This window comes from Lissotriton vulgaris, chromosome 6 (genome assembly GCF_964263255.1).
Source record: "Lissotriton vulgaris chromosome 6, aLisVul1.2, whole genome shotgun sequence".
In the NCBI taxonomy this organism is placed as follows: domain Eukaryota; kingdom Metazoa; phylum Chordata; class Amphibia; order Caudata; family Salamandridae; genus Lissotriton; species Lissotriton vulgaris.
Genome location: NC_141694.1, coordinates 645,109,439 through 645,686,154, shown reverse-complemented (window position 1 = coordinate 645,686,154; position 576,716 = coordinate 645,109,439). Strand labels below are relative to the sequence as shown.

Below are 576,716 nucleotides of genomic sequence, written 5' to 3'. Positions count from 1 at the left end.
ATCTGAAGGAGCGTCCTCCCATACGTGCTTTATAGATGCGGGGTACTAGAAACTGCATACTTCCAAGCGATCTGAAGTTACGCTTAGGGCGATGAAGTGCACGAAGCATTTGGAGATAGGCAGGACCTTTTTCTTGTGCTATGCGGTGGGCAATGCACAGCACCTTAAACAGGATACGCTCACGTATGGGGAGCCAATGAAGAGTTGCCAAGGCTCGCCTCCCTGATGTCCTTATCGGTATGTTCAGGACAAGTCGTGCCGCTGCATTTTGGACACACTGATGTTGTTGCACCCTTTTCACGTTCAGTCCAATGAGCAGGGAATTCCCATAGTCCAAGTGAGGAGTGACTAGGGTGTGCACCAGCGTTTTCCTTGTTTTGATAGGGAGAACTTTACGTATGGTCTTCAGAATGCCATAACACTTGCCTGCCAATCTACCAATGTGCTGCTCAAAAAAAAGCTTGGTGTCCAATAGGACACCTAAGTTCTTCACATGGGTTGAGGGAGTAGGTGTAGGTCCGAGCTCAGAAGGCCACCAAACTGGCAACCAGATAGATGGAGCTCTTCCGATCACTAGTAGCTCAGTTTTATTCCCATTAAGATGCAGGCAGTTGTCATTCATCCATCCAGCTAATGTCGAAAGACAGGAGGAGAAATTGGCAGCCGCCTCTGTCTGATCTTGGGAGAGGGTGATCACCAATTGTGTGTCATCGGCGTATGACACGATCTCCACCCCATAAGAATCCACAATCCGTGCCAGGGGCTCCATGTACAGATTAAATAGCGTGGGGCTCAGGCTTGATCCCTGCGGCACCCCTGCCTTAACCACCGAGGTGTAGATTTGTACGGGGGGCAGTGCACTTGGAAACTTCTGTCCATTAAGAACGAGCAGAGCCATTTCAGAGCCATTCCTCCCACTCCAATTTCCGTAAGACGAGTCAGCAGTGTGGTGTGCAACACGGTGTCAAAGGCCACACTCAGGTCTAATAATATCAAAGCCGCTGTCTGACCCTCGTCCACTTTTTGCCGGAAAATTTCCGTGGAGAAAAGGAGGGCGGTTTCTGTTGAGTGCCTGGCCCTAAAGCCGGATTGTGATGGATGGAGACGACAGCTATCTTCCAGAAATTTAATGAGCTGGATATTGGCTATTTTTTCCACTACCACTGTGAAAGAATTGTTCCTTCAATGGCCATAATCTTCAAACATTGGTATACATCCTATTGATTTAAACTTGGCGACAGAGTTATTCTAGACAAGTTTTATTTCATCATTTATTTTATTTTCATTTTATATAGTTTCTTATTTTTAAATTTGTAAAAAACATTTCATCATGAATACATTTTTTATGGATATTTTTCAAAATACATAATTCTTAACAAATACAAACAATTATCACAAAATAGTTATAAATATGTACAAAGTAACATGACACAAGATACTGAAGAAAACACCACCTGATATCATACACACAAACTCAAAATACTGACACTCTCACACCCATACTTCATTCAAACCACACCATCAAAGGAAAAAGGGGGAACTGAGTCTAAATTGGCAAGATCTAAGTGCCAATTCTTGGGTCTCAAGATCCAATTTGAGACCCCTGAGACCTGGTGCAGGGGTCTCAAATTGGATCTTGAGACCCATGAATTGGCACTTAGATCTTGCCAATTTAGACTCAGCTGACCTGGTGCAGGGGTCTCAAATTGGATCTTGAGACCCAAGAATTGGCACTTAGATCTTGCCAATTTAGACTCAGTTCCCCTCTATGGGGCAAAATCATAAACAGCTCATAAAAAATGGAGTGGTTCCTGATTGCCTTAAAATGGGGCAAGTCACCCTCCTGCTGAAAAAACCTGGTCTAGATTCGACAGATCTGAACAATTTCAGACCTATATCTAACCTCCCCCTGCTTTCAAAAACACTTGAACGTTACGTACTTCATCAACTGACACAGCACCTGGACAACATCAACCTCTTAGACCCCCACCAGTCTGGCTTCAGAAAAGGCTGCGGCACAGAAACCGCGATTCTTAACATCATAGATGATATCCATGGATCACTAGTCTCTGACAAATGCTGCCTCCTCATTCTCCTTCACCTCTCTACAGCATTTGATACGGTGGACCACAAACTCCTCATCAGGGCTCTCCAAGAAAGAGCTGGTCTCGGTGAGGTAGTGTTAAAGTGGTTTTCCTCCTTTATTCATAATCGCACGCAACAAATAAAAATCAAGAACTTCACCTCCGAAACCCAGCAAGTCAACAAGGGCGTCCCCCAAGGATCGGTGCTCTCTCCACAGCTTTTTAACATCTATATGGAACCGCTCTCCAAGCTACTCAGAAAAGCCAACATCCGCTTCCACCTCTACAAGGATGATACACAGATCTATCTGGAAAATTCCTCTCTCAATGACATCCAAAGACTAAATGTTTTCCTGAAAGATGTTCAAGAATGGCTGACAAACAATCACCTGAAACTAAATCCAGACAAGACCGAGACACTCCTCATCTCGAACAAGGAGGACAACCCTCAAATCACCGAATGGCTAAAGGCAATCGATGCACTCAAAGGGAATCTTACTCTAGTAGACTCTGTTAAATCTCTTGCCATCACCTTAGACTCTAAACTAAACGTGATGAAACACATTAAGTGCATTCTTTAACCTTAGACTTCTGAACAAAATCAAACCCTACATTCCAAACAAGGATCTCAAACTGACCACTCAATCTCTGGTACTGTCAAGACTCGACTATGGGAACGCAATCATAACAGGTATTCCTAAATCACACTTGGCACTGATCAAAACAACATTACATACAGAATGATCACCGGCATTAAAAAATCTGATCACATCTCCCCAGCACTCAAAGAACTCAAATGGCTCCCAGTAGAAATGCGAAGTAATTTCAGAACAGCCTGCCTAACCCACAAAGCCCTCCATACAGGCAAATCCGAATACCTGGCAAAAAAACTCAAAAAAGCAGGCCAATCCAGGAATCTGAGAAGCTCTAACTCCCTCCTGCTCATCCTACCTAAAACTAGAAAGAAAAGAACAGTGGACTGCTCTTTCACGGGTAACGCCCCCCAAAATTTGGAACTCCATCCCCCCGCACATCAGAACCATACCGTCTTTTGAGGAATTCAAAAGTCAACTCAAATCCCTGTTCCTCAACTGTTCCCTTGGTTATGGATTACACGGAACAGACAGCAACCACAGAACTATGCGACCACATTGAACCTTGAAACCAAAGAATATCTGCATTACAATTGCGCAGCTCTTACTCCGACACTCGTTGATTGTTAAAATCTTTCATATGTCATGCTTTTGTTAATTATATGCCTTCTCCTACTGTAAAGTGCTCACCTTTGGGTCTTGACAGCCCTATAGAAAACTTCTTAAAAAAAAAAAAAAAATACATTTCACGGCCAAGACCTGGAATGAGCTACTGGTCAACATCAGAAATGCCCCCACTCGGAACATCTTCAGGACTCTTCGACTGAGCGGAGCTGCTTCAACCCAACCCCTCTTCCCCCAGTGCCTTTAGACCCTCACAGGTGAGCAGCACGCTTTACAACCCACTGATTGATTGATTGATTGATTGATCGATCTCCTTCAACCACAGGGCTGTATGTTCCATACCTTTTGCTATCTAAATGGCATATTCTAGTGTATGTCTTTCATTAAAAGTTTGTCTTTTATTTGTTTATTTGTGGTGCAATTTACTATCTGGTCCCTTATCAATGAATCATTCCACAGTTCAAACCTGCAAGATTCAGCTAAACCCCTCAATGTTACAGCATAAGAGGCAAGGCAATATCTTTATCATCTTTTTTGTGCTCTTGAAAAAACAGTTATGACTTTCAAGTACCACATTAGTTTTTGGAGTAAAATGCAATTCCAACATTTGAATTGTCATTTCATAGATATTGTTTGGTTGGCCACCTCCCATTTGTAGCATCCAGCTACCAATAACCACAGACACCATGTTTTATCTTCAAGAGCTTTATTCAATACATCTTGCTTACTCAATGTCCCTGCTCTAACTGACCGGTTCCTTTCCCCGGCTCCTCCTGTTCCTGCTCCTCCTACGACTCCGCCCCCCAACCACTAGACTACCTCACACAGCTCTACATCTCCCCCTTTCTTAACAAAGTGAGCTTAATGTCCTCAGTGTTCGCAGTTCTTCAATCCACCACACGGGTTGGCGGACGGTCTGCTCTTCAAGCCTCAGTAGCGTCGAGTCAGTGGTGGGTTTGGCTTTGGTCACTCTTTCCGGTGTCTTGATCAGGGCGTTCTTGACCACAATGCGGGTGAGCTGTTCACTCTCACGGTCTGCAGTCCTCATGCTTCCTTCTAGTGGTGTAATAGTTGGCTCGGGTGCTCGGTCCCTTTCATGAGTGGACAATGTTCTGGTCCTTTTATGGGCACCGGCGCCTACCCTTGCCTCCTCTTGTCTTGTCCGGTCGAGGGCGACACTGTCGTTCACCTCTGGGTCATGCACATCAGACAGTACGGTAATATCTGACGAGACTGTCTTGGTTCGGTTCGGTAACTCATGCACAACCTCGGATTGTCTGACGAACTCGTTGTCTATCTGTGCATGGGCATGTTTTTCATTCATCCGATGATCTCTCTCTACTGACATGTCCGGCTTTCTCTGCGGACTGGCTGGCAGGTCCCTTCCCGTCCGGTGACTAAGGTCCACTGTCTCTGTTTTCCTTTTATAGGTCCTTTGAGTCAGCCTTTCGGACCCCTTCAGGGGTGACGGTGTCTGGTCCATGTCCGGATATGTTTGTGATTGACATGACAGATTGTCTTGTGGCGTGGCTGAGTAATCAGAGACCTTAGTGTGTATTACGTTGCTCTTGACAGGAAGGGTGCCCTTTGGTTCTATGGCGCGTTCGGGTGGTTGACGCCATGGCTGTTGTCGGGACCATGACTTGGTCGACTCACGAGATCGGACAGCTGTGCTCTCTGGGTCAGAGAAGTCTCTTGTTGACCTCCAGGATCGGACGGACGCGCTCTCTGAGTCAGAGGAGTTCCTGGACATGGACGTGCTTTCTGGGTCAGAGAAGTCTTTTGTCGACCTCCAGGATCGGATAGATGTGCACTCAGTGTCAGAGAGATTCTTCTCCCCTTTCCTTCTCCAACGTTTCTCTGAAACTGTCTTTGGTAATGGATTTTTGAAGTCCGTAATCCATGGCGAATTGTTCTTCCCTTTTGAGTTGTCGTTGGGATGTTTCTCCGGGTGCCTTTGTTGGAACGTCTTCAATGCCGTCCCATTTGGGAGGTTGTTTGATGATCCTGTGCTTGTTCCTTGTGCTTGATCCCAAGCTTTTGCCTCATTGTCTTCTTGTTTGGTTCGTTGCAATGGAGGATCAGTCCGTCTTGTGCGACCTGTTTCTCCTTCTCTCTTGTTGGATGCTCCAACACTTCTGATTTGAGTTGTATGTGTTCTTCGGCCAGATGTTTCCTTGGACTCGTCTTCACTGCTTGTCGACTGATGTTCCTGCGCCGACTTCCGGTGTTGACCAGTGCGACCCCTTCTTCTCTGGTTATTCTCTCTCTCCCACTTGCTGTGCCGGATGCCCTCTTGTCCAGGGGTGCGATCTGCACTTGATGCTCTTTCCCCATCAGAGCATTGTGTGTCATACCTTGAGTGACTCCTTGAGGAACTCCTGAGAGGTGAATGACTTCTTGGAGCGGTCTTTTGGATGGTCGCCTCTGGGTCATCTGACTCCGGGTAATCCTTCGTTGACTTCGAGTGGTCGGATGTTGAGGAGTCTGACCCTGAATAATCTGTGTCACTTTCTTTGTCACTGTATCTTTCCCGTTGTCTTTTTGCTGGTCTGCCTTCCCTCTCTCTCCTTTCAGTTCTGTTTGTTTTCTGAGTTCTATCTTCCTCGGTATCTTGATGATTTGCGCTTAGGTGCACATCCTTCAATCCTTCTCTTGCTTTGATTTGCATTCCAATTTCGGCCTTCTTGATGATCTCCTTTAACGACCAATGACCTTGCAGGATCTTACGCTTTGTGTCAGGGTTTGTGCACCCTTCAACGATCCGAAGTCGAACCGCATCCTCATTTGTGAAAGTGTTGAAGTGGCAACCTCGTACCATACTTTGCAAACGAGTAATGAAGTTTGGCAGCGGTTCGCCTGGTTCCTGCCGTGCTGTATTGAAAGCCATGCGATTATGGTCCACATCTGTCTGTGCGTTGAGATGAGCACAGAGCTCCCTTTGGAGTCTTTTATAGATTTCGGTGTCCTCCTTGGAAAATGTCCTGATTGGGCATCGGCCCTCCGGACCCACTAAATGGAGGAGTAGTAGTAGACACTTCCTCTCTCTTTGTTCACCATTGGCTTTTAAGAAATCTTCTAGTGCTTCGAGCCACCTGTGTCGTTTGAGATCCGAGATCCAATCATCAGTCTGCATCGCCGGGGGCGGTACTTCACTGTATGGAGTGACCCGCCGTGCTGTGTCTCCACCCGCCATGAGAGAGGGAGATTCTGGTCAGGGTCTTTGGTTTGGTCGTTTGCTTGGAGATTGATGGTCTTTGTAGCCAACGAAGTATGCGTCGGCGAATGAATTTGGATGGTACTGCTCTCTCCGGGGTCCTCTGTAGGGCTGCCCTCCTCTGGGTCTGCTGCAGTATAGTCCAGCCGCTCTTGTCTCTTCGGCGCTCTTCAGTTTGCTCTCAGTGTCGTCATTATCTGTCTCTTGCATTTGCTAATGCTTATTCCATTGGGCCGTTGTCGTTGCTTGGTTCTTGTGTTCGCTTGTGCCTCTTATTGTACAGACACGTGTTGCTTCAGTGCCTTCACCACTGCGCATTCGTTTGCGTTGCTCAACGTCCACGTTGCCACCCGTGCTGACATTCGTTTTTTGTCAACGCATGTGTGGTAAGTAACTCTTGTGGTTGCCCGTGCTTGTTAGTTGGTTTATTCTCGTGTGTGCACATGCTTGTTCTGTTTCAGTTGCCAATCCGTGTTCATTGTTGTTCACGCGCCGTTATCCACGTTTGTGTGTTTGCCTTGCCACTGCCTCTTTCTTGGCATTTACCAGTGTATGTTTATTGTCATGTACCAAGGCTTGTCGACTGCATGTGTTTGTTTGCTTTCGTCACTGCTTGTTGTTTCTATTCGCCACGACTCGTCTGTGGGCTCTTGACAGTATTTGTTTGTTCCTTGCCAATGCTTGTTTGCATGCATCTGCCAGTGCTTGTCTGTATGTCTCTTGCCTTTGCCAATCCTTGTTTGCCTTTACACTTGACAAGGGTTGTTTGCTGTCTTTAGTGCATTTCCCAGTGCTTCATTGATGTTTCAGGCTCTTTGCCTGACTTCAAAATGGCCGCCGATGATCCCTCGCAGGGGATTGGCCAATGCTGCCTGACTTCAAGATGGCCGCCGGGAATCTCGTTTTCAACGAGATTTTGGTCGTCTCTGCTCGTTCCTTCGACCGGAGCCACACATTCACTCGGGGCTGCAGTTTTCCACTCACCACTCATCGTTTTCAGCCGCGATCCACCGCCAGAGTCACTGCTGCAGGTGAGATTTCTTTCCTTCGTCTCTTGCCGCCGGAGTGGGCTCCCGGTTGGCTTTTGGTTGTCTCTTGTCCACTCCTCACACGTGGGGTGATCTTCACTGCTACTGCCGCCGGGTGGGCTCCGGTGGGCACGCTCGAGCCTCCAGGCAAGGGGCGAGCTCCGCTCTGTTCGCCGCCGAGGTGGGCACTCGGTAGGCACTTTTAGCTCCACGCTCCAGCCCCCACACGCAGGGCGAGCTTCAGCCTAGTTGCCGCCGGGGTAAGCTCCCGGTGGGCACTTCTGTTCTTGTGCTCCAGCCCCACACACGGGCGAGCTCCGACCCTCCTACGCGCGACGGCGCTCCCACGCTCATTCACGGCATTTACCGCTCCACGCGGTCATGGAGGTTCAGGGCCGGCTTATCACTCACGCTGACGGGGAACAGGGTCACAGGGTCGGGCAGCGTCACAGGATCAGCACATGTCACACAGGGTGCTCGATCCCACCCTCGTCGCCAGTTGTAGCATCCAGCTACCAATAACCACAGACACCATGGTTTATCTTCAAGAGCTTTATTCAATACATCTTGCTTACTCAATGTCCCTGCTCTAACTGACCGGTTCCTTTCCCCGGCTCCTCCTGTTCCTGCTCCTCCTACTACTCCGCCCCCAACCACTAGACTACCTCACACAGCTCTACACCATTCAGGCAAGTTTTCATTATTTTCCCTTCCTTCCACTCATAGATGATGAAGCAATATTGTTTGATGCCTCAACGGACCATACTTGTCCATAGACCCATGATAGCACATAGGTTAAAATAGCTTTTTCTACTGCTTCCAAAGAATAATGGGATCACCAGGCTTCAGTAGAAATGGTGATGGAGGAAACATACTCTGGTCTGCCATTGCACCTGGAAAGAAACTGAAAAATAAAAATCTAAAATATAAATATAAAGTAATAAATTAAAACAATTACTATAACAAACTAAAACAAATAGCAGGATAATTTGCTATTATCACGTTCTAGTCTTTCACTTTTCTTTTTCTTCCTCAACTTGTTAGGAATTAAGCATGGGCGAATTTTGCGAATCTCGCGTTCGCGAATTTTGCGGATATGCGAACTCGCAATCCGCAAAATCCGCGAATTCTCGCGAATTTGCGGATTTTTTTTTTTTGTGTTTGCGCGGGTTTCTGCCAGTTCGCGAGGGTTTTGTACAATGTCGCAAATTGCGAACTTACCTGTCGGGTCGCAAGTTTCGCGAACTTGTTGTTTCTACGTGTCCAGCCTGTTTGGGACACTCTTCTTCATCACTGCCACTCTCTGTCACCACTGCCACTCTCTGACTACTCATGCCACCCTCTGGCCTACCCATGCCACCCTCTGTTTCATCACAGCACCCTCTGGTTGTCCAGTCAGTGTACATTATTGTGGCAACGCAAGCACACCTTCCCTGCCTCAAGTGACCTGAATTAATTTGGGGCTGATTAATGTGTCACAGAATATTTTTTTAGCTGGCACCTGCTTCCTTAGTGCTTCCTGATTAGTGATCTTTTGCACTTGCTAAGTGCTTTCATTGTTGCAAAATTAGTTACAACACCTGCCCTGCCCCAACTGACAATAATGAATTAGGGGCTGATTAATGGATTTGAACCTCCAGCCTGGCTCCTGCTTGTCTCCCTTAGCTGTAATTCAGGACCTTTGTGGCATATGTGTAACTATTCTGAGGTTCAGAGCAGGGTCACATAATAGTTGCAACTGGCAACTGAACTCTGGAGGGGCCCCTCAGGAAGCACTACAGGAAATGGCTACTAATGATGAGCCTGAACTTTTGAACCTGGTAAGTAGTTTCAGTTTTGCTAAGATCGTATTTCTGCAATTTTGCACTTATTCGCGGGGCGCGAAGTTGTACTGGGAAGCCGCGAACTCACGCGAACAGTGCGAGCAGTGCAAGCAAAATCCGCTGCTCGCGGATTTGCGGATTTTGCGGGAGATTCGCGAATCTCGCGGATTGCGAATTTACCGAAAATCCGCAAAATCCGCGAGCGAAACGGATTTTCCGCCCATGCTTATTAGGAATAGTCTTTTTTCTAATGCTGTAGTTACCCTGTAAGCACTTCCGGTTTCTATAACTTTTAAAATGTTCCACAGTAAGTAAATGAGGGGTTGCTAGTTGCAGGTAATAGCTTTATTTAAGTCTTTTGGGGCTTTGAAATATTCTGATAGTTATTTAAACTAAAGGTTATAAATGCGCTATATTGGTGTGTAGGGTACACAGACAAAATATCGATTTTTAAATATCGATATGCAAAAATATCGAAGTTTAAATATCGAAATACAAAAATATCGAAGGTAAGTAATATCGACAGTCTAAATATCGATATTGGTATGATATCAGTAATATCGAAGTTGTAAATATCGATGTTAATAATATCGAAATTAATAACTTTGATGTTACTAATATCAATTGTTAAATACATTTAGTGTATATTATATTGTATTTATTATGTTTTATTATTTATTTTTAATGTTATTTTATTAAATATTGTCTTTTACTACTGTAGCGGGTTGTGGGTTTATAGGGGAATAGGGTGGGAAGTAATTTAATTATGTTAAATTAATTATTAATTAGTAGGAATTATTAATGAATTAATTGAGAATTAATTTTTAATTATTTTTAATTAATTTTTTAATTGATAAATATGTTCTGTAGCGGGTTATGGGTTTATAGGGGAATAGGGTGGGAAGTAATTTAATAATAATTAATTAATTGATATATGTTTGTACATATTTTAATTAATAATTAATTATGAATTATTATAATTCTTTTACATATTTATAATTATTAATTAGTTGGTAATTAATTATTATTAATTATTTAATTACATTAATTATAGTAATTTTTTATATATAATTTATTGTTATTCTTAATTAATTAATTGTGCAAAATAATATTAATTATTAAATTAAATTAATTACAGCAAATGTGCTAATATATTTACTTTATTGTTATTGTTAATTAATAATTAATTGGTAATTAAATAATATTAATTAATTTTGGGTACAGGGGTATTTTTAGGGTTCAGGGTCAGTTTTCAGTTCATGGGTACAGGGGTATTTTTAGGGTTCACGGTCAGTTTTCAGTTCATGGGTAAAGGGGCATTTTTAGGGTTCAGGGTCAGTTTTCAGTTTTTGGGTAAAGGGGTATTTTTAGGGTTCTGGGTCAGTTTTCAGTTTTTGGGTAAAGGGGTATTTTTAGGGTTCTGGGTCAGTTTTCAGTTCATGGGTAAAGGGGTATTTTTAGGGTTCAGGGTCAGTTTTCAGTTTTTGGGTAAAGGGGTATTTTTAGGGTTCAGGGTCAGTTTTCAGTTTTTGGGTAAAGGGGTATTTTTAGGGTTCAGGGTCAGTTTTGGGTTTTTGGGGTACAGTCGTACAGGGTAAAAATAAAATAAATTTAAATAAAATAAATTAAATGAAATTAAAAAATATAAAATTACATTAAATTATTAATTTTCTAATTTATTTTAAATGTATATGTATTAGTTTTAATTTTCTTTTTTTTTTTATTTTTATTGACATTTTACAACAGTTTCCCCCCCCACCCCGCGCCATAACAAATTTTTCATTTCTCATTACTCATTTACAGATGATACATATTGCAGTAATAACATTTCTTACAAAATACGATATAAAATAACAGAATCAGCAAAGAAATCCTAATTTAAGACTACCAACTAAAACTTTAAGTATTTAAAGTAGGAGGGAAAGAAGAAAAAACTTGACATTCACTTCTTCAGGGCCTACTACCTTGTGTTACCCCCTTATACATTTAACATCCTGTCTTTCCAATCGGATATCGGCTTCCACAGCTGTAGCCCCAGTGCTCTCCCTTTTTTCCCCTTTCTAGCATAAATAGCCCTCTCAAGGTTGTGCATATACAATAGCTTAGCCAGCCACTGCTGGAAGGAGGGAGCCAATTTATCTTTCCATACAGACGCTATGCAAAGACGTAGTACGGCCATTGCCACAAATATGAAACCACCTGCACTATGTTGTTCTATATTGGGTGCCTCGAGGCCTAACATTATTACATCAGGTATCAATTTCACTTTGAAAGCCAATGATTTATCACAGAACATTTCAATACTGTTTATGAGTGGTGAGAGGATTGGGCACCCTGCGAACATGTGAATTATGTCTGCCTCTGAACTATCGCATCGCGGGCACCTCACCCCCTGTATTCCTCCCCACTGAGCGATCCTAGCTGGGGTATAGTAAAGTCTAAACAAAGTTTTGTAATGTTGTGCTTTTAGTGATGCCAGACATAGTACCTCATGCCCCAAGGTTAGTGATTTTGTAAACATCCCTTCAGAAATTCCTAGTGCCTCCATCCATTTGGTCTCATACTTCCCTAAGTCGTCCCCTCTATGATCTATTAATGCTGCATACAGCCGTTTAATTGTACATGGCCGCTCTGCTTCAATCATCTGTAGTATTGGGTTCTCCTTAAATCCCGCCTGACCGCCACGTTTATTACCTAAAAAACTTCTTATCTGTAAGTACTTGAAAAAAGACCTATTACTAACCCCGAATTCCTGTTGGAGCTCTGCAAATTGCCGTACCCCTAATTCCCCCATCAAGTCTCCCATGTTTCTAATTCCTTGTCTAACCCATTCTTTAAAGATTAAATCCGAGAAAATATCCGAGGGTAATGTTGTGTCCCCTACTAATCTCGTATATCCATGCAGTCTACCCAGACCAAAACTCTTCTTAAATGCCTTCCAGATCTTATTGGCGGCTTCCAATGTCTTAAACCTAGTTCGCTTGAAGTAGCTTGGCTCCGTATATCTCAGAAAAGCATTATTAGCTTCGTCTCCCAAAATTAAGCCATACACTTCTAAAGACCCTGTATGTAATTCCTCCTCTCCTTCGATCCCTCCCAATAAACAGGTCATTTGTTGCAGAGCCGCTGCCCAGTAATACATCCTGAGGTCTGGTAGAGACCATCCTCCCTTATCATAAGGTAGTGACATGTATTTCAGTGCCCTCCTTGTCTTCCCTTGTGCCCATACGAAGCGATTTACCATATTCTCTAAGTTCTTAAACCATATCAAATTAAAAAACAGCGGAATTGTTCTAAACAAGTATAGCACTTTGGGGAGCAGGTTCATTTTCACATAGTTAACCCTTCCAACAATTGTCATATGCAGATTGTGTATCCTATCCAGGTCTTTTTTCGTTTTTGTGAGAATAGGAGTGATATTGATTTCCACCAACTTTCCTAAATCTGCTGTGATAATAATACCCAAGTATTTACCTTCATTAACCACCCGTGTATCTGTGCAATCTGTGTGTGCGTTTTTAATAATTTGTGTCTTATTTTTGCTCAATGCATAACCCGCTATTCGCCCAAACAGCTCTGCCTCTGATTCTATTTCCCTTATCGCATCCATTGGGTTGGGTGTTATAACCGCTATGTCGTCTGCATACGCAAGAACCTTTATATCTCCCCTCTTAGAAAGTAGTGGTTCAATTCTTGCATTTTGTTCTAATTTATATATCAGAGGGTCTATATACATTGCAAACAATAAAGGTGAACAGGGGCACCCCTGTCTTGTGCCCCTGGTAATATTAAAGGGTTTCGTGCGACCTGTATTTATCCTGACACTTGCTGTTGGATTTGAGTAGAGTGATTGTATTACTTTGATAAATGTTTCGCCCACTCCCCCTCTTCTCAAAACAACCCATAAATACTCCCATACTACCCTATCGAATGCTTTCTCAGCGTCGAGTAACAAAGTGGCCATTGGTTTCCCTTCCCCTTCCTGAATATCAAACAGTGTTATCATTTTCCTAACATGTGTTGTGGTATCTCTGTGAGGTATGAACCCGTGTTGATTGTCACTCACCAGTTGAGTAATTACCCTGGCGAATCTAGCTGCCTGTATCTTTGAGAATATTTTGGTATCTGCATTGATTAATGTGATGGGTCGATATGATCCAGGTTCTGTCGGATCCTTCCCTTTTTTTAGTAAGATTACAATGTCTGCTCCCGCCCAGCTGCCCGGGATTGCCTGCCCTTGCTGAATTCCTTTGAAAGTTCTCGCTAATTCTTTGAATATTGAGGGTAAGAATATTTTATAAAATTCTCCTGGAATCAGATCAGGTCCAGCTGCTTTCCCATTTGGTAAGCCCAGTATTGCATCGTTTATCTCCTCATCGCTTATGTCATTATCCAGATATTCTCTATCCTCTTCACTAAGTACTTTACCCGGGATGTTCTCTAGATACTGCTCTATTTCGCTCCTATCCCGGACTAACTCCTCCTTATATAACCTGCTATAATATGCCCTAAATACCTCAGCGATTCCCTTATCATCAGTGATTATCTGTCCTGTTTCGTCTTTAATTTCCTTGATTTCACTTTTAGCTACTCTTTGTCTTGTTCGTGCAGCTAGCGTGCGTCCTATTCTTTCACTGAATTCGTAGCTCCTCTCTCTCTGCGTGTCATACAATCTAGCGGCCTTAATCGCCACTTCTTCCAGAGCTGCTGCCCTAGCTGCTGTTACTTCTAGAAGTCGTTCAGTGAGTCCCCGCTGTTCTATGGTAGCTAACTCAAGGCGTGCTTCTGCCAAAATCAAAGCGTTGTTCAACCGATCCCTTTCTATTTTTTCCCTCCTCTGTTTAGCAATGGAATAGCTAAGCGTCTCCCCTCTAATACAGGCCTTAAATGTATCCCAAGCATTCCCAACGTTGGTGCTCCCTCTATTAATATCCCAGAATTGTTTAATCCATGCGTGCATGTATGTGACATAATCATCGTCTTTCAACAAACCCCTTTCGAACGTCCATGATCCCACCACCTTCTTAAAACCTACGCCTTCAATTGTTAATTTTAGAGGGTTGTGATCTGACAATATGCGTGGTAATCTCTCAATTGTTGCATTGTTTAATAGTTCCCGGGTTATAAAAAAATAGTCTAACCTAACGCATTTGTGGTGAGGTGCTGAATAAAATGTATATCCAGCATCTGACTGTTTCTTGACACCCCATACATCATACACTCCATTATTTCTTACTAGACTCTGTATTGCCCTGCAGACTCTTTTCTTTCTTCCCTTATATTGCCCTGTTGTATCTATATCTAGCCCCTTGGCCCCGTCAATATTAAAGTCTCCTGCCAGGATCACCCGTGACGCCCAAGAAGGCAACTCAGTATCCAAAAAGAGGAACAGCTCTGGGTCATCCTCGGTTGATTCATAAACAGAGCCTATGGTAACCCACTCCTCCCCTATAAAACACTCAATCAGGGCACATCTCCCCCACTCATCCTCGAACCTCTTCCTTGTTTTAATGTCTGTATGTTTGGTTAGTACAGCCACTCATCTAATTCTCGCCCCTTGTTTTGAATGTGCTAGTACCCTGAATCCCAGTTGTTCCAGTAAGAATACCCTATTCCCTTCTACGTGTGTCTCTTGTAAGCATATAAAATCAGCCCCAGTGTTCTTTAACAACAGTGCCAGACGCTGTCTTTTTAATCTGTCATTCAGCCCGCACACGTTCATAGTAATAATTTTAATACTCCCGCTCATGGAGGGTTATGTAAACTTTCCTTACGACCTCGTAATCCCATTGTATTTTCTTTACAAATGTTATAGTCGATATGCTCTTTTGTTTGTTTCAGCTCTTCCCACTTTTTTTGTTTTGTTATGTGTTTACTTCTTCTACTCCTTCTACCTGTGCTACACCAACTTGCAGTGCTACTTGAGCTTGCTGTGCTAATTGTATCATCTGAGTTACATACTTTTTCTTTTTCTTGTTTCATCGCTGTCTCCCCCTTATTGGCGCTCCCCTTCCCCCTCCCCTCCCCCCTCCCCTGCCCACAGGCAACTAGGTCAATCCTGACCTATGTATGACTGGTTCCCGATCCCCTTGAGTGGAGCCGCCCCTCCCCTCTCTTCCTATAGTAATAAATGTAATTGCAAAAAAAAGGAGAAAGAAAAGAAAAGAAAAGAAAAGAAAAGAAAAAAAGGAAAGAGAGAAGGAGGAACAGAGCGAACCCCCTCTGCGCTCCACCTATTCACCTGTAAGAATTCATTGCTTAGTCCAAAACAATGTCCCACATACAACCGATTCTTGCTGAGTCTTGCTGAGTCCATACAAGAAAAAAATACAGAATAATCTAACCCTTCACCTCTTGGATTCTAAACCTATTCAGTACAATACAATTCAACTCAGGCCTAGTACAAGCCATATAAATCCATATCATCTAGGGTCGTCAGCCTTGTCCCCCCCCTTCTCTCCTCCCCCTTCCCCTCCCTTCCCCCCCCCTTCCTCCTTTTCACTTTTGGATATTGTTTATCTTCTTCTTTTCTCCTTTAACTCAGACAGGAAACTCTGTGCTTTAATCTCTGAGAAGAACATTCTCGTGTGGCCCTCTGTTATTACTTTCAGCCTTGCAGGGTACAGGAGGTATGCCTCGCACCCAGCTTTCTGAAATGTATCTATCAATTGTCGCAACCTCCACCTCCTCTCCACTGTGGCATGACAAAAATCCGGGCGAGCGAAGAATGTGTTCCCTTTGAAGGCCCGGCGATCTTGTGGTCTTGCACTATCCATAATGGCTTGTCTTGCCAGGAAGTTCCCTATGTATACCAACATAGCTCTTGGTCTCTCACTCTGATTGGCACCATAGGACTTCTTAATTGTCAGTGGAAATCTGTGCGCCCGTTGTACCTCAATGTCCCAATTCCAAGTGATGAGCTCTGGAAATGCTTCTTTTAACAGTGTGACTACGTAGGCCCTGGGATTCTGCTCCTCTACCCCCTCCGGAATCCCTAGAAATCTTATATTGTTCCTCCTCTGTCTATTTTCCGCATCCTCAGCCTTCCATTGTAAATCCTCATTAAATTTCTCCTGTGCCGTCTTAAACTCTTTCCACTGTGAGACTTCATCCTCCAATTGGCCAGTTCTCTCTTCCACTTCTGTCATTCTGCCTGCCATCTCCGCATATAACTTATTTACTTTACACAATGACCCCTCGATCTTCTTACTTGTCCGTTTTGCTCTTTTAGCTTCAGCCCTCACCTCTTCCTGCATTTGCCTAAGAGTGGCGTAAAGCATCTCCATAGTGGGGCCCTGTCCTTGACCATGGGATTGAGAACCCGAACCCGAGGGTCTATTATGCCTAGACCTAGCTCCCCCTTCCTCCTGGTACATCCTTGAGGTAGCTGAGTAGTCCCATATCAGATTATTCGGTCTCTCAGTAAGTCTGGTACTGCATCTTCTTTGCGTTTTCCTAATATTCTGTTGTTTCCTTCTTACAACTGTCTGCTTCTCGACACTATCATCAGTGGAAGACTGAGTATACCCTGTATGACCTGTATGACCTGTCTCTGACTCAGTGTCCGTCTCAGTTCCCTGATCTGAGGAAGATACCTCCGACTCTTCTATGCTTCCATCTAAATCAGTTATTTCAGAGTTGAGTACGTCCCCCTTCTTTTTATGTACTTCCGTTGTCTTGCCTATTTCAACAGTTTCCTCATTCAGAGAGGAGAAGATGTCGTCTCCTGGGGTCCCTGGTAGAAAACTCGGTAATGTGTCTGCTGCCCCCTCTGTCAATGCTGGAGCCTTACCCCTCCCTTCAAGCCTCCTCTGCTCATGTACCTTATCTACTTTGTCTTCTTGAGGAGTGACGCTGTTGGGGGTGATGGGGGTGTCTTCTGAATCAGCTGCAGCTGTAGTTTCTGTAATTTGATTGAGCCCTGAGGTAGTGGCGGAATTGACTGACAGTGGTGCACCATTAATATTAATGTTAATAGAAACGTTTTCTCCTGGAGTGCCAGATCCTGCTCCACTGTTATTCTGGTTATTATGCTCAGTCATGTTACCCTCAGACTCCTTAGCCCCATTTAAATAACCTGTATTCTTGCCTTGATTTGGAACTGTGTTCACGAATGATTTTACTGGGATTCCCCCCTCCAGACCTGCATTTTCCCCTTCCACTCTTATCTTCACAGAATCAGGCAGTTCCTTACCGAATTCGGTTTCCATCTGGATCCTAGGGCCACTTAACAGTACCTCCGTGTCTGGCTCTGTAACGCCCTCTGCCCTGTGATCGTCTACGCTGGACCCGGCTTCCCTCGGCACTTGCGCTGACCCGACTTGTTCTGACTCTGCCACCTCCTTCTCTGTCTCTCCAGGAGCCGTGTCTCGTGGTGATGGCAATGGCGTCTTGTTAACCACTGCATCAGCTGGGGTTGGGGTCCTGTTTCTGTCTGTGGATGTCTCCCTGCCAAAGGATTCGACCAAGGTAGGCTGCCTCAGAGCACCTCTTCCTGCTCTGGGTGTTGATTCCTTTGACGCCGTCACTTTCTCAGCTGCCTCCGCTCTGTGTGCTTTTTTCTCCGCGCGACCTGCATTGGCGGCTGCTGCAATTGCCCGGCGCTCCGCTCTCTGCTCGGCTTTCAACTCAGCCTCGCGCTCCTTTTCTTTCTTCCTCAGCTCTCTTTTCTTGGCGGCTGAGTCCATCTCGGCATCTGTATCCAGGTTCTTGCTTCTGGTGGTTTGCTTTCTCGTCGTAACCTGCGAGGGCATACTCTACTTGCTCTTGCGTTCTGGAAGTACTGGAAGTAGCGCTTCCCTGATGTCTTCAGTCACTACCTCGGTCCTGAGGTAACTGGCAATAAACCTTAGTAGCCGCTCTGCCAAGACGACTCGATTATATATCGATTTTCCCAGCTGTAAGAAGGTTACAGCAGTGTCTCCTTTATTCCCAGTTTTACTCAACATCTGTGCGCTTGAAAAACTCTCGCCTGCATCTGCATTTCTCCGCTGTTCACTCCAAGAGAGGGGAGAGGAAAAGCAGCCTCTCACTCAGTGGATCGGTCCGCGGCCATCTTGCCTCAACACCTCAACGTACCCATTTAGCATATCCTGGTGTTTTCGCTACGCTACGAGCAAGAGTACTCCTGTTACGAACACATCTCCGATCTACCCATGGCATCCATCTTAGATCATGGCAGCCATTTTGTGTTTCTTGCCCTCACATACGCAATAACCTTTGATTACTTCATTTCGATTAAGGACACGTAGCCTTAGCCGGCGATTCACCTTTCTAGTGACACGTGCACCTTGGAACAGAACACGCTGTAGCTGCATGACTCGACAAAGGCTGCCTCCTCTGCCCGAGGCCAGTCCTGCTATACTGGTTCTTGTGGTCGCTGGCCTGATCATGATTAGGCGGCCGAAGCCGGTAGTCTTGCCCATTTACAACCCACAAACATCCCTTATCCTGCTTTTCTATCTTCTGCACCTGGCTCTGCTCCTTTCCTTCTGGGCCTTTATTAGGGGGAGGTAACGAAATTTACGATGAGGCGGTCCGGCTCCTGAATGAAAAGTTGACATGAGATTATGATGGAAAAGTGGGAACCCCTCGTTCGTAATGTTTTGACATCAGATATTGTCGACGATTCCTGTGCAACGCCAAATATTTATTGTTTAGGACACAAAGGTTTGGGAATGTACTAACATGTGAAGAATTTGCCTGAAGGCCAATATTTAGTATATAAGGAGCAACCCTCTTTGTACAAATCGAACAGGCTCCTAGAATCTGCCCGTGTGTAGTTTCTGTGACTTCTGTGTCCCTGCAGTAATAAACCTTTGGTCTTTGACTCCACCATCGAGAAGCCCGTGTTTCTGTTTATTTGTGCACCGAGACAGGTGGAACTCCGGGGTCTTCGGGTGTTGTTCCCTGACACCTCTGGACGGAACCAAAAAGTCCAGAACTCCAATTGGCGCCCAACGTGGAGCGACGTCATTCGGTACCGGTCCAAAAGCCTGAAGAGTTCGAGAAGCTTCGTGTGAAGATTCCTGAGGGAGGCGCCCCACTTCATCGATCCCGGCATATCGCAAAAGTGGCCCGACGTTCTCTTCCACGAGGGTTCCCGTTCAGGACGGCTGCAGTGGTCCGTTGCCTTGACCGTCGCCCTGTCTTGGACCCGAGGTGCAGTCCTTAGTACGGCGAAACGTGACGGGTTTCTCCTTGGTGACGTCTTCAGTGCCTCAGTTAAGTATTTAGTGGTTGCTAGCTGGTTACTTCGTGAGGGTTGTTAAAATCCTTTTTGGTTCTTGGTTTGGTTTGGTTTCGTAAGATTATCACTGGTTGTTCTGGTTACGATAATCTATTTGGTTTAGTTTGGGTATCGATACATTTGTTCGCTTTTGGTAGGCCTAAGTTCTTGGTTCGAGTGCACATCCCTGTTTGTGTTGTTTGTTCTGTGTTCCGGATTACAAAATGGTAAGTCGGAGAAATTGTATGTTGTCGTGTTTTGGTTGCAACAGTGATTCACGATTGGAGGACTCATGTCTGGTTCCTCCGATTGGGACTCCTCTATATGATCTTTACTGTAAGCATGGTGTGGGTCCTATATCGTATAATGAGGTATGGGTCCGATACACTGAAAAGGATGGTGTCCTTAGTTGGCCACTGCATGGTAGTTTTGAACCCGAAATCCTTGACAATTTAGAAGTGAAATTGTTTAAGAAGAAAGCCCGGCCGGCAATGTTTGATTCTTTCCGTTACTGGCGAAAAGAATCTAAACAGAGAGAAATTAAAAGGTTGAAAAAAGAACAGAAAGAGCAAGAGTTAACTTTAGAACAAGCGGCTAAGCAGCTGCAAGATAACGAGTCTGAGAAAGCAATGGAGATAGCTACTAGAGAGCGTAACTTAGCGATAGATAAGTGCTATCCAGCCTTGCCATCGAGTACGACTAAGATAGTAGAGGACCCCGAAAACGATCCTCTGTTGTCTTACTTGTTACGGTCACCACCACCGTATGCACAGGGTGCTACGGCTCCACCTGTACCAAATGTTCAATTGCCGGTTGCTGGACAACCTGGTATTCCTGCTCCTGCCCCTCAGAATCAAGCTCTCGTACCTCCTGTGGTTAATGTAAATGTTCCTACGGCACCTCCTCTTCCTGGGTTGCCGACTTCTCTACCTATACCTGTATCGCTTACACCTACTGTTTCACAAGCTATCTTACTCGATACTCCTACTGTCCCGCTATCTGTTCCAACTGCTACTGTGTTCTCCGCATCTGCCAGTATTATGACTCCGCTTTCTGTTCGTCGAAGAATCACTGATTCTGTCTCTAACATTCTGTCTCCTTTCTATAAATCTTTAATTAAGACTCCTACTTCTGACTCTGTACAAAGACGTAGTCAGCTCCCAAGTACTGAGGAACAGGGAATATTAGATTCCACGGCTCTCAGATGGATTTCGAAAAGTAGAAGATATAGTACGAGAGATGTACTAGATACATTTATGCAGTGGAATGAACCAACGCAACGATATGTCTTTGACGAGATGTGCTCTCTTTTACGTGAGGAACTAGAAGAAGATGACTCTGAATTGAATTTAGAAGACTTAATTAAGGTTCAGAAAGAGTTTGCTGCAGGAATGATAGTAGGTCAAAATATAAAAGAAGCAATGGAACTGATTTTAAGTTATAGGAATGATCCATCACTTCGTTCACCGAGAGACTTAGAGAAAAGTAGTGTGAAGCTGAATCGCCAATACCCAATGAGAGAGGTTCCACCAATTTGGCGCGAAGCTGTGCAAGCTGATGTAAACCTTGGTATTGCTGCCGCTCCGGCCCAATTCCAAAGAGTGTGGATACACATTCCGTGGAAGCGAGCCGAAGTGTTAGCAGTGAAGCAGGCCTTGCCAGATCCGCGTAAGAATCCTGCTGGGTACTATAAGGAATTAGCACAAACAGTTGAGGCCTGTGTAATGAATCTGGCGGACATTGACATGTTATTTGGGAATGTAGTTCCGCAACCAATTTGGGCTAAGATACGTAAAGAGAATCATCCCGTTGCTCTAGGTGGTGATTGGGCAGCTATCATTGCAGCGGATGGTCAGCAAATAGGTGGTTCCAAACCCGAACCTCTAATTGCTAATCTTCCAGGTAGGATAATCGACTTAATGAAGACTCTGATGCCAGCATTGCGTGTTAATTGGGACAAGTTGTCCGCATGCAGGCAAAAGAAAGACGAAAGTGTCTCCGACTTTTTCACGAGGTTCGAAGAGACTTTTGTAGATCACAGTGGTCAGGATATGAGCACAGAAGGAGGACAGAGATTGTTTGTCGATAAATTTGTACACAATTTGCTACCTGAGCTATGCAATAAATTAAAAGATTCCGAGAGTGCGTGGGCTGTCTCTACTACTGCGCAAATACTTGCAACTGCACAGTATTATGAAAACAGGGATAAAGAGGAGAAAGAGAAATCAGATAAGAAAACGAAAGACTTAAAGACTAAAGTTCTTTTGCAACAGGCATATCCGCCTCGCATGAATCAGACCAATACGCAACAAGGATCGTATCAAAGGACAGATTATGGTTCTCAGAGACCACAATATCAGTGGAATCAGTGTGCGTATTGTAAGAAAGAGGGTCATTATAAAAATGAGTGTCCAGTCTTAGCGCAAAATAACGCAGCCACAGCTCAGAGAGGTCGTGGTGGTTTTGTGCAGAATTCTAGAGGTCGAGGACGAGGTGCTATGCCTCCACAGACGAATGATCGCCCTTCCAATCACTTTGATCAACGAAATGGACAGTCTGTCCAACAAAATAGATCTCAACAGTATCATGTTGAAGACTATTGTGAAAATGATGAGGGATTTCAACAAAGTGAGTACTAGGACAGCCATGGACAGAGAGAGGGAGTAGTATCAGTTCCAGTGGATCAGAGTGGGCCTTATGTCGCAGTAGCAACATCAGGTGTAGTCGAACCATTTCTGTTGGATACTGGTGCCGCAAAAAGTTCTATCATTCATGCGAAACTCCCTGGCGCACCTTTGTCCGGCTTGACAAATGTTTCTGTAGGTTTTTCAGGCGCCCCTGTTTACAACCCCGTATCTGGTCCTTTGTCTATTTCTGTTGGACCGTGTCAATTGAAAGCACCCCTGATTTTGACGACAGGTTGTAATGAAAATCTGCTTGGTTTAGACTTGTTAAAACGCCTATATGCGACATTGTACTGTTCTCCGGAAGGAGTACAGCTTACGTTGGGTAAAAGAATCACCTCTCCGATGTACTTGTCAATGGATGCACTCCCGCCGGAGCTGCGTTCACTCCCTGATACTCTTTGGGCGACTGGTCCTAATGATGTAGGCCTTTTAGAAGTACCACCATATGTAGTCACTTTAAAAGCAAATGTAAAATTTCCACGAATTCCTCAATACAAGATCTCTAATGAAGGTGAACGTGCACTTTTACTGATTGTGCAAGATTTGATTAAGAAGGGTGTGGTTGAAGAAACTAGAGGAAATGTCTGTAACAGTCCTGTATTACCGATTTTGAAACGTACTGATCCTACAAAGCCTCCAGTATGTAGGTTTGTTATCGATCTCAGAGAGGTTAATAAGATTGTGGTTCCGCAATTTCCTGTAGTTCCAGACATTACTGCATTATTAACATTGATTCCTGCAACAGCTACATGGTTTTCAGTCATCGACTTGAAAAATGCCTTTTTCAGCATTCCGATAGCTGAGGAAAGCAGAGATATTTTCGGCTTCTGTCTAGGAGGTCGAAGCTTCAGATTTAAACGCGCTCCACAAGGCTATTGTGAGAGCCCATCCATTTACAGTCAGGCATTAAAAAGTCAATTAGATTCCTTTGTACTTCCTCCAGGTTCTGCTCTAGTGCAGTATGTAGATGACCTTCTAGTGGCTGCCGATGACAAGGAAACTTGCAAAGCAGCTACAATTTCGTTATTGCATCATTTGTCTAATTTGAATCACAAGGTGTCACCTTCGAAAATGCAATATTGCTGCCAAGAAGTGACCTACCTAGGTCATCTCTTGTCAAAGGAGGGAAGGAAGTTGACCCCAGAAAGAATAAAAGCAATTACGCAGATGAATGTTCCTCGCACACAGAGAGAAGTACGTGCCTTTCTAGGTATTACCTCATACTGTAGGCAGTGGATCCCAAATTTTTCTCTTTTAGCAAAACCGTTGGTAGCTTTGACTGGGAAAAATGATCTGAGTCCGGTGCAATGGTCTGCTGAATGTCAGGAGAGTTTTTCTGAGTTACGAAATGCACTTTGTTCAGCTCCTGTATTGGGTACACCCGATTACAGCAAGCCATTCACGCTCTATGTTCACGAAAGAGAAGGTTGCGCGTTGAGTGTTCTGACACAGAAATTTGGTGATAAGCAACGCCCTTGTGCGTACTTTTCATCAACATTAGATCCGGTAGCTAGAGCGTTACCTAGTTGTTTGAGAGCTACAGCGGCAGCTGCGGCTTCCATTCGACAATCTGCTGGTTTGGTGATGAATAACATGCTAGTGGTCATGGTTCCTCATGCTGTGGATACACTCATGAACAGAACCAAGACACAACACCTTACCAGTGCGAGATTATCTGGCTACGAGCTGACACTGCTAGCGAGTCATATTCAGATCAAAAGATGCAATGTATTGAATCCAGCAACACTGTTGCCGGCTAATCAAGAGTCGAGTGATTCTGAACCCCATGATTGTTGTTTCAGAACCGAGGAGGAGACAAAAGGACGAATTGATTTAAAAGACACCCCATTGTCAGATCCAGATGGCACGTTGTATGTTGATGGGTCATGTTTTAAATTGGAGAATGGTGATGTGACTGCTGCCTATGCAGTAACGACTTTGAGGACGATTGTGGAGACTGCAAGAGTGAGTCAGAATTCTGCCCAAGCTGCAGAGTTAATCGCCCTAACAAGAGCGTGTGTTTTAGCTAAGGGAAAGAGAGTGAATGTGTTCACAGATAGTCAGTACGCGTTTGGCGTGGCCCATAGTTTTGGCCGTTTGTGGAAAGAAAGAGGTTTCATTACGTCCCATGGGACTAAGATTCAACATGGTCAGTTAGTTAGCGACTTGTTGGAATCTCTAACCTTGCCGACTGAAGTTGCGATTGTGAAATGCAGTGCGCATAAAGCAATCACGGATGATGTTGGTCGTGGGAATGCTTTTGCTGATGAGACTGCTAAACAGACAGCTAGAAATATGATGAGTAGAATGTATGTTGCAACGTCTGCAAGATGGATTTCCGAGTCTGGAATGTGTGAGGATACAGTGGAAAGTGTGAAAGAGATTCAGAAAGAGGCAACTGAGGAGGAAAAACGTGCATGGAAAGAAAGTACGGGCAAGTTGGATTCGAGTGGGTGTTGGATTGACTTGTCGGAACAACAGCGTTGGATGTTGCCTGATGCGTATGTGCTTGCAGTGGTGACAATGGCACATGGAGTAGCGCACATAAGTTCTAAAGGAATCTGTAAAATGTTGGCCCCAGTCTGGAAGAATGATGGGATTAGTAAATGTGCAGAGAGAGTGGTGAAAAATTGTATGGTATGCCTGATGCATAATCCTGGCAAGGGAACTCCTACTCCTGCTGGTCACTTTGCTCCACCTTCTTGCCCCTTTGAAGTGATTCAGTTAGACTTCATTCACATGGAGCGGTGCAATAACTTAAAATACGTCCTGGTGGTAGTTTGTGCTTTCTCCAGATGGATCGAAGCATATCCACTAAAGGACAACACTGCCCTATCAACTGCCAAAATTCTTCTCAAATAATATTTCCCTAGATACGGAATGCCACGGATTGTATGGTCAGATAACGGAAGTGAGTTTATAGGGAAAGTTATGCAGAGTGTGTGTGCCGGTTTAGGTATTAAGCAAAAATTTCACAGTGCAAACCATCCCCAGTCTGCTGGTTTAGTTGAGGGTTACAATGGCACTCTCAAACTAAAACTTGCTAAAATACAGGCATCCACGGGTTTATCCTGGCCAGATGCACTACCCTTGGCTTTGTTATCCACGAGAGCGACTGTGCATTCTAGAGTAGGGCTTAGTCCATACGAAATTGTCTTTGGCCGTCCTGCTAATATTTGGGGAGTGCCAAGGCCAAAGGAATTTTGTTCTCTGGAATATCCAATGTTGATTGATTACCTTTACGACTTGACTGCTAAATTGAGTCTTATTCACCAACAGGTTTTCGATGCATTACCAAAGCCTCCGGAGAGTCCAGGTCATCAGCTGAAACCAGGTGACCACGTTGTGGTACGAAACTTTGCGAGGACGAAGAACCTTCAGCCCAGATTTGTTGGCCCCTTCCAGGTGTTATTGGCGACGAGAACTGCTGTTCGTGTGGCTGGTCGCAAGCATTGGATTCATGCAACACATGTCAAACGTGTGCCCTTGCCACTTCCTTATGACAACTGGGTGAAGAAGGGAATTGGTGCCTCTGAATTCGAGCAAACACCCAAGTTTATCCCTTTCAGCGATGCCGAATTGATAACTGACACTTCAAACTCTGACTCTCCTCCTGAAAGTACTTCTTTGACTCCTGAACACTTGCCCTCTGCATCAGAAGAAACTTTGCCATCTGCGAACTTGAACATTGCAAACTCTACTGACACTACACTGTTTCCTGATCAAACGGTTCCTGCAAAATTAAGATACAACTTACGATCTCGTAATATGGACAAATAAAGCAGGAAACTGCCTATTGTGATATTTGAAATTTTGAACTTTTGCCTTCAGCCAGGAAGTTTGCTATTGTTTTATTGTTTTTAAAATTGCCTTGCCGTCTGGGTAGCCGTAGGGTCGTGGCTGTGTGCCTAGTTGAATCTGCGGGGATCAGACACAAGGTCGATCTTTCTGTTGGTTCTGGGAACTCCCAGGGCTGATAGAGGCATTTTCATCTACGTACACATCATCAGTGGTCGCGAGCGGATTGTAGAAGATGGAGCTTCCTGCGCTGCAACGAGAAAATGTGATTTATATTCGCAGAAACAGACTTTACAGAATCCTTCATAGTAAATGTTTTCTGATGCAATGTGCTATTACATTTTTAATTGTTTTAATAACGTTGGTGGGTGGAATCGTTTTTGGTATAAATTAAATCTTTGTGCCAGTAACTACAGTACCTCCCCTTAATCCTGCTACTTCTACTGTTTCTTCTGTGCATTCTTTCCATTCGTTTCCTGAACATGAGCAAGCTCGACGCTCAGAATTTATCAATAACACTTTTGTACAGCTCTTGCACCAACACCAACTGGTAGTTAACACTACAGACTGCTGGGTGTGTGGCTTGATACCCCACACTATGGATAAAGGCATTCCCTATCTGGTTTTGCCTTTTAGCTATAATGGATCATTTCAGGCCTTTCAAACCATCTTTGCTTATGCCCTTGAAACCTATCCTCCGCGTCCACCACGTTCCACTAAATATAACTCTGCCAACAAAGCTTTAGTCCAGGGAATTATTGACATGATCAAGGACGTCAATAATACTCCATCTTACCCTAGAGACGAATTGCGAGTATATTTGAGTTGGAATTCTTCAGAGTATCGCCTTAGTTTGGGAGAAAGCAAGCGTAAAAGCTCAACTCCAATCTGGGTCGTACCTCACCGAGGTCAGGTCTGTTTGCAAGGAAATGGGAGAAATCCGAGAGCTCAGCTAGGGAGGAGTGAGTGCGTAGAGACTTACGTGTTTCCGTCTAACTCTTCCCCTGCTTTTCTTACTGCTAGGGGTACCTACTTCATCTGTCAAGACAGAGCATATACATGGTTGCCTGCCGACTTTGCGGGGTCATGCTATATTGCTCGATTGTTGCCTCCAACATACACTGCTTCATCTGACTACCACAAGACCAGAGTAGCAAGAGGTGTTTTCAGCAAGGAAGACACCGCTGGTCAGGAAGCTGGAGACTTCTTCAAAGGTTTCCTTCCGTTCTGGGGGCCTATGGCCAATAGTAGAAACATACGTCAGCTAACACGGGTAGTTGAATCTACTATTACCGAAACTGCTGGTGCCCTTAGCAACTTGACAGCTGAGCTTCAGGCGGATAGACTCATGACGTTGCCGAACCGTATGGTTCTAGACGTAATACTTGCAGATCGAGGTGGGGTATGCAGAATGATCCAATCGAGCTGCTGTGTCTTTATTCCCAATAATGCTCCAACAGTCTATGAGGCGATCTCTAAGCTACACAAGATTTCCGACTCCATACACGTAGACAAGGGAAACTGGTCCTTCATGGAGTGGTTTTGGACTCTGATATCAGCGTGGGGATGGAAGGTTCTGATGGTCATTGGTGTCATCTTAGTATTCCTGTTCTCGTGTTGCCTGATTATCCAGTGTGGTCCTGCTTTGTGTAGTCTTTGTGCTGCAACCTGTTTTAGAAAACCACCTGCGTTTGGAGTAAAGGCGCGAGAAAGGATGATGATACAGCAACATGTCACTGACCTGATGAGCATAGAATTAGACTCTGACATAGACTCTGACATAGACTGAGTAATTGCCTATGTAAGGGCAAAAGGAGGGTCTGAGGTTCCGTGACGATTTGAACCCGTGTTTTCAATATTGTCGGAAATACATAATATTGGTATCAGTGAACCGCAAATGATCCATTTAGCATATCCTGGTGTTTTCGCTACGCTACGAGCAAGAGTACTCCTGTTACGAACACATCTCCGATCTACCCATGGCATCCATCTTAGATCATGGCAGCCATTTTGTGTTTCTTGCCCTCACATACGCAATAACCTTTGATTACTTCATTTCGATTAAGGACACGTAGCCTTAGCCGGCGATTCACCTTTCTAGTGACACGTGCACCTTGGAACAGAACACGCTGTAGCTGCATGACTCGACAAAGGCTGCCTCCTCTGCCCGAGGCCAGTCCTGCTATACTGGTTCTTGTGGTCGTTGGCCTGATCATGATTAGGCGGCCGAAGCCGGTAGTCTTGCCCATTTACAACCCACAAACATCCCTTATCCTGCTTTTCTATCTTCTGCACCTGGCTCTGCTCCTTTCCTTCTGGGCCTTTATTAGGGGGAGGTAACGAAATTTACGATGAGGCGGTCCGGCTCCTGAATGAAAAGTTGACATGAGATTATGATGGAAAAGTGGGAACCCCTCGTTCGTAATGTTTTGACATCAGATATTGTCGACGATTCCTGTGCAACGCCAAATATTTATTGTTTAGGACACAAAGGTTTGGGAATGTACTAACATGTGAAGAATTTGCCTGAAGGCCAATATTTAGTATATAAGGAGCAACCCTCTTTGTACAAATCGAACAGGCTCCTAGAATCTGCCCGTGTGTAGTTTCTGTGACTTCTGTGTCCCTGCAGTAATAAACCTTTGGTCTTTGACGCCACCATCGAGAAGCCCGTGTTTCTGTTTATTTGTGCACCGAGACAGGTGGAACTCCGGGGTCTTCGGGTGTTGTTCCCGGACACCTCTGGACGGAACCAAAAAGTCCAGAACTCCACCTTGACAATAACAGTACACATTAAAAAATACATCACTGTAAATCAGTTTGCGGTGGAGAATAACACCAAAGGTGTGAAAACAGCAATTTTAAACACACACTGTGGAAAGTGTAAAACATCCAGCCGGCCCCAGCACAGCTGATATAAGCGTATTTGCGATTAATCAATCAATCAGGGGGGTTTAAAGCATGCTACTCACCTGGGAAGATCTCAAGGTGCTGGGGGGTACAGCCCAGGGTCAGCCGAAAAGCCAGGTCTTGAGGCTCTTCCTGAAGGTGTGTAGGGTAGGCTCTCATGTTGACCTGGTGCTTGTTCCAGGCCTTAGCCACGATGTAGGAGAAGACTCTTCCACCCGCTCTGGTTATGCGGGTATGTGGGGTTTCTGCTAGTGCGAGGTCGGAGGAGTGGAGGTTTCTCTTGGGTACATGGAAGGACACTCTTTTGTTGAGGTATTTGGGTCTGGTGTTGTGGAGGGATTTGCAGATGTGGGTGAGTAGCTTGAAGGTTACTCTCTTCTCAACTGGGAGCCAGTGGAGTTCTCGCAGGTGTTGTGTGATGTGCTCATGTCGTGGGATGCAGAGGATGAGTCTGGCTGCGGTTTTCTGGATGGTATGGAGTTTGCGTAGCAGTGATTTGTTGATTCTGGCGTAGAGGGCATTTCAGTAGTCCATTCTGCTAGTTATGAGTGCCTTAGTGACAGTGCTTCTGGCTTTGGGGGAGATCCACTTGAAAGTCTTGCGGAGGGTGTTGAAACAGGTAAAGGTGACAGCTTTGATCTGGCGGGTCATGGGGAGGAGCAGTCGAGTATGATGGCGAAGTTCTGGGTGTGGTCCGTGCGGGTGGGGGGTTGCCAAGGGCGGTGGGCCACCAGGTGTTGTCCCAAGCTGAGCGGGTGGGTCCAAGGACGAGGACTTCTGTCATCTCCAAGTTGAGCTTCAGACAGCTGCTGCTCATTCAAGCTGCGACGTCTTTCATTCCATCTTGGAAGCTGCCCCTGGTGGTTTTGGAGTCCTTCATGAGGGAGAGGTTGTCATCAGGGTGGGATACTATTCTGAGTCCTTGCTGTCTGATGATGGCAGTGAGGGGGGCCATGTAGATGTTGAAGAGTGTGGGACTGAGAGGTGATCCTTGGGGTACTCCGCAGTTGATGTTTGTGGGTTCGAGAGGAAAGGAGGGAGTCTGATCCTTTGGGTTCTGCTAGCGAGGAAGGAGCAGAGCCAGTCGAAGGTGGTTCCCTGTATGCGGGCGCTCTGGAGTCTGGCTGCGAGAGTGCAGTGGGAGACGGTGTCAAAGGCTGCAGGGAGGTCTAGCAGGATGAGGGTCGCGGTGTGGCCTTGGTCGAGGAGCGTGCAGTGAGAAGGGCGTTCTTGGTACTGTGGTTACTGTGGAATCCGGGTTGGGAAGAGTCAAGGATGGCGTTCTCTTTGATGAAGTTTGTCAGGTGGGCGTTGATGATCTTCTCCGTGACTTTGGCTGCGGAGGGGAGGAGAGAGATGGGTCAGTAGTTTTTCAGTTTCTGTCGGGTCTGCAGAGAATTTCTTGAGGAGGGGCTTGCCTTCTGCGTGTTTCCAGTAATTCGGGAAAGTGCCAAATTCGAAGGTGGCGTTGATGGTGTGTCATAGCCCGGGTGCTATGGCAGCTCTGTGGAAAATGTGCAGCAGGCAGGGGTCCGTGAGGGCTCCTGAGTGAGTGCTCTTCATGGTTATGGTGGTATCTTCGGTGGTGACCAGGGTCCAGGTGGTGATGGTAGGCTGGCTGTTGTTGCTGGAGGGAAGGGTGGTTTCTGGAGTCTGCTCGATGAAGTTGTCATAGAGGGCCTTGATTTTTAGGTGGAAGTAGGAGCCAAGCTTGTTGCAGAGGTCCATCATTTTTTGAGCTGTCTGCAGGAGCATCTGGCTTCTTGGAGGTCGGTGGTGAACAAGGTGGCCTTTCAAGGGACGTGGTTTGTTGGGGTTGCAGGGGGTGCAAGCTTGTCTGCGCAGCTGGTGATCCAGCTTGGTAGTTTCTTGGCTGCAGAGTTGGCGTTGGTCGAGGTGGGGGGATTGTGGATGAGGGTGGAGTTGAGGTGCTCCTCTGTGACCTTGCTCCAGTTCCTTCATGGAGTGGGTTTGTGAGTGGTGGCAGTGTTGAAAGTGAAGTGTACGCAGTGGTGGTCCGTCTGGAGGGGCTGCATGGTGTGGCTGAAGCAGATGTTGTTTCCTCCTGTGAAGATGGGGTCGAGGGTGTGTCCTGATTTGTGGGCAGGGGTGGTGATGAGCTGTTTCAGTCTGAGGTTGGCAAGGTTGCCCAGGAGGGTGGAGGAGTTGGGGTCGCTGTGGTTGTTGAGGTGGAAGTTAAGGTCACCTTTGAGAATGTAGCCCATGGAGACGATGGCGTGGGATGCGATGAGGTCAGTGATGGTAGTGGTGAATGAAGTACGAGGCCCGGGGTCTGTAGGTGAGGGTGCTGCGAAGCGTAGTTTTAGGGCTGGTCTGGATCTGTAAGTGAAGGGTTCGGTGGTGGAGGGGGAGTCGCTCATGCTGGAGGTGGAGAGTCGAAGGGAGCTCTTGTAAGCAATGGCGAGTCCTTCTCCTGGGAGGTTGGGGCAGTCCTTATTTGGATCTTGTATCCATCCGGAATGGTGGTGGCAATGTAGGGGGCAGAGGAGGCGTTGGTCCAGGTTTCCGTGAAGAAGGTGACGTCTGGCAAGAGGGTGTCGAGGAGATGCCAGATCTCTACAGGATGTCTATGCAGTGAGCGCACATTGAGGAGGATGCACTTCAGGGCTTCGGTGCTGGCATCTGGTGTGGGTACATCGGTCGTGAGGGTGCGGAGGATGGTGAAGGATTGTCGGCAGTGTCAGCAGGAGAACTGGCCGTGGGATGGTGTTTGGTATAGACAGCTGGCAGTTGTTGTTCCTTCCGGGGTGGAGTGAGAGAAGGACATCTGAGTCGCAGAAGTGGGAGGTTGGAGAACCAGGGTCCCTGGCACTGGGTGTGGTTGTGTTGCGGACAGGCGCAGACAGGTTTGCCCTTGGTGTGCCAGCAGCACTCCTGCTGGGCGCGTCCGCTGCGTGGCTGCCCAGCAGCCATCATTAAATAGGGAAGGGGAGGGAGGTGGGATCGGGAACCAGCTGGGGGGAGGGGCCGTGGGGGCAGTAGCAGTGGGAAGAACAGGTACAAAGGATAACAAGGCACAATAACAAGACACCAGAGGCACAAAAACAGAACACTGACAAGGACAGAACAAGACGGGCACAAACACAGAGACAGACAGCAACGCCTTGAACACCTACCAGCAGATGTGAATCGGGGGTCAGCGGCAGTGGCACAACAGTAGAGCTGCTGGGGAAGAGAGCAGGTCTCTGACACATAAGTCCACGCAGAGACACAATCCTGATAAATGAAAGTCTTACCGATTTCCATACAGTTCAGTTACAGTATGCATGCAGTACACAGGCTGCCACTTAAGATTCATTTTTCTTCCAGAGGTGGAGATGTCTTTACCTGTCCTCTGCACAGGATCTCGTTGCCATATAAAGAAGAATGCATCTTCAGTATTCTTTAAAACATCTTAATTTCTTTAAACATCTCCAGAGTAGAGAGAAATATCCTATTCTCCCCAGCAACTGTCGTCCATAACATTCTCTTTTTTTTTTTTTAAATCTATTTATTAAATTTTGTCGAAAAGCATGTCAGCGATCACCATTTACTTAGATACATTTCCATCAGGAAGAAATAATCAGCATACACTTTTACATAAGAACATAACACAGTGTACAGATATCTTCGTCGCCCAGGGGCTGGGGTGTCGCCATCCCAAGTGTCATAATGTAGATCTTACTATGTTTGTGTGATCATTTTCCATTGCAATCAATAACATGTGCTTTCCTCGCTCGCCACATTACAAGCAAAGATGATCTATCTGGATGCTAACTCAAAAATAAACTTAACTAAAGACAATACAAAAAAGAAAAAACAAATCAATAATCTATAACTGCCAGAAGTGGATGTGGTTCAATTGTATGTAAGGAGTTAAGTGCATACACTGTATTGGGGGGGACCTTAGAGGGGGATGAATCCAGTCCGTCGCCTAGAGCATGTGGCGCAGGGCTTTCAGGGCAGCCTTTATGTGCATACTTATTCATCAGTCTCCGTCCCATCACCCTGGGGGCCCCGGTCTGATTCATGACCATTGTACCATGACCTGGCGATATCACCCCACGGCACCACATATGGCTTATGCCGTTTAGTAATCTTATCCTCAGAGATTAGTACCCGTTCCTCCACAAGGACCCAACAAGTGACATCCGCTTCCCATGCAGTAACCAGGGGTGGTGTCTTAGCTTTACAATGAAGCGCAATCCTCCTCTTGGCCACGAAGAAGGCCAGATCTACAAACCTGTGCCCCAACTCACAGGATTTGGGTCTCGAAAATAGGCCCAATAGACAGACCTCCAAGCTGCACGGCAAAGTGCGATTCAGCACTACATTAACCAAATATACAATCTTGTTCCAGTAGTTCGAGAGCATCGGACAGGACCAGATGATATGGTCAAAGTCTGCGTTCCCCAATGAACACCTAGCACAGGCTTGGTCGTCTTTATTGTAAACCACATTCAACCAATTTAGTGTAAGGTAGGTCCTGTGAAGGATGTTGAACTGAAGGGCGTTAAAGGCAGTATTCCTCAACACCTTCTTTGGGCTCGCTAAGACTCTCTGCCATTCCCTATCTGTCAAGGATCGTGACAGCAGTCCCTCCCATCTTTCCCGTAATCCTGGCAACGACCTAGGTGCCAGGTCACTTATGGCTTTATAAAGCCAGTGTACCAGGTGCCCTGCGGAGCCCAGAGTCGCCACCGCTTCTAGTGCCAGGTGGGTATCCGGCATCCCAGAGGCAGCTCCCCAAAGTTCAGACACCGCCCCTCAGAGTTTATGGTAGTTCAGGAATTTGCCCGGGGGAAGTTCATGATAAGTAAGAAAATCAGCCAACAGGAGCCACTCCTTATCTCTGTAGCATTTGCCCACCGTATGAATTCCCACCTCCTCCCAACCCAGTAGTTGTCGCTGTGTAGGGGGGACCGAGCCCTGCCTGAGAAATGCCCACAAGTGGAAGGCCCGGGGCATACAGTCTCGTCTGAGAACGGGACACACATCTTTCCCAGCACTTCACCGCTACCGATAGCAACGTTCCCATACTAGGTATCTTCTGGCGGCGGTTGAGAAGCCTGGGGAATAACCTTATATGCAATACCCCAGTGGAAAGAGAGAGTGTAGTTAAGTTTCTACCATCTAACCATCTTGCCAACCATTGGAGTTGGGCTGCCAAATAGTACGCTTCGAAGACTGGGGCCCCCAAACCTCCGTCTGTAGGTGGGAGGCATAGGGTCCGCAACAACACTCAATTACTGCCGCCATCCCATATGAGATCTCTGAGAAGCCCATCCAACGCCCTAAACCACCATTTCAGTATTAATACTGGAAGATTAACAAACTAATACAGGAGGCAGGGAATAGAACAATAATTTTCGATAACGCCAGCCGATCCATGAATGGTAATTTGAGAGTGCACCAGAAGGCCACTTACGATTGCAAAGCCCTAAGGGTGCCACAGAGATTTCCATCAAATAGGTCTGCCTGCGTACGGTATACCTGTATCCCCAGATATTTAACAGACACAGGTGCCCATGCCAGAGTAGCCGGTAGGCTCAGCGGTCTAGGCATGGCGTGGTGCATCGGGAACACAAACATTTTTCTCCCATTCACTCGTTGACCGGACATAGCGGCAAACTCGTCGAGGATGGCTAGCACTTGGCGGACTCCTGAAGTCTCATCCCGCAAATCGATCAACACATCATCCGCGTAAAGCGAAATGATGTGAGGAGACCCACCGAGCGTTATCCCCAAACCCTCGCATTCCCTCCACATTCTCGCCGCCAAAGGTTCCATGGCAAGAGCGAAAATCAGCGGCGACATGGGGCATCTCTGCCGGGTCCCCCTATGAATGGGATAAGATGCCAAGATCATAGTACCCGTTCGCACACGTGCCGTGCGGTTTCCATAGAGAAGACAAATCCACTGTAACCATCCATCTCCCAGCTGGAAAACGCCCATTACCGCAGATAAAAAGTCCCAGCGTAGGGTGTCAAAGGCTTTTTCTAAATCGATCACCACTACCACTGCATCAGGATAATCTCGCAAGTCAGGATGAAACATAACATGATATAATCTTCTCAGATTACTGGACATGGAATGGGAGTGTATAAAACCACTCTGGTCTACATGTACCAGTCGGCCCATGTAGGGTAGGAGTCTCAGGGCCAAGACTTTACTCAAAATGTTTAGGTCAGTATTCAACATAGATAGCGGCCTGAATTCTGTTAATCCAGGATGGGCCAATTTTGATTTGGGCAGAGGGATCACTTGCACCTGCCGGAGTGGGGACGGTAGGCGCACATCACGTAGTGCAGTGGCATACATGTGCTCCAAATGCGGAGCACGAATATCCATATAGGTACTATAAAATTCGCCTGGAGGCCATCCGGCCCTGGTGTTTTCCCCCTTGCCATTTCCCTAATAGCTGCCCTGATCTCACCCACTTTTATAGGTGAGGCTAACTGATCCCGGTCATCGTGGTCTAATTGTACTAGTCTTTGCTCGTCCAAATAGGCTTGTAACTCTTCCCCCTGGGATGGCCCTGGAAGGCCGTACAGGGACTTATAGTAGTCCTTAAATGCGTCATTGATTAACCTTGGGGAGGATAGAATTTGACCTCGGAGGTTTGTGACACTCCCTATGGGTGAACCCCTACCCTCAGGTCTGACCAACCAGGCCAGTAGTTTACCAGCTCTGCCCCCCTCTGAGTGCTGTGTGACCTGAAACTGTTTAAAATCAAGGGCTCTCAATCTGTCCCAGGTAGCACTGTAAAGGCTACCTGGGACAGATTGGTTCTCAAGGTTTTGGACTGTCGCCGCAGTTTCCCTATCCAGTGTCAGGATTTGGGCCTCTAAATCTGTCAGTTCCTGGGTGACCAATCGTCGAATGCCAACAGTCTTGCCCAAGCAGTACCCCCGTGTCACTACTTTAAATGCTTCCCATTCTATCAGGGGAGAACTGGCGGTTCCCTGGTTGACAGAGATATAGTCCATCAGGACCCCAGAAAGACCCTGACGGAACCCCTTGTCATCTAGCAGAGACGGGTCTAGCCGCCAGTGGGGGATCGGGGATCTCTCCAGGATTGGGGTGAACCCAACAAGTAAAGGGCTATGGTCCGAAAGGGATCTGACAAGATATTCTGCGTCAGTCATCATGGGTGACAAAGTGGCAGAACAAAAGACCATGTCCAGGCATGTGTGCAGGTCATAAAGAGAAGAATAATAAGAATATTCTCTAGGCTCCTCGTTATGTAGTCGCCATACCTCATGAAGGTCCCAACCCGTGGTCCAGGTTCTGGGAAACAGCCTGAACAACACATTTTTAACAACGAGTGGCCTTAACAACGACTCGTAAACAACGACCTGCAACTGAACCACGACCACCTCAACAACTACTACATTAAACAACAAGTAGCCTTAATAACGACTACAAACACAAACAAAAATGTAATACGTTTTCATGTATCTTGTGAGGCCAATAGATGGCGCTGTAGGATTGTTTAAGATGGTTTTTATGCTTACGTGTTTTTTTAAAATCGATTTAAATAATGGATTTGGTTTTAATTTTACATTTTTTATGCTGCAAATTAAGTTAGCATTCTAGTTGTGACCACTTTCACATCCCAGCTTCACTGTGTCATTCTGTGTGATCTCTGGCATTTTGCATTTTTTAATTCAGATTCGATTACTCAGTGCTAAAAAAAAGTATCAAGCAGCTACTGGAATATATATAATCATTTCAAGAACAGACCACCCAGCACTTCCGCTTTCTTTATCCGATTCTAGCAGGGGTTTTTTCATCACTACGATCCCCCTTAACGCGAGGTTCATTAATTTATTTTCCACCATTCTTCTCTGTTTTCTGCCATTATTTCTGTAGCTATAAGAATGGCTCCGCTACTAGCATTTTCCTGTTTGATGACAACATCCTAAAACAAAGTGGCCCAGTTCGCACAGTAAAAAGAGATTTAGCTGAATAAAACGTCAAAACCAGCAATATTTTACTTAAATACAAAACTGGAGATTAACAGATAGTAGCAATGTAGAATAGTGACATTAAAATCTGAGATAAGCGTCTAAGTGTAAATATTAGTATTTAAAAAAAAAAGAAAAACAATGTAAGAATGGCATTTTAAAAGATAGCAGGTTTTCATTTACACCAGTTAAAAAATATGGGTAGATTCGGTTTAAACGTCAAAAGAATTAAATTTGTGGTTCAGTTAAGTCGTGGTTCAATAACTTAGTGGTTAGCATTTGGTCGTTGTTTAGCCTTCGTGGTTTAGGCACCCGTGATTTCAGAGGTAGTTATTTAATCATACAACCCCAGATTCTTAACCCTTTAGCGGTGGCAGCCCCTAAAGCGCCCCGCAGAGGAGGGGTGGATCTATCCCGCTGAATATCGTAAACACAGTTAAAGTTGCCTCCCAGTAGGAAAGTCTCATGGGAAAACCCGTCCAGCACCCCGGACAGCCAATCTAGAAAGGGGAGCTGTTCTCAGTTGGGGCTGTGCACACTGGCCAATGTGATCTCCATGCGCCTAAGAGTGCCCATAACCACTACACACATCCCCTCAGGGTCCACTACTTTCCCGGTAAGCTGAAAGGTCACCCCTGGCCTAATCTATATCAGTACTCCCCGGGAGAATGGTGAGTAGGTCGTAGCAAAGAGTTTGCCCTGCCACCTACGCCTCAAGCGGGAGACCTCCCCGTCAGTGAGTTGGGTTTTCTGGAGCAAAATCACTTGTGCCCCCCGCCTCTTGATATAATTAAAGACAATATAACGTTTAGCTGGAGATCCCATGCCCCTAAAACCTTAATCCCGTCTGGGCTATCCGGGGATGCAGCCATCAATCCTGTATGTAAACCCCTCCATCCCCCCTACCTCCGACCCCTCCCCAAACTGTAACCACCCTCCTGGCATAGAACAACAAATCCCCTCTAAACAACTCTCCATCCCAAGAGCGAACTGACAGCGGTCAGCTGCCCAAACACACAAGCAAATCGCATAGTGAAGAACTCACACCAAATCGGAAAGATCCAAGGCTAACTGCGCTAGGACCTGCGCGGGGCACAGTGTGCCGGGGAACCAACAAAGCAACCAAAAAACTATGTTCACAGGGCAGCAGCCTTATTAGTCCATTCCAACCCATACCCGGGAGCGCCCTCCCAGAGATACCCCCCTCCCCAAGTCACTCCCAACATTTAGAAGAAGGCTGAGTGATCTCAAACTCAATCCCGCACAGCCAAATTTTAAAGGATATAAAACCACAATGTAAACAGGCAGGAGAGAGGAAGCAGGAAGGAAACCATCTCTCACTCTCTAAAACCACCAGCCCTACATGTCATTCGAATGCTACAAATTTACTATGGGCAGCATGCTGCCAGTGGTTCTGGAGGCATCCGAGTCGGTTTCCTCTTCGCCATACTTTGTTTCTGAGTCCGTTCCCACAGAGGAGGCCCCAAAACACACCATGAGGTAGACGGATTCCAGCGACGTGGCTCTTTCCATTGCGTCTGGGACGGACTCGGCTTCTCGAGTTCTGTCATTTTTTCGATGCTTCCGCAATCGTCTCCCCTGGCGGTCCGCACCAGACGACCTATGCTCCTGACGAGGCTGTGAAGGACGCCCCGCGTGGTAGGCCTCAACCCAGTCCCAGGCTGCCTTCGGGTCCTCGCAGAAGTGGGTCTTCCCATCGAGCATGATCTTGAGACAGGCCGGGAGCATCAGCGAGTATTGGACCACCTCTTCCCGCAAAGCCTTTTTAACTTCTAAGAAGGAGGAGCAGCGTCGCTGGACCTCCAACGTGTGGTCCGGGAACAGCGTAACTTTACTGTTCTCGAAGAGAAAATGACCAGCCTCCCGTACCCTCCTAAGTAGCAAATCTCTGTCCTGGAAATGGAGCAGCCGGGCCATCACTGCACGGTGTGGTCGGCCAGGCGCCGATGGCTGAACAGGGACACGATGAGCCCTTTCCAGGGTGTAGAAGGGAGAAAGGCCCTGAGGCGCCACAACGTCCCTCAGTCATGCTTCCAGATAAGTGACCATGTGTTGTCCTTCCACTCCTTCCGGAAGGCCCACCACGCACACAGTGTTTCCGCTATTGCACCCTTCTGCGTCCTCCGCCCGTTTCTCCAGTTGACCTACCCTGTTGGTCAGCTCGCCCACCTGAACTGACAGAGCCTGCTGGGCCAGTGCACACACCTCTAGGGATGATTCCGTTTGCTTCACCCGCTCAGAAAGCTTAGCATGTTCGGCCCGCAACAAACCAAGACCAGCCACCACAGTACTAAGGTCTTGATGTTGGGTCGCCTTGGTGTCCGCTATGGCCGCGAGAATTTTGGCCAGTTGTTCGTGAACCGGCACCTCCGCCTGCTCAGCAGCAGTGTCAGTCGTAGCAGAGTCCATCTTGCTGTCCTCTAGATCTGGGAGGAGACGGACCTGCTTTCCCCGTGGTTTCCCCATGCCTGGTATCCCCCTTTCCCCGCCTGGGCCCGGGTGCGGCGGATCTTAAAAAGAAAGGAAACTGTTGGTTGCCTAGCTGGTACCCACCACTCCAGGGTCGCACACCATCTCACGGGTCCCACTGGCGCCCTTCTGGTATTCACAGTTCAGACCAGAGCCCTGTATGACCCACTCCACTCTCAGAGCCAACGATGGCGGTACGGACAGTCCACCACAATCACATGGTCTCCTCCCAGCAACGAAGGGGGCCCACCTGCACCCACTCCCAAGCACCGGGGCCAAGGACACCTTTCCAAGCAGTGTGAGTGGTACCGCTCCCAGGGCTTTCTGTCAGCCTAGTTCATCTGCAAGCAGGCGCTGTCCAGGATCTGCCCCCCTCAGGATCGGGCTAACGTAGTAGTCCCTGCTCCCAGCCAGGGGACTAGTGCTGTGCTATGAGTGCCCCAGCAGCCCGCCGCTGACCCCCAGAGATGCAGCAGCGTCCGCTCCACTAGTCCTGTCCTTTTTCCCTTCTCCAGATCTCACCGGCAGCACCCACCTTCGTGGCGTGGCAGCGCCTGTATCTCCACACCCGCCGCTGCACAGGGAGCGTCCTGCGCCGCTCCAGAGTTCCACTCACGGAGCACACCCAGCCACCTCAGGCACCTCATGGCAGGGCTCCCCGGTCCCAGGTCAGTGTTCAGTCCGGGGCAATGACCCCCAACTCAGGGCTGGAACTGCATACTCCCGATCTGGAGGCCCATTCACGGATCCCATACCAGCTACCTCAGGTGCCTCCCAGCGGGGTTCCCTCATTCGCGGGACTGTCGGCAACCAGCAAGGACGATCTGCCTCCGCCCGGGGCAATGACTTCTAACTCAGGGCTGCAGTCGCGTACTCGTCACCGAGTTACGCATCGGCAACAGGAGCTGCCATCTCGGGCCGACCCGGCCCGTCCGCTCCTTCACAGCTGGCGTTCGGCGTCGCTCCTGAGGTGCCCCTGTGGGAGATCCAGAAGCCCCACGGTTTCACAGGGGCGGGCAGGTCGTCTTCGTGCACCCCCAGGTTTGATTGAGATTGCCTTTTACCCGTAAAAATGAGGGCTCACGCATCCGCCATCTCCGGCTTACAAGCTACGCCCCGCCCATAACATTCTCTTATCATAGAATTCCACCAGTCATCAAGGCAATCTTTCAGATGACATCCCCACAAATAAATATTAAAGTAATAAAATTCCCCAGCAGCAGGGCTCTGAACTGAACTAAACCAAAAAGTCTTGCAGGATGAGCGGGAAAAGTGCCCGTCTAGCCGGACCGGACCATCCAGACAGTAGCGCTTCATAAAGTTATAAAGAGAAACCCACATAGAGTGCACTCTCCAACCTTCTGGAGACTAGTTCTTCGCTAATGCATAGCAAATCTTAATGCAGAGTATAATCCATTGAGAGATTGTTCTCTTTGCACAGCATTAACCTCCTTTGCTCCGGCCAATGAAAGGCTGATCGTCCAGACAGTGATCCTCAGTACGATCGATATCGAAACTAAGGGTCCTCTTTGGATCCAAACAATGAAGCCGTTCATGCTCCTTAGAAGGGTGAGGTGGAGTACAGAACCCCATAGGGTGATTGCTTGACTGGCATATGAGGGGTCACTGCCTTGCATAGAAAAGAGAGTTTACAACGGGGTATACCCTAAGAACTCTCTGACCTGGGTCAGTTAAGATAGATATGTATGCAGTGGTCAGGGTCTATTGATTATAACAAAGAATTTATCATAGAAACCTTTACATTAATGAATTATTTAAGATTCCTTCTGTGCAGTACAAAATCATTTATTCAAACATTTTGGTGATCGGTGTACTTAATAACATTCAAATAAGTACAACATTTCAACGCGCTCAAAGTGACAAGAAAAAGAGACAGTTAGGTGGGATGGGTGTGGTTGGGTGACAAAATCAAGCGGACCGCACGATTAGTTAACGCATCTGGAGGAGCCACAAAACGGACATGAGAATAATACACCGATTGTTTGGAAAGCCCCGGATGTCCCAGTCACTTTCAGACGCAGAGGAACCGATGATGGTCCAACCTTAAAGGCCACTGGACGGCCCAACATTAAGCGCTCCTGCAACATTAAGTCCTGAAGAAGACCCCAGCATGAGGCTTCAATCAACCCTTAATCCAGGGGTCGAAACGTAGACCGGATTGCACTTACCCTCTTAACATAGGAAGCAACCCATGGATAAATACAGATCCTATGTTAAAGAGCCATTTGGAACTAATGAACAAAATTAGTCTGTAAAGGTTGCACTGAATACCACTGTGATTGTAGTATGGTCACAACATCCTTTACCCAGTCCTCACCTTTACCCAACCACACCCATCCCTCCTAACTGTCTCTTTTTCTTGTCACTTTGAGCGCGTTGAAATGTTACTATGTAGACAATATATGTGTACCTACAAGAACGTTTTTATATCAATTCCACTGAGACTCATGACCTTCAGTATGTGCCTGACCCAACGAAGTAATTGGTCTTTTGCATATCTTATTACTTGTGGTACTTTTTTGAATGTTATTAAGTACACCGATCACCAAAATGTTTGAATAAATGGTTTTGTACTGCACAGAAGGAATCTTAAATAATTCATTAATGTAAAGGTTTCTATGATAAATTCTTTGTTATAATCAATAGACCCTGACCACTGCATACATATCTATCTTGCATAGAAAAGAGGCATGTGTTCTCAGAACCAGTTGTCCTGAAAGAATGCAGTAAATGGAGGGTAAACTGAAAAAGCCTGAGACTCACTCAAGCTCTAGCCTGAGGCTATGGCCACCAAGAAGAGAATTTTGAGAGTCAAAAGACTGAGAGGGCAGTTATTCATGAGCTAAAAACAGAGGAGCTCATCAAAAAGGTGAGGACCAGATTTAAGTCCCATTGTGGCACAACGAAGGCAGAAGAACGAAACATGTCTTGCAAAGCTTTCAGACACCTATTCACAACGGGTGAAAAACAGTGAAAGCTGATCCAGCAGCTTCAAAAAAGCAGCGTTAGCCACCAAATAACCTTTAACAGTGGCCAGAGCCAAGTCCTGCTGGGCTATGGAAAACAGAAACAGCAAAACCTTAGACAGATGGGTATAAAACAGGTCAATGCACTTGTCTGAAAATGAAGCTGCAAATTTGTCCCAAAGGCAGGCATATAGGGATTATTTGAGAGACACTTGACTGCCACAATAACATTCACAACCTTGGGATGAAGGAGAATAGTGCTCAGCTGCTGCCGCTAAATCTCTAAACATGAAGTTGGAGTGTACATAGGTTGGGGTGGAGGAGCTGGCCCTGCTTCTGTGACAAAAGATCCTCCCAAAGGAGCAGCTTGATCAGAGTATGGATGCTCAGATCCAAGAGTTCTGGATAATAATGTCTCTGTGCCTAATCTGGAGCCATTAGGATGACTTGGGCCTATTCGGTCTTGATCTTCTCAAAGAGTCGCAGCAGGAGTGCTATCAGGCAGATAGGCGTACAGGATTCCCATGTTTCACTCTAAGTGAAATGTATTTCCCAGCAAGAGGACCTGTGGAAACTCCATCCACAAGTGCTAACAATGCACATTGTCAGCAATGGTGAATAGTTCAAGGCATGGTTCTCCTGATTCCAGGAGGAGACCTGAACCACCTCTGGTTGGAAATGCCTTTTGTGGTACGCAATACAAAAGGGGGATGATGGACGGAGCGTTTGAGCAAATCAAACACTCACCCCCAGTCAACTGATCTGGGTTTAATCCATCACCATTCTTTAGCTCACTCAGCCACCCCAGTTCACACATGGCCATATACAAATCAGTCTGACCCTGTGCCTCATGGGAACAGTCCAGCCCATACTACCAAGCCAGGTCTTCCCTGGACCGGAAACAAGCATCCTGGGACCGGTTTCGGATTCATAATCCTCATCAGCCAGGCTATCTTGAATCCAGTGGCCAAGTGAGCAAGGGACTCACGTCTGAGCATACTCTGCCAACTTAGGGCAAACATAGCGATACAAAAGGGGATGATGGACGGAGCGTTTGAGCAAATCAAACACTCACCCCCAGTCAAATGATCTGGGTTTAATCCATCACCATTCTTTAGCTCATTCAGCCACCCCAGTTCAGTCATGGCCATATGCAAATCAGTCTGACCCTGTGCCTCATGGGAACAGTCCAGCCCGAACTACCAAGCCATGTCTTCCCTGGACCGGAAACAAGCATCCTGGGACCGGTTTCGGATGCATAATCCTCATCAGCCAGGCTATCTTGAATCCAGTGGCCAAGTGAGCAAGGGACTCACGTCTAAGCATACCCTGCCAACTTAGGGCCAACAAAGCGATACAAAAGGGTATGGACGGAGCGTTTGAGCAAATCAAACACTCACCCCCAGTCAACTGATCTGGGTTCAATCCATCACCATTCTTTAGCTCACTCAGCCACCCCAGTTCAGACATGGCCATATGCAAATCAGTCTGACCCTGTGCCTCATGGGAACAGTCCAGCCCAAACTACCAAGCCATGTCTTCCCTGGACCGGAAACAAGCATCCTGGGACCGGTTTTGGATTCATAATCCTCATCAGCCAGACTATCTTGATGGAGTAATCCGTCCATCATCCCCTTTTTTTTCTCGTTTTGTGGTATGCAAGGCATCAACTGCTGAGTTTGTCTGCTAAGGCTTTCAGAGATCCTGCCAGGTGTTGTACGACCGGGAAGATGTCCTGACGTTATTTCCAGAGGGGCAGTATGTGGGCATGACTGGAAGAAAGGTTAAGCAACGCATCTGTGAGCATAGAAGCTCCATCAGGTACAAAAAAGTCGCTACAAAACTCAAAGAACATTTTTTGACAGTCAATCACACCACGAATGATTTAAGGTGGACGATAATTGAGCAAATACAATCAGGTGACAACATAACCCATCATCTATTCGAAAAAGAACAACACTGGATATATCGTTTATCAACTCATACATCTAGATTGAACGATAATATACCATGGTCCACTGCGAGGAATAGACAATGAATTTTATGTTCTCTTGATTTGACAATAAAAGACACCTTATTCCACCGAGCTGTAATTTCAAAAACATCTCATAAAAACCACAGATGTTGATCTAACATGTGGGTCCCTGAGTAAATAATTTCCATCTCTCTTTAGTCTTTCATTGACGTTTTAATTGTCCTTACCTAAAAAAAAAACAGACACCTCAGGGCGCTGAGTTGAATGCCCATCAAGCTGTAATGTAATACATTTTTCATAGATATCGACCAAACATCTTGGTCCCTGAGGAATAAAATGACTACTAAACGCTAACTCTTTTAAGTTTGCACTGACGTTTTTGTGACCGTTTTCCCAAATATGCATATATAAATGCTCACATATGGGAACCCAAATGGGTTATGCAGGTGCACACCTTCCTCAAGGGGAGGTTATTTAAATTGGTTCCTGAAAAAGTATAGTATATATTAAGGGTTTGTAAAGGAATTGCGTGCTATTCCCTGTATTGGAAAACAACCCAAGTTTCCATATTATAACTGCAAGAGTAGCTGTAGGCGAGCCCACAGGTGAGGGAATGCACTGCTCGAGGACAGAATGTCTCACAACAAGTTAAACACAAGTTAACTGAAATAGTAAAAATTAATGCTCTAGGCTCTAGTTCGTTTGAAATTATCAGTTTTTAGTTACTATTACACACAAACAATATGTCATTGACCAAAATTACAAAACATTTCTTTTGAATGAAAACATAACAGTCTCCTGATAATGCTTCTCAAGACACTCAAACATATCAGCGAAAAACATATAATTCCATGTAAATGTTATTCTCTTTTTAAAAAATCCCAATGCATTTCGGGTTTATTGAAAAAACCCTTCGTCAGGGGACAAGTTGCATGTATGAGTCGATCTTCAATAGAAGAGGTGTATCCACAGTAATCTAGAACACAACAATATGCAGAGAATATACTGCTAAAATTTGTAGGATTTGCACCCAAGAGTGTGTTTCTGAATAGAAGGAGGTGGAAAAGGGTAGAAAGGGTGTTGAGCCTTATAGTGCTAAATAGGACCCTGGATGGTAATGCTATAGCGCATAACAGAGGATATTTGAAGATAAGTCCTGGATGTCCCAAGAAGTAAAAGGGAGCTGAGTTAGTAAACTTTGCGCGTGGTGATTTCGAACAGAGGGATTAACATTAATAGAGTATAAAAACCTACCTGTAGTGTAGGAGGTAGAAGAGTTGGTGCACGCCGGTGTATTCCAAGCCGCGACCGCGGAAAACTGTGCGCTATCCCAGAATGCTCGGTATAATTAAAGGGAAAAAGGCCCTGTAGTGTGCGAAGCGGAAACAAGACGTTCATGGAAAAAAATAACCCGAGTGTAGAAACGATGAGGAAAGCGTTATGAACTGAAATGCAATGTAGTAGGCATGGGCGGAAAATCCGTTTCGCTCGCGGATTTTGCGGATTTTCGGTAAATTCGCAATCCGCGAGATTCGCGAATCTCCCGCAAAATCCGCAAATCCGCGAGCAGCGGATTTTGCTCGCACTGCTCGCACTGTTCGCGTGAGTTCGCGGCTTCCCAGTACAACTTCGCGCCCCGCGAATAAGTGCAAAATTGCAGAAATACGATCTTAGCAAAACTGAAACTACTTACCAGGTTCAAAAGTTCAGGCTCATCATTAGTAGCCATTTCCTGTAGTGCTTCCTGAGGGGCCCCTCCAGAGTTCAGTTGCCAGTTGCAACTATTATGTGACCCTGCTCTGAACCTCAGAATAGTTACACATATGCCACAAAGGTCCTGAATTACAGCTAAGGGAGACAAGCAGGAGCCAGGCTGGAAGTTCAAATCCATTAATCAGCCCCTAATTCATTATTGTCAGTTGGGGCAGGGCAGGTGTTGTAACTAATTTTGCAACAATGAAAGCACTTAGCAAGTGCAAAAGATCACTAATCAGGAAGCACTAAGGAAGCAGGTGCCAGCTAAAAAAATATTCTGTGACACATTAATCAGCCCCAAATTAATTCAGGTCACTTGAGGCAGGGAAGGTGTGCTTGCGTTGCCACAATAATGTACACTGCCTGGACAACCAGAGGGTGCTGTGATGAAACAGAGGGTGGCATGGGTGGGCCAGAGGGTGGCATGAGTAGTCAGAGAGTGGCAGTGGTGACAGAGAGTGGCAGTGATGAAGAAGAGTGTCCCAAACAGGCTGGACACGTAGAAACAACAAGTTCGCGAAACTTGCGACCCGACAGGTAAGTTCGCAATTTGCGGAATTGTACAAAACCCTCGCGAACTGGCAGAAACCCGCGCAAACACAAAAAAAAAATCCGCAAATTCGCGAGAATTCGCGGATTTTGCAGATTGCGAGTTCGCAAATCCGCAAAATTCGCGAACGCGAGATTCGCAAAATTCGCCCATGCTTACAATGTAGGGAATGGCGGGGGAGTCGTGTGATAGGAAAAAAGCCATTGGTGAACAGAATAGCAGTAATGTATATGAAAAATAAAAGGTGAAGGAGCAGAGTATTAAGATCGTGAACATGACTGACGTAGTGAAAAGAAAAAATGTGAAAAGAGGTTGCATGGAGAGAAAAGAGAAGGAAAAGAAAGAACAAGAATGTCCTAAAAGTTGTATGAACTAGAAGCTCAAAAGAGGGTGCAAATCCTGTACAGTTGGTAGAAGATGCCAGAATTACATACAGTGTTTATTACAAAAAACATAACATTTCATAATGATCGTTAAGCCCATTCGGGGCCAAAGTGCATAATGTTTTTATCCAGTAAGTCTCTCTGCGGACTAATGCAGTGTTAATACCTACACCAGGGGTCTTTTTAACACATTCAAGAATAGTGTAACGTAGTTGTGGTATAGTGGAATTATATGTTTTTCGCTGATATGTTTGAGTGTCTTGAGAAGCATTATCAGGAGACTGTTATGTTTTCATTCAAAAGAAATGTTTTGTAATTTTGGTCAATGACATATTGTTTGTGTGTAATAGTAACTAAAAACTGATAATTTCAAACGAACTTCTGATGCCTAGAGCATTCATTTTTACTATTTCAGTTAACTTGTGTTTAACTTGTTGTGAGACATTCTGTCCTCGAGCAGTGCATTCCCTCACCTGTGGGCTCGCCTACAGCTACTCTTGCACTTATGGGAACCGACATGATGTCAATAAAGTTTGCAGACTCCACCATAAAATTCGGTATTCCCTTATATTACAAATGATTGCCTCTTTTCACACAATCCCTTAGGGAGCAATCACGAGTTCAAACAACACGTGCCCTCGTAGTCCAATGAACAGGGCTATGTTTAAATACACGGAAGTCGAGGAAACAGTATCCCCGGGACACCGTGCAGGAAGGATAGGTTTCTAGCGGGCTCATGACGACCGACAAGTAAGTGATTAGGAACGGCAAACTTTTGCCCATTCTTCCCAATAACCGGGCGCTTTCACCCACGTACTCGTGGTATCTGTAACAATCAATTTGGGCGTTTTCTTTATTTCCCAACAGAACGCTCGTAGGCAGCCCCCCCCCCCCATGATGTCCATGAGGCTACTTTAGTACCTTACATAAGTAAGTTTACCATCTACTTGTTTGCATGTTGGGCACAATGGTTATATGTATATATTTTAGGCATCACTGGCAACTATGATTTACGGACGACCTGACCTCTTGCCATATTTATTATACGCAAGTCCATGATATATGAGTGACTACGTATTCATGGTGACCTAACAAAAGTCACACGAGTGTCCTTATAAATAGTTAAGGTACGCTTATGACCAATTGTTAATAATAGCGGAAACGATAAATAGCAATGGAACCCGGTCACCAGTTTCGACCTGGGCTTTAAACTCCAATGTAGACTATAACCAATGCATGCTAAATATAGCACATTTAACAAACGAACAGAGAGGAATGATTACCTGAACAGAGCATTACTATTACTGTGCTATGTCTTTTTGTTTCAGGTCTTTACACAGAACGCTGTAAAATAGAAAGATACAACCGTGAGTACGCGGCAATCGCATTGGAGGGTCTGGGAAGGGTGCACCTTAGCGTGTGCAGACCTTCCGCCCCCCCCCCCCCCCCCCCAACTTTGGTCCTGAAGAAAACCTATAATCACATAAGGTTGAAACATGTCGACCACCTTTTAATTCACATTTCGATACTACGTGGCCAATAGAACCATGAGAAGTATCCCACCAGCTTGGTTACACTGGCTCCAGAATAAATTCATTTGATGAGCACATGATGTACACCTTTTAAAATCTCACAATTTCATTTATTTTTCACCCCCTCACTACACAAAAAAACCAGCTCCGCTGCAATTGCAGGCGTCGCAGCACACCCGAGTGGCATTTGGCTACTTGGGTGGGCCCCGATGATGGAGCATGTCACCGACCAGGTCGGTGAGTGAGGGGTTTCTTATAAAAGAAAAGAATCCCTTTTTTTCTTTTTTCTTCATTCTTCTCCGTTCTGGATTGCTAGTATTTTCTGTCCTGGTGAATACTCCTTCCTTTGTTTTTTGCAAGATAATTTAGGGGTCCAAGGAGTAGGTACCTAAAAAATACCCTTACTCTCTCTTTGGTATAAGCATATTAGGCAGCGCACAGCTGTGAGAGTCCCCCTCCCCTTTTTTTTCAAAGGGACACAACGATCATAAATATGGGCGAAAATCAGGGTCTGTCCTTTAGTTCTGAGGAGGTAGAGGCGATCCTTGCCGACACCTCCGTCTTTGCCGATGCTAATATATCACAAACCATCGCACAAACAACTGATTGGGAAAAATTGTCAGAGCTTAAAAGAGATAGAATAAGAACCATATTACATGGCGCCATTCTTAAGGAATACCTAACAAATAATGCGGGTCCTAAAGGTCTCGGTAACGAATGCACCAAGAATATTCCTTAACGATCCTACATTCAGACGTGACTGGGCGCAGATAGTATGGCACTGCACCCATGACTGGATAGTATTAGTTATAAAGACAGCACTCAGACTATCAGAATCTATCCTAATTGAGATACAAAAAACAGAGACCCACATAAGAAGTAAGAACTACAATTACTGGGTACAAAAAAAGATTAGATGAGATAAACATAGAACTAACAGAGTATAAAGATAACCTAGCCCAAAAAAAGCGCAAAAATTACAGAAGGATTTAAAAAAATTCTCTTTTGTGAAGACCTATCCTTACTCTGATCCGGATTTCCAGCCACCACAAAGAGGAGAAAAAAACTCTGAAGCATCAAGTGATGATGGTTCTACCAGCAGTGGGTCAAGCACTGGAAGCGGCAAAAACAGACAGAGGGGCAGAGGAAGAGGACAACCTCGCTGGCAACAGTTTGACACGCCCCAAATGGGAAACTTCCTAGGGCCTTTTAACTCACACAATCAATTCCAAGGATATGGCTGGCCCCCATACCCACAACCAATGTTTCACCAGAACACTTTTCGCCCTCCTTTTTTAGGAATGGGACGAAGAGGCAGAGGAAGACGCAAGGGAAACAACCAGGTACATTGGGAGGAACAAGACAACGTGGGCCATTACACGAGGAGCAAAACACAGACCCGCAGGCATCAACAAGCAAAACTTAGTGACAAATTTATCCTCAAGACCTCTAACAGACACCGAGCTGAACACGTTGAATAAAGGACTTGGATTTGTCCCGACAGCCAGAATTGCCAAATTTGCTCTGCACTGCGAACTGGCGGAGCTTTTCAGAAAACTTAAGTTGAAGGCGTTTTTTGAGAAGAATCCTAATAGACCAGATACAATGTCTGACCCCGACACCTCACTACGGAAGAAGTCTACTTTTCAACCTCCCCTACACATGACTCCTGTGGAAATATCCACATTTGAACTAGCAGTCTTTAGCGACATAGAACAAATGCAGGAAGAAAAACCTTTCTGCAATACAACCAATAATGAAAGACTAGCACTAGAAGATCTAAGAAACTGCGGCGAGATTATAATAAAACCCGCCGACAAAGGGGGAGGAATCGTAGTACTAGATAAGTCAGACTACCAGGCAGAATGCCTCCGTCTGTTATCAGACAACAACAACTACCTACAACTGTCCGCTGACCCCACACAGGCACTTAAACAAGAAATTCGAAACTTTGATTGACCTGGCCGAGACATGTGACCACATAACCAAACAAGAGGCAGATTTTTTAAGAAGCGGCGAAGGAAAAACTCCATATTTTTACATCTTACCTAAGATGCATAAAAATAAATTGCTACCACCCGGAAGACCTATAGTATCCGGTATAGGATCACTCCTTGAACCTCTTTCACGGTATTGCGATTGTTTTTTCAAAAAAATGGTACAGGGAACTGAGACGTACCTCAAAGATACCAAGAGTCTACTACAACTCCTCAAAGACATCAGAGTGGATGAAACAACTATATTATTGAGTTTTGACATTGAAAGTCTCTATACTAGTATTCCCCAGAATAAAACGCTGGAAGTATTAAGAAAAACGTTAGAAGAAACAACCTGGCCTTACCATGTCCCAAAACAATTTGTTTTAGAATGTGCTACCCTTGCACTGAAAAAGAACTATTTTGAATTCGAGGGCACCCTTTTCTTACAGATTGGGGGGACCTCTATGGGAAGCACGTTCGCTCCCAGTGTGGCGGGTCTCTACGTTTTTGACTTTGAAAAACAATTCATACTGGCAGAATCAAATCCCTATGGAGAGCACATTGTATTTTGGAAAAGATACATTGACGACGCCCTTGCCATTTGGCAAGGACCGGAGCAAACACTGACTGACTATATCGCTTGGATAAACACCTGTGATAAGAATTTAAAATTCACACACTCAGTGGATAGAAGAACAATGGTCTTCCAGGATTTGGAAATAACTAAGGAAGATGGAATACTACATACCAAGACACATCATAAGCCAACTGCGAAGAACAATGCTTTGAGATATGAAAGTTTTCATCCCCGGGCCCTCAAGGAAAATCTTCCCTACGGCCAGTATCTCCGTCTTAGACGGAATTGTAGCAAATTAGAGGACTACAAATGTCAAGCGAAGGAATTAACAAGAAAACTATCTGATCGTGGCTATCCCAAACACATCCTGAGAAAAGGACAGAAGAGAGCTCGCAATCAGCCAAGGGATGCTATCCTGGAAGACAAAATTAAGGAGGTGGAACCATTACCACTAACATGCATCACTACATTCAACAGTTTATCTAACAGAGTGACAAAGTCAATCAATAAACATTGGAAAATTTTAAACACTGGCAATCTCCATTGGGAGAAACCTCTCTTTTCGTTCAAAAGAGCACGTAGCATCAGGGACACTCTGGTGCATACTTGACCAAGAAGAACTAACGTCACGGAACAACCAAATATACTGAGTGCATGGGGTCTCCCAAAACTGACCGGACACCATCCCTGCAGCAATTGCAGTGTTTGCCACTTGACGACAACAACTAAAACACTGCATTTGACTAATGGAGAAACGTGGACGCAACTTATACATACAAACTGTAACAGTATAAACGTGGTGTATCTGATCACCTGCCCATGTGGACTACAGTATGTGGGCATGACTGGAAGAAAGGTTAAGCAAAGCATCTGTGAGCATAGAAGCTCCATCAGATGCAAAAAAGTCGCTACAAAACTCACAGAACATTTTTTGACAGTCAATCACACCACAAATGATTTGAGGTGGACGATAATTGAGCAAATACAATCAGGTGACAACATAACCCATCGTATATTCGAAAAATAACAACGCTGGATATATCGTTTATCAACTCATACATCTGGATTGAACGATAATATACCATGGTCCACTGTGAGGAATAGACAATGAATTTTATGTTCTCTTGATTCGACAATAAAAGACACCTTATTCCACCGAGCTGTAATTTCAAAAACATCTCATAAAAATCACAGATATTGATCTAACATGTGGGTCCCTGAGTAAATAATTGCCATCTCTCTTTAGTCTTTCATTGACGTTTTAATTGTCCTTCTTCCCTAAAATAAAAACAGACACCCCAGGGCGCTTAGTTGAATGCCCATCAAGCTGTAACGTAATAAATATTTCATAGATATCGACCAAACATCTTGGTCCCTGAGGAATAAAATGACTACTAAACGCTATCTCTTTTAAGTTTGCACTGACGTTTGATGTCAATAATGTTTGCAGACTCCACCATAAAATTCGGTATTCCCTTACATTACAAATTATTGCCTCTTTTCACGCAATCCCTTAGGGAGCAATCACGAGTTCAAACAACATGTGCCCTCGTAGTCCAATGAACAGGGCTTTGTTTAAATACACGGAAGTAGAGGAAACAGTATCCCCGGGAAACCGTGCAGGAAGGATAGGTTTCTAGCGGGCTCATGCCGACCGACAAGTAAGTGATTAGGAACGGCGAACTTTTGCCCATTCTTCCCAATAACCGGGCGCTTTCACCCACGTACTTGCGGTATCTGTAACGATCAATTTGGGCGTTTTCTTTATTTCCCAACAGAACGCTCGTAGGCTGCCCCCCCCTGATGTCCATGAGGCTACTTTAGTACCTTACCTAAGTAAGTTTACTATCTACTCGTTTGCATGTTGGGCACAATGGTTATATGTATATATTTTTGGCATCACTGGCAACTATGATTTACGGACGACCTGACCTCTCGTCATATTTAATATACGTGAGCCCATGAAATATGAGTGACTACGTATTCATGGTGACCTAACAAAAGTCACACGAGTGTCCTTATAAATAGTTAAGGTACGCTTATGACCCATTGTTAATAATAGCGGAAACGATGAATAACAATGGAACCTGGTCACCAGTTTCGACCTGGGCTTTAAACTCCAATGTAGACTATAACCAATGCATGCTAAATATGGCACATTTAACAAACACACAGGGACGAATGATTGCCTGAACAGAGCATTACTATTACTGTGCTATGTCTTTTTGTTTCAGGTCTTTACACAGAACGCTGTAAAATAGAAAGATACAACCGTGAGTACGCGGCAATCGCATTGGATGGTCTGGGAAGGGTGCACCTTAGCGTGTGCAGACCTCCCGTCCCCCCCCAACTTTGATCCTGAAGAAAACCTATAATCACATAAGGTTGAAACATGTCGACCACCTTTTAATTCACATTTTGATACTACGTGGCCAATAGAACCATGAGAAGTATCCCACCAGCTTTTTTATTGTTTTACACTGGCTCCAGAATACATTCATTTGATGAGCACATGATGTACACCTTTTAAAACCTCACAATTTCATTTATTTTTCACCCCCTCACTACACAAAAAAAACAGCTCCGCTGCAATTGCAGGCGTCGCAGCACACCCGAGTGGCATTGGGCTACTTGGGTGGGCCCCGATGATGAAGCATGTCACTGACCAGGTCGGTGAGTGAGGGGTTTCTTATAAAAGAAAATAATCCCTTTTTTTCTTTTTTCTTCATTCTTCTCCGTTCTGGATTGCTAGTATTTTCTGTCCTGGTGACTACTCCTTCCTTTGTTTTTTGCAAGATAATTTAGGGGTCCAAGGAGTAGGTACCTAAAAAATACCCTTACTCTCTCTTTGGTATAAGCATCCTTGCACAGTGTCCACTACCTCACCCCACCCTGCTTGCTTCAGAACCTCATGGCAATGGTGTTTTTTATGAACACCTGAACCAGCCTGCCTTTGATGGATGGTAGAAAGGCTTTCAATACCAAGCGGACAGCCTGCAACTCCAACAAGTTGATTTGGAGGCGGGTTTTCACTGGAGTCTAAAGTCCTCTGAGCTCCACCTCTACCAGATTGCCACCCCATCCCAGAAGCAATGCATATGTTATCACTGCGCAGTCTGGGCGGAGAAGGGTCCTATACTGAACTGATCGCAGTTCAGTAGCCACCTCTGCAGGTCTCTTGCAGGGTCCTCCAAAATCTGGACTGAGTCGGAGAGATTTCCCTGATGTTGTACCCACTGGGACTCAGATCCCACTTCAGAGGCCATTGTTTGACATCAGGGTAAAGGAGGCCAACTGACCCAACAGCCTCATAGTGGCTCTCACAAAAAACCAGACTTGAGACTAAAACATCAGTGTCATAGCCCAAATGTCCTGGAATCTGCGCCAGAGACAAGGCGCGAAATGTTACTGTGTCTAGAATAGCTCAGATGAAAGGAAGCTTTTGGGAAGGAGTCAGATTTTACTTCAGAATGTTGATAAAGAGCCCCAATGAATAAAAAAGGTTCACTGTAGTCTGGAGGTGGGTGAAGACTGCCTGGGATGAGCCTGCCTTCAAAAGTCAATCATCTAGTTAGGGGAAGACTGGGATCCCAACCTCTGGAGGTGAGCAGCAACCATCACTGTAGTGAACACCTGAAGGGAGCTAGTGAGGCTGAATGGGAGCATAGCAAATTGAAAGTGCTTGGAGTGCACCGTGAACCGCAGCTAAGGTTTGTGGGACGGTGAAATGGAAATAAGTGTCCTGCATGTCCAACGCTAACATCCAGTCTCTAGGGCAGACAGGATCTGGGCAAGGGTGAGCATCTTAAACTTTCCTTAGAAAGGCATTGAGACGGCAAAGATCCAGAATAGGATGGAGACCGGCATCTTTTTTCAGCACTAGAAAGTAGCTGAGCTAACAACCACTGCCTACGTCTGGTGTCAGAACCCTCTCAATGTCTCCATTGGCCAAAAGGACCCACACTTCTTGGTGCAACAAGGACAGATGATCCCCCAACAAATATTGTACCAACAGTGCCATTGGCAGTGGTATCTCAAGAAATGAAAACACATTTTGAGAAACTTTTCACAGCACTCCTGTGGGCTAGTAATTCTAATAATTAGGGCAGGAGTTATAAACCCTCAATATACCACACTCTACTAGTAGTAGAGTATTCCAAAAGAAACAAATGACAAGGTTATATTCAATGGGGATTTTCAAAGGAAGTTTCAAAATATAGTCCACTTATTATGTTTTCTTCAGTCTTTATTTTTTCAATTCCATAAAACAGATATTCCCAGCAAAAATAGAGATCACCAACACGTGTTTCGTCCTACACAAGGACTTTTTCAAGGCTGGAAAAAATACAAACAATATACAATGTGATAACAAGTTAAAAAATATATACATTAGTGCATTTATACATATTTACATTGCCTAGAGTCTACATGACACAGTACCACACCTGATGTTATATTTTATCGTGTGATACATTTTCCCACATTATGGCATGTAATATATTATAGACTATTTACATTATAAAACAGAAATATCCCGGATACCAAAGGGATATCTTTCTAATGGGGGTGGATCCCCGTGGGGCTAAGAACATTGATTATAGCACATATTGTCCATATATACAGTTAAAACATATATATATATATACACCCACCATGAACACGGCGAACTGAGATATGTATTGAACATCACGTATGAACAGAATAAGCCTTGATTTGGCAATGAAGCATAATATCTGAGGAGATAGAGCACAAGAAAAAATCCAAGTTAAGAATCTCAACCCACTGATACATGTGTCCAAATGAGCAACCTATATTACTATGACCGAAAAGAAACAATACCAGATTTTCTTTTAATTTAGTATGGGACACTGCGTGTAACAAAAATAAATATTCACGCTATAAAGAGGTTCTCATATAACAATCATTACATGCCCAAGAAAATGTAAATGGCGCACATGAAAATTTCGTAATACTTATGTGTAAATATACACTTACAATACCGTGGGTGATGTTATCAGTGTGCATGTTATAAAACACACATGCCCAAGGTAATTAGAATGCCAATAAACTCACCCAAAATATAAATGGCAGGGTAAGAAGTTGAGCAAAATGCGAAATGAGGAAAGTCTTCCGGTCTGTAGCAACAGTCACGATAGTCAAGTTCAGCTCATAAGCTATTGACGGTCATGTGATAAAGAAAAGGAGAGGAAGTATATCAAACAATGCCCGATAATAATTTAAGGCTCATATATGCTAACACACCAAGTGAGTAAACGGTAAAACCGGGCCAGTGAGAAACGTAGTACTAAGTAAAACTAGCCTGACATGTTAAAAAGGCAGGTTTACAAGTCCCTCTCTTAAACATCAAAAATAACAGTTAACCATAAGATACCCACACAGTGTATGCAATGATAGGCAGCAAGACTCACATAAAATGCTAGATTAGTAATACGAGAGAAAGCATATTTGCCCTGTTTCATGCATACACAGGTATACTAATGTATCAACCTATATATAGATGGAGACATCCATATTCGTGATATTGAAAGACTCACCTAGCTATACGTTTATTCGATGAGTAAATACACGTCTGTTTGTATCAGGTTCATAGAAACGAACACTCAAGAGCAGGCCGGTGTTATTTAAAAGTAGAGTTTACAACCATGATAAGTTGGTGAGCTGAAACGACATAAGTAAAATCCCAAGTAAATGACCGGACTATCCCCATTAACCAACCGGTATCGTGCATTCTAATAACTAGTAGGCGCTTACCAAAAGTCAGGCTATCGCATTTCCTCACCCAAACGGTCCCCGTATCGCGAAACGATATTTGTCGACAAGCGGCATTATATACACTTGCCGCTAGATTGAATACGCCGCCACACACATGGGCCACTATGCGAAAAAATAGAAGAGGGACTAGCTCGTGCAGTAACAGACTTCCCATGTGAAAATGGCATCCATTTTGAAGTGTCGAGATAGCACATATACCGACCGATGGATGTTTTGCGAGAAATGCACGCATTATCCTGGACTCAGAATTTAAATTTTCGCAATGGGTCTTTTCTTTGGACACAAGTATCAGTTTCGTTATATTCTAAAAAAGTATTTTAATACGTTGACTAAGATAGTTTCCGGTTGTGGTAAACCCGTGACAGACATATTGGAATGGGCTACAGGAGAGTTAAAAACATAGTAGGGCTTATTATAAGCATGCAACACCACGAAAATCACAAAGTAAAGCATTGTTACTAAACAGTATTGACCCTGAGATTAATATAATGTACAGTTCATCAACATGTTACAGTTGTTAAAGTGCATAGCTTTTGCAGATAATTGCACATTCGTGTAGAAGTAAGTAGATGTATGTATGAGCATCTATACATGAACAAGAAACAAATGATAGATATTGAAATCCAAGATGGTAAACAGAAGTCAGGATAGGACTAATGATTTAATCTTTGAGAAAGACATGAAGCTCACGGTCAGTGTTAAGTCCCATATCTACCGCTCGTAATTTAATAAGCCATTGCGATTCACATTTTCTAAGTGCACTGGTTCTGTCACCTCCTCTCGGATTGGCTTTCACCTCAGTGATGCCATGGAATTTGATCGCTATTATTTCAGAACCGGCATGAGCTGTGTTATAGTGAACTGCCAGAGGATAGCTTCTGTTACCATTACGAATAGCTCGTATATGTTCCTGAATTCTTTCTTTGAGAGGTCTAGTGGAGCTCCCAACATAGATTAAGCCACATTGACACACTATACAGTACACAGTAAATTTCGTATTACAATTTATAAATTGATCAATACGATGGGTTTGTTGAGAATTGTACTTGAAGCTTTTCTTTTTATCATCAGCAAATTGACAGACACAGCATTGGGTGCATTTGAAGAAGCCTTTAGGTTTATTATAAAACCATATGTTCGTATTGCCTGTTGGTACAGGTTCCTTAATTATAGAGGGACTTATCTGATTCCTAAGAGTTTGTCCTCGTCTGTACACAATTCTAGGTTTGTTAGTAAGATAGGATTCCAAATCTGGATCCATTCTAAGAATGCTCCAATGTTTATTGATTGTCTTGTATACCTGATTGCTGTGAGAGTTAAACTGAGTGATAAAGGCTACTTTCTCTGTTGTTGTCTTTTTATTGTTTTTCTTGGGTTTCCGTTTAAGGGTTTCAGTTCTAGCCACTTTGTTAATGCGGTCATGTGCTTTGTCTAATATTGCCCTGTCATATCCTCTCACTGTAAAACGTTCTTTTAGGTTACTTATCTCATTTTGAAAATCAGTTTCACAGCTGCAGTTGCGACGCAGTCTGGTCATTTCACCAAAAGGAATTGCAGTAATCTGAGATGATGGATGAGCACTGCTTGCATGCAGTACTGCATTACAAGCAGTACTCTTTCGATATAGTTTGCTTTCCAATTTATCATTGCTCACAAATAAAGTGATGTCCAGAAAGTCTACACTGTTTTTACTGTGATGTGACGTGAAGCTTAGATTATATGTATTGTCGTTAATGTACATAACAAACTGGTTAAGCGATGTTTCATCGCCTCCCCATATTAGAAAGATATCGTCTATAAATCGACACGAAAAAATGATGTGATTGGACAATTCGGGGGGACCATGTTTCCAAATATGGAATTCTTCGAAGAATCCCATATAGATATTAGCAAAAGAGGGCGAAAATTTTGCCCCCATAATTTACTGTGTACTGTATAGTGTGTCAATGTGGCTTAATCTATGTTGGGAGCTCCACTAGACCTCTCAAAGAAAGAATTCAGGAACATATACGAGCTATTCGTAAAGGTAACAGAAGCTATCCTCTGGCAGTTCACTATAACACAGCTCATGCCGGTTCTGAAATAATAGCGATCAAATTCCATGGCATCACTGAGGGGAAAGCCAATCCGAGAGGAGGTGACAGAACCAGTGCACTTAGAAAATGTGAATCGCAATGGCTTATTAAATTACGAGCGGTAGATATGGGACTTAACACTGACCGTGAGCTTCATGTCTTTCTCAAAGATTAAATCATGAGTCCTATCCTGACTTCTGTTTACCATCTTGGATTTCAATATCTATCATTTGTTTCTTGTTCATGTATAGATGCTCATACATACATCTACTTACTTCTACACGAATGTGCAATTATCTGCAAAAGCTATGCACTTTAACAACTGTAACATGTTGATGCACTGTACATTATATTAATCTCAGGGTCAATACTGTTTAGTAACAATGCTTTACTTTGTGATTTTCTTGGTGTTGCATGCTTATAGTAAGCCTTACTATGTTTTTAACTCTCCTGTAGCCCATTCCAATATGTCTGTCACGGGTTTACCACAACCGGAAACTATCTTAGTCAACGTATTAAAATACTTTTTTAGAATATAACGAAACTGATACTTGTGTCCAAAGAAAAGACCCATTGCGAAAATGTAAATTCTGAGTCCAGGATAATGCGTGCATTTCTCGCAAAACATCCATCGGTCGGTATATGTGCTATCTCGACACTTCAAAATGGATGCCATTTTCACACGGGAAGTCTGTTACTGCACGAGCTAGTCCCTCTTCTATTTTTTCGCATAGTGGCCCAAGTGTGTGGCGGCGTATTCAATCTAGCGGCAAGTGTATATAATGCCGCTCGTCGACAAATATCGTTTCGCGATACGGGGACCGTTTGGGTGAGGAAATGCGATAGCCTGACTTTTGGTAAGCGCCTACTAGTTATTAGAATGCACGATACCGGTTGGTTAATGGGGATAGTCCGGTCATTTACTTGGGATTTTACTTATGTCGTTTCAGCTCACCAACTTATCATGGTTGTAAACTCTACTTTTAAATAACACCGGCCTGCTCTCGAGTGTTCGTTTCTATGAACCTGATACAAACAGACGTGTATTTACTCATCGAATAAACGTATAGCTAGGTGAGTCTTTCAATATCACGAATATGGATGTCTCCATCTATATATAGGTTGATACATTAGTATACCTGTGTATGCATGAAACAGGGCAAATATGCTTTCTCTCGTATTACTAATCTAGCATTTTATGTGAGTCTTGCTGCCTATCATTGCATACACTGTGTGGGTATCTTATGGTTAACTGTTAATTTTGATGTTTCAGAGAGGGACTTGTAAACCTGCCTTTTTAACATGTCAGGCTTGTTTTACTTAGTACTACGTTTCTCACTGGCCCGGTTTTACCGTTTACTCACTTGGTGTGTTAGCATATATGAGCCTTAAATTATTATCGGGCATTGTTTGATATACTTCCTCTCCTTTTCTTTATCACATGACCGTCAATAGCTTATGAGCTGGGCCGCACTTGACTATCGTGACTGTTGCTACAGACCGGAAGACTTTCCTCATTTCGCATTTTGCTCAACTTCTTACCCTGCCATTTATATTTTGGGTGAGTTTATTGGCATTCTAATTACCTTATGCATGTGTGTTTTATAACATGCACACTGATAACATCACCCACGGTATTGTAAGTGTATATTTACACATAAGTATTACGAAATTTTCATGTGCGCCATTTACATTTTCTTGGGCATGTAATGATTGTTATATGAGAACCTCTTTATAGCCTGAATATTTATTTTTGTTACACGCAGTGTCCCATACTAAATTAAAAGAAAATCTGGTATTGTTTCTTTTCGATCATAGTAATATAGGTTGCTCATTTTGACACATGTATCAGTGGGTTGAGATTCTTAACTTGGATTTTTTCTTGTGCTCTATCTCCTCAGATATTATGCTTCATTGCCAAATCACGGCTTATTCTGTTCATACGTGATGTTCAATACATATCTCAGTTCGCCGTGTTCATGGTGGGTGTATATATATATATATGTTTTAACTGTATATATGGACAATATGTGCTATAATCAATGTTCTTAGCCCCACGGGGATCCACCCCCATTAGAAAGATATCCCTTTGGTAACCAGGATATTTCTGTTTTATAATGTAAATAGTCTATACTATATTACATGCCATAATGTGAGAAAATGTATCACACGATAAAATATAACATCAGGTGTGGTACTGTGTCACGTAGACTCTAGGCAATGTAAATATGTATAAATGCACTAATGTATATATTTTTTAACTTGTTATCACATTGTATATTGTTTGTATTTTTTCCAGCCTTGAAAAAGTCCTTGTGTAGGACGAAACACGTGTTGGTGATCTCTATTTTTGCTGGGAATATCTGTTTTATGGAATTGAAAAAATAAAGACTGAAGAAAACATAATAAGTGGACTATATTTTGAAACTTCCTTTGAAAATCCCCATTGAATATAACCTTGTCATTTGTTTCTTTTGGAATACTCTACTACTAGTAGAGTGTGGTATATTGAGGGTTTATAACTCCTGCCCTAATTATTAGAATTACTAGCCCACAGGAGTGCTGTGAAAAGTTTCTCAAAATTTGTTTGAATTCATGTGACACACATCCAGTGTGTACTGACGGCACCTTTAGGTGGTAGGTGCCTTGAGTCTCTGTAGCACCCTATCGGTTGAAACTTTTCTTATAAGAAATAGATTATTTGATGTGTACTAATTGTAGAAATAACAAGACTGTTTTGCAGAGTGTTGTGCGGACGTTTCCCTTTGGGAACACTACTACCTATCTTTCGTGAGTATCTCAAGAAATGGTAGTGTGTAAACCGGCTGCACAATTTGCAGCACTACCTTGAGGTGACTGCTTTCCATGCCAATAGAAAGTGCTGTATCTTGTCTCCTACCGGACGACTGTGCATTGTAGAGGGTGTGCTAGGGAGGCCTGGGGGGTGGTAGTGGGAGAGGTAAAGGACTTGGCAGAACAATGCTCTTTCTGTCCATACGGCCTGTGGGAGATTCTGCCTTGGTTAGAAGAAGTCTGGGATGCCTGTTGGTCTTGAGGATATGGGTGGTACTAATGATGCTGAAATCCACAACCGTAGTCACAAGTGGGACGAAAGGAGGCATGCGGCTTGTGCAGAGCAGCAGCTAATCCTACAGATGGAGCTGTGACTCATCTGTCCTTTAATCACTCTAGCCCTTCATCCACCTAGTCACTGAACAGGTGGGAGCCATCAAAGGGTATATCCATCAAACTTGATTGGCCATCCCCCAAAAAGCCTGTGCATCATAGCCAAGCATGGCATCCAAGGGCCACTGTAGACCCCATTGATATTCCAACTGAGTCAGTGGTGTCCAATCCACACAGCATTGTGAATTTGACAGTGACCAGGCCATCAGCGTTGGCCTGGATAATGATCACTCGGGCCTCATCAGGGACAATGTGGAGCACATGCGCCACCAAGTCCCACAGCCTGTGGGAATAACATCTCAGAAGACAAGTGGTATTGGCCAAACCCAGGGACATGCTGGTGGAGGGAAAAAAACGTTTTGCTGGATGTGGCCAGCCTCTTGGACTCTCTGTGTAAAGGCAGTGGGGACAGCTCCTGGATTGAAACTCGCTGAAGATGCCTGGTCCACCAAACTTTCAGTAGTGGGATGTGGTGTCAAAAACATGGGATCCCCAAAATCGGGCAATCCAGGCGTGGCACTAAGTGGATCCCTGAACAAGGCTTGGTCTAGGATCCCATGAGAAAGTCCATAAGGGCAATTATTAAAGGAAAGTATTGGCTCTGAGCTTGCTGTCCCGGCTGGAGGATGCCATCAATAAATTAGTTTTCAGTTCCACCAATGGAAGCTGAAAGTTGTAGTGTGTGGTATGACGCAACGATGTAGAGCGTGGCGGCCATTTTAGGCTGATAGTGCGGAGCCTGCGACATAGACAGACATGCTCCAGGCGCTCTTTCTTCTTCTTCACATCTGTCCACAAGAGGTAATATGTATCATGTAGCACGAATAAACAGTATCTTCCTCATAAACGTAATATGCAAATTCGTAATTTCAGAATAACGTATAATTCAGCCAGTAACTATCAGTATAGTAGGTGAAGTACTCCCATATTCGAAGTATCAATATAAAAGTTTCGGTCCATCAATGTGTATCAATGGTAACCGGCCATCAGTCATTCCGCGTGCTAAGGGAAAAGGGAAACCACCACAAGAACCATGGTCAACAGGATCTCCGAAGCCAACCCACCGGACAGAGTCAAGGCAGAGGCAGGAGACACAAGGACACAAACCAAATGGATGCCCAAATCCTCGCCAATGAAGAGATCCACAAATGACGGAAAGAACACATGCTACAGGTGTGGCAGCCTGTCCCACGCGTGCCAAGACAAGCGTTGTCCAGCTTTCCACACCAAATGCATGTACTGCAGAATAATGGGACACTACGAGACAGTGTGCGGCCGCAAGCAGAGAAGACCCACCGTCAAATCCATTGCACAGGAGTCAGATGTGGAAGGGGAAGCAGAAGAAGATGAAGACAAAGTGTTGTGCGTTGAGGAACATTTACTGGGCACTGACTGCAACCGCTCCAAGAAACCACAGTGTGACCTGATCATTGGAGGAGTACAAATAAAGATGGTGGTGGACTCAGGATCCCTGTACACCATAATACAACGCAAGGTATGGGATGATTGCTTCAAACAACACCTGGGACCTCACCTGGAACCACCGGACATTCGACCTGTCACGTTCACGGGAGAACCCATTCCCATGATAGGGTATCGAACATTGAAATTTGAATTCAAGGATCGCAGTGTGGAGTGCAAGCTATACGTGGCAGAAAAGGCCCCTCAGTGCTAGGATGGTTGGACCAAGGTGATCTAGGCATACAACTGAATCCTGGCGTTACTACACAAGTTCTGATGACCAGGCCTGAACAATCGCCAGACGTCACTAGAATGAAGGAGGACTATCCCACAGTGTTCGGTGGCAAGGTTGGAAAATTGACGAAGTCCACGGCCAATATCGAACTTAAAACAGATGCCAAGCCCGTGTGCCACAAAGTGAGAAACATCCCATTGGCAATCAGGGAAATGGTACAATCGGAGCTACAGAGGCTAGAGGACAGTGGCATCATTGAGCCAATAGATAGTGCGGAGTGGTTGGCACCGCTGGTTGTGGCGAAGAAACCCAACAGCAAGGTCCGCCTGTGCATGGACCTGAGAGAACTGAACAAGAACATAATAGTGGAAAGGTTCCCGCTACCAAGGATAGACGAAATGTTGAACGAAGAGAGTGAAATGGTTTTCCACCATCGACCTCGTGTCAGAGTACCATCAAATAGCCTTGCATCCCTCAAGCCGGAAACTGACATCTTTCATAACTCCGTTTGGGTGCTACCAATTCCGCAGGTTGCCGTTTGGACTAGCGTCGGCGGCGGCTGTATTTCAGAAACTTATGCACAAACTGTTCAAGAACACTGAAGGCGTACAGTACTTTCAAGACGACATCTTGATAATGGAAAAGAAAAAGGCAGACCATGATGCAAAACTGTCCACGGTGTTGAAGGTCTTGGAACGTAATGGACTCATGTCAGAATGGGAGAAGTGCCGATTTGGAATGACTTCTGTCACCTACTTGGGCCACGAGATCAGCGATCAGGGCGTCACGCCCAAACATGCCAATGCAAAAGCCATATGTGATGCACCCCCGCCGAAAAGCAAAGAAGAGGTTCGATTGTTCCTAGGAATGGCCTAATTTTATAGGAAATTTGTTCCGCACTTCGCCACAAAGACACACCACTTGCGCCAACTCCTCCGAGACAAGACATCCTTCGTGTGGACGGAGGAGACACAGGAAGAATTCCAGAAGATCAAAGCAGACATTGTAACGACTGTTCCCCTACATGGATTTGATCATCAAGCAAGATCCATACTAATGACAGATGCGAGTGAAAGGGGACTGGGAGCAGTCCTAATGCAGGAAAGGCAGGGAGAAGTGTCCACCATTCGCTTTGCGTCCAGGTCACTGTCGCCGACGGAGCAGAAGTACAGTGTAATAGAAAAAGAGATGTTGGCAACTGTCTGGGCCATGGAGAAGTTTCGCCAGTTCGTTTGGGGCATGAGATTCAGGCTCAGGACAGACCACAAACCTCTGGTCAAAGTACTCACATCGGGTGGACATGCGAGTGCAACCCCGCGCATAGCAAAGATGACCTTAAAATTGTTGGACTACAGGTACGATGTAGAATACATCCCAGGAACAAGAAACAAAGTGGCAGATTACCTCAGTCGAGCCTCTGCCATGGAGGAGGCTACCTGCCGCCCTGAGTCAGCGTGGCCTTCCTGGAGGATCATGAAAGGGTAATAGGAGCGCAGGAGTGGAGAGAAGCATATGAGAATGATTCAGACATCATAAAAGTCAAACAATTCCTACTGCAAGGATCGCAGGAAAAGAGGCACTTGAAGGCCGAACACAGGAAGTTCTTTGAAGAGAGGAGATTAAGTGATTCTTGCCGTTTCCTTGGTACAGCACTTACTCGCCATACTACATGAAGGGGACGTGGGTATTGTGAAAACGAAGCAGAGGGCAAAACAAACGGGTACTGAAGTTCCTCACCGCCACATTCCTGAGGGAAGGGATCCCACGTTCCATCCTGAGTGACAATGGACCTCAGTTCACGTCAGAAAAATGGAATACCTATATAGGAAGGAATGGCATCAAGATCAAACACACGTCGCTATATCACCCCGCCAGCAACGGATTGGCCGAAAGGTTCAATAGGGTTATTATGGGCTCCATACAATGAGCAATAGGAGCAGGAAAAAACAGGGAAAAAGAATTGAGGAGCACCATATGGGCATACGGAATCACCCCAACCAGCACGGGATACAGCCTCTTCAAAATCCTAAGAGGTCGAGATCCTTTCACGAAAGACAATGTTGCTTGGAAGGAACGCACCATCCCGAGTAAATGGTCACCTGCAGTGATCCACTACAACTTGGAAAGAGCACAGAAAATATATACCGAACACTTCAACAAAAGGCGCAACGTGAAGGAAGAGGTGCTAGAGAGAGGAGAGTAAGTCAGAGTCAAATTGGCCCAGTTGAAAAGGAAAGGAGACAGTTAGTCCAGTGCGCCCTTGCAAGAAGTGCAACAAGATACTGCAGTGGACCAAAGCGGAAGACCCGCCGACAGAAGACCCCAATGAGCAACATATTGAGGATCTACCTGAGCGAGAGGAAGGAGCGAATTCAGGAATAATTGAGAGAGAAGTAGAGTCGGAGAAGAGCGACGATCTGGGCAGCCGGGAACACCAGGGAAGCTCCAGCGAAGTACTACAGAGGGAGAGTACTCCGAGTACTGAAAGAAGAGGAACGAGATTTCCCCATGAGCATACGGAGGAAACCTACAGTACCCCGGTGAGACGTACTCGTGCTGGCAGAACTGTGGTAAGAATAGTAAGGTACAGAGACTTTGAGATGGGTGAGCTCAATGAGTGAGCTGGTAATTAGACCTTGAGACATTATTTACTTGTTTTCCCGCCTTACTCTCTTTTGTTGTTCTCTCTGTAAAGAAAGGAGATATGTAGTGTAGTGCTCTAATCGTTGTGGTATGACGCAACGACATAGAGCTGGCGACCATTTTAGGCTGATAGCGCGGAGCCTGCAACATAGACACTTACCTGCAATCACACTTGCTGTGGTCCTTCGGGGTGAGCTCCCCTCCTACAAAGGTTAAGCATATCAGCTGCCCATCAAATCACCATTGCAAAAGATGCACTTTCCTCTGTGGCCGGGTCAGTAGGAGTGACTAAATCAATGTCAATAGAGGTATCATGTTCAGTGGTGTTGCCCAGTCCCTCATACCAGTTCCCTTTGGGAAATGCCGTTGGTGAGATCACAGACCCCGTACTCCACCTCCACATCAAGTTCTCCCATGTCAGGGCAGAAAGCATATCCAGTTGGCACTGGTCTCATAGTTTGACAGCCTCTATGCAGTTCCATCTTGGAGTCATAAAGGACTATGAAACTCTCACACGGCATCAGCAGCACTGTAGGATCAGGCAAGGGCGCTGGGGCCATGGTGGGCCTCGAGACCAGAGATCGTTCAGATTCGCAAGCAGATCCCAAGAGTCATACAGGCATCAGTGGAAAACCTACCTGTCACCAGTAACCCAGTTCAAATAATTCCCAACTACATGGGGCTTAAAGGCTGTTCATAGGAAGCTGGTTGTCTGAAGATGTGGGACATGGCCATGTAGAACTTCTTAAGTTGGCAGGAGATGAATGGGTGCCTGGGAAGTGCAGAGACTGAGTCGGCCTGTCTCCACAGGAGGTGTGTGGGTGCAGGAGCTAGAGGTGTGGAGGCAATCTATCGTCCTATCAGGGATTTGGATGGCTTCGGGTAAGATGGATGACATTTAAATGTTTTTTTTTTCTACTTGGACACACCTGACAAAGATTTGGATTTTGAAGAAAACTCGTCAGGGAAACAGGTCTGGGAGTGGGCTTGTCAATGGCTGCAGGACCGCGAACATTCCAGGAAATGACATGGAGACTTTCAATGTTGTGCCAAAAGGCACTTGACTGCTCTCTTCCAAATCGCCTAAAGGGGCATCGACTGGCAGTCCGATCAGGCCTTGGAGTCATGGCAGGCCCCAAGAGACAGAGTGCTGATCAGTCTCAGACATCTGTCTATGGCATTCAGCTCAAGGTTTGAAACTGGTAAGTTCCTAAGACGAAATAATTCCCTGCACACTAAAACACCGAGGATAAACTGGGCTCGACAAAAGTTGAGAAATATTGGTTGAAAAATGACAGAGGTTGCTCTCCAGATACGCGGCTGTCTGATTGAAAAGAAAGCTATCGATGTTAAAGCACCTGGGTGGTGCTCATAAAGGCACAGTGCACATCACATTGGGTGCAGATGATGTAAATGCAGAGCCATCAACACCATCTACCGGTGTGCAGAGGTACTGTTCTAGATCTTCTGGATCCAGTCTGACTCTTGGGAAATATTCTAGGTAAGGAACCTGTGGTTAGAAGTCTCATCCAGAAGATATGTCACACAACCTTGGGTTGTGGCCTTTATGGGAAAAGGATCTACAGAGTAATAAACACTTGTTTGTCTTGCTTAAGACATGATCAAAACTCACAAGAGGAAAAGTACCCTTCAATGGTGACCACCAGTGGAGGGATTGTGCCAAGTAATTTATAGTGACCACACAGGCCTTTTATCCAGAACTAAGACAGACAAGCATTTGCAATGCAATAGGTCTCACAGTTACGAGAGTTTAAGCTATTGGCTTACCCAATAGCTTAAACTCGCGTAACTGCGAATTTATGTTCATGCGAGTTTATGTTATTGTTCATGACAATGCCTTATATTTAAGTTGTTAAAATGAAAAAACAAATAAAAGGCAATGTTATTTGGAATTTCAATAGTCAAACTTGCGTAAATGCGAGACCTATTGCATTTCAAATGCTTTTTTTAAATTCTAACGGGCACTGCCTCCCTAGGCTCGTAAAGAGGGTCCTCTGTTAGGAGGTGTAGGGTGGCAGATTACAATCCTGAGAGAATACAGCCACATTCTGCAACCGTCGCCTCACTGAGGGCACGAGGCATATCAAGTATGCCCGTCTTTTACACAGGGTTCATGTGTTAACACAGGGGGTGCACCGAGGGCAGCGCCTTAATGCACTGGGTGGTTTGAGTGCTGCGTGTTTAACCATGAGGTTCACTAAGCTCAACGTCTACAAATAATACATATGGGCACACAACGAAAACGATGGCGGTATATACTACTAGACACAAGTTATCGATTGCTCCATGCACTAATGGTGACTATTACTGGGTTTGGGGGGGGTCATGGGCCGTGAGAGGTGGCCACACATGAAGGAGGATGGGGGAGGGAGGGAGGAAGGGAAAGTGAAAGCATGCAATGTGCGTGCTGTGTTCACGCGGGGACAGGAGATGTGCACGCGTACAGAGTGCACATCTCCTTTCCATAGGCGTGCACATCTCCTGTCCCCCTTCGGCAGAGAAACCGACGACTATAGGTTTTGCCAAGGGGAGAAGCGCAGGCTCTGCGTCGCTAGGTGAGGCCTAACAAGAAAGGATATCTCAGTTATAACAGACAACTTCTCCAGGTGGCCAGAGGCTATTCCTACTGTTAACTGAAAATTATATATTTTGAAGGTTTGGACTGTCACTTTGCATTTCAGCAGACAAAGGGTCCCATTTCATATCCAGAACTAATGAAATATTGTGTCAAGTGTTAGGGATAGAACAAAATGTCACATCCACCATAGATTGCAGAGTTTGCGAAAAGTAAGCAGACTGAATTAACAACTTGAGAGACATGAAAAAGGAACTTCATGAGAAGAGATGCTACCACATGTTTTGTAACAATTGCGCTGACAAATACACTCAGCAACAGGAGTGAGCTCATATGAAACCATATTTGGAAACAACATGCCAAGTTGGGTTTATTGGCAAATGCCAACCCGAAACACAACGGAAAAGGAGTAGGAGTTAGCTTCAGATGAGTATGTTAAGGAACTCATGCAAACAAAACAAGAGATGCATGTGCATATACAACAGACCTATGAAAGTCTGAGAACCATAATGAAGTGATGAAATGCAGGTTGGTGACTTGATGAACCACAGACAAGACCAATACCTTCCCCTTCCAACCAGCTGCCTGGGAGGCCATAGCCAAGTAACAGATTAAGTGTCATCCGTAGTGTTTCAGGTACACATCACAAGGTTAGGATACTGATGGGTCCATATATCACAGACAAAGTCTATCACAATAAGGAAAGGTGAAAATGCATCTCAAAAGTACAGGCAGGTCACAAAGGATAGAAAAGAAGCAAGGCAAACACAATTGGCAGCACAAAAAAAGAGGCTTAAAAAATAAAAGCCAAAGATTGGTGGAGTAGACCCCCCCTCAAAAACTTTCTTCTTCCTATTTGCACTATTCATCTGACCAGCAACACTGACTCTACGGCAACCACAATGAAGGCGTGCCACAGAGCTCTTCACTCGGAGCTACCCTATTTAATATTTTCATGTCCCCGTGGGCCGATGTGGTAGAGCTGTTTGGGTGTCAAATCATCTCATATGCTGATGATACCCAATTGCTCCTTACATTTGATGGGTCCCATGCATCTATTGCAAGCTCCTTCAAAGACTATATGCAGGCTAGTTTTTGACTGGATGCAGTACAGCCAACTTAAATGCAATTCAGAAAAGACAGAAATTATCCTGTTTGAATCTCATCTGTCTAATTGATGGGAAGATATTTGCCCCCCTGCATGAACTTTTCCCCCCTCCAGCCACTGTGCTAAAAAATGTAGGGGTGATGTTGTGATTTCCATGCGGCCACAGATCTCAACAGAGATGGGCCAATGCTTCACCATGCTCTGCACTATGAAGAAATTTCTTCTCCTCCTCTGTTTAGAAGTAAGGAGAGTGGTGGTGCATGCATTGATCACTTCACGCCTTGATTGATTGGGGAGACATTGGTGAACTACCTGCAGGTGGTTCAATATGCGGCAGCTAGAATCCTCTTGCATTTCCCTAGGCATTCATCCATTCCTTTTGCTCTGAAGGCTCTCCAAATGTTGCAGGTCACTTCTGGCGCGGATGACTCTGACACCGCTTTGTTCGCCATAAGTTAGCAGGGTATGCTCAGACGTGAGTCCCTTGCTCACTTTGCCACTGGATTCAAACAAGTCTGGCTGAAGACGGCTGTAATGCCAGAAACCGGTCCTAGGAAGCTTGTTTCCGGTCCAGGGAAGGCATGGCTTGGCAGTTCGGGCTGGACTGTTCCCATGAGGCACAGGGTCAGACTGATTTGCATATGTCCATGTCTGAACTGGGGTGGCAGAGTGGGCTAAAGAACGGTGATGGATTAAACCCAGATCTGTTGACTGGGTGTGAGTGTTGGATTTGTTCAGATGCTCCGTCCATCACCACCCCCTTTTGTACCGCTTTGTTCGCCATAAGTTGGCAGGGTATGCTCAGACGTGAGTCCCTTGCTCACTTTGCCACTGAATGTAAGCAAGCCTGGCTGAAGACGGCTGTAATGCCAGAAACGGGTCCTAGGAAGCTTGTTTCGGTCCAGGGAAGGCATGGCTTGGCAGCTCGGGCTGGACTGTTTCCATGAGGCGCAGGGTCAGACTGATTTGCATATGGCCATGTCTGAACTGGGGTGGCAGAGTGGGCTAAAGAACGGTGATGGATTAAACCCAGATCTGTTGACTGGGTGTGAGTGTTTGATTGGTTCAGATGCTCCGTCCATCACCACCCCCTTTTGTACCGCTTTGTGATTTCCATGCGGTCACAGATCTCAACAGGGGTGGGCCAGTGCTTCACCATGCTCCGCGCTATGAAGACATTTCTTCCTCTCCTCCCTTTAGAAGTAAGGAGAGTGGTGGTGCATGCATTGATCACTTCACGCCTTGATTAATCTAACGGAATTGGGGAGACATTGGTGAACTGCCTGCAGGTGGTTCAATATGCGGCAGCTAGGCTCCTCTTGCATTTCCCTAGGCATTCGTCCATTCCTTTTGCTCTGAAGGCTCTCCACTTGTTGCAGACCAGGTAATGGATAGTATTCAAAGCCTTGGTCCTGGTTCATAGGGCAGTGTTCCTGTCCAGTCCGAGCTACTTGGCAAAGACATTTTTACAGTATTGTCCCTCCAGAACATTGCAGTTCTCTTCAGCCTCTCTTTTATCACCTCCCCATTTAAAGCAAGTCCGTAGTGGGGGCAACTACTACTACTGGTAACTACAGAGACTGCTTTCCATAGGAAACTCTAGTCCTGGCTTTTCCAGTGAGTCAGTAAAGTTTGGCAGTGTTTGTGCGACGTTGGGGGTTTTGCCCCACTCAGCGCCGGGACACTCCCCAGAATAGTCGTGCGCTTTACAAATTCCCCAGTCATTCATTCCTTAACATAATCCATCAACACAAGCATTACAGTTATCAACATAGATCTCATCATAACAACAAGATGCAGACAGCAAAAACAGACAACAGCCACCGAACACATCACGTCACTTCTGGCGGGGATGACTCTGACATTGATCCACTAAACATCACCCACTGGCACACAGAGGCACTATCAAGTTTTTCTGGATCCAGTATTTTGCCTGTGGACTATTCTAACATGAGGAATCTGCAGTTAGAAGTCTCTATCAGAAGAACTAGTTACTTATTTACTGTAACAACTTTTCTGGTAGAGACTCTTTCTAACTGTAGATTCCCTACCTTGATAAATTCCCTAGGCACCAGACTGGTAATTGCAGAAAGCCCGAAAGGCCAGAAAGATATCCTTTAACTATGGCCAAAGCAAGGCCTTGCTTAACCAGAGAAAGACAAAACAAAAGAATGTTGGACAACGTCGCATTCAAAGGTTGGCTGTCAAAAAAGGAACACCAGAACACAAATGTCTCCCAGCGTCCAGCTTATACAATTTTAATGCATAAATGGCTGGCTGCCAAAATGACGCCTATGACTTTGGGAAGAAGATTGAAAGACAACAACTGTTGCCATTCAATCTCCAAGAATGGAGGCATTGATTTGCTGCCTTAGGTGCAGGACCTGGCCCTGCTGCTGCAACAGGAGATCCTTCCGAAAGGGCAGCCAGATTGAAGGACTCATGCTCATGGCCAGAAGTTCAAGATACCACACTCTCTATTGTCCGTATAGTGCCCCTACGATGACTTGTGCCTGGTCTTTCCTGAACATTTTCAGTACTCTAGGCAGGAACAGCAAGATATACAGGAGTCCTGACCCTCAGATCAGACAAAAGGAGTCTCACAGGGAAAATTGCCTTTGGTAGCTCCAAAGTGCAGTCTCCCAAGTCCAGGGCAGACAGAAAGTGAGTCGGGTCAAGCATTTTGAACTTGTTCTTCTAGAGGAAGAAGCTCAGAGGGCCAGGATCTAAGATTAGACGAAGGCCTTCATCATTTTTTGGCATCAGAAAATAATGGAAGAAACTACCAGTCACCCTCTGTATTGCTCTCTTGGCTAAGAGAGCCTGAACTTCTCCACGGTGTATGGACAAGTGCTCCTCTAGGAGGTGCTGAGAGTGAGTGGTATGTTTGGGAGTTATAAGAGGAATGGTAGGGAGTAATCAGGTTACCCGATCTGGAGCACCTATTTGTCAGATGTAAAGCTCTTCAACAAGGGGAGGTGGAAGGTGAAACGTCCATTCACCAGGCGATTGGAGCTGCAGAGGGTGAATTAAAGTGGCTCAGCAGAAACTGTCGGAAGGGGTGGGCTAGAATTTAGGCAGCATATTGCCCCTGAGGGTTTGAATGCTGTCGACCTGATCCCCTGCCTCTATTCTCAAAAGAACTGGAAGGCATGCTGTTGAGATATATTCAGACATTGCCTCTGCTGATATTCCCTGCCAAAGCCTAATAAATTGCTGTGGAATGCCAAACCAGGAGAGCAAGGCCCAGGAGGCATGCTGCATCATTGCTCTCTTTAAATGTCTCTAAGATCAAGTCTGCCTTCTCTCCAAAGAGGCAAGATCTCTCAAAGGACTTGTCCATGAAAGATTACTGGACATCATTGGAGAAGCCCTAGAGCAGATGTCTTCAAACGTTTTTGCTCTGACCCCCCCTAAGCATAATGTTTTAATGTCAAGCCCCCCCTCCTAAACTTTAAGGCAAGGATTGAGTGAGTGGGAGGGAAAGGGCTGAGTGTAGGGGGCATGGATTATGAAATCATTTCAGGAGTACCTTTTCAATAGCTCATGAACCACACTAATTATGAGACTTCAAAAACAGCAAATGAATCAAACAAAAACAGGTATTGATCCCAAAATACTGCCCGCTATAATTGAGGTGTTGTGAGCCCCTCGCACTACTGGACCTCAAAGCAACTACACTTGCTGCACAAATGATAACTTCAGCCCTGAGTAGCAGGCTATCTCCTCTGACTCTTATACCCCTTCGCCACTATGCCGGACCATCATTCTATTCTTAAAACATGTCCTTTAAAAATAAAAAGAGCTCCCACATGTGGTCTTCCTTTATCTGGAATGGTGCCCCTGGTCATAATGTTAAAAAATAAACTCCCATGCACCTTTTTTTAAAGTGAAACAGTCATGATTGTGTTTAAGTGAGCCCCTCTGACCCCTGGTTCACTAATGTTAGCTATTGCCTGGCAAAGAGGGCAGTCTCCTCTGCCGTTTGTTAAAAACATGGACTCCCATCTAGACACACACCCTTCTCTGCCATCTCTCTGAGGCCAAACAAAGGTGTGTCCACTGCATTCATTTTTTCCCTCCTATGGGCTATTGCGCTGAGGCCCAAATCAACACTGACAAGTGTATAGTGGGCCCCAATGCAAAGAAGGCTGTTACACTACATCCTCTTACCATCCGTTAATTGATTACTCACTTAATTCCAGGGCCACTGGAATTATACGTTTCTGAGGCAGATGTGTTTTCTGCATTGCTATGGATGTACCACATTTGGTACATAACCCATCATCTGCTGCATAATCTGCAGATTTTAACGAAAAATGTGATTCTAGTTCAAAGGGATCAACAATGACTTAAAACGTGGCTGGCGACATGTTCCAGAGCAGTAGAAGGCCCTTCATAAAGGCTGATTGGTCATCTTGCAGTTGCTTATTGATATATTTGGGTCTTAAATTGGTACTAAAGAGGGATAATATTTCACCTCAGTGTTAACATGCCTAAAAATTAAATAAAGCTAACCACAAAATGTGACATAATATGCTGCATAATTGACTTTTTCTTCCTGCATAATTTGGTCCTCTCTTGCCACATAATTCCAATGGCCCTGCTTAATGCGTCAAAGTGACAATTTTCTTTTTTAGAGGTATTGTAAGGGTGTTATATTTTAGAAAATGCTTACATTAGGGACAGTCTGATAATTTATGACTAAAGGCTATATTGTGTAGGAAAGTGTTTTTATTTCAAACACTGCATGATTTTGCAGCAGCCTATGATAGACTGTGTAATGCAACTTGATTTTATTTTTCAGCGAATCGTTTGCTCATTATTTCATATATAGTTAGCTGACAGCGAAAAAACTAAATACTAGTTAATTATTTTCCTTTAGGCAACTTATTGACATTCAGTAATTATTTTCTTTTAGGCAACTTATTGACACTCAGTGACCTCCTTCACAGCACTTCAGTATGCGTGTAAATGAAGACAGCCAGGAAATGAAGCAGATAAATAAGGCTGCAGTTCAAGGCCATCTCCATTTACATGTAAACCATCCACGGACCCCCAGGAGGGCGCGCCCCACAGTTTGAAGACCTCTACCCTAGAGTGAATTCAGGCGTTGCACCTCAGCACCATGCTGGTCCGATTGCCCTACCCAGACGGTCAGTATTGTCCAAGCCTGAATGAATGGAGTACTTCACTGCCTCCTGGCTGTCTTGAATCAGATGTTGCAGTGTTGGACGTACATCCTCTGGAACAGCTGGCAAAATGCCTGCCAGTCTGTACCACAACTCATTAGAGTACCTCTGCAGGAGGCAGTTGGTGTTTAGAGACCGGAGGACAAGGCAAGGCTGGAAAAGGAGAACATACCTTGGCAAATGTTTTCATGCATTGCAACTGTTTGTCGGGATTGTCCTAAACAAGTTTGGGTTGAGGAGACTAATGGGCTCTCGCACCACCAAGCGAGTTGAGTGTTTTAAGAGGAAATCGATATCCCCGTGGTTGGTCTAAGCCAGCTCGTCACTTCCCTAATGACTGGGGGACAGGATCTTGGCTTTTCCAAGGTTCCCCACAGCATATTTGTGAGGACCGTATTAAGGCTAGCAAAGGTTCTTGAGCAATTTGTGCTGGGTTTTAGACTTTCATCCACATGGTTGTTTTGACCTCTGGGGTAGGTAGGGTGAGATCCGGTACTTCTGCAGCTCCCCTGATCAAGAAGTCAAAGGAGGCGAATTCCTCTGTTGCCATTGCAGGGTTGGGGGAGGAAAGCCCAGTGACTGCAAGGATATCCAGACACTGGCATTCTATAATAAGGGGTATCATCATCACCATTATCGTCATACTGACAGTATGCTTCTGGGTCTGAATGGGTGTAAGGGATGGTCACTGTGCCCTCAGGAATGGCATAGGGTCTCAAAGTCCATCAAAATGTTAGGCTTCATCAACGTTTGGGAGGAATCTCCCAACTATAGACCAAATGGAGACCCGACACCTCTTTAGGGCCCAAAGGCACTCCAGAGGGATCCGGTGGGAAAGATCTTGTCCACGGCCAACTTGAGCTCATGGAGCTTTTGCGGTGGCACCGATGGCCTGTGGTGCATCTGGAAAAGTTGCAAAGTCTGGGAATGACTCAGTGACCTGGAGGTACCTGGGATGTTGTGTGACTCCAATCGTTGTGAGTGGCAGGACTGTGGAGATTTATACTTGGAATTCTTCAGTTTCTTAAATTGTAGGGACTTGCCTGAACTCTGCAACTTCGATGAGGATTGGTTGCACGATCAGCCAGGGATTGAGAGCATGTCCACACCCATGCCTTCACCCAGGACTGCATCTTCTTAGACTTCGTGCATAATTTGGTGGCTTTGCGGTTGCCCTTGCGATTCATCTTCGTTCCGCAGTCACACTATGCAGAGTCATGTTTGGAGCTAAGACACCAAAGAAAGACCTCATGGGTATCTGTCACCAACATCGGACTATGGCATTCCTGACATGCTTAAACTCTGTTGTCCTGAGGGGAGAGATGTCACCAAAAAATCTGGGGAAATCCTGTCAGACTGCTTGAATTCAAAGGAGCCCTGGATCCGCGTCAGTAGGCGCAGAAAGCAAAGAATTGATCTCAGCACACAGAGATGGTGCAGGTATAGTGGTCCCGACGTCACATCTGGGGCGGGACAGGTCTGACGCAGAGCCATACAACATCACCTATCGATGCACGATGCACTTGCTATCAAAAGTTTCCCGACTGGTGCTCGGGAAAATTTATAAGGTGAGAAATCTGTTGTTTGAAGTCTCTATCAGAAAGTTGTGTTACAAACTGGTATTGGTTCTTGTATATCTGACATATTCCATTGACATTTACATAGTTTCATGCCAACACAGAGTGCCGAGGAGAGAGAAAAAGGACTGTTTACCATCTTTATTTGGAGGAAAAAGCTTGGTCTTTGGCTCAGATTTATATAAGTGTAAGGGGGAAGGAAACTGTACCCACATTCTTGCTGTACGATGGGTAGATGCAACAAATTTTAAGGATCCAATAGTAGTAATAGATGGCTGTACCTCTCCCCTCAGTTACTGGTCCCATGCACAATCGCAGCAGTAAAGAATTTTTAGATGGCAGATGAGTTAGTATCCATAGCCACTACAAAGACCCATACTATAAAAATATGTTGCTAATTATGGCAAGGAATGATGTATACCAGTAACCTTTACAATTCGACAACTAGTATGGAACGAGAATTGTCTGTATCTGAAAAGAGCTATACACTTGTTGTGAGCTGCTTTGAACCAGTACCACTAGAGATTAAGAAACAAGGAACAATGTCAATGCAAAGCAATGATGCTATTACATATGCGTATGACTTGAATGTTTGGCCATCGAATACCTACAAGGTTAATGGAGCAGTCACTCAAATATTTTAATATTGGTTATCTATACGCACCTGTAGCATTCAGTTTTGCTATGTATAATATGTCTGACAAATGTACACATTTGCAAGGAACAAGGGAAGAAGAGCTACTTGTATTGTTACAGAAAATACCTGAAAAACAGAGTGAAACTGGAAGAGGGAAAAGGGATTTTTGTAATGGACGCAATACAGGTGGGGTAATTAGCAATTCAATAGGTCTCGTAAGTAAAAATAAAAGACTACATTTAGCCAAGGCATGGGGAAACAGCAGACAATCAGTTGTCTAAAAGCTACCGACAATTGGATCATTAGCAAAGAACTGCGAATGTTTACCAGGAAACATTAGACAATACAATACACTTACCACAAAGTATAGCTGGCATGGATACTGCTATCAGGGAGTGGAGAAGCGAAATGAATATAGGCAAGCATTGCCTCTTCACTCTTCATCATATGGCAACATGGGTGAGTGCAAAGATGTGGAGGATTGCTTTGGGCAGGATTGACGCCGTTGTTAATGTCTGCCCCGCCAGTTGCAACAAATGCATCACAGGAAAACACCAATAAATGCTGACCAATTATATTTAGCTACTATTAACTCACCAGTATATATGAATCAGGTGACTGACTTATTGCAGCCACTATAGCCAGTCATGATGGTCAGACATCTCAACACATGGATGCCCAACTCAATTTGAGGTGGGGGGATATTCATGTTTTTTTTTGAGGGGAGGCGCACACTTGGCCTGAAGTATTCTTTTAAGGGAGAGGGGCACGTGGTCCCCCTCACAGAATAACTTTTCGTCCCGGGGACCCTATTTAAGTAATAGGGGAGGGGACTCGGAGTACCGTTTTTGTTATCCGTCATGTTTGACGATGAACTAACATTCTCAGCTCATGCTAATGCCACCGTCTCGTCATCTTTTTTACTACACACTAAGAATGATTAAGAAACTCCTACCCTTTCTTCAACCCAGCGCAGGTAAAACCCAGATTAGCACCCTTGTCATGTCCAAAATTAACTATTGATCTGTGACGCACTGTTCTCTCGAGAAAAGTGTCTCCCCAGAGCACTCGCTGCCAAATGTTCAATAAAGATTCAAAAGCGTATAAATAGTTTCAAGAAATCTTCTTTACTTGTTCATTTCAATTTCATTTCATGATTCGTATCATAATTTATAAATGTTCAACTCATTGGCCCAATGCATTTCGGGCTAAGCCCTTCTTCGGGGGCCCTGTACAATTCTGCAAAGATAGTGGAGTACAGTTTCAAAAGCAAAATTCATAATTCATAATAATGTCAAGTTATGCAATTTCAAACATTTATCAACTCTTCTACACATGCAACAGAGGAGGGATTTCAGTGTGGATATTAGTTAATTAAAAAGAGGTCGCTTAAAGTAATGGAAAACTGTTCTCTATGAACTGCAGGTTGGTATTACATGATTGTGCAAATAAACTGGGGGATGCAATGGTGAGGGGTGTCGACAACTGTGGTGCTTGGAAAGTGCTCTCAACAACGTGGTGATCAAACCTGTAATGGCGTGTTGTTCACCGCACTGGTCTCGGAAAAAAGTCTGCAACGTGAAAAATAGAAAACGTCAGGAGACGTGTCCATACAATAGCGTGTGCCGGTTTAGTCTATCTGGGTTCGCTTCTAGTCACTAATGCTAAGAGGCTTACCGGGTAAAGTGTTTTCGGCGTGTCCTCGAAGGAGTCCGGTTGAAGAGTGAACGCTCAGGCGGTGTTCCGCATTCTAAATGCGAGTCTGAGTCACGTGACTCGTATGATGTAAGGACGGTGCTGATTCGCGGAGGCGATTTCTGCTAGGGTGAATACTATGGGCTGACACGTGGTCACGTGTCAAAACAATCGGCTTGCCGAAAGTTTTGGTGTTCAGTATTGACCGTTACGTACTGACAGTCTATCTTACCTAATCGAGGGTATTTAGCACAAAATGTGATGCGGGATGTTCCAAAGTGAATAATTTCTGTTGGCTAACGTGTGGTCGCAAGTGTTGAATTGTATGGATCATAGTGTCTTAGGCGTACGATGGGCGGTGGATGAGTTTGATAAAATGTGACCAAATCAACTATGTCTACGGAGGTCATGATGAGGATAAGATGAAAACGTACGATGGGCGGTGGATGAATATGATAAAATGTGACAAAATTAACTATGTCTACGGGGGTCATGATGAGGATAAGATGGAAACCAAAGATAATGTGAACACATTTCCTAAAAATTCAAAACATAAACATTCATAACATAAACATGAAGAAAAGGTAATAATATTCCATCCAACTTTTGATTCATTTGTAAATGTTAGTCTATAGATAACAACTAAATTCCAAGCGTTCATTAAGCCCTCTTGGAGCTGTCGATGATAGTCTATTGATCCAGTAAAGTTCTCGTCTTAGAAGGTGTTGGTCATTGTCTCTTCCTGGAAGTAGTGGTACCATTTCTAAAATACAGAACTTGAGTTGACTTGGATTGTGTTGATGGTCGTTAAAGTGTACTGCTACAGTGGATTTGGTGGATTTGAGTCGAATGTTGCTGCGATGTTCTGTTAGTCTGGTTTTTATTTTTCCAGACGTTTTGCCCACATAGGGGAGTCCACATGGACATTTCAGCATGTAGACTAAGTTAGTACTGTCGCAAGTGCCATTCACTTTAAGTTTGATTTTGCTTCCACTCGATGGATGGTTGATTTCATTCCCTTTGATGATTGAATTACAGTTTCCGCAATTGTAGCAAGCTAATGTACCTTTGTATGAAGTTGAGAGCTCTGTAGATTTGGGTTTCAACAATTCCTTTAGATTTCTCGTTCTTTCATATGCGAATCTAGGATTTGAGGAAACAATTCCCTTGAAGTCTTCTTCCAGGGCCAATAACGGCCAGTGTTTTAAAATAGTTTTTTTGATATTGTAACTCCTTGTGGAATATTTTGAGATGAACACTGATCTCTGCTCCTCCCTTGAAGTGGATGGTGTCAAGAGTTGTTGTCTGTTCATTTGTTTTATCCTGTCTACAGCTGGTTCCAGTATGGCTTCTGGGTATCCTGGATCCTTGAATTTCTTGATCATGTTTTCCTTTTGCTCTTCATATAGTTGCTGAGAGGAGGCAATGCGTTTTACGCGTAGCAATTGAGAGTAAGGAAGGTGATTTTTTAATGGAGGTTGGTGAAAACTTTGATAGTGCAAAAGATTGTTTTGTTTAGCCCGAAATGCATTGGGCCAATGAGTTGAACATTTATAAATCATGAGACGAATCATGAAATGAAATTGAAATGAACAAGTAAAGAAGATTTCTTGAAACTATTTTTACGCTTTTAAATCTTTATTGAACATTTGGCAGCGAGTGCTCTGGGGAGACACTTTTCTCGAGAGAACAGTGCGTCACAGATCTTCTCTAACCCGAGTACAGAGGGTTTAACCCCACGGGCACCACCCACCTAAGAAGAACTTCTCAAGTATACTCAGATTACTCAAGGAGTGCGTATCCCAACCACCAGATTTGGATTGGCAAAATTAACTATTGCAACAGCCTGCTCTTGAATGCCCAGAAAAAGATCACAAACTACAGATGGTGCAGAATGGCGCTGCAAGGTTAATAACAAGTACCCCCAAGTACAAATCGATCTCCCTGGTGGTGCAAAACCTTCACTGGCTACCAATCGCAAGTCGCATAAAATTGAAGGCCCTCTGCATTGCCTTCAAGGCCATTCACAACACCGGACCGGACTTTCTAAAGAAAGCCTTCTGTGCTCACCTGCCAAGCAGAACCCTACGTTCCTCAACTGCCAACCTCCTTATGATTCCCCGCACAAATAAGGTTTCCTGGTGCGACAAAAGATACTCTGTTGCTACGGCCAGACTATGGAATACCCTCCTCCAGCAAATTAAATCTTGCCCAACCCTATTTGTGACGTAAATATATAATTTACTCTCTTAATTTCTATGCAAGTAAGTACTTAATCAAAAATAACTCAAATCGGAAAGAAAGAACCAGAGTCCGTGGTGTTAGAGTTCTTAGGGGTTTTATTCCTCAAAAAGGAATGGTCAGGACCATAATATCATGTTCTTCCCACCGCAGGGGTGGAAGAAGGGATAGAGCGCTACATTTTATTGACAGTACATAGCTTATATACTTAATTCATGTCATAGGAAACAGTATAGTAGGCGTAACAGCTGAGAGAAGACAAGATAACAGTATACACGTGTTACTAGTACGTAATCAGAAGGCGTGGACTAGGCGTGAACTGGAGGTGTGTGCTAGAAACGTCACAGATGGGTGTCACAAAGGGGTGGCACTAACAGAAATGTTGCAATGTCAGCAGAAATCGGAAGCTTGGATGCGCGCGCAGCTGCATGACGTGTGATAGACGTGAAACTGGAGGGGTGCAGGGGACTTGACATTTACACTGACAGAAAGAGACAGAAGTCTGGCATGTCAGATCAACTTGTACTTCTATCATATCTGATATCTGATGTTTAGGAACCATATTATCTGGACGGAAAGGTCTCTAGGGCAGAAGCTATTCTATACTAGCTGTGGATGCGTGTATAAGCGCCTAAGTGTCTGCATGAGAAGCGTGGGGGCACGGGGCCTTCCATGGAAGCATGGTAACAGAAGCTATGAATTACTTGCACTGAGACAGGTCGGCCCTTTGGCTCTGCAGCTGGGGAGGATGTTTACTGAAGCTAGTAGGCAGGAATGCATTTTCGAAGAGCGGAACAGATAACTCGAAGGTTATAGTCAGTCTTGGCAGAAAGCAGGCTGAGCTGAGCGCGAGGGGCCGCGCTGGAAGTAAGTCAGAGTTCACGGATACAGAGGCAGCCTGGGCTGAGGCTGTCAGAGTCAGAAGCCAGAAGCCAGAAAAGAGGCTCGATGGCAGAAATTCAGGGCCTACTTTGCCAGAGCAGGAAAACATGTAAAATACACTACAAAAAGACGTTGGCATAGCATACTTAGGAACGGACTATTCAATCCATTCAGGGTGGATCTGAAAGAGGACAAGTTAACGTTGGACGCAAATGTATTTGCGTCTTCATAGCTGACACAGGAGGGAAGTTACATGCACTTTAAGCTGGTACATGGAGTCGGTGGGGTACGCGCTAGGGAACACAACTTGACCATAAAATTTATATTTCCTCATTCCCTCCTTGTTCCCTACGGACCCTTCATGATATATCGATCCTCATGAATCGATCAGTTTGTTCTTGTAACATCATTTGTTCTTCTTTCTTTCGTTTACGTTTTGAGAGAAAACTGGAATGTTCAATACAAGAGGTGGCACACAGTCCACAAATCGCTGGCCCGCACTGCAGGCACAGGCAGCAACTGAATACTAGGACTAGGCCAATGCCTAGGAAGGATAGGATCTTCCATCCCCAAGCGGTTAACGTTGTCCAGAACCAACCGGACCAAGTCCAGGTGCCTGGATTCTGATGTATCTGATTTGCAATTTTATGGAGACGTGTAATAGCTTGATATACAGATGGTGCGTTTTGTGGTATGAAAACACAGCAACTTGACCCGATGACCTTACAAGCTCCACCTCTATCTGCCAAGATGACGTCAATAACAAGACGATTCTGAAGGACAACAACCCGCATGGCGGACTGCTCTTCTGTTAAGTTACCTAGGGCGGAGGCAGTTTCATTCACTACTGCTTCAAGTGTTCTAGTTAATCTGCGTATTAATTTACTATTTTGAACTGGTCCTAAGAAGAAAAAGAATCCTTTATTAAAATCGGTGTACTGTTCCCATGCCGTTTCTGTGTAGTCGACAAGTGGGATATCTCTTCTGGGTCTATTCTTTACTAGATTTGTATTTCTGTGGTAATCAGGAGGAGCTAGGAAAACAGGTGGCAGAAGGAATGCTATATAACAGGTACCATCCCAATCTGGAGGTAGACGTATGTATGCGGTATGACCACAAACAAAATAGGAATGACTGATAGCTTTAAAAGACGATTTTCCATGATCACTGAATTCGACCACAGTAGTGCATTTACTATGACCTAAGTGTACTGAACCTTTCTTCCTGATACATAATTCACCAGTGACTGGCAATACTGACATAGTGGGTATAACAGGTGTGGCTTCGGATTCAACAGTAAGAATCATAAGGCTAATTGTATAATTACCTAATCCATACACTTCATTTTCTAGATCAGTTCCTATTCTAGTGGGGAGTCCCTCCTTATCAGGGTAACAGACGTCGAGCAGGACCAAGTTCAGGTTTCCCCAAACCCAGCCCCCGTCGAAAACAGCAATATCAGGATCTAAGGAATTAATTATTTTGAACCATGCACCACAGGAGCCATTGTGAGTGAACGGGTACGGAAAGAGGGGCAGAGCTCCCTTGTAATTCTGGTAGGGAGGGAGTCGGCCACATATCCAGCAGTCTGTAGCATTGTTAGTTTGATGGGAATGGTGTAGCATACTAATGAATGTGTTGTTGCGCAGCGCAAGTCTGTAGGAGAGTTCGTGTGGAGGTAACTCGCCAAAAGTGTGTTCAGCAGAGACATTGTAAGCAGATTGTTCACGCCTGAAAATAGGGTAGTAGATAGGGAGAAGTATACTGGCAACTATGATCAGAAGACTTAGAAAAAACATTATTAACAATGTCACTATACAGTGACTACGCAGTGATTTACAGTATGTACATTTCTTGAATTCTCTCTCTCTATCTCGATCTAGGGGATACATGTCAGAAACTATTTAACCGATTCACCTAGGGGAGGACTTAAACAATTAAACTGTCTGACTTGCTAGATCGGAGTTTCGATCGGTACTCCTCTTGGGGAGTTTTTTCTCGTTCAGATACTGTAAAGTCTTTTGGCTCAACACAGTCTTTGGTGGGGGTGGACGAGTCTCGGTCTGGTTTCAGTTCATGGAATTTTTTCACATGACTCGTATGGACCCACCCCTTTCTCCCTTCGATCTTCACGGCGGTCCTCGTGGTGAGAAGGACGGTCTTCGGCGATTTCCAGCGGGACTCCAACGGACTCTTTCTATCAAAATTTCGCACCAATACTAGGTCCCCAGGACGGACATCATGTGGCTTTACATCAGTGTTGTCAGGGAAGGCTGCGGCAACCTGTGAACGACATGATTGGAGTGCAGACATCAAGGAGGCAAGGTAATCTGTCAGCATATTGCAATCAACATCAGTAATTTTTTTTGGAATGGGCGTCCCCCACATATTCGGTGGTCTACCAAAAACCACCTCGTATGGGGATAGCCCTGATCTCGAATGGGCAACCATTCTCATATAGAATAGTGCCACTGGCAGGGCGACTATCCAGTCGACCCCTTTCTCTTTACATATTTTAGCAAGTCGTGTTTTTAATGTCTGATTATGCCTCTCTACAAGGCCTGCGGCTTCGGGATGTCGGACACAATGGAATTTCCACTGGTATCCTAGCAATAAAGAAACTTCTTTCATTAATGCGGATGAGAATGGCTGACCGTTATCTGAGTACACGACACGAGGCAAGCCGTACCGTGGGAAGAATTCACGAACCAACTGCCTGGCAGTGGTCGGAGCAGTGTAATCTGGGACTGGGTATGCTTCGGTCCAGCGGGACAGAGCACAAACAACTACGAGAACATATTTAAATCCTCGACAACGGTCCATCTGGATATAATCCATCTGGAGGACTTCAAAAGGGTGATCGGGAGGATGAAATCCACCTTGCTCTACAGGGACGCTTTTACCTGGATTGAACTGACAACAGATCATGCAAGTACGCACTTTCTGTTTCGCTGCTGCTCGTAAGTGTTTATTGTTCCAAAGATTTTGTAAACTGTCTAACATCGCTTTCTCTCCTAGATGTGCTGGACTATGTGCTGTATTAATCATGACTTGAACCATAGAGTCAGGGAGAAACCATGTAGATTTTCCCTGTTGCTATGTTATGTTTCAGAACTGGACATTCATGTACGTAGTGACCTGGCTGCTTGCAATAATTGCACGTTCCTTTAACGGGAGCTGTAGTGTGACTTGTCTGGGTCCCACCCTTTCTTTGACCGTCGGCTGGGACCGTCTGAGCTACTAACATTTTCATCTTTGTGTCTTTCATGCGCTTCTGTTCTTGATCCTGTTCTTCTCTAATTCTATTCTGATGGTATTGTAACATTTGTAACATCTGGGATGGCGTATTTGCCTGCCAAGTACTTTCAACTTTGTACACTCGGTTTTTAACTAATGGTAGGGAGTTCTCGACTAGTTTTGATACAAAAAGGTGTGGGTACGATTCGCTACTTGGTTTTAGGCCACTATTAATAATGAAACATTTCTCGAATCTTGAATAGAAGTCACTAGTATCTTCATCATGTTTCTGTTTACAGGACGAGATGGCGTCCCAATCTTCCTTTCTAGTTGTCAATAATCTTGGCAGGACCTGTACTATCAAACCGGGTAATGCTTTAGTCTTATCCCCAAGGCCTACCCCTGGGACACGTTTGCTTTCTTCGTCTTCTATTTCTGCCCATGCAATCTTTTTGTCCCCCACCTCCCATTCTTTTTCCTTTAATTTCTCGTAAATGCCCGTGGGCAGCAGTACCTTTAACATTTTCATGATATCCTCATACGTGTAATCCCCCATCAGTAACATGTCTTTAAGCTCTCTGTGAAAACCTGCAGGGTCTTTATCATGACACGGGACTAGTTTCTTCATTTCTAACAGTTCTAACTTAGTCAGTGGCGTGTGTACATATACACGTTTCAAGAGGTGATCCGCACCCATAACTGGGTGTACTTCTCGTAAGGGGTTCTGGCTTTCAATGCCACTCCCGCATTGCATGTGGTACATTTTCCTTTCTGGAGGCGGGGCGGGAACATATTCAGAGCTTACGAAAGTGTTATATTTATGTCGTTGTTCTAGAATTATTTGTATTAACTTGGTACTGAAACCTCTCCATCTATCCATGAGTAGTGCTTCTAATGTTTCGTGTAAGGGACCTGGATCAGAATGTTGGTTTCTGTATTTCGTGAGGAGGTGCTGCATCATGTATACACCTGCTAATTTCTGTTCGTCTGGGGAAAGGTTCAGAAACGTCTGTGCTACGGTGTCATCATTATATATGTCTGGATTTTCGGCCCATAATATGGCTGACCGGGCTAGTTCTTGTTCATCCATCGAATTGAGTACATGGTACCCCATTCTTTCTCGTAGTCTTTTATCAGTCTCCTGGAACTGATGTTCAGAAGAATTCGGGTTTGTTAAAGCAGAGAGAAAAACTCTCTTGCTTTCTGGACGGATGCCCTTCCTAAGGTAAGTTCCCTTACCTACATACGCTATAGTATCTGTAGTCCTTTCTGGTTCTTCAAGTTCTTCTTCCTCCTCGGAGGAAGCTTTTTCTTTCTCTTTTTGGTGTACTGCTATCACTGCTTTTCTAATTTTCTTGTACATACTGGCTATGCAAGTCCCCTTGTCATGTTTTCCTTCAGCTATATTTTGACCCCACTTGTTCAGTGCATCTAATTCACTCTGATCTGTTCCAGGCCTGTCTCGTTCTCTTATTAGACAATTTATGAAAAATCGTAGTATCTGTGCTTGAACGTCAACTTTCTGTTTCTCCATGGCATCCTTGATACTGTCAGGGTCTTTCCCTGTCTGAACAAACTCATATATTCTATCTAGACGGTCCTTCATTCCTACATAGCATAGCAAGATATCAGTAGCAGATCTTAACCGTAGTGATGCCAATATCATTAGATCGTCTTTTCCGGGTACTGGATCATATCTGCAAACTGAAAGGTTTTCTTTTAATGCGTCAAGGCGGGGTGACCTGAACGTGAGAGGACTCTGCATATCCCTGAGATTGAATCTGTGTGTTAATGGCGGGGTCCGAAGACCCGCGGTCGCACCTCCTGAAGCGGATGCTTGGGCATTATCTCCCTGTGGAGTCTGTATCTGAACTTGAATTTGTCGTTTAGTAGGATCAGGTAGACGTGGTTTCGGTAGGTCAATTTTGGGTGCGGGAAGTGGCGGGGCTGGCGGAACGGGGGAGGTCTGTCGCGGTACTGGCGGGACATGATCTGGGGGCGGGGTGCCACCCCCGTCCCTGTCAGTAGGCACGGCACGAACAGGCAGATAGGTGTAAGCCGGTGCTACATCCTCTAGATAGGAATTCAGGAATATGTCTTTAGTAGTCTTATGCATTACTTTAGTTGGAACTAGTGGTGGCGGTAGGTTTTTCGGTATTTCTGATAGGGCCTCAGGTGTACCCTCGGCCGCGAGATACATACCGTTTACGAGATTGTTTCGGGCACGGTCTATTTGTTCTGTTTTTACTCGGATCCCTTCAGTAACTAATTCGTTTTCTTGGGCTTTTTCTGATTCTTTAAGTCTGTCTTCTCTACGGAGTGCTTTCTCAGCACGCTTATGTGATTCCTTACGCCAGAATTCTATGGCGTCTTTCTGAGATTGTCTAGCTTTCTTTTTCCATAATGCTTCTTCTACCTTCATGATGCACTCGGCATCCCATGTTCCGGTAACAGGCCATCTGTGTCTTTCGTCTAGATGCTTGGTATAGTCGGCCCATAACTCTAGATACAATATGGCATCTATGCCATGTTTGTGATACATAAAGTTACCTGGAGTGTCCCTAGGGGGAATAGGAATTTCTTCCTCTAGTATCCCTTTCCTAGTTCCTATCTGCTTTAACTTGTTGAAAAACGGCATCTTGTTTACTTATTACTGAATACTCAATCCTTACTACTTAATACTGGATACAGCTAGTTTATACAAGAAACACAATAATGCACATTAAAACGGTCACATTCATACCACGACATTAATCACATGAAAAGACATTTGAGACATAGATGACTACCCCCTATACTGGATGTACTGCTAAACAGTACAGATACACTGGTGTAACAGTGCAGAAATTCAGAAATTCAGAATACTAGATATACTGCTAAACAGTACAGATACACTGCCTAAAAACAGTGCAGACCGGACTTGTGTACCCAAACCCGTCTAGATACGTCCCAGCAATGGTACTCACCGGGAAGCACGGAAACAGAAGGCCTCGGAAAACTCGACTGGACTGGACTCGACTCGGCTCGACTTCGGAAAACTTCGGAAAACTTCGGAAAACTGGTGGGCCTCTTGACACCTCGGACCTTGCTTCTTTCGGCTAGGCTCTGGTCGGGATCCTCCGCACTCCTCACCGCCTCGTCTGGGCACTGATCGCAGTCTTCGTCACCTCCGTGGGTCAGAGGGAGATGCAGGAAATCCTGCCGGTACGCGTAGTTTCCATCTAACTGATGGCAGGGGACAGAGCTTGCAACGCACCAACCGGCGCGTGAGGTGGGGGAGGGGTCCCTATTCGGGCGCCAAAATGACGTAAATATATAATTTACTCTCTTAATTTCTATGCAAGTAAGTACTTAATCAAAAATAACTCAAATCGGAAAGAAAGAACCAGAGTCCGTGGTGTTAGAGTTCTTAGGGGTTTTATTCCTCAAAAAGGAATGGTCAGGACCATAATATCATGTTCTTCCCACCGCAGGGGTGGAAGAAGGGATAGAGCGCTACATTTTATTGACAGTACATAGCTTATATACTTAATTCATGTCATAGGAAACAGTATAGTAGGCGTAACAGCTGAGAGAAGACAAGATAACAGTATACACGTGTTACTAGTACGTAATCAGAAGGCGTGGACTAGGCGTGAACTGGAGGTGTGTGCTAGAAACGTCACAGATGGGTGTCACAAAGGGGTGGCACTAACAGAAATGTTGCAATGTCAGCAGAAATCGGAAGCTTGGATGCGCGCGCAGCTGCATGACGTGTGATAGACGTGAAACTGGAGGGGTGCAGGGGACTTGACATTTACACTGACAGAAAGAGACAGAAGTCTGGCATGTCAGATCAACTTGTACTTCTATCATATCTGATATCTGATGTTTAGGAACCATATTATCTGGACGGAAAGGTCTCTAGGGCAGAAGCTATTCTATACTAACTGTGGATGCGTGTATAAGCGCCTAAGTGTCTGCATGAGAAGCGTGGGGGCACGGGGCCTTCCATGGAAGCATGGTAACAGAAGCTATGAATTACTTGCACTGAGACAGGTCGGCCCTTTGGCTCTGCAGCTGGGGAGGATGTTTACTGAAGCTAGTAGGCAGGAATGCATTTTCGAAGAGCGGAACAGATAACTCGAAGGTTATAGTCAGTCTTGGCAGAAAGCAGGCTGAGCTGAGCGCGAGGGGCCGCGCTGGAAGTAAGTCAGAGTTCACGGATACAGAGGCAGCCTGGGCTGAGGCTGTCAGAGTCAGAAGCCAGAAGCCAGAAAAGAGGCTCGATGGCAGAAATTCAGGGCCTACTTTGCCAGAGCAGGAAAACATGTAAAATACACTACAAAAAGACGTTGGCATAGCATACTTAGGAACGGACTATTCAATCCATTCAGGGTGGATCTGAAAGAGGACAAGTTAACGTTGGACGCAAATGTATTTGCGTCTTCATAGCTGACACAGGAGGGAAGTTACATGCACTTTAAGCTGGTACATGGAGTCGGTGGGGTACGCGCTAGGGAACACAACTTGACCATAAAATTTATATTTCCTCATTTGCCTTCAGGAAGCTAATAAAAACCTGGCTTTTCAACCAATGAGCAGCACACCACTGTACTACCGCCTCTTCTGTCTATAGCGCTGAGACACCCACGGGTATTTGTGCGCTCTAGAAATTGCTTAAATAAAATAAATAAATATACATATAAATATATATATAAATATATATTTATTTATATGGAAATGCACTGAAAAAGCAAATGTTAGGTGAAAATGTCTGTTAATACATACCATTTCCACCAAACAAATGTACTGAAATTCGCTAGTTATAGTTATTGCACACAACTATAACTCATGCCCTCGTTATATACTGCTTATGACCTCACATATTTCATCACTCATGACATGATCTATGACATCATTGATAATATGACCACATCATCTGAAATGAAATCATTGATGACAACACTGCATGGTGGGGCGTGAGATATAGTTACTTGAGATAACTATAACTGGTGAATTTCAGTGGATTTGTTAGTTTAAAATTGTATGTTTTGACTGACATTTCAGCGAACTAGAACTTCCCTTTAACCTTTGATTGTTTTTCAGTGAAAGTTATTTTAGTGCAAATTTAGATATTATTACCATAGCTAGCTATAAAGCCACTTGAAATTTAGTTTTTTTCAGGGAATTTCTAGTTAATTTTTTTTAATATAAATTAATTTTATTACCGTATGGAACATCAACCTTATGCAGCCTTCAGCCATGCGCGTCATGGAGTTAGGCACAAGGGCTGGTAGGCAGCCGACTCCATGTTGTGCATGGGTTTGCATCCAAACCCTCTTTGACAGACAACCCCATGGCACAAACGGCTTTTGTCCATGCACAGTGGGATTTGGCCACAGGCCTAGTCCTTTGCTCAGCCCCCCACTGGTGCCCAACCAGTCCTCTGCTCCCAAGTCATGTTCAAAAGGGGGGGCTAAGAATAGGGCCTGGTTGTCATTTTAAGTAAGGCAGACCTACTGACTTTGTCAAAGGGTCAGAATACCAAAATATAAACAGTGGGACTATTGGATTCATGACGGGATCAGGATATCATAAAATATAAAGCACATGTATTGTCTTTGCTAAAAACAATTACCAATATTTACAATGATATGTATATTTGAATAATTCATACAGTGCCATATTTAATAAAAGACATTGTCATACAAAATGTAATAAAGGTTACATTTAAAAAACACACCAAGCTGTATTTGACTCTCTTGTTTAAAGTTTTTCAAGCTGCAAAGTGCAGCCATAGAATCCACCACAAGGGCCATATGCACTCCAGCTGAAGAGCATAGAGCTCCAGCTAGTAGTACTATCAAATAGGTATGGTAAGCTATCCTGGAGTCATGGATTTAATGACCCAGGAGACTTACTATTTATTTTAATGTTGCTGGGGGCCTGCCTGCTTCACTCACTGCAGGCCCCAGAACATTAAGAAAAATGCTTGGTGGTACTCCTGCCCATTCTAGGGAGATCACCAAGCTCCTCCCCCAAAAAAATTAAAAAAACCCTCACAGGGCTCTATGAGGCGCTCCTTCAAGGAGCATTGAATAATAAATGAGCAACTACTGATGCTCATTTATTATTAATTTCTGTATTTTATTTTGGGTGTCCCAGTATCCACCCAGGACACCCAGATACTTATTTATTGTTGAGTCCGTGGGAGAGCCCAAGGGCCCTTTTGCCCCACCAGCCTGGGTACCAGCATTTATTTATTAGGGAGAGGGGCATGCAGGACCAGTCTGCGAATATTTACAGACTTTGTAGGCCCCAACCCCAGAGCTGTATTTATTTTTAACAGGAGGGGCGCATGGCCCCCCTTCCCCAAGCCTTTATAGAACCTGGGAACCCCATTCCTTGGGCCCGTATGTACTTTTAATATGAGGAGGGTGTACCACACCCCTCCCCAAGCCTTTAAAGGCCCAGGGACCCAATCTTCCAGCGCCTAAAATGGGTGCCCAGAGGTCCATATGAGACACCCACAATACACATCATTGCGGCTGTGGGGGGAGCCCCAGGCCCTCCTGCATGCACCAATCATGGGTGCATACATTGCTCCAGCCTGGCGTGAACAGGTTTTTTTCTCTGTTCTCGCCTGGCAGGAGCAATGTCTCTTTACCTGCCTGCAAAAGCACAGGCAGAGAAAATAAATGTGTGCTCCCACCCAGTGGGGGCATTTTTGCAGCTCTCGCCGGGTGAGAGCAGACAATTTTCCCTGCTCGCACTCTTGCAGGCAAGGAAATTGTGTCCCAGAGGTGTGTTCCACAGGATATAGCAGAGAAGCTGGTCCGTAGGGATGGGGTCCCCAAGGCCTTTCTAGGCTTTAAAAAATATTTCCCAATCCCCTGATCACTTGACCACCCTGTGCTTTTATACTATATATACGTTTTTTTGTTTTTTTAAAGAGCGGGAGCGAAGTTTTGAAAGAAAAAAACGTTTTGCTACAGATCTAAATATCCACTATAAATTTGAGGTGTTTTAAAAAAAAGATTTAAAAAAAAAAAAGGTTTTGGTCCCATGGGGGTATCTCTCAAGGCCTAGAGGGAGCAAGGTATCCTTATCCAGCCCATGTATACCTTTTTTTAATCCTTTTTCCTGGGACTCAAGGGTCAGTCCAGAGTCCTAAGATGGCTGCCACTACGAAGTTGTTGATGTGGTGGCAGACAATCACACCTCGACTCGTGATCGGTCATCTCTGTAGATCCCCTGCATCCCTATATATCTATATTTTTAAACCTTAGTTTCTCACAAAGTCTTGAACAGAATTACAACAAATAATAAAAAGCACACTTTCTGAACCAATATCTAACTTTCTGCCACACGCAGTGCAATTTCCTTCTGTTGTTTTTGCAATATTGCGGTTCAATTATCAAATGGAAAATTGCATGGGGAAAACACATTTTGGGGCCCCCCTCCCTTTGACAGATCACCCTGAAACTTACCAGGAAGGACCTAGGGTGGATAAGACTTTTCCTGTAGAGTTTATTGAAGATATTTCAAACAGTGCCAAAGTTATAAGGAAACCAAAAAAGGCTTTTCATATGGAAACATGGTCCCAATTATAACTACCCAGTGGTGACCATCACTGGGATGGATGGATGTATGTATATATGAATAAGTTACTTACCTTCAGTAATGCCTTACCTTGTAGAAACAAGATCTAGCTGCAGATTCTATACCCTTGAATTATCCTCAGGCGCCAGGCTGGATCCGGAACCTTATCTACAGCCGTAGCTCTGCGCATCAGTAGAGGGCATCGAACAACTCCATTATAACGTTGTCCACCGGATGCGATGCTGACAGAGTTCATATAAGCCCTTTCTTGACAAGATGATGCCAGTTTCATCCTCTTCTCCTTTCGCGCTACGTAGCCATGTTTAGAAACTGCTATGATAACAGTGTGCCCAAAAATAATTATCTTTTTGAAAAACGGTCATAATTGTTTTATTTTCATGTATATTGTTCTTTTTTTTGTATAAAGCACAAGAAAACATAGAAAGGATCTTGAAAGAAAAAAGAAGAATCAGTTTGCAGAGTGGAGAGGATGGGTAGGTAGGTAAGGAAACTGTGGCCGGATCCGCTCTCTACCAGATAAGGCGTTACCACAGGTAAGAAACGTATTCATCAGATGAAGACATCCTGCCGCAGATTCCTTACCTTCAAATGAGATACCCAATCAATAGACCCCTGGGTCTAGGAACCGATTCGAGGAGAGATCCCCAACTAGGCTATTCGGTCTCTTATAAGAAGGAAGAGGGAGACTGGCTGTCCGCAAGGGAGCTGAGAAAGAAGGCATCTCACCAGAAACATTGAGGAGAACCGCATACAGAACTAAATCCGCAACTTGTGCATAAACATGTCGCAAAAACATGGGTCAAGACACCATAGCAGAAGAATAAAGACTAGTTGTAAAGAACATTCCACAGAAACATAATACTACATTTTTCCGTTATTCACAACCGGGCCAAGAAAACGAAGCAGAAGCCCAAGGAGAACAGATAAAACTACTGAGCCAAAGCTCCTAGCCATATAAGGAAGCAATGCAGAGCACCAACTAATATTATAAGAGAAGCAATAACAACAATTAAGGCCACAGACCGCACATGATCAGAAGAAACACTGCAAGAGGGAAAGGAGCTCTCTGGGACTATCCAATGTAGAACCCTCTGGGAGGGAAGGCAGAGAGAGAGTTCAAACTAAACATGCAGAGGCCTCCCCAGGGTACGGAGAAAAGCACAACATAAGTCAAAACACACTCCTCCTTAGGAGAGGCAGAAGATTACTCTGTATGGAGATACTTAACAAAGGGAGGTATAAAATATATGGATAATATATATATGCACACATCTATATAAACTTATAAAGGAATTACAAGAACTAGAAAATGAGAACATTGGTATTCAGGATCCAGAAATAGAATTACATATTATTACACATCATGAACTAAATGTATGTAGTTAAGCCATGACGGAATTTAAACCAAGATCTAGATTTACACCAATAACACTGAAGGAGTCTGTTGATATATTTAACAATTTGATGACTCAAGAAGTGAGGAATCTGTAAATCAAGACAGAAAAAAGATAAGGACAGAAATGATATGTGAAAGAATATGAAGCATTATTGAAGAGACTAGGAAATTTAATGAATTTTGTTATCAAGAACTCTGATAAAGGAAGGAATCGGGTCTTCTGGGCTATGAATAAATATATGAATGAAGCATATAACCAATTGAACAATCCTTTGTGTTATTCAAGGGTCACATATGATACTTTGCAATTGGTGAAAAAAACACGATACAATGGTGAATTGATAAACTGGAGAGATCAAGGCTCATTGAGCCATGAGGAGTAACAGTTTCTGTATATATACAAATTCCTGTGCTTTATTTAATACTCAAAGTACATAAAGATAGAATTCATCCTCATGGGTACTCCAGAATTTTTGCGATAGGGAGTGAATTTGAAAGTACTTCCTAATAGCAAACAAACATTACAACACAACTTTTACTATCCGTTGCTATTACATCACATGCGTTACAACGCATGCAATGTTACAACGCATAGTAAAAACTGCGCATACCATTACATCACATGCGCTTTTACAACGCATGCGATCACCACCCCCTTTTGTACCACTTTGTTCGCCATAAGTTGGCAGGGTATGCTCAGACGTGAGTCCCTTGCTCACTTTGCCACTGCATTCAAGCAAGCCGGGCTGAAGACGGCTGAAATGCAAGAAACCGGCCCTCGGAAGCTTGTTTCCGGTCCAGGGAAGGCATGGCTTGACAGTTCGGGCTGGACTATTCCCATGAGGCACAGGGTCAGACTGATTTGCATATGGCCATGTCTGAACTGGGGTGGCAGAGTGGGCTAAAGAACGGTGATGGATTAAACCCAGATCTGTTGACTGGGTGCGAGTGTTTGATTGGTTCAGATGCTCTGTCCATCACCACCCCCTTTTGTACCACTTTGTTCGCCATAAGTTGGCATGGTGTGCTCAGACATGAGTCCCTTGCTCACTTTGCCACTGGATTCAAGCAAGCCGGGCTGAAGACAGCTGAAATGCTAGAAACCGGTCTTCGCAAGCTTGTTTCCGGTCCAGGGAAGGCATGGCTTGGCAGTTCGGGCTGGACTGTTCCCATGAGGCACAGGGTCAGACTGATTTCCATATGGCCATGTCTGAACTGGGGTGGCAGAGTGGGCTAAAGAACGGTGATGGGTTAAACCCAGATCTGTTGACTGGGTGTGAGTGTTTGATTGGTTCAGATGCTCCGTCCATCACCACCCCCTTTTGTACCGTAATGGCTATCTATGGCATTGTGAGGAAACTGAGGCTGTTTCCTCACAACGACGTGCACCTTGGATGACGCAGGAAGCAGGAACCGGGAGCAGAGACGGCAATGCTGGAACCACGAGGAAAGAGGTAAGGCAGATTGTGCTTCGGGTGGGGGTAGTGGTTTAAAGTTGGGTAGTGTCGTTGTGTTTTAGGGTTAGGGGTAGTGTAGGGGTGGGTGCAGTGCGGGTAGTGTTGTAGTGTCGTAGTGTTTTAGGGTTAGGGGTAGTGTAGGGGTGGGAGTAGTGTGGGTATTGTTGTAGTGTTTTAGGGTATAGGGTAGTGTAGGGGTGAGAGTAGTGTGGGTAGTGGTTTAGGGTAGGGTAGTGTCGTAGTGTTTTAGGGTTAGGGGTAGTGTAGGGGTGGGAGTAGTGTGGGTAGTCTTGTAGTGTCATAGTGGTTTAGGGTAGTGTACGGGTGGGAGTAGTGTGGGTAGTGTTGTAGTGTCGTAGTGTTTTAGGGTTAGGGGTAGTGTAGGGGTGGGAGTAGTTGGGGTAGTGTTGTAGGGTTTTAGGGTTTAGGGTAGTGTAGGGTGGGAGTAGTGTGGGTAGTGGTTTAGGGTAGGGTAGAGTCATAGTGTTTTAGGATTATGGGTAGTGTAGGGGGTGGGAGTAGTTTGGGTAGTGTTGTAGTGTCAGTGTTTTAGGGCAGTGTAGGGGTGGTAGTAGTGTGGGTAGTGTTGAAGTGTCATAGTGTTTTAGGGTTTAGGGTAGTGTAGGGGTGGGAGTAGGGTGAGTAGTGTTGTAGTGTTGTAGCGTTTTAGGGTTTAGGGTAGTTTAGTGTTGGGTGGGAGTAGTGTGGGTAGTGTCATAATGGTTTAGGGTTGTGTAGGGGTGGGAGGTGTGTAGGTAGTGTTGTAGTGTCATAGTGTTTTAGGGTAGTGTAGGGGTGGGAGTAGTGTGGGTAGTTGTTTAGGGTAGTGTAGTGTTTAAAGGTTAGGGGTAGTGTAGGGGTGGGAGTAGTGTTTGTGTAGTGTAGTGTTTTAGGGTTTAGGGTAAAGTTGTAGTGTTTGAAAAAACTACACATACCATTACATCACATTGCTTTTACAATGCATGTGATGTAATGGCTATCTACGTCAATGTGAGGAAACTGCAACTATTTCCTCACAACGACATGCACCTCTGATGATGCAGGAAGAAGGAACTGGGAGCAGAGACGGCGACGCTGGAACCACGAGGAAAGAGGTAAAGCTGATTGTGGTGGGGGTGGTGGTTTAAAGTAGGATAGTGTCGTAGTGTTTTAGGGTTAGGGGTAGTATAGGGGTGGGGGTAGTGTTGTAGTGTCGTGTTTTTGGGGTTTAGGGTAGTGTAGGGGTGGGAGTAGTGTGGGTAGTGATTTAGGGTAGGGTAGTGTAGTGTTTTAGGGTTAGGGGTAGTGTAGGGGTCGGAGTAGTGTGGGTAGTGTTGTAGTGTCAGTGTTTTATGGTTTAGGGTAGTGTAGGGGTGGGAGTAGTGTGGGTAGTGTTGTATTGTCGTAGTGTTTTAGGGTTTAGGGTAGTGTAGGGGTGGGATTAGTGTGGGTAGTGTTGTAGTGCCATAGTGTTTTAGGGATTAGGGTAGTGTAGGGGTGGGAGTAGTGTGGGTAGTGTTGTAGTGTCGTAGGCGTTTTAGGGTTTAGGGTAGTGGAGGGATGGGAGTAGTGTGGGTAGTGGTTTAGGGTACTGTAGTAGTATAGTGTTTTAGGGTTTTAGGATAGTGTTGTAGTGTAGTGTAGTGTTTTAAGGTTTATGGTAGTGTTGTAGTGTTTGTGTAGTGTAGTGGTTTAGGGCAGTGCTGTAGTGTTTGTGTAGTGTTTTATGTAAAGTTGTAGTGTTTGAGTAGTGTAGTTCATTAGGGTTTAGGGTAGTGTTGTAGTGTTTGTGTTGTGTTTTAGGGTTTAGCGTACTGTTGTAGTGTTTGTGTAGTGTAGTGTTTTAGGGTTTAAAGTAGTGTTTCTGGAGTGTAGTGTTTTAGGGTTTAGGGTAGTGTATGGGTGGGGGTAGTGTGGGTAGTGCTTTAGTGTAGTGTTTTAGGGTTTAGGGTAGTGTTTGTGGAGTGGAGTGTTTTAGGGTAGTGTAGGGTGGGTATAGTGTGGGTAGTGGTTTATGGTAGTGGAGTGTTTTAGGGTTTAGAGTGGTGTTGTAGTGTTTGTGTAGTGTAGTGTTTTAGGGTTTAGGTTAGTGCCGCTCGAGTTAGAGACTCTGTCCATTGGTGAAGTTCAGCTCGCTACAGGAGTAGCTGGGAGCCAACGCGTGTTCTGGGGGCATTTTCCAGCTGAACCCGGCCGCAGTGGAGGTGAGAGGCGCGGCGAGCGGGACTGCGAGGACCAGCATTCCTGACAACACCGCCAGCTGGTTCCTCTTCCCGCCGCGCCGCCTCCCAGTGCCACGCCCCCCGCCTGAAACGCTCATTACCTCTCGCGGCCCCCGCTCCGCGGGAGCCGCTCGAGTTAGAGACTCTGTCCATTGGTGAAGTTCAGCTCGCTACAGGAGTAGCTGGGAGCCAATGCGTGTTCTGGGGGCATTTTCCAGCTGAACCCGGCCGCAGTGGAGGTGAGAGGCGCGGCGAGCGGGACTGCGAGGACCAGCATTCCTGACAACACCGCCAGCTGGTTCCTCTTCCCGCCGCGCCGCGCCGCGCCCCCTCCCAGTGCCACGCCCCCCTGCCTGAAACGCTCATTACCTCTCGCGGCCCCTGCTCTGCGGGTGCCGCTCGAGTTAGAGACTCTGTCCATTGGTGAAGTTCAGCTCGCTACAGGAGTAGCTGGGAGCCAACGTGTGTTCTGGGGGCATTTTCCAGATGAACCCGGCCGCAGTGGAGGTGAGAGGCGCGGCGAGCGGGACTGCGAGGACCAGCATTCCTGACAACACCGTCAGCTGGTTCCTCTTCCCGCCGCGCAGCGGCCCCTCCCAGTGCCACGCCCCCCTGTTATACTTAGGAGCACTTGGGACGCGCGCGGGGCGGAGAACGGGGCGAAGACCGGGCAAAGACCGGGCCGTTCTAGGCCGTTAGAGGCCGGCAGAGACCGGACCGGGCCACCCCTCTGACGCTCCCCGCCCCTCAGCCCCTCTCCGCTCACTCCATAATGGCGACCAGGACCTCACCGAGTAAGTCTGCCCAACAGGGTTCAAGCACTCTGGAAAAATTCTTCCCAAAGGCGAGTGCTCAAGTTAACAAATGTCAATCAGTCACGGAAACGCACCTGGAGCTGGGTCTTGAAAGCGCGTTTCTGGATCATGGGGATACCTTTTCTACAGATGTTAGTACACCCATACTACTGGACGCCACCCACATGTCACTAATGGGCAGTATTGATTAGACCATGGGGTCGGTCCTACAGCAGTTAAGAACCCCATCAACCCAGAGGGATAGTGACTTTCCCCGGCCATCTGGGATCTCTGACCACTCTGCTATTCCGGTTAACACGGGAATAGACTCGCAGGAAGCGGGACAGGTTGTCCTGCTCACAGAGCCTGCAGGCAGCGGAGTGGAACAACCACCAAAAAGGAAAAGGTCCAGGAAACCAAAGAAGGCAAAAAGGGCCAAAGTTGATACAATTGAGCTAAACCAGGATGACAGTACAGACATTTCGGCCTCCCCTGTGCTCACTCTATCAGGGTCTAGGTCGGATCACATGGGCTCTCCAGTACCTGTGGCCTTACCATTGCACTCGGGCCCATTTATCTTTGGCGGGGCAACTTCTAATAGCACTGACACAATAATCAATTCACTCACAGCCACCATTAAGAACTTGTTAATCCCCATCTCAGCTAAACTGGATGCCATAGAGAGTAGACTCAAGGCTTTGGAAAACAGTCACATAAGGAACAGCCCTGGGTCAGCTACAAATGCTCCTTTAGCTCCCCGGGATCCATCTGGGAATAGACCGTTGTCTCCTGCACCGACCCAGGTTTCAAATACGGTCCTGCTGAGTGCAAACGGTGTGTCTGCGCCTCAGACGCACCCTTTGCCATCTTCAGCGTCTAGGCCCCCTGTCCCGGCCCCTAGGAGATCTAAGCCACTTCCTGCTCCCCAATCGAGGGGAGTAGAGAACTCTACCAATGGTCCTACTGGTAATATCACTCCCCCCCATGATAGGCGCAGGGTGGTTAATTTGCCCCCAGAAGCAGTCCCGTACACGGCAATAATGGTGGGAGTACCTGAGCTAACTGGTGACACAAGGGAGTCTCAGGACTCTTTACGCAACAAGGTCATAAGCTGGCTTAGCATTAATAGGCCGCTGCCCCCAAACCTGAAAGGTGAGGTTTTGATGGTTAGGAGGATCCCATGGATTGGCCTTACTCCAAAGAATAGGGCAGGGGATTGTATCATTGTAAGTTTTAAAAGCCCACACGTCGCCAACTACATCTGCAACTGGCTTGTAAGGCCTGATAAGTCCAACATTGAATTAGTACCCCTCTCACACTTCTACCCAAATGTTTGTGACACGGAGGTGGGGAGGGAGAAGGGGTGGACTAGAGTAGGCTTTGCTGTAGATGGCTCACGTTATAGACCAAGGCATTACTTACCACCTGCTCAGGCCAATTTTATACATTACAATAGATTTTCCTGTCTAGATCAGGTCGACTGACCACAAACCGGGGAGACTTTTCTTAGCCTTGGAAAGCTGGTGGATGAGGCGCAAAGTTGGGTGGGATTGAGTGCTGCCCCTGTAACTGAACGCGGTCTACAGGATACCGTTAAAGATCGAACAGTTATCCCGGATGATAGTCTGGGTCAACAGGGGCCTCCACCTAACACCGGGTCTGACCATATCTCGCAACCTGAGGTGGCGGAGTTGGTTGGGCCATCCGCCACCGCGGTCTGTAACATTGCCTTGTCAGACACTTATCCACCCATAGTCATTGCGCAACCTCCTACTGGAGGTCAAGGTACTCTACCGTCAGATCCTGGGTTGAGAATTCTCTCCTGGAATGTGGCAGGAATTGCAAATAAGGAAGGCACTCCAGAGTGGGATCACCTAGTAGGTAGCAGTGACATCCTCCTTTTTCAGGAAACATGGGCGAGGGACACCCAAACTAGGAGAGGGTTCGAAACATTTGAAATCCCTGCCAAATGGAGTGGGAGGGGGAGGCCGTCAGGTGGCTTAGCAATCTGGATTGCGAGTCACACTGGGTGCCAGGCGGAACAGGTGCATACGTTCTCGCAGGACATTCAGTGTGTACGGCTCACATGGCCTGGCAAACCACCGTGGGCTATTGTTAACGTCTACTCGCGACCGGTTGCCGCGCCAAATGAATCACCAACCCTAAACGATTTGTCCTCCTTCTTGGGTCAACTTCCGGGAGACTTCAAGGTGGTGCTGGGAGGAGACTTCAATTGCCACTTTGAACCCTTGGAAGGCCTACTGGAGGGTGCCCTTACGGACGAGGATGACTACTGGGGGGTCCCACCCTCGTCTTCACCCCACCCTAAAGCCTGGTCCCCTCTAGCAATACAACTCATGTCCCTCACCTTGAACTACGCACTGAGGGCTTGCAATGGTCGTACCCCTTCCGATACCCCCTCAGTGTGTACTTTCAACAGAAGGGTCCATGAGTCGAGGCTAGATTATATCATGATAGATATTACACTCTGGTCAAAAGTCCTCGACTTTAGGGTAATAAATAGGTCAGATAGTGACCACAATGCCCTTTGCTTAAACATCCAGTGGCCCCTGACTCCGGCGGGCATTTCCGCAGAAAATGGAGGTGAAGATACGGGGGAGTTGCTCCTTAAAACAAACAGGCGCCGGGTTAAGTGGGGAAAGCTCGTGAGCTCAGAAGATGCCATCAACAAGCTATACGAGTTGGCACTCCCAAGGTTTATGGAGGTGGACGTACTTCTAAACGAACCAAGAACCCCAGAATATAACGAGAAACTGGGTAACATACATCAGGAACTAGTGAGGGACTTGGCGGAGGTATTTCACCCGGTGGTGCCAACCCGAAAGAAAAAGATGCATGTTCCCACCTGGTATACCTCCTCCTGTAGGGCAGCCAAATCTGAGCTCATTGCTGCAATAAAAGAGGGGTCAAATAAGGCCAAGGTACGTGACCTTAGGAAGCATTATAAATCAGTGATGGGGAATGCTAGGACCGAGTGGGACTGGAACCACTGGCAGGACCTTCATGATGCCCTAAAAGTCAGGGACTCCCGGAAATTTTGGGCCCTTGTAAACAATGGGATAGGGGAACTCAAAAAAGCAATTGAACCCAACATTGCCCCCGTGGTGTGGGAGGCCCACTTTGCGGGACTCTACCAAGACACTAACTCCTGCCCTGATATAGCCCTGTTAGCGCCCTTAGGCTCCCAGGACCCTGTCATGGAACTATCCCTGGGGGAGGTGGAGGCTGCCCTGGAGCATTTATCGTTGGGGAAGGCGCCGGGTTTGGATAGGTTACCCGGGGATCTTTTCAGGCATCACCCGGATATCTGGGGTCCGTACCTCCTTATCCTTTTCAATGCCATTCTAGGAGGTATGGCAATCCCCGGGTCCTGGCTGGGGGCAGAGACTGTTCCGATCCACAAGAAGGGATCCACTCTGCTCCCCGCCAACTACAGACCTATTAGCCTAATAGATGTACCCCAAAAGCTCTTTGCGCGCCTTATCCTTAACCATCTCCTGGACTGGGTGGAGGACAATGACATCATGAGCCCCCTCCAGGCTGGCTTCAGAAAGAACACGTCGACCATGGATCAGATCTTCCGCCTCCTCCTCCTCTATTGGAAGACGGTAACGTTAGAGGGGGGAAGACTGTACATGGTCTTCGTGGATCTGAGGTCAGCCTTTGACCTAGTCCCTAGAAGGAAATTATGGGAGGTTTTGCAAAAGCTAGGAGTACCCCCTCAGCTCCTCAGCATTATCATCAGGTTGCATGAGAACAACTATGCACAAGTGAGGTGTGGGAGGGATGGTAAGCTCTCGGGCAAATTCTCGGTCCATCGAGGAGTCAGACAGGGCTGTGTCTTGGCGCCGACCCTGTTCTGTCTTTTCATTAATAGCGTCATTCAACATCTTGATAACGTTAAGGACAATAATGCCCCGCTCCTGGCAGGCAGGAGGGTCCCGGCAATAATGTTTGCTGACGATACCCTCCTGCTTTCCAAATCCCCCATGGGGATTCAGAGGATTGTGAACGGTTTCGGCCTTTTCTGTCGCCAACATGGGCTGGAGGTGAACACGGAAAAGACTAAGTTCATGATCTTCAACCCCCCCACCAAAACTAGACCCAATCCTACACTGGGGGAAGTTAGTCTTGAGAGGGTCTCGACCTTTATATACTTGGGGGTAACACTCCAGGAAAACTTATCATGGGACTGCCAGATAGCGAGATCCAGGCTGAAATTGTCCCAGCTATCGGGTGCACTCCTGAAGGTGGCTAATAAGTCCACCTTTAAGCCTGTAAGCCCGGCCCTGGAAACATACAGGTCCCAAGCCAAGGCAGCAGCGATGTACGGCAGCGAGTTATGGGGACACAAAGCAGGGAAGGCTTTGGCAGGAGTGGAAAATAGTTTTCTAAGACGCTTACTTGCTCTCCCGCAAGGTACGCCACTCCTCCCCTTAAGACTGGACTTGGGCCTTCCCTCTATCGCTGAAGATCTTCTGTCGAAACCCGTGAAGTTTTGGCATCGGATATAGACCACCGAGGAACTGCACCATTATAGACAGGACCTTATTCATGTAATGAGGCTGAATGGTAACAACAAAATTCCCTGGCTGGCTTTTATCAAGACAGAATTGTTTAGTATGAACTTGCCAGACTTATGGGATGATCCAGCTCAGGGCTGCCAAAGGATTATACGTAAAACTCTTGCCCAGCTGTGTAAGAACAAAAACCTCGCCCTCATGGATAACGCTCATAATAGTGGCACCTTGACGGCACGTTTTATGGAATCCAAAAATTCTTATGCTTTTGAACCTTTTATGGATTTTATCTTTCCTCTCTTGGCGAGGAAACTGTTCGTGCAATGGAGGTTTGGTACACTCCCCACCAAAGTATTCACCTACAAATGGTCCACAGGGGGTGACAAACTTTGCCCATGCTGTAAAGCCCAGGATGAAGATGACCTACACATAATGTTTGTATGCCACGCTTACCAGAGACCCAGGAAGCACTGGATAGCACCGCTCTGTCGGAACCTGGGCTTCAGGAAGTACTTACAGGCCTACAGGGTCATGAAAACTAACACTCTGGGCTATATTGTCTTTGCTGTTTCAAAATTTTTAATGGCAGCGTGGATAATAAGGAAGAAAATGTCCCCCTGAACTGTACTACCTTGCACTCCCTACCCCATGCTGGTTCAGTAGAATCTTTTTATACGTAAATACTGTGTTTTAAATGTATGTATTTGTATTTTATTGCATCTTTTATGGCCTATGTGGCCGAAATAAAGAATTTTTGGAATTGGAATTGGTTTAGGGTAGTGTAGAGTAGTGTTTTAGGGTTTAGGGTAGTGTTTGTGTAGTGTAGTGGTTTAGGGTAGTGTTGTGTTTGTGTAGTGTAGTGTTTTAGGGTTTAGGGTACTGTTGTAGTGTTTGTGTAGTGTAGAGTTTTAGGGTAGTGTTTGTGTAGTGTAGTATTTTAGGGTTTAGGGTAGCTTTGTAGTGTAATGTTTTAGGGTAGTATTGGGGGGGTCATGCAGGTTGGTGTAGTAATATTGTAGTGAGAGGACTGGGGGTCGGGAAAGGTTGTGTAGGATTAGGATAGTCACTTACCTTGCAAACATTAACCACAAGTATAGCTTTAACACGCATGCCTTTGCATTGTAATGCCATGTGTGGTAAAGGCATACTTGTGGTAAAAGAATGCAATGTAATGGCATGTTGTTGCCATTGACATCGTGTAGTAATACCCGCATTGTAATGGCACGCGTGGTATTAGTATGCGATGTAATGACATACATCCCTTCCTAATATGTAGACCATTTCCTGAGAAATGTTATGATTAATTTACCTTCATACTTTAAAGACACAGGAGATGTTTTGAAAGAAAGTGTTTGACATCTCATGAGAGGAGGGCTATGTGCTTATGAACATAGACGTAACAACATTATATATGAGCATTCAACATGGGGATGGTCTGAGGGCTGTGAAGGATTTTATGGGATCCAGGCCTTCAAAATTATGGGTGGTGGATCAAGACTGATTTGCATATGGCTGGGATCGAACTGGAATGGCATGGGGAGCAAAATAACTATAGACTTAGGCCCAGATCTTTGTACTGGGGTGAATGTATGACATTGTTATGCATTCTGTCCATCAATTGTTATTTTTGCATTTAAAATTATGGAAACATAAGAAATGTCTTGAAAACAACTATTTTTTATTTAACCCCGGACCTGTTTCACCAAACTAGAGTAACTGCTATGGGCACCTTCTTTGCCCCCAGTTATACTAATTTGCTTATGGACTGGTGGGAGGAACAGGCACTCCAAGCAGAATATCAGCAGGAATGGTCCGAGACTGTGATTTTATGGTGCCATTTTAAAGATTACATTTTTGAGATATGTAAGGGATCAATTGAAAATGCCAAGCAATTTGGGGAAAATATAAATGCCAATACGTTGAATTTACACTTTAACCAGCACAGTGGGTGATGTGAATGTAGATTTCCTTGATTTAACAGTATATATTAATTAAGGCAAGGTGCAGACTAAATTGTTCAGGAAACGTTTGGCGAGTAATACCCTCCTGCATGCTACTTGCTTTCACCCAGATAATCTTGTGAAAAGTATACCTTATGGTGAAAGTTTAAGCGTTAAAAAGAATTGAAGTGATGAGCAGAAGGAAGAAAAAGCATTAAGGGAAATGACGTGTAGTGTTTCAAGTAAGAGGATATGCCTTGAATAATATTGAGGAATCAAACAGAAAAACAAAGCTAAAATCTTTCCGAGAAGGAAAAAGAAGAAAGAATCCAGGTAAATTGGACATTATAGTTTCATCACAACTTTAAAAAACAAGAAGGTGCAATAGGAAAGATCTTACAGAAGTATTTGCATCTTATAAAAAAAGAGCCTATAATTAGCAAGGAAGCAACGTGGCGACCGGGTCTTATGTTTAGAAAGGCAAAGTCCATGAGATATTCCTTAACAAAGAGCATCCCAGAATGCAGCAGACAGAACAATACATGGCTGGAGAATGCAAAAGGTTTCAGAAAGTGCAGTAGATGTAAGGCCTGCAAGTTTAGGAATCATGTAAAGCAGTATGAACCCCCCCTAACAAAACAGATGAAAAAAATCAAATCTTTTCAACTGTGAAACAGATCATGCAGTTTATGTGTTAATTTGCCCATGTAAGTTAATGTATGTAGGAAGTACAGTACTTCAGTACATAAAATAATACTGTAAAACATTTGGCCATCTACCATAAAGAAAATACCTATCTAGGTCCACGTCATTTAGATAAAAAACATGAAAGAAACATCAAAGCTGTCAAGTCTAGACTCACCGGAAATCCAGGATGTTCGATTTGAGAGATGAGACACTTGTTCTCTATGCCCCAAAAAATCCACGCCTGTCAAACCGTATGTATAGGACAGCTTAACAAGAACAGATCTTCAGGGGAAGGGGGAAAAGGGGTTAAATAAAAAAGAAAATAACGCTAGGTGGGACGCACCTCATGTCCCCAAATTGCGCTCAAGAGGGTACTGAGACCCTGTCAAAAAATGTAAATCAAATGTAGTCCGGGTTAATGGAACTTTGAACGTGTACGAAGGTACCTGAGTTTTTAAACGGAAATTAATCTCACGGACTACTGAGGTAACTTTAATTAGAGGAACTAGTTATACGCCATTTCGGCCTTCTTTCTGAAGTAAAGCATGTTTGACAACATTAGCCGATTTTGTTGTTTCAGATTCTAATACCCGCGTTGAACAGGCAGAGCCAGTTAATACACGGCTGACGGCCGATTTACTTCACGTTATTCACTTAATGGCAATGACTAGGTATGCTTATGCTTACTCTTGTGCTCGTAAGTTTAGTTTTTTTAACCACACGTCCTCTTCACATTCGGGATTATGCGAACGAGGTAGCACATGTTCTGTTTATGCCTTTGCACAGTATTCGTCAATGATTTTCTTTCGAGATTCACAAGTCTGTCACGATTCACACGGCCGGTTTCTCTGTCTAGAGTTGTTCATGCCCGGGGTACGCTAGCACTCTCTTAGCATGTTCATTGCACATTATTCAACTGATTCTGGCCATGATTTTCGGTGTTGGGTAATTTTTCACTCCCATGTACTTATGGAACTGGAAGTGTTCAGCTTCTGAAAGCACTTCATTTATTCTTTTTAGAGTAATGACTCCCCTGATGAAGGGTTAATCCCGAAATGCATTGGGAATTCTAAACATAATTATCTTTCAATCAAATGCCAAATGCAATTGATCATTCAAGATGAAGAAATGTTAAACAGCACTTGTGGAGATTAAACAGAGCATTGAATAATAAAGAAATTCATTGAAGCTTGAAAGGACAACTATTGACTTTTTCTGATTAAATTTGATTTACATTTTTTGAGAGGGTCTCAGTACCCTCTTGAGTGCAATTTGGGGACGTGAGATGCGTCACACCTAGCGTTATTATCTTTATGTTTCACTGACGTCCAGTAGTCAGAGGGTGGTACCCCATAAGCACCTAAATAAATCAACACACTGAAGATTGTTTTGAATACATTGATTGACAACAGAGTACCTCACCTTGCTTATTTTTTATATTTTGCAAAATAAAAAAGAACAGAAAGAAAAAACTCTGCTGGATTCGGATCTTGGCACGGCTATGGCGCTGATCGCGATACCTTAACCACTCTGTACACACAGCAGTTCTTCTGGGCAAATATCTATGTACAAACGATAAAGATCAATAAACATTCATTAACCTACTTAGTTGAATACATTCACTAGTATCCTGATTTACATTGCACATAAAGATTATACCTTTCACTTTAATTTGCTGCTCAACATGAAGCTGAGATAATATTTCCCTTTTATAATCAGATGTATCACGTGATTAAAGTGACGTTCTTAAACACATGTGTATTATGCTGCTCTTTGTAGTGAAATAAAAGAACACCTTGTCACCTTTTCAGCATAACACAAAAAACTGAAATTCAAATGTTTCATGAAACACTTACAAAACACCTTTTTCTTGTCTTCAAGAATAACATAAAATAAAAGTAATACAACACAAAATAAATTTCAGCAGAAAATGTCCACTTATTTATGAGTAGGAAATGAGTCGGTCTCTCTTTACTTTGAAACGTCTTATTTGTCTTACTCCTGAAATGTGAAGAAACTATTATTAAATGAACCTTGGAGCATTTCCTCTGTGAGCGCAAAAGTCATAAATTATCAGCCTTTGGAATAGAACAGAAAAGTACCTGTTTATCTTTGACGCTCTTCCACTGCAAGCTTTGTTCATTAGAAATGCCTTACTTGACCGAGCGCTGCTTTTTCTTTCTATGTTGCAGGCCGGAGATATTTCCTAGACGGAACGAAGGAGGAAGTTGTGGCGTTGTCCTGGAAACCACCAAGAATTGACTGGAAACGATGAGGAAGAATGCTGCCTGCGACGCGGGAACTCGAAGGAAATCAGGTGAGTGGGGAGTCATGAAGACGAGTGCAAGCATGTCTTATTCTGCTTTCAAGCCTTTTATAGGCTTCAGGTGGGTGGGGTGTTTTAACAGAAATGCAAACTGCTAACTGTAAAGCGGGTGTGGCAGGCACATGTTAACTGTCATTAGTCCTGCTGATCCATGGTTTCCTATGCTAATTGCCAAATGTAAAGCGGGTGTGGCAGGCACATATTAATTGTCATTAGTTCTACTGAATCAAGTTGTTTCAAGCTAAATGGATTCAGATACCAAGAACCACTTAATGTTTATAACAGTATTACAGCAAACCATACCAGTTTATACAAGAAAAATAAAAGCATGAAAGTTCACACTTGTGCAATTCCATAAAGACAACCAAAATAAAGAGTGAACATGCTACATATATTGGGTCAATTTTAATACACAGTATGAGGATTAGCCATGTTTATGGCGCAAATCCTAACAAAAGCACATGAATATTTTGTAATTGACGCTATACCTAAGAGCATCCGAGGAGGAAATAGGGAGAGAAACCTTAGACAATTGGAGTCAAGATATATAATTGAACTAAATTTGAAGACACCATGGGCTTGAATTGCAAAGAAGATCTTCATACGCATTTATACAAATTTATAAATTCCCATTTGCATGTATAAGTTATGAGTTACCTGGACATAAAAATCTTACTATAATTTGTTTGCACGTTAATCTTTGGGGAACATCACCCATTTCTTGGGATAATGAAAGGATAGGCACATTTTGTTTTACAACACACTACCTGGATACACCTTAAAGAAGACAAATTGTTTGTGAGAGAACTAGGAAAGCGTTTCTTTTTTCTAGATAAATTCAAGAAAAATAAGTCCACCTGGGATTATTTAAAAGATAAGCTTTTCACACAATGGAATAATATATTTCATAGTAATTTTACAGGAGAGTATGAAATAATAAACGTATTGAAATTTTATCTCATTGATAATTAGTTCATGTATAATTAATGAAATGGATGTCACAATAACAATTCATGTTTTATAATTCGCCCTCATGGGCTAAATCTAATAAAACATTTTTTGTTAAATTAAGTTTGAATATATTTTAAATATATATTTTATATATTTTATACAAGATGTTTGTATATTAGCAGCTTATACTAAAACAACGGGTAGAGTCTGTTGTCAGTTTTCACCAACAAGAAAATTATGTGACATTAAATGTAAATAGACAACGTGGTGCCTTTGTTTGTGAGCAAAACTGCGTGGCAGCCGATACGCGTAAGCATGAACAGCACTTTGAAATAAAAAGAAAAATGAGCAGCACCTTCTCGATGTCTGTGGATTTATTGTGCTAACATGCAAAAGTCAGGAAAAAAATCTATATATTAACTACTGGTGGTCACCCGTAGGTAGCTATAGTTAGGGCCTAGTTTGCATAGAAAAAGCATTTTTTTTACTTGGCTAGAATATTGGCGTTGTTTGATCAATCTTGCCTAAAAAATATCAGGGATGGTACTGTTGATTGGGAAAGTTCTGTGCAGTGGGGACTGAGAATTTGGGGCATGAAATAAGGTTGCGTTTTGAATGGTAATTCCCATAGGAACCTTTAGCCACCTCTACAACCCGAGCCCCTGAACGGACTTACACCAAATTTGGCAGGGAGGTAGATGTTGGTTCAAGGAAGTGCCTTTTGCTAATTTGGTGTACATTCGTTCAGTAGTTCTGAGAAATTTAGGCCAAAAATTATAGTGATATCTCTGGCCGCGGATATTTCACAAATGTTTTACGTGAATCACGGATACAGGCACCAAGGGGAATGCTCAGATTGGCTGGTTGCAACATGAATAGAAAGTTGCGGTCACCATTTTATCTATTGGGAATGGTTACCTCGCCTGAAAATGTGTGTGAAAGCCCACATTAGGGGTCAGGGTGGAGATACTCTGACCTCATTGTTGAGAATGGAGGTGTAAGTGACAAGTTATGTGCTCAAAATAAATTTTTTTTAATCACGCATGCGACGAAGATGCGACCCCCCCCAGTGTACCATTGTGATGAATGACGTAGTTGCGAATATTAGAGAATCATTATTGCACATTCTTATAGAGATATTGGGATGCTGATAAATGTTTTTATAGAGTTTTTAATATAGTGAGTTATGTACTGTGATGGTTAGAATTAATAATAAAGTTATAATTTCTGAATGTGGTGGTGGCTATTGAAATCCTGCTTTTGCTTTCCACTTTCTGGATGAAACCGCAGGGATCACGATAAGTGAAGTCATCACGATCTTCGGAGTCACCGCAAAACCAGAAAATATGTTTTAAGAAGGTTGTCCTAGAAATACTCTAGAAAAACATGAGTTTGAAGTGTACAGTCATAAACCTCTAGAGTGTAAAATATTGAAATGTGTGTGCATGTATGTGTTTTCACTTTATGGAAAAAGGCACAATAGTCGCGGTTTCACGATGTCCCGAATAACCGCAAAAACGGAAAATAGGTCTGAAATATGGTTTTAATAGAAACTTAGTACAGAAATATAGTTTTAAACATGCTTTGGAAAAAGTATCTATATATTAATATGTGTAGTGCAATGTTCAGAATGGATATTTTTACAAATTAGTTTTGGATTTGTTGGTGGCCATTGAATGTCTGCTTTTGTTTTCTGTTCTCGCGACATGTTCACAGGGATCGCAACGTCGTCACGAAGATCTCCAAAAATGAAAGGAAAAATACTCTTTTGAAAAACACTTCACAATATTTCGGGTACTAGGGTGGCTCTGATAAGAGCCATTGCATTGGTTGTGTGTGCATGGCTGCTACACATAAGAGTGGATGCAGAGTTTCATGTTAGTTAGAAACAACCTGTTGTCTTCATCTGTAAAGTGAACTCCATCATTTCTATAAATTCCATGCATGTCAAAATGCAGATTGTTTTTATGGATGCAGTCCATGTGATGGTCTCTGAGGAATGCACAAACAGTTTTATTAACATATCTCCTGGCTTTGTCAATCTGTGGACAGAATGGATTTGACCACTTCCATTTCTGTCTTTGGCATATATTAGAGTACACCAAGACAGTGTGAGGGAAAAGCAACAATAGTTTTGCAAAGGTTTCTTTCATTAGGATTTCCAGCCCTACCCCAGTCAATGTGCCTAGGTCATTGTCACCACAGTGCACAATCATGAGGTGAGGAGCTTGGGAATCCACAATAGATTTAACCAAAGCCAGCAACTTATGAAACTTTAACCCTCTCTGGCTCAAGTAATCTGCACATTTGTCAAAACCAAGTCTCTGTCAATACTATTTTTTATTTTCAGACTCTTTAGCCCAATAGATATAGCCGTGACCCACAATCCATACTCTAAGCATTTTGAAGTGACAGAGCAATAGCAGTTAGGAGAAGGCTGGAGCTGAATAATGGATTTTTCAAATAAAAAGTAGTTAAAATTGAGGTTTTTGCTGTTAAGATGTATTTTATTGGATGCTGTCAAAGTGAAAGTGAATACAATTAGAAGTGTGTTGGATGCCTTAGCACCAAGCCTTATTACTGCCTGTTGTTTAAAGAAAGAAATGTAATATAGACATTTATATGCTTTTGAATCTGTGGAGTAAAGCACACCTGCTGTATCTTATTTGTTATGTACTTGTCACCTACTGGATTGCTAGGTCGCGGATGAGCGCAGATGTGCTTGCCTTTGGCGCGCCTTCAGTGCACCAGCGGCTGCCATTAAATAGGGGAGAGGGAGGGAAGCTGAGCTGGGAGGGAGGAGGGTGAGTGGCAGGGGGAAGGGCTGCGAGGGAGCAGCGGTGGGAAACAAGCAAAATGCGCAAAAAGAGTGACAAAAAACTGTGACAAAAACAGTGACAAATAAACAGGATTGACAATACTTATACACCTACAATAAGACAGCAGAGAGAAGGATGACACATGAAAAAAAAATGGCACAACAAGGCAGGGGGGCAGCAGGCGCAGGCTCGAACCCTACCAGATCCGTATCAGCTGCAGCAGCACAACGGTGGAGCTACTGGGGGAGAGAGCAGGTCCCTGACCAGAGGTCAGAGGTCTTGCTTGCTCATCCCAGCAGCAGCCGCCATTAAACAGGGGAGGAAGGAGGGAAGCTGAGCTGGGAGGCGTGAGCATCAGGGGGGAGGGGCCGTGGGGGAGCAGTGGCAGGAAACTAGCACAACACTCAAAAACAGTGAGAAAAAACTGTGACAAAAACAGTGACAATTTAACAGGATTGACAATACTTATACACCTACAAAAAGAGAAGCAGAGAGAAGGATGACAGTGGAAAAAAACTAGCACAACAAGGCAGGAGGCAGCAGGGGCAGGATTGAACCCTACCAGATCCCTATCAGCGGCAGTGGCACAGCGGGGGAGCTACTGCGGGAGAGAGCATGTCCCTGACCAGAGGTCAGAGGTCTTACTTCTTTATAAAAAATAGAAAATTAGAAAAGAAGATGTATATGGGAGTTTGATTTAAAAAAAAAAAAGAGTATCACAGTGAGATGAAAAGATATATCATAGGAGTAGTGTAGTCACAATTAAACGATGAGAAAATGTCCACCTGTATATGAATTAGAAAGAAGTAATACTTGTTACGTATGTATTGGAAAGTGTTTGTCAATGTGGTTTTGAACTTATATGACCGCTTGGCATATGCTTAGATTGTGAGATATGGTTCTTGTGGTTGCACATAGCTATGTCTACACAATGGGACTTTTGAGTTTACCTAACCCCTTCGATGCTGGTGACGGAACCATTCCGTCATCAGTCACGGTTGAGCTGTGCTGATGACGGAATGGTTCCGTCAAGACCGCACCCTGTTCTGGAATGTCCAGCACCGGGGAAGAATCTGCGCCGCACGGAAGCGGTTAAGATGCAAGCACTACCCTTGCACACATTCATTCACTGAGGCAATATCCATGCACGCATCTACCTACCCAGTCATTACTCATGCACTCATCCAAACACCCAGATAGTAGTGATATACTCATGTAAACATGCAGGAAGTAACTATGCAGATATGGAATGACCCATGGAGTTCTGATATACACAGGGAATCATCTAGGTACTACCTGCATCCTCACAGAATCACCTAGGTACTATGTATGTACCAATTCAATCATCCAAGGATTATTGATGTATTCAACCACAAATTCATGTTTTTACAAGTTTTACTGACTAATATGTACTCGTTTAGAACCATATCGTGAATCTATACTACTATTATAAAGGAAGAACTTTGAACCTTTGAGGCCGGTAAACTCGGGAACCACAGCGCCAATCCACACACCCGATACATTGTTGTAATCATCAGGGTGTGCAGATGGACATAGGCTATATAAACTTAATAAATATACGTTATTTAAAAAATTTACCGAAAAAAAAGTTGTCCCTTGGAAGAAGCGCCGGCCGCGACGTGCGTGCTGACGTGAGGAGCGCGGGGAGGAGCGGCATCCAGGAGCGCGAGGAGGACCGGCGGATATGGCGCGGGGAGGAGGACCGGCGGATATGGCGCGGGGAGGAGCGGCGTACAGGCAGTGAGGAGCGGCGGACAGGCAGTGAGGAGCGGCGGACAGGCAGTGAGGAGCGGCGGACAGGCGGGGAGGAGCGGTGAGCGGCGGATGAGGAAGGTTTTAGTTAAGAGCGGTGAGCAGCGGAAAAATGAAGCAAAAATTACAATCGTGAGCAAGAGGAAGCAAATGGAGCATTTCAAAAGTGAGCCAAACGGTGCATTACAGGAGGAAAAAGTTACGTATGCAGGTTACAAAAGCGTACATCGCGAGCAAGAGGAAGCAAACGGAGCATTACAAAAGTGAGCCAAACGGTGCATTACAGGAGGAAAAAGTTACTTGTGCAGGTTACAAAAGCGTAGAAAGTAAATATAGAGGTATAGGAGGAAAAAAAAGACCTGTGCAGGTTACAAAAGCATACAAAGTAAACATAGAGGTATAATACTGCAATATATGGAGGAAGGCTCCGGGGGACCCACGTACAACGTCGTGGTGGGGTAGGGGGCCCTGAAGCCTAATTGCTCCCGGACAACGTCGGGACGGGCTGCTAGTTATATATATAAGCTGTGCCATACTCTTGGATGTAGTTGGAAGAATTAGTGAGGTATAAGCTTTGATCGACATTAACGTGCAGATTGTTAAATGCACCGTTTCCCAAAATGTAGATCTGATAAATTTAAGTAGAAAAGTACTGAGATAGTAAATAGAGCACTAACACCGTGGTAGAGAGGCATCCAACAGCCATTATGTTGTATTTGTTTTTATAGTGTTGAGGCACTGTATGTACTTGTACACTTGGGGCTAAATTTAGACGAAAGCAATGCAGTGTGGAGCTGCAAGTCATTTGACTGCATCATGCTGCATTAGAGCACTTCAAAGTTTAATTATTTATGAGACCATTCTTATCCAAACTACACATCCATTTCAGGCTATAGTACGCATGGAGCCAAAGTCAGGCAAGTTACCCCCAACAGAGCTGCAAAATGGTCTAAATGGTAGAGTAGTGTATTTGCCATTAGATGTCAAGAGAACATTGAAACTGTAGGGGTAGATAGAGATTTAGAGGAAGGACTAGTAATTCTTGTAAATGGTGTGCCTACCAAGAACAAGAAGATATGACAGGAGTTAGTAGAAGTTACCACAGTTAAAAAAAAAAAAAACTTTAAATCTCGCACAAAACAATGTTTACTATAGAAATGTGGAAATCCTACAAGATATCACACATATGGAGAATCAGACATTTCCATCAACAGGTCAGATTGAGAAGGTGGATCAGGCCAGGACAGGTGAAATTTATGAACATTATAGCATCCATGCTGTGCATTCTAAAGAAGATATTAGTGATGTCATTGGGCTGTTTCAAATAAAGGAAGCAGTAGGAACTCCATTAAGTGTGTTAGGAAAAAATTTAGAAACTCAGTGTTTCCCGCATCCTTTTCCTACTGGAGTAGGTGGCAGGTATGACGAGCGGCCTGTGCAAATTCCTGCAGCTGAGTATAGATGTAGTAGAATTTGTTCAGAAGACTCTATATTTTGTCAGTGTATTCCTTATATATTTCACCTATTTTTTGAGAGTGACTTGTCTGGACTCTCATATGCTGTGAATCATATTCTAAAAATAGGAGTTAATTTGCATAATATATCAGCAAGACAATGTTTGGAAAAAGTTCAAGGAAAATAGGAGCAATGTATTACAATTTAATAAACCAAATGGCATATCAGCGTGGGTCTAATGAATATTGGTATTAGAGCTATGGTGAACTCAAGTGCATGTTGAGGATCCTTGGAGCACCTACTTGGTTGCTGATGCTGAGTTGTGCTGAATATGCTTTGGATGGCCTACTAGAATTCTTGCAGGAGGCAAATTCAAATATAAAAGACATTCATCGGAAGACACCAGGAGAATTGTGCTCCGTAGACCCTGCAAATGTTTGAGGATTTTTAATCACAGATTTAAAGCATTGATAGCTTTGATTTTGAGCAATACCTCCTCTTGGTGAAGTGATTGCTTTATTTTGGTATAAAGAGTACCAAGCCAGAGGTGCTCCCGATATTCACATGCTGTTGTGGGTAAAATATACCCCAAAGTTTAGAACAGACAGTGATGAGTCTGTGATGTCTTTTATTGTGCAGTATGTAACTTGTTCCATCCCAAAGGAGAGTTGTGCAGCATTTTAAGACACACAAAACTACAGAGTAGAATAGGGCCCAAGGGGAATTATTGTTATAGACCTACATGCACCTTGTCCCCCAACTATACATATTAAATACACGGAAGGTGTTATAGGTCTTTCATGCAGTCCAGACACATTAGGGGAATCTTAGAAGTATTCCACAACCAAGGCTGGAGTAACAGGATAGATAGAGGGATACAAAAGATGTGAAAAGTACCCATCAGCCCACTCGGTAGTGGAGGCTCGTCATTTGGGATTTTCAAATGTAGAGAGTTGGTGTCCAACCAGCACTACCTTCAGTGAATACTGAGGCTAGCATAGGACCCATAAGGTTGAGCTTTCAACCTGAACAAATGACAGCACAAGTGGCTGGAAAAGGGCTTAGTTGCAGTGCTCAAAGATGTGAAAAAAGGAAAATGATCCAAGTGATTGTAAAAATACCTAACTTGACGTCCACAAGAAAACTTTATTGGGTGTGCCCGTCAAGATGGTATGGTTAAAAACAGAGTGATAATAGCAAGAAAGATGATTAGCTATTTACCCGAGATGTTATCTGGTCAACATGTTTCAGCCTGTAAAGGCTTTCGTCAGGACCTACGTATCACTACTGCAACACTTACTTTGTAACGTGTGAAAAAAAGAAAGAATAATCTTTTCAAGGGTGGTGTATCCCCTCCTGTTAGAAAAAAGAAACATAAGACAATATTGCATAAAACAAAATGCAAAGCGTAACTGAAGTCCCATACAGTGTCAATCACACACGTTTGGAACATTCACACTATTCATAGTGTAGTCACTTACCCAACTTTGTGGGATCAGGAGCCTCACCTCACCTGGCGACAGCTCAGGCTAAAGGAGGCCACGCACTGAAAGAAATATATACAAGATAAAAGTAAAATTATGTTCATCATACATGCAGTCTATTTACCAGAACACCATCAGACTAAGGTAGTTGTTGGCCATGACCATTCTCTGATAGTAAGAATGTGTTAACCTAATACACATCTGAGAGTTTTCTTACACCCATTGGGATTATATACAATCTAAATGGCGGTGTGTATCCTTGATGCTTATACAAAGAACTGTTTTGTTTCTTGTAGGTGACATACATAGCCAAAGGTGTCAAATCTGTGTCGTCTGTCGCATAAACTCACCACTTAGCAAGCAGTCATGCATCTCACAACAAGCTCAAGGTTAGTCTCAATTCGTTACAAAAATAATAAGCAACTGAGCAAGCCGTCACGTATCTCACCACAAGCTCATGGTGGTCCTATCTAGGGTAGAGAGTATGTAAATACCCATGTACAAAAATCTGGTATGTTTAGGGAAAGAGTGTACTCCTGGATCTTAGACTCCTTACACACGAAGAAAGCAATCACTTACTAAACGTTTTACCAAAAGCCACTGCAGCGCTTTTGACCCCTAAAGAAAGGAAGAAAATCTCACCCACAGCAACCCTGTCTGTTCACCTACCTCTCCGTCGTTGCCTCTGGCTTGAACTGAGCCGAGGGGGAGGTGGTGTATCAGCAGAGCCTGCAAGCACATAAAGGTGCGTGGCGGACCAGAAAGAGACACACTTGCTGTCTCCTCTCCTATTGGATCATTACCACATATTAATTCGACCAATCAAATCAGGTCACCGCACCCGCCGGCTGCTACACCGTATGCGATGTAGAAACATGCTTTTTATCTGAGCGGACCATGTAGAGAACTTACAGCCAAATCCGCCCATTGGTTCCTAGTCTGCCACAGGAAACAGTGAATGACAGTATACACGTTTCCTGCGCGCAGAAACACACCTCCAAACCCTAGGCCGACCCTGATTGGTCCAGGCCGATTTAACCGGATGTGTTTAGAGATGTCGCTGTAAAAAGTTAACACAACTCCGCTAACTTGGCGGGCTGTTTCCTCACTGGATGGAGCATTCCGATTGGTTTCGTCCCACTAGTGTGGACAAATACAAACGCTGCCTAGGGCAGTGCACGCGCTGACTGGAAAATCAATGCGCTGCCTAGAAAAGAATACCAGAGGTCAAATACATCAGATCAACACATATAAGTATACAACCAGACATAAAAAATAGTTTGCATGTTTACCGACCATTCATAATGTTTATATGTAAACGAGTCTACTGAGGTGCTCATAGCGTGTGGACGTGAGTAACATCCTGTACTCTCCTCATGTCGATTTTACTTCAAAATATGGCTACCTGCCCCGATTGGTTAAAGATCCTGTCAGTAATGGCAGAATATGTTCGCTGAAAATAATCATTCCGCATTTCACAATATCTGTGTGGGCCTACAGCCAAAAGGCATGCCTAAAGTGACACACTTGTGGCGGTGACACAGTCAGGTGTAATTCATAAAACTGTGTTCACCCAGGTCTTGGTTCAAGAGGCTTTAACAGCTCATAACATGCCCCTCTACCAAAAGCTTCTATCCTGTGTAAGGGTAACACCAAGTCCATGGAAGTTTGTTAGAACACCATATACTCTATGTAGCACAGTTTGCTGCCACTACAACTGTAACCACGGAACATCGTCGTTCAATCCTTCAGAGTCGCACATCAGTTTATGGACCCATCTTTGCTCTTTCCTCAATAGAAACTGGGACCTGTCCGTGACATGCTGGGGTATGTAAGGTTGTTCTAACACTACCCATTGGAGGTCATCAGGATGGTGTCTAGCTGCAAGGAAATGTGAGGTCAGACGTGTCGCCTGCTTGTTACGTCTGATCGTGCTTTTATGCTCTTGTATCCGTAGCTTGACCTTCCTCGTAGTCATGCCTATGTATCTTAAATTACACGGGCAGGTAATTAGATAAATTACTCCCTCGCTATTGCAATTAGTATGACGTTTGAGTACCCAAGGTTTAGCTGTGCCAATATCAACATGGAGAGTTTTCTTTGTTTGTGGGCAAACTGAGCAGTTCCCGCAGGGGTAGTGCCCTTGGACCGATGGGAGATCCCACAGTGTAGCTATCGGGGTTTCTGGAGTAGTTTGTGGTCTAGTGTGTACCAATTCATCTTTGAGGTTACTCCCTCTCTTGAACGCAAACAGAGGCAAGGGTATGTTCTCTCCGGTGCTGTTCAAGATACGCCATCTGTGTCGTATAATTTTCTGAATCCTCGATGACGAAGAGTTGAAGGTGGTCACACAAGCCAATCTGTCTAAAGGAGGTTTCTCGACTGGAGGTGCTAAGAGTGCCTCACGGTGGTTGTTTTCTGCCCGTTTCTTGGATTTCTTAATCAAAGAAGCTGGATATTTCCGTGCAATCAATTTTGTCGACAGATCTTTAGCTTCAGATTGAAAGTCCACTTTTTCAGAACAATTTCTGCGGACCCTCAGGAACTGCCCAAACGGGAGGTTCTCACGAAGAGACCGAGGATGATGGCTATCAAACCTCAAAAGCGAGTTACGGGCCATTGGTTTCCGATAAAGCGTGCTGGCCAAGTGGCCATCCTTTGGGAAGATCCACAGATCCAGGAAAGACAGCGCTGTTTTGCTGTAGTCCAGGGTGAACCTTAAGTAAGGATTCTGGCCATTGAGCCAGTCTTTAAAAACCAAGAGCGATTGTTCATCACCACGCCACACCAGCAAGATGTCGTCTATGTACCTTTTCCACACCATCAATTTCTGATGGTGTGGATTGGTGATGGCAAAGACACAGTCAGTTTCAAATTGGTGAACATAAAGATTCGCCAGACTTGGCGCAAATTTACGGCGAATCTTTATGTTCACCAATTTGAAACTGACTGTGTCTTTGCCATCACCAATCCACACCATCAGAAATTGATGGTGTGGAAAAGGTACATAGACAACATCTTGCTGGTGTGGCGTGGTGATGAACAATCGCTCTTGGTTTTTAAAGACTGGCTCAATGGCCAGAATCCTTACTTAAGGTTCACCCTGGACTACAGCAAAACAGCGCTGTCTTTCCTGGATCTGTGGATCTTCCCAAAGGATGGCCACTTGGCCAGCACGCTTTATCGGAAACCAATGGCCCGTAACTCGCTTTTGAGGTTTGATAGCCATCATCCTCGGTCTCTTCGTGAGAACCTCCCGTTTGGGCAGTTCCTGAGGGTCCGCAGAAATTGTTCTGAAAAAGTGGACTTTCAATCTGAAGCTAAAGATCTGTCGACAAAATTGATTGCACGGAAATATCCAGCTTCTTTGATTAAGAAATCCAAGAAACGGGCAGAAAACAACCACCGTGAGGCACTCTTAGCACCTCCAGTCGAGAAACCTCCTTTAGACAGATTGGCTTGTGTGACCGCCTTCAACTCTTCGTCATCGAGGATTCAGAAAATTATACGACACAGATGGCGTATCTTGAACAACACCGGAGAGAACATACCCTTGCCTCTGTTTGCGTTCAAGAGAGGGAGTAACCTCAAAGATGAATTGGTACACACTAGACCACAAACTACTCCAGAAACCCCGATAGCTACACTGTGGGATCTCCCATCGGTCCAAGGGCACTACCCCTGCGGGAACTGCTCAGTTTGCCCACAAACAAAGAAAACTCTCCATGTTGATATTGGCACAGCTAAACCTTGGGTACTCAAACGTCATACTAATTGCAATAGCGAGGGAGTAATTTATCTAATTACCTGCCCGTGTAATTTAAGATACATAGGCATGACTACGAGGAAGGTCAAGCTACGGATACAAGAGCATAAAAGCACGATCAGACGTAACAAGCAGGCGACACGTCTGACCTCACATTTCCTTGCAGCTAGACACCATCCTGATGACCTCCAATGGGTAGTGTTAGAACAACCTTACATACCCCAGCATGTCACGGACAGGTCCCAGTTTCTATTGAGGAAAGAGCAAAGATGGGTCCATAAACTGATGTGCGACTCTGAAGGATTGAACGACGATGTTCCGTGGTTACAGTTGTAGTGGCAGCAAACTGTGCTACATAGAGTATATGGTGTTCTAACAAACTTCCATGGACTTGGTGTTACCCTTACACAGGATAGAAGCTTTTGGTAGAGGGGCATGTTATGAGCTGTTAAAGCCTCTTGAACCAAGACCTGGGTGAACACAGTTTTATGAATTACACCTGACTGTGTCACCGCCACAAGTGTGTCACTTTAGGCATGCCTTTTGGCTGTAGGCCCACACAGATATTGTGAAATGCGGAATGATTATTTTCAGCGAACATATTCTTCCATTACTGACAGGATCTTTAACCAATCGGGGCAGGTAGCCATATTTTGAAGTAAAATCGACATGAGGAGAGTACAGGATGTTACTCACGTCCACACGCTATGAGCACCTCAGTAGACTCGTTTACATATAAACATTATGAATGGTCGGTAAACATGCAAACTATTTTTTATGTCTGGTTGTATACTTATATGTGTTGATCTGATGTATTTGACCTCTGGTATTCTTTTCTAGGCAGCGCATTGATTTTCCAGTCAGCGCGTGCACTGCCCTAGGCAGCGTTTGTATTTGTCCACACTAGTGGGACGAAACCAATCGGAATGCTCCATCCAGTGAGGAAACAGCCCGCCAAGTTAGCGGAGTTGTGTTAACTTTTTACAGCGACATCTCTAAACACATCCGGTTAAATCGGCCTGGACCAATCAGGGTCGGCCTAGGGTTTGGAGGTGTGTTTCTGCGCGCAGGAAACGTGTATACTGTCATTCACTGTTTCCTGTGGCAGACTAGGAACCAATGGGCGGATTTGGCTGTAAGTTCTCTACATGGTCCGCTCAGATAAAAAGCATGTTTCTACATCGCGTACGGTGTAGCAGCCGGCGGGTGCGGTGACCTGATTTGATTGGTCGAATTAATATGTGGTAATGATCCAATAGGAGAGGAGACAGCAAGTGTGTCTCTTTCTGGTCCGCCACGCACCTTTATGTGCTTGCAGGCTCTGCTGATACACCACCTCCCCCTCGGCTCAGTTCAAGCCAGAGGCAACGACGGAGAGGTAGGTGAACAGACAGGGTTGCTGTGGGTGAGATTTTCTTCCTTTCTTTAGGGGTCAAAAGCGCTGCAGTGGCTTTTGGTAAAACGTTTAGTAAGTGATTGCTTTCTTCGTGTGTAAGGAGTCTAAGATCCAGGAGTACACTCTTTCCCTAAACATACCAGATTTTTGTACATGGGTATTTACATACTCTCTACCCTAGATAGGACCACCATGAGCTTGTGGTGAGATACGTGACGGCTTGCTCAGTTGCTTATTATTTTTGTAACGAATTGAGACTAACCTTGAGCTTGTTGTGAGATGCATGACTGCTTGCTAAGTGGTGAGTTTATGCGACAGACGACACAGATTTGACACCTTTGGCTATGTATGTCACCTACAAGAAACAAAACAGTTCTTTGTATAAGCATCAAGGATACACACCGCCATTTAGATTGTATATAATCCCAATGGGTGTAAGAAAACTCTCAGATGTGTATTAGGTTAACACATTCTTACTATCAGAGAATGGTCATGGCCAACAACTACCTTAGTCTGATGGTGTTCTGGTAAATAGACTGCATGTATGATGAACATAATTTTACTTTTATCTTGTATATATTTCTTTCAGTGCGTGGCCTCCTTTAGCCTGAGCTGTCGTCAGGTGAGGTGAGGCTCCTGATCCCACAAAGTTGGGTAAGTGACTACACTATGAATAGTGTGAATGTTCCAAACGTGTGTGATTGACACTGTATGGGACTTCAGTTACGCTTTGCATTTTGCTTTATGCAATATTGTCTTATGTTTCTTTTTTCTAACAGGAGGGGATACACCACCCTTGAAAAGATTATTCTTTCTTTTTTTCACACGTTACAAAGTAAGTGTTGCAGTAGTGATACGTAGGTCCTGACGAAAGCCTTTACAGGCTGAAACATGTTGACCAGATAACATCTCGGGTAAATAGCTAATCATCTTTCTTGCTATTATCACTCTGTTTTTAACCATACCATCTTGACGGGCACACCCAATAAAGTTTACTTGTTGACGTCAAGTTAGGTATTTTTACAATCACTTGGATCATTTTCCTTTTTTCACATCTTTGAGCACTGCAACTAAGCCCTTTTCCAGCCACTTGTGCTGTCATTTGTTCAGGTTGAAAGCTCAACCTTATGGGTCCTATGCTAGCCTCAGTATTCACTGAAGGTAGTGCTGGTTGGACACCAACTCTCTACATTTGAAAATCCCAAATGACGAGCCTCCACTACCGAGTGGGCTGATGGGTACTTTTCACATCTTTTGTATCCCTCTATCTATCCTGTTACTCCAGCCTTGGTTGTGGAATACTTCTAAGATTCCCCTAATGTGTCTGGACTGCATGAAAGACCTATAACAGCATTTTAAGACAACAAGTTCTATGATTCCAAAATCATAGATGCAGAAAGTACTTTCAGAGAAGATACAGAGCAAAAGGGACATTTTCTAGAAGATGTTGTTTTGGATTCCCAAGACCTGCGATCGCAAAAGGAAATGTCAACAGCTTTTTGTCTGCAGTCAGACATACACTTACAAGGATATCACCAAAAATACATACAACCTAAGAAGAACAGAGGCCTTCAAGTACATTAATGACTGCAACCCTGTGATTCTGAAGATGTGGAATGCAAACATGTATGTGCAGTTTGTTACAGACAACACAGATGTAAGATGTGGGGGAGATTTCAGCAGAAAAGAGCCTTATGAAGAACTTGTACAGTTTTAGTTTGAAAATGCTTGCTCACAGAGAGATAGGCTCCTATGGATGTGAAGACTGGTTATGCTCAGCTAGTTTGTTTTCTAAATCTAGAGGAGTTCTATGGGTGAGTTTAGGGTTTGCTTATACTCGTAACAGAGTAATGACATCTTTTCGTGAAATTCAATATCTTGCAGAATTTGAGCCACACCGTACAGATATTTTGAACAGTAACATGCTGGATATGTACTATCCAAGAAGAAGTCGCCATCTCGAAAGGATGTGTCTTAATGAAATAATTCAACATTATACTTTCAGAAGTAATGTCAGTGAAAACATAGATGAAGGCAAGTTTGCTGTGCCTGGATGTGAAGGATGTTTGGTGAGACTTCACAAAGGAAATGTAATCAACCATAGAAAGCTAAGTTGCCAAACTCCAGATAAAACAAAGCTTTTCTATTTAGCCTTGTTACAGTTGTTTGCGCCATGGCAAACTGAAAGTGAGCTACTTGAAAAATGTCACTGTTATGAAGAATCTTTCAACGCTGGGAAAGACAGCATTGAGTGCTCTGTGTTTCACTGTAGCTTCAAATGTTGAGAGATGAGATTGAACAAGAAGAAAAAAATGCTGCTGAGATAGCAAGAGAGAGTTCTCAGAGCAGTCAAAGTTAGAAACACCTGGAAGTCAAGATCCACTTGGGAAGCCAATCATTGAAAATGAATCTGCAATATATATGAATGAGGTGGAGAATGCAAAGCAGCAAATAAGATAGTAAACTGTGGATCTAGAACTACTAAGACAGCAATTGAATGCAGATCAGAAAGACATTTTTGAAGAGGTAAAAGGTAAAGTAGAACATGGGTTTCTCCATGAGAATAAAAAGTTTGCATGTTCTATATATAAACCAGTTCTGTAGTACATACGTGGTCAAGCTGGAACTGGAAAAAGCTTCTTGATAAAAGTACTGACAAGTTATCTACAGAAGAGAACAGAGTCCAATTTGTCGTGTGTAGTCACTGCACCAACAGGCTTAGGTGCTCATAAGGATGTATGATGGTACAACGCGGTACATAACACTGCAGTACCATCACAATGCAGCTTTTACAACCACGACTTGCTCTGTAGGGTGCTGGACTTAGGAATAGTATGATTTACTATTCCAACTCCCGCCTACGTACAGTAGGGAAGGTGTTGGAATAGTAAATCACACTATTCCTTATTTTAGAGCGCCCTCCAGCGCAAGTCATGGTAACGACTTGCATTCTAAAATCCGCGTTGTAACGGTACTGCTGTGTTATGACTGCGTCGTAATGGTTGTTTACCGCTCATAATGTTAAACGAGTAACCCTTCATCGATTGTTAATGCTGCCTGTTAAACATGACAACAAATTACAATACAATACAACACATTATCTTGTGATGCTTATCATGAAGTGGGGGGATTATTAAAGAAATTAAAGCTACTCATTATTGATGAAGTCAGTATGGTGTCTAACATAATGCTAGCTTTTATACATTTAAGAATACAGCAAATATTAAAAACTGACTATGATGTACTTTTTGGAGGAAAACACTTAATAGTTTTGGGAGATATGCTACAACTAATTCCCGTAAAAGGACAACCTGTATTCAACAAACTACTACACAATGGAACAAGGAATTCACTAGTAAAAAATTGGAAATGTAAACATTCGGGAAAACATTCAATACAAAGAGTTAATCCAAAATATGTGCCAAGCATCAGATATGCATTATGCAGATATACCAAAGGATATATGAGTGGGAGTCCTCACAAAAGAGGGAAAGACAGTATTACAAAGCTGTCTCATCATAAATTTGTTAACAACTAATGTTTCAGCAGCTGAAGTAATGTACAATTTTGTTAAGGAAGAGAAGTCTATTGTTTGTTTGATGCCAACTCTTGAGGAGTGTAGTAAATTCAATGAAAAATTACTGCTACTGGAAAAAAGAAGAGATTGTCGGAATTAGAGCAAATGAATCATCAAGAGTTACAGTGCTACTAACAGGAAAACTGCAATCAATGTTAGAAAAGTCTGTGTTGAAAACTGCAGGATTAGAAAAAGTTACATATCTGTAAAAATTGTTGTGTAATCTTAGGTCATAATTTAAATGTTGAAGAAGGGCTAGTGAATGGTGCAACGGGTAAAGTTATGAAATTTGTTAATTATCCAAATAGAAACGATGTTGAATACTTAGCCATAAAATATGATGATATTTCTGAAGTTAAGCAGTTTAGTAGATGTGTTGTACGTTTCCTAGTTGCGAAAGACTTGTTTGTCCAGTGAAAGCAGTTCCCACTGTCTTTACCGTATGCAGTAACTATTCATAAATTGCAAGGTTTATGTGTAGATACTGGTCTTGGTAATATTGGTATTAGTGTATTTAAAGAGGGAATGTCATATGTTCTTTTTCACAAATTAGAAAATTGGCTGGTTTATTTTTGATTGGTTTTGCCGAGAAGAAAGTAAGTGCTGATGTGAGCTGTTAACGGAGTATAATCGGTTAAGAGCTCAATATGCACCTCATTTAAGCCAGTATCATGTTGTTCAAAAAGCAATACTGTGTCCAAAGTGGAAAATATCTACACAGTCTATCACAGTTGAACAGAAAAGAAAATCAAAAAGGACAGAAAAGAAAACTAGAGCAAAATGATGAAATACAAGGCTATCACTTTAATAATAAATCTGAGTTAACTAATATGCAAATTTACTGTTAAATGGACTATTTAATTTGCCTCATTTTTCAAATTCCATTAAAGAAAAGGTAGATGAAAGAATGTCTTCACAACTGTGTAGTTTACTTGAAGAATTAAGAAGTGATAGAAGTATTATACGTTCTGCGACTGGAATAAGAAAACTCACTGATGACTGTACTGGATCAGTAGTGCGCTCTCAAAATATTCAGCAGGATGCTCAAGAATTTCTAATAGTAATGCAAAGACTATTAGATGAAGAAGACGTGAATATCAATTAATTATTTAATTTAACTTATAAATGGACCCATAACTGTGAAGATTGTGAATTTACGTCTAGCACTAAATCAATTCAGAATGATTCATCTACTTAACATTATCAGATTGTGAAGCTGTGCCATTTGATATTTAACTAATAACAACCATCAATATATGACCTGTCCAAACTGTAGATCAGAACTTATGTCAACGTTGTTTCTACAGAGGTATGGAATATAAATCACAGTCATGCTACAATGATGCAGAGTGCGTATCTCAAGCGAAACCATCTTTTCCACCTTTTATCGGGTCTACTTGTCCCCTCCGAAATTGACAAAATCTTCGGGAACTCAGTATGTTTGTTTGAGATGTCAAGATCCCCTAGCAAATGACTGCCATATGTTTTTAACTTGCCCAGCAATCACCAATTTTTGAATGAACTTATGTGAATTTCGGACGATGTAACAGGAATTCAAATAGAAGTAACACCTGTACTTATATTTTTTGGATTAGGCCAAGTTAGCATTTTGGTTTCAAATAAAATGGCCGCAAGATAAATTTTTTATGTTATCTTATTGGGTAGACGAGAGATCTGCAAAGCCTGGAAATCGGCTGCTCCACCCCTTTTTTCTGAGTGTAAAAATAATATCATACATATAAGCCAACTAGACACGGCATGTGACCCTAGAAGTCGAGAGAAGGTATGGGCCATGTTGGTTGACTGGTGTCAGAGGAATGGGGTCCAATGATTAAGTCAATAAATAGCTGTTGGTTCCGGTCCCCTTCATCTGCATGATATGCGTGAGAGGGGTAGGAGTGGAAGCAGCTAGATTTCTTGTGTGGAAAGGCTCTATTTCCCATCCGGCCCCCCAGTAAGGGAAAGGGATTATCGCCAACAAGTCAATTGGCAGAATAGGACCAAAAAAACCAAAAAACGATGCAGAGTGGATGGTACTAAGTTGGGAACTAAAATAGAAAACTTTAAAGCTGCACAAGTTTCCATCTTAAAAAGAACTTTCACAACTATTGCAATCATATTTCATGAAGGAGTTAATATAACATCTAGACACCACAACAATATATTTAAGATGTCAGACAGGATGGACAGAGTGCAATAACAAACAATTGACATTTAAATCGAGGCTACCCAAAAAGTTACCAAACTCATATCTGCGGTTTCTACAACCGAAGTTCTAAGGAGAATCTAAGATAAGAAAATGTGGTATTGTGTTGAACTATGTATGGATTATGTGTTTCTGAGACATTATTTGGCCCATTGGGGGTATTGTCTCCAGCAATTTGTTAGAAATGATGGACTCTTTTTCACTGCGGGAAAGGAATTTATAAATATTTGAGGACTACATTGTGTTACTACAGATAAAAAGTAAATGGAGGTACTATAATATCAGTCGCCTTATGTTGCATGTGAAAAGTCTCTTCGCCACTAAATAAAAGTCCCCTTTTGTTTCTGCTACAGCAACTTCTACGTTGTACTATAAGTTCTGTTTTTCATACATTGACTAAGAACAGTCCTTGTCTTGGACCTTTTCATTTGTGGCGCATCACTGGTCAATTCTCAATGTGTATCAAGCTCTTCCAGGTTCAACTATATTTCAGCAGTATGTACTATGTCATGATTCTTTGTTTTCTGCTTTTTCGAATAAGCAGTTTCATCTTGTCATTTTTTACTGTATTGATTTTTGACACTGCATTGATATATCATGAATACCATGCATTCTCGTGTTTTTTTCATTATGAACATAAATTACCAAATAATTTCATGTTGACAGTGTGTGTAATAAGGGGCACTCTACAATGCTTTAGCAATACATATTTCTTGAAGTACGTATATTTTTGCGTTTTATGGACAGGTCTAGCAAATGTTCACTCTTATGCCCTCAAGCATGTGAGTCATAGTTTGACTCTCACGATCTTATCACCCCTTACTTGCACTTATTGTTCTACACCTTTTGATTGTACCATTTATGTACTTCAAATGTTCAATAATAGTCATATTTTTTTCACTAGAAGGAGTCGCTCCCTCGCTCCTTGCGTCATAGTATCTGTAATATGGAGCGTTCGCATTGCTGCATCAATGAGTATTTAGAAATGTTTTAAGAATGTGGAATTACACTGTTTATAGGTTTTATAATTGTTTACAGTGATGTCATCTACATGCGATTCTCAGTTCGACTTGCATAAATGTACAAACTTCATGTTTGAGTGTATTTGACTGTTTCCTTTAGTACATATGCCATGCAGCTTTCTACAGTTTCTCTTCGAGTCTTTCTTATATTATTACTAACTAAGCGGAGGCTTCCCCTCGCTCCGTGCCTTAGTCGCGGACCATACCTTAATATGAGCATTTGCATGAGACAAAGCAACGGAGCACTGAGCCATGTTTTCACGCCGATTTTCACACAGAGAGGCTCCTGCACTCTTCACTGTAGTATTGGGTTGCACGACTACTTAAGCATCAGCTTTTGCAGTAGATGTTGGACTGGGCACACACCGCTCCGCTCTTTCACTGATTTCACTTGGACTGTTGGTAAGTGTGAGCACACGCTTTGCGTTTTACTTTTTGTTTCTTTTTACTCAAAATAGCATTATTTTCTCTGACAGGGTCGCATTATTGTTATTCATTATTACTTTTTGTTCAGAGTACGTTGTTTACACCCCTCTGTACATGGCAACTTTTCAGCCATTGGCTCATTTACAGACCCCGCTGTTTGGAGGTATTAGACACATTCATTTGTCACAACTAAACAACAGCATCCATTAGTTGCATGTAAATCTATTGAGTGACACCACCTGAAGGGGCACCTGGTGTCTAGGACTATGGTAGAGCATGTCAAAGATACACGCTAGTTGATGTAGGAAACATGCATAGAGGTGTATTTTTCATAATCAAGTCTTTTAATTCATGACTTGCCAAAGTTAATTTTTACATCACAATAGGATTGTGTTTGGTGATGGCTTTGTTTGTGTCCTGTGATGTTCACCTTTCTTTCGCGCTTTTTCGAAGTCGGGCTGACTATCTGGCTGTTCACTATCATATCTGGTGAGAGCGATTTACTGCATTCTATGTCTTTGATGTTCGCCTCACGTCATTCAGTGGCAGTTTTTTGCACTTTTTGGTCGGTCGAGTTCAGTATGATGTATTCTTATTACAACAACTATTTGCTTGTAGATTACCCTGACGAAGGGCTATTATGTATGCCCAAAATGCTTTCGGAATTGTTGAATCAACATGGGAACTGCACAAATATCATCTAACTCATGCAGAATAAACTTACCTGTGATGTGCTTATGTTTGTACAATAAAACATGAATGAGCTAAATTAATCGCTTCAGTGATGTCTTAATAATGGACCTTTGTACATTGGAATGTTGCTTTTGGGTTTAAAATTTGAATATATAGTTAAGTGTGTTCATTACTTGAATGTAAATGGTATATACTCCTTGAGTAAATCACAGTAGGGCCCACTGTGTCTAGGGCATAGGTCCTAGTTTTCTCCTTCCCTTTGAACAGGGTGTCAGAGCCGAGCCTCCTTAGAGGGTGCACACTTTAGAAATCTACATTGTTTCTTCTGCACATATTGTATTACATATTGGTTTACCAGAGTGCAACACAGCTGGTATTTTGCTTTTCTACTAAGAACAGTTTAGACACCATTTTGCTTAACAGGGGTGATGTTTACAAAAGAATATGTAAAAATGAAGACTGCTTCATAATTGTTGGACATTTTGTACCAGACATAATAATATCAGTCGAAAACCACAAAATCCTGTCTTGTGGACGTAAAGTATGTCAGTATGCCTTGCAATAGATAAGTTTCATGTCAATAATTACTGTTGCTCTCCAATATCGTTTTTTTCTGGGGTGTATTACTGCAATACGTCCAATATCTTGAAAAAATATATATGGGCCAACGTCTCTTGACAGTCACATAGAACAGCATAGGATGTCTGAAACCTTAATCTACACAGTGCATCCATACACCAAAAATTTAAAGTTTGCAAAAAAATTACAAAAAATGTGTGGCGAACAGAATGACACCTCACGGGAACACCACCCTCGGGGTAACTGGCAGGTACTCAACAGATTGGGCCCCTTTTCTCATCACTGGTCGTTTTTCAGTTCAAAAAAAGAAACCAGTATGTGTCCAAACAAAAACAACCAAGAAGTAAAAAGTGCGCAATACCAGAAACGATCACTCTGCTCGTGACAGAAAAAGTGTTAAAATCAACAGGCACACTCTTCGCAACTTTATTCCTTTCCACTCATTCATTTACTCAGGTACTACTGTTGTACTGATCCATTCACTCCGCACTTCCAATGCACTCATCTATTCACTAGGTACTAACCATGCACATATCTAATCACCCAGGCACTATCTATGCACGCATCCAATCACCCAGGCACTACCCATACACTCCTTCATTCACTCAGACATTATCCAAGCACTCATCCATTCACTCAAGCAGTATGCATGCTGTCTTCCATTTACTTAGGCACTACCCATACACTCATCAAATGATCCAGGTACTACCCATGCACTCATTAATTCACTCTGGCATTACCCATGCACTCATTCATTCACCCAGGCACTATACATGCACACTTCCACTCATCCATTCACTCAGGCACTATGCATGCGTCCCTCCATTTACTGAGGCACTATCTAATCACTCGTCTAATAACCCAGACACTACACTTGCACTCACATATAAAATCACTCAGCCAGTACCCACATACTCATCCATTCACTCAGTCACTACCCATGGACACATCCAATCATGCAGGAACTACCCTTACACATCTTTTCAGTCAGGTACTGTGCATGCACTCATCCATTCCCTCAGGCACCACCAATGCACTCATCCAATCACCCAGGCACTGCCCTTGCACTCATTCATTCACTCATGCACTCACTCCGACTCTATCCATGCACTCATCTATTCACTCAGGCGTTGCCCATACATACACCCAGGCACTACCCTTCTACTCATCCATTCATGCAGCCAGTACCCATGCACTCATCTATTCACCCAGCTATTATCCATGCACTCACCCATTCACTCAGGCACTATGTTCCACTCTTCCATTCACTCAAGCACTACATATGCACTCCTTCATTCAGCCACGCACTACCCATGCACACATACAATCACCCAATCACTAGTTTTGCAATCCTCCAATCACTTGGGCACTACTCAGGTACCACTGCAGCACTCATGTAATATCCATGAACCAGTTGTGCACTCATTCAATTATCAGTACACCAGTCATACTGTTATTCCAACATATATACATACTTTTTTTTTAATTGTAAAAGGCAGCTCCAACAGGAAGGTTTTTTTTTAAATAAAGCTTTTTTTAATTTTTTTAATGTGTTTTGTTCTTTTTTATAACAAAAATTGCAACTAGAACAGTAGACATTGAAGAAATGTGCACTGAAAAATGTGCAAAGCATATAAAAGAGAACAATTAACATATATGCAGTTTTGCAGCATTCTGAATAGCTCTAAGAGACTGCTCACCAGCACTTATGACAACATTACAGTCCAAGCAGTACGTGGGCATTCTTGACATTACTGAAGCCATATATGTTGCAACACTTTGCACCTCAGAAGGGAGTTTTAGACCAGGAATTGTTGTTGCTGCCACTCAAGTAGATGTCCTCCAGCCTCCCTCTGCTTGATCACCAGTTGGAGAGGTTTTCATGATAGGTTTTTAGATGGTATAACATGGATGTTGTCCCACATGAACATTTCTTGTTCATCCCTCTGGAGAAGGCCCTAGAGCTGATTGTGCATTTCATAAGTTTGGCAGCTGTTTTTGAGTAACCTGATGGGATTGTAAAAAAAAAAATACCATGCAACACTGGCTCTCTTTATCTTCAGTCATCTACCTCGTCCACTTTCTGGTCCAGCTGTTGTTCCTGCTGACCCCATCTACTGGCTGTGTTCCCATTTCTGCTAGAGAAAAAAAGGCCAAAAGGTTTGCAGAGGAGAATGAATCAACTTGCTCAGAATGGAGTTTCATGAATGAAGATTCAAGAAGGAGGAGTGGGAGTGCACTTCTATTGATTTTGCTGAAAATTATATTATCCAATGATATCCCTTGTTTTGCCGGTCATGTGATTTTCGCGATGACCGAAATATTTGTTGTTACCGTGGTGAAACGGAATTGCAAAATACAATTTTAAAGTAATTTTCTTTAAAACTGGAAAGAAAAGCCAAACTTTTAATACAATAACATTACACAGATACACTGAACTTGGTGACAATACCTCTACATGTATGTTTCAGAGTTGTTGAAAAACATGTGCTATCCGTGACTACCGACATCATTGAGACTATCGCGGTCTTCATGGAAACAGGAAAACGGGTTTGGAGGAGACTATTATGGAAACTCACTAGAAAAATAGGAGTCTAAAAAGTGCACTAATAAACCTCGAATGTTAAATATACTGTAGAATATGTCTATATATATATGTTTTACACTTTGTATAAACCATGCGCTCTTCGTGACTACCGTCATCACGATTACCTAGGTAGTCACAAATAAAAAATATTTGAGAGAAGGTGGGTTTCTTCTAAATTGATCATAGAAAGAAAATGTAAAGGAATATTCTACTATATATTTAGAGTTAAACTTTATTTAAAAAATGTCTAAGTGTTTTTTTCAGTAGGTAAAATACATTTACTGATGACAGAATCTCCACTGTAAATGCAACTATGTTTTGCCAACTTGTCATTTGAGATGTCATCAGTGATGTCACTGCCCAAGTCATGAGTGATGTAATATTTGAGGTCATAAGCAGTGCATTTAGTGGGCACAAGTTCTAGTTAGCTCAGCTAAATATAACTGCTGAATTTCTCTGGTTAAGTACGAGTGAAATGCCAGTCTAACTATAACATCCCTATAAACTGTTTTTTTCAGTGAATATATATAGATATATATACACATACACACACAAATACAGAAGAAACACTGTACAATAACAGGTGTCTAAGAAGGGTACATATTCCTGCCACAACGATGGTCATGGGCCAAGATGGAATTGCAGCTAGCAAGCAATCAACCAACCATATAGCCTTGTATAAAAGAAAAAGAGGGGGGGAATCCCAGACCCCACAAAACAAAGAAAGGAGGCAGAAAACGACTGAGCTGTGAGAATTAGGTGGGTGAGAGGCCGGTGAAAAGAAAAACAACAGGGGAGGAACAACCCCGGTAGAATAGAAAAATAAGAGAACTGTAAAAAGTCCAACACAGGGAGGGCTATGCAGACAACAATACCCAGTCTAAAATAAAGAATAACAGACGGAGAAGGGACCTGGCTGAAGCAGTGGACAAGTTGGCGGCAATAGTATGGAAAAACTAACGCCACAAGTGAAGGTTCAAACCAAAGAACCAGTGTAAAAAATAGAAGTACCAGATGGCGAGGCAGTGACTACAGCCTAACAAGCATCGAGGCTAGCAGCAAAAGGAAGGATTCACGTGCACAGGATGACCTGTGCCTGGAAACAAGCCATTTGTCTTCATAAGTGAGGGTCCTGAGGTCACTCAAGATCATATTTGGTATGCTCCTTAGTTGAACGGAGAGGGTCCCTCCAAAGGGTTACAACTGGATCCGCGCTCGTGAAAACTCCCAGAAAAAGAATCCCAAGGGATCACCAGCTTCCGCACAAACCAATCCAGAGTGAGTGGTCAAGAAATCCATGTTCGAGAAGAAATGAAAAATGAGAAATAGCCGTAAACCCCAAAGGGGTAGAAGGCCCATCTGAAAAACAGCCAGGCCGGTTACTGAAGGTAGGGGTTGGCATCCCAGGTGTCATGAAAACGTGACCAACAAAAACGCACCAAAGCAAAAAAGCAACAGTAGCTTCACGCAGGGCAAAAGAAGAATAAAACAGGCCAACCAGAATGAACACAGATGAGAAAGGATCAGCAGAGTAGGCCACCCATTAAAAACGGTTTACACAGAAAAGAAATCAAAAGAGATTATCCCCAGATAGTCTGAGTATGGGGGAAAGAGGAGAACGGTATAGCAAGCAGGCTTAAAATTTTGCTTCACTCGAATATCCTGAAAACAGGGTAAAGCAAAGTCAGCTTGAGAGTCAAACAGATGTTGACCATAGAAAGGCTTGTCCACCACAGTGATTTTTTTTCAAACTTCTTAAAGACGTCACCTTATCCTCAGATGCAGATTATTGGCTATGTACTATAGATGTTACTTCCCTGTACACTTCTATCCCCCACAATGAAGGGCTCGAAGCCTTAGAATGGAGCTTACTAAACGAAGACATTGAAGACACCCAAAAGGTATTTCTACTAGAACTGATGCACTTCGCTCTTTTCCATAGCTATTTCGAATGGCAAGGTCACTTCTATAACCAATGCAATGGAACATCAATGGGCTTTGGGGGGGCCCTCATATGCCTGCATCTATATGTCTAAATTTGAATCCGATTTCATCTTGAATAATCCTGACTGGCAAAATAACCTGATTATATTCAAACGATTCATCAATGACATTTTCATCTTATGGAAAGGTGATAAAATCAATCTAGAAAATAACATTGCCTTTATGAACACTCGTAATGAAAGAATCAAGTTCACTCATAACATCAACCATGACTCTATAGTTTTCCTGGATGTTAAAGTCAATATAGAAGATTTCAAATTCACAACTCAGGTTCACATCAAACCAACTGATAGAAATTCAAGTCTTTTATATCAAAGCTTCCATCCTAATACGCTTAAAAAACATCTACCTACATCTCAACTGATCAGACTAAAAAGGATAACATCTGAACCAGCTCAACTTGAACTCACTATCAAAGAACAAATCACTAAATACCAACAAAGAGGCTATCCTCAGGATGTGCTTGAAGAATCCATGAAAAGAATACAAACCATTCCAAGAGAGAAACTCCTAACACAAAAAAAAAATCCCTGAAAAGAAAACAGTATGTGTTTTAAAATACTCCACAGAAGCCTCTAAAATCAAAAGAATAATTAACAAACACTGGAGTCTCATTAACATGGAACCAGACCTTAAAAATCTATACAGTGAACGCATCACCTTTGCTTTTCAAAGATCTAAAAATTTGAAAGAAATTCAAACCACCAATAAAGTTAAAAAAATCAGTTACAAAGGAATGTCAAAGTGTTTAAATTGTATCCACTGTAATAATGTTATGACTGGCAATAAATTCACGCATCCTACTCAAGGATATGACAGAGCTACGACACAATAGTAACTGTGACAGCAAAAACAGCATATATGCCATAAAATGCCCATGTAGAAAAACGTATGTGGGTCAAACCGAGAGAAAGATTAAGGTACGAATAACAGAACATAAAAGTAATATTCGTGCACAAAATATGAAATCCACTATAGCCACCCATTGGCTGGAAGCAAAACACCAAATTTCCCAACTAAGATTTACGATTTTGGAGATAATCCCACAACGCAGCGACATGGACCCCATTAAACAGAGACTCAAAGCAGAATTTTTCTGGATAAAAAACCTCAATACTTTACAGCCGACAGGAATGAATGATCGTATTGAATATTCATGTTTTCTCTAGACAGCTCGACACAAGGTCTATTTCCCCGTGTCAAATATTTAAAGGACTGCCAATATCATGTCATATCAATTTGGAACACATTTGATATTTGCAATCAAATTCAAATTATCTTTATTCGGTACTTAAAAAGATACCAATAAAGAACATGAAAATACATACATACAATATTTAAAAACATTTTAAATGACAATGTTAAAAAAGTTACAGTTAAAAAATAGATCTAAAAGGCAATCATTGGGGGTCTCATACTAACATTGGTTCAGTCTATGTAGTAATGGTATGGGCAGTTGTTTCCCTAGTATTCCTCAGTCTTAAGGCAACCTTAATAAAACTTATAACACATAACAAAGTATATGGATCTGGGGCTTTTTGCAAAAAAAGGAGGGCTACTTTGGCATGTTTCAGTCTTTGGTTTTTCAAAATCCTTACCAAAAACGTCTTTCTCGGCTCTGAATAAAAAGGACATAATAAAACAAAGTGAAGGGTATCCTGCGGAGACCTAGTGTCGCAGCCGCAGGTACCCTTCAGCTCTACCGTACGTGTGAATCCTGCGGGAACAGCCAATAAATGGTGAAGGAGATTCAGACGGAACCTAGTCATGTAAAATCTTTCCTGCGCATTGTACATTACCGCTAGGTATGGTTCCATTCTAAATGTTGTAGTTATTAATAAGCCATGAGCCACCACAGATGTTTTCCTGTTTTCAGCGTGGGCCCTTCTGTCTGTTACCCATGCACTAAATAGGTTTTTGGCCAGGATTTTGTTCTGAGCGGTCAACGATTCCGGCTCAGAGAACAGATTCTTGCAGCCAATACGTTCCATGGTGTCCTTTACATATTTGAGCCATGGAATCTGCCCCCCTCTATCCCGGCTCAGGCAATCCTTGATGATCTGTCTGCTGAGGGTAGCCTCGGGGTTTGTCCAAATCTTGATCCAGGCCAGGAGGGGTCGAACCATAATTTTGTCCTCAATATATGGCTCGCCCAATTCCATGTGTGTTACGTATGATGGGGTGCTCTGAGGAACATTTAGTAGTTTTTAAAAAAAATTGTTTTCCTCAGCTTGTATCTGGTATACTTGATTAGTTTTGCAGCCCCAGACTTCTGCTCCATAAGACACCTTGGCACAGGAGACCGCCCTATAGAGGTTCAGTATCTGTTCCGGTGACCATCTACCTAACCTCCTTTCATAAGCCATTATGGCGCCCGTTTAGGCCACCAATTTGGTTGCGTGTTTTTCCGCCAGGTTCTTAAATTCCAATTTCTCATCAAAGAGAACGCCTAAGTAAGAGAAGGACTTAACTCTTCCTAGCCTATGTGAACCTATGCTATGCGCAAAAGTCTTTTTTGGGTTTAGGCCTGTGGACATGACAAAAGACTTGTCCAGGTTTGCTGAGAGATCCAGTGAGTTCATAAAATTAACAAAACCATCGATTAGCTTTTGTAAACCCAATGGAGTGCGGGCTAGCAACACCACGTCGTCCGCATACAGGAGGACGGGTACCGGACGCTGGCCAATCATGGGGGAGTCCACTCCCAACTTCATGAGTTCTTGATCCAAATTGTTAATATATAAAGAAAATAAAAAAGGGGCTAAAATGCAGCCCTGCCGCACACCCCTTGTGCAAGGGAATGACTGTCTTCATTCCTTCTTTATTATAGCGAACTGCAGCTGTGGTCTCCCAGTGTAATGTCTTCAAGGTGTCCACTACCCCCTGATCCACCCCCAGGTAGGTTATCAAGGCCCATAGCTTCTGTCTGTTGACACTGTCGAAGGCCGCTGAGAGATCCATAAACCCCATATGGATAGTCCCCTTAGTGGCAATGGTGTATTTGGCGATGAGGAGATACAGGTTTAAACATTGGTCTGTTGTGGATCTCCCTTCTCTAAACCCATACTGTACATCTGTTAAAATGTGGTTGTCTTCTGCCCAGATTTGTAAACGATTTAAAATCACTCGTCCCAGAACTTTAGCCGTAACATCTATAAGTGAGATAGGACGGTAGCATTGAGGGTCGTCCCGGCTACCCTTTTTATGGATTGGGACAATAGTTGCCGAGGACCAAGAGCGGGGCAGTCCTGCCACTACTGCCTCGTTCAAGACCCTAGTAAGAATAGGTGCCCATAAGTCAATGTTGCTCAAATAGAGGTCAGGGGGATACCATCGGGGCCAGGCGCTTTATTTTTTGAGAGCCCTTGGATGGCCAATTTTACTTCTCCCAGCGAAAGTTCTAAACTTACGAGTGCTGCTGGTGTTGCTCCTTCTTGCAGTGCTATCCCGTTGTGGTTGTAAAGACCACGATAGTGATTATACCATTGATCCGGGAGAATGGCATTCACTATGTCTGGCCCCCTTGGGTCTTTAAAACATGGATCGTTTATTACTCTCCAAAAAGCCGTCATGTCGCCCCTCTCTGCAGCTTCCCTTAGATCCTCCCACGCTTGATTTTGTAAGGTTCTTTTACGCGTTTTCAGGGCTTTTTTGTAAATGGATCTGCTCCCTGCTATTTTGGCTTTGTCTTTTGGTTGGTCAGTGAGGCATTTTCTGAGGTCTTTCAGTGCCTTGGTGCAGTCATGATCAAACCAACGTGGGGTCTGGGACCGTGTGATTCCTGTTCGAGGAGAGGATTTCAATAAAGTATCTACAAGTTGGGCAATTTCTTCAAAGGCCCTAACCACAGTTAATCCCCCCATATTTTCGTCCAGGCATATTTGTATTAGTTTTAGGCCCTTCGTTACAAGGTTGAGATAAAATGTTTCTCCATTAATCTTAGCCCATTTCAACCTTCTCCCTTGAGCTGTTACCTTTTCTATGGCCTAAGGTACACCCTCTGCTGTTTTGAGGTTCATGCCTTTAAGATCAAATGCTAGCGGGTTGTGGTCACTAAAGGGACTGATTACAATATCAAAGTCTATAATCCATTTTTTGAGTGTAGGGGACACCATAACAAAGTCTATGTAAGAGTGGCAGCCCCTTCCTTTATACGTTGGATTAGGTTCCCTCGTGTTGCCTATCTTTATTAAATCCATTGAGAATGATAGGTTGTACCTCTTTATAAATTTCTCCATCTCCTTGCCTTCAGTAGTGTGTGCAAAGTGTGGCCCCTTTTCATTCGGGCACCGTGACCAGTCATTGTTAATTGGTCTTAGTTTTTCACAAAGATGGCAGTTAAAGTCTCCAGCTAGACTGGTATGCGGTGACCCCTTGACATTAGTTGAAGATATGTTATTGAAATGGTCATCTAATTCTTTCATGGTGTTATTTCTGCCACATGGGCTCACTGCGTTGTACCAGTTTATCAGTGTGATTTTTAAACCCTTGTGGGAGAAGGCAATCGCTTGCATGTTTGTAGAGTCCCAACTCAGGTTTGACCAACACCCCTGGATGCGAAGATCTACATATGTGATAAGACCGCCAATAGCTCTTCCTGAAGGCGCCCTTACTGCGGGGACCCCAAAACTTTTGAACCCTTCCAGTGAAAATTGATTGGGTTCGACAGCCCAGGTCTCCTGGAGGCAGATAATGTGGAAATTGGTTATAAAATCTCTCCACTCCTTCACATTGTATTTGGCTGCCACCCCTGCAATGTTCCAGGATATAACTCTTATGCCAGACTCCGACTCAGCCTTGTTTGCGCCAGCCACCATAAGGCCACTAACTGATGCCTCCCCTGATGCCACTGGGGTATCCATCTTGTCTAGCGAGGGTACTCCCCTTGGCTCGCTTGCCTGCCCAGTCCTTAGTGTGTCATTCGGGTCAACTACTATAGGTTCTTGAGTGGGTACCATCAAGGCACTGCCTGTCTCCACTGGGGTAGTAAGTGGCAAGCACCCTGTTTGTCGGGTTCTTTTCACTGCGCTACCCTCAGTTGGGTGAAGTTGGCACTTTCTGTTCAGTTCGAGTCAGTCGACATTATCCAAGGCACAGAACCTGTTCCAGTGTGCGTGCATTGCAGCTACAGGATCGTAAAAGGGGAATGCCTGCCAGGGAGTCTGCCAATTATCTGCTCTATGTGACTGCAGAGGGTATGGGGCCCTATTCACTCGAACCCTGTTTGGTTGTATTGGTCTATGTGGGGGTGGTGAGGCGTAGAAATAGGATAAAGGTAGGGGATATATGTTGGTGTGTGGTCCCAACGAAGGAGAGTTACATATATGGGTGACAACAGCGGTATCCCTAAAGTTAATTGCGATAACATCCCCCGCAATAGTTTTCGCGCCGTATCCTATCCATTTCCCCCTTCTGACAGACAGTATTTCCCCAGACATATGTAAAGGTAATGGCTTGTTAGATCTTAACCATTGTACGCATTTGTTCCTCAACTCCCCTTCTTTTTCTCTTTTGCCTTCCTTTAGGGGTGGTACACCTGTTAGCACAACTACATAGGGTAGTGCTTCCGGTGGTAAATTAATTGAATTGAACCGCACTCCCGTCTTAACCCTTGCTTCAGCTATTGGTGTGGGGGTCTTTACTTGGGTGGGGTTCCCTATTTTAGTTTTACTTTCAATGTCCTTACCCAATGGTGGGGAGCTCTTCCCTTGATTGCTACTTGCCTGCGGGGCTGTGCCATTTAAGCTAGAAGGTGGGTGATCATCACTTTTCGCCGGTGTGTTATTTGATGGGGCAGCGCTTTTTTTTTTGTTTAATAAAATTTTTATCAGGCGCTGCCTTGCTATTAGTTGTAGACTTTTCAACCCCTGGTCCCACCTTGTCTTGCTTGCCTGATGCTAGAGGTGGTGCTTGTATCACCGGTCTAGTTGGTGCTATCACTCTGTTATTTATTACAGATGTTAATCTGTCCAATTTGGACATTAGGGGCTTAAGGTGCGCGCTGATGGTCTCCTCCAATTCTGTCTTAAGATCCGACACCATATTGGCTACCCAACAGGGTATGCCAAATGTGGTGTTAACCATTGGGGTTGTCAGATTGTGATTGGGCTTTGAATGATCTTTCCCCCCTTTTTGCTATTCTGTTTGCCTGCACTGTTCTTCCTGGACCTCTGTGGAGTTTTACCTGGGTTTCTATTTTGTAGGGTAGCCCGGGGTGTCTGCTCTCGATTTACAGAATCTGCAGCTTTAGCTATGTTTTTAGGCGTGTCTATGGTTGGCTGTGCACATGGGAGATCTACATAAGAAGAGTTTAACGAAAAACTTATGTCCGGTTCATCTACTAAAGTTATCACCGGGCCATCCTCTGTGTCAGGAATAGCTACTGTAGATGCTATCGAGAGTTGCCTTTCAGTATTTTCAATAGCAGTTGCCACAACCCCAATAGTCTGTTGCAACATTTTATCTATTGCCGTTAAAGTTGGTAGGGGATGCAACTGTGGTGAAGCGACTTTCGGTCTAGTGTTGGATCTCAACGTAGGCATTCTGTTTGTTTTGGCCCCCCTCCTCATAGTTAAGAAGTTGGTCAATCAGCAACAAACACGGGTCACCCCCCCCTCTGCTATGTAATCCTAGAAATGACAGATTGGTTAATAATAGTAGTAGAGGTTTCCAGGGGACAATACCACTTCCGTCTCCAAATGGACTTTATAGTGAGCCAAACAGTACCTTAGATGTGACGAGTCGGAACAGGGCGACAGATGTTAGTGATATGGCCCAGCCCAGCCTCGTTTGACCTTGGAGGGCTTCGCCCGGCGCTCCCGCGACGCGGGTTGGGCTGCTCAGTTTTATGCGCCAGCAGGCGCACTCTCTGGTCCCGCGGTCTCTTCCTGGTCACGGGGCAGCTGGGAAGGGTAGTTTTGTCAACCCTCTCGGTCCCCCCCTCTCTGCGGCTACTCCTAGAACAACGGCGGAGGGGGACCGGCGCGGTACACCCGCAAGGGCTCCGCCTCCAGCAGCACCAAGCCTGAGAGCCTGGAAGGTGGTGAGGAAATTTTGAAAATGTTTTGTGTGAGGCATTCAAAGTTTATTGCTCAGGGTGCTGTTTGCCGAAGATAGGAGGAAAAAATCAGGAGGCAATCCATGGCAGGTGCGGCAGACACGACAGGCAGCCCTTCAGTCTCCCCCTCAGTACCTCCACTGACTTGTTCAGGCGCTCCCGTCCTGTCTCTCCATTCAGCCGTCCCGACCTCCGTCCGCGCTGCCGTCGGATTGGTTTTGATTTGTGGTAGCTTCGCTGATAGCCTGGAAAGGTAAGGCTCAGCGGAGGTCATCAAACGGCAGCATCATATATATATATATATATATAAAATCATATATGCAATGTATTTAGACATCTGTGATCTCATATTGCGATTCTTTATTCACATATCATTGTCCCTATGATGCATTGATGCATTGATACAGACTGTATGATAATCAACTGTACGCCCGTTATCTGATTTAATTCCGACTATCAATAATCACCCTATTTCTCCTCTCACTACCATATATCACATAACCGTTCCACAGCTTTTGTTTTGCTTTTTTACATATCATCCAGACATTCCCCTAATCTGACATTCTCCTTTTACTTTTTTCTCCGATATGTCGTTTTCCCCTCAGTTTAGTTATTTAGGTTTGCATTAACCATCTTTCCATTACGCATTACACACGTAGTATGTCTTCGACTTCTATTGAAGTCAGCATACTCATATCACGTGACCCCGGAACACAAGGTTTAACTCCGCGGCTTCCGCAAACACTAATTGCGTTTGCATCCATACTACGCGAACCTTCACTCTCCATTTAAAGTAAGTTTCTCCCACGCACGCTGTTTATTTAACCCCTGTCTTCACCCGATGCACTTTATATTATTGTAAAACATCCTCTGTCACGTTGTTTATATCTTTTGTATGCTTTTATAATTCTATCATGATGACTGTTTGAGATCGATCTTCATAATAATCATGGACTCCACAGATACTTTACCGTTTTGCAGTGATTACCTGATGTATTATCATGACTTAATTGTGTACATGTATTATTTACTTTGGATGCATGCTAAGGTCCTCTATTAATTCATTTTTCAGGCCCCTGATGAAGTGTCACTCTTCGACCCGAAATGCATTGGGCGGATGAGTAATGTTTATAACCGGATGTTAAAGGAAATTTGATTAACCCTTATTGTTAGAACTGGCTATTTCTGGTAGGCTAAGGCTGACGCCAAAGCCAGGCAGAAACCACCATTCTAGTCAGGGCAAGGAAGTCACACGCCAAGATAACCCCTGCTCACCCCCTTGGTAGCTTGGTAGCTTGGCTCAAGCAGTAAGGCTAAACTCGGAGGCAATGTGTAAAGCATTTGCGCCAGCGCACAACAGCAACAACATACTAGGCACACCACAAAACTCCTCACAAGGTTATTATAAAAATAACTTTTGTATTGTAAAAACACATCAGATAGAATCACACATATACATTGTGCCAACTGGCATGGGCAATATTCACAGGGATTATGTACACAAGACAGGGCCACAAGGGCCACTGTCATATTCAGATATAGCACTTCTAGATAAAATGTAGAATATAAAATAATAATCAAAGATAACAACCAGTAACCACTGGTAACAGGAGCCAGGACCTTACTAGGACCACCTGTACTAAGAAAGAAGAACCCCCTACGTATCAAACAGCATTTAGGGGTCTAAGAAAGAATACATTACTCATGATGCAATAAACCTACATTCAGATGAGTAGAAAAGACAACCACCTAAGTATCACTCAGTGTTTAGGGGTCTAGGAAAAGAACACCTTACCCATGATGCAATAACCTACATTCAGAGGAGTAATAAAGAGAAACACATGATGCCATAAACATTTAGAGGTGTTAAGAATAAAGCACAAGATGCAATAAAATACATTCAGGGGTGCAGCGCAAGAAGACACATGATGACTAAACATTCAGAGGTGCAGCGCAAGAAGAAAGACACATAATGCATAAACATTCAGAGGTGCCATAACATAAGTCAATAGCGCAACAACACACAGTAGGCAATTACTATTAAAAGCATAGAAATCACATTGCGCCTAACTTACATAAGCCACTACCTGTGACAGTCCCTAGGCCAACTGGCCTTGTGGGGCAAAGATGCCCTGAGTCCAAAGTCAGGGCGCGCTGCCATGCAGCGCCAGTCCAAGAGTACAAAAAGCCTAAACGTGGCAGCTGCCCACAAAGTGCTGGGCAACTGGGATCAAAAAGCTGTGGTAGGGCTCTCAGTAGCCCCTAGAACAAATCTGCGCCACCTGAGCCACACAGGCTCTAAAACAAACACTGCGCACGTTGGAGCCACACAGGCTCTGGCCAACACTGGTCAAACGTTGGAGCCACACTGGCTCTAAAGCAACATGCCCCCTGCGTTGGAGCCCACTGGGCTCTGGAAAGAAGTAGGGGGGGGGGGGCGCTGGGGCCATCTGGCTCAGGATTCCACTGTGCCCCCTAGAGCCCTCGTGGCTCTTAACTAGAATAGGCCCACGAGCCTCCGTGGCTCTGCAACAAAATGCGGGCATCGTGGGAGCCTTCACGGACTCGTGGACAAGGGCGCCGTGAGCCTTGCAAGGCTCTAAGCAAATGAAACATGCCCCCTTCGTTGGAGCCTCAAGGCTCTGGCGTAACGTTAGGGCGACCCACTGCCGACCGGGGCCGCCCATGCACCTATTCTGCCTCACCGGCACACAAAACTCCATCTGCTCCCTCACGGAGCAGCAACAGCACTGCCCCCGTCACACCCGGCCCAGCCCTAACTTACCGGGCCTCGGGCGGGGCTTCCCCACATCGCGGGACTCCTCAGGGGCAGCAGGCGGGGCTCCTCTGGGCGGCGACTCTCCACTCGCGGTGGGGGCAGGCACCGACAATGTGACTCGCGCCCCCCCCGCTACTGCTGCTCTCGCTGCAGGGCTCCCTCCGCTCACGGGAGCCCTGCCGACCTGCCGCCATCACTCTTCCTCCTCTTCTCCCCCGGGTCCAGCGGTGATCATTTCTCGGCAGCTTCACTCCCCTCGGGCTGCGGGGGCGGGACTTCGGCCGGCCGCGCTGCGATTGGCCGGCCGGCCAAGCACTTCCGGGTCACCGCGGGCAGCGCGGCGGGTCGTTTTTAGTCAGGCAGGCTGGCAGGCAATAAAGATATCGGCGTGGGCAGCCGAAATTAAATAAAAGTCAAGAATAAGCGAGGTGGGCACTCGCCAAGGCGGGCAAAGCGCTCCTCAGCGCCATTATCAGAATAAAGCGCTCTAAAGCGCTATGGGGCAATAAAGCGCTTCCAAAGCGCTAGACACAAAGTACCAAGGTCCTTCCAGGAGTGCAGCTCCACCATGCTGCACAAAGGTCCCAGAGAGTCTCAGGGGCAAAACAAAGTCCCCCCTATCAGCCCATCAAGGCAGAGGGGTCCCCCAGGAGAACAGGAAAGTCCATCAGAGGTCCAGGGGATGGGCAGGGCCCAGGGATTCCCCTGAGCCCCAGCAGCAGCATGCCCCTGGCAGATTCAAGTCAGAAACAAGAACATTTTGGAAGGGGACACAGCCCCTTCTTATACACAGAAAAGCCTTTGAAGTCCTTTGAAGCAGGCAGTGTGAGAACCAGCTAGACTGGTTTAGAGGGAAGTCCCCTTCAGTATCAGGGACAGAGGTGTCAGTCGCCCAGCGGGAGGTGGAGCCAGCTTTGTAGTTAGGCAGGCACAGCCCTTCACTATCAGGTGCCATCTCCTCCCACTTCCCTGGCAGCAGATGCTGATTTCATCCATGGGCTGACTTCAGACAACCTCCTGGGCTCTCTAGCCCCTGTCATCCTCAAACCAGACAGTCAATCCACAAGCAGTCCCAGGCACTCTGGGCCAGGCTCACCAGCCAATCACACACCAGCACCAACTTACACAAATATGCCAACTTTCAAAAGTAGTACTTCTAGACTAGACACAGTCATGCCGCATACATCATTTTGTAGCATTCACTCTCACGAGTTCATACATACCAAACTCGCCCCTGCACTCCCCACACATCAGGAACTACCATGGGCATACATATTCCCCATTCATTCCTATGGGAGGGCAGGTCACTCACCACACATTCACAGAGAGCTCAAGCACTTTACACTGTACCACAGTGAAAAAGTGCGCAGAGGCCTAAAATCACCAACACCAGGTTCCATAAACAGGCTAGGAAAAAGCAAAAAGCCTAGGGGTGAACCTGCCCAACGGGCCGGGTCCAACACTTATGGAATACAAATAAAGAATTTAAATAATCAACAAATCAACATGAACATATGTTTACAACAAGATTACTTTGTTTCACGTCATTGAAAAATTACAAGATTGCGAAGAAGCTCTTTTGCTTCATGTATAATTGTGCGCACGTTTATGTGAAAGGTTACCCATCCTCCACACATAGTTCCGTGAACCAGTATAGGACATATCCTGATAAGCCTATTCTAGGTCTCAGAAGATCGAATAGATTGTCATGTTTAACAGTATTGAATCTTCTAATAAGAAATGGGGGAGATGGAATACTGATCCATTCATTTTCCAAAGGATATGTTATAATCAAGGGAGAAAGGATCACTTGTCCTGATCAACCTTAGGTCTGCAGGATGGTTGGGGGGATTTTCTGTCCCAATATTAAGACCCTCATGCACGTGATGGGTATGGTGGTGTCTTGAAGCGGTATATCTTGATTCTCCGCTTATATTTCACGTGTGTGCATAATCATTAGGTCTACTTAGGTTATGCAGCCTCCACCAGGAGGATTTTACCCAAGGTTGGTACAGTAGTGAGCCAGAGATAAAAAGACCAAAAACCAGGGAGACAAAAATTTTTAATAAATCTGATTTTGGGTCTGGTAAACTCAAATAGTAGTCGACCAACCTTTTAACCCCCTTCTCACTCAAAGTGCAACTGTAACTCATAAACCAGTAAAATCGGATGCACTACTATTTGAGTTTACCAGACCCAAAATCAGATTTATTAAAATTTTTTATCTCCCTGGTTTTTGGTCTTTTTATCTCTGGCTCACTACTGTACCAACCTTGGGTAAAATCCTCCTGGTGGAGGCTGCATAACCTAAGTAGACCTAATGATTATGCACACACGTGAAATATAAGCGGAGAATCAAGATATACCGCTTCAAGACACCACCATACCCATCACGTGCATGAGGGTCTTAATATTGGGACAGAAAATCCCCCCAACCATCCTGCAGACCTAAGGTTGATCAGGACAAGTGATCCTTTCTCCCTTGATTATAACAGTATTGAATGCCAAATATAGGTCAAGAAGGATTAGGAGGCAAGATTAATTTTTGTCCAGAATTTTCCGCGCGTCATCCACTATGTGAATCAGAGCAGATTCGGTATTGTGCCCCAGGCGAAAGCCAGATCAGAAATGATCCAGAAGGCATAATTGTTCAATGGGGTTGCAAAGTTGGATGTGCACACATTTGTCCAGGAGCTTCGCCAGCGTTGTAATGTTAGAGATTGGGAGGAAATTGTTTAGGTCTGTGTGGTCCGCAGACGTTTATTTAGGATAGGGGACATCTTCCCCCACTTTAAGCTTTCTGTTATAACTATTTGAAGAAGAGAAGCATTACCAATCTTGGTCCATACTGGCAGTAATAAATATATGACCTCTTTGAATAAGTTAGAGGGCAGAGAATCGACTAAGTGGTTAGAGAGTTCCAATGCTGCAAGAATTTTAAGGGTTTCGCCTTCGCTATAGGTTTTGAAGGAAGACTATGAGGCATTGTTTTGGAGTGTGAGTCCTTCTTGATGGGCAAATGGTTAAGGCTGTCAGAGGGGGAAAGGGTGGAGTTAGTAGAACGAGTATGATGCTCCTAAGCAGTCAACAGGTCAACCCTCATGTTTTTGGTCTTCTCAAGGACGGGGGCAAATTCCTCACAACTAGGTAACTAGTAGGTTCCTGCTTAGGTTAGGCCATTTGATTGTGATTTAATAAGTTCAAATAGTGTTTTGGTTGGTTTTCAGCATGGTCTAATTAGTTTCTAAAGAAGTTAGCTATCGACTTTCTAATGTTTTTGTAGAAGGTGTTCCTGGTAGCTCTCAGAAGCTTAAGTTGTCAAGGAATGGAGAATTTCTCCACCGAAGTTCAACTAGTCTTCGGGTACGTCTTTATGTATTGAAGTTGCCATAATACCATGGTTTGGAGTCTTTGGTGGACATTCTTTTTAGTTGTTGCAGTGCAATGGAATCTAGGATAGTCGTCATGGAGCAGAAGAAGTGGTTTGTAAAACCCTGTACATCTGATATGTCTTCAGGGTAAGGCAACAGGTTGCCACTGAGAGATGTCAGTTGATTGATGTTAGTATTTTCTAAGCTCCTTTTCCAGATTTTGGGTTTCATTGGTTGAGTTTAGTCTTACAGCTTCATTAATGAGGAATGTGATAAAGTAGTGGTCCGACCAATCACAAGGGAGGATCAATTCAAGTTGGAGTCAGCCTTGGAAATAACAAGATTGAAGATTGATGCCTTGTCATGCGTGGGGCTGTTGCAGATTTGAATCAAATCAAGGTCCAAAAGTAATGTCTTGAGGCTTTTCACGTTAGAGTAATTTAGATAATTCCAGTGTAGGTTGAGATCTCCAAGGAAGATTTGGATGCCTTGTTGACCTGCGTTTGTAGTAATGATATCCATAAACTGTTCAATGAAAGCTAGGTTGTCCTCTGTAAGGTGACAGAACATGTGCAGAGTGCAAAGTGGTCTGTTACATGTGATATCAATACAAAAGTATTCACAAGATAACAGGTGAATGAGACTTTCACAGAAAGGCTATTATGGTGAATGCAGGCAATGCCACAATCAGATCTGTCTAATCTAGTGATAACGTGGTTTGGAGGGACCAGTATGTCAAAGATGGGTGTGGACGATTCATTTAACCAGGTTTCAGTCAAGATTAGAAGGTCAGGATCATGTGTGAGGATAAGAACAGCTATGTCAGCCACATTTCTTGAAGCCGATCTACAGTTAAGAAGTATACATTTGAGATAAAGGTTGGGGGTAGCTAGGGTGTATTGTGTGAGGGTAACTGGCTTAAGGTTGTGCTTATTAATTCCTCCATGTTTGGGTCTTGGATCTCTATGTGGATTAGGAGGGATGGTAGGATTAGGGCATGATTGTATGTGTTATCAGGGAGAGATGAATTGTGATCGTCTTGCAGAAGATCATAGGAGCGGATGAGAGAATGGATATCATTGCCCGATAGATTGTCAGTCAATCAGAATGACTGAGTAAGCACACTGGGGTAAGGTAATGTTCTCCATCTTGGGTGCATGTGCTTCAGAGAAGGTGAGATCATGTTGGTTGGGAGGTGTGTGGAGTACATGGTTGGGAGGTGTGTGGATTGCATGGTAGGGAGGTTGGGAGAATGGTCACTGTGAATCGAACTGCTCATAACCACATCCTTATTAAGGTGTCTAAACTTGGGTGACTGTAGGATAAGGCCAAGCAGGCTTTGTAGGTCTGCTTAGAATTGTTGTAGAGTGAGATCTTGTCAAGTCTGGTGTCTAGTGAGGGGTGTGTACAGAATACTTGATTTGGGGCAGGGGGCGAATGGAGGGGTGGAAGTGGGGTTTAAGGGGTTGGGATAGGCCCTAGGCCTATGTGGGGTATCAGGGAAGAAGGAGGGGGAGGGGGGGGGGGTAAGAACGGGAATAGAAGGAGATGGATGGCGTGACAAATACAATATTAGTGTGGGGAGCTGGAGACCGGTCACTAGTCAAAGTTAGTGGTCCAGCTTAAATCGTTGATGCAAGTAATTAATTTCAAAGTTAGGAGATTCTCTCATAGTTGAATTGGGTGTGTAGTGCGGTTACGGGTAATACATGGCTGCATAGTGGGGGATTCTGGTGATGTGTTAGAAGTGGTTACTGGGTTTGGAGGATGAGAGGTGGGGGAATCAGACCAGATAGCCGTTTCCTTGATAAAAAGAAAAATATCATCAAGTAACTCCAGGTTGCGGTTGGATGATTGTATGAGGATGGTCCCATTATTGTATATGGTGATTGCTACTGCCGCTCTATAAATCGGTCAGGGGACGATAGAAATGCTGAGACCATGAGAGGTTTTCCTAAAGGTGAAGCTAAAGAGTAAAGGGATTTCATCCATTGAGCTCTTCTCTTCATGCAAAGGATGAGGTCACTGGTTAGAGCTCCTTTGTTCATAGAGAAGTAGGGATCAGAGACCAGGGTCTCGGTGTGATTTGAGAAGTCTATGTTTAAAACTTTTGGAAGCTTTTTTTGTCAGATTTGGTAGGTACTCAATAGTATAGGCACAGCTTCAGTTTGGAGGCAATGCTTTTTTGAAAATGAGGGGGGTGAAGGGAGGAGGGGAAGGGGAACAGGGATCATTTGAAAGGCCACGTGTTGGGGACTAGGTAAGTAGCAGGCTGGGATGAAGTTAGGGACAATCGGTATAACAATTAGTAAATGATGAAGTAAAGACAATTAGCAAATGATGAAGTAAAGATCGTGGGGTGAAGGCCAGGGGGACGGGAGAGATAAGAATCCCTAGAAGATGCCAGGGTGAAACACAGCAGGGAATGGGTGTAAAGATAGGAATCACTAAAGGATGCACAGGTGAAACGCAGCAGGGAGGGCGAAGAGGCTAAGAGGGGAGCCTATCAAGAGAACGTATCAAATGGCCTCATCATAGGGCATCAAAATGACCCTAATTAAACATTTTACAGCATAGTTGTAGATGAACCGTTACAAAAGTGCAGGCTAGAACATGCCTGCGTACAAATCAAGGAAACCGACAAATGGTGAATTGCTATAGGATGTTATAAGTCCCCACATGGCCTTGGGGAAGATTGAGGTTAGTAGGCAGAACAGGCTCAGATTAATAAGCGTGAAAGAAAAAAAGAAACGAAAGAGGGCGCGATTGCATGGGCTAGGTATGTGTTCCTGTGCAGTGAAGGAGAGGAATAGTACCCTTCCAAGATGGCTGCCCGCTCGACCTGAAATAGTACTTAGAAGTCCTTCTGTGTCAGGGGGCTCATGCTGCTGCGTTTTTCTTGTGTTCCCAGTGCTCCAGGAGACCTAGCTTGGTTCCCATCTTGAATCCACAATGATATGCCCACCATTTCAAACAAGCAAAATGGACCCTATATGGTGAAAGTTTCAGAGGGGTCCCACAAAATGGTTAACTATGTCAAAAAATATTTTCTATTATTATGTTAAAATAACCTACATAACAAGCCTGCTAACTCTGTAAGAGACGTAGATGTAGAAGGACAAGATGCATGGGGGGCTTGAGATGGCTGATGCCATCCTAGTGATCAAGCCGATGCAGGAGCCCGCAGGGGCAGGGTCCGTCCATGCGGAAGTCGCTGTGTAGTGCAGTGGCCAGCCCAAACCCAGACGAGTGGGATCGGATGCACCGGTGTTCCCAACCTATGTCCGTGACGCGAGTCCAGATAGCTGAAATGACCCACAGGGGACAAGATCCGTGCTGGCGGAGAGTAGTCCAGTGGACAATGCCAATCCCAGGAGAATGAAATGAGGGAAGCGTCACAGTGAGGAGTGTCTTCCTCTTAGGGCAGCACACACCAGTGTCAGGACCCCCAGCGTCAAGCTCCAATGACCTGACTGCTCTGGCGGGAGAAGGGGGAGACTAGCCTTGCAAGCCGCACTCACAATTGTCCTTTAGTGTATCGGCAGAGGCCTCCACCACAAGCCGAGCACCCAGTCACCAGTGTCCTCTTCTCAGCAGTCTTCACCTCAGGCGAAGAAAGCGGAACGGTGTGGTGGCGAACAACACAAAGTCAGCGGAGGCAGAGTAGAACAGACAGCTTGGAGCCACTGCAACAAACAGGTGTGCCTATGAGCAAAAACAAGTTTCTCCTAAGGTATTTCAGCAGTTGCACAAGTAAATCCAAGATGGGTGGGCGGATGGCCGGGTGTTGTCAGGTAATCACACAAATGTGGTTCCACAGCTAGGAGCTTCCTTGCTGAGCTACTTCTTGGCAACCATCTTGTGTATTTTGTATTCCCTGTACCTTGACACCCATTGAGCGAGAATGTTGAGGAATTACATTTGTCTTACATTGGGAGCATACACATTGGTGATTGTAAAGTAAACCCAAAGCAATGTTCAAGGCGCCAGAGTATAGAGCCAATCTGGGTCTAGACTTCTGCATTTTCACAAATAGTACTCCGGGGGCCACACAGATCACGGTACCTTTAGCAAATGAGTAATCAGTACCCAGTATTTGACCACCCCAGCCATGACTAATGCAAAAAGAGGAGTTTCTTGGATACACAAGATATGGCATTTCAGCTCTTTGGACTGGAATGCAGATGATATTGTTTGGACAATACCACCATGCCTTTCAAGTTTCACCCAGGTATGCATTGATTAACAATAAGGCATTCGTGCCCCCAACTCCCTCCCTTCGCAATCGCTCTATTCCTTCTCCATGTCTGGCTGGAGAAGAAATAGGATCCCCCCATGCAGCAACACTTGTAGTACACAGTCTTATCACAAAGCAGATAATCATTAACCAGCATAGGTATTTCCACAGCTTGACGCCCAACTTACTCATCACACCATTACCATTCAAACTTATCACTATTACCCAAATAAACAGCATTCTGTCCCTAATGGATCAGTGCAGCTTTTGCATGTTTGATTGAGAAGATTGCACAGCTACAAACCAATAGTGTCAACTTCAATGTTCTTGGGACCCTACTTGCATTTTAAGGCCTTCACCACTGTAAAATACAGCTCAATCACCTCTATGGGTCAATCCCAGAACAATTCACATAAATAAATTGCTTTGGGGCCCACACCTCTTAAGGTGTCATATGAGCATGTCCACGATCATGGGAGTCACCACTACACCCCAACTCAAAAGATCTAGCGAGTCTCCTGCATCTGAGAACAAATCTGCAATCTCATTCCCAGTGGCTAAGTTATTGTCTGGAATGCAGAGATTGGCTGTGCACCTCTACCACTACGTTTTGTCCAGATGGTCACAAGACTTCTAAGTTCTTCAGGATCATGGTCACTCTCTCTAAGCCTGTTGATTTTTGTCTATTCCTTTGTCCGCAGGAGACACTCAACTGCCCTCCAACCAGTCTCACACAGCAGCCAAAGGTTCAATCAGACGCACTTTGTTCAGTTAAGTTGTTGATCAATGTTCTGACAGTGATGGCTGACAGAGCTGTTAGAAGAATGTTTTTGAAGAGTGATGGGGGACATGGGATAGAGGGGCAACCGGCCTGCTGGCTTTCACAAGATTGAGAAATTCAGGTGGTGATAATTCATTGAAGGACTGTAGAGGCTGTATTAATCTTCCTATAGAGAGGTTTGTTGGAAATCGGTTAGTGCTGTTTTTTGTGCTTCAAATATGAATATGACATGTCTGCTTTTGTTGTGTAGAGTTGCCAATTTGTGACAAACTTTCTGAGATATGGAATGGGTTCTTCAGTACATTTCGGAGTGTGGAATTCTTTAATTTATAACATTCTCTATCAAGGCATTTTACGCTGTGGATTTTGCTTTAATAGTAGTTTTTTCTATTATTCCCTTGTGATCTGTTGTATCTGTGTAGGCTTTTTTTCTCTAGAGGGTTGTTTATTTTGAACCAGGTCAAATTAAGTTTTGAGATTTGTTGTTTTATAGTTTTTAAATCTGCATTCATCCAAGGGGATTTTTTCTATTGTTATGCTTTGATGTTTTTGGTGGCCATAATATATTATAGGCTTTATGTAATAATCCACTGAGTTTTTTGAACAAGTTTATTGAGTCCAGATCCGGGTTTGGAAGTTAATAGGGTTTTTAGTTCCTGCAAACTCAGCATTCTAAAGTCGATATGTACTTGCAGGTAAGCAGAGTTTAGCTGGGGTGAGTTGTGATGTCTTGTGCTGGAAGGTAAAAAGGCAGTGGTTTGACCATGTGACTGGAGTAACCCTTTAGAATGTGAACAAGCATTTATTGTAAGGTATTGTAAAGGAGCTGTTTGGGGGTGTTAGATTTTGTGCTGCAGAAGCTGGAGGCTGAAGGTGATGTGCTATTGATGATTGTGTTAGCAGTACAGACACTGTTGGTGTGGAGGGTCGATATTTTGGTGTGTGTGAGTGGTGGGGAGACAGTTTTAAACCTTGGGAGATGGGCTGTGGAGTTGTCCTTCTATTACTAGGACTATTGTGTAGTAGAGAAGGGAATGGGAGGTTAAAAAGTGGGGTGTGAAGTGGCTTTCTTTTGCCTATTTTGAAGGTGGAAAGGGGATGGATGAGAGGTGCGGGTAGAGCAATGGTTGATAGATGAGTGAGTCATGTTGTGTATTTGTGGACTGAGTGGTTGGGATCTGTTGCTTGGAAACGGAGGTACAGATGGGTTAGAGGTTGCCTTATTTGTGCTGGTATGAAGTGCACAGCGGACACGCGTTGGTAATCTGAAATGGATGAGAATTTGGGAATGTCAGATGCTTTACAAAGAAAGGTTGTGTGGGTGTTTGGGCTTGTATTGGTTTAGTAGTATTGTCTGATATTGGTGTAGTGACTTGAGATGTAGAATTTGCACGTGAATGTTGAAGGAGAGGGGGAACGGTTGGGTGTTAGAGCAGAGACTGAGGAGCAGAGAGGGGAGAAAATGAGGGCTAGAAATAGGGAGAATACAGGGAAAGGCAGGTTTATTCGAAGAGAGAACTAATAAAACAGTGCTGTCATGGACTTTGGGTGGCAGGAAGAAGTGGGGTTGCGTAGGGGGAGGATATGGAAATGGTTGATCAGAGGGTTGGCATGGGTAATATTTGAAGTTGGCAAAGGGTAAGGAAAGGATTTAAAGAGAAGAAGAGTTTGAGGGGCATATTGATAACTACAATATGGTTTGCCGCATAATGGGGATAGGTGTTTTGGATTTGGGTTTAGCACAGAGCTGTGGTATGGGTAGAGGTGACGGGTCCCTTGTGTGGACGAAGGTAAAGAAGGGTATATGGGATTGTCTTCCAGAGGTGGATAGGGCTTGGTGGGTGAGGGCTGGTTGGAGTGATCTTGTTTGCTGGTAGTGGTAGATGTGTGATTGTTGAGATTGTGTGCATGTTTGTTGTTGTGGATGTCTTCTGGATAATATGGAGGGGTACAGAAACAGGAAGCATAGCTGGTCATAGGCCCCATCCGTGTCAAACAGGGAAACCTTTGCTTTGACACCCAGGCTTTGAGACCAATATGGAGAGGGCTAGTATAGGAAGGTATTGAGGTCACGTGGAGTCCAACATTGCTGAGATGCAGTGCCCAAACGGGATGATATCCAACCTGTGAAATGGAATTATTGTAAAAGTAGTGTCTGAGGTGCAAACCGTATAAGAACCAATATTGGCCAGATGGAAAGAAATACAGTGAAGTGGCTCATGGGGCTCTTCCACTTTATTTTCTTCCATTTACTGTAGTGCAGCTGACCAGAAAAATTTTAAACTCAGCTTGTTCTATTTTTAATACTCCCACATGACATCATTGTTTTATAATGTGATCTGGAATATTTATTAAAAATGTCAAATTGTTTGACAGAATAATCACTTACCATAGAATACATTCTACTGAATATCAAGCACAGAACTGCTTCATAGAAACACAACGTCTGTGAATGTTTTTAACAATTTGAAAGAGACAATAGGGTGCTTGTAATGACAGCCCAATGAGTTTAATCTACAGAACTTCAGGTATTTGATAACTCATGGTAAAATGTCAAGGAAACTCAGATGACAGCACAGAATATGTGCAAGTGTAAGCACATTTTACACAGAAAAAGATTAACTAAATTGTAAAGCCAATGTGAAGTAAATAAAAGAAATCCATACAGTGCAATGAAGAGGAAAGAAAGCTTTAACCACATCAGGAGTCACAGAAATTAGAAAACAAATCTTCACACTGAATTACTACATACATGATTGTGGTCAATAAAAACTTAGGTTTCTGCCGAACTATTCACACCAGCGTCAGGCGTGTTCAAGTAACTGTGGAACAACACGGAATAACACTCATTGCATAGGTACTTGTTATACAATTCTGAGGCCCTTCATAATGTAAACATAATAGAACACATTGTTTAACTGCATATGTACAATCAGCCCAGCATTTGTCTTCACATTAACTACCCTAACTTTACAAAACTGTTCTGTGCAATATCTAAAATACAAAGCATACTTCTTTCTTTAAAAATGTTGTTTTAGAGTATGACACAGCAAAGACCTTTTACATCTCTATAGGATGCAAATTGTTAATGTACATAGTTACAATTGCTTATGTCTCACCTTCGGAGTCATTTGAGAAGCGAACAAAGAATGTTAGGAACTGAATAACTTATGGAAGTGGAAAGAACAGGTAAGCATAAGAAATTGCTGTATGAGCAAAGCTCTCCAGCTAATAATCTTACATATTTTACATTTAATTTTGAATAGAAAGCTAAGGCCAAGCGTATATGCTACCATAATTCCACTGTACCAGCACACAGCATCCATTAGAATCTGAATCCATTTTGGCTGCATGACACACAAGCAGGGATCTATGAGAGGGATAACTAAACTATTCTTAATACTCTCCAGTTATTTTTGCTACCAATTTAATTTTGCTAATAATATGAATGCCGTTAACTTGATCCCAATATCAGTTTCAGCCAGCTAATGAAGCTATTTGTTAGGGTTTCAGGAATGATTCTCCGCCCCCTTTTTAAACATAACCAGGGTGGAGTTCAAATTACTTCCTCTACGCCCTAGCTTGCCAAGAACACATTTTAAATACACTGAAATACTACTAGAAATAGCCTACCCAGGAGGTGAAGTATGTATGCAGTATACATTATTTACAAGATTAGGGAAGGAAGAAAATAGCATTATCATAGACATTTTGATATTGGCAATTTCCTACTAGAAATCCTATCCCTAAATACGCATATACAACAAGCCACAGAGCAAAATGATCACAACAAAGCTTTAATTGTCTTTCTTGCATTATGGAAACACCTCAGCATTTTTTGCCTGCCATTTGTGGCAAAAACAAGATTTGACATGATCATACACATAAAGCCCCATGTACTTTATTAGAATTAGGTTGCTGAATTGCGCGCCAGCAACTCAGTTTTACAATATAAAAGTTGACCACACAATTCATGTCCCAGACTGTTAGTGACACATTTCACTCAAACAGAAGACTCAGATGTTCTATTCTGTGACAAGTAAATATCACAATACTGACCAACTGTAATCAAATACATTTAAAAAAATCCATGAACGTAATTTGATTTTGGCGATGCATCTCTCAGAAGCTATAATCAGATTTGCACTTCTGTTGTATTATTTCAAATACAAACACTTAAAAAATAAATCAGTTATGTAATGTGTAGGGAATGATTACATGAGCAACATCATACACTTCATATTAAACTGCCTTCTATTCAAAGATACACTGACACAAAAAGATACACAACATGCATATACATCAAATTTACAAGAGACCCATTTTGTTCAAAGTATCAATAATACATATGAGACAGATGTCAAGAGGCCAATTACTGGACATGAATGATCATTCGGTTCCTCAAAATAAAACTGAATGTTGGAAGTAATAAAAGATGCACACAGTTACTAAAGCACTGTATCCAAAGGCTTGAGCTTCATTGTTGAAGAATAAATGCAAGTTAACAAAATCTGAATAATGTTACTGGTTTCCCATACTTAGTTAATTTTCTGCAGTGAAATTAATTGGTAGATACAATTCCAAGCCTTTAAACACCTGTCAAATACCCAGTAATTTACCAAACATACGATACAAGAACAAGATGGCTCTCGCACATGAAAGGTTATTGTACTGAGCCAAACCTTGGCACTCCTTGCCTCCTTCTGCTCCTTCCGAGCAAAGATTCTCACAATTCACACCCTCTGTTAAAAGCCTGGCTGAACTTCACAGTCTGATTCTGAAGGTGTCGAATGCTGCCAGGTGTTCCAGACACTGTGCTACCCTGCAATCCAATGAGTTGCCAGAACACGATGTCCATCATTGAAAAGGGAAGGATGCATTGTGTAATGAATGCCACAAGCTTGGACATCCAGGGCACAATGAGATGCTGCCCTATTTAGACATCATCCTGTGTGGGCACTGAAAGTTTATCTTCCTGCATCACGTTGCCCCTCAAACATCCAGTGCGAGTCAAGAGGTACCTTGCCGTTTTTGCTGCTGACTTCGTATCACTTCCAACTGTTTTTTACATTGCTGATAGTATGTAGAGAGACTTTTGCTTTCATCCAAAAGCTTTTTATGCTCTTGCACTAAACGTGATGTGTTCTGTTGGTCTTTTTCATCCTGGTCCAGTTCTGCTATTAGTTCTTGCCTAAAAAATATTTTAAAAAGCGTAAAATATATAACCTGCAGTAAGCAACCAAACAACATCCAGATATAAGCCACACATGTATAATCTCATTTGAAATAAAATTTGCTGACAGCACAAAGTATACATATTTGTTGACAAAGCAATAAAGGCAATTAACAAACACATCTTAAATGCGTGCATTTTCTTGGGGCAAAAAGGACAAAAATATCTTCATGGAGATTCTGGTACCCTTCACCCTTGCTCTCCCTCCTCTAGTAGAGGGAAATTCGAAAGTTCTTCTGGTAGGACCACACAAATGATGCGAACCCCGATGTCGTGCTGACAACCATCCTTAACACATTTTATTAGATGTTTTTCTGATAAGCAAAACTAAACAACAAGCTAGGATATAATGTACATGGATGAGTGGGTGGATACTGTAAATAGGGCTGAGCACAGCTAAGAATAACAAAATGTTCAATAAAGAAATCGCTCTACACTGCAATTTTGAATACATTTGTTTCAAAATAATTGAGAATCTTAAGACAGCATATGTGAAGAAGCTTCAAACTAATGACCTGTCTAGAACTGCCAGCAGAGACCAAAATCTTTTCTAGATGAAGCTTTCAACCACTAATGCTTGCAAACAGTACGCCAAAGAGTCCACATTACTGTCCTATAAATGTCTGCAATGCATTTGTGACTCAGGAAGGCAGTCAATGTTGCCTTGGTTTTGGCGAAATAACATTCCTGAAAACCCTGTGATCCTATCAATTAGTAGTACACTATCTATGGTTACTTACCCAGTTAGCATCTGTACTTGGCATGTAGAGCTGTAGATTAAAATGTTTTGCATACTCCTGCCATCTAGTGTGGGGCCAGATGTTTGCAAGTTGTTGATATTCTTCTACGAAGTCTTTTCTCGTCACAAGGTAAGGTGACTCCTCCTTTCGGTGATAGTGCGCAAGGGCATCGACTCCATTGTTAGATTGTTTTCCCACAAGAGGGTGAGAAAGGAGTAAGTAAGTGTAGTGTATAGATGTTCATGCGTATACATGTATAATGAAGAACTGCAACAACTACAGGTACCCAGGGAGACAGGTGGGCACATGTGAATCTACAGCTCTACATGCCAAGAACAGTTGCTTACTTGGTAAGTCACATTATCGGTTTGAGTGATGTGTGCTGTAGATACACATGCTTTTCATAGATTAAAAGCAGGATATGCCCAAAGCATGGCTAACCTGTAGATGTTGCAGTTCTTTGGAACAGTGTTTTAAGTACTGCTCGGCCTACATTAGCTTGTTGACGTGCTTACACATCTACACAATAGTGTTTGGTAAATGTGTGTGGTGTAGACCATGTAGCTGCCTTACATATGTCAGATAGTGGAATGTTAACTTAAAAGCCCCAGAAGCCCATATTTGCAAGTAGAATGCGCCCTAGGGAGTATAGTTAAAGATCTTTTAGCTTTAGGCTAGCATGTTTGAATGCATTTACCAATCCACCTGGCAATACCAGATTTAGAGACAGGGTTGCCTTTAAGAGGAGGAGCAAATGCTACAAACAGTTGTTTTGTGGAAGTCCTTTGTTCTATCTATGTAGTACAATAAAGCTTTTTTAACGTCCAGCGTGTGAAGAGCGTGTGCTGCTACGGAATCAGGTTGAGGAAAGAAGACTGGTAACTCAACCGATTGGTTTATATGAAAAGCAGAAACTACTATGGGAAGGAATTTGGGACTGGTATGGCCTGTAGCTCACCTTCTCTCCTCAGTGATGTGATTGCAATGAGGAAAGCAACTTTCCATGAGAGGAATTGCAAAGAGCTCTTGTGCAATGGTTCAACAGGTGGACCCATGAGCCTTAGGAGAACAATGTTGAGATTCCACACTGGGGAAGGAGTCGTCCTTGGTGGTATTACTCTTTTTAAGCCTTCCATGAAAGCTTTGATTACTGGAACTCTGAATAGTGACAAATGTTGCCTATTTTGTAAGAACGCATCTCCTGCTGCAAGGTGCAAACAAATAGATGTATAAGCCAGTCCTGTTTGCTGTAAATGTAACAGGTAACAGATAATGGTTTGTATGGAAGCATATAAAGGATTGACTTTGTTGTTGCAGTATACAACACATCTTTTCCATTTTGCTGCATAGCAAGGTCTGGTGGTAGGCCTTCTTGCTTCTTTCATACAGTCTGGTGGTACATTTAAATAACCAAACTCCAGGAGCCAGATAGCTAAACTCAGTTCTTTGGGATTTGGATGTCTGATTTCTCCATGGTTCTGTGTGAGAAAACTGGAGTTCAGGTGTAGTTTTTGATGTGGAACTAGTGACAGCTCCAACCGGGTGGTGTACCATGTATGACGAGCCCATGTGGGAGCTACTTGAATCAATGTGTGTGATGTTTGCCTGAGCTTCCGAACCACCCTTGGAATGACCGGGAGGCGGAAAAGCGTAGGCAAATATTCCTGACCAGTTCATCCATAAGGCATTGTCCTTTGAGAGCAGGTGTGGTAACCTGGAGCTGAAGATTGGGCATTTTGCGTTTTCAGCTGTGGCGAATAGGTATATTTGTGGAGAACGGCAATTTGATTCTTTACTCCTGGGAGATGTTCTGCCAGGAGATAAATGTTGTGATGGATTGCTCAATTCCGAATGGCTTGAGCGAGTGTTGACAGTTGTAGAGAGTGTGTCCCCCCTTGTTTTTGCATATAACACATTACTGTCATGTTGTCAGTCCAGAATAAAACAGTTTTGGCTATGAGGTCAGTTTTAAAAGCTTTTACAGCTAGGAAGAAAGCTAAGAGCTATAGATAGTTGATATGGAGAGTCCTGTGCTTGTTGCTCCACATGCCTTGAATTGTGTAATGTTGGAGATGAACCCCCCCCCCCCCCCCCCCCCCAATCTGTTAGAGATGTGACTGCTGTGAGCAAATTCTGTGGAACAGGGTTGATGAAAGGTTGGCCTGCAGACACGTTTTGTGAGTTTCACCACTGCAGAGAGCAATGTGTATGGCCGTCTTTCAACGCTAGATCAGTTATTAGACCCTGTGATTGATTCCACTGACTTGCTAAGCACTCTTGTAGGGGGTGCATGTGAAACCTTGCATGGGGTACGTTTTCTATGCAAGACTCCATCATTCTTAGTAGTTGCATGAACACTCTGGCCGGTAACGTCAGATTGGGTTGAAACTGGTCGAATGGTAGTCTGAATATTGAGTATATTGGCTACACTGGGAGAGGCTAGAACCTTGACTGTGTCTAGAGTGGCTCCTACATAAGACTGCATCTGTGAGGGATGCAGGTGAGACTTCTGTGCATTGATGGTGAAGCCCAGTCGACAAAGTAGATTTATTGTGTTCTGTGCATGCTACAGACAGTTTGGCAAGTACTGACTTTGATGAGCCAGTCGTCTAGGTAGGGGAAGACATGAATTTGTTGTCTTCTTAGATGAGCAGCGACTACTGCTAGGCATTTGGTAAAAACTTTAGGCGCTGTAGTCACTCCGAAGTGAAGTACCTTGAACTGGTAGTGCTTGCCTGCTATCACAATCCTCTGGTATTTGCGATGATCTGGATGAATTGGAACATGAAAATACGAGTCTTTTAAATCCAGAGTAGACAACGTCTACTGCTTGTAAAAGTGGGAGGATTTGTTGAAGTGTCACCATGTGAAAATGCTCTGACATTATGTAATGGTTTAGCTCTCTCAGATCTAGAATAGGTCTTGGGGAACCGTCCTTTTTGGGGATGAGAAAGTACAGAGAGTAAACCCCTGAGCCCTGATACTGTATCGGAACTGGCTTGATTGATCCTTTTAGTAAAAGGGACTGGACCTCTTGTTTTAACAAGTGTATGTGTTCTGGAGACAACTTGTGAGAGCAAGGTGGAATGTTTGAGGGATTGCTGGTAAGCTCCAGGCAATAACCATGTTGGATCATTCCAAGCACCCATTTGTCTGTTGAATTGTTGAGGTTTTCCCCTGTCAGGTGTGGTATAATCGGGGGAGGGGGGAAGCATGGGCAAGTCACTGTTTGTTGGGGGAAGGAGAGTTATGGGGTATGTTACCCATACCCCTGCCCTTGAAGTTGTGACCTCTATAACCACCTCAGAAAAAAATCTCTTGAGAGAGAGGACTGATTCTTACCCTTGTTAGCCAAGGTATTTTGATCTGGGGATGTGGTTTTTGACCTTTTTCTGTACGAGGAGCGACAAAACTAACCCCTGTTGGATGCAGTCTGAAGTGCTGCAATAGATTTAAAAACTTCGGTGTCCTTTTTCATTTTCTCGAACGCCTGGGCAACGTTCGGGTCAAATAGGTGTTCCTTATCAAACGGTGTGTTAAGGTTCGATTGTTGGACCTCAAGTTTAAAACCTAAAATCCTAAATCAAGTGTGTCCACTGAGCAGTATGCTGGTGTTAAATCTCTCTATCTGTGGTGTCTGGGGCATCTAGAGCACAGCGAATAGAGAATTAAAAATGCGTTTACCCTCCTTCACTAAGTACTGTGCTTTAGCCTTATGCTCGTCTGTGAGATATTGGAGCAATTGCTCCATTTCGTCCCAGTGTGCTCTGTCATTTCTGGCTAAAAGGCCTTGTGAATTTGCAATGCGCCATTGATTTGCTGCCAGAAGCGTCAATTAATTTAGACTATTTATCTGGCAGAGGAGCGTGCCCTGATGTTTGAGAATGTGCTCTCTTACGAGCATTTGAAACGACTAGGGAATCTAATGCCACTCGTCCCTTGATAAAAATGAGGTCTGTAGGCGAGGCCATATATTTTTTGTTCACCCTATGCGTTAAGATGCAGGCTCTGACTGGATCTTTAAAAATCTCATCAGCATGTCACATTATGCCTTTAAGCATTGGAAGTGATTGTTTTGACCTGTGTGTGGATGCGAAGGTCTCAAACAAAAAAATCTTCTAGTGATTCTTTGTGGACCTCTACCCCATGTGCAGCCCTGGCAATGAGTTCTCGTTGTGATGCATTGTCATCTGGAGGAGATGGTTTGGCTGGGTAAAAGGCTGGATCAGTATCACCTGGGGGATCCACTGTGTAACATGTCCATGGATCTGTTGGAATATTCATACCCCCCATCATCTGCATCATCGTCCTGATGAGATAAAGGAGAACCCTGAGGTGTAATTTGCAAAGGGTTCTCAGTTGGTGATGGAGGTGTTGGAGGTGGAGGCAATGGTATATGAAAAGGGCTTGTTGCCACAGAGTTCTTCTTCAAGGGGATTTTTTCAGTGCTCTCTTCTTGAATCTTGCAATTCTGAGGTGGCTTTATGTGAATATGGCCAGTGCCAGGGTTAATAGGGAGCCTCTTTTGCTTCGGATCGGGTGGCAATCGGATAGTACCCAATTTTGAATCCAAAGGGGTCTCTGTTTCGGCGCCAAATTCTTCGGTGCCAAAGTTTTCGGTGTCGACGGAGGCGCAGAAGGTTTTGTCTCTGAAGGCTGCTTGGCTTTTGGCGGGGGGATTTCGGCTCCAAGCCGGACTTGTGCTTGGAACCGGAGGCTTTGGGTTATGAGGAAGACTTTTGTCGACTGTACTGAGCCGTAAGGCTTGATTGGTAGTTTTGGTGCCAGGCCCGAAGGCGAGCGTCAAACTTGGTCTCAGTGCTGACCTTAGCCAGTAAATCGATTTTGGCCACTATAGGTGTGGCAGGGTATACTCAGACATGAGTCCCTTTCTCACTGCTCCATCAGGATTCAAGCAAGCCGGGCCGAAGAGGCTGAAATGCCAGAAACCGGTCCCCGGTAGCTTGTCTCCTTTCTGGTAAAGAATTGGCTTGGTAGTTTAGTCTGCCCTGTTCCCATGATGCACTGGGCCAGGGACAGACTGATTTGCATATAGCCATGTTCTGAGCTGGGATGGGGCAGTGAGATAAATAACGGTGATGGATCAAGCCCTGATCTTTGGACTGGGTAAGAGTGGTCTGCTCAATTCAGACACTCTGTTCATCACCACCCCCTTTTGTAAATCGATTTTGGCCACTATAGGTGTGGCAGGGTATACTCAGACATGAGTCCCTTTCTCACTGCTCCATCAGGATTCAAGCAAGCCGGGCCGAAGAGGCTGAAATGCCAGAAACCGGTCCCCGGTAGCTTGTCTCCTTTCTGGTAAAGAATTGGCTTGGTAGTTTAGTCTGCCCTGTTCCCATGATGCACTGGGCCAGGGACAGACTGATTTGCATATAGCCATGTTCTGAGCTGGGATGGGGCAGTGAGATAAATAACGGTGATGGATCAAGCCCTGATCTTTGGACTGGGTAAGAGTGGTCTGCTCAATTCAGACACTCTGTTCATCACCACCCCCTTTTGTAAATCGATTTTGGCCACTATAGGTGTGGCAGGGTATACTCAGACATGAGTCCCTTTCTCACTGCTCCATCAGGATTCAAGCAAGCCGGGCCGAAGAGGCTGAAATGCCAGAAACCGGTCCCCGGTAGCTTGTCTCCTTTCTGGTAAAGAATTGGCTTGGTAGTTTAGTCTGCCCTGTTCCCATGATGCACTGGGCCAGGGACAGACTGATTTGCATATAGCCATGTTCTGAGCTGGGATGGGGCAGTGAGATAAATAACGGTGATGGATCAAGCCCTGATCTTTGGACTGGGTAAGAGTGGTCTGCTCAATTCAGACACACTGTTCATCACCACCCCCTTTTGTAAATCGATTTTGGCCACTATAGGTGTGGCAGGGTATACTCAGACATGAGTCCCTTTCTCACTGCTCCATCAGGATTCAAGCAAGCCGGGCCGAAGAGGCTGAAATGCCAGAAACCGGTCCCCGGTAGCTTGTCTCCTTTCTGGTAAAGAATTGGCTTGGTAGTTTAGTCTGCCCTGTTCCCATGATGCACTGGGCCAGGGACAGACTGATTTGCATATAGCCATGTTCTGAGCTGGGATGGGGCAGTGAGATAAATAACGGTGATGGATCAAGCCCTGATCTTTGGACTGGGTAAGAGTGGTCTGCTCAATTCAGACACTCTGTTCATCACCACCCCCTTTTGTAAATCGATTTTGGCCACTATAGGTGTGGCAGGGTATACTCAGACATGAGTCCCTTTCTCACTGCTCCATCAGGATTCAAGCAAGCCGGGCCGAAGAGGCTGAAATGCCAGAAACCGGTCCCCGGTAGCTTGTCTCCTTTCTGGTAAAGAATTGGCTTGGTAGTTTAGTCTGCCCTGTTCCCATGATGCACTGGGCCAGGGACAGACTGATTTGCATATAGCCATGTTCTGAGCTGGGATGGGGCAGTGAGATAAATAACGGTGATGGATCAAGCCCTGATCTTTGGACTGGGTAAGAGTGGTCTGCTCAATTCAGACACTCTGTTCATCACCACCCCCTTTTGTAAATCGATTTTGGCCACTATAGGTGTGGCAGGGTATACTCAGACATGAGTCCCTTTCTCACTGCTCCATCAGGATTCAAGCAAGCCGGGCCGAAGAGGCTGAAATGCCAGAAACCGGTCCCCGGTAGCTTGTCTCCTTTCTGGTAAAGAATTGGCTTGGTAGTTTAGTCTGCCCTGTTCCCATGATGCACTGGGCCAGGGACAGACTGATTTGCATATAGCCATGTTCTGAGCTGGGATGGGGCAGTGAGATAAATAACGGTGATGGATCAAGCCCTGATCTTTGGACTGGGTAAGAGTGGTCTGCTCAATTCAGACACTCTGTTCATCACCACCCCCTTTTGTAAATCGATTTTGGCCACTATAGGTGTGGCAGGGTATACTCAGACATGAGTCCCTTTCTCACTGCTCCATCAGGATTCAAGCAAGCCGGGCCGAAGAGGCTGAAATGCCAGAAACCGGTCCCCGGTAGCTTGTCTCCTTTCTGGTAAAGAATTGGCTTGGTAGTTTAGTCTGCCCTGTTCCCATGATGCACTGGGCCAGGGACAGACTGATTTGCATATAGCCATGTTCTGAGCTGGGATGGGGCAGTGAGATAAATAACGGTGATGGATCAAGCCCTGATCTTTGGACTGGGTAAGAGTGGTCTGCTCAATTCAGACACTCTGTTCATCACCACCCCCTTTTGTAAATCGATTTTGGCCACTATAGGTGTGGCAGGGTATACTCAGACATGAGTCCCTTTCTCACTGCTCCATCAGGATTCAAGCAAGCCGGGCCGAAGAGGCTGAAATGCCAGAAACCGGTCCCCGGTAGCTTGTCTCCTTTCTGGTAAAGAATTGGCTTGGTAGTTTAGTCTGCCCTGTTCCCATGATGCACTGGGCCAGGGACAGACTGATTTGCATATAGCCATGTTCTGAGCTGGGATGGGGCAGTGAGATAAATAACGGTGATGGATCAAGCCCTGATCTTTGGACTGGGTAAGAGTGGTCTGCTCAATTCAGACACTCTGTTCATCACCACCCCCTTTTGTAAATCGACCTTAGCCAGGAGGCAGAAGTGGTGCCAAAGCCTTGTGCTTTTTCAGAGTTTGTGGGGGCAAGGGGTTCTTCGGTACTCACGTCACCTTGTCCCTGTGACAGTTCTTCGATGTCGAGGTCTATCTCGAGCTCCGAATCGGAGTTTGAAGAAGGCTTCTTCCTCTTCTGCTGCTGATGACTTGATGTCTTCTTGGCTGGGGTCTTCACCAAAGATGTCCGGCGTGTCTTCGATGCTTTGACACTGCATTTCACGATGTCAAGCCTCACGATCGCGAGGAGTCTTTTTTTGATCGGAACGATCTGCAAGCGTCGCAGTCTTCTTTCTTTGTGCTCCAGAGAAAAGCACAAGTTGCACACTTCGTTTGAGTCGGTGCGCAGGTACTTCGCGTGGCACCGAGCCCAGAATTTAAACTGAGTCCGATCTATTGACAGAGAGCTAACTGGGCGCGGTTGGGTCTTGAAGGCTATCCACAAAGCTTTCCGATCGAAAGTCGATTCCGATGTCGAAATAAGCGAAGTAGTGGGAAACGCATACGGAAACAATACCGTTGAGGGACGAGAGGATTGCATGCCGAGGGGAACACTAAGAACGGTTTTGAACTGGAACGCAATAATACACATCCGAACCATAAGCACTATCACCGAAAGTAGCTCAGTGATCAATGGGAAATAGATTCGACAGCTTACCAAATACTTTACTTGAGCAGTGAGCTTTAATTGGACTCTTCAGAAACATTAATGCATCCTAACCAAGTGTTAGTGGGGAATTTACCTGACAAACCTTGTTATTTTTGTTTACAGATGATAATATACTAGGTTAGCTATCCACAGGCCTGTGTTATTTTTCCACAAGTTAACTGGTGTGATTTAACCACATCGCTGCTGTGGTTATTTTTCCCCTGTGCTGAAAATTTATATTCTCCTTTTTTTATGACGAGCTCAGCTCGTCATCAGCACAGCTCAACTGTGCCTCATGACGAGCTGAGCTCGTCATGAGCATGGAAGGGGTTAAATATCAAGTTTTTGAAATGCGGAAACTGCAATTTGACATTACATAAATGTTCACAATTGAGTGGATAAAATGGTAGGAACCTTGAGGTAAATAGTGTAATAAATTGCTGAACCACATTTATGTATTCATTTTAACATGTTCATTTGGCTTTCTGTATGTGGGCAGCGGGATACAAAATTAACATTCAGAGTTGCCAGGGAAATAAAAAAAAGGTTTCCAGCTGGCTTACATTTCAAGGAAATAGGAGAGGTGACCATATACAGAGACTTACAGATATCTGTACACATGATGAACACCCCTAGTGATAACGCGCTTTAACAGTAACAAAAGGAGGTGACAATCATTGTTCGCTTATCTAAACGGAGCCCAAATGGTGTAAACCTAGTCACTTCATGCATTTTTGCAGAATTCAATATCCTACAGTAGTGCATGACCAATTCTGCTACATTTATAATTTTTCCTATTCCCAATGGTTTGCCCTTTCCAGAAGTGAGTGCACAACTAGTGCTCTGGCTCATTGATATTAGTATAAGTAATTTATCGCAGCGGTTTTTGAATCACTTGGGAGCAGTCCAACTGGGGAGGAAAGGAGCAGAGCGGGACTCCATTAACCAGGAGCCCTGCAGCCACTGCCAACACGCTCCACCCCCTGACGCCGCCACCTGAAAACTGCTTGCGGCCCCCGCTTCGCGGGAGCCGCTCGCAGCGGTTTTTGAAGCACTTGGGAGCATTCCAGCTGGGGAGGAAAGGAGCAGAGCCGGACTCCATTGACCAGGAGCCCCGCAGCCACTGCCAACGAGCTCCACCCTCTGACGCCGCCACCAGAAAACTGCTTGCAGCCCCCGCTTCGCGGGAGCCGCTCGCAGTGGTTTTTGAAGCACTTGGGAGTAGTCCGACTGGGGAGGAAAGGAGCAGAGCGGGACTCCATTGACCAGGAGCCCCGCAGCCACTGCCAACGCGCTCCAACCCCTGACAATGTACAGCCTACATCATTATGAACTCCCCCCGCTTCGCGGTATGCGCGCAGGACGCGCGCCGGGCCAAGGGCGGGCCCGTTTTAGCCTGTTCGAGGCCGGAGCAGGCTGGGCTGGGCCTACCCTCTGACATCGCCTCCAGGACATTGGCCCCCTGACTTCCAACTTCCAACGGTAAGAGCAAATCTCTGGAACAAAGAGCTGTGAAACTTGTCAACCTGAGGAGAGGGCCCTCTCTATAGCTATGGCAAGTAGCATTGTAAAGGAGAAAAAGGGCCGAAAGGGGGGAGATCAATGGGAACATTGGATTATTTTATCACAAAAGCCTCTAACGTGATTGCCCAAGAGATAGAGTTAACAGAACAACGGTTATCACTTGGTCCAGGGACAGCGAGGTGCCTAATGGAGGTTGGACACTTGCGGGATTCCCCTTCGCCTCAGGCCAGCAAAAATGTCAGTAATAAGGATCCGCCACTGTTGGGTAACGCTATTGTGACCATGGCGGGAGACACTGTGTCTGAAAACAACCTACTTGGCAAGATGGCCTGTCCAACAACTAGGTCCAAGACTGCTCCCCCTAAGTCCAGTAAGGAGCCACCTAATGACAAACAAGGTCCTAAAAACAAGAAGAAGGCAGGGGGCCCACAAAAGGGAAATCTTTCCATGGGAACAAGGCCAACAAAACCAGTGTCAGAGGGACAAACTTGTGGAACAAACTGCGGAGGTGGAGACGGAGTCTGTGACAACTCCAGTGACTCCGAACATCCCGGATACCTCTGAGGTCCCCGTGGTCACCTTGAACAGCGCCTTTTGGGAGAAAGTGGGGACTATCATTGCTGATTGCCTAACGTCTGTAATGAATAGAATGCCAGCTATTGAAGAAAATTTAGTAACCATCATTAATGCTTTAGACCAGATCTCTGGGATTTCAACAAGCACCAAGAACACCAATATGGGGCACTCGCCCCCAACCCTTCCTGGTGCTACTCCCAGAAGTAGTGCAAGGCCCCTAACAGACCTGCAAAGGGCTGAGGTGGACAGGAACTCGCTACCAGCCAAATCCGGCTCTGCTATGTGCCGGAGGGACCACGGTGATAGGAGCCTACCACCAGCTAAACTGGGACCGATTATTAAAAAAATTGTGTATATATATATATATATATATATATTCACAGAAAAAACCATAGGTTATAGTCCATATATAGTTAGGAATTTGCATTTACAAAACCTTGAAAATTCAATGAAAAAACCATTGGTTTTAGGCCATATATAGTTAGGGATTTGCATTTAGAAAACCTTATTTTACTCGCATAAAAGCATTGAAATTCCATATATAGTTATAAGCGCTAACTATATATCGCGCACCCGCAATCCACTGCTGATGATGTCACATATTACATCATTCATGACATGGTTAGTGACATCACTGATGACATCACTGATGACATCTCAAATGACATCACTGATGACATCACTGATGACAACATCCAGTGACTGTATGTTTCTGTAAAGTTAAAATATGTTTTACATATTGAAGAATGAGTGGATGTATAAGTGTCTGGATGAAGGATTTACTAGGTGCATGACTGACTGATTGAGTGAGTGATTAAATGTGTCTCACTGAGTGCATGGGTTAGTGACTAAACTGTTTTAATTTGTGCATCATTATATCTGTTGTTCTACAAACTGCTGCATATGTTGATCAGTAGCTACATGAGTAACTGTATGGGTTATTGATTGGTTGTCCAAGTATTTGTATGGGAAACTGAGTGTGTGTGTATGGGTGGCTGGGAGGTGTGTGACTCTGTACATAGATGTGTGAGTAGTTGATTCACTATATGTATAGCTTCAAAAGTGCATGTGGAAACAACTGTATGGGCGGTTGACTGTGCATGAGTGTATTAGTGAGTAAATGGATATCTCAGTGCTACATGTCAAATTAAGTACATATGTAAAACACAGTACATGTGAGAGTTGACATCTATAAATAACTGTGCATAAGAGCCAGTGAATGTGTGAGTGGCTGTATGGATCATTGTGAACATGTATCAGAGATTGTATAAGAGAGTAAAGTAAATATGTGTTAGTATATGTTTGAATAAGTAAGGTGTGTATAACTGTATAGTTGAGAAAATGGAGGTGTGATTGATTTTTGGCATAACTGACTAGGTGTGTGAGTAACTCCATGGATGAGTGACTGTCTGTTTACACTGATTGTATCTAAGGTTATATTAGAGTCTGAAGAGGTTCATGGTATTATCACATGAATGATATCATCAGTGATGTGATCAGTCATGTCAAATGAGATGTTATCAGTGATGTCATCAGTGATGTCATTTGAGATGTCATCAGTGATGTCATCAGTGATGTCACTAACCATGTCATGAATGATGTAATATGTGACATCATCAGCAGTGGATTGCGGGTGCGCGATATATAGTTAGCGCTTATAACTATATATGGAATTTCAATGGTTTTATGCGAGTAAAATAAGGTTTTCTAAATGCAAATCCCTAACTATATATGGCCTATAACCTATGGTTTTTTCTGTGAATTTCAATGGTTTTTTAATAGCAAATATCAAAAGCTGTCAAATGTCAAGTACGTGATAGGTAAAAACGTTTTCGTGTTTATGCACGCTGATGTGCTTTGAACGCTGCCCCCCCCCCACTCCCCTCTTTTCTCTTAGTAGTACTCTCTCTTTGCAGATAGTGAACGGTAGTTAACGCAGACCTTTACCCCTGTTGTAATCCGTCGTACCTGCTTGTCTCTCCATTTGATTGATTATTATCCAAGCATTTACTGTTTTACAATTGGTTCTCTTTGGATCATTCTCTATTTACAAACAAGCACAAAGTTGCAATACTCTGTTTAGTCTTTGCAGATAGTGAAAAATCGTGTAAAAAAATAAAAGTAAATCGAGCAAAATCAGTAGACCACTAATTCGATCTCTTTTTGACCTCGGTAAAATACAAACATTAGGAATAACCCTTCATGAGAAATACGAAAATAGTGAAATGAACTGAGCTCCACACCATGAGGGCTGCAAAACAGCTCGACTCCGCCACCCTCACCGCCCAAAATAACGACAAACCCTATGCAAATATTATAAATATACACAACACACCAGCAAAGAAACAGAGTAAAACATTTTATTAAATAACTATTTACATAACTATTTTATACTTTTTATTGCCCGATCCGGCTAGCTCAATCGATCGAGCATGAAACTCATGCACTGATAACAAGCGTTGAGAGTTTGTAGAATGATGGCTTCAGATTTTCCACATACGGTGTAGTGGCGCGAACTGGCAGGGGGCGTTTGGATTCTACCCCTTCTCCAAATAAGATTTTCATACGTGAATGTTCGTTCATGCTTTTTGTCCCTGAGTTGCTTCCATGTCACTGCCTTACATAAATGGCATAAGTCCTGGTTGTTGAGTGCCATACTTCAGAGTTCTAAGCAGCTCTTGTAACACTGTTTAAACCTTATTTGCACCTGCTGCAGCTTCACTATTCAAAGTAAGTGGAGTCCATTTGTGGACCTGACTGCATTAGAAAACAATGTGATACGGTGCCTCCCTAAACAGCTTGACGGAGGCCCCCGAGGGGCGGTGAGATGGCGCGGACTGAGAGGGGGCGCTTAGCTCCTGCCCCCTCCCCAAGTCGTGTTGCCCTGGTGAGGCCTGAGATCGCCCCCGGCATAGGCGGCCGGCTCCCGGGGTCCGGCGGAATTTTTTCCCTTTTGAAGAATCTTTCATTCTGGACCTTGTCCCACAATCCGTTTGACCTGAAGACACGCTGTCGAGGGACGCCCCTTTACCGTTTTAGTTGCCATTCCGCCCGCTTTTGGTACTCTGTGCCTCTTCCGCCATTCAGCTGTTTACCGCCCGCTCTTGCGACTACAACGTCTCGCTCACCATGTAGTTGAGTTGCTCCCGCTCTTAAGATTTAACCGAACTTTTTGGACTGCTGAAAGCGGTTGTATTCCGACCGCTGGTTGGTGGAGACATTTTGACTATATTCTGGACCTGCATTGTCGCGTAATGCGTCATATGACGCGACGCGTTAGCGCACCCGGAAGTGCTCCGCTGCGCAAGGCGCAGCTTCCCGGAAACGATCCAGAGCGCGCCGCGCAGCGCGTAACGTAAGCATAACAGGTCATGTGACTTGTTAATAAAACTTTTCATTGGTTCATTTTACTTTTCTTTTCCTAATTATGTAAGACTAGGTCATGTGACCTAAAAATAACACTTTTCATTGGATTAAAACATTTTTTTTCCCAAACGATGAAAGCCCCACCTTGTTTCTGGATGTTTCAGACTGAAGCTGGCGTCACCATGAGAGCACCACCATCTCGTAGCTCCGTCGTGGCCATTCCGCAAGCAATCATGGCAGCCGCTCCCCACCGGAAGCCTGCGGGAGTCGACGGCCCCCAAGACTTTTGTACAATCTTCAAGGCTGAGGGGACGCTTTCGAGAATGGAACCCAAGCCCTGGCAGACAAGCGTCCGAGTTCCAAGGTGTCCCAGGGCCATTTTACTGGACCAGGCCCAAATCCGAAGAGCCGACCGCCATTTTAAGAGTCCTGTGGAAGCCGCCTATCGCTGCACCGCAAGAGTGGGAGCAAATCAACTACATGGTGAGCGAGACGCTGTAGCCGTAAGAGCGGGCGCTAAACAGCTGAATGGCGGAAAAGGCACAGTGTAGCAAAAGCGGGCGGAATGGCGACTGAAACGATAAAGGGGCGCCACACTACAGCAGACAAGCCTCCGCCATGTGCTTCAAAACTGCATATGTATCTCGTGATATCATGGTTGGGCAACCAGTACACAACAAGCAGTTACGAGTCCCATTTACACCGGCGCCATTTTGGGCGCGGGCGGGCAGGTCCAGGATCTACTGAAACATAACAAATGAGGCTGACGTCTCTGAAGCAGTTGACGAACAGCAGGACATAGCAAATAAACATGAACTCTCTAAAGCTGTAAACTCACTGCAGAACAAAACAAGTGAACCTGAAACCTCTGGAATAATTGTCGCTGAAAAGAACACACAAAACTCTGTAGAGCCTGAAGAAAAAAAAACAGAAGGGCACTGTAGTTTCAGACACACTTAACACTAATGACTAAACAAAGATATCGTCTGTTTATGAAGCAGTTATCATCTTGACAGAATTGACAAAGAAGTGTACAGACACCAATGCTATTAAGAAACACAAGGAAATCCTAACGCATCAGCATTCTCGGAAGAGGTTGACACAGATAACATCTTAAGGAACAAAGAAAGACCTGTTCACTCTTGACACCCCAGGTGCTGTGTATGTTGCACTATAGTGCTGCATCGAGAAAACGGGCAACCCTATTGATGTGGATTTTTCATTATTGATTATTGTAAAGAAATGGCGACTCCCCCCTTTAGCAGATTAGCTAAATGTTTGCGTAATTTAGGCATAAAAGTTATATTATTGTTGTTGTTGTTATCGTTATAGTTCTGGTTAATTTCAAAAAATGGTTAAATATATTTACAGTTTTTGTTGCGTTCGTTATATTTAAATGTTAATAAAGTTTTAAAATCTAACTTTGTTGGAGTGCTATATATGTTTAAAAAATCGGGTGAATGTGGCCTTGAATCGGGTTATTGTCATGTGTGGGCTTTGCAAGTGTACTGCTACAAGATCGGACATTTCAAACTCAAATGCACGTTCTTTTTCTTACCTTTCCGAAGCATGGAGCGCAATAGCAGGCAGAGAAAGGGTGATGCACGTGTTGAACACTGCCTGGCCTGCAAATTGCTGGCAGTGCCCCCCCGCCCGCTCCTGAAAGAGGGCACGCACACACACCGCCGCCCCGAGTACTTCACAAATCTTTAAAAGACCATGCGCTTGTTCATGAGGCTTAAATGGTTTATCACCCCTTCTAGAACCCCTGCATCGACCCTCTGACGTTTCCTGGAAGAATTAGCACGTAACACAATACCAAGCCCTGTCAGCTGAAACCCCCGAGAAATCATGGGGCATATTATCAAGGGGGTTTATTTCCGCTTTTTTGGCTTTAAAAGCCAAAAAAAAAAAGAGATAAAATTATCTCCCTATTACCAAGCTGTCGCTAACACCAGTTAGTGACAGCTAAAAGGAGATAGCGACCATCTTGGGCCCCGCTTTGCATATCAGTGATATTTATCACTAATGACATGCAAAGTGGGCGTGCCAAGATTTTAGCGACTGGAAACAGTCCCTAACCATCGCTATTTCCTATTATCAACTTTTGGAGATATTCGCGCTAAGCGCGAATATCTCCAAAACCTAACACCTGCCCTGAGCAGTTTTAGCCATGTTATCCAATGGGAAGTGGATAACATGGCTAAAAGCATTTGCTGGATAATGCATGAATATCGCTGACTTTTCAACGATATTCATGCATTGCGGCCGTTTTTTATCGCATTTGCGATAAACCTTGCTAATAGCAAGGTTTATGTGCGATAAAATTCGCCGAAGTGCGGCGATAATTTTTGTTTCTAAACAAGTTAGAGACAAAAATTACCGCTAGTTGTTGGTAATATGCCCCCGGGTTTTTCCTTGCAGGAATCGGGAAGCGAAAGACTAGCACTGAAATCAGTAGTCTCACGCCTGAATCGGGAGGGTTGGCATGTCTGCATACTCTACAGCTGGGGCCATAAACTACATCCGCAGGGCTAGGTGATAGCCTAGGTCCGGCCTGGACAATCGGACACAGAGGAAGAGGAGTGTCAGAGGGTGCGGTAGTGAATAGGGTGAAAGGGAGGTGTCGGGCGGGCACAGGGTGTGATTCTCAGAGAAGAGCAGCGCAGATGGGGGGAAGTATATGTCCCATGCATGAGAGAGAGAGCGGGGGTGACCAGTGCGTGGGGGAGATGCTTGCGAGGGTGGGGAGCCATGCTGAGGATCGGCGGCGTGCAGAGAGTGGCCCTGGTCAAGGCATCTAAAATGGCTGCCGTGCACGACAAAATTGTGGCATTGGACCAAAACGCAAGATGGCGCAGACAATGTTTATCAATAAGGATTCATTTATAACAAAATATTTACTTGCAGTGACAAAATGGTGGTCAACACTTCCTGATTTCCATCGAATCGAACGTTAACAAACGTCATGCAGCAAAAAAAAAAAAAAAAAGCTCACGCACAGAGCAGTTTTTAGCCATGTTATCCAATGGAAGGTGGATAACATGGCTAAGAGCATTTGCTGGATAATGCATGAATATCGCTGACTTTTCAGCGATATTCATGCATTGTGGCCGATGTGCGGCGATAATTTTTGTCTCTAAACAATTAAAACGAAGCACAAAATGGCGAATTCCCGTTTCGCTACCAGTTTGCGGCCCAGTTCGCGGCCCGTGAAGCGCTTCTACCGTGAAAAATCATTTTTTTTTATTTTCCCCACGGGACCCTTTAATAACCCCAACAACATTCCTAGGGTGTCAAGAGGGGTATACCTTGCCCCCTTTCAATAAATTCCCCCTTCGTTTTTCACCTCTTCTTCTCTCTCGATCCTACCGAGAGATAAGATGGCGGCCGCTCCGGACTGTTTAGAATGTTGACAGACACCGGAGAGCCAATCAGCTTTCTGCGCGCAAAGTTCCGTTTCGCGAAAAGTAAGCAGACCGGATCGCTGCCTGGAGCGCTGTTACAGATATATATCTTGTTTTGAACGTTAATTTCTCAAAAACTACTGGAGCACATATATTGAGACCTAGCAAAGGCACATCGGGCTAACAGTCCCTAAAATTTTGCCAAGTTTCGTGCAAATCCATTCAGCCGTTCGAGCTAAAAGTGAGTCCAACCGCCCTATGGAAAAATGAATGGGAAAAACGCGTTTTGGGACCCCCCTTTTTTCTCAGCCCCCCCTTGACGAAACCCCACCAAATTTTCAGGGGCTGCTCAGAAACAAAATGTGCCATTTTCCTGAAAATTTCTGCCGATTCCGTCCTCAAACGCCAAAGTTATTAGACATAGAATTTTCAAAAATCCCATAGGGAATTAATCCTAACTATATATACCTACTGGCGATGGATGGATGGATGGAGATATATATATATATATATATATATATATATATATATATATCAAGAAAACACCTCCATTTTGCTGGGGGCCCCCGGTCCTGCAGGGCGAGCTCAATGACAGGAATGGAGATCCTGGAACCATGCGGTTTAGCCACTTGCACAAAAAAGAGCCCAACATCGAACTTAGGAAGCAACTGACTTTTATTCGTCACGTCATTGGCAGTGCGCGCTCAAAGTCCTTACGCGTTTCGGCGTCCTCACGCCTTGATCACAGGTGAGCGTTAATGTACTCCTAGTGGTCACATGCCAGCAATATAGTCCTACTGGCCCCAGAATGCACCACCACAGTCATTGTGAATATGCCATGAAATTTTCATCTTTGCTTAATAGCGTGATATTTTTCATACTTGCAGTGTTATTCATTGGCGATGCATCCTTTGTTACATACTGCGAGTGCAGGATACTGTGTATATATATATATATATATATATATATATATATATTCACTGAAAAAACCATAGGTTATAGACCATATATAGTTAGGGATTAGCATTTAAAAAACCTTATTTTATTTGCACAAAACCATTGAAATTCCATATATAGTTAGTTGCACTAACTATATATCGCGGACCCGCAATCCACTGCTAATGATGTCACATATTACATCATTCATGACATGGTCAGTGACATCACTGATGACATCTCAAATGACATCACTGATGACATCACTGATGACATCACTGATGACATCACTGATGACATCACTGATGACAACACCCAGTGACTGTATGTTTCTGTAAAGTTAAAATATGTCTTACATATTGAAGAATGAGTGGATGTATAAGTGTCTGGATGAAGGATTTAGTAGGTGCATAACTGACTGTATGAGAGAATGATTAAATGTGTCTCACTGAGTGTATGGGTTAGTGATTAAAGTGTCTTAATTTGGCAATCATTATTTATGTTGTTCTGTAAACTGCTGCATGTTTAAATCAGTAGCTATATCAGTAACTATATGGGTTATTGAATGGTTGCCCAAGTATTTGTATGGGAGACTGAGTATGTGTGTGGGTGGCTGGGAGGTGTATAACTCTGTGCATAGATGTGTGAGCAGTTGATTCCCTAGGTGTATGGGTTCAAAAGTGCATGTAGAAACAGCTGTATGGACAGTCGACTGTGTGCATGAGTATATTGGTGAGTGAATGGATATCTCAGTGCTACATGTCAAAGTAAGTACATATGTAAAACACACTCCATGTGAGAGTTGACATATATAAATAACTGAACATAAGAGCCAGTGAATGTGTGAGTGGCTGTATGAATCATTGTGAACTTGTATCAAGGATTGTATAAGAGAGTAAATATGTGTTACTATATGTTTGAATAAGTAAGGTGTGTATAACTGTATAGTTGAGGAAATGGAGATGTGATTGATTCTTTGCATGACTGACTAGGTGTGTGAGTAACTCCATGGATGTGTGACAGTCTGTGAGTGCCTGTTTACACTGAGTGTATCTAAGGTTATATTAGAGTCTGAAGATGTATTATCACATAAATGATATCATCAGTGATGTAATCAGTAATGTCAAATGAGATGTCAGTGATGTCATCAGTGATGTCATTTGAGATGTCATCAGTGATGTCATCAGTGATGTCATTTGAGATGTCATCAGTGATGTCATCAGTGATGTCACTGACCATGTCATGAATGATGTAATATGTGACATCATTAGCAGTGGATTGCGGGTCCGCGATATATAGTTAGTGCAACTAACTATATATGGAATTTCAATGGTTTTGTGCAAATAAAATAAGGTTTTTTAAATGCTAATCCCTAACTATATATGGTCTATAACCTATGGTTTTTTCAGTGAATTTTCAAGGTTTTGTAAATGCAAATTCCTAACTATATATGGTCTATAACCTATGGTTTTTTCTGTGAATTTCATTTGTTTTTTAAAAGCTAATATCTATAGCTGTAAAATATATTCTTTATTAAGTGACGTATCACGTAGCCCGTGAGACGCCTCATGATGCATCGCATAACCGTGACGTATCATCTCTGCAGCGCAAACCAAACCCAAAACGTAAGCGCGCCAGAACACGCTTAAAGATATATATATATATTTTTAACCTTAATTAGACAAAATCCACACGTGCACATATCACAAACGTTCAAAAAACACAATATGTCGGACTCCCGTTACGCTGCCGGTTAGCTGCCCGGTTAACGTACCAGGAAGCACCTTTACCGCGAAAAATCGCAATTTTTTTTTCTTTTGCCCCGCAGGGAACTTTAATAGCCCCCTCATCAATCCTAGGGGTTCAGGAGGGGTCTGCCTTTCCCCTTTCATTCATTTACACCTTTTTTTTTTCCACCACTTGTCTCTCGATCCTACCGAGAGACAAGATGGCGGCCGCACCGGACTGTTTACAATGTTGACAGCCAATCAGCTACTCCTCAGACTCCCGTTACACTGCCGGTTAGCTTCCCGGTTAGCTGCCCGGTTCGCGTACCAAGACGCGTCTCTACGGCGAAAAAAATCTGATTTTTTTTTTTTTTTTGGCCCCGCGTGGCTTTATAATATCCCCCTCATCAATCCTAGGGGGTCAGGAGGGGTCTACCTTGCCCCCTTTCCTTCATTTCCCCCTTTGTTTTGGCCTCCTCTTGTCTCTCGATCCTACCGAGAGACAAGATGGCGGCCGCTCCGGACTGTTTAGAATGTTGACAGACACCAGAGAGCCAATCAGCTTTGCTTCGCAAAGTTCCGATACGCGAAAAGTTCGCTAACCGGAGCGCTACCCGGAGCGCTGTTACAGATATATATCTTGTTTTAAACGTTAATTTCTCAAAATCCACTGAAGCACATATATTGAGACCTAGCAAAGGCACATCGGGCTAACAGTCCCTACAATTTTGCCAAGTTTCGTGGAAATCCATTCAGCCGTTCGGGCTAAAAGTGAGGCCAACCGCCCTATGGAAATTAACATGGGAAAAACGCGTTTTGGGACCCCCCTTTTTTCTCGGCCCCCCCTTGACGAACCCCCCCCAAATTTCCAGGAGCTGCTCAGAAACAAAATGTGCCATTTTCCTGAAAACTTCAGCCAATTCCGTCCACAAACGCCAAAGTTATTAGGCATAGAATTTTCAAAAGTTCCATAGAGAAAAAATCCTAACTAGATATACCTACTGGCTATCGCCAGTAGGTAATATACACACACACACACACACATACACACACCATATGGGCAAATAAGGTATTGATGTGGAAAACAGAATAACGTGATAGACATTAAATTACTGTACATATTTTTGTATTTTAACAAACTCCCATTTTCAGGGGTTAATTCCTCATGCTAACTAGGGTGCAATGCCTGCAATTGGAAGGTAAACCTGTGGGAATTGATTAATGACCGGCAGTAAAGATTTAAAATTGCTGATCATTTAAGTTGATACTTCAGGTTATCCACATTAAGTCCATGGAGGTGAATAAAACTTTGCTGTTAGACTTTGTTCAAAACCTGGTTTTATCTTCACATATGGATAAAAGAAATTATAATGTTTTATAAAAATGTTCACCCTTGCTTCCAGATGTGAATTTTGTTGTTGTGGAATCAAGTAGACTTTCCCACCAAGAAAGTATTTTGCAGTTCTCAATGGATGTATACCAGCTGAACAAGTTACTTACCTTTAGTAACAATATATCAGTAAGAAACATAGGTTAGTTATAGATTCCTTACCTTACAATTACCCCCAGGTGTCATACTGGATCTGGAAAGCTTTTCGGTAGCAGTACCCCTGCGTGTCAGAAGGTGGCGTCGGGTCACTCTGCGTTAGTAGTGGTCGCTGGGATGGCGTCGCGGTAGCTACACAGACACCGCCCTCGCGCGCGGATGTCAGTTCTGTACACGACTTTCTATGCCAGAAGCGCAGAGCCATGCAAGACACTGACCACTGGTGCACAACACTATGGCCCGAAAAGAATATCCGCAACCCTGGAAATCAGTTCGCAGAACGGAGAGAATGGGTGGGGCGGTAAGGAATCTATAACTAGCCTATGTTTCTTACAGATATATCATTACCGAAGGGAAGTAACTTGTTCATCTGAAAGAAATAGTTAGTTATAGATTCCTTACCTTAGAATAGATACCCCAGCAATACCAACCCCTGAGGTGGGTCTGCGAACCAAGTTCACACCAGAAAGTCCTGGAGAACAGAACGGCCAAAGAAGCCGGCTCTCCGGACTTGGCTGTTGAGGCAGTAGTGTTGCGTAAACGTGTGCAGCGATGCCCACGTAGCTGCCTGACAGATGTCATTGAGAGGAACTCCTCGTCCCAAAGCAGTAGTGGCTGCAATCACCCTGGTGGAATGGGCGAGCGGCCCTCTGGAGACTCCTTCCTTGCTAGAGAATAGCAGGCTTTGATACACAAAAATGACCCATCTGGAGATAGTCTGCTTGTGTACGGCCCGACCTTTCTTGGCGCTCATGTAGCCAACAAAGAGCTGGTCATCCACCCAGAACTGTTTGGTGCGATCCAAATAAAAAGAAAGCACACATTTTGGGTCCAGACGTTGGAGCCTGTCTTCCTCTTTCGAAGGATGCAGAGGCGGAGAGAAGGTGGGCAACGTGATGGTTTGCCCAATGTGAAAGTAGGTGACAACCTTGGGAAGGAAGGATGGACGAGGCCAGAGGACAACTTTGTCCGGATGTACAGACAGAAAAGTAGGCTTGGATGAACGGGCCTGGAGCTCACTCACTCACCCCTCTGGCAGATGTGATGGCCACCAGGAATGCAGTCTTAAGAGTTAAAGCCTCAGAGGACAGTTGTGAAGCGGCTCAAAAGGAGCAAACATTAAAAAGGTCAAGACCAGGTTCAAGTCCCACTGAGGCATAACAAAGGGAATAGGAGCAAAGAGAAGAGTTATGCCTTTTAAAAAACAATTTACAACCGGGGACTTGAAGAGAGAAGGCTGATCAGGAAGCTGAAGAAAGGCAGAAATGTCTGAAAGATAGCCCTTGATAGTGCCCAGAGCAGAGCCCTGCTGGGCCAAAGAGAGAAGGAACAAGAGACCCTCAGAAAGAGGGGCAGAAAGGGGATCCACAGCCTTTGCTGTGCACCATGCCACAAATGTGTTCCAATGGCAGGCGCATACAGTCTTAGTGGAGGGACGCCTGGCTGCCAAGATTACATCACAAACTTTGGGAGGCAAGTCAAATGACGTCCACTGCCGCCGCTCAATCTCCATGCAAGGAGGTGGAGGCTGGAGAAGTTCGGGTGGAGGACCGTCCCCTGCTGCTGCGACAGAAGATCGTCCCGAAGAGGCAGTCGGATCGGAGGATCGATGGCCATGAAGAGCAGCTCCTGATACCAGACACTTCGTGCCCAATCTGGAGCCACCAGAATGACTTTGGCCTGGTCGCACTCTATCTTCTTCAGCACTATGGGCAGAAGTGATATAGGCGGAAATACGTATAGAAGACCACAACTCCACTCGCAACGAAAAACGTCACCTAGTGAGTGCCGGCTTGGAAAGTCCAAGGCGCAGAAGTGCTGACATTGCGCGTTCTCTTCGGTTGCGAATAGATCTAACCAAGGCTCTCCCCACTGTTGAAAGAGGCGTTCAGGGAACCTGCCAGGTATTGAACCACCAGGGATATGCCCTGATGCCCGTGAGCCCTTGAAACGCTCTAGAGCGTTGTCCGCTTTGTCGCCAAAAAGGTGACGCCATTAAAGGGCATGTCCATGAGAGTATTCTGGACATCCCCAGAAAAGTCCAGTCGATTTCTCATCCAGGTGTAGCGGCGAAGGGCTACTGACGTGGAAATCGTCCTGCCTAGAGCGTCGGCGGTATCCAACCCAAAGGTGCCTCAAAGGAACTGTAACTAACACTCATGCCACGCATTGCGAATTACCTCACATATAACATTACTCTTGACAACATGACTGTGACGTCTGAAATGAGATCATTCAAGAAAATATGGTGCACTGCATGAGTTATAGTTACTTTAGGGCACGAGTTATAGGTACTTGAGATAACAATAGCTGGTGAATTTCAGTGGTTTTGTTTGTTTAAAACAGTATGTTTTAACTGACATTTTCACCTAACTATAACGTTGCTTGTGACTGTAGCTATATTTTATGATTGAAGTGGAGTTTACTCTCTTTTCCGCAGGGGCCCAATGTAGGCTCATCACTGTGTATTCAATGTGATTATGTCTATTCATGTTAAAGTGGATTCTTTGGATGCACCTTGTACTTTTTGTATCTTTATTAGGTTATTTATTTGATAGTGCTTTTTCACCATTAGTTTAAATTTGGCATACACATTAGAATCTCTGTGTGGTGAACCCACTCATAGGGTATGGGTCGTATTCAAAACTCCTTGTTGATAAAACAGACTTCATGCAGATATTTGTAATCTAACCCTGCTTCTAAGGTAGGTCCTATCACCAATATGATAATAGTAGGCACCTCAACACTAAAGGGAAGAGGGATACAATCCTGGCGAAAGTGGGGGCTGAGAACTTTAAAAATATTTATTTTCATGAACTGGTTGGAAGTAAGGCGCATAGTGGTATTTGTAGGAAAAGATATTAATTGTTGGTAGGGTGCACCCTGGCACTGATGAGAAAAGGAGTTACCTTAATGGGATGGTTAAGGGCACTAATGGAGATGAGGCTGGAAATGTTGTCAAGGGGCAGGAATACCCTTACACCATCACATATTGCAAAGGAGTTATGGCACTGAAAATTCACAAGCATTTACAATGCAATGGTCTCGTCTTTGTTAAAGTTAGAGCTATTGGCATTGCTCATGACATTATTTTTGTTTTTAAAACATATAAATAAATGGCATTGTCATTTACAATGCCAATAGCTTAATCTCTCGCAAATGCGAGACCTATAGCATTGCACCCACACACACACACAGAGCAACACAGACCAACACTAATACCCAAGTTCCCCGCACCATCGACTACCGCAGGATCCTCACCTGTGCGATGCTTTAGAGTAAACGCATTAGTCACACAAAGTAATGATAGTTTGCTACCACTGCATCGCAAAACTTTACACGCAACATTACAGGATTCGAAAATATCGCCAGCCTACGGATGTTTTTGTTGTTGCGCTAATAACCAACTTCATTTTGGGACTCAAGGCGGCTATGATTTAAGGTAAATTTGTACAGGTCTGAAAAAAAAACATTTACTGTGTTCGTTCCAGAATACTGCATGTTTAATACACACCTGTACTTTTTTCTCTTTCTCAATCTGTGTCGTTGCACTCGGCCATGCTTGCCTTAGAATTGAGGCACTCTGCCACGCTTGCCTTGGGTTTGGGACTTTATGTACTTTTTATTTTTAAAAGGCACATCGTTATTTTCCAACTTCAGTCTAGTCATCACTCCATGGGGTGTGTTTAAATGCAGTGAATCGATGAAGATTAAAACGAGAGGGGGTGGGAAATATAGAAGTTAGAAAACGGGACCTACCGGGAAGATTTGAAGCAGCTCTTGAAGGAAGACAATAAGGGGCTGAACACGCTTGAATAGGGGAAATCAAGGTTCTTAAGGGGAGTTGGTGCACGAAATGAAAGTGATTTACACAAGCCAGAATAAAAAAAATGGAGTATAAAATGAACAAGTCAAACAGGCTGTGGGATTGAAACGGGAAAGTATAAAGTTAGACTGCAAGAGCTGAAGCGGAACATTAAACAAGAAAAACGCCTCAAACCCCTCATGGTGATTTGCCGCGCTCTATACATATCTGATTCACTGACTGATTTAAAAGGTGTGCAGGAGATAAGAACAGTGGACGAAAAGCTATATTGGAAGGCAAGATTTAATAAGGTGCCAAAGCAGAAGGTCGAAAAAGTATAAACTCAGTCAAAGCAAATGTGTAAAATAGCATCTATAGATCAAGGTATGAAGCGTAGCCTTAGATACATTCAGTTCATTTGTGCACCTTTGTACGGACAATATGCACGGCGGAAATGCGCCATGTACATCCTAGCAGGCTGAACTCAGAATGGGTTACCTTGCTCAGAGGTAACTCATATCTGATCACAAGGCCAAGGGGGGGGGGTGGGGGAAGAGAGGCAGGTCTACTATGTACACACGCGCTCCGACTCACCTCTGCAGACCTTGCCACTGTCTTTACAACTTAGAAGATATGTGCACCACCGCTGCTCGCCGGTCGCTTCTGGTATTATTACAAGCTGCCCCGGAAAAGCGCTGCTTCAGCTGCTTGACGACTCCCTCCAGCCTCCCCACCTCCTACACAGCGCAAAATGGCGACCAACCGCAGTAGGTTCTGTGCCGTTGCGCAGTGACGCGTCACAAGAGCGCCCTCGCGACGCATTGCCATATCACGCATGCACGGCCCAGAGGCCTTAACTTTAAGGGTGATTTAGTGTCTGAAATATATATTGTTTAACTTTAAACTTGTTAAGTTTAAATCTGTGGAACGATTGTATAGCACAGACTTAAATATTTGAACTATACATCGCTCATGCGAGATACTTAAGCAGCCCCTCCTCGGAACAGTGAATAGTTTACTTTTACCCAGCAAGCAGACTGCTGAAAAATCTGTAATCAGTAGATCGGCCATCTTAAAACGTGCCGGCTGCCTTTTGCATACAATTAACGTGCGGGCTGCTAAAACAGGGGTAGTGCTCTTGGCTTTACCGGGCTGCGGCGGTGAAAACCGGGCAGATGAGGGGTAGGCTCCCCTCGAATCAGAGGTCAAGCAGAAATGGATCGGAGAAACGCCCCGTCATTTTCAGACTGGGGGGGGCGTGTTTTTCTTTCTCTCCTCTTCCCATTGGCTGGAATATTAACAACGGGCGTGTTTTGGCTTGTTGTTTACATTCCAGCCAATGGGAAGAGGAGAGAAAGAAGCGAAAAAACACACCCCTCAATCCCAAAAAGACTGGGTTTAAATGGAAAGACAAACCTCTTCTCCAATGGCTGGCCTCCGTTTAGAAAGCCAGCCAATGGAGAAGAGGGGCGGGTTCAAGCCCCATACTAAAAAACAAAATCTCGCCAGCGAGACTGCACAAGCGCAGCCTACGCTAGCCGAGACCTAACTACGGCACTGAAAACACATAAAAACTCTGACATGAATTGGAATGTAAAGCAAATGTTATCCTTTCACTGCTAGGCCATCTAAGTATTTATTTCATAAGTGCAGGAAAAGGGTTGTCACAGAAATGTAGTCTCATTCATGCATGCAAGCAAGCTCACATAGGCAGCCATCTTTCAATATTTTTGTTTTTTTTAAACTTACTCAAAACACCATTTTACCATTGCCAAATGTGCTAACTAAAGCACTGGCAGCCAACTTAAAATGTTTTTTTAAATACTTTACTGGTAACAAATAATGGAAAAGCTAATTGTAACACCCAACGGGTAAAAGTTCCTGCATGGGGTATGGTGCAATGCATCTATGGCAGCAGAGGCCCAGGAGCAGTGTCACTAGAGATGGTCAAACCTCGCAAAAGTAAAATGAATAGATAACTATGTAAAATAAAATATTAAAATTATGAGTACACATTGTCCGCTTAACCCTGGCAGCGAACTTTACTATTAGGATGTAATACACTCACACAAAGGTAATAGCTTAAGTGTACTGCATTATTTCCCCTTACTGTATGCTTTAGTGGGCGGATGCACAACATGATTGACAATTTAAGAAATCCATGAATGAAGACCGCTAACCAAATGGCGGATATTAATTTTTTTAATAAAAATTATAGTATTCAGCGGCAGCTAAACAGTCTGAAAGGCCAGACCTAAACAAGGAAAAGAGGGCTTGCGGAGAGACTTGGCAGAAGGGAAAGGCTGGCACAGCAAACTCAAGCTTGCAGAAATATTGAGGACTAGGAGGGAAACGAGGCAAAGGTGCATCCCATTTTTTTTTTTAAAGCCATCGTAAAAGGTAAGAGCCCTGGTAAGGTACCATACAAACTGTTAAGTCAAATGAAGTAAAACATCATCTGACAATGCAATATGACGCCACAAATAAATTAACCACTCAACACCGTATACATCCTTAAAAGTGTAGCAGTATGATTATACAATGCATCAAAATTGTTAATAAAATAAACTTAAGGAAAAATAGGGAAGTAACTATAAAAGCAATGTGTACAAGTGTTTTCACTTACTTTCTCTGTAATAATAATGCAATTTCCGTCTGAACTTTCATATATTCCTGAGCCATTTTACAATGTTGTTCAAAAACTGCCATAGATTCTTTGGAGTTTGGACATGGTGCTAGAGGCTGAAAATAAACAGGGCATGTTAAAAACTAATCAACTGATATCTTAATTTAAAACCTGCTAGAATGCGCCTGAAATACATGTACGGGCTTTGAGAAAATAGTAACCCGTTAAAAATAAGTGTCAAGCCAAGCCCGGTAAAATCTTTGTGCTCCTATGCCAACATCTGACTCAGCCCTAAAAATCAACATTTAGTACTGTCACTTTTCCGCTGTCCAAGGGAACATTATCAAAGCTCCCCTTAATTGGGATTATAGCATGTCATAGTGCCAAGATGGACGGCTCCAAAGATGTTTATAGCTCACATCAGATGAAAGGCGATGACCCTGACTACATACACCAGTAGCAAGATTTACAAGTTCATCTTAGGTAACAGCAGTCCTGCTGTGGAAATTTCGTACCAGCAATCCACCCTAAAACTAATTGCGATTACTATTAATTGTATACTGAGAAATCCAAAATAACATTTACACATTTCAGATGAAATGGGCTTTATCTGAAGACAAAATGTGTCTTACTGATGTAGAGAGTATTTACATTCCACACTTTCATTTATTAGCTTAAAGAAAAGATTTTCAACACCTACATACAAAAGACCAACTTACCATGCATTACGTTCTCCACTACTCTAGATGAGGAAACCGAAACTGTTGCCAACTGCCCTGACTAAGGCCATGTCTGTGGGCCTGTGTGCCCTAAAGACACCCATAAACCATGTTCCAAAGGGAAGCCAGGCACTGAACCATGCAAACAGCGTTCGTAGGAAAGAAGACCACGACACCGCACAAGTATAATATTTACAGGGATACCATAAAGTTGCCTAAATGTGTTAATGGTTTCTGTAATGGATACATCGGTGTATTTCTCATTCCTAGTAAGAGACCCTTACATCCCAAAGTTATCTATATTACTCAATCTGATTTTCTGTTTCAACCCAGGACTTCCAGAGTGACTCCAAGGTGGCTGCCTTCCTGATCAGAGAATCATGGACAGAAAAGACTCCAACCAACTTGAACCCGCACCTAGACCGTGCCTGAGTGAGTTCTGCCTCTGCCAATGGTACCCCTCCGGCCAGGACCCTTGGAAGTTGTGCTAAAGGTGCTCAGATTGTCCAAATCCAAAACTTGGGACTTTTCAGCTGAAAATTGCTGTGATACCGAGAGCAGACTGGGCCCTACCTGAGTGCTGAACCACCCCAGGTGCATAGCCAGTTAACCTGACTGTTATAGCTCCTAAGTTCTTCTCCACAGCAGAAAATCCTGTTCAGCAGCTCCTCGCTGAGAAGGTTATCCAGCCTAGTAGAGCCCTTGCTGACTACAACCTGCAGCTGTATCCCGCTGGAGACTGTCAACTGCCAAAAAGTCCAAAGATAGAAATCTTCACTGTGACTTTGTCCAGGGTCTCTGTGATAACGAAAACTCCTCCTAGGACACCACAGGCTGCCTTTCCCCATTGAACTTTAACTTCGCAGACATTTTTCTTGAAAAATTCTCCTAAATGTGTAGGTAAATGGAAACCAGGCTCAATTCACTTTGTGTATCCGAACAGCTCTCCATCACAGTCGGTAAAAAACATTCTAGTTTGCCCTTTTCTCACGCGACACTTTGATCTTTTAGTGATATTTTTCACCTTAAACTTTAAATATTCACAACTCCAGTTCTACAGATTGGATTTCTGTCATTTTGGTGTCAAATAATAAATCAAAAATTGTACTATTTTGGGGAATTGATGCTGGATTTTTCTTAAGTTGTGTTTTCACTTTATTACTGTAAGTGCTGCATAAATACTTTACGCATTGCCTATAAGTTAAGCCTGACTGCTTTTGTGTCAAGCTACCAGAGGGTGCCGCACAGATTAATATAGTGACTTTTGTGGGTCTCCCGGACAAGGACTGTGACTGTTGCTTGAGATGAGCTCAGTCCAATTACTCACAGGCAGTTTTTTTGTACACGGAGCAAAATGTCCAACCCCAGTGGAAGGAGTACTTTGTCTCAGCATAGTGCTTCTTGGAGGGCTAATGTTCTTGGGATTCATCACAACATCCCTTTCGTGGGTGTAGCTGAATGAGAGGCAACTGGGAATGGCTTGGCAAGGAGAGATGCTGGAAGGGTCGGAGTGCTCTTCTTCTTCGGCGTCAAAGGGGCCCTGTTTGCAAAAGATGTCAGGTGGTATACTTTGCAGTGTGCCCATTGCCTCGCCCGTCAGTACCTTAAGCTCTATTAGCTTGCAGCGGTGGTCTGAAGAAAGGGACAAGTTACATATGTCATGACAGTCTGACCCCAGGTACTGGGCATATCACAGGTGGCAGTTTGGTAAGAGTGTCTGTTCACTCACCCTTTAAACTATCTGTATTCTAAGATGCTGAAGCTTGAAGAGGTTGTGCATGTGCCCCTAGAAGGGTGCAGGGGCCACAGCATGCATGCAGGGACTAGGTTGCGTGGTGATGGTCTTCTGAAAGTGTCTGACAAAAAGTGTGATGGAGGACAGAAGTTGCCCATTGCAGGCTGGTTCTTCTAGGTGCTGGTTGTCTACTTTCAACCACGTGGGCCTGAACACAACATGAGACACAAATCTTGAAGCACTGTTGGTACATGTATGAACCTGATGGCTGAAAAAAAAACATGGAGCTGGTGCCCATGTGCACTAAGGGAGGACTCACAGTGCATCCTGTGATGCGTAAAAAGTTTTCAAAGAAAAATAACCTGCAAACATTCGAGCCCAACACTAGACGGCAGATGTATGCAGAGCATGTGCACCTACAGCCACACTTGCTATGAACATTATATACCCGATAGTTAAGATGCAGATATCAGGATACAAATCTTAACACTGTGTTTTTGGCACAGCCGGGGAGGTCTCTACAGAGAGAATTCATTTGAGCAAGTCATTTTGTTAAATAATGCCTCTGAGAAAGTGGTTGCCCTCTTGCCACTCGCCTCAGTGGCCATGAATGGAGAAGGGTGCAAAATCTTCCTTTTGAGAGGCGTGAGATTTACTAGCTGATGAAAATGGTAGGCATCTTCCTCTTCCTTCTCTCTAGTAACTTCTCTTGTGGAAAAAAAGGGTTATTGGCCTTGTTACTATTGGAGATGCTGCTAATAGGGATCTGCTACCTGGCCACTGGCCCAAGGACTGGTAAATTGTCCCTTCAGAATTTCCTCCTAATATTGATGCAGACCCACTGATTTCTGCATTCATCCTTAAATTATTTCCTGATGACCTCCTTGTCAGTGTGGAAATTTAAGAGGTGCCCAAGCCAGGAATGTAAAGCATGCTGTTCTTGGTAGCATTGGGTTTTGAGGTCTTTGAGACACAACCATTACTATACTATGAGCATTCCTCAGCTGTACCGTTCTAAGTAATAGATATCATTTGGATTGGCACCACTTAATCTCCCCTCTCGATCTGCACAAAGTATATCTCACCACACATTGGGCTGCTATGTGGCTACATCTGTGACGGATTCCTGGAAGGTCTTGTTATAGGTTCCCAGCAACACTGCTAAATTAGATGAACTCATGAAGAAGTGCCACATATTTTCTTTCATACAAGACTAGTCTGTGTCTAGAGGTAGCAAGAAATAGGTAGAGGAAAGTTCATAATATTTATGACAGACAAATAGAGAGGAACATTATTCAGCAAGAAAAGGAGAATTGATTTCAGAGTTGCATAATTCCATCCTTTCGATCACTGGCTATATTTAGCAGAAAGAACAATTGATGGACAAAATGCAGAACAATGTCATACTTTCACCTCAGTACAGAGATCTGGGCTTAAATCCATCGTTTTTTTGCTCCCCATGCCATTCTAGTTTGGACCCAGCCATATGCAAATCAGTCTTGACTCTGTGCCCAATGGGAACAGTCCAGCCCGAACTGCCAGGCCAGGTACTCCCTGGACTGGAAATAAGCATGCTAGGACCGGTTTCGGGCTTTCAGCCCTCAGCAGCCAGGATAGCTGGACTCCAGTGGCATGGAGAGCACGGGACCCACGTCTGGGCATACCAGTCCCACTCAGGGTTACAAAAGCAAAAAGAACAACTGATGGATAGAATGCAGAACAATGTCATACATTCACCTCAGTACAGAGATCTGGGCCTAAATCCATCATTTGTTTTTGCTCACCAGTGTGGACCTAGCCATATGCAAATTAGTCTTGACCCTGCGCCCAATGGGAACAGTCCAGCCCAAACTGTTTTGTTCGCATTGTCAGCATTCCGTCCATCATTTGTTTGCTGTAACACTTTTCGCCCTAAGCGGGATGGGTATGCCCAGACGTGGGTCCCTTGCTCACTGGGCCACTGGATTCAAGCTAGCCTGGCTGAAGGAGGACATACCCTGAAACCAGTCCCAGGATGCTTGTTTCCAGTCTATGGAGGACATGGTCTGGCAGTATGGTCTGGACTGTTCCCATGGGGCACAGGATCAAGGCAGATTTGCAAATGGCTGAATCCAAACTGGGGTGGCGTAATGGGCAAAAGAACGATGGATTTAACCCAGATCTTTTGACTAGTGGAGAATGTTTGCATTGTCAGCATTCCGTCCATCATTTGTGTGCTGTAACACTATATTTAGTAGAAGACAGAAATGGTTCACCATCAGTCGTCAATAAAACCAGGAACTCCTGGTTGAGAAGGATCTTGAGTTTGCAGGGTCTCAAATATTATAGATGTCCCCTTCCCAAGAATAGTCAAAGGAATTTTCAGTGCAGAAGTAGTCCTCAAATATGAAAATAAGATTGGTAATTAGGCCTTTGAATTAACTTATCCAGAGGAATCTGATGTGCAAGTACCCATGTGTACCCTTACTGCATTTTGCTGGCAGAGTATAACAGCCATAACATCTAAGAAGAGATATTGACAATAACATATGTTAGATGCCCATGAGGTAACTTACTATTCCTCTGGCATGACCTTACTGGAATTGAGGGTCATCTTTTCCTGCTGAAACTTACAGAGGAAGAACCCTGTTGTTAAATTAAGTAATTTCAGGACCATCTCTATTGGTTGCAAATGTCTCAAAGTTGACAACTGTGAAAGAGGCAATTCAGTCTACTTATTGAGGATCTTTCAGCAGTATTCAAGTGTGTGACTCTTTGCAGGGTCATCTCACTGTTTGCCCCTTTCCTGGACTAGTGCGATGAATTCATCAAAGGATAGCTGTAACATCCTCAAGCAACTTCAAACTTTGCCTTCTCATTTTCTTCTAAAGAACTTTAGACAGCATGACTGTCAAGTACACAACAAACATTGGCTGACTGATTATGTTTCCATAACACTTTCTCAGCAAAAGAGCATGTGCTTGTTACACAAAAATGTGACATGGGGATGGGAGAAGTGTAAAATCAGAAAATACTGTGGAGAATAAATGGGAAAATACCTCCTTTCCACAAAAACGCATTAAAAACCAACAGGACATTATGAAAGCCAGAATTCCACCTAAAGTAATTAAATTGGTCCATGGATCTACATGACATCACCACTATCATGGGCTGAAAGCTGGAGACGTTCTGCAGTATTGCCTTTTGTTCAATGCCTTTCTACCTAGATGGCTTGGAGAGCCTTCAACACAATGTAGCAAATAATAATGTGGATCCACGAAGGGTCCAATTTGGGAGCAACGTATAGTTACTTTGTTAAATACCTTGCTTTTGATAAAAGATACTTCTCTATGGACTTTGCCGTGAATGTAATCATCTGAAAAGTGAAAGTTTCATGTAAAAAACACTAAATACATACAAAGCGAAATAAAAATGCCCCAAGAAAAACTACTTCTAAAGCTGTAATAACTGAAAAGGCATACACCCAGAGACAAAGATCCTGGCGTGACGGGGACGACAAAGAACAGAGGTCAACTCTTGCAGCACTGCGCTGAGGATCAGTGGTGCCACTTGGTTGCCAATAATTGAGTTTTAATCCTTGTTTTGCCTCAAACATGCATTTCCTCTTTAATTTCCACTTCCCTGTTTAAAATAGGGGTTTTAAAAGCAGCAGAATTATGACTGCACTCTTCAGTTTAAATGCAACTTGCTAGATAAGCATTAGTTCTTAAGATTGAGAAAAGAGAGACTGACCTCTATTAAAAATGTCCGGAAATCCCCTACACAAACAGGGATGTTCATTACGGTTTTAAGATATTTAAGGTACCAACATGGAGAACCAGAATGTTCAACATAACTGAACTTGCGATGAATTCTACATAGTTTTGCTAGCATCAAATCTATAAAATGCTTACATGAAAAGTTTTACCCGCATCGCTGCGGCGGTCCTTTTTGCGCTGCGCGGCTTTTTTTTACAAAAGCCGCGTTACATGACAAGCTCAGCTCGCCATACGCACACGCCCCCCATGGCTGATGACGAGCTGAGCTCGTCATCAGCATCGAAGGGGTTAATTATGGAGTTAAACACCATTCTTCCTGGGTAGTCCTAGATGCATAGGGTACAAAAAAGGGTTTATTTTGATGCAAAGTTGGTGGCTTCTTTCCGGATGATTATAACTAGTGTGCTCCATTGCCGGATTGTCTGGACTGAAAAGCATACATCTCTTTCCAAGCGTAAGTGTGTTGAGGTATCTGGATAATTTTATTGGATAAGTGCAAGAAGCATCAAATGATGTACTGTTTTTAAAGCTGTTAATATGTTGGTGCCTTCAGTCAGTGGATAAGACAGTGTATCAGGTGTTGAAATCAAGACGTTTCATTGCTGCATAGATGGAAACTCATAAATGTGTTTCATCAGCACATCATTCTTTAGTGATCTATAGACATTTAAACCTCAGGATGTGATGAGCTGGTATCTTGATGTAAAATTAGCTCGTTGTTTAAAGTGTGTGAATGGTTTGGCTCCAGGTTATTCGTTTGAATAATTGGTTATACGTAATGCAATGTGTCTTCCGCATTCAGCAAATCCGGGATTGTTAGTTACCTAACACCGAAGGTAGAGGTCATGGGACAATAGGTTTTCTGATCACACCCCAAAGCAATGGAATAGGCTTCCTTTGGAAATGTATTATCTTACAGACTTTGATTCTATTCAGCAAGGCTCCGAAATGCTTCTGGTCTCATTAAATTAGAACTGGGGTGCAGCTAGTGAATAAGCTCTGTGAGGTCAAATGGTACAAGGTAATATTGTTTGCTATATCTTTTAGGAATTATACAAATAACAAGTTCCCATCCCTGCTTAGATTTTATTCATACATATACAGCCTTGGAAGCAGAAGAAAACATCTGAATCCTTACTAAGGTACATGGGCCAAAAAACATGCTTCATAAATAAGGCACCAGGTGCTCAGTTTCCACTGATTTTGACAGATAAATACAGACAGAAAACAATTGGTTTTCATCTCTGCATTTTTTAATGTAAATAAAGAAAATAGGTTTTCTTCTGGACGATGCTTACTATTGTCAATCATGCGTGCTAGGTAAGCAGCTGTGCAGACTGACAGATAGGGGAGTTAAAACCACAAAAAAATACTAGTTAAGCATAAATAATTGCAGGAGTGCAGCTGTTGAAGCTGTTCTACAATGCTAATAAGTTTAGATAACTGTATTTTACTGTAAATGGCAAAACCCTGTAGGACATTCAAACACATGTAAACTTTTTTTGGTTAAATGAACATGGAAATATAGCCATTACAACTTCAACTTACACACGTAGCACACAAAAAGTGTGGCTGAATACAGATAAAATATATATGGATATATCAGCAGCGGCCCGTCTGTAAAAGCGGAGGGGCAACGCCCGCACCTTTTAAGCATAAAGATGGTCTGTCAGGTTGAGCAAAGGTGAGCCTGACAGAAACACTATTTTCAGTTTAGGCAGCAAGGAGCTAGACATGACCTAAATGTTCAGACTCCTGGCTGCCTGAGGTGAACTGTGCTGGGCTGAGGATGTCACATAGCCTCTGGGTGTGACATCATCAGCTCCCCAAATGCCCTTGAGGCCCTTCCCCTCATGATGAAGGGGAGAATCAATGATAGCCTCTTGCCTGAGCGTTTCATTTTTAGGCCCTGAAATGTCCAGTGCTAAGTGTCTATCACAGACACCTCATAGAGTGGTTGGGTCAGCAGTCTCTCTCGCATCCAACTCTGTGATGAAGCAGGGGATGCTGCCTCCCTTCATTGGCTGAACTGGTCAGCCAATGAAGGGACACAGCAGTACCAACCCTCCTGGCACTTCCGAGGCTTCTCTCACTTAGAGCAGCAGCAAGAAAGAGGTGTGTTCTTATTAACTGGTGCGTGCCTGTGTATATGAATGTACGTGCATGAGTGAGTGAGTGTTGTGAAAGGGTGTGGGTGCGTGTGTGCACCAGTCTGCATGTGAATGCATGGGTGTGAGTGAGTGTGTGTGTGGGCCCTCCCTCCCTTCTAAGTTGTACTCGCAGGCCCCCACTGGGATAAATACATTCCGAAATGTCCAAAAACAAATACCATAAAACCAGGAGCCCTATTTATAAAACTTACATTTTACAGCACTCAGAAATTTAAGCAAGAGAACAGTGTAGTCAAGCATTACCTGCAGCTGGTGATCAAGAGTAAGATATGCCATAGGGATGGAGTTATCGGATCCATTGGTATCTGAAGTTAAAAGGTTCAAAGTGAGGCAGTCATTTACTTAAAAGTGCAACAGCTATCAAAGACATTATACAATAAAAGATTTTGTTTTTAATGGTCTTGGCTAATGCATTATACATGTTGTGATATGTTACCAGGCACATTCACACAGTAATCAACATTTACATAGTTGTTGTTTTTAATGTAAAAATTACCAAACTGCATTAAAACCGGTCTCCAATTTTTGTATTACAGTGTAGATGTGAGATTATTAATCAGCTTTTACTACCAAGTATTCTTGTGAAATTTCCCCGCATAGAGAATTTCAATCTTTGGATACACAACCTAAACCATAAAAATGCTTCAACTGCTGTAGATTACCAAGAACCCCAAATAAGCCTCTCAACACATGCTCATCTACCCATTTGGCAATAAACATCTGGTCTGTTTTTCTCATGCAGCATTGATATTTTAGACTTACCGGTTAAACCAGTGGTTCCCAAACTTTTTTGACCTGTGGCTCCCTTGACCTAATCGGCAGTTGGCCGTGGCTCCCCACCATTCTTTTTACCGGTGGGTGGGTGGTATGTACCTCCTGTTATCTTCCTTAAAGTAATTGGGACACATTCTTTCACTCATCCAACCATCCATTCTCTCATCCATCCACCCTTTTACTTCACTCATCTATCCATCCTTTTGTCCATCTACCCCCTTTCACTAACTCATCAATCCTTACATCCACCCTTTCACTCATCCATCCATTCACCATTTCACTTATCAATTCTCTCTCTTTGTGCGTACCTGCTGCCCGTTTGCTGTTGGAACAGCTTCCTTCTTGTGGACCCAGGCTACTCCTCGCCGGACCCGCTCCGCGGGTCCCGCTTCGTGTTTGGGAGCAGAGGAACTTCGGGAGTGCGTGCAGACGCCAAGGGTGCCGGTAAGCCTTGCAGGGCTGCGAGCAGCGTGGTCAGGGACTCCATATCCCAGGAGTCCCTGATAGCCCGCCTGCAATCACCTGGGCCGCTCTCCCTGCAAGCCCCGCCCCTTCTCCAATCACACCATCTATATACAAACGCTTGCCCCACCGCTACGCGGGAGCGCGCCGGGAGAAGCCCGGGACAAGGGCGGGACCGTCTGTGGCCGTCCGGGGCCGGAGGAGGCCGGGCTGGGCCACATCCCTTGGCTCTATAAAGCGGATATCCAGCCACCAGGATTATGGCTTCAGGAACCCGGTCTTGTAAGACAAAGAAATCTGCTGGAGACGTTGTTCTAGGTACTATGGACCAGTTCATAACCCGTGCTGTCTCCATAGTTGAGAAGGAGATAATCTTGGCTGAGCGAAGGTTGTCTCGGGACTCCTTTAGCACGTCTAATAAGCGCTCTTCTTTGGGCGCCATTGCCCTAGCTGATAGCCCTGGTCACATCCCATCAACTCCTTTATTAATAGTTGATTCCCCCACCATTGACGAGAGAGTGAGTCGGATTAGGGCTAGCCTAGAAAGGGTAACCACCACAGCTCCAAGTATTGTGCTCGACCCGACACACTCCACTTCCTCTCTTTTTAGTATTCCATCACCAGAGAGGCAGATTCCAGATCGCACTCCCAATACCCCTGATGATTCGAGCCCCCATGTGCTTGTTAATATAGCTGTGAATTCCCCATCCACTGCAGGCCATCCTGATACTAACACTTCTAGAGTGGTAGTCCCTGAAACTGTACCTGTAGGGAATCTAACCCTAGGCACCGTCCCTCAAAAGAAGAGAAAGCGTCCCACTAGTCCCCGTAGGGGAGGCTCTCTAAAACCTCACAGTAAGGTTAGTAGGAACATCACACCAAAAGGGGGTATTACCTCGAATCAGGTTCCTCACTCAAAACCCCAAGCGTCCCATATTGGAAACTCTGCTGTCGAGGGCACTCCTGGGCAATTGGCTCCTATAGATGCTAGCATTTTCCCCCAAGTCGAGAGCATTATTAAGTCTGTGGTGATGCCACTTGTAGATAAGATCGATGGCCTCACACGCAAACTAGCCTCACTTGAGCAGTCAATGCTGGACAACTTTTATGCAGTGAAATCGTTAGTTAAATTTCACGCTAAAACCCAAGCTGAAAAAAACGGTGGGCTAAGGAGTGGTGCCGCTCCAACAGCTCCGTCTATTCCGACAGCCCTCCCTGATCCCTCACCTAGTTTAAAAACGCCTGCCTTGGCTAAGGCTCCCAAACCTATTACTGGAACCATACCCCTCCCATCGACCCCTACCCCTGAGTCTAGTTTGGCACGCCCAATGAACAAATCCAGCACCCATGCATCAAAGGCACCTAAGGTCAAATTTGCTGCAAATCCCAAGCCTACCACTTCCAAAACTAAGGCAACTGGAGATACAGTGACCGTAAGCAAGGGCGCCGCAATCATAATCACATCCCCTCCTATTTCTGCTTTGCATGCAGCGCCCAAATCCCCAGCAAAAACCACAACAAAATCCCCAGCCAAAGACAGGATAAAACGGCGTACGCCAAATGCTAGCCTTCCGCCTGGCTGTAAGCCTTATGTGGTTATCCTAACAGGGGTACCCGAGCTTGAAGAGGGTTCTTGTGAGTCCTATTCTGAACTCAAACACAAGACGCTCTCCTGGCTAAAAGCTAATAGACCCCTCCCAGGGCACATTGATGGCAGAATAGCCTTCGTCCGACGGGTGGGTTGGATCGGTAACAGACGCAAGGCTATTACCGGGGACTGTGTGTTGATTAATTTCAATGATCCCAGAGCTGCTGGCATGATTTGTAGCCAACAGTCGCAGCACAACTTTTGCGACATACAAACTAGGGATTTGGGGTATTTTTATCACCCCCCCCCCCTTAATGGGGCTCAATAATAATAATAATTTCTTACAAGAAGGGGGTAGAGGTGTATGGTTCCCTCATTACCCAACCTTGGATCCTAGAGCAAGGGTATGGACCCCCTCCCAACCAACCACTCCACAGGGTTGGGGCTGGTGACTTAATACCTTAGAGGTAACAATTGTCTCCCCCCAAAGGGCTAACACAACTTCTCTGGTAGGGGAGGTACCGCTGACCAATATTGTTGTGCCCCATCCCTCGCCTACCCCAATCCTACCCATTCCTTCAGGTGATGGGACAGATAAACTTGAACTAGTGGCTGGACCTCAAATTTCGGGTCCTCAGGGTGGGAATAGTGGCTATAATGAGTCCCAGCATCATGCCCCTTTGAAAATCATTAGTTGGAATGTGGCAGGCTTAAGCAGTAAGCTAGATGTCCCAGACTGGGTGGCGCTCGTTGAACCCCACTCAGTTTGCGCATTTCAAGAGACATGGTGCGTAGAACCTAGGCACCGAGTAGGTAATGCCACCTTTTTTGTCCCGGCAGAAAGTCCAGCTTCGGGAAGAGGTCGCCCCTTCGGAGGTCTTTTGGTTTGGATAGACATTACTTTGGGATGGAGGGTACACCATCACCCCCAAAAAACTCCAGATTTGATGCACCTCACTGTAACTTGCCCGAGGAGAGCAGAAAAACTGGAGATTATTAACATCTATACACGAGGGGCCTCCGGGAGAGCTTTGTCACCAACGCTCTTGGACCTGGAGGCAGCCCTGGGTGAGTGCTGTAGCGATTCCCTAATTCTGGTCATGGGGGACTTTAATTGCACATTCGAGCCTCTGTTACCCGATGAATCCCTGGACCTAAATGATGAAGATTCTAGGAGAGGTGTCCCGTCACTTGACTTGCCCATCATAAATAGTTGGACCCCCAGAATCATCCAACTAAATTCCCTCACTTTAGAGCATGGCCTAAGGGCAGCCAATGGGAGGACACCATCAGACCTAGTGGGGGCTCATACATATAACAGGGTCGGTCATTCTTCCCGGATCGATTATATCCTTCTAAACTTTTCTTTGTGGGCTCATATGAAGGATATGGTAGTTCTACCCTCCCTGGACAGTGACCATAACGCCCTTTCTTTGACCCTATCAACCTGGTGGAAAGAGAACTTCCCTGGAAGTGGAAACCACGATGCTCTTGCAACAGGGCCACTGGGAGGAGTGGTCCCAACAAACTGCTTAAGACGCTTGAAATGGGACAAAGTGGCAATAGATGAGGAGAAAATGGCATGTATCAGAACTGTTACTTCCACAGCCTGTGCCATTTTAAAAAGTCAGCCTATTTGCCCTAATCAGATTACAGCATTGTTCCGTGAGGTCTCACTCTCAATTGGGGACCTTTTCAAGGCCAAAGTAAAAAATGGGAACCCTAATCGCAATAACCAACAAGGCAAGTCAGGATGGTACACGAAGGAGTGTCGTGCCAAGAAGAGAGCCCTGATACTGGCGGTGAAAAGTGGAAATGCCACCCTAATATCCACTGAACGGAAGGGCTATAAATCGGAGCTTAAAACAGCAAAGAGAGACTGGGAAGACAAGTTCTGGCAGGATCTCCGAACTGCCAGCGGCGGAAAAAACGCAAAAGCTTTCTGGGACTTAGTTCACAAGAAGAACAGACCCCTTGATACAGTTATCACCTGTAATATAACCGAGGACTTATGGTACACACATTTTTCGAAATTGTATACGGCAACTGCAGTTGAAGCGTTGGATTTCGTTTTACCACAGCCCCTAAGAGTGATGGAAAGATCCGAGGAAAGTCTGTTTACTAAGATAGAAGCGGAAAGCGCAATAAAATCTCTGGTTCCACGCAAGGCGGCTGGCCCCGACGGTCTTCCGGGCGACTTGCTCCGAGCTGACATAGATGACTGGAGCACACTGATCTCCTCGGTTTTGAATGCTGCTTTGGAAGGCGCACCTCTGCCTGCCTCTTGGATGGCCGCTGAAGTGGTTCCCCTTCACAAAAAAGGTTCGAGAGAAGACCCTGGGAACTACAGGCCAATCAGCCTGATCGACTGCTCACAAAAAGTCGCAGGCAAGGTTCTTTTAACAAGAATACAGCAATGGGCAGATGAGAACAGGATCCTTTCGGATTTTCAGGCAGGGTTCCGTGCTGGCACTGGAACAATTGAACAATCGCTAAGGCTTCTTATGATCCACTGGAAGGTCGTCACAATTGGGAAGGGTACATTATATCTGGCCTTCATCGACCTCCGGACGGCCTTCGATTTGGTCCCCAGAAATAATCTATGGAAGGTTCTTAATGATCTTGGCCTGCCACCTTACCTGCTCCACCTGGTCATGAAGTTTCATGAAAACAACTACGCCCAAATTCGCTGGGGTCCCAATGGCCAAAAAACCCGAAGAATAGATGTGAACAGAGGAGTGCGGCAAGGGTGTGTTCTTGCCCCAACACTCTTTTCGCTCTATGTTAATGGGGTGGTGGACCACTTGTTAAGGATTCCAGCAGATGCCCCTCGTCTGGCAGGTCGCTCCATCCCCACTCTGCTTTTTGCGGACGATACTTTGCTCCTGTCAAAATCGCCAATGGGCCTACAACAGCTTCTCTCAGGCTTTGACGATTTTTGTAAACAAAGAGGACTCTGTATAAATACAGACAAAACAAAGTACCTTATTTTGAACCCTCCGCAAAAACTGGGCCCTCCGCCAACATTGGGCTCCGTGGCATTGGACAGGACTAAAACCTTCGATTATCTGGGCATCAGGTTGGTGGATTCCATGAAATGGGACCAGCATCTGCTCAAGATGTTGTTAAACCTAAAAAGAATAACCGGGACCCTGCTAAAAGAGCAGAGAGCAGCCTCAACTAAACCCATAGCTGCAGTATTGGACATCTACGCGGCCAGAGGAGTAAGTGCTGCCTTGTATGGGGCGGAATTATGGGGAATGTCGAACTTGAAAGACCTTACTCGAGCTGAGAATTCCTTCTTGAGAAGCCTGATGTCCCTTGGCCCGTCTGTCCCCATCTTGCCTCTGCAATTGGACATGGGCTGTCGGGCTATAGAAGACCTAGCGAAGTTACGCCCTTTGCTTCTGTGGGCTCGCATCTGGAGAGTTCCTGAACTCTCAAGTTATGCGGACGGTCTACGGGAGATACTAAGATCGACAGGGTGGGCGAAAATAAAGTGGCTAACGGATATTAAAGCCTTACTTACCAATCTGGGGCTGGAAGAAGCATGGCACCAACAGTCAGCCCCCCCCAAATCCACAATAAAACAACTTTATTGGAATTGGGTAACAAACAGAAGGAATTCTTCCACCTCGATATGCAAGTCGACTAGAAACTTCATGGAGTCCAAAGATACCCCCTTCAGAGAACTGTATCTGGACACCATCTCAGCCCCTTGGGAAAGGTCCCTGTACTTTAAATTCAGAACTGGTCTTCTCCCTGTAATGGAATTTACTTGTCACTGGAAAATCCCATACCAGACTGCTCCGTGGTGTCCCTTCTGCCCACAGCGCAGAGAATCTGTCCCCCACTTTTTATTTGAGTGTCCTGCATATATAGTTCCACGGTCAAAATGGCTCAAGCCCATGTGTCGTACTCTGGGCACTAGGCATTGCAACGTGGCTTTAAGGATTCTCTATTCGGACACTCGTACTTTTTACGCATGTGCCACCTCGAAGTACCTTGGGTGGGCATGGCGAATCCGGTCAAAAAGACTTAGGCAAATTGTTTAATTACACTTTTTACCATGGTCTGTTTTAAACTAAATGCTTATTTTAGAACCTATAGATCCATTTTCTGATAGCAGAAAGTTACGGTTTAGTTTAAATGCACTGAAAAGTATTTTTTATTGTATGTATGCTTTTTAAGATATTGTTATATGTCGAAATAAAGCCTTTTTGACTTTGACTTTGACTTTGACTTATCAATTCATCCATCCACCCATTCACTTGCCCATCATCTACCCTTTCATTCATCCATGCTTTCACACACCCATCCACCAATTCACTCACCCCTCAGCTGCCCTTTCACTCATCCATCCATCCGTTCACACACCCATCCACACTTCTACCCATCCATCCACCCTTCCACCCATACATCCATCTATTTACCTTTTCTCTCATCCATATTTCCACTCATTCACTCATCCATCCATCCTTTTTCATTATCTATCCATTCCCCCTTTTATTCATGCATTCATCATTTCAGTAATCCATCCAGCCATTCAGACATTCCTTCACTTATTTACTCACCCACCTTTTCACATTATGAGCTGAGCCTTTGTCTGTAGAGTTGCAGGCAGAAGAGGCCTATCAAGAATGAACTACAGCAAGGGGTCGGGTGGTGGAGAGTTCACAATGCCCCTTCACATAGGCAGACTGAAAACGTAGAAGTCATGAGTCATGCATGATGCACAGTGCCAGGATGTGAGGTGACTAACATGGTGTTGTTTCCAGGGCTTTAAGCGGTGTAAAAAAACTGGGGGGTCTCTTCAAAGGGGGTGTTGGATGTAATTAAGAGCGCAGTTTAAAACACCTAGGCAAAAAATTTGCGCTTAGCATAGTGTTGCGCCCGACTGGTATTATGTTGTTTATGTCATTTCATCCAGATATTTAATACAGCAAATATCATTGCACCAACAACAAGCCAGGACTATTGGCTTTGTCAATGGTTGCTAGTTCCTTAAAATAAAAAAGCAGCAACCATGGCTTTGTTGAGTATAATACTGAAAATACGTCAGTTAAAAAATGATGACAGTGAAAGAACGATAACCTTTTTTAAAAACTTTTTTTTTCTTTTAAACTTATTTCACAGGCTTCTTTAAATGAGTGTTCTCTCACACTGCAGCATGGGCGTTTTACTTTGTATTTAACAGAAGGCCCTTCTGTACACTGAGGCAGGAGGCCGCCGCCACATGCTTGAACACCCCAGACTGCCCCATTGACATTCAGTAAGTGGCAATCAGCCCCATACAGAATTTCAATGGGCGGGTGGGGCTGCTCTTTTGCTCCTGGAGGAGTGCGAGGCGGCTCCAGCAGCGGGGGTGAGGCCTCTCACAGGGGAGCAGTGCTGCTCTCTGTGATGGCCAAAATTACAGATAAAAGGCAGGGACGGTCCGTGGAATTTACGGACGGTTGGTCACCCTAGTGTGCGCGGCGCCCCTGGCACCTCATTACGGCGCACTGGGGTGCCGCGGCGCACAGTTTGGGAACCACAGGGTTAAACAATATAAACAGACTTATTATTCTGGGATAACATTCAACAATAACAACTGAATGCAACCAGAAAGAAACCTAAAAACACTAAAGGGCAACTCTTCTTCACTTGGACTAGAGCAAACAAATATAAAAATTGCTGCTTACACAATTGCTAACCAGTACCCTAAAATATGCCATATGGATTATGTTATTTACTCTGCAAGCATCTGTTCTTAGCATTTAATGTTGTAGATTCACATGCTTTGCATACGTCCGCCATCTAGTGTTGGGTTCAGATGATTACATGTTGGTTTTTTTCCAAGAAGTTTTCTTTGAGTCGCAAGACTGTGACTCCTCCTCTTAGTAATACTGCGCATGGTCATCAACTCCATCTTCATATTGTTTCGCCGTGGGTAGGTGAGAATGTAAGAATGCAGTCTTTGTAAGCAATAGATGTCCATGCGTAAATATGAACTAAAGTGTATGAACTGCAGCCTACACAAGAATTATTGGGGAGGAGGGTTGGCACACGTAAATCTACAGCTCTACATGCCAAAAACAGATACTTAAAGGATAACTAATATAAGCCGTTCGAGGCATGTGTGCTGTATATACACATGCTTTGCATAGACTGTAAAGCAGTTCCTCTCCCTAGGCCGTGATTAACTTTTGAGGGTAGCAGTTGTTTGAAAAAGAGTCTTAACATCCAGACAATAATGTTTCGTGAAAGTGTGTGGGGTACACCATGTTGCTGCTTTACAAATACCAGCAATAGGAATGATCCATAAGAAAGCAATGGAAGCTCCAATTAATCTAGTGGAGTGAGTCTTTGGGGGAACTGGTAGAAGTTGTTTAGCTTTTATATAGCAAGTGTGGATGTATTTGACTATCCATCTTGAAATGCCTTATTTAGATATTGCATTTTCCATAGGAGGAGATGCAAAGGCAACTAACAATTGTTTTGTATTTCTGAATGATTTTGTTCTGTCAGTTTTGTACATTAGTGCCCTTTTGACATCTAAAGTGTGTAATGCCCTTTATGCAACTGTGTCTGGTTTCAAATAAAAACAGGTAAATCAATGGATTGATGGATATGAAAATTAGAAACCACCTTTGATAGGAATTTTGGGTTAGTTCTAAGTACTACTCTGTCACAATGTATTAGAAAGAAAAGGGTTAATGCCTGTATTTAATACACAAAAAGTAGCTCTGCACCCTTCTAGTGAATCGAATATAAGTATGTTTCTAAATATTAATCCTTATACATGACTTTATAAAGATTCAAAGATGCCAGTCATTTGATGGTGTGGATACCTGCTTGCGAAGTGTGGGCATTTCGCTTTTTCTTTTGTTGCAAATAGGTCTACTTGTGGAAACCTCCACTTGTGAAAGTATGGTTGAAGAACGTTGGGGTGAATTTCCCATTCGTAGACTTGCTGTTGTGTTCTGCTCAGAAAGTTCGCAATTTGATTGCTTCTCCCTGGGACATGTTCTGCTAGCAAGTTAATGTTGTGGTGTATTGCTAACCTCCTTATTGTCTATGCCAGATAAGATAATTGGAGGAAGTGCCCCCCCCCCCTCGTTTATGTAAATACATACTTGTCATGTTATCTGTTCGAATTAGGACAGCTTTGTGTTGTAGGTGAGGTAGGAATTCTTTGATTGCTAGACGAATAGCTTGCAGCTCTAGGTGATTTATATGAAGATTCTGGTGTTTTGAATTCCATACTCCCTGAATAGGGAGGCTGTTGAGATGTGCTTCCCAACCTGTTAGGGATGAATCTGTTAGAATCATTTGGAAAACTGAGTCCTGAAACGACCGCCGCTTGGATAGATTTTGTGGATTCCACCATTGCAGAGAGTGATGTGTGCGGCTGTCTACCAACACTAAATTGTGAAGCTGACCCAGTGATTGAGTCCATTGTTGAGAGAGACATTGCAGTAGAGATCTTCTATTTAGTCTGGCACGTGGGACTACGTAAATACAGGACGCCATTATGCCTAGATGTCTGAGAAATGTTTTTGCAGGAATGTGACTTCTTGTTTGAAACTGTTTAATTAATGTTACTATGTTGTGTACTCTGTGTGTGGGTATGCTAATAGGTGTGTGTTGAGCATGGCCCCTAGGTACAACTGAGCAATATCTGGTTGTATATGAGACTTTCGTAGGTTGAGAACTAGCCCTAGTTGATCTAGCAAATTTAGGTTTTTGTGTGTGTATATTTTGCAAAGATTGAAGTTGTTTGCTTTGAGTAGCCAGTCGTCTAGATATGGGAAGACCTGAAAATTTTGTCTGTGCAGATTTGCTACTAGTGCTAGACATTTTGTGAATACTCTTGGTGCAGTGATAATCCCAAAGGGAAGAACTTTGAACTAATAACGTTTCTCTGAAATACAATTCTAAGGTATTTCCTGTGTGCAGGGTGAATATGGAAATAGGTGTCTTTTAGTCCCTTTTCTGTAATAACGGAATGATCTCTTGGAGAGTGACCATATGAAAGTATTTGGATACAATATGATTTAACCCCTTCGCTGCTCATGACGAGCTCAGCTCGTCATGCAGTACACTGGTCGTGTGCTTATGACGAGCTGAGCTCGTCATGAACAATGAGAAAGGAGGATCTGCAGCACAGGAGGGGAATTGCCTTAGCAGCCATGTGGTTAATGGTCTAAGATCTAGAATGGGCCGCAGGGATCCATATTTTTGGGGGATAAGGAAGTATAGTGAGCATATTCCTCTTACCTCAAGTTGTTGTGTAACTGGTTCTATTGTTCCCTTTTGTAACAGAGCTATTATCTCGTTTCAGAAGGATTTCATGTTGTGTAGATAGTTTGTGCTTGCGAGGTGGGATATTTAGAGGAGGAGTTATGAGCTCCAGACAATAACCATGTTGGATAATGTCAAAGATCCATTGGTCTGTGGTGATTGATTTCCAATTGTTGAGAAACTGTTGAAGACGGCCCACAACAGGTGTTAGATGTTCTGGAGGAATGGTAAGGAAGTCATTGCTTGTTATTGGCATTTGAGGAACGGGTGTGCTTTCCTCTGCCTTTTCCTTTAAAATAGTTTCCTCTATAAGAAGACCTGTAGAGGGTTCTAGATGTAGAGGTTTGTCCTAGATTTTTGTATTGTGACCCAGAGGCATCTGTGGTAGGTGTTTCTGCGCCTTGTTGCAAATTGGACCTACGAAAAGAACCACAGTGTGTTTTAATTTACAGAGCTCCCATTGATATTGCTACCTCAGTGTCCTCCATTTTTTCAAGGGCTGTGTCTACTTGAGGTCCTAAAAGATGTTCTTTATCAAACAGAAGATTTAGTATGGCCTGCGGTACTTCAGGCTTAAATCCTGACACCCTTAACAGAAGGCTGATCGTACAGTGTGCAAATAGTAAGGGCCTACAAAGACCTTTTTAGGTAGAAAAAACGGTTAGCAGATCTGATGTTACCGAAGATAAGTAACTTGCTTATCTGATGGAGACATTTAGCTGTAGATTCCTTACCTTAAGAGACAAATGCAATACCGCAAACAGGTTTAGACCTAAAAGTCCTGGAGGGCTGAAAGGGTGAAGTGCCCATCACCACGGACCTCACTGTCAAAGCAGTAGCGTTTGGTAAATGTGCGCAAGGATGCCCATGTAGAAGCCTGACAGATGTCCAGGACAGTAAATCCATGAGCTAAAGCAGTAGACACAGCTTTGAACCTTAGGGGGGTGCTTCTAAGCAAATACGGAGCAGATCTGAAAGCAGAGTACAATTCATCTGGAGATGGTCCATTTCTGCACTGCTTTCCCCTTCTTTGTTCTAGTGAAGCGTACAAAGAGTTGATCGCCCACCCCATGTTCTTTAGTAAAGTTGATATAGAATGACAGTGCTGTTTTAGGGTCCAGGTGGTAAAGTCTCTTCATACTTAAAGGGGTGAGGTGGAGAAAAAAGTAAACAGTGTGATCTGTTGGCTGTTGAGAGAATATTGAACTTTTGCTTAAAAAAGCTAAAAGAGTGCAAACTATTAAAAACTTGAAGGCTGCAGCTAAACTAACAGGTTTGTGCGATGAATCACAACCAAGGATATCTAACATATTTACACCACTCTCAAAGGAAAAGGAAAAGGAAAAGGAAACCCTGAAGGAAGGAGACAAGGGAGACGACAGTAGCAGCACTCTCAATGATAATGGAAAGCTAAAGGACGTATTGATCAATAGGAGTTCTAGTAATGGAATAAATCCAACTAGCACTAGTGAAAAAAAGGCGGAAATGGCTACAGATCTGATCGATCAAGAACGGGACTATGTGGATGCTAATGGACAAATTAAAGCTGGGGATAAAGAAACGGAAGTTGGGGGCGAAGATTCGTCAGAGGAATCTAACTCCGAAATCTATGAAACTGGGGTCTCGATCACTAGCGAAATTGAAAGTGATATTGAAGGCACAAGTGCGGCTAGCGAGGATGAAAACTCACCAACCGCTAATCTGGAAGTAACCGAGCTAAAGATCAATAATAATAACGAACCGGGTCAAGACTTGGCTTCTAAAAAAAAATGGAGAAGAAGAAATCCAAATTTAGAAAACCACACAAACCACTAGATGATGAAACAACGGATCAGGGGAGCAACCAGGACCAAGCAAAGAAAAACATAGACCCCTCCGGAAAAGTCCGACTCCTACATTGAAAGGAGACACAGAACTTAAAAATCCCAAAATTGGGGCAGCTGAATCGAGTAAAAGTAAGGGAAAGCAACAACACCATGATACCGACAAATTAGGAGGCTCTCCAGAACCATCATTGAGGTCCTGAAGACCATAAAGGATTTTCAATTGGACGTCAAAACAGATAGTCAAAGGAATCATGACGCGTTTCAACAACTCCAAGGCGCTATCCAGAAGGTAGATAATACCTGTATGGAGATAGTGGATAGGATGGCTTCGTGGAGAGCCCCACCGAAAATCTAGAAGCAGATGTCATCAAACTCCAGGTTAAAGAAAAATCTCAATCTGCTATTATCGAAGACTTGATGATAAAGGTGGAGGACCTTGAAAATCGGGGAAGAAACAATTTTCGATTTTTGGGAATCGCAGAAGGGGCAGAAGGAAGTGATGTCAAGGGCTATATTGTAAACCTTTTGAAGTCCTCCATGCCCAAACTATCAAAATGGGAATTGGAACGAGAAGTACAACGTGCTCATCGCTTCCCTCTGACACTACCCAAAAGTCCTATTAAAGAAAAATAGTACCCAAGAGCCATTCTGGTTTGCTTCGGAAACTTTCTTTTAAGAGAAACAATTTACGACCTGGCTAGACCAACGAGCAGGAAAGAATTTCAAGGAAATAACTTCTTTGTCCGTCCAGATTTTGCACACGCAACGGTTGCTGAATCCAGCGCGCCTGAGAGTACTCTACAAAGGAAAGACAAAGAACTTCACAAGCAATAGCCAAGCTGAAGCTTACTTGCATGAACTCTCTGAACTAAGAACATAGGAGGGGAAATACTAAAGCTAACCATCTGAAACGCTATATGGCTAAAAAATAAGGGAAAATAAAAATTCTCAGGCGATCAAGCAGGCGGTGATACTAGGATAACTCGATCGTCCATACCTGGGGCCCCTTGGTCCCAGGATGCCTCAGGGACTGGTTGGGGGGTGGAGGTGTAAGAGGGGAGGGGGGAAGGGAGGGGGAAGGGTGGGTGAGAAGAAAACAAAAAAAAATGGAAAAAGGAAGGAATGGTGCAGAATAGGTAAAGGTCAACGGAGGCAAGCAAGGAAAATGATCTTTGAAAGGATTTTTGATACAGGTTGTAACACTCTAAGTGATGAAACGCATTAATATATGTACAATGAATGTGGGGGGATTAAATGATTGGAGGAAAAGGCAGAAACTAGCATATGTAGTAAAACATCTTCTCTGCTTACAAGAGACCCACCTCCCTTGGTCTAAGAGAAATTTGCTTTGTATAAATGGATTTGAACTATTAGCCTGTACAACTCAAACATCAACAATCAGAGGGGTTGCCATTCTAGGAAGAAAAAGTTTAGGGAAAGCGAAGAAGGTGAAAGTAGATAGTAATGGAAGATGGGTGATTATTGAGATGGAGCTGGGTCTAACGATCTGTAATGTGTATGGTTCTAATGAGGACGATCCAGAAATTTACGATTTCCTAGAAATAGAGCTTGCAAATTGGCCCTCTCCTCTGGTGTTTACGGGAGATTTAAATATCTCATCTGAATGGGGGATGGGCACATCGTATCAGGGAAGAAAACCTAAAGTCTTTAAGGCGGTTCAATCTATGTTAGCTTCTCATGGGCTTCAGGATCTATGGAGAGTTAAAGAACCTTCAAATCTAGGTTATACTTACTATTCAAATCCAGCCCAGAGATATTCAAGATTGGACTACTTTTTTGTCTTTGTTTTGGAATCTGAAAAAGTTAAGATAAGTAGACTCCCAAGGGTCATTTCAGATCACAACCCCTTGCTGCTAAACTACGATATGGGAGGGCTAGAACGGTCTAAAACAAACTGGACCTTTGAAAGAAGGCTGTTAGCAGATAGCAGATTTGTGGATCATTTGAATAAATGGGCTGGCAAATTTTTTGCGGCAAATAGATATAACACATCGCGAAAGGGGGTCTGGGAGGCTTTCAAATCCGCTCTAAGAGGAGAAACAATCAGCTGTGCTTCCAGGCTTAGAAAAGAAGATAGAAGCGAAGTAGAGAGACTAATGGTCAAATTAGTTGAGGTGGAAGAACATCATATAAAGGATATTGCTACTGGCAGTAATACTGAGGCTAGTCAGGGAGTTCTGTTGGCAGTAAAAGCGGCACTGCAGAAGGAGGTTACACAGAAAGCAATAGGGGAGTACCAATCATCAAGGGCAAAGAGGTATGAAACGGGAGAGCAAACTGATAGAGCATTTGCACTCCAGATCAGACAGGAAAAACAAAGAATGCGATTCCATGTATAGAAGAGGAAGGGATAACATATACAGAGATAAAAGATATCCTAGTGGTATTAAAAAAATACTATCAGAAATTATATGAGAAGGATCCTTTTAATAATGATCAGGATGAGAGATGTATTGACAGAGGACCGTGTTTGGATGATACAACAAGAAAAGCACTTGATAAGGATATTACGTCTGAGGAAGTCTTATCTGCCCTGCGAGAATTAGCGCCAGGGAAAGCATCTGGTCCTGATGGTCTCCCCTCGGAGGTTTACAAAGCTATTGAAAAAGAGATCGCTCCTCTTTTAGTAGATCTTTTTAATGGGATACTTTACTCTGGGGTGGTCGCCGATTCATGGAAAGAAACTAACATTATAGTCTTTCATAAGAAAGGCAAACCAGCAGAGAATCGGGGGTCATATCGACCTATATCCTTAATAAATGCTGATACCAAGTTATATTCAAGGATCTGGGGCGAAGAGGTTGGGCAGGATCATAGGCGGTCTTGTCTCTCCATGGCAACACGGTTTTGTTCCTTGGCGTGGTACGACAGATCACACATCTAGAGCAATAACTTTGTTTGATGCCCAGGAAGCCGTGGGGGGAGGGATGGCCATGATCCTGCTCGACGCAGAAAAAGCTTTTGATCGGGTGGAGTGGAGCTTCCTCTGGAGCATTCTGGCCGGGAGAGGTTTTGGTCCAAATATTGTTAGGGCTATCAAAGCTATGTATATAGACCCAGAAGCGACAATTACGGCAATGGGAGAGAAATCAGATAAGTTTAAGATAAGTAGAGGGACACGGCAGGGTTGTCCCTGCTCCCCCATACTATTCGCTCTATACATTGATCCGCTCATTCAGAAGATTTTAGAGTGCCCTAGAATATCTCCAGTGATTTATAATAGCTACGAAAACAAGATCTTAGCTTACGCGGATGATCTGGCGGTTATTACAACAGACCCGCAGCAGGCACTCCCAGAACTGGTAAATAAACAAGAAGAATCCTACTATCAGTGTGCATCAAAGGGAAAGGGGACACTCAGTGTTGTGTAAAATACCCCTCACACACCAACAGGCCCCTTGGTGTCATGCTTCATCATCGGGGTCTTCGCACCCCGCTAAAGGGATGCGGCACGCTGCGACCTGCGACTACGCGGGAGCGTTGACAAGTTGGACTATGTGTGGTGTGTGTTGAGTGTAAGTGAAAAAGGGATTGATGTGAGTGGGAGGTGTAGTGAAAAATTTAAAAAGTACCTGGCTAGTGGGTAAAATGAAAAAAACTTTATTTCGTACCCCTGGCTGGTGCTGTTAAAAGGTGTGCAAAAGGATGAGGTTTTTTGTCTTAATTAGGGACAAAACCTCTGGTGTGCGTCGACATGTTTCGGTACTGGTGTACCTTCTTCAGGACGGGGCACAACTCCCAACCCTACTCACGTTTTTCTAAGAAAAATTGGGGTTATCTTAATTTTTCTAAAAAGTCATAACACTCTTAAAAACGGCTACAATGTGCCTACAGCGGTTCTTCGGATCATGTAATCACATGTCTCATGGTCTTTGTTGTCTATTGCCTCATGAGCAAATCCTGGGCATCAAGGTAGGTAGGTGGATCCACAATGAAATCCGCCTATATTGGCCTCCTTCTACCACCCTGTGCTGCTCCGCCGTGACTCTACCTCCCTTCTTTGTTAATTATACTCCCAGAACTGGTACAGATGGCTAAACTTTTCGGTCAAGGTTCTGGATATCTTATGAATGAATCTGAAACCCAGATAATCTGCTCTAGGAACATACCAAGACCCGACCCAAGGTATGTTGATTCTGCGGTATATTTAGGGGTTAAGATAAATGCTATAGTAGGTAGGATAGTGGAAGAGAATTACCCCCCCCCCTCATTAAATCCATAGAGTTAGAACTGAAAAGGATGGATGCCCTTCATCTTTCGCTGGTCGGGAGAGTAAATGCCGTAAAAATGGCGATGTTTCCAAGGGTGCTTTATCTATTTAGAGCCATTCCCCTATATATTGAGGAGAAAATTCTGAAGCAATTAGAGTCTGTCTTTATCAGGTTCATATGGCAGTACGGTAAGGTTAGACGTTCAACGACCCTTATGTCCCTTCCGTGGGAAAGGGGTGGGATGGCACTTCCGAACCTGAGATTGTATCACTGGACCTGTCTCCTAATCCAGATGTCAATCCTGTTTCAATGCGACAATGATGCGACTATTACAGACAACCAGGGTCCCCCTCCCATCTTCAAACTACTGATGGGGGGGGGAATGCTACTGGTCTACTGCTGACGGAACTGGAATATAGGTTCTATATGGAAGGCACGATTTAAGCTCCTGCTAGGTGCATGGCAAGTATGGAAATCAATCTTAAAAAATGTTCATATCCCTAAAGTCAACCCTTCTCTCCTCTTGGTAAATTCTAGCCTTTTTCCGCACTTAAGTAATGATGGGATCCTACAAGTCTGGAAGGGTTTAGGGGTTAAGACTATTGGAGACCTAATGGTAGGAGATAAGATAAGCGGGTTTGAGGACATGCAAAGGAGATATGGCCTCTCTTCAAATCAATGGCTTATATATGGTCAAATCTCCGGTATCTTACAGGCTTGTAGGCCAAAGCTCAAACCCCTCGTAGACTTTCCTGTGGTTGAGGGTATAAGAAGAAGGTGTAGGAAGATAAAAGATGTTTACAACATGCTGGTGTCCAGATTACAGAACGATGTAGGAAAAGTAGAAAGTGACTGGGCAACTAAATTGGGAAACCCGGATGTAGATTTGGACTTAGCATTAAGCTTGAATAAAAAGATTTTTTGGGTGTCCAACTTACGAGCACAGCATTTTAAAACAGTTTTTTAATCTGTACCATACACCGGCTAAATTATTTGCTTGGGGTGTTAGGAATGATGATTGCTGCCCGAGATGTAATAAGGGGCAAGCCGACCTACTACATATGTTTTTTACCTGTGAGCGACTGGCCCCCGCCCTGGATGGAATAACAACATTCTGGGAGGGGTTGCTAGGTCATAAGATCGATCTATCCCCAACACTGATGTTATTTGGCTCAGATTCTAAATTGGTTTTAACAGATGACGAGGCTGCTTTGGTTTTTATGTCGGTCGCCGTGCTCAGAATCATAATCTCGGCCGGATGGAAGGATGTTACAGCCCCGTCTTTTCAGATGTGGATCTCTAGATTCTTGGCCATTTACAATATTGAGTCTGGCCTCTATGAATTTAAAGGTGTTAAAAAACGAGAAATGGGAAGACGATTATGGGCCCCGGTTAAGAAATGGCTGGACGATAGAATAAGAATTTGAAATGTACTGTATTGCTATATTTATTGACCGATTTTCTATATAATTTTTATCCCCACATAAAAAATTGTGTTATTTAACTGCTTATATATGTATCAGATGTTCTTCTACCTTGCTTATGGCTATTTATTTATGTATTTCCTTATTGCACCATGAACTCCAATAAAAAATAAATAAAAAAAAAGTGGAAGGGTATCACAACCTTTGGCAGAAAAGAGACAATGGTTTGGAGAACTACTTTGTCTAGGAAAAAGCTGGTGTACGGAGGTGGAAAAGAAAAAGCCTGCAGCTAGCTGACTGGCCTGGTCGAAGTGATAGCCACCAAAAAGAATGTCTTGATTGTCAAAGCTCAGAGGTAAAAGCTAGGCATGGGTTTCAAGGGAAAACACATCAAAAGGGTTAAAACCAAATTATAATCCTATTGGTGGATAATGTGTTTCTTAGCACTTCAAGACACAAACTTGTCCCAATAGCAGGCATATACAGTTTTTGTTGATGGTTGCCTGGCTGCCAAGATCATGTCACAGATCTCGGGAGAGAGGCTGAATACTCTCAACTGTCACCACTTAATCTCAACACATAAAAGTGGAGCGTGTGCAGGTTTGGGTGCAGGATCTTGCCCTGTTGCTGCAACAGTAGATCCTTCTGAAAAGGCAGCCTGATCGGCAGTCAAATGATCATGCTCAGGTGTTCTGGATACCATACTTTCCTAGCCTAATCCGAAGACACCAGCATGACTTGATCTGGCAGTTATGTTGTTTTTCAGAACTCGGGAAAGCAGAGGTATCTGCTAGAAGGAGTACTGTATTAAAATCTAGTCGGATTGTGTCTCACAGCGACAGCCACTTTGGAAACTCCAGCATGCAGTAATGTTGACATTAGACGTTCAGGGTGGAGGCAAATAGCTCTAGACAAGGTTCTTCCCAGTCCTGAAAGCTACCTTGAGTCACCGACGGATAAAGATTCCAGGCGTGGTCCTCAAGGCATCGACGGCTGAGTATGTCCGATGTACCGTTTAGAAATCCTGCAGATACTGCATGACCAGGAAAGTGTCCTTATGCTCCAGGCATGCACAGAGTCTGTGACCCCACTAGGCACTGCTTGTTGCAGTGCCACATGACGGCAGTGTTGTCTGTGAACACGTGGACCAGCTTCCCTTTGATGGAAGGTAGGAAAGCTTTAAATGACAAGCTAAAGCCTGATTTGAAGCTGAGTCTCGGCTGGAGACAGAGACCCCTGAAGTCCACCTCTCCCTGATTTTTGCCCGATCGATCCAAGAAGCAACGCATCGTCACTGTCAGTTCTGGGTGGTGAAGGGGTCTGCCACGGACCCAATCGTGGTCTGTTAACCACCACTGCAGATCTTTCGTAATCGCCAACAATATCTTAACCAGGTCAGAGAGATTACCCCTGTGCTTTGCCCATAGGGAGCCTTTTGCAGAGTCGACATATGCCATTGGGTGTACTTCACCAACTAAATGCTGAAGGCCAAGAAACCCAGCAGTCTCAGAGTCAGTCTCACAGGAATCCAGGACTGAGGTTCAAACATAGGGATCGTAGCCAGATTGTCCTGGACTCGCCACTCCGGAAGGTAGATGCAGAATTGACCTGTGTCCAGAATGATCCAAATAAAAGAAAGCATCTGAGAAGAAGTCAAGTGTGACTTCGGCACTTTGACAGTGAATTCCAGTGAATGCATAAGGTCCACAGTATCTGGAAGAGGGTAATGACTGTCAATGGTGAGCCTGTCTTCTACAGCCAGTAGATGTAGGGGAAGACTCGTACCACCGACATCTGCAGATGTGCAGCAACCACCATCACCACCTTCATAAACGCTAGAAGGGGATTGGCAAGGCCAAATGGGAGCACAGTGAACTAGAAATGCTCCTGACCCACAGTGAACTGTAGGGTATGCCCAGGTGCCTGAGGATAGGAATATGAAAATATGCATCCAGCAGGGCCAACACTACTCTCAAGTTTCTAGGGTCCAGTAAAGGCAGAACTTGAATACGTGTTAGCATCTTGAATTTATCTTTTGTCAAGGAGGCATTGAGGGAGGCATAGATGTAGGATATGGTGGAGGCTTTAGTCCTTCTTTGGCACCAGAACGTATCAGGAATAGCAAGCACTACCTACTTATGATGCCGGCACACTCTCGATGGCGCATTTAGCCAAAAGAGCCTGTACTTCCTGGCACAATTAGGGGAGCTGGTCCTCCGTCTGCCGATCCGAGGATGGTGGCAAGGGCGGCAGGGTTACCAAGAACAGAATGGTGTAACCCCACCGAACAATCTGGAACACTAACTTGTCTGAAGTTATGGCTTGCCACTGGGGCAGTTGGTGCCTGGTCTTGTCTCCAACAGGATGTCTGAATTGTTGTGAGGGCATGCTAAAGGGGTTTGGAGACTGTGGCTTCCGGGGTCAGGATGGCGGACTGGGCAGATCTGTAGCCTTAGCTCCCACTGGACTTGTTGGAGCTGCATTTGCTGCCACAAAAAGGATGAGAAGCCTGTGGCCTTGGTGCTTCTACTGGAAGGGACATGGCTGACAGCCCCTACCATAGCCATAGCCATGGAAGAGGCAAAAAGCGGGAGAGGGTTATTTCGGACCATGGCAAGCCCCAACAACCGTGCGGTGACTCTTCTCTCCCTGAAGTTCTAAAGCACTGAATCAGCTTTGTTGTTGAATCCAAGAGTGCCACTAAAGGGCATTTCCATGAGGGATGCCTGGACATACCCCGGAGAGCCAGATAACCTTTGTCAGGAGTGGCAGCGGAGTGCCACAGGAGAAGCAATAGCCCTGCTCAGTGAGTCTGTTGTGTCCAGGAGCATCTGATGGTGAACTATGCCGTGTTCCTGCCATCAGCAAAGACCTGGTTCAGGATGGTTTGTGCGTTTCTGGGACCATAGTCGGCACTTGCACAACTGAGTCCCACATAGTGTGGCTATATCGACCCAAGAGGCATGCAGTATTCACAGACTACAGTGCAAGGCTTCCAAAAGAGAAAAACTTCTTCCCAAAGGGATCCAGCTGTTGGATTTCAATACCTTAAGTTGTTTTGGGTCGCTCCGGCTCTGGGAAATTCAGGGAGTGGAGTAGGCTTTGCGGATGGAATGCAAGAGCAGGGCCTCCACTTGCAGCGTCATTGCCACACTTTGTCTAACGACCCGGACTGGTGCAGCGAAACCCAAGCGTGCTTCGACTTCTTTAGTTTTTTTATTTGTGGGACTAACCCAGCGGAGACTTGAGCCTCGATGAGGACAGATGAGAACAAATGCAAGAGCGTGCCAGGGACCTTCCACGTGACCGGGACCTGGAGTAGAGTGGAGTCCTCTGCTGTTGGTATGCCAGGAGCTTCAGATTTCGCTCCAGTCGCCTTTGGATTCATGGTGCAGCAGTCAGGCTAGTTCATGGAGTTGTGGTTCAGCTCCAGGCACTACAGACAAACCAGCTGAGGGTCCATCACAGACATTTGCCTGTGACATACAGCAAAGGGTTTAAACCCTCCGGGCTCTTTAGGGGACATCCCTTTAAAATTGGGAGCAGCCCTTCTCTAGAATTGATGGAATATTTAAAGAATAACAGGGAAAAAGGCAGCCAGCAATTCGACAACTAACTTAACCAAACACCTTTTGAATAGATTTCTATGGTCTCATATTATGCATGAATTACTTCATGTGGAAGAAGACCAATACTCTTACAGCATTCCAAGGCATGCGAAAACATAATGGGTGATTGAAGCCTTAGAAGCATGCTTTCAATGTCTGACTAAATCAGCTGGAGGAGGGCATTGATTTTATCCTGTCATAAGAGACGTGGCAGTGCTGCAGATATTGTTAACCAGAGGTTTGAATTAAAATATAATTTTGAATGCTCTGGGCTTTCAGTAGCATTCTTAAGTTGTGCACTCTAATGTTTGCTCAGTCAAATTGACAGGTGCCAGACTGAAGAACACACTGTAGCAAGTTTGCTATGATAAGTCTTCCCCTTTATTTCAATTTTCTCAGAACGAGCATCTGAGTTCCACAAAATCAATACAAAAATAGTTTTGTTGCCCTGACAACAAGCCCAAAATCAATAAGGTTCTCACCAAAACAAAATAGTGAAGAATTTAGGATGTTGACAACGCTGTGTCTAGCTCAGTGCTGCTACCAAGAGTCCAATAGTTGGAACGAAGTTCAACTAGAGACCATTTAGGTACCAAATGGTCTCTGATATTTTAAGTATCTTGCGCGGGGACAGATGTAGAACATCAGCACCCATCGTGGCTCGTACTGTGCACCCTCTGGGGTACTAAACTGCAGATATCCATATCGTAAAAGGGAAGTAATGGTCACGATTTTCCAACAGCAGGGGTACACACAGGACAGGGGGTACCCACTAAACTCAAGAATTCAACAAGTCTGAACTTGGAATTGGGCAACATGGTAAATCCAATTTGGAGAAGGTCCCAGTGGGCTAGAAGGAAGGTTTAAATGGCTTGAGAACGAGAATGGTGTGCAGTGGTCAAATGGATAAAACCCCAATGTCAGTGTTAAAGAGGGAAGGCCTTCCTTTATGAATGGGAAAGGGCAGATCTACTCATTATAGGTTTTGAAAGTTTGATTCAGGACTGCATGCTACCCAATAGATGCAGGGAGCAAAGTATCTGCAGTTCCACATACTAGGCGGTGATCTTCAGTTGTCTCAGTGAGCATGGAATTCAAGGACCTCATGGCTCCTGGGCAGCTGAATCTGTAGAGGTGACTATCATGCAGAGGAAACTTCAAATCCATAGTGAGGAAGACTTACTGCCTCAAGGGGTTCTGATTTTAAACCACATTAGAGCCATAGGTGGAAAGCCTGGACACAAACCAAATGTCAGCTTTAATCAAAAAGTCAAACAATGTAATCTTGAGAAACTATATTGACTTTGATCATTGTCTTGATGGGCCTTCATATAATAGACAAATCAGATCTGCTCAATGGCAATAAACATATCTAAACCTGATGTGTGCAGCTAGAAGGATAACATTGCGTGAGGGCATCAAATGACTGAAAGTAGACTTTTTTCCAGGGACAGGTGGCAGGAGTCATGTTGATGGCAAGGTGGCGGGAGTCATGTTGATGGCAAAATACTAGTTCAAACAATGGAGTAACCCTGTTTCCCTCAGAACCTGGGTAATATAGACGTTTTAAGAAAAAGCGGTTCTGTCGGGTAGCCATATTATTACTTCAAAATACAATACATGAAATACAAAAATTATGCTCTCAACACACACAAGGAGAAAAAACCAAAACTAGTACTCTAAGTCTGTGCTCAATCTTTATCAGAATTACTTCATTCCGTTATGAGCTGTTTGTTTGTATCAAATGAAAAAAATCATGTACAAAATACTGTTTAGTGACATTTGTGCATAGTGAAAAAGTGACAAAGTACGCAATATATACCATATCAACAGGGTGTTATATCTAAAATTATTAGTTATAGATATGACACCCTGTTGATGTATTTCATGTATTGTATTTTGAAGTAATAATAGGTCTACCCGACAGAACCGCTTTTTCTTGAAACGATGGCAAAATACTAGCCAATCTGCAACTGATCATTCCTGTATTTTTGTAAGGGGTCCCAAAAATACTCTAAGGTATAGGGAATTTCTGGCTTGCTCGAACTGGCTTCTGCCATCATTAACTATAAACTTAAGTGCTGTCTTTGTGAAATTATTGGTATGGGATAAAGGGCTGGGCAATTGTCAAAACCCTGTTCTCCATGCTGACTGCAGGGACTTTGCAGGTCATGTAGATTAGGCGCTGAGGGGAATGGCACACCAGCCAGTGTTAACACCACAAATGGCGAGTTGCAGCCTTCTTTGGTGAGTGATGTCTTTAGGCAGCAGCCTACATTAAAGCCAATGTAGGTAGGTGCCTTGCCGCAAAACCACAAATAGCCAAAACAGAGCACCTGACTGCTACATAGATTGCTCAAAAAATCCTTGTCCAGGAGCAGACAATAGCAAAAACTAGAGGATGATAGTTAGCAAAAGGTTATGCAATCTTCCAAGGAGATCAAACACAAATTGTCCATTCTTCATTTTGTGTGGCACCAGCTTACCCTTGTAGGACAAACACCTCAACCTTCGGTAACAATCTTTTGGAACTAATCACATGAAATCCTTTCTTTTCTCATTCTTTTGTGAGGAAGCCTGGCAAAAATGGCCATCAACTCTGTGTGAAGGGAGAGAGTGAACATGCAGCGACTTCTCATAAAGCAAGCGGACCAACAGCACCTCTTAATAGGGTCTTTTGAAATGAACACATTTAAGACATTGAACAAATGTGACAAGCTTGACAGGAAGAAAACAATGAACAGCAAAACTAAATTTATAGCAAACAAGTAAATCTATATGAAGCACAGCATTGAAATATGCAGTTTATGTCAGCAGAAAAGAGGCTGAAGCTGTACCACATGATGAGGATTTTATTGGTGTTTCAGAGGCTCCTAAATGCAGATTGGTTCTCTCCTCACAATACTTTTTTTTTTGCCATAGAGTATTTTAATATGCTCAGCAGAATGACAAGCAAATTGCACGAGTGAGGCAGAATTCAATGTTGTAGAAATGCTTCTCTCAAGCCAAATGTAATAACTGCTACGTGTTTGCAGGGAAATTATGCAGCAAGAGTGAACAATGAACTGGTAAAAATAAAAATAAAAATCCAACCAGGTAATCAAGAAATATTTTACCTGATGATTCATCCGGTGCCCATGGAAGACTGCGAGGTGGCTTGTCAGAGGTTGGCCCTGAGGTAGTTATCATTCTTACACTAGGACTAGATGACCTGCTGCTATTTCGGCTTTCCTGCATAAACAATGAAAAAAGTAACAACTATGAATAGATTTTTTGCTTCTGTCTACCTTTTACTTCTACATTCTATTTTCATTCAAATTATATACAGTACATATACATAGTAAACTATGTAAATAATATCAGTATATTGTTTAGGTAGGCATATTTAATATAAAAATTATTTTATTTTTAATGTATTAAACGGTTTTAAAATATCACAAAACAAAACCTAAGGGTATCTTTGAACAATACATAAAAAGTTGCTATCTAGCATCACAGAAAAAAAGCTTGAAACTTTCAATCGTTTAAAAAACAGACACAGCTCAAACAACAAAACAAACAAAAACAACCCAATCCCTGAAATACAATCTAAAAAGATTATATAGTCATTTTTTAGCTTAATAGATCTTCAAGCCGACAAAATGCAAAGGGAAGCTTTTACCACGTAAACACGGTCAAAGCACTCAAGGAAACACTTCCATCTACTCATGTTGGCTTATTTTTCCAGTATTTGGAGTACAAGTCTCATACTCCAACGTTGAGCTCCAATGTCCTCCATATTTGTAGATTTCCAGCAGCATAATTCCTCTTTGATACTTAGTTTTTTAGATTTTCCCCCAGGTGGACAATCCACAAGTGTGGCAGAAGTGTACCTTTGCAAATAAATATTTTCTACAAGCTTCTACCAATTTCTAGAAACACTAAAGCTGAACAGAACATTATTAATTCTTGCAATAATGGGCATAAACTTTCATGAAAATGAAAGTTACAAATTAGCAACTTTTATGAACTTTGACCAGACTGTCCAGCTTTAATTGCAAATAAAGGCAAAAACTAAAAGAACAAACTGTGCTGTCAGACAAAATGGGAGAGTTCAGTGTTGTGTGTCGACCCATGGACCGTATTATACAGTGTATCAGGTGCCCAACCAGTGAGGAAGCCTTTTTCTTGCTTACTTCGGGCACTTAGATATAACAGAAGCAGCATAGACTATAATACTTCACATCTCAAGAGGATATTTCCTCATTAGTATTCTGGCGTATCCTCAAGCACATTGGGGAGCCAAGGCCAGCTAACAGGGAGGGTGCCAGTCAACAGAGATGTTAGCCAAGGCTGCGTGATGGCTCCGACATTGTTCTCCCTCTTTATCAATGGGGTGGTAAACCATTTGAGGGAGGACCCTGCGGATGCCCCAGTCCTGGCCGGGGAGAAAACACCTACCGTCCTCTTTGCAGACTACACCCTCCTGATGTCCAAAACGCCATTGGGTTAACAGAAACTACTTGATCGCTTTAGTTTGTTTTGCGACAAGCGAGGGTTAGCTGTCAACACCACCAAAACGAAGATGATGGTGCTATCCCCCCCAAAAAAAGGCTAGGAAAGTTCATCTCACTTTAAATGGGGCTGCGCTAGAGGTGGTGGAAGAATTTGACTACTTGGGAGTCAGGTTGAGTAATAACATGAAATGGGACTCCCACGTAGTAAAAATGCTCCTAAATCTCAAAAGGGTTTCCGGAGTCATCCTGAGGAATCAGCGCTTGTCTATTAGCAGGCCAATAGCCCCGGCCCTCGCAGTTTATGAGGGAAAGGCGCTAGCTTCGGCGGTTTATGGCTCTGAATTGTGGGGTGGAGAGAACACGATGGACCTGGTAAGAGCTGAGAATAAGTTTGTGAGAGACTTAGTATTGCTCCCCTACTCGACCCCTCTGAAACCCCTCTTTAAGACATGGGCAAACGATCAATTGCGTATATAGTACGCCTCAGCCCCTTGCTGTTCTGGGTGCGCCTGAGAAGGACACCAGAATTGGCAAAATATGCCTTGGTGTTGGATGAGTTGATTAACCTGAAAGCCTCAAAAAAGATAAAGTGGCTCAATAAATTGAGGCAGTTGGTGGTGAGTTTAGGAATGGCCGAATTTTGGGTGTCCCAGTCCCCACCACAAACAAATTGTCAAAAAAATATATTGGAGTGGGTGGAGGCTGAGGATCTAAAAAGCACAAAGTGGGGGCCTTTGACTAACCAATTCCAGGAACATAAGCCAACTAGGAAGTAAGAGCCCTTTCTGGATTACATTCAAATTCCAAGAGATAGATCCCTCTTCTTGAAGATGAGATATGGTATACTCCCCCTTAAAAAGTTTATAGAGGGGTGGAAAGGAGCGAGGGATCACGATGTTACTTGTCCAGGCTGCCCATGTACGTAAGAATCTCTACCTCACTTTTTGTTTGCTTGTAAGGCTTACAAGCACCCTAGAGCAAGATGGTTAAAACCTGTGTGTAGGGAGATGTGTTAGAGACGTCAGAACTGCATTGCGTATCCTTCTGACACAACATCCTTGTATATTGTCTATGGGGTTGCAAAGTATCTTGCTAGCGCTTGGTTCATACGGCCTAGGCTATTAGGTAATAGCAAAAATTAAACTCCCACTACATCCACATAAATGAATATTATTGAGAATGCACCTTAGTCCTCTGTAATTATCCTTTTTAATTGTATATAGATTATAAACTTTTTTAAGATGAAATGGATGTAATACTTTGTACATTGGTTTTATGTTTAGTAATGATTGTACTTTTATGATATGAATATATCGAATAAAGTATTACAACAAGAATATATTGTCTTGCATCCACACAATACTACAGACGCAGGTGAAAGAAGCAAGACACCGTCAGCTGGCGCACTGACTGCATAACAACGAGTTGGCACACAGAGCCAGTGGGAACCTGCCACAAGCACCCCATTCAATGTGAAACTTTCACATGCCCCCTTGCTCCTCTGAGGGCACCCCTAAGAAGAGGTATATGACACAAATGTCTAGTTTCTAGCAGCAAATCTCCCAGCGTTTCAAGATTTGATCTTTGTATTGGATAGCCGCACCTGAAGTACTCACAGAATGAAGGATGCCATTGGAACAATCAATCGCAGAAATACAGTTGTGTCTAAGCATGGCTTAAAAAGGAGAGGGTCAATTTATTTTAAGCAGTGAACCGTTTCAAGAGGGCTAATAGCCACCCCCATTATGTTGTCCATTACCACTATTATGAACTGTACATTGCCGGTTGGTATAATATATGACTGTTGGAATTCTTGGAAAAAACATTTTGTCTAGCAAGTAGGTGGAAATCTGTGGTGTGGCCAACATCTCTTTCTAGGAGGCTCATTTCACAGGACAGATAGAAGGGTAGATTATACCTACTTGAATTGTATCCTTAACTTTACTTAGCTCAAACAGCAGCCCTTTGCTAAAAACAGCAAAGAAAGTACATTCAACTCATTTTTAACTGAAGAAAGAAGGGGATATAGGAGGACACACTAAAGAATACAAAAAGGGATGGATGAAATGCCTGAATTAATCTCAGCCACTGGTAATTACTCAGGCCGCACCCCAATACATAGCAATTTTGCACACCATGGCACCTCAGTTTGGACCCGGCTATATGCAAATCATTCTTGATCCTGTTCCAGCTTGAACTGCCAAGCCAGATCCTACCTGACCCAGAACATAAGCAACCCAGAGCCGAGTTTGCACTGGTTATGGACTCATAAGCTGGGTATAGCTAGGTTAGCGACATAGGAGGAACAATGTAAAAAGATCCAAAAATATTCTAGAGTATTTGGGTAAAGTCCTTAGTTACTTATTTGTTGAAGGTGAGAGAAGTAGGTTCCGATGCACAGCGCTCAACTGAAAAAAGGTAAATGTCAAGGGCATTTACCATGCTCTCTGCCTGCATGCACCATACACTGAGACAGTATTCCCATTTGACAGGCCAACACGTTTGAGTTTGGCACAATACGCAAATTGAGATCATGGTGTCCTGCATAATATTACAGACCAAACCAGGAAGGACAACACAGAATTGACTAAGCACGTTGGAACATGAACTGATCTAAGTTAAACAGGATAAATCAGAGTGTGAATACATTGACAGAGTTTACAGGTGTATCAAAAGAAGCACATCTGACCCAAAGCAAGCAGAGTGTGTCAGCTTGATATAAACTGAAAATACCAAATTAAGAGGTGCTGGATAGGAACATGCAGTGTCACCAGGAGAGGGTTCTAATCCTACAGCATAATGAAGAATAAATGCAGTTGTTTAGATGAGCATGGTGTGCAAAGTTAACAAACAAAAAGCATTCATGCGGACATAACCGCTCCATCTGCTTAGGTGAAGTCTGTGTATCTGTGATGGTCAGCTCCCTCAGCCCAAGTGGAGTATGAGCATTTATTATTGCCAGCACTACAAAGTCTACTTTGCATCGATGAAGGATCACCTGTACTACCGAAACACCAGCTACCTATTCCATGGTCTGATCAAGCACAAAAAAAACCAGGAAAAAATGATACGCCCAGGATTTAGCATCTTATACCATCAGTTTCTTTTGCTCCTGACAAACAAGTTACTTATCTTTAGTAACACTCTTTCTGATTGACATGCTATTTAATGGCAGATTCCTCAACTTGTGAATATCCCCATTTGTACCAGAATGGATTTAGAAAACTCTAAAAGCACTCCTCTTGTTGTCCGGTAAGTGGCATTGTGCGACTCAGTTCTGATCTGGAAGGGGCGAGTGAAGCCACATAGAAGCGCCACCCATGCGTCCTGTCCCAGCGTAATTTTTTTTTCATAAGCTTGTCCGTGCCCTGAGATGCAGAGAGTATCAGTGAATAGGAACAGGCAGTGGGCAAACCCTGAAATCAGGACTATTTAAGATGGAAAGAGACCGTTCCACATAACAGGGAGGAAAGAAGGAAGGTGGTGAGATATCTGTAGTTCGAGAGAGTATCCACCAGAAAGATGGATATTTCTAAGGGTAGATTCCTCACCTTGTGAACAAATACCAAAACAGTACCTCCCTATGTGGCGGGTCTATGGAATGGCTTGGAACAAAAAGTCCTTCCCATAGCAGCAGACCTGTCAAAGCAGTAGTACTTCGTGAACATGTGCACTGATGCCCACTTAGCTGCTAGATAGATATCCAAGACAGGCACTCCATGTGCCAAATCAGTGGTAGCAGCCTTTGCCCTGGTGGAATAAGCCCCGAGACCTTCTAGCGGCTGCTCCTTAGCGAATGCATACAAGATCTTAATACAGAGGACTTCACTATCCATCGTCACATGATACGATTCTGCATGGTCTCTCCTTCTTTGCATCAGAGAATCCCCCAAACAGCTGATCATCTGCTTGATGTTCCCTGATAAGACCAATGTAAAAGCTCAGAGCTCTTTTAAGGTCTAAGTGATGTAGCCTCTTTTTCCCTTTTAAGGGAGATAGAGCAAAGTAGGTCAGAAGTGATGTCTTGTCCGATAGGAACAGGCAGGCATGTTTAACACCAATTTGTCTAAAAAAAGGTATTAGATGAAGGCTAGATAGAACTGGCCAGAAGCTCACTCACTTGGTGTGCAGATTTTATTGCAACCAGAAAGACACATTTTATGGTGAGTAGGTGAAATAGATAACTGTGCACTGGTTCAAAAGGGGCACATATGAGAGATGTGAGAGCCATATTCAAGCCCCACTGTGGCATCACAAAGGTCTTAAGTAGAAATACATGCACAAACCTTTAGGGAAACACATTACAACTGATGAATTAAACAAGGACAGCTGGCCCGTTAAATGTTAAAAGGCTAAAAGCACAGACATATACGTTTACCAGTGCCAACAGCAAGTCCTTACTGGGCCAAAATAAAAATAAAACAATACATCTGACCATTTGGCCTGCAATGGGTCTGTCAGGCGGGTACTGCATTAAGCTGCAAACAAATTTTAGTGCCTGGCAAAAGCACATTTTGTTGAAGGGTGTCTGGCTCCTAGACTGCCATCAACGACTTCAGGAGGACGGTCAAATGAGTTTAACAATTGCTGCTCAGTCTCCACGCATGGGGTGACGGTTCCACTGGCCTGGTACAAGACTATGGGCCAGATATATCAAAGCTTTTGCGACTCGCAAAGGCCGAAATTCGAAGAATTTCGGCCTTTGCAACTCGCAAACGGCCTTTTTGCATTTTTTCATATGTATGAAAAAATCGCAATTTAAGGAATCTCAATAATTTGCGATTCCTTATTTTGCCATAGCATTTAAGGAATCGCAAATTTTGGGATTCCTTAAATGATATGTATGAAACATTTTGAAAATGCGATTTTGTGTTAAGAAATCGCAAATTACCACCAACTTGTAGTTGGTGGTAATTTGCGATTTCTTTTAAAAATGTCCTATTTGGCATTTGTGAGGGTGGCATGTGACAGACAGACATGCCCATAGGGCATGTATGTGTGCCACAAACACACACATGTAAATTTCAGGGGTGCAGCAGGGTGTCTTTGAGACACCCCTGCACCCTTGAAATAATTCTCAAATTGCGATTAGCAAATTGCAAATTCGCAATTTGAGAATTACTGCACTATCATTCCTATGGGCGTCCTGGCCCATAGGAATGCATTGGAAATTATTCTTTATTTGCGAATTCGCAAAATGCGAATTTGCAAATAAAGAATAATAAGGAATCGCTAAAAAATAGCGATTTTGTACATACATTCCATTTTGCGAATTCTAAATAGCGATTTGCAAAAAATCACTATTTAGGATTCGTAAAATGGAATCTTGATACATCTGCCCCTATGCCCTTCTGTTGTGACAGAAGGTCCTCCCAAAGAGACGGCCTGATTCGAGGACAAATGCTCCTGCCCAGAAGAAGTCCTGGTATCCACATTCTCCTGGGCCAGTCTGGAGTACTAAGGATGACTTGGGCCCAGTCGTTTCTGATCTTTTTCAGAACTTGGGGCAGGAGAGGGAGAAGTGGAAAGGTATAGAGAAGTACCATTCACCAGTCCACGCGGAGTGCATCTACAAGGGAGAGCCTTTTGGGGAAACTCTGGCATGCAAGTGTGCGGACATTGCACGTTCTCAGGAGTGGCGAAAAGAGAGTTCACCCCATTGTTGGCAGATGCCCTACGCCACCTCTGGCTATAACTATCTTTTGTGATCTGCCAGGAGTCGACAGTTGAGTTTACACACTAAGGAATTTAAAATATCCTGCTAGGTGGTGGACCTCGGCATAGAGTCTCCTGGCACTGGACCCCACCCAGCCTTGTAGTACCACAAGGCAGTGATCTTGTCCCCTTGAGCACAGGCACCAGCCTCACCTTAATGGTCAGCAGGAAGGTCTTTAACGCCAACCGAATCACCCACAACTCCGGCACGTTGATGTGGAAGCAGATCTCAGGCGCAGAATAGAGTCCTTTGATTTCCACCTTTCCCAGGTGACCTTCCTAACCCAGCACTGACTCATCTGTCACCACAGACAACTCCGGGTGGGACTCTGTGATGGAGTCAAATGGGATTTCAGCTGGTTGACTGAGAAGCCCAATGACGTAAAACAGTGTACTGTCATCACTAAGTGGCCCAAGACTGACAGTGGCAAGCAGGGCCAGGTCTGGTTTGACAACATGGTTTAACCCCTTAAGTGCTGCCTCGGTGCATTGGCCGACGGCAGCACTACCTCCCCAGTGCTGCGCACGACCATTGGACGTCCATTCAGCACTAGTTCCAATGGACAGCGCAGCACTGGGGAGGAATGTTTAATAGCATCTATGAGGTTAAGGTTACATTACGAAGCTCAATAACACAGATACCAGTTAATGGTGTGTTTATCTGGGCTTTTTATTTAAAAATGCCAGGCAACTTTAATCTGGTTCTAATTCATTTCTAGAATGACAACTTCTCGCCCAAGAATAATCAAAAGTATCATACCCTGTTTGAGCTTATTGATGACTTGTTCAAAATTCTTCCGTATTAGGCAAGAGCCACCACTTTCTGTCGGGTAGAGAATTTAATATGAAGCTGGGAAGCAGGCCACCGGCAAATAGTTCAAAGCCCTTCGTTTTTCATAATACTAGAGAGGTGACTCATGCTCAGGACCCTAGGTGAAATATCTTATGTACTTTTTTAGTGCGCCAAGATCTATGTAATACCCTAGAGTTTTTGGGACCACTTAAATATTGTGGGCCAGATGTATGAAAGCATTTTGCGTTCGCAAACGAAGCGAAACGTAAAATTCGTCAGTTTGCGAATGCAAAATGGCCCTTCCTTATGTATGCAAGTCTTTCTGAGGTAACTATCATTCACACCGAATTTTTTATGAGGAGGACTTTGACCCCCCATACCATTACTCCGCATAGTGCACCTACCCCACATACCATTACTCCGCATTTTTTTACAAAGAGTGTGCATTTACCATGCATGCCTTTACAACGAAATTCGTTGTAAAGGTAAGTATGGTACATGCACATGCCTTGTAAAAATAAAAAATAAAAATCGGACGATCCACGTCGTCTTGAGGAAACAGAGGCTCTTCTGTTTCCGCACAATGACGTGCACCGCCCCTCAGAGACAGACGTGAAGCAGGAACCAGGAGAAGAGAGGAACAACGAGGAGAGAGAGGTAAGGGGGGATTGGGCCTGGGGTGGGGGTTAATTTTTTAGGGTTTAGGGTAGTGTTTGTGTAGTGTAGGGTAGTGCTTGTGTAGTGTAGGGTAGTGTTTTAGGGTTTAGGGTAGTGTTGTGGTGTTTGTGTAGGGTACGGTAGTGGTTTAGGGTAGTGTCAGTTGGTCGTGCAGGGTGAGTGTTTGAGTGTAGGGACCGGGCTGGGGGTAGTGTTTTAGGGTAGTGTTGTGGTGTTGGTGTAGTGTAGGTAGTGTTTTAGGGTTTAGGGTAGTGTTGGTTGGTCGTGCAGGGTAGTGTTTGAGTGTAGGGACCAGGCTGGGGGTCAGGGGTCGTGCTGGGGGTAGTGTTTTAGGGTTTGGGGTAGTGTTGGTTAGTCGTGCAGGGTAGTGTTTGAGTGTAGGGACAGGACTGGGGGTCGGGGGGTCATGCTAGGGGTAGTTTTATAGGGTAGTGTCTGTGTAGTGTAGCCTAGCTTTTGGGGTAGGGTCAGGGGGTAGTGTTTGAGTGTAGGGACCGGGCTGGGGGTAGTGTTTTAGGGTAGTGTTGTGGTGTTGGTGTAGTGTAGGTAGTGTTTTAGGGTTTAGGGTAGTGTTGGTTGGTCGTGCAGGGTAGTGTTTGAGTGTAGGGACCAGGCTGGGGGTTAGGGGTCGTGCTGGGGGTAGTGTTTTAGGGTTTAGGGTAGTGTTGTGGTGTGTGTGTAGTTCAGAGTAATGGTTTAGGGTAGTGTCGGAGGGGTCATACTGGGTAGTGTAAATGTAGGGAGAGGACTGGGTGTCGGGGGAGGGTAGTGCAGGGGTACTACATTAGGGTGTAGGGTAGCGCAGGGTACTCTCACTTACCTTTAAAACTTAGACTATGAGTATACCTTTACCGCGCAAGCCTTTGAGTTGTAATGGCATGCGTGGTAAAGGTATAGTCGTGGTAAAAGTTTGCGTTGTCATAACTTGCGGGGTCATTGAATTTGCGTTGTAAAAATTTCGGGGTGATGGTATGCAGAGTGTTTATTAGCGGGGTAACATCATATATTCCTTTCTGATGTGCAATTGAGTTCAACGCAATTTTTGGCGATTACCTAAATAGCGAATGCAAATTGGGAATTGCAATTTGCGAATCCTTAATGCACATGTAAAAGCCTTTTTCTAAATACAAACTGTGCATTTAAGAAACGCTGACTATCATCAACTTCATGTTGATGGTAAACATGTGCAAATTTAGAAAATGCACAGAAAAATATTTTTCCATGTAATATGTTGTGCTTTACATGTGCACAACTTAAATTTTGGGGGTGCTTCTGCGGGGCACTAGGCCCATGGGCACCCTTGGCTTTCTATTCGCTAATCTGCAATTACCAATTAGGTAATCGCAAATTAGTTGATGCAAAACCATTCGCACCTATGGGCCTTTTGGCCCATAGGAAGGAATGGAGTCATATTACCGAATAGCGATTAGCTATTTACAGAATCGCTATTAGGTAATATTAAAGTATCGCAAAATATTTGGTGATTCCTACATACATAGCATTTTGCGATTACCAAATAGCAAGTGGGTAAAAATCGCTATTTGAGAATCATGAAATGCTTTTTACATACACCTGGCCCTCTATTCCAACATTTACAGGACGGAATGTAGATCTGTAAATGATAACATTCTTATACCAAGAAAGCTGAGACACTACATTTTACAAGGGGATACAAGTCCAAGTATTTATAGTGATCATAACACTCTGACTATTACTATTAACATAACCATAAAGGATAAAACATTTAGTAGCATAAAAATGACCAAAAAGAATAATGGTCAGAAATCTGCAGATCTTCTAACTTACTTGCACAAACTTATGGAGACTAAAAGAAAGCACTCTTAAACCAATGCTTCTTAATGAAGGAAAAGAATGCTGGAGGTAGTAGAGGCCTTCAATAAGCTGGGCGGTAAGACTAGGGAACTGCTTTGGAGGTCCTCTGGAAGACTCGAAAGGCTGGTTTGATCAATTATGCAGAGCAGCTAACAAAAACGTATGTAGGACACCGAAACACCAGCCCAGAGAAAGAGAAGAGATTGTCAAATGTATAACTAATTATAACTAAGCATCTCTGGAAAAAAGGAGGAAATATTTAAGGGTAGAGGCCTGGGAGCACTCGTTTCTCTCATGTAGACTAAATTATACTAGCATCTTTTGAAAGGCGTGCAACACGACTGAAACAATTCCCGTCGGTGGGTGTGAACATCAGACCTGAGCGGTTATAAAATTACTTCAAAGGGATTTATTGTTCACCAGTTAGTATAAATGATGGCACGGAGACTATTTTCCTGCCATATCCTCCATCTACAGAGTTTCGATTGTCTGCGATCATAAAAAGCCCTTCAAACAAAGTCCCTGGCCCTGATTGGGTACCAGTGGACCTATAGAAGGCTACAGGAAGTATACTACTAACAAACATTAATTCAGCCTGCAAAGTCAGGCTTCCCCAGTTGCGTCATTCTGCCACTGTGGTACCGGTCTTTGAAAAGAGCAATCTTGAGGATTCTCACAGTTACAGGCCAATCTCTTTCTTAGATTTAGTTATGGTGCTAGGTAGAGTTGTGCTCGATAGACTACAGTCATGAACTATTAAGCAAAATAATTTCAGTATGGATTCAGGAAGTGTAACCAGAGTTTTGATAAAGTCTAAACTTGCATATCTTAATAGACAGATGTAGTGTTGAAAAATCCAGTTTGAAACATCTGGCCTTATGTATGTTTTGTGTGCATTGGTAAACAGACTGAAGTTTTGGGTTTTTCTACTTACATCAGTGCTCTATATTACATTAGAACATTGGAATGTTGGGAGCTCCATTGAAAACAATGGAGTGCTCCCGGCTTCTAAGTGCTGGCGTTCCAATGTTTTGTCACAGCTGCTGCTGTGAACAAAAGGCCTCATGGAGCCCAAGGGGATTTCAATCCCCTCCGGCTCCGTGAGGCCTTTGTTTTACAAATTAGAACATTCTGTCCTTTAGGGGCAGAACGTTTTAATAGCCTTAGAGCCCTCCGTAGCCATTAAAAGCACACTTCATGGAACAATTGAACTTTGGAACTAATCTTTCAAGGACCTTTGCAACAGCTTGTGATTCCAAAAATCTATGGTTTCCTAGATTTTTTTATTAAATGATATTAGATTGAGAGGATACATCAATTTCCTTATAAGGGGGTGATCTTTGACTCTGTAAGCTCTTGGGCCGTATGCTTATCTACTAGGAAACAACGATCTGTGGGATTGCCATTTAACCTGGGAGCAGATAATGGCCATAAACTAATTGTACCATTAATGGAAATATATAAAAGGAAATGCATTTTTGTCTTGACATATGGTTCCGGTATTTCGGGCTGCAAGGATGTGAGCAGTTTACAGGTGACAAAAAACAATGCGTGTATTGGCGTCTTGTGAGTGTACCTCCTAGTAGTTTACATCAAGTTATACATGAAAAGCTTGACCTAAGGTACGTGGATGAACAAATAAAATTGCCACCCTTGTCCTTATGGTGTTCCATTTGATGTAATAAACAAGCTTCTTTAAATAAAGATATAGTACAGGACTGCCTATCATGTGACCGTGGCCAGAAGATTCCATGAATTTTTTATGTCAAGTCTGACATTGATGTATGGCGTTTTAGGATCCGAGCAAAATTTCCCGATTCATGCCCTTATATAGGTATAATTCACATTGCCCTTATATAGGCATAGAAATATAACCTTATTTAGACATAGCCCAACCTTATTTAGACATAGCCCAGGCAGTCCAAATACAGGCATGGCTACTTCCACCCGTTCCAAAAAGCAGTCAGGGACATCCCCTTGCTCGAATATTGATTTGTCCAAGAACTCATGGAGTTTTCAAAGAACTACCATTCCCTTGGGGTTCTTTGATGACGTTATTATGCCCAACTTTACGTCAAACTAGGCACCTTCAAGGTATAAATATGCCTACACTTGCCCTAGATAAAACATGGTGGTTCAGAGCAGCTCGACTATCTACTTGCCCGACGCAGCTCGCTACAGCAAGTGCCGAAGGCAGCTGACCCTCCAGCTGACGCACTGATCGAGAAGCTGTCCTTTCTCTCGCTGAGAATCCAGCTCCAGTGTTTCCATGCTCCCCTCACGGGGTGTTGGGAAATCGAGTCCCGAGACAGAGATACCAGACCTCCTTCATTCTAAAACCAAGGTATGGAGCTGATTAGACCCTAAAGAGAAATCTTGGATAGATTTGTGGCAAAGAAACTAAACCTATGCTATACCACACTTACTTCTTCCCTCGTACTAGACTTAGGTTAGGTACATTGGGGTAGGCAAATTTTAGAAGCACCAGTTGAGTACTTTTAGCCTTTGTTATTTATGTATGTATTTTATCTATGGGTCAGAAGCCATACAATGCTTTTACAGAATTATTTTATAATACTCTTCACGCTGTAGGCATTATACTTCGCAGCCTGTCTTACGATTGTAGCAGTTCACTTTACTTGCATGAGAAAGAAGACTGTTCAATAAATCCTTTTATTGAAAACGTCCGTCTCTCTATTTCTCTGCACCTCTGATGAAACGAAGCATGAATGATTGACTGAGTAAAATATCTATCTATTGTTTCCACGACTCTGAAGATACGTTTATTCTTGGGGAAAGAAAGTTGTCATGTTTATGCGGTTGTCAGAAACTAATCCCTTCTTGTTTATTCAAGAAAGTTTCTAGTGACTTCTGAGCTAGCTGGCACTCACAATTAAGACTAATATATTCGATAGAGACCTAGTAGAACTCAGTCCTACGTCAAATCTATAGGATATATTATTTCAATGCGCAGAGCCTATTGGGAATATAGGAACTACACTACAGGGCGCCCAACGTGGGGCAAGGCACTAGCTTAATGCTAGATACTAGAGTAACTCAGTCGTGCTTTTCACAGAGACCCTTAAAAAACTCCAATAGACGTCTGGAGTGGGTAAAAGGATAAAATATCCGCCATAACGGAGTAGGACGAAAATCCTAGGTATTAGTTTTTGGTTTGTTCAACGTTGAACGATACAGTGTTCCAAAATATTGTGCACCTTATCTTTGTCTCCTTGAAACTTGCTCTGGAAACTTTCATTAAACCTTGTCGAATAATGACGGCAATAACGCAACCGGTGGAGATGCACGAACTGCAACTCATCCGGGCTTAGACGTTACAGGTTTCCAAGAAACTGACCCGGATGCTATAATCATCCCGGAATACTTAAGGTAAACCACAATTATAAAGCTTATAACAAATGTCCTATCACCAAGAGGTGGTAGGGTAATTTTTGTCATAGAGGCACATGAATATTGGCAGAGGTATTCATGGGTTCTTTTCCCTGAAGCAAATCCAGTATCACATGTGTTTCACTTCTAAAAAGTAGAGGAACATCCAATGGAATACACTCCCTTCGAGGATGTTGAAATACCTTTAACATACCAAGAGCATGCGCTCTGGTTTAAAGGCGCCCTACTACATCAAAATCACATTACCAGGCTCGGCCCACTAGGTAGACCACGAGCAACATGGCCGTTACTAGCCTGCTATACACCACAGCCTGCCATTGAAGAAATGACAGTTGGGGAACTATTAGTCCATTTAAAACAACTAATTAAAATACATAAACAATTGGTTCAATATGTCATGCAGACTAACAGTCCAACCTCCTATAAGGATTCCACAACAAACCCCTCACCAGGGGAACACAAATAAATAAAATCACACCACAGACTATACAATCAGTCATTGGTAAGCTGCCTGCAAAAAGGGAAGAAATTCCATTCTGGATAGCTCAAAAAATTTCTCAAATCGAAGCAGTATTTCCCGATACTATCCCTCATGAGAAACACAGAATTTTAACAATCTGTTTACCAATGGGGATCGCACCACACCTGGAGGACTGTGACACTTGGGGCACAGTCTTTGCTGGAATCTACACCAAAACACATGGTGTTCCGTCTATGGCGGTAATACCAGACGTCCTGAAAAGATTCAAAATTAATACGGGGCAGAGCCTGCTTTAAATCTGGGTATGAAATTACTGAGAGATTTCGAACAGGTCTTAGCTATCATATTAGCCAATATTAAAGGTGAGGCAGCATCTGTGGCGATCCGCCAAAAATTAGGAGAATTTGATGTAACTGAGCAATCATATGAACTGGCGTGAATAAATTGAAAAATCCTATGAAGAAATAGGTAGAGATAGCTTGGTTGGGAAACCAGTCAAGCCCCAACTAACAAAGCCCTGAAAAGGTCTTTATTAAAAACACTCTCATTACTCCCAAAAAGAAGTGGGAAAATACTAAACAAACTTCTAAAGAGAAGCGTTCTCAGTCCAGAGGTAGGTTTGCTCAAAAGGAGCCCTCTGAAAAGAGGTATAACCTCAGGAATAGGAATAATATGAAAAAACCTGATAGATATCAAGATACTGATACACGTTTCTCTCGTACCCTTCAGACTTTCTCACAGAAATTGGAAAGAAGAGGACGGTCAGAACACAAGGAAGAACGCGTGAAGTTCAAAGACGATCAACAGGTTCCAAAAGCACAAGTTACTACTTGTGTAACGATATATCTGTAAGAGACATTAGTTAGTGATAGATTCCTTACCTTAGAATATCCCCAGGCGGCAGACTGGAGCCGGAAAGTTTTGCGTAGCAGTACCCTTGCGCGTCGGTAGGCGTCGTCTGCGGCTCCGCGTCCGTCGTCGGCGTCGTGGCGCCGTGATGACGTCGTCGGAGTACTTAGACGCCGCCTCCGCGTGCTGACGTCAGTTCTTAGCCACAGCTTTTCCGAGCCAGAAGCGCAGAGCCATGACAAAAACCGACACTGGTGCCAAGAAACTAGGGCCCTGAAAGGGGAAGACCTTAACCCTAGATATCGGTTCGCAGAACGGGGAGGATGGGTGGTTCGGTAAGGAATCTATCACTAACTAATGTCTCTTACAGATATATCGTTACACAAGTAGTAACTTGTGCATCTGAAAGAGACACGTTAGTGATAGATTCCTTACCTTAGAATAGATACCCCAGCAATACCATCCCCGTGGTGGTGGGTCTGCGAACCAATATTCACACCAGAAAGTCCTGGAGAACGGAACGGCCGAAGTAGCCATCCCTCCGGACTTGACTGTCCAGGCAGTAGTGCCTCGCAAACGTGTGCAACGAAGCCCACGTAGCAGCCTGGCAAATGTCCTGCAAGGGCACACCTCGGCCCAAGGCAGTTGTAGTGGCCGTGGCTCGAGTGGAATGAGCCCGCAGCCCAACAGGTGGTTCCTTCTTTGCCAAGGAGTAACACGCCTGGATGCACATGATAATCCATTGAGAAATGGTCCTCTTGTGCACCGCTTTCCCTTTTTTAGCGCCCGCGTACCCAACAAAGAGTTGATCATCCACCCGGAACTGGCGTGTGCGATCCAGATAGAACGAGAGCACACGTTTTGGGTCCAGACGGTGGAGCCTCTCCTCCTCTCTCGAGGGGTGCGGAGGCGGAAAGAAGGTGGGCAATGTGATGGACTGCCCCATGTGGAAGGCCGTGACCACCTTAGGCAAGAAGGAGGGCCTAGTCCTCAAAACAACCTTGTCCGGATGGACTGAAAGGAAAGGAGGCTTACAAGAGAGGGCCTGGAGCTCACTCACTCTCCTGGCAGAGGTGATGGCTACCAGGAAGGCCGTCTTCAAAGAAAGAAGGCGAAGTGGACAGTTATGAAGTGGCTCAAAGGGAGCGCACATCAGAAATGTTAGAAAGAGGTTCAAGTCCCACTGAGGCATCACGAAAGGAACAGGAGGAAAGGTATGAGTGATGCCTTTCAGAAATCTGTTTACTATAGGGGACTTGAACAAAGAAGGTTGGTCAGGCAGCCTCAGAAAGGCTGAAAGAGCCGAAAGATAGCCCTTGATAGTGCCCAGAGCAGAGCCCTGCTGGGCAAGAGAAAGAAGGAAGAGAAGAATCTCAGAGAGAGGGGCATTGAGAGGATCCCAGCCTTTGCTGTGCACCATGCCACAAATCTGTTCCACCTGCAGGCGTATACCGTTTTTGTGGAGGGACGCCTGGCTGCCAGAATGATGTTGCAAACTTCAAGAGGCAAGTCAAATGGCCTCAACTGTCGCCGCTCAATCTCCATGCATGGAGGTGGAGACTGGACAGGTTCGGGTGGAGGACCGTCCCCTGCTGCTGCGACAGAAGGTCCTCCTGAAGAGGCAGACGAACCGGGGGATCGACTGACATACTGAGTAGCTCGGGATACCAGTACCTTCGTGCCCAGTCCGGAGCCACAAGGATGACTTGTGCCCGGTCGCTCTTGATCTTCTTCAGCACTCTGGGCAGAAGAGGTATAGGCGGAAAGGCGTACAACAGACCGCAGCTCCACTCGCGACGAAAAGCGTCTCCGAGCGAGTGCCGCCTTGGAAATTCCAATGCGCAGAACTGATGACATTGCGCGTTCTCTTCGGTGGCGAATAGATCTAACCAAGGCTCTCCCCAACGCAGAAAGAGGCCTTGCGCCACGTCCGAGTTCAGCCGCCATTCGTGATCCATCGAGCACCGACGGCTGAGTTTGTCCGCCCTGGCGTTCAGAGAACCTGCCAGGTGTTGAACCACCAGAGTCACGCCCTGATGTTCCAGCCATTGCCAGAGGCGCAGAGCCTCCTGGCATAGGGTCCACGACCCCACACCGCCCTGTTTGTTGCCGTACCACATGGCGGTGGTGTTGTCCGTGAACACCTGCACTGCACCCCCTCGGACAGACGAGAGGAATGCTTTCAGTGCCAGACGAATCGCCCGCAGCTCCAACAGATTGATATGGAGCTGGGACTCCGCCGGAGACCAGAGTCCTCTGATCTCCGCCTCTCCCAAGTGGCCACCCCAGCCCTGGAGGGACGCGTCCGTCACAACTGCGTGCTCCGGTTGGGGGAGGGAGAGGGATCTGCCGCTGACCCAATCGCGAGAACTGCTCCGATGAAAAGGAGCTTCTGAGAGGGGCACAGGTGTGACTTCGGCACATTGATGGAAAATCCCAGCCGGTGCAGGAGATCCGCCGTAGTCTGGAGGTGGTTGACGACTGCCTGGGGCGAGCCCGCCTTCAACAACCAGTCGTCTCGGTAGGGGAAGACTGAAACCCCTAACCTGCGCAGGTGAGCTGCGACCACCGCCATCACCTTCGTGAACACCCGTGGGGCGCTGGTAAGGCCGAAGGGGAGCACGGTAAACTGAAAGTGCTCGAGGCCTACCGTGAACAGCAGGTAACGCCGGTGGGCCGGCAGGACGGGGATGTGGAAATACGCATCCTGCAAGTCCAACGCTACCATCCAGTCTCCTGGGTCTAGGGCAGCCAAGACCTGAGCCAGTGTCAGCATTTTGAACTTCTCCTTCCGGAAGAAGCCGTTGACGTTCCTCAGATCCAAGATAGGGCGTAGGCCCCCTTTGCCCTTCTTGGGTACCAGGAAGTAGTGGGAGTAGCAACCACGACCTACTTCTGGCCCAGGAACGCGCTCGATGGCCCCCTTGGCCAAGAGGGCCGAAACTTCCTCCTGCAGGAGCCGCAAATGATCCCCCGATACGCGGTGGTGTTGCGGTGGCATGGCTTGAGGGGTCGTCTCGAAGGGGAGGGAGTAGCCTCTTCGGACGATCTGCAGCACCCACCTGTCCGAAGTGACTGTGCGCCAGTGAGAGTGGTGATGGCGAACCCTGCCCCCCACTGGCGTCACATGGGCCGAAAAGCACGGACTAGGAGGGTTTAGAGGCGGATGCTGCGGGGGCAGGTGTGGACTGGCTCCGCTTGCCTCCCCGACCGCCTCCACGGCGGTTTCCACGGCCGCCGCCGCGCTGGACGACAGTTTGCGGCGAGTGGCTGGCGGCACGTGTGGGGACGCCCCTTCCTTGGCCACGAAAGGAGCGAAAGGCACCCACTTGCTGGCGCGGGGCCGAGAGGCCCAAGGACTTGGCCGTAGCCCTGGAGTCCTTAAAGCGCTCAAGCGCGTGGTCTGCCTTGTCGCCAAAGAGGCGACGGCCATCGAACGGCATGTCCATGAGGGTATTCTGGACATCAGCCGAGAAGTTGGCGGATCTGAGCCAGGCGTGGCGTCGAATCGCCACCGTCGTAGCCATCGCTCTGCCCAGCGAGTCAGTTTTATCCAGTCCGCACCTGATCAAATACTTCGCTGCGTCCCGGCCCTCCACTAGGGCTTGGCCGAGTTTGGCCCGTACCTCCAACGGACACTCTGGCAGCAATTCCGCCACCGTTTCCCATATAGAATGGGTGTAACGGCCCAAGAGGCATGCGGTGTTGGAAGACCGCAGTCCCAAGCTGAGGGACGAGAACACCTTTTTGCCATAGGCCTCGTACCTCTTGGATTCCCGATCGGGGGGAGCCGTCGGGAAGGCGGTCTGGGAGTTAGAGGCCTGGATAACCAGACTCTCGGGGGTGGGGTGTGTGGACAGGAAACATGGGTCGCACGGGGCCGGGCGGTGGCGTCTGGCCACGTTCCTATCTACAGGCGAACCTGTAGCGGGCCTGGACCAAGTGCCCAAAAGAACGTCCGACAAGGCCTCATTAAACTGCAGCATAGGCTTCATGGAGCAGGACTGCGGCTTAAGGACCTCAGTGAGGAGGTTAGTCCTCACGGCCGCGACGGGGAGCTCAAGGCCCAACGCCTTAGCAGCCCTCATCAACACCACACTATATGTCGCGCCCTCCTCCGAAGCCACGGAAGGAGGAGAGACGAATCCAGGGTCTGGAGAGGTGTCCAGGCCACTGGCCTCCCCAAGGTCTCCTGTCCAGTCCATGTTAGACTGACATTCCCTTGTCAGAGGGTCCTCAGACCCCTCCCAATCCTCCTCTTCCCCCATCTCCTGAGACTCAGGGTCGCAAGTGAATGAGGATGGATCATAGGGATGGAATTCCCCGACCGGCGTCGAGATCGGCGTCGAGATCGGCGCCGACAGGCTCCGTCCCGACGCCGGAACCCATAGAGAGGAGGCATTGGGGACGGCGTCGGCGGAGGGGACACCACACGGACCGACCCCGGGGGGGTCGTAAGGTCCACCGGGGACGGTCCAGCGACTGACGAGGGCCGAACGGCACCCTGCGGCGTCGGGCCCGAAGGCACCGACGACGCCGGGACCGCTGAACCCTGCAGCGCCGAGCCCGAGGGCAGCGGCGGCGTCGGGATCGTGGAGCCCTGCGGCGCCGGCGCCGAAGACGCCGGCGGCGGCGAGGCCGAAGCACCCGACGGCGTCGGGGTCGCAGCCCCCGACCCACTAGGGCCCCCAGACGGGTTCGCTGGGCCCGAAGGCGCCGCGGAACCTGTCGGAGAAGAAAGGGACCTCATGGCCATGAGGAAGCGCTCTATCTCCTCCGGCGTCGCGTTCAGCCCAGGGACCGGGGGGTATGGAGCCGAACGCGGCGCCCGCGACTCCTGAGGAGCCGCGTGGGCAGTGTCACCCGAACCCCCGGCCGCATCGCGCGAGCGTCGGGGGGAGTCGGAAGAGCGATGATGTCTCTTCGACTTCTTATGCTTCTTACCTGACGACTTGGACCCGGAGGAGTGGCGCCGATTCCCGGAGCTGTGACGGCTCCGCCCCCGCGACCTGTCCCTCGACCTCCCGTGGGACCGGGACCTCACACGGCGCGGGGCCGACTGGCGGATCTCGAGTCGCCTGCGGGACCGCTCTCGCCTGGCCTTCATCGAGAGGGCCCGACAGTCGGAGCAGGCCTCGTCGTCATGGTCGACACCCAAACAAGTCAGGCACAGGCGGTGCGGATCCGTAATCGACATGAGGCGTTCGCACTCGTTGCAGTGCTTGAAGCCGGGCATCCCTAACGGCACCGTCGTTGTCGTGAAGACTTCGAAATAGATCAAAAGATCCAAAAAGTTAGTCAAAAAATGACTAGGGAACTGCTTTTTCCAGATCTGCGCTGGCTGGCGCGGAAAAAAGAAGAACTGACGTCAGCACGCGGAGGCGGCGTCTAAGTACTCCGACGACGTCATCACGGCGCCCACGACGGACGCGGAGCCGCAGACGACGCCTACCGACGCGCAAGGGTACTGCTACGCAAAACTTTCCGGATCCAGTCTGACGCCTGGGGATATTCTAAGGTAAGGAATCTATCACTAACATGTCTCTTTCAGATAATAAGAAAACCCAATTCACCAAAAAGAAGGTAGCAGGTCTAAAAATCAGACATGCCGAGGATCTTGAGGACACAACTCAAGAACGGGGAGTGGGCCCAGACAATGTTGGACAGCGCAGCAAAAGTCACCATAGCTCGCAAGATCTTGAAGGATCATCTGGAGACAGTGGACTTGAATGAGTACATCCAAGTTGAAACTGGCGATACCAGGGTTAGTGTACCCCACAAGTTATATGAAATAACGCTCCGGATGATGGGGGACATAACTAGGAAAGTAAGAGCACTCTTTTGGGAGAAGCTCTCAAAGGGTTATGACATTCTTCTAGTTGAAAAAGACTGGCCACCAAAATTTGTCAGGGATTGCCCACATGGCGAAGACCTCATTATGCCAGCCTTCTCAAATCATATTCCAATTCACTTATAATACACCTATGCCAGAAAATGGGCTGTAGCCCAGGCTCCGGCATTATATAAAATTCATGTAGGATGGGATGAGGATACTCCTCACCATAAAATCCAGTTAAAAACACAACCAACTGCACAGAGCCAGTATTCAGTTAAGCAAGAAGCTAAAAAACAGGTCAGGGAGATATTAGATCAACTTAAATATCAAGGGGTGATTGAAACATGCACCTCGTCAATGAACAATCCTTTGTTTCCGGTCTCCAAACCAGACAATACATATCGTCTAGTTTTGGACTACAGACATTTAAACTCTTGTTGCAAAACTTTTGCAGTACAAAACACACACAGTGCAGCACTAATAAATAACATTGTGCGTAAAAAATATAAAACCACATTAGATATGTGGAAGCAGGTACTTGACCGCTTTCTCAATTATGGGGACACAGCGTCACTTCTGTCGTCTCCCCCAGGGATTCAAGAATAGTCCGAGGTTATTTTCAGCTAGAGTAACAGAGTTACTACAAACGTATGATGATGAGGCATTATCTTATGTCGATGACATCTATTTAACAGACGATGACTTGGACAGGCACTTGAACAGAGTGAATACCATTATACTTGGATTCGCTTCTGAAGGGTATAAATTAAACTTTAAGAAATCAAGAATTGCCCACCTCAACGTCCTTTTTCTAGGATACGAGTTATCAAGTGAAGGCAAAAGCCTGGCAGCCTACTTTTTAGAAAAGTGTGCGCTGCTCCAACCTCCAAAAACGCTGAAAAACTGACCGTCAATTCTAGGTTTCCTGAATTTCAGAAGAACTTACATTCTAAATTACGCAGAAAGGGTTAAACCTCTCTACGAATTAATCTAACCTGATTTCAAAACAACTAATTGGACTCAAAAACACACAGAAATTTTGCGTTCAGTGCAAACAGATATGTTAGCAACAACACATTTACAGACATGCACAAACGTACGCAATCTTGTAATCAGAATAATCCCAGGAACATGCGGATTTATGTACTTAACCTTTAATGAAGGTGAAAAAGTACCAATAGCTCATAAATCACACTTGTACACACAAGCTGAAATGAAATTCACTTCTACAGAAAAAATTCTGACAGTGGTTCAAACTGCAGTAGCAAAAGAGAGCCCTCGCACAGGGAAAACGCATAATGGTCGTTACTCCTGTACCTGCTTTAGAGGCAGTGACAAAAGCTAGCATTCCAAATGCAAAGGCTTTACATCCAAGATGGATACAAAGGGTTAACTCTCTTGCTGCAACAGACGTTTAATAAGTTTTTGATCCCTACTTGAAAACACAAGAATTTCTACAATACGAACAAGAATGTCCTCTGCCCACTGAGATTCTGCCTCTAGAACAGCACAAATGTATAAATTACACAGACGGATCGGCACAGCCCGCAAATGGGGGTAAACAAGCTTATAGTGCTGCGTGCGTGATTGTTAAAGGTCGCTGGCAAATTCCGACCTATGGTCACTATAACACAATCTCTCGGAGATTGTACAGTTCAGCGAGCTGAACTACAGGCATTCAAGATCGCGCTTGAAAATAGTGATCGCGAATTCCCCACACTCATAGTGTGCAATTCGTATTACTGCTTTCAATCTTACAATTAATACTTGCAGAACGGTTTCAAAGACGCAAAAGGTGGCATAATCAAGCATAAGTTGCTTTAAGGAACAAGTAGTTCAATTAAAGAAAGAACTACAAAAGACTCACATGATCCACACGTTGAGTCATCAGCGTGATGGCGTTCTTATTGAAGGGAATTCATTGGCTGTGAAGCTGCAAAGGCAGCTGTTCAAATGGCTTCCGTAGCTGCAATCACTCGTTCAAAAACAAAAATAGACCGCGAAATAATGCAGGCTGTCGCCGCTTCCAACAAAGACAGCGGTAAAACGTTACCAAAAGGCTTTCCACTCAAATACTTGTATATAACTGATGCAAATAATGTTCCTTTTGCTTGAATCCCTGCAGTGGGGGATAGAGCAATTCCAAACCTATAACATAGATTATGACTAATCTTAGCAGCACATGAAGGGCTTGCCTCTGCACACGCTGGTGTTTCCGCCACAGTGTCATTATTAAAACAGAGATACTGGTGGCCACGCATGAGGAAACAGACCAGAAACTATGTTTTGGTGTGTGAAATCTGCCAGAAAATGAAGGTTTTAACAGTGAAACGCCCGGCGCAGACGTCCCTTTTAATTTCAGATAAACCATTAGCATGCGTTTACCCGGATCACTGTGGTCCCTTACAGAGGGATGGTAACTACAAATATATCATGGTTGCAGTGGGTTCATGCTCAAGATTCATTTGGATGTTGCCTCAGTGCTCTGCTGACGCCCAAACTGTTATAAAAGATTTGCAAGTCTTTATCAGCACATACACAGTCGGCACGCTACATTCTGACCACTGTCCTGCGTTTAGCTCCAAAGCATACAAGGAGGACATGGCCAATCTGGGCATTGCATTGCGGTATTCTAGTCGATTCCATCCTGAGGGAAAATCTGTAGTGGAAAGAAAAAACCGGGACATAAAGCAATCTATAACAGCTATGGTATTATGCTCGGGTGACGGGTGGGTCAAACATCTAATAAATGTCCAACGTAGTCTAAATAATGTGCCATGAAATTCTCTGGGTGGAATCACTCCATACGAAATCCTTTTTGGTACTAGAATGCTTGTCCGGGACCTTGATCATCACACTTCAGTGGTAGAACAACAACCTTTTGATATCAAAGACCGTTTGGCTGTTTTGCAGGACTTAAATGAAACAAGGAAAAGTCAAAGCAACACACTGCAGAAGCCAACGACCACTGAAGGGGAACCACCCGTCTCAACAAGGCCTGTCTGGGTTCCAAAGATTGGGGATCTAGTCAGAGAAAAGATTGCGGATAAGAAGGAATTCAGAAAACCAGTACCTGTGCTAGCAATCCACGGATCAAGAACGGTATTACTACCGCCACTTGCTGGAAGAAAGGAGAACAGGTTCGTATCTATCGACCTGGTAGAACCAAATTATGTGGCCAATCATAAGTAGTAGCCCCAGTGGACTCCAAAGATGTAGCAGACGACAAAATCTTGCTACTATCCAAGAGGTTCAAACTGAGAGACTCATCACCTTTGAGGAATCTGCAGTGCGAAAAGAAGGACTAAGCCATAAAGCCATGGAACTTGTGCCTCTTGAGACCCAAATAACAGTTCATCAAGAAAATCCTGTCTACAATGATGTAGCATCTGACCATACTAATATGACAAGGGATCCAGTAGCTCCAGTGATTTCAAGTAATCCTGATGCAATACCTACAATTGACAGAACTGCATCTGGCTATTTCATTAACTTCGATACGTTTTCCGAGGATCCCAGTGAGCCTGAAACGAAGCCAGCAAATAAAACTTTCAAAAAACACGTTAACAGAACTTTTTCCATCAACTTGGAAAACGTATCTGGTTTCACCATGGGTTGAACTTTGGATTGTGCTAGGCGTACTTTTTCTCCTACTTTGGCTAATTCTTGTATTAAGTTTGGGAATGCTGATAAATGGAAGATATAGTAAAATTAACACAGCAAGTGAGAACATCAACTTACTCCTCAAGTCACACAAATAATCTCATTGTGAACAAAGAGACTTGACTTCAGTGAACATCACAGCTGTTCCTATACCTGGTGGTATAGCATGGGACGGAACTGATAATGACATATTTGGCCCGGCAGAGCTGTTGAAGATTCCACATCAATTCAAGGTTTCCTAGAGGGACTCTGTTTCACCCAGCACATTTTCTGCTGAATGGGACTTTGAGACAGTTAATAATATTTAGAGATGTCTGCAAAATTTACAAAACAGGAGTACTTAGAAGGTTCATCAGATTATGAACAAATGTACTGTTATAAACACTATGGTCATTATTTGCACAAATCTGCGAACCCTAGAAATGTTTATAATTTCAACCAATGGGAACATTGTCCTACGCCACGGAAAGGCTGTTCAAAAACATTCTATGAAAATGTTCCATACTTCTCAGGTTTTAATGTCTCAAATGCGGAAAATTTTTACTTTAAAAATGTTAATAAGACAAGAATGAAAAGTATGTAGACTAATACTAAGCAAATTTATTTTGCAGCCTTTTATGCCCAGCTGTCCTCATTAGGTTTTGACTTTTGGAGTGACAACATTGAAACAAAAAGTGTCTGAGGTTCAAAAGGCTAGCAAGTACAGGCAACAGAAGCTTTATGTCAAGCCTGCATTATCCCTGAACAAATAATGTTTTTGAATGACACTGTGCAACAGACATCCTGTCTTGGCCTAGCCAGGATAAAAGATTTGAACAAACAGTCCATACCTACACCTACACCTGATAGTAAGAACACTACAGAAGGAGGAGTCGACGTAAGAACAATTTTACTTAACTTAAAAACAGAACTGATCCTGATTGAAAGAAACGAAGCAGGCACGATTGACTGACTAAAATATCTATCTATTATTTCCACGACTCTGAAGATACGTTTATTCTTGGGGAAGCAAAGTTGTCATGTTTATGAGGTTGTCAAACTAATCCCTTCTTGTTTATTCAAGAAAGTTTACAGTGACCTCTGAGCTAGCTGGCACTCACAATTAAGTCTAATATATTCGATAGAGACCTAGTAGGACTCAGTCCTACGTCAAATCTATAGGATATATTATTCCAATGCGCAGAGCCTATTGGGAATATAGGAACTACACTACAACATTGAGAAACTGGGTAGACCTTTAGTATTTTGAAAACCAACCAAAATAAAGCTAAAGGATAAAAGGTGGCTCAAACAGACTTTTTTTAATCTAAAGTGCTTACAGGAAAAATAAGCCATCTACTTAAACTTAAAAACCCATCTAATAAAGAGTTTGCAATGATTCAAACCTCTCCAGACCTGGAACCATACCTTGACTTAATGACCCACTCTTGGGAGACGTCACTCTTTAGTAGACTTAGCCATGAATCTATAAGGTGGTAATTAAGTTTCCTCCTGGGCCAATATGATACGGCTTCAATATGTACCAGCCCTTATTCAGAGCACTCACCCCAGACATTACTTCATTTTTATATTCTTTTGTAAATTCTTTGGGGCTTTTTAACTAAAGTTTTTATTGGCAATCTTAAGGAGAATGGGTTTTCACAGTTGTGGATCTTAAGGAAAATGGGCTTTTTAAAATCTACTCTACAGCATCGCAAAAGCCTAATATTTTAATCGATATGGTATAAAATGTTTTGTATCTTATTGGGGATTTTGGGGCATAATATTTCACTGTTAATTGCGAACTGTTGCGCATTTATTTCAAAATATATTGCAAAAGATTTGGGATATTTATTGTTTGAATGTACTTTTATGATTATTAACTAATAATCGAATGAAGATTACATTTATTGAATGATGGACCGCCAGTCGTCAAGATAGCAGAAGAATGGACTTTGGCAGATGGGCAGCAACCACCATCATCACTTTTGTGAATACCATAGGGGCACTGGTGCGACGGAAAAGGAGCATGGCAAATAAAGTGCTTGTGACCTACCTTACACTTCATGTAGCATCTATGCCTGCAGAACAGTGGTGTGAAAATGAGCGTTGCAGGTCCAACACTACAATTCAGTCTCCAGGATCCAAGGCAGATAGAACCTGGGCCAGGGTGAGCATCTTGACTTTTTCTTTGTGCAGGAAGGTGTTGAGAGGATGAAGCTCTAGGAAAGGGTAGAGGCCTCTATCCTTCCCCAAAAGGAATGAGGGTATAACACCCAGTTCACACTTCAGAGGCCGGCCCCCCTTCTCTATGGCTTCTATGGTCAAATATCCTGCACTTCCTGTTGTATAATGGCTAGATGGTGGGCCTCCAAAAGGTGTTAAGAGTGTAGATGGTAAGTGTGGTGGCTTGAAAAGGAATGGCAGGGCATAGTCCTGCTGGACAATATGCAGGACCAATTTCCCGGATGTAATGAGTTGCTATCCCTGCAGGAAGTGACTGACCCTGCCTCCTACCGGGAGGCTGTGTGCTGATACAGGAGCACTAAAGGAGTCTTGACATTGTTACTGGAGGGGTGGAGGACTGGGACGTACGCTGCCCCTGATGGCCAGGTCGCTGGCTGTTGGGTCTGGGAGGCCTTGTGTGGACGGTGGTGCCCGACACTTGAACATTCCTGGAGAAGCCAGTGGAACTCAATTATGAGTGGAATTTGAACACCTGTAGTCTTATCTAGACAATCCATGATGTCTAGGCCCAAGCAGATGACAAATGTGGCCGCATACAGACCCTCTTGAATGATTTGATTATAGAAACATGTAAGATTTCACCAACCACACCCCAAAAGTGCTTGGGCGTAGCGTCCAAGTAAACAGCTTGAATTAACTGACCTCAAGGCAAGGCTGGCGAGGAGATTTGTTTCTGAGATGTAGCTGAACATTTGAAATCCATAGTAGGGAGCTAAAGGTCTGGGACCTCAGCAGCCCTCCTAATTACAGTGATTTTCTTCAATTGCCACTCTTGGGAGAAGGGGAGAGAGGCGAAGAGAAGGCAAACGGCTGAGGATTGGTTTAAGGCACCAATGCAGTATAGGGTGAGAAGTCCAGCCCACTGGCATCCTGTAAGTCCATGTACCAATTGTTTTCATTTTAGGGTGAAGCATTATAGGGTGAGGCTAATTCTTTCCAGTCCCCACCACTGTTGTCTCCAAATGGCTGGCTCTGGTAGAAGTCTGAGCCAAAAAGATGATGTAGTCTTAGGCACTTCCTCATACACAATATGCAGTAGAGATCTGGCCTATGATGGCCTGTGGGAGTAGTAGGAGAACAAAGCACTTTCACCTCATTGGCTGACTGTTGGGCTGTTTCAAAGGAGATGGATGAGCTACTGAACTACAATGCTGTTCAGGCTTTTGGCTCAAAACGAAAGAGCTAAATGTTCTCCTTAGAAAGAGGAAAGACATTATCACCTTCCTCCTTGGGGAAGGGAAGGTAAAGCAGATACTAGCCCAACATTTACTTTTCAGATGAGTATGTGAAATGTCACAAATTCAGGGAAACAAGTACATCTCAGCAAGGCAGGCAGTAGATCTCGTTTACGAAGGGGAAACCTTGGGGAAGCGCTGATTGAATTGAGTACCTAGGGATAAATTGTACAAGTCCCAGACAGAAGTTAAAACCAGATGCCCAGTACTAGGGTTTCAAGTCACTTCAGAAAGACGAAAGCACATGGGATGTGGACAGAGTGGCAAATGCAAGGCTCCCTCGAGAGATCCTTGAAAATATTTTGCAGTGAATTTATGGGGTACCTAGAGGTAATGCATTTATAAAGATAAAAAGCACCAGAAAACAAAGTTTATTCTCGCTAGAGGTAAGCCTCGATAAATGCATGCGAGGAAGAGATGGGGAATTGGCAGAGAGATGCACATGGAGACATAAAAATAACTATTTGAATTTCCCACAATTTGGAACTACGATATTCAAATATTCTTTTTGAAGTGTAGCATTACAATTGTGCTAAAGTCTGTTACAAGTCACATCAAAATAGTGCAAAATAATGTTTTCGTAAAAAAAACTCCCTCATCCATGCTGTGATAAAGCAGATAGGAAGGCTGAGCTTGGGTGTTAGTTGCTGGAGCGCGCGCTGCAAATTAACATTTTAATGTGCACGCTCACCAGAACCTCCCTCTGAAATAGTGGCATGCATTTAAATTTGAAAATAATGTTGAGACAGGCCACAGAAAAAAAAGGGATTGTCTGGGAAAGTCCTGGACACCTGGTCACCCATTAACCTCTGGCTAATCCAGTACAGAGTGCAGATTTTCAGCCAATCTATCAAAGGAAAAAAAAAAAGTTCTTGCGGACTAAAAATGGGGCAAGACCTGATGCAAAGCACTGGTAGCTGTTTGAGAGGGGACTCAGTGAGAGGCCGCTAGGAGTACTTCAGATCAAGAAGAGCACATAATGGGTCCCTGGCTGAGGGTACTGTACAAGAAGCTGCCTAGGCTAATGAGCAGCACAAAGCCTTCAAGGATTCAATGGCCTTGTGAGCTGGAGCATGATTGGGCATTTTCTTCGAACTAATGGAAAGTGTTTTGGTGGCGGGCCACAAAAGATGCCTCAGGCACAGTCTGCTATGAGGCGTATAATGGGAGCTTGGGCCCGGGCCCAGTGCAAGTGTACATAATGCCCGTTGCAGAAGGAAAGAGACTACTCACATCTGATCTGTGTTTCCTCACATTGGAAACAAAGACAGAAAGACAACCTCTCAGGAGAGATTTCCAATTGGTTAAAGCCCCATTAAGCGGATTGTGGAAAGAGGATGCCAGGCAAAAGGAAAGCACGTCTCCTCTAAGGGTGAGCAAAATTTGCATCGAAACACTAAATTAAGGAAAAATGGGCATAATTAAGCAAAATGCAAATTGGTCATTTCAAGCTATGTTTTAGAGCAAAAATCATCTGCGCCTCAATTTTTTGGCATTTAAACAAGAGAACAGCAAACAACTGCTGCTCATGTTCTGTTCCTATGCCTACGAATTACCACAATTTGTGCTGTTTGCAGTCAATATTAACCGTGAATGGTACAAAATTATGCAAAATGGCCTAATGGTGTAATTTTGCGAATATCATGTAACAAGTGTAATTCGAAATTCCCCAAATTAAGTTGGCGTAACTAAAATTTCATAACAGCACACTTTTTTCTCGACCAAAGTAAAGGGTATGGGGAAAAATATACAGCAGGGCACAAGCTGAAAGTGAACCTTGAGAATTAAGTGTGAATGCTTTGCTTCTCATTTCATTCAATTTTATGGAGGGCAATTTTTTTCATTATCTCTGACTTGAGGTACAAATATCTCATGCACATATATAAAAGGAGTCTGGTTAAGCCTACAGCTGACTAACCGGAGGAGGCAAGTAAAATAAAGGCTTGATTTTTGCAAGTGAACTTTCGTCCAACACTTTTTATTTTAGGTATGCAAAATATTCTAGTTCTTTGCCCAGCTAGCCTAACAGCTCGGTTGGGTAAGAACATGAAGTATTTAACAGTCAATGCCACTCAGGTCCAAAAGAAGAAGAATACGAGTAAAAGGGCACTCAAAACAATCGGTTGTTAGGTATTGGGTAAAGCTATAGAAACAGGCTGCTTTGAAGGAAACGTAAGATTTTTTTGTTTTTAAGTACATGGCTCCTGGAGCGCTGCAGAGCAACGATGTTTTTCTGTTTTATAGCACTTCATACCACACTTGTGCCGTGCCTAAGAACTGCAAGCAGCAGTTGTTACTAGTAAACAAATTAAGGACCCAATCTAGTAAGTAGGGTGACCAACTGGCATTGGTGCAAATTCAGGACGGTGAGTGTAAAAATTCAGGACAAAGGGTCAAAATTCAGGACACAAATTCAGGACAGGAGGTCAAAATTCAGGACAAAACTTCAGGACAATTGGATACGTTTTACAGACACATCAGAGGTCGCGCAATTGTATATAAGTAAGCCCAGCCATATCTAGACATATTCAGCCATTTGCAAACCTATCCATCATGTATCCTTTCATCTCACTCATATATCCCTTCATCCATCCTTTCACTCATCCATCCATTATTCGTCCATCCGCCCTTTCACCCTATCCATCTGTACACTCAGCCATTCACTCTTCTACCCATCCATCCAATCACTCATTCATCCAGCGATTTACCTTTTCACCCATCCAGCCATCCTTTCACTTACTCATCCATCCACCCAGTCACTGATCCTTCCACCCATCCACCCTTTCAGTCATCCATCATCCTCCCTTTCTCTCTCCATCGACTCTTTCACTTAGCAATCCTTCCTTCCATCCATCCATCCACCCACCCTCCTTCCATCCATCCATCCACCCACACACCCATCCATCTACTCATCCGCTCATGAATCCATCCATTGACCCTATCACTCATTCATCCTTTCTCTCATCCATTTATCCTTTCACTCCTTCACTGGTCAATAAATCATTTTGTCCATCTACCGTCCCGTTCACTCACTCATCCATCCTTACATCCACCCTTTCACTCATCCATCCATCCATTCACCCATGCACTTATCAATTCATCAATCCATCCATCAGTTCACTCATCCATCCACCCACTCATTCATCATCCACCTTTTCACTCATCCATCCTTTCACTCATCCATCCACCCTTTTACCCATCCAGTTATCCTTCCACCCATCCATCCAGCTATTTCCGTTTTCTCTCTTCCATCCTTCCACTCACTCATCAATCCATCCATCCATCCATCCCCTCCCATTATCCATCTATTCAATCTTCCATTCATCCATTCACCCTTTCACTAATTCATCCAGCCATCCCTTCACTTACTGACTCGCCCACCTTTTCATATTAATTTTGAGCTGAGCCTTTTTGAGAAGTGGCCCATCAAGAACTTCACCCTCGCTGCAGGAGACATTCCAGGACTGGGACAGAAGCCACCCAGGGCAGAGACAGGAGCCACCACATGAGGGGACAAGAGCCATCACTGGAGGGAGAATAGGATTCATCAGGGTGGACACTGGGGTGGGTATGCAGTATTCTAGTATCATCTTGGTCTCTTTCAGGGTGGGGGAGGGCTCCTTACCCCCACCTGGACAAGACAACGAGAAGACAGGCTTTGTTTCCAAAATGTTCGTTTTTCCCCCTCTCCCCACACTGATGTACAGTACTGAAAGGAGATACTCCAAGAGAACTGATTTAACTGATTGTCCTCCGTAGTTTGTTAATCAGTGTGGGTGTGATTGTGCCATTTCTCTATTTTATTACAATATAGACTGCATGTTTGAAGAATCGAGTTTTTTTTTACAATTTAGTGACATTAGCTCGCTGAAGTGAACCATGTGCTGCCTCGGTGTAATCAGGGCCGGTGCTAGGATATTTGGAACCCTGGGCAGAAAGGGAATGTCTCACACCAATTGAAGATACAAGACACATTCAGTGTTGTTTGCATCTGAATAATGCCCCTGCTCTGAAGCTGCCGCCCCTCCCTCTGTCACCTTCAAGCACCTCTTAACAGCTCATCAAGGGCTGAAGGTGTGAGGGTTGCCATCCCGCTGTGCCTCGCAAATGCTGATGGATATCTGAGCTTTTGTACTGCCTCGGAGTCTGTTACACCCGACCTCAGCAGCATCACAGTGAAGAAGGGAGGTGGGGGCCAGCTGTGCCGGTTGTGCGACCAGTTAAAATTACGGACAAATGGCGTCCGTTAAAGAATCCTTCACGGACAACGGACAGACAGCTGAAATTACGGACTGTCCGTGAAATTTACGGACGGTTGGTCACCCTACTAGTAAGTGATGCATACAAACCGTGTTGAAGAGTTCCGTGTTGTGCGCCATCTTGCATCGAGTCATTCAGAGCACTCGCGCACATGGGTGATTCATCCACGTGGGTAAGAAAGTGCATGCAAGTTTTGAAGGGCACCACTATCAAGATTCTAGGTCTGTTGCGGTCAAGCCTTTGAAGCATGGGAACGGATCTTAATTAGCAACATTTGTTCAGCTCGTACCATAAAAGGCTTTAATTGGGAGGTCATCTAGAGAATGATAAACCTCTCGAACGTTCTTGGCGGCAAGGTGAACTACTGGTATTAAGGGGCTCAAACGAAAACAAGGTTGCGTCACGGTAGTCCATTCCAAGTTACAATCTATGTTGTTTCGGAAGCCTAGGAGATTTTAGTGGGAGTATTCATGTGGAATCTGCAGAACCTACGTATCCTGTGCCTCCACACAGGGCCTGCCTTTAGGGTGGGCAAGCTGGGCCCAGGCCACCAATTTTCTGAGGCACAAGGAGCTGTGTGCCAACAGAAGCGCTCTTCTCTTCTTGCCCCAGCCTTGTCCTTGTCTATTCGTTTTGGTCTGATTTGTCAGTATAAAGTGGTTTTATTTTTTCATTATAATTAAGGCTCCCTGTTTACCGTTTTTACAGAAAAATACAGACGGAAAACAATTTATTTTGTTGTCTGTATTTATTTTTAAATGTGGATAAAATCGTTAATGTTGTGCTTTTTGAGTGATTCTAAATAGACTTCGCTGAGACTGCCAGATCAATAACTGAGTGGATTGATAGGTAAGGAGGTTAAAAAAGAAAGGAATTTTAGTAAAGAGGCTTAGCCAGCAATAGTTATGCACAACGCTGATACTGAAATGTGTATATTTTCATATAAGTGCATTGATTTATCTTCAGCAGGTGTTCATATCACTGAAACCAGGCAGGTGTTCAAGTATGACTGCATATTTATTGGTTAAATTAATGTGGAAATATACCCGTTTCAGCTTTACTTTTTTCAGAAAACCCATAATAAATATGGATCAATACAGATGGAAATGACAAAAAAATAAATACCATGAGCCCTAATTATAATACGGCGGCGATGTTTTAAACACTTTTAGCCCCCTTCTTTGCCCTCCCTTCACCCTGACCCCTGCTGGCACTCACACATCAAGTAAATTGGGGAGAGGAGTTGGCCCAACAGCTAGGGTGGTCGACCTCGAATCTGGGGGAACTGGGTTCGAATCTCGGCAATGACGCTGAATGAACATCCTGTGATTCTTGGCAAATCACTTAATCTCCCCCTGCCTAACAAAAATGAATGTGTCCTCATGTAATGCAACTGGGAGTATGTAAAGCGCTCCGATACCCGATTCGGGTCAAGTTTGCGCTATATAAAACTCGGTTGAGAAAAAAAAATCATTTGCATGTGGCAGCTAAGCTATCAAATATTTGGGGGAGGTCAGGGGATGTTTGTGTTCAGGGGGCAGTCCCTGCTCGTCCAGGTACTGAGCAGTGACACAATAGGGACCCCCTGCTGCCTCCTTTAATTCACTACCATCAGGAAGGGTGCCAACTGTCTCTCCGCCCACGCCCAGGGCGCTATCTTACCACAGGCCTCCAGTGTTGTAGGGGTGTTTTGCAGCTGTGCCACTGTGAAGAAGAGACGAGGCAGGCTCGCCAGCTGCTAGGAGCTAGAATTCATACTGGCTAAGTGGCCGCAGCTATTAATGGCCGATACCAGTCACTTTGACGGACTTCTAAAGATGGAATTCGGCAGTTTTTTTTCTTCAGCACATTCCTCCCAAGAAATGACCTCACCTCGTGTTGCTTGGCCCTGGCATATGCTCCGCGTGGCTTTGTTAAATGGCGCAAGCAACAGTATTGCAATGGCATCACTTCTCTGGGGCGGTTTGAAGGCAGATCGGCATTCACCAACAGCCACGTCTGAACAAAATACGCTGCTACATGTCGGAATGCTGATCTGCAGTTTGCCGACACTTCTGTCGGACGTCTTGTTGCGTTTCACTGTGACTCTAACTAATGAACACTCATAATTCAGAGACACTGCACTGCTCAAAGCACCGAAAGAGCCTCTGGAGATGTTCCCATCTAGATCTTGCAGGAGCTCAGTCGAGGCGTATTTGCCTGATAAAAATTATTCTGAGCTTGAAAAGTAGCAGGAAATACAAACTGTTGTTAAGAGACACCGATGATGCTCACTAAATTACAGACTGTCATTCCTCTACTTAAGACGTTTATCGCATTACATAATCTTGAACTCCAGCTCGCTTCAATGCCAAATCTAATCTGCAGAATGGTACCAGAAAAATTGATTCGCACTTAGCTGAAACATATGAGATTCTTTAGCAAAATCATACAAGTGGAATTCAATAGTTTGGGGTCGATAAAGGCTTTAGTTAGACCAAAGTACTTAATTTCGTTTCAGCAAAATGTTTGTTGACAGAATGGGTAAGTCTTAGCTCAGTAGAGGCATATGGAATGAAGAAAGATATACAGCACAAAAACATCATACCACGATCAACGGAATCACAAAACCACATGAACGATACTCTCACCCCAGCACAATCTGAAGCAGTTCGCAAGCAAACGATTTTTATTCCATACCTATTTTAGTATTTTTTAATTTGCCAAATAATTTCACCCATTAGACTTCTTCTCAAAGAGTGTGGAAAGAAACACTTATTGGGCCGAAAAGTGCAGAATCCAGACACGAAGCACTCTTCATAAATAAGTAAAAGAGGTCACTCTGTGATGGAGCCGCCTAGATGCCTTTATAAAATGCTGGCAATTGGCACGATCAACACTGGTATGGATACAATAGATACATTGCTTAGTTTAGGTTTTTTGTATGTATATATTACTGCATTTTTTGTGTTTCAATTTAGCACACATCGGCTTCAAAGGCCTCTGGTGTAAAGTTTTAATTAAAACCATAGCAAATACATCGTCAATGAATTCTCATTCATGAAAGAGAAAAAAAAAGATAAGTAAACAAAGTCTCTAATAGTAATAAATATGAGCAAACGGGAAATATGGTCAGTAAGGGCATTGCCTGGAGCAGTAAAAAGTATAACTGGACTAAAGGCAATGAAAAAAGGGAATGTGTGCGCTATCTGGATCATAAGGGTTTCAAAAAGACACTTTTAATTTCCATATCCCGGATATTTCCCCTAAACAAACCCGTGTGGAATATGTTGTACAGCGGTTTCTGTAAAGGAGGAGGCAATCCAGCTAAGTCTGATATCTTGAAGACCTATGTCACATGTAGATATTGTAGTTTGGACAAATTCAGCCTGGCATCAGCTAGCTGGTTTCCTTTGCAATGCAATAACATACTCGCTTGAATTATTACTATTAGATAACGCTTGCGTCCTGATTACATTAGAACCAAGGTAAAGACAAAGCAACAACTGGGCAACCTAGGGCTAACCTATATGAAGGATATATATCCAAAGTGCACATTCCTGATGCACTCGCAATTCAAAAAGTTAGGCTGTCTACCCAACTAGTCGATCGAGAGCGATCAGAAGCTCCCAGACACCTTCAAAGTAGCTCGCAGCCGTTCAGTTCATTTTCAAATAAGCAGAGTGTCACATTTTTCTTTTAAGGATAAGGGAATGCTGCGTTTACTGTCCATTATCGTCAGGCTACAGACAGCAGAGACTGATAATGAGCAGTGCTCCAGTCAGATTTAAGGGCCAGGCTGGGTCACAGAGCTGAAGAACTGAAGCATTTAACTTTTAAACAAAATGCTTTTTCGACTCTATATTGGAGCGTGATAACAAAATTATGTTTCTGAATGGTTTTAAATAAGAAAAAAAATAAAATGAAAAGGTTACCTTAATGATTAACTCTTCAGTTTAATTTTCTCCCATTTCAAAGTGCCTTACAAGTAGAAGGCCTTTGCCCCCAGTGGCAAGTAGACTGTGCCATATTTATAACTGAAAAATCGTCATTGTTGTTTAATGGGAGAAATGTAAAGTGAAGAAAACATTTTAAATGAAACATTAAGTATCAATGTCTTTCTCCAATTTCAATTAGCCAAATAGTTTTATTAAGTATGTTTAATCACCTAAAATTCCTTCCAATAAAACAAATGTTTTTTTTAAAGTTATAAATAAGGCATCATGTTTACTGGTCACTTGGAGCAAGATGCTTGGTGTTTGTAAATGTGACACTTGGAAATGGGAGAACATTTGAATGAGTCGTTTTATGGAATCCACATAAACAAAGCTAACTCTTCAGGTAAATTTTGTTGATTCAGTGCCATATTTCTAGTCTAGTCCAAGAGTTGTGGTTTTATTAGTGGACTCTCTGTGGCGGCTCTGGAGGGCACACGTAAGGTAAAGGGTGCGCGGCTGGTGTGATTTTTTGGGAGCGCGTGTGAGAGAGAAAAAGGGTTTTTGGGCAGTGAGGAGCGAACTGAATTATTTGTAGAAGTTATGATCTAAGCACAGGAGCACTTTGTTATGTGTTGTTGCACCTTTGAATGCTTTTTGGGGACAATCTATCGTAGTTCCTAGTACAGGCTTGTGCTTTCATCAAGCTGGAAGGGCTTGGTTAGGATAGACACATTTTTATTTTTGGGAAGGGCAACTAGTTTTTTGCCATAGCAATTGGTGCTGCATAGTAAGTTTTACTTTTTCTGTGAGTTGGTGCTAGTTGCATTAGGGAGTACATTATATTTAAGAGTCCAAGTAGCATAAGGTATTGTTTACTCTGCAAATAGTTGTGTGCATGCTGCGTTTGGAGTCACAATGATAAGGAATTCAGGGGTATTAAGGTCAATAGACCCACATTTGAGGTGGGATCAGATCGATATGAACACATGGTTGAGCCACAAGAAACTGAAGGTGGAGGTTGCTTCAAGCCAGCCCTTTTGGGAGGGCTCAGGGGCAAACAGTAATTCAGGTGGGAAGACAAGAAAGGGGGCATGCTGGGACTTCAATAAAAAAGCTTGCTCCAGAGATGTGCAAGTTTGAGCACTGTTCTTTCTGCAGCCTACCCTCATACCCAGAGTCCAAGTGTTTTACAAAGAAAGGCTAGGGGCCCCAAAAACATGAATGAGCACTCATTATTGGACAAGGCCCCCTCCCTGGTTATATGGAAAGCAATGGTTGTGTAGGTGTGACCTATTGCAGGAACCAGCAGTCATTAAGGGCTAACCCTAGCATTGCCAGAGAAAATTAGGAAAGAGAAGAATTTGGGGAGGGTGGCAGGTCCTTTTGATACCATCCCTTTGAAGAACTTTGTGTGTTCCTTTGGAAGTAGTCCCGAAAAAAGACCCGAGGGTGTACTGTCTGATACATAACCTGCCAGCACCTAGGGGTCAGTCGGTCAATGAGGCTATCGATAGAACACTGTGCTCAGTTAAGTATGCCTCACTAGATCAGGCAATTGCAATGCTCCAGGACCTTGCTAGCAAAGGGAAATATAGAATATGCCTTTCGGCTGCTTCCAGTGCACCCCAAGGACTTCCATTAATTGGGTTTCCAATTTGAAGATGCCTTCTACATTGACAAATGTATGCCTAGGAGCTGTTCAGTTTCCTGTTTTTACTTTGAGAGGTTTATTATCTTCTTGGAATGGGTATTTAGACAGAGAGAAGGACACCATTAGGCTCTGCATTATTTGGATGACTGCTTATTCCTGGGCTTGCCTGAAACGGAGGAGTGTGGGAAGGCTTCAGAATGCTTCCAGGAATTGAGGAGCATATTGGGGGTACCACTTGCACAAGCAAAGACCTGTGGGCCAGCAACCACAATTAAATTCCTAGGGATAGAACTGGATTCTAGAGCATGCGTGTCCAAGCTCCCCCAGGAGAGGTCAGGGCATTCACAAAGGCGTTGGAAGAATGCCTTAAAGCCCCAAAGGTGATACTACATCAGTTACAGGTGGTAGTGGGAGAGTCGAATTTTTTACTCTGCATCATACCCATGGCCTGACTGTTTTCCATATTTGGTCTGAAGTTGAAGCACCATCATACTAGGTGGACAAGTGAGGTCTGCCAGGGCATGAGAATATGGGAAGCAGTTTTGAAGGATTTCAATGGGACGGTGGTATGGCAAAGCCCTGCCAAGACCAATAAGGAGTTGGATCTCTTTAGAGATACCGCAGTCAGCGCAGGCGTTTGAGGCATTTGGGGACATCATGGTGTGCACAACGATTGCCAGGAGACTGGGTAGAATCTGGGTTGGCTGCGAACATTGGGTTCCTAGAGCTCGTTCCCATTTTGGTAGCCTTCACTATATGGCCAGAGCAGTTCCGCAATCAGTCATTGCTTATCTGGTCAGATATAATGACTGTGGTGGAATGCATTAATCAACAAGCAGCAAAGTGTAAGATGATCTTGCGATTACTGAAAGAAATCATATTGCTATGCTTGAGACTAAATGTTGATTTCACATCAAAACATGAGCCTGGTATATTGAACAATGCCACAGATGCTTTATCTTGCTTAAGATGCATGTTTCAGGTATCACCACCCAGAACCAGCGAAGTTCCTATCACCCTTCCCGGAGCAACTCTGGAAGCTTGGTGCCCCAGTCTACCAGACCTTGTTGCGGCCAGTTTAGCACCCAGGACGAAGTGTGCCTACGAATGGGCATACATACTGCTCATATCGCAGGTGAATGTTTTTAACCTGAATCAGTAATCACATTCCTAGGGTACTTATAGAGGGCCTGGGTGACCAGTGTCCTATGCCAAGCGATATATGGTGGCAATTCCCTTTTTTGCGAAGATGCAGGGCTACACGGATGGGACAAAAGCATTCCTGGTGCAAAGGGGACTGAAGGGCTTGCAGTGCATAGAGGGGTGTAGGCAAGACTCCAGATGCCCCATAGAAGCATCAAAACTGCCTCATATCATGGGCAGTCTATGTAGATCACCAGATGAGGTTCGCCTTTTTAGGGCAGAGTTCTCTCTAGCATTTTATGGGGCATTGAGGGTGGGAGAGCTGGTAGCGAGTAACAAAAAAGACATGAGGGGAGCAAACAGATATTCAATGGCCAAATGGCTACCTGGCTGTCACCATTACCCATTCTAAGACCGACCACAAGGGTATGGGAGATCACATACTGATTCACCGAACCCTAGGGAATGACTGTTGTCCACTAGGGAATCTGGAAGCCTTTATGGCCCACAGGGTACAAGGAACGGTAGGCCCTCTTTTGGTACGCCACTCACAAGGTTTCATTTTGCCAGGGTGCTCAGCAGGGCTCTGGTGTCAGCAGGTTTGGATCCGGCAGACTATACTTCCCATTCATTTCGGATTGGCGCAGCGACCACTGCTGCAAGCATGGGATTATCAGGACAGGCTATACAAAGACAGGCAGATGGCAGTCTGATTGCTACAAGCACTGTGTGAGACTGAACATGTTGTGAAGGTAACATTCTTCTTGTATGATTTTCCTAATTCCTTACAATTTTCTTCTGTAAACACAGGTGGAGGAGATGTTAAAGTGATGCAGCCGATTGATACTTCACTGCCTCCGGTCTACGCTGGAGCAAGAGGCATTACAGATGTGCTGGTGTTGAGCCACTCCTATGTGAGGCGTGAGAAAAACTTTCATTCTGCAAGTGACTACACATTACAAGTAAAGAAAGATGGATATCAGCTGACTTTCTAAACACAACAGGTGCTACTCCTAGCTCATTGGAGTACTGCATTGGCAAAAATGTTGCCCCAGAGGCTTACGCTCCCAGGTGTGATAGCAATGCATCTAGGAGGCAATGATTTGACAGAGCTAGGTCGGAGAGACTTGTTTGAGTTGATTGTCATTGAAATGTATTGACTCTCAAAGAAGTTCCTGGAGGCCAAAATTGCGTGGCCCAACATGGTTCGAGGTTGAATTGGAGAGATGGTAAGTCAGTAAGGGCTACCAATGAGTTGGGGTACCGGTTGAACCGAAAGGTGGTTAAGTTGTGTAGGACGGCTCGTTTGTCAGCCATACCTCATGGGCACATCAAAGATGAGTGCTTTTTTTATTAGAGGATGGTGTGCACCTCTCGATAGAAGGTAATGCAATGTTTCAGGAAAATTTGCTGGCCTCGCAAGGCCAAAGTGCCATGTGCATGGCGTGGGTGGAGACCCACCTTCGGGTCCCTTGTCGGCATCCTTTTTATTACACATTTAACATCAGCATCCATGGACCCTCTAAGAGGTGCTGCCACCAGGTCGCAGGGAGGTGGCAGGGTTGCAGGGGGTTTGGGGCGATCGCTGACACGTGGTCCTTAACCATCAACCACCCGGACAGGCGCATTTGGACACAAAGCTAGCACTGCCCCTTGGGGGGGGCGAGGATCCGGGAAGTAGGGGGTGCCCGCGGCAGATAATATAAGTGCACCCAGGCTCCCTGCACAAGAACACTCTGAGGATGGAGAGCCATGGCACAGGAGAGGGAACGGGGGGGCCTTCCATTAGGGCAGCCCCCATCCTTTGGGACAGAGGAGGTGTAATAGGAAGGGGCACAGAACCAGTCTTGATCTCACTCTGTACGGCTATGGAAAGTTTTGATGGTTCCACAGGAAGAGACTAGTTATGGTTAGGTGATTCTTATTTACTAGTCCCTGTTAAGGCTGGGTCTCACTAGTAAACGAGGATGTTAATAGTGTGGTTATTGTGTAAAAATGTTATAATAAAAATTGTTTTGTGTGAAAAAGTAATAAATACAGCCAGGGGAATTACAATGCTTAATCTCAAAAAAATAAGAAATGGACTTGGGACATTATATTTGACATTCATGTATGTTAGGTAATAGTAAGTACCCATGGGACATTGGCGACTTCCTGGCCCTATGTGCTCTTATTAGCAAAAAGAAGGGCCGGGGTGCCAACCTGTGCCAACAATGTAAGTCTGCCTACAAGACATGATATATTGCAATAACACTACTGAAAAATATGTACTTCAATAACTTCAGACTACACTACATGGAGATATATGGGCTCATCAGCTTAAATTTCCAGCAAAAAAGGAACGAAGCTGCAACAAACACACTATGTTAAGCGTTACTAAATACTGAACAAATACATGGTCTGAGTGTTTACTTTAAGAAGGAGTTAAAACATTTTTTTATGGAATAAGCACTAGATATGTAACAGTAATATTATTACATTGGTTCTTAGAGGAAAGTTAATCTATTAATATACCAAAGCATATTGCTCCACCATAGGATTTTTGAAAAAATGTACGATGTGCTGCTGTATTTGGCAGTCATAAGGCAATGCATTACCACTTATTTCTGTAATGCTGATTATAACACGTTTTAAATATATATATTTTTCAGTCTTAGGTTTTGACTTTGTGCAGCTATTCAAGACTTGTTCAAATGGCGGTTTAGGCCAATGTCTTGGTGCGGACTTCGTTTAAGGCTGCAGTACTAGAAATCTTTGCAGAAGGCTTTCCTGGAACAGAGTAACTACAGAAATATAGGTACACTGCTTCTAGATTAATCACCTTCATCAAAAGGATAAACATTTGCTTTCACCGTTTAAGGGACCTTCTACAGAACAACTAAAGACTAGTTATTTACCAATTTCGAATATTATTTTCCCTGCCATATATAGAACAGAAATGAAGCTATTCTCCTTCAATAAACAAACTCTGACATTGTTTCTTGGTGTCTCTTACTTTCATGGACATTTCATTGCACAACATCTGAGCTTTTTAAGGTATTGCTGGAACAAAGTACCTACACTTTTGCTTTACCTTCATTTTGTGTGTTTAAGTAGCTCAGCTCCATTATAACCACCATGACCCGGATTCAATTAATGGAGATACATGTATAGTGTGTCAAAATGTGGCGGGAGGCTGCTTAATATTGCTCGGATTTGAACTGTTTTCCTTGGGGCAAAAGACAACATATCACTCAGTGCCAAACTATCATAGTTAGCTGGGCACAAACCAAGTTTTGAGAGTGAGTGAATGAATTGAGCTTTACGACGTGCCTGAAACCCCATGTCTGGGTATCTTGGTCTTTGGGGAGAGGACAAGGTTAGTGATTCTAACTGAATAGATGCATCTTCGGCAGGGCAATGATAGGGGAGGGGGCAAACCAGCAGCGCATTATTGTTGTGGGGGTGGGCGTAAGGGGTGAAGGGGGGAGGGAGGAGGGACCACATCCTCCTCGGCTCCAAGCAGGAACCAAGAGACATGCTCGCTGCTGTGAGTCCCTTTACAAAGGGGCGGGTTTGTGCAATGCTACACCGGAAATACTTTAATGCTTCTGGGTCTGCACCCGACCTGGACCAATCACCACCGCTATTACCATAGGGAGCCTGGGCAAACTAGCCCTGGTTCCACCCCCCTTCCCCCTCAATAAGCAGAAATGACACTTTTGAACAGCAGAGGGATGAGGCCTGTGAACAATCTTTTTTACATTACAGTGTCAAATCCTGCTTCCCTGGTCTTCTAGGTTTACATGAACACTTGAAAGGAAGGAAACAGAATGCCAAGACAGTTCTTGTGTATCCACTGCTTGGTAGGACAAAAGCTGGCTTTTCCAGCAACCAGACTTCTGCCACTGGGTTTATTGTGGGTAAAGTGACTTCTTCATACTGAAATTTAGTGTTAGATGTGGGAGGACACTTTGATATTACCACAGTACAGTCCCCATACACACCTCCAGTCATCATAGCCAACGTTTAGCGCATTAAAGACTTATGCCATCTTGAAAATGGCTAAAGTGGGTATGGTGGAGTCTGGGAACTTATAACCCATTGGTTAGGGTGTGCCCAGGAGTCATTTCCACCATCTAGTTCATGACAGGCATATATGTACCACTTCCGGACACCCACTTCGGAACACTGCTGGACCTGAGGAAGAACAGAAAAGGAGCCCTGAAGGACTGTGCCCACTTCCATTTATAGCCGGGAATAAGATGTGGACTCTAAGGTTCATAAACTGACCTCTTTTTCAAGGTAGAGGGATTTAACAAGCTACAAAAGCCTTTTGTTGCAACTGCCCAGCGGCAAAGGAAAGTGGACTTTACCTTGGCTGTAGGCTTCTGCCAGACACCCTGCAGTCTCAAAGCAACTCTTCTGAGGTTCAGGACACTTTAAAAGTATACACCTGTGGTGAATTGCGACTTAAAGACTAAGTCAGAAGGTAAAATCTTTGACCAGGAAAACCTGGTTGTTATATCCGACCTGCACACCATCGCCGTCAGCCTCAAATTGCACCTAGGTCCCAATCTACTGCAACCATTGACTATCGTTGATGCTTTTTTTTTTTTTTTACTTCTTACAGCTATTCCTGATTAAAACTTTAAACATTTCTATGTATTGTTCCCCTCCTGGATTTTGGTCAATTTGATGTCATTTTATTAATTTATATTCTATTTTTCTAATTCTGCTTGGAATTTTATTGTTTTGATTTTTGACCTTGCTACTGTTTTGGTACTGTAAAGGACTTTACACGTTGACCTAAACTGAGCTGGTCTCCTCTCTGCCATAGCTGCCAGGGTGCTGAACTCAGGTTACTTTAGTGACTTTGAGGGTTCATTCTGCTAAAGGTTGAGATTCTTCCTTGGGGTGGAGTCATTCTCCAAAATCCAATTTCTTACACAAAGGATTGACTGCCTGAGCGTAATTTATTGATTCTAGAAATGATGACTAAATAGGAACTGCTGGAGAAGAGGGATCTAGAGTGCGTGTATTTCTTAAAAATAGAATAGAAGGTATTGTGGAAGGGGTACTGAAGCACTTTGTGACAGAGGGTTATGAAAGTGGCCTGCTTGCAGACAGAAAGCCAATGCAGACCTTGGAGGAGAGGAGATATTCGGGAGGACCTACTGTAATTGAAGATTGCAATTGAAAAGGCTATATTTTGGATCAGTCAACGTTTGAACAAAACAACTTCATAAAGGCCAATTAACAGCGAGTTGCAGTAATCAAGTCAGATCTAAATAGTGACTGAGTCAGGGTTTGTTCAGCAGTCTGGGAAAGGCAAGGGATGATTTTCCTGAAAACTTTTAACCCTTTCGATGCTATTGACGGAACAGTTCCGTCATGAGCGTCGGTTGGCCTGTGCTCATGACGGAACCGTTCCGTCATGAGCCCGTTGGCTCATTATAACCTTCAGCACAGCGCGTGAATTCGCGCCGCGCTGAAGTTGTTAAAAGGAAAAAATGACCCTGCCCAAAACCTACAATTGGTGGTTTTCTTGTCACTTTCATTTGCTTGCTTTTTTTTTGGTCTTCCTTCCCATTCTTGCGTTTGTCCCTACCCTAGAGCATAGCCTCTTAATCAGCCTTTTTCACCGGATGACTTATATTCTTCCACCACTCACATGCAGGGAACTATTTTTCCACTTAATAAGAGTGCCTGTGTTTTCTGATTCTCACTTGTGTGCAGCACCCTGTGCGCAATCATTGTTGATTCTCCCTGCCAGCTTGTCTGTAAAAGCACAACGCTAGGTACATTTTTACTGGTGTAGGATTAAAGAGAAGACTTTTAGTGATTGGCTTTTGCTTTATCTCCTGCATTCTGCATATGGCATGAAAGCGTAGGCACCTGCAGACCAAGGCTTTTATGATGCTGGGGATGAGCTGGCTGCTGTACTCACTCAGCGGGCATTTGAGGCAAAAGGTGTACTTAGCATGACTAAAAAATAGCTATCTCTTCTCCCGGAGGCCCATGAATCTGGTCTCTGGGCCTAATGCACAGAAACAAATGGTTGGAGCATGTTTCAGTTCAGAGTCTGTAAAAAGTAAATTAACCATGGCAGGCATTTCCCTTTACATTTATACACTTTTTAATGTTTAAATCATGTTCAGAGTTTTCTGGGTGAAAAGAATTTGAAAAATAAAGCAGAGCATTTATAAATATTGAAAGGCGCATGAAGATATAGGATACCGGCTCCGTGCCTCAAGCAAATGTTTTGTTGTCCCACATGCAACAAAGACTTTGACCAACAAAAAAAGTGTGCAGAACGTTTTCCACGTCAAAGAGTGGCCTGCATGCATTTCCAGAGAGGCGCAACATTCGCGAACAATTGGGCGATAACGGTACGAAGAAAAACAAGCATGAGCTCCAGATGGCATTTCAATCGTGCAATGCTTACAGACACATGATATTGTGCACGTTCAATAAACAGAAGACATTTCAATAATTGTCAGCAGTGTACATTATATCTGCTAACAGTACCATTTCAGTAAAACGGTGGTGTTACTCTTGTTACCCTTTCATTGACAGTAATAGAACTAAAGCTGCATTTGAAATAAGCACGAGGTATCAATAGCTACAGTGTTATTTTTGTAAAACTTACATTACAGGATAATGCAGCTCCATTAAATTGCATTACTTTAAACATGAGTATAGTGTTTTTTCAAAAGACACCATCAACCCCTCTGTAGAACACTCTGCATGAATCTGGCAAACACAAACAAACAGCTCTGCAGATGCACTTTAAAGTACTCATGACAAACAGCCTCAACATCGTGCGATGGTGTACAGTAGATTTGAAATGACAGAGAAAGCTCCTTACCGGGCCGGACTCTGTGCCAGTTACGCTCAGATCTTGGATGGACCTGCGCCGCTGCTGCCCGTTGCCTGCTGGACAGGAGATAAAATAAGGAATTGTCTTTAGAAACCAAATAAGAGGGCGCGACTTGCTGCACCGGGAGCTTGGAATTTGTACAAATCCATAGACAGCGAGAGCGGGCGGGAGGGAGAGCGAGAGGGGGCAGACAGCTGCCGAGTTTTAACTCAAAAAACGCCGGGCTGTCATCAGAAGTCTCCTAATACAATGACCACTCCTACCACATGAATAGCTGCCCTCGCCTCCGCCATCTTCGGTCACATGTGTTCCAACAGTCGCTGCGCCTGGGGGCTGCGACTGATGACGGCATCTATTTCCAGGGACTTACGTGATGTGGTTTCTACAGCGGGATTGCTGACATAAGTCTGAGCTCGCGGGAACCAGTGGCGCGAGTACAGTACTGCCTCATCCGAGGAACTCTTCTAAAGCCAGCTTCAGGCACACTAGGACAACACACAACTTTTGTCTTTTATCCAGTCTAAATTAACGCCAAACCATGATTTGTTCGTGCAAACCAGGAGCAAAATTGAGCTGTTGCACTCGATCTACTCAATATTAGCCCTCACGGTCAAGTTCCTCAAACTGAAATCTAGCGGTCAATGAAAAAGAATGGTACAACGACTCCCACCACCTGCTAGTAATGCTCAACCCTGCAACCTGCTACTGTCTCTATCTGCTAGTGCTGCGTCTATCTGCTGCTGTGTCCGACAAAGCTTGCACCGAGCCCAGAGCACCGCCCAAAAAGAGCGGGGCGCGAGGCGGGCATGCTCGCCCCAGCAGTTTCTTTTTATGAATATGCTTGTTTATGTTGTCTCCTGAGTTGGGAGATCAGCTGTCCGAAAGGAAGCACCAAAATGCTGCGAGTAACAGCTGAGACAATGCCCCGCATTCCTGGTCCCTGATGGCGGCATTACGTAAGTCCTCGCCTGGCAGGTCGCAGTCAGAGCCTGCACTAGAACAGTTGCGGCTCCGCGCGCCCACATCACTCGCCACTCAGCTGGTTAGGCAGCGCTCTCGTGGCGTGCCTCTCGCGTTTTTTTAAAACTGCTTTCCAAATCCTATTTTCTTTTAGTCTCATTCGCTCCCTTCCAACCGTGTTCTACCAGTCTCCGGAGCTTAGGAAGGGTGAAAAGTTGTTATCTGGTTTTCTACCCTACCTACCTGCTTACTGGGTAATAATTTGGTTTTCTCCCCTACCTGCTTACTGGGTAATAATTTGGTTTTCTACCCTACCCATCTGCTCACTGGGTAATAATTAGGTTTTCTACCCTACCTGCTTACTGGGTAATAAGTCAGCCATGCAATGGCTGCTTTTATTAGGGGCTGAACATGGTCTTAGCGAACCCAGTGTGCATCGGGACAGCGCACAACTCTAGTAAGCACAAAATTCACATCAGCAAATCCCTGACAAGCAACACGGTCATTAAAGGACAGGTCAAATATTACTATATATAAAAGTGTACTGAGTGCAAAATGTAAATCTTGGTGGAAAGTGGAGATTAGTATGATTAGTCGATGCCAAGACAAGGAACGTTTGGGGCAGACGTGGTTGCATTCTTTATTTCTTTAATTAGCTCGAAAGGCTGTGACACAGAAAAATAACACGTGCACGTGACGCTTCTGGCACCCACACAATCCGTGAACAAGACTGGAATCCTCAATTCAGTGTCACATTTGTGAATTTAAAGAGCACTGCAAACAGGCGGATGAAACATTAGACAGATGTTGCTAAAACATAAAAACGTGGGATTAGGTTTTGCTGAAAATAAAGGCAATAGGAATTTCAGATAACTTGGAACACCTGCAGCCAGCTGTAAAGGGAAAATATAGGCAGCATGCAGAAAATCAAGCTGTAAGCGATACGCAACGTTAACTCAGCAAATACACTGCAGATGGCAACATGTTCAGGCAAAGAGATTCCCAGCGATCGTCAAGAAATACTTTTTGCTTCAGTGTCAGGACTACAGAGTGCATTGTAGAGCACCAAGCCATCAATATGTCCAGATAGACCTGATACAATTGAGGCTCCATAGGAGGTATTAACAAACATGTTTAGTCATAGCGTTCAGCATTCACCTCGAAGAGTTTTGGCCACGCCGCCTACTTACGGCTTTGAAGCTGGATATAAACTGCTTTATTTATAGCAGTGTCATATTTAAGAAGCCAAGTTAAATAACAAACTCAAAATAAATTGCTAATACCGCAATTTTAAAGATGCTGATTAAGTAATTGACAAATATATCTGGACTTTTGCATTGCTGGATCAGAACGCACTTGGGTTTCAAAAGGCACAGTTGAAAGACGCCCTAACCAAAAATAAATTTTAATCAGTGAGACAAAGTCAAAGAATGTCAATATTTCTGGTGGGTAGCATACCACTCATTTTCAGGTATCAGTTACTGGGAAAGCCCTGGTAGTAGCCAGAATATTAAAATAACCTCCACTTAGACGCAAAGCACTGATGGCACCATGCAAGCGAAGCAAGTCAAATCAAATCAAATCAAAAACATTTATATAGCGCACTACTCACCTGGAGGGTCTCAAGGCGCTTGGGGAGGGGGGGTCCGCTACTGGTCGAAACGCCAGGTCTTGAGCTGCTTCCTGAAGGCGAGGTGGTCTTGGGTCAGGCGAAGGTGAATCGGGAGGGAGTTCCAAGTCTTGGCGGCCAGGTAGGAGAAGGACCTTCCTCCTGCTGTGGCTCTTCGGATGCGGGGGACGGCGGCGAGGGCGTGGATGGTCGATCGAAGCTGGCGGGTAGGAGTGTAGAAGGTGAGGCAGCTGTTGAGGTATCTTGGGCCTTGGTTGTGTAGGGCTTTGTGTGCGTGGGTGAGGAGATGGAAGGCGATTCTCTTGTTGACCGGGAGCCAGTGCAGGTCTCTCAGGTGTCCGGAGATGCGGCTGTGTCGGGGGATGTCGAGGATGAGTCTTGCTGAGGCGTTCTGGATCCGTTGAAGTCTCTTCTGGAGCTTGGCGGTGGTTCCGGCGTAGAGGGCGTTGCCGTAGTCCAGTCAGCTGGTGACGAGGGCCAGGGTGACCGTCTTCCTGGTCTCGGTGGGGATCCACCGGAAGATCTTACGTAGCATGCGCAGGATATTGAAGCAGGACGAGGAAACGGCGTTGACTTGTCTGGTCATGGAGAGGGAGGAGTCAAGGATGAAGCCCAGGTTGCGTGCGTGGTCTGTCGGTTTGGGTGCGCTGCCCAGGGAGGGGGGCCACCAGGAGTCGTCCCAGGCGGAGGGCGAGGAGCCCAGGATGAGAACTTCCGTCTTGTCTGAGTTCAGTTTCAGGCGGCTGGTCATCATCCACTCGGCTAATTCTGTCATCCCTTCGTGTACGTTGGCTCTGGCGGTGGCTGGGTCGTTGGTGAGGGAGAGGATCAGCTGAGTGTCGTCGGCGTAGGAGATGATGTTGAGGTTGTGTTGGTGTGCGATGGCTGCGAGGGGGCTCATGTAGACATTGAAGAGGGTGGGGCTGAGCGATGATCCCTGTGGCACGCCGCAGATGACTTCGGTGGCTTCTGATCTGAACGGAGGAAGGCGGACTCTCTGAGTCCTTCCGGCGAGGAAGGAGATGATCCACTCCAGTGCCTTCTCCTGGATTCCGACATTGCTGAGGCACTGCACTAGGGTGCGATGGCAGACAGTGTCGAATGCCGCTGAGAGGTCCAGGAGGATGAGGGCCGCAGTCTCCCTGTTGTCGAGCAGGGCTCGGATGTCATCGGTCGGTGCGATGAGGGCGGCCTCGGTGCTGTGGTTGGCCCGGAAGCTAGACTGCGAGAGGTCGAGGGATCCATTCGTCTCGAGGAAGGCTGCCAGCTGCTTGTTGACGGTCTTCTCGATGACTTTGGCCGGGAACGGGAGGAGCGAGTTGGGCGGTAGTTTTTGAGTTCGGTGGGGTCCGCTGATGGTTTCTTCAGTAGAGCGCCGAGTTCGGCGTGCTTCCAGCTCTCCGGGAAGGTGGCGGTGTCGAAGGAGGTGTTGATGATGTCCCGCAGGTGGGGGGCGATGACAGCGTTGGCCTTGTTGAAGACGTGGTGAGGGCAGGGGTCGGTTGGAGATCCGGAGTGGATGGAGTTCATTGTACGGATGGTGTCTTCGGTGGTGATCGGGGTCCAGACGCGGATGGAAGTGGTGGGAGGCGTTGGTGCGGTCGTGGGGAGCGTTGGTTGCGTGCTGAAGCTGTTGTGTATGTCTGCGATCTTGTTGTGGAAGTAGGAGGCGAGGGAGTTGCAGAGGTCTTGCGATGGGGTGATGTCGTTGTTTCCGGCGTTGGGGTTGGAGAGCTCTTTAACGATGCTGAAGAGTTCCTTGCTGTTGTGTGCGTTGTTGTCCAGTCGTTCCTTGAATGTAGTTTTCTTGGTGGCGTGGATCAGTTGATGGTGTTTTCGAGTGGCGAGCTTGAGGGTGGTGATGTTGTGTGGTGTAGGGTCTCTGCGCCAGGCTCTTTCGAGGGCTCGGCAGTTCTTCTTGGAGCTCTTGAGTTCGTCGGTGAACCATGGTGCTTTCTTACTACCGGGTCTGCTAGGCGGGGTCCTCAGTGGGGCGAGGTCGTCTGCGCAGGTGCTGATCCACTTCATGAGGTTGTTGGCGACCTGGCTGGGGTTCGCTGAGCTGGTGGGAGGGTGTTGGCTCAGGGATGCGACGAGCTGGTCGGCAGTGATCTTGTTCCAGCTCCTGCGTGTAACCTGTTTCTGGTGGTGGTGGATCGTGGTTCTTCTGAAGCTAAAGTGGATGCAGCTGTGGTCCGTCCAGTGGAGTCCTGTGGCGTGGCTGAAGACGATGTCCTTGCAGGATGAGAAGACGGGGTTGAGTGTGTGTCCGGCGTAGTGGGTGGGAGTGGTCACCAGCTGCTTGAGACCGAGGTTGGCAAAATTGTCCAGTAGGGTGGTGGTGTTGCGGTCGTTGCTGTTCTCCAGGTGGAAGTTGAGGTCCCCGAGGAGGATAAAGTCAGCGGAGGGGAGGGCGTGCGGGCAGATGAAGTCGGCGATGTCTTCGCTGAATTGTGTGCGTGGTCCCCGGGGTCTGTAGATGAGGGTGCCTCTGAGGGTGGTCTTGGGGTCGGTGTGGATCTGGAAGTGCAGGTGTTCGGCGGTAGTGAGGGTGTCGTCGGTGTTGGTCGTGATGCGGATGGCGTTCCTGTGGACGATGGCGATGCCTCCTCCGGTCTGATTGCCGCGGTCCCTCCGGGTGATCTTGTATCCGTCCGGGATGGCGATAGCGATGTCGGGCGCTGAGGAGGCGTTCATCCAGGTTTCCGTGAGGAAGGCGACGTCTGGAGATGTGGTGTCGAGCAGGTTCCAGAGTTCGATGGCGTGTCTGTGGACGGAGCGAGTGTTGAGCAGGATGCACTTCAGGTGGTTGCTGCTGGTGCTCGGCCTGGTGGGTGATCGTGTAGTGCAGGTCCGGATGCAGGTGAACTTGCAGGAGTGGCAGCTGAAGGGTCCGTGGGTGCGTCTCGGGGTGGCTCGGTAGCATCCCGGGATCCGACCGGTGTTGAGTGCGTTGAGTTAGGAGGAGTCGTAGGTCCGGCGGGTGGGCTGGCTTCTGCGGGGGCAAGGGGTCCGGCGCTGGGCGCGGTCCAGGCGCGGACGGGCGCAGACGGGCTTACCTTTGGCGCGCCTTCGGCGCAAAATCGGCGCGCCCGCTGCGCGTCAACGCTGTGCGTGCGCACAGTCGCCATTTATGGCCAAGTGCGAGGGAGGGAGGAGCAGCTGGGAGGCGGGAGCGGGGAGGGCACAGAAGGCAAAGGGGGCGTGTCCTTAGACACAGTGGCGGGAAGCGGGGTGCAGGGCGGGAGGGCACAGGGGGCAGCTACGGGGAAAAAACGGCACAGGGGGCACACAAAAACCGAGACAAAGGGGGCAAAGCCTAATATAGGCTACAAGGCAGCACAATAAAATTTACAAGTACAGTGGCGCAGGAGGCCACCCCGAGCGACGGCGGGGGGCGTGGTCAGCGGGCAGGCCCAGCGAGACAGAAAGGCAGCGCCAGGCGGGGGAGCACACGCTACAGCTGGTGGCCGTGCGGCGCGGGGGTGTCCTACGAGGTCACAAGTCCTACGAGTAGTACAAGTGAGCACGAACGTCCCTTGAAGAGCACCCATGTCTCTTCCAAACAAACATCTATCCATTCATCCTTTCCCCCGTTCATCCTTTCACCCTTCCATCCACTCTGCTGATGTTATGTTATGTTAATATTTATTTATTAAGCGCTCGTACGCCCGGAGGCTTCATGGCACTATCGAAGGGAACATAACACATAGTAAAACTCAACAGTAAGCCTGATTGAAAAGCCATGTTTTAAGAGAGTGTCTAAAAGTGAGAAGATCTGAGCTCTTTTTTAAAGAAAACAGTAGCGAATTCCAAAAGGTGGCTGCAAGATGGTTAAAGCAGCAACCGCCAAGGCGTTTTTCTTAAAGGGCGGGACAACCAATAAAGCTTTATAGGCAGAACGAAGATTTAGTGAAGGGTTATATCTAGAAACAAGTTTTTTTTAAATAAATTTCGGACCGGTGTCCTGTAAAGTTTTAAAAATAATACATCCAGTTTAAAACGCAATTCGCTGTGCCACAGGCAGCCAGTGAAGTAGTTTCAAGCCAGGTCTAATAGACTGCCATTTTGCTTGTTTAAGAATAAGCCTAGCAGCTTGATTCTGAACAAGTTGGAGTCTTTTTTACAAGCCCGCTGGAAGTCCCAAATAAAGACTGTTTGAGAAGTCCAGTCGGGACAAAACAAGGGCAATGACAACCTGAGTAAGTGCGGCTTGCGTAAGGAACTGGGCTATTTTTTTATTTTCTTAAGTTGAAAGAAGCTGGCAGAGACTATTGTGCCAACTTGTCCTTTCAAAGAAAGATACGCACTAAGTTTAACTCCCAGCCTTTTAACCGAGAAAGATCTCATTGGTGGAGCCCCCATGCTAGATGGCCAAAAGCATGGACTCCAACTTAGTTCGCTTTTCCCAGGCAAGATAAATTCTGTCTTGCCTGGGTTAAGCTTCAGGTGATTAAGACTCATCCACCTCTGTATGTGTATCATGGTGTTTTGAAATTCCACCACGGAGTCTGTGGTATTAAGAGGAAAGACAAGTTGGAGATCATCCGCATAATTATAGATGGTGACTTTGGCATTCCTTAGGGAGTATAATAGTGGGCGAAGATACAAATTAAATAATAAGGGTGACAATGATGATTTCTACCATTTCACCTTTACAATTGTCGTCCATTCCTTCTGTCATCCATTCATTCGTTCATCCATCCATCAATCAGTCTTTCACCATGCCATCATCTATGAGAGCATCACACATCCATCCACACATCCTTTGACTTACCTATCAATAAACTTGCAACCATCAATTGATCATTGTTTTATCCATTCTCTGATTTCCATTCATGCTGCCAGCCTACCGCCCTCCCATCCCTCAGATTTCCATTTATGCTGCTATCCTTCACCTATCATCTCAGATTTTCATTTACGCTGCTATCCTTTCACCTACCCACCCATCTTCTCAGATTTCCATTTACTTTGTCATCTTTTCACCCAACCATTTAGCCATCCTCATATTACTATGCATCCATCCATCGGATTTCCATTTACACCTCCCTACACCCATGCCATTATTGCTGCTCTGGGAGCAGCTTTCACACCTCATTAAGGCTAAGCACTGCTGGGGAGCTGCTGAAGAGCTAATGCAATTTAGCCTGCATGAGCTTCAGACAGGGAAAAGGTAACTTTCTAAAACATTACTTTTCTTAAGTATTTATTGTAAAGCAGACTTCACCAATGCATTACCCCTGTAATAGAGAAGAACAAACTTTGAATAACTATTTTAGCTGGTTCCTGTCAAAAGTTCAAGATTAATGTTTATAATCTGTACTTTTGAGTTCCCAGCTGGGGCCTAGAAAATGGCAATTTGGGGAACCTTCACAATGATGACTGGGCTGAAGCGAAGATGGCACCAAGGATGCGGTCCATTTTCTTCAGACTCCCTCTCATTCAAGTTAAATATCTACACAGATATCAATTCAATCCCACACAAGTCTGGAAGATGGAGAAATTAGGAAACCCATATTTTCAGGGACGCAAATCCTCCCTAGGTACATACTATAACATGATCTGGAACTGGCCACTAGTGATGGAGTACTGGCTGCAATCAGGGACATATTAGGAAATGTGATGGGAAGAATGATTACCGTAGACACCAAAATGATCCTTCTCATCATAAAGGAAGATTTGGGTTGCCAGCATCATATCCATACATTAATTGCCATCTGCCTATTAATCCTAAAAGAGATTTGGTTCACCATTGGCGAGAAGAAAACAATTCTGCACTAGAGGAATGGGTCAGGGGAATGGACTTCTGTGCCAAAACAGAGGAATTAGTTAACACATCAAGAGGTGTGCAGAGAAAACATACCAACATTTTGAGTGAATGGTGGATCTCCACAAGAGGAGATAAGACTGGTTGGGAGCTTTTATTATAGATCAGGCCTTTGATTGCTTTAATTACATACATATTGTAGACTGTTGCTCTACTGACTGCAGCATGTAATAAGGAACACACTGCCTATATAAACCCTCCTTTTTGGTTTTGTTTAATTCCTAATTAATACTAAAAGCAAAAAAGAGTTTTATTTAAAAATCCAATTTAATGAAGTAGGATTTTTAATTACTATAAAAGAAAAGTAACTTTTAGGAACTTTTTCCCTGTCTGATGGTCTTGGGGGCTTTCGTGTTTGCTCTCCAGCTTCCCCCAACCAGAGATCAGCAACTGAATAGGTGTGATTGAGATGCGAAATTCCTCAGAGGAGCTATACATCAATCAATCAATCAATCAATTGTAGAGCGCACTACTTACCCGCTAGGGTCTCAAGGCGCTGGGGGGGGGGGGGCTGCAGCTAGTGGTCGAAGAGCCAGGTCTTGAGCAGTCTTCTGAAGGCCGGGAGGTCTGTGGTCTGACGTAGAAGGAGGGGGAGGGCGTTCCAGGACTTGGCAGCGCGGTGGGAGAAGAATCTGCCCCCGGAAGTGGTTCTGTGAATGCACGGGACGGTGGCCAGGGACAGGTGGGCGGAGCGTAGTTTCCTGTTGGGTACGTAGAAGGAGATTCTGTCGTTGAGGTAGGCAGGGCCGGTATTGTGGAGTGCCTTGTGTGCGTGGATCATGAGTTTGAATGTGATTCTTTTGTCGACGGGGAGCCAGTGCAGGTCTCTTAGGTTCGGGGTGATGTGGTCTTGGCGTGGGACGTTGAGGATCAGGCGTGCGGAGGCGTTCTGGATTCTTTGGAGTCTGTTGATGAGTTTGGACGGGGCTCCGGCGTAGAGGGCGTTTCCGTAGTCGAGTCGACTGCTGACGAGGATGTGTGTGACGGTTTTCCGTGTGTCCGTCGGGATCCATCTGTAGATCTTGCGGAGCATACAGAGGGTGTGGAAGCAGGAGGAGAAGATCGCGTTGACTCTGTTGGTTATGCTGAGCTTGGAGTCGAGGATGACCCCTAGGTTGCGTGCGAGGTTGGTTCCCAGTGATGCGGGCCACCAGGAGTCGTCCCACGCTGAGGGGTTGGGCCCGAGGATAAGGATCTCCGTCTTGTCAGTGTTCAGCTTGAGTCGGCTTACCTCCATCCAGTCGGCGACGGCCTCATGCCCAGGTGTAGGTTGGATTTGGCGGTGAGGGGGTCCATGGTGAGGGAGAGGATTAGCTGGGTTACGTCGGCTTAGGAGATTATTTTGAGGTCGTGTATTCTGGCGATGCGAGCGAGGGGGGCCATGTAGACGTTGAACAGAGTTGGGCTGAGGGAGGATCCCTGGCAGACGCCGCAGATGGTTTTGGTGGTTCTGGATTGGAATGGGGGGAGGAGGACTCTCTGGGTTCTGTCGGTGAGGAAGGAGTTGGTCCAGTCCCGGGCCTTGTCTCAGATTCCTGTGTAGTAGAGGCGCGTGCGTAGTGTGTGGTGGCAGACGGTGTCGAAGGCGGCAGAGAGGTCCAGGAGGATGAGGGCCGCTGTCTCGCCATTGTCGAGTAGGATTCTGATGTCATCGGTGGCGGCGATGAGGGCGGTCTCGGTGCAGTGGTTGCTGCGGAAGCCTGACTGGGAGGGGTCCAGGATGCTGCTGTGTTCTAGGTAGCGGGTGAGCTGGGTGTTGACGATCTTTTCTATGACTTTCGCCGGGAACGGAAGCAGGGAGATGGTCCGGAAGTTCTTGAGGTCGCTCGGGCCGGCCTTGGGTTTCTTCAGGAGGGCGTTGATCTCAGTGTGTTTCCAGCTCTTCGGGAAGGTGGCGGTCTCAAGCGAGAGGTTGATGATGTTGCGCAGGTGGGGTGCGATGAGGTTGTCGGCGATGTGGTGGGGTAGCGGGTCAGACGGGGAGCCTGAGTGGACGGTGCTCATGGTCTCACGTCTTCGGTGCTCACGTTGGGCCGAAAGGTCAGGGGATCGTGGTTGGTGGAGCTCAGGGTGTTTGTCGTGGCGGGGTCCGTGGGGTGCGTCCAGGGGTTGAAGCTGTTGTGGATGTCGGTGATCTTGCGGTGAAAGAGGCAGCAAGGGTGTCGCACAGGGCTTGTGAAGGCGGGATGTCGTTGGTGCAGGAGCTGGGAGTGGAGAGTTCTTTCACAATGTTGAATAGTTCTTTGCTGTTGTGTGCGTTGTTGTCAAGGCGGTCTTTGAATGAGGTTTTTTTGGTGGTCCTGATGAGGTGGTGATGGTTGCGGATGGCGTCTTTGTGGGCTGTGTGGTCGGCGGGTGTTCTATAGTTGAGCCAGATGTTATCGAGTTTTCGGCAGGTGCACTTGGAGGCTAGGAGCTCTGGGGTGAACCAGCTGGCTCTCTGGTTGGTGTCTCTGTCGGTGGGTTGTTTCATGGGTGCTACGGTGTTGTCGCAGTCCTCCATCCAGCGTCTGAGGGAGCGGGCCCCCTCCTCGGGGTCGGTGGGGCTGGTCGGAGGGTTGAGTGCAAGGTGTGTTTCTAGTCGTTCCTTGGTGACTTTGCCCCAGCGTCGGCGGGGGATCTGTAGAGTGCGGTGGTGGGTAACGGGTTTCTGGAAGGTGAAGTGGACGCAGTGGTGGTCAGTCCAGGTGAGCTGCGGTGAAGATGGCATCGAGCGTGCGGCCGGCAATGTGGGTCGGGGTAGTGACGATCTGTTTCATTCCGAGGGTGGCGAGGTTGTCGACCAGGGTGGAGGAGCTGCTGTTGTTGTTGTTCTCTAGATGGTAGTTCAGGTCGCCGAGCAGGATGTAGTTGGTGGAGGTCAGGGCGTGCGTGCTGATTAAGTCGGCAATGGAGTTGCAGAATTGGGGACGTGGGCCGGGTGGTCTGTAGATGAGGGTGCCTCTGAGGGTGGTCTTGGGGTCAGTGTGGATCTTGAAGTGCATGTGCTCGGTGGCGGTGAGGGTGTCGTCGGTGTTTGTGGAGACCTTGATGGTGTTCTTGTGGATTATGGCAATGCCTCCTCCGACTCCATTTGTGCGGTCTCTGCGCGAGATCTTGTATCCGTCGGGGATGGCCACTGCGATGTCTGGGGTGGAGGCTTCGTTCATCCAGGTCTCGGTCAGGAAGGCGACGTCTGGTGAAGTGGTGGTGAGTAGGTCCCAGGGCTCGACGGCGTGCTTGCGTGCGGAGCGGGTGTTGAGCAGGATGCAACGCAACCGGTTGGGTTCTGTTGCTGCGGTAGTGGGTGCCTCGGCGTCGCTGTTGCTGTTACAATAGGTCACTGACAATTGACAGGTTGACCTGAATGGGCAGAGATGATACTGCTGAACCTCACTGAATATGCAGGGTAGGGGCTGTGTGCATCCTTGTTGACATTAATGACAAATCATGATGGAGTGTCAAATCCTGGTTAACAGGTCTCTTAGGGGTTACATATAACATTCAGGCACACCTGAAAGGCAGAGAACAGGATGCCAAGAAAACCTTTGTGTATCCACTGTCTGGCTACTGAAAAACCCTACTTTTGTTCTACCAGACTTCTGTTACTGGGTTTATTGGGGGTACTGAGGCTGACTCAAACTGGATCTTAGTGTTACATATGGGAGGACATTAATATTACCATATTACACTTACCACACACCCTAGGTGGGCCCAAGGTGAGCGTGTTCAAAGACTTTTACCATCTCGGTAATGCCTAAAGTGGTTAGTGACAGCCAAGGAATCTTTTACCCCATTGGTTAGCTCGTGCTGGACATAAATGTTGCATCACCAGCCAACCACTTTAGAACACTGCTGGTACTGAGGCAGAACAGAAGAGAGCTGGACCTGCCCTCTGTAACCTGATAGGATCCCTGTAGGACTGGACCTGCTTCCTCTTGCACCTTAGACAAAGAAGTGTACTCCAAGGATCATAAGGCTGTCCTCCTGTTCCAAGCTACAGGGATACAGCAAGCAACAAGAGGTCTTTTCTGCAACTGGCCAGCTTCCCAGTGGCAACTGGATGTGGACTGGACCCGGTTGTTGATCTCTTTCGGACACCATGGGAGTATTTAAGTGTCTCCCATAAGTGTAGTCATGTGATGGATTGGGACTTAAATGACTACGTCAGAAGGTAAAATCTTTGACCAGAACGAGCCTGGTTGGTGTATCAGACTTGCTTTCCATTGCGGTCAGTCGCAAATTGTGCCCAAGGACCAGTCTGCCACGACCAGCGACTAACATTGGACCCCCGAGCTTCTTAGCACTATTCATTGGAATAAAAATTAAAAATTCATATATCAGGTTCCTCTTATAGAATTTTTGTTATTTTGTTTATCAAATGTTCCTCTGTTTTCCAAAGTCAGTGTGGGATTTTCTATTGTAAAGCATTTTTAGTTTATTACTGTTTTGATATTGCATGAATGCTTTACACACTGCCTTAAGTTAAGCTGGTCTGGTGTGTGGGATAGCAACCAAGAGTTTGAGTTCAGGTTAATTTACTGACTTTAAAGGTTCCTCCTCACAAGGGCTGTGGTTGTGGGTAGTCACCCACCCCAAATAATAATCAAATTCATAACAAATATTTTCTGTTGAAAATGTTGGTAATTATTATTGTTTGGCATTTTTCCAGTGTACCTTATCCCATTAGTAGACGATGCAACGTTTCGTAAGTGTGTCAAATGGAACAAAGGCAACCCTGTCCCATCCTCAAATCTGTGCCCTATATCACGTAATGTGGTTTTCTGTGGTGTCATGCTTGGGACTAAGGCCATCTGATGTTTTTTCAATGATGTAATCATTAAGCTAATTGGTGGTATCCAAATTTGAATACACCCTCCCTCTTATTAATCAAAGACTGTTGGCAAGTACCTAGCTCTGAGACTGTTTAGATCATGAATGATGTTGGTGAGATGCCATTTGGAAACTGTGACAAAAGAAAACCCACATTCTACTATGTGGTACCAAAACGTTTTGAATCCAGTAAAAATAATAATGGAGTCCCTCCTCATGTGAATGCCTTTAATGTAGATTGCTTAAAGTATTACAATGATAAAATCAGAAATTGACAAAGAAGGACATCACAGTCACTTCTATGAGAAAAAGTAAATCAATTCTGCATGGGGCATTTTTTAGATAGAGTTTTAAGTGAAAAAAAGACACAATTAAAGAAACTGAAGCAAAAAGCTCATCTTGTGATTGTGATACATCGCCTTGATTTAGGAAAGCGCAATGCGAATCTATGGTACCTGTTATGATGATTGCAGGGACATCCAGAATGTTGCCATATGAAGCGGTTTTACGATGGCCTGGTTTAGGCTTGGTATAGGCTGCAAAAATACACAGACACAGGACACATGCAAACTACTACAAATGGTTTGAAAGCACATTGATATAAGCAGTGTAAGTTTTCACTAACATACGACCACTAACAACAAAAGGAAGTCATGCACAACTATTTCATGCAAACTCAATATTCCATCCATGCACAGAAGAGGGACACTGTTAGTACATCTAATCAATACAACATCTAACAATGCATAACAAGGAGCAAATTAGTCTTTTAGGCACGTTACTATATGGGTAAACTGTAAAAAGAAGAGGAAACACACAAAGCAACACTAATTTGCAAGAAAATCCTATTTTTCTCAGAGCTTTGATTTGCTATGGACTGGAAGCTCTGTTAAATTTAATGAATATGTGACAACTGGCAAGAATAGGATTGGTTACGGAAAATCATTTCTGTACATTTATGCAACATAAGGCCAAAGGCCGTGATTTACAATGCTTTTTCTGGGAATAGTTGTGCCTTACTTCTGTCTTAGCTATGGATTACTCCTGAATATCCAGGCCAAAGTCACAAATTATTTTCAGTGGTGGTTCTGCCTTATTCCAGAATTAGGCAAAACACTTACTCATGATTTCCAGCAGTAAGACAAGAGTACTCTTGGAGTGGATTAGTAAAACTTTTCATACATGAGCAAGCATGCTCTATGCCAGGACATTGTGAATAAGTCAACCCAAGTCTGGAATAAGACAACAAGTCTAGGGAAGGCTTTGTGAATCATGCAAGGACATCCAGGAGAAATTAACAACCTAAGAAAGGAGTAAGATATATCTACACAGCCTAAATCCTTTGGGACCCAGGTCCAAATGTTATTTTGAGAATACCACCAAGCTTCTTGGCTAGATATTTTACTTAGGGTGACAAATGCAAAAAGAACAGATGATGGAAGGAATGCTGAACAAATCCAACATTCACCCTGTCTGGGAAGAGTATGTCCAGACTTGGGTCCCGTGCTCACTGTGCCACTGAATTCAAGCTAACCAGACTGATGAGGGGTGAGACCCCGAACCCGGATGTTCATTTCCAGTCCAGGGAGGACCAGGCCTGGCAGTTCGGGCTGGACTGTTCCCATGAAGAGCAGGGTCAAGACGGATTTGCATACGGCTGGGTCAAAACTGGGGTGAGTGGTGAGCAAAAAAATGATGGGTTAGACTCACATCTGTGACTAGGGGGTGAATGTTTGCATTGTTCAGCATTCCGTCCTTCATCTGTTTTTTTTTGTTTTTTTAGGATGTTTTACTGTTATGCTTCCTTCTGGAAAAATCACCTGGCTGATAATCTAAATTAAATTCTAAAACATGTAGTGCGCATTCTGTCATACAACTGCAGATATAGGTCAGCTTCTAAAACTGATCTCAATTTAGTTGAAACATAATTACAACAATATATAATGGTGACAGTAGGTCATGATGCAATAAGATCAATATGTGATAAAACAATTCAGGCGGAATTTGTGACTTACATTTTCTTGTCGTTAGGCAGCACAAGTCATGCTTATAAGATCCTTTTTATGCCAGTATGCAGAAATGAAGTAAATTTTAATAAAATAAGAAGATTTGATCCTTTCAAATCACATTTCTTTTTCAAAGCATTGATTCATTTAATAAGCTATCTTCACAGATATAGCTTAATTGCGAACTAGAATAAACATGAATTTTACAACACTGTATGCCCCAAATAAACTTCACTTTTAATGCATACATGGATTGAAGCCTTATTGGCACAGGTTGTGTATGAACATCTCTAATAGGCTTTAACCCCTTCCACACTCATGACGAGCTGGGCTCGTCATGGTGTAGCCTCCTCAAACACTGATGACGAGCCCAGCTCGTCAAAAAACAATGTAAAAAAAGAATTTTCAGCACAGAGGGGGAAAACGCATAGCAGCCATGGAGTTAAGCTAAACATGTTGGCACACCTTTAGATCTTTGTTGAGACTGACATTTAAAGCTGCCAATAGCTGAAGATTAATATTTTCCTCATGGCATTTCAGAAAACAACATTAAGGGCAGAGAGGAAGTTCAGACTCATCTGATAAGCTTGGAACACAGAAACGGAAGGTATAGAAAATGTTATTTTGTAGGCTCTCATTTTCTTTATTAGTAGGCCCCCACTTGAACGCTCCATAACAAATAAAGCATTGCAAAAGACATGGCCCTCCCGGTCTTTTTTTTACCACCGACTTCTCCAAGTAGGTCTCACTTGACTGCAAACATAGGCTTATAGGGTAAAGTTAATTTTATGATGCGTCCACTCCTAGACCATTCAAATTCTCTAAATCCCAGCTTGTTACTTGCCGGTCACTTAACAGCAAGATCAGAAATAACTTTTCAAAGCATCTGTTTAGAGCTTTGCATACTGGAATGGTGCATGCATCACAAAATACACTACAACTTTATCCCACTTCTATATCCGGGTCCCTCCTATCGCAAAACTGGGAGGAAAATTCTCCTAATTTCGATGAAAATAAATCAATGATGAAGGACTGGTGCATGCTTCGCACTACTATGTCTGGTGAAAAATGTTGTAGGGCTAAGAAGCACAAATGACATGCATTTGATCAATGCATCTTGCGGATGTTATGGTAATAGGGAAATATTTTCCAAAAAAGCAGCTCTTGGCTCATAAGGCTTGTGCATGAGAGCAGATACGACTATGGTGATGGGCCATTATGGGGTACGCCACCTGACTTGGTATAAAATATGTCCCAAGCCATTCAGATGAAGCCTGATTAGTAAGATGGCACAACACCAGACATTTTTAATGAAATACAAGGTAGATACTCTTGAAAAAGTTTCAATTGTTAAGTGGAAATCGCTGATCTTGTATTGGGCCATGATGGTGAATTTCCTGCCAACTGACAGAACTTCTAAATTGTCAGAGATAGGGCCTTGATGATCAAAGCCTAGCTCCTCAGGAACCAGATGCTCAAGCCGAAAAAGTTTTGGGGGTTGCCCACTGCTCTTCATAAATAGCAAGTCTTGCCTCAGTGAAAGCCAGCCGGACCATTGGTAAAGGACAACAGAGAATCAGGCCTGTTTGGCCAACAAAATCACTGTGCAGCCATAGGTGTCCTAATGGTTAGTAGTCTCTTCAGGATCTTCAACTAGTGCCCATCCAAGAAGAACACCTGTTGCAACATGGAAACCTAAGAGATAATCCATGTCTAAGGTTCACTGATAGCAGGCAGAATTGTGAAAAATTGCCTTTTCCATTTGTTTTGATGAAGGTAAGGGCTATATGATAATCAGTGTTCTCCACCATCACCCACTTGGCTCTGTTCGTATCTGCCTTTAATTAGAGTGTATTTAGATGAATCAAATCAGACCCACAGGTCATTATAAAACATGTCTCAGTACCATCCTCACCTCAGTTTGGATTTAAAGAACAACCACTATGCAGGACAGCCGCAGTGTGAAACCTGTGGACCCACAAGGCTGTTAGGACACTGTACTCTACACAGAAATAGAAGTCTCCTTGACAGAGGAAAACATTCTGGGGCCATCATCTAGGAAATGCCCTTGTGAATGGTGTTAGAGAATTAGGAGTAATTCACTGAGGACTCAAAATTACAAAGGGTCCGGCAGGTAGGGTAAAGTTCTTTGCAGCCTGATTCTGGAGGACACCAATACTAAGCAAATATCCAGATAAGGGTAGAAGCAATTTTCATTCAGCCCTAGGGACAGTGTTATTTAGTTTAAGTAATGCACTCTTGGATAGTGCAATAATATTTTCTTTAAATAGGAGTAAGAGAGTCTCTTAAAATCACATTCTAAAGCTCCTTGTGGTATGAATTTACTTGTTGAAGAGAAGTACTGTTTTCTCTCCAATACATATCCTTAGATGCCCTTTCTTTTCATACATTTAAGATTTGGCAGTGACAATATAATTCTTGTATTGCTGTAACTTCCTATCCATTGATGAATCACATTTCTGGAGTACATGAGTGAAAAATGCAGACATACTTGTCAGCACATGTATAGGCTGGTGCTCATGATCCTAGAACTGTTATAGTTATGTCCCCGGGCAGAAACAATTTTAGCTTGGCCTCTTCTTTGATCAGATTTGGTGCTTTGTCAATAATTTGCTGAGATTCTGCAAATGCAAGCATAACTTGCCATGACTGCATTTTCATCAGCTTATCTCATCGAGAGAACCACAGACCAAAGTGGAAAAATACATTGACATTCTTCAGTGCCATTACATTCGGAAAGACAGACAAGCTGTATTTCAGAGGACAACAGCTGAGAGGCTTTCCAGCGTACAGTGACTAGATTCGAAGCAGCAACTACATCTGGAAAGCAGAGTATAGTGTGGTCGCTGTAAGCCGACAAGATCATGGACAGTACAAATTCACACCTTGCAACTAGACACTCAAATCTGACAGTAGCAAATCACAGAGTATCAGGACAGGGAGAGAGAAGGACAATGTTACTTACTCAGTAAGCATCTGCTCATGGGATGTAATGCTGTAGATTCACATGCTGTGCATACTCCTGCCATTTAGTGGAGGGCTCTGACAAGTTCAAGTTGTTTTTCTTCGAAGTCGTCTTTTCGAATCTTGAGGTATAGTGACTCCACCTATTGCTGGCAATGCGCATGAGCACGTACTTCATTGTTAGATTGCTTTTTCTGCACGAGGGGTGAGGATGTAGATAGAGCATAGAGATACAGAATGATGACCATGTGGAAGTAAGATTAAGGATGAAACAAACGTCTGCCACATCTAAAGGTGCCCAGGGAGAAGGGTGGGTGCATGTGAATCCACAACTACATGCCACAAACCGATGCTTACAGGGTGTGTAACATTTTCAGTTCGCGGCATGTGTAGGTGTAGATACACAAGCAGAGCTTAGATTTTAAAGCTGTTTTTATCTTCCGAGCACTCAATATTATTAAAGAACAATATGGCACCTGTGCGAAAACGTCGTGTGGACATATAAACATATCTTAAGAAAATAAATTATGAAAATAGACGATGCCGACATGGGAACGGCGGATCGAAAATACTGTGCCATTACAAGATGGCACCAGCGCGAAAACATCGTGTTGACATATCAGCATAGAGTAAGAAAACGAATCATGGAAATAGATGATGTCCGCATGGGAATGGCGGATCGAAAATCTTATGTTATAATTTAGATGCCATATCAGGCAATGTGCGAACATACAGAGAATATACTTCAATTCGGACGAGCCCATGATTACTCGAATATAGCACCAACGCGTGTTAATACGCGTGGACACTACAAGATGGCGCCCACTCATTGCATTATAAATTGCCATTACAAGATGGCGCTCGTGCTGAACGCCGGATTGTGAAGACTACACAACAGAAATACCGGTAAGGTGCATAGAGGAAACATAGGGGCACTGCTAATTCTTTAGAATACACACTGGGATAACAAGACCCTTATAAGTGTTTTTCTCCCCCTTTTAGACACATACTCGTGTCGCTCTCATTTAAAATACGGAGGACAACTGAAGATATAATTAGCGTCCATACAGACACTGAAAATAAGGTGAGGTGCGCGCAAACACAATGGGTATTAGTTTGAAGTACTTGCTGGGACCTTTAATGATACTAACATTAACGCACCTTAGGAACGGATTGAAATACCATTGAGAATTGGATTTCAAGGGACATCTTGTGACAAGAATACGTTGGTGGAAAATAGATATACTTTTTCAATACAGATACTGGATTATAAGGTGAGGTACACAAATATATTAATATGTATTGGGAGTAAAATACTTGTTGGGATAACTACTGACGCTAATATTAAATTACTTTAGGAATACTTTGAAATGGACCATAAGTATTAACTTGGATAGCAACACGTGGTTGGATAAAGAGATATAATAATCCCATAACTATATGGTGAGTGCATATATCAAACAACAGCCTAGCATTAAATAATAACTTGTCCAGATGACTATATATAAGACAATTATTGATTAGAAAGTAGGCAGATAAGACATTTGCTTATATCTTTACATTAAGTTGGTTGGGATGACTTCAGGGTATACTATAGCCATGAGCTAGGTGAATTAATTGGAATATGACCTGTTAATCATTGATGTTTTTGGGAACCACAGTCTTAAACCCATTACTTCTTATATACAAGATTTGTATGAGAATAGATGATTTGGAATAATGTTGTTTTAAATGAGTATTGAATTTATGTTTTTGGTGAAGATACTCCTTCTTTTAAACCTAGTAGGTTAACGTATCAATTGTACTCTAGACCGGAACTTAGGTTATAGAAATATTTGTTTTTGTACATAGGTACGGCAATATGCAAATGATGTTTGAATCTTTGTGTATTACTTCTGGATGTGAAAGAATGATACTGATTGTAAACCTTTGGGTTGCAGCCCTGAGGAAGTCAAATTGTCCTATACGGACTTGACGAAACGTGCGTTGGCTGCATACAATCGTTGATGAAAATTGGAATTTGGAATTTGGAAGTTGATTTGGATGAAGATTGGAAAATAAAAGGACACACAAACTTTATAAAGACTTTTTCTTTAATAATATTGAGTGCTCGGAAGATAAAAACAATTGTTTGGACCCAGGTTTGCCTTGGAGGCTGTGGTAACCAGTCTCCCACCTCTTCCTGAGCACCATTGAGATATTGCATTGAGAGTTACATTCACCTTAACGTTTGCTGTGCGCTCTTGTTGACCGTTACCATTTTTGCTAATAGATTTTAAAGCTGGCCTCCCAGGAGAAGTGGCTAGCCTGTAGATGTTGCAGAAGACTTGGAACAGTGTGCGAAGGACAGCCTGACCAACATTAGCTGGTTGGCGAGATAAAACACCCACACAGTTATGTTTGGTATATGTGTGGGGGGTTAGACCATGTAGCTGCCTTGCAGATGCGGAGTATAGAAATATCACTCTAGAAAGCCACAGAAGATCCTTTTTTGCTGCTAGAATGTGGTCTAGGAGCGACAGGCAGAGGTCGCTTAGCTTCAGCATACCAGGTCTGCATGCATCTGAGCCAGACAGCATGCTATACCTGCCTTAGAGTGAGGATGCCCTTTGAGTGGTTTAGAGAAAGAGACAAAAAGTTGCTGTGTCTTACGGAAGGGCTGTGTCCTATTAATGTAATATATAAGTGCTATTTTAACATGTCATGTGTGAAGAGCCCGTTCTACTGCTGATGCACAAGTTACTTACCTTCGGTAACGATATGTCTGTAAGAAACATTAGTGTTAGATTCCTTACCTTAGAATATCCCCATGCGCCAGACTGGATCCGGAAAGTTTTCGTCAGCAGTACCCCTGCGCGTTGGTAGGTATCGTCTGCGGCTACACGTCCGTTGTCGGCGTCGTGATCGCCGGGATGACTTCGTCGGAGTACTTAGACGTCGCCCTCGCACGCTTATGTCAGTTCTGTACAGAGATTTCCGTGCCAGGAATGCAGAGCCATGCAAGAAACCGACACTGGTGCCATGAAACTAGGGCACTCAAAGGGAGATACCTTAATCCTAGATATCGGTTCCCAGAACGGGGAGGATGGGTAGGGCGGTAGGGAATCTAACACTAACTAATGTTTTACAGATATATCGTTACCGAAGGTAAGTAACTTGTGCTTCTGAAAGAAACAAATTTGTGTTAGATTCCTTACCTTAGAATAGATACCCCAGCAATACCAACCCCGGTGGTGGGTCTGCGAACCAAGATCACACCAGGAAGTCCTGGAGAACGGAACGGCCAAAAATGCCATCTCTCCGGACTGGACTGTCCAGGCATTAATGCTTGGAAAACGTGTGCAGCGAGGCCTACGTAGCTGCCTGACAAATGTCCTGCAAAGGGACTCCTCGACCAAGGGCAGTAGTAGCTGCCGTGGCCAGAGTGGAATGGGTGCGCAGCCCACAGAAGGCTCCTTTTTAGCCAAGGAATAACAGACCTTGATGCACAAAACGACCCACAGAGAGATGGTCCGCTTGTGCACCGCCCGTCCCTTCTTAGGGCCCATGTAGCCAACAAAGAGTTCGTCCTCCACCCGGAACTTTCGTTTGCGGTCTAGGTAAAAGGAGAGAGAGCAAGTTTTGGGTCCAGACGGTGGAGCCTCTCTTCCTCTTTCGAGGGATGCGGAGGCGGAAAGAAGGTGGGCAAGGTGATGGACTGCCCGATGTGAAAGGCAGTAACCACCTTAGGCAGAAAAGAATGACGAGTCCTCAGAACAACTTTGTCCGGATGGAGAGAGAGGAAAGGAGGCTTAGATGAAAGTGCCGGAGCTCACTCACTCTTATGGCAGAAGTGATGGAGACCAGGAAAGCAGTTTAGAGAGTCAGAAGACAAAGAGGGCAATTATGAAGTAGCTCAAAGGGAGTGCACATCAGATAAGTAAGAACCAAGTTCAAGTCCCACCGAGGCATCACAAAAGGAACAGGAGGGAACATGTGCGTGATGCCTTTTAAGAATCTATTTACAACAGGGGACTTTAAAAGAGAAGGCTGATCAGGAAGCCTCAAGAAGGCTGAAATGGCCGAGAGATAGCCTTTGATAGTGCCCAGAGCAGAGCCCTGCTGGGCAAGACAAAGAAGAAAGAGGAGAACCTCTGAAAGAGGGGCAGAGTGGTTCCACAGCCTTTGCTGTGCACCATGTCACAAACTTGTTCCACATGCAGGCATATACTGTTTTGTGGAGGGACGCCGGGCTGCCAGAATGACATCACAGACTCCACGAGGCAAGTCAAATGGCCTCAACTGCCGCAGTTCAATCTCCACGCATGTAGGTGGAGACTGGACAGGTTCGGGTGGAGGACCGTCCCCTGTTGCTGCGACAGAAGGTCCTCCTGAAGAGGCAGACTAATCGGGGGATTGACTGACATGCTGAGTAGCTCAGGATACCAGTACCTTCGTACCCAATCCGGTGCCACAAGGATGACTTGGGCCCATTCCAGCCTAATCTTCAGCACTCTGGGCAGAAGTGGTATAGGTGGAAAGGTGTACAAAAGACCGCAACTCCATTTGCGACGAAAAGCGTCTCCGAGTGAGTGCCGCCTTGGAAATTCCAACGCGCAGAACTGAGGACATTGCGCGTTCTCTTCGGTGGCAAATAGATCTAACCAAGGCTCTCCCCACTGCTGATAGAGACCTTGCGCCACGTCCGAGTTCAGACACCATACGTGATCCATCATGCACCGGCGGCTGAGTTAGTCCGCCATGGCGTTCAGGGAACCTGCCAGGTGTTGAACCACCAGGGTGATGCCCACCCCACCTCGCCCTGTTTGTTGCAGTACCACATGACGGTGCTGTTGTCCGTCAACACCTGCACTACACTTCCCCGGACAAAGGGAAGGAATGCCTTCAGTGCAAGTCGGATCGCCCGCAGCTTCAGAAGGTTGATATGGAGCCGGGACTCCGCCGGAGACCAGAGGCCTATAATCTCCGGCTCTCCCATGAGGCCCCCTCATCCCAGGAGGGCCGCATCAGTCACCAGTGTGTGCTCCGGTTGGGGTAGGGAGAGGGACCTGCCACTGACCCAATCGCTGTCCGTGAGCCACCACTGCAACTGACACGCAGTGCCCTCCGAGATCAGGACGTGGTCGGACACTTTGCCCTGATGCTGTGCCCACTGGAACTTCAGGTCCCACTGCCGAGCCCGCATCCGCCACCTGGCATGATGCACTAGCAGGATGCAGGAGACCATCAGCCCCCGGAGCCGGAGCATCATCCTGACCGAAACTCGGGATAAAGGCTTAAAGATCGGAATCAGAGCCTGAATATCCCGAACCCGCTGCTCGGGAGGATTAACCCGAAACTGTGCCGAGTCCAAAACCACTCCGATGAAGAGGAGCTTTTGGGAGGGACTCAAGTGTGACTGCCACACGTTGATGGAGAACCACAGCAAGTGCAGGAGATCGGCCGTAGTCTGGAGGTGGGAGACGACTATCTGGGGAGCCCGCCTTCAAAAACCAGTCGTCGAGATAGGGGAGACTGGAATCCCTGATCTGCGCAGATGAGCTGCGACCATCGCCATCACTTTCGTGAACACCCGAGGGGTACTGGTGAGGCCGAAGGGGAGCACGGTAAACTGAAAGTGCTTGCGGCCTACCGTGAACCGCAGGTAGCGTCGGTGGGCCGGCAGGACGGAGATATGGAAATAAGCGCCCTGCAAGTCCAACGCTACCATCCAGTCTCCAGGGTCTAGGGCAGCCGGGACCTGAGCTAAAGTCAGCATCTTGAACTTCTCCTTCCGGAGGAAGCCGTTGACGCTCCTGAGGTCCAAGATAGGGCGTAGGCCCCCTTTGCCCTTCTTGGGAATCAGAAAGTAGTGGGAGTAACAACCACAACCTACTTCTGGCCCAGGAACACGCTCGATGGCCCCCTTGGCCACGAGGGCCGTAACTTTCTCCAGCAGAAGTCGCAAGTGATCCCCCGACATGTGGTGGTACTCGGTGGCATGGATGGAGGGGCCGCCTCGAAGGGGAGGGAGTAGCCCCTTTGACGATTTGCAGCACCCACCTGTCCGAAGTGATGGAATGCCGGTGGAGTAGGTGATGGTGAACCTTGCCCCCCACTGGGGTTGAATGGGCCTGAAAGCTCGGACTAGGAAGGCTTTGTGGCAAATGCTGCGGGAGCGGATGTGGACTGACCCGGCCTTTGTCCCCCTGCACTGCTACGATCCGCGACCTAGTTGAGGTTGGTTCTGCAGCCTGTGGCTGGAAGAACGTGTGGGGCCGCCCCTTCCTTGGCCACGAAAGGGGTGAAAAGCAGAAGTTTGATGGCGCTGGCCCGACAGGCCCAAGGACTTGGCCGTAGCCCGTGAGTCCTTGAAACGCTCAAGCACGCTGCCTGCTTTGTCGCCAAAAAGGCGACGGCCATCAAAGGGCATGTCCATGAGTGTGTTCTGGACATCCCCCAAAAAATTGGTGGACCTCAGCCAGACGTGGCACGGATCGCCACCGTCGTGGAAATCGCTCTTCCTAGCGGGTCCGTAGTATCCAGTCAACATCAGATGGAATACCGTGCTGCGCCCGCCCGTCAGCAAGAGCCTGGGCGAGCTGCGTCTGGGCCATCTCCGGACACTGGAGCAGCACGTCCGCCACCGTATCCCACAGAGTAATTGTAACGGTCCAAAAGGCATGCAGTGTTAATGGACCCCAATCCTAGACTGACTGAGAACAGTTTCTTCCCAAACTGATCTAGCCTTTTGGATTCCCAGGAGCGGTCGGGAATGCGGTCTGGGACATGGAGGCCTGGATAATCAGACTCTCAGGGGTGGGGTGGATGGACAGAAAGCAAGGGTCGCCCGGAGCCAGCGTCGGGCCACGTTCCGATCCACAGGGGGCACTGTGGAGGGCCTGACCAGGTGCCCATCATAACGTCAGTGAGGTCCTCATTGAATGGCAGCAGAGGCTCCAAAGAGCTTACTGGCGGTTGAAGCACCTCAATGAGGAGGTTAGTCCTCACGGCCGCTGCAGGGAGTTCAAGTTTCAAGGCTGTGGCCACCCTGCACAACACCACAGCATAAGTAGCCCCATCCTCCGTAGCCACGGAAGGAGGAGAGAGAAAACCAGTGTCAGGCGATGGGTCAAGACCACTGGCATCCCCAGCTCATATGTCCAGTCGTGACTTAACTGGCACTGCTGTGCCAGAGGGTCCTCAGACCCCTCTCAGTCCTCCCCTTCATCCGTGTCCTGATAAACAGGCATAAAGGACGGAGCCGGGTCGTGAGTGAAGGTCTCACCCATCGGCACCGGAGACGGCGATGTTCCAATGTCGGTCCCGGACCGGGGCCTAAACCAGGGACGGCGTCGTCCTAAGACTGCGCAGGGAGTGGCACCATTGGGGTCGGCGCCAGCGGAGTCGTAAGGTCGACTAGTTTCGACTGGGATCCAGACCTGGATCCTGGGGGGGTCCTGCGGCACCGGGACCGAAGTCGCCGACGATGCCGGGGCCAAAGCTGCCAGCACGCTAAGACCCCCAGTCTGACCCGCGGGGCCCGAAGGCGCACCGTTAGGCCTTGACAGCGGAAAGAGAGTCCTCATGGCCACGAGGAAATCTCAAATCTCGCCCGGAGTCGCATTAAGCCCAGGGACCGGAGGGTGTGGAGCTGGATGCGACTGCTGTGGCGGAGCAGCGCGGGTGGTGCCACCTGAACCCTCGGCCGAGTCGCGCGAGGGGAGTCAGAAGAGAGATGTCGCCTCTTCAACTTCTTTCCATGCCTCGGCTTACCTGAATGCGAGGTAAGTCTAGATTTACAATTAGCCTTAGCCTCTGAGGCCCCCTGTGATATAAGTGTCAATAAAGGTGCCAACAAAGTAGGTGGCTTGGTCCCAACAAAACCAGTGAGAGTAGGGAAGTCTGTGAGGCAATCAGGAATGAGGCCACGTGGTAGGGGGAATTGTTTTTCCCTCCAGGTTAGGGTCACCCCCTCCCTCAAAACATTTTACAAGGTTTTGACTCCTAATTACATCAGGGACAGAGAGAGGAATACTAGCAACTATATCCCAAAAGGAGTCTGAGAACAGGAGGGGGGGGGGGGGGGGGTAACTATGCCCCGACAGAGATTAACGTGATTCAGGAGGGGTGTTGAGACGACAAGCAGATGCAGAGTTGTGGCCGGCGGCGATTTCTAGATCCAGACAAAGAATAGGCTCAGTGCTCTGGAAGTAAGAGAGGAGGAAGACAGTGAGGGAAGGGAGAGACTCGAAGATCATCTGGCAGCGGAAACGGGGACAGAATCTGCACATCAATACTCTGTTGGCATCCATGCTTTTGCACTTAAGAGTAACTCAGAAGCAGGTTTAAGACATCGGAAACAAACCAAGCGGACATACAAGCCTCCTGCGCAGCCCTGACTAAAAAACTAGACAATGTTGTGGCTCGGACAGGCGCATTGGAGGAAGAGGTAGGGCAGATGAGGAATGACATTGCTAAAAACACTGATGGGCTGGGAGCGCTTGTTAAGGAAAACTTAGGTCTCCGAAGATCTGGAAAGAATGGAGAACCATTCTAGAAGAAACAATTTGAGAGTCAAACATCCTGGAAGCTGAAGAAGGGACCAAATTCAAGGCTTTTATAATCAATGTGTTAAAGGAGACAGTTCTGAAAGATAATCCAGACCTCAACTTGGACTACGAGATACAACGAGTGCATCAGGACCCATTTTAACAAAATATGCACAGACAAAAGCCGAGGAAAATCCTTCAAACTTCCTCTCATACACAGTCAAAGAAACAATTTTAACAGCAGCTTTGAGGAATGGACCATATTCAGCCCAAAGTTTATTTTACTTTTTACATCAGGTCGGATGTGTGTCGCACAACAAATCAGAAACAGTGGAAGTTAGGCAAAAGGATGGAGGACCTAAATAAACTTGGAGCCAGAGCTCAACTGAAATTCATGGCGATGCTTCGTATCATGGGGGACAATCAGATGCGTAATTTTCGAACAGTCGAAGAAGCGGATAGTTTAATTGACACTATAAAAAGAGGTGGAGCATCTTGAGGAGTATGTTTTCTGAGTTAAGAAATAAGAAATTAAGAAGAGGTTAAGGAAAATAGGGATGTTGGATGACCAGCAGGGGAGGTGAGGGGGTAGGGGAGGCACTGGTATGGTTATAGCTTAGGGGAAATTCTCCTCCTCTCAGGTGGTCCCATAGGCATGTATATGCCGGATAGTCAAGGGAGGGTTCCCGTGGGGAGCAGAGGGTGGATAGCGGTGAGGGGTAGGGCACAGGGTGGGGAGCAGTGGGACTTTTTTTTTTTTTTTTTAATGATTCGTAAGTATTTGTACTAATAACATCTTGGTCTTGGGCCATTACTGGAAAAAGCATCCTAGTTTCCTAGGGAATAAAGGATGTGCTCAACTAAAAGTAGATGAGAGGAGATGAAAACAAGTTGCAAGTGCTGACTTGGAATGCACATGGTCTTAGATAAAAAAAACAGACAGAGGTTGGTGATGGAATATCTAGATGACTCCAAAGCCCAGGTAGTTATCCTACAAGAAACTCATAACTGCAAGCGAAAGTAGAGGGCTTTATACAAAATTAAGATGGGTGGAGAGTTATCTTACTTCCGATCAAGTAGAATATTTTAAGGGGGTGGCAATACTGATCAGGAGGGGATCAGGAGTCGAGTTGATTTCCTCTAAAACAGATCACTCTTGGAGGTGGGTTTTATAGACCATTAGGTGCTCAGGTACAGAGTTTGTCTGTGTAGCGTTTTACAGTCACAACGTGGATGACCCCCAGTATATTGTAGATTTGCAATTGACACTTGTAGGGGTAACCACCCAGATTATCATCGGGGGAGATTTCAGCACCCTATTAGACCCAACTAAAGATAGATCCACTAGTAGAAGGGGAGGCCAAGCTCAAGCACCAAGGACAAGGCAGGCCTTGAAACACATGCTATATGAAATAGGCTTGGTTGACACATGGAGATACCTAAGGGGGCATAAGCAGGGATACACCTTCTACAGCAAAAATATAATCACTTTTCAAGGTTATATTACCGATTAGTAGATAGAGTTTGGGCTGGGGGACTGAAAGAAGTTCATATTTGTCAGGGGCATATCTCAGATCATGCTGCGGTCTGTGTAACTTTAATGGGGGTAAGAGCAAGCCATAACACGAGATGGACGTGGAAAGGGTCCATCTTATTAGACCTAGAAGTGTCCACCCTCTTGAAAAGGAGAACAGAGTTCTTCCTGGATAATGCCCACTCAGACCACATTGGAGTAATCTGGGATGCCTTTAAAGCATACCCACGAGGTGATTTACAAAGTTAGGCCACCTATAAGAATAAGCTTGATAGAGCTGAATTGAGAAGCTTGGTGGAAAAAGTGGGGACTCCAGAGGTCAAATTACAGCAAATGACAGGGCTAACTCAGGATATAGAGAATATAACGAAACAGCTGGAGGAAGCAAGATTAAATTACAAGATCAATCTAGAGACAAAATGCTGGGAGGGGTGGGCAGCGGGACATATGCAACAATTCGAATATGGAGAAAAGGATGGAGCATTGTTACCATGGAAGTCGAGGACCGAGAGGTCACAAAATTATATTGGGGAATTGATCATTAACCCCCAGGGTGATATCTTGAATAAGGATAAGGACATGTAGGATAGCCTGGTCTCACTTTTCTCTGAATTATATACGGAGGAAGTGCGATCGGAAGAGGGGAGCTTGAAACTACGGTTAGATAAATTAGGACTCACAACAGAGGGTAGGAAGATAATGGATGCCCCAATTATCGAGGAAGAAATTAGAGAGCAGCTTCTGCACTTGAAGAATGGTAAGGCAGCTGGCCCAGACTAACTGCCAGTTGAGCTGTATAAATTAATCACCGATTAAATAGTTTTGGAAATGAAGCTGTTGCTTAATTAAGTCTATAAGGGGGAAGAGCAGATCCCAAAATCATGGAGGGGGCCACAATAGTGCTGATCCTAAAACCTGCAAAGGATCCTAGGAGAGTTGATTCATATCGGCCAATCTCCCTGTTAAATGTAGATTATAAAATCTATTCTGGCATTTTGGCAGGGAGAATGGCAAAGGTGGCCCACCAACTGATTCATGCAGATCAGAAGGGGTTACCCAAAAAGACAAATTCAAGAACACTATCTCTGATTGAGATAGATCCAGCAATTGCATGTTAGATTCCCTTGGCCGTGATAATCATCGATGCCAGCAAGGCGTTCAATAGTGTTAGTTGGGCATTCCTCTGGGCACTTTTGGAATTAATGAGCTTCAGTGCAGGTTATATTATGGCACTTAAAAATTATATGAATGCCCTACGGCTAAAATTCTCCTTAATGGTTCCCTAACTAAGAGCTTCAATAGCTACAGAGGTACGAGGCAGGCTGTCCCCTTTTGTTTGACATCTATGACGATCAGATAATTCCTATCCATTCCCTCTCCTCTCAAAGCAAAATAGCACTATATGCGTATGATCTAATAATCTACACCTCTGATCCGACCCGAACACTATCCAGAGCGGAGCAGTTGACAAATGAATTTGGGGAAGTATCCGGATGCTCAGTTAATATCTCCAAGACAGAGGTGATGTGTTGGAATCTTGAAGGTTGGAGAGGTAGAGTGAGTGCAGAGATAAAATATCTAGGGATTATTATAGTAAACCAAACTGACGAGATTCCATCGTGAAACCTAAAGAGGGTGGCTAAGGAGGTTGATCGGGCATTATCCAGGTGGAAGAACCTTCCATTAGTGGACCACGAGATAAACTAAGGGCGCAAAAACAGTCCAAGACTTGCAGAATGCCATGGTGATATGAAAACAACAAAAAATTCAACACTTAAAAAAAGCACAAAAAAAAGCACTGTCTGTGGAACAGGGTCGAGAAAGTGCCGACCTATGGATACATTTTGTGGGTTTAACCACTGCAGAGAGCGATGGGTGCGGCTATCTACCAACACTAGATCAGTCAACTGACCCTGTCACTGGATCCACTAACTTGCTAAACATTCTTGAAGGGGATAAATGTGAAGTCTTGCGTGGGGAACAATTTTAATGCAAGACGTCAATCCCTAGCAGTTGCATGAAGACTTTTGCTGGCAATGATTGGTTGGGCTGAAATTGAGTGAGAAGGGACTCAATATTATGAGACCTGGCTGTATTGAGAGAGGCTAGAGCTTTGTGGTGGCTTCCTGATAAGTTTGTGTGTTTTGTTGGAAGGTTGTAGGGGAGACTTCAATGCATTCACTGTAAAGCCTAGTTGGTGAAGTAAGTGAATCGTGGTTTGAGTGTTTTGGAGGCACATTTGGTAAGTGCTGGCTTTGATGAGCCAGTCGTCCAGGTATGGGGAGGCATGGATGTGTTGTCTACTCAGATGTGCTGCGACTACTAACAGACATTTGGTAAATACTCTGGGAGCAGCGGTGACTCCAAATGGTACTACTTTCAATTGGTAATGATGACCCGCTCCCATGAATCTGAGGTATTTGCGATGACTGGGATGAATTGGAATGAGGAAATGTAAGTCTTTTAAGTCTAGAGTAGACATACAATTGCCCTGCTGTAGAAGCGGGAAATGTGAAAATGCTCTGAAAGTATGCAGAGGTTTAGTTCTCTGAGATCTAGAATAGGTCTCAAGGAGCCGTCCTTTTTGGGGATGAGAAAGTACAGGAAGTACACACCTGTCCATTGATGTTTAAATGTCACAGGCTCTATGGCTCCTTTGGAGAGGAGAGACTGAACCGCTGCTGAAGAAGATGTAAGTGTTCTGGTGAGATTTTGTGAGAACGTGGTGGTATGTTTGGAGGGTTGTTTTCAAGCTCCAGGCAATAACCATATTGGATAATTCCTAGTACCCACTTGTCTGTGGTGATAGATTGCCAAATGGGAAGGAATTGTAGAAGACGTCCCCCGACAGGTGTTAAATTATTGGGAGGGTGTGGGGGGGGAGGGGGTAGTGTGGGCAAGTCACAGCTTGTTAGGGGAGGGGAATTACGTGGTGCAGAACCCCTGCCTCGACTTTTGTTGTTGTTACCCCTATATCATCCTCTAAAGAAACTCTTTGCAGAGGAAGATTGACTGTTGCCTTTGTAAGAGGTGGCAGTATTGTCTGAGGACACGGTTTTCGACCCTCCACGGTAAAAGGAGCGACAAAAGGAGCCCAGATTGGAGGGGGACTGGAGAGATCCTATAGACTTGGCTACCTGTGTGTCTTTTTTCATTTTTTCTGATGATTTATTTACTTTGGGCCCAAAGAGATATTCCTTGTCAAAAGGAGTATTTAATGTAGATTGTTGTACTTCTGGTTTGAAACCAGAAATCCTCAACCATGCATGTCTCCTTAGTAACACACTAGCGTTGATCTCTCTAGCTGCAGTGTCTGCAGCATCTAAAGCGCATCTAATTGAGGAATTGGACACGAGTTTCCTTCCTAGACTAAATCCTAGGCTTTCGCATTGTGCTCATTTAGGAGGTGTAGTAGCAACTGCTCCATTTCGTCCCAGTGTGCCCCATCATATCTGGCCAGTAGGGCCTGGGTGTTGGCAATGTGCCAATGACTTGCTGCTTGAGCGGCTACTCGTTTACCAGAGGCGTCCAATAGTTTTGACTCTTTGTCTGGAGGGGGAGCATCACCCATAGCCTGTGAATTGGCCCGTTTACTGGCTTTAGAGACTACGTAAGCTTATAGTGGTAACTGTTCTTTAATAAAGACTGGATCTGAGGGAGCAGGCTTATACTTTTTATCAATCCTGGGGATGAGAATGCGGGCACGCAATGGATCTCTAAAGATGTCATTGGCATGTCTCATCATGCCTTTAAGCATAGGTAGAGTGTGCCTAGCCCTTTGTGTGGTACTGAGTGTTTCAAATAGAAAATCTTCCTCCAAATATACCTTGTGTAACTAAACCCCATGATATTCTGCAGCTCTAGTCACTAATACTAGATAGCCTACATTGTCATAAGGAGGGGAAGGCTTTGCAGGGTAAAGATCTGGGTCGTTATCTGTAGGTTATTATGTGTGATTATCCTTCCTAGGGTCTATTGGTAAGATATTGTCCCTCCCATTTCCATCATCATCATCAGGTGGTGGAGAGTTAGTTGGTGTAATCATTAAATAATGCAAAGGTGGAGAAGTTGGAGTAGCAGGAACGCGACAGAAGAATTGCAGGGGAGGGGTTAGTACCTACATTCTTTCTCTTGAAAGGAATAAAGAAAGGTGTGTCCTCTGACTCGGGTTTGCATTTCTGAGGTGACTTAGTAAGAACACATCCTGTATCTGGTTTTATATAAAGATCCTTTTGTTTTGAGTCCAATTTGGGAGTTGAAAATCGGATCCTGCAGCTTCAGAGGAACAGTTTTAGGTATGGGCACCGAGGATTTTGGTGCAGGAATAGAATCAGTTTTTGGAGCTGAAGGTTTCGGAGCTGAAGGAGACTTTGTTTTCGCAGTCAACTAATTCGGCTCCGAAGCGAATTCGGCTTGGAGCTTGAAGGTCTCGACTCAATCTCAAGCCAGAAGGCTTAGAGATGTGTTTCACCGAGCCGAGGTCGGGCGTCAGAAACATCTGACCGTGTCCTGAAGGCAGGGGGTGGGACTGAAGCCTTTTGTTTCGGGTGAGTTGGAGTTTGGGTTAAGGGGCGTTCGGAAGTCATGGTACGTTGACCTTATGGCAAGTCTTCTTCTAACTCTGAGTCCGATTCTGGAATGGAGATTAGTTCCTCTTGTTCTTCCTTGGCCGTTGTGCATCGATTTCGTGCTCGGATCCTGCGCCGAAGATGTCCGGCGTGTACTCGACATTTTGACTCTACATCTCGCGATGTTGAGCCTGACAGAGCGTTTTCTTCGATTGGACAGATCTGCACGCGTCGCAGTCAACTTCGTTGTGCTCCGGAGACAAGCACAAGTTGCACACTTTGTGCAAGTTGGTGCGAGTATACTTGGCACAAAACAGAGGGCAGAATTTAAACGGAGTCCTTCCCATTGACAGGCGAAGTAAGAACGATGTGGTTAGGCCAGCCAGCCTTCCCAAGATGTTCGATCGAACAGAGGTTTAACTCGACGGATATGATATGTGGAGAAGTGGAATATGCGTTCGAAAAAATAGCGACTCGAGTAGAGTGGATTGTGCACGGAGGGGAACCCGAAGAACCGGTTTCGAAGCGCAGCGCAGCAATACACGTCTGAATCCGGTGGCGGAAAAAAACTATCTAAGAATAGAGTCGATGCACATGCACAATATCACCGAAAAGAAGGAATCACCTACCTCGTGACTGGAAAGACTTCTTCGAAGAAAAACAACTTGCAAACATCCGGACCAGACACTACATGGCAGGATGATGGAAAGCATGTGATTTACAGCTCAAATGCCTCAAACTTTAGTTTCTTGTTCACTGGATATACTGGGCTACTACGGATCTCTGAGAATGGGGAAGGGGTCACTGTCTGAAATAGGATCGATAGTTACAGTGCTGGAGCTGAAGAGATCAACTAAATGAACATTGTAAAAACTTTGTATACATTCTCCATTTACCTTTGCTACCAACTACATTTATCACAGATGTTTTTTACACTAAGACAAGTGTGGGTAAACAGTACACCAATTAAGAAAAAGCCCATAAATTACTTTCCTGCTAATGAATAATCACAAATGAGATCAGTTGGTGACATACTTCTAGAAGCTAGTTTACATAGTTCTTAGAAATGTTACTTTATGTAGTCTGAAAATTCCACTCTGTTCATTCATTATTCCTAATGTACCTGCAGAGGCAGCAATCCTCGCTTCTAATTCTGACATGTCTGCACTCATCCTCTTGCTTTCTGTGGGAACAAGAGTGGATGGTGGACGTCCTCGAACATCATACAGACTCTCCACACTCCCACCACGAGAAGGAGGCAAACTCAAACGACCAGATTCACCCTGAAAACATTGAAAAACACAAATGCTGAAATCCCCAAAATATCACAAGTTAAAATCGGAATGCAATCGTATACTAACATAAGAATTTTTTGTGTTGCTGGAGTACTGGGTAATAACGAAATTCAGGGTAATGCCAATAGAAGACTGGGTGGTAAATTGTACCATTTGTAGCAGATTACAATCATTTGTACTTTCCCATCATTTAGTGGCAGTGTTCAGAAACAAAATCTATTTTTTCTGCAATAGTTCAAATAGATGTCAACGTTAATATATTCTGGAATAGCTCCCTTTCACATCCACCCACAATACATCACACATCAGAACCATCTGTGGGTTGCCAATACATTAGCACAAAGATATACAGCACATGATTTTCCCTTCCCTATCCTCTAGGTGTGGCTGGCAGATGCCTCTGCATAAAACTGTCGACCTGGCATCTAATGAAGCCAGGCATTGCTAATGGTATGGACAGTACATGCTTGTTACCAGGAAAAAATCCACAATGAAGAATTGGATAAAGGGTCCCAGTGAGTTCCTAGAAATCCTCACGTGTGGAGACAACACAACAAGTCTAACAGCTTGGTAACAGAGAGGAGATCATCCTCTGTTTGGTTTTGGTCTGCATTTGAGAAGACCTACTATCAGATCACGCAATAAAACACACTGAATAAGCACAGAAAAAAATGCTGCTGGGTGGCTATGCTTGTAATACAAAAAATATTAAAACAGTAGTGCAATCGTAAATAGTTTTCAAGTTCCAATTTTGTTAACATGATTAGAAATAATGTACTGTCTGTCTTGGAAATGCAAAACAATGATAGACTATAGACAATACCATTCCAAGACTGTTTATAAACAGTGGCCACACAGGATGCAACGCACTGCAAAAATTAAATGAATGGGAAGCACACCCTTGTAATACTGTATGTTGAGAGCATTACATTCACAAAATAAAAAAAGAAAAGATAGAAATGAAAGGGGATCTATAAATATTGAGCAGTACCATTGATCACCGGTTTGTCACGGTAATAAGATAGACCTGCTGTATTAAGCATTAACTTTCCTATATGACAACAATCAGACAAAGTCCTAAAAATATAAATATTACAAAATTGCAGTTGGACAAACATTTTTAACTTCTCTTAAGGGAGCCCAATATGGATTTGAACAGTGCGTCTAATAAATACATTTTCAGATTCAACCAAAAGTAGAAGATGTAGTTTCAGAGAGTCTACCAAAGCAAGAAAGTTATTTGTATCTCATACCTCAGTGGCAAGTTCATTATATGGTGACTTTCAACCATACAGGATAGCATGCACAATACAGAAATTAACTTTGTTAATACAAAGCTAACTGCTTGCACTTTCGCAAAACCTGCATATAAATTAAAAGGTATATGTAGACAAAATACAATCATTTTAGATGGACAGTCTTATTGCTTACCGATTGCTTGGACTGAGTCTTGATTTGTGCCAGTTTGGACTCCAAGCGTTTCATTGTATCATTGTTACTTGCTGGGTAATCACCTAGATCATTACTAGGATCACTTTTATTACTGTCAAAAAAGGAGCCTGTAAAATAATGTATGTTTTTTTATAACAAACATTTTAAAAGGTTAAATGGTTATTACTTCAGACCCAAATAAAACATAATGAATGAACAAGCCCCCACACGTTTATACATACACAGTAAATATTCACTTAAAAACACAAATTGCACTTATGGTTACAAATTAAAACAAAAATAGGGCAACTTATGGTTAGGACCATAACTAGCACAACAGCCTTGCAAATCATAATTTGCACGTTATTATCTCACAGGGTGTTTCTCAGAGAGCATCAAACAGTGTTACATATTCACAGCAGGGATGTGGAATTCGTATAGCCCGTCGCCTAGGACATATTGTTTGGGGTCAAGAACAACAAGCTTCCATGTGTATTTTGTCCTTTGGACAAGAGGCCCAACCCCCTACAGCACAAGCCCTTTGGCTGCCGGTTTACAGTATCACATTAGGGATCACGGAAGGGCATTGTCTGCAGTTAGGTAATATTTGTATACATGTGTTAATACTTTTAAACTTGTATTCATGGCTCATTAATGCAACATCTTTATTATTAGGTTGAGCACTCTAAGTAGATGTTGTAAACTCCGACTGCACTGCGGATAGTGGTTCCAGTATAAAAATGTTTACACACATTTTCAATGTTTAGCAATATGAGGCCATGTATAATGCTCCCAAAATACTCTCCGATTAGATGCAAATATTTGGGGAAGCTTGAAAGCAAGATTGAGGATTCGTTGCTTTCAAAATAAAATGTTCACAAAAAAATGCAAAAACATTTCGCTAAACTTCTGTAAAAGTTTAGGTACAATTTCTTTGCAGCCTCAGTAAGATATGCTGATGTATACTAGTATTTCCCAAAAATATCCATTATGGTAAATCAGTGTAACCAGTTTTAATAAGATTATGGAAAAGAAAAATAAACAAGCACTGGTAAAGCCAGTGGGTCTGAAATTGTTGGTCAGCTTTTTGGTTTTGTCAAGGTGTGACATGTTTTGGCATGGCTTATGTAAAACCTTATTGCTTTGGGACCTGCCCCCCCCCCTTGCCAGTATAACAAATATTGCCAAAAGCAAAACATTTTTGCTCTCAAAAAGCACACATTGCCACAGCAGTTCCTGGCAATGAACAAAACGGCTGTGTGGATATGCTCCTTGTGAAAGAACAGAATGATGTCACTCAGTGAAGTTAGCCAATAGACAGAGAGACCGACAGAATTTTAATAAACACAAAAGGTCATGGTTAGCACCAAACCTAATTAGGAGCCCAATTATTAAATAAAGTCTTAAAAGGGCACCCATATCCTTGCATTAAATGCAGATATACGGATTTTGTGAATTCACAAGACTTTACAGAAGCAGGCAAAGAAATAGTACTCCTAGAAAATATTTGTGAACTGCATTTTAGCATGAGCAAATATGCAGGTGTAGATTTGCTCATTCAAAAATCTAAGTGTTTGCAAGCTCACTTTCCCTTCAAGCACTTTTTGTCCAACCATGAAAGAAGTTTTAGGTCTGCCATTGCCCAACCATTCTCCGTATAGGAAAAGATTAGAGAAGAATTGGTGAAAACCCTTAAAACATGCAAGTTAGTAGGTTTGCGCAGACTCAAAAGGGCATTCCAACCCTGGAACGGTTGCTTACCTTTACCTTCAGCACCAGTATGTAGATATGCAGAAACGTGGCAACATGAGTGAATTGCTAGTATTTGAACCCTACTAAGGAAGGAACCCTGGCATAATCAGAGAGGCTATTTCAGAGCTCTTATATAATGAGATTGCTGCCATAATTTGTCATTGCATTACATGGCACCAAAATATTTTTTTTACAGGACAAGTAGATTTATGAAGCAACCTACCCCATGGACAAGTAGATATTTTATTATATTCCACACCATGTTCACTGGTATGTACAGCAGGGTTGTTCATTGGACAAAGTTCACTCTTGATATTATGTTATGCAGGCTTTTTGTCAAGTGTCTTCTGCAGCTCTAAGGCTAGCTTTGAAATGCTAAGGTAGGAAGTTTACCTCAGTCACATGGATAATTTTTTCCATTTACGCCTAAAAAGAAAATATCCAGCTTCTCTTCTGGCATGTTATTTATTTGTTTTTTACTGATTCTACCTCTTTTTGTTAACTGCATACTTTCAATAAAGTTCACATCACTGCTCTGTGGCTTAAGGGGACCTCATTTGGAGAGTACCACCTTCTCTGGACCCCGTAAAAGGTTGAGAAGTATGATCAAGCACTGAATAATAAAATCATCCACGTACAACTGAAACTGTGAGCACACTGGCCATAATGAATTGCAAGAAGGAATGGCTCTGTTCCACTCTAATTCAGAATTCACTGACCGCCTCTTATTGTGCAGAATCTGACCACGAAGACTAATCGTTAAAGAAATACCACAATACAATACCATCCCTTTAGTGAATCAGCGTGCTCCAGAGAAAAGAGAACGTTCCGGATGCTTGGCAAGAAGTCCACTGAAAACTGAAAGGACTGTGTAGGAGAGTAGGGTCTGCTATCCTACGGTCACCCCAATTTTTGCTTTTTGCTTCACTGGTTTTCGACATACTGAGGCTGTGGGCCTGCTAATCAGACCCCCAGCCTGCTGTTCTCTCTCTAAATTCGTAATCCATGTGCTATAGATACATACCACAATCGGAAATGAACTCCTTGTCAGCCCCTGTACCATGCACTATAGGTGCTCAGGGCATAGGTGCCACCAAGGCCTACCAGGGGCTGAAGCATAGCTTTTGTCACCCCTGGCTGGTTCTTAAATTGACACAACTGGCTGATCACTCAGCTGGGGCAAGTTGGTGTAATCACCTCTTGCTTAGATATAGTATACCTATATCTAAACCTATATCTGGACACATATAAACCTGTGAGCCACTCCTATGGAAGGCCTCATCAATCCTGGAGGCAGAGTGCGTGGTTTAATGTGAGATGGAGCTCTGGCATGAGCTGAGCCTGTCTGCAGCTGTCGGGAACAACTCCCTAAGCTGTTCCGGGATAATGCCAAACCATATACTATTAAGTGCATTATAAACCTCGCGGTTATATAGCAACTTTGGTTTGGCTTTATCAAAACATGTCGTGTAAGGTGTCATACGATTTGGAATACTATCCCCTCGACAGTTCTGTAACGGGGATAGCATTCCACCTCTCTAGAGGGAGAAGACATGTTACTTTACTCAATGCGGTTGATTTTTAAAAGAGCCTCAGATCCACAAAATGGATGCTTCTGCCACAGACACAAGTCTGACTTCCTGCTGCTGACCGAAACTCTGCAGAGGAGGCCTGGACAAAGGCTTTCCTATCACAGGGAGGTGTCACACCACCCCAGACAGGAGATAGTGGATTGTAGCAGGGAGGTTTGAAAGAAACCAGACAATGCCTGGGGAGCACAAGGCTGCCCCTTGCATAATTCGGCCAAACCGGTTCTGGGGCACACCAGCCCCTGTCCCAGCGCGGCCTGGATCAAAGGAAAGGGGTGTATCCACCCCCTTCCTGGGTCCCACCCATAGGAGGGGACCTAGCAGGTAATCCAGCCCCCTAGATTGGTATAAGAATGGGAGCACTGCCAACGCACTCCGATTATCCTGATGAAACATTTGAAACTAAACTCTGGACCCTTCGACATCCTACTCAACGTAGAAGACTGAAGGAGTGACCACCCTGTGCAAACAGGCACCATCCAGCACCTCGACGTCTGCTTTGTTGCAGTTCCCGCCGGAACTCGAGCGACAGATCGACAAGATCAAGCTTGCCTGCCTTCTTACAGCCCGATCCACAGTCCCTGCAGAGCTGAGACCCGTGGAGGTGACCGGAAGCGTGGGGCACGCCATCTTGAAAAGACCACAAGACGCTGACCGTGCAGCCCACGAGTGACCCTCGAAGCTGTACACCGGGGTCTGAGAAGCCCCAACCCTGAGCCACTCTTGCAACAAAGCTCACCCCTCTACACTCGACGAGTGCTGCGTGGGGCCCTTCTGCTTTCTTTGGCTCGACGCGTTGGCCCGGTCACTTGCCAGATGGCTTGTGGCCCCTGTGCCGGCGGAAACCTAAATACGACTTGCGATTCTGGTTGCTCCAGACTTGCACCAGCTCCTCTGAAAAGGAGCCCCCGCTCTGACCCTGCTGGTCCGAGTGAGAAGCAATCTTCCAGTCCTGCGTGGATTGCTCTTGCCAAGTGTTGTTTGCTCCGATCTTGAAGCCGACAGCGCCGACGGTGAGAGCCTGCGTGGGACAGCTCGTGACCCGCTCCTGGACGTCGCAGATGCCCCAGAGCCCACGTGGCAGCGGAGAGAAGCTCCTCGACAACCACCTGATTGCGCCCGACATTGCCTGGTTCCGTCCTGGTTCCACCCTGGTCACTGCTGAGTGACCCAGAGACTGTCCCCTCTGTTTTCAGGTACTTTTCTACTCTGATCCACCCTTGGATCACACCCCACACTTCTCCTTCACATCGCCTGCAGCATCTTCAGCTTCAAGCACCAAGAACCTGCGTGACGAAACCCGACACCACTTCGACCCTATGCACCCGCTTCCTGTGGGTGAGGTAACATTGCAACGCCGGTGTTCCCACACTGGTACACACCTCTAGGGTCTGTGTCTAAAGTTTGTCCATCTAGGTTCAGCGGAAGTATCCTAAAACTCTATTTGTGTAACTTTTACGCACCATTGACTTAACATTGGTGCATGCGTGTGCTTTAAGCGCTGCACCCGAATCCCGCGGGCTTTTCCCGACTTCAGCATTGCTTGTCCCGACTGCTCCCAGCGATTCCCTAGACCCTAGGCCTAACCACTGTACGATTGGTATCTCTTATACCACTTTCTTAATATATGGTTTGAGTGGCCACCCGCCCTCATCCATAATTGTGCAACTTTGTATGTTATACTGTGCTTTTGATTTAACGCTTGTGCCCCTTTGCTCATAAAGAGTACTGGGGATTATTTTAGAAATAAATACATATAGTTTTATAATATAAACTTGTGTGGTGTCCTTTCATTTGATATTACAGGACTGTGATTGGTAAAACAGCTCGCTTAACACGACCTCTTGAGTTTAGCCTTTAAGGCTGCTTAGTCTATGCTACCATTAAGATAGCTTGTCTAATAAGGTTGACTTACAACCAGACACCATAAGGGTTGTTTGGACTGATACAAGGTGGTTCCAGAATTGGAAACATCATATATCAGGCCAACTTCTCACAACTGAGATCAAAGATTTTCCTTAATATGATTAGCCTTTCCATTGCTTGTTTAAAATATTTGTTAGGTGACATAATCCAGGCTAAACAGAACTTCACTTCTGCCATGCACAGAGAGGGTTGGTTGCTAGGTCTGTCCTTGAGCCATGACCATTTTTATTTGAAAAGCATTTTTTATGGGTTTAAACACTGCCCAACGTACGCTTGTGACCATCCTGAGGGGTTCGTTGTTGCGGGCCCACAAACCCTCTAATGTCTACAATGTTTGGTATCACTTGCTGTGGATGTGTAGACCTCGGAGGATGTGACCCCAGCATGAGTGTTGGCAAACTCTATGGCGAAACTTCCTTTTGAAAGGCGGGGTACTTTTGGGGGGCCGGCTTTACTCAGGGGTGCAGGGGATCCTCAAACTACCACCCAAAAGGCTGGTTAATATGATGTTTTCAGGACAAAATGTCCGAGTCCCTTTGTCTGGCATTGGCAGCATCAACGGTTTTCTAGAAGTTGCGACTGGCCAATGACTGAGCTTTGGGTCCACGTACTAAAAATGGATGATAGGAGAACCAGCTCCCCCACCCAATGGGATTTGTTAATTTTTATAATTTGGTTCGCAAATGGTCTGCGAAATCAGGTTTGCAAACCATTCATAGATCAATGTTCCAGATATATTTATACCCGTTGGTAGCTCAATTCAATTTGAGTCTAACAAAAAAACACTTTTCCAACGTGCATTTCTTAAAAACTGCTGAACTGATTTACAGCAAACCAATCAAAGGCACGTCCTTGAGTAAAATTCGATTTTCGTGGCAAGTATGGTGGAATTCCATAAAGCATTTTTTCTGTATCAGAGCAAAGAATCATATGGGAACTCAAATTAGAAAGGTCACTTTTTTTACCTCCCTTTCTTCTGCCCCAGATGCGTTTGAAATCTGTAAAGCTGCACCAAAACCTCTGTAATACATAATTATATATATATGAACTGCAATAGCTGCCCATCAATAGACTATATGATTGTAAGTTAAGATGGTAGCAATAATTCCTTGAGGACCTGGAGCTAAATACTTGAGAGAATAAAGGCTGGAATCGAATATTTAAAATAAACATATCCAAGAATGGATTAGAATCTGACATCAATAATTTCTGTTTGAAACAAGCTCTTTGTCTCAATTATTAAAGAATTGAAGGTGACGTTATAGGCCTGGGCATGGAAGAACGTAACTACCTTTTACGTGGATATTTTGCTCCACTGTTATATGATCAAATCGCCACACAGATTGTATAAGTTTACTGCACTACCAGACGCTGGTCTATTTATAAAAATTGGAGAACATTTAAACAATGCTGGGCCTGTGATGTTTAAGTCTTTAAATTATCAAAGAAAGTCATTCATAAAATCACAATAACCGCTCAACACCGACTGATACTAGGTAGAACTAATGTTGATGGTTTAAAAAGGGAAATGCTACTTACCAGTATGCATCTGTTCTTGACATGTAGAGCTGCAGTTACACACCGTTACATAGATTGCCATCTAGTGTTGGGCCAGGATGTTTGCACTTGTTTTTTATCCTGAAAAGTCTTTGGAAGTCACGAGATAGGAGACTCCTCCTTTGGATCACATTGCGCATGGGCATCAGTTCCAGCCTTAGATTGCAGGGAAATGATGGAGGTTTTTAAGAAACAGGAAGGATGCCCATGTTAGCTTTATCTAATTAAGATAATACTGGAACAGATAAAGGTAGCCGGGGAGGCGGGTGGGCGTGTGTAACTCTGCAGTTCTACATGCTAAGAACAGATGTATACTGGTAAGTAGCATTTTCCATTCGAGGCAAATGAGCTGAAGATTACACACTGTTGCATAGATTATATAGCAGTACCCCCTCTTAGCGGCGACCACTAGTATCTGTTGCGGTAGTTTGAAATAGTGTTTTGAGTACAGCCTGGCCCACAGTAGCTTGTTGTTTAGTTTGCACATCTACACAATAGTGTTTTGTGAATGTGTGCAGTGTAGACCATGTGGCTGCTTTGCAGATATCATCTAAGGGAATGTTCCCTAAAAATGCCATTAAAGCCCCTATTTTTCTTGTAGAGTGGGATTTAGGGGGAACAGATAACATACGTTTAGCTTTGTGGTAGCAAATTTGCATGCATTGGACAATCCACCTAGCTATCCCAGATTTTGATATGGGGTCGCCTTTGTGTGGTGGTGCGAAAGAAACGAAAAGTTGTTCGGTCTTACAGAAAGGGTGTGTTCCCTCAATGTAGTAAAGCAATGCTCTTTTGACATCTAAGGTATGAAGAGCTCTTTCTGCGACTGTTTGTGGCTGCCAGAAAAATACGGGCAGATCCACAGATTGATTGAGGTGGGAGGGAGAAATGACTTTAGGAAGGAATTTAGGATTAGTTCCGAGAACAACCTTTTTATGATGCATCTGCAGAAAAGGTTCCTGAATAGTTAGTGCTTGTAATTCACTAACTCTTCATAGAGAAGTAATAACTACTAGGAAAGCAACTGAATTGTAGTTCACATTCATGTAAAGGTTCAAATGGAGGTCCCATTAGCCGTGTGAGAACAATGTTTATTTTCCGCACAGGTGAAGGTGGTGCTCTGGGAGGAATTATTCTTTTGAGGCCTTCCATAAAGGCTTTTATGGCAGGTACTCTGAAAAGTGATAGATGCAGTCTATTTTGTAGATATGCTGCCATGGCAGCAAGATGCAGTCTAATAGACGGGTATGCTAAGTTACATCTTTGGAGGTGTAGTAAGTAGCCTATGATGTGTTGGACATACACATCTAGGGGATTGATGTTGTTTTTATGACAATATATTACAAATCGTTTCCACTTGGCTGCATAGCATGCTCTAGTGGTGGGATGTCTAGCTTCTTTAATGACGTTCATACAGTCAGGGGGAAGGTTAAGGTAACCGAATTCTAGGACCCTTAGGAGCCAGATCACAAGGTTGAGCTGGGTCCGGGTGACTGATCTCTCCACGGTTCTGGGTTAAGAGGTGTGGAGATAAGTATAGTTTTTGGTGCGGCACTACAGAAAGTTGTAACAATGTGGTGTACCACGGTTGTCTGGCCCAAGTTGGAGCAACTAGAATGAGAATTAGGGAATGTTGCTGTAGTTTGCGCACCACTAGTGGAATGAGTGGGAGAGGCGGAAAAGCGTACACAAATCTGCCTGACCAGTTCATCCATATTGCATTGCCTTTGGACAGTGGGTGTGGATATCTGGCAGCAAAGCTTGGGCATTTGGCGTTTTCGTGGGTGGCGAAGAAGTCTATCTGAGGTTGTCCCCACATCTGAAAGGTTGAAGAACTTGTGGATGAAGTTTCCACTCGTGGATCTGTTGTGTCTGATGGCTCAACAGATCGGCTATGGTGTTTTGTACCCCTGGAACATGTTGGGCGAAGATGAAAATGTTCTGAGGTATAGCCCATCTCCATATGTTCTGTGCTAGCTGAGAGAGTGTGTCCCACCTTTTTTTTGTATGTAGTACATGGCTGTCATGTTATCGGTGCGGACTAAGACAGCCTTGCCTGATATCTGCTTTTGGAATGCTTTTAAGGCTAGGAATATGGCTAGTAACTCCAGGTGGTTGATGTGGAGTAACTTCTGTTGTGCTGTCCACCTGACCTGCATGGTGTGTTGCAGTAGGTGAGCTCCCCAGCCGGAGAGCGATGCGTCCGTTGTCATGACTATTTGAGGAACCGTCTCTAGGAACGGTCGCCCGTTGGAAAGGTTTTTGGTGCTCCACCAATGCAGAGAGCGGTGAGCACGACCGTCCACCAACACTAGATCTGTTAACTGACCTTGAGCCTGGTTCCATTGGCGTGCTAAGCACTCTTGAAGGGAACACATCTGGAGTCTTGCATGAGGCACTATGAATATGCAAGAGGCCATCATCCCTATGAGTTGCATGAACACTCTAGCTGGAAGAGAGGGTTCAGGTTGAAATGCAGTTAGAAGAGCTTGCATGTTTGCTATTCTGACAGGAGAGGGATAAGCTAGCGCTTTTAAGGGTGTTTATTGTGGCGCCGAGGTATTGTTGTATGTGGGACGGTTGCAGATAGTACTTGGTGTGGCGCACTGTGAACCCAAGGTCGTGGAGTAATTGGATTGCTGCGGGAGTGTGTTGTACACAATGGCTGTATGAGTTGGCTTTCATGAGCCAGTCGTCTAGATATGGGAAGACGTGAATGTGCTGTCTTAAGTGTGCTGCCACCACCACTAGGCACTTGGTGAACACTGGTGGTGCTGTGTGATGCCGAATGGGAGTACTTTGAATTGATACTGCTGACCGTTTACTACAAATCTGAGATACTTCCTGTGAGCGGTGTGAATGAGAATGTGGAAATAGGCGTCCTTGAGATCTAGAGTAGCAAGGAAGTAGTTTTGTGAAAGAAGGGGAAGGAAGGACCTGCTGGAGTGTGACCATGTGGAAGTGGTCTGATTGTATGTATAGGTTTAGGGGTCTGAGGTCTTAGAGAGCCGTCCTTCTTTGGGATAAGAAAATACAGGGAGTAAACTCCCTTGTTTCGTTGGTGCAGGGGAACTGGTTCTATTCCACTTTTTAGTAAGAGGGATATTACCTCCTGTTTTAGCAGTAACAAATGTTCTTGTGACATTGGACGCTGTTTGGGTGGTATGTTTGGAGGGTAGATGCTCGTTTGAGACAGTAAGCCGATTGAATTAATTTTCGCACCCACCTGTCTGATGTGATGTTGGTCCAGACAAGAAGGAATTGTTGCAGTCTTCCCCCGACTGGAGTGGAATGGTGTGGGGGAAGTGGAGGGAAGTCATTGGGTAGGGGTGGAGGCAGAGCGGGAGTTGTTTGTTTTGCCTCTGCCTTTGTTATCTAGTGAAGGTGGATTGGGTAGGGGTTTTATAAGAAGTGGAGGGGTTATCGGAGGAGTAGCCTCTGGTGGTGCTTCTGTAGGATGAGAGACAAAAGGAGCGTCTGGAAGCTTGCGACTGCAAGGCTTCCATAGATTTAGCTGTTTCAGTATCCTTTTTCCTTTTCTCAAGGGATACGGCAACATTAGGGCCAAATAGGTGTTGCTCATCGAATGGTTGATTGAGGATGGAATTCTGGACTTCAGGTTTAAAACCTGAAATGCGTAGCCAGGCATGCCTATGCAAAAGGACACTGGTATTAATTGCCCTTGAAGCAGTATCTGCCGCATCTAAGGCACAACGGATGGAGGTATTGGTGATAGTTATACCTTCTTGTATGAGTTCATTGGCACTATTTTTATATTTGTCTGGGAGATGCTGCATTATGGATTCCAGCTCATCATAATGTGCCCTGTCGTACCTTGCTAACAGTGCTTGAGTATGGGTGATGCGCCATATGTTTGCTGCCTGTGACGCCGTCCATTTGCCATAGGCGTCCAGGAGTTGACTCCTCATCTGGTGGAGGGGGGGGGCCTCACCTAATGTTTGGGAATTGGCCCTTTTTCACGCATTGGAGGCTACACGGGAGTCTAGTGGTGCGGGCCCTTTAATGAATAATGGATCTGTAGGGGCAGCCTTATATTTTTTCTCGATCCGAGGATTGAGAAATCGAGCCCTGACTGGATTTTTAAATACCTCTGGTGCATGCTTAATGACCCCCTTAAGCATGGGTAGAATTGAGGTGGACCTTTGTGTGGTGTGTATGTGTCCATGAGAAAATCTTCCTCCACAGGGTGTGCGTAGGTCAACCCCATTGTATTGGGCAGCTCTATAGACTAGTTGGTTAAAGCCCATAGTGTCCTCGGGTGGGGTGGGGGGGTCGGGGGGAGGCCTGCAGGGGTATATGTCATCCTGGGGAACGTTAGGGACATCTGGGGTGCTATAATCATCCAAGGGGTGAGGGGAGTCATGAGGACTAGGATTCCCTAGTGGTTCATTGTCCACACCTCCCCCTGTACCATCAGAGGTGTTATCCACATGATCATCATCTTCTACTGGAGATGGGGATGGTGTAGGAGAGTAATATGGTGGGGGAGGAGGTGGAGGCAGAGGAAGAAAAGAAGGTGAAGGAGGAGGGATCCTTAATGGAAAGGTTGCAATGTCTCTCTTTTTAGAACGAAGAGCCGGTGTAGGCGCATCTAGTGGTCGTTTTTTGGAGCTAAGAGCCAATTGACAAGTTTTAGGATCCTTCAGAAGAGTTTTTGGTGTAGGATCTGGTCGAATTAGTTCCTCTGTGTAAGGTAGATCCTTCGGTGTCGAGGTCTTTGGTTCCGGAGGCTTTTTCGGAACAGACTCTATAGCTGTTCTAGGTTCTTTTGGCTTTGAACCGTGACCGTTTGCTGTGTCTTCGGTCGGTTGAATGTGGTGTTTCCTCAGTTCCAAGACCTTTCTCGGGTCCGAGGCATGGGAGTCGGGGCCCTTCGGTGGCAGTTTTTTGGTCGTCTCTTAGTGTGTTCTCGGTGTCGAGGAGCCGGTGCCAGTCTTCGGCGCAGAGTGCTTGGATGTCGAAGCAGCAGTCGGAATGGATGAGGAAGAGGATGGCTTCTTTTTCAGTGCTGGGATGTCGGTACCGGGGGTAGGCTGACTCGAGCCCGAGTCGCCTGAAGGCTTAGTAGGCTTCTTTACCGGGCCCAAAGGCGTGGCATGGGAAGCAGTCTCTCGGAGTGCACCTGGGCCCGAAGGTGAAGGTGTGACTGAAGCCTTTTTCGAGGGAGGGTCGGGGTCGACGGATGTACTTACGACCCACTGTGCCAGAGTGATGTCCTCGATGTCAGAGTCCTCTGCTTCAGAGTCACTTTCGACCTGCTCCTGTTCTGGTACGTCGATGCCCTCTTGGAAAATGTCGTCAGGGATCGAAGATGACGAGCGAGCCATGGTCCTTCGAGCTCGTCAGTCCCGAATTGTCTTTTTGGAGCGGAACAGTCCCTGGCCTCGTGCTCCGGTGAGAGGCAAAAGCTGCACACCTCATGGAGAGAAGCGTGGGGAAACTTCGACCCACACTGAGGACACTTCTGGAATGGCGCCCTTTCCATGAGCCAGAAGATAAGGCCCAGGTAGGCCCGGAGGCCTTCGGCGACGACCGGAATCGATGACTTCGAAGTTGTTGAGACTCGCCTCAAAAGGGGAACGCGTTCGAGACAATACCGTCGAAACGGGAGAAGGATTGCGCGCCGAAAGTAGAATCGATTCAAAACCGGAGCGCTGGAAACCCATCCGAGCCCGATGGCGGAAAAATACAATCTAAGGATGGAGCCGATGCCCATGCACAATGTGATCCAAAGGAGGAGTCTCCTATCTCGTGACTTCCAAAGACTTTTCAGGACAAAAACAAGTGCAAACATCCGGGCCCAACACTAGATGGGGATCTATGCAACAGTGTGTAATCTGCAGCTCATATGCCTCGAACAAATGTATTTGATAAAAGTGTAGTGTTTGTTCCAACCTTGATGAACTTTATATTAAATGGGAAAATGGAAGAAGAGTGCTGAGGAATCTAATCAGTTCTAGAAAGAAAGCATTAACCTTCTTGATCCCAAACCAACAAAAACTCTTTAGAAAGGTTCGGCCATGGAAAGAGCACAAAGCTCCCTTTCCCTTCTCACTGATGTCCATGTCAGAAAAAACAGAGCTAAGCTTCATAATGTAAGAGGCTATGGGTGCAAGGGTTTATACATTAGCCTAGAAAAGATCAGGTAGTGGTCTTATACCTGTATTAAGAATGTTCTTCTAAATATTAGAGAAGGCAAATAAGGCTTGCACATGTATAGTTGAATAACAGTTTCTGGTAAACCAAGTGCTTTTTTATAAGACATTCTAGGAACAAGATAAGTCAATAGTCCTGTAGAGAGTAAGACAGTAACACCCTAGCCATGTGATATTTTCGTGTGCCTCGTGATATGTCAATGCCACCTCCATAGCCTTGAATATACAAGGTAGGAAACACTTTCAAGGATTGGCTCACTGACCTAATATACTGTCAGGAGCAGCTCAACAATTATGCAGAGCTGCTTCATCCGGCTTCCAGGCCTAACGATATTTGGGACCCTTTGAAAGGCTACCTCCTGAAACATCCGTTAGCTACTCCTCCCTCCAATGATAAAGTGTAACTGCTTGTGATGTATTACTGTAAATTGATCGCATGAAGTTGTACTCTGCCCCCCAGGTCAATAGCAGATCATTTCCCATACTTTCATGCTAACTGCACTGATCAATGTCAGGGTTCCATTACTCTATAGTAGGTTGTCGGTGATGTGATATCTTGTAATAGACTAAGGTGAATGTTGACCTGTGCCGACACGTACTGCTCTCCCGGCCAAATTGTTGAGCCCCTACTCAAAAGATTAAGGGTAACGTTATGGACTTTGCTGACTGTATCCGGTGCTATAAGTTGCCTCTGCCTGCAATGCATACAATATTTTAATTGGTGCAGTTGTGTCTGGAAAATTATGGATTTTTCTTGGACTGTAACTTCTCTTTAACCGCATCGCTGCGGCAGCTTTTCCCGCTGTGTGCGGCAATTTTCAAAAAGCCGCGTTACATGATGAGCTCAGCTCGTCATCAGCATACGAGCGCCGTAGCTGATGACTAGCTGAGCTCGTCCTCAGCAGCGAAGAGGTTAAAAAAAATAGATCAATAAAGTAAAAAAAGAAAAGGTAGGAAACACTTGCTCTTCATGTGTCAGTCTATTAGCTTCAGGTACAGCACAGAGGAGGCAGGAATCTAATCACCTTTTCATAAGGAAGCGCACAGCATAGGAAAGGTTAAACTTTGTTGCTCAATCAATGGAGCAGCCCCAAAAATAAGGACTGGCATAATCATGCTATGGCATTTTGAAGTCTATAGCTGTTACATACCCTGATCCCAAATATATAAAGTCTTGCGAATCAATGCAAGAGAAGAAAGAATATCCTGTGCCCAAGTTGGAAACAGAAAATAGGCATATACAGGATTATCACTTCCCTCTGCTCTTCAATGTACTAAACAGTTTCAGCAACATGTGCGATAAAAGTACGTTTTTGAAGACAACAGGGTTTTCCATTGCCTTCAGCCTCTGATATAGTGTTGCAGCATAAAAAACACAGTTTATCTGATACAGCTTATTTGAGTAAAAATAAAAACACAAAATAGTGGAAAATGCATTTTCAAAATCAGTGTCAGTTTTTCTTTACAGATTATACCTGTACTGGTGGCAGAATTACTTTGGCCTTCATCTGAATACTGACAAGGATACTGCAGAGACTCTTCAGCACCAGGAAAATACTGCAAAGGGAACAAACAACATTAGAAAAAGCATTGAAAAAGCATTATTTTTGCTTCAATTAAAAAAGAAGTACTGCTTAGTAAGAGCATCTCCTCTCACTTGCTATACAGGCAGTTGATTTGGTCAGAGTTCTGATAAATCATGCTGTGCTGATTAGCCTATTTGTGCAAAATTCCCACTATGTACTTGAAAATTCTCAATGTTGATTTTGAGAAGGAAGACTGGCAGGCTTCACCACGGCAACGATTATCTGCGAATGGGGCAAGTATGCCAAAATGGTGAAGAGTCTGCACCCGCAAGTTTTGTAATAAACATGGGTTGAAGGGAATTTCAGGATGGACTCATCATATTCAAATTTACTTCTGGCTTGGCAGAGTTAAGAACATTTCCATTTATACATACAGAATTATGCACCTAGTCACCACATTGAATGTAAACATTCTACACACTAAAAAAAAAAAGATGGACTTCAAAATTAATAGCAGTACCATGGGAGCACATTTCTGACTCCTCTAGGTATCTTTGTGCACCCAGCTCATTATGAAATTGTACTACCATGGTACTTGCAAACACTGCCACATGACCGAGTGGACTCAGTGGACATCATCCCCCACCTGGCTTTGCGCCAAGAGGCACTGACACTCCAGGCCTGCCAGTGATCAAAGCAACAATCTCCTGGAGAGTGGGATACTTGCAAACACTGCCGCAGGCAGACTTCAGGGCATTCATCCCCCATCCGCCTTTGCACCAAGATGTGCCGGCGTTCCATGCCTGCCTCCAGCCGAGAGGTTATCAGCGCAACAATCTCAGCAGGGCAAGATGTACCCGGGCCCAGGGCAGGCCCATCCATACCGGTCAGAGCCTGGAGGAGGATCGACTAGGCCACCCTCTGGCATCTAGCCCAAAAGATACTGTTAGAAATATTGGCCATTTCAATTGTTTCTTTTGTTGATCTAACAGGCCGTGCATTAGTATAGAAGAGTGTTCAAAGTTGATTTTCTTCCCCGGATTCAATTGAACTCTCAAAGTATAAGATTGAATGGGAAAAATGAAGGCTAAAGATGTGGCTAACAATCCTTCTACTACAAAGAAAGTTCCCAAATCAACAGTAGGGAACTGTGATATGGACAGAAATGATGGTCTTCTGTAGGAAGTGGAGAGGCTATTAAATCCTTCCACTGATCTTTATCTGTTTCTCCAAAATTACGTCCCTACCCCGCAAAGAAGAGGAGATCAACGAAGATTGTCCCCGACAAGTTTACTAACTTGAAGAATTACACATCTTTCTCCCATGAAACTTCCTAAAGAACAGCTCAAAACTCAAGTACTGTTGAACAGAGTAATAGGGACAATGCTTTGGGTTTGGTTAATCCGGATGTACAATGTGAAAAAATACTTGCCCCTCTCTTCATTCAGGGTGACGACAAGCTTGGTGGGGAAGAGAAGGTAACCAGTGACCATAATATCCAGCCTAGTGGAGGAGGTGGAGGGATGGGTCAGGGTCAGGGACCTGAGACTGGTAATAAAAACCCTGGAAGAGAAAATTGACATGGGCGTGGTGCAAAAGAGTATCACTAAGGTCACCCCACTTGTTGAGGTCTGTGGGGAGAATACGTTTTCAACACCCCATATTCTTTCCTAGCACAGGTGGACATGCTTATGAGACCCCATGTTTCTCACCCAGCACAAGGTTCTATAACCCCGGGCAACCTTTCCCCACTTTAACACTAGAAGGTTAGAAGAGACAATACATATGCAGAAGCTTTGTCCAGGAGGAGGAGTGGGCGGTGAGTGGGGCGCTGGATAGTCAGTTGTGACTCAGGCTGGGGTAGCCCAAGGGAGACTGACACTTTCAGTGGGGCACCTAAGGAGGAATGTAACTATCATGGCAAGCCTACCCACTTTTACCTTCAGCAAAGAGGACAGTTGGCGCCTAATGAATACTGTTACTGAGACCACCATCCTTGAACCAGTGCCAGAATTTCTTGTCCCTAGTCCCCAAAGTTACCCAGGAGTGCAGGAAGTCTAGGAATTTTTAACCAACAAAGCCATCCATTGGTTCGGGAAAGTAAAGAGGTGCTATTCAATCATAATGGGCACTATATTAAAAGTTGGGCAAATTGAGACCTCGGGCGATCCCTGTGACTTGGTGCACTTTACTAGGAACTTACCAGTAAATCAAATATGCCAATCATGGAGAACAAATCACAATTTACACGGGGAGCACTTGCACTCTGGCACTGATCAGCAGTGACAAAATGGTCTAGCACATAGTCAAAAATGCAGAAGGTACACGCAAAAGTCCAGGGAACCAAGAAAGAGGATACCAGTCTAACACTTGTGTACAAAGTAGCAATGCTAAAATCAAGTATACTATCCCTGTGTCCCCTAGAGCACGTTAAACCCCCAAACAGGGGACCACCCTAGACTTTTTGGGTAATTTTCCTTTAATGGATATCTGCAAGGCTGCTTCATGGTTAATGCGACACACCTTTACAAAGCGGTATTATGTAGATGCCTTGAAGCATCAACAAGCGTTAGATGGCCATTGAGAACATTCTTTCAAACATCTGCTTTATCTTCTATGCAGAGCATGTCAATCTACAGTCACAAATGCTACGAAAGAAAATGCTTACTTACCCTGTAACCATCTGTTTGAAGAGTGTAAGTCTGCAAATTTGCATGTGCCCACCCTCCTCGTGGAAGCCAGCGTAGGTCACAGAAGTTACTTGCCCTATATCATTTACCATGCAGAGCATTCTCGGTCAGCGACACTGCGCTCCACTTACCCGACGTGCCCAATTAAACGGAAAACAATCTGGGGTGGAATCCGTGTGTGGGTGCACTGTGGACCAAGGGAAGAGGACAACCGGTCTTGTGATTTGAAATACATTCCAAATGCCCATCCCCAATAGTAGTTAGCAATAGTATGTAGAGCAGATGTATCTGCAGCTACAAATATTTTTTTACTGATTGCCCTACCGCCATCTCTTTAAGAGAGTTGATACCTGCACAGTAGTGTCTTGTGGAAGTGTCTCCAAGGATCATGTATCTGCTTTGCAGATGTCTTGCAAAGATACACTGGGCATAAAACTGGCCCACCTCCCTTCTCCTTAGTGGGATGTCTTTTCAGCCCCTGAGTAATAGAGGTCAATTGTTTCCACTAGCCATCTTGGTTACTGCTGGGTCTAGTTTTTTGTCCAATATGGAAAAGCACCGCTTTGTAAGTCAATCCCATCCAAATCGGAAAAAAACCAGCCAACGCGTTTCGTTCTGAAAACAGAACTTCTTCAGGGCGAAATGGTTGTTCCAATGCACATTGATTTCCAGTCGTAAGAAATCCTCTGTATTCTTATGCTCCTTTATATTCCGAATTCCCCAAACAGAGCTCCAAATTAGAAGTAATGTATTTGCCCCACTCGGATATTAATCATTTTGCTGGTGCGTAGTAGTGCTAGGAACCAGTTAGTTTCAAAGCAATTCTTTATCTAATGGCAAAGATCTTAAGAGCGCAGGTCCTAACAGGTTAGCTGAGACGGCGGCTTTTTGAAACTGCGGAACGCCGCGTTGTTGATGCATCGAGATCAACACTTCAGGTGACTACCGGTTTGATATTCATTGCTCTGGACTGTGAAAAATAGAAAATATACACATCGTACCTTATAGGATGGACTGCGCTCTTAAGATCTTTGCCATAAAGGAGCCCCCCCCCCACCTTCTTACGACTGGAAATCAATGTGCATTGGAACAACCATTTCGCCCTGAAGAAGTTCTGTTTTCAGAAAGAATGAGCATTGAAAATTTATACCAAGACTCAGCGTCTGTATGTGAAGACACTAAGAGAATTGCCTAGTTTGTTCGATTTGGATGGGATTGACTTACAAAGCGGTGCTTTTCCATATTGGACAAAAAATTTACTTTTTACCCCAGGTTTGGGTGATGCTCGTAGGACAGGGAGCATTTGGAAATAGCACGCCAGAATTTGAAGACTAATTTGAGTGGTGAACTTAGGATCGGTGGCTTTCTTTTCCTTGACAGGTCCACTGTCCAAAGTGGTGTTGTATAAATAAACTGCTGGGTCTAGTGGTTGTGTTGAGTAAGGACTGTGACAGAAGGTGTGGAGTGGAGACACTACCGTAGTTAGAAACATTGGGTGTTCGCCTATAACAATTTGGTCCTTGTACATAGTTAAGCATAGTTCATGTACTGTGAGTACAAGAACACTGTTTTCAATGTGAGATACTTGTATGTGTCTTGTAAAGCGCACTGCTGCCCTGAGGCGTCGTGGCGCTGTAGACCGTTGGGGAACCCGTCCTGGCTATCCCTGTGAGATGGTCCCTACTGGGTATCTCCAAGGTGAAACCAGGCATCCCCGGCGAATGTGGGGGGCAGTTGTAGAGCTGAGGCAAGCTAATGCCAAGAGTTGCCGAGTGTGATCCCTGGTTAGAGTAGGCACCGTGGCGAGAATAATCGAGTCCGCTGACCCTGGTCCACGACCCTGCCACGTCGGGAATTGAACCCTGGTCCCGGGCTGTTCTCTGCTTACGGGTCTGCCGCCTCTAACCAGTGAGCCACACCACTCCACCACTTAAGTGAAGGTTAGTGTATATGTTGAAAGTTTGGCTTTTAAGTTGAGAACACTAGTATCATGGCGGATGTCTTGAACTTTCAAAACTATTGGAATGAGCGATAATGGGTGAAAGCACCCCAGCTTACTGACAGGGCATTTCCTAGTTGAAGATAATGCCTGCATGTGAAGGTCTGGCATTTTGTGTTTTCTGCTGCTGCAAATAGGTACATCGAATAGGTTCCCTATTGTAGAAATATTTTGTCTACTAGACTCTGTTTTACTTCACATTTGTGGGAAGCATTAGTTTGCTCAGCTCAACCTTGTTTTTAACCCTGAAACGTATGTGCTATCAAATGTATGTTTCTAGCAATTGCTCTCTTGGATATAGACTATGTTAGATCTGTGCTCAGGAACATCTTTCTCTTCTCTGGAGTTGAGGTAAGAAGTTTTCCAATTCACTGTAAACTCCAGTTGGTGTAGTAAACTCACCACCTTAGGTAAGATTGTTTTGCATTGATTGGAGTTGCTAGTCTTTACCAGACATTTGTGTAGGCTAGGATACACATTAATTAATGATCTTCTGAGCAAGTCTACAACCACTGCCAAGATTTTGTTAAACACTCTCAGCACTGACAATTCACCCCTCTCATCACATGTGGAAGAAGGCATCCTTTTGATTTATGGTTGCCAGGTAATCATTCTCTTCCAACAAACCTCATGCAATATTGTCTTCTTAAACCTCTAGCTTCTGACAAACTTGTTGACAAAACAGAGGTGCAGTTTTGGCTGCAAATTAGTCTTCCTTTGAATTCCGAAAAACTGAGTTAATCACTGTGTTAATTTTCTCTTGGGTACTCTCTCTATTGCCTATTTTTGTAGCAGCTCTTGTACTTCCAACAGGAGCAACTGTTTGAAATCCTTTTGAATCTTTGTTGTTTTGGTGGTATTTTAGGTGGTGTTTTCAGAACTTCTATTCAATAATGATGTTGTATAATGTTTGGCACCCTTGTGTCTAATGTAATGGCCTTCCATGTGCCTAAGAAGTACTTTACGCCCTGCCGGTGGTTATGTGTGCTGAGGAATCTATTAGTAACTTTGAGAACAGGGAGGCTGCTCCTCCAGGAGGTGTAGCCTCGGATTTCTCCTCGGCAAGAAAAAAAAGCTTTGGATCGCTGAGTTGGCTGCCATTGGGATTTGTGCTGAAAAGACATCCCAGTGTCTTTTCCCTGTGTTTGTGGGGTTTAATGTGCTTTTCCTGGTCCTCTCATGTCTAAGCTTCCTCCTTTCTTAATGTGAGGGCCCCTATAGTCTTTGCTGTTTCTCTGGTCTTTTTTTATATATCCCAGTGATTGGTCTACCTGTAGATCGAAAAGGCGGCTGCCCATAAAGGCCAAATCCACTATATATGCCAGTAACACAGGCTTAAATCCGGAGATACGCATCAATGCATGCCTCCTTTGCACAGTACCTGTTGCTATCTTTCTGCGAGCTGTACAAGTAGAATCTAAAGGTGACTTTAAACACAAACTGGTGATATTTTTGCCTTCTCCTAGACCCATTTTTACCCTCTTCTGTTATTTGTCAGGGAGGTAGCATAGAAGGTCTTCCACATCCTCCCATCCTATGATGGGCATACATATTTAGGACGGCATTGGATTAGGCAATATGCCATTAGGTAACTTCTGTACTTCGCATCTTCTTAGCCACCACCTCCAGCCCCCCACCACCACCATGTCCAGTTTCTTACTTTCACGGTCTGGAGAGGGGGGGTCCCATGGAAGCAGGCAGCATGGCTTTTTTACTGTGAGGGAGTCAATCGCCACATGAGATAGTATGCATTTAATGTGTGGTGAGAATTCCTTATATCTTTCTCAATTTAAGGAGCAACAACCCTGGAGGATGCTGATTTACTGAAAACTTCCCTTTCAGGCTGCAGGATACTGGGGAGCAGAAGCACGGTTAGGCTAATCTTGTATGCAGGGCTCAGAATCGCTAGGAGAAAGCAGCATCTTACTTTTCCACTTTCATTTCAACACCAAACCCCTTTTTGTGGTACCCCAGGACAGAGCTGTCATCAGGAGGCGAAGTTAAGAAGAATAAGCGTCAATCCATTCTTGAGAAAAACCTGCTTCTTTGTCTTTGCATAGTGTCTCCTCATCTTCATTTGCCTCAAACCAAAACTTCCTCTGTGTCCTGGTGTGTGCAAACCATTTCTTCCACACTAAAGTAGATACCTACTTAGTCTTTCTGTCGTGTTTTGAGGCCTTGGCTACTCTTGTCTAGGCTTCTTCCCCAGTGGCTTTGTGCTGCTCTATAGATTTCTGAAATGCTCTTTTCTGTTGGATTAGTAGTTCAATTTCTGCCTGTGGTGCACTTTTCTCCCTCTTGAAGTAGATGATGTCGGAAGCCTGTTTGTCTGTGTGGAAATTTTCTTTCAAGGGAGCTGTTCCTTACTTCCCCCTTTGAGCTTTATCCTCCTCGAAAGCCACGAAGATGCTTTTTGGCAGATCCTCATCAGCCGCTCTTTTATTGGAACTAGTAAGACTGGGGGAGATCTTGAGCTCTTTCAACTGTATTTCTTCAGCGTCGAGGGCTCAATTTTATGCTGTTTTATTTTGTTGCTAAAAGACTTTGGCCTCAACGTCTTAAGGAGCAACTTGGATGCCTAGTCTCTTAACGACTTATGTTTTTTTTGCTTTGGGACACTGCAAGTTTAGAGTCTTTTTAGGCGAAAAACCTCCAACAGAATTTCCTCAAGGTCTTCGCTCTTCGAGCCTCTTCAGCCACAATGTCATGGTCTTTAGAAAAAAGCATCTCTTCCATCAACTGATTGTTTCCCTTCTGCCTCTCTAGCTGAAAGAGTTCTGTTTTATCTGCTGCCTCCCACTGGGCACGTAAAACCTTGCCTCTGTGAATTAGAGTCTTGGGTTTGAAAAGTGAGCAGGAGTAACGATCCTCGGACAAATGGGTCCTCTGCAGGCAAAACAAACTGGAGGCTTGCAGATAAGGGGGAACTTCCTACGGCAGTTGTGGCAGAAATTGGTGAGAGAACTCCTACTTCAAAATGGCATTATGGCTCCCACCTTTACAAACTGTCATCCTCTGATCACGTCAACCCCTACAACTCACCAAAATTATCCCTTAAAACCTTGAGCCAGTGACGAGCACTGAAATTAAATGTCCCTAGAGACTTCATGACAAACCTTAGACAACTTTAGCAAAAGCTCCAGCAGTGCTTCACCAAACTCAATGGCAAAAAAAATATTAAAAAATGGTGGTCCACCATGTCGGGGAGGTTTTTTTGGGGTTAGGGCGGGGGGTGGCAAGGGAGGACTTGGGTACTTACCTCTTGATGGGAGCTGGGGGACGAGTTCAAGTGGCTTGGGGGTTGTTGGGGAGGGGGAGGTCATATGGTTGGGTTGGGGGGGGCGCGAGCTAGGTGTGCTGCGGGGCAGGGGTGGGCGGGTGGGTGGGAACCAGTGTGCCAATAGGGGCGGAGACCCATGTGCAGCAACCCGGATTACCACTAAACACTAGGGAGCAATCGACATACCGGGAGGATATATATCTGAAGGTAGGAGACCCAAACACTATACCCTTATCACATGTATCCAGACACTCTCCTGCACAGTCCACATACAGTTAGGGAGGATGGTTGAGCCTAGTTGTGACATACCAGACAGATTTACCAAGGAAAGGCTGTACGCACCTGCACATGGTTGGTCAGGAGAACTGTGACATAAGTCTTCTGCACAAGAAAACATTATGTGTTGTTGAGTGACACAAAGCTAATGTTATATAAATAATAAATATCCCCATCACTGGTATTAAGTAAGGCAAATCAACCTTTTTCTATCAAAGTACAGAGAAGGAGGCAGGTTTCAGTCATCAACGTCTGTTGGAAACCAGAAGTGAGAAGCACAAAGTAGAATAATTGTTGGTGGTAGGGGTATATGGAATTAAGAGGCTCTAAATTGTCATAATCACTAAACAAAGACATCATTTTGGGTGCTACAACAAAATGCCAGTGCTACTAACTTCAGTTTCATTACCTGCTCACATATCTACCTACCCGCATTAGGTGTGTCATTATTTTCACTATTTCCTCCATTGAAGGTCGCTGAGGTGGATCTTTTGACCAGCAACGTGTCATTAAGCTTTCAATAGGCTTAGGTAAATTTTTGATCAATGGCGGTCGAGTACCTACAATTAAAGCACAAAACACAAGCTAAGAGATGTGTACTTCTCAGAGAAAATCAAGATTCTCCTGACATTTGAAATATAAAAAGGGAGTTACAAAAAACAATCCTTGCTCAGAAATCCTAATGACTAATGTACTTTTCAAGCAAAGGATAATCTCACTGAAATATCATTTTAGACAATACAGTCCAGCCTTACACTTATTTATGTACTTTCTCTTTCAACTTGAAACTGGCTACAATAAACTACTGCTATTGATCTTTCCATTTCCATTACCAACCTCAACCTGTTTCTAAAGTCCTGACAAGATACACTTAAGCCATCTAGGATCAGTGGAGATCATTATAAATTCGTTACATTCAAACACTGGCAAAATTAGGCAAATTCCTAACCTTGTGGCTCATCTCACCAGGCGTTAGACTGGATCTGGAAGATTTTCACAGCATAGTCCCAGTGAGACACTAGGTTAGGAATTGTGGCTCTGTTTTAACCTCGTTCTGCCCCGGTAGTCACAGTCACAATCAGATAAGTGCCACTTTGCACATTCACATCAGGTTCTTTCTTGACACGGTCTGCGCCTTCAGACGCAGAGCCAAACAATCAATCAGTTGTACCAGAATTCAGATTTCTAATTTGGGACCTTTCTAGGTGGAGAAAAACACCATCCCACAGAAACAGAAGGCGGGAGGACCGTGAGGAATCTGCATTTATAGTATCCACCAGAAAGAAAGCTACCAAAGGTAAATAATGTGTTCTTCTGATGGATACTCCTAACCGCAGATTCCTCACCTTGTGAATAGATACCAAAGATGGAGGGTCTGTGGAATCCTTCAGAACAAAAAGACATGCAGTACTGAATGGAAGTAGTGGCTCCCAGCTGAACTTGGCTGTTGAGGCAGTAGTGCTCCATAAACGTGTTCAATATATCCATACTTCAGCCCGACAGATAACTAGACATAGCACTCTACGTGCAACCGCAGTGGTCAAAGTCTTTACTCTGGTGGAACAGCCCTCAGACCGACTGAGGCTGCTTCTCAGACAATGCGTAGCCGTTCTTAATACAGATTACTATCCACACTCTGGTGATTGATGTAAAAACGTAATACTCTTTTGCAGTCCAACTGAGGTCTCTCCTCCTCTTTTGAGGGGAAAGGTGGGGCACACAACAGCGGAAGAGTGATGGATTGTCTGGCATGAAAGGAGTCACAACCTCCAGCAAAAAGGCCAATCTAGTCCTCAGCCCCAGTTTGTCCTGGAAAACTGTGGTGTAAGGTGGCTAGACTGACAGCAAGGCATTGATGCTAAAACAATGAGAAAAACAGTCTTCATAGTCAGGGGACATAATGAGCAGCTGAGTATTGGCTCAAAGGTGGTGTACATGAGAAAGGGGAGGACCAAAATAAGATTACTTTTGGCATTACGAAAGGTTTCAGAGGAAACATACGAGGTAGGCCTTTAAGAAATCTTATCACAACAGATGATTTAAACAAGAACTGGTCTGGTAAATAGAAAACGGTCCACAGGGCCAACAAATAAGAAAACAAGTTAACTTACCTGTAACTTTGGTTCCCCAGTATTGGTAACTTTCATAGATTCCCATAGCTTGTATCATTCCCCGTCGTTGGAATGGGAGCCTCTGTAAATAAAAAATATCACAGCAGTAGATAGAAACGAGAAAGAAAGGCCTAGGCCTCACCTCATTTTGTAGCATATCCATCTCTTTTTGTAAAAGACCAAAAACCTGCAAAAACCAACCAGATTAGCCTTAACCCATAGAACCCTCCTGAGAGAACCTCAGAGCCTCAGATTTTCGTAGCTGTTGTGTAACAGTAACCACATCTGCTGAAGGCTGAGCTTTCCCAGGGGAGGAGGGTGGGCGCATGGGAATCAATGAAAGTTACCAATACTGGGCAACCAAAGTTACAGGTAAGTATCTTGTTTTTTTGCCCCAGTATTGGAACTTCCAGAGATTTCCATAGCTTGTATCAGAGTAGCTAGTAGTAAGCAATAAAAGCACATTTTGTCACATGAATATCGAAATACCTCAGTATCCATACTTTCATAGGAAGTAACTAGACATTGAAACAGTAGTCAGTAAACATAAGATACAAAATGTGCAATAATAGGAAGGAGGGATAGAAGGGAAAGCTCACCGCTCATTGGAAGAGATTCCTCAGGACTGCTTGTCCGACTGCCGCCTCACTCCTTGTGGAAGAGTCCAAGCAATAATGCTTTGTGAACGTGTGGGCACTGCTCCAAGTAGCTGCCCTACAAATGTCCTTGATAGGAACTCCAGCGAAGGGAGCAGCAGAAGATGAAACTGATCTCGTGGAGCGAGCTCGTACATGTCTTTCTAGCGGCTTACCCGCCGCTTGGTGACAATAGTGAATTGCACTTGAAATCCAACGTGAGATTCCTTGTTTTGAAAGGGGAAACCCTTTTCTAGGAGCACTATAAGCACCAAAGAGTTGTGAAGATTTCCTGAAATCCTTTGTGCTTTCAAGATAAAATTTCAGACATCTCTGGACATCCAAGGAATGCAGAGACCTTCCTGCTGGAGACGTAAGTCGAGGGAAAAAAGATTTCAGAACGACAGGCTCATTCAAATGGAAATCCGAAGGGACCTTTGGAATAAATTTCGGATTTGTTCTTAGAATTAGGTGTCGTTTTTGAACTGTAAAAAGGGTTTCATAATGGTGAGAGCTTGCAGTTCCCCAACCCTCCTAGTTGACGTCAAGGCTAAAAGGAGGGCCACCTTCCATGATAGAAACTTTAGATTCGCTCCGTGAATAGGCTCAAATGGTGGTCTCATGAGATGAGCTAGAACCAAGTTGAGTTATCACATTGGAGGCGGAGGCCGAATTGGAGGGAAAACCCTGAAAAGACCTTTCAGGAATTGTTTGACAATCCTAGCAGACCAGAGAGAAGGACCTGAGGCTGTCCGTCTGAATCTAGAGATAGCCGCTAGGTGTATATTGAGAGAGAATGTAAGGCAATATCTGATGAGGAGCAGAAGAGAACGGATGGAGGTTCTCTCACTTGGTGCGCGAGCTAGAAATAACATTTCTTTACACTCCTAAGGGATATTTAAACTTTGGAATTCTTGGTGCTCAGGAGCCACGCTGTCAACTGAAAAGAGATCGGATCTGGATGCAACACTTGGCCCTGGGACATTGTCAATAGAGATGGAATGGGACATAGGTGAACCGGCTGATCTTGAGAGAGCAGGAGAAGCTCTGTGAACTAGAATTGGCAGGGCTGCGCCAGTGCAACCAAAATCATTGTGCAGGGTTCTGTCTTGGGTTTCCTGAGAAGCCTTGGAATCAGGGGAATTGTAGGAAAGGCGTAAACAAATGTGCCTGACCAGGCCATCGAAAGAGCATTCCCCAACGAGCCTCGATGATGATCCCTGCGTGCATTGAACCGGCATTTCCTGTTGTCTGGGGTAGCGAAGAGGTCTATGGAAGGAGTGCCCCACCGTGTGAAGACCCAGTTGAGTGTCCTGATTCAGTTCCCACTCGTGACAGACCGATTTCAGACGACTCAATGTATCCACTGTCGTGTTGAGGGTACCTGGGAGATGTTCCGCTGAGAGAGAAATTCTTTGTAGAATTGCCCATTCCCATATTTCCTGGGCCTCTTTTGAAAGAATTTGAGATCTTGTTCCGCCTTGTTTGCACACGTAATGCATGGCCATCGTGTTGTCCGTACGGACCAGCACAGAGGAATTCCGAATCCTCGGAAGGAAAGCCTGCAAAGCCAAACGAATTGCCCTGAGCTCCAGAAGGTTGATGTGGAGAGTACGCTGTTCGGGCGTCCAATGGTCGCTCACTTGCAGGTCTTGCAAAACAGCTCCCCAGCCAGACAGCGAGGCGTCCGTGGTCAGAACCAAGGGAGATGGAGCCACCTTGAAAGTGAGACCTTTCGAGATATTGTCTTTGATCGTCCACCAATTGGCTGCTTCTCTCACAAGAGTGACCATTATCTTGTCATCGAACGCATTGGCACCATTGCATGTTCAGCTGTTCCTGCAAAGGGTTCATATGCAGTCTGCAATGAGGAATTAAGTGTATGCAGGATGAAATCGATCCTAGGAGAGACTTGTATAGACGAACCGACAGGGATCGTCTTCTTTGCAATTGACAAGCAGAAAGAATCCGCCTTCTTTGTCTTTCCTCCGATGGGAAAGCTTTGCAGCATCTCGTATCCATAATAGACCCTAGGAATCTGGCCGATCTGGATGGGAGTAGGACAGAATTGTCCTTGTTGAGTTGAAGACCCAAATGATTGAAAAGTTAAATGCAACTTTTGACTGCTTTTGTAGTTGCTTGAGCTTTTATCAACCAATCGTCTAGGTAGGAAAAAACCTTTAGAGACTGCCCTCTGAGAAACGCTGCCACCGTGGCCAATACTTTTGTGAATATCCGCGGAGCAGATCTGAACACGAAAGGCAGGACTTTGAATTGAAAGTGGCTCTTGGCTGCTGTGAAGTGTAAAAATAGTCTGTGAGCTGGGTGGATCGGAACGTGGAAGTATGCGTCCTCGAGATCCAGAGTCGCCATGTAGTCTCCTGGATTGAGAAGGCGCAAAATATCGTGAAGGGATACCATCCAAACAACAGTTTTATGAGATAGGTGTTGGGCTCCCTCAGGTCTAAAATCGGGCACCATTTCTCCTCCGTCTTGCGAACCAGTAAAAACCTGGAATGGAACCCTTCTCCTCGTTGAGATAGAGGTACTGGCTCTATCGCTCCTTTGATGAGCAGTTGATGAGCTTTGAGATTTAGAAGATGTAGATGTTTTGAATCGGTGGCGCGAAGGGCTCTGGAAGTTGGGAGGTGTTGAAACTCGAATGTATGGCCAAACAGGATGATATTATGCACTCACCGATCTGATGTTATAATCTTCCAGCTGCGGAGACAGTCTGATATCCTGCCCCCCACTGATGTTACCGGGGGTGAAGGAACAGTAGACAGAGCCGAGACGCCGCTATTGGCGTTTGGAATAATCTCTCCTCTGACGACCATGTCGACCTCTTGAAGGTTGGCAAAAGAAAGACGCCGATTGACCTTGACATTGCAAGTACTGGGGCTTGTATGATTGCGAAGATTGTGAATAGGAGGAGTAGCGTTGTTGGTATCCTCCTCTGTAGGAAGAAAAACCCTTCCCTCTCGCCCCTCGGAAAGGCACTTTGCGATATTGTAATGTGCCCAAGGACCTTGCAGTTTCTGTGTCCTTGTTGATGTCTTGTAAAGCATCATCTATGTGCTTACCAAAAAGCATGTCTCCATCAAACGGCAAATCCAAAATTGTATTTTGTACCTCAGGTAGACCGAAGCCAGCCTTGCAGCTTTAGGACAGCCGAACACGCCAAAGCGCAAAAAGCAGTTGTGGCAATCTCCATAGCACAATCGATAATTTCTGAGGAAGATCGCTCCCCCCTCCTCAAGGATCTTCTTCGCATCGGCCTTGGAACCGTTTGGCAGTTGGTCCATAAATGGAGACAAATCGCACCACATTTGGGGATCATATCGTCCCAAAATTGCAAGTTCATTGGAGGCTCGAACCATGAGCATGGACATAGAGGAAAACTTCTTGCCCACATTGTCAAGGCGTCTTCCCTCCTTATCTGGTGGTGTGGTAAGGGGTGCCGATGGATCCTTTGTTTTTCTCTTAGCCGCCTGAAAGATAACGGAGTCCGGCTTCGGTTGGCCAACCAGGCAAGGAGGACTATCATCGGGAGCCTTATATTTTTTCTCCAGTCGCAGTAGAACAGGGATAACGGTAGCAGGAGACTGCATGACCTTTATTCCTTCACTCCATACGTGCTTTATAATGGGGATAGAACAGATGGATTTCCTATAAGGCTCCTTGAAATCATATAGAAAACAGTTTGATTGTACCACCGGAATGGGAAGGCCAACCCTCTTTGAAGCTCTCTCCATAAGAGTATGGAAACCTCTGATGTCTGCTGGAGGAGAATCTACAGGATCCGGTAAAGGTGAAGCGGGATCTGGAATGATATATTCGTCCCATTCCCTATCAGGATTCGGGACATTTTCTACATTCCGTTCATCACCTGAGGAATCATCATAATCATCTTCCTGCCCCGTGATGATATTCTGTTGTTCATCCAAAGGTTCCGGTTCTGGCGGTTGAGCCGTGGAAGTAGACAGAGGTGGCGGTGGTGGTGGCAGTGGAGGCGGTTGTATGGATTCAGAGGCTTGAGATGGAAATCTCCTCCAATAATCCAACAACATGATCTGCAAGTCACTCATAAGGGAAGACGGTATGTCCACCATGCCTTGATGTGATTGTTCTTGAGGCCTATCCCGAGGAGTGAGTTGCTGTTGATTTAAGTAATCATCAGAATCTGAGTCCTGGTATTTCACCTGGAGCCGAGATGGACTGTACGCATCCCCATAAGGACGATCTTCCTCATCTGAGTATTCTTCGTCCAAAAGTAATGCAGGAGGTAATGGTATCACCCTACGCAGAAATGTCATTTCCGGTGTAATTTGGCATCTTAAAGATTTTGACTTTTTGCACCGTGGAGTCGTCGTCTAAGGAATCGTCGTCTGAGAAAGAATAGTCGTCGGAGAAAGAATCGCCGACGACTATGGACAGATTGTCGACGGTACCGTCGACGAGCTCGACGTCAGTACCACCGTAGCCGTCAGTGACGTCGTCGAAATCGAATTCGTCAACCCCATCGTTATCGATGTTGAGGTTGTTAACCTAGTCTACGCCACTGTAACAGGAACCTTCATTGTCGACGAAGTCGACGGCAAAGCTCTCGACGAAGGGACCATCGAGGGAGCGGAGATCGACACCTGGTGAAATTTAGCTGCTGTCGTCGACCTACCTGATGTCGTCGTCGACGAACGGGTTTTCTTCTCCGATTTTCCTTCCTGAGGTACAGAGGTAGGTTTCTTGAAAAGTTTCGCCTTTTCAGTTGGTGGAGAGGCAATAGAAGGCCCATGACTCACCTTCTGAGCAGAAAGTACCTCAGGAACAAAGTCCCTCCCTCTCCTTTACACCTCGGTGAGGAGATTTTCTGAGACTTGGCCTGTTAGACCTATTAGAGGTCTTTTGAGAGGTCTTAGCCAGAGGTTCAGTTGAAGTTAAAGTGAAAAAGTAGCTGAGGAGGAATCTTTGCGGTCATTTGAAATGACCTCTTTCTGTGACTTCATCTTCTATAACCAGGTCAAAAGTCGTCCTTCCCGGTCTCTCAGGGTCTTGGTAGAGAAGGTCCTGCAGATTTTACAATCAGTGGCGTTGTGATCCGGGTATAAGCAATAAATACAATCCCTATGCTTGTCTTCAGCATAAAGCCTCTTTTTAGAGCAAGTAGCACAGGCCTTAATTAAAGCTTTCTTTTCTTTATCTGACATCCTGAAGAGAATATAGCTGAAGTCCAAGAGTTGTTGAGAAATCTGAGCAGAGCACAACGTGCGGTAGAAAATCTGAGGCTGTGAGATGGTCTCAGGAGGGTTCTATGGGGTGAGGCTAACCTGATAGGTTGTTGCAGGTTTTTGGTCTCTTTTACAAAAAAAGATATGCTACAAAATGAGGTAAGGCCTAGGCTTTTCTTTCTCTTTTGTATCTACTGCTATGGTATTTTTTATTTACCGGGCTCCCATTCCGACGACGGGGCATGATACAAGCTATGGGAATCTATGAAAGGCAACCAACAGTGCCCAATACAAGATCTTATGAAAGAAACAACAGTAAATCTAACAATTTGGCCTGTAACAGTTCTGCATTTTGGTTTTAACACCATTTCAGAAACTTGCCCCAGCGCATTGCATGAACGGACTTTGTAGAAGGATGCCCAACATTAAGAAAGACATCCACTATTTCTGGAGGGAGATCAAATGTAGTCAACTGTCACCTCCCAATCTCAAGCATTGAGGTGCCGACTGCGTAGGCCCAGGTACAAGACCTGATTGGAGGATAGATGCTCAGGCTAAGAATTTCCGGGTAGCACACTATCTTACCCAGAGCCACTAAGATGACTTGGATCTAGTAGTTCCTAAAGTTCAGAACTCCTGTCCGAGAGGCAGAGGTGGGCTTCTCTGAAAGCCTCAAACTATATCGATGTTGCTAATGGCTCCAGAAATTCGAAGTGCATTGGGATCAGCTTCGGAATTGGCTCCTTGGCGGGGAACAGGAAGCTAGACTGGTAACAACTTCAACGTCCTTGCGGCTTCTTTGGAAGAGAGTGGCGAGACTTGGACGAATCCTGCTTGGCCATCTTGTGCTTCCTCTTCTACTTTGACTTACCTGAAGACTTGCACTGCAACTTTGACCAGTCATTAGAAAGGGTCCACGTCCTTTACTAAGAGTGGAAACCAGACTCTTTTCCGGTGTTCTGAAGCATACAGCTTGGCTTTGTATTACCAGATTTTCTTTGGATTCATAAAGGCATGTTCCTTGCACGACGTGGAGTCGTGCCCTTAACCAAAATATCATAGACTTACCTCATAGGGATCGGTTACAGACAACTGTTTCCCTATAAGGTTTAAACCATGTAGTTTTAAGATGAAACATGTTACCCTGCACACTGGAAAAGAAGAATTTTGAAGAAAAACTCAACTGACGATAAAAAGTTGGGAGCTAACTCCTGATCCCATTTACTAAGGTGTGGAAAGATAGGAACGGACATCAGCCAGCATGGGTTGCACTTACATGCAGCTCTGACAGTCACATCCCAAAGAGCACTGTCACATGGGGGCTATGCTGTAAAAATCCTGAAAATGCACGTATCCAGAATGCCTCAGATGAATGTCAGTCTCTGTGAATACTGTCTGGGGATATTCACAAGGTGAAAAGTCAGTGGTTAGAAGTACACAACAGAAAAAGAACGCTAAATAGGACACACAAGATTACTAAAAACGATTAAGGTGAAACAGTACCATGGTGGTCCTTCATCACGGCCTGTTAAGATAACTGGAGACCCGAGAAATTGCAAGAAGTAATAAGTGTTAAAAAGCTGAATCAGGTTAAAAAGGTATGGAGTAAACGTGTGCAGGTAGCCTTAGAAGGAAGACACTTGTGTCTTCCGGAACACTGTAAATTGTGGAAGGAGTGTATGAAGATAGGTCTTTTGTTGGCTGAAATCTGGAAAGCAGTATATATGATTTTACCATTGAGGAAATATAAATAGCACTCAGGGCCCAAAAGATGAACAGATTGATTTGCATATGGCTGGGTCCGAACTGAGGTGGCAGAAGAACAATGGGTTGGAATGCTATCCCAAGTTATTGCCAATGTTTAGACTTATTGCAAGCATTCCTCCCAACACCTTTCGCGTCTTTGACAAAAGAAGAACAGAAGCACTGGTCCTGATAGGATCCCAATACACTTTTAGGTCTGGCTTGATAGTGCAAGAAATATAGTTATTAATTAAGTAAGATATACAGACAGGAATACAGCCCCACACAGAGGAATATACTATCACACCTCATGCTACTGACTATTTAGTGTATCATTTCACATTCTAAGAAATTATTCCACTGGAGTGCACGAAGGATAATATCACAAATAAAAAGCAAACGTAACTATCTCACTGCTTGTCACATACAGATCTTTTTCTCCTCTATGCATTTTAAACAAAAAGCAAGGCTTTTTTTTCCCTTTAACTTCCTTTTCCCCCCAGCATTGGCAAAGCAAATAAGGCAGGCTTTAACATGGTACATCTCATTTGTGCATGCAATGCGTGTAGACTTCATTTGTGAATGCATGTGTTTACTTGCGCTGGCACACTAAACCTAAACCAAATGGCTTTGTCAATGCTTGTTATTTTAAGGACCTGGTGGCCTGGGCCCCTTTCCTTTTTAAGGCGTTCCAAGTGGATTTGTCCACAAAATTACCCAACAGCTGAAAGTCAGCAATAATTATACTTTTGCACAAAAAGTGTTGACATGAACCCTAGTAATTTCTAACTCGAATCTGTTAACAAATTCAATATTTACAATCCTGGGTACAGACTTTAATAATAATCTCTGGTGCCGACAGGGGATCATACAGTAAGCAAATGAAGTTGAGCCTCTACCTATTTTACATCAACCTTAAAGCAGATTCCAATAACAACCCTTTATTTGAAATGCTACACATGAATTGTGTACCACTCAAAGAATGACCAATGTCATGCCAATACAGCTACCCAGGTAAGCTTTGGAAACCGAGGAAAAATGCCAGAATTATACATTTAACCTACTTATTAACGACCTGCAGAGTAATCTTTGAAATAAAAACGAATTCAGAATTAGAGATTGTGAGACTTGGCCCTTTCCCCAAAATTTTTCACCTTTTATTTCCCTTTTAAATCAGAATGCCCTCATGGTAACAACAATGTATAGGCCTTGTGTAGTGAGGAAAGCCCTGTGTACTGTGAAACTGATGTTAAGATGCAGGTGTCTTATACCCCTAACATGGCTGCCACTGACCACTGCTGCTGCAGCGTGGTTTAGTGGGCACATTCTAGTGGCCAGGGCCTGGCTGGAACCCTCCAAACAATGTATCAACTTAGCCTGCCAGCCTGCCCACAGGTAGAATGGTGGAACCTCCTGGAAGCCTCTGGAACCTTCTGGAAGCGGTGAGGTGACACCAACTGCCACTACCAACTGTCAAATGGCAGTATATAAGGAAAGGGAGGGAGACTTAGTGTCAGAGTAGACTGAGGGGAGACCTGGGGGAGAAACCTACGCAGGAGTTTAGGCAGAGGGGCCTAGTCAGGGACTATGATACTGGAAGTGACAGGGCTTAGAGTGCTGCCTTACAAGTATTGAGGACTCCTGTAAATCCCCCCTGACCTAGCCCAGCGGAAGGGAACCCCCAGGGACCACCTGAAGGGATTGGCTGAGGAGAATTTTATTGACAGCCAGCAACTTAACCCCCCTTCAAGGAACCAAGAAACTAAGCCTCTATTTACAAGGGCGCAAGAAACCTAAAGCGCTAAGAAGAAATTAAATCATCACAGGACTTTTGAAGAAGCAATCAGGTATTTGCGCTGTACTGACCCTGCGTTTCCTGATGTCACCTGGGGTCTCCTTTGCTAACCTGCTACTGGGGTGTCACCGGTCCTGTATATTTAGCGCTGCCCTTGCTGACCCTGTGAAGAGCGCTGAAGTAATGGAGGGGGTTGCTGCCTTCTGAAGTGCTATATTTGCTTGAACTGCAGCACCCTGAACTGAATGTTATTAGACCTGCTGGTCTTGCCCCCACCTCGTGTGGGCCAAAGCGCTATAGCCCTGCACCCTGCTGTATGTGAAGCGCTAGAAAACTGGGCGTGATTCCTGCCTGAAGCGCTATATTCTGTGGTGCCCTTCAGCAGCGCTACCTGGAATGAACTGTCTGCCAAGCGCTACATCTTCCCAGCGCTGTGTGGGCATCTGAGAGCGCTGCCTACTGATGCGCTATGTGAGATTCCAGAAGCGCTACATCTGCCGAGCGCTGTGCCCTGAAAGCGCCGCTCGACTTACCTCTGAGCCGGCCTGGTCACCGCCGCAGCCCAGTCCACTGGAGCACCCGAAGCACTGTAGAAACGCCCGCGGCGGCCCCCGGCGTGAAGAGAGGGCCGCCGGAATCTGAGGAGGGCCGTGCCGGGCCCCGACGATCTGCCGCGGATGTCAGCTGGGCCGCATTAGGCCTCGTAAATTCCTGTCAGCGTGATCACCAAGAGGGCCGCGCTAGGCCCAAGAAGCCTACCCCTACCGGCTCACGTGACGGGGGCGCCCGCATCATCGGCCGCGCCCTTGCATCACGTTATTGGCTTACCCGGCCGCATCCCCTTGCCGGCCGCGCTGCGATTGGCGTCCGGCACCACACCTCCCGTGAAGCCTGCTGATTGGTCCCAAGCCCGGGACCACGGAGGAGACCTACCCAAGGGCTCAGGAAGGAGCCCGAGAGCCCCCACCTGCTAACGCGGGCTCCCGGAGAGCCAGGAATCGCCTGGAAGGCAGCGTGGGGCTGACCCAAGGGCTGGTGCCCCCCCACCTCGCCTGAGAATCTGCGAAAGGGGCCGTGTAGGCCCGAAGAGAGTCAGGTAACCCCGGGGAGGAGGGCGGATCGCCGGAGGAGGCCCGAGTTCGCCCCTCCCCTGGGGAAGACTGTTGTTGGGCCCCGTTGCCCCCTGTGATCAAAACTGGGCTAGGGCCCTGTGGAACTCTTGGCCCTCATCAGTGGGAAGAGGAGGTTAACCCCTGATTAGGCTAATATAGCCCGGGTTGAATGAAACGGTCCCCCTGCTGCCCTTCATTGCCCTGGGGCCTGGGTTTAGTAGTGTGAAACATCAGGCAATGGTAGGCCCGGATGATTGATACCCATTGTTAGCTGATACCATGGGTGTTTGCCCAATGAAAGACTTATTGCTGAGGAACTTTTGAAATTAGGGTGTTACCAGGGAATGTTTTTGTATGCCTAAGCAAAGTTTATATGCTTAATTGAATGCACATGGTCATTTGATGCCTGGCTAGGGATCTGTGACTGTACCTTTGAATGTTGCCGGATCCTTGAGGAAAGGGTCTTATGCCTGCCTAGGGCAATATTCCTTGAAAGCCTTTAGTGAGCAAATGAAATGTTTATCCTGGCATGAGGAAATGGTTACCCCTGCGCAAGGTGATTACTGCAGGGTTGACTTCAGATACTGAGCTGTTCACTCCTGCCTCAGGAAAAGGTTATGCTCCCTTGATGAAATGGTTGATGGGTCATTACTATTAAATGGAATGTTAATGCATAACTAATGGGAAGGTTTTCCTTTAAACTGTTGAACTGCCTAATGCTTATTCTTACTAGGAGTGTTACCTAGAAGGGTTATTCCTGATTAAGGCAACAGTTAAACCTGCACAAGGGGATATTTATTTATTTTGCAATGTTTTCTCCTAGTTAGTGCTGGCTAATGCAAGGGTTATCTGGGCCCAATGAGAAGTTCTCCAAAAGGGATGCCCATCCTTGCTATATGGAATATTTATTCTTAGTGAAATGTTTTCGCCTCTTCAGTGCTATATTTACTGAAACCTACGGTTATTTATTCACCTATTTATGGTTGGTGAAAAATGGGTGAAATACCTGCAGGAACAAATGCCATGTTATTTGGTTGTCTCCTTAATGCATTTTTACAGGTGCTGTCAAGAAGCAAGGCGAAGGACAGGCCTGTGGTTTTCTGAAAATATATTTATCTAATATCTGATATTTACTATTTATCTAACTAATATTTATTGATCCAATATTTAATATCTATTGATTATTTAATATCTATTCATACAACATTGATTGCAAGTTTTGAGACATATGCATTTTAAATGAACTTGTGATTTCCCTGATACTGCTCTATCTATCTATCTATCTATCTATCTATCTATCTATCTATCTATCTATCTATCGGATTATTTATCTTAACACAAAACACTTGTTTTTATACAAGCTCTGGAGTGGAGTCATTTATTGCGTGCCCAGGTTTCTGTCTCAGTGTGAGTGTGTGCTGCATGATCGCTTAACACATGTGCATTCGGATGCCTACCCGCTCGTGCCATGCTACCCTAGGGGACTGGTGACCCCAGTTCCAACAGAGATGAATGTTACCAAACTGAAAATTATAGTAATAAGACCAAGAATATCCTTAAATTACTTAACATTGATGGCCATCACTTGAAAAGCGTAGATTTATTTGATTGTCTGATACCGAGAAATTCAGTCATCTTATCAGGAAATCCCCAAATTGCAAAACCTTGAAATAAACTGAACCAGTACAGCCATGCAATTCTGAGATTTCAAGCTAACTTGGTGTTCATACTATCAGGTAGGCATTACAGGTTTATAGGGAGAATATATTCATTTTTGTACCCAAAGGCTCAGAAATCTGTGGATGTTCTTGTTGTAAAACCTCAGAGATAGACAGCTGAAGGAGTTTTAAATTTCTTTAGAAATTTACTTTCAGTGCCTTCTTAACTTTGAGGGAATTTGGTATAAATGGCACTGGAAAACATTCAAACCTTAGCATGATTTAATGCAGTTACAGACTTAGTTAAAACTAAAGGGTAGGACATATAAGGGCACACTCCTATGTACCCTAGCTCCTTCCAGTCACTTTCCCTTCAACCCAGCGCTTGGACGTCTGCGGGCAGCAACCGAGCTCAATAAATACTGTTACAATTACAATTACTTCAGCTGGATGGACTCATTCTTGAAAATTCTGTTGCAGATGTATAATGACCGTGTTACAGGAAATAAATCTCTCATCTTTGGGACCAGTAATACAATTCAACAAGTGTAGCAAAACAATTGTTACTGTGGCATTGTAAAAATGGGCTGATACAAGAGATAAGGAAATAGCTGCATCCAGCACAATAGCCTTTACCTACTCCGGACCCAAAAGAAGGGCAGGAGTAAACAACTCATTCTGGGTGCTGTGTTTTTGCAAACATCTATTCTGCATATAGACTTGAGATGCCACAAGTAGCCTCATATGAGGAAGATGAACGAAGGGCACTTCAAAGGCTTGAATGAAATGCTGGCCACTTTTCATGTTATGTCGGATTATAGCATATCATAACAAAACAAAATTAAACGCTACAGAGAGTTCTGAATGTAGGAAATGTGAGGTCAGCATTACAGGCTAACCATGGTTTATCTTGATTTTTGTGTATACAATTACATTCAGACATGCAAAATGAGAGTAAACATTTTAAATCTACAACACCCACAGTGACAGCCTATCTTTTGACTTCTGGAATTACTTAATCCTAACGCATTTTGATGACAATTTTTAAAAACAAACGTTTTGCTGTGCACCCATCGTATTGATGTGCACTCATTTTTTATGTATTCTTTTACTGCGTACAATGTAATGCATTTTATGAATCTATAACTTCAAAATTAATATTTTTTGTTTGATTGCAGAAAATCCCCATATTTAGTAGGCAAGAAGTCTTAGTGACTAACTTGGTAACTCCTGACATACATTGTGATACACAGCTTAAGAGTTTGCATTCTGGCAAGACCAACTCAGCCTTAATCCTGAAGGCATTGATATACTGAGTTTCATTAAACTTTGCAATAGTAACGACTGATGTTTACAGATTTAACTGAGAAAAAAGAAGCAACATAAAAGTCATTAATCTAAATGATCAACTTGAAACAGAAAAACAAAAAAAAGGCAATTCATTACAAGTACATTATGAAAATACCAAATCTTTACAATGTAAACTAAATGAAAATGTCATGACATATTAAAGAACAAACACAGAACAGCAAGTGGAGGTAATATGTAAACAAGTTTATTTACAATGAAAAGCTGTAACCACCCACCATTGTGCACAGCCCACATGATGCGGAAAGCAGGACCACCAATCTCATCAAAGGGTTTTCTTCGGGTTATCACCTCCCAAAGAATAATTCCCCAGCTAAACACGTCACACTTTTCGCTGTAGTTGCTGCCTAAATAAAACAGAAAAAGCATCAAAATGATTACTAGAAAGAAATGAAGCAACTTGTATACGAAAGTTCAAAACCAAAACCCACATTGTATAAACTGCACTCAGTGAATTTACTCAGTTACAAAAATATGTTGCATCACAGAGTATCTTATGTACAAAACCTGTTGAGCTGCAAACCCTCAGATTCCCAAATCCTATGAGTCTGTGACGGGGCACAAAAGCAGTGGTCCCCTACTATTTATGAGTCAAAAAGGTACATTTCAATAGCTTTTGACTACAAATGCGGTTGCAAACCATTGTTCAGTCAATGATCAGAGTTGTAGAAATAACAGATTTACAAAGGGGTACTTCACTCAGTGTGAACTGTGCTGTGAGTACTTGGGTTGGAGGGGGTGGTGTATGGTGCAGCAAACATTGGTAAACATTCTAATTCCTTCTCCCCCGGATGTTTTCTCAAAAAGAGATTTTATTTTAAATCCGCTTCTGTCCCTTTAATGGACAAGGAGCCACATGTATGAAGTTCTTCTGAGTTCGCAAGCAGGCCGATTAGCACAATTAGCCTGTTGGCGAACGCAAAAAAATACTTTTCCAATGTACCAACCTTCATTTTACGATTTGGTAACCTGTTAACGAATCGCAAAATGGGTATGCGATTTGATATTAGGAAGGGGCATATTTAGGGTGTCCCTTCCAAATACAGAATCGCAGCTGTATGAATGTATGTTTTGCGGCCAAATACCGGTCGCAAAACATTCGCAGTTTATGGTCAGATTAAAACGAATGGTAACCCATTCGCAAATTAGAAATGGGAAGAGGGTCCCAAGGGAGCCTTCCCCTTTGTGAATGGTAGCGAAAACTTTTAAGAGCAGGCAGCAGTCCCATGGACCATTGCCTGCTCTTAAAAAATGAAAAGAAAACCTTTTATTTTATCCTTTTAAATGCAACTCGTTTTCCTTTAAGGAATATGGGCTGCATTTAAAAGTAAATTATTGCTTTATTTAAAAGCAATCACGGACATGGTGGTCTGCTGACCCCAGCAGGCCAAAATCCCCTTGATTTTAGCGATTCCTAAAGGGTCACAAATTGAGCCCTACCTCTTTACTATTCATGAGATAGGCGGATTTGCACCCCCATAGGAATCACTAAATGAAACTCATGGAGTTTCATAGATTAGGAATAGCGATTTCCTAATTGTGAGTTACAGAAAATCGCAATTAGGTAATCGGTATTCCTAATATTGATACATGTAGCCCAGGTTTCTTTTATTTTTATTGAATCTTTTTGTTTGGGAAGGCAACTGCAGAGACTAAGGTCTGCTGTGACTTGCACGGCTAGAGGGCCACTCATATTAACCAGCCTAACTAATAATCAATGAAAAGGTCATTTTGAAACCACGAGTTTGGATTTCTGCATTCTGACCATCAATTGTGAGTCTTTTGCTTTCTCGCCTTAAGTTCGCCAGGTATGCCCAGACGTTGGCCCTGGGCTCACTGTGCCACAGGAATCCGATATCCTGGCTAAAGAGGGGTGAAACCCCGAAACCGGTCCTAGGATGCTTGTTTCTGGTCCAGGGAGGGCCTGGCTTGGCAGTTCGGGCTGGACTGTTCCCATGAGGCACAGGGTCAAGACTGATTTGCATATGGCCAGGTCTAAACTGGGGTGGCATGGTGAGCAAAAGAATGATGGATTTAACCCAGATCTCTTGACTGGGGGTGAATGTTTTGATTTGTTCTGCATTCCGTCCATCAATTGTGTGTCTTTTGCTTTCTGGCCCTAAGTGCACAAGGTATGCCCAGACGTGAGTCCTGGGCTCACTGTGCCACTGGAATCAAGCTATCCTGGCTGAAGAGGGGTGAAACCCGGAAACCGGTCCTAGGATGCTGCTTTCCGGTCCAGGGAGGACCAGGCTTGGCAGTTCCGGCTGGACTGTTCCCATGAGGCACAGGGTCAAGACTGATTTGCATATGGCCAGGTCTAAACTAGGGGGCATGGTGAGCAAAAGAATGATTGATTTAACCCAGATCTCTTGACTGGGGGTGAATATTTTGATTTGTTCTGCATTCCGTCCATCAATTGTGTGTCTTTTGCTACCTCATTACTATTCATGAGGTAGGCGGATTTGTGCCGCCCTAGGAAACACTAAATGAAACTCATGGAGTTTCATAGATTAGGAATAGCGATTTCCTAATTGTGAAACTCACAATTAGGTAATCGCTATTCCTAATATTGATACATGTGGCTCAGGTTTTTTTTTTATTTAAGCTTTTTGGTTGAGAAGGCAACTGCAGATACTGAGGTCTGCTGTGACTTGCACGGCTAGAGGGCCACTCATTTTAACCAGCCTAACTAATAATCAATAATCAGGTCGTTTTGAAACCCCATGAGATTGGACAATTTGCAGTAGGACCATTTAGTACATAAATTGCATCCCCATTTAAAAGCAGTTTGGTTTGCACAACCCTGGTTTGCAAACGGGTATCATACATCAGGCCCAACATAAAGAGTTCTTTCAAAAATATATCAATGCACATGAACTTCAACTGAAGTCTGTCGGTGAGTGCGTTTCATACATGCTATGTTCATCAGCAGCTGCAATATGTACGCTTCATCTATATTAACAAGCCTCTTTCCCATCCTCCCTTTGGGGGCTAACACTTCGGATACATTGCCACACCACCTGACATTAGAACTCTTGTTGATTAGCTTTACTATACAAGACAGTAAGGCTGGTGTCACATGAATGTATAAACCCACGTACAGCAACAAAACCAGTGCTAAAGAAAAATGTTCTGTATCTAAATTCTGTTGACCTGACAAGTACTTGCACGGTTTGCACACATTAGCAATTAGTAAAATACAGGGGAAATATTTTAGTGAAAGGCTGTTTGCTAGAGTACGTCTACATGGCAGCAGCAACACTGTTCATATCGGCAGAGTCTAAACAGTAGTGCCTTTAAAAGGAATAGGAAAATCATCTTAATGGATACCCAGATAATTCTTTCAACTGAAGCAGCAGAAAACAATTTGCCTCTTGTGGAATGGGATTTGGAGCAGTCACAAAGCTTAACTTGCATCAACTGATTAAACAGATCGTTCTAATTGCACATAGAACATTTCAGCTGAAACCTGTTCTGTATAGCAGTTTTATGACTATGAAACATCAGAGGCACATGTTCTTAGAAAACAAGCAACAAAGGCAAGAGGCTTTTGTATGGTGAAACTATGTTAATAAGCTTCACTAAAACATAAAATATACGTACAACATGGGTAGCAATAGTCCAAGACTGGTATAACACCAGCATGAGCTGTACACTGGGGAGGTTACGGAAGGTGGGGTTATAATATGATAGTCACAATATCCACCCCATCACCAAGGATGATTAGAGTTGGGTCAACGTTTCTATCTCCACTGTGTCACTTTATGCTAGCAATACTTAATTTGTGTTAAATGGAAAAATTCTTTAAACCCCAGTGTATTGTGCATATTAAAATGTGTTCAATGGACTGCACATGGTATTTTGTTTAGTATCTGTATGAGATTTGAGCCACTTATTCCTCATTTGTATACTTTTCTGTACTTGAGTCTTGCAAAGGTGCCAAATTGCCAAACTAAGGTGGCTGTCAGTGATGGTAGCTTGATTTTTGTTTTAAAATGAAAAAATATAACCATAGATAAGAATTGTCTTTTCACCACATCTTTATCTTCAACACACATCATGGATCCCTTTAAGGGTTTAGCTTATCAACATCTGGAATGAGTGAATCATGGGAGTACGTGGTTTGTTGGTGTGCGAACACAAGGGGTTTGGCAAAGGACTTATGACATTAGAGCAAGACTGTTTTCTGGAACTTATGATTAATATGCGTAAAAAAAAAGGTCCCCCTAACACCGCCTATATCAACTTTTATGCTATGTACCCAGCTCGATTACGGTGGAGAATTTTATAACTTTGGGTGGGATCTTGTTCTCCTACTGTCATTCAAGTTGCTTGCAAGTCAAATACTATGAACGTCAGAGAAGTCATGTCGGGTCAGCTGGATGAGAATTTTGTAGGCTTGAAGGGAGTGACTCAAAGATGCGTTCAGTCCTCCAAGTTGCTTAATTTGGATATGAAAAAGCGCAGAGTTGTCATTTAAAAGGCAGCAGAGGAAGACCTTTGCTGGTTAATGCGTTCTTTCCACTTGTCAGACAGCTCCCTTGACAAAAACCTTCAACTGCAGTAAAAGAATGAAATGTAATCACCCTGTTCAAGGCTAAGATAAGCAGCACTTAGTAAAAAGAAAAACTAAAATTTGACCTCTGTCCTTGAACAGACAGCAGCAAATGTGTCAAGATCAAAATAAGATTTAAACAACCTTTATTGCTCATTCACTTTCTGTATGAACAGAACACCTGTACCTTGCCAGCTTAAATTCACTCGCCAGAACAAATCAGTGGGTCCTAAAAATAGCTCGACCTGATAAAATCTGACACGCCTTAACGAGTGGGCGAGTAGATTTTTCTTACCCTGACGCCAGCATTTGAAAATATTAATCTTAGTAGCCTATCTGCACACCACATTGGTCAAACTGTGTTTGCATTTCTATAAAATGCAAAAAGAACAACTGATGGACAGAATGCAGATCAATGTCATACATTCACCCCAGTACAGAGATCTGTGCCTAAATCCATCATTCTTTTGCTCACCATGCCATTCCAGTTTGGACCCAGCCATATGCAAATCAGTCTTGAACCTGCGCCCAATGGGAACAGTCGAGCCCGAACTGCTAGACCAGGACCTCCCTGGACTGGAAACAAGCATCCTAGGACTGGTTTCGGGCTTTCAGTCCTCATCAGCCAGGATAGCTTCCAAAGTTGGGATCTTTTTAGATGAGACCATACTAAACGATACAGGAGGTGGGAGGGTGGTCATCAATCTGCAGTTAGATTGAGTATCCACCACAAAGAGCTTTACCAAAGGTAGGTAACTTGTTCTTCTGATGTATACTTCTAATTGCAGAGTACTCAACTTGTGAAGATATACTAAAGCAGTATCTCCCAAGGTGGTGGGTCTGTGGAATAATTGCTCAGGTAATAGTGCTTTGCAAACAAGATTACCGTAGTAGTCAAATATCCATTCCGGATGGGACCCCTTATCCTGCAGGGGGTCGAAATGTTATCAACAGTATCAAACAAACCTTGCAACTCAATCCTTTGAACTTTGAAGGGTTGTATAGAGATTTACGTGCAAACAATCTTGAGGTTGTTTGCGTTGATTTTGGAAACCTTCCTTTTTTAAGTTTAGTCAAATACTTTACATTATTGTTTTCATAACAATTCTTTTATATAATCCTGGGTTCTGTTTTTTGAGGGACACTTTGTAATCTGTATATGTGCATATACTAAATAATATCAATTATGTATCTATGTCGGGCATTATTATGTATGTTTGATCTCAGAGTGGAGCTCTCCTTCACCAAGTCCTACTACTTTTCATTCATGCGATTATGCTCTTATTCATTCAAGTATACAGATATTTTTCCAATAAGGAGCAAGGTTGTATGTAAAATTATTTAAAGCCCCCGTTTTTGTTGAGTAGGGTTGCCTGTGTGCTGAGATAATAAATATCCAGGAAGGGCACTCTGTGTGCCGATGCAGTAGTAGGGGCCTTGACTCTGGTGGAGGGTGCCCGCAAACCTTCTGGAGACGGCTTCTTACCCAGTGCGTAGAAGACCTTGCTGCAGAGAAAGATCCATTGAGTGATGGCCCTGTACCACCTTGCTCTTCTTTGACCCGGAGGACAGATGCTCAGGCCCAGAAGTTCTGGGTACGACACTCTCCTGGCCAAATCCAGCACCAGAAGGATGAATTGGGCTCGGTTGTTCCTGACCTACTTCAGAACTCTGGGCAAGAGAGGTAGTGACGGGAAGGCACACAGACGTCCCATGCTCTACCCTACAGGAAATGAGTCTCCAAGGTAACAGGAGGGGCCCGCTGCTGGTTCATTTGTGGTACAGTAGCCACCACTGTAGATCCTTTGCAGTGTCTTCAGACACCTGGATGGAATCAGACAGGTTCCCTGGGTGCTGGATCCAATGTGATTTCTGGTCCCACTGCAACACTACCACATGCCATCTGTCATGATCAGTGAGCTAGATGGCCCAGAAGCCTCAGAGCTATCATCACTGAGACCTAGGTTTAAACATTGGGATCATTGTCCAAATGCCCTGGAGGAAAAGCTCAAATGCGCATCATATCCAGGTTGGGTCTGATATATAAGAGTCTCTACAAAGTAGTCAGGTGCGACTTTGACAGGTTGTTTGAGAATCCCAGAGATGTCTGCCATCGCATAGAGAACGTTCAAAACTGCCTGTGCCAAGCCATCCTTAAACAGCCAGTCGTCAAGGTAGAAGGCTGGTAACCCAGACCTCAAATGGTCAGCAACCACAATTGTTATCCTCATGAACACTTGAGGGCTAATGGTGAGGGATTAGAGCAAACAGGAAGTGTACATGATCCACCGTGGACCATAGATACCACCTGTGGCCCTGCAGAACAGGGATGTGAAAATAAGCGCCCTGCAGGTCCAGGCTCCACAACTTGGGCATGAAGAACCTGGGTCAAAGTGAAAATCTTGAATATGTCTATGCGTAAGAAGGCATTGAGAGGTCGAAGGTCTAGAACAGAGGACTCTGTCTTTTGTTTAGCACAAGAAATGGGAATAGCAGTCGGTCCCTACTTCCAATGCTGGACTTCTTTATAGTACCTTTGGCCAAAGGAGCCTGCACTTCCTGGAACAAACAAGCAAGAGAATCTAAGACAGGTGATCCGCTGTAGGTTCTAAGACTAGGAGGGAGTCCAACAAATTTTAAGGGATCTGTATGCTGAAGAAGGCTTCTGAACCGGTTGAGCGATTGTGATAGACTGAAACATGTCAGTACAGCAGATCGGGTAATGGAGTTGTTGATTCTCATATATACCCATTTAGAGTGTTTTTAATCTTCCAAGTGGGACCCATAATAAAATATAGGCGGGTACCCACTTAGACAATTTTAACTTAATGTGTTTTCTGCACTGGGGATCCCTTGTTCGAAATAATTTTGTTCAAAAACAATATTGCTCCACCCTGAACGATGGCTTGCGCCAGGGTGTGTTAGCACCCCTATGATGAAGCATGGCACTATGTAGTGGGTGAGGGCAACTTTTAAAATCCTAAGGGTTTTCCTTGAGTGGGTTTCTTAGTGCTTTACCAATGTGGATTGCTTAGGTCAGGAATTAAGTGGGCCAATCGCTCCTTCTTTTCGGGTCTTTTTCTCGCTCTTTATGTTAGTCTGATTTCGTTTTTTTATTGGTGTCCTTCACGTTTTGTGAGTAATATAGATCCGCTGTAGGTGGCAGGTGTGGTGGGTCAAAAAGAAAAGGCTGAGTGTAGCCCCATTGGACAATCTGCAAGACCCATTTGTCAGATTAGTTCTTTTGACACCCAGGCAGGACATGGCTGATCCTACCCAGCTACGAGTGCCCTAAAGGGATTTTGCAGTTGCTATCAGAAATGCAGGACATTGGGAGGAACATTGTCCCTGATGGTCGGCCTGCTGTTTTACAGACCCACGGCCTGACCTCTAAGGGGCTGGGAAACATTGCACAGGCAGCGGGGGCTGGCACAATCAATACGACCATGGGAGCAGGTCCTGCATGGGATACTCGTTCATGCCCATTGCCACTGGAGAGATTGTGTTGTATTTGTATAGCGCGAACAGTAACCCGTAAGCATCCCGGCGCTTGTACTCCTACCACAAGGGAACCCCTCCTGGCTTTTCCTTGTGAGGTGTCCACTCCTGGGCATCCCATGGTGAAACCAGGCATCCCTTGTGCATCGGGGGCCGTTGTGGAGACTAAGCAAGCTATTGCCCAGAGTTGCAGCGTGGGGCCAATGCTTAGATTCAGCACTGAGGCGAGAATGTCCGGTCAGAGGAATTTAAGCCCGATCCCGCCGAGGAGGGAATCGAACCCTGGTCCCTGGCCAGCGTTCTGCATCAAGGTCTGCTGCTCTAACCATTGAGCCACACTTCTCCAGCAAGCCAATTCCTTGAAACTAGCAACCTGCACATTATGTCAACCGGTTCCTCGTAAAGCCTTACCTATTTGAGCATCAGCTCTGAAATCGCATTCAAGACAAGAGTGTCTTCTGAAAGTTTAGGCAAAACTCCATGTGACTGCTTTGCAGATCTGTGCAACTGAGATGCTGCTTAGTAATAAGGCAGTAAGCAGCGTGGTCTTTAATGGCATGAGCACTTGCCACATCAGGTAAGAATGCTAAAAAAAATATAAATAAACTAAGGAAAGTTATTTATCTTGAGATGGGTTGTTCAGGGCTCGACAAATGTACTCGCCCACTCGCAAATGCGAGTGAATTCTGTTCAGGTCGAGTCAGTTTCAAGGCCTACTTGACCGGCCTGGCGAGTGCTATCTGGTAGGTGCAGTAGCATGTGGAAGGCTCTAGGTGGCAGCATTGCGGTGCGGTGCGCGATGAAAGGCTTTAGGGGGCAGCGGAGTGCAGGTGGTGCGGTGCGCAGTGAAAGTCTTTAGGGGGCATCATGCACACACTGCCTATTGTTTGGAGGCCAGCGCCGTCAATCTTGTAGCGCGCGAAAGCGCTACCAATGACAGCCCTGGCCTGCCCCCGCGCTGTGCTGCTTAAAGTGCAGCAGTGACGTAGCACGCCACCACAAGCGCTCTCCTCGGTGGAGTCGGGACTCAGGGACAAAGTGCAGGGCGATTTGGCAGAGGTGAGTCAGTTTTAAATTTCTTTTCATTACACGAGGCTCCGTCAGTCATGTTTCACCTTCACAGGTCAGCCTCCGAGTCTACGTTTTCCTTTTTCAACAGCGTTTCAGGCTTAACCGTGTACTGTTACACATCGGTTTCTTTAAACTGCAGAGCTGGGAAAACTTATCATCATGGTGCCGCTGCAGCGTGGGCTGAGTTGATTCACTAATCTGATTCAAATTGCAAATGTATTCATGAGGACCGCTGTGAGTTATTGGATGCTTGGTTAGTGCCCTAGTTTGTCATTGCTCAATGGGTGTAATTTACGATATGTGTTTCCTGTCATCTTCATTGCTTGAATGATTTGGTAATCTGTATTTGTTATTAAGATGAAGACAGACACATACTGGTGACTCAAATCTTTTCTTCCTGCACCATTAAGGTGACCAACAACCTGTCCGCCACTTCTTTTCCTCTTGCCCAATGAAGTGTGCCACCTGCCTGCTGCTACTTTAGGACAGCCCGTAAATTTAGTTCAAAGTCCAAAGTCCGTTTTTTTGTTTAAATATTTTAAGAATGGCATTTGTCTCCTCGTTTCAGCACTTCCGGTTCGCATGACAGCCAATGCAAAAACTCTGAACATAAACCGGGAGTTGTCTGTAGTGTGACCTAGGATTGCTTTTAATGTCAGGACCTTGTCAAATTCTGGTTGGCTGAACAGAATTCATAAGTGCTTAATTTGGCTGGAGAGTCCGCAAGTGCCTGTGCTTTGCTTAAAACACTGTCTGCCCAACCTACTCTGCTGCTGGTGAAAGGGAACACAGAGCGGTACCAATAGAAACTGGAAGACATTTGCTTTAAGGACACAGGGCTGTATTAATGTTCATTTCTTACTTTAATTAATGCTCGTTTCTCTAAAATGTAATGATGGGAGTACTGACCTTCCAGAATAGCTAACTAAGCCGTTCAATGTGGACGGGGTGGGAACGGGTGCCGTCTCTGTGCTGCCATAAAGACCCATAACTACTGGACTCACTGGCAGCCAGGTTTGATGTCATCAGGGGTGGATGGATGCAAATGAGAATGTCTTTGCCAAGGATGTATTTACAACAAGGGGTGGTGAGGGACAGAGTCTCTGAATTAAACAGAATACTCTCACCCAGTCAAGAGATCAGGGCTAGATCCAACACCGTTTTTTAGCTCACTGCACCATCCCAGTTTCAGAACCTGGCTGTATGCAAATTAGTCTGTTCCTGTCCCAGTGCATGATGGGAACAGGGCAAACCAAACTACAAAAGCCAATTCTTACACTGGGAAGGAAACAAGCTACCGGGGACCGGTTTCTGGCATTTCAGCCGTCTTCGGCCCGGCTTGCTTGAATCCTGATGGTGCAATGAGCAAGGGACTCACATCTGAGTATACCCTTCCACGCTTAGGGTGGACAAAAATATTTACAACAAGGGGTGGTGAGGGACAGAGTCTCTGAATTAAACAGAATACTCTCACCCAGTCAAGAGATCAGGGCTAGATCCAACACCGTTTTTTAGCTCACTGCACCATCCCAGTTTCAGAACCTGGCTGTATGCAAATTAGTCTGTTCCTGTCCCAGTGCATGATGGGAACAGGGCAAACCAAACTACAAAAGCCAATTCTTACACTGGGAAGGAAACAAGCTACCGGGGACCGGTTTCTGGCATTTCAGCCGTCTTCGGCCCGGCTTGCTTGAATCCTGATGGTGCAATGAGCAAGGGACTCACATCTGAGTATACCCTTCCACGCTTAGGGTGGACAAAAATATTTACAACAAGGGGTGGTGAGGGACAGAGTCTCTGAATTAAACAGAATACTCTCACCCAGTCAAGAGATCAGGGCTAGATCCAACACCGTTTTTTAGCTCACTGCACCATCCCAGTTTCAGAACCTGGCTGTATGCAAATTAGTCTGTTCCTGTCCCAGTGCATGATGGGAACAGGGCAAACCAAACTACAAAAGCCAATTCTTACACTGGGAAGGAAACAAGCTACCGGGGACCGGTTTCTGGCATTTCAGCCGTCTTCGGCCCGGCTTGCTTGAATCCTGATGGTGCAATGAGCAAGGGACTCACATCTGAGTATACCCTTCCACGCTTAGGGTGGACAAAAATATTTACAACAAGGGGTGGTGAGGGACAGAGTCTCTGAATTAAACAGAATACTCTCACCCAGTCAAGAGATCAGGGCTAGATCCAACACCGTTTTTTAGCTCACTGCACCATCCCAGTTTCAGAACCTGGCTGTATGCAAATTAGTCTGTTCCTGTCCCAGTGCATGATGGGAACAGGGCAAACCAAACTACAAAAGCCAATTCTTACACTGGGAAGGAAACAAGCTACCGGGGACCGGTTTCTGGCATTTCAGCCGTCTTCGGCCCGGCTTGCTTGAATCCTGATGGTGCAATGAGCAAGGGACTCACATCTGAGTATACCCTTCCACGCTTAGGGTGGACAAAAATATTTACAACAAGGGGTGGTGAGGGACAGAGTCTCTGAATTAAACAGAATACTCTCACCCAGTCAAGAGATCAGGGCTAGATCCAACACTGTTTTTTAGCTCACTGCACCATCCCAGTTTCAGAACCTGGCTGTATGCAAATTAGTCTGTTCCTGTCCCAGTGCATGATGGGAACAGGGCAAACCAAACTACAAAAGCCAATTCTTACACTGGGAAGGAAACAAGCTACCGGGGACCGGTTTCTGGCATTTCAGCCGTCTTCGGCCCGGCTTGCTTGAATCCTGATGGTGCAATGAGCAAGGGACTCACATCTGAGTATACCCTTCCACGCTTAGGGTGGACAAAAATATTTACAACAAGGGGTGGTGAGGGACAGAGTCTCTGAATTAAACAGAATACTCTCACCCAGTCAAGAGATCAGGGCTAGATCCAACACCGTTTTTTAGCTCACTGCACCATCCCAGTTTCAGAACCTGGCTGTATGCAAATTAGTCTGTTCCTGTCCCAGTGCATGATGGGAACAGGGCAAACCAAACTACAAAAGCCAATTCTTACACTGGGAAGGAAACAAGCTACCGGGGACCGGTTTCTGGCATTTCAGCCGTCTTCGGCCCGGCTTGCTTGAATCCTGATGGTGCAATGAGCAAGGGACTCACATCTGAGTATACCCTTCCACGCTTAGGGTGGACAAAAATATTTACAACAAGGGGTGGTGAGGGACAGAGTCTCTGAATTAAACAGAATACTCTCACCCAGTCAAGAGATCAGGGCTAGATCCAACACCGTTTTTTAGCTCACTGCACCATCCCAGTTTCAGAACCTGGCTGTATGCAAATTAGTCTGTTCCTGTCCCAGTGCATGATGGGAACAGGGCAAACCAAACTACAAAAGCCAATTCTTACACTGAATCGTTTTTGGCCACTATAGGTGTGGCAGGGTATACTCAGACATGAGTCCCTTTCTCACTGCTCCATCAGGATTCAAGCAAGCCGGGCCGAAGAAGGCTGAAATGCCAGAAACCGGTCCCCGGTAGCTTGTCTCCTTTCTGGTGAAGAATTGGCTTGGTAGTTTAGTCTGCCCTGTTCCCATGATGCACTGGGCCAGGGACAGACTGATTTGCATATAGCCAGGTTCTGAGCTGGGATGGGGCAGTGAGATAAATAACGGTGATGGATCAAGCCCTGATCTTTGGACTGGGTAGGAGTGGTCTGTTTAACTCAGACACTCTGTTCATCACCACCCCCTTTTTGTTAATCGTTTTTGGCCACTATAGGTGTGGCAGGGTATACTCAGACATGAGTCCCTTTCTCACTGCTCCATCAGGATTCAAGCAAGCCGGGCCGAAGAAGGCTGAAATGCCAGAAACCGGTCCCCGGTAGCTTGTCTCCTTTCTGGTGAAGAATTGGCTTGGTAGTTTAGTCTGCCCTGTTCCCATGATGCACTGGGCCAGGGACAGACTGATTTGCATATAGCCAGGTTCTGAGCTGGGATGGGGCAGTGAGATAAATAACGGTGATGGATCAAGCCCTGATCTTTGGACTGGGTAGGAGTGGTCTGTTTAACTCAGACACTCTGTTCATCACCACCCCCTTTTTGTAAATCGTTTTTGGCCACTATAGGTGTGGCAGGGTATACTCAGACATGAGTCCCTTTCTCACTGCTCCATCAGGATTCAAGCAAGCCGGGCCGAAGAAGGCTGAAATGCCAGAAACCGGTCCCCGGTAGCTTGTCTCCTTTCTGGTGAAGAATTGGCTTGGTAGTTTAGTCTGCCCTGTTCCCATGATGCACTGGGCCAGGGACAGACTGATTTGCATATAGCCAGGTTCTGAGCTGGGATGGGGCAGTGAGATAAATAACGGTGATGGATCAAGCCCTGATCTTTGGACTGGGTAGGAGTGGTCTGTTTAACTCAGACACTCTGTTCATCACCACCCCCTTTTTGTAAATCGTTTGCCAAGGATGTGGCACACAGAGGGTTAAGTCTGGTTATTTTCGCTGGCCCTGTCCTTGCTGTATTCCTGTCCAGAGCAGAGGGTTTCGGAGGAGAGAGAGAGATTGCTGCCCAGTGCCTGGATACTCTTGGGTATAAGGCACTAAACAAGTAGTAATAGTCCAGTAACCAAGTTCACAGTGGCACTTCCTGTGAAGATCTGGACCACGTGTTGTAGCTTAGTCACCAGTTCATCCTGCCTGCTAAACTCAAAGTGTAATACAGTGCATCGGTTTGTATTTTATGCAAACAGCTCAGTGGGCTACTGCTTTTGCTGTAGAGAGAGCCTTGTGTAACCTCCAATTTTAATTTAGCCTACGAGTCCCCCATCAAGAAGGTTCATGGGCGGGGGACAGCAAGGCCGAACTAGTCAGAACCTTACTGTTTTTTTCTCGGTCTTTGGTTGGTTGCTAGGATTGCTAAAAACTGCTTCTTTGGGTAGTAATAAAGATTAGGTGCTGTAAAGCATTTGCATGTAATTAGGTCTCGCATTTAAGCAAGTTTAAGCTATTGGCATTGTAAACGACACTGCCTTTTATATTTTAAAAACAAAAATAAAAGGCACCATTGTTATTTGCAATGTCAATTATAGCTCTAACGCGCGTTAATGCGAGACCTATTGCATTGCAAATGCTTATAGTTTTCTTTCCTCTTATCCTGGCGCTTTTTCTGCTAAGATCTATAGAACTCCACCACTGGGGGTACAGATCTCCGGGGAGAAAAAATAGGACAGTTGAATGAGGTGTTATTCTGTGGTAGCTCTAGGGGTGAGGTGTAGGGAGACACATATTTGCTTATTCTAGTCTGCCCATCACAGCAAGATTTAATCTAAGTGATTGTGGTGACTGTCTCCTTCAACTATTTTGCTTTTATCACATTGCTAGTGTTCTTTTGTGACCGGCCAGTTCGAGAATGTCTGTTTGGCATTGTGTTGAGAGTTGCATTCGCTTTTGGTGTGGGACCTTTGTGTACCTGCATATTCAGTTGGTAATATTGCTTGGTGTGCCAAGCCCTAGCGGTGTGTGTTTTTGTGTGTGTGCGTATGTATTCGCACACTTGTGCACACATTCTTCCTACTGCTGATGCAGGGTAGTGTTTGCCTTTCTCCCTCCAAGGTTGATAACAGTCATGGGTACCAGTGATTTGTGTGATGATCCAAGAAGTGATTTGTGTTTTGTGCGATGCAACTACTTACAGTAATTTATTACGCTGCACTGAATTTTTTCCTATGGTCTTAATAAGATTCAATATATTTTATTGTGCATTGTGAGTTGAAAATGAATGTCCATGTTGTAATGAATCTGTAAAGCGTTATGTGCAAATTTGTTTACAGGTCAGACTGTCTGTGCTGTGCCCATATAAACTCACTGTTTAAAAGGTTTGCTTGCCTTTTCCCAGATGAAGCGCAATGAGGAGAGTTTGATTTGGCTGTGTTGCACCGTAGGTTGCACTTTTATAAACGTCCGAACTTCTGTCAGCTATTATCTGAAGGTAATGGAAATTAAATGTCTTCCCAGAGTTTATACTGCTGCAAGTTGCATTAGAACAGGTTTACTATGTTGTGCAGTTTATTTGTATGTTTCCTCACCTTCATTGCTTGATTTTGCTTGCAAGACAGTGTGACCATCACCTAAGGTACGGATTGTGCAGATTGTGTGACCACTTGACTAATTACCACCCAGTTTCCCCTCAAAAAGTAGTTTAGGCCCAGAGTTAGGCTTTGGGAGGGGGAAGCGTCAGGCAGACCTTTTAGTTTTACTGACCAGGTATAAGCCTCCCCCATATTAGAAACAACTCAAGAGCAGACTAGTCTCAATAGTGAGTTATTTCAGAAGCTGCACTGGTGTTGCACATCGTTCAGTACCATTAGAGCGCATTTCCAAATTGGGGTCAGCTTTTGTGCGAACCTGAGAGTGCCAGACACTGAGTTACAGATCTGATGCAGTTACAAATTTATATTGGAACCATCATATATTTTATTAATTATTGAAAGCAAATATTGTTATAAGCCAGTATTGTAGTTGTTTGTACAAACTTCATCGTAAATTTTTAAATTAGTTACAGTGAGTTGTTGTTTTTGATTCTAGCTCAAAGCGGACAGAAGCAGTGAGTCAGTGCTGGCTAACTAGTGAGGACAAGGCAGACAACAGGCAGAGAGTGCAGCTGCAATGGCAGACATCAGGCTGTGGTTGGCCGGAAAAACCACTGGAGCTAAAACTCCAATGAATAATGCAGGAGAGAGTTCAGCAGTTGGAAAAAGGAGATTAGAAGAAATCCACCAAAAGCAAAGGGAGTATGATAAAAAAAAAAGACAGAGTTGTACAACAGAAATGGCTTGAAGATTTCAAGTGGGCAGTGATTGAAGAACAGGAAAGTAATGGAGCTGCTGCTGACCTAGTTGAGCCCAGTTTTAAAAAAATCTCAAGTTTTGTATTGTGGAGTTTGCAGGAAATTTCCTCATCTTGCAGATACTAAGTCTTCCCTATATGTTGGTGTGACAGAAAAATTCAAAAGGGAGACGTTGGAATGGCACCACAAGAGCAAATTGCATGAAAAATGCATATTACATGAAGCTGCAATTCAAAAGCCACAGGAGACCTGCATAGCCAAATCGATCACATAAATGCATGAAAAAAATATCCGGCACTTAAACATTTTATTTAATACAGCCTATTATATTGCAAAACAAGGTGAGGCTTTTATTAAGTTTCCAAAACTCTGCTCACTGCAGAAAAAGAACAATCCTGAGTGGAATTTCGAAAATTATATGACTGATCATGCATGCCGTAACTTTGTAATAGCAATTTCCGAGACCCTAAAAATGTCAATTCAATCCCAAATAGAAAATGCTAGGTTCATCAGTGTTCTGTCAGATGGGTCAACTGACAAAGGAATTCAGGAACAGGAACTTATTTATGTACGATTCGTCTGTGAAGGCACCCTTGTTACCCATCTGTGTGACATAGTCAGCATGAAAAACTCCACTGCGTCCGGAGTGAAAAATGCTATTATGGTTGGCCTGGAAAGCATGGGCATATCTCTGGATATTCTGAGCCAGAAATGCATTGGTCTGAATACAGATGGAGCTGCTGTGAACCTCGGGACTAAATCTGGTGCTGTGAAGCAGCTACTGGACGAAGTCTCCAAGCATCAAGGATGGGACAATTGCAATCACATTGCAGTTGTGCACTGTGTAGCTCACAACCTAGAGCTTGCTGTGTGTGATGTTAAAAAAAAGAGTTCATACATATCCAAATTTGAAGAGGTGCTCAAAGGATGTTTCAAACTATATTATTATTCACCTAAGCGGAGAAGGGAACTTAAAGAGATAGCTGATAATCTGGAAGAGCAGTTACAACATTTTGGTGGCTTGCAGCAAATCAGATGGGTAGCAAGTCAGCACAGGGCAGTAACAGCGCTTAAGACAAACTGGGAAGCTACAGTACTTCATCTTGAGCACCTTGCTACTGGTACTGATGAATATTCAAACAAAGCCAAAGGATTGCTTCATGACATGAAATCGGAGAAGTTTCTTTATTTCTTGCACTTCATGATAGACTTCACAGAGCTGCTTCAGCAAGTGTCTAAGGCATTTCAACAAGAAGATACTCTTATTTCTGAAGTTGCAAGAAGAATCGATGTGCTTCAACAGAAGCTAATACTGCTGAAAACAAAGCCAGGAAAAGCACTAACACAATTTCAATTGCTTTTTAAAGATGGAAATTTCGCAGGGGTCCCGTTACTAACACAGGCAAAGCCTGCTAGAAAAGGCAGCTCTAATGAAACTAGTGTCAAGGAAGACACTATTGAGTTAATAGAGAATGCTCTTTCATTTATGAGTGACCGCTTTCTGAAGCACATCTCAGGCAAGCCGCATTCTTTGTTTAACATTTTTGATTTTACTTTGTGGCCAGACTCTGTTGAAAAGATTAGAGTTTTTGGGGATCAAGAATTTGAGGACCTTGTACAGTACTACAAAAAGGTACTTACTGATGAAGAAATTCAGTCTGCCCCTGGAGAGTGGCTAGATTTTAAACTGTACGTCTTTCATCGGAGGTTGTTGCAGCCTGTATCCCTCTTCACTCAGCTATTGAAAAAACGCCCAGAAGAAGTTAAACATGTCCTTCCAATTTTAGAAATCATGCTTTCCATCAGTCCAACAACAGCAATATGTGAACGGGGGTTTAGCAGCATGAACCGAATAAAAAATGAGCTCCGTACGTCCCTTAAAAGTGACACCATGTCTGCTTTAATGCGAATCCAAGTAGATGGGCCGGAGTTAGACACTTTTGATCCAAACCCAGCCGTTTTGCATTGGCTTTCAGCAAATCCAGGAACAAGACATATTATGGGCCACAAACATCCTTGTCAAAACAACACTAGTGTTGTTACTGACTCAGAAGATAGCGACTCAGTTTAATGCTACTCTGTTCAAATCAGCACCATTTTCCTTAACAACTGTGCATTTTTGTGTTTTACCATTCACTGTGGTGTCTGAATACTTCTGACAATTTGCCATGGTGGCAGCTGTTTTTCTCCTTTCGAGACACTGACTCCCAGTCACAGACCTGTGTTGAATCCATCATCGTTCTTTAGTTCACTGTTCGCCACCCCAGTTCAGGACTGGCTATGCAAATCAGTCTTGACCAATTTATTAAATAAAACTTCTGACAATTTGCCATGGAGCTGTTTGTCTCCTTTCGAGACACTGACTTCCAGTCACAGACCTGGGTTGAATCCATCATCGTTCTTTAGCTCACTGTTCCCCACCCCAGTTCAGGACTGGCTATGGAAATTAGTCTTGATGACCCCTGCGCCTCATTGGAACAGTCCAGCCCGAACTGCCAAGCCATGGACTCCTGACCCGGCCCATGGCACTTTTTTCATACAAATTAAACACTGCCATAGCTACAGCAATGTAAATGAAACTTTGAGGACTTGGCAGCATAAACGGATTACAAAATGAGCTAAATTCATCTGCTGACAGAGCGCTAATGGTGTATTTTGAAAGAACAAGCACTGACTCTGGCCATAAAGTTATTTCAAAGGGAAGGACAGAAGGCAGCGATCTGAAGAACGCAAACCTTAGCCTCAGTCTGAGCATCAGCTTCCTCACTACAAGTAAGTGCCAGCCTGATATGTATACATGTTAAAGTTAAGGTATTTTTTTTGCCATGTATGTTCGCAGAAACCTTCCCCACAGCACTTTGATACACACATAGGGAGGTAAATGGATGAAATTTGCCGTTTATTTGGGTGGCCAACGTTTTCCTGGGTTGTTGGCGCTGCAAATGTTTTGAAAAAAGTCCATTTTATGCGATCAATTGTGGGTCGAGTGCATTGCTGTTAGGTCGAGTAGAAAAGTCTACTCACTCGACCTGCAGGTCAAGTGAGATTTTTTAGATTTGTCGAGCCCGGTTGTTTTTCTTGTGGCTTACCCCATGCGACAGGCCCATAACTGACATTATGAGGTCTAATTTTCTCCAGATCTCCCCCCTCGCCCCCAATACTTCAACCGTCAGAGCATACAGCAACCTTTCCACAGGTGAAGAAAAGGTATGAAAGAAGGTCGGCAATGCCTTTGTAAAGATAACATGAAAGTCTGAGATTGCTGACTATTGTGCACTCATCTGCGTTTTGTAATCTTTTGTCACTCAAGGAAATGATTATCTGTTTCCGTCTTCAGGATATACGGACACAAAATGATGGACAGCAGCATCTGCGGCTTCACCCCAGCGAAAGGATTACCTATTGTCTTGTTAGGTGCCCTACTACTTCTTCCCCTGGTTTGTAGTTTTTGCTGGTATGACTGCCCCTGCTGTAATTGCCGCTGATAATGACAGAGAGATTTGATGCTCTGGTATGGTAGAAGCGTTGCCACTCGTGTATAATTTTTTTGTGCTTTTTTCTCTTTTGAAGTCCCACACCCCAAGCAGTCTCGGCTTTCAAATGCAGCATTTCTAATTAATTGTAATAGTAGAAGTATGTCTTGAGAATGGGAAGTTATTTTCTGTTGGGCTTCCAATTGTTAACACATGCAATTTATTTTATTTATTTATGGGATTTGTTGAGCGCGAACAATTGCCCAAGGGCGTCTTGGCGCTATGGATGAGGCAGAAGGAAAGAAAAGGGATTGATTTATTGATCAAAGAGCCACATTTTAATTTTTCTTCTGAAAATGATGAGAGTAGGAGCTGACCTGGTCTCTAGATCAAGAGAATTCCAAAGTTTAGCGGTTGGAATGTGGAAGCTGCGATCTCCCCATGCAACTGTTCTGGTGCGAGGGACTGTCATGGTGAAATTATTCATGGAGTGAAGTGAACGATTGGGGACATGAAACGTGAATGGATCAATGAGAAAGCGCGGGCCTGGTTTGTGCGCGGCTTTATAGGCTATACAGAGTGCTTTGAATTTTATCCTATTGTTGACTGTGAGCCAGTGATAGTTTTTTATAGTGTTGGCAATGGATTTGAATTTGGGGGTGCCGGAAAGTAGTCTGGCCGCAGCGTTTTGTATAGATTGTAACCTCTTAATGACCTTCTTTTGGGCATTCATTAAAAGTCCGTTACAATAGTCCACAGAGGACATAACAAATGAGGTGACCAGGGTTTTACCAGAGTTGGGGGAAGAAACGGAAGAATCTTTTTTATAGTTTTCAGTTTAAAGAAAGAAGATGACACAGTAGTATTGACATGAGCTGAATAGGAGAGGGTATTATCTAGGGTTATACCAAGGTTTTTAACCTTGGTGACAGGGGGAGGGGGAGGGGGAGGATCCAAATCAGTAGGCCACCATGCATCTGACTATGACGGAGTGAGTTTGCCAAAAATCATTACCTCTGTTTTGTTAGAGTTTAATTTAAGACAGTTAGCTGACATCCAATGACTGATGGCTAGCATGCCCTGTTGGAAGCTGGCAGCTATTCCATCTTCCTTGATGGTGAGAACCAGCTGGGTGTCATCAGCATAGGATGTTAGGCTCATCCCCCAGTCCTTAATTACCCTTGCCAGATCAGTGACGTAGATATTGAATAGGGTTGGACTGAGGGACGAGCCTTGAGGAACACCACAGGGTAAGGTCAGTTGTTCTGATGAAAATGTGTCTAGCTCAACTGTCTGAGTACGGCCTGTTAGGAAGGATCTTATGAGATCTTTAGCTTTGGCTTGGATGCCAATGGCATTGACACGGTCGATCAAGATGTTGTGATCGACCGGGTCAAACGCCGCGGTAAGATCCAGCAAAATGAGGACCGCCGCTCCTCCTTGATCAAGTGCTTTCGTAATCTCATCGGTAGATTTGATGAGTGCAGTCTCAGTACTATGAAATCTACGGAAGCCAAATTGACTATCGTCCAAAAGAGAGTATTGTTCTATGTATTGTGACAGTTGGGAATTCATCAATTTTTCGACTGCTTTTGCTGGAAATGGCAGACTGGCTATTGGACGATAGTTATTGGTGTCCTCCGGGTCAAGATGGGATTTTTTGAGAAGGGGTTTGAGAATAGTATCCTTCCAGATTGCGGGGTAGACTCCAGTGCTAAACATGATGTTGAACATGTTAGTAAGTTGGAGTGCAATGAGATCTGAGATGGGGAGGAGAATGGAAACTGGACATGGGTCCTTGGCTGATCCGGTCATGGTTTCAACAACTTGAGTAGGGTTGACTTTGTGATATTGTGAAAAGGTGGGGTGATTGATGGGGGTGGGGTTAGGACAGGGGTCGGACTGAGTTTCTTGTGAGAATTTGGCATAGATGTTATTTACCTTATCGTAGAAAAATGAGGCTAAGTTGCTACAGAATGCCTGAGTCGGTTTGGGAGTAGTTTGTGGAGGTAAATGTGATAATTTAGTTACAACTTTGTAGAGTTCTTTATTTGAATTCTTGGCCTGCTCGATTTGCAACGAGTAATAGGAAGTTTTGGCATGAAGAATAAGGGACTTGTATATAGACATTTCTCTCTTGTAATGTTCCTTATCTTGATTGGAGTAGGTTTTTCTCCAATGTCTTTCTTTGTTACGACAGAGTTGTCTCTGCAATCTTAGTTCTTCTGAGTACCAGGGTGCCGATGGAGTAGTCCGATTTTTTGAACTAGTTCTGGTAGGTGCCAGTTTGTTTAGAGTCTGAGTAAGCCAACTCGTATATTCTGTGGCTGCTTCATTAGGATCTGGAGGCAGGTTAGTTACGGAAGCAGAAAGTGATTCATGGAGTTGTTTATAATCAATATTTTTCCAAGATGTAAACGTTTTAATAGGTTGAAAGTTATGTTCCTTATGGGGCGAGGGGAAGGATGGAATAGTGAATACGACTGCATGGTGATCGGTCCATCCCAATGGAATGATTTCCGTAATGTGTAGGTTCTTTTCATTAGTAAATAGCCCATCAAGGGTAAGTCCTGCTTCGTGTGTGCTATTTGTAATCCTTTGAGGTAGACCGAGTGATTCCAGGTCCGTGATAAGGGTATTGGTATCATTGTTTGTCCCATCTTCCAGAGGAAAGTTAAAGTCGCCTAAGATAGTAGCGGTGTTTTCAATGGCAAGGGATTCCATCGTTTCCAGAAAAGTGGCGAGAAATTGCCAATGTAGACAATAAGACCATTAATGCAACTGGAAGGATCCCAGACACGCTCCAAAAGTACCAAAAGGAAATGCAGTTAGCGTCATACTAAGGAAGAAACAGTAGAACATATTCTAGGTGTGTGCCCCTTTTGATGGACATAAGAAGAAAGAGCTTCAGATCAATATTCAGGAGAGTTAATTATAGACAATAAAAGATGCCATGCTTATGTGATAGCTGTATAAATGGTTTTTAACCCTAGGCAACAACTACATACAGAATATGAGAACTGTAGCAAGCAATAGAAAACGGGTAATATAAAACGATTAGTAAATTCTACCTAATTATGAGATGTTAAATATTTGTTTTATGAAAATTCCCCCCCCCCGCCCCCCAATTTATTTTTATTGGCATTTATCAATAAAAAAAACAGTACAACAACAGGAAGCACATTGGGAGGTAGGAGAGAAGACGTAGGTTCTCATCCTGGGAAAACAGAAAGATCTCTGGTGCCCTGCTCATTGGCCATCTGGGTTGGATAGCTTCCCGAAACCTATGAGTCATGTTCGGAACTTGGGTGTCGTCGTTGATTACTCGCTGTCTATGCATCAACAAACCGTTAAAGTAACAGCACTTTGCTTTACCATCCGAAAATGGCTGAGGAAAATAATATGGATGCTACCTGTTTCCACTCAAAAAACAGTGGTCCATGCCGTCGTTACATCACGGCTGGATTACGGCAACATCCTCTACCTGGGCTCTAATAAAACCGTAACTCGCAGACTTCAGTTAGTTCAGAACTCTGCAGTTAGACTTCTCTGCATAATCCTCAAGACCTCCCCGGTTTCTGGACATCTTCGGAACCTACATTCCCTCAAGGTGGAGAACCGTGTTAAGTTCAAAGCCCCGAGCTATATGTTCAAAATCAAGGCAGGTACTGCCCCTCAATACCTCCAAGCTCTTGTCCGTCCTCATGCTCCCTCTCGCCATCTTAGATCAAGAAAACCAGGGTTACTTTGTTGTACCCAGGGTCAAACTCTCCAGAATTGGGGGTAAATCCTTTTCCTACCTAGGCACTTCCCTCTGGAACACCCTGCCTTTGAACATCCGCAATGAAACGGACTATATCCACTTTCGCAGAAGCCTTAAGACCAGGCTTTTTGACCAATAACCCCAATTTCTGCTGCTTGTCTTCTTGTGCTCTGTCCGCTATGGCGCCGGGAAACCCTTGTTGGGTAGCTGAGCGCCTTATAAATCCAATAAATAAATAAATAAATAAATAAAGAAATTAAGGGGCACCAGAAGGGAGATACAAGAAGGAGGGGTGGGGGGAGTGGAGGAAGAGGTCCGAGTTGGGGGTGCACAGATACTCAATCTGGTATTTAAGCAAAACAGTTCCATTTGCAAGACAGTTAGGGAATAAAAGGGCAAAGGCTAGAATATAACCCGTGTGTCATATACACACAGCATATTTACAAGATGTTACCATGCATGGGGTGTGACTGACGTGCAGGCTGAATCTCTGCCACACTCACAGACATGTGAGTATCACAGCATGTCTGCCATACAATGTCACTCCTTGGGTGCCAGAGTGTACAGCAGATTGCAAACCTGGCAAGAGAATTTCCTACAGGATCAGTCTTGCCCGCTGCCAGCGAATTTGATGAAGAAAGGATAGGAAGGGGTCCCATATGTCTTTGGGACAGGAGCATAATGACATTAGCTCCCAGTAATTGGATAGTTGTTCCTGACAATAAGGTACATCTATCACTCATGCTCGGAAGGTAGGAGCATGTTTCCGACCTCAGAATATGGCCTCCCTGCTTTTGGCTTAGAGTAATAACATGACAGTGAGTTAGGAAACATGGCGGCAGGCTGACGTCCATCACGTGGGCTGCTGAGGAAGCAGGGAGGAGGAATGGTGTAGAGGTGCAGTAGGCGGTGTGGGAATCGACTGGAAAGTTGGCAGAAAAGTTGTAGGAAGAGAGCATACCTGGTCTAATTTCTCTCAGCAGTCATGTATGCAGCAAATCAGATGGAAACGCAGCAAGGAAAGCGGCACTCACCCTCACCCTTGTCCATTAGAGTTGACGTAGGTGTAGCTGGCAGCGCGGAGGTCTGTGCCAGTGCTTGGGGAGAGCAGCAGTGCATTGAAGGCGGACGCAAGCGGTCTCGCAGTGGCTCGAGTACCGGGTTAGCGGTGGCAGAGGCAGCACTAGGCAACAGCTGGGGGAGCCTGCAGGAGTCAGCAGCCCGGTGGTGATCTCTGGAAAGCCTGAAAAGGTCGAGAGGAGCCAGCAAACAATACAGAAGTTTACTGGGGTGAGGGGCTCAGTGAGGAGTGTGGGGAAAATCTGTTAGCGGAAGGTGAGAGGTGCGAGAGGCAGATGGCAGAGGCGCCCCCGGCAGCGACATTAACCTTTGCAGATGGTGGCAAGATGAATACTGCCATTGGTGACATTGGTATAGCGGTGAGCAATTCCCCGCCTAGGGTGGAAGAGGGGGAGACCCATGTAGATCCTTGTAGGGAAGTTAAAAGGTATTGCTGAAGGGAGTAGATCCAGTAAATACGCATGCTGAAACCAAGGATAGTAGCAGCAAAGTAAGGAGACCTAGTACCAACTGGGTTTGGAGTGGCATGCCATCAATCATTATGGCTTAGTGAGTTCTCTTCAGATGAACACGGAGAGTCTCTGATTGAGCATCCTCCCGGATGACGTGCGAAAGAAACTTCAGGTTGGATTTAGCGTCTGTTAAAAAGTATGGTTTACCCTCCAGGGTGATCCACAATTTGGCAGGTATAACAGTGCATAAGAAATTTCCTCTTTCTGGAGAATCCGTTTTATAGGCAGGAATTCATGGTGAGTGGCTTGCACCGAAACCATGAAATCAGGATAGAATGAAACACTGTTTCCCTGAAAGTGGACTGAACCACACTCACAAGAAAGCCACAGGATCGCATCACGGTCCCTGTTGCTCAGAAGGCGTGCGACTAAGGTGCGAGCCGGAAAGCCTGGAGGGGGCTGCAGGCCTAGTGAGCAGTAAGCACGCTTGACGATAAAGAGTGTGGACAGGCTCTCCCCAAATAGTTCACGCAGTATGGTCTCCACAAAGCCCTCCATTTTTTTTATTGCGGTGGACTCCGGAACACCTTTGATCCGCAGGTTGCTGAGCTGGGAGCGCACTTCATGGTCTTCATTTTTAGCATTTAGGAGTTCAAGGACCTTGTCCATCCACAATAGATGTTCTTTAGAGTCTACCTGTGTGTCGTCTGCATCAGAGAAGTGATTTTCCAGATGATCCAGTCTATCTTCATCCTTGTCTACACATTATTTGACAAGATCCAGGCGGCTAGTGAGGATGTCTAGCTTAGCATTAATGACCTTCAGCCTTGTCTTTATGTCCACTAAGAGTTCTTTGAGGTCAATTTTTAATTGACTGTCCTGCCCAGAACGACCCGGGGAAACATCAGACCGTGGTCCAGGATCCACTTGGTGGGTGAGGCGCCTGCCCTCGACAAGAATTTCAATTGTTAAGCATTGCACTTTCCCATGGTCGCATGATGTGGCAGTAGTGGCGGACATCCACCCCATGCTGCAAGTCACTAGAAGGGAGCTGCCTTGAACAAAGCCCAAAATGGACAGGGTAGTCCGGAAGGTCCAAGAGCAAAGGCTGGGGGAACTGTAGACTGTAGCAGTCACAATTGTGACTTCAGAGCCCAGCCACTACCGGGATCACTCTCCTGACGAGTGGGCACGAACAGGCACAGATCCCATATTTGGTGAGTGGATCCTGATAGGGGATCATGGTAGGCTCGTTCACCTCATGAGTATGAGCCGTCCCAATTCCCCCCAGAGAAGGGGGCTCGTTAACCGAATAACTGTGGGTGAGAGGGGCAGAGGCAATTCGGTGGTCCACACTGGTCGTACTAGGCATAGCTTGTACGATGATATATTGAGGGAAGATGGATCACTAAAGGGGGGGTCACCGTTGAGGCTCTGCTACCTCACACCCACCTAGTCACGGGGTGTAAGCTGCCCTCACCCCTGGCAGATCCGCAAGGCTCATGGACGGCGAGCAACAGCACAGATCAGAAGCGAGAAGCAAGGAATCTCTGTGGCCAGCAAGGTCCCACAGCAACACCCACAAGGCCAGGCGCATCACATCCAGTGTGCTAAGGGGGGCCAAACTGGAGGGCCCAGAAATAGATCACGCAGTGCCACAACAGGAAAGCGGATGATGGCCCGTGGGGCCCCACTCACAGCCAGCGGGATGTCCGGGGGCTCGCTGTCCCCTGCCCAAGCTTCAGGCGTGTGCCAGCCGATGGCAGATAGGAGGCAGCGCCAGCCACCTCGATGTAGGCCGTTCTCACGTAAGTAGCCCAAGTGATGACAGCTAGTTTAGATGCTCCGAGAATACAAATGGATCTCCTTCCAACTCAGGTCCGCAGCCTAGCAGGAAGACACCGGGCTGTACGTGCAGCTCAAGTTCGCCGCCCCTGGCGCCACCCAGCTAGTGCAGCAAAGCAGGTCTCCCCAGAAGGCACAGCACGCCGAGGGAAGGCATGCAGCAGCAATGCTCCGCGCCCGGCAAGTCCGGCATAGGGGACGCAGTCTCCGTCCCAGGAATGACCAGAGGTCTGACCCGTGGCACAGGCTACATAACAATGATAGCAGGCTGTAGCACTCCGTCCGGCACAGTGCGCCGCCGGGGTCAACAAACGCCACCAGGATGATCCAGCGGGGGCAACGGAGTTTGTGATCACTGCTGAGATCAGTCGGGTGGGTGGGCAGCTCGTGGTTCAGCAGAAGATGGCAGGATTTTGGGTTCGGCTGGCAGAATCTCTGATAGAGAGTGGTCATCTCGCAGCCCAGCTAAGCTCCGCCCCATTTATGAGGATGCTTAATAACAATCTTTTTAACTTTTGCTTCTCCATATGACAATATATCTCTGTTGTCAATGGCGTTAAAGAATTTACACAATAAAAAAAGTTACCTAACTACCAGCAAGACAATCTCATGGTAAAACCATGAAAATAACCATGAAAGGACTCAGATTTGTGAGGATCTAGAGAGAGCTACAATATTGGTTTAGATGGTGAAATTACTGTTTGATTCTTGAACTGCCTGTGCAACTATGTGCTGGAACTCTGCATCAACTTCTAAGTTGTGCTCTAACAACTGTCTCTTGGACCTTTGCAGAGTTATATTTAAATCCTGAGTAAACCTTTGTTTCTGTTCAGTGCCTCAAGTTTTTGTACTTCAACAACCTTAGTAGAGGACCAGCTTCACAATAACTCCCTTGGCTATACAAAGATATAGGTAATGTGCCTCTTATATGCTGAGTGTTTATAATAATACACCTGTTGCCACAGTGTTTTTAAAATTTCTGTATATTATCATTCCTGTGAAATTCAGGTAAAACAAAAATTTTGCAACTGAAATTTGACAAAAGAGCAGAAAGTAGCAGAGTAGTCTTCTGCTCTGTTCAGTGTAAAAGACCTGTCACTTGTTAGAGACTGCATAACACAGAGATATGCCTCCATTTGACAAGGCAAGCTGTGGGAATACAACTTGTGTGTCTTCTCTCATATGCCAATCTTTCTTTCCTAGCTTTGCCATACGTATTGAGAAGTTTTGAATGCAATTAGCAAACTTGATGGGGGAAGAAATTAGTTACTTACCTGTAACAGTAGTTTTCCAGTATTGGAAGCTTTCATAGATTCACATGCTTGAATCCTACCCTGTCTTCAAAAGTGTAGGGACGCCCATCTCGACGACGGGGAAGAATTCAAGCATGTGAACCTATGAAAGTTCCAAATCTGGAGTAAGGAGACATTCCATGTTGTTCTTGCAGCAATATTCAGATCTACAGATTGACCAACATAAGAACTGGATTTTGATAGTTAATTTAATGCAGTCCTATCACTGTATCCCTATGAGCACTAGCCACAGTCTATGCATATGTCCCTTAATGGTATGTAGTTCCAACGTTTACAAAAGCGAAAGACCAATGCAAGCTCTCTTGCGAGATTACAAGGAAGAAGGAACATTTTACTTACCCAGTAAGCATCTGTTCTTGGCATGTAGAGCTGTAAATTCACATGCTTTGCATACTTCTGCCATCTAGAGTTGGATGTTAGCACTCTGTTTTTCTTCGAAGTAGCCTTTCCTGTCACAAGGTAGGTGACTCCTCCTTTCGGTGATAGTGCGCATGCGCATCAACTCCATTGTTAGATTGTTTTCCCGCTGAGGGTGAGAATGGAGTTAGCAAGAGTGGAATAGAGATGTCCATGCATATGTATATAAAGTAAGAGAGAACTACGACATCTATAGGTACCCGGGGAGGCGGGTGGGCGCATGTGAATCTACAGCTCTACATGCAAAGAACAGATGCTTACTGGGTATGTAACGTTTTCCGTTCAAGGCATGTGAGCTGTAGATCACATGCTTAGCCTAGACTATACAGCAGTATTCTCCCAAAGTGGTGGCTAACCTGTAGCTTATACAGTTGTCTGAAAGAGTGTTCTGGGAACTGCCTGGCCTATATTAACTTGTTGTCTCGCTAGCACATCTACACAATAGTGCATGGTGAATGTGTGCAGTGTAGACCATGTTGCGGCTTTACAGATGTCAGCTATGGGGATGAAGCAATAGTAGCCCCTAGTTTGCGGGTGGAATGCACTCTAGGGGGAATTGGTAAAGTCCTCTTTGCTTTTGTATAACAACCTGTTTGAATACATTTAACTATCCATCAAGCAACACCCAATTTAGAGATAGGATTGCCTTTGTGTGGTGGAGCAAAAGCCAAAAAGAGCTGTTTAGTTTTACAAAAAGGTTTTGTTCTTTCTATGTAATACAGTAAGGATTAATTACTTACCTGTAATCCTAGTTCTCTTCCAGGGGTATCCTCATCAAAGTCATAAGCACATGAATATTCCCGCCCAAGTGCGGGACCTCGGAAAACATATATATGTAACTCTACATATATGTATATATACATATATAAAACACATACAATGCAGTCCTCTCTGGAAATGCTGAACAATGCTACATCTAAATCTTCCTTCAGACTGCATGGACATTCTATGGGAGTCCAAGGGACCTTCCACAAGAACCTTGTACTCTATGAAGTGGAAGAGGTTTTATTTGTGGTGTGTACAGAAAGGTTGGAGTCCATTTACTGGCCAAGAGGAGGTCATCTTACCATACTTGCTCTATTTGGCCAAGTCTGGATTGAAATATTCTTCTATAAAAAGGTACATTTGGCAGCCATTACGGCTTATCGTAAGTCGCCTAACCAACCTTCCTTTTTTCAGATTCAGGTGGTTAAGGACTTCCTACAGGTGCTAAAGAAAGTTTATCCTCCTGTGAGACCTCCTTCTCCTCCTTGGGAGTTGAACCTGGTATTGTCCAAGTTGATGCGCCCTCCTTTTGAGCCCATTCATAAAGCATAATTGCAACATCTTTCATGGAAAGTGTTTTTTCTGGTAGCAATCACCTCTGCGCGCAGCCAGTGAAATTCAGGCATTATCTTCTAAAGAGCCCTACATAGTCTCCCACCATACTAGAGTGGTTATGCGAACCCACCCTTCCTTTCTAACAAAGGTTGTGTCAGGGTTCCATGTAAATCAGACGATTTCTTTACCCTCTTTCTTTCCTAATCCTACAACACCAGCGTAAAGGGCTCTGCATTCGCTGGACCTCAAGAGGGTTCTCAAGTTTTACTTGGAAGCCACGAAATCTATGAGAAAGTTTGACCAATTGTTTGTGAATTATGGTTCTGCTAGAACAGGTTTTGGCGCTTCTAAACAAACCATCTCAAGATGGATAGTCTCTTGTATAAAGTTATCTTACCAGTTGGCAAATAAACCTCACTCAACTAGGAGCAAAGCGGCAACAGTAGCCTTCCTGCATAATGTACCGATGGCCGAGATTTGCAAAGCGGCAACTTGGAAATCGGTTCACACATTTAACAGGCATTACTGCCTAGATTCAGACTCCAGAGCAGATACCCAAGTGGGCCAAGCTTCCTTTCAGAATCTGTTCCAGTGTTGATCTTTTCGGAGTCTGTGTTCGCCTAATAGCGGTTTCTTATATCTGAATAGTTCTCCGTCTACTTGCCCGCAGGTTGAGGGGATGGGCTTGCTATTCTATCATGTGCTTATGACTATTGATGAGGATCCCCTGGAAGAGAAGGATTAGTTACTTACCTGTAATCCTAGTTCTCTTCCAGGGGTATCCTCATCAAAGTCATAAGCAACCCACCCACCTCCCCGGGCAAGTAGGCATGAGATATATATCTGTTTTGAAATGGTCAACCCGGAGGCCTGATAGGAGCTAGGGATCATGGCTGCCTTAAAGGCACGGTGCCAGATTTTGTTGCGGTTTATGAGGGTTAGCTTTTCAGCTCTCTACACTGTTGTTTCCTCTACAATGAAGCCTATGTGCTGACAATGCTTTCACTTTCTTTGCAGGATTACCTTTTCTGCTGTATAATAAAGCAGTTTTCAAAGGCTTTCTTTCTCCCTGCTTTATTGAAATTTATTTATGTGCAAAGACTTCTATTGCAGCATTGTTCAGCATTTCCAGAGAGGAGTACATTGAATGTGTTTATATATGTATATATACATATATGTAGAGCTACATATATATGATATGTTTTCCGGGGTCCCACACATGGACGGGAATATTCATGTGCTTATGACTATTGATGAGGATCCACTGGAAGAGAATGCTCGTTTAACATCTACTGTGTGTAGAGCTTGTTCTGCCACTGAATCCGATTGAGGAAAGAACACAGGCAACTCAACAGATTGATTCATATGCAAGGCAGATACTCTTTGGGTAGGATTTTGGGATTAGTGCGAAGGACCACTTTGTTTTGGTGGACTGGACAAAATGTTCCTCTATGGTTAGTTGCATTTCACATTTGTGCAATGGCTCAAAGGGTGGGCCCATTAGTCTGGTAAGGACAATGTTAAGATTCCACACTGAAGCAGGTGGAAGTCTTGGTGGAATAACTCTTGAGACCTTCCATACAAGCCTTGATAACAGGTACTCTGAAAAGGGACAGGTGCTGTCAGTTTTGAAGGTATGCAGCTATCGCAGTGAGATGTAAGCGTATGGATGTGAAAGCTAATGCGGACTTCTGCAAATGTAGTAAGTAACAAATATTTTGAATGGAAGCATCTAGGGGATTGATATGGTTGTTATAACAAACCACTTCCATTTAGCTGTGTAGCAAGCCCTTATTGTAGGCCTTCTAGGCTCTTTAATGATATCCATACAGTCTGGTGGAAGGCTCAGGTAGCCAAACTCTCTGATTTCAGGTGCCAGATCGCTAAGCTGAGATCTTTGGGATCTGGTTGTCTTATCTCTCCATGGCTCCGCGTGTGGAGACTGGGTGTGAGATGTAGTTTTTGATGAGCAACTTCCAAGAGCTCCAGCAGGGTAGTGTACCAAGGCGGAAAAGTGTAGGCAAATATCCCTGACCAGTTCATCCAAAGTACTTTGCCTTTGGACAATGGGTGTGTTTTGCGAACAGATCTATTGTTGGAAAGACCCACATTCGAAAGAATGTAAAGAGAACTTGAGGGTGAAGTTTCCAAGAATCTGTTGTCTCTGCCTGCTGAGAAGATCAGCGATCCGATTGTTCACTCTTGCGAGATGTCCTGCCAGGAGATACATTCTGTGATGTATGGCCCACCTCCAAATGGCTTGTGCAAGACGTGACAGCTGGAGGGAGTGTGTCCCCCTTTGTTTCTGTAAGTATTACATGGCTGTCATGTTGCCAGTGTGTATCAGGACAGTTTTGCCTGCAAGATGAGTTTGGAAGGCTTTGAGTGCTAGAAATACTGCTAACAGCTCTAGATGATTTATGTGAAGTTGTTTTTGACTCAGCAACCCCTTGAATGGTGTGAGTGTGGAAATGAGCTCGCCAACCAGTGAGCAATGTGTTCGCTGTTAGCACTGTCTGTGGAACTGGGTCAATAAAAGGCCACCCTTTGGATAGGTTTGGTGGATTCCACCACTGCAGAGAGCAATCGGTGTAGCCTACCAACACTAGATCTGACAATTGACCCCGAGACCGATTCCACCGACGTGCTAGGCATTCCTGAAGGGGACGCATTTGAAGTCCATCATGATGCGAGATGCCAACATTTCCATTAGTTGCATATACACTTGAGATGGTAATGACAGGTTGGCCTGAAACTGTGAAATTAGAGCCTGCATATTGCCAATTCTGGCTGCATTGGGACAGGCTTTTTGAGTATTGAGAGTGGGTCCCAAATAGGTTTGTGTGCTGGAGGGTTAGAGATGGGACTTCAACATCTTACAGTAAATCCCAGATCGTGCAGTAATGCACAAGTTACTTACCTTCGGTAAAGATATATCTGTAAGAAACAGTAGTTAGTATTAGATTCCTTACCTTAGAATATTCCCAGGCGTCAGACTGGATCCGGAAACTTCTGGGTAGCAGTACCCTTACGCGTTGGTAGGCGTCGTCTGCGGCTCCGCGTCAGTCGTCGTTGGCGCCGGGATGACGTCGCCGGAGTACTTAGACGCCGCCCTCACGTGCTGACGTCAGTTCCTATACACAGCTTTTCCGCGCCAGAAACGCAGAGCAATGATAAAAACCAACACTGGTGCCATGAAACTAGGGCACTGAAAGGAGATGACCTTAACCCTAGATATCGGTTCGCAGAACGGGGAGGATGGGTGGGGCGGTAATACCAACTACTGTTTCTTATAGATATATCGTTACCGAAGGTAAGTAACTTGTGCATCTGAAAGAAACAGGTTAGTATTAGATTCCTTACCTTAGAATAGATACCCCAGCAATACCAACCCCGGTGGTGGGTCTGCGAACCAAGATCACACCAGGAAGTCCTGGAGAACGGAACGGCCAAAAATGCCATCTCTCCGGACTTGGCTGTCCAGGCAGTAGTGTCTTGCGAACGTGTGCAGCGAGGCCCACGTAGCTGCCTGACAGATGTCCTGAAAGGGGACTCCCTGGCCCAGGGCAGTAGTAGCCGCCGTGGCCCGAGTGGAATGGGCCCTCAGCCCAACAGGAGGCTCCTTTTCAGTCAAAGACGACCTAGACGACCTACCGAGAGATGGTTCGTTTGTGCACCGTCCGTCCCTTCTTGGCGCTCACGTAACCAACAAAGAGTTGGTCATCCACCCGGAACTGGCGTGTGCGATCCAGATAGTATGAAAGCGCACGTTTTGGATCCAAACGGTGGAGCCATTCTTCCTCTTTTGAGGGGTGCCGAGGCGGAAAGAAGGTGGGCAAGGTGATTGACTGCCCGATGTGGAAGGCCGTGACTACCTTGGGCAGGAAAGAGGGTCGCGTCCGCAACACAACTTTGTCCGGATGGACGGAAAGGAAGGGAGGCTTAGATGAAAGAGCCTGGAGTTCACTCACTCTTCTGGCAGAGGTGATGGCAACCAGGAAAGCAGTCTTAAGGGTAAGAAGACGAAGAGCACAGTTATGAAGTGGCTCAAAGGGAGCGCACATCAGGTAAGTCAGAACCAGGTTCAAGTCCCACTGAGGCATCACGAAAGGAACAGGGGGAAACATATGAGTGATGCCCTTCAAGAACCGATTTACAATTGGGGACTTGAACAAAGAAGGATGATCAGGTAGCCTTAAGAAGGCGGAAAGGGCAGAAGGATAGCATTTGATAGTGCCCAGAGCAGAGCCATGCTGGGCAAGAGAAAGAAGAAAGAGGAGAACCTCAGAAAGGGGTGCAGAGAGAGGATCCACAGCCTTTGCTGTGCACCATGCCACAAATTTGTTCCACCTGCAGGCATATACCGACTTCGTGGAGGGACGCCTGGCTGCCAGAATAACATTGCAGACCTCAGGAGGCAAGTCAAATGGCCTCAACTATCGGCGCTCAATCTCCACGTATGGAGGTGGAGACTGGACAGGTTCGGGTGAAGGACCGCCCCCTGCTGCTGCGACAGAAGGACCTCCTGAAGAGGCAGACGTATCGGGGGATCGAGAGACATGCTGAGTAGCTCGGGATACCAGTACCTTTGTGCCAAGTCTGGAGCCACAAGGATGACTTGGGCCCGGTCGCGCTTGATCTTCTTCAGCACTCTGGGCAGAAGTGATATAGGCGGAAAGGCGTATAACAGACAGCAACTCGACTCGCGACGAAAAGCGAGTGCCGCCTTGGAAATTCCAACACGCAGCACTGATGACATTGCGCGTTCTCTTCGGTGGCGAATAGATCTAACCAAGGCTCTCCCCACTGCAGAAAGAGACCTTGTGCCACGTTCGAGTTCAGACACCATTCGTGATACATCATGCACTGGCGTCTGAGTTCGTCCGCCCTGGCATTGTGAACCTGCCAGTTGTCGAACCACCAGGGTTACGCCCTGATGTTCCAGCCACTGCCAGAGGTGCAGAGCCTCCTGGCAGAGGGTTCACGACCCCACCCCGCCCTGTTTGTTGGAGTAACACATTGAGGTGGTGTTGTCTGTGAACACTTGCACTATACTCCCCCGGACAGAGGGGAGGAATGCCTTCAGTGGAAGACGAATCGCCTGCAGCTCCCGAAGGTTGATATGGAGCCGGGACTCCGCCAGAGACCAGAGGCCTCTGATCTCCGCCTCTCCCATGAGGCCCCCCTACCTTGGAGGGACGCGTCCGTCACAACTACATGCTCCGGTTGGGGTAGGGAGAGGGATCTGCCACTGACCCAATCGCGGTCCGTGAGCCACCACGGCAACTGTCTCGCAGTGCCCTCCGCGATCAGGACATAGTCGGACAGGTGGCCCTGATGCTGGGCCCACTGAAACTTCAGGTCCCACTGCAGAGCACGCATCCGCCACCGGGCGTGATGCACCAGAAGGATGCAAGAGGCCATCAGCCCCAGAAGCCGCAGCGTCAACCTGACCAGGGATAAAGGCTGAAAGATCGGAATCAGAGCCTGAATATCCTGAACCCGCTGTTCAGGAGGATAAACCCGAAACCGCGCCGAGTGGAGAACCGCTCCGATGAAGAGGAGCTTCTGAGAGGGACACAGGTGTGACTTCGGCACATTGATGGAGAAACCCAGCAGGTGCAGGAGGTCGGCCGTAGTCTGGAGGTGGCCGACTACTTTCAGAGGCGAGCCTGCCTTCAACAACCAGTCGTCGAGGTAGGAGAAGACTGAAACCCCTAACCTGCGTAGATGAGCTGTGGCCACCGCCATCACCTTCGTGAACAGCCGTGGGGCGCTGGTAAGGCCGAAGGGGAGCAAAGTACACTGAAAGTGCTCATGGCCTACCGTGAACCGCAGGTAACGCTGGTGGGCCGGCAGGACGGGGATATCGAAATAAGCGTCCTGCAAGTCCAACGCTACCATCCAGTCTCCCGGGTCCAGGGCAGCTAAGACCTGAGCCAGTGTCAGCATCTTGAACTTCTCCTTTCGGAGAAGCCGTTGACGTTCCACAGGTCCAAGGTAGGGCGTAGGCCCCCTTTGCCCTTCTTGGGAACCAGAAAGTAGTGGGAGTAACAACCAGATCCTACTTCTGGCCCAGGAACGCGCTCGATGGCCCCCTTGGCCAAGAGGGCCGTAACTTCCTCTTGCAGAAGATTCAAGTGATCCCCCGTCATGCTGTGGTACTGCGGTGGCATGGCTGGAGGGGGTCGCCTCAAAGGGGGGGGGAGGGGGGGAGATTTGCAGCACCCACCTATCCGATGTGACAGTGCGCCAGTGGAGGAGGTGATGGCGAACCCTGCCCCCCACTGGCGACACATGGGCCTGAAAGCTCGGACTAGGAGGGTTTTGAGGCGGATGCTGCAGGGGTAGGTGTGGACTGACCTCGCTGATGTCCCAGACCGCCGCCACGGCGGTTACGACGTTCGCCACCGCGCTGGATGTTAGTCTGCGAGCCGTGGCTGGCAGGACGTGTGAGGGCGCCCCTTCCTTGGCCACGAAAGGAGCGAAAGTCAGCAGTTTGCTGGCGCGGGGCCGAGAGGCCCAAAGACTTGGCCGTAGCCCTTGAGTCCTTAAAGCGCTCAAGCGCACTGTCTGCCTTGTCGCCAAAGAGGCGACTGCCATCAAACGGCATGTCCATAAGGGTGTTTTGAACATCAGCCGAAAAGTTGGCGGACCTCAGCCAGGCGTGGCGACGAATCGCCACAGTCGTGGGCATCGCTCTGCCCAGCGAGTCCGTGGTATCCAGCCCAAACCGGATGGAATACCGAGCCGCATCTCGACCCTCCACAAGGGCTTGGGTGAGTTTAGTCCGGACCTCCTCCGGACATTGTGGCAGCACGTCCGCGACCGTGTCCCAGAGAGTGGGTGTAACGGGCCAAGAGGCACGCGGTGTTGACTGACCGCAACCCCAAACTAAGTGAGGAGAACATCTTTTTACCATACTGTTCGTACCACTTGGATTCCAGATCGGGGGGAGCTGTCTGGAATGTGGTCTGGGAGTTGGAGGCCTGGATGACCAGGCTCTTGGGGTGGGGTGGGTGGACAGGAAGCAAGGGTCACCCGGAGCAGGGCAGTGGCGCCTGGCCACGTTCCTAGCTACAGGCAGACCTGTAGCGGGCTTGGACCAAGTGCCCAGAAGAACGTCCGACAAGGCCTCATTAAACGGCAGCAGAGGCTCAGCAGAGGCCCAAGGCCAAGGCTGGGGCAGCCCGCGTCAGCACCACACTATAGGCAGCCCCCTCCTCCGTAGCCACGGTAGGAGGGGAGACAAAACCAGTGTCTGGCGAAGTGTCCAGACCACTGGCCTTCCTTAGCTCACCTGCCCAGTCTTGAGAAGACTGGCACTCACGTGCCGGAGGGTCCTCGGACCCCTCCCAATCCTCCGCGCCACCCATCTCCTGATACTCGGGGTCAAAGGATGAGGCCGGGTCGTAGAAGTAAAAATCTACTAGCGGCGTCGAATACGGCACCGGGCCCGAATCGAGGGTAGGACTGGGGACGACGTGGGGCCGGCGCGGCGAGGTCGTAAGGTCGACCGGCGACGACCCGGATCCAGCAGGGCCCTGCGGCGTTGAGTTCGAAGTTGCCGACGACGCCGGGGCCGAAGCACCCGACTGCGCCGGGGCCAAAGCACCTGGCCCGCTTAGGGACCCAGTCGGAGTGCTTGGCCCGAAGGTGCTGCGGAACCCAACGGATGAGCGAACGACCTCGTGGCCATGAGGAAGGCCTCGATCTCCTCCGGCGTCGCGTTGTGCCCAGGGCCCGGCGGGAATGGAACAGGCCGCGAAGCCGCGTGGGCGATGTTGCCCGAACCCCCGGCCGCGTCGCGGGGAGTCAGAGAGCGATGACGCCTCTTCGGCTTCTTGTGCCTCTTACCTGCAGACTTCGAGCCAGAGGACTGATGACTACTCCCGGAACTGTGGTGACTCCGGCCCGTGACCAGTCCCTCTACCTCCTTCCGGACCGGGACCTCGAGCGGCACGGGCTGACTTCCGGAGCTCAAGTCGCTTGCGGGACCGCTCTAGTCTAGCTTTGGACGTCAGGGTCCGGCAGTCAGCGCAGGACTTGTCGTCGTGGTCGGGGCCCAGACAGTGAAGGCACCGGTGATGGGGGTCGGTAACCGACATCAGTCGGTTGCAATCGACGCAGGGTTTGAACCCGGGCATCCCTACCGGCACCGTCCGAGTCGAGTGACTTCGAAAGATGATCAAAAATGATCGAAAAAGTTAGTCAAAAATTGACTAAGGATACTACTTTTTCCGGATCGGCACTTGCTGGTGAGGAAAAAAGAAGAACTGAGCGTGCGAGGGCGGCGGCTAAGTACTCCAGAGACGTCATCCTGGCGCCAACGACGGACGTGGAGCCGCAGATGACGCCTACCGACGCGCAAGGGTACTGCTACGCAAAGGTTTCCGGATCCAATCGGACGCCTGGGGATATTCTAAGGTACGGAATCTAATTCCAACCTGTTTCTTTCAGATTGCCATGTTATTTGAGTGTGTTGGAGACATTTTGAGTAAGAGCTGGCTTTGATGAGCCAGTCGTCCAAGTATGGAAAAACATGAATCTGCGGTCTTCGCCGGTGCGCAGCGACTCCTGCCAGGCACTAGTGAATACTCTGGGAGCGGTGGTGACTCCGAATGGAAGCAATTTGAACTGGTAGTGCTTTCCCACTACCACAGACCTGAGATATTTGCGAAGAGCCCGATGTATTGGGATATGAGGGAGTATGCGTCCTTTAAGTCTAGAGTAGGCAGAAAGTCGCCTTGCTGTAGTAGTAGGAACATTTGTTAAAGTGTCACCATGTGAAAGTGTTCTGAATGAATGGCAGGATTTAATTCTCTGAGGTCCAGTATAGGCCTGAGAGAGAGACGTCCTTTTTGGGTATTAGAAAGTATAGGGAGTACACGCCGGATCCTTGATATTGTAAAGGGACTGGCTCTGTAGCTCCTGTTTGAGGAAGTGTAGATGCTCTGGTGATATTTTGTGTGAACATGGAGGAATGTTTGGGGGATTGTTGGTAAGCTCCATGCAATAACCCGATTGGATAATTCCCAGGACCCATCGGTCTAAAGTTATTGTATGCCAGATGGAAATAATTGAGAGAGATGTTCCCCGACAGATGTGGAATGATCGGGGAAAGAGGAGGCAAGTCAGTTTATTTGTTGAGGGGGAGGTACGGGGTGTGGACCTTTACCCCTATATCTGCCTCGAAAGTAACCTCTTGAAGAGAGTGACTGACTGTTGCCTATATATGATGTTGAGGTATGGTCTGTAGATATGTTTTTGGAGCCCCTCTCACCTGTAGAAAGAGCAACGAAAGGAACCCCGATCGGATGGGGACTGCAGGGCTCCCATTGACTTTGCAACATTAGTGTCCTTCTTCATCCTATCTAATGAAGTGTTTACTACAGAACCAAAGAGAAGCTCTTTATCAAAAGGTAGATGTAAGATACAAGCCTGGACTTCGGGTGTAAACCCTGAAATTCTATGCCTACGTATCAAGACACTGGTGTTTTGATTTACGCTGTTAATAAATGTGATGTCATTTCAACCTTGCGTCCCTGCATATATTGCGTATCTAGTCTACCGTGGACTCTTTCCTTGTTTTCCTGACTAATGCTCATTTAAATATTAGTAGCCTAGGGTAGCCCAGGACCCTAGTGGTCTCTATTGTACAATTGTTCCTTTTATAACATAGATTTCCCCTGGTCAGAATACTGGGGTTCCACGGTTCTAGAGAATATAAGCCTACCCTTAAGCATAGGCAGTGTATGAGTGGATCTCTGGGAAGAACTCAATCTTTCAAAGAGAAAAGCCTCCTCAAGTGACTTATGAAGCTGAACTCCATGATATTCAGCAGCTCTATTTATTAACTCTATGTACCCTACATTATCAGGTGGAGCGGGTTTTGTAGGGTATAAATCTGGATCATTATCCGTGTTAGGATCTGTATTATAATCGTACCATGGATCGGGACCAATGTCTACCCCATCCCCGCCATCCTGGTTGTCAGGTGATTGTGGTGGTGGTGAATTTGTAGGTGTTATTAACAAAGTTGGGGTAGGTGGGGAAGAAGGTGATAGAGGAGGAAGAAAGGTGTTCATCCCAAACGGTTTCCTCTGAAGAGGGATATGGTAAGTGTCCTCTGTTTCTGGTTTGCGTTTGAATGGCAATTTTGCATGAATATGTCCAGTTTTGGGATTGATAATCAGTACCTTTTGTTTCAGGTCCGTGTTTGAAGGCGGGTCTTCAAAACAATGCTCCTTTGATGGAGTCGGAGTGGTTTTTTGTTTTGGTGCTAATATTTTCAGTGCGGGTGTTTTCGGCGTGGAAGTGTTCTGATCAAAGAAATTTTTGGTTTCTGGGGCGAAGGGATTTTCAACATAACGTTCTTTGGTTTCGGTGCCAATGGTTTGGGCTCGGTGCCCGAATGGGGCTGACTAGGCTCAAGCCGGAGGGCTCTAATATCTGTTTAGGTCCGGGCCAGAAAGCGAGCGTTGGAATCCTGTTCTCGGTGTCAACTTTGGCCTAAAGGCAGAGGCGGGACTCGAGTTTTTTTCTAAGGCAGAGGTAGAGTCTAGGGCAAGGGAGTATTGCTACTCATGATACGCTGACCCTGCAAATTTCCTTTCCATGTCTGAGACTGCTTCAGACAGGGAGATGTGCTAGTCCTCTTCTTCGGCTCCTTGCACATTGTCGGCGTCTTGTTCGGAATCTTCTCGGAGGACCGAGATTGAGACGCTATGTTGATGCTGCATTTCTTGACGTCGAGCCAGACTATCACAGAGCATCTTCTTGGATCAGAAGGACATACATGCGTCGCAGTCTTGTTCGTTGTGCTTCGAGAGAGACACAAGTTGCACACTTCGTGCGAGTCGGTGCGCGGGTACTTGACGTGGCAAAGAGGACAGAATTTAAATGGGGTCCATTCTATCGACTGCGAGCTGGCCTAACGGCCTTATACGAAGTTTCCGATCAAAAGAGATTTTTCTGAATTATACCATACCTTGGAGAATGGGAAACGCAATTGAATAACAATACCGCCAAGGGTAAGTGGATTGCGCGGCGAATGAAACCAGAGAAACGGTGTCGACCAGGAGCACAGCAATACACGCCCGAATCTGATGGGGGAAAAAAACAATCTAACAATGGAGTTGATGCCCATGCGCACTATCACCGAAAGGTGAGGTCAAATACCTTGTGACTGGAAGGACTTTTTAGAAGGAAAACAAAGTGCAAACATCCGAACCCAACACTAGATGGCAGGAGTATGCAAAGCCTGTGATCTACAGCTCAAATGCCTCGGACATATAGTTTTTTAGGAGAATGTGAAACAGTAAGGAACAGATTATAGACAGAACAGTGACACATTCAAATATCGATAACACTGTAATGCAGTAAAGCTAAATCATCTGATAGCTAGACCTGAAAACCCTTTCCATGCTCATCAACATTCTCTGCATTCATGCACTAAAGGGCCTGGAAATCTCCAGAGAAATAACACAGCTCTTCGTCATTCATCTGTTATCTAGTGTAATAATCACACTTTCTGAAATGCCAGTACACTCACAGGTCAGAGGCCCAAATGCATCTAATTCTCATTTCAAGGCTTACTTCAGAACCTTAAACAACACGAGAGATGCCAGAAGTCTGAATGAAAGAACCTATAAAGTGTTCATTCTGTAAGACAAAACCAACAGGTTAATGTATGAGGTAAAACAACAGGAGAAGAAATGAATAGAAAGAAGCCTGAAAAGTGCTTGAAAAAGTACCCATCAGCCCGCTCAATAGCGGAACATCGTCATCTGGGTTGAATGGTTGAAATGGTGGTATCCAGTGTGCCCTTCCTCAGGACGAACCCGGGGCTAGCAAAACTTGGACCACTTTGTTGACCCTCAACCATTAGAGATGATCAAGTGCAGGCTGAAAGGGCAAAGTTGCAGTGCTCAAGAAATGTGAGAAAAGAAAGGAAAAAATTGTGATCCACGTGTTCTAAAAATACCTATCTTGATGTCATTAGAAAAACTTTACTGGGTCTGACCATCAAGGTGGTATGGTTAAAAGCAGAGTGAAAAATAGCATGCAAGGAATTGCTATTCACCATGAATGTAAATTGGTCGACATGTTTCAGCCTAGATCGGCTTTCTTCAGGACCTATGATGCACTACTGCAACATTTACTTACTGTGAAAGAGAACTACAGAACTGCTCCAATTCCTCAAATGAGAAAATGGTATATCTTCTCCTGTGTAAAAAGAATTAACAGATAAGAATAACAATCATTCTTATTATTCTAAGGGCTATCCTATGTGCTTTGTGCACTGATTAGTCCTGTCATAATCAACTCACCCAAATTGTAGGGAGGAAACGCCTCACCTCACCTGGCACTCGCTCAGAGTGAAGGAGGCCACGCACTAAAAAAACAAAACAAAGCATACATTTCATCATTAAAAACTATTTTTTGGACTTGCATAAGTCCAGATAGTTTATTCAACAACAGCGACAACAAATATGGCAGGTAAGGAGGTCAAAGATTGAAATGACACTACTTGTTACTAGGTAAGATGCACCAGTCTCAAGGCACAGACCAGTTTCCTAAGGTCAGAGTCCTAAGTCTCATCTGCCCCAGAAACATCTGAAAAGAACCCGTATGACCAGTGCCTCCCTTAGAAACATCTGAAAAGAACTAAACAGAGCCCACATGACCAGCGCTTCTAAAAGAAGTATTGAAAGTATTCGTTATTTTCTTTGGTATTTTAAATGTAAGAAAATACATTATCTTGGAAAAGACTACCGTTTTTTCAGGCTGCTGATCTAATGCTGAATCATAATCTAATCCCAGCTATGCTTCTTCTAGTCCCGAAAAAAGTAAGTAAGCGCTCTCACCTATCAGTCGTTGCCCCGCTCTATGTAATGAGCCGAGGGGGAGGTGGAGACGCTGTGTAGGTAGCCGCGAGTTATACGGCGGCTGCGGACGTCAAAGGAAACAAACAAATGTTAAGATGCTGATTCGCTCTCTCCGCATCCAATCCTATTGTTGTAATTTCAAGGCAATTCCCGTGTGGGTTGTACTTTTGTTTCGGTCTTGCAATCATGAGATTGGAGCCCTGATTGGGCCCAAGGATGTGTGGAAAGGTTGTATTGGTCCGTTCTTAACAAATGAGAGGAGCGGCACGGTTTACGTTTGAAAACTCGCAAACAAATGAGTGAAAAACACCCACACGATATACACTGATGATGTCTAATGTTGTTATGTAATAGTCAGTACTCAGTGATTGGTAGCTGGAATACGATACGGTGTATCGATGTAAAATGCCTCCACGGTATGATTTGCAGATACATAAAAACTGCAAAAAGCCGGGCCGGCTAACCGGAAACACATTCTTCATTATTTCGAGGTGAATGCCGAAATACTGTCTACATTGTGCGGGATAGCAAAAAGTGTAAATTGACACAAGGGCTCGGCATCATTACCAGAGAACTCTATAAACAGATCCAGCTCAGTGACCTGTATTCAGTGTATAGGTGAACATATCGACTCCGTGTTGGAAGGCGCATTCGGCGCTGTGCAGTCAGATTGATAGGTAGATCAGATGCATGTTTGATCAATATATCCGTATACGCATGTCGCCTCTGGTGCTTCAATATATACATGTTTAGTCAGTTTAGATCAACACAAGTTCACCTCACTGACAATAGCGGGACCTGAATAGGTTGCTAAGCGCCCTGTTAATATGTACTTTGAAGGTTCAATCACCATTTTTCTTTCCTGCTTGTACCTCGGAGTTTGTGTCTGTTTTTATTGTTTGTGATAACCACAACAAACACCACTGTCTAAGCTGAATTGCTCAATAAACCGAATTTTCAGACCTTAAAAAGAAAGACCGCTACACCTAGAAGTCTACATTCTTATCGTAGCTTTTCGCATCATTTAAGTACAGAGTGCATTCCAGAGTGACCACCTTGTGTTGATATTCATGTGAGAATGATACAAAGGGGCCAAAAATAAGTTGTATGGAACACCTCGATAGCTAGTGTCATAAGATACTGATGTTAAGGTATATGGTCTGAAGATATAGTTTTTATAGCTGTAACCATGGGATCTCATAATTTAATCCCTCTGTGTCACTTCTCAGTTTGAACACCCATCTTTGCTCTTTTCTCAATAGAAACTGAGAGATGTCTGTGACGTGCTTGGGTATGTGTGGTTGTTCTAAAATTACCCACTTCAGGTCGTCTGCCTGGTGTTTCTCAGCAAGGAAATGAGATGTAAGCCGAGTAGCTTGTTTACTGCGCCTAATTTTGCTCTTATGTTCTTGTATGCGCAATTTTATTTTTCTCGTTGTCATCCCTATGTACCTCAAACCACACGGGCACGTGATTAAATACACGACTTTCTCACTGTTGCAGTTTGTGTGGTGCTTGAGTAACCATGGTCGAGTTGTGCCTATATCAACTGATAAGGTCTTCCTTGTTTGTGGGCACACTGAACAATTCCCGATCTAGGCTGAAACACGTCGACCAATTTACATTCATGGTGAATAGCAATTCCTTGCATGCTATTTTTCAATCTGCTTTTAACCATACCACCTTGATGGTCAGACCCAATAAAGTTTTTCTAATGACATCAAGATAGGTATTTTTAGAACACGTGGATTACAATTTTTTCCTTTCTTTTCTCACATTTCTTGAGCAATGCAACTTTGCCCTTTCAGCCTGCACTTGATCATCTCTAATGGTTGAGGGTCAACAAAGTGGTCCAAGCTTTGCTAGCCCCGGGTTCGTCCTGAGGAAGGGCACACTGGATACCACCATTTCAACCATTCAACCCAGATGACGTTCCGCTATTGAGCGGGCTGATGGGTACTTTTTCAAGCACTTTTCAGGCTTCTTTCTATTCATTTCTTCTCCTGTTGTTTTACCTCATACATTAACCTGTTGGTTTTGTCTTACAGAATGAACACTTTATAGGTTCTTACATTCAGACTTCTGGCATCTCTCGTGTTGTTTACTGTTAAGTTGGGGGACAAGGTACCAAGAGGTCTATAAATACGACTCCCCTCAGGCCCTCTTTCACTCTTTGTTTTTTGTGTTACTTCAGAACCTGACAATTTCATTTCTATTGACCAATGCATAGAAAGAATTTAAATATTGCAATTACAGTTGCATATTATTTCCATTACCTTCAAAAACTTCAGGGGCCATCCAAGCAGCACTTCCTTTGTTATTGGTCATGTGAGTCTGGATATCACAGGCTGTACCAAAATCACAGATCTTCAGCACTGTCCCTCCAGCAACCAAAAGCAAGCTGTGAAAAAAATACATCTGATGAGAATAACAATGACTTGAGTAGAATGCTATGCAAAAAACACCAATACTATAAAGGTATTACAAATGTAAGAGACTTTCAAGTTCTATTAGATAGGCAGATAAAACTGCAAAAAGTGCAAGGAGGAAATGTGCAGAATCAGCAAGATCTGTGGCAAATCAGCAGCAATTGATACATTTTCATACTGAATGTAGAGCGATAATTGGCAATAGAGGTGAAAACTCATGAAGTGCGTGTTTGTGCTTGGTTCTTCCAGTATTACCAATACGGATTATCCTCTACTGTGGAAAAGTCAAGATCCAAAAAACGTAGCTACGCATCAGTAACTGTTAAGATGGAATTGCTGATTTTGAATCATGATCAATTAAATATAAATGAAGCACTTGCTTTAACACGTCTGATTCAGTGAGTATAAACAAAGGTTACACTGCTACTAGAGGGGTGACAGTGAGGGCAGGGGAGAGGGTGAGAGATAAACTCGAATGCTAAGAAGGGCTTTCTTGCTTACTTACATGGGCATGATGAAGAGACTGAAGGGAAGTGGCAACTGCCAGGTAGGTTGCACAGAATACTGAAACTAGGAGTGGTACTAACCCAGTAGGGAATATGTAGGGATCAAGGAATGATATTGAGCTCTCATAGAAAGTTGATACTCTGGATAAATGCTTCCTTACTGGTCCTTAAGTAGTGATCATTATGTACGCATGAAAACAAATTCGGACACAATGCATATGTTTTGTGGTGAATAAATTGTTCAAGGCATCAAGGCAGGATATGGCCAATGGTTTTGGGGAATTTGGGCTGATTTTGATGTAATTTGGGTAAACAGTTTTAGTGGCAACACATTTATACAAATCACAAATACACGTTTATGCCTGTATGTAGCATTCACATAAAGCAAATTAATACCTACTTAGGCGGCTTGAGGTCCCTGTGGATTAAAGCCTTTGGTTTCATGCTGTGAAGATACTGCACTCCTTGTGAGCATTGTAAACACCAGCTCATTGCATGGGCAGCATTGTACTGTGGCAATGGCTCAGCGCCATGCAGAACTGCAAAACAAAGATACAAGCTAAAACAAATAACTTAAAACATAAAACAAAAATAGTGTATTATCGCCATCCTTTGCCTAAAGGATCAGTTAACCAGCATACAATCCAGGTCATGCAGAGTCAGGCCTTACAGAAAATCTGTATTCACTAAGGTTGATACTAGCACTAAAATAGCTTCTAAGCTCGCATTTTAGATTTATAAAACATATCATTGAGAAAAATACTGATTATTTTTTACAGTTTCTCTCGTCTTTAATATGGTTTAGCAAACCATAAGGGGATTTAGAGTATTTAAGATCTATACCAGAGGCAGAAAATGGACAGAAGAATAAGCGGACACCATATATATTATGGGGACACTAAGTGAAGGCTTCTCTTGTATTTGTAAGCAAGCACATTTTGCACTCATTAATGGGAGGACAAATAAATAAAAACTGTCCCAAAAACAAATTTAGATTTTTAAAAAATGTTTATCACCTCTGACACAAACTTTATTGAACTCCAGTTCAACAAATGCAGCAAATTGTCCACATCCACGCCAGATTTACCAGATAACCACTGGCAAGATAAACGAGTGCCACTTAGATCCATTATTTATACAACTCCTTATAAGAAAGTGTCATATCTTGCATGGTATGCCCCCACTTTTTGCTGAATTGCTGATGTGCTTTGACGGAGTGTGCCCTGGGCTCCTGACAATCAAATGCCCAGGGCCTATGTTTCTTCCCTAAAACGGTGTTGAAACTAAAACCCAATGGGCATCTCTGGCTACATGTCAGCTCCTGGTAAATGGTACCCTAGGTAGCCAGGGCTTTGTGACAAGAGAAGACCTCTAAGGGCTGCACCACTTATTGTGCCACCCTTATGGGCCCTGCACCTTGACACCCACACACTTTGTTTGCAGGCTGAGTGTCCTGGTGCAGGACTAAATATAGAGTCGACATGGCACACATCCCTGTGTGCCATGCCCACAAGCCCACTGCCCTCCCATACATCAGTCATCCCTCTAGCTGGGTGCCCTATGCCAGTGGTGTGGCACAGGTGCATGAGCCCTGTCCCCTTACAGTACCCAGTTCCTTTCCTGGGCACTGAAAGTATATGGTGCTGGGAGGTTGTCATTATGAACTCCACAGCACCATAATGGCTACACTGAAGACTGAGAAGTTTGATATCAAACTTCTCAGCACATTAAACCCACACTGATACCAGTGTGAGATTTAATGTAAAATGCACTACAGAGAGCATCTTAGAGATGCCCCCTGAAACCTAACCTACAATCCACGTCTTGTCTGAGAGGCTGCCACATAGCAGACATGTTGCTGGACCACTAGGTAGAGAGCATTCCGCTCTCCTGGGCCTGCAACAATGCACGTACTGGGCGAGGTGCTAGGTCTCCTCCCCCAGGATGGGTAGTGTAAGCTTCAAAGGCATGCCGCCTTTGTGAGTATACTCAGCAACTGGCCCCCACCGGTTCTGACCCCCATTCTGGTGGGAAGACAGGCGGGAAACTCTAAATGAGGAAAGGGGGTGTGCCAGCCTCTTCCAACCCCACCCCTCAGGTGGGCGAGGCGAGGTGAAGCACAACTCCGGGCTCTGCCCATCTTGAGGATGGGGAGCCCTGCCCAATCAGAGATAGGCTCCTGCCCCCCTTCCACAGGAGAGGAGCAGGATAGGGGGTGCCTAGGATTGGTCCCTGCCCTTACCCTACCTGTGACACCCCTGAATTTAGTATTTAGGAGCACCCTAAACCTTCCTTCCTCAGATCCAGATTCCAAAAACAAGAAAGATGACCAAGAAGAAGAAGACCTGCTGTGCAGCTGCTAACAAGAGGACGACATCAACTGACTTGGTCCTAGCCCTACCGGCCTGTTGATCCTTGAACCTGCTCCTGCTGAACCCCGGCGTCTCCTGCGGACAGCAACCTCGAAATCCCCGGAGGACCTGCCTGTCTAGACCATCTAAACAGACTGTGACTCCCATAAGCAGTGGTTCTGCTCCATCAGCAACACCCATGGTGCCAACCAGGAACCGCGAATCCAGCACACTGCACCCGCCGAGCCCGGCCTGTGCCTGAGTGGACAAAGACCCTGAGGACGTCCCCCCGGCGAGTGTGACCTGAAATCCAGTGCCTAAGGACCATCCTCGACTACCTAGACGACCCCTGCAGCCTCAGAACAAGGGACCCCTCCAACCGCGACCAGCCGAGGGTAAGATTTCCTGACATCAAAAGACACCCATGCACCCGGTGCCCCACGGCCCTCTGAGCCCAACTCCTGGGCGCCTACCTATCCTCCAAGATCCAAACTTACCCCTTGAAGTGTTGGTCCTCCTGAAGAATCTCAGTCTCCGAGCCTGCAGCCTTTGTTCATCTTCCAAGTTTTCCATTGGATAACATCGAGCACCCAACAGCTCAAAAGCACCCTGCACCTAGCCGCCTGAGTGCTCCTGGGAGTGCAACCTTTGTCCTAATCTACTTTCCCCTTTGCCCTGAGCAAGTGACCAGGAGCCCAGCTCCCACAGCAGCGTGGCCTGCTTGCCAGCAGCCACCAACCAAAAGCCCCCTGCCGCTCATAGTCTAACATTGGGCCTAACTACTTCTGCACTCTGCTGCCCCTGTGCCGCTGAGGGTATACCTACCTGACCCTGGGAGACCGCTGAGTATATGCCCAGAACCTTAACTCTGCCAGTCGAGTACTTACCCAGAAACCGATAACTCCATAGGGTAACATTGACTGGATTCACTTGAAAATTCTTCTATGTGTGGAGTTTGAAACATTTAAATATTCATCTAAAAATCAGCTGAAAAAAGGAATTCAAATGTACTCACCTGTTATCAGGAGAGAACCCAGTGCTGAATCTTTTAGCCCAGCACTGACCCTGAAAAGTAGTTTTAACCGTACTTAACAGTAACTTGAATTTCCTTCCATAGGAATCCATTGTATGGTTTTCACCAGAAAACTTTTTGTGTGGATTTTCAAAAACTACAAATATTCCTTAAAAATCGCCTGTATGACAAACGCATTCTTTTAATTGTTTACAGGAGATACACCAGTGCAGGATCCAGGATCCAACACTGAGTAAGAAAAAGTAACGAGAACATTACTTACCTGATAAGTGAATTTCCTCCCATAGGATAACATTGGTGACTCTATGTGAAAAAGTTTCTAAGTGTCAACTTTTAAAATACAATAATATTCCTTAAAATTCACTACTGTAATCAAAACGCTTTTACTTAACTGTTTACAGGAAATGTTCCAGGACTGAATCTAGGATCCTGTCCTGTGGTTAGAAAAGTAATCTACAAAGTAACTAATTGCATTTAACAAGAAATTCCCATTGAGCTCAAGTTCCATACTTTGGCTTTAAGGTTGCCTCCTATAGTGATGAAACTTACCAGCCTCAGCACCAGCCATTATGCGGGAAACTTTCAAAAACTCTCCATATAGTGTTCTGGACTGGATGCAAGAGAGCAATTGCCAATGCAATTTGGAAGAAACTGAAATCTTACTCTTTGGGCATGCCAAAAGGCACTGGTTCAAGAACGGCTAGTCAGATGTGCTGCTATCCCCACCGCAGCATTCCACAGGGGACAAGGAATCCGGGTGCAAAGTTAAACAACAAGTTGTCCTTCCGTCTGCAAGTTCTGGCTGTGTTGGTAACATGTGTTGCCTTGCTCCGCTCACTCAAAAAATACTTAGCTCTCCATCCATTAGTGAAAAGCAAAACAGTGGTCAATGCTATGCTATGCTTCTAGGCTGGACTACACTAATCTTCTCTATCGTGGCCTAGCAGACAAACTGTAGCTGGTTCAAATGGTCCAAAAAGTGGTGGCATGTCTTATTGTTGTTTTCCCAAAACAGGCCACTTTAAGCCATTGGACTAGCTGCCAGTCAAGAAACCCCTTTCTTTGTCTATGCTGCTTTTTACAAGTCTGGGCCTATATACATTTGGACCGCTTTGTTCACTATAAGCCATCTAGAACTCTTAGATCATCAACATCTGTGTTGGATGAGTCTCCAAGGTTCAGTAACTCAAGGATGGGAGGTAACTCTTTTGAGGTATCTGAAATTAAGGAGTGGAATCTGCTCCCTCTGAATCTTTGTTGGATCAGCAAAAAGAGACTACTCAAGAAAGCCTTTTAAACGTGATTATTTGCAGGGCGCTAGTTGGGGAGAGAATGGAGCACTTCAGTCTTTTTGTAACACCTGAACAATGTTTGGAGTAGCTGGTACAGTCTATAAAATACTCACCCCTACAGCCTTCCTAGTGTGACATCAGAATGTGGCATATGCACATTGAGATTGTAGAGGTATGCAAGGCCAAGACACACTATCAGATTCAGAGGTTGAGAAAGCAGTATATGAGAGCCTACCTTCTGGGTGGTGGTCTGTCTTCTTTAAAACAATTGATGCATGTAGACAGTAAAGACTAATGGAGTGTTCTTTCTTGTGGTTACCCAACATTTTTCATCCTTTTCTGGACCCTATTTTTTAGCCGAATTTAGAACTCTGTGCACTGGCATTTTCCTAATTAGTATGCTTAACTTGCCTAGAAGTCCCTAGTATAGAGTACAAAATACTCCCAGAGCTTGATTAAATGCCACTGGTTGTCTGCAGCAACTATTGTGCCATCCACTATATTGGTAGTGCAAAAATGGCTTAATGCATACCTTTGTAGCCAGACTGTAGCAGTTTAAACAGCAATTAGACCAGACATAAAAACTCCCGTTTTAAATATTAATAAGTCACCTCTACGTAGGGATTACAGCCACAAGGCAAGATGTACGGTATTAAAGGTAGGACAAGTAGAAATGTAATGTTAATATGTCCTCACGGTGAATAGCACCCAAACGCTATTTTCCACTGTGGCAATCTTAGATGTTCAATGTAGAAAAACGGAGTACAGGTTAAAAATCAAATATTGCGTCTTGTGGTTGGGACTAGCAAGAAAAACAACTATTTTAAATTGTTATGAAAAATCCAATTCACTGGTGGTCAGAGTTTTAATAAATATCAGAGAAAAGTAACTTTTAGAAAGCTACCTTTTCACTGCCTGAAGGTCCTGGGAGCTAATTTGCAATTGCTCTCCAAATTCTCCCAGCCAGATATTACATGCCTTTGAATAGGCACGAAAAGGTGTGAAATGTCTCCCAGTAGCTAACAATAGGCTGACCGGACTGGGCAGAGTGGGCTCCTCTGAGCCTCACAGAATATGCCTGGTCGGATTTGCAGAAGTTATTTTGATATTAGTGTGTCAAATCCTGCAGGAGTGTCAAATGCTGCTACAGAGACCTGCTGGGTTTACATAGAACACATGGGGGTGGGTAGTAGGGGGGAGGGGCGACGACAGGATGCCAAGACAATTCTTGCGTATCTACTGTCTAGGTGCTGAAGGGCTTTGCTTTTGTACTACCAGACAGTCTCTGGGTTTATTTTTGGTACAGAGGCTTCCACAAACTGGAATGTAGTGTAAGACGTGAAAGCACACCAGTATTATCATAGTATACTTCCAACACACACACTCAGAGCCCAAGTTTGAAAATGCCCAAAGTGGGTAAGCTTGGCCCCGGGAATTGGCGTGTCCAGGAGTCGCTCGTCTGTACTAGCACGAGCCAGACAAACGTGGCACGTACAATCATTCACTTCCGAACACTGCTGGAGCTGAGGAAGAACACAAGAGGACTCGACATGCTGTCTATGACCTGAGAGGAGCCATGAAGGACTGGACCTTTTGCCTCTTGCACCCAGAATAAAGAAGTGGACTCCAAGGGTCATAAGGCTGAACTCCAGTTTAAGCAACTGGCGTACCACAAGCTTTAAGAGGCCTTTCTGCAACTGTACATGGACTGGACCCTGCTGTCGGCCTCTGCCTAACATCCTGTGAGTTTCCAAGTGCTTCCCCAGAGGTCCTGAAGCCTTTAGATGTGTATTCTTTTGGTGAATTAGGACTTAGTCAGAAGGTACAATCTTTGACCATTCTGAATTTGGTTGGGGAATCTAACCTGCACCCCATCGTGTTCCGCCTCAAATTTCCCCTATGTCCAGGTCTATCGCAATCATTGACAATTATTAGTTTATAATGCATATGATTACCTGAAGGTGCCCTGGTGTTGATTTTAGGCATCCAACTATTCCAGACCACCTACAGAAGTTGCCCAGGCACTGCATTAAGGCATGCCATTGTTACAGTTAATTGAATAGATGCGTTTTGAAAGACTTTAAAATTTTTGGGATATTGGGTTGGGAATTTAACTCAATAGGTAGCCTATTCCATGCCTGTGCTGTAACCACTGGAAAAGCACGTCTGCACATTCTTGCCCTTGGAAACTTAGGCACAACTACCAGATTGGCAGAGGTTGAACATAGCCACTTAAGTTTTCCAATATGTGTTGAGATGCTGTTGAATTTTTAAATCCAAAATATCAAACTAGTGGCAGCGTTCTGGATTAACTGGAATCTGTGCAAATACTTTACACATTGCCTCTTAAGTTAAGACTGACTGCTCTGTGCCAAGCTACCAGAGGGTGAGCACGGGTTAATTTATTGCGTGCATCTGACTTTACCCCAATTAGGACTGTGGTCCCCTCGCTCTGACTGTCTGGTTCTTTTCCCCGGTGGTCGCCGGCTTGGCAAGGGCTGCCCCGTGTGTAACTGGCACCCCACAGCACCATCTACCTGTGTTCCTTCTACCCCTCCCCAGTATTTCCATTGCGCGTTGCTTAACACCAGGTCCCTTCCTCGTCACACCTCGGATATTTGGGATCTTCTTACGCAGTCCAAGATCTCCTGTTTATATTTAACTGAGACTTGGTTGGGAGTGGGCTCGGAACCCGATATTGCCTGTGCCGTTCCGCCGAACTATTCCATCTTAAGGAGGGATAGAACTGAGGGAAGAGGCGGCGGGGTGGCTCTGATAGTGGACAAGGCTTTTGATTGTTCCTCCTTTGCGGTGGACAACATTGCCGGCTGTGAAGCCTTAGGTTTTACGCTCCACCTATCGGCGTCCCAGACCTGTACAGGCATTCTCCTCTATAGACCCCCTGGTCCCATTGGGTCCTTTTTTGAGGATCTGCAGTCGGCCCTATCAGTACCATGCATGCGTTCAGCGCATTGCATGCTATTAGGCGACTTAAACTTGCATATGGACTGTCTTACAGACGCTGAAGCTGACAAACTCCGTGATATCACGGCGATGTTAGGGCTAGCCCCTTTTATCCACAGCCCCACTCACGTGAAAGGCCACACGTTAGATGTTATCTTTTCCTCCATGCCTATTGAGGCGTCCCCCCCACTCCCGGTCCTTTGGTCAGATCACTACCTGATAAACTTTGCCTTAATGTTTGACTCTAAACCTAGCCAAAGGGCTCCGAAGGTAGGGTCCCGGCAGTCCAGAGCTTTCCATCTAGTGACAGCAGATATGCTCTCCGATGCTCTTGGTCAATACCCGTGTCTTCTGACCGGGGTTCTGGAAGCCGATTTAATCCTGGTCCAGAACTGGATGCAGGCAAGATTCGAGGAGCTGGCCCCTTTGAGGGCTGCTAGAACAGCCCCTGACCTTAACTCTGCTCCTTGGTTCTCCTCCACTCTACGCATAATGCGACAAGACTGCAAGAAGTTGGAAAGGCGCTGGCGGCGCAAGTATGATCTTGTGGAGAAAACGAAATACCGCGACGCGATAAAGGCATACTACAAACAGATTGCCGCAGCCAAAAAGAGTTATCTCGAACAGAGAATCGACAAAGCTGATAATACCAGCCGGGAACTCTTTAGAATTGTGAAGGAGTTTGTCAATCCAGTTGCAGGTACCCCCGTCCATTCACACACGAAGGAATGGATCAAACAGCTGGCCGACTTTTTTGTGGCCAAAATTCTAAAGATTCAGGACACCTTTCCATCTGTGGACTCCCGCATGGCCGACGCCGCTTTAGGGGGTAAGCCGACCTATTTAGATCCCTCTCAGGCTAACTCAGGGCCCACTCTATCTGTCTTTCCCCAGCTGTCCTGCGAAACTTCGCTGGAGCTGCTATCTTGGCTGAAATCTGGCTCGCCACTGGATGCCTGTCCTGCGAAATGCCTGGGCAGGGTGGCTTCAGCGTTGAACAGCTTGCTGAACCCCCTGCTGAATCTATCATTGAGCTCGGGGGTGGTCCCACGACAGTGGAAACACGCACTCATTCTGCCGCTGATTAAGAAGCCTCTGCTTGACCCCCTGCAATGGGCTAACTACCGTCCGATCTCCCTCCTCCCTGCTCTGGCGAAGGTGTTGGAGAAACATGTTCAGCATACTCTATCCACCTTTATCGAGAACAACAATCTGCTGCATGACTCCCAGTCCGGCTTTCGTGCAAACTACAGCACGGAGACCGCTCTGGTTGAGGTTACTGACGCCATCAGGGAGACACTCGATCATGGGGGAAAGGCGATGCTAGTCATGTTGGACCTATCGGCGGCGTTCGACACCGTCCCTCATGCTGGCCTTCTCTCAAGACTCAGGGAGATTGGTCTGCGAGGGACGGTGCTGGACTGGTTTCAATCCTTTCTTGCCGACCGCCGACAGGTGATCTGGGCTCTGCCGTTCTCGGCCGAAATGCCTTCGCTGGAGGTGGGGGTGCCTCAGGGATCTATCTTGAGCCCCACCATTTTCAACATATATATGGCCCCTCTAGCGGAGGTAGCAGAGGCGTTTGGGGCCCGGGTCATCTCATACGCTGATGACACCCAGCTCTTGTTCACTTGCAGGAAGGGAGAGGTTTTCAACGGCGGCAGAATCAAGGACTGTCTAAGCGCAGTCTTTGCGTGGTTTCAGCGGCACAGCCTGAAATGCAACTCAGACAAATCTGAGCTGCTCTTCTTCGGCTGTGCCCCAGACCCGGGCTGGAAGACATGGTGGCCCCAGGACATGTTCCCCCCAGAGACACCATCTGCTCAAGTAAAAAATCTCGGAGTGGTGTTCGATGATGACCTCTCTTTTCGTCCTCACATCCTGGGATTAGCAGGGAAATGCTTCAGCATCCTCAAGATGCTTAGGAAATTTCTTCCCTTGCTTTCACTGCAGTACCGTAGGAATGTAGTTCAGGCGTTGGTGGGATCATGCCTGGACTATGCAAATGCGCTCTTTGCGGGCCTACCTAAATATCTGTTATCTAGGCTGCAGATTGTACAGAATTCGGCGGCCAGAGCCATCTATGGCCTGCCCAGGAGAGCCAGTGCCTCAGCGCTCTTAGCCAGGCTGCACTGGCTGCCTATCGCTGGGAGAATTAGATTTAAACTCCTCACTTTGGCGTTTAAAGCTCTCCATGCGATTGGCCCTCACTATCTGAGGAAGCGTACCGCTTTCTATGTGCCACGGAGGTCTCTGCGATCGGCCGAACTGGCCAAAATGGAGGTACCTGTGGTCAAACGTGTCCGGATGGGAGGTCGCTCCTTCCAACACGTGACAGCCTGCCTGTGGAATGAACTCCCACTTTCCCTTCGGAAAGCAAACAACCTCTTGGCTTTCAGGAAGGAGCTGAAGACTCTGCTCTTCACCAAGTAACCCGCGATAACTGTAGTGTGTCTGCCTTGGTTTTTTTCTGTTTCTAGGGGCCTCTTTGCTAAAGCGCCGGGATACCCTTTGGGGTAGCCGTGCGCTCTAAAAGTTTGGCTTACATTAACATTAACATTGTAAAGGTTGCATACCTCTGCCAACCAGAAACCCAATTTCTAACACACAAATAAAATCTTTAAAAATAGGCATTCAAGCACGTCTTATTTTTGGTAAAAAAAATACATTCTGCTGGAATACTCACCGTTATACAAAGAACCTCCCTCTGCATATTCCATTACCAGACATACCTTACAAATAAACGAAAAGGAAAAAAAGAAAGGTCATATCATATTCTAAAGTGGAACAGAACAACAAAGGAGCTTTTAACCATATTCATTTACAGAGGGCAACTGGTTGAACAAGAAAATGCCAAACATAGAACTTTAACACTACCAAAAACCCATGATGGCAGTCAGTTCCACAAATTTACAAGCACACCAATGGATGCTCCGATTTCAATTATAAGGCTAACATTCCTCTGAATCCGGAACATAGGCCTCCAAACTCTCAAACACTTCTACCAACAATTTAAGAAACTCTACAAATGAGACATGCTCAGAAGGTATTTGGGTGTAACCCTTCAGGAGAACCTCTTATGGGGCCCACAGATTGCAAGCTCGCGATTGAGGCTATCCCAACTGTCTGTGGCTATCTTAAAGGTTACCAACACCTCAACCTATAAACCTATAGCTCCTGCAGTTGAGATGTATAAAGTGCAAGCGTAACCAGCCGCACTCTATGGAAGCGAGATATGGGGGCACCAAGCGGCAATTGAGCTGGTTGGTGTTGAAAATAACTTTATGAGGCGTCTCCTGGCCCTCCCAACTGCAACTCCCCTACTTCCCATACGTCTGGATCTGGGTCTACCTTCCATCAGAGAGGATCTTAATTCCAAACCCATTAGATTTTGGCATAGACTGTGGTCAACAAAGGAGCTTAGCCATTACAGGCAAGATCTGGTAAATGTCATGAACCTGAACCACAATGGCAAGATACCTTGGCTAGCCTTTGTAAAAAAAGAATTGTTTAGGCTTGGTTTTAGCGAGCTTTGGGTGACTCCAGAATTAGGATGTAGCAAGGTACCCCGGAAAAGACTAGTGGAAGTGTACAAGGAACAAAAACTCACATCTCACATGACTGCACTTAGCACCGGCACCCTTACTCACTGTTTTACTCAATCCAAAAATTCATATAAGTTTGAAACTTTCTTGGATTTTATATACCCAACCTTGGCAAGGAAGTTGTTTTTACAGTGGCGGTTTGGCTCCCTGCCAATCAAATCCTTTACTAGTAAATGGACCAATGGGGGGGATAAGTTATGCCCTGGTTGCAATCTGTGCGATGAGGAAGAAATCCATGTTCTGTTTTTCTGCCCCACCTATAAATCCTCAAGGAAATATTGGTTGGTGCCCTTATGCAGGAACATGGCTATAAGGAACTGTCTGTCATCCTACAGAATACTGAAATCTGACTCTTCCCCCCATATTGTATTTGCAGTTTCCAAATTTCTCCTTGCCATGTGGTGTAAGAGGTCCAAGCTGATTAAGGATAATCTAACATAGATTGAATTTCCTGCAACTGTCTTATTGTTATTTACGGCTTCCGTTGTTAACGTCCTTACCATAATGTCAATTTTACTCCCATGTAATGAATTGTGCTGTTCCCTTTTTTATGTATTTTATCTATTCGATTTTAAAAATGGATAAGAAGTCTCGTTACTTGTATTTTTGTACATTCCAATGATGTTTTTATACTGTTGTATGTATTTGTATGCTTCTTTTATGGCCTAAAAGGCCGAAATAAAGATTTTTGGATTGGATTGGTTATTTGACCAAGAAAGTAATTTTGGGCAGTGACCAAAAAAAACTGGTTCCTGTTAGGTGATCTCCTTTGCATTAGAATGGACTAGAAGTGCCTGTGCGCAAGCACCTGAACTACACCTTAATAAATACATAAAAATAGGTTTCTTAAATGTTGGAGTTGAAGAGTGCTTTGCCCCATAAAGCATATTACGATATGGAGTTGATATTTAAGCATGGTACATACTGATATTATAATTATAAAAAGACTGATTTGCATTCCCATCTTTGCAGGCACTGATGCATAACATTTTCCTCAACACCAAGAATGGAAAACATAAGACCATCACTGCTTTACATTAGAACATTACAGCTAAAATATATATCTTTCTTCCCCAATTACTGAGTACTTTAATTCCCATCTGGTCTCTTGTAGGGTTATACTCCCGCCTCTAACCCCTCAACTTAAAGGGGTGAAGGAGATCTGGAAAGGCAGGCAAGTGAGATAAAACAGAGTAAAATATGCAAGTGAAAATAGAAAAAGCTACAAAACAAAAAAAGTTTGACGTTTGCATGTTAAGCGTAGCCAGCCTAAATTCAAGCAAGTCAAATTATAGAATCAATATAAATTTAACATGTACGGTTCAGTATTTATTTTTATGACATATTTTATTGCTTTTACTGGTTAGCAACATGAACAAAACAAACTTGTAGCTCGAGCCATGTGACCCACAGTAGAAAACTGGTGACAAATCAAGCATGTTACTGAAAATTTCACTTATAGACAGCAAAAATGTATATCATAACCACTGAGGAAGAGGCACACATAAACTGCTTACCCTCTTCAGACAAGTAAAAGCTGGCTCACCTGCAGAGACCTGATTTGTTTCTCAAATTTCATGACCTTCTCACACTGTGTCTTGAAGTGATCAATCTTTCCTTTTCATCAGCTTATGTGCCCAGTCCTTGGAAGCATGCCAGGGTTATCAACCTTCTGAAAAAAACTATCTTTGATGCCTACAAGCCAAAAAACGTCCGTCCTATATTTCTCCTGCCTTTTTTCGTGAAGGTTAGAGAGAGACATGTTAGTGCTATCCTGACCAAGTTCATAGACAATAATCAAATTTTGGACATTTCCCAAAATGTCTACAGGCTTCACACTGTACGGAATCTGCGCTTCTCGCAGACACTGAACAACTACGTTGTGCCATGGATGAAGGCTGGTCCTCAGCCCTGATCATCTTGGATTTGAGCACCGCATTTGATACGCTGTCCCACAAAATCTAACTACAATGCTTAAAAGTATTGGTATAGGTGGGGCACACTGTACAGGTTTAAGACACCCACTCTTGGTAGGACCACTGGTGGCCTCATTCGCCCCGGCCTCCCCCCACCTCCAAGTCCTCCATAAAAAAATCTAAGAGTGGTCATGACTTTTGAGGCTGAAGCTAAATCTTTAGCAGGCATCCGCTTTGGGTTTTTGAGAAGTCTGAAACCCATTATTGGCCTCTTTGACTCTAGCACCTGACAAACTATCATCCAGGTAGTAATTCTGTCACAGCTTGACTATTGTAACAATTTGTGCTTAGAAGCCAAAAAGTCTGTTGTCAGAAGACTCCAGCTTGACCAAAATGTGACACCAGGCTGCTCTTTTTCCTGCCGAAGTTTTGCCATGTCTCTGGTCTTCTTAACTGAATTGGCTCCCAGTGGAAGATCGCATCCATTTTAAAACCGCTTGTGTTGCTCATCAGATTATGTACTCCCAGAGGGCCTCCATCTTGTCCAATCTTTTATTTCGGTATCAACCCTCCCCCTCTCTTTGCTCAGCCATTCTTAATCTGCCCACTGTTCTGCCTTTTAGGAGAGCCAGTGCTGGAAATCACACCTTTTGTGCTAAGCCCCCCGTTATGTAGAATTCATTACTTCTCCCTATTAGAAACATTGAGAACCATCTGCCCTTCAGTAAATCCCTGAAGACCTGGCTTTTTTCCATCTAATGCCTGCCCTTTCTGTTAGGCTGCTGGTTACAATTTTTCCGTCTGTAAAGTCTAGCGCTGGGAAGCCCCATGTCACAGTGACATTTGAGCATCAGAAAGTCAGACTTCTCAATACACACATGCCAGTTTCGGAAAAATGTCTGTGTAACCCCCTCACCTTATATACAAGTTTTTCTAGAGCGGCACAGGAATCAATTACCCAAACCCACTCCTATAGAGACAGAAACTGATCATTCCTCCAGTGTGTGACCACATCTCTTCTGGCTATCAGATATGCCTTTGCCAGAAGTGCCCGGAGGGCCCAGGAGTCTCCCACAGATTCCATTATCCCCAAGCGCACTATTTTGGGATCAAGTTCCAGGGGGAATCAAGAGCTCATTTATCAGCGTCCAATACACCTGCGCCCCTGGGCACAACCAAATAACGCGGTAAAAAGTACCTGGAGCGGTCCCATGGCGAAGACATGCTGGAGTCACAGCGGTATGTGAATTTGACTAGGCATAATCTCATTGATATCGCTAAAGTCTGAGGGGCCATCATCGCCTGAACCTAGTCGTCATCATTTAAGTTCCCTAAATTCTCCTCCCACTTGGTCCTCCGTGTTCCCAGGGGGTCCGGTGTATTCGCGACCAGGGACTTGTAGAGCCAGAATATCCCACCCCTTACCAGGGCTTCAGTCACCAGTTTGTATTCGAGTGAGTTATATTCAGGGAGTGCGATTAGCCTGTCTTTATAGTGTTTATAGACAGAAGCCGTCTGCCAGGTCCTGAAAGGAGCGCATCTGGCAGTCTCTCAAGACGTTGCCCAGCATGGAGATTCCAATCAGGTCCCCCAGTCAGAATCCATCCAGTTTTGTGATCTCTGCCAGCCACGTCCCATGCCACATGGGGGTGGCTCCCGCAAGTGTGTTGTGGCACTGCACATGTTGGAGCACAAAATGCCAGCAGCTGTCAGGTACCTGGGTTACCAGCAGCTATGAGCGCAGGGGTCCCGAGCATATGTTAAAGAAAGCAGATTATAGGGTTGAATGAGAGCTAGGTCAGGTTTTTTGGGCTAAGGCACTCATGTTTGCCCAGAATCATCTATGTTAATAAACTGCTAGCCCAGAAATATAAGCAAATAGTCCATCAATGCTTCTTTATGGGAGCGATGGCATTTTGCAAAAGGCACCGTGGGGTTTACCCAGCCCAGAGGAAGGTGGTATTATGTGACTGTAATTCTGCAAAGAACGAGGGTGGTATCGAGTGTGCATAGTGCTGTAGTACATACAAGAAGAGGAGGGGGAAAGCCACCATCTTGAAAAGGGCCCCCTACCTGCTAAGGACAGCAGTAGCCTGGACCACTAAAACATATCACACGCGTTCAGGCCACCAGGGGGTGTGTGTTGACGTCCGAGTATCATAGTTGGGTTAAGGCGACCGACACACGCAGATAACAAAACACTGTCACTGGCCATCTTGAGGCATGGGTCTACCCAGTCGCCTGACACCTCTCCACAGATAGGTACTAGAGCAAATTTGGACCAGTTGAGCCTAGGGCCCGAGGCCACACTGTAGATATCAAGGAGCTCGATGAAACTTGTGAGGGTGTGGTGGGGCTCCTTTATGAAAAGGAGCATGTCAGAGTATTTCGAGACACACAGTTCTTTGTAAGACTGTATGTGAAACTTCCCTCACCGCAGTGGAAGATTGAAGAGGAGTGACCACTGACCCTCTGGGCTGGTCACCCCACGCACCGAGCTCACTCCTCCAGGTGTGCGTCAAGTGTGCCCCCGCTGCCGCCTAGTGCCGCCACTGCCCGTCTGCTGTGCCCCTGGTCCCAGGCGTGTGCGGCCGCTGCCCGCAGCGGTGCCCCTGGTCCCCGGCCGCCGCTTCTGATTGTGCCCCGCCTGCGCTGCCTGCTCCTTCCCCCGGCTACCTAACTCCGCTGTGTCACCGTCTGTTTCCTGCTTTTCTGCCCGTGTTTTTGTCCCGACGTTGCCAGCTTTTCCCGCCTTTCACCCGCCGTTGTCCCCTGTGCCCCCCTTGCCGAGGCCAGCCCCCGCCACGTTTTCCCGCCACCTCCCCGCCGCTGCCCCGCCCACTCCCCTGTGTCGCCCTCCCATTCGCCACCCCGCTCCCGCCTCCCAGCTGCTCCTCCCACCCACTGGACCATATAGGGTGGAGGAGGGCCGGTGGTGAGCAGTGACCACTGACCCTCTGGGCCGGTCACCCGACGCACCGAGCTCACTCCTCCAGGTGTGCGTCAAGTGTGCCCCCGCTGCCGCCTAGTGCCGCCACTGCCCGTCTGCTGGGCCCCTGGTCACAGGCGTGTGCGGCCGCTGCCCGCAGCGGTGCCCCAGGTCCCCGGCCGCCGCTTCTGATTGTGCCCCGCCTGCGCTGCCTGCTCCTTCCCCCTGCTACCTAACTCCGCCGTGTCACCGTCTGTTTCCGGCTTTTCTGCCCGTGTTTTTGTCCCGACGTTGCCAGCTTTTCCCGCCTTTCACCCGCCGTTGTCCCCTGTCCCCCCCTTGCCGAGGCCAGCCCCCGCCGCGTTTTTCCGCCACCTCCCTGCCGCTGCCCCCCTGCGGCCCTACCCACTCCCCTGTGTTGCCCTCCCATTCGCCGCCCGCTCCCGCCTCCCAGCTGCTCTTCCCACGCTCCGCCCCCCCCCACTCTCCACTTATGGCAGAGTGGCAAACGCGCAGCGGGCGCGCCCTAAGCGCGCCGAAGGCGTGCCAAAGGTAAGCCCGTCTGCGCCCGGACCGCGCCCAGCGCCCGAACCCCTGGCCCCCGCGGACCCCAGCCCACCCGCCGGACGTACGACGCGGCCACCACCCTCAACGCACTCAACACCGGCCGAGTCCTAGGATGCTACCGAGCCACGCCGCGACGCACCCACGGACCTTTCAGCTGCCACTCCTGCAAGTTCACCTGCATCCGGACCTGCACTACACCAACACCCACCAAGCCAAGCACCAGCAGCAGCCACCTGAAGTGCATCCTGCTCAACACCCGCTCCGTCCATAGACACGCCCTTGAACTCTGGAACCTCCTCAACACCACATCTCCAGACATTGCCTTCCTCACGGAAACATGGATGAACGCCTCCTCAGCACCCGACATCGCCATCTCCATCCCGGAGGGCTACAAGATCACCCGGAGAGACCGCACCAACCAGGCCGGAGGAGGCATCGCCATCATCCACAGGAACACCATCCGCATCGCGACCAACACCGACGACACCCTCACAACCGCCGAACACCTGCACTTCCAGATCAACACCGACCCCAAGACCACCCTCAGAGGCACCCTCATCTACAGACCCCCGGGACCACGCACACAATTCAGCGAAGACATCGCTGACTTCATCTGCCCGCACGCCCTCCCCTCAGCTGACTACATCCTCCTCGGGGACCTCAACTTCCACCTGGAGAACAACAACGACCGCAACACCACCACCCTGCTGGACAACCTCCCCGACCTCGGACTCAAGCAGCTGGTGACCACCCCCACCCACCTCGCCGGACACACACTCGACGCAGTCTTCTCATCCAGCAAAGACATCACCTTCAGCCACGCCACCGGACTCCACTGGACGGACCACAGCTGCGTCCACTTCAGCTTCAGAAGGACCACGATCCACCAGCAACAGATTGCACGAAGAAGCTGGAACAAGATCACGGCCGACCAGCTCGCTGCATCCCTGAGCCAGCACCATCCCGCCAGCTCTGCGAACCCCAGCCAGGCCGCCGACAACCTCACGAAGTGGATCAGCAGCTGCGCAGACGACCTCGCCCCGCTGAGGACCCCGCCCAGCAGACCCGGCAGCAAAAAGGACCCATGGTTCACCGACGAACTCAAGAGTTCCAAGAAGAACTGCTGAGCCCTCGAGAAAGCCTGGAGAAGAGACCCAACACCAGACAACATGACCACCCGCAAGCTCGCCACCCGAAAACACCATCAACTGATTTGCGCCACCAAGAAAACAGCATTCAAGGAACGACTGGACAACAACGCACACAACAGCAAGGAACTCTTCAACATCGTGAAAGAGCTCTCCAACCCCAACGCCGGAAGCAAAAACATCACCCCATCACAAGACCTCTGCAACTCCCTCGCCTCCTACTTCCACAACAAGATCGCTGACATACACAACAGCTTCAGCACACAACCAACGCTCCCCACGACCGCACCAACGCCTCCTACCACCACCCTCAGCGCCTGGACCCCAATCAGCACCGAAGACACCATCCGCACGATGAGCTCCATCCACTCCGGATCGCCAACCGACCCCTGCCCTCACCACGTCTTCAACAAGGCCAACGCTGTCATCGCACCCCACCTGCGGGACATCATCAACATCTCCTTCGACAGCGCCACCTTCCCTGAGAGCTGGAAGCACGCCGAACTCAGCGCTCTACTAAAGAAACCAACAGCGGACCCCACCGAACTCAAGAAGTACCGCGCCATCTCGCTCCTCCCGTTTCCAGCCAAAGTCATCGAGAAGACAGTCAACAAGCAGCTGGCCGCCGTCCTCGAGACGAACAGATCCCTCGACCCCTCTCAGTCGGGCTTCAGGGCCAACCACAGCACCGAGACCGCCCTCATCGCCGCCACCGATGACATCCGAGCCCTGCTTGACAACGGAGAAACAGCAGCCCTCATCCTCCTAGACCTCTCCGCGGCATTCGATACGGTCTGCCACCGCACCCTAGTGCAGCGCCTCAGCAACGTCGGAATCCAGGAGAAGGCACTGGAGTGGATCATCTCCTTCCTCGCTGGAAGGACACAGAGAGTCCGCCTACCACCGTTCAGATCAGAAGCCACGGAAGTCATCTGCGGCGTCCCTCAGGGCTCCTCGCTCAGCCCCACCCTCTTCAATGTCTACATGAGCCCCCTTGCGGCCATCGCACGCCAACACAACCTCAGCATCATCTCCTACGCCGACGACACAGCTGATCCTCTCCCTGACCAACGACCCCGCCACCGCCAGAGCCAACCTACACGAAGGGATGAAACACGTAGCCGAGTGGATGATGACCAGCCGCCTGAAACTGAACTCAGACAAGATGGAAGTCCTCATCCTGGGCCCCTCACCCTCCGCCTGGGACGACTCCTGGTGGCCCCCCGCCCTGGGTGCCGCACCCAAACCGACAGACCACGCACGCATCCTGGGCTTCATCCTGGACTCCTCCCTCTCCATGAACAGACAAGTCCACGCCGTCTCCTCGTCTTGTTTCAACACCCTGCGCATGCTACGCAAGATCTTCCGGTGGATCCCCACCGAGACCAGGAAGACGGTCACCCAAGCCCTCGTTACCAGCCGACTGGACTACGGCAACGCCCTCTACGCCGGAACTACCGCCAAGCTCTAGAAGAGACTCCAGCGTATCCATAACGCCTCAGCGAGACTCATTCTCGACATCCCCAGACACAGCCACACCCAGACACCCGAGGGACCTGCACTGGCTCCCGGTCAACAAAATAATCACCTTCCGTCTCCTCACCCACGCACACAAAGCACTACACAACCAAGGCCCAAGTTACCTCAACAGCCGCCTCAACTTCTACGCTCCCACACGCCACCTCCGATCGACCAGCCGCGCCCTCGCCGCCGTCCCCCGCATCCGAAGAGCCACAACAGGAGGAAGATCCTTCTCCCACCTGGCCGCCAAGACTTGGAACTCCCTCCCGACCCACCTCCGCCTGACCCAAGACCACCTCGCCTTCAGGAAGCAGCTCAAGACCTGGCTGTTCGAGCAGTAGCGGACCTCCCTCCCAAAGCGCCTTGAGACCCTCCGGGTGAGTAGCGCGCTATATAAATGCTTTGATTGATTGATTGAGGAATGGGAAGTATGTGCTAGTTGCTGGCAGTAAGCTTTCCAGCAGATGTGTGGAGGTTGCCTCTGTCTTGTTATTCCCTTTAATGTTACTGGAGAGGCTGGTGCTACCAAAACGGGAACTGCATGCTATGATGGTACCTTTATACTCCCTCTATCGCTCTTTATTAGTACCTACACATTAGTCACCTTTTGTAGCCCAACTGCTTTTAGTTTAACCGCATTGCCTCACATTTTACAACGCTAGTCAATTCACTCGTGCTCTAAAAAGCACTTGTACAGAGAAGCATGGATTTAAATTTTTTAGTTGCACATCGGATGTAGAAAAGTAAAAGATAGCCTTCCAAAGAAAAGGCAATGTATTTAGCTCTGAGCTGGCAAGTCTGGCTATTAAAAGCAGAGCACGCAAGCGTTAATATGCTCTATTTGTTCAAGGTAATATAACTGATGAGAAAATAAAACATAAAAGTCAGCTACAGCACGATTATTGGCTGGAAACCATACAACTCTCCTCAAGTATCTCTTAAAACTCCTGCTCCCGCAGATACCCATAATGTTTTTTTATTGAAGATTTGCACAATGCGGTACATTACAAATTAAAACAGATGTAAAGTGTGCAAATTAGGGAACCTGGAACATCCCACTGTAAGGAATACAACTTCAAAAAGCTGTCCAGTGTACCTGTGCTAATTGTCAGGAATCCCAACACAATGATAGCATGCTAAAATATACAGTTTAATAACAGACAGTAATCCTACAGTGTAATAGGTCTTGGAGTGATCAGAAAGATAACACAATACCCATCAACTATGGTGGCAGCAAGCACTAAGGGGTGTAAAAAATCCCTTGGGAGGCGGGCAAAATTAAAGAAAAAAAAGAGAAAAAAAAAAAGGAATCGGGTCCCTGAGTCTTCAGGAGAGGTGAGCTACCTCCCCCAGACAGAAACATTGGGGGGGGAGGGGGTACATGATCAGGTGCCAGCCAGGTGTCATTGAGCCCAACTCGTCCACAGATAATTGCCCTTCATCGAAAACCAAGCAGTCCTAGCCACCCCGGGATCTATACCAGCCCAGGTAATTTCCCCTAGACACTGTCGGGTCACGTGGCATTTCCCACCTATATTGCCATTGTGCTTGACACCCACACATCTTACATTTGCAGACTCCATTTAACATTCAGCCATTCGAGGAATCAAATCCAGGGGGTCAGGGACAAAGCAGATCACACAGTCTGAGAGTGCACAGCTGTCGCAACCTCTAGCTCTTCATCAGTCATCAATTGTTCAAACATGTCCCCCCAGATCTCCAAGTCAAGCCCGGCATTCTCATCAGTGTGGACCAAGCGGAGCAGTTCCTTCTTTGCCACTCCCCATTCACTCACGCTGGCCCTCTACTGATCCAGTCTGGGTGGGGGGGCGGGGGGAGGGGTTGGGGTGCATCTATTGTATAGCAATACGGTGTTTGGACAACACAAACCCTAATGGGGCGAATCTATGTCGCATTCGTACCCCCTTTTTTGGGGGGTCAGGAGTACACCCAATAGGTAGTGCTTAACTAAGGACTCAATATGGAATGTCACATCGTCTTGTAAGGTTTGCAATACCTCAGTATAGCAATCCTGCAACCTCAAGCATTCCCATGTCGTATGGAGGAACATCGCAGATTCTTGACCACACCGAGGGCACGCCATAGAGTGCGTCGCATTAAAATGAGATAGCCGCTGGGTTCCCAGGTAGGTGCAAAGTAAATAGTGGAACTGCGTGAGCTTAAATCAGGCATTACTGGCAATCTCCTGAACCTGCGCAAATGCTCATCGCCTTTCATCCTTTGTGAGGGGCCGCGGCAGGTCTGCTAGCCATCTGTCCTGGACCTTCGTCCATTAAAATACAGAATTCCAGCTCTCAAGCATTCCCCTGCATACCACAGTGTAAGGTGCATGACAGTCTGTATCCGATGGAAGCTGTAGAGCCAGTGAAGGGGAAGTTTTCAAGCGTATGGGGCCCTGTGGAGCATCAAAGTAACTGCCCGCTTCCACACTCCTGCAACCTGCCAGACTATGAATCCCTTCATCAGGCACCTCTGGAGGTCTGCTCCCTACTGCTGTAATCCTTTGAAATAATATAGGTCAGCGGTCCGGTAGGCCAGGGACTCCAGACTCCATGTCTAGCTTTTGCATTGCTAACTTCAAACTGCGCCCGCCAGCACATACCAAGGAAATCAGGAGACTATTCAAAGTAGTGAAGGTGGTACGCGGAATGCAGCAGATGGAGTTTTTTTAAGACATATAGGCAACGCGGGTGCAGAACCATTTTGCTTAGGGCCACTCTCCCCATTATAGAGAGAGGGAGGAAGTTCCAAAATCAAACAGAAGCGTCTAGAACAAGAAGGACTGCTCCCATGTTGAGCGCATACTTAGTCCCAGCTGTGTGGGTGACCTGTATACCCAAATACCTAAAGTGGTGACACTCCCACCGAAGTTCTGTCACTGGAACAGCGGCAGCATCTATCCCAACCAACCCTGCCAGCAATAAAAGAACCGACTTCTGGCGATTGACCCATAAGCCCAAGATCATCACAAAGGATAGCACCACCATATATGGAGAGGGAGTCTTGTGTGTAATTGGAGAGGCCACTGCATTCTGCTTTGCACCGCACCACTCCACTCCACTCTTCGCCACTTCACTCTACTCTGAAACAATCTACTCTGTGCCACTGGATTCCCTACGCCAGTCTACACCACTGCGCTCTACGCTACTTTACTCTGCGTTGCTGCACTCTATGCAACTGCACTCTGCCACTCTAATCTGCACAACTGCAATGTAAGCCACTGTACATCACTGCACTCAGTCCCGCTCTAATCTACACCGCTGCCTACGATGCCGCATTGGATGCTGCTGTACTGTACGTCACTGCATTTCACGCCACTATACTCTGCAACACTCTACACCAATGCACTCTACGCCAGTCAACTCTACACTGCACCTCTCTAATCTACTCTATTCTACGATGCTGCACTCTACGCTACTGCAGTCAACTCACTACTCTATGCCACTGCACTCTCCAACACTCTACAACACTGCATTCTACGCCACGGAACCTTGCAGCACTCCACTCTATGCCACTGCACTCTACTCTGCACCACTCTAAACCACTGCACTCTATGCCACTCTACTGCATTCTGCACTACTGCATTCTACGACAGTGCACTATACAGTACTGAATTTTGTGCCGTCTAATTCTACCCCACTGCACTCTAGGCCACTATATTCTGCAACACTCTATGCCAATACAATCTACACCGGTACATTCCACTCTACGCTACTCCACGCCACTGCACTGTAAGACACTCTACACAACTCCAACCTAGGATACTCTACTCCAATCTTTTCTATTCCACGCCACTCTCCTCTAAGCCACTATCATTTAGCCATGTTGAACAACATCCACGCTGGTTTACAACATGGCTAAAACACATCAGCAAAGCCAATAGTTCACGCATAGGCCAGCCCCATTGGCTTTGCAAATGCTTGGTAAGGAGTGGAGCTATACTATTTTCAGCAGTCAATTTCAATGAGAAAGAACAGGGTCACTCACACAAAGAACAAAGACCAGCTATTATAAAGTGCCACTTTCCGTAAACCTAGTCAAATGGAAACACAAGGCAGATTGTTATCAGAATGGCTACAATGACAGAAATGAATTCATTTGGACGAGTCCGGTCGGGCTAATTGCATGTATCATGAAGTTCCATGGGGATTCACAATATCCATAGCCTAATACGGTGAAATTAAACTGTAAATCAAATTTCCTCGAGAGATTTATGACTTAGTGGCAGGTGTATTTTATTCAAAGGTGGCTGCCTGCTATCAATCAATGTATAATTAAATATCATTCTTTTAATAAGTATACAGGAAAGGGTTTTCAATTTATTTTGCCTGGTATTTCATTTATCAATAGGACTAACCTTGATTTAATAGAATTTCACTTAAAAAGGTGTAAAGCATATTTAAAAAGATAATAATCATTGTGCAAGACAAATCTGTAAAACATGTACTAGTTACTCATACAGATTTGCTACCAAAAAAAAATCACGTTTACAAGAAAGTGTTCCAAACAAGTATTTTGCTTAGTTTTTTCCAATAACCTGTGTTTCCGTTTCATCAAAAGGTCAGCTCATTTTTAGAAGGAAGGGGGATGAATAGCTGGAAATTATGTTCTCGGTTTTAAATTAGACGTGAGCCTCATATTTACTAACCGTCCACAGAGTTGGACACAAGCAAGGAGCGTGCCAATATGTAAATATGCAAGGTTTCTCTGTAACCTCTTATTCAGTATCCATGTTATGGCTTAAACCACGTGGGTTTAAAAGCAACCCTTCAGAAAACATCTAAATTTGTATCTGCAAAATCCAGAAATCTCTGAACTTTGAATAAACCTCTAAAATGACAAATGAAAAATTATTATTCTGAATAAAAATCAAAGTAACCCTCGCCCCGGTGCACCCTGCTAGTGGCACCATAAGGATACTGTCTTACCTAGGCTCATGGATGTGCTTGGTCAAGTCAGAACTTAGGGGCACATGCATCAACCAAAATACTGGTCGCAAACGGGCCAATTCGCAGAATCGGCCCCTTTGAGACAGGTATTTTGGCATTTGGGATCTATCAACCCAAATTCACAAAATAGGCAATCGCTAAATTTGGGATTACATAAATTGCAAATGCATTTAGGGAATCACAAATTGTGATTCCCTATTTGAAATGCAACAAGCCTTTCCTAACTGCGACTTCACATTTAGGAAACGCTAATTACCATCAACTGTAAGTTTATGGTAATTTGCAAAAGCTTTGAAAAATGCACAAAAGTACATTTTTCTAAGTGCCATGTGGCACGCACACATGCCCTCGGGGCATGTGTGTGCACTACATGTGCACACATGCCAATTTCGGGGGTGCATCAGGGTGGCCTTTTGGCCCCCTTGTACCCTTGAATTTCCAAGCGCAATTTGAGAGTACCTAAATGGTATTTGCAAATAGCGCATGCAATTCCCATTCTTCTGATGGACCTCTAGGCCCATAGGAATGAAGGAGTAGTTTCTGTCATGTAACTCCAGTTCTGTAGTAGGGGTATCTCTGTTATAGTCATAATCTAGTGAATAGTCCCGCCCATGTGCGCGGACCCCGGAGCAATCAAAAATAATCTCTTAAACTGTCAAAACACGCGGACCTGCATAGACACTTAAGAGAGAATTTAAAGACAGATAATGCAGCCTATATCCACAGGCTACACTGGCCAATACTTCAACTAGAAATTCCACCAAAAACCACAACAGCACAGCCTGTCCAGGGTTTTCCACAGAGAAAACCTTGCCTTTAACAGCAAAACCCTCTGGAATGATAGAGAGGAAGGAGTGGACAGACAAGCCCCATAGGCTGCCATTATGTGGCTCAAAACAGGATACTGTGCCTTTAAGAGAACTTTCCAGAAGCCTCACAGTATCCCAGAATGCAGTGCAGGTCCCTTTCACCTTCAGTTGTTTTTGAAGGCGTAACACGCCAGACCTGTAGCATTTCCTACATGAATATCTCTCTCCACCGGGGAGGAGGGCGGGCGCTTATGACTATAACAGAGATACCCCTACTACAGAACTGGAGTTACAGGACAGAAACTACTCCTCCTGTAGTAGGGGATCTCTGTGTATAGTCATAATTAGGCTATCTGGTTTTAGGTTTAAACCTATAATAACTGATAAAACCCCACCGAAAGGAAAATAGCCATCACTGGTGTAAAATTATAAACACTGAAAAAACACCTTCACAACTAGAAACTAAGTGTGATTCAAAGAAAGGAAAAAATTAATGAAAGAGTCATTTATATTTCTTTCTGAAGGGGCCAATACAATGTAACTTTGTTATATAAGGCAGCAGCAAGAAAGACTGGGCTAGCATTATTCTGCTTGAGTTTTGTTGTTTAATGATGTCACTAAAACATTGTCTCTTCTTCCTTCTGCTTTTTTCAGTTTTGTGGTCTTTGGTCTAAAGATGCAATGTTTAGAACCATGCTTTAGGTCTTATTTAATTATTTTATGAACTGTAGAGAATATGAAAATATCAATATCATATATGGTATTTGGCTACATTTGATTTAACTGATAGGTAAAAGGGTGGGTTTCATAAAAATCATTCCCAATTTGTACAATAACATTCACCCACAGACAGAGAGTGGGTGAAATCTTTTGATACATCAGTCCCCTTTTCTAGCTAGTCAGTATTTATTGTAAGTGAATTGCCAAACACCCCAGGTTTTAAACATTCAATGCAAGGTGTAGTGAAAGGAATATGGGAAAAGAATGTTGTCACCAAGCATCTGAGATAGTGATGAAAACACGACACCAGATGTTTGGTAAACATGGAACGCAGTGTCACTTAGAATGCTGCTGAGAAAAGTTCCTACCAAGTTCAATAAAGATTGGAGTGATATTGTTTGTATTTGCAGTAATTCAGCTATGTATATGAAAAAGTTGTATGATGGCCTGTCAAAATCGATACCTGAGCGAAAGTGCTTCCCTGTAAGAGATCCTGGTCACTTGCTATATGGTATGCTGAAAGCAGCTTTACAATCTACAGAGTTAATGAGGAATGCTATTGATTTTTTAGTCCATTCTGGTGCACTGTTTTGTTATGCCCGGGAACTAAAATGCAAATATTTCAAATCGTGTGCTTTGTGTGGCATCAAAGAAAGGCAAACTAGCTGTATCATTTAGCCTATGGTTCTCAGTCCTAGAGGCTGCGAATGCCATATTATCCATGTGGCGACCATTTACAAAATGTTTGCTTAGTAATGATTCCAATGGCAAGAAATGTGATGATTTTCGGTCACATATTGATAGTGATGTGAAAAAAGTACAGTCTACAGCATGCTTAGGTTTTTACAGGAACATGTGACTGCTTTAGTGGATATAATCAAAATACTAGAGTCTGAAAACACCCTTGTCTACCAAGTATTCCACGTAATTGGTGTAGATGTGAGAGTACGCTGGGCAACACTTTTAGAGACTTTGGCACTGCAACATGCTCCATGTTAGAATTCTTGCCACTTGGTAAGCAAATAAATGTTGAGGAGCAATTCAGGAAATGTTATTTTAGGGTCTATGCGAAATGGTTTGCAATGATGCATAGAAATGTCCCTTCACCAACCATGGCATTTGAAGTTAATGAAGCCTCACTGAGGCACTCTGCACAAGTTCTAGATCCCTTCGGAATTTGACAGATTTTGAAAAGTACTTCTTCATTTTTGACCGCTTCAATAACTGAGGGCATATGTGCCCAATTCAAAGCATATGTTGCAGAACATGTCCTAGAGAATCACATTCTTCAGATGCCACAGTATTGGCACGGAAAGCTATGTCATTGGCTGGAGTTAGCAAATTGGGTACTGGCTGTTTTGGCATTGCCCGTCTCAAGTGCCAATGTTGAGAGGGCCTTTTCACAGATAACGTTGACATGGGAAGGAAAGAGCAAGTGCACATGACCATAAGCTCACTAAAGAAGTATTGTATGGAGCACTACAATAGGTTTGATTAATAAAAATGTATTTGGCCCTTATATGCCCTGTGCACACCCTATCTATACACATGCACTATCAGTGCAGAGAGCAAGCAATAATGAAAATTAAATTAAAATTCAATAAACACTGACAAAACACTGTTTCTGTTGTATTTAATGGTGCGAAAATGGGTAAACACTGATAACCACTCTTTTTTAAGGTATTGAAAAAACTGAAAAAACCCCACCAGAATCTACCAAAAATAGAAACTGAAAACAGGAAAGCCTAGTCATAATCTAGTGAATAGAATGGCAAGCCCATCCCCACACCAAAGCAGCGGTGGAGAACGGAGAAATAACACCACTACTGTGCGAACCGATTTCGCAGCGAAGCCTGCCCAACCTGAGCATCTGCCCTGGCATCAGTGTCCAGACAGTAATGCTTAGCAAAGGTATGGACCGACTTCCAAGTGGCGGCCTTGCAGATTTCTGCAATCGGAACAGTAAGTAGCAAAGCAGTCGTGGCAGCTTTGCCCCTGGTGGAATGAGCCTTAGGTTTACCTCCTAAGGTCGTATTAGCCTTTTGGTAACACAATTGTATACAGGACACAATCCACCTAGAGATGGACTGTTTAGAGGTAGCAAGACCGGTCCTGACTGATCCATAATTGACAAACAATTGATCTGAACCACGAATATCTCTGGTTTTATCCAGATAAAATTCCAACACCCTCCTAACATCCAGGGAATGTAGGGACCTTTCCGCTGGAGATGCAGGATTCTGAACAAACGTAGGCAAAGTTATCGTCTGGTTGACATGAAAATCAGAAATAAACTTTGGAAGAAATTTAGGGTGAGTATGCGTAACAACCTTAGCAGCATGAAATACAGTATAAGGTTCTTGGAAACACAACGCCTGAATATTACTCCCACTGCGGGCCGATGTGATGGCCACAAGGAACGCCGCCTTCCAGGACAGGTGCTGCAACGAAGCCTTATGAAAAGGTTCAAAAGGCTCCTTCATCAATCTGGACAGCACCACATTCAATTCCCATGAAGGCGAAGGAAGCCAGACAGGAGGGAATGCTTTCTTCCAGCCTTCCAAAAAGTCTTTGATCACAGGGATCTGGAAGAAGGAAGCCTGAAGGGCATTTCCTGTAGGCAGTCAGCGCAGCAAGATGAACCGTAATGGATTGGACATTAAGGCCCGACTGCGCCAGGTGTAGAAGATACGGTAGGATGACATTTTCCTTACACGTCGTCAGGTCATGGTCCTTGGACTTGCACCAGATGCAAAACCTCTTCCACTTGTAAGCATAAGAAGTCCTAGTGGAAGGATGCTTAGCCTCCTTCAGTATGTCCATACAAACTTCTGGTAGATTCAAATGGCCATATTACACTATCTCAGGAGTCATGCAGCCAAACTCAAAGACGAGAGGTTGGGGTGCAACATCTGCCCCCTGAACTGTGTGAGAAGGTCCGGCCTGCAAGGCCGCCGTATGTGAGGACGGAGAGAACCGGTGAAGCAGGTCCGTGAACCACCACTGTCTGGGCCATTCCGGGGCAATCAGGATCATCCGCGTCCTGGACTGGGACAGCTTGATGAACACCGCCGGAATCAAGGGAAAGGGTGGAAAAGCGTACAGAAAGCTGTTCGGCCAGTTGATCCAGAACGCATTCCCCAGCTTCCCCGCAGGCAGTACCTGAAGGCGAAGTCTCGGCATTTGCCGAAGACTTCTCCTAGTACTTCGTCGTTTATGACCCATTCGTGGTTTTCCTAAATCCGTCTGCTCAGCACGTCTGCCTGAACATTCTGCACACCTGGCAGATGGGTAGCCGGTGGCGTCAGTCCTCTGGCTAAAAACCAGCGCCAGATCGCCCGCGCCTCCTGCGACAGAGTGCGCGATCTCGAACCCCCCCCCCCGCTTGTTGAGGTAATACAATGTGATTGTATTGTCCGTCTGTACAAGCAGAGAGTTGGTCTGAAAGGACGGAAGAAACGCCTTCAGTGCCAAGTGAACAGCTCTGAGTTCCCGGAAAATGATGTGATACGTGGACTCCATCGGGGACCACGTTCCTTGTATCTGCAAGTCTCCGGAAAGCGCCCCCCCCCCAGCCGTGGGGAGACGCATCCGTCACGACAGTCAGTGCGGAAATGTCCTTGTGAAAGGGAACCCCTCTTAGGAGATTCTCCGCTGAACACTACCACTTCAGAGACTGAAGAGCCCGCAGAGACAGTCGTATCTTGTCGCCCAAAGATCCTTTCCTCTAATCCCACTGAACCTCCAAGCACTCCTGCAAAGGTCTCATGAGCAGCCGTGCGTGTGGCGTGAGGAAGATACAAGAGGCCATCAACCCCAGTAGAGAAGACACCGTCTTCACTGTTGTAGATGGGGCGGTCACAAGAGCCTGAGCCTTCCTAAGGAGAGATAATCGTCTCTCCTCCGAAGGAGACACGCTTGCTGACAGCGTATTGACGGAGGCTCCCAAGTACTGTATGCACTGGACCGGAATCGGGACAGACTTGGACATGTTGATGTGCAACCCCAGCTCGTTCAAGAGAGCGCACGTCCTCTGGAAGTGTGCCTGAGCTTCCGAGAAGGAGGAGGCCTTGATCAACCAATCATCCAGGTACGGGTAGAGAAACCACCTCGTTTTTCCTCAGGCGTGCAGCTACCACTGCCATGCACTTCGAGAATGGTCTGGGAGCAGACTTCAGCCCGACTGGCAGTACTGTGTGCTGACAATGATGGGCGCCGACTTGGAATCGAAGGAACTTCCTGTGTTTGTGTGCAATGAGCACATGGGAGTATGCATCCTGTAGATCTATGGCACCGAGCCAAGCTCCCTGTTGCAGCTGAGTATAAACCTGATGCAACGGCAGCATGCGAAATTCCTCTTCTGCGAATCCACTTGTTTGCTTGTCGCAAATCCAGAATGGGCCTGAACTCGTTCTTGTCCTTCTTGAGAACCAGAAAGAACTGAGAGTACAGACCTCTTCCCCTTTGAGACAGAGGTATGTCCGCTATCGCCCTTTTCCTAAACAGGATATCGGCCTCTGCTTGGAGCTCGCGCAGCTGAAACCGCGAGCCGACCGGAGGAATCGCTGGAGGAGGGCCGATGAACCGAAGACTGACTTAGACCCAGCCGGCCTTTGGTCGCCGAGGAGCAACAAGCTCTCCCGCGTATGTGCACAATATACTTGTAAAGCATTAAATGGCGGCCCGGGACCACCGGCAAATCCTGGGAGGAAAAACGCCGCTAGAAAGGGCAGAAGGCCTCAAGCCGTTCTCCATGCCCCAAACCTACAGCCGTCCAAAAGTCTCCAATTCAGACTTCATGCGAGCCACTCACTACTTCCATGGCAGCCCAAGGGTTGCCCAAAGAACGGGAGAGTAGAAGCACACTGCGGAGCCGCAGGCTGCAGAGACGACAGGCGAATAAAAGTATGGCAACGTAGGACAAACCCACAATACCTGGGGGTCGGCAGGAGAGAAAACTCCGCTCCGACACCGATGCTTAGATCCGAAACAATCAGGTCCATTAGACCACCTCTTGTAAGGCTTCCCTCCTGTCTCTCGGCAGAGGAACCACAAATCGGTGAAGAAAACACCCCCACAGAGGGATCTCACCACAACGGTCCAGCAACAGCGGGCCACAGCACGAGGTCTACATGCCGCCCCCCCTGCGACCAAGTCAGGAGCACGGTCGGAGCCAGAACCTCCTGTCAGGTGGTAGTGGACGAAAGTTAAGACCCGCCAACCAGTAAAGAATGGGAGAGAGAGACACCCCGTACTCATGGAAGACGCATCCCTGGCATCAAGGCACGGAGGTTCGCAGACTGAGGGACCAAAGGCCCCTGGGGTGGTGGGCGGGAGAGGGAACCGAGAGGATTCTGAACATCCCCGGTGGTCTCACCAGTGGTGGTTGAGCAGGAGGCGACCTAGCAGACGAGTAGGTATGCAAGTACTCAAAACTAAGCAAAAGGACCAACGTCCCTCGCTTACACGTGGTGAGTAACCACAAACTCCCCATCAGAAGGGTTCCTTGACGCTGATCAACTGCTCTGCGTCGTGAGTGGAAGGTGCCGGGAACCCAAAGTCCCCTCCTACGAAGAGAGGCTCACCACGGAGCGAGGCCTGGAACAAGACCCAGGCGTCAAGAGCCGGCAGTATTCTGCGGCTGTAACCCATGACGTCGACCTCACTACGACGTCACCATCACTAGGACAGTGACTGTCTCTACAACAACCAACACTCAGACGTCAAAATGTCACTACGGTGTCAAACACAGAGACGCCGAGCCATCCCTAATGGTGACGTCCGGACCCAACGGAAGAGAGCAGCCCAAGCGACCAATGCCCCAAAAGGAGCATCGCTGCCCCATGACGTCGAGCATCGCTGCTCCATGACGTCGAGCATCGCTGCTCCATGACGTCGAGCGTCGAGGCACTCCATGACCTCGAGGCACTCCATGACCTCGAGGCACTCCATGACCTCGAGGCACTCCATGACCTCGAGGCACTCCATGACGTTGATGTTGAGGCACCCCATGACGTCGAGGCACCCCCATGACGCCGAGGCACCCCACGACGTCGAGGCACCCCACAACGTCGAGGCACCCCACGACGTCGAGGCACCCCACGACGTCGAGGCCCTTGACGGCCCGACGCAGCCCGGAACTGTGTCATAGCTCAGACGTGCCCTTACTGGGGATAACCCCAGAGATCACAGCATGGGACTCGGTAGAGGACCTGCCCTCTCCTCACCCAGAGGCTGAAGATGCCTTCAAACTCCTCTGTTTGAAACCTGGAAGCCGAAGCCCCCTAGAAAAGAAGGTACAGAGAAGACAGGTGTCAAAAGACACAGGCAAGCACAGAGTACAAACCCTGTGAGCTTCAGCTTTGGCCTTCAGTTCAGCTGCAGACAAAGCACTTGTCAGACTAGAAATAGTCTAAAGACAAGAAGACTACAGAAATTCTGCCAAAAAAACACAGCAGAATGCAGATAAATGCCAAAGACGTCGAGTGAAGCTACAAAAATCCAAAAATATCACAAAAATTGTATAGAAAAAAACTCAAAAAAGAAGAGCTAATGCTCCAGGGTCCTGCTAGCAGGAGCCGGAAAAAAGAACTGAAGGTGAAAGGGACCTGCACTGCATTCTGGGATACTGTGAGGCTTCTGGAAAGTTCTCTTAAAGGCACAGTATCCTGTTTTGAGCCACATAATGGCAGCCTATGGGGCTTGTCTGTCCACTCCTTCCTCTCTATCATTCCAGAGGGTTTTGCTGTTAAAGGCAAGCTTTTCTCTGTGGAAAACCCTGGACAGGCTGTGCAGTTGTGGTTTTTGGTGGAATTTCTAGTTGAAGTATTGGCCAGTGTAGCCTGTGGATATAGGTTGCATTATCTGTCTTTAAATTCTCTCTTAAGTGTCTATGCAGGTCCGCATGTTTTGACAGCTTAAGAGATTATTTTTGATTGCTCCGGGGTCCGCGCACATGGGCGGGACTATTCACTAGATTATGACTATACACAGAGATCCCCTACTACAGAATGGGAAGCTATTCCTTAATTGTGAATTGCAATTTGCTATTTGTAATTAAGGAATATGTAGGAATCGCTAATATTTTAGCGAAACCGAGATGCACAGGCAAATGAGATTCCATAATTGCGATTCCTTAATAATGGCAATTAAGGAATTGCAATTGCCAACCTTGAGTCAGAGTGGAGCCAGGACCTGGTGTGGGGAGGCTCTTATAAGCACGTTCCAGCCCGCTGAGCAAATCAGGTCTCTTCACTTCTCCGCCTGCGTCTGAACTGCACAAGGAATGAGTTCAGGAGAGATAGCCCCCCCCTTCCCCCCCCCCCCCCCCCCCCACACACACGTGTCAGTGTTTACGCAGGGAGAGTCGGGCACAGCTTTGCCAGCCCCTCTGCCAGTCCCGCTACGCTGTGAATTTCTATTCTGGACGATTGATATTTGCATGTATGACATTTGCAATATCCCCTGCAATGCTTTGATACATATAAATATATTCCATGGGGTAGACCATTAAAACTACCCGACCTGGGTCACGTTAATAGTACGTTAAGGAAATGGTCGATGTAGTCCCTATATATTTACATGAGTATTAACAGTTGGCCAAAAGACATTTCAGATTGAGTTCATCAGGAACACAAATTAAATTTTTCAATCAAGTATTCAATAAATGCTCTTACCACACGAATTGATATGAATACTCTGAATTGTATCAATATACTTTCATTATATACAGTATAATACAGTGCTCTCAGTGCAGAAAGAGAGAAAGGTTTTATGGGGAAATAGGGGTGGTTGGGTAAGTGAGGGACAGGGTAAAGGTGGTGTGACATAGACAATTCAATTATGCACAGTGGAACCTTTACAGCCTGATATAGGTCTATAGTTCCCTTTATAATTCATCACACATATGGCCAAATAGATTGGTTTCTTCAATTTCTATGGTTTGTGCTTGGTAGTTGTATGGTAGTCTATATGTTTATACTGTATCTAATGAAAGTATATTGATACCACACAAATTGATATGAATACTCTGAATAGTAAGCGCATTTATTGAATACTTGATTGAGAAATTAAATTGGTGTTCCTGATGAAGTCAATCTGAAATGTCTTGTGGCCAACTGTCAATACTAATGTAAATATATAGGGACTACATCGACCATTTCCTTAACGTACTATAAATATATTCCACAGCCATAAATCGCATTCTTAGAAAACCCTCAATCTTTCCCTTTGTAGACCCAGTTTTAATTATCACTGGCCTTTCGTTGAACACTGCATAACATTGTAGCTCCTAACCTAGGCGTGTGCTCATACTGACATCTAGTGGCTATATTTAGAACTGCAGTTAAATGATCTGCCAAAACTTTACTGCTTAACAAACAAGAGCTAATAAATCAAGCACTCGGTGGTAGCGTGTGAAAGCTCCTACCACTACAAAGGAGAAGCCAGAGAGGAGACCCCATGCGTGTGGACATCGCCTGTCCGGGCGTGCATATGGTTTGTCTCCCTTTGCGAAGGAAAGTGATAACAATAGAGTCTCGCCAAGGCTAAACAGCTGCGCTGCTCTCACTAGGCAAGACCTAACAACAGAACAACTTGGAAAATCAAACTACAAACCATAAAAGGACCGCTATAAGTTAAACAATAATTGCAGAAGCACCAAAGGATTAATAAGTGTCATCTTAATGGAAACCTGAAATTTACAACAAATTGTTCTAAATACAAAGGTTAACAAAGCTACATGACAATTAATGTATTCAGTCCTTTGACAGTAAAAATAAACTTACTGGATTCAGGCAGGCTCCGTATAGTTTTACAATGTTGGGATGGTTCACTCGAGATAACTGTCGAAGCTGCAATAAACAAGCATAAAATACATTTGGCAGATTTAAGAGTATTGCTCACGCTTATTTTGACAGCCTAATTAATCCTTAAAACAAGACTCCACATTAGATTTTATAATGATACTAGCTTTTCCCGCTACATTGCTTAAATTACCTTTCAGCATGCAACACAGTGACCCAAAAATATGAAATTAGATTTGTGAAAAATAAAATGACACTGCAATAACCCATAGAAAAACTATATACAAACGTCCATTGTTTCCTACACTAAGGCTCATAGATTTTTTTTGTATTAACATGTTTCAGTATTAAGAGTTTAAAACGGATACAATTATAAAATCAAAATGTAAAAGCAAAGAACATGAGATAAACAAACCATCGAGTGTTCAACTCAATCAGACGCAGTTTGCCAATATAGGAAACCTCTAAATAACGGAGACTATAGTCATTTATGAATAAAAAAGCAAGGCGACAAAAAAAGAAGGGGTGAGAGGACCAGTTAAAGCCTGAGAATTACGTTCCAAGGGGTCACAGCCATATATGCGAAAATTAACTTTTTTTTGTAAATAACTGATCAGTACCAACTGGATAAGCACAAGCACTTTGCCTAGGGGATCACAACACCATAACCATATCAATGTTTATTTTGATTTCATAGCATGTATGTTTGTTAGACAGCGAGGGCTAAGCTTACTATATTTTAGCTAATGAAGATATTCTAAATGAATCCAGTTCCACTTCTCACATGAGAGAAGTGTGCTCCCTGGTTTTAGCTCTATATTTAAATGCCCCTATGGATGAAGGTATTCAGGCAGCATGAGCTTCATGGTGACCCAAGGTCTCTTGCAGATTACCCTCAACTCAGTGTGAGCTAGACTCCATACCCTGTTGATCCTTCAGCCATCCTCCAACATGCAAAGCAATTAGACACCACTTAAACAAAGTAATTAAAGACAAAAAGAACTACTGCACTTACAGGTGTCACACTGAGATAAAAGCTTGTTGAAGCAGCCTTTCCTTACCTGCAAGCGAAGTGTTCTGCTCTTGTCTGGGGGCAAGTACCATGGACAGCAATGTGTGACCATTACATTCAATACAAATCTCTGAGAGAAAGTGATCAAGCTCTGAAATGGACTAGTATTTTTTACTGAAGAAGTATAACCACCTGGAGTACACTCTTTATGTACTGCAAGATAAACTCAATACGCACATTAATTGTAATGAGAGGCCTGGTGCTGTATTTAAAAGCTAATTTAGCCCAGAGTCTGTTTATTAGAAATGAAGAATGATGGTATACTTTACTCGACGGTACCACAGACAGTATCTTTTTTGTGGTTCTCAGGTGGGACGAAACATATCAATTTCAGTTTTGAAAAGGTGCAGTGTTTCTGATACAATTCGGACAGTCAGTTTCCTCTGCGCCAAATCTTAAACAACCATAGAAAACATTCCCCATGTACTTCTACAGCCATAATGCAGGTATAAATCGGAATAGCAGAATAAGCATATGAGAGTGACCCACAAATGGCAGTTGTGTGCCTATCATGCCTTCCTGAGAGAATTGTGTGTTGTTTAGTGTTAGCAAAACACACAAGATGATGGACGGAATGTTGCAAAATGGCAAAACATTCACCCCCAGTCACAGATCTGGGTTTAATCCATCGTTATTTTGCTCACCAACCCACCCCAGTTCAGACATGGCCATATACAAATCAGCCTTGACCCTGTGCCTCATGGGAACAGTCCAGCCAGAACTGCCAAGCCATGTCTTCCCTGGACCGGAATCAAGCATACTAGGACCGGTTTCTGGCTATCAGCCGTCTTCAGCCAGGATAGCTTGACTCCAGTGGCGTAGTGAGCATGGGTACCACGTCTGGGCATACCCTTCCCACATAGGGTGAACAGCAAAACACACAAGATGATGGACGGAATGTTGCACAATGGCAAAACATTCACCCCCAATCACAGATCTGGGTTTAATCCATCGTTATTTTGCTCACCAAGCCACCCCAGTTCAGACATGGCCATATGCAAATCAGCCTTGACCCTGTGCCTCATGGGAACAGTCCAGCCCGAACTGCCAAGCCATGTCCTACCTGGATCGGAATCAAGCATCCTAGGACCGGTTTCTGGCTATCAGCCGTCTTCAGCCAGGATAGCTTGACTCCAGTGGTGTAGTGAGCACGGGACCCACGTCTGGGCATACCCTTCCCACATGCAAAACACACAAGGCACAGGGTCAAGGCTGATTTGCAAATGGCCAGGTCTGAACTGGGGTGGCTTGGTGAGCAAAACAACAATGGAGTAAACCCAGATCTGTGGCTGGGGTGAATGTTTTGCCATTGTGCAACATTCCATCCATCATCTTGTGTGTTTAGTGGTTTAGTGTTAGGGCACAAGTTTCTCAAGATCGAGCTTATGCACACATTACCTGTGTGAACCAACGTTGAAACAATTCATTTGGAGCGAGTGGCCAAATGATAGAGGGTCTCAATAAAGCTGGTTTCCCATGTGCTCTGTCTATTTTGACAAGCATAGTTAAAATAACTGATTTAGTGAATCTGAAATTATTAGAGATATCCTTGTAGAACATTTGGCATTAAAACAGGTAAACAGTTTCCTTCTTTTTTAGGTCACGTCTAGCAACGCAGCGCATCCGCTGCTTACTTTGGCAAGATCTATTGTTGTCCATGTAGCTGCTGAAGGGGACAGGAGATGTGCATGTGCCAGGACAAGCGATGAGCACATGCACGGCTCATAGCACACGACACCACACACTCGCGTGATGCCAGCTTTGTCAAGTGAGGAGCAGCAGCATCTCTGTTGCTTGTCTCGGTGCTGCTTGCTGCCAGCCTCGGTGTTGGATGTTTTAGAGTGGGCCGAGCGCACCCCACCGCCATTACCTACTGTTGCTGGCTCCAATCCTGTGAGTACATAGACATCTTTGTGCACAGGATCCCTGGCAGGGGAGCTCTGCTCAGAAGCACCGCTTGCCATACTTTCACCAACAGGCTCAAACGTGAGATGTGCAGAGTACCTGTCCACTCTGTACTGTTCGAAGAATTACTGCAAGCTTGTTTTAGTTGTGGTGGTTTTTCATTTCAAAGTATTTTTTTTGCCCCCGGGTGCTGTAGCGTTGCTTCATAGCGCTGTAGGCTTTCTGGGGGTTGAGGTTTCATTTCTGCACGGCTCTTACAGCACAGTGTACAGTGGTGCTCATTTCCACAACAATTTCATCATCCAATACATAACTAACAGAGTACTTACTCGACCCGCCACAAAACATCCTGACGCCTGACAGAGTTCAATTGTCATCAGGAGTGGGTAGCCAAAGACTCAAATGCTGTAACATTTGTATAGCGCCTAATGCCTTCTTATGCTGTTTGCAGCACCCACCAGAAGAGTGCTACACTCTTGTCTTCAGGGTCATGAGACATGAACATATTTGACAAACTCCACACATGAAAATGAGTGAATGGCTTGTGTAGCGCAGCGCAGCCTCTTTGTGTGGGAGGTATGGCTTTAGTGAGGATTCTCTTTTTCTTGAAGCGAGGTGTTACCTCCCTGTGCAATTTCACGCAGAGGCGCATTTTAAAGCAATAGTTTCAAAGATATAAACCGCTTAAACAGTCATGAGTTTTGCAGGCTCTACCAAAGTATGGCTCACGTGACATCATCTAGCAGTTAGTTCTTCAACCTGTTCCCAGAGGTGTTGTCACTTCCGCCTAACACCTTCTATCATTTCACCAGTTTGCACCATCCGAATGCTTCCTCTAGACCATGACAGAGGATGTACTTCGAGTACAGAGTATAAATAAAATCATTACACCGATCCCATTATCACAGTTAGTGGGGAGTGGGTCTGTTCAATTTGGAAAATGTAGCAGCTCGCTGTGAAAGAGTTGCAGCCACCCAAGAACATGGTTGAAATCAGTGACCTCACTTTGCATTATAACAAGTCAATGTCAAGCATTATCGAGGAATTAGCCCCTCTAAAACTGAAAAGGTTCTCCGACAGACAAAAATCCGTGGTTCAATAGTTCCCTAAATGAGGAAAAACAATCACTCAAACTCTCAGAGCGCAAATGGCGTCAATACCCTACCTCACCCCACTTAATCCAACTGAGACAATCCAGAAAAGCTTATAACAAAAGCATCCTTAAATTTAAAAAATACTTTTTTAGGAAAGAATTGGACAATGCAATAAATAGACCAAGGAAACTATTCGATATACTTAAATAACAATCGAATAAATCTGCCAAATCAGCACCGGTCATCACCAAAACAAGCTTAAATAGTGAGAATTTCTCAGTCTTCTTTACAGACAAAGCTAACGCGCTGGAGAGGGAACTCAAAAAATCAGCTGAAGACTTTGAAAGGGAGAAGGGTTCTCAGATGAACCACAGTCCCAACAAGAATTGGACAAACCAAAAAACAATGCTCGATGGGCAGGATTTCAACCAATCAGTGAATTAGACATCTCAAAGATCATGTTGTCCACTAAACCTAACAACCACTATAACAACCCCCTACCAGCAAAGTGCTGGTCTCCTCTAAACCACCTGCTAATCCTGTCTTGGACTAAGATCATAAATGCCTCGTTATCATAAGGCCAAATATTGGACTGTCTAAAAACAGGGCAAGTCATTCCTCTCTTTAAAAAACCAACAGAGAACCCTTCTGATCCAAACAACTTCAGACCAGTAACTAACATTCCCATGCTAGCCAAAGTTCTGGAAAAATGTGTCCAACAACAATTGATTCTTTACATTTCGGATTTCAATATACTTAATGATTGCCAATCTGGGTTCAGACCGAATCACAGTACAGAAACTGCAATCCTGCAAATAGTAGATGACGCTTTACTGGCTCTCGACCACAACGACACGTCTCCTAATATTGTTGCACTTGTTATCTGCTTTTGACACGGTAAGCCATGCCAAAATTCTGGATAGGTTGAAAAACAGAATGGGGCTATATGGTACAGTCCTAAAGTGGTTCAGCTCCTTCCTAGAGAATGGATCACAAAAGTTAATTGTCAACCAAACCCTATCAGGTTCTACCAGAAATACAATTGGAGTTCCACAAGGTTCAACTTTATCCCCGGCGCTTTTCAATCTTTATCTAGAACCACTAACGGTTATACTACAAAAAGTGAACATTTCATTCCATATGTATGCAGGTTAAACACACAGCTGTATGTCAAGGTGGCATCGACAGGAGATATAAAGATAAGAACCCTCCAATGGCTAACCATGAATCAACTGAAGCTAAATCCGCAGAAAACTGAATTCTTACTGATTACACCTCAGAAAAGTAAATTTAAGATAGCAGAATGGTCCAACCTTATCACTGCTATAAAATGTACCCCGAAGATTGTCGACTCCACTAAATCTTTGGGAATTACTCTGGACAAAAATCTGAACATGATTGCACATATCAACACAATGGCAAAGAACGCCTGTTTCCATCTAAGCTACCTGCGGAAACTAAAACCATTCCTAAATAAAACAGATCTTAAAACAGCAGTCCAGGCACTGGTCATAACCAGGATCGAATATGGGTGCACTACACTGGCTGGGCTTCCCAAGGTCACAACAGCCCCATTGAAAGCATGTCTTAATGCAGCCACAAGACTGATATCGGGATCCAAAAAATTCGACCATATCTCCCCTCACTTGAAAGTGCTCAACTGGCTACCCTTCGAAGCAAGAATTCACTTCAAGTTAGCTTGCATCACTCATAAAGCATTGCACCAGAAAACGCCAGTTTACCTTGCACAGAAACTTACGCTTTCAGGAGCACATCGAATCTCGAGGAGCAAAGACTATCTACTTCTGAAACCAGCTCGTTTTTGTAAGTAAAGAACTTATGACCGAGAGTTCTCCGGGGCAGCACCAAGAATTTGGAACGCACTCCCCCCTAGCATTAGAAGAATTCCATCCATCACAGCATTAAAAAAAGAAGCAAAATCGTTTTATATGAGAACATTTTTACCATAAGACCAAACAGCAGTACCTATGGCTAATAACTTTCCATGTCTGCTTCCATGCATTCGCCAGCATTTCACTTCTCACACGAGCGTGTATATATGTAGTGCATGTGGTGGTCTGTTTTTATGCGCTTTGATATTAACTCAAATTGTTGATTCTTATATATGTTTATACACTTTTACTGTTGTAGATTTAGTGATTTGCAGTCTATAAGGTTCTAATGTTGAAATACTTCTGTAAAGCGCTCTGATACCCTTGGTAGGGTCATGTTCGCGCTATAGAAAACACAAAAAAATACATAAAATAAAAATCAGGTTAGAAAGCTCCCCTTGGCCCAGACACAAAGGTCCCTAAATTTATAGCACTGTGCAACAAGATTGCATCACAAAAGTGACACAACCCGAGCAAAGTGTTTAATTGGCATTTACTTGGTAGCGCAAACTATCTTTTGCATTGGATAGCAGTCATAAAATAACAGAAAGTAGTGTACCTTTGCATCGAGGGAGACACTAAGGGTGGTGCATGGGCATTCCTATCAACCACTTATACTTTTGATGCAAAGCTGCATCTACTAAACTAGCATTTGAAATGCAATAGGTGTAATTTTTAGAAACTTTGACCTATTGGTATTGTGAATGACAATGCCCTTCATTATTGCAGGTTTGTTTAAACAAATAAATAAAAGGCATTGTAATTTACAATGCCAATAGGTTAAAAACTCGTAAATGTGAGACCTATTGCATTGCTTGTCGTCACTGGGTGAGAACATGTGGTGCTACTAGGAGGACTCAGATTTACCAAAGATGGGACATATATATTTAACTGAGCGAGAAGCATGGTTTTCCTCGACACAACCTAGGGAGCTCCACCAATCAAAGGCACCAACATTTTGATTCCAAGTATAACTTGACCATGAAGAGAGTTGGACTCTGATTTAAGGGATATGGAACAGTCACTCTGTGCCAAATACCCTTCCTAGAGCATTTGGCTCAGAGGTCCTAATCAGCCAAGAATTTTAAGCATCTGCTGTATTTCCCCAGGAAGAATCACCACACAGGACTATCGCAAGAACAGTTCAGATGTAACTAGGCAGCATGGTACTAGAGGCCCAGAAGGACTTACAACTGTGTGCTTTCCACCCAAGAACTTGCTGATCCTTGAATACAATGCCAGCCCGGCAGGCATTCATTATTTACAAGGGGCAGAATACTGGTACCATTTTGGATTACATTTGTGGAACTCTAAACACGGGTGGATTTGCTGCATGAATACGGCACATGCTGTTGCAGCGCTTTTAAAAACAGGTGCGAGGTGTGAGGGATAGTGCCTTACAATTGTTCATTTAATTTCCTGACAAAACTACAGAGGGCTGGGGTATCCCTTTTTCGCTCCTAGTTAATGTCTTTCTTGCAGAACCCCTCAAGGCTCATTAAAAACCCTTAACTTTTTTTTAACATACAAATATCTATGCAATAATGATTAGATCATATGACTTCTTCCACTTTAGCTATGCTGATGCGAACCAAATCAACAGGCTGGATGTTGAAAAAGCAGCCATACAAATTCACCTCCACCAGGGTCGGATATCAGTTGCCCACTCAAAGTAATCAAAAATGGCAAGATTGCAGTGCATATTCTGCATGTCACCACCTCATGGCCCAACACCTGGTGGCTGACCAAGATAACTTCTCCCCAACGAGTTAATATGGTATGCAACTTGGGCTTACTGTTGGACAGTGAACTAACACTGAAACTTCAAACTGATGTTAACTACTTTTGTGTTTGTAAATTCAAAAACTATTCTTTTTAGGTCTCGTGGCGTTTACAGCGCGAAGCCTTGTCTCGCCAGAGACCTATAGTTAGCGACTCAGCTTTCCAGGAGACAGGACCTGGCAGCGCACATCTCCTCTCCAAGAAAGCGATTTGAACGGGCCACGCGCTTTAGTGTCTGAGCTGCCGATGTGCACGCTCACGGCAACGGTGTCTCCGCCACGCGCCACAGCCAAGACAGAAACTAAAACTTAGAGAAACTAGAGATCGAAAACCGGGTAAAATGCTTTAAATGTTAATTTGACCATGTGTAATCATGTAACTTGTGCTCATATCTGCTGGATTCAGCGTGTCGGTTCAAGCACACTGTGCTCTCTAGCCGAGGCGCCCGGGGCAGCGGCCGCAGAATCCCTCACTGTATCAGATGTCGGATCTAAGACCATCGCACTAACCTCTCCCTGAAAGACGCTAGAAATGAGGTGCAGACTGCAGCGTGTTACAATCAGCCCCGACACAAGATGGTGCAGTCTCTGCACGTACCCCTGGGGGCCACTTTCAGCCCCTGCACCTCCAGTCCAGATGAGGGCATCTGCACTCAGAGGACCCTCAGCCCTAAACTCTCCCTCATTGGTCTGCTCCTAGTCCGAGACAGTTCCACTGAGCATGGAACATGGGCGGGTTGAGCATCACGGGGAGTGACAGGGGGGTGGGGGCGGCGAGGAGTGACAGGGGGGCCGCCCGGTGTGCACCACGTGACGCACGATGCTGACCAAGACTGCATGGTTAGTGCCTCATCTGATCCAAAGGGAGCATTAGCGCTACGTAAAAGGCACAAACACACAAATAAACAATCAATGAGTTGGTTACATTTTAAGATGCTCCGGAAATACGGATGCATGGTATTGCCTGCAAACGTATATTAACACGATAGGTCTATGATTTATGGCTTGAATTTTTTAATTTTCTGGCACAGCCGACTAATCAGTGTCTGTGCCGCAGGAAAGTTGGCCGCAAGCCCTTTGATAGTACTTAACACACCTCCGTCATGCAGAGTAAGCACACGCTTTATGAGAAAGGTATTAAAGAAAATTGTAGTCCTACAAATACAAACACAGCTATGCCTCGAATATGGAGCAGCCTTGAAGCAACGCTTAGACTAAAGACTAAAAAACTGATCATGCCGTCGGCAGTATGACTCAGACCGTTAAAGTTTGCTTGTGATGCAAGGGTAAAAAGTGTGAATTCTGCTGAGGCCAAGCCAAACCATCAATCCTTAAGAGGCTGGTATACTAAGTATGTTATGCTCACAGTTTTGCAATTCACGTCTTTGGTTTTTTAGGTCTCGGCTAGAAGATCTTGAAACACGCCTGTCGCGGCGAAGCAGAACTTGGTGTGCATTTTTTTCTGAATTAAGCTATGGACATTATCTTTTGCCCACGCTGAATAATTATTTCAATGACCTCTGAATTTCCGTGCAATCTGCCAGTGTGTGTTATCTGAAGTGAAGTCTGTGTGTGGCTGGGAGGTAGTACGGGTGACGGGGGTCATGAAGTGTGTGTGGAATTTGAAGGAAGCCAGGCGTGGCAATCCAAAGCACATTTTGAACTTTATTTGCGCTTTTAATTTATGCCCGTGACTTCAAGGCTGGGCGCACTTACTTGCTTGAATTTAGTTGCAGTGATGGCCCGCTTGCGTCCAGCAAGGGCAGCTCCATTTCCCCACGTGGCAGAAGCTTGGTTTGCTTCTCTCTGTGACGAAGGGAAATATGTGAGTCTTCTCGGCTTGTTCTGTTCTTCCTCTGCCCTCATGCTTACTGAGCAGGCCTGGCACGGCCCGGCGTGAGACTGTATACCGGGGAGGACAGGCTCTCTCGCCGCACCGCGGTCTCCCGACTGCATGATGCAGCAGGACCCTCCCCCTCACCCAGGGACCCAGTGTTCTCGAGTTTGCCGGCCCTCTCTGAAATAAAATTGCCGGCAGGCGGCATTGGCATATTAGTTCCTAGGCCTGTCCTGTCCCAGGGTGGGGGCCTGACTATTGGACAGGTCTGAGATGCGAACAGCAGTGTGGTGTGAGCAAGCGCGGCCAGGCCCTGCAAAACAGTCAGGCTGTGCAAAATGACGAAGTCGATCCAGTTAGCAGCAGAGGCCTCATCAACCATAACTGAATCGCGCGATGTTAGTAGGACGTGTGACATCACATCCTCGCGGCGACAGCCAGTATCTCAGCCCCGCGGCGCCGCGGAAATCAAATACATTGTAGCTAATTGCTTTGACCATGGGCAGTGACATATGTTTTCACGCCCTCCACCAAAGCAGCACCCTCTCACCCTCACCCACCCTCACCCACTCACCCACCCGCACCACCTCACCCTCACACCCCTTCACCCTCACACCCCTTCACCCTCACACCCCTTCACCCTCACACCCCTTCACCATCACACACCCCTTCACCATCACACACCCCTTCACCCTCACACACCCCTTCACCCTCACACACCCCTTCACCCTCACACACCCCTTCACCCTCACACACCCCTTCACCCTCACACACCCCTTCACCCTCACACACCCCTTCACCCTCACACACCCCTTCACCATCACACACCCCTTCACCATCACACACCCCTTCACCATCACACACCCCTTCACCATCACACACCCCTTCACCATCACACACCCCTTCACCATCACACACCCCTTAACCATCACACCCCTCTCACCCTCACAACACTCTCACCCTCACAACCCTCTCACCCTCACAACCCTCTCAGGAACACCATCACATCACTCGGACACCACCACATCACTTGGGGACAAAGAGACACCACTCAGGGGTACAACCACGTCACTCGGGAACACCACCACATCACTCAGGAACACCATCACATCACTCAGGAACACCATCACATCACTCGGTAACACCATCGCATCACTCGGTAACACCATCACAACACTCGGGAACACCATCACAACACTCGGGAACACCATCACAACACTCGGGGACACCACCACATCACTCGGGGACACCACCACATCACTCGGGGGCACCACCACATCACTCGGGGACACCACCACATCAGCTTACCATTCACAAACAATGTTTATATACCAATTGCAAATTAAATTTTTTTAATGCAAAACGGCATTTACAATGCCAGTAACTCAAACTTTAATGCTGCGTGACCTATTGCATTGTAAATGCTTGTTATTGACAGTAAACTGTTGCAAGACACTGATCCAAGCTGCTCTCATGCTTGGATTACAGGATATTTTTATGTTTAGATTTTCAAAATTTCGGATGGCATAATGTGCAGGTGATTCAAACTTCAGCTGCTTGGCTCATTTTGGGCTTTACCAGCATAGATCACATTATTCAGTACACTGTAAGTCTCCACGACTGCTAATGATGAAAGAAATGATTTTCAAATGTCTCCGCAATTGTCCTAGGACGATTCATAATAACCACTCAGCCTTCCTACAGTGTTGACATCATAGCAATAGCTCACTGTTAGTCTACCTACCTAATGTTCGGTAAATACCTCAAGATTTGGGTTGTCATTCGGTCGTCTTCATCTCAAGTGGAGTGGTGTGGCTCACTGGTTAGAGGCGGCAGACCCGGAAGCAGAGGACGGCCCGGGACCAGGGTTCAATTCCCGACGCGGCAGGGTTGTGAACCAGGGTCAGCGGACTCGATAATTCTCGCCTCGGTGCCTACTCTAACCAGGGATCACACTCGTCAAATCTGGGTATTAGCTTGCCTCGTCTCCACAACGGCCCCCCACAAACGCCGGGGCTGCCTGGTTTCACCTTGGAGATACCTAGGAGGGAACATCTCACAGGGAAAGCCAAGACGGGTTCCCCAGCGGTCTATAGCGCTAGGACGCCTCCGGGTAGCAATGCGCTTTACAAGACACACGCACAAGTGCGTCAGCAGAAGGCTTATTACATTTTTCATCTCACCCTTGAGGGTGCAGTTGCCATAAATAAATCAAGTTCATCATCATCATCATCATCATCATCAACTCCAAGTTGAAATTTTAAATTCTAACAATTTCAATTAACAGTTTAGCCCACTATCTTGACAAAGCAACAATTTTTAAAATGCGGCACCAATGCATCATGGTTATTTGAGAAGCCTACATTATTCTAGTTTTACCTTCATTCAAAAGCTAATTTACAAAGTATTTAGCAACCACCTAAATGATACAAGTTCGGATTGTTATTTCAGTATGGGACATCAAACTTTTAACAGACTGGGTCAACAAAAATGTTTGTGCTGCTGATATTTGAAGCTCAAAAGCCATCAAAGTAGTTAAGGGCGTTAGCTTATTGCACATGGACCAATCCTATAAGTCAAATTTTAGCTTCCAGGAAATTTCTTGTTTTTAAAAAGGGACACTTGTGGTAGTTTTCTCTTGTGCAAGGCCAGCAAACGGTATCCCTCCCAGGTAACTTAATCTACAGCAGAATGCTTCTAGTTTCGTTTGTCGTCGCAATGTGATAAAACTGCCTCTTTGCTGGTGTATGTGTGTGTATTCAAAAACACAACCTTCTGAGGCCACTGACCCAGAGCTACCGATATGCAAAATTTACGTATATTAACACGATAGGTCTATGATTTATGGCTTGAATTTTTTAATTTTCTGGCACAGCCGACTAATCAGTGTCTGTGCCGCAGGAAAGTTGGCCGCAAGCCCTTTGATAGTACTTAACACACCTCCGTCATGCAGAGTAAGCACACGCTTTACGAGAAAGGTATTAAAGAAAATTGTAGTCCTACAAATACAAACACAGCTATGCCTCGAATATGGAGCAGCCTTGAAGCAACGCTTAGACTAAAGACTAAAAAACTGATCATGCCGTCGGCAGTATGACTCAGACCGTTAAAGTTTGCTTGTGATGCAAGGGTAAAAAGTGTGAATTCTGCTGAGGCCAAGCCAAACCATCAATCCTTAAGAGGCTGGTATACTAAGTATGTTATGCTCACAGTTTTGCAATTCACGTCTTTGGTTTTTTAGGTCTCGGCTAGAAGATCTTGAAACACGCCTGTCGCGGCGAAGCAGAACTTGGTGTGCATTTTTTTCTGAATTAAGCTATGGACATTATCTTTTGCCCACGCTGAATAATTATTTCAATGACCTCTGAATTTCCGTGCAATCTGCCAGTGTGTGTTATCTGAAGTGAAGTCTGTGTGTGGCTGGGAGGTAGTACGGGTGACGGGGGTCATGAAGTGTGTGTGGAATTTGAAGGAAGCCAGGCGTGGCAATCCAAAGCACATTTTGAACTTTATTTGCGCTTTTAATTTATGCCCGTGACTTCAAGGCTGGGCGCACTTACTTGCTTGAATTTAGTTGCAGTGATGGCCCGCTTGCGTCCAGCAAGGGCAGCTCCATTTCCCCACGTGGCAGAAGCTTGGTTTGCTTCTCTCTGTGACGAAGGGAAATATGTGAGTCTTCTCGGCTTGTTCTGTTCTTCCTCTGCCCTCATGCTTACTGAGCAGGCCTGGCACGGCCCGGCGTGAGACTGTATACCGGGGAGGACAGGCTCTCTCGCCGCACCGCGGTCTCCCGACTGCATGATGCAGCAGGACCCTCCCCCTCACCCAGGGACCCAGTGTTCTCGAGTTTGCCGGCCCTCTCTGAAATAAAATTGCCGGCAGGCGGCATTGGCATATTAGTTCCTAGGCCTGTCCTGTCCCAGGGTGGGGGCCTGACTATTGGACAGGTCTGAGATGCGAACAGCAGTGTGGTGTGAGCAAGCGCGGCCAGGCCCTGCAAAACAGTCAGGCTGTGCAAAATGACGAAGTCGATCCAGTTAGCAGCAGAGGCCTCATCAACCATAACTGAATCGCGCGATGTTAGTAGGACGTGTGACATCACATCCTCGCGGCGACAGCCAGTATCTCAGCCCCGCGGCGCCGCGGAAATCAAATACATTGTAGCTAATTGCTTTGACCATGGGCAGTGACATATGTTTTCACGCCCTCCACCAAAGCAGCACCCTCTCACCCTCACCCACCCTCACCCACTCACCCACCCGCACCACCTCACCCTCACACCCCTTCACCCTCACACCCCTTCACCCTCACACCCCTTCACCCTCACACCCCTTCACCATCACACACCCCTTCACCATCACACACCCCTTCACCCTCACACACCCCTTCACCCTCACACACCCCTTCACCCTCACACACCCCTTCACCCTCACACACCCCTTCACCCTCACACACCCCTTCACCATCACACACCCCTTCACCATCACACACCCCTTCACCATCACACACCCCTTCACCATCACACACCCCTTCACCATCACACACCCCTTCACCATCACACACCCCTTCACCATCACACACCCCTTAACCATCACACCCCTCTCACCCTCACAACACTCTCACCCTCACAACCCTCTCACCCTCACAACCCTCTCAGGAACACCATCACATCACTCGGACACCACCACATCACTTGGGGACAAAGAGACACCACTCAGGGGTACAACCACGTCACTCGGGAACACCACCACATCACTCAGGAACACCATCACATCACTCAGGAACACCATCACATCACTCGGTAACACCATCGCATCACTCGGTAACACCATCACAACACTCGGGAACACCATCACAACACTCGGGAACACCATCACAACACTCGGGGACACCACCACATCACTCGGGGACACCACCACATCACTCGGGGGCACCACCACATCACTCGGGGACACCACCACATCAGCTTACCATTCACAAACAATGTTTATATACCAATTGCAAATTAAATTTTTTTAATGCAAAACGGCATTTACAATGCCAGTAACTCAAACTTTAATGCTGCGTGACCTATTGCATTGTAAATGCTTGTTATTGACAGTAAACTGTTGCAAGACACTGATCCAAGCTGCTCTCATGCTTGGATTACAGGATATTTTTATGTTTAGATTTTCAAAATTTCGGATGGCATAATGTGCAGGTGATTCAAACTTCAGCTGCTTGGCTCATTTTGGGCTTTACCAGCATAGATCACATTATTCAGTACACTGTAAGTCTCCACGACTGCTAATGATGAAAGAAATGATTTTCAAATGTCTCCGCAATTGTCCTAGGACGATTCATAATAACCACTCAGCCTTCCTACAGTGTTGACATCATAGCAATAGCTCACTGTTAGTCTACCTACCTAATGTTCGGTAAATACCTCAAGATTTGGGTTGTCATTCGGTCGTCTTCATCTCAAGTGGAGTGGTGTGGCTCACTGGTTAGAGGCGGCAGACCCGGAAGCAGAGGACGGCCCGGGACCAGGGTTCAATTCCCGACGCGGCAGGGTTGTGAACCAGGGTCAGCGGACTCGATAATTCTCGCCTCGGTGCCTACTCTAACCAGGGATCACACTCGTCAAATCTGGGTATTAGCTTGCCTCGTCTCCACAACGGCCCCCCACAAACGCCGGGGATGCCTGGTTTCACCTTGGAGATACCTAGGAGGGAACATCTCACAGGGAAAGCCAAGACGGGTTCCCCAGCGGTCTATAGCGCTAGGACGCCTCCGGGTAGCAATGCGCTTTACAAGACACACACACAAGTGCGTCAGCAGAAGGCTTATTACATTTTTCATCTCACCCTTGAGGGTGCAGTTGCCATAAATAAATCAAGTTCATCATCATCATCATCATCATCATCAACTCCAAGTTGAAATTTTAAATTCTAACAATTTCAATTAACAGTTTAGCCCACTATCTTGACAAAGCAACAATTTTTAAAATGCGGCACCAATGCATCATGGTTATTTGAGAAGCCTACATTATTCTAGTTTTACCTTCATTCAAAAGCTAATTTACAAAGTATTTAGCAACCACCTAAATGATACAAGTTCGGATTGTTATTTCAGTATGGGACATCAAACTTTTAACAGACTGGGTCAACAAAAATGTTTGTGCTGCTGATATTTGAAGCTCAAAAGCCATCAAAGTAGTTAAGGGCGTTAGCTTATTGCACATGGACCAATCCTATAAGTCAAATTTTAGCTTCCAGGAAATTTCTTGTTTTTAAAAAGGGACACTTGTGGTAGTTTTCTCTTGTGCAAGGCCAGCAAACGGTATCCCTCCCAGGTAACTTAATCTACAGCAGAATGCTTCTAGTTTCGTTTGTCGTCGCAATGTGATAAAACTGCCTCTTTGCTGGTGTATGTGTGTGTATTCAAAAACACAACCTTCTGAGGCCACTGACCCAGAGCTACCGATATGCAAAATTTACATTTATGGCTAATGCTATAGAAATGAAAGCCAATGAACTGATAGTCTGTGAATATTGTTTTCTTTTCTGTAACGACTCAAACAGCTCATGTGTGTGCTTGTGGGATGTGCACAACAAAAACGACCCTATGTCACCGCCCTGCGTACCTAAAAAAGTATTTTGTGAAAACTCTGGTTATCAAACATAGGAAGTAAATTTTACTCCATCACAGTAACAAGCTTTAGAAATGCAATAGGTCTCGGATTTATTTGAGTTAGAGCTAATAGCATTGTAAATGGTAATGTCTTTTAGCCATGTGTTATGGAGTGTATGCATGTGGTGTGTAGTGGAATTATGTGGGTTGGATTGAAATTGTAGCAATAGTGGCATGCTGCGCTTTAGATGAATATGTTTAAAAGTAAAGTGCACCATACTGTGATTGCTACAATAGTTAATTGTGGATGCATTAACAATTGATGTGTGCACTGATGGCTGATGGTGTGTGTGCCTGTAGAAATTGTGCACTGATGGCTGGTGGTGTGTGTGCTTGGTGGAAGCTTGCACTGCCGGCTGGAGGTGTGTGTGCTTGGTGGAAGCGTGCACTGATGGCTGGTGGTGTGTGTGCCTGGTAAAAGCGTGCACTGATGGCTGGTGGTGTGTGTGCCTGGTAAAAGCGTGCACTGATGGCTGGTGGTGTGTGTGCCTGGTAAAAGCGTGCACTGATGGCTGGTGGTGTGTGTGTGCCTGGTGGAAGCCTGCACTGACAGCTGATGGTGTTTGTGCCCAGTGAAAGCGTGCACTGGTGGTGTGTGGTGGCGAGTGTGTGTGTGGTGGCGAGTGTGTGTGTGGTGGCGAGTGTGCGTGTGGTGGCGAGTGTGCGTGTGGTGGCGAGTGTGTGTGTGGTGGCGAGTGTGTGTGGTGTGGTGTGTGTGTGTGGTGGCGTGTGTGTGTGTGGTGGCGTGTGTGTGTGTGGTGGGCGTGTGTGTGTGTGTGGTGGCGTGTGTGTGTGGTGGCGTGTGTGTGTGTGTGTGTGTGTGGTGGCGTGTGTGTGTGTGTGGTGGCGTGTGTGTGGTGGCGTGTGTGTGGTGGCGTGTGTGTGTGTGTGGTGGCGTGTGTGTGTGTGTGGTGGCGTGTGTGTGTGTGTGGTGGCGTGTGTGTGTGTGTGGTGGCGTGTGTGTGTGTGTGGTGGCGTGTGTGTGTGGTGGCGTGTGTGTGGTGGCGTGTGTGTGGTGGCGTGTGTGGTGGCGTGTGTGTGGTGGCGTGTGTGTGGTGGCGTGTGTGTGGTGGCGTGTGTGTGGTGGCGTGTGTGTGGTGGCGTGTGTGTGGTGGCGTGTGTGTGGTGGCCCGTGTGTGTGGTGGCCCGTGTGTGTGGGGGCCCGTGTGTGTGGGGGCCCGTGTGTGTGGGGGCCCGTGTGTGTGGGGGCCCGTGTGTGTGGGGGCCCGTGTGTGTGGGGGCATGTGTGTGGGGGCGTGTGTGTGGGGGCGTGTGTGTGGGGGCGTGTGTGTGGGGGCGTGTGTGTGGGGGCGTGTGTGTGGGGGTGTGTGTGGGGGTGTGTGTGTGTGGTGGTGTGTGTGTGTGTGGTGGTGTGTGTGTGTGTGGTGGTGGTGTGTGTGTGGTGGTGGTGTGTGTGTGGTGGTGGTGTGTGTGGTGAGTGTGTGTGTGTGTGGTGAGTGTGTGTGTGTGTGTGTGGTGTGTGTGTGTGTGGTGTGTGTGTGGTGGTGGTGAGTGTGTGTGTGGGTGAGTGTGAGTGTGTGTGTGGGTGAGTGTGAGTGTGTGTGTGGGTGAGTGTGTGTGGTGGTGAGTGTGTGTGGTGGTGAGTGTGTGTGGTGGTGAGTGTGTGTGTGTGTGTGTAGTGTGTGGGTGGTGGTGTGTGTGTGGTGGTGGTGGTGGTGTGTGTGTGTGTGGTGGTGGTGTGTGTGTGTGTGTGGTGGTGTGTGTGTGTGTGTGGTGGTGGTGTGTGTGTGTGTGTGGTGTGTGTGTGTGTGTGGTGTGTGTGTGTGTGTGCGGGTGGTGGTGTGTGTGTGTGTGTGTGCGGGTGGTGGTGTGTGTGTGTGTGGTGAGAGATGTGTGTGGTCTTTTATGTGTGTGGTCTTTTGTGTGTGTGGTCTTTTGTGTGTGTGGTCTTTTGTGTGTGTGGTCTTTTGTGTGTGTGGTCTTTTGTGTGTGTGGTCTTTTGTGTGTGTGGTCTTTTATGTGTGTGGTCTTTTATGTGTGTGGTCTTATCCTGCACTCTGCACTCTGCACTCACACACACTCTGCACTCACACACACTCTGCACTCACACACACTCTGCACTCACACACACTCTGCACTCACACACACTCTGCACTCACACACACTCTGCACTCACAAAGTCATCTGGCAGCTTCCTACTGTAACAGACGCGTAGGCCCTTCAGGTCGGCACTCAAATTGCCTGCGGTCCCTCCTAGAGTGTAGAGCGACAGGCAGCATGAGATGTGTATGCGGCCCCACACACAAAATCACCAATCAATAAAGATCCACTGTAAGTTTGTGAAAAGGTGCAAATACTCTTGGCAATATGTGACTGCTAGCCGCTGAGGGGTTTGAGAGTTCATTCTTTATTTAGGTTATTGTGCTTTTCTATCAAAGGGCTTGAACAGCTTCCTTAGTGTTTTTGTTGTGGTCATGATTAAAGGCACATTGTGCAAGAATAGATGAGCCTTACTTTTGAAACAATGCTGCAACAATTGTTCCAGAGCAGTCTTCTGCCTCTGCTAGTGAACCTTGATCGTCTACCTTCCGTAATGAGGCTTTTAAAATTGGAAGGTGGGGGAGTTAAGATAAAGGCTGTCCAATAAATGTTCTGAATCATTTCCCTATGACTAGTAGCAGGCTACCCTCCTCCATCAATCCACAGCATTGTTTACTGTGCCCGCCACCCCAATTATGTGCCCAACTCGTTGTGTTTAGTGGCATCCACAAGCACCTGTGAACAGTCTCAGCTTCCTCCCCCCAGACTCCATAGAGCTCACAGACACTTGTCATTTACTCACAATAGTATGATTCTAGGCTCCCATGAACAGTTCTGCAACAGTTTCTAGTAGCTCACTGGCTAATGCTGGTCCCATTCATGTAAGCACACACAGTGCACATTGGTCTTCCTGTTGTACAGTGAGCTGGACAGGAGCATCTAGATCAGCACCAGGAAAGTGAACTATAATTGAGGATGCAACAAGGAGCGCGCCTACCTGTGAACTAGATATACAAGCACAGAAAAGCATAGACTCCACGTATCACTGTATACTGGTTAGAATAACACTGGGAGGAGTCCTGTAATGGTCAAAACAATACATAACGCAATCACTGGTGGGGCAGAGACAGGAAATACATCCACTAAGACAGGGGTTTGCTTCTTTACTGCAAGACACACTGCACAGGAGCTGACTGTATATGTTGCTGTGTCATTAATTCTGGATGTGGCAGCCATCTAAGGAGTGGGGAATCCACAGAAAATCAAGCCACATTGCACAGCTCTGCTGCTGGCAAATAAGGCATGATAGGCTTTCGAGTTTTCTTCAGTGGTGACTGGCCCTACAGATGCTGAAACTTGTAGTTAAACAGCAGGGGAGCGCTCAGGAAATGGACATTAGCGCAAGTGGTTCCTAGTGGGGAACTGGGTAATAACAATGAATCTCCTTTGTAGTTCATGTGGAAATAGGTGTGGGAGCGAGGAGTCTTACTTCTGGTGTCCTGAGGTTACATTAGTATTCGAAGCAGTCAGTCAGTCAGTCAAACAATCCTTATTTCGATTAGTTAAAATCATAAAAAGAAAAAACAGTGCATACATCCTTTGTACATAAAATGGTTAAAAAACAGTCAATAAAAGGCATTCGGTTAAATAAAATTTATATATATATATATATATATATATATATATATATATATATATATATAAACACTATTTAAAAAACACAATGATCAAAACATGTCATCTACCTTTGTTATGTACAGTGTTTACAGTATAAAGTGCATCACAGGGTGTCTTCGTATAAAGTGCATCAGTAACTTACTTTTAATCAAAGGACCACAATCCCCTTTTAGATCCTAATATGCAATTACATAAGAGCGAGTCTTTTGTTATTATTATTCACCCGGGCCGCAGCCACCAGGAAACTCGCTGCACTAAAGATAACACGCACGCTACTCAACAATTACAAATACAAAAGGGCAGGCCTCACTTGCACGAAACCAGCTTCACAAAGAATAGGGTTCAAGAATTTTTTACGTGCTTTTGAAAATTTCTCACAGAACATGACAAGATGGAGGGTGTCTTGTATCGAGAACCTGTCACTTGAGCATGGTACATTATCCTCCGGTTTCCCCCATTGAGGAAATACACCCAGAGTAAGGTGTATTAAATTGAACCTAAATCTAACCAGCAGAAAACGCTGGAACTGATTAGTGACAATCTTCAAATAAGGTTCAGTAGTAAGACAGGTTCGTAGTACATAGATACTTCTCACTCCCGGTTTTCTAAGTTCCTGCTCCTCCCTTTCTTGCTCCAACAAATTCAAAAAGCTCATTTTCACCCATCGTAAATCCTTTTTCTGTATTGCCTCCGGGGCAGTATACAATTCGGGTCGCCCCAGTCTGGCACACGCCGCTCTAACGTATGCCATCCATGGGATCTTATGTACCTTGTCAAGGGCCAAACAATCTTTTAGGATTTGATGATTAAGAGTGATCTCCTCATTAAGCCATGTCTTCACCCAACAGATCAGCTGGGCCAATTTTAAATGATCTGAAATGTAGCTTAGGCCTAGTTCAGCATGTAGGGAGAATGTCGGAGATGACTGAGGAACCGACAGTAAGGATCTAAGAAACCTATTTTCTATCACTTGTAAATTACTCACAGGGACATATCCCCCTATAGCGGTCCCATACGAGGTAATCGCTAAGCACTTAGATTTATGTACCTTAAGCATGGCCTCCGTGGGCCTAGCTCCTAGCCTCTTGGAAAAAATAAATAGGTCTGATGTAGATCTAGTAACAACATTGCACTTTTGTTTTAGCTGGGGACCCTAGTTGCCTTTCTCATCAAAGAGGACTCCCAGATAAGGAAAAACCGGAATCCTCGTAACTTCCGCACCCATGCAAGTAAAACTTTTAACCTAGTATTCGAAGCAAATGGGGCACCAATTCCTCCCCTTTAGCAGTTGACCCTCAGGGTAATGAGAAAGATAGTCCAAGGATTACTCATGGAGGTGTTGTGGGTTTGAAATTCAGAACTATGGCAAAGCAGTAAAAATTAGTAAATCAATGTCCGGCTAGGACATTCACTTTTAAACAGAAAAGATACTTTAATTAACACACAACTAAACAAACAAAGTTACAAATGTATGCACTGCAAGCCAGGCCTCCCAAGCCTCTCCTGATCTAGAGATCTGGCAAGCCTCTTAATGTAAAAAAGAAAATGCAAGTCACTTCCTATGAGGTTTATCAGAGAGTTCATATTGTAATAACTTATTGTATTCCTCAGGCACTTCCCAATGTAAAACTTCTTCCAATTGCATTTGTTATGAAATTAGACCATGTAAGCCCCTTCCGGTTGTATTTGATGGCGGGCACATGCTGAGTGGCCTTGGAGCTGAGACAGCATGTACCCAGTCTCGGGATCGTACCCATCCTTCTTTATCTCCTTTGTTCACTAGCTACCAACTAGAAATTTCCAGTTGTGGGTGTGTCTTTATTGGTTCTGAATTGTACATTATGTACTGCCATGCTTGCTGAATTCAGTCACTCTGCAGCAATCCAAGGAGGCTGGTCAGACCGGACTCCACTGGAGTGTACCTGAATAAAATATACTTGGTTTGTATTCTCTACTGTCTGACCGACTCTTCATTTGTGTGGAAGGCTGAGAGGTGGTCGCAAGTGACCCTAATCGGGTCACTTTCTTCAGTTGGTGCTCAAACAGGTACTCCATCGGGTGACCTATCCTCGCCCGCGGACGGGTGGCGAGGTCTGTGCCACGTCGGGTTGGACGGGCAGACCAGGGATCCCTGCATGAGATTCCTGAACTCGCAGCTGCCCAGTCTGTCTGACCGGTTGGTGCCTCGCCCGGCGATCATTCGACTGGGGTCCTGAACGGCGAAACCCTTGGCTCGGATTGTTTGGTCCGAAGAGTCGGCAGTGGAGAATAAATCGGTTTGACCTGTGTGTACCAGGTGAGTTTGCTTTGGTTCTTTGTGGATAAGGTACCATTTTGGTTTATATTTGGTACGGTCTGAGGGCCGAGTTTGAATTTTCTTTAGTACGGTCTGAGGACCTGTTTGGATATGTAGTGTTTTTTAACACTATGTTAGGCAACATAAGAAATTTGGCTTACTTTTGAAAATTGCTTTGAAAAAAAGGGAGGGACCCCACTAACAAAGAGAAGGGGTACCACAGGTAAATAAAAATTGAAAAGTTCTCTTGCGAAGATCAGAACAAGCCCAGTAACACCTAATGCTCTCTTTCGTGCCTTTCCGTTCACCAACTACACACATTCAAGCAAAAGGACCCCAGACCGTACTGGCAATTATAATACATTTGATACAAGAAATGCATAAAAACACATATTTTTATTATTTAAAAAACTGTTTCTTTTACCAAGTTCTCTTGATTTCATTCGGGTGATCAAATGTATCACAATACATTGAAAATACATACAAAACACAATATTGTATCATATAATAATGGGAGACAAAAACACACAATAGCAACCTATTAATCACATCAAGTTTTGGTTGTTCCCTATAGAATTTGTTCCATTATTTGTAAATTATCCACAGCCCTTCACATTCTATTGGACAAACAAGTTCCCGGGATACAACCATTAAAAAAACAAAGGCGTCAACGCGTTTCGGTGCTATTTTTCAGATGTAAACCACCTTCTTCAAGACAATAACTATGCATCAGTCTCTCTTGTATTAAGACCCGGAAAAAGTCCTTGATAACCCCAGTGGTGGATCAGAACCTTGTGTTCTTCAAATATTGTGGGCGGGGCTCCATAGGGCTCCAGGCGCCTGTTTTACACAGTTTCTAGTGTTTTGGGCACAACACCCCTCCTACAGTATTAATAGTGATGGAGGTGCACTCAAGTATCCCCTGCAGTCTTTAACCACTTGGGGAATCCAAAGATCCTTATGAATATGGAACACTATGGTGTTGCTGGAAATCTGTGAACTTATTTGTTCATATAAATGAGATTCCAGCTGTGCTCACTTATAGTGGGACCTTGCTATTAAAAATATCGAACGTGGTCGTCTCTGCCGTCGATCGAGGAGTGTGTTTATTTACTTTTGAAAATGCCTTGCTTTAGTCGGTTCTTGGTTTCTTATTGTCGTTCTGCTGATGCTCGACTGGAAGAAAGTCAGCCAGCGCCTCCGGAAGACACTTCAAATTATGACATTATGTAAAACATGGCATTGGCCCCATTATGTTTAGTACGTTATGGCACAAATATATGAGGGACAATGCAGAGTTTCAGTGGCTGGTGACTGGCACATTTGAAGAACAAAAAAATTTTTTTTTTTACAGAAGTTGTTTGTGAAAAGGAGTAGGCAGTCAATGTCTGATTCTCTCAGAACATGGCAAAAAGAGGCTAAACAGAGGCGAATGAAAGCAGAGAAAGAGGCCCGGAAGCGGAGAATGCAGACATTGACTCAGAAAGCTGTAGCGCATGATAGAGAGAAGCAGGAGATGGGTATTGAACGTGAAGATAGGAGGTTTCCGTTGAATATTGACAAATATTACGTAGCCCGAGAGGAAAATTATGCTTCGTTGAAGAATTGTTAGATGCTCGACCCCCACCTCCGTATGCCCCACAGAGGGTATATCCCCCTCTTCCGAAACAGGCTCAGCTGCCTGGTGCTTCTGCCTCTGCTGTCTCTGCTTCTGCTACTCTTGCTCAGTCTGCCTTGGCCACGGCACCTCCTGTCCTTTCTTTGTCTTCACCGTCTGTGGCAACTGACTGTCAGCACTCCTGCAACACCTATTGCTTTGGCATCCCTTTCAGCAGCTCTTACACTCACGAACCAGCCAGAGGCGACCTAATGCCCACTACCTCTGTTATCCCTCTCTCTGTTTTCCTCCATTCCCCAACATTGCAGAATATCGGGACACCAGTGCGCTGCCCTGAAGACAGAGACTGGATGAAATTCAAGGACAGAATAGGGTGAACGTTGATACAATATGACGTGGGGGAGGCTAAAAAACAGGTAGTAGCTAATCATGCTGCGCAGTGGAAACAGAATCCTATTTATGGCGTGGAGGATATGTATATGTTGATGAAAGATCATGAGCCTTTTGTGCAGCAGCATACCCTTAAACACCTGACAGGTACTTTGATTGGGCTTTGGAAGCAGTGCTTCAATGAGACAGCACCACAGATTATTTATGATATTAAGGATCATGTCTAATAGCTGATATGGCGCCTGGTCAGGTTTTTGGTAATGTTGCGATATTGGTTGCTTATCGGAGTAGGCTGCTTGAGAAGAGCCCGAAGATGGTATCTCAATTTCCGATGAGGTAGGTCCACCCCATATATCACCCTGAAATACCAGAGCTGAGAGGTCAGCATGATGTTGTTACTAGACCAAGGGTAGAGGCCCGTTTCCAGGAACAGTGGGTTTATACCCCGTGGAAAGGGAGTGCAGTCTTGTCCCTTAAGACTCAGTTAGCTGACCCTAGGAAAAATCCTACTGCATATTATAAAGAATTGACTGAGGCCGCTTCTACGACAGTGATGATGCTTGAGGATATTGAAATTTCTTTGGTTTATTGGTTCCTGTTGATATTTGGAGATGAGTACACACACAGGACCACGTCGTGGACATGGGTGGTACCTAGGATCAGATTAAAGCATGGGACCAGGAGAGGCAGCCCGGTGAGAAGCCTAAGGCAGAGATACTTGCTTTGCCTGGCCGAATTATCACGTATATGCATTCCCTTGTTCCACCCTGAAAGCTTGATTGGGACATGCTATCGGCTTGTCGCCAGAAGAAAGAGGAGTGTATGATTTTTTCCACCCGGGCTAAAAGTGAGTTTCTTGATTATAGTGGACGGGACTGGTCGATTGAAGGTGGTGTACGTTTGTTTGTTTGTAGATTTGTTTCCAACCTGCTCCCTAAGACTGGGACTAGATTACAGGCTTCCGAGAGTACCTGGTCCACCTCTTTTCCTTCTGTTATCTTGAATATGGCGTAGTATTATGAACACAGGGAGAAAGAGGAGAAGGTGGAGAAAAAGCATAAAGAGTTGAAGACGAAGGTGTTGTTGCAGCAGGCTTCTCAAGGGAATGGTAGAGAACGTGGGTGTATGGCCAGACAGCTTCCCCGTACTGGCAGAACTACTACGCCTGTAGGACCAAATCAGTGTGCGTACAGTAAGGAGGAGAGACTGGTGCAGCGAGTGTCATGTGCTTTTGCAGAAGGTGGCGCTCCCAAGAGGACGAGGGTCTCGTGGACGGGGTTGTGGAGATGGTGGCCAGGACAGTGGAGATGGTGGCCAGGACAGGGCTCAGACGGCTGAGACATCACAAGGTTGTACTGATCAGAACTACTTTGACAACCCTCGGGGCAAACAGTACTACCATGATGACTATGATATGGATGAGGTGACAGGCATGTCTTACAGCTAGGACAGGATGAGGGACCAGTTTGGAAACCTGTAGACCAAAGAGGTCGGTACGTTAGTACAAACGTGCATGGCTGGACTTTTTGGTGGATACAGGTGCGAAGAACAGTTCTATTTCTCGTTCCTGGGGCGGCTCAGTCTGGCCATAATTAGGGATGTGGAATTCCTATAGCCAGATGCCCGGTACATATTGTTTGAGGTCAAGGGAAACACGTTTTTAATGTGTATTCTGTCCTTGGGACAAGTAGGCCCAACCCCCTTACAGCACAAACCCTTTGGCTGCCAGTTTACAGTATCACATGATGGATCAGAGAAAGGCATTGCCTGCAGTTAAAGTAATATTCGTGTCCATGTGTTAATGCTGTTCAAACTTGTATTTATGGTTCATTAATGCAAAGCTGTTATTATTAGGGTGAGCGGTCTAAGCAAATGTTGTAAGCTCAACCTGCATGCTGACAGTGGTTCCAGTATAAAAATGTATACACATTTTCAATGTTTAGCAATATGAGGCTTTGTATAATGCTCCCAGAATGCTCTCCGATTAGATGCAAATATCAGCAGAAGCTTGAAAGCAAAATTGCCGATTCTTTACTTTCAAAATGAAATGTTTACATAAAAAATGCAAAAACATTTTGCTAAAATTTTAGGTACCATTTCTTTGCAGCATCATTTAGTAAAATGTGTTGATGTATGCTAGCATTTTCCAAAAATATTCATAATGGAAAATCAGTGTCACCAGTTTTAATAAGGTATGGGAAACATAAAATAAACAAGGATTGGTAAAGCCAGTAGGTCTGAAATTGCTGCTCAGCCTTTTGGTTTTGTCAATGCGTGACTTGTTTTGGCATGATTTTTGTAAAATCTGATTGGTGTGGTAGCTGCCGACCCACACAATGATAAACATTCACAAAAGCAAAAAATAGTTTTTAGGTCTCAAAAAGAACACATTGCCACAGTAATTCCTGGCAATGAACAAAACAACTGTGTCGATATGCTCCTTGTGAAAGAACAGAATGCGGTCACTGACAGAAAAGCTAGCCAATAGAAAGAGAGAGACAGAATTTTAATGAACACAAAAGGGCATGGTTAACGCCAGACCTAATTAGGGACCCAGTTATTAAATAAAGTCTCAAAAGTGCACCCATGTCGTTGCATTAAGTGCAGATATAGTGCTTTCATGAATTCACAAGACTTTACAGAAGTACTCCTAGAAAATATTTGTGAACTGCATTTTAGCAGCAAATACGCAGGTGTGGATTTGCTAATGCCAGTGTTTGCAAGTTAACTTTCCCTCCAACCACTTTTTTACCAACCCTGGAAGATGTTTTATGTCTACCATTGTCAAGAGTAGATTACCAACTTTTTCTCAGTACGGGAAAAGATTGGAGAGGAGTAGGTGAAAACCCCTAAAACAATCAAGTTAGTAGGTTTGGATGGAGAACATGGCGGCCGCAGGCTAGTGCGGTGCGCGCGCTGATCACCTGAGCTCCTCTGGCATGGGGAAGCACTCCTCTCCGCTGTGTGTGATGATCGGGCACTTTTGAGTTCCCGCTGTTTTTTTGCTTTGTTCCCCTTACCTGTCTCGGCGCGACGTCCTAAAACTGCCGGACTGACTGCCATCGGTTTGGGATAGCGGAGCTAGGTCGGAGGCTGCCGGGCAGAATCCCCTCGCCAGACCGGGTCCGCTCCGGAGTTATTGGAGGTATTGCTGCCTTGCCCCCCCGCCCCCATCTCACGGCACCCGCTGATTGAAGCCGCAGGAACGGGAAACGGGAGAGCGGAGTCGGAGTTGCGGAGTAGCGGAAGCGTGCAGAGAGGGATTGCCGGATTGTTTTTCCCCTCGCCTTGTCAGCCGGCACACCTCACCTCGGATGTGTTTCACCCTGCCCTCCGGCAGCTCTCCGCCCCCTCTGAGTTCGTGGAGCAGAGCAGCCGTGGAGCTTCGCCGGAGTCGCTCGGCGCGAGGTCTGCTTAGAGGCAGACTTGAATGTGTGGGCTCCGGAGGCACAGTGGTTCAGCTGCTACAGAAGCAGTCTGAGCCCACTAGCAAGTCCCAGGTGAGAGCTGGTGCTGGATTAGCAACACACAATACTTGTGACAGTAGGGCGCCGCGGGTGGGGGTGTCTCAGCAGTTGGAGGGATCAGGGAAATCAAGTCTTGGCAGCAGCAAGGGCACCTCATTAGGAGTGGCAAGTAACCTCAACGCTGTAGTCAATAATCTAAAGGAAATTAAAAGGGTCAGCCAGTCTTTACTACAGCTACCAGAATCCCCCTGTTTAGAGACAGTGTCTCATACAACTGCAGCAATTGACTCCTCTGCCCCCGTTCCGGCCCTGCCTCCCGTCCCTGCTGCAAGCAACCCCTTAAGCGAGCCTGCCCCTTTTAGTCTTCCAGCTTCAACAAAAGAGACAGGGAAAAAGAAAACCAGCCAGAAACCCAAATTGACAGCTACAAGAACGAAAGCCAAAGGGAGGGGAAACAAAAGGATCAGTAAAAACAGCCAAGAAGGGGCTAAGACTCTAGTTTCAACCAACAGCGCGGTGAAAATCACCCCCTCTCTACGCTCTTTTTTTAAAGTCTTGCCTCAAGTTCTGGATCTAAGTCCAGTTAATAATCAGGAAGAGAGCCCTGTCACATCTCTGGGTATTGATATCCCCTCAGTGAATTCATCCCCACTAACGGAAATGGCTGACCCATCACCGTCCGCCCTGTCACAGTTGGTGGAGGTAAACACTCCACGTGATGATGAAGGCGAGGCCCTAAACAGGACACCAACAGGTCCCTCTAAGGCTTCAGGGGAGAGAGATGAGGAAGGGGGGGCTGGTATCACAACTCATACTACGACCGAGTCGGCATTGGCAGCTTTGGCAGCTTCAATCGCTTCAATGAGAGAAGAAATTCGTAGTGATTTTTTGGTCTCCAAAGCAAACCAAAACGACATTCGCTCATCTTGTGAAGCTTTGGAAAGGAAAGTAGATGGCTTGGGTGAAAGAACGGAGGCATTGGAGAACACAGTGGGAGCGGTAAAAGCTAATCTTGAAGCAGCTGTGTTAAAAATTCACAACTTACGCAAGGAGGGAGATGCAATGAAAGAAAGAATGGAAACTTTGGAGAATTTCTCACGCAGAAACAACCTGCGTCTTCTCAAAATACCGGAGGGGAAAGAAGGTGGGGACATCAAGAGTTTTGTTGTAAATCTTTTGAAGGAAGCTTTGGGTCTCGAGGAGACAGTTGAAGTGTTGCAGAAAGACATCCAAAGGATCCATCGTGACCCGTTCCGTCTTAACGCAGGCAGGTCTAAACCTCGGAAAATCCTTGTCAACTTCTTGACTTATACCTTAAAGGAGAAAATTCTTAACACTGCGCTTAAACTTAAAACTACAAAATGTTCTGAATTTCCTTTCGAGATCCGCTCTGATCTATCCAAGGCTACACTAGATAGGCAGTGGGAGTTGGGACAGAAGATGGATAGTTTTAGAACGGCTGGTGCAACAGTCCAGATGAGATTCCCGGCCTACCTACGCATCATGTATAATAACAAGATGTATAATGTCAGAACCCCATTCGAGGCGGACGAGCTCCTGGAGTCCATTCAGAACCACTCGCAGGGCAAATGTTGAATGACTAGGCCCCCCCCCCTCGTCTCAGTGTACTTGTTCTTACTCAATAGGCTGAGTAACATAATAACTAAGTAGGAGCCTTTGAGCTTTTGGGGAGAGGGAGGGGGGAAGAATGAAGAATAGAGGAAAAATAAAATACATATATAAATAAAAAGAGGAGGAAAAAAAAAAGGGGGATGCAATAAATATAAAAATAAAAAAAAAATATATAGGGGAAAGAAAGGAAGGGAAGGGAAAAAATAAATAAATAAAATATATAAATAAATAAATAAATTTGCACTATTTCATAAACAACCTTTTTCTATAGATAAACAAATGAACAAATGAATAAATCTACACTATCTGGAGAATGCGAGTAACAAATCAACAGGGGGAAGGCGGGATGGTGATGGTGATGGTGATGGTGAATGTGCACGATAATACAATGTTTTTTCACAGATATTCTTAAGGAGTGCAACTCCGTGTTGAGAGTAGAGCTCAGATCAGAGCAAACCGGCCCATCAACTGGCCGGAGTAAGTATGGAGGGGTTCTCCAAAGGGGTGGGGGGGGGAGACAAAAGCATAAAAACTCAAAATTATCCTCAGAAGCCTGGCCCTTTAAAACAGATCTTTCTTTTTCACTGTCCAACCGCCTTAAATACAATAACTAAAAGAAACAAAGCAATAAACATTAAACCGGGTGGAATGAAAGGGAGTAACGGGAAAGAGAAATGACATTGATATCTTTTTTATCTTGGAACGTGAATGGTCTGCGCGTGCAGGGGAGAAGAGAACGCATTTTTCAATATTTGCGTGACTCCCCGGCGCAGATCATCATTATCCAAGAATCACATCTCTTAAAAAACGAGGCAGACGCAATTTTAAAAAAGCAAAAATGGATTGACGTATTCTTAAGAACTGACCATAATGCAAATATAAGAGGAATTCTCTTAATCTGCAAAAAACCAGCTAACGTGCGGATTCTTGAATTCAGAGAGGACAAATCTGGAAGATGGCTCATAGTTAATCTTTCTATACATGGGCAGAAATACAATTTAGTCGGGTATTATGGTCCTAACTCTGATGACCCATCCTTTCTAGAAACAATAAGGAACGATTTAATAACCACTTCTGACCCCATAATTTGGACAGGTGACTTTAATGTTATTTTGAATCCAAAACTTGATAAAACCACTAATAGCAGCAGGTACAGTTGTCAACCACCTTCAAAATCTAGACAGTCTCTAAAAGGGATTATGGAGGACCTGGGTCTGGCAGATTTATGGAGAGAAAGAGCCGGCACGAAACCAGGGGTATCTTATCGGAATCTAAAATACAAACATACTTCACGAATAGATTTTGCCCTGTTTAGCTACTGTCTCCAAAACTCTATAGCCAGTATAAAGTATATACCCTCTCACTTATCCGACCATTCAGCTCTCTCTTTCACCTTAATACTTCAGACTCATAAAAAACATCCCTCCTGGTCATTTGATCGAACTATTCTATTGGTCCCGGAGGAAGTGACATACCTCAACTCCGAAACTGGGATGTTTTTAGATAGCAATTTGCACTCAACCTCCCTTGCCTTAGTATGGGAAACTCTTAAGGCATACCTGAGAGGCTGCATCACCAACAGAGCTTCCTTTAGGAGGAAAAACTATCTATCCAAAATCAAAAACCTAGAACAGGAGCTAGAGATAATTGAACAAAGGCTTAGGGGCACAACTGGCTCACTACAAGATCAAAAAAATATGTCAGACCTCAAAAGTCAGATAGAAGATATCCTACAAGAAAGGGTCTCAAAGAAATGGGAGGCGAGCAAATTGTCCAATTTTGAATTCGGAGAAACCGCAGGTAAGATTCTAGCCTGGAGGGTCAAAGCAGACCAAGCAAAAAACCACATAGGAGGGATCATGGCAGAGGGGGAAAATCAGCTCAGGTCATCAGATGTAGGAATCAGTACTGCCTTCACGCAGTTTTTTGCCGAAATATATAGGGATGATATTATAGATGACCAACAGGCAAGGAAGACATGGCTGGATAAGATATCTCTTCCACAGTTATCGCAAGCGCAAAGTGAGGCATTGGATTTGGACATCTCAGAGGCAGAGGTTAAAAAGGCCGTATCCGCACTAAAACATGGAAAAGCTACAGGTCCTGACGGACTCCCCGGAGAACTCTATAGAGCCTTGGCCGATACAATTGTCCCTACGCTGACGGCCCTTTTTAACAGTATTCTGAAGGACGGTAACGACCCACCTCAATCATGGAGTGAGGCAACTATAGTCTTGATCTTAAAACCTGGAAAAGACCCAACACTATGTGGGTCTTACCGCCCTATATCATTGTTAAATAATGACTACAAAATATATGCCTCTATTTTAGCAGCTAGATTGGGATCAGTAATGGGGGAAATAATCCATCAAGATCAAAAGGGATTCATTAAAGGGCGTCAGCTTTCTGACCTAACATATGATCTAGTGGGGGCAATCGATATCGCCTCAGCTTTTACTATCCCACTGACAACCCTCACCCTAGACGCAGCTAAAGCTTTCGACAGGGTAAACTGGTCCTATTTAAACGACGTGTTAAAGAGGGTCAACTTAGGGGAGAAACTCTGTCGAACAATAAAACTTATATATAAATCGCCAACAGCACAGCTTCTAATAAATGGGAAGCTGTCAGAATCGTTCAAGATCTCTAGAGACACAAGACAGGGCTGCCCGCTTTCCCCCCTCCTCTTTAACCTATACATAGAACCGTTTGCGGAAGTTCTCAGACGAGAAGACTCTATTCCATCTTTTAGGTTCGGGGAGTGGGAAAAGAGAGTAGCCTTGTACGCAGATGACATCTTGGTCTTTACCTCAGACCCGGAGATCGCTCTACCAGTAGTTATCGAGAGAGCCGAAGATTTCGGCCGCATCTCGGGCTATGAGATAAACGCCTCCAAAACAGACATTATGGCATGGAACATACCTGACCTAACGCTAAACACATCAAACTCAATGAGATACTTGGGAATTCGGATAGTGCAAGATATCGCACAAATTGCCCAAGTCAATCTTGAGAGAATTTTTAAGGAAATTAAAAAATCTTTAAAATCTTGGTCTAATCTCCCACTAACTATTCTAGGTAGAGTAAGTTTGCTAAAAATGTCAATTCTTCCCAAGTTCACCTTCTTATTTAATACGATCCCCCTCGCATTTGATAAAATAGCGCTAGAGAAATGCCAGAGAGAGCTTAACTCCTTCGTTTGGGGATACAAGTCAGCAAGAATATCGCGGAAAAAGCTGAGGAGGAGGAGGGAAAAGGGGGGCCTATCCCTACCAGATCTACAATACTATGCGTGGGCATTCCAACTTTCCCATTCGAGAATGCTCTTAAAAGTGCCATCCAATACATCAATAGGCCTCATGTTCATGGCAATGCTGATTGGTGCTGGCTTACCAACTAACGGCTACATGTTCAAGTTTGGAGAACAGAAATACTTCAAGAAAGTTAAACTAAAAACTCTTATGTCCCAAGCGAAGCTATGGTCACATATAAGGAGGAACCTGGGCTTGTCATATTACTCCAACCTTGCGCCCATTTGGGATTCCCCAGGGCTCCCTTCCTGCTGGGATGATCGGCTTACTATTCCGTTGAGAGTAGGAGGGATACTAACATGGGGCGAGGTGTTGACAGGTGATTCTCTGAGGCCCTGGGAGGTTTTGCGGGAGCAGCGGGGGATAGAGCTCTCGAGGTTTAAGTATTTACAATTAGATAGTTGGGCTAAGGCAACAAATAGATCTGGGCCACCATTAGGGAAGCATAGTACCACCGAAGAAAAATTGGTAGCGCAACCTGCAGGGGGTAAAGAGGTCTCGAAGTGGTACTGGTGCCTGCTAGAAGAGATAGATGGAGATTTCACCCTCCCGGAACAACTATGGGGCTCAGATCTGGGGGCCCAGAGCATCGAAACCTGGCAGAATTCCTGTACCCTATTATATAAGTGTGTCAAACCTGCATGGCTAAGACGCAATCACTTTTTTACAATTCACTGTGCATATTTTACTCCGCTAAAACTTTCTAAATTTATCCCAGGGAAGAAATGCAATAAATGTGGCCATATCGCAGCCTCAGACGTCCACATGTTCAAAGAATGCCCCAACATATTACAATTTTGGAATGAAGTTAAAGCAACTCTGGACTCCATCCTTAATACTTCGATCTCCATCACACTTTCCTTGATTATATTTGGATGGGACAACAATATAAAGGGCCACGCTAGGACATTTCTGTTCTTCGCCATACTGCTTGCAAGAAGAGAGATATGTAAGGTTTGGATTGAAAATTTAGCACCAACCCATGCAAGCTGGCTGTCGTCTCTCTACGCAACCTCTAAAACTGACTTGAGGAGATCAGGCGGTGAGCGTAGTCGTATCTTTTGGGACGTTCTGGTTCGTTGGAGACAATAACCAGGGTTTTTTTTTTTTTTTTTCCCCGGTCCTATGATTATGCCTTGAAACTCCAAGAACTAGGCCCCCCCCCCCAGTCGGTTCAGAATGGCTAGTTCAACTGAATAGAACTTCAAGTTTGGAGTCTTTTTCCACGATACTCTTCGGGCCATCTATTGCCTAATTCCACCTAACACAATACAAGATGCAGAGGAAACTCTGCACCTGGAAAGAGTGGTTGGCAGTTGGAGGCTAAATAAGAGGTGGCCAGGCAAATGAGGATAAAAGAAAAAAAAAAAAAAAAAAATCAAGTTAGTAGGTTTGCACAGACTCAATGGGGCATTCCAACCCTCTAATTATTGCTTACCATTACCTTCAGCCCCAGTATGTAGATTTGTGGAAACGTGGCCACATAGGGAATTGCTAGTATTCAAAGCCTACTATAGAAGGAGCCCTGGCATAATCAGAGGCTATTTCAGAGCGAGTATATAATGAGATTGCTGCCATATTTTGTCGCCGCATTACATGGTACAAAAAGGACAAGTGGATGTTGTTACAGGACAAGTAGATTTTTTAAACAACGTGCCCCATGGACAAGTAGATATTTTATTAAATTCCACACCCCTGAATAATAATGTTTCAGTAGGTTAGTCTGGTGTATCTGGAGGGAGCCTCATTACCAAACATCTTGTATTGAATATTGTTCTTTTCACTATGGACTCGCCGTTCTTATTGACTTCTAATTGTGGAGAGAATTTAATGGGTCTGGATCGATTGAAGAAATTGCATGCTAAGATTTATTGCTCATCGGATGGTGTCTACACGACAATGGGTCCGAATGTGGTGTGCACTACGCAGTGTCGGTCTAAAGATGCGACTCTCCCTAGGAATTTAAAGATGTGCCACGCGCACTGTGGGCAATGGGCGAAACAGATGTGGGTTTTTTGCAGATATCACCTGTTTCAATTCGTCAAGGAAGCTGCTATTTTACCCCTCATTCCTCAGTATAAGATACCGCAGGCAGGTGAACGAGCTTGGATTCAAAGTGTGCAAGAATTGACTGAGAAAGGAGTGGTTGAGGAGAATCCTGCCAATTTTTGTAACTGCCCTATTCTTCCGATCCTCAAACGGACGCTTTCGGGTACCTCGGAGTATCACGAAGACGTTTACCGTTTTGCAATTGATTTGCGTGAAGTTAATAAGATAATGATTCCTCAGTTTCCAGTGGCCCCTGACATTACAACTATTGACGATGATTCCTTCCTCTGCTAAGTTCTTATTTGTCATGGACTTGTAAATGCTTTTTTAGCACCACCATTCATCCCGACAGCAGGTATCTGTTCGAGTTCAGCCTAGCTGGTAGAAGCTTTACATTCTGTCGCGCTGCTCAAGGCTATACAGAGAGTCCGAGTATCTATAGTCAGGTGTTGAATTCTTTGTCGCTCCCCACAGGTAATGTATTACTCCAATATGCTGACGACCTGCTTATTGCCTCAGACACAGAACAAGGTTGCAGAGACAGTCCAGTGAAATTGTTGCTCCATTTAGCTGACCATGGCCATAAGGTATCCCTTTCCAAATTCCAGTATTATTGATATAAGGTCACCTATTTAGGTCACCTACTGTCAAAGGGGGTTAGGAGATTGACCCCTGAGCACATCGGAACCATTGTGAAAAAGCCTGTTCCGCAAACTCAAAGATGGGCGCGCTTTCATAGGTATCACTTCCTATTGCAGGCAGTGGATACCTGGATACTCACTGCTTGTTAAGCCTCTGCTTGCACTAACACTAAAAGATGTGCACGAGCCCCTGCCTTGGATGCCAGAGTGGCAGCAGACTTTTGAGCAATTGAAAACTGCGCTTTGCTCGGCTCCAGTGCTTGGTACCTGAACTATACCAAATGCTTCGTGTTTTATGTCCATGACCTGGGTGGTTGCACGCTTTCTGTTTTAACACAAAAATTCGGGGATAAGCAACGATTGTTTGCTTATTTCTCTGCTGCGCTTGACCCTGTCACCCGAGTCCTCCCGAGCTGTCTAAGAGCGGACGAAGCCGTGGCTGTCTCAATACGACAATCGCCAGGACTCGTACTCGATACTGATCTCACAGTTATGGTACCCCATGCTGTGGATACACTTTTGAATAAGACGAAGACATAGCACCTCAACAGTGCACGTCTGACTGGTTACGAGCTGACACTCTTTCAAAAGCACATTACGCTCAAACTCTGTGCCACTCTGAACCCAGCCACGTTTCTACCCCTCCCTTCTGAGGATGAGGAGATAGATGTACATGACTGTCTTCCGAACGGAAGAGGAGATGAAAGGATCGGTAGACCCGACTGATGTTCCCATATCTGACGACCAAGAGGAACTATATATCGATGGCTCTTGCTTCACATTACTAGATGGCACCACCACTGCGGAATATGCAATCACTACACTGCACTTGGTAGTTGAGACTTCACGAGTTCCCCATCAGTCCGCCCAAGCATCTGAGTTAGAGGCCCTAAATCGAGCCTGTGAGGGGAGCGAGGGACTGGTTGTTAATACTGACACGCCTTCGGAGTCCCCCATAATTTTAGGCGGCTCTGGGCAGAGGGAGGATTACTTACTTTCTATGGACACACATTCAACATTGTCCTCTCATATATAGGTTTCTGTCCACCCTGACGCGCTCCAAGAAATTGGCGATTGTTAAGTGCAGCGCTCATAGGAAGGTTACAGACAAGGTGGGTGAGAGGAACGCTTTTGCAGATCAGACAGCCCGCAGTAAAATTAAAAGAATGTTTGCAGCAGGTCCAGCCAGGTGGGTGCCAGAGTTCTCCATGTTTGAGGATACACTTGAAAAAGTGAAGGAGATATAGAGCGAGGCCACAGCGGAGGAATTAGCTGTTTGGCAGGAAAATACAGCAAATTTAAATGATGAAGGATGTTGGATTTACAAGTCAGGGAAGCAGAGATGGATGTTGCCAGATGCACATGTTATTTCCGTAGTGATAATAGCCCCTGGCCCAGCTCATATCAGTGCTAAAGGTATTTGTACGTTGTTAGACCCCGTATGGCAGAAAGACAATATATCCAACACTGCTGCCCATTTGGTAAAATACTGTATAGTGTGCATGATGCACAATCCTGGCAAGGGTACCCCTACACTACCCGGTAATTTTGCACTTTCCGCTTTCCCATTTGAGTTCCTCCAGAAGGATTTTATGAAAATGGACAGGGTCAATAATTTGAAGCCTGTGCTGGTGATGGTGTGGGCATTCAGTAAATGGGTTGAGGCCTACCCCACTAAAGTAAATACAGCCATAGTGACTGCAGAGATACTCCGTAAGGAGTTATTTCCTCGCTTCGGCTTGTCCAGTTTGACCTGGAGTGATACCGGAAGTCATTTCAATGCCAAGGTTATCCAACTAGTTTGTGAGGGACTACACATCAGACAGAAGTTTCATGCTGCAAATCATCCCCAGTCAGCTGCTTTGGTTGAGAAGTACAACGGTATTCTCAAACTGAAACTGGCAAAGACTCAGGAGATCACAGGGTTGCAGTGGCCAGATGCTTTACTGTTAGCCCTTTTGTCCACAAGAACAACAGCACATTCTAGGACAGGATTGTCACCTTACGAGGTCGTGTTCGGGCACCCGACGAATGTCTGGTGCGTCCCACGACTTCGTAAATTTTCTGAGATTCGAGTATCCTTTACTGAATGATTACTTGTACCAGTTAACTGAAAATGTGTGTTCTATTCACCAACAGATCAGGGACACGCTTTCCACAGTACCTGAGGGGCCTGAACACAACATTCGGCCTGGGGACTGAGTCATCATCAAGACTTTTCAGCGGAAAAGGAGCCTGAAGCCTCGGTGGAGGGGGCCAGAACAGGTCCTCCTTTCAACTCGTACCACTGTGAAGGGATCCGCCGAAAGAACTGGATTCATTCCTCCCACTGTCGTGGGGTGCCCCTTCCTTTACTATACAACCAGTGGGTGTGGGATGGTATTGGGGACTGAGTGGGAGAGAGCTCCAACATTCGTCCAATTTTCCAATGCCAAGCTCAAGTGGACCCAAACGGATGCCAAAAATAACGAAGTACTAAATGCGGCAACACCCCCGGAGATCAAAGAAAATGATAAGCCCATTTCCACTGAAAGGTGGTTGTGAGTGACCCAGGTGACCCTAATCCAGTCACTTCCTTCAAACACAACTTCTTCCCAATCAAATGATCGTAAATAAGATGATCAACAAGGGGATGGAGTCAAAGTCCTTTTATACAGCTTTTATCTTTTTTGCATTTAGATGAGCTTTATGCAACTACAGCAGTTATTAGCCAAATTTGAAAACGGGTGCCTTTTATACTATTTTCTACATTCAAAGCGATGTGCAGATAAAACATTACAATTTAGCCAAACATCAAACAAGGTCAACAAGAAGCAGGATTATAGATAGGCCATCCCGATTCCTTTGCCCAGATATTTTAAACAGATTTGAAGAATAATAGGTTTATTTTTGTTGGAGGCACTGATAAATTGAGAGTTTGTCAGTTTGAAATTCATTCAGAGCTCCTTTTCTCAAAACTACTTAACAGGAAGCAGAGGTTAGAAAAAGGTATACCATTGTAAGGACTTGAAAATTATTAGCGGGTATTTTTCACAATAATTGTGATTACAGCCAACAGTATGCCTGGACATTATACATAAGCTGTCACCTAACTTCCCTTCTGTTTTCCAACAGCAAATACATAAACATTTCTCAAGCGCAATCAAAGAGTACCTCAACAATGAAGGCCTTCCTTTCAGATTCACTTTCTATTTGTTTGATGGCCACATCTTTCCCTCGCCATTTTGCCTTGCAGACTACTCCAAATGCACCTCTTCCAACCACCTAGAAAAATGTCAAGAAATAGTTATTGCAGTGTAACATTCCCTATAAGCATAACTGGTTACTTAGAAACATAGGAACTGCATCTAATTCAGCCTCACCTTGATCATCTGCATAACAATATAAAGGAACATTAAACAGCTGATTATTCAGAGCAAATTATCTAAGCCACATACAAAATAGTTACATTGAAACTTCAAATATGACTCAAATGGGGGTTCAATGTAATCATCACTACATTACTTAGTGGATTGTTAATGCCAAAAATGGTGGATTTCATATCTGCAACTTGTTTCCCAATCCCTACATTTTTTTTTCAGCAAGACACTCAATATAGAGGTTTTTAGGGAAGGGACCAAAACCTAAACCTAAACAATGCCTTTGATATTTCGTAACTGTGTCAGACTGATTAAAAGAGAAGCACTATAATTAAGGCAGTATTTTAATAAGAAAATTTATATTTGCATTCCATTAATCCGGAAAAAATATACACATTTCAGAGGCCGCGGGACGATGTCAAAGGAGGAAAGATTTACATAATGGTGTAGCTAAATAAATGTAAATGAATGTAAAATGTAAATGTACATGTATTTATATAGCGCAAATCACTGACCGAGGTCGGTATCTAAGCGCTTGCTTAGGGAACCCGTCCTGGTATTCCATTCCCCTGTGAGATAACCCCGGCAGGGTATCCACAAGGTGAAAGCCAGGCATCCCGCTGCGAGGGGCCATGGTGGAGATTAAGCAAGCTATTGCCTAGAGTCGCAGAGTGTGAACCCGTGAGTCGAGAAGGCACCGGAGCGAGAATTATCAAGTCCGTGGAATTTTTTAGCCCAAGACCCACGGAGGCGGGGAATTGAACCCTGGTCCAGGGCCGATCTCAGCTTCCGGGTCTGCCACCTCTAACCCCTGAGCCACACTTCTCCACAAATACAGCAACAGAAAGTGACTGAAAAGGAAGCTACCAACAAAATGTAAAGAAAAAGAATAAACATGTAAATTCTTCTTCTTTTTTCCATGTACTGCGTTCTGTTGGTTCGGTCAAAATTATGATTTCTGCACGCATGGTGCATATAGGATTGGTACAGACATTTCTGTAGACCTAGAAGAGGCAGTGCAGCAGTTAAAACTACTCTCTGGAAACCTGGGATAGACAAGCCTGCTATGGTTAGTGTAGGTTGCTCTACTTTTACACTGTCCTGGTAAACTTGCCAATATAATTTCTGTACAGCTGCTACAAGTAAATTTCCCTACAACCTGAAATGCATACCACAGCCCTCTGCCAGATGTCAAACCAATCAATTGTAAGTGTGGGTGTACTTGTAAAGCGCACTGTGACTCCATGGAGTATCCTGGCGCTGAAGACCGCTGGGGAACCTGTCATGGTTTTCCCTGTGAGATGGTCCCTTTCTGGGTATCTCCAAGGTGAAACCAGGCATCCCCGGCGTCTGTGGGGGCCGTTGTAGAGATGAGGCAAGCTTAATGCCCAGAGTTGCAGAGTGTGTTCCCTGGTTAGAGTAGGCACCGAGGCGAGAATTATCGAGTCCGTTTTGACCCTGGTCCACAACCCTGCCGCGTCGGGAATTGAACTCTGGTCCCGGGCCGTTTTCTGCTTACGGGTCTGCCGCCTCTAACCAGTGAGCCACACCACTCCACAATTTAAACTGATACAACTAAATGCACGACACTCAGCTCACCCCATAACTTGAAAACGTGCCAGACCACAAATCCTATGTCCTAGGCCCACAATTCTGAACAATGGGCCACAGGTTGTTAATCAACCACCTGAAACTCAACACATCAACAAAGTGATACCAGCCGTCAGGAACCGCGGTCAAAGTCTCACACTACTATCGTAAGGCCTTAGGGAACACGGACCTTCAATCACCATCATGAGAGAAGTGAAAAATCTCAAAGTGATTATGGACACCAGAATGCCATGTGTGCCATAAGAGTGTCAGAGTGTACTAATATCACATTATCCTTACACAGGTTTCCTTCTCCTGGTCCAGGCTACCACTGTCTTGGTCTTGCTGCAACCGACGACACCAATTATATATGCATCAAAGATAAGCCCTACCTACTATGAAGAATGCACAAAAACCGGATAGAGAGCACCAGACAACTGCATTCTCTTTGCTTAGTGACACAAATCTCCCCAGCACTGCAAAACGTTCCTTGTAGGGGTATCCAAGGCATTTAAACCACCTCCCTTCAACTAAAGCTTTGGTGATATATGCAGTGGCAGGCACTACATTAAAGAATGGGTGTTGCAAGGAGGAGGGTCAAAGTTAAGTGTACTCAAAATGTGATTGTATCACTCTTACTTCTTTTCACTTCAAATCAATGTTCAAGTGCTACAAGATACACTTGAAGCAGTCCTCCAAACTTCACAGACGACACCAAGACTATTTCTACATAGGCCACTTGATCACCCATATTATACTAAAAATGTACATCTACAAGAGTAGACACCTATTCTGAGATGTAGGTATATGCAATATGTGACTATTTATTTCTTATATCTGGTCACATTACTGCAAGCATAAGTGCAGCTACAATTCACAGCAACACAATTGGAGCACCCCTCTGAACTTCACACAACACCAAACCCCTGCCATGGGAGTCAACTCCCTAAGCACACACTATCAACCACAGGCTACAGATGAAGTAGTCTTACTATTCTAACCGAAATAATTGCAAAGCCTTTTTAGGAGACCATACAATAACAGGAACTGTGAGTAACTTCAGGACCAGATTCCAGAAAGATATTTCGATTCAAAATTAACCTAATTAATACATTCACAGGAAGTGAAGACTACATGGAAATAACAGAGTGCATGTAACATGAGTACCCTGCCCTGGGTTTGATGCACTTTTTGAGAAGCAGCCTGCATATCCAGGAAAAGTCCATCTTTATTCATGGAAGGAGCCCTTTGGGACATTTGGGCACAGCCTCAGTAGTATGGCACAGCTACTCGAAGGAGCTCAATTATTCGTTAGACCATTTTAAAATTAGCATGCTTTCATCAAAGCAGTCACAGCCCAAGGAAGAAAACCAAGACAAGAGCAAAGATGTTATGCAAATATTTCCTACAACAGTCCTTAGCCAATATGGATATCAGCCACTTGGAAATATGTCTTGGATAAGAATACTTAGGCCCTTGTTTGTGCGATACGCTGCTTATTTATTTTATTTAAATGCTTAAAAGTGCTTCTAGGAAGTGGAGCTGAATAGTTGTTTTAGGAGTATACTAATCACAATTCTGATGATCCCATGTTTAACTGATGAGCTGCCTCTAAGGGGGACAAACGTTTAATCCTTTGGGCAAACATTTAAAAGCCAGTAAACAGGAGGGCTAAAAGGCAAGACCCCTCTAAAGAATATGCACTTACAGAAATAAAATGTGATTAATTAAGAAAAAAAATCTTCCCACGACTGTCTACTTTTTTAGGTCGAGCCTTGAAAGCGAATGCGTGGTCTCTCGATCTGTTGTATATACTACTGGACTGACAGCCCGCCCATTCGCTTTTTATTGGTTACTATGATTGTCCTGTCAAAAGGCTTGGCAATTGCTTACTGTCCCTTCTTTGTCCTTTTTTTTTCTTCCTTTGTAGTGATAGCATTAAATGTTTTGAAGGGAACGCGCACCCTGGGTATAAACACAACAGGGAGCCGAGAGGCCCAAGAGCTCACATTAAAGAGTGCAAAATGCAGCATCCCGATCCCAAACAATTCACAAACTCATTACGTTCTCCAGGATCACGTGATAAACCTGTTTGCATTTCCATTCAGGTGGAGTCCTGGAGCATGAGCTTGTGAATTGTTTGTGATTGAGATGCTGCATACCTCATTCTGTAACGTTTGCTCCATTGACGTTTTTACACGGGCTCAGACCTTGGACATCAGATCTATCCCTCAAGTTGCACAGTTCATGGGCTAGTGTCTGTTTCACATTTGCTTTTGTGCATGGGCTCAGATTCAGTGGTCAGTGGATTAAGTGCCATCAGCTGGTGAGTGCTGGTGGTGGCATCTCTGCTTTCACACTGGGTCAGGGGTTTTCTTCCCTTGTCCCTCTTGCGCTCGGTGGGAGTGTCTGCGTGCGGTTCACAGTCTCCCCAGGGGCTGGACCCTCATTCAGTCTCTCTGGCCTTGGTGGTCTGCAGGTGATGTGTCCTTGCTGGGACTTTGCACCGCTCCCACACCAGGCCCAGGCCTTCCCTCCATGCCGTGCTCCCTCCCTCTGGCCTTGGTTCCATCACAGGGCATTGGAGCAGTGAACAATGTGTTACAGCGGGTTTTACACAGAGAAGGTCCGTGGAACATGGGGGTTCCTTTAACAAAGAAGAGCGATCAACAAAACAAAGGCAAGATTTATAATTTAATCTACAATTGCACACCCTTTGGTATTGTTAGACCTGGCATCATGGACGTCAGTCTCTCTTCCATTTTTACTGATTGCCTCCTCTGTTTTTGATATGTTTTTGCTGGTTATATGCTTTGGGCACTGTGCCACTGCTATTCAGTGCCACAGTGCAAGTGCTCCCTTTGTTGAATTGATGTAGTAATCAGTGATTCCATGATTGGGTTATTTGATTTACTTGTCAGACACTAGTACAGTGCACCATGTGTGCCCAGGGTTTGTAAATCAAATGCTGCTGGTGGGCTTGCAGAACTCGTTGTGCCACCCACAGAAGCAGCTTGTAAAGTGTGTCTCAGGCTTGCCGTTACAAGGCCTGTGTGCTGCCATGTCGACTCGGCAAGTACACCCACTTGCCAGTCCCTAAACCTTCCCTTTTCTTCATATCAGACAGCCCTATGGTAGGCCCAAGGGCAGGGTGCATTGTAAGTATAAGGTAGGACATGCCCTGGTGTGTGTAGCATGTCCTAATAGTGAATTACAGCCATTTTCGTTTTTCACTATTACAAGGCTACCTGTTCTCTATAGGCCAGAATGGGCAGTTAGATTATTACATTCTTATAATCCTAACTGACTCTGGGAACATGGTAGAAATTCGAATGTAGTATGCCTGAACTCAGAATGATAAAATACATATTTTAGTAAAGTTGGTTTTAACATTCTGTGTTTGAAAATACCACTTTTAGAAAGTAGTTATTTTCTTGTCTAACTATCCAAAGCCTGCCTCTGCTAGGTTGTGTATTCCTTGTCTGGAGTTTGAGTGACAGGGCTGGGGGATTCCAAGAGACAGAATGAGTCATCCCAGTGGTGAATAGGGAGTTCTGCATCTAGATGGGAGGGAGGAGTTGCACCTGGAACCTGAATAGGGCTGGGCCTTTCCTCCACAATGCTGGCTCCACCTCCTAGGGTGTGACTGATGTCTCGATCCTGCACTGTGAAAGAAGAGAAGGAATCATGTCAACAAAGTGCTCCAGGGCTGTGCTTTCCCTCCACAATGCTGGCTCCACCTCCTGTGGGGCGTGTGAAGTTTCTGCCCTGCACTGTGAAAGGAAAGGAGTAGTCCTGTAAACAAAGTGCTCAAGAACTGGTGTGGACTGGGCAAAGGCCCCTCTGCCTTCAGAGAACAAAGAGAAAAGTACTATAAATATTGGGACTCAGACCCAAGAACTTTAGATCACTTCTGGGAACAAGACAAACCTTTTGCATTGGAGAAGAACCAAGGAAGCTGCAGGAGTTTGGACTGCCCCTCTGCCAGTGTGTTGTTTGCTGGGTTGGCCTGTAGTGGTTTCTTTATTGCCAAGGAAAAGGAGAAGGAACTTTTTAAGGACTTTCACCATCTGACAGAATATTCTCTAAGGGCTTGAATTTGTGCTTGCCTCCTGCTGAAGTCTCAGGGACAAAAGACTTTATCTCCAGCTCCCAGCTCCGCTCGGAATTTCCTTGCTGGGAATTCTGACTGAAGAAGCCTGCGTGTCGCTGGGAGCTGGAAGCGTGACGCAACGAGAAGAAGCGTGACGCTGCCGCAACTGAGATCATCGCATCACCGAAGAAGCGTGATGCCGCATCTCCCAGGAAGCGGGTCTTCATTGAAGCTGCCTGCTGTCGCATCACCGGAGAAGTGTGACGCCATCGAGGGGGTCGTCATCACATTACCGGAGAAGCGTGTCGCAGGGCCTGTCGCGGCTCCAAAGTACATGTCATCGCAAGGCTGCCAGGGCGTCTACGCATTAACATTGCATAGAGGGCGCCATCTTCTCTCATCACACCAGGATTGACGCAACGCATCGAGGCGCCATGTTGCGCATCGCAACTGAGCCGCAGGACGAGAACCTACGCATCACTCCCGCATCGGTAAGGATCATGACGCATCCTCTACTCTGCGCAAGCAATGAGGCGGGGCGCATCATCTCCCCCGGAGCACGGAACCGACGCATCTCCGCTTTCGCGAGCCTTTTGTTCATTTTGCGTTACGCATCGAGGTACTTTTGTGAAAACTGTGTCGCATTTATCACCAACTTGAACTAAGCAACTTTTACCGTCTTTTAGTCAATCTTAAGTATAGTATTGAGTATTTTTGTCGTTTGTGGTCTTGTGTTAAGTCTATATAAAGAATACTTATTTTTATAAAACCTATGTTGTGTCCATCTGTAGTGTTTTCACTGTATTACTGTGTATATTCCCAAATGCTTAACACACTGCCTCTGACATAAGCCTGTCTGCTCGTGCCAAGCTTCCAAGGGGGTGAGCAGGGGTTATCTAGGAGTTTTTCTCTTTAGCAAAACCAAGGAAAAAAGATCCCACGGGCCACCCCTGGCATAATGGTGATTCCCGGAGGGCTAAGAAAGCACTAGTCTTAACTATCAAATTTAAAGATCGTTCCATGATAAAAGACAAGCGGATAGCTCATAAAAACATAATTAATACGGCAAACAAACAGTGGGATTTAGACAAATGGGAAAGCCCAAGATCTACCTTATGTTCTAGGGACATGCGGTCCTTTTGGAATTTAGTCAATACTGGCTCCACAAAGGGTAAATTGGCAACAGAAACAAATTTGGGGGCAGCAATCTGGAAGATCCATTTTGAAGCCCTCTATGCAAGGGAAGAGGAAGAAGCCGGACAAGCTACTAATGAGTGTACTTACCTGTAGTCCCATAAATCTGCTGCCATAGAAATTTCACTGAAAGAGATAATGGGTCCATTGAGAATGGTATCCCCCTCACAGACGCAGGGACTAGATAAGATCCCAGGTGACCTTTTTTGCAACAAACCTAATATCTGGGCCCCTTACCTACGGAACCTGTTTAAGGCCATCCTACATGGAATGCAGATTCCCCCGTCATGGTTGGGGGTGGAGATTATCCCAATTTATAAAAAGGGCTCACCACTCCTCCTAGCTAACTATCATCCAATAAGCCTCATAGATGTCACCCAAAAACTATATGCACGAGTGCTATTGGATCGAATGGAAAGCTGGATGGAGGAGCATTCTATACCTAGCCCTTACCAGGAAGGTTTCAGAGCTAAGATGTACACAATAGATCAGACACTCAGGATGCAACTTCTGCACTGGAAGACAGTGCTTTTGGAGGGAGGCAGCCTCTATCTGATCTTTATGAACCTAAAATCGGCCCTAGGGACAAATTGTGGTCCATCTTATTAGATTTGGGGGCCCCCTTACCTGTGTTACCAGATGAAGCGGCTCCATAAACACAACTACACCTAAGTTAGGTACGGTAAAAACTGTGAGCTTACTGATCCCATTCCAATAGACAGAGGGGTAAGACAAAGGTGTGTGCTGGCCTGACCCTCTTTTGCCTATTTATCAATGGTCTGGTGGAGGTTTGGACTGCTGGGAGGGACATAGATGCCCCTAGGCGGGCGAACAACAAGGTCCCGGCCCTGATGTTCGCCGATGATACCCTCTTATTATCCAAGTCCCCAATGGGACTACAGAGGACCTTGGATATTTTCCAACTACTTTGTAAAAACAGGGGTTTGGAGATAAACTCACTAAAAACAAAATGTATGGTTTTTAATGAAGGTAACACCACGCGACCAAATCCTCTTTTAGAAGGGAAACCACTAGAGAAAGTGACTATCTTTGAGTACTTAGGCTTAACACTCACCAATAAAATGGAGTGGAACGCACAAATTAAGAAGGCTAACCTAAAGCTGGCTCAGACAGCCGGGGGATAGTAAAGAGGTCTAGGAAGTGCATCCACAAAATGGTAGGTCCAGCAATGGAAATTTACAAGGCCCAGGGTAGGGGAGCGGCCTTGTATGGGGCAGAAATCTGGGACCATCGACCATCTGATCCCCTCTCTAAGAATGAGAACTCTTATTAGGCAGCTACTAGGTCTCCCTAAAAGTACACCACTGACGCCACTCCGTATGGAACTTGGAGTCAGCCCAATTGCAGCCGGAGCTGCTCTCAGGCCCCTCCTCTATAGGAGACGTCTCTGGAGTACTCCAGAGCTTGAGTTTTTTAAGGAAGAGCTAAAGAAGGTGCTAAATTTACAGAGAGTTGGCAAAATCCCACGGCTGTCCTATATTAGAAATACCGTGGCTGCTATGAGGATGGGAGACTTATGGGTTAATGCTGAAGCAATCTGCATGATAACTCCCAAGAAGGCCCTGTCAAATATTTTTAGAGAATTTAAACTCAACCAGATAAAGGCCAATCCCAACACTGGCATACTGACCCTACCTTTTTTTAGAGGCCAAAGATCAATATAAGCTAGAAACTGTTCTTGATGTCATACAGCCTCCCCTTGCTAAAAAAACTTTATTTACAATTAGGCACTGTGTATTACCACTCCGTGCCTTTACAACTAAATGGGGAGATACTTTGACCCAGGGCTGCCGGTCTGGGCAGATAATCTGGAGACGGATCAACATGTATTATTGTCTGCCTGGCATACAAGAAGGTTAGATACCGATGGCAAAAACAGGTATGCCGGAATCTTGGGACAAAGCATTGTGTGGAGCCCTACAGGCTTCTAAAATATGACAATAGTCTGCCCATTTTGTATTTAGTTTCCCGATATTTATTCTCTATGTGGTGTGTACGACTATCCATATTAAAATCTGGGTCAATTGGATAATTTTAGCCTATTAATGTAAACAAAACGTATTAATAATTTTATCTCCTTTTTAAACGTTATAAAATGTGTATTTTTAAGTAGTACTTTTTTAATACTTACATTCAGAATTTTTTTGAAATACTGTAATGTACACGCATTTTATCTTTGTAAGATTCATATGTATAAACTGTGCTGTATTTTTTTTCTCTGTGCTTTTACGGGCATAAAAGCCGAAATAATGATTTTTTTTATTGAATTGGATATACACATTTATTTGGAACTATAGTGTGTACCTACATATGTGTATTGCTTTGTATAATAATTGTTTTTAAAGATCAATTTATCAGTTCTTCCTAACAAATGTACATATTACTTAGTTACATTATTCTTTGTTTGATATGTATATTTGACTGCATAAATAAGTATATCTTTTATCATAAATATTAATCTACAATTGCTTCACTATTCAATTACAGACACTTTGTTTTTTAAATACAGCAACACTTGAAAGTCTGCGTTTATTAAATGCAACTTTAATCTACATATATTACCTTCTTTATATGTATATACGTTCCATGTACTTACGTATCTTTATAATTATTACTTTGCTTCTAATTCAGCATATCCCATGCAATTCCCTATTTCTCACCCTGTACTACTCAATATATCTTCTACCTCCACTCATTTATCCCAAAAACCATACCACTACCATGTTCCCAAAATAACCTTTTCTAGACTATTCCCTCCTCTACCCCTCCTTGCATCATCTCATACCTCTTTTACTATTCACATCTCCCAAACAAGCCTTTCTAAACCCTTACCTCCGACTCTTCCCCTCCACCTCCCCTTTACTCATCCCAAACCTCCTCCTACTGCTATGAACTCCCCTCCAAATACTTTGTAGACTCAGCCCTCTTCTATCCCTCCACAATTCCTTTTCAATCGAAATAACAGACTAACATGTAAACCGCTCAAATTAATTTAATATTTCCCTATACTAATTGCCCACTAATCCTGTATGGGTTCCGGAGTAGCGTGCTACCCATCCAAAAGCGCTTCAACACTTCATCAGGGGTAGCAAGTCCTATATAAATGCAAACCCTTCCCTCTTCTATCCCTCAACTATCCTTTTACAATCCAAACAGACTAACATGTCCACCTCTCAAATCTAAGCAAATTAATTTCATATTTCCCTACACACTAATTCACCTCTAATCCTTCTTGTGTTCTGGAGTAGCATGCTACTTGCTGAAAAGTGCTTCAACACCTTATCAGGTATCCCTGTGGAGCTTTAAAGAAACCTCTAATAGCCACATACGGTGATGCACCCTTCATGCATTTTTTTTAAGTTGCTGCTGAGCATACGTTTCCATTTGTTTTTATTGGAAGTGAGATTTTGGTTAGATTGTGTTTTGAAGATGCCCATTGTTTATTTAGCATCTCACTTACAATAAAAACAAATGGATACATATGGTCAGCTACAATCTTTTCTTTTTAGAATTGCATTAAGGGGGCACTACCTTATGTGGCTAGTATAGGTCCCTTTACAACTCCACAGGGACACCCAGTAACAGCCTGTGGTGCTGCACCCTTTCCTTGTTTTGTGGCTTTTCTTTTATTACGTATGCTACTGCTGGCATATTATTTTGACTGAAAGAATATAACTAACATCATTTGCAACACCAAAAGCTCAAATTTTCACTAATGTGAGACCGATTGCATTGCAAATGCTAATCTCTACAGGGGTCCACTTGTGCAGCACACAGGGGCATGGTGTCTCTCCCACACCCCTGCTAAGTGTTCCCATATGCACTTTCCCCTTCAAGATATTTCAGTGCTTAGAGATAAGTCATGGAAGAAGAGCGTGAAAGAAAATGTCTGGAAGTTCTTCCATGCAATAATATGCAATAAGTTATTATTGAGAGTCATATGATGGCAGACTTGAGATGCAAGGGAATTCTGAGTTGGGCAGGGGCAAACTTAGTCAACCCGAGGGATTATGAGCCTTTCACCATCCTCTAGACTACATCCTCACAGAAAGGTGCTTGTCAATCTGGGACATAAACCGAGAGAAAGATTTTCTGGAATGGTGAGTATTGGAGTATAAAAGCTACCAACAGCAAGCAGAAAATTCAGGATGACAATCTCCTGTTCAGACGTGGCCACTAAATCCTTGACAAAAGAGAAAAGGTGAAACTCAGATGGCATATGTGATTATGTGATGAATGCATTAGTGCTGGGCATCACAAACTGAATATGACTCACAATAGGTAATCAATTTTAAGTGAGACCCACAGTAAAGCGAGAGGCAAGAGTGGTGAAATATTACAGGCAGGCCATGATAGAGTTGGTATCTTTACTGAAGGCACTTAGAATGTATATATTGTGTGTTCAACCAACAGCAGGATACTAAGCACAATAGTGAGATGTTTCACACTCAGCTAGCTAAGTGCTAAAGGGAGGAAGAGGTTTGTGCCAGCAGACACAATAAGAGCAGCAACAGATACGTGCCATGCTGGAGAGATCAATGCTTGGCATCTCCTGATGAAGTCATGAAAGGTGGCACAACAGGATGAAGCATGAAAAGTGAGATGGATCACACACCCACGCAATTTCTGTAGTAGTACCAATTATGCTGTGCCCATTATGAGTGCCCAACGTAGTTTGAGAAAGGTCAGATCTATTTTTGCCCTGGGTATGTCTTGTAATCAGACTTGCAAAATGGAACTTAATTAAGTCTGGTGTATCTTCTAGTCCTGACTTACCTTTAGTAGGATACCAATGCTCACACCCGCTCACACTACCTCAGCCACCAGATACAAAATAGACTGAAGAATTGTGGAAATATGCATGCATGGAATGTGCCTATCAACAGACGGCTTCAAGGCTCTCCAATATATTTTGCCATTCCAACACAAAACATGGCTGTCAGACCCCATATGTCACACCGCAACATAAAATACGCAACAGCAACAGTCCATGTTTTCCCCAATTTTATTTTTAGAGGTCTACTCTATTTGGTAGTGGGGTGCAGCAAATGAAGATAGCCATTCCATGTGTTTCCATTGAAAGGTTTGACACTATGCTATATTTTTAGGTATGCACTATATAAATGAGTTTCATTTAGGTTTATTGTATGCTTTTCAGGGGCAGACAATACACATATGGCACATACCTGGCATCATGCGCCGATGCTGGGCAGCCTTACCTATTACCCCAATCTTGGGCATCCTCACTGTAACCCAAATTTGCAGCAGATGTACTGCTGGCTACCACAAGGTGATTCTGAATCCTTTTTCCACAATTCAAATTTCATTGCAAAAATGTGACCCTAATCTCAACACATGGTGTAAATTTCACTGTATGCAATTTCAGCTGAAGGAGCACAACTTACCATGGCAGTTTGTAGCCTCATTTTCATCTAATTAAAAAGTCATCTAAAAGTATACCTCTTACATTTAATTAGTTTTACAGTTAACCACTCAAACTTTTTCCCCAAAAAATGCTAGCTCCAATTTAGATAACAGACCCCATAGCTGATCCTTTCAATAGCAAGTAAGATTTCTCTCCATTACCTTTTAGGTATTGTATTTACGTTTCCGAACAGTAAGCTCTATTTATTGCTTTGAAGACTGTGGCAGTCAGCTTAAATTTAGCATTTATCAAGTGTACATTATGCGTGATAGAGTTCACGGTCACAAAGTGATTGACTTGGTTTCAACCGAGCAATCGTTCTGCCCCACTTCTAGATTACTCCGCAAAGACAATGGTATCTTGTCAAGAGGGTCGCCCATTGAGGCATTGACCCATGATGATAAATCCAAAGCCTATAGAGTTAGACGCAATACCCAGTGTCAAAATATCAAAAATAAGCTTCTACAATGAACAGCTTTCAGAGCATGCACTGTTAAAATATTATCAAAGATCGTGAACACTGTTCCCTTGAACACAGTGAAAGGTTTCAACTGATAGCTGCTCTCACTACCTTTGGTTGGAATGGTTAAGAAGCCTTTTTAAACCCACACTTTTTTTCCATTACTGATTCACTACTGTACTAACCAGTGGTTTACCTCCGGGTGGAAGAAGCATACAATTAAACCCGATGAGGATGCTGTCACGTTGCTAACAACAACAAGGCAGAGAACCAAGATATACCGCCTATCGAGCCTTGGTACGTGAATGAGGGATTTTTTTTTTGATTTTTTTTTAAATCGGAACCGAAAAGGAATAAGAGAACTGAAACCCTGGTTACTGAGGACAACGGATCCCTTCCCCAATTGTTTTTTGTACATCCAGGACTCCATTAGACTGCAGGCTATGAAGTGTCCAAAAGAAAACAACAAGTCAGAGGCCTTTTCCATGTATGCACCCATGATTTCAACAACATTTCTGTATTCATAAGGATTCCCTAATGCTACTCCAATTTAGGAAAGAGTTGAGAATGCACCTTTAAAGAACACTACATCACAATGCATTAACAGTCCACTAACCAGCCAGCTCTATGATCACTCATTGACTTTGTGCTAGTCTGTGACCCAATACAGTCCGTTGCTGCCTTATGGCTAGGTTCGTGGTACAGAGATGCTGCATACACTAATGGCCTTATCTCACACAGCCACTAATTGAAGATGAAACGTACACACTTGCAAAATTATGATAGACTGTTTGCAAATTAGTTGGTGTGCAATGTCAACTGATTATGAGGGAATGGGGAATAGCATGCAAAAAAAAGAGCACATTAGTCCCCATTTCTGCATACAGCTAATATGGCTATTTTTACCATTAGCTTCTGTGATTACCTTACGGTTTTCGCAGCCTCAAATAGTGGGAGCAAACACCTAAGGCTTACTCACATAGCATAATCCCATTTTAGACACAAAGAGTAGTATACACCCACAACAGGATTTACAGGAATTTCATATTCACGGCCTATGAAAATGAATAGACAGTAAGTAGCCAGGTTGCAGCCTGGTACTGAAATTTGATTGGAAACCAGAATGGGTTATAGATCTGCCCCATGCCAGTGTGATATCCAGAACAGAGTTAACATATGTTTCTTTGATATAAATAAGAAATGCACTGCAGACACATCACATCCAAGTGAGAGAACATAAACAAAACTCAGCACAGGCCATAGTAGAGCTTAACCAACGGCAACAGAGAACACTACATTATCAGCAATTAAAAAGGAAAGTTTGGATTTCGTTCCTATACGTCATCGATGTACGGAGTGTGACATTCGAAGCACAGTCCATTCCCTAGACAGTTGTCCCACACCACAATACTGTCAGATCCAATAGTATGGGCATGAAGCAAAGGGATTATATGCCTGCTTCTGCTGCAGACTGGGAAAAAGGCAAGGCCACATGCACCATTGACGGTAGATCAAAAAGAGTTGGCAACAGACCAAGTACTTCATCTTTGTTCTATGAGCAGAAGGAAATGCTAGTTTGGGCACGGTGTGTATGCACAGGTAGGAAGATGGGTGCAGAACTTATAACATGGCATTGGATAAATCACTAGGTGCTCCAATCTAGGACTGCTCCAATATATGACATAGCAATTTAGTAACATTGCTTTGAGGAGTGGCAGGCAGTTCACAAACAGTGCATAGCATGAATTTGAGAAACCAACGATAAATGGGCAGTGCTCAGGTGATGCGAATTACCAACATATAAGGAGTGCCTACATTAGGCTTAAACGACCCAGGGCCATTCAAGCGTTAAGTACGATGGGAGTGCTTGGTGGCTGTCGTAAAGTAGGCAAATCCTGCATGTGTGTGTTGCACAGAGGGTATCCTTGGCAGATGACTGACATCACTAGACTCCTATACATCTACAACAGTTCAACTCAATTTCAGCTCCAAGTTGATACCCTGAAGTGTTCAGGAAATGGGTATAAGGAATCCAAGTTTCGACGGGCAACCTCAAATAGCAATGACCGAGAAATAGAGATATACAAAAACATAAATGCCAATTTCGTGTATTTTCTGTAGCATCATTACCCAAAACAATATATCTATACCAACTTTGCAAAACACTAGACCACGCGACTGAAGGCACAAGCCAGAAGAACATGCAAACAACTCAGCCACCATGCAGACCTAGATTAAAGCTTCTGATAATATAATTAATGCACACGGTTGCGAACAGCTGTCAGAGAGAGGAGGAAGAAAGACGGCAATGAGTAACAAAGCTTCAGGCGGGGCCAATTGTAAGTAAACCAAGTGAATTTCATAGTGAAACAAACACATTTTAAGGAGCAACACCTACATAAAGCTACTAAACTCTACACACCACGCAGACCTTTGTTGCCCACTGTTGTAAGACTCGAGAGACGCTCAAAAAGTGTGTTCGTGGAAATGGGCACATGCATATGGAAATAGAACCCCAAAGAATAACATCGAATGCAATTTCAAATGCAACTCTCGGTTTGTTTACATTTCACTCAACGATCTCACCAACAGGAGAACCCCAGCGATTCTTTGCAGCGAGGCATATAAATCATCAAATTAAACTGTAATTGATTTCACTTAATTATACGAAAATGGTTGACTTAAATAAAAGAAAATGCGGACAGCTACTGCCAAAAGGGCAGTTGTGGGGACTCTATGGGCAGGCCGGTCCTTGGTCGCCCCAAAACTGTGTAGAAGTTGTCCCCGTCAGCAGTGTTTGTGTGGCAGGCGGCGCTGTCAGGAGTATGAGTCCACTGCAGCGTCCCATGACACAATACGCTCGTCCTCCTGCACCCCTGGGAAACACGACCAGGGCAATTCTGTGGGCCACCGATGTAGGGGGCGGGGGTTCTGGTGATGTGGCAGCTCTGGGACCGGCTGACAGCCCAAAGCACTGAGCATCCCTCCAACTGCAGCTTACTCACCTCCTCAACCTCAATCTCCTTGTAGTCGATCTCCTCGAAGTTGAGCACAGGGGGAGTCTCTATCATGTCAGCAGAGGGGGAGGGGGCAGACATGCCAGCGCTCTCCACCGGGTGCGGGCCAATTTCTCACCGCATGTTCGCCAGTCGCCAGGCTTGGCCAGACCTCGGGCTGCGAGGCCTAGGCGCCCGGCGCTGGGCCCGCGGCTGGAGGGGAGGTGGGGGGCAGCCGGTGCTGCAGGGGAGTGAGGGGCTGTCACCCCGGACATGCGCACAGGGGAGCCAGCCCTGACCAATGGGAGGCCTACAAACCGTGACACAGCCACGCAGCGTGGTGACGTAGATATCCGGATAAAGTGGGCTACGAGTTCCGTAGAGCTGTCAGTCTTTGGCGGCTGTTTTGTAGGAGTCCGCAAGTTGACAATATTTGAGACGTGCAGTTTGCCGCAGTGTTTTAAAGCGATAAAAACATTAGCTTCGTTGTTTGGTGCGACTTAGAAATGTGTACTCTTGTCAAACACACGGTGTTGTATTGTGCAGATTTAGCAATGTTTATGTTACGTGTTGGTGTTTGTAGTGGACTCCATATACTGCTGAAAAAGTTAGGGTTGGACACCCTGCCATGGCACTTGAGGTACCCAGTTGATCGCTCAAACCTTCTATCTGACATGCCCTTTGGCTTTGAGTGGCAAAAAAGCAGGACAGCTGAGCGCCCCACAACACCACAATGTGGGAGGCGGGACTGGCCACTGAATAGTGGGACAACCCTGCAGTAAACAGGAAGGTTGACCACCTTGCCATCTGCGACGAGTTCTTGGCTATAGTACAGCGAAGTGATAAAATTCGCTTCAGACGCCTGCTGGCAATAGGAGAAATCTAGAATTCTCACATCCATCTTTAAATATATCCCAATACATTGCTGCCAAGTTTTCAATTTGCTTATGTGCGATATTTGCATGGTTTCAGTGCACTCACTTATGGGTGGTATTTGATAGAGCAGGACAATTTAGCTTAGAATAAATGTCCTAATTTATGCAATCTATTAACACGAGAATGCATAAAGAATAAAATGTAGGAAAACGTGCCTTTTCTTAAACATGCACATTAATGTGTTGCATGATTTTTTAGTAAGGACTCATTTCTATCCAGTGGTCGAAGTGTGTGGGATCGGCAGGGCACGGTGTGCCCCTACGTTTTTAATTTAACAGTATCCGTTCCCTTACTTTTTTTTATTTTAGATGTGCCCCAGGATGGCAGAAATAGCCAAGGTCTATAGATAAAGCTCTGCCGGTCGGGGACAGACGGGGTGGACAGAGAAGGAGAAGGACTCTGTCTTTTCCTTCTTGCCCAGAAAAGACAAGGACAGTGTCCACTTCTCTTGCTCTGCTGCTGTTAGCGACCCCCCTTTCTTCCTCTTTCTGTCTATCTCCTCACATGCTGAAAACCGTAACTTAAAGAAACAGCTCTTACACTCTCTTTGTATTTGTAGAGCGCTGCATTCTTCCGGAGGGACATCACGGCACTAGTAGAGTGTACTTTGCGATGTGAAGGAGAGAGTGTTTTGGTTTCAGAGTGGGGTGTTCTTAAATGATGGCTGACCTACTCAGTATCTGGGAAACAGGAGGGTTTTTAGTTTCTTTCTGAAAAACAGATATTCGTCTGTTAGTCGTAGGTCAAGTGGAGGATCATTACACTGGACAGCAGCCAATTTAGAAAAGGATTGGTCTTCCATTCTAACTCTTGTGATATGTTTGATGTTCTCTAGGGCCTGGTGGTAACACATCAGCTTTCGTGGCGGAGCGTAAAATTCTATCTTGTCCTGCAAGATGTGTGGGCCTTTCTTATGTAGAGCTCTATGTGCATAACAGAGGAGTCTGGCTAACTGGCTGCCAGTGTAATTCCTTCATGCTGTCTGATGCTGAGCAATACCTGTTTTTATTGCAGACCAATCTAGCGGCCGCGTTTTTGACCACCTGCAGACGATAGAAGAGATACTCAGGCATGCCCACATAAAGTGCATTCCCGTAGTCCAGTCTACTCAAGAAAAGGGCTGGAGTTACAGTCTTTCTGCAGTCCAGCGGAATCCAGGGGAAAAGTCTGTGGAGTAGTTTCAGTGTGGCAAAACGTTTTCTGCATAACTTTCATACTTTGTACTGCATAGATAGGCATTATCAAATAGGATAACCACATTTTTAGAAACTCGTTTGGGCTCAGGAGCAGTTCCCAACACTTGGGGCCACCAAGTACTGTCCCAGATTAGGTGTGCACCCCTGAAAAGTAAGATCTCCAATTTTCCGGCACTCAGTTTTAGACAATGATCTGTCATTAAAGTTTCGATTTCGGTAAGACATTTATTTAGGTTGTTTTTGGTGTCAGCATGTTTGTCATCAAGGCAGGTCAGTGACTGAGTATCATCAGCATAGGAGCAGATGTCAAAGCCCCATTTCCTACTAATTACTGTTAGGGAGGAGACATACACATTAAAAAGAGTGGTGCTCAAGGAGGCTCCCTGTGGGACTCCGTGTTTGATGGTTTTTGGTTTTGAGGAGTATGAGCCCATTTGAGTTTTTTGGGTTCTATTTTTCAGGAAGGATGAAAACAATGAAAGGGCTTTCGAATGTAATCCTTTTTCGTGGAGAATTTGTAGTAAGTGGTTATGTGATACGGTGTCGAAAGCCGCCGTTAGATTCAAGAGGATCAGTGTACGGCTCTGCCTTGGTTCACTGAGTATCAAATAATGTCCGACATAGCAAGTAATGTGGCTTCAGTGCAGTTATCGGCTCTGAAACCAGCCTGGTAGGGGTCCAGGAGGTCATTGGTTTCAAGGAAGTTGGTGAGTTGTTTATTAAATACACGGAAGGTGTTATAGGTCTTTCATGCAGTCCAGACACATTAGGGGAATCTTAGAAGTATTCCACAACCAAGGCTGGAGTAACAGGATAGATAGAGGGATACAAAAGATGTGAAAAGTACCCATCAGCCCACTCGGTAGTGGAGGCTCGTCATTTGGGATTTTCAAATGTAGAGAGTTGGTGTCCAACCAGCACTACCTTCAGTGAATACTGAGGCTAGCATAGGACCCTCCCCCTCGGCTCAGTTCAAGCCAGAGGCAACGACGGAGAGTGCGTGGCCTCCTTTAGCCTGAGCTGTCGCCAGGTGAGGTGAGGCTCCTGATCCCACAAAGTTGGGAGGGGATACACCACCCTTGAAAAGATTATTCTTTCTTTTTTTCACACGTTACAAAGTAAGTGTTGCAGTAGTGATACGTAGGTCCTGACGAAAGCCTTTACAGGCTGAAACATGTTGACCAGATAACATCTCGGGTAAATAGCTAATCATCTTTCTTGCTATTATCACTCTGTTTTTAACCATACCATCTTGACGGGCACACCTAATAAAGTTTTCTTGTTGACGTCAAGTTAGGTATTTTTACAATCACTTGGATCATTTTCCTTTTTTCACATCTTTGAGCACTGCAACTAAGCCCTTTTCCAGCCACTTGTGCTGTCATTTGTTCAGGTTGAAAGCTCAACCTTATGGGTCCTATGCTAGCCTCAGTATTCACTGAAGGTAGTGCTGTTGGACACCAACTCTCTACATTTGAAAATCCCAAATGACGAGCCTCCACTACCGAGTGGGCTGATGGGTACTTTTCACATCTTTTGTATCCCTCTATCTATCCTGTTACTCCAGCCTTGGTTGTGGAATACTTCTAAGATTCCCCTAATGTGTCTGGACTGCATGAAAGACCTATAACACCTTCCGTGTATTTAATATGTATAGTTGGGGGACAAGGTGCATGTAGGTCTATAACAATAATTCCCCTTGGGCCCTATTCTACTCTGTAGTTTTGTGTAGAGTTGTTTATTAACCAATATCTCCAATACTTTGGATAGGTACGGTAGCTACGAGATAGGTCAGTAATTTGCTGGGTCATACATTTCTAGTCCTGTTTTTTTTAATAGTGGAAAAACCACGGTTTCCTTCCATATGGTTAGGAATGGTGCTGACTCCAAGGATTTGTTAAAGATTTTGATAACATAAGGGCATAAGCCTGCTACTAATCAAGAGAAGATGAAGTGTGGACAGGGATCGAGTTGGGATCCTGTTTTGACTTCAATCATAGCTTTTGCTACTTGCTCTTCTGAGAGGGAGACCAGAATGCCTAGGTGAGCCTGTGCCAGAGGATGAGGTGTCAGAGTTTCCCAATCTATGTTGTCGCCCTTGGGTTGGTTGTTAAAGGATGCATAGATTTTGGCCACTTTATCGGTAAAGAAGTAATTAATGAGCTCACAGTTGTCTGTTGTAGGGGCCATGATTTGTGACATGTTAGTAGGTTTACAGAGTTCTTGTACTATTTTGTATAATTCTTTGGATGAATGATCGTTTTCTTATATTGTTTTTGCATAGTAGTTTTTCTTTGCGTTTTTTAAGGCGGTGTGGTAGCTTTTCAGCCCGCCTTTGTAGCTCTGTCTATCCTCACTGTCCTTTGACAGTCTCCATTTGTGTTCGCAGGCTCTACACTTTCTTTTCAGTAGTTTCAACTCTAATGAGTACCACTTCGGAGATCGTGCTATGTTGTTGACTTCTGCATGAGCGGAGAGTGTGTGAGACATACTAGAGTTGTATGACGAGAAGTAGGAGCCAAACAGATCAGGGGTGATTCTACTCCTTGATCTTTCACCCGATACTAGCTCTGTGGTTACCTTGGGTAGTTTACCTGGCAGGCTGAAGGAGAAGGAGATTATGGAGTGATCGGTCCAAGTCAACAGTTTGATCTCAAAGACGTTGGTGGTCTCGATATTTGAAAAAGTAGATCCAGAGTATGTCCGGTCATGTGAGTTGGTCCTCTGATACACTGGTCTAATTGTTTTATTGCCATATAATTTTCCAGGTGTTTTGCCCCTAGATTCGTTGAATTTTCATACTGAATGTTGAAGTCACCAATATCTACATAGTGTTTCTGTTGTAGACAGAGAGGGAGAAGTTGAGATAGCAGGTTTGCGCTGAATTCTGGATGATGCCCGGTAGGATTGTAAATAACAGCCCCTTCGAGTAGTTTGAGTTCACCTTTAGACACAGAGAATGCTAAAGTTTCATGCGTGCCTGTCTGGGCAACTGCCTCGGAAATACATGTAAGGTGTTCTTTAAATAAGATGGATGGGCCCTCTCCCTTCCTCCCCTTTCTGTCTCGTTTTAATAGTTCGTAGCCTGTTGGCAGAGTTGAGGCAATATCGGGGTTGTTGCTGTCATCCAATCATGTTTCAATGATGAATGCTAGATCTTGGTTTAGGTCATCTAAGATGTCCCAAATCTCAATGCAGTGTTTGGGCATTGATCTTGAGTTAAAATAGATACAGGTCGTGAGAAGGCTGTTAAGATTGGTATCTTTCCTTTCATGCTGAGCATATGTTACTTAGCATCTCCATTTGCAGTGGCAGCTTGAGAACGGGCCGTCCAAGTCACCAGGAGATGATTTTACACAGAGCTTGCAGAGTTTCTGTGAGTTTGCCAGATCTAGAAGCATTTCTCTAGAGTAGGTATGCGGTGGTGGTATTCGTTCGCTTGTGCAATGGAACCAAAAAAAAGACACACTTTTGTTGGAAATGTTCTTTTTCTATTCCAAAGTGCAGCCCTGGGATGGAGAGAAAAACAAAACTTCAATAAAGAAATAAATAAATAAAGCAAGCCAGAGTGGTCGCAAAGCGGCCAAATTAGTTTTATTCACAACTAAAAACATTAGTGCGACTTTACAGATTTTGCCAGTGAAGCTCTACTTTTGTTTTCTCGTCTTTCTTTGTACAGCATTGTTGTCCCGGTGGGGAAGTGCACCATTCCTAGAGGTACTGCAATACCTGGTTGATTTATGAAGTAGAAAACGTTAAATGTGATCCTTATCAGATTTTTTCCTTATTTTAGTTTATAAAATGTGTACCGTGGGTCTGTGTTCAGGGATGTGGTCTTTTTAAACCATACTGCTTACGTTATGTAAGGATATAAGCAATGGACATTGAAACAGGTCCCTTCTGGGCCCTATTGTCATGTCCTTAACTTTTCAGGCAAAAATAGTAATTGATTTCTGAATAATGAGTGTAAAAGCGTTAAGGTAACCATGTATTTCCTGCTTATATTTCACATGCTTTACTTAATTTTGCATTCCCTATGAGTGTATGCTTTTCCAGGATGTTGTTACTTTTTTTTTCCAGGCACAAATTACTCTTGTCCAGTGCATAATTTGAATTGAGTCGCATCCAGGTGTTTATAGCAGGGTACAATTGGGTTGTATCTGAAGGCAGTGAGAGTTTCCCTCAGTGGGGTAGTATGATCTTCAGTAGGGTTAGGATGTGTCACTATGGCCAGAGTTGCCAAAGTTGGAACTGGGCAACGAGGTACAGCCTTCATGACCAGTCCACCAGACCACTCTCCTGAGGGAGCACATTCCCATTCTGGACGTTAGAAGTCCAGCCAGACCTTAGAAGCCCTAATGTCTTAGCACCAGCAGGCGTACCCTAGTGGTGGCAACTTTGTGTTAACCTTGAAGGCCACCACAATCCATACTGAAATTCACCTCCAGTCTTGCAGGCAGGCCTTCGAGGCAGCACACCCTAGAGCAACAGTAACTCTGTCACTTAGGTCACAGGACCCTTGAGGCCAGTCCGCCTCACTTATTGGTGTCTCCATTGGTCTTGTTTCAACAGTAGAAGTGCAACTCACCAGGGATCGGCATTACAGGATTTCCACGTACACTAAACTAAGTTTGCACATTTCACTGTCTCTCTGCTTCATGCACAAGCAATTTTAACATATGCTGCCTGCTTTCGGGCCACTGGAATTATGCAGTAATGGAGGACAAAGTATGTTGCTGTGTTGACTAAATTAGGCAACAAAAAAGTGGCTGCAGCCTAATGCAGTACATTTTCTGATACTTCATTATTTTGACATTTGTACACATACCAACAGTCGCTGTAAAGATTCTGCCTCATTAGTACCTGTGTTGTATACAAAGCAGCAGTGAGAAAGGTGACCACTCAACATTTGCAAAGGGCCGTCCACTTCACAGCAACACAAGTCAAACTTTTTTAGTAACTTTGGATCCATTTGAGCTGCACAATTGTTTGTTAAAATCATCATATTATGCTAAAGATGATGTATTATGTGGGCGAATATGGCAGAGCCATCATTATTTATTTATAAAGTTTTATATAGCACCAGCTAGATCCGTGGGTATCAGAGCGCTTTACAAACACAAAGGAAAAGTTGCACTACAGCACAAGACATGAGGATGTATAAATATATAGGCAAAGACATCACACTTAAGTATACATGAAGGAGTGAAAATGCAGGTGGTTGGAACAGTCAGATAACCCCCATCATTGAAAGTCAGCGTGAGTCCATTAGCCTATTGATGCCTAGATTGGTTGGCTTGGTCAGAGAAGTATTGGTTGAGGAGCAGAAGTTTCAGGTCCTTTTTGAAGCAGGGAAGGAGGGGTTGCATCTGAGGTCCGTAGCGAGTGGGTTCCATATCCTGGTAACATTACCAGAGAAGGATCAGCATTGGGTCGCTTTCCTTTTCAATTTCGGGGGGATGAGAAGCAGTGAGTTGGGTCTTCTCAGAGTTCTTCATTTTCCTGCTTTTACCAGTTTGCTGTTCAGGTAATTGGGGGATTGGGCGTGGTGGGGCTTATGTGTATGTAGTAATCATTTGCAAACTAGGATATTTTGCCATTCAAGTTTGAACTCTTCTTGTGGAAAAAGGGAGGAGAAGTGCTGATGACCGAAACTGCATGGCTCAGAGACAGATGGCTTGTGATTACACTTTTACGCGTATTTGGGACATTCTGTTATTGGAAACGTATCCCACTTTGTGAATGTATTTTAATGTCAATAACTCATATTAAACCTGAAATAAACATGTGTATCCATTGGTTGAATTAAATAATGTAATGAGCTGTAACTGGTCAGTAAAATGCCAAAAAATACTAAAAATTGGGATGCTTTGTCCTTTCTGGCCACACCTCTTACTCATCCCACTGACCCAATTCCATGTTTTTCCCGCCCTTTGATTCTCCGCCCACAGTTCCCTTACATTTGTTTCGCCACTTTGGCCACTGTTTATATCGTATTTTCATTGTCAGGCCAGACTAGGCCTCCTTTATTTCCTCTACCCTTCCTTTTCTTTTCTTTGAATTTTCTTCTTAAATAAATAACTGCTTTTAGCAGATGCTGAACTGTCCTGTATTAAATAAACAATTCGCATTTGACTTCATTAGACATGACATCTTTGTAGAATGTGCTGACATTAAAAATATTTTTTTTCTTCCTAAGCTACACGTTCTCAACATATTTAGTTAGATTTTAGCTGCCACATATTCACAATATTGTATGCTAATCAGTATATTAAAACAATGGTGCCATGCATGAAAATGTGAATCTCGTGGTTTCATTAATTGAAGTTACAACTAGAATGTTTCCGCTTTAGAAAAGTTAATTGTGACGCAGTAGAGTTCTGAAGAGCTAGTAGTTTAGACTGCCTGGTTCTCGTGGGAGCTTAAATTGAAAATTGAATCTAATGCACATGAATGCTAGGAATTAAGTGGACGACTTGTAGATTGCACTTTGCTGATTTCGTACGTTTACCATGGGAATGGTGAAAGAAGCAGCAGAGCATTGAAGATCACTTTTCATTGGTTTGAAATAACCAAACATCCGCCTGGATTGATAAATGTGTGTTTGTGTTTATAATATACTTGTTCCTAGTTAGACCTTAGGCTTCACTCTTACAATAGAGCGCACACTCCAGTGGCGGCCCCTCAGCTAAGCAGAGGAGTGTCTCACTACTGCTGTGCAGCTTCAAATAAAGGAAAAAAAATGATAAAAACTCTAGGTTATTATCATTTTACTTTTTCCTGCTGCGGCAGCTCTGCAGGGCAGGGCTGCTCTGACACAGGAGCAGGCGGAGTGGCAAGCACACTTTGCAAGAGAGCATGAATGTTTGGCCGGCAATCTGATGGTGGCCAAACATTCATGTGCACTTACCATGTTCTCGAATATTGAATGTAATTTTTGTTTTATATTCTTCACCCAGGCTGCATTACAGCCTGGGTGGAGAACATGCCCAGGCTCCCAGTCACTGTCTGAGCACCAAATCGAGACACTCAGACCGAGCATTGTGATCGGCTTAGGGGAGCCTGGGTGCTTACCAACCACAATGCTGCATTGCAGCTTTGGGATTGGATTAGGGAGCCAGGGTGTGCTTACTGATTCTTCCTGTGGTACTGAGCAACGGAACAGAGATGCGGCGGTACAATAAGTATAAAAAAAAAAATTGGGAGAAAATTATTTTCCTTAAACGCTCTATCCCTGTTTGCTGTCCACACTGGTCCAGGCTATTTGTTCTACAACCATCCTTTTCCTTATCCCTTTTGCCCCATTGGATGTGAACTACTACTGATGGTGATTTCCTGTCACCTACTACTTTGTGGGGTCTGAATATTGTTTACCGGTTATGGCTACTGCTGTGACCATTTTCCTGGTTTAACTTTGTACAATTGTTACTGCAACTATTCTCTTTCCTTGTTTAACTTTGAACAGTTGTTAATGCAACTGTTCGCTGATGCTATTTGGAAGAGAAGACTTGGACGAGTATCCAGAACTACTTTTCATGAGAAGTTCAACTACAGTCTGATTCTATGTCAATGCTCCTTTAATCTAGCTCTTTTCTGAAAGGACTCTTTATGGGTTCTGGTAGGTTAGGATCTGCTAGAGTAAAATATGGATTTAGATAATATTTCCTTTAGGGAACATGGTGTAATTTTCTTGATTGACTCTAACCATGATTTTTTTGATATTTCTGTAAGCGGATTTATCTAATTTCTAATTTAAATAAAGAGACCAAAAACAAAATACTAAACTCTTAATTATGAATAAAGGTTTTCAAACTAAATTAACACTCTCATTATTGACTCAATATAATTATTAGTGTTTTGAGATGGTGTTAACTTTATTCTTCATTCTAAAACGGTGGCAAGGATCCAGTTGACCTGAAGAAGAACAATAGGCGGAGTTGGAGACCACCTTTGCAAGTCACGGGTTGAAATGATTTATATAAAAAGTATTTCTGCGCCTGCAGTTTCTGTTAGCTGAGCTATGGTTCACACTGAATTGAGCTGTAAAATAATTTCCCAAGTCAGAATAAATTCCTAATTCCCGAATTTAGGGGCTGATTACTGTAGCGGGCGGATCGCCACCGCCCGAATGGTGGTGGCGATCTGCCGAAAAAAAGCCACCTCCCGCAACCAATTTCCCCAGCCATATTACTATGGCAGGGTGGACCACGGCGGACGGGAAGAGTTTCCGCCGGTAGGCAATCCTCCCGATTGCCTACCGGGCGGAAAAGCACAGCAATATGGTGGCGGTGCCTTGCAGGCACCACCATCCATATTACTATAATGGCGGAGATATGCCTTTCCATGGCGGAGACTCTGTCATGGAAAGGCATGCAGTTTTTTCTTTGGGGACCCATTGCAGGACCCCGGGGTGTTGGGGGTGCTGGGGGGGGTGCACATGGGGGGTACCTATGGTACCTCCATGCATTTGCATTCACAAGGTGGCAGGCTCCGCGCGGTGCCTGCCACGTTTTGCATGCAAATGCACAACATGTATTTCTGACATTGTGGAGGGGGCCTGCTCAAAGCACTGCCCGCCGCAATGTCAGGAATGCGGGATGCGCAGGCCAGTTGGCGGGGGCATCCTAATGCGGGACCGCCGCATACATAGCAGGTAGTCCCATTTCCCGGGCCTATGGCGGGCGGTCTTGAACCCCTGAGTGTCCAAAACTTAAAGATCTGACAAAGTAGTACTAGAAGGCGATTGCGGTTTAAAGGTGTGAGTATTAATAGGGCAATGCTTTATTTATGGTATTTGTGTTTTGATTTAAACAGTAGTGTTGGAGGTCTGAGTGAGTGAGTGAGTGAGTGAGTGAGTGAAGAAAAGTAATACAAAGTTATTGAAGAAAGAGATTGGAGTATTCAACCTTGTAGTAGAAAGACTTATGGATATATGGAAACATACATAAATTGAATAGAAGACTTGTTTGAAGGGTAAGGTGTAGTGTGTGGTACATCACCTAAACCATTGACATAGGGTGATTAAGTATTGTGATTGATTAACAATGATTGGGGTTAGGGGAACTTTAGTGCTTAACCGGGTGAAGCTGCATTGATTTGAATGATTTCACTCTGGTCGTGATTTCACTTGTAGCTGTGGGAAATACTCTTGAGTGATTGTGATACTATTATTTCTTCAGTTGAAGCAAACAAGAAGACATTTAAAAGGTTATTGTAGAAGTTGTGTGAATGGGAGAAAATTGTAAAGAAGGGGGAACGGCTGCAAGGAGTGAGATCGTGCGTCATATTGTTTTAATCTGAGATTGGCCGGTTGATGTACATTCACGCTAGGATTGGTTGGTGATGTCAGAGTGTCGTGCTTGGATTGGATTATTACATGTGAACAACGTTTCTGGAACAATACCAGAGAAGGACAAATTGACTGGTGCAAAATTATGCAGATGCTCTATGGGATAAAGAACAGAGTATCTGGAGAAAAACTCTCATATAGGGAACCAGACTATATCTAGCTATTACTACAGATCCAGCTAAAAAGGGAAGTGAAAAAGATAACCAAAAGAAAGATGACGATGAGACAGATACAGACTTGGGGGACGAGATTGTAGAGGAGATGTTAGCTTCGAGACCTCCACCATATGCACCCCCTAATAACCACAGAGACATGTCAACCGCTCCTGTAGACCTAAATGCAGCCAGACTGGAATACCAGTACAGATACTCCAAATTATCCCACCATCTGTGGCTCGACCACAGGTTGCCACTCTGACTGTGACTAATACGACTGGGGTGCATAGTGCACCCCAAATAACGCCTGTGAATGCCCCGATAGTGCCCAGAGTTATTGTTACTGCTCCTCCAGATGTGGATTTAAGGTCATAAGTTCCTCAAGCTGGTGGAAGTGTACCTACCACATGGTTTGTTCCGACCTCACAAAATTCTCAGATTGTCGTGTGGAGACCCCCACAGACAGTACACACACTGATAGATGGAGGAACCTTCTAGTTTTCACAGCTCCTGATACCCCATGCGATATATATGCTATTGCAGAAGGGTACCAGCCTGGTTAGAAGAAGAAGCAGGGATTAGAAAGGTTGACCGCAAAGAGGTGTTAGGAAAGTCAGGCACGGAGAGGGAAAAACCTTTAGCTGTAGCACAATAAAAGATGGATTTAAAAGAGATAATAAGGGCATGCTTAGAAGTTGAATATATTGAGCAATACCAAAGAAAAGGATTAATTTGCCTGTGTAAGGAGATCACACAAATAGCAGCATTAGTGTATGACAGACTAACAGAATTGGCTCTGAAATCCCAGATTGATCTTGAGAAAAACGATCATTTGTGGAGAAACTATAGGGTTCAATTGTATGATCCAGCATTAGAAAACATGAGAATTTCACGAATGTTTTTAAACATTGCAGAACTAGTCAAATGCATTCCCAAATAGAGTGAGACTGCAAAATTAGAAATAAAGTGGGCAAAGAAGCATAACAAGAAATAGGAAGCTATAGCAAAGAAACAAGATGAGGAAAGCGAGGGAGAAACAACAGCATTCCCACTTAGAAAAATAGCATGAGTAATGTATGTACATGTTCCTTAGAGTAGAGATGATTTGGCTGTATTTACAAGCAATTTCCCAAAATTGAGAGACAAACTGGTGCAATGGTATTCACAAGTTGAATGTTTTCTTAAGATTCCAATGGTGTGGAGAGATATGAATACTTTTTTAGACATAGTGCCTGCTGATGTATGTGCTAAATGTAAGACTGTAGTACAGTGGCAAAAAGAAGAACATGTGAGGGAGACTAGAACTAACGCACCGTTTCCTGTAGTAATTGAAAAATATGAGGCAGTGATTAGTTTTCTGAAAGTCAGAGTGTCACCAAGAGATTTCTATTGTGTTAAAATTAAAAGAAGTACCCAAGAGCAGAAACAAACAGTACATGAATTTATGAAAAGTTGTTGCAGGTGTTTCAACAGCACAGTGGACGAGAATATCCTGAGGAAAAGGATATGGGGATTTTTTGTTTCACAGTTTGTTTTAGGACTAAAGCCAGAGATCTGTAAACACATAATCCAAAGCATGATCTGTTGGCAGAATAAGTCGCTCAGGGAGATTTTGAGAAATGCCAAGTATTGTAGCGACAAGTTAGACATGAAGCAGAAGAAGATTAAAGAGAAGTATGTGTCAGCACAAATGAAGTTGGCTCTGAAAGTTTTTCAAAATCCTTCTTTTGCAGGACATCAATGAAATATGCAATGAGTTTCTGTACCACAGGTTGGTTTTCAGGGGAAACCAAGGAGGGTTTAACATGTGTAGATGCTGAGGGCTTCCTGTGGGGACTGGTTCTAGAATTGGTGGTGTGGATCTATCCAGATCCATGTCCATTGCACAGTTAAAGTCTCCATACCAGAGTGTGGGCACCTGGGAGTTTCGTAGGAGAGGCAGTGTCAGGTTGGTGGAAAAAGAGGCTTCATTTGTGTTTGGTGCATATACTGCAATCAGTGTAAGCATTTTCTTGTCCAGTGTCCCCTCAACCACCACATATCAACCATCTGTGTCAGTACTATTTATTTATTTATTTATTTTCTGACATTTATAGAGCGCGAACAATTACCCTTGGGTGTCTCGGCGCTAGACTGCAGTAATGTCATTCCCTAGAGGTAAGGATGCGGCTGGTGTGCCGCATCCTAGAGGGCTGAGGTACAAAAAGGTATCCCAAGTTCAAACAAAGCAAGCACCCCTCTGGGATTTGTGAAGTACGAGGTTCCCACAACTGTACCTCTCCACCTTTTACAGAGTTTTCCTAACTCCTCCGTAATGAGATGAGTTTTTTACAATCATGCAAAACATATATGTTGGTGTTTTAAATATGTGTCAATTTTGTATTTTTTCATGGGAATAGCCATAACCCTCACGTTCCACATCTGGATTAAATATATATTTGTAGTCATGTCTATACATCAGTCAAGGGGTAATGTGAAAACCATCCCATCCTCTGAGGACTAGTAAGGGAAAAATGGGGGATAGACATCAGCTTTCCTCTGCTTCCAGAGGTACACTTGTATAAGCATCTGGTATTGAACCTGTGCCTCTGTGCAAACAAATAAATACCCAAATACCCTTCCACGGCTGAGGTACACAAACACAGTCAGCCACTCAAACAGCACTACAAACATATGCAACCACAACATTCCGTCCAGAAAATAGAGAGCGTGGCTAGCCATTCAACATAATGGGCTTATTTTACACTACCACCAGGTGTAGCCCATCAGTCTAGCGATGACGACCTGGGAGGCGGTAACACCAAACAACCTCCTGCAATCTCCCTTGCTCCCCCCACCAGCAACATTCTACAAGTTGTTAAAACTGACAAAAGAGACACATGATCGCAGGCCCAGCTCAGTAGTCCTTAGGGTGAGTTCAGGGCCCTATCGAAGTTCTTGCACCACACCCCCCATTGCGATGCCAATTTGTCCTTTCAGCAACTTCAGTTTTAGCCTGCGGGTGTCAGAGCCACCGCTCTTTTCAACTTCTTCCACCACCCTTGCTCCTTATCAAACCACTTGTTCTTTAGTTGGTTTACTCTGGATTCTCCAAGTGGATCTGCGTCAGTTCTTGGCTGGAGTCCATTCACTGTCTATGTTCCTAGCATCTGTTGGTGGGGTTATCTCCCACTTGATTCAAGCCATGACCAGGCCTCTTTTGATGTAAAGAAAACAGTACTCTGTTTCCTTCGACCACCCTGAGCTTAGCCAAAAATAGAAGTGCATATCTTGTGTCCAATTGTTTGGGCTGTTTTCACCTCATAGAACGAATCACACTTCCTCTGTACTTCAGTCTTGCAATCGGGGAGTATGGCAGTCTTGCTATTCTCCATCGACCACGGTCCCCTAGATCTTGATATTTGGAGGCCCTGCATGCATGCTCAACTGAAAAGAAGGTCAATGTTTTACTGCCTGATATTCTGTTTGCCAAACAGGCTTCAATGAAGTGATCGATGCAGGCACATTCAATCCATTCCAGAATACCTATAATTCGGATGTTGTTACAATGCGATTGTCCTTCATCATCATCCATTTTTCTCTGAAGAAATTACATTTCCTCTTAGAGCCCTGCAATTTGAGATTGTGCATCATTCAATGTCAGACGCTTTGAGGCCAATGTGGATTTTTTAACATAAGCCCTTGCTTTTAGTTTCTGTGGTCTGCTCTTGACAGTCCCATGTCTCTTGATGGCACTTCGATCTTTAGTTTCCAGCAAAGATATAATATTTAACACTTCTTATATAATTACATCAGATTTGCTTATATGTTCTTGAAGTGTTTTGTTCCACTATGTGGTTGTATGATGCACATTTAAAGTGGTAGGCTCTCTAGTTCCCTTGTATAGTGAGTGTGCAGAGCAGGAATATCGACGTATAAATATCGAGGGACATAAATATCCCCGCAAAAATATAGTGGAGAAGAAATATTGATAACAAAAATATCGTGGACAAGAATATTGACTGACAGGTAAGTAATCTCAATTTCAAAAACATCAACGTCTTAAAAAGCAGTTACAAAAATATAGTTGACAAAAATATCGAATTATTAATAATGTTATGTACTTTAGTGTTTTTAATGAGAATTGTTTGTCATTTTATTATAGGTTTTAAAATTTTATAGTTATTAATTTATTTTAAGTTATTATTTGTGTTTTTAGTTCCGTAGCAGGTTGTGGGTTTATAGGGAAATAGGGTGGGAAGTAATTTAATTATATAAAATATATTGAATAATTAATGGGTTAATTGATTAAATAATAATAGCTTAATAATTAGTTGCTAATTAATTTCTTTTTTTTATGTTTGAAAGCTTTATTGAAGGACAATAATGAGAAACAACAATATGACATCAGCAAAAAGAAATAAGGTGAATATAGCAGTTCTAAAAGCATAACATGCTAATGTCAACAAAGAAATAAAACCATTTTATGGATTTTGTAAGGGAATAGAGAAGGGAGGGGAGGGAAAGGGAGGTGAGAAAATGCTATAACAATATAATTCTATAAAGAATAACGGCAAAGAAGCGAATGGTTCAAGCAATAATAAAAAAGTAAACAGTATACAAAAAATAAGTCAATATGAAAATACTGTAAACAATATTATATAAACAAGCGGGAGAGAGTGTAGTCCTTCAGGGAGGTTTAAAATTCTCTGAACTGACATGGATAAGGTTCTTATGAACTAATTGATCCAGGTAGATGGTAAGAGGTAACCAGTAAAGATCTACATTACGAGCTGGTTTACAGGAGGAGGCAAAGGCAACGTCAAGCCCATGAAAATGACATAGAGAGTTCCACCAACCTCGTATGGAGATATTCGAAGGGATTTCCAATTAGAAGAGATGTGGTGAAATGCAAATGCAAGCATTAGATCAAAAAGACCTTGTGAGTGTGGCGGTAAAACTAAAGAGACAGAGAGAGAGCCCAAAACGAGAAGGGGGATTGAAAGTGGAATGGAAAGAGTGAAAATGCAAGAAATGTAAGACCAAACTTTATTCCCGAAAACAGATACAGTAGGACAGAGAAAGAACATATGCAAAAGATCAGCATTAGAGGCACAGCAAGTCCAACAATTAGAGACAGAGGAGGATGTGTAGCGAGAGAGAGAAGAAGGAGTAAGATAAAGTCTATGATATAGAAAAAATAAAGATTGAGTACGAGATAGAGATCGAGACATTTTTTAAATTTTGGACAAGAGCTGATCCCAAAGAGTAATTGAATAGGTACAGTCTAGATCTTTTTCCCAAGAAAGTTCCAATTTAGTTTTGACACGGTCTGGGTTAGGAGAGGCAAAGAATCTATAAATAAGAGAAGCTTTAAGAAGGGTAGAAAGAATCACAAGAAGGTGAGATGGGGGGTTAATGGAGTGGAGGACGGAAGAAAATAGTAGCAATCAAGAATTAGTCCCATAAGCACAGTAAATTTCTGTAGGAAAGAACGAGGACATCGGAATCGAAGTTGAAACTGGGGAAAAGAGCAAGGCGACACACCATCAAAAAGATGATTAACCCATATGATACCTTTCAACCTCCAAGACATTCAACAAATAGGTCTGTTATTTAACCGCATGCGCGCTAGCGGGTTTTCCCGCTGCGCGTTGAAATTTAAAAAATGCGGGTAACGTGACAAAGCCAGCTCGTCATGCGCGCAGCGCAGGTAACGACAATGACGAGCTGGCTTTGTCATCCGCATCGAAGGGGTTAAGAGAAAAAGAGAATTATACCAGATGGGGGTGCGTAAAAATGAGTCGCGTGAAATGTCCAAAGGAAAGATCAAAGGCTTTAAAAGAGAAGAGGTATGTTTGAACAAAGGAAGGGAGGTATAGGAGATTTGGTGGAAAAACGCTAAACTTCCTCAAAGGAGAAGGGTTGTGATCCAGCATCACTATAAAAATTCTGTCATACATGTGTCACCATTCACTACCTAATACTCACCATACTAATCAATATCAAGGCCCATACAACTTATGACAGAAAATCATGAAGCTGAATCATGTGGCCTAATTAATCACACTATCAAACTCATATGTAAAATATTTACAACTGCAGTAAAACATTTATATTCATTGATTAACAAGGAAACATTTAATTAGACCACTGAGGCCAATGGAATAAGCTAATTGTAACGACTAATTAATCAAGACCAGCTTGACGTTTTAAGTCTTTTATTTTTAAAAGTTTCAACGTTTCAAATCTTTATTAGCTCATTTATTAATTTCAATCATTTTTATTAAATCAGTTTTAATCATTAGATTATTGGCTCAAAAGGTCCGGCACATCAACATTGCACAGAAATAATGAATTAAAGAAATCATCAACCTAACTGAAAAGGAATAAACATTTATTTAAGCAATCAAGTCTTACGTATCCAAAGGAAAACGGACAGCACTTCGCCCTCAGGAAACAGTCAGCCCCGCTCCCCTCAAGAGGCCAGGTTTTTATACCTTTCTTACTCACTAATCTAACTAAAAACGATATTCTTGCAAAAAGCAGCAACCTAATTGGTTGTCATCCATCAGACCACCGAGAGGCCAACACATCACTACTAGTGACATCATTATGTCATTGTCCATTGACACGAAGCAACACTGACTTCCCAGAGTCGCAACATTTAACTAAATGTTCAAATTTATTTCCTCCAGGATTTTAGCCAAGCTGCCTCTACACGCTTCCTTGGCCTTGTCGCTTTTGCTTTCGGAGCTTGATGTACAGATCGTCCATTGTTTGAGCTTCTGCACGTTTCCGTGGAAGTTTTTCAATGAAAACACCGTCACTGTCGTGCTCAGCTCCTTTTGTCAGGCCAACCAACTTTTCATTAGAACTAGACCTCAAACCTTTCACTCGAGCTAGTATTTAAACAAACACAAAAAGGTGGTGAATTCAAGCAAAATAAACCCTTCTGTTACCCACCCTTCAATTGCTAATAATTAACCTATTAATATATGTAACCTAGCAGAAGCAAACAAATAAAGCAGCACATTTAATATCTACCATTCTTCTTAATGTCCAGCTGGATTCTTTATATATCTGAAAGAGTAAAAAGATTGACAAACAAAACATAGAAAAACAGTCACAACATAAGACAAACACATAAGCACACATAATGAAAGCACATGCCATAAGATGATCAGCCGCATTAGTAGTGACAAGGACAATAGGACGAACAAGACAATTATTAATCATGTGTTACAAGACAAACTCGCAAATGCAACAAGAGCACATAATGTTAGTCCCGCGTGTTTGTGAATGTAATTTTACTCTAAGTTGATTTAATAAAACAAATCATGCAACATTTCATTAATAAATTAGTTCATGTTACAGAGAATTAACTTCGCGAGTCAGAATAAAATGAATTCTGAAACTTGCTCCATCAACTCCCTCATCTGGTGATTTAAAAATCACCAAACAACACCCAAAATTCCAGGAAATTTTGATCCCAATTTAGAGACGTCACACTTTGAATTCTTTCAGTATTAGTCTCCCTAAACCCCTGTTTCTGCTGTCTGGTCAACAGTTTCAAACTGAGCCCTTCGCATCTCTTCTAACTCATATTCCTTCTCCTGTTCCTTTCTGAGTTTGTAAATCCTCCTCTTTTCTTTCTGATGCTTCTTCCTCTTGTGAATCATGCAACTAATTTTTAGCAGCAATATCACTATAATGATGACAATTACTGGATAGAGCACTTTGCCAATGATGGAGCTACCAATTTCTGAAAACCATTCTTTTATCGCCTCCATTCTTTTGCCTATTCGTTGTGTGAAACTTTCTTCTTCCAGGGGTTCCATTTCGTCATGAAACTGTGTAATATTCTTAATAAGCGACTCTATATTCCGACTCTTGTCAGGAATATAAGTACAACAATGCTGGACATGTAAGACCCCACAGACTCCTCCCTCTTTTGCAAGCAGAATGTCTAATGCAAGACGATTCTGCATAACCATGCTTCTGGTAGCAACAAGTTCTGTATTGACTAATTGAAAACCACTTGCAGTATCTGTTGACAATCTACCCACGATTGTAGAAACCTTTCTGGTTTTGATTGAATTCATGGTAATTCCTACCATAGGAATGACAGCACCAAAGATGTCTCCCAGGACTTCTGTAAAACTTTCTCTTTTGTACCTATTCAGATGTTCACCAAATTCAAAAGTACCCTTTTCATTTCTGTCAACATGAAAAAAATTTGGAAAAGCGAATCCAAGATAACATGTCCCATACCCATGGTCTGGGAGGCTAAAATATGCCTTATTGCCACAAATAAAGTAAATTCCAGGAAAAATTGAATCCTTACCACCTTTAAATCCCCATCCCCCTATGATACGATAAGTATCCTCACATTGACTAGCACCCACAAAAAAGCCATCATAAAGTGTGTTATCTCTTCTAATGCAAAATTTACCACTAACTGGTTCATCTATATGAATAGCTGCATTTGTGTTAACACTGTTAAGCTTAGCGTCCTCCATTTGCCAGTATTTTGACTTAGCATGTTTAAGCATCTCATTTCTTTTGTAAACAGCCCTTCTCTCCTCAACCATGTTCAGGAAAGTCTTCTCTTCTGCTCTCATTTTGCATGTTAAATTATTTCTATAAGCATACTCGTAATTGAGTTCATTAGTAACTAAAAAGAATTACCTCATCTGTTTCGCAGGTTTTACTTTGTTTAAGCTATTTACAACATTGAGATTTGCAAAAACCTCATCAAAGTCTGAGTAATAGTACTCCAGACGACCAGTTTGATAAAACAGGCTAGCAATTACACTGCAAGTGATGCCATAAGTGAGAGGTAACATGTTATAAGTAACCCCCTCTGAAACAGAAGCAGGCAGCTTCACACAGACATAACAATCTTTAACATTCATTACTTTAACATATTCAGACAGAAGCCTTGAAAATGAATTGCTTGAGAAATCTCCAACAGATCTATCTTGATGGATCTCTGGATTATGCTCAATAACTCTGCTAGACTTGCCAGCATGTTTCTCATGTTTAGTCTCTACCTTACTTGGTATGTTAGTCTTGAGTTTCTGTTTATCAATACCAAAAGGGTACACTACAGCTAATATTAACCAAACTAAAATTAATAAAACCACACAAATTGAAGACATTTTGCAACATCTTCTTAAGATTGAACACCTTGAAGTATCTGAACTAGGCATTTTGAAAAACGATCAAAATTGAAAAACAAAAAATTTAAAATAATGTGAGTTAACTAAAATGTAAGTGTAAAACTAAACTAAACTATATCCCCCTTTTTAATTTTTTTTAAAAAGAAACCCTAAACAGCTTTTCTTCGACCTTGCGTCACATGAATATGTGCTTTCCAGCTAAACACAATTTCTTCGACCTAAAGTCACCTAACACATTTTCTTCAGCCTTATGCCAAGAAACAAAACCCTTATCTAAAATTTAAACAACATCAATCTTTGTCACTAGCTTCTTCCAAATCTTCTTGGCTACTGCTTTCCACCTCAACAATATGCGGGATTATAATGTAGGTCCACTCTTGGGACTTATACTTCTGATTTGGCTTTATTACTCTTTTGGTCTTTCGAGTGATCACTTCAATCTTTTGTATTTTCGTTTTTCTTATCAGAGTCACCTCCCTGACAAGATATTTCGTTGATCTGCTCTTTTGATTTTTTTACCAATTTGAATTTCAAATTATCTTCAGGCCAAATATCTCCTTTCCTCAGGATCTTCTTCTTTGGCACGTTTTCGTTACATTCAGCTTTCCAAGCTCTTTTTCTGAATTTCTTATTTCAGATTCTTCATCGCTCTCATCAGTGTCTGTATCTGAGACTTCAAATCGGTACCTAGGAACTTCTTTACTCAGCAGCTTCACTCCATTAGGAACAATATCATCCTTATAGCTGGTACTTGGCAATTCTTCCTCTTCTTCAGGGATCACCTTTAGCTTCCCAGTTTCAAGTTTCTTGCTCCTGCACACAGAGTTACTTCTTTGCCTTTCAATACTCTCCTGAATTAGATTTTCGTCTTGCTCAGAATCTTCTACTTCTGAATCTACTTTTTCTTTTTGAGATTCATTTTCTAGCAGGTCTTCATCAACACCTTGATCTCCAGTTTCGATATTCAGATCTTCTTTATTCAAGTTCTGATTCTCATCTAGATTTTCTTGATGTTGATTTTCTTGCTGATCATCAGACTCAGGATCTTCTGGATCTCCTTCTGAATCTGAATCAGTTGTTGCTTCACTGTCTTCATCAGGATTTTCAGGAGGTGGTACACGAATTGTGTGGCTTGCATGCACCCACCTTTTCAGCCCTCTACACTTGATAGCATTTGTTGTGACCAAAATTACTTGTCTTGCTTTTTGCCACCTTGGTACTAAACAATTTCTTCTTCGATGAACTTTAGTCCTCACCCAGTCTCCAGGCAACAAATCATGTGCTTGTTCTTTCTCCTTTGTAATTACATCTGTTCCTACCTGATGAAATACAGAATTAACTACATCAGAAAGATTCTGACAGTATTCAATGATCATTAATACTTAATAGTTTGCCAACTGGAACAAATGCTTGCCTCATTACTCTACCCATTAGAATATCATGGGGGCTAAGGCCTGTCTTTTTCTCTGAAGTGCTTCTTAAAGACATCAGAACAAGTGGAAGAGCATCTGTCCACTTCACTCCTGTGGCTAGACACATTTTTGAAATCCTGTTTTTGATAGTTCCATTTATCTGTTCAACAACACCTGATGCTTCTGGTCTGTATGCACAATGCAGCTTTTGCTGAATATTTAAAGCTTCACAAATCAATTTCATCAATCTGTTTTCAAAATGGGTTCCGCAATCACTTTCAATGGTTACTGGAAATCCGTACCTAGGTATGATCTCCCTCAAAAGCAATTTTGCCACAGTGACTGAGTCATTGTGACGAGTTAGGAAAGCTTCCACCCATCTTGAAAACAGACAAACAAACACAAGCGCATATTTTAGCCTGTTGTGCAACGGCATCTCAATGAAATCCATCTGCAATCTGGTAAATGGACCACCCTCCCGTCCTATGGTTCCCATGCTTACAACAGTTTTCCTATTTGGATTCATCTGTTGACAGGTTAAACATCTTTGGCAAAGTGACTCTGCAATGATTCTAAACTTTGGACTGAACCATGTTTCTCTAAATAGTCTCATCATTGAATCTCTCCCTAAATGCCCTGGACCATGGTACATCCGTGCCATGTCAGCAATCATGCAGTTTGACATTACAGGCCTTCCATCTTTGTAAACCCAAACTCCATCTTCCTCTCGCTGTCTGCATTCTGCTTTTAACCATGAGTTTTTCTCTTCATCTTCTGCCTCATCTTATAATTCTTTTACCTCCTGCCATGTTTCAACTACTGAAATTAGCATGAGAGAATTCAACATGTGACTTTTGTCTTTTTCCCGATTGATTGAATAATTGTTCTTTGCGCAGTACCTTGCGATCTCATCAGCATAAGCGTTGCCTTTAGTGATGTAATCTTCTCCTTTCTTGTGAGCAGCACATTGACAACAGCAATTTGCTCTGGTAACTGAATGCCATCGATCAATCTCTTGATCAATTTCGCATTTCTGATTGGCGTACCTGCAGAGGTCAAATAACCTCTTTGAGACCATAGCTGTCCATAGTCATGAACTACGCCATATCCATACTGACTATCAGTCACTATGGTTACCTTTTTGCCAGCTGCTTTTTCACAAACTCGAATTAGACCAATTAGCTCTGCAATCTGAGCAAGAACGAATTCCATCAAGAGGTGAACCTTCAACAACATATGAAACTGTACACACCGAATATGCTGCTCTCAGAATCCCTTCATCAGTTCTCAAGCAAGACCCAGCCACAAAGTACACTAGATCTGATTCAGGCAAAGGAACATCTTTTATGTCCTGTCGTGGTTTTGTACTGTAATCTACAACATCCAGGCATTCATGATCAATGTCATTTTCATTATTTACCTCAGTAACGACTACATCTGGCAATAGTCTGGAAGGATTTAGGTTCACGCATCTTGCAATTGAAACATTATCTGATCCCAGAATTGTTTTCTCATATTTTGTCAGTCTGCTACTTGTCAAATGTTTAGTTTTACTTCTGGTAAGAAGAATTTCAACTGAATGAGGTACATATACTTTTACAGGAAATCCCATAATGATACCCTCACTTTGTTCAAGACTTACACTTGTTGCAGCCACTGCTTTTAAGCAACCTGGCAAAGCTTTTGCAACAGGATCCAAAACAGCTGAGAAATATGCAATTGGCTTTCTCAGTTTTCCATGTCTCTGTATCAAAACAGACAATGCATATCCTTCCCTTTCGCTGCAGTACAGTTCAAATTCTTTCTCATAATCTGGCATACCCAGAGCTGGAGCTTCACATAAGCTTCTTTTTAATTGTTCAAAAGCTTCCAGTCAATTTTTGACAATCTGATTGGATCTTTTATGTCAGCTTTTGTTAATCTTTGGAGTGGTTTTGCAATTACCAAAAATCGACTAATCTATTGTCGACAGTAACCAACCATTCCCAGAAACATTCTGACCTGTTTTTGTGTTGTCGGTGGCTGAATTGCTCGAATCATTTTAATTATTTCAATTGTAACTTGTCTTGTTCCTTTTGCAATTCTGTGACCAAGATATTTTACTTCTTGTTTACAAAACTGCAATTTTGCAGGTGACACTTTATGTCCCTCATCTGCCAATCGATTTAAAAGAGTAATGGTATCAGTTACACAATTTTCTCGTGTTTTTGCTGCCACGAGCAAATCATCAATGTACTGAACAAGTGTAGAATTACCAGGCAATATCAGATCTTCCAGAGACTTCTTTAATAACTGATTAAAGATAGATGGACTCTCAGTATACCCCTGTGGGATACAACACCATGCTAAAATGCGATTCTGGAACCTAAATGCAAAAATTTGCTGGCTTTCTGGATGCAATGGAACTGTAAAGAAGGCATTACACAGGTCAATGACCGTGTACCATTCTGCATCATGCAGAATCTGATAAAGAATTACCGCAGGGTTTGGAACAATTGGGCAACATGGAACAACAATTTAATTAATTTTTCTCAGGTCCTGAACAATTCTATATGTTCCGTTTGGCTTTTTAATACCCATAATCGGTGAATTACATGGACTGCTCTCAATTTCTTTTAGCACACCTTGGCTTATGACTTTTTCAATCACTGGAATGACACCTTCAATTGTCTCAGCTTTCATTTTGTATTGAGGAACATTTGGAAAATCTATTCCCTGCTTTACAGTAATTTTTACTGGATCTATATTTTTCATAAGACCCATGTCATTCCCAGTTAGGTCCCAAATTTCTGGATTAACTGGCTTTTTGAGCTCTTCTGGCAAATCTTTTTTGTCAAAAACAGGAAACAGTAATTTATTTTCTTCATCAACCATCAACATTGTCAATTTACAAAGCCCATCTTCTTCTGATGTTTGCATTTCAATGCCATCTGGTGAGCAATATATTTTGCAATTCATTTTGCATAATATATCACGACCCAACAGATTCACAGGACTGCTGTCACAAGCTAGAAATCTGTGTTTATCTTTGTAATTTCCGATTTCCACTTTAACTGGTTCAGTCAAACTTGTTTTAATTTGCTGATTAGCTACACCTACAACTTGGATGGACTCACCAGAGAGAGGAAGATTTTCTATTTCTGCTGATCTAACAGTAGAACGGGTAGCACCTGTATCCACAAGGAAAGTGATATCAACATCATTCACTTTACCATTTACAAATGGACCAGACTGATCTACCTCAAGAGTGGGTCCAAGCACACACTCTTCTTCCTCTCTCAGGCACCGTCATGAATAATCTTCTGATGAATCACTCTCTTCTTTATCTTTTAGCCAAAATTGAGAACCCTTTGACATGTTAACTCTTGACACATTATTTACCTGATTACCTCCACAGAAACCTGTTTCAGGTGAAAATCTCTGAGCATTAGCACTATTAGGAAATGGTGCCTGTGGTACCTGACTCTGCTGAATTTGGCTCTGCTGTATCTGGTTCTGCTGAATCTGGCTCTGCTGATTTGCTACCTGTCGCTGCTGACTTAACTCGTTTAACTGTTGCTGTAGCTGTTGCTGTTGCTGCTGATTTAACTCACACTGCACCTGTGGATTCAATGAATTCTTTTTAAAATTTCTGGGCGGGTTTTTACACTCGCGCTTCCAGTGTCCAATCTCGCCGCAATTAAAACATGAGAGCTTTTGTTTTAGCTCTTCAACATTTACATAAAATTTAGGCTTGTTATTGTTATTAAAATTATTCTTAAATTTGCCTTGATTCTGCTGCTGCATAGAAGCTAACTGCTGTTGTTGCTGCTCTGCTACCTTCACCTGTGCCCACATTGCTTTCTCCTTGAGGTTTTTCTGCTTTGCATCTATCTTGTCACTGCAATATTTTGCCTTTCTCAGGATGTCATCAACTGAAAGTGATTGCCAGCACACAATCCCGTTTTTAATCATTTCACCAATTTCAGGTCTCAGGCCATAAACAAATCTGTAAATAAAATGGCTCATGTCCTTTTCACTTAATTTTTCATAACCACTGTACTGTTTGAAGACTAACAGCAACCTTTCATAAAATGAGTGAACTGATTCTTTTGGTTCCTGATTTGTTCTGTCAATTTTAACCCAGTCCACTTCTTTCGGGGGAATTTTCCCTTTCAGCCAAAAGATTACTTTATTATAAATGTCCATGACATCTTTTGATGGGGCACCTGTAATTGTCTCTCGGGCAGGTTCTTCCTTTGGCCAATCCACAGAAATTTTGCATTCTGTCCAAAGATCTGATGGGACAACAATGTTTTAAAAGAATCCATCCAGATCAATCCACAGAACTTTTGACACTTTTATAAATCTGTCTACCTGTCGATACCATTCAGCTGGCTTCTCTCTCAAACGAGGGAAATCATTGGTAAACAGCAGAATATCCTGTCTGGGCCAAGGAACATGCACATACCCTCCTCCTGCTATTTTCCTCATTGGAAATTCTGAAACCACTTCGTTTCTCAACCTTTTATCTTGTTCTTTATTCTTTGACCATTTTATTCTCCATTTACCTAATTCACCTAGTTTTCTGAGAAAACTGATTAATTCTTTTATATGGGCCATTCTTCCAGCAGCATTGAGATTGTCAATATCCCTTTCAGAAAAATCCACTCTGTAGTGTTTCTGCAAATGTTTCTGTTTACTCAAATCAATTTCTAATTCAGCAGCCATTTCTTCCAGTTGTTCATACCTGTTTTTCGTTTTCCACTGAATACTTTTGCAAATAAAAAGAAGTTCATCATCCTGATACAATTTCAAATTGTCAGTACCAATTGTGCCAATAATTAATTCTTCTAAATCAGCTTTTAATTTTGCAACATCAAGCTTTTTATAATCAAAAGCTTCTGGAGACAATGCATTTTGGGTTAAATCTATTCTATTTAGACTTCTCTCTGACGGACCTGGATCTGATTCTGCCACAGATGGTGTTTGCGAACCTGACAGACTTTCATTTAAAGTTAAATTTGGCATCATAGATTTTTCTCTATGTATCTCTGAAAGTTCCGAATAAAATCTTTCAGCCACTTTTTGAATTTCTGCATTTAATGGAACTGTTAAAGCAGAATGTCTATTTTCTCCTTGATCGAAAACGGGTACAACAGGATCGATAGTTACTGGTACTGTCACTGCTTCCATGCTTTTTGTCAATGTTGAATTAAATCTTCCTTCGCTTTATTGTAACTAGAAATTTCTGGCATGTCTGCAAGTATTCTTTCCTGATTTCTCACAAAATTATTTTCCTGTTGGGGAAATCTGTTTTCTGTAGGTGCACCACAATTATTTATTGACCCTACTCTTTCAGGTAATTTTAAAAATCTGGGAGAAGCTTCCTCAACTTCTCTAGGAGCTGCACTTGGAGAAGTTCCTGTAGAAACTCTCGGGGTAGATTGAGAATCTACTTGATAAGGTGGCGGTTTGCGTTTAGTAGCATAAATGTCTTCTAAAACTGCATCATCTAATTCCTCATCAAGTCTCTTTTCAGCTTTCTTTTGTTCTAAATCTTCAGTAATCATTATTCTCACTGGATACAGATCATCATATATGTCTGCCTTTCTCCAGCGTCTCACTTTGTCTTCATGTGTTTGTCTATTTAGAATATACTTTGAATTTCTAGGTGCCAAACATTTGCTTTCACGCTCAAGTTCCATCATCTCAACCTCCCATTCAACCAATGCTTCAAATTGTATAGGTCTAGGCTTCGGTACAAGATCCATCATTTTTCCTCTCAAGTTTCTCAAAACTTTCATATTAAATGACCCATCTTCCGGCCAGGCCAATACTCCATCATTTTTAGTATAATGCATCCAATTGTCAAACCAAATTACAGTATGATAGCCATATTCGCCTTCCATATAGGCTGCGGGTGTTTTGTACTTGTGAAGTAATTTACCACCACGCGTTTCAATTTTCTTGTCAGGTTTAAATTAATGTTTCCCTTTCTGAAACCATGAAGGCTTTTTTATCTCACTATCTTTCCAATAACTCATGTTTTAAATCAAAATCGTTTATTCCGAAAGCTTTGAAATGTTTTCTTGGTGTTTCGCTATTTCAGCCAATCCGTGCGCGAAAGACTCCAACAAGCCAATCAGGTTAAGCCACGTCACCACCTTGCTCCACCAATAGAAATACAGTATTCAGAACTGACCAATCTGGTACCAGCTCGTCACTGTCACGTGAGCCAATCAGTGCGCTTTCTGTGACGTATGTTAGCCAATCACAGCGCGAACCGAAATGACGTACACTGCCGCTGCAGCTTCTCTGCGTGTTACTCCGTAAACTCACCCCTTCTTCACAAAAAATTTTCACGGCGCCATTTTAAACAATACTTTCCAATGAACTTTAATTAGTGACTACAAATAAACAAACCACTTGTCTGTTTCGCTAACAAAGTGATAGTTTTACATACATTCAGAACTCTCTCCGCATAAAATAGACTACGCTATTTCTATACGATCATTCGCGCATTCAAACGGAAACCCTAATCATACACACACGAAATCTTGGCAGGACTTGAACCAACCACAGAAAACATCAAACGTTAATAAGAATAGACGACGCTATCTTACCCTTCACTCAAGCTTGGATAAATCCTATTACTCTCTTCACAAAAAGTTTTAAAACAGGCTCACCAGGTCCCTATGCTTAATGCTACAATTTCATAGGCAATCCTCACTATTACATTCAACCAGTCATATCTAAGGTCCCTAAACTTATGTTGTACGTCCACAACACGTGATATATTCTATACCACAATTTTGAAACAGAACAAATGCACTGTGTAACTCTTCTAGTCACACTACTCTTTGCCGGCAAATAACCAGGAACTTTTCACACTGCTGGAAAAATCCTTTCGACTACATACAACAAGTGAACAAACCTAACAACATATTTTAGACATGTATCCTATGTAATTTACATGTAACATGTATGTTACCATAGCAACCATCCTCTGCTACCAAAAGATTTGATCCAGCGTCACTATAAAAATTCTGTCATACATGTGTCACCATTCACTACCTAATACTCACCATACTAATCAATACCAAGGCCCATACAACTTATGACAGAAAATCATGAAGCTGAATCATGTGGCCTAATTAATCACACTATCAAACTCATGTACAATATTTACAACTGCAGTAAAACATTTATATTCATTGATTAACAAGGAAACATTTAATTAGACCACTGAGGCCAATGGAATAAGCTAATGGTAACGACTAATTAATCAAGACCAGCTTGACGTTTTAAGTCTTTTATTTTTAAAAGTTTAAAAGTTTCAAATCTTTATTAGCTCATTTATTAATTTCAATCATTTTTATTAAATCAGTTTTAATCATTAGATTGTTGGCTCAAAAGGTCTGACACATCAACATTGCACAGAAATAATGAATTAAAGAAATCATCAACCTAAACCCTATGTTAGCTTTCTGACCTGAAAAGGAATAAACATTTATTTAAGCAATCAAGTCTTACGTATCCAAAGGAAAACAGACAGCACTTCGCCCTCAGGAAACAGTCAGCCCCGCTCCCCTCAAGAGGCCAGGTTTTTATACCTTTCTTAATCACTAATCTAACTAAAAACGATATTCTTGCAAAAAGCAGCAACCTAATTGGTTGTCATCCATCAGACCACCGAGAGGCCAACGCATCACTACTAGTGACATCATTATGTGATTGTCCATTGACACAAAGCAACACTGACTTCCCAGAGTCGCAACATTTAACTAAATGTTCAAATTTATTTCCTCCAGGATTTTAACCAAGCTGCCTCTACACGCTTCCTTGGCCTTGACGCTTTTGCTTTCGGAGCTTGATGTACAGATCGTCCATTGTTTGAGCTTCTGCACATTTCCGCGGAAGTTTTACAATGAAAACACCGTCACTGTCGTGCTCAGCTCGTTTTGTCAGGCCAACCAACTTTTCATTAGAACTAGGCCTCAAACCTTTCACTCGAGCTAGTACAAACACAAAAAGGTGATTAATTCAAGCAAAATAAACCCTTCTGTTACCCACCCTTCAATTGCTAATAATTAACCTATTAATATATGTAACCTAGCAGAAGCAAACAAATAAAGCAGCACATTTAATATCTACCATTCTTCTTAATGTCCAGCTGGATTCTTTATATATCTGAAAGAGTAAAAAGATTGACAAATAAAACATAGAAAAACAGTCACAACATAAGACAAACACATAAGCACACATAATGAAAGCACATGCCATAAGATGATCAGCCGCATTAGTAGTGACAAGGACAATAGGACGAACAAGACAATTATTAATCATGAGTTACAAGACAAACTCGCAAATGCAACAAGAGCACATAATGTTAGTCCCGCGTGTTTGTGAATGTAATTTTACTCTAAGTTGATTTAATAAAACAAATCATGCAACATTTCATTAATAAATTAGTTCATGTTACAGAGAATTAACTTCGCGAGTCAGAATAAAATGAATTCTGAAACTCGCTCCATCAGTTGCAATAAGGTCCGTTCAATGCGAAGCCAAAGAGGACAAAAGGTGGAAGAGTCTGACGAGAGCCAGCATGATGCTTAACGTAAAGAGAAGGATTTGTAATAAAGACGGAAATCCGGAAAGTTAACCCCACCATTCGTTTTAGTTTTGCGAAGAGCTGCAAGAGAAATTCTAGATTTTTTTTTTTTCCAAAGGAATTTTGAAAGAGAGGAATCTATACATTTAAAATAAAGGGCTGGAATATGCACAGGTAACATGGAAAGGATATATATAAGAATAGGGGCAATCATCATCTTGATAGAATCACGCCAACCCCACCAGGAGAAAAAAAGGGGATTCCAGGAGGAAAACAATTGATCGATTCGAGAAAGAACAGCGGACATATTTAATTTAATGGAGGAGGAAATAGAATTGGAGAACCAAATACCAAGATATTTGATCTTCGTACTGTTCCAGGCAAAGCCAGTTAAGGAAAAAAGATGAGGAAGACAGGATTTGGTCAAGGGGAGAATTTCTGTTGTATCGGAATTGATCTTATAGCCTGAGACAAGGGAGAATGCCGTAAATTCAGATAGTAAAGGGGGGATAGATAATTCCAGATTTGAGATAAACAAAAGGATATCATCTGCATATGCAGACAATTTTAATTGATGATCCCCATAGGGAAAACCAGTAATAGAAGAATTGTTGTGAATGGAGGAGAGAAATGGTTCAAGAGCTAAAACAAAGAGAAGAGGGGAAAGAGGGCAGCCTTGATGAACACCTCTTTGGAGAGCGAAGGAAGAGGAAAGCTGGCCGTTTACAAGCACTGAGGCTTTGGGTGAAGAGTATAACAAGGAAATGAGAGAAATTAAGTTGGGGCCAAAGCCATGCCATTTTAGGAAAGCAAACAAAAAGGACCAATCTACCCTACCAAAGGCCTTTTTGGCATCTACAGAAATAGCAGCCAAAGGGGTTGAGGGGGACGAAGCCTTATTCAAGACATTTAGAAAGAGTTGAGAATTGTCAGAGGTAAGCCTCCCTTTAATAAAACCACGTTGCTCTTTACCAACAAGATGAGGCAGAAATGGATCCAGACGTAGAGCAAGTAATTTAGCAAAGAGTTTATAATCAACATTAACCAATGAAATTGGAAGGTAATTTTTACAGAATTTGGGATCACAACTATCTTTTGGAATAAGGCAAATGGTGTCATCTTGAAAGGAACCCTCCGATTTACCAGAAGAGTAAAATGATTGAAAAAGTGATAACAGTTTGGGCAATAAGAGGTCAGAGAAATGCAAATAATATTCAACTGGAAATCCATCAGGGCCAGGGGTTTTACCTTTAGTAAAAGAAGATAAGGCTGAAGAGAGTTCATGCAAAGAAAGATCAAGTTCAAGGTCTGGAAAATTGAGATGAGAGGTAGAGGGAGCAGGAATTTTCTCAAGATAAGATTGTATAAGAGTGGGAGTTAGAGGAGACTCTGGAGTATACAACTGTCGATAGAACAATTGGAATTGATCAATTATATCTGTCAGTGTGAAGAAGGAAGTTGTCAGAAAAATAAATAGATTCAATAAGAGTGCGGTCTTTACGGGATTTAAGATAATTGGCTTACAGCCTGATTCATCAAAGACACGTTTTGCGAGTCTTTAATAGCGATTCATAAGGAATCGCTATTACAGGCTCGCAAAACGGGATTCATGTAGGAATCGCAAAATAAAATGCGATTCCTACATATTCCTTATTTGCGATCAGCAAATTGCTAATTGCAAATAAGGAATAACGCTCCATTCATTCCTATGGGCCTAAAGGCCCATAGGAATGAATGGGGAGTATTCCTTATTAGCGATTAGCAATTAGCTAATCGCAAATAAGATAGCAATTTAAAGGGTGCCAGGGGTGTCCAAAGGACACCCTGTAGCACCCCTTAAATGCAAATTTAAGCAGGTGTTGCACACACACATGTCCAAAGGACATGTGTGTGTGCAACATGCAACTTAGAAAAATGCTTTTAAAAGCATTTTTCTAAGTTTTCGCTATTTACCACGCGGTTTGACCTCGCGGTAAATAGCGGCCCGAAATAGCGAATTCGCAATTTGAAAATGGATGATGAATTGCATTTAAGGAATCTCAAATAGAGATTCCTTAAATGTAATTCCTCGCAAATTTGCGATTTCGCTATTACCGATTTTTGCATTTGGGATGATGAATCCCAAATGCAAAAATTGCGCTCGCAAAGGGCCAGATTCTGAGAATCTGGCCCTTTGCGAGCGCTATTCACCTTCATGAATCTGGCTGTTAGAGTTTTCCGGACTTGTTACGACCACCATAATAACGTGCACTACTACGAAGGAGTATTGAAGATGCATTATCAGTGGTAAGTTTATTGAAAGTAATTTTCGCTCGCAAGAGATTAGGTGACATACATTTATCAGAAGAGGTATAAAATTGATGTTCCAATTTTTTGATATGTGTTAGGGAAAGTTTACGTTTTTGGAGAAATTGCTTCTTTTTCCTAGAGACAAAGTCAATAATAAATCCCCTTGCAGTAGCTTTAAAGGAATCCCAGAGGATATAAGAAGGAGTAGTAGGATCTGAATTAAAGTGAAAGAAGTCATTAGTAAAAGAGGGAAAAGAAGAAGAGAAGTTAGGGTCAGTAAGAAGAGCACATTTAAAGCACCAACGAGAAGGTTTAGGGTGAGGAGGAAGTAAGTCAAGATCTGTTACAATGGGAGCATGATCCGAGATAACCATGGGTTCGATAGAAGAAGAGAGTAAGCTTTGGGATAAAGGCTGAGAGAGAAAAATATAGTCAAGCCGAGAGAAAGAGGAATGGGGAGGAGGGAAAAAAGAATAATCCAACGTGTCAGGGAGTGTGAGTCTCCAAGCGTCAGTAAGGCGTAATTGAGAAATAGTGTCTAAAAATTGTTTGTGAGGTTTGTGTTGGATAAAACTAACTGTAGATTTGCGGTCAAGGAATGGATCCATAACCTGATTACAATCTCCTCCCAAAAGGAAAAGGTTGTCTTTGTGTTGAATACCTTTGCTCGTGATTAAGGGCCAGAAAGAACAATCAGGTTGAGTAGGACCATGGACATTAAAAACAGTTAAAGGGATTGAATTAATTAGAAGTTTAGCCAAAATCCATCTACCGTCAGCATCTTTTTCTTCTAATAGAACTTTACATTTCAGTTTTTATGGATTAAAATAGCAACACCATTTTTTTTATTATCAGTGGGGGAAATAAAACTGTACCGACCCATAATCTTTTTAGTTTAAGGGATTCAAGTTCATTAGGGTGAGTCTCTTGTAGAAGGATAATATCAGGGGAGTAGGAAGATAAGTGAGAAAGTACTCTCTGCTGTTTAATGGAATTAATAAAACCTTTTACATTCCAAGAAACAACTCTGAATTTATAAATGAAACAAATTTAGTAACATCAACAAGTGCAAAAAAGAATGCAAACATCATATAGCCGAAGGAAGAAAAGAGTAAGAAAAAAAAGGAGAAATAGCAAGTAACTGCAATTAGAGAGGGGTGGTGAAGGAGGGAAAAAAAGAGAAGGAATTGCAAAGATGCAAAAGAGGAGAGAAAAGAAGAGACAGTACATATCCAAAAGGACGACTGTAAAAACATACCTGAAGGGGAGATACAAGAGGAAAGTGAGGTAATGGCGACACTCAACGAGATGAACCGCATGAAGAACAGCAATCCAATCGCATCGGGACATCAGAAATTACAGAAAGGGAGACACAAGGTGGCGGAACAAACATCAAAAAGCTATAGAAGGGAATAAAAACGGATGAGAACAAAGAAGTAACAGTAAGGGTAAAATATAAGGTAAGTCACAAACTATTACATATATCCTTATTTATAGAAAGAAGTAAAACAAGACACAGGTGAATACAAATTAGCAATACGAACAAAGTGGGGAGAGAGAATAGAATTCAAACAGGTATTGGTGATGAATTAATCAGCCACTAGAGGAAGAGGAGGTCTCCATGCGAGTATTAGATCGAAGAAGGATGAAGTTCTTAAGTTCACCAGGATCCTGAATAGTCCATGTTCGATTTTGGTGAGTGACCTTGAAAATGCATGTGTGAAACAAACCATAGCGAGCACCAAGAGAACGTAAAGGGGGCCGAAGAGACAAAAATTCTTTCCTCCTTGATGTAGTGGCAGTTGAGACATCTTGAGAAAGGAAAACTCTTTGACCAAGCCAGGAAACTTGACTTGATCATATTTGAACATTGGATATATGTTCGATTAACTGGAAGTCGCTAGCAACAGATACCCATTTGTGGGTTGGAAATATCACCACAATATAAGGCATTTTGACTTAGAAGACATAGCCTTGATAAAGTAGCAGGACGATTTCCCTTGTGTAGCGACAAAACACATGTCGGCTGTCGGAAGATCGAAAGAATAAAAAGAAAAGAGCGCACTACTCACCCGGAGGGTCCCATGGCGCTTGGGGGGGGGGTGGGGTACCGCTACTGCTCGAACAGCCAGGTCTTGAGCTTCTTCCTGAAGGAGAGGTGGTCTTGGGTCAGGCAAAGGTCGGTCGGGAGGGTGTTCCAGGTCTTGGCGGCCAGGTAGGAGAAGGACCTTCCTCCTGTTCTCGCTCTTCGGATGCGGGGGACGGCGGCGAGGGCGTGGTTGGTCGATCGGAGGTGGCGTTTGGGAGCGTAGAAGTTGAGGTGGTTGTTGAGGTAGCTCGGGCCTTGGTCGTGTAGGGCTTTGTGTGCGTGGGTGAGGAGACGGAAGGTGATTCTCTTGTTGACGGGGAGCCAGTGCAGGTCTCTCAGATGTCCGGAGATGTGGCTGCGTCGGGGGATGTCGAGGATGAGTCTGGCTGAGGCGCTCTGGATCCGCTGGAGTCTCTTCTGGAGCTTGGCGGTGGTTCTGGCGTAGAGGGCGTTGCCGTAGTCCAGTCGACTGGTGACGAGGGCCTGGGTGACCGTCTTACTGGTCTCGGTGGGGATCCACCGGAAGATCTTCCGTAGCATGCGCAGGATGTTGAAACAGGACGTGGAGACGGCGTTGACTTGTCTGGTCATGGAGAGGGAGGAGTCCAGGATGAAGCCCAGGTTGCGTGCGTGGTCTGTCGGTTTGGGTGCGGTGCCCAGGGCGGGGGGCCACCAGGAGTCGTCCCAGGCGGAGGGCGAGGAACCCAGGATGAGGACTTCCGTCTTGTCTGAGTTCAGTTTCAGGCGGCTGGTCGTCATCCACTCAGCTACGTCTTTCATCCCTTCGTGGAGGTTGGTTCAGGCGGCGGCGGGGTCGTTGGTCAGGGAGAGGATCAGCTGGGTGTCGTCGGCGTAGGAGATGATGTTGAGGTTGTGTTGGCGTGCGATGGCCGCAAGGGGGCTCATGTAGACGCTGAAGAGGGTGGGGCTGAGCGAGGAGCCCTGAGGAACGCCGCAGATGACTTCCGTGGCTGCAGATCTGAACGGTGGTAGGCGGACTCTCTGTGTCCTTCTAGCGAGGAAGGAGATGATCCACTCCAGTGCCTTCTCCTGGATTCCGATGTTGCTGAGGCGCTGCACTAGGGTGCGGTGGCAGACAGTGTCGAACGCCGCGGAGAGGTCTAGGAGGATGAAGGCCGCTGTTTCACCGTTGTCCAGCAAGGCTCGGATGTCATCGGTGGCAGCGATGAGGGCGGTCTCGGTGCTGTGGTTGGCTCGGAAGCCAGACTGTGAGGGGTCGAGGGATCCATTCGTCTCGAGGAAGGCGGCCAGCTGCTTGTTGACGGTCTTCTCGATGACTTTGGCTGGGAACGGGAGGAGCGAGATGGGGCGGTAATTCTTGAGTTCGGTGGGGTCCGCTATTGGTTTCTTTAGTAGAGCGCTGAGTTTGGCGTGCTTCCAGCTCTCAGGGAAGGTGGCGGTGTCGAAGGAGGTGTTGATGATGTCCTGCAGGTGGGGTGCGATGACAGCGTTGGCCTTGTTGAAGACGTGGTGGGGGCAGGGGTCGGTCGGAGATCCGGAGTGGATAGAGTTCATCGTGCAGATGGTGTCTTCTGTGTTGATCTGGATCCAGGCGCTGAGGGTGGTGGTGGGGGGCGTTGGTGCGGTCGTGGGGAGCATTGTTTGTGGGCTGAAGCTGTTGTGTATGTCAGCGATCTTGTTGTGGAAGTAGGAGGCGAGGGAGTTGCAGAGGTCTTGCGACGGGGTGATGTCGTTGTTTCTGGCGTTGGCGTTGGAGAGCTCTTTGACGATGTTGAAGAGTTCCTTGCAGTTGTGTGCGTTGTTGTCCAGCCGGTCCTTGAATGCTGTTTTCTTGGTGGCACGGATCAGTTGATGGTGCTTCCGGGTGGCGAGCTTGAGTGTGGTCATGTTGTCCGGTGTTGGCTCCCTTCTCCAGGCTTTCTCGAGGGCTCGGCAGTTCTTCTTGGAGCTCTTGAGTTCGTCGGTGAACCAAGGGGCCTTCTTGCTGCCGGGTCTGCTAGGCGGGGTCCTCAGTGGGGCGAGGTCGTCGGCGCAGTTGCTGATCCACTTCGTGAGGTTGTCGGCGGCCTGGCTGGGGTTCGCTGAGCTGGCGGGAGGGTGCTGGCTCAGGGAAGCGGCAAGCTGGTCTGCTGTGATCTTGTTCCAGTTTCTTCGAGCAACCTGTTGCTGGTGGTGGTGGATCGTGGATCTTCTGAAGGTGAAGTGGACGCAGCTGTGGTCCGTCCAGGGGAGTCCGGTGGCGTGGCTGAAGGCGATGTCCTTGCTGGAAGAGAAGACAGCGTCGAGTGTGTGTCCGGCGAGGTGGGTGGGCGTGGTCACCAGCTGTTTGAGTCCGAGGTTGGCGAGGTTGTCAAGCAGGGTGGTGGTGTTGCGGTCGTTGTTGTTCTCCAGGTGGAAGTTGATGTCCCCCAGGAGGATGTAGTCAGCGGAGAGGAGGGCGTGCGGGCTGATGAAGTCGGCGATGTCTTCGCTGAATTGTGTGTGTGGTCCCGGGGGTCGGTAGATGAGGGTGCCTCTGAGGGTGGTCTTGGGGTCCGTGTGGATCTGGAAGTGCAGGTGTTCGGCGGTTGTCAGGGTATTGTCGGTGTTGGTCATGATGCGGATGGTGTCCCTGTAGATGATGGTGATGCCTCCTCCCGTCTGTTTGACGCGGTCTCTTCGGGTGATCTTGTAGCCCTCTGGGATGGCGATGGCGATGTCGGGCGCTGAGGAGTCGTTCATCCAGGTTTCCGTGAGGAAGGCGACGTCAGGAGTTGTGGTGTCGAGGAGGTTCCAGAGTTCGATGGTGTGTCTGTGGACGGAGCGGGTGTTGAGTAGGATGCACTTGAGGTGGTTGCTGTTGGTGTTCGGCTTGGCGGGTGCTGGTGCGGGGCAGGTCCGGATGCAGGAGAACTTGCAGGCGTGACAGCTGAAGGGTCCGTGGGTTCGTCTCGGGGTGGCTCGGTAGCATCCCGGGATTCGGCCGGTGTTGAGTGCGTTGAGGGTGGCGGCGTCGTACGTCCGGCGGGCGGGCTGGGGTCTGCGGGGGCCAGGGGACCTGGCACTGGGTGCGGTCCAGGCACGGACGGGCGCAGACGGGCTTACCTTTGGCGCACCTTCGGCGCTCAATCGGTGCTCCCGCTGCGCGTGTCCGCTGCGCGGTCGCTCCGGGGGCGTCATAAGAAGGGAGCCGGGAGGGAGGGTCCGCTGGGAGGCGGGTAGCGCGGGGACCAATCGGCAGGCGGGGGGGCGGGTTCGAGTCTGATACGGCGGGAAAAAGCTGGGGGCTCGGCTGGCGGCCCTGCGGCGGCTGGGGCGTAGGCTCAGCTTCTGGCAGCAGGTAAGGAGGAGCAGGCAGGGGGCGTGGGGGTGACCAGGCCGTGGTGGGCGCAGTGGTCGCTATTGATACATGTTTTTCGTGTGCTGAGGAGTTTCTGCTCAGCTCACAAACACTCCAATGTGGAACCTTCATGAGCAGAACTCAAACATGTCACGCTTCCCCCCTCATCAACCCAAAAATCCTTTACAAGGCTCTAAAAATACAACAATAAAAACATAGATAAACTACAAGGAAATCCCAAAATGGAAACATTTTTAAAATATCAACAAATCCTAAAACAAAAATAACACAAATGTATACATATTACAGTCTTATGATTGGGAGGCAAAAATAACAACTCTGTATGTATTTGTATTAATACATCATGTGGCTTTGAAATTTAGCTGGCGCAGACTTAATGGTCTACGTTGATTCAGCAAACCAGCATTCGCATCTCTCGCACTAGAAGAACATCTATCAACAACAACACCCTTCTGAGTGTATTCAGACTCATGAAATTCAGAAACCAACAATATCCTTGCACATTCACTACTCATTTTTACACTTTTACTTCCACCACTGACCATTTTCCAACCTTACAGCACTAGAATTTGTACTTACTTATTGCACCTTATGAGGTTGACTGGCCCTCACATTCCCTTTTCTCACCCAATCTTTGGATAACTTCACATGCACCCAATTACCTTTGCTGATGTGCAATTTCTTTGCACATTTAATGGAATCAAGTCTGACCGTACTTTGATCACATCTAGAAGCAAACTTTTCTGAAACATACTCCCCCCAGAACTATCTAAAGATGCATCATCCACCAAAATACCAGACCTGGACAACCTTGCCGGCCTAAGAAAATCAAAAGGTTTCCTTTCCCTTAAAACACAAAAAGGGTTGACACCTATGTCTTTGTTGAGTGTTTATATAGAGTATTATAGAGTGCCCAACGCATATCCCTAATGGCATCCTCTAAATCCTCACCCCTCAAGGACACTCAACACACATTCCACCACCAGTCTATTAATTCTCTCTGCAAGACCATTTGCTTGTGGGTGATAAAAGCTGCACTGTTTGTGTTTTATACCACCCCCACTCAAAAACTCTAACATTTCTTTTGAAACAAACTGCACACCATTATCTGACATTATTTCGGCAAGAAAATCCTCTCTGGAAATTTTTTTTGTAAAAAAAGCAGTGATAATTTTCATGTGAGTTTCTCTTATAAACCTAACTTTCAACCATTTTGAAATACACTCTACCAAAACAATGGCATATTTTTATTGTGGATGAGGGTTAATGAAAAGGCCTAACAAAATCTATGGCAACCCTTTCCCATACATTTTTGTGTGAGTCAATAACTGTTAAGAGCGGCATCCTTGTTGAGAGACCTTTGTCATTTTGCTGACAAATACTACACACATTTATTTAAAAACTTTGCCATTCCTGGCCACCAATACAAACCGCTTAATCTTTTCTTGTTGGACTTCATGCCCAAATGTTCTTCATGCCTGAGAGCGAGAAATTTGTTCCTGACTTTAAAAAGTGGTATTAACCTAGTCAAAGAAACTCACCCTCCACCTCCACAACTCTTCTTACATTTTCCAAAAGCACTGTAATGCCAGTAATGATTTTTTCTCTAGGACAGCCAAAAGTAAAAAAACTTTTAACTTCCTTCAACATGCTGTCTTCCCTCGAAGCATCTTTCTATTCTTATTCAGACACATATCCCACATCTTCCCAACAAATATTAGCAACCAAACATTCCACATCCTCTTCATCTTCTTCTGCTTGATTAAGTGCATCGGGTTCCGATGAACCTGAAAGACTTAAAAGGTAATCCCCCTTCCTAATCTCCCCTCCAGAGATGTGTATCATTTAAAAGTAATGCCCCGTAAGTTTCGAGCTGAGCCTAATTAGTCGAGCTGTAGCCCTGCTGGCATTGATGTTAGAACCGTTCAAAATGGCAATCAATGGTTTATATTCAGTTTTGATAGCACAATGAGCACCCCACATATAGCATTTAAGCTTGTCCACAGCTCATGTACAGGCTAACATCTCACGTTCAATGGCAAAGTACATCCATCCATGAGGTTCTAAGGTACGCAAGGCAAATGCAATGGAAATCTTTTTGCCTGCACATTTCTGTGTTAAGTCTGCTCCAACCCCAACAGTGCTGGCATCTATAGTAATGCACAATATTTTCCCTGATGCAGAGGTCTAGCCGGGGACCAGGGTTCAATTCCCCGCCTCGGCGGATCTTGGGCTCAAAATTCCACGGACCTGATAATTCTTGCCTCAGTGTCTATTCCAATCATGGAGTCCCACTCTGCAACTCTGGGCAATAGCTTGCTTAATCTCCACAACGGCCCCCACAACGCTAAGGATGCCTGGCCTCCACCCTGGGGGTGTCCAGGAGTGGACGCCTCACAGGGAAAGCCAGGACGGGTTCCACAGCGGTATTCGTACAAGCGCCTTGAGACCCTTGCGGGTGAGTATTGCGCTATAAAAGTATCAATTTGTTTTTTTTACAGTACCAGAGCATAACTAAGGGCCCCATTCCGATGGTGGGTGGACATTGTCTGCCCGCCACTGTAACAGGAATTGGGACCGACCACCAGAGGTGTGGCGGTCCAGCCAGGCCACTCTGTCAGGCGTATCCATGACTTTAACATTGCGGCGGGCGGTGCTGTAAGCAGCACCCACCGCAATGTTAAAATCCATGTTGTGCATTGCCATGAACAACGTGACAAGCACTGCCCGGTGCCTGCCGCCTTGTGCATGGCAATGAAGGGGGTACCATAGGTACTCCCCAGTGCAGCCACCCACCCCCCCTGCGGGCCCGCAATGGGCCCAAAGTAATTTCCTGCATGCCTTTCCATGGTGGAGTCTCCGCCAAGGAAAGGCATCCCCACCGCAGGCATATTAATATGGCGGGGTAAAACAGGAACAGATAGCGGGCAGATCGCCGCCGCCGGGCCGGCAGTGGCGATCCGCCCGCCATACTAATAGGCCCCTGATTTTTTTCTTGATAGTGTCAAAACCATCTTGCTGCTCCATACCCCAAACAAATTTAACATTCTTTTTTAATAATCAAGGTTCTGCAAAGTTGGCAAAATCCTGAATGAACTTCACATAAAATTTCCACATACCCATTAAGACACAAAGTTTATCACATCCTTATGTTTGGCTACATCAACAATAGCTTGGGGTAAACCTGATCTAGATGAAATTCCTTTGCAAGGCACTACATGCCCCAAGTATTTAACCTCTTTCACTCCGAATACACATTTCTCTTTTCTCAATCTCAAACCTCTTTCTCCACACTCAAACTGTTATTGTGCTCAGTTTTATCCTTACCATGGACTAGCACATCTTCCTGGAAAATTGAAACTCCAGGAATACCCCACAGAACATCTTCAATCACTGTTTGAAAAGTAGCAGCTGCCTTAGTCAACATGAATGGTCTCTACAAAACTCAAAAACACCATCCGGAGTGTCCAATTTGGTAAATATAGATACCCTATCGTAGGGCACAATCAAGTCATCAATGTTGGGAATAGAATGCCCATGAACCCATATAGCCTTGTTTAAACTCCTCAAATCTATACAAATTCTCAGTTCATTGTTTCTCTTATGAGCTACCACGATGGAAGACAACCATAACGAGGAATTAATTGGCTCAATAACACCCTCTTGACACAAATTCTTCAACAATTCAGTTAACTTTTTTCTGATACTCAATAGAACGCTACATAATTTATGCTTGACAGGCAGTATCCTCTCCTTTATCTAGATATGGTGCCCAAAATTGCTTGAGGCACCTAATTGGTCTGTACAAATGCTGACACATTAACCTTCCCCACAACTATATGATCTTTAAATTGTATTAAAGATTGAAAGTACCATTCAAGATCCATCGTGACCCCGTTGTACCCTCCAGAATTAAAAACATGAGTTAAAGGTCTTGCGTAAGCCCACTTCCAAACAGGGTTTGTTTTGAAATGATCGTGATTTTGGAACCTGAGTCCGTTAATAAAGGAATTGTAGTTCCATTTACCACAACGTTTTCAACAGGATCTTTGCAAACTTGCACATCTTTCTCATGTACCTTAACACAAAGCATCATATTTCTCATTTCTTTAGGTATATGATCCAAATCTTCTTCCACCACAGAGTTGACACTAACATTTTTCAAACTTCTGCATATTCTTGCAAAATGATTCACAAATCCCACATTTATTAATTATTTCCCTAGTGCTGGCCACAGTCTAAAAGATGCTAGTTACATTTTCGACCCACACCTGAAACATGTAGGCGTGGACCTGGGCTTCTGTTGTGGACGTATTTCAGGGAAACCAGACTTCTTATTTTTAACAATAGCAATGATCTCAGATGAAAATTGATTAAGTTCCTTAAATTGGTCTGTGGAATCCTGAATGCTTGTTGGCTTTCTCAATAGCTACTTCAAGAGAAGGGTTTCTTAGAGGTCAAAAGACATTCCTCAATTCTTTTATTGAAATATCTAATGACTAACTGATCTCTAATCAGCTCACCAGTGAAGGTTCCAAATTCACATTTCACTGCTAATGCCCTTAAAGACACTACATACATATCAATGGAGTCAGTTCCATATTGTTCTCGTAAAAATAATTTGTGTCTTCTGACAATTAATTTAGGTGGTTTATCATAATGTATCTCCAAACATCGAACAGCCTCCTCATATTCATCTAATTCTTCTTCAGAATCATTCTTCACCATTTTAGGTAAATGCCCAAAAACATTCTGCCCTTCTAATCCTAAAGAATGCTCTAAGATCCACTGTTTTCATTCAGATCTGAATTTTAACCCGCCTATAGCTCCTAAGTACCCATTAAATGCTCTGAACCACTCTTTCCATCTAATCAGTAGTTCATCGGACCTTTGCAAAAACGGTGAATGTGGAATGATAGCTTGCATGTTTCTGATAACAATACAAACAGTAAGGAAAGAAAATGTAGATAATGTGTCCCCAATGTTTCATGGAACAAGAACCTTACATATAACAATATTAAATAGTATCTCAAAATATTGCAAGTGTGCATGAAAACGCCTAAGCCCAATAAAAATTGACAATCAATGCTTCAATCATAGTCACTATCACAGAGAAAAAGAAAGTCCTTACTACTTGCTTGCTTGCATTGGGAAAAAGGTGTAGGTGAATCATGTAATTACACACAATTGTTCAAATGGTGTGTATATCACCAATGATGAACGGTTGTAATGGCACCAATTAACGTGCCAACCCACATTAGTACTGATGGTGTGTGCATCACAGAGATTTGCAAAATCACTGTGAATACGCACTGTGTAACACAAAAGAATGTTTAGGATGGGTGCCATGTGACGTAATGATACATATAGACTGACTGCAATCAAGGCAAATTGGCATGAGTATCTCCGTGTTCAAGACCAAAGCGAAATGGTCATGATGTGACACACAAATAAACAAAATGCAATTAAGATGGCCGCCAAGAAACTTGGAGATGCACATAGGCTGACTACAAACAAAAGAAAATGGGGTACATACCGCTGTGTTTTGAGAGCAAAGTAATTTGGCTGCCAAACGACGTAACACGCATGTACCCGAAATGCAACGGGGAAACCCCACCCCCACGAGCAAAATATTACCACAATCTGGAAGAAGAGGTATTTACTGTCTCCCACACTTGAATGGCCCCAGCAGCACAATAGAGAAGACTACAGCGTAAACACGAACAGATCGTGAAGAGAAGGAAAATCAACATGAATTCTGAGGTAACCCCTCGTCACCAGTGATGAAAGTAGACTTCAACGAGGTAAAGTCTCTGAGATATTTTATTAAAAACTTGACATGTAGATACAATACAAAAAGAGACAGAGCAGCTCAGCCTTTTACCCCCGCAAGCTGCGACCAACTGTTATCTCACCAAACGTTCCTCAGAACTCTGCTCATAAATGCTCCAACATGGAACCTTCGTTAGCTGAATTCAAACATAACAGATTCCTTGTGAAGAACCTCCCAAGACTGAATTCAATGTCTCACTAAAGTACGCTGCACTGCATGGACGTAATTTGGGGGTAGTCAGGGGATGCAGCTGCGACCTCTACCTTGCTCCCTGCCACTACTGGCACTTTCTTTGAGATGCATGGCCTCAGAGGGAGCATAACCTTAGCCTCCGCCAAGGCCAGGTGTCAAGAAGGAAGTGCCTGGGGTAACAGGGATTAAGCTAGAGGTCGCAGCTGCGACACCTGACTACCCCCAAATGACATCCATGTTACACTGTGGGCTTAGTGCAATTGTGTTGTCCCCTTTTTTTAGTCCCTTCACTGCATTCTGTGATTTGGTATGCACTGTACCTATTAGTAGTAGTCCCAAGGAGCCTAAGCATCACCCAATCCACCCCCAGTCAAAAAGGGGAAGGGAAAGAGAGGAAAGCCCCGCCAGTGTAGTTTACACCCCCATAGTGGTGCTCCTGTGAGGGGGCAATAGTGTGCCTTCTTGGTTTTGGTCAGTGGCTCAGTGCTACTTGGCTCACACGCCTCCCAAGGTACACCAGTGCTCTTTCCTTAGTCCCAAGTGTCCTATTGTGTCAGGTTGTGTGGGACCTTACTTATGTGTCAGGCTGCACCTCACTCACCAGCCTCTTGAAGCTTCTCTGTGTCCCCAACCGATACCTCTCTTTAGGGTTGCCGCAAGTCTGCCAATCTGTGAAGTGCAATGCCGCAGTCTAGGTTGCCCACTTTGTGTTAACTGGTCTCACAGTGGCCCTGAGCCGTAAGTTGTCTCAGTGATCCAGGCCATTGATGCAGCTAGATATTCATCTCTCCGCTGTTTGCGGTACCGAAGTTTCAATGCTTACCTCTTGGCCCAAAAATTAGCTTCTGAATTGGGTGGCAGCCCCACACCCTGCCTTCCGCTACTGTAACCTCCGCCACATGCATCTCATGTGCGGGTCTCTTTATGAGCTGTGAGTTGCAGATTCACCTATCTTGTAGGCTGCTGTATCAGGATGTTGACATTCCCATCTCCAGGAGCACACACTGCGAAGAAGGATCCCCGTCACAGTTGAGTGTCTGTCGCTGCTGGTCGTGCCCCCCAGATCAGCATCATGCGTTACAAGATCATTGTAGATGTGTGCACCGGTAGAAGGTCGCAAATGTGTGACTCACTCGGCTGTCATCTTGGCCACTCACCTAGGTTTCCAAACTCATTAAATAATTTTTTGTGTTGTAGATTGCATCACTATGGCATTTGTGTCTGTGATCAATGCCTTTGTGGTAATTAGTTTGCTGAGAACCAGAAGGAAACAACCCCTGAGTATTTTTTAGACTGTGGTGCAAAAATGTAAGTTTGCCGGGTCTTTTGTTCTTGCAATATTGTACACATAAGAATGAAAACTAAAAATAAAAGTGGAAAAAAGCAATACATTTAAAATGAGATGCAAAACACTGAATCCAACTTTACTAACCAAATTTGAATCAATTGAGCACTCTACAGACCAGATCAAATGGACATTCTTATCCTCAGTAGAAAATAATAATAAATGCAACTGCCACAAAAAGAAGCATAACTGGTAAAAGGCAGTTTCTTTAAACGTTATATTTTAAGCATAGTGTAAACTGTGTCTTTCTTTGCCATGACATGTTGCATATATGACGAGTTATAAGGCAAAAACTATTCCGTTTAATTCAGATATTTCCATGACACTCTGTTTGATTTTAAAACCTGCATTGTCCAGCTCAATTGCAAAATCGATCTTAAATGAACATAAAGCTAGGCGGCAAGGTTATGTGTGTTCTCAATTGTCCAGTTGAATATGAGTCTCACAGGAGAGAAGGTAACTACCAAACCCTTTGTTTAAGGAGACACAGCTCCTGACAACAATTGCATAGACTCTTGAGCACCAAAGTTTATCCAGTCTTGGTAGATCCAAAGTACACAATGTTCTTTTATTCAGTTCATAATTCATATGTATCCAAAAGGTCTTGACAGATTCCAGTAGCCAATACATGTTTCATCATTGTAGTTACAGTCACCACTGACTTCCTACATCGTGTGTTGCTAAACTGACAGGATGAAGTTGTGCACCCTTAAGCAGACCCGAACATCATGTGTGATATTGTGTAAAACAAAAAGAAAACAGTCATGCAAACCAAAATCAAGATTAACATCAAGTGACCACTGTGTAGCCATGGACAAACATACCCAAGTGGAAAAATATTCTCTGCCAGAAGAAAATCTAAATATTGAAAAAACCACAGCTAATATGCAAACAAGAGTTAAGGTAAACCAAGATGTGAAGAAAATGGCTGAAAGTATTGTAAATTGAGATTAAAAATAAAATCTGCAAACACTAAAAGGAACGATTTGTCGCATACGACCGCAAATTGCAATGTCACCCATATAGTATGTCTAAGGTCCCACATCTTACCTATACAGGGTCATGTAACTATTACGTCTGTGTAAATCGAGTCCACATATCTTATCCGTAAGGGATACAAATACCTTAAATTATGCACCCAGACATCATGTAATTACATGCACTACATGCTTTACACATCTGCTTCACAGATTCTTACTGGAGACCCCCAGTATCGTTCAGGTGATTTTACTCCCTAATATATCCTAAATTTGTTAATCTTTATACGCTGTACATATATAGTGAGGTCACTCGTGACGAAAATAGATGAAAAGAAATTGAAAATGTTGTGATGGAGCAAGGATTCTTACATGAAGCGACTTGCTCGTATACTTATGAACCTCGAATAGCAATAACCAAGTAACCAACCTGTTTGTTTACTAATTTCGCACATCTTACATTTACATGGGGTATCCGAGCGAAGCTTGCTTATGTGTTTTCTAATCCTAATACACTTGCGTCTAATATGGCTGATGCTACGCAGCAAATTCTATTGCGCATGCGTCTGTCATACCCACGTGACATGACGTACTCGCAGCTTTGGAGGGAACCCTGTCGCATCTGCGCACTAGTGTTAAAACGGCTGTTCTGTGTTCTGTGTTCTCACATGTGAGAGGCTTGCACTGCTGCTTTTGCTAAGCTGTTCGTTCTGCTTAATCCTAATGCTATAGTTTATTATAAAGTCATGGGTATAGTGTAGAAACTCATGGTATACAGTGTAATAATTTATTTCTGTTTTCTAAATTGTTTCTTTTACTTTTCATGTATCGTATTCTTTGGGCCTCCATCTTGAAAGTACATACCGCGCATGTCACTCTGCAGAGGGGAGATGAACTCTGTGGCATTTAGCCCCATCCAGATGGCAGCAACAGCCAAGATGCGCCTGGGAAGACGAACCCTAACCCAGCTAGAAGAAGCTGAACTGTACTGAAAATTATTACATTGTATTTAAGTTAAACTCACCATTGTTAGCTGAAAGGCGTATGTCATGAGAACCTGAAATTGTTTGTTGGTGAAAGTTATACCCAATCAGGGTTTTGGCAGATTCCTTGCAGAGAGGGAGTAACGTAGGCGTTGCAACCAAAACTGCGGGTGCTGGTCTTAACCTTTGGTGATCCGGTCCTGATCCAAATTCTGATGTTATCGTGTCCTGATTTTCCATGAGCTGCACCTGCTTGCCTACTGGCACTGAAGTATTTGGGGTTTCTCCTGTCCTCTCCAACTGACCCGTGGCCAGGGTTGGTCTTCACACTATTCTAGGTAAATATAAATCTGTGTGGGTAATTGCCTTTCTAAATCACGTCCTTTTCTTTACCCTCCCTGAAATATTGCAAAGTTTTGATTGCACATGTTCCTTTTCTTTTTCCCATCCCTTGGCAAATGAGAATTTCATGTATTACTGACTATTAGCATGTTCTAAGTCTCAACCCGCCTTTAGTCAATGCTAAATGTTTCCTATATTAGTAGATGTTCCTTTTCTTACCCTCCCTTTAAGGAGATACGCTGAATTTATAGTATGCTCCAAATCTTACCTTCCCTATAGTTATTGTGCTAAATCTAAATCTTGAATTACAAAAATTGTGTTCTCCTTTTCAAACTGCTGATGAATTTCGTAAGTTTTTGGTTTAGTATGTTCCCTTTCTTTACCCTCCTTTAATCAAGTTGCGAAAGTCTGTTTTCTAAAATTAGCATGTTCCTTGATTCTACCTTCCTTTTATTACAAGTTTGCTAAATGGTTGGCATAATCTATTTTTTACATAGCTATACGCTGGTTTTAATCTTGGTTATTGATAGTTTGATTGCTTTTAACCTATGGCTTATGACTTTTGATGATGATTAGATAAAGAGTTTTGAACCTACCCTGAGTATGTGGTTATTATAAAATGCAAATGTTATCAAAATTTAAGTGTCTTTCTTTATTAAACTCCCTGATTCATCGTGTTTAGGTATCTAGTGACAAGGATTGGTAAGTTACTGGTATAGGAATTAGTGTAAGCACAAACTGATAACAGAGCGCGTGTCACCCGGCTGAGGTAATAAAATTGATGTCCTTTTCGAAGTATGGGCCCAGACGAGTATTGGTAAGATCCTAGCCGGGTGACCTGCGCGTTCCATCAGTTATTTCTTGGTAGCAGTAGTATGGTTAGGGTTTAGTTAAAGTTAGGTAGTCAATTAGTTAGTAGGTTAAAATGTATGTTTCATCGATCAATCAAATGTGGTATTATTGAAATGTTTATTTGATGCTGCTATGTTGAATTTTATGTTTTAACCAAAATCGTTCGTACCTGTTATATGTTTTGTCTGGAATCCCCGGGGGCAGAATAATGGGTGGTAAATAGAAGCCACCTCGCGTTGGGTTCACTTGCCTAGAGGACGTTAGTGCATGGTTGGGCAGAACCAGAAGCACTATTTAGGGTTTTTCGTATGAATGTATGAATAAGTGATAGCAAAGAGTTTGCTAGCAAAACTTTTGTTGTGATATAACCTAGTAAGGGTCACACGGAAGAAGTAGCAGGTTCGTCTGAGCTTGATTGATAGCAAAGGGGTTCGCTGGTCAAACTTTGGCCTCAGTATATATCCCGGAGTGGATGAGTCTAAAGGAGTAGCAGGTTTTCTAATGCTTGTGTGAAGGGTAGGCGGAAGGGTTCTACTCGTAGTGTATGAAAAGTAAATGGAAGGGATTTACTTGCAGTGAAATATTTCTTTCCTATCTAGTCACTCGGGTACAGTGGCGAATGTGTTTCCGTTGTTAAATAATAAAATCTGCACTTTAAAAACAAAAGAATTTAGTTTTCGAATTACCGTGTGAAGGAGGGAGTCAGTTGCGGAGCTGCGCTTTTGTCACTCAGTGCCACGCTGGTATTGGTCAAGACAGCGGGCGTGTAGCTGAGATAGCATTGTAAAGGAGGGGTGAGCACAGGAGCGTGGGAACTCATCTCACGGAAAGGCCGCGCACCCATTGGCTGAAATTATTTGAAACCACAGTGTTGGTTAGTTGTTGAGAAATAAAAAACGCGCTAGTATTGGAAGTATTTAGTAAACAAAAAAAGGCAATTTTTATTTTTTGCAAATTGAATTTACGAGATATATGTGGTATCCAAGTCATCCAGAAAATCGATCTGATCCGAGATACTTAGGGTTTGCTAAGGATCAGATGTTAAGAGGCAGACATAATAAAATGTACGGAAGTAAGAGGAAGTTGTCATTTGTAGACAAAGTTAAAAATTACTTTAAGAAAAACAAGCCTATTAAGTCTAGAGAAGGAGTCATTATCCCACCTCCCAATACTCCTGCATCATTCATGATGTTTGACAGGGGATACCATTCTTGTGTATGGTTAGAGAACTGGGTGGAATACACAATAGATGATGGGCTTCTGGCATTTCCCTTAGAAGGCACCTTTAATGGAAGAATTTTGTTTAATTTAAGGACCCGAATGAACGACTTACATCCCAGACCTAGATTAACGCAATATGAGGCATTAGAAGAATGAGAGATTGAGGCTTTTGAGCTAGATAGACCTAGGATTGACAAAGGACTGAGTAAATTTTACCCAAAGGTTCCACAAGATTCTAAACATAAACAAATGAAACAATGGAGACAGAATATGCTAGTGGAGGGGCTTTACCCAGTACTAACTTTAGAGGAGCCTGTGGGAGGTAAAAGGACTGAGAAAGCAAAACATTTAATGACTAGTGGTGATTCCGATGATGATTACATGGAGGATTTAATAATGAAAAATCCACCACCCTATAACGAAGAAACGAAAATAGTAAATCCGAATAACCCGTTCTTTAAACCACCTTATAATGAGGAGTCAAGCAGATCGAAACCGACTGCTCCGTTTTTAAAGCCACCTTTAATTCCGCAAGTGATACATGAGACCTCCATCGAAAGGGTATTACAAGAAAGTGAAAGAGAAGCTTTAAATAAACAGAGAAGTGAATTCATTCGGAACATTTCGCAATTAAATACAAGTCCTGAAGCTTTGACAATTTCAGTGACTATTGGCCCAGTCGTTCTTTTGCACGGAGATAAACAAGCCAGTCCAAAAGCTCCGGTGATAAATGCATTGGTAATACAACCAAGAAAGGAACCACTGATAGTAGATGATCAGGCAAGTGAATGTGAATCAGTGATATCCTTAATGTATTTACCAATATGGGAACCTGAAGGTGGTTCAATGAGGAATACCACTCCTTTAAGTTTGAGAGAATTACAGATAGAGACTTCCTCAGGTACGAGAAGTGCCACTGTAGTAACTCCTGAAGAGATAGACAGATGGACACGAGAAATAGAGAGACCAAAGACACAGCCTAAGCCATTAGACATATATAAATTAAGGATTGAAATAGAAGAAATGATGGCTGGGAATGGGGGATTGGAGAGATTAAATACCCTTAGTGAAGATGAATTACTGTTTATCTGTAAAAGCATCACTAGAAACACAAAGGTGTTTCACGAAAAATTAATGGACACGGCAGCTAGCATGGGAATAGACATTGGAAAGTCTAAGGTATTGCAGAAACCCTCCCGAGTAGAAGTCTCTGACAAAGATTTAGAAAACATGAATGTGTCGGGAAAAAAAGTACAGATAAGAGAGCTGATGAATTTAACGCAAAAATGGGGAGAACTAGAGAAATGGAAAGCAAGATGTGCAAAGAAAAAAGAAGAAATTCGATCAAGACAAAGACTTCAGAATATGTTTTAAAAGAAGCAGAAAAGGTAGAAAAATGATGTCCCATGCGAGAGGTACCAGGCTGGAGGATATGTACATGTTCCAAGGTCTAGACAGGATATTTTGTCATTTACAAATGATTTCCCAAAACTTTGAGAAAAACCTGTAGAATGGTACAGACAGGTCGAGAGATTTGTAAAATTGTCTAAATGTCTTTTGAAAGACTTAGATGGCTTAGTTGACATTGTAGTCCCATTAGATTTGTGGACCAAATGCAAAGTAGCTGTTGATTGGCCTAGTGATAAGTACCCAAGAGACCCGAAGACAGGAGCACCTTCTGAGGATGTAATGAAGAAATATAATCAGGTAATACTTTACCTGAAAGGAAAGGTGCCTGCAAAAGAGACAGATTGGATGAAAATAGATAGAACCACTCAGAATAAAGACGAATCAGTGCATTCATATTATGAACGTCTACTGCAGACCTTTAAACAGCAGACAACATTGACATGAAAGACATGACACATTTTATTTATCGATTTGTGCTAGGATTAAGACCAGAAATTTCACAATGGATTAAAGACAATAAAATTTGTTGGCAAGCTAAACCCATAGATGAGGTCCTGAAATATGCAAAATGTTGTGAAGATGAGCTAGAAAAGAAACAGAAAGAATTGAAAGAAAAAATTATGTGGGCACAAGTAGAATTAGCAGACCACCAAGAAAAACAGTTGAATCAGATGAATACAAATCAGAATAAGGGCGATGGAAGTGGGGGAAGGCCCAGGGGAAAATTCAATAGAGAAGATGCGAAAAAGAAGTTCCCCTGTCACAGATGTGGCAAGTTGGGGCACTGGAAAGACGAGTGTAAGGCTGTGCAGAATGGTAATGTGCAAAATAATGATTTAAATCCACAGACGCAGCCTGAGGTGCAGCGGAAGACCAAACAACAGGTAACACAGAACCAGATACCCCCGGCGCCTATGACTCAGAATTTGGAAGGAAGGGAAAAAAGAGATGCATCAACCTCACAATTTCTTTTGAATGACACATTCTTTTGTGAAGAACCTTACTGACGGTGCCTGGGTGGGGAGGACGAGAAGTGCGTGCTTGGCGCCTCCTTGCCGGTAGACCAGTCAGGGCCATACATTGAAGGAAAGGTTGAAGGAAATAATGTCACCTTCCTGCTGGACACTGGTGCTACCCGTTCTACTGTGAGAACAGCAGACGTTCCAAACCTACCCCTCTCGGGAGAAGCGATCCAAGTAATGGCCGTTTCTAATAAACAGATTAGTACCCCAGTCACAGAACCAATGGAAGTAAAAATAGGGAATTGTAAGGAAATGCATAGATTCGTAGTCTGTGACTCAAGTCCTGTCAACCTGCTAGGACGAGATTTGTTGTGCAAAATGAATTGCACCATCTTTTACACTCCAAATGGCGTTGAAATTCAAACCCCAGATGAAGATGGAATTTACAAACTAATGTTAGCAAGACCAGAGACAGAAGTTGCCAGGATGAAAATAAAAGACTTACCAGAAGAACTGCAACAGACGGTAAAACCAGAGGTATGGGACTTTACTGGAAAGGATGTAGGATTAATGGCAAATGTTGACCCAATAAAAGTGACTATAAAAGAAGACGCAGTTTACCACACAACCGTACAAAATGAATGAAGAAATAAAGACAGGAGTTGCAGTAGAAATAAAGCATCTTGCAAGAAGTAATGAGCAGTCCTTGAAACTCCCCCATAATTGGTATAAAGAAACCCAGCGGTAAGTACTGAGTAGTACAGGACCTGAGAAAGTTTAATAAGATTGTTTCCCTTGCTGTCCAGTTGTGCCAAATCCTGCAGTGATTCTGTATCAGATACCGTGGGGAGCTGGATGGTTTACTGTCATAGACCTATGCCATGCATTTTTCTCGCTCCCATTGCATCCAGATAGTAAATTTCTTTTCTCATTTGAATTAGACAGTCATGTCTATGTTTGGAATCGTGTCCCTCAGGGGTACACAGAATGCCCCTCAATCTTTAATCAGATTTTGAAAAAGTGCCTGGAGTCATTAGTACTACCTTGACGGTCAGTCTTGGTTCAGTACATAGACGACCTTTTGGTGGCCTTAAAATCACAAAAAAAATGTGTTGTCGATAACATTCCTTTACTAAATCATCTGGTAGAAGGGGGACATAAAGTGTCCCCAGAGAAATTGCAATTTTATGCTACCTCAGTGAAATATTTGGAACATCAAATAGAGAGAGGTGACAGGAGAGTTACCACAGAATGAATCAGGATAATTAAAAACATGGATTTACCAAAGACACAAAAAGAGGTCAGAATGTTTCTTGGAGTCGTAGGATATTGCAGGCAATGGATTGTGGGATTCGCAGTCCTTGCAAAGCCTCTGATACAAATGACAAAGAAAAGAGCCAAAGACCCAGTAGAATGGGATGCCGAAAGCATGACTGCCTTTGTAAAACTGCCTGTGTACAGCTCCAGCATTGGGAATGCCTGACTATTCGAAAGACTTTGCACTTTTCTGTGACACACGAGATAATTGTGCACTTTCAGTTTTGACTCAGATTCATGGATTAGTGTGACGACCTGTGGCATATTTTTCGGCCACATTAGACGCAGTGGCTGCCGCATTACCCGGATGTCTGAAAGCAGTAGCTGTAACTTGCAAGAGTCTTGAGCAGAGTGAATCCATCATTATGGGACATCCTGTAACCGTATATGTTCCACATGCAATTGTAATCTTACTAACCTGGACAAAGACTCAGTACCTCACACCTATTCTGCTGACTAAGTACGAGAGAATTCTTGTAGGTGTAGGAAATGCAACCATTGCTAGGTGCAACATTTTGAACCCAGCAACCCTACTGCCAAATTCATACAGTGCAGAACTTAAGGAGGAAGTGGAGCATGACTGCATTGATCTGACTGAATTCAGTACAAAGCCAAGGCCAGACATAAGAGAGGAGCCCTTGATTGAGTCAGACTATGAGCTGTTTGTTGACGGTTCATGCATGAGACACGAGGAAGGAAGTTTAAGCTCTGCCTATGCAGTGTGTACCTTGGGAGGCCCAGTGGAAGCATCCTATTTACCTGGAGTCAAGTCTGCACAAATTGCCGAATTGGTTGCCCTGGCAAAGGCCTGTAAATTTTGGAAAAATTGGAAAGTGACCATATTCACTGACAGCCAGTATGGTTACGGGGTGGTGCATGACTATGGCCAATTATGGATGCAAAGGGAGTTTCTGACTTCTGCAGGCACTCCCATCAGAAATGGTCAATATGTGAAAGATTTACTGGAAGCAATCCAGTTGCCAAAAGAAGTGGCTGTGGTCAAGTGTGCTGCTCACAAATCTGGCAATGACAAAGTGACAGCTGGTAATCGATATGCTGACCAGTTAGCCCAACATTGTGCAAAATACAAAATGGCTGTAAATGAAAAGGTTGAAGTGGGCAGAAACAGCTGCTAACTTATGTTACTGGATTGTGTGGATACATGGGAAGAAGTGAGCGATTTGCAGAATGCAGCAGAGCCTAAAGAAAAGGAACAATGGAGGAAATTAGTATGTAAGAGAAGGGTTGAAGATGGTGTCATTGTTTACCTTGATGACACAGTAGCGTTACCCAACTGTCTGCTTGCTCCTATGGCTAGGTTGATTCATACAGATTCACATTTGCGGAGAGATGCTATGATACGTCTGTTCAGAAGAACATGGTTTAATGCGAAATTAAGGAACATAGCAGAAGCACTCTGCCAGAGGTGTTTGATTTGTCAGCAAATGAACCCAGGTAAGAGAACAGTGGTATTGCCAGGAAAGATTGGAAAGGGAGAAGGTCCTTTTATTCGATTGCAGATTGATTTTATTCAGTTGCCCCCTTGTCGAGGACTAAAATATGTACTTGTCATTGTCTGCCTGTTTTTCAAAATGGGTGGCAGCTTACCCCACAGGTAGGAATGATAGCATCACCTTGGCTAAGCGTCTACTTAGAGAGCTTATCCTACGGTTTGGATTTCCAGTAACGATTGAATCTGACAGAGGAAAACATTTTAACAGTGAAATAATGGGTCTAACTTGTGAAGCATTCAAAATTAAGCAAAAACTGCACTGTGCATATCACCCACAAGCATCTGGAGTGGTAGAACAATTGAATGGCACTATAAAATCAAGATTGGGAAAGATGTATGAGTCAACTCAATTGGAGTGGCCAGATGCTCTGCCACTTGTTCTGATGGGACTTAGAAGTATTCCAGACCGGAACACAGGCTTAAGTCCCCATGAAATACTGATGGGAAGAGCAATGCGGCAAGCATGGGTGCCAGGACGCAGACTGCTAAACATATCTGATGATTTAGTACTGGAATACTGCAAAGAACTGGCTGACCAAGTGCGTTCTATCTCTCGCCAGGTTGGGGAAGACGCTGTCGCCAAACCAGCAATACCAGCACATGACTTGAACCCAGGGGATTGGGTTTTCCTTAAGAAACATACTCGAACATCTTACCTCACACCCAGGTGGAGTAATCCACGTCAAGTAATTCTGATTACCACCACAGCAGTAAAGTGTGCAGGAGTTCCGCACTGGATCCATGTCAGTCACACGAAGAAGGTGACGGAAGCTGATGAAACTGAGGCTGAAGGTTTCGCAGCTGAAGGGTCCCAAGATATCGATCCTGAAGTAGCTGAAGAAGAACAACCGAACACCAGTCAAGATGTTTGGATTCCAGTAACCGATATACCTGCAGAATATGTTTGAACAAGGAGTCAAACTTATTTAGACAGACAGAGTGATAGCGAGGATGAGGCAGGTGTAGAGCCAGATCCTCAGGTCATTGAAATCCATGTCAAAAGTGATTGTGAGGAGGACCAGATAGGGAAAGATCAAGTAATCAATACTCCACCCAGAACTCCTGAATCTGAAGAGGGACAGATAGAAATTAGGGCGGAAACTCAAGCGGAAGAAGATCAAGAGTTCGAAGAGCTTGAGCAGGACCAGGTAGGAATAGACAATTGTGTTCAGGATGAAGAAAGTAAAACAGATCAAAGGCAAATCCAACACGTTCCCGAACAAGGCCAGTTTAGTGACCGGGCAGAAGAAACAGAAATAAGACCTGGAACTAGTCAGGTAGGGAGGGAAGAAAAACAAAACACTGAAATCAATGTGCCACATCTGAGCGTGAATAAAAGAGCATTCGAAGAGGGCCAGAGCACAGGGCCAGTTAAACGACTCAGAAAAGGAGACAAATGGCCTAGATATGTCAAAAGACTGAGACTGCCTTTAAAGAAAATTAATGAAGAGCCTGAACAAGTGGATGGGGTCACAAGTCAAACTGATCCACCTGTAATACAACCCAGAAGAAGAAGTCCACGACTAAAAAGACTGAACAACAAATACAAGGGCCCTGAGTGGACCTACATAGTATTGGAAGAATTTGAGAACCCTGATGGTCAATACCAAATTGGTTGCAATCAGATCTACGGTTTTACAAAATTGACTTGCTCTTGAGACATTATTGGCAAAAGAGGGCGGAGTCTGTAGAATGTTGAAAGCGCAATATTGTTGCACTTACATTCCAGACAAAAGTGTTGAAATTAAGAAGTATGTGAAAAACATCACTAATTTGGAAAGAGAGCTTAAACCACTGGAGGTTGATAGTGCCTGGAAGAGACTGACTGATGGTCTCTCCTCTGTAGGTAGTTGGCTTTCTAATCTAGGTAAAAGTCTTATGAGTAAAATATTGATGCCAATGGCGGGAATAGGTTTATTAGTTTTAGGGATAATAATTTACTGCAAGCGTCGAAAACATAAGAAGAAATATTCCGTGAATCAGCGAGGACTAAATAGAAATATTGAAGAACTTGAATTAGAAGAATTGAATAATCAGATATATAAAAAGATGAAAAATTCTCATCGGACTAGAAATAGTGAGAAAAAGCAGAATAGAAAGATTGAAGAGATTGAAATGGGTGAAATGTGAGAAGTTGGCATCTGTTTCATTAATTTGTGATGATATAAAATATCATCAAAGAGGGGATTGATGGAGCAAGGATTCGCACATGAAGCGACTTGCTCGTACTCATGAACCTCGAATAACAATAATGAAGTAACCAACCTGTTTGTTTACTAATTTCGCACATCTTACATTTACATGGGGTATCCGAGTAAAGCTTGCTTACGTGCTTTATAATCCTAATACCCTTGCGTCTAATATGGATGCTGCGACGCGGGAAATTCTACTGCGCATGCGTCTGTCATACCCACGTGACATGACGTACTCGCAGCTTTGGAGGGAACCCTGTCGCATCTGCGCACTAGTGTTAAAATGGCTGTTCTGTGTTCTCACATGTGAGAGGCTTGCACTGCTGCTTTTGCTAAGCTGTTCGTTCTGCTTAATCCTAATGCTATAATTTATTATAAAGTAATGGGTATAGTGTAGAAATTCTTGGTATACAGTGTAATCATTTATTTCTGTGTTCTAAATTGTTTCTTTTACTTTTCATGTATCGTATTCTTTGGGCCTGTGAGGTGCTTACTACTCCATCGTGAAAGTCCTTTCCGTGCATGTCACTCTGCAGAGGGGAGATGAACTCTGTGGCATTGAACCCCAGCCAGATGGCAGCAACAGCCAAGATGCGCCTGGAAGACGAACCCTAACCCAGCTAGAAGAAGCTGAACTGTACTGAAAATTATTACATTGTATTTAATGTTAAATTCACCATTGTTAGCTGAAAGGCATATGTCATGAGAACCTGAAATTTAATGGGCCTAGACAAAATTTAAATAAGGAGACTGAGAAAGTCCAACATTTAGGTGGTGTGATGACCTGTCCTCCTCCTTTGTTCAATCAAAATTGGGGATCCTTACACCTGCAACATTGGGTGGTGGTACACTGACCTGAAAAACAGTATAACTAGCATAGGTTTAGCTAGAGAAATTGTCCGACTTGTCTGAATAGCTGACCTGTCACTGACCCAAAGCACTCAATAGGTGACTAAGAGCAGAGAGCTGCGGAGCACTCTGTCGGGAGGTTCAAGAACCCAATCAGGTTTTCTTTTGGGAAGTGAAAGTGCTGGTGAAGCACTTTGTTGGTGAAAGTTATAACCCAATCAGGGTTTTGGCAGATTCCTTGCAGAGAGGGAGTAGTGCAGGTGTTGCAACCGAAACTGCGGGTGCTGGTCTTAACCTTTGGTGATCCGGTCCTGATCCAAATTCTGGGGTTATCCTGTCCTGATTGTCCATGAGCTGCACCTGCTTGCCTACTGGCACTGAAGTCTTTGGGGCTTCTCCTGTCCTTTCCAACTGACCCGTGGCCAGGGTTGGTCTTCACACTATTCTAGGTAAATATAAGTCTGTGTGGGTAATTGTCTTTCTAAATCGCGTCCTTTTCTTTACCCTCCCTAAAATATTGCAAAGTTTTGATTGCACATGTTCCTTTTCTTTTTCCCATCCCTTCGCAAATGAGAATTTCATGTATTACTGACTTATAGCGTGTTCTAAGTCTCAACCCACCTTTAGTCAATGCTAAATTGTTCCTATATTAGTATATGTTACTTTTCTTACCCTCCCTTAAAGGTGATAAGCTGAATTTATAGTATGCTCAAAATCTTACCTTCCCTATAGTTATTGTGCTAAATATAAATCTTGAATTACATAAATTGTGTTCTCCTTTTCAAACTGCCAATGAATTTTGTAAGTTTTGGGTTTAGTATGTTCCCTTTGTTTACCCTCCTTTAATCAAGTTGCGAAAGTCTCTTTTCTAAAATTAGCATGTTCCTTGTTTCTACCTTCCCTTTATTAGAAGTTTGCTAAATGGTTGGCATAATCTATCTTTTACATAGCTATACGCTGGTTTTAATCTTGGTTATTGATAGTTTGATTGCTTTTAACCTATGGCTTATGACTTTTGATGATGATTAGGTAAAGAGTTATGAACCTACCCTGAGTCTGTGGTTATTATAAAATGCAAATGTTATGAAAATTTGAGTGCCTTTCTTTATTAAACTCCCTGATTCATCGTGTTTAAGTATCTAGTGTCAAGGATTGGTAAGTTACTGGTATAGAAATTGGTGTAAGCACAAACTGATAACAGAGCGTGTGTCACCTGGCTGAGGTAATAAAATTGATGTCCTTTTCGAAGTATGGGCCCAGGCGAGTATTGGTAAGATCCTAGCCGGGTGACCTGCACGCTCCATCAGTTGAATAGCCCAAGGTAAGAGTGGCAATGATGAAAAGTCAGCCAGCATTTTGAGGCATCATGTACAAAGGAATTATTGCATCTTGTGGTCGATATTGAGACCCTTTTACACAGAGTGTAAGCTCATAATCCATCTTGCTTCACACTGCTGCAACTTTAGTTCATGATTAGTCCCCCTGCATCGCTTTGAATCACATCAATTCCATAAAATCTGAAACTCAGGTGTGCGACCTGAGCCTCACAATCATTTGCATGCAATGCTATGAGGTACCTAACATCTTGTTGCTTCAATGTTCTAAAGTGTTCACCTATCTTTTCCCATAAGGGCCTAGTCATACTCCCAAAATATTTGTTTTCACCCTTGCCAATGAGTATAAACAATATAACAACTACTACAGTCAATATGTATTCTGATAATGTTGTCACAGGAGTTGTATTAGCTAAATTTGGTTGTGCCATCTACAGCCAATCTACACATGCTGCAATAGCCACATACTGTAAGCCTAAATAACCATGTATCCTTAACACATCTTGTGGGGAAACTGGGAGAAATATTATTATCTCGATACCTTCCCCTACAATATGTGATGCTTGGGCAGTCATGAAGACACTGCCCTAGATTCTTGTCTGATATAAGTAGATGCCAGTGTGTTATACACCTTGTTAGACAGTGCGTGAAAGTTAGTGATCATCCTCACCAAAGAAGTATATTTCTTTGTATTGCATTTAGTATCCACAAGCATATCTGTGTGATTCAATCTATATGTCCTCTTACTGGCACTGGAAATCGCATGCTCATCATATCCCCGTACCTGGAATCTCTTCAAAATATAACAGAGAGCTTGTTTGAATTCCAAGTCCTCACTGCAGTTACGTCTCGCTCTCAACATTTCTCCAAATGGTATGGAATCTATTTGGCAGTTTGGGTTTGAGCTGGAAGCGGCAAGCAGGGAATTACAAGAAGCTTTTTCCTAAACATCTTACTATGTGTCTTGTTGCCAGATACGTACAATTCCACATCTAAAAAAACGATTCGACTTTTGCTAAATTCAAAGGTAAACATTATGTTGTGCATATTCATATTCAAATACTCAAACAACTCCTCCAAGTTTGCCTGCTCACCCGCCCAAATCATCAGGCAGTCATCAAGGTAGGGCCCCCAATAATAAATACTGTTGTTTAATTTCACACCATTTGGGGCCAAGATATTCACTTCCTCAAACCGACCCATGAAAAGGTTAGCAAAGGAAGGTGCATATCTGGAGCCCATTACTGACCCACATAGCTACTTGAACCACTCACCACTGAAAAGAAACACATATTCTTAAGTATAAATTGTGACATTACAATGAGCATCTCTGAGTGCTCAAAAAGTTCAACCGGTCTCCTGTTAAGAAAGTGTCATAGTGCGGTGACCCCATGTTCATACAAGATGATAGTATATAACAATACTACGTCCATAGTAATAAGTAACATGCCTGGTTTCCATGTCACATCGTTCAAGAGATTCAAAATGTGCTTGGTGTGATCTGTATTAGGGGGTTAGAAAAAAACGGGTGAAAAAAGGCAAAAACTATGAGAGTCTTTCTGTAGGTCCCCCAATGACAGCTAATATTGATCTACCCATAGGAAAAGAGTAATCCATATGCACCTTAGGCAATGTATACATACATGAGTATCTCGGACAATCTATTAGCCTATAGTAGTACTCATCATTGTTTATTAGTTCCATATCACACAAGCATTTCACACTTTTAGTGATCTGTTTAGATAATTCAAGAACAGGATTCTATCCAAATTTGTGATAACAGGAGTAATTAGTAGTTGAGTATTTGTCTCAATATCATTGTCCTTTTCGTCCATCACCACCATATTCCCTTCCTTGTCTGCCTCTCGGATAATCAGATCCCAATCTTGGAGTAATTCTCTCATAGCTTCTCATTTCTCACATGTGCTATCTCAAACTTGGACAAACTTCACATTGTAAGCTTCGAAGGTAACATCTCCCCTGCCATTGACAAGCTCATGTGTAGTTAAGTGTGCAGTTACAGCCTGTCAACAATTTACAGGAATATTTACTGCTAGCGCCATGTTTAATGAATGCAATTTTTTTTTAAAGTAACACTAAAGTGGGGTGATCCTTTAAAACTTTCAAGTTTGAACAACCTACAGACATAAATAAGCGCTTTCGATTAAGTTGAGGAGGATAAATACTTTTCACCACAGAAGTTTCAATGTAGAGGTAAAAGAGGACCTTGGACCCGCGCAAGAAAACTTCTTAGAAGACCCCTTAAAAAAGTATCTGACCTAAAGCTTTGGTGGTGCCATATTATACGGTTCCTACAAATATAGCAGGACTGTGATTTAGACCAAGGTGAAATTTATAGTATAGAGACTTAGTCCAAGTATACTATCAGTTGGTGGGTTTCAGCTACCTCACAGTACCACATCTAACCCTTAAACCATCCAGGGTAACAGATGTTATTGGAAACCTTGAACATAACACTCTGATTCCCAAAGAATCAGTGTAAACAGATCTAACCTTTTCATTTGGGCAATCTTGCATGCAAGAACGATTTGACAATGCATTTTCAAACATTTCTTGAAAGTATTGTATTCTTGCATAAAAAGCATGAACTGCGATTATTAGAAAGATGATACATAATAATGTAATCAGCATTACTAGGATGGTAAACAATATGAACAATTCAACCATGTTAATTGTTGCCAATGTTTTCCTACTTACTCCTATCTGTATATAATACTATTCTAAAGAAAGAGTAGCGTGAGTACCCTCTGTCAAATCAATTGGGATAGCCCAATCCCCCTACCTTGGTCTTAGGTGTCAGGAAACCAGTTGCAGTGCACAAGTTTTCTTCCTTAGCATGATGGAGGTGGGCGTTAGGAGGGCTGCATCTCAGTCACAGTTCGCATCGGTTCTGCGATAATCCCAGCATGGAAATGCTCCTCTGCAAGAGCTCTAACACGGAAGCTGTTTATATAATAAAATGCTGTTCTTATCAACTGTGTTTGTCTGAATGGAAAGTGATCCAGTTTTGGAACTAAAGGGCCGGGATCAATGCTTAATGTATATCTAGGAATACCCCCTATACCATCAATCTTAGAAGAGTAGACAGAGAAAAACTTCTCACCATTATTTCTCTGAATGTCAGTCAATAACTACTGATAAATGTTATGAATGATACAAACTGTACACCGAAAAATACCATGTGTCACACTGACAGATCTTACAGTTTATCCAAAAAGTGGAAGAGAAAACAAGGGATTGTGTATATCATTTAGTGTTAATCTTCTTCATTGATAAACAAAAAAACAATGGCATACAATTAAATGAAACAACAATATACACATAACGCCATCAAACACTAACACTTGTGCACACAATTTAGTTGAACAAACCCAAGAACAAACATACATAAACTGAAGTGTTATATTAAATAATAATTAAACATATATTCTGTTCAAACAAAACAAGAAAACATAAAAGCTTAAGTGAGTGTCCTACTATTAATGCATCAATCAATCAATCAATCAGGGATTTGTAGAGCATGCTTCTCACCCACGAGGGTCTCAAGGCGCTGGGGGGTGGGGGCGGGGGTGTATGCAGATCCGTTTCAGCTGAAGGGCCAGGTCTTGAGGGTCTTCTTGAAGCTGTTCAGGGAGGGGGCGCATCTGATGTCTGTCGGTAGCTTGTTTCAGGTTTTGGCTGCTATGTAGGAGAACGATCTTCCACCTGCTCTGGCTCTGTGGATGCGCGAAGTTTCAGCTAGTTCGAGGTTGGCAGATCAGAGGTTTTGTTTGGGCATGTGGAAGTTTATTCTGTCGTTGAGGTGTTTGGGTCCGGTGTTGTGCAGGCCTTTGTAGGCGTGGGTGAGGATTTTGAAGGTGACTCTCTTCTCCACGGGGAGCCAGTGGTGTCTTTGCAGGTGTTGGCTGATGTGTTTGTGCCGTGGGATGCCGAGGACGAGTCTGGCCGCTGTGTTCTGTATCGTCTGGAGTTTGCAGGGTAGGGGTTTGTTGATGCCGACATAGAGAGCGTTTTCATAGTCAAGTTTGCTGGTGATGAGTGCGTGGGTGACTGGGGGGTTAACTTATTTTGACCCTCTACTCAATAGTCCAAAAGGTACTACTTGGCCCTTTCCTGTTGTGGTCGGAGCACTTTAACTATTTCTGGGTGAGGTCGTTATTCATATCACCAATATTGCATTAATTGATTTATGCTGTTTGAAGTTGGCGATGACTCCTGTCCACACCAATTGATATGCCAACGTGTTTCGACCTTTGTTTAGGGCCTTATATGATTTGTGAATGAGGGTCTTCTTCAGGGCTGGGGGACAATAAAAAGAAAAAAAAACATATTATGATCCCTTGTGTTCCCTGGGAAAAATGAAAAACATGAAAATGATCACTGGAAGGATTTCATATACAAGGAATACTGTTCACTCGGGAATATCCTGTATCTTGATGAGGTACAGGAGTTCTAGAACTTCGTAGGTCCGTACCGTACACTAATTGAAATCAGACAATCGGGCCCTAGATAAGAGAGAAAGAAGTAAAGGATACTTTTCGTCATCAATATTCTGTTTAGTGCCTCAAATATGTTATTGAAAGTTTAAAACGGGCATACATGATGTAGTCAGGAAATATAGTTTGTCCGGGGCTGAAGCTTGGAAAGCTGCCCTGGAGGTGCTGATCGCTGGTGGGCGCAAAAAGTCAAAGTTATTGAAGCGGTCTGACATCCGCAGCGTAACAAGTCCAGGACTGGTGACATGAGGTAAACTGGTGCATCTAATCCCCATGGTGAGTACATCCAGTGATCCGTGATGTAGCAAATTAGGTGCTGGTCTGAGGGGTACATGTAACTAAAACCAGTGATGTTAGTGATAGCTGACATTTTCTCACACTGCCGTACTTTACCGTACAGCGAGAGAGCATATAACGCATCAGGAGTTATGGCAGAAAGGGCTACTCAGGTTTTTTTTTCTTCATAAGAGCGCAATTAAAAAAGTGCTCAGTGTGTGGTTTTGTCACCCTATGGCTCATAGGGTAAGGAGGAGACCTGTGTTTTATTGTGCATGTTTGGGTGTGAGTGCCCTGGGGATTAAATCTACCCTTTGGAGTGAAAAATCACTGCTTACCTTAATCACACGTTCCACTCAGTCAGTACCGTAATGTCACTCATGTTTCTCCGAGGCAGAAATGGAAGTGAGGAATGCGGAACCATTAGATGTGTCTGACCTACCTGACGTCTAATCGCCTGATTGGATGGGAGGCTCCCACAAGCAGCGTCCTAGTGTGTGTTGCCATGGTAAAGAATTGAGCTAGAATGAACCCTCAGGGGCTATGACATAATGACAATGATATGTTTTAAAAAGGAAGGTTTAGGCCTGGCAAAAGGTTTATTTTGCTAAGTGGAAATGGGAGTTTAAAGCTGCATTACAGATTACAGTGGCAGACCTGAGACATGTTTTAAAAGGCTTCTTTAATGGGTGGCAAAATTAGTGTTGCAGCCCATTAGTAGTGTTTAATTTACAGTCTATCGGCACACCATTTAATAGTGAATTGAAAGTAAATTAAATGTGCCAGTTAGGTCAGCAGGGGTAAAGTGCACAGAGTCGGAAAGCCAACTGAAAGAGTTCAGCAAAGTAAGGGAGTGAATGCAGAAATTTTGGATAAATACTACACTAAGGATGTCAGGTTTAACCCTACGGAATAGGAGACCACATACTTAACGGCACAAAATACATACCTGGCTCAGAAAATAGAAGGCGCGCAGGAGGCCACAGCACTGCCATAAGTCTCTTTAACCCCTCCCATGCTGATAACGGAACCGCTCCGTCACCAGCCTCGGTCACGCTGTGCTGGTGACGGAGCGGTTCCGTCACAGCCCGCTCGGTGCGCCTGCGCTGAGCGTTCCATTGAGCGGGCAGGGCCGTGACGGAACCGCTCCATCACAAGCATAGCGCACCCGAGGCTCGTGACGGAGCGGTTCTGTCACGAGCAGGGGAGCGCCGCGTGGCCCCCCCCTCCCCCTAGCACTGCGGCGGAATTGCTGCCGCAGTGAAGGGGTTAATGTTTAAACAATCACATGTTCCATAGTTGTCTACAAATCAACATCATAAAATTACATATTGATAGATAAGAAAAAGTTGGAAGCATTGGCTCTAAACTCTGCTTGAGTTATCCGCCACTGCTCATGGGATATTGAAAGGGAGAACATTTAATCACAAGACTTCACTCTGTATCAATAGTCCACTCATGATATCTTTGATCTATGAATTTACAGAAAATCGAGGCCCCTCCATTACATTAGTATGGTGAGGAAAATACATGATAAGGTGTCTGGTCTTACGAACATCATTTAAGGGCCAATATTCAATAGAATAGCATTATAATATATCTTATAATAATTATTGTTTATTTCCTTCTTTTTAGGTGACGCTGATAGATCGGAATTATCTCACTCTACAGCATTTTCCACTTGGCCTGAGAATACAACATCCCAAGTCTTCAGGGACAATCTTGACAACCAGCCTAGGCCATTAAGCTGAGCAGGACAGCAGAGTCCTGTCACATTAACCAACCTCAGTTCCCCCACAGTCCCAATGTGGCTCAATTCCACCACAACTGTGGCCATTCTTGTCCTGGCCCCTGTAACAACCACAAACATAACATCTTCTGTGCAGACAGGACAGACTACACCTGTGACCACCCAGTCAAGGTCGCAGGGTGGTTTGGAAAGGGGTAGAGCAGGACCTGCTGCATGGAGAGTGGTTCAGGATGCGGGCACCAATAAGACCCTCATGAGTAGAGATCTGATTGGTTCTGCAATAATGGCGGGTGGATTCGCTTGGACAGCTTTTTCAACTCCTAAGGACCCAGAACGATATCTTGTAGTATCACCTGAGTGTGCAAACACTACATTTTGGGACGGTGGGGGATGGTATCAATACACTAAGTGCAACAGCATTCAATTTAACTGCTGCTTTCTGTGGTAATGCACCATCACTACCTTCTCTGCGCATGAAATATTTTCAGCAGGCAGCACCAAGAAAAAGGGGCACTGCTGCCCGCGGAGGCATCTGTCACTCAGGCCATTCCAGTGGCCCTTAGGAGGGGTCACTGAACTGTACTGGGTACGAACATCACCAGAGAATCTACCACCGCAAGACGCTAAAAGTCATGTCCTAATGTGAGCGTCTCCTTTATCCACCTAATGACCACACATTTTCCATCCACCCATGGCTGTTTTCTGCAAAGGTTTTCCCAACAACTGTTGGCCAATCTGAACTTTCTCATTGAGCATCCAAGTTACCTCATTTTGTGAGATTCTTACATAGAATATAATATACTAAAGTCCAGATATGTTGTATATAAAAAACGTAAATGATGAGTCTATGTAACTCCTTCCTGAAATCCATTTTGAATCAATATTTTTTTTATGACAACCTGTAAACAATTCACTAATAATACCATTGACTATAAATATATCTAGACAGAAAATCACATTTCAGGATTACAAACATTAACATTAACATTATATATCTTTAAACAAACAAGAAATGTTTTGGCTCCAAACAAAACTGTAATGGAAACTGGGTAGACACCCAAAAATCCAGAAAGGTAGAAGGACACATCAACAATGTTTGCAGACTCAAGTTAATACCAAAAATGTCGAAAAACACAATATTTGAAGGTACAGATAATGATTTAGTAATGTCATGAGTCCTTTTCCATTTTTATTACGAATGGCCCCATGAATGCAATGTTTTCAATCCACCTGTTGTGGAAATGTTAAGTCAGTGTTACATATCAGTGACAACTGATCCTCAAAATACTTTGGGAGGCCAAATGGTAGCCCTCACATTCGGCTGCCCTCATTGTCTCTGCAGATAATATGCCCAGATACAGGCATGAGGTAATCAAATTCCCACAGATATGTTAGAGCAGATTACATAAAGTCCAAAGTCAAAGCATTGAGATACACATCAGGTCAGGTCCCTTTGTTGACATTCATGTACTTTGGCGCATTGTACATTAGAGCACGTGCACGTTAGTGAAATGAATAAGAAGATAAAATCATGCATACTAGGAAAATGCTGCCCTTAAAGTTCCTGGCTGTATTCATGTTTTTATAAACTATTTTAAGCAGGAGCATAAGGAAACTTACCATCATTCATAGACAAGATGCAGTTTGTACTGTCAACAACATAAACTTCACTATTCTCTTCCAAAGTTCATTTAAAGACTAATATTTAAGCACACAACAAACCTGATGGACATATCTAAATAGTAGAAGTGCAATGTAGAAAAGATAATGCCTGGCACATAGTAGAGTGATATATTTTTATAAAAAGAAAAATATACCTATTCAAAAATGTTATCACATGGTATTGGGTTTCAATGTGAGTAATATTTGTGAAGTGACTCAAACACACACAAAAATATATTTTGCGACAGACATACTTTCGGGGTTTAGGTTGAGCCTCTCTAAAATAATCTTTATTTAAAAATAAAAAGTACACTCAAACACTTTGTAAATGGGAGATAAAATAAGTATCTTTATCTGAGTTACCAATGGCCACCTGACCACACTTAACCTCTATAACAAATACATCGACTATGAAGGCTTTCAACTGTACTTGAGCCAGGTAACTAGACCAGCCCACAGGTGTGTTCTTACGAGACTTAGATTTGGACTGGCTCACCATTTGGTGGCTTTTCCTCATCTTAAGAAGCACCCTGTTGGTCCTTGTCCATGTGATGGACATTTGAAACAAAGCACACTGCACTTTATGTTAATCTGCACCCTTTTCATCAATCTTAGGGTGGCCTACCTGAAACCAATGTTTATAAAAAATGGTATCTATAATGTTGATTTGGCAATGAAGTTGATTTATAATGTGAATTCTCCTAGTAAATGTTTTTTTACTGCTACGTTTCTATGTAAATCCATTCATTCCAGGAAAAGTATGATATTTTAAATTTTGTATCTCGTTTTTATCTGTATATCGTCACCTAATTATGTTTTTGCCTGTATGCTTTTATGGTCATTTGTATAATATGAACCGAATAAAGCTTCATGAAATGAAATGAAGTATCTTTATTTATTTAAATAAACTACGTGTACATTTTCCTTAATAATGTTGATACATTTTCTAAAATAAAATAAATGGGCCCAATTCACAGAATGAACTTAAGACTAAATCCTAAACTTACTACTATTTTGGTATTCACAGAATGCACTTACTACTTTCGGTATTCACAGAATGCACTTACTACTTTCGGGATTCACAGAATGAACTTACTACTTTCGGGATTCGCAGAATGAACTTACTACTTTCGGGATTCACAGAATGAACTTAAGACTACTAACTTTATGTCCGCCGCCGGGCCGTATTTTCCGCTACCGGGCCGGAATTTTCGGCACCGGGCTGGAATTTACGGCACTCTGGCGGGTTTTACGAATACGGCCCGTAATTTCCGATTACGGGCCATAATTTCCGATTACGGGCCGGAAGTTCCGATTACAGGCCGCAAGATACGGATTTTGGCAGTTGGTCATGTAATATAAGGGTAAACACCTGTTTAAGTGCCTACCATCCCCCACCAGGGATCAGCTGATACACTGCAGCCAATCCCAGCCCACCAACACACCTTTTCAGGATGTCACTGAATGTGTTCATAGCACTGCCCCTTGCCATGCGGCAAAACTACTTGAGGAGGAGGAGGAGAGGTGAAAGGATTTTCATGCAGAGGATCAACCTATTTGGAATGACCAGCCAAGATGTAAGGGCCAGGTACCGTTTCCCACCAGAAGTCATCTTGAATATGGTCTGTGAGTGGGAGCAGGAACTTGATTCTGTGACCTGCTGCTCACATGCAACTTTGAAAGAAACAAACGACATTTCACCTTCGACAAAGCTTATCCATATCTTCAACTTCTATTCAAGACCAGAGGCCAGGCGATTCCTCCCAGATAACCAAGGCAGATCACGAACTAAATACCTAACCTTCTCGGACACCTCATCCTCAGGAGGCAGCGATTCTGACCAAGGAACTTCCCGCCCACAGTACAATCAAAGAGGAGGATATCAAAAGAATTACCAACAACAATATCAATCAAATTACCAATCATATATTCAACTTCAACAACAACAACCTTTTTTAGGACAGGGCCAGCAGAAGGCCCGAGGCAAAACGCGATTCCAGCAACCCTGGGAGATGTCTACGAGGAGACAGAACTACAAGAATTAGTAACATATGAACAATCTTCAATCTATAACCTTCGAATAAACTCCTCACCCCATCAGAGATAAGTGTTTTGGAAAAGGGATTGTCTTTTGTACCATCTAAATCTACTGACTTTGTCCGTTTAAAATTGGAATTCATCGAATTTTGTAGAAAAATTCGATTAATCACATTCTTCTCTGACCAAGAAACATTGCCTCAAATTGAAACAACTGGATTAAGGAGAAAATCGAGTTTCTGCCCACCTGCGCACAAGGTACCCAAAGAGGTTATTTGTTTTGAAAAAAACATTCTTTCTGCCTTGGCCGCACAAGAAAAAAAGAAAAATAGATTTGTCAAACCCAACTTGTCTCAGAAACAAAAACAAGCATTACTGGCTATCAAAAAAGATGAAAGTATCATCGTGAAACAAGCCGACAAAGGCGGCTCAATTGTAATCTGGGGAACAAATGAGTACATATTAGAAGTAACCAGACAACTTGAAGATCCTGAGTGTTATCGTAAAATTAACACAGACCCAACCTCGGAACTACAAAATGAACTTGGAATAATTCTAACTAGTGGATTTGAACAAGGGTTCCCTGGAAAAAACGAATACAACTACTTGGTGAACAAACATCCACGAATACCGTTGTTCTACGTACTTCCGAAAGTACATAAAAATGAAAAAGCACCACCAGGACGGCCTATTATTTCTGGGTGCGACTCTTTATTTGAGCCGGTCTCTAAATTTATCGACTTTTTTCTGAAGCCGTTTACACTAACTGTCAAATCTTTCCTCCAAGACACTACTGATTTTTTGACCAAATTGGATAAAGTACCTTTCGAAGAAAACCACGACCTCTTGGTCAGCATGGATATAGTATCTCTGTATACTCAAATTCCCCAAGACCAAGCATTAGAGGTACTTGAAATCTTTTTGAATAAACGTGAGCATCCATTAAAAATCCCTACAGAATTTATTCTGAAGCTAGCCAAACTAGCACTGACTAAAAACTACTTCAAGTTTGGTGACGACTTTTATTTCCAGATAAAGGGGGTCGCCATGGGCTGTCCTTTTGCCCCAGAAATGGCGATCCTCTTTATGAGCCAATATGAGGATATGTTCATCCATAACAACAACCCATTCCACCAATGGATCGGTGGATGGGTTCGATTCATAAATGATGTCTTCTTCACATGGTCCGGCACCACAGAACAACTAACGGAGTTTCACGAATGGCTCAATAATAAGACAAAGGACATTAGGTTCACCCTTCAAACATCTAAGACTAGAATGTCCTTTTTAGATGTGGAAGTGTACTGTTCCAATGGACAATTGGTGACCGCTTTATATAAAAAGAAAACAGACCGAAACAAAGCGCTTGATTTCTCAAGCAATCATCCAAGGAGTCTAAAACTAAATTTACCAGTTGGACAGTTTCTACGTATTCGCAGAAACTGCACCTTCAAGGACGAATACATGAACCATGCTAATGTCTTAAAAGAGAAACTCCTGGCTCGTGGTTATCCAGCTAAACTATTGAAACAATCGATTAAAAGAGCATGGTGGACCCCACGGGATGATTTATTGGAGAAAAAGCAAAAAAGACAACAACAACGCATTGTCTGTGTCTCTACTTTTTGCCCTTCATCTAATATCTTCAAAAAACTTATTCACCAAAACTGGCATCTACTCAAAGACTTAGATGCCCAGCTGATAGGAGTACCACTTTTCGCGTATAAAAAAGACAAAAGCATAGCGAATCACATTGTCCGAGCAGCGATCCCAAAGATAAAAGCTCCCACACTACGTGATTATGTTAAGCTTCCACCTATAGTCGGCCATCGCAAATGTGGAACATGCCTTTGCTGCGTTTCCACCATAGAGGGTAACCTTTTACAACATGCCGGGATATCATGGAAGCATGACCAATTTACAAATTGCAAGACATGGAATGTGGTCTATGGAATACTTTGCCCATGTGACAAACTGTATATAGGCAAGACAAACCAGGAAGCAAGACAAAGGATGTCGCAACATAAATCCAGAATAAGAAAAAAAGTCCTCACAGCCCCACTGGTCCAACATTGGATTGATCAATCACATGGGGACAACGATTTCAAATGGACGATAATATCCAAAATTGAACATGACCCTAGAGGCAGAGATTTGGAGGCCAGACTGAGACAGCGAGAAGCGATGCTTATTTTGAAATTCAATACCACCATTCGAGGCCTAAACAAGATGTCTGAATTATATAATTTATGAACCCTGCAGAAGCTGTTAACACCAATACCCTCAATAGACCTTCGTTGAGATCTTTCAGATGTAGCACCACTTCACATGAGCATGCACTCGTTCATATCTCATAGCGAATCTGTCCTGCACACAAATTCTTTCTGTTAAAGTACCTCACGGAACCCGAATCTAAGCGCCGTGGCAATCTGTAAAACGAACTGATCAAGGATAGTGTCCACCTCTCAAACCATTACCTTTAATTTAGGTCGCATTCTTCAAAAACTACAAATTTCCAAAAACTACAAATCCCAGGACATGAACACCCGGACCTGGAAGTGCGTTTCAATTTAGACCGGACAACCCGGAACTAGCCTCAGCGCTCTCACTCTTGGAGACGACGCAGACTGGAGGAGACGATTGCACTCATTCAAGGTAAAACTGCTTTGTAGTTAGAATGGGTGATTTCCAGCTTACTCCCCTTTTGTTAAAAAATCCCCGCCATTAGAGCCACGGTCCAGCCCTGATTAACTATACAATCGTCATCAGCCCGAGATAGCGCGATGAATCACAACTGCTGACGAGCAGCTGACTTCAGTTAGATACACGAACGCAGACTGGCAAAATGATTGTCGCCAGAGACAACCGCGTCTGGGCACTAAGATCAGAGTCACTTTAAAACTACCCCCATTGCAATTAGAGGGTAATTCTTCTTAACAATCTATTCACAGAAATATTTACGAGGCACAACAAAGAATGTGAAGAACATGCACGCTAAACGATCGGATTCCTAAGCTTGGCTTGGGTGTGCCACAACAAACATCATAGTGAGTACTTAAAATAGAATGGCTTCCATCTGAAAATGAAGGTTCGAGTTGATTGTTGTTTGACCTAGATTCTTTATCATCTTAATTTGCAGTTAACAGAGTCCCAAGTCTACATAAAGTCACACAGGTAAAAACCTGAGTATGTGTGCTGAATCGAGTAAAAGTTGAGAGTCTCTCATGGTGATGACTGACAGATTGTTATTGTATTTGTGTCTTACAGATTGAATGTGTATGGTCCTGAAGAGAATCCTTTTATTTGTAAAGGATTCGAAACGCGTCGACCGAGGTGTCAGTTGACCGTGGTGTTACTTTTGAGTGCTTAGACCAATCTTCACTTGGCAAATACGAGTTGCAATTTAGGAATTATTGATGGTCTAGATGGTCAATGTGATTGTACTGATGCATTTATTTCATTTTGTGTAGTAGGTTATATCTGTGATTACAAATAGGACGAGCGCAGAGCCTACCATATAGAACTGATTAATAAGTTCTTCCACTCAAAAATTGCCACACCACCAACCTTCACCGTCACCCCCACTACCAATCTATGTTTGTACATTGTTTGGTGTCAATTCATGTTGTCCAGCATAAAGTCTTATGTTTGTTGAGTTTATCCCCCACAATCACTTTCCCCTTTTTTGAATAATTTCTACTCCTCCTTAATGTCTAAATTGCTCAATGTTGATTGATGAAAACAAGAATAAAAATAATCCTGTTCTCTGAACTAAAAGCAAAAAATTAAAATGTATTTTTCTACTTGACTTTTGACTGAAAGAGTGGTCCTTTGGAATGAGCAATTGTTAGTTCATTCTCCTGACTATGTATTGAGTTGTTGCACAGTACTGGCAACCAGTTTTGTTCATCACATGCAATACCAGCATATCTCAAGATCCTGTCTGCCCTACACTTCTTTGCCACTGGGTCATTCCAAAGGGTCACCAGTGACCTTGTGGGAATTTCCCAGGCGAGCCAGTTGCCATGCCTGCATCAGGTACTGAGATGCATCACTGCTAGAGCCCCCAACTACTTACTAATGCCACATACACTGGCCATGAGACAAACCGCAACAAGAGATTTTTATCTCCTTGCACAATTCCCACGAGTGCTGGATGCAATTGACTGCACCCATGTGGCCCTTCAGCCACCCTGCCACATTGCACACATCTTCTGCAACAGACACAGATGGCATTCCATCAATGTGCAAGCTGTCTGTGATGCCAGTGGGAGGTTCATCAACGTGCATGCAGTGTTTCCAGGCAGTACGCATGACAGCTTCATATTCCGCATGTCACATCTTTCCCGGCGTATGGCTGCAGGAGAATTTGGCAACATGTGGCTACTGGGTAAGTACCAAGCACTGAAAATGATGATATGTGCCATTGAAATATCTGAATGCCCCCCAATATTAACCATTGTACAATGAGAATCAGGGCCCAACAGACACTGTATGTACGAATGTATAGCTCATGTTCTGTGCAAGTTAAAAAAGGGAAATGTTAACAACTGCCCTTTCTTCCCTCCTCAGGTGATGCTGGCTATGCACTCTCCCCACATCTCCTCACCCCTTACAGGCGGGCAAACACTGTACCTCAGCGTAGGTACAACAGGGCACACATACGGACTCGAGCCATCATAGAGCGCACTTTTGGGTTGTTGAAGTCGCGATTCATATGTCTCCACCGTACAGGGGGTGTGCTGCAGTACTCCCCCGAAGTCGTGTGCAAGATTATATTAGCCTGTTGTGTTTTGCACAACATTGCTCTAACGCATGGCTTACACATGCCTCTGGAACCTCGGCTAGCTCTGAATCTGGGAAACCGGGTAATTGCAAATGACCTACGGCAGGGCGTGCAAGTCCGTGATTAGCTCCTTGCCACGTTTTTCACATGAGCAACCTGTAGTGTCATGGACAAAATGTGGTTTGCTGTCTGTTGTCAATGATGAAACTCGGATAGACATGACAGTGTCAATAAATCCCACCCTGAGAAGACTTTGCAAGCCACAAGAACTGCATGCAAATCACAGCCGCTGACAGTAGTCAAAAGGTGAAGTGTGCCTCAGGTCATGTGCCCATGTCAGCGATCAGTGTAGTGGACATCCCTAAATCCAACTATCCACGCTGTTGACAAACAATACATGTCCTGAGAGACATACCTGGACCACATAAGTATGGGTCACCAATTCACAAAAGGTTGCATACTTAGGCCTGTGACCTCCACAGATTTGACTCCACCACAAACGATGGGCCGTGAATGTGAGTGATGATGTCATGGGAGAATCAGGCACCATGGCCCAGACCTACAATAACTGGTGCATCCCAGCATATCAGCAGGGATACCACAGTTATTGTGCCTCACAGCAGACACCCCTAGCGCCCTCATGGATGTGCTGCATTTACAATGTGGCGCGCCATGGGGCAAGTATAGACAGAAGCGTGAAGGTGAAGCACTGCTGAAGTTGCGTTGCAAGCGCAATGCAGCTCCAGCAAGGCAAGCGGTGACCCTATGCCTATGCCTAACATACTGCATCAATCCTTACGCCTCCAACAAGCAGGCGCAGGGTTCTGACGAAGCGTGGCCATTAAAGTGACTAAGTTAAATGTTTTAGATTTCACTCTGCCACTTGTAGGAGGCGTTCCTGTGCTGGATCCCCCCTGCGCAGGAACGCTCAACTGTGGCGCAGGCCCTTACGACATGACACATTTCACAGATGCTTCACATTGAAAATAAACCACAGCATTGCGTTGGCCTTGCGCTGCGAGTGCGTCACAAAATTGACGCAACTGTGGCGCAAACGTGGCATACAGGGCTCGTAAATCTACCCCCATGTGTCTGTGACATATCCACACTGCTCCACACTAATGTTATGTGACACATCACACAACTCTGATACTGAGCACTCAATGTGGACTACATGTCCCATAATGCAAAGTATGGGAAAATGAAACTGGGCTCTGATGTTATGTCAGCCCCCCCTGTCTGTGTAGAAATGTCATTAAATTATCTGTTCCCCCTTTAGATACATATTCATGATTCACACCTGCGCTGTCATTTCACTTTTTACTACAACAGAACAACAGGATGGCAGTAAATTTGATTACTGATTGTGGATGTACTGTGATGAATTCAAAATGGCTGCCAATTATTTCCTGTGATGTATTTCCTGTCTGTATGACCTCTGTATGTATATGTTTCCTGTCTGTATGACCTCTCTTGTATGATATAATGTGTTCCGGGTCATTTTCAGAAGTTACGGCGCAAAATCGTAACTTCCAGTATCGCGTCGTAATGCGCGTGCTAGTAATTTGCGACCCGGGATGGAAACTACGATTTCGGGCCGCAAATTCCAAAAATAAACTGGAACATATCATTTCATACAGACAATGTGATATAGGAAGTGGGGGACAGGAAATACATCACAGGAAGTAGTTGGCAGCCATATTGTGTTCATTCTGAGTCATCCTCTATCACTGAACAGATCCTCAGGCATCCTGCTGCTCTCTTAATACTTATTGCCCCATAATGGCTGAGGATTATGAGGAGAGAGCACCCCCTTTCTCAGACAGGGAATTGGACATCTTGGTGGAGGGGGTGCTGGAGAAATTTCCTCAGCTATATGGGGACCCTGAGCAACAGCTGAGCACTGGAGCCCCGGGCAGGCTATGGGCCAACATTGCCGAGCGCTGCAGTGCAGTGGGAGTGTCCACCAGGAGGGCTAGGGCGTGCCGCAAGCGCTGGGAGGATCTGAAGCGCTGGGCCCGTCACAAGGCTACGGAGCTGTCTGGCCTGTCTTCCCAGCACCATGTGCATCGTCCTTGCCTCTCCCCACTGTACAGGAGGGTCCTGCAAGCAGCCTGGCCGACCCTCCATGCTCAGCTGGAGGAGCATGAGCAGCAGAGACCTAGTAAGTGCATCATATGCAATATGTGTCTGGGAGTATGATGTGAGTGAAATAGTGCTGTACCATTGTGTGTCCCATTCCTCCATTCACCAATTCCGTGTCCAAGCAGCAGTCACCAAGATTGAAGTAGCACACTGTGGCATATGGACTGTATAGGGCAGAGTGCATTTTGGGAGTTGTAGTTTCTTCATGACAACTGGGTAAATGAGCCACACTCATGCATTCATATTGAAATCTGCTCTGCCAGCACCACTAACATTGAACCAAGTAAATCATGACTGATGTGTGCATTGGATGAGCAATGGCACAGAGACTGTCCAGTGTGCGCATGGCAGGCCATAGGGTATTGGATGTTATGATTTCCATTGCACCTGTAGAGTTGGGTTCCAATTGAGACAGATCATCATATGCCATGGAGTCAAGACAGACTTTGAGATCCTTGCATCACTCTTAAGTGTTCCTAAATTAGCAAGGTGTGTCCACTGACAGACGTCTCACCCTTAGTGGCCTGTATGACATATCACATGTACAGGTAGCTGTCACAACCACCCACCACTGTTCACCAGTGCACTGCACTACAGTTTAACTCAACTAAGCCAATATGTGGCACCGGATTGTCCAATGATGTGTGGGGAGGGTCAAAGGCTGAACTCACAATGTAACTATAGAAGTAGTCTAGACCCAATGTGGATGTGTGACCCACATTCGCCTTGTCCCATACAATGCTCCAAAGCAGATGACACTTGGCCAGACGTTGAATAGATGAAAATCCATACCAATGACAAGATTCTATTAAATCTGGACTCTTCATGTTCCCATTCGGTGGACTGGTTTTTGAACATGCACATGTAGCAGTGACAGGACACACAGATCACAAGAATGCCAAGGTTGAGGTTTCACAAATAGCGTTGCGTAAGGCACAATAAAACACATGAGATGTCAAACTCAATTCTGTATATGACAGTGAACATACATGTCAAGTAAGTACATAAACAGAATGGGGGTTGGGAGCACACTGCCTCACAGTCCCAGCACAGTTCGCCCCTTTGCATCCTGGTAAATGCAGTACACAGTTCAAACTTACTTCAAATTCATCTTGAATCATTCACCAAAGTTGGTGCAGACATTGCTGTATATCTCTAGACACGTGTGTCTGTTTTGAGCACTTCATCAGTAGAGAGCAGCTGTTTTAGAGAGCAAAGAAAAATCATCTGGGTTTGCTATGTGCCTGTGAGTGGTACTGTGACCTGGGAGGAACTTTGCACCATTTGCAGCAATCACAGATGATTTTGAAGTAAGTTTGTACTGTGTACTGCATTGACCAGGATGCAAAGGGGCGAACTGTGCTGGGACTGTGAGGCAGTGTGCTCCCAACCCCCATTAAGTCCATAAAGACTGTGGGGCAGATTTACAAGGCACTTGCGCCACCATTACACCGCATTGGGTCACTTTTGTGACGCAGTGGCGGAGCTGACAAAGCACCATGCTGCTAGGTAATTACAACGAGACACATTCGTGCTGGAACGCCTCCTAAATGTGGCAGAGTGAAATCTACAAGATTTCACTCAGTCACATTTAGGGCCATGCTGCATCAATACTCTGCGCCTGCTTGAAGCAGGTGTAAGGATTGACGCAGCATGTCAGCGATCGTGCACCCCCGAGCCTTGCTGGAGTGGGCTCACACTTGCCACACCACTCCAGCGAAGCGCCGCTATTCCACCGGGGATGCATCATGCATCTGCCCACCCAAGCGCCACGGTGTGCCGCATTGTAAATGCGGTGCTTCACGGGTGGCGCACGGGTGGGCAGATGCGTCGCAACTCTTCTGGCACACCTCTGCTGATTAGCAGAGATGCGCCAGAAGTAGTAAATCGGCCCCTGACAACTGTAGAGTGTGATCAGAGGAGAAATTAATTCTGACCTTGGCTCATCTATGTATGTGCATCGTCCTGCATGAAACAACCACCACATCAGGATTTTGCTTACACTTCTGCAGGCACGGCTGGTGAGACAGAAGATACACAGGAACAAGTCCGGAGCAGGAGGACATCAGTTTGCCGGCAGCTACACCCTCTTTCCACCAGCGAGGAAGAGGAGGAGGAGGGGCCCTCTACATCTGCAGGCCAGGGAGTTGCGCCCACCCGGGATGAGGAAGAAGAAGACTCTGGTACTATGTCCCGGGTGGAGGCTGTGGACATTGTAGGGGTGGTGGAAGGACCGGACACCTCGGACCATGATGTGGTGGAGAGCTACTCACCACCCACACACTCTTCACCAGTGGGTAACAAAGAGGTGTCCCCGGGGCAGGCCAATATTCAATCTAGGCCTGCCACCTGCCTCTCACGACCTCTAGAGTCCCCCATGCCATCGGGGGTTCCAGCTCGATCCCCTGAAACCTGTCCCCCTCCTCGTCGCCGCCAAGCCGAACAAATCAGCTCCGGACCAGAGGCACCACATCCCTTCTGCCCCCCCACCCCTCCCAGTGTTGTTCCTCCTGTGGCTGTGCCAGGGGACTTGGGTTGGATGGTCGAGGGTCAACCTGACAAGTACGCTCGCATGTTCCTACAAGTGTGTCTGGAGATGCGGTCTATGTGAGCGGACCATGTAGGATCAATGGACAACTTCGGCACCCACATGCAGTCCATGAGCACAGCCATGTTGTCTTTTGTCTCACAAATGCCCTCCCATACCACCGTCAATGTGTCCCCCTGTCCGTTGCCCCACACAGTTTCCCCCCGAACTCTTCGTATGTCACGTCCCCATGTTGTGCCTGTTCCTGCACAAACCAGCCGTGTGGATTTGTCAGACCGTGAGGATCTAGATATTGTGGTCCTGGAGGATGACCAGAAAGACACTTGACTTTTGCACTGAGACATTGTTCTTGACGAAGATTACTTTTTCCCCTTGTAAATTGACTGGTTTCCCTGACGCTCCCTGAAGTATAATCTTTGTTTTGCCCCACCCAATCCAAGTTTCATTCTCCTTCTGCATTAGGATCATCATTTGTTTTCCTTTCTCCCTTCCAAATGGAAGGTCAGTTATTTTTGTCTACATAAATATCTTTGAGTAATTCTACTTTGTTTAACTTGTTTGACTTCATTTTGGATGTCTGTTTCCAAAGAAGGACACATATTTATTGAGTCATATGCTATGCACATAATAACGTGTTGCTATGATGTGTTACACTTGTAACTGTCTCACACACACACACACATGCTTACATCGTTAGACAGGACATGATACACAACAGGATATTAATTTTGTAGATCTTTATTTTTCAACGCCAATTGCCCATGTGATCCTCACTGGCGATCGTGTTTGCGTTTCCGCAATAGTGGGGGTGATGAACGCGGTGAGGTTGTGCTTGTCGCCTTCGTGTATGTTGCTGTACTACAGGGTGATCAAGAGGTGCAGGTGGAGTTTGCACATTTGGTGTCTGTACCTGGACAAGGGCTGGTTGTGCAGGTGGTGGGAGTGACTGTCCAGAGGTTTGTGGTGTTTGTGCACGTGGTGGGGGTGGTGGTGGTGGAGGTGCCTGTCCAGTGTCCAGAGGTTGTTGGTGTTTGTGCAGGTGGTGGGGGCGCCTGTCCAGAGGTTGTTGGTGTTTGTGCAGGTGGTGGGGGTGGTGGGGGTGCCTGTTCAGAGGTTGTTGGTGTTTGTGCAGGTGCTGGGGGTGCCTGTTCTGAGGTTGTTGGTGTTTGTGCAAGTGGTGGGAGTGCCTGTTCAGGGTGCTGGTGTGTTTGTGTACCTTGGCTGTGGTGCTGTGCAGTTGGTGGTACAGGTGTGGGGATGTGCTGTCCTGCAGGCAGATATGATGGTTCCACTCCCTGCGTTGGCCGTGAAGGTAGACTTTGGATCACTCTCACCATGCCCTCCATCATCTTCATGGCCAAGGCATGGCGTCTTACACTCTCCCTTTGGATGGATATCAAGGCAGTCATATTCCTAGACATTTCCTGCCAAGTGCTATCCATCCTATCCAAAGCTTGGCACACCCTGTCCACCCCCTGAGGGATCTGGACCATGTCCTGCAGGGACCCTGACATGACTGACAGTGTAGCCCCTATGGCACGAATGTCCTGCCTCACATCTGCCTGCTGTTGGAAGAAGTCCTGCTCCCACTGGCCACCATCCCCACGTGCAGGCCCCCTCTGCAGGTGTCTGCCAGGGATGAGATGAGCAGGTCGAAAAACAGGGGGGCTGGCAGATGGAAGAATGTGGGCAGGATAAGAGTGCCCAGGGGATACCTGCACCACAACAGGACTGGTACTTCCCACAGATGGTGGAGAGGGTGTCAGGGATACACTGCGTAGGGAAGAGTGGGTGGGGGAAATATAATGTCGGTCCTGGACGTGAGGGCTGTGAAGTTGTGATTGGATTGATTTATGCCCAGTTTGTTTGAGAGGAGGCAGACGAGCGTTGCTTGGCAGAGGATGTGATGCTGTGATGTCAGTACCGTCATCCTCGGAGTCAATGTACATGTGCTCCTCCTCCTCCTCCTCAACTTCCTCTTGATCTTGAGCCTCCTCTTGGGCATGAGTTGCTGCCAACATCACTGCCTCTGATTCCCTGTTGGCCAGTACTGGTTGTCGGTCTGTCAACCTCACCCTCGGCATCATCTGAAACACAGAGGTTGCAACCGTATTAGTGATTGACCAGGTATTACATGTGCTGCGACACCAGGGTTGTTTTAACTGTACTTTGCATCAGCATATGAGCATCATGTGATCTGGTCAGGGTACCACCACAAATGACCGCTCACACCATAGCACTGAGGTGTTACACAGAGATGTACATAATACTAGCAAACTCACCAGCTCCAGCCACAACTCTCTGTCCCTTCGCGCTCCCCCCTGGTGTATCCTGCTGCACCTGTCTCCTCATAGTTGTTGTAGACATAGCTGTAGAGGGTAGAAACTACATTCTCAATGATCTGCATCACTAATTGACAGACAGGCATATGTAACTCTCCTGGTTAGTTTTTCACTTTATAAACAACAACTGTTGATTCCATGCAGAAGGGGATCTCAATCTCTGTCATGACTAAGTAATCTAAGCTGGTGACACACCTCATGTCCGATTTACCTGAAGGACAGGTGCGCAACGGTTTCACAGCTGCAGCCAGGATGTCATGCATCCCCAGGGATGGTGTCCGCTGCAGTGGTCTCATCCTGTCAGCACCTGTGATGAGAAATACATGTCCATATTTTAGTACAACAGATTGTACCTATGAGCCAACATGTTACTCTCATTAACCATTTGCGGAGAATCAAGGACGATGTGCAGCATGTTTACCTCATTGACTTTACATGTGGGCACCTGCTCACAAGCAGCATTTGACAGCTGTTACATCCATGCTGCACTGACATCAATAAGATGACGCATCAACTGACAAACCTGTATGAGAAGGTTACTGATATTTCAAGGAAGGGGACAAATGACCCTGATTCATCTGCATCACACTGATTTCACCTTTACCATTGAGACTAACAATTATCATGGGTGTAATGTTGTCTGTTAACAAGTCAGTAAGGAATTCATGTGTGAGATTTACAGTTGTCAGGGATATGATCTTGCCCATTTGTGCTTCCCTACCCATGAGGTCCCACAGCTCATATTTGAATGAGAGAACACAGATTACTAATGTCCATCCTTTGAGTGTTCTCTGTTCCCATACTCCATTTCCAACATCATGGTACTACTTACATGACAATGGATGGTGTCTTGTGCAGCAGACATCCAAACCTCTTATGTCAAACACTCACCTATACATGTGAATATGATAGAAGGGAGGCAAGCAGAAAACAATATTTGGTTATGATCACACACTGCTGATGAGCTGAAAAGCTTTGAGGCTTCCCACCTGCACTGGATTATCATGTAGCTCTTCAGCCAATTCATATTGCAGGTATAACTGCATGAAGAGTCACCTTAGCAGCCCCTACACCCATCTGAAAGGTACACAACTGGCACCAGTGTGTGCCTCGGCCATACCAATTTAATTTTGATTTGACCATGTTCAGTTTTCTATGGATTAATCCTATCATTGAATTGGTAAATTCGCGAGAGTTCGCGGATTGCGAATTTACTGAAAATCCGCAAAATCCGCGAGCGGAACGGATTTTCTGCCCATGCTAAATTTTGACCATCTCCTGGCCAGCATGACTTATCATTATATGGCAGAAACTGCGAAGCGTCACATTGTGAGGCCCTGTGCAACATCGAACCTGTATATTTCAAATATAACAAATCCTAGGCAACTTGAGGGTCCTGAAAATTGTCAGGTACATCAACACAATTTGATTTATTATGACAGTGTACTGAACAAATAACAGCAAATAAGTTTAAAAAATATATTGTTCATTTATTAAAAAAACATATACACATGAAAGTTTAAAAACCATATGGGGTGGCAGGAATACAGTGAATGACAATAATGTGTAGAACAATATAGGACATGAAATGACATACAATGCATATATGAAATTAAATGAAAAGACAAAACAACAAAACAGTGGGTAAAAGGTAATCTCTACGCACGTTTCGGGGTTACACACGCCTTCTTCTGGAGAACCACTGGAAGATTCTAAAACAGTGAAATATGGGCGCAAGATGGTACTGGCGCTTCCCTGCTATTAACTGTCAATTGCTACTTTATATTTGTAACTTTATTTAGCATTTCCATATAGCATTGCACATTTTCAGTCAATATGAACAGTTAATAAATTAGCAGGGTTGTGTATGTATGGCTGCAGTACTGTGTCCATGTTTTCAATAGGAGGGGAGGGATTTGCCATTTCTAATGCAAAGGATTCTGGGACTTGTGGTGCTATATACAGAGGGTGACACATGAGTCTCTGACTGACTATATTTTAATTTACACTTTGGACAAGTTCCTTAATAACAATAACAGTGTAACACAGAAAATCTTTTCATGCACTTTTACTTTTCATTCCACTTACCTGGTACCACGTTGCGGACGTCACTGACAGGCAGCCCATGGATCAAGGTGGGGTGTATTGTTGACAGGATATCCTCCTCCAGTGGAGTGAGCTGGATGCGGGCTCCAGAGCATGCAGCAGGGAGGATCCTGCTTAACTCAATCCTTGAGTATTTCTCCTTCACCCTCTGCTTTTCGTCCTGCCACTTTTTTTTCATGTCCTGCACTGTGCGCCTCTCCACTCCCAAGGCTGAGACAGCAGTGGCTATCTTCTGCCATAGCTCTGCCTTCTGTGCCCCACTGGTGCAGTAGGGTGGTAAGCCATAGAGGCGCTTGTGGTGCCTTACTATGAACTCCACAAGCATGGTGGTCTCTTCTCCTGTGAAGTTCCTTTTCCTCCTCATTTCCATTTTCAGGGTCACTGGGAGTGTTGTAGCCACAACCTCTGTGGAGAAACTGGTTCCTTCAATGTGCTGCTTTTATGTGTTTTCTAGTGCTGGTCAATTATTGCTAATTTGCTTCAGCTGGATTGTGGTGGGGGATGGTAGGCACTGGCAAATTTCACCATGGCAAAATGGGACTGTTGGCTGGGATTGGCTGCAGTGTATCAGCTGATCCCTGGGGGGGGTGGTAGGCATTTGAACAGGTGTTTACCCTTGTATTACATGACCAACTGCCAAAATCCGTACCTTCCGGCCCGTAATAGAAATTTCCGGCCCGTAATCGGATATTACGGGCCGTATTCGTGAAATCCGCCAGAGTGCCGTAAATTCCAGACCGGTGACGTAAATTCCGGCCTGCTAGCGGAAAATACGGCCCGCCGGCGGACGTAAAGTTAGTAGTCTTAAGTTCATTCTGTGAATCCCGAAAGTAATAAGTTCATTCTGTGAATCCCGAAAGTAGTAAGTTCATTCTGTGAATCCCGAAAGTAGAAAGTGCATTCTGTGAATACCGAAAGTAGTAAGTGCATTCTGTGAATACCAAAATAGTAGTAAGTTTAGGATTTAGTCTTACGTTCATTCTGTGAATCGGGCCCTATGTATTTATTCCCACCTAACAAAAATATTCCGAAAACTTTTTGAATATACTGTTTTTCATTTTCTTCAAAATTTACAGAAATTCCATAGTGGGCAGTCTAACTCTGTGGCATGTAATAGGGACCGTATAGTTGTTACGGGAGGAAGCAGAGTAAAGAACACTTCCATCAGTGACATACATCAATGGTTCACATCACCATACAGTCAGATATCCCCTCTGTTGACGGTGATGGATGGTGGATGCCTGATGTGTCTGTCATGAACAACAGACTAGTAAACCAATTATGTACTTACCTTTTCTGGAAGCTGCGGTTCTTCATTGGTTAAACAGGAACCAGATTGACGGAATCTGCCGTCATCCCCTAGGTAAAAGTCCATTTACAGAACTTCTGTCAAATTGATGTACACATTTCATAAGACCACAAGTCACTTATATCCTGACCGCCATCTGTAGTGGGTCTCATGCAGGGGTGTTTGACCTTACCTTACTCCTGCCGCAGTCAGTCATATATATTTACTGGACTAGGGGCCCGTCGCACATCAGTCTTCTTTGGTCCCGGGTCGCTGTAGCTTCCTCACTGGAGGCCATTTGCATTCCCGTGAAACATATCTGCTCCTTTCAGCCTGCTCAAAGGATTATGGGGCGGTCTCTCCCGCATGCCGGTCTACAGTTAACATCGCTTGCAGAAAAATTACTAAAGCCTCATCACGCATTATTTCATACCTGTTATTGACGCATGTTGTACTACTGGTTACATAAGTCCCAGCAATCTACTAGTATTATATTATGATATTTATCGTTTAATCATATTTTATTTTAGTATCCAAAATGGCCGAACCACTTACAGAATTGCCACTTCCTGTTTTTGCTCTATAGAACGAGGGTCCACTTGAGTCCAGTTCCTTTACAATTTTTCTGCTTGATTGCTCACTTTTTGGGCTCTGTGAAGTCACCAGCTTCTCTTGTTCCTGCTCGTTATCTCTAGTTCTTTGCATTGCTGCTTGGCCTGTTTAACAGGAAGTATTTTCTGGCTCCATTTTTTTCCTTCTTGCTGGGTGTTATTTTGTGGAGCAAATACTGGACTCCCCTACCAATCTGGTGTTTCCGCACCCACCAGATGCACCCACCAGACACCTCTGCTCTGCCCAACTGGCCCTGACCAGCGTTCCTCAGACCCACAAGACCAGGAGTGGACGAAGATACTTCTCCTACCTCACCGCCATGCCGCTTCACCTCAGGCTCTCTCCATCTCTGACGCAATTCAGGAACCATCTCAAGACCTGGCTCTTCGAATGAACCACAGCGCCCAGTCGGACATGCAACCTCCAACGCCCCTCTCCCCCCAGCGCATCGAGACCCTCAGGGGTGAGTAGCCGTGCTTACCAATCACTGAGTGATTGATTGTCTGGCAATGCCTTTGAGATAGTAGGGTGTTTCTAAGTACGAAGAAGACACTCCAGCGTAGCCAAGAACTTTGCTGTTCGAAATCTTCTGCTGGGACCAACCATGGCTGACGGAACAAGTGACAGGATCTCTTCCTTCAAATCAGAGGAGTTGGAAATAGTGGGTCAGGGGGCCCTGACCAACTACAGATCGCTGTATAGCTCAGCAGAGGGTCAGATAGATGTAATCATTACAATAATAATAACTGGAACATAGTAGGGCATAATACTCTGATGATAATGCGGCAGGAGTGATGTCCACTGAAGAAACTTTCTATGTAGCCTCTGGTACTGATTTTTATGTTGGTGCACAGGATACTTAACACAAATGCGGTGAAGTACCATATATCCCAACCCATATAGTTCTGCTCCTTTCTTTTGAGTTGGGTAGACTGTGAACTTTCCAACAGCAGCACCCTGGGTGAATGCTAATCTTACACATACCAAGGTAGTGCCCTGACCACAGCCTATCAAATTAGTGTCCCTTGTAGAGATGAACACAAACATTACTACTCTGGTAGACTCTGTTCAAGGCCTGTGTTTGGCATGGGCATGCTGGGTGTTCATCCAGGGCACGAACATTCAGAGTGGCATGTTGAGGTGCATGGATGGTGTCACAAAGCATTTCATGTTATTTCATTGAATGGGGAGGGGTAGCATAGTTGATTTTGCCCTTGGCACTATCTGAGCAAAGGCGGGCCCTCTCGGTGGGAGTAGGTTTTCTGACAGCCAGCAAGCGCTGCTTTTGGAAATATTAAAGTCTACCCAACTTTGAAGAGAGTGTGTGTACCATCAGTATTTTAATGTTTCTCTCACTACTGTTTAACTGATGTGTGCACATAGCTCCTGTACGTTTCTCTTCTAGCGCTAGGGAGTGAAACTCTGACCTTCTTTCCGGCTATTAGCATTAGGTTATGGACCCTGAGAGCTTGATACAGGGGTGAGGGGATGGCCATAAGCCCACATCACCACCTGAATCGCAGATTTCTGACTCTGCCCAACCCCTTGGGGTGGTGTCAGAAACATCTGAGCCAACACCACCTGTGTCTGTCACCTTTGTCACTACAATCAGTACTACCCTCTCCCCTGCTCCTCTGAAACCAAGCCAGCACCCTGCGGTCTCCTTTGCCCTTGGCACCTCTCCTTTTCCCATCCCTGCAACTCTGGTTATAGAGGAGCTACCCGAGGTTCCTAGGAACAACTCTATGGGGCAGATTACACTGTTGCATCCCATCTAGGGTGTCAGTAAGCAACTGGAGAATATTTTGTACCCTGAAGGACATTCACTCTTCCATGTCTTCTCAGCAGAGAGGTTCTGACAGTTCTAGTGGCTTCTCAAGCACCACTGTCCCTGGGACCCTTACCACAATATCTCCACCTGCCCTAATACCTCCAGCAGCCCAAACTCTTCCACCTGACCCGGTTTATTCACCTGCCACAATTCCTCCGCCTCCACCAATTGCTCCGTCTGTCCTAGTTCCTCGACCTGTCACTATTCCTGTACCTCCACCTGCCCCAAAACGCACTATGCCACAGAACATCACCATACCCCAAACTCTCACAATTTCTTAAGATCTCACCTTGCCCCAATACCTCACCATATCAAGGTAATCCACTTACGCCAAGACATTCCTGCCTGGAAGACCCAGAGCCTGTTTATCCTGTGCTCCTCCTCAAAATCTTGAAGACCCCATCTCATCTAAAAAGTAGGTGCCTAGTTGACCATCAGCCTTGCAAGAATTGAGAGCCCCACAAGGAGAAACAATCGCAGAATGTGGGAAGCAAGAACCAAGGCTGGAGCCTTGTCAAAAGAACAAATACAGTTTGACACTGTGATAGGACACAGTTGCACAGTTGCAGAGTTTTGTTGCATTTTTTTTCAAAGCTTTTTATTAAATTCCATCATTTTCCAACCGTTGTGCCTGCTTTTTATTTCTGGTGTTAGGTGTTGATATTTTTTTTATAATTCATACCATATGAGGTAGCGTATTTCAGTATGTTGCTTATCTTAACCACTTGATTAATTTTCTAGGTACTGTGATTTTCTATGTGTTGCATTATGGGAGATGTAGTACTTTTCATTTTCCATGTGTGGTAATGGGACTAGGAGTGGAGTTATGAGGCGATAGTGACTGTAGCATGCAGAGATGTAGTGACTATGGCTTTATTTTTATGTTGTTACTTGGGTGACAAATTACTCCTTAAGGTCTAGGCGTCCATGTAGGTTGCATGTCATATATTTAATCTGCATACACCTAGGTTCCATATAGTAGTGCACTTTATGGTATGTGGGTGTGTATCCTGCCCTTGCCTTTAGGTGCAGTATTGAAACACATAACATAGTAGTGAGTAGGTTGTAGTAATATATATGTGGTATACATAATTGGTTCGTAAGGTTGGGTAGTGTGAGTTAAGTGCTTAGACAGGGATCAAGTGGAGCCACCATATTAGGTGTTTTTTAATCAAACCACTCCCGGTTAGAGTCATTGGAAGTCTTCATATATTTTGGATCTGTATCTTGCAGATTTTAGGTTGTAAAATTATGTTACATTAATGTTTGGTATGAGTGGGTATGTGAGGCAATACTGACAGACAGGGAGACACTAAATATTGTTGTTATATCCATAGACGTACATAAAGTCAATGTCAGTGAAATTGTTAGTTAACATAGTGGATTCAAAACAATTCAAAACGTTGTGTTAGTAGTCTAGTTTGTTATGCATTGTGTTGTTGTACCTCCATCACTGCCACATAGAGTCCCATGGCTTCCAGTTGTAGGACTTGATGTTTTAATGGCTTGGGCGTGTGTGTGTGGGGGGGGGGGGTTTATTCTTTTTTTTCCTCAAGCACAGATGTGGAGTTTAAACTGCCATGTTTCCATTGATGGAAATTCTCCTCTAAAAGTGGCAGACAGAGAATTGACTTTCTCTTGGTCCACCCTCTGGTTTTAGGGTATACCGCTGTCAATGGAGTAAGCCATATATGAGAGAAACTGCAAATGGATGACAGAATTTTATCTGTCAAACCAACAAACTCTACCAAGTGCAGGCGAACCGCCATGGTGGTGATCAGTTGAACAGCCATTTTGTTGGGTTCTTCCGACTCTGACAAACTCTAGCTGAGGCCCTATATTTCTAATAACATTGGCCTCGTCGCCAATTTTATCCTATGGGGCTTGGTTTAGGTCGATTTCAGATCTTTGGAGATGATCAGGTCTGTAGTCTTTAGCACAAGCTTTTTATCTCCAAAAAGGGTCTGAAAGATGGGCAAAATATTCAGCTTTGAGGTCTATTGGTCCAATGTCTAGTCTAGTGGGCATCACATTGACTTACCCTGTAGGGTGATGTCACAGCAGCTGAGTTTCCGGTTCTCAAATGCTTAAAGCCAAATATATCATCCCCCCCAAAAAAAGAAACTCCCAGAACACTCCACTAAAGCAAATATGATTCCACCCAGAAAAGCCAGTGGCAATCTCTGGTGTCCTGGTGGTAATGTTCTTGTGAATTTAGTGACTAGTCTCTTTTGTCTAGTGACTTACATAATTCAAATGTCCAGAGGATTCATAAAGTCTGCTCTTAACTAGTTCTTCTAGCTTCCAAAAAATTCACAAGGCCTAAGGCACCAGCAATCATGAGGTTACTCCGAGCGTGCCATTTTGCTTTTGGGCGCGTTATCTCAAAATCCATCAATTTCTAGCATTTTTTCCGGTTTATGGTACCCTCTGGAGATAATGTGCACCTAAAGGCATAGTCATTAAGGCATCCTGGATAAACACCAGAACTGTTTTTTAGGGGTATGTGCTAACTTCAACTTCACCTGTGGATTTCACTGAAAAGACCTAGAAACCAGGACCAAATGGTCTTGAAATCAAGCTGATATTCTTCATTCTGCAAAGCCATATCCTGTGTCACAGGTATGAAGGCCAACTGCCTCATGGCCCTGGCCAGAGAGGTGGATACAGGCACCTTCCGGTCACAGCATGTATTGAGGACAATGCAGAGTCACATTCCTCAATGCTAGTACCTAATAGTGCAACTCTTTAACTCAATTAATACTCTTGTTTCTTCTAGCGGAGTTGGGCTATGTTGTCCTCAAGGCTCCTGGGTATTATCAGCCTGCCAAGACACCCTCCTCCATTTCTTACAGTCATCTGGTAACTCTGCGGATCTGGTCAGCTCTATGTGGCTGGCACAGCCCAGCTCTTAATGCAGGTATGAAAGCCCCTCTTCACTTCAAAGGTCACAGCTGTCAGGTGACTAACACAGCTTCCTAGAGGGAGAATGGCTTCTGTCTCACAGATGTTCCACTTCTGGGCTGAGTGTCTGTCCTACGCTGGTGTGTAGACCTCTGTGTGGTTGTATGATGTTACAAAGCAAGCTTGTAGATCGCGGTACATCACAACGCATCTTTTACAACGCAAGTCGTTACCACGACTTGCGTTGTAGGGTGCTGGACTTAGGAATAGTAAGATTTACTATTCCAACTCCAGCCTACGTACAGTAGGGAAGGTGTTGGAATAGTAAATCTACTATTCCTTAGTCTACAGCACCCTCCAGCGCAAGTCGTGGTAACGACTTGCGTTGTAAAAGACGCATGGTAATGGCAGCGCAGTGTTTTGACCGCGTTGTTATGAATGTTTCCCGTTGTGCACACATGCATCTATATCCCCCATACATATCACATACATGATGAAGCAAAATGATCCCCGGTATAGGGGATCTTTTAACTTATGAGAGTAGAAGGTAAGTTTTACCAAGGAGTTGGTTACAGCTAAAAAGGCTCGTGCTCCTGGTCTATGAAGTCACATACAATCATTGCAATGACCAGCAGTCTCGACATACCTTGAATCGAGAGGACAGTAGCTACCCTCACTCATGGATGCTGAATCCATGCCATAAGAACCCAGCCCAGAGTTGTCAACACCAGAACTACAAGGAGCACATCCTCTGCATGATTTACAAGTCCATTACATTTTCAAGTCCCTTATGATTTTCAAGTTCACTGGGTGAAAAACACGGGTGAGGCCAGGAAAACAATTAAAGCATAGCAAGTTATGCAGAGGACTTTTGTCAAAACATCTAAATTCAAAGAATACAACAAGACTGTGCAATTCCACATTAGACCAGTCTACTGGTTGAACTGCTTACAACGAAGTGCCCCTCAAAGTGCCACACATGAGCATGTATCACATGTGGACAATGCAAATAAGAACATGTCAGATGTGTATTCATGATGGACACCTGCAGCTTTTAAAGTAGTCTGTTGAACTCACCTTCAAGTCTGTGTTCTTAAAAAAATTCATGACGTTCATGGAGTTGGTTGTTTGAGTGTTTGCAGGCAGTTTTTTAAACAGAAACTGAGCAGCCTGAAGTATTATTCGGTGGTGTGCTCGTTATGCCTGTAGCTTTAAAGACATATTTTGGCATCTTATATTTTGGGTCTTTCACACTTTTTTGTTCAGGCGTTAAAACTATTTTAAATAAAAAATACATTTGTCGGTCTTTGTGTGTGGTTCTAAGCTCTCAGACTGAGAAATCGCCTTAACGCAAGAACTATTGATACGAAACAGTCTTTGCCGCCATCTAGTGTTTAGAGAAGAAATGTTTCACTGTTTTTTAAATGAATGCACACAGCAAAATGCTAACTAAAGTTGTAACTTGAGAAGCAAGAGCTACAAACAAGCGTCATTTCTTTAAAAAAAGCTAATCAGCAAGCCTTCACTGCTTATCATCAACAATACATAAACCTCAAACAAAAATGACATGTGAATTGGGTTACCGTCGAACTGGAAATCAAATTCATCCATTACAGCATTTGCCCAATCACTGCAAGAGGCAACTACTATAATAACTCTATACAGGCAAGACTGGATAATGGCATTTCATTCTCGTCTAAAAGTGGCCTCCTAGCCAGAGGTACACTGGGAAAATTCCACAGTGGCAGAATGTGCAGCACATCACTGGGTTTGGTTTGTTAATGATTCATACCTGTGCATGTTAAACAGTTGGTACGTCCAGGGCTTTAAGTGGGTTGAAAAAAGTGGGGGTTCTCTAAAAGCTTTGTGGTCTAAGACGTAGAACTAGGATTTCTTTCCAAGGGGCGTGACCTATTGTGGGCAACTGGGTTTCTGTTGCAGAACCGCCCCCACACATTTTGCCTGTTTTTTACTGGGTCCATGCTAACCAGGTTCCAGGAACCATTGTTCTTTCTCTAAACCAATACCACAATTGGCGCAACTTCAGTTACCCCTGTAAGTCCCTAGGAAGTGGTATCTGTTAGACTCTGGGGTCTCTGGTTGGCACAGGTATGCACTTGTGACAAACAGGGACCCTCTCCTCTAGTCAGGGAAAGAGAACTACTCCTTTAGAAATAACCCTTGCTCACCCTCTAGGTAGTGTGGCGTGAGCAGACAAGGCTAATCTTCAGGGCGATAGTTAGTTAAGCATTTATGATCGCATACAGGAAACCCACTGACCCACCACAAACGGACACCAGTCGTAGGATTTTTTCAAAAATATGTAGACTTTATGTAAAAATATATGCAGAATTATCACAAGACCATAGAACGTTTAGCGAATGAAGGCTACCAGATTTAAATAGGCAATTGTTCTTAAGTGTTCTTAGTTAGCAAGGTACGATGACAGGGAAAACAAACGTTGCGGACCCTGGATCCGATGCGAACTCGGGATAGCGGTTCAATGTACTTTACGATGAGTGTCCGAGGCGTTTCAGGCGCGGCTACTGGTGAGGGCGGACCCTGGACGAGGCCAACGGTTCTCCAAAGGATCTATCCAGCTCGGAGCTCCCTCGAGGTGCGAGGCGGGTGAGCGGGACGGTGTGGAGGGTTGTGGCGATCCGGGATCTGATGCAGCTCACGGGGCGAGGCGCCGTTCAGGCCTGCAGGGCGTACTACTTCTTAGCACACCAGTTCGTACCTGTGGATCTGTGTGGGGCGTCGCGTTCTCGGGCAGACGGGTGCAGCACCGGGCCTTCGGTACCACAGTATGGAAGACCTTTTTGAGGTGTGGCACGGGCTTGGTATGCAGGAGGGCAAAGCGAGACAGTCGGGTACGTTACGACGTACGGACCGTCCGAGGCTATGAGATGCGCTCGGTGCAGATTCCGGCGAGAGAAGATGAGAGGCGCACAGCGTGCTCCGTAGCAGGCGAGGTGACAGGAGAGCGGGCGGCCCGGCAGTGAAGCGGAGAGCAACTCAAGCTTGAGCGGGGCTCTCTGCGGCGGGGTGACCAGGCTCCGAGCTATCACGACCTTGGAGGGCAAAGGCACCCGAGTCACAACTCTGGCGAGGGAATAAGAACTAAAGGCCCAACAGCAAACGGACACAGGCAGAATAGAACCCAATGGTCCTGGGGTTCCGTTCAGGGGGCAAGCTCGTGATCAAGCCCTTGGAGATAGTTTCAGGCACAAGTCTTCAAAGTCCTTTCTGGTCTTTTCCTCTCCGTCCTCAGCAAGGCACCACTGCAGGATTCCTTCTCCTCAGCTTCTCTTGGTCCTTCTAGTCGGGCAGAGGTTCGTCGTGGTCAAAACTGGATCTAATTTCTTAGGAGCAGGGCTCCTACCTTTATACTCGGTTTCTTTTGTCTTGGCAGGCCAGGGGGCCTGAGCCTGGTTCAACCCGGTTTTGGAGTACTCTGTTGACAGGACGCTGCCGTCTCCTTTCAGGGTGCAGGGCAGGGACATCAGGCGCTCCGCAGGAGGTGGAGCCAGCATTGTGGTGGTGGAGCACAACCCTAATCAGAGTCAAGGACTACTCCGCCCACCCATCCTGGTGTAAGCACTCTATTCACCACCTGGTCACCCCGACTGTCCCCGGGAATTCCCCAGTCCTGTCACTCACACAAACCCAGACAGCAAATACACATCCTGGCAGAGGCGGGCTGAAATAGTCAGGCGAGCAAATGCTAACTTTCTAAAAGTAGCAGTTGCAAACACAGGATATTAAAATAAACCTTACCAAAGGAAGTATTTTATTATTCTGAGTTCAGGCATACCAAACTCGACATGCCACCGTGTTCCCTGAGCCGGCCGGGACTATAGCGTGTAATAGTTCCAGCTGCTCACCTTGGCGTAAGAGAACAGGCAGCCCTTCAATAGTGAAGAATGAAAAAGGGCGGTAATTCACTACTAGGACATGCTACACACATCAGGGCTTGTCCTACCTTACGCTTACAATGCACCCTGCCCGTGGGCCTACCATAGGGGTGACTGATAATAAGGTTAGGGAAGGTTTAGGGACTGGCAAGTGTGGGCACTTGCACAGTCAGCGTGACAGTACCAGACTGTACGCAGGGTCTGCAATAGCGGACCCGAGACATCTTTTACGAGGCCGCTTCGGTGGGTGGCGCAACCAGCGCTGCAGGCCCACTAGCAGCATTTGTATCTACAAGCCCCGGCACTCCTGGTGCATGTTACTGGGGACTGACAGTAAACCAAATAAGCTAATCATGGTTATCAATTACGGATACACTTTATATAGGGAGCACTTGCACTGCGGCACGGATTGGCCATGGCGCAGTGCCCTGAGCATCGAACACCAGCAAAAACATTTGAGGCACATCAGCAAAAAAGTGGGAGGGAGACTCACGCCAAGGTGCCAGGTCTAACAGTATCCCTGGCACCCACCTAGGGCATGGGTACTGAAGAGAGTCCCCTGGGACTGCAGCACTGGTTGTGTCACCCCAGGGACCCCTCAACAAGGCTATTCTTTCTGCCATTGCAGGCTGTGTGTCTTGGTGCAGAGAAATCTGAAGAGTCGACATGGCCCACAGCCTTGTGTGCCCTGTCACCCACACACTGCATAAGATATAGGTAAGTCATCCCTACTGCAGGCCTTTAGCCCTGTGGAAGGGTGCACAATATCCTATTTTTGGGCATATCAGCACGAGCAGATATGCCCATACAATGTCCAGTCTATTCTGAGATGTTTTGAGGGCTTAGGAAAGCCATGAAGAGTACATGGGCTTGATACACACAAGTTTCCTAGCTCCATGATAGCTTTACTGATTCCTAAGCTGTTTGGTACAAAACACTTTGTCTTAATATATCCTCACTGTTGCCAGTGGTGGATGTATTCATAAATTCAAACAGGAGACTCTTTTAGAGGGTCCCCTGAAAACCTACTTAGCATTGGTGTGGTTCCTGACTTGCTTTCGCCAGCTTGCCATTACGAGACATGTTTCTGATCTCATGGGATGAGAGCCAAAATTTCCGAAGATAGATCAAAGCCTACTCTATGTGGAAGTGCTTCCATGGCGATTCTGGGCATTAAGCTACAAAGGCGATGCTGCCTTCGAAATCCAAAACAGGAACCTCCAGATAGTGGGGGAAGCCGAGTCCCCTTTCCTGCTCCACTTTTGGTGGGGCGAAAGGCGGGAAGATGTGTTAGATTAGGAGTAGGGTCCCCACTTAGCCCACACCAACCCTAGGGCAGGGCAGGCCTTCGAAATCCAACCCAGGAACCTTCAGATAGTGGGGGAAGCCAAGCTCCCTTTCCTGCTCCACATTTGGCAAGGGGAAAGGCTGAGAAACTCGTTAGATTAGGAGAAGGGTTCCTACTTAACCTACACCACCCCCAGTGTGGGGCAGGTGATGTTAACCCCTCTCCGGCCATAGCGGGCACCGGGCGTTTCCCTGGTGGGCCGCCATTTTGGGGGTTGGTCTTAGACCCCTGGGAGGTCATTTTTTTACTGGATGCCAGCAATATCATCCCCTTGTAACAAATTCATCCGAAACCGGCCGTGCAAACAACTCAGTCGCACCCGCTCCTACTCCCTAGGGGCCAGCCGAGCAGTTTGCTAGGGCCGGTTTGGGTTCCCAGTCCGGCCCAGCTAGTCACGCCCCTAAGTTCAGTATCAAGCTGGCACCTCAAGACCTGAACATCAGATTCGATGGACAAGAGAAGACCAGGATACAGAAGACCTGCGGCACGGGAACTGAAGCCCCTCTGCAGAAGAAAATGGCGCCAAACCCTGCCTGCTGCTCCCAAGACTCGACAATCATTGCTGCTGTGTCATCCTGAAACCTGAAAGTACTCCAAGAACCCAATAGCACCTCCAGCCTTCAAGATATCATCGGGAAGATCCCATGGATTGAAGGTATCACTCCCCTGCACACCGCAGGCACCGATCCTGTGAAGTGTGGTTATCACGGCTTTCCAAACTTTTCCCCGGAAGAAAATTTCGAACTAAAAGTGGGCAAATGGTGAATTTTCAAACAAACCTGAGACCATGAGGTTGAACACAGGCCCCTGCAGTGGATGCCTTCGTCCACTGAGCCACCAGACCCAGCATAGACAAATCTTTCACTCTGTCTCTCTCTCTCTCTCTCCCCCTCCCTCTCTCTCTCTTTCTCCCTCCATCTCTATATCTCTCTCTCTCACTCTTTCTCCCTCTCCCTCCCTCTCCCTCCCTCTCTCCCTCCCTCTGCCTCCCTCTGCCTCCCTCACTCTGTCTGTCTGCCTCCCTCTCTTTCTCTCCAACTGTCTGTCTCCCTCTGTCTCTCTCCCTCTCCTTCCCCTGTCTCCCGCCCTCTCTCTCTCTGTCTCCCTCCCTCTGTCTCCCTACTACCCTCTGTCTCGCTCTGTTGCCTTCCTCCCTCTGTCTGACTCCCTCCCTCTGTCTGTCTCCCTTTGTCCTCTAATGTCTGTCTCCCTCCCTATGTCTCCCTCTGTCTCTGTCCCTCTGTCTCCATCCCTCTGTCTCCCTCCCTCTCCCTCTCTCTCTGTCTCCCTCTCCCTTTGTCTGTCTCCCTCTGTCTCTTTCCCTCTGTCTACCTCCCTCTGTCTCCCTCTCTCTTTTCCCTCTCTTTCTCCCTCTCTCTCTGTCTCCTCCTCTCTCTCTCCCTCCCTCTGTCTCCCTCCCTCTGTCTGTCTCCCTCCCTCTGTCAGTCTCCCACTCATTCCCTCTGTCTCCCCCTGACTCCCGCCCTCTGTCTCCCTCCCTCTCTCTCTCTCTCTCTGTCTCCCTCTCTCTCTGTCTCCCTCTCTCTCTGTCTCCCTCCTTCTCCCTCCCTTTGTCACCCTCTGTCTCTCTGTCTCTCTCTCTCTCTCACTCTCTGTCTCCCTCCGTCTCCCTCTCTGTCTCCCTCTCTGTCTCTCTCTCTCTGTCTCTGTCTGTCTCAGTCTCTGCCTCTATCTGTCTGTCCCTGTCCCTGCCTCTATCTGTCTGTCTGTCCCTGTCTCTGTCTGTCTCCCTCTGTCCCCCTCTGTCTCTCTCCCTCTGTCTCCCTCTCTCTTTCTCCCTCTCTCCTTCTCCCTCTCTCTCTGTCTCCCTTTCTCTCTCTTCCTCTGTTTCCCTCCCTCTGTCTCCCTCCCTCCGTCTGTCTCCCTCTGTCTGTCTCCCTCCCTCTGTCTCCCTCCCTCTGCCTGTCTCCCACTTATTCCCTCTGTCTCCCCCTGACTCCCTCCCTCTGTCTCCCTCTGCCTCCTTTCCTCTGTCTCCCTACTTCTCCCTCTCTCTCTGTCTCCCTACTTCTCCCTCTCTGTCTCCCTCTCTGTCTCTCTCTCTGTCTCTGTCTGTCTCAGTCTCTGCCTCTATCTGTCTGTCCCTGTCTCTATCTGTCTGTCTGTCCCTGTCTCTGTCTGTCCCTGTATGTCCCTGTCTCCCTCCCTCTGTCTCCCTCTCCGTCTCTGTCTGTTTCTGCCTCTATCTGTCTGCCCCTGTCCCTGCCTCTATCTGTCCCTGTCTGTCTCTGTCTCAATCTCTGTCTGTCTCTGTCTCCCTCCCTCTGTCTGTCTTTCTCTCTGTCTCTCTCTCTCTGTTTCCCTCCCTCCCGCTCTCTATCTTTCTCTCCCTCTCTCTTTCTCTCACCCTCTGTTTTCCCCTCTCTCTCTCCCTCTGTCTCCCTCTCTTTCTCTCAGTCTCTGTGTGTCTCAGTCTCTGCCTCTATCTGTCTTTTCCTGTCCGTGTCTCTGCATCTATCTGTCTGTCTGTCCCTGACTCCCTCCCTCTGTTTCCCTCTCCATCTCTCTGTCTATCTCTGCCTCTATCTGTCTGCCCCTGTCCCTGTCTCTGCCTCTATCTGTCCCTGTCTCTATCGCTGTCTGTCTCTGTCTCCATCTCTCTCTCTCTCTCTCTCTCTCTGTCTCCCTCCCCCTCTCTCTCTGTCTCCCTCCCTCTCTCTATCTCTCTCTCTCTCCCTTTCACTCCCTCTCGCTCTCTCTGTCTCCCTCTGTCTCCCTCACTCTGTCTGTCTCCCTCTCTCTCTCTGTCTCCCTCCCTCCCTCTCTCTCCCTGTCTCCCTCCTTCTGTCTGTCTCCGTCTGTCTCCCTCTTGTCCGTCTCCCTCCCTCTGTCTGTCTCCCTCTGTCTCCCTCTCTCTGTCTCCGTCTCTCTGTCTCCGGCCCTCTGTCTCCTTCCCTCTGTCTCTGTCCCTCAGTCTCCCTCCCTCTGTCTATCTCCCTTTGTCTCCCTCTTTCTGTCCCCCTCTCTCTGTCTCCCTCACCCTCTGTCTCTCTCCCTCTATCTGTCTCCCCCTCTCTGTCAGCCTCTCCCTCCCTCTGTCTACCCCAGACTCCCTCCCTCTGTCTCCCTCCCTCTGTCTCTGTCTCCCACAGTTTCCCTCTCTCTCTGTCTCCCTTCCTATGTCTCCCTCCCCATGTCTCCCTCCCTCTGACTCCCTCTATCTGTCTCTCTCCTTCTGTCTCCATCTTTCTGTCGCCCTCCCCCTCTCTCTGTCTCTCTCTGTCTGTCACCACCTTTCTCCGTCCCTCTGTCTCCTTCCCTCTGTCTCCGTCCCTCTGTCTCCCTCTCTTTCTCCTTTCATCTCCCTCTGTCTGTCTCCCTCTGTTGCCCTCCTCCTTCTGTTTGTCTTCCTCTTTCTGTATTCCTCCCTCTGTCTGTCTCCCTCTGTCTGTCACCCTCTGTCACCTCACCCCAGCTTCCCCAGCACACACACAGCCGCACCTGAGCACTTCGCAGGTCTTTAAAAGAACATTTACTGGGAGACGTTATGCAGTAGATGAGGCAAAGCTTTCAAAGAAATGCCTCTTAATTAGCAGCAGTTATGTCCTAAGTGCCCGTTAATACCGGTGTCATCCCGCGACACACCCACCATTTGCAGCCGACACAGTACTGTATCGGGAAACACAGTTTGGAAAGCTCTGCTCTACATAGTGTACTTCATTTTAGTTCACTGTACAGAGAGTTGGTTTCCTACAATTAGTGTTTGGCTGTGTTTCTCAGTGTCTGCATTGCTGTATGCTAGGGTGTGCCAGTGTCTGATATGGTAAGTCTCTGGGTGTCTCAGTGTGTGCCTAGGTGTGTTATTGGGTGCATTAGTGTTTGGCTGTGTATACCAGTGTATGCCTGGATGCGCTATTGGATGTATTAATGTTTGGCTGGCTGTGTCACTGTCTGCATTGCAGTTTGCCTGGGCGTATCAGTGTCTGCATTGTAAATCTCTGAGTGTATCAATGTATGCATCAGTGTGTGCCTGGGTGTGTCACTGTTTGTGTCCGTGTATGCCTGGACGTGTTAGTTTATGCATCACTATTTGCCTGGGTGTGTTAGTATATGCATAATTGTGAGCCTCAGTATGTCAGTGTATGCATCAGTGTGTGCCTGGGTGTTATTGCATGCATTACTGTTTGGGTGTGTCTGCATTGTTGTATGCCTGGGTGTGTCAGTGTCTGTATTAGTGTCCCTGGGTGTGTCAGTGTATACCTCAGTGTGTACCCGGCTGTGTTGGTATATGCATTAGTGTGTTTCTGGGTGTGCTAGTGTATGCATCAGTATGTGCCTGGGCTTGTTAGCATATGCCTCAGTGTGAATCTGGGTCTTTCTGTGTTAGCATATACATCAGTGTGAACCTGGGTATGTCAGTGTATGCATCAGTGTGTGCCTGAGTGTGTTATTGGATGCATTACTGTTTAACTGCGTGTGTATGTGTCTGCATTGCTGCATGCCTGGGTATGTCAGTGTCTGTGTTGGTATGTCCCTGGGTGTGGTAGTCTATGCCTGGGTCTCTTATTGGATGCATTGGTGTTTGGATGGGTGTGTCATTGTCTGCATTGCTGTATGCCTGGGTGTGTCAGTGTCTTCATTGGTAAGTGTCTGGGGGTCTCAATGTGTGTATCAGTGTATGCCTGGGTTGTTTTATTGTATGCATTAGTGTTTGGCTGGCTGTGTCAGTATCTACATTGCTGTATGTCTAGGTGTGTGAGTGTCTCCATTGGTAAGTCCCTGGGTGTGTCAGTGTGTGCCTGGGTGTGTTATTGGATGTATCTGTGGGTGAATCAGTGTGCACTTGGGGGTGTCAGTGTTTGTCTTGATGTGTGTCTAGGTGTGTGAGTGGCTGTATCAGTGTGATCCTGTTTGTGCAAGTCTTTTTCTGTGTAGCTGGGTGTGTGGGTTGCTGTACTGATGTGTGCCTAAATGTGTTAGTAACTGTAGCAATCTGTCCTTGGGTGTGCACCCTCTAAATCTAAATATATGGAATAACACTGCAAGAGCTAATTAGTAAAGCATATTACCCTAATATATGGGGTCATTGATCTGAATAAAAAGAAAAAAATTGAAATATGTATTAGTTTTACAATTAATAGTATTATAAAAGTAACTTACAATTTTGACAGGGCATAAAGACATATTTCTAAGAAATATGTAGACATTTCTCATGCTGTAAAGGTATGTAATAATATAAGTAAGTGTAGTGAACAAAAGATTTTCATAAACAATATGATTCCACCCTGTATAGCAATTTA

At 44.6% G+C, this 576,716-nt stretch overlaps 1 protein-coding gene across 4 annotated transcripts; it reads right to left on the bottom strand.

Moving 5' to 3' along the window:
• Nucleotides 1–156,151: 156,151 nt before the first annotated feature.
• On the bottom strand, nt 156,152–475,865 carry MAP3K7 (mitogen-activated protein kinase kinase kinase 7). Of its 4 annotated transcripts, none has more exons than XM_086926641.1 (17): nt 475,569–475,865; nt 459,575–459,685; nt 421,069–421,134; nt 396,784–396,829; nt 386,858–386,996; nt 385,799–385,923; nt 341,265–341,393; nt 325,829–325,959; nt 317,104–317,185; nt 302,629–302,756; nt 301,026–301,185; nt 280,734–280,814; nt 267,038–267,105; nt 221,117–221,231; nt 196,044–196,105; nt 187,418–187,533; nt 156,152–158,849 (listed from the first exon to the last, which is right to left on the bottom strand). In XM_086926641.1, exons 1-17 carry the CDS (start codon nt 475,659–475,661, stop codon nt 158,669–158,671), a joined length of 1,833 nt encoding a protein of 610 aa, XP_086782767.1. In that variant the 5' UTR covers nt 475,662–475,865; the 3' UTR covers nt 156,152–158,668. The 4 variants fall into 4 exon arrangements, with proteins under 4 accessions (XP_086782767.1, XP_086782768.1, XP_086782770.1 ...); XM_086926642.1 differs by having other exon boundaries at nt 267,038–267,102; nt 475,569–475,864; XM_086926644.1 differs by lacking the exon at nt 280,734–280,814 and having other exon boundaries at nt 475,569–475,862.
• Between the last annotated feature and the right edge of the window lie 100,851 nt (nt 475,866–576,716).

Bases quoted from the DNA above. Each gene is read 5' to 3' on its own strand.
- MAP3K7 (XM_086926641.1), bottom strand. From the start codon at position 475,661: ATGTCTGCCCCCTCCCCCTCTGCTGACATGATAGAGACTCCCCCTGTG. The intron at 280,815-301,025 runs GTACATTAGGAA...GTATTTTTGCAG, and splicing joins GAGGATTGCTGCCTCTGCAG to CCTATACCAAGCCTAAACCA. The intron at 196,106-221,116 runs GTAAAATATTTC...TTTTAACTTCAG, and splicing joins GGCACCGGATGAATCATCAG to ATACCAATGGATCCGATAAC.